Below are 576,716 nucleotides of genomic sequence, written 5' to 3'. Positions count from 1 at the left end.
GTGTGTAGTGAGGATGTGACACAGCAGCCCTGACAGTCTGACACCGAGTTAAGCTGAGCGGACAACATCTCGTTTGCCCTATCTATCACTCCCATATCTATTTTTATCATGAAAAGAAAGCAAGGTGCACAAGCCGGCCTTGTGATGTCATATGTGTGTCTCCTGTGTGTTTGTGTGTGTGTGTGACATTTTATTTATTTATTTATTGTTGCCCTGTGATTATTCTAATCAGGACTAATTAAATCCATTCTTTCTCTTTTTTTCCCCTCCTCCGCTTTTCTCTGCCTCTCTTTCTCTTATCCAGGCGGCAGTTTGGGCTTGTTATGGGGGTGACCCGAAGGAGAAAGTGACAGCGGAACAGTGATGCCACTGTTTACATAACAGGAGAGACTTGCACACACATACATGCACAAACATATACACACAGACATGCAAGCAGGCTCAAATCGCCAGTCCAAGACATACACACTCACTTAAACAGTTCCACACATGCATACACTCTGAGACGGCGTATTGAACGGAGTCACTGACTGAGTCACTGCACACTCAGAGGAACAGAATCACTGACTCACACACAGGAACACACACAGACAGACACATACACAAGGGGAAAAGGTTGTTTGCAGGAGCCAGGACTGTGTTGTGTGTGCTATGGGCCAAGCTGAGCAGCAGCTGTGTGTGAGTGTTGGATACCTCTGAAGGGTCAAAGCAGCCGGAACCCTCTGCCTCCCCCAGTTCCTCCCCTTGCCCCTCCTATCCCTCCTCTTCCAGCCATCCCCAAAACACATCATCATGTCCGAGCTGAGGACCAGCAGACTTTTATCCCCCCCTTCATCCTTCTCTTTCCACCTCAGGTTTCTATCCCTCCTCCTCTCCCTCTGCCTTTCCCTTTCTCTCTATCCACCCTCCTTATTGGCACAACAGACTGTGCCGGTCATTTCTACGGCACAGGGCCGTATCCGTGGCATCTTGACCCCGCTGCCCTCAGACCTCCTTGGGCCTGTCATTCAGTACCTTGGAGTACCCTACGCCAGGCCTCCAACGGGGGATCGGCGCTTCCAGCCGCCTGAGCCGCCCTTACCTTGGCCAGGAATACGAAACGTGACGCAGTTTGCTCCTGTGTGCCCACAGTCATTGGATGAGAGGAGCATACTGGGAGACATGATGCCATCCTGGCTCACTGCTAACTTGGATATAGCAGCGACGTACCTCACTCACCAGAGCGAGGACTGTCTCTACCTCAATATCTATGTGCCAACTGAGGAAGGTAAGTGAACCTAGTGGTGTGCAGTGAAATCTGGGGGCAGGGAAGGAAAACAAGCGTGCAGGATTGGGATTAGGATTACATGGTTAGGTTCATTTTGCTCTACACTGGCTAAGAGGATGATACTTGATTGTGGGAATATTTTGGGCATGACAAATGATTAAATCATGAGTGTCCTGTCAGAGCACAGACATAACCTTGACAAACAAATAAATCTTTTTTTTTTAAACTATACCTTGCTCCCTCAACCCCCTCTGCACACTGCTGGTTGAACCAACACTTAATATGCAGACACCTGCGTCAGTCGCCATGGGGTTTACGCCTTTACTTGTGGAGGAAAGTGGGAAGGACACAGACTAACTCATGCATACATATTGGTTCATACACATGCATGTGACCCTACGCACACGCATACACACATACACACGCCATGGCATTGAACGCTCCCACCACTTCAATTTATACCCACCAACTGAAAAATGAAGGCAGGGGAGCAAATAAACCCGAAGAGTGATCAAAGGCTGAGATACATAAAAATGGACACATGGACATTTACACACACACAGCCACAGATGCACACACAAACAGAATAAAGCTGTGCAAAAAGTTATGCAAAAAAATGCCATGTGATGCTAATATCTATCTATCTATCTATCTATCTATCTATCTATCTATCTATCTATCTATCTATCTATCTATCTATCTATCTATCTATCTATCTATCTATCTATCTATCTATCTATCTATCTATCTATCTATCTATCTATCTATCTATCTATCTATCTTTCTTTCTCTTGCCCAGACATCCATGAGGAGGGGCAGAGGCCAGTGATGGTCTACGTCCACGGTGGCTCATACACAGAAGGCACCGGTAACATGATGGATGGCAGTGTGCTTGCAAGCTATGGCAATGTCATCGTCATAACTCTCAACTACCGCCTAGGAGTATTAGGTAAAAATTATCTACATTTCATACCCATCCTGTCTCCAGTATGTATACAATTTGGCTGTATTAAGTGTATATGCTCATGGTTTGTTTTTGTATTGCCTTTATTTTTAAGTTTAAGTCTCCCAAATCCAAGCAGCCACAAGCAGGTTTTTAGTGAATCGCTTCTAAAATGGCTGAATTTGAGCTTCAAAACTGTGCTCCACCCTTCGAGAGAGAACAATAGCAGAGCAATTACTGCCAAGGTGCTCTGGGTATCACTGCAGTGTCATACACCTACTGTATGGTAATTTCCATTATGAAGCGGTAGTCTAAAGGGTGATGGATGGATAATAATTTGAAATGCGTTGTCCACATCTCAGTGGCACTTATTTAATCTGGGAATTTAGTCTTTTCCAGAAAAATTAAATTGCATAGGAAGAGATGGATATTTTACCCCATGATAGAAGCCGATGAAGGTGGGAATGCATAAATCAAAAGGTCCACCGATGGCAGTGGTCACCGCAGTGGTGAGATTTATCAGAATGATCTTACACCAGGAAAAAAAATGCATTAGTTTGGAGAAAACGGCATTTTACATTGTTGCTTTACACTAATTCAGTTTTAGTTTTTGTTTATTAGATATTATGAGCTATAATTGAGAGTTCAGGGTTGATGCAGTGTGTACTTTGTAAATGAATTTTTTTTACATGTAATATTTCTGCTTTTTCTCATTATGTGGGAACTTTCTTTTATAAGATACAACAGTTTCGTTTAAAACAAAATTCAGTTTTTACGTCTCAACACAGAAGTCAAATCTAGAGTATACTTACCATCTGGATTGTTTAATCCTTCAACGAGCTATGAAATGTGAAAACCATTAGTGCGCTGTTTTTACCCAGAGCGCCCTTTCCGTTTATTTTTTAAATTTTTTTCTTTAAGTGGAAACATGTTGAGTATGGGGGTCCCTGGTGGAAAAAGAAAACCCCCCTGAAGCCACCCCCCCACCACCACTACTAGCATCGACTCAAATCTGATCCACTTTACCTCCATGACTCTCTGACTCATTGCTCTCTGAACAGCAAAAATCTGATTCCCTGTGGTTTTTCTAATTTTAGGCAGCTATGCAAAGCTCACAGGTTGGATAATCAGAATGTCTTAAAATCCTGGTATTAAGCATTCTTGTGGTTGTAATTATTAAAATTACAAAGAGCTGAGTAGGGCCACAGGAGGGTTAAAAATAAATGCGAGGCCTCATTTACTGTATTACACTAAGGGCATGAACATTTAGTTGTTTGTGTGAGGCCCGTATATTGATTCAATCAATATACAGGCAACACATCCCACTGACTGGGTAAAAGCATTCTAATAAGAAGGTGCCCACTATTTAGCAGTGAGAGTGAGGAAAATATGAAAATAATATGTAAGTTAGAAACATGTGGATACTGTATCTTTTCTACTTTAATGCCTGATTTAGCTTATACAGCTAAAAAAATGACATCCCTTATTATAATATGCATGATTATGTAAATTAGTAATAGAAAAACTAGACTGGTGTTTTGTATTAATTAATAGGTGGCTTTTAATTAAATTTTATCGGTTTATATATATTTTACTTGCACATGCAAATCATTTTCAGGCTGTTTGAGAGACATTTCTCTCCCAAAAGTAAGGACACATCTGGGTTCCTCCTTAATTAGGCAGAGAATGTTTTTTTGAAAATTGGGTTTGAATACATGCTAAAAGGTTAATACGTTTTTAAATGCTAATTTCCAAGGCTTTCATTAGACATTGATTTTATAAGATGGAATAAAGCTGCATGTGGTTAGTGGGTGAGAAGAAATTCCATTTAATTCTGACCTTGGGGAAAATATAGCAACTACTGCTGTAATCATCATTCAGAGCCAAATAAAGACCCTCCTACATGCTTCTTTGTGTCTTCACTCCATCCCCTGTGTTTACACCACCTGCGCCTTCTCCATCATCATCACTATCACCATCAAGCTACATCTCGAGTACATCTTCTTCCTTCTCCTCGCCATTGTCACCATAAGTTGGATGCATGAGGTGAGCCCATTTATTAAAAGCGATGTACAATTATGCACATGAGCATAAATGAAATAAATAAACGATTGACTCAAATTTTTTTTCCCCAGAATATGAAAGCACATTATACAGTTATAATAATCACAGCTCTTCTAAACGAATATAATCCTTACAGTGTCCTTCTTTTTGCTTCAGAGAAATTTCTGACAAATGCACATAAGTGGTGAAATGTATTTTAGCATTGCTTTTCTTGCTCATTATACTCTTATGTGCTTGAGGTTCACAGAAATGAGCTTTTGCAGTAATGAGATAGAGGAGTGAGCCGTTAGGATCCTCGTGTTTAGTTAACATCAGTAGTAAAGGGAATAAGGGATCGCTGCAGTTGTAACTGCATGCACATGTAGATTTATGCGTTTATCTCCGTGTGTAATTGATATTTCCTGACATCAGAATCAGAATCAGAATCAGAATACTTTATTGATCCCTGGGGGAAATTATTTTTTGTTACAGTGCTCCATTTTAAACCAACAATGAATGAATGAATATGGATGTAACTTGTTGATTTGATTCAGTTTGAGGAATTGCAGGAGAGGCACATCACTTTTCATGAATTTTAAACTTCAATGTATCATAAAAACAACTTGTGAATAATTAACAGTATGAATGCCGTAATCTTGTGCCCAACTTTGTGTTTTCTTTTGAGTTTCTTTTTGTTATTGTGAGATAAAGATGCACCACTTCTTCCTTCTCTCTCTGCCTACCTATAGGATTCCTTAGTACAGGTGACCAGGCAGCAAAAGGGAACTACGGCTTGCTTGACCAGATCCAGGCCCTGCGCTGGGTGAAGGAAAATATCGCAGCCTTTGGTGGGGATCCAAACAGGGTCACGGTGTTTGGATCAGGGGCTGGAGCATCCTGCGTGAGCCTCCTCACCTTGTCGCACTACTCGGAGGGTGAGCGAGAATCAAAGATAAAAAGTGTATTGATGTACTGTGTTTTATTCAGTTCAACCTTTAAAGATGGGTGACAAATGAAAAGAAAAACCAACTGTCAAGCCACAACATGCCATCAGTGCAACTTTAGGGTAGTGGTGGACTATCAAGGTTTCCCCCTTTTTTGGTCTTTTGATGATGGCGGTTAAGAGCCCTGGTTAGCATGTCAATCCAGAATTTCCCATAGGTGTTTTCATTGGAGTCGACATCCAAAAACTCTGAAGACCACAATGTATGACTTAAGTAATTTCATACTTATTACATCATTAACTCATTCACTGCCATTGACGTCTATAGACGTCAATTGAAAAACTTACGTTGACTGCCATTGACGTCTATAGACGACAATTACGTTTCCAATGGGAGGGGCTAGAATACAACCTCGGGCAGCTTGTCAGTGAACATCAGACTGCTTGAAATGTATTTTTCACAAAAAGCTCGTTTTCTCCCTTTTTGTGGTCAAAACAGGCATTTTTGGTGGAACCCACCTCTCTTCTACAGCTGATTACTAAAGAATGGAAAATGGTAGAAACAAGCTTTTTTTTTGGATGGAAGAAGAGAGTCTGTTCTTCATTTTGGTAGGTTCAGCGTTTATATGATCATAACACACAGTTTTCTGTGGCTCTTCAAAAATGAGTAAAAATGCTCAAAAACCCTGGCAGTGAATGAGTTAAGTGAGTCCACTATCCCTATGGGTGGAGGCACTGTCATCCTGGGAGAGAGCACGGCGATCAAGACAAAAAATAAATAAATGCCTCATCGTAGGATAAAGGTGATCAGTCAGAATAACAATGTATTGATTTGCAGTGACCCACCTCCAAGAATCTCCAAGGGGAGAACCAAATCATGGCAGAAAAAATGCCCCCCCATCCACCACCAGTCACTTGATCTCCTTGCCATAGATTTCAAGAATTCAGCGATCATTATCACCCATCTGTATGTTAAACTTTTTTTTGCATTTAAAAATATATAAAGAGAATGGACAGATTGTGATGGTGGTTGGTAGGTAGGTGGCTGCTTTGTAAGCTCTGACATTTACCATTATGAATCTTTTCAAGGTCTCCAGTGAACCGTTGCAGCTTTCATTTAGTGGTCTTAATGCCTGAAAAAGCCTTTGAATTCTGTGAATAATATAGCCTGCCCGTGACTCATATAGCCTAGGGCTGTTATTATTTTTAACTTTTAACATTTAACTCTTACTTCAACTTAGTATGCCAGATATAACCTGTCATACTTTAAATCAGAATAATGCAGATCTTCGATGCCAATTTTTTTTCCCTTGCCGTGGGAATGATTGTTTCTGGATCTATTTATGTGTGCAAATGTGTTGTGCAACCTTCCGGTGTGCATTCAAGTGGCTGTGCATCCATGCACACATGTGTGGGTGCATGTGCACCCATATATATGTGCCTCAGTGTATACAGGCTACATCTACACCCAGATTTGTATTTACAGTATGTTTGTGTGTTCATGTGTATCAGACCTGTTCCACAGAGCCATCATCCAGAGTGGCAGTGCTTTAGCCAGCTGGGCTGTCAACTACCAGCCAAGCAAGTATGCCCGGCAGCTCGGTGAAAGAGTGGGCTGCAGCATCGATGACAGCACGCAACTGGTTGCCTGCCTCCAGGGCCGGAGTTACCGTGAACTTGTGGAGCAGAACATAACACCAGCCAAATATCATACAGCTTTTGCCCCGGTGATTGATGGTGATGTTATACCTGATGACCCCCAGATTCTGATGGAGCAGGGAGAGTTTCTGAACTACGACGTGATGCTGGGGGTTAATCAGGGCGAGGGCGTGAAGTTTGTGGAGGGCATAGTGGACTCAGAGGACGGTGTCAGTGCTGAGGACTTTGACTTTGCAGTGTCGGACTTTGTGGATAGTTTGTATGGATACCCAGAGGGCCGAGACACATTGAGAGAAAGCATAAGGTGAGTTATGTTTCTGAATATACTTAAAAAATGAGTAATAAGTGAGGGGATAATAATGTGACATTCCAAATAATATAATTATCAGATTTCTTTTAGAAAGTTAGATGGGATCATTGATACGAAGCTAATAAATGTGACCCTGCAGTTAGAAGTGTGTCAGCTAGCTGTGATGTAATAGTGTGAACAGCTTGATGTTCTGTCCTAAAGAAACAGACTCCAGCATGTCTAAAGTTTATGAAAAAATATCTGTCATGGCTGTGACCAGGGATGGAAGAAGCACTTTACAACAGTACTTAGTAAAAATCAGACAGTTTAATGTCACCCATTGGTTTTGATCTTCACATTTTAAAGTATCAGTGTTAGTGTTTTCCCCAGCACCATGTTGTTTTCTTGGAGCCAGAAGTTAGCTTATATGGATGGAAAAGTGGAGTGCTAATTCATTAGCTAATACTAGCTAAGCTGCATTCATAAACTGTTCCGGTGCAACACATAGACACACATATCAGCTAATTAGCGCTATGTAACGTGCAAATAACACAGTGACAATTGTACTCACCAAAACTGAAGGAGAAATGTCTTGGATGGCTGCAAAAGAAGCCACAATATTAATCAGATAATCCATTAAAAATGCTCCACAGGGCCCCAATAGTACATAGAAGATAAAAAGGTCCAGTTTTTATCTTCTATTGCAGCAGTGAAGGTGAGGCCTAGCAGACACCAGTTAGCGCCATCTGCCTATGATGGGTTAGTCAATCAATGTGGTTATGCCCATAATTCAATTACCCAGTGGTTAAGAGGAGGGAAACTATCCGCAGAGCCCAAAATTGTTTTTGATCCATGCTGTGAATATGCTTTTTGATGCTGCAAAGTTGGACATTTTACCACTATGAAGATTGAGTCTCTTGCAGCCAGCCTAAAGTGGCACCTGGAGGAATTGCAGTTGGCTTCATTTTTCAGCTCTGGAGGTTGCACCTTCGTAAAAAGAAAAAAGAAAAGTATCCCTTTCCTTAAAGAGATTTTATGCTAAAATAAAAAGAGTTTCCTTCAAATGTAGTCACTAAAATGTGAGTAAAATTAACATGGCAACTGTCAATAGAGTATTTTGCAGGTGGTGGCCTTTACAGAATTTAGAAGAAAATAGAACCGAACAACCAGAGTGGGTGTCCTCAGACTCTGTGTAGCAATATTAAGCTACATAAATCAAATAATCAGCCTCAGCTGATGAGGCATCAGTACAGCCGACAACACTGAAATCTCTAAACAATATAAGCTAATTACACACAGCAGCTGCAGCCCACTAACACACATAGATTACATAGGCACTAACTGTGGTGCTCACAGTTAGTTTGTTGTAGTTCCTTCCTGACTCTGATTTTGCTCCAGGTTCAGCTTTTCTGTTTTTCACTTCTCAGTTTAATCTGCCTCTAAGCCTTCAAACACTGAGCTGAATGAGACTTTTGAAGTTACAACATTTGTGCAATAAGTTATGGGGCTTTCAGACACAAAATGACATTGCCTGTCCCATGGGATCCCTGCATGATCATTACATCCCCTTTACATTATTTACATTTTTTAATAGATCTGCAGTTATAGGTTAAAGCAGATTACAAACCTGAGCTATTTTTACATTTATTGCCTACTGACAATGAACTTGCTGACATGCCTACCTGTTTTAAAGATAACTCTTTACTCCTCGGCCTTAAAGCAAACCTGTTTCTAAAAATTCAGGAAATTAAAAAAAATCAGTCTCAGCTTTTCCTCTATTTTGCCTTCTTTGTCTGGCTGGATGTTTCATTTCAAGTGGCCATACTGGGATATTTGTCATAGTAGTCAAAATTTAGATTATCTGAACGTGCAAACTACCAACATTCAAACCCAACCCCTTTGTTCCTGAGTGAGAGAAAGAGAGAGAGAGAAATGGGGAGAACAGCTGTGGCCAAGCAGGCTAGAAAGTGGATGATGAGGAGAGCAGTGCGAGCAAGAAAAACATTATTTTCTGATCGTTACATGGCGGTCGCGTTCTGAAGCACAAATAAGCACACCCACACTGTCGTCCTGTCTACTGTTGCCTCAGTCCCACTGTTGGTCAAACAGACACACAGACCTGCGGCTCTAAAGACATCCATGACACAGACAGAGATCAGAGGAGAGAGATGGCCTTTGTTCCAATATTCTTACTACCATGCTGCTTATTATATAAGATAAAGATTTAGTATGTCACAATACAGTATGTCCAAAACAGTATGCCAAAATGACAAGGATGTCCCACAGCATCCAGTCACTATTTGAAGCATGCAAACCAACATGCTTTTCTGGCTATTATGACTCACAATCCTCTGTGTGGTAGAAGATATGAGCCGTGCATCACAAGACGGATGATTTAAGTAACCTTCCAAATCGCATATTTTTTTTCTTAAATTTTTGCCTCACAGTCTTCACACTATATTAAAGTACTATGTCCAAATCTAAGGCATACTTCATACTAGGAGACATAGCTTGTAAGGGCGACTGCAGCCTTGAACACAACAGAATAATAAGAATATACAAGCAGGCCATGGGTCTGAGAAAACCAACCGCCCACATGCGGGTCATAGGTGATGAAGGGATAGCAAAGCCCCCCCCACACAAGTGTTTTAGCATTGAACCTGAAACAGCGTGAACAAGCAGTGCAACAACTATATTCATGAGGTAAAGTTCACGGAGAACATGTGTGTTTCACAGTAAACAAGCTGGTTTTTATGTCAGCTACAGCTTCTTGTTCCGTTCTCACGTGTTTATTATCCCTATTTCATGTGACATTTGTTTTGACTCTGCAGCATATACCAATGTAGCCAAAGTTTGGACTCATAAAACACTAGTGGCACTGTAATGAGAATAAATGTAATTTGTTACTTCCTCCCTTCACATTGACAGTGTCTTGCCTCCAGGCAGTGATTCCTAGAATAAAGGAAACCAGCAGGAGACTTAGTGGAAAAAGACACAGCATATTAGTGAGTTTTAGAGGTGTTGGTTAGCAATTATTTTAACACGGACAAAATGAGTTGTTTTCTCCAACTGCTAGAACAAAAGGCTACTTCTACTGCTCCCTTAATCACAGAGGGGTCACTACAGTGGGTTGCTCTGCATATTTGATTTGGCAGATTTTTTATACCGGATGACTTTCCTGACACATCGCCCAAGGGATTTGAGTCTCCTCCTGGGACTGAGCCGGGGATGATTTGCTTGTTAGGCAAATGTGTAAACCACTACACTGTAGTATCTGCATGCTAAGCTAAGTTAACTGATCCCTCATTGTAGCTTCAAATATATCAAACTGACATGCAAGTGGGAACAATCTTCTGGTCAAAGGCATGGCAAAAAGCATAGTTAGCAAAATCTAAAAGCCATAGACAACTGTAGACATAGTGTGGTGTCTTAAAACTGAAGCAGTGCAGAGGGACCTTAAACCTGAATTCCTTATGATGCGCTGCATAGGGTGACTGCTCTGGTTGCAAAAAGAGCTGACCATAGTTTCCAATGATGAGTTTATGGTCTCTAGTTTTGCAGGAGGTATTATTTAGGTATTATTTCATGCAATTTACTGTTAATTTTATACATTATGAGTTAGCTATGTAGTGTCAAACAAATAATGCTTGCATGCTTTAGGGCTGGTTTACTTTGTGACTGTTGAATCACCACTGTATAAGCATGCGGATCCATCTCTTCCTCTCGACATCTGGATTCAAGGTGCAAGACCTTTATTGTCATTGTGCAAGGACAACAGAATTTGAATCCTTGGTATATAAATATCCGTTCGCTGTGAAATCTTGTTGCTCTGTAATGCATATAATAGATTTGCTGAAAGATGAGATGATCGATTGACTAAATTTCAAATGTATTTATGATTTAAGGTTCATGTACACAGACTGGGCGGATCGGGACAATGCAGAAACCCGCAGGAAGACACTAGTGGCGCTTTTTACTGACCATCAGTGGGTGGCACCAGCAATAGCAACAGCTGATCTCCACGCTCAGTATGGGTCTCCTACCTACTTCTACTCATTTTACCACCACTGCCAGAGTGACGCCACGCCACCTTGGGCCGACTCTGCCCACGGTGATGAGGTGAGATCAAAGTACATGAGCAGTATCTGTTGCATGGGAAGAGTTATTAAGCACTAGGCTCAAGAAATGAGACTAAATATCAAAGAGGATAGAAGAAAGACTTCGCAAAGGACGGTGACTAATCTGAGTAATTAACTCTAAAGCAAATTTGACAAAATGACTTATTTCTCAAAGAATCTTGAAAGATTTATACAATGAATGAGGAGCTTTGGGGTTTGTTACTGCTTCACATTGATCTGTTCAAAATACTTGATTAAGGAATTCATTAGAGCATTAAATATCAGAAATGTTCATGAAATAACTTGTGCTACAGGCCTTTTAGGTGGTTAAGTAGTTATATGCTGTGTATGTGTATTTTTCCTGACTATTTATATGAAACAGCTCTTTGTTCATGCATGTGATGACTGAATTATAATGGTAACAATATGGCTATAACAGGACACAAAATTCACACTTTAGTCTAATTTCGACTACAGAGTCATTGTTGGTTGTGTATTTGTTTGTGCACACCAACAACATTTCTTTTTCAAAATAATGAAATAAATGTAAAATGCATAATTGGCTGTAATTCACAAGGTTTTCAAATGTTGTGCATTAAGTAAGAAAGTACTTTGATCTTTTCACCCTTGCATAAAAAATGTCCACTAAGACAAGTGAAATACATTTACAATTAACTTAAATTACCCATTAAAGCCAGCAGTGCAATTTCAGTAATGTTGCCCATCTCACTTTTTGCCACTCCACATGTGATTGAACATTGTAACGAAGCTAAGACCCTTTTAATAAATAATTGAAGCTGGGCTCTGCTGCCAGTGCATATGGGTGCACAGGTGATGATACACATAAATGCCTGTTCTTTGTTTGTCCCACCCCTGGCGCTGATTGGCTAATCGTAAGTGCTTTCCTTGGCTCAAGTATGTAATAGCTGAAGGGCGAAAGCGATATGCAGGTGTAGAGCTCTACTGTAGTCCTCTGTTAGTCAACATAAGATAACATAACATGAAAAAGCATAAAAAATATTGCACTATCCCTGCTACAAAGTAAGATCACAAACAAAACATGTAATATGAAAATGATTAGATACCAGAGTATGGAAATATGATCAAATTAAATGTGCAGGATCTGACTCAGTAGTGCTTCAGTCATGCTTATGGTTGGAGTCCATAGAACAAATGTATTGACTCTAACATGAATATGTGTGTATATGTGTAGGTGCCTTATGTGTTCGGCGTGCCCATGGTGGGACCCACCGATCTGTTCAACTGTAACTTCTCCAAAAACGATGTGATGCTGAGTGCGGTCGTTATGACCTACTGGACCAACTTTGCCAAGACTGGGTGAGTTAATAAAATGTCCGCTGCAATGTGAGATGTTGTTCTGTTGGAAAATCCTGCGGAGAATTAAGCAAACACAAGCAAAAGTCCATAAAAAAGACAAAAAACAGAGGATGGCTTCGGCGTCATTCAGTCTTTTCAAACGGAGAAACCCGTTTCTAATTTCTGCTATTAATACATAATCCCCTCCCACATGTGTAAAATGTCTCATGACTGAGAATGAAAGCCAAGACACTTAATCACATTTTACAAGTGCAAAAGAAAATGCACAGCTGTCAAAGTCAAAGATCAGTCGTTCCTTGTCCTTTTTTTAAATTGACTATGCAAAGACGAGGTTTTGGCAACGCAAAGTGTTGTTTCTGAAAGTGTGGACATTTCAGTCTTGATTTTACTGGAATAAATCTCCTCCAGGCTTGAAATAGGACAGCCAAGTTTCAAGTCTATAATGTTATCAAGATAAACAGCCTCTCCACTTTGCAGCGCTTGATATCCTTTCCATGTGCTTAATTTGTGGACAGATTAATAATAAAGATTAACACAGGCACCGAGCTATCTGTCAGTGTTTACACACAGAGAGTTCAGTCAAAGAGGGAACAAAGAGGAGAATGTAAAAGTTTTGATTGTTAGCATTGAGTTGTAGGCATTGGCATGAGTTTATCGAAAACAGGCAGGAGTAATAAGCTTAATCGCTCAGCTTCTTTATTAAATTAAGCAATATTTAACATAGCAAATAATGGCACGAGAACCACATTTCTCCAGAAAAATTTGATTGCAATTGTCGTAGAAGTTGAATTTTAATGTAGCATTAGATGAAAACATCGCACTTTTAGAGCAACAAAAATAATGAGCTCACAGGCAAAGGATATGTTATTGTAATGCCTTTTCCTTCAAGAGCTCTCTGATGTCTGACGAGAAGACGCCGCTGTAGACACAATAATGAAAGCAGCACCGCAGACTAATTTTGGCAAAGTGGGCATACAGGTTGTCTGTCATGTCAATGTCTTGACAGGCATTTCTTCTGGGACCTTGGCGGAAATAGTTAAAGAGCTCCTGCTCTTGAAAAAAAAGTCTTTGAGGACAGCCAAGGTGATGTCCTAAAAGAGGAATCAATTGATTAATTTGCTGTTGCTTGACAAATGTCTTCTCTTCTCTTCTCTTCTCTTCTCTTCTCTTCTCTTCTCTTCTCTTCTCTTCTCTTCTCTTCTCTTCTCTTCTCTTCTCTTTTCTTCTCTTCTCTTCTCTTCTCTTCTCTTCTCTTCTCTTCTCTTCTCTTCTCTTCTCTTCTCTTCTCTTCTCTGACGCAATGAGAAATATAGTTTATTCAGTATGTTGAATTAAAACTAAGTAGCAAAGAGCAATCCAAATTATTAAAGCAGACTGAAGTGGTCTGCCCATAGCTTTGAAAAATATTGCTGCCACAGAAAAAGCCCGCATTAAAACTTTACAAACCTGACAATCCACACTGATAAGAGTGCCTTTTATCTTTCCACGCTGACATTATATACAAGATAAAAGTAATTGTTGAAGATGGACCTTCTTTCTGCAGTGCTTGAAGTGAGTAATTACCAGTAATTAATCCAATTGAGGCTCAATCCACTGAGACCTCTTCAGATTAACAGAAACATCTGTGGTCTAAACCTTGATCTAAATCACCGCAGAGCCTCACTGTTTCACAGCGTAAAGAACCAGGACAGTGCGCTCACATAATTTGACTGTGGCATGAAATAAAGATATCTTTAATGTGAATGCATTAAGGCAGTCACATTGCATTAAGTTAGCTGTTTCTAGCCCATAGTCTGTATTGTCATTACCGTCGCAGCAAGCCGCAGCGCAAAATCACCAAGTAGGCATGTGAAGATTTCAGTATACACTTCAATTATCAAAGGGGAACTTTCTCTGAAGAAAGATTTCTCTCGGCTCTGAGTGCCTCGGATGGTGATGGAACTCTGCGACAGCTCAATTTAACGGGGGAGATGTGATGCTCCCTGATGTATATTTTGCACGCCTCTGTGTGGGCGTATAAATCCTCAGCTTGTGTGCATTTGTGTGTCGGTGGGTCTTTAAGCTAGCAGCCTTTTTGTGCTGTTCATAAGGTGTTGATTGACAAGCGAGCACATAGCACGTAACTGGCAAGTCTGTGAAGATGTGCTGCCGTTTGACTCCCAACATTTTAGCTGCTGACACAAATAAGTCGGTAAATCGACAAATAAATGCCTGTCGGCATGTGTCAGAGAAGTGATTTTTCAAGCTATTTCCACTGTACCACGCACACATTCATCTCTAATGTAGATATCTGACAGGTTTGCACGCAGTTCAAACTGCAGGAGTTTGAACTGTGCATTAACAGGAATGTTCTGTAAGAGGCATATAAACTGCACAAAAATCAATGAACTAAAACGAAACCACCTCGCAGCTATGTTTACAGGAAAATAAATCTTGTTTTGCGTTGTAGCAAATATTTTTTGCCTCTGGTTTGTCTTATGTCACTTTAATATTGATTAGAAAGTCTGATGAAACTGTTGTGCCAGCTTGAGCGAAACTCGGCATCCTCGGAGGATGATTGCCAGCACAGAAGGAGCTGAGAACTCCCTGACATTTGAGAAGCAAGGGAAAAAAAAGTCATTGATATTTGTACGTCAAATGAATATCTGAGCCACACGTGGTGCAACATGAGATCATTTGCTAAATGTGTTTAATTTCTTTGTTTCTTTTAGTATTATTTTCTTTAAGGTTACAGTTATTTGTTAGCAACAAATAAATCCTTCTCTCGCATTTTTCAGTGATCCAAACCAGCCAGTTCCTCAAGATACCAAGTTTATCCACACAAAGCCTAATCGCTTCGAGGAAGTGGCTTGGTCTAAATACACCCCCAAGGAGCAGCTGTATCTCCACATTGGCCTCAAGCCCCGTGTCAGAGACCACTACCGTGCTACCAAAATCTCCTTCTGGCTCCAGCTGGTCCCACACTTGCATCATGTCAACGAGCTCCTCCAGTCGGTGTCGTCTTTCACTCACAGTCCCTCTCCACAGGATGACACCCCTTACTCTTACACTAAGCGTCTATCCAAAGGTTGGCCTCCTAGCAGTACACGCCACCCGGGTTCCCCAGGAGGTACTCCACAACCACCCGAGCCCGCGTTAGGACAAGGTGGAGAAGAAAATGGGGTCCGTGTCCCTAATGAGGACTACTCCACTGAGCTCTCAGTGACTATTGCAGTAGGAGCGTCACTGTTGTTTCTTAACATACTTGCATTTGCGGCTCTTCTTTACAAAAAAGACAAAAGGCGTCTGGAGCATCGTAGGCCACGTCCGCTTCCCCCACCGAGGAGAGACATCACGCCAGCAGACGTTGCAGCCCACCTACAGGGGGAGGGACTGATGTCATTACAGGTAAGTCACAGTGTGGGTGGCTGCACATGCTTTGCACATGTGATGAAGTCTAGATTGCGGTGAGTCATGGTGTGCTTGTGTAGCCACAGAAATCCTCTTCAAAGATCTTTGTTTAGCTTGGCGGTTTGTCTGTTTGTTTGTTTGTTTGTCACCAAGATTAGCTGTAATTCTGTAGCAAAAGTTATAGAATTACATCAACCTTCTTGGAGAGGTGGAGCATGGGCAAAGTAAGACCCCATTCCATTTTTGTGTGCACAATCAGAGCGCTTTTTTTGAATCCTGCAAAATTGGGGATCAGCCTTGGCAGAGGTCTGTGCTCCCTGAGTGCCCTTTCAGATTCAAGCTATATGGAAAATAATCACGGTCATTGTCAGCGAGTCAGTTGAGGTTTTGTGTGACGACGTAATTAAACTCTTGTCAGTGTAGCAGCTGCCAGTAGAGCACTCTTGCAAAACACAGCCCGTCATCAGCAGACATTATCAGTGTGAGGATCCGTGTGTATCTGTGAGTGTTGATGCATGTGCAGGTGTTAGCTGTGTACAATTGCCTGAATTGCTTTCATTTGCCTCGAGTTCATTCAATATCTGGCCTCTTTGGAGCATTGTTAGCCGCTTGTCGCTTTTAAATCTCACACAGCGAGTGCTAAATGTTAGATATGTTTTATAGCTGACAAATCTTAATTGGCAATTGAACTACAGTAATCAAGTTCAGCACAACAGCTGCCAGATTTATGTTTTAAGTCCGTATTTTCAATTCTGTGTTTCTTTAAATATAAAAATCTAACATTTTATTAGAACGTATTCTTGGGTTTTACATTATTCTGGCTAAGAAAAACATATGATTGTAGAACAGGAGGCAAAACTTGGACTGTTGAGGAGGGCCGCACCAATAAGCTTATTTATAAAGAAATAAAATTAACTGACCAAAACTAAGTTCAACTTATTCGTGTGGCCCTCCGCAAAGGTCCCAGTTTTCCTTGGGAAAATTAATTACCCACCGCTGATGTAGAGTAATACCTAAAAATCAGTCAAATAAAGGCAGGAGGGGTTTATATGACAAATAGCATGAGGTAGTTAGAATTTGATTTGATTTGTTTTATGGATTCAAGTCCTAACTCTGTGTGGAGGTGCTCAAAGCTGGCTCTGAATCAGGTGCAATGAAATCCCAGTTTACCAAGACGTTTGACTCTTTAAAGGCGATCTCACTAATGTGAATGTCTCACATCGGTGTGCAGGTGCATCTAGGATTTTTAAAAATGGGGTGGCATAGGGGGACCCGAGTACTAGTCTGGGGCTGTGGAATGGAATATCAGAAAATTGGGCCAATAATCAGTGTTATATTTATTTTAATTGCAGACAGACCTCTTGCTTCCATAAACATGCATTAAGAGACATGCTTGCCCTGTAACAATATAGTGGCTTCACTGAAGCACAAGATTCAATCGCAGGGTAATGGAGCTAACAAAAGGCGGTCTGGTTAGAGCCTTAAATATGTTTTATTCAATTGAGTTGTAGAACAATGACTCATACATCGTTGCACCATTTCAAGGTAAAGGAGTTAGAGAATGGTCGGAAATGGACCCCAGCAACTATGAGACATATTTCAAAACGTAATTTTTTATATATGCAATTAACACACAAGCTTTCAGTTAATATTATTTTATTATTTATCATGTTTTTTGCCCTTGTTCCCCCATAATTTCCTTCCACGATTGACAGAGGGCATAACTAACAACACTAAGATGCAGAGTGGCTGCCAATCTTTACCATTCATCATGACTTTCATACAGTGCAAATTACTGTAGTATATATGAAAGATCAGATGCAAATACCTCTAAGCCCATCTGACACATTTTGTTTTAAGCATTTTTTAAAATCAGGTTCCTGATTAGAAATTATAGTAAAATTTCATTTGAGACTGAATTAAATGCCTTATTTTCAAAAACTCTAGTCAGTTCTTGGGTTTTCAACAAATTCAATTGTCTTCTGCAGCCAAACCCCTGTTGTCCATCTGTGCTGGTTTTGCAGAATACTTTTTGTACAAGATGTAGGAAAGGCTTGCAAAATCACTAAAGATTCAACTGGAAATAAATGATTCAAAATGAATAACTGAACAATAGCCACACAGTACAACAAAAATAATCAATAAATAATAAATAGAAGAGATTACACAATCACTATGCCCTGTGCTGTTGTTATAATAAATAAAAAATAAAAACAGAATTATGATATATCAAATAAATAAATTACTCTAAAACCAGTGAATACTTGTTGTGTCGAGCAAGCTAACCCTCCATGGCACGGTGTTGCCTCAGGCAACAAACCACACTTTTGCTTATTAAACCGTCCCTTTAACCATTTAAAGCCTGAACCATGAAATAATTGCCAGAAAATTCAATTTTTTAAAAAAAAATGGAGAGTTGGAACTATTAGACAAATTTGTTTAAAAAATGAATTTAATAATAATTTCTGTTTTTTCATTTGTGTCATATTTGCTGCATCAGGCTTAAAATTGTATTGTGTCATTTTTAAGTTATTCAGGGGGAAAAATCACACTGATGATGTAGAAGTCTCAACAATGAATAAAGTACCGTGTTTCAAAAATGATACACAGGCATTAATGGGTCAATTTAAGGGTTTATTCTTATTTTTCTATTTTTATTTCATGACACATGTCACAAATGTGTGACACGGTGCCCAGACTACCGTCCTTTATATGTTGAAATCGCTACATTCAAAAATATGTTCCTATGCCTGAACATGTGAAGAAATATATTTGGGTGTTTAAATGCAGATTTTGCAAAATTTAATAGCATTACTGCTCAAAAAGACTTATGAAGGATTATGTTGTCATTTACTGCCCATCATTTGAATCACATGTGTATATTTGATATATCAAAGTTCTCAAAAAGTAGGGTTAAATATAATATTTTCTCCAAAAATTAAAAAACCATGCCATGTCTAAAATATCAAGTAGTGCCTGAAAGGGGCAAACAACATCATGATAATAGTCTGACCACATTGATAAATGGAACTTGACCTGATTAAATGTCAGATGATCTTATTCACATCTTCTCGTTGGTGGTGCTGTGAACACGGAGGCTTTTCCTGACAAAGGAAAGCGGTGCTTATTTTGGAGGAGGCTCAGTGTCTGGTTTAGCCAGGTTTGAAGTGAAAGCCTTCTATTATCATATGCTACCCACTGAGAGCTTTCACTTGATATCGCTTTCTCATTTTAGATCGAGGTGGCATTTAGAGGCTTGTGCATTCATTATATATTTATATAAACCAGTGATATTTTATGCTGGTCTTGGATAGCACCTGCTAAATGGTATTTAAAGGGAAGAAAATTGCCCACTGAAGTAGGTATAATGATTAATTGTTTATTTTACTGAACTGTGGCTTTATACATAATTGTGCTGATGTTGGCCATGTGGGGATTTGGTGTTTTTCTCAGATTTATTTCACTGTGAATTCAATATTTTTTCAGTTTTTGGACTGTTTGCTGGGTAAAACATGAAATCCAAACCCATTAAACTAGTTTCTCATGTTATCTTTTATTCAGGAGTAATGATAAATTAATTACTTGATTAAATACCCGGTAGATTAATTTATCATAGAAACAATACTCAGTTGCTGCCCTAGATGTGGTTATTTAATAATGCATTTTTTTGTTTTGTTTTGACCTCCTTGTTTTCTCTCGTCCAACTTTCCAAACCTGTAGGTGAAGCAGCTGGAGTGTGACGCTGCCTCAGCAGATGAACGGAACAACGCTCACCATCATCACACCCTGGATACTCTAGATGCGCTGGATGGGTTGGACACCCAGGACATCTACAGCACACTGGACACTGTGCGCCTCACCTGCCCACCTGATTACACCCTCACGTTGCGCCGCTCACCCGACGATGTCCCCCTCATGACCTCTCTGACCCCGGGATCGCTGCCCGTGACCCCGGGGTCTCACCCCGTTACTCCTGCGACGCCAATGACCCCAATGACGCCTGGATCGGTGGCCGGGATGAGGATGGGGCATCCTCACCAGGGATACACACACCATAGCCCATATAGTAATACACACTTGCCACACACACACATCTCCACGCACACACACTCCACCACGCGTGTATAACCGCAGCAAGATACCGCAGCACATAGATACAACACACACCCTTACTTAAACACACACACACACACACACACACACACTGAACAAAAGACTTAAATACCTCTACTAATTACCCTGCAGGATTGTTACAGAAGGAATGACAGAGAGACATTTTTCAGTAACAGGATGTAAAGACAAACAGCTGTGTGTTGCATGTCTGGGGAACTGAAACCTAAAACTGGATCAGACGAGATACTCATTTGCTCATAACCCGATGAGCCAGGACATCCATCAAATGTCTGAAAACCTGCTTTGGATTTTAAATCTGCTTTTTCTACAACTGAGGAGGAGGATGAGGAGCACTGTGGCAAAGGGGTCAGTTACTTTACATCTCTTACTGCACCTGAGCTGCGCAGTGCAAACCGTGCTGAGGCTGAAGAGAGCAGATGTAGATGCAGAACTGAGTTATGAAGTACCACACACACAGACTGCTGATGTCAACTTGAACAACCTGTGAAATGTGAATGTAGCATTTTTTTTTCATTAAAAGATCAAAGGCCCTATCTGCCAAGGATCAAACTAAGCTGAGGAGAAAATAACAAATTCCAGCGAGAGATGGATGTAAAAAAAAAACAAAAAAGGAAAAAGCAGAGAAAGAGGAAGAGGGGGATTGAAAAGACAACATAAGCTGAAGGAAAAAGTTTGCGCGATGGTGGGAAAGAGATTAAGATTTCATTGAGAGGGATTTAACAGCTGTGAGAGTGAGGAAGACAAAGGGAGATAGAGTGATATGAAGAAAAAAAACACACACACAGAAATGGAAAGTGTGCCAAGAGAAAGAAATTAGCTTCAGAAGAAGAAGGGGCCTCTGAAGTGTTGCCAGACTTACTGAAGAATCACTCTAACCAGCTATGTGTTAAACTCTTGTAAATAGAATGGAAAGATACAGATGATATATTATGATTTACAGCATTTACCTGCTCTTGCATTAAAACATGACTTATTTAACCACATTATTGCTTTCATTTCAGATATTACTATATTATTGTATAGATGTCCTAAAGCAAGGCTGGTTGTCTTTCTATCTCAACCCACTGTAATATGTACACAGTACCTTTATTTACAGACTATATTTGCTATGCACAGTCATTTGAGTAATTCTTAACAATGTGAGCATTTAGGTACTTGTTTAGTCGTTGAAATATAGGACATTTTTCACTCCATCCTGTCTTTTTTTTGATCATTGGGAAGATGAGCTAGTACTGTGTAGATAATGCAATATTGGTTTGATGATTGAGCACCAGCCAAAAACCACGAACCCTTTGAACCTTTCCTGCTCTCCTTCCCTTCGCATTCCTAAAATTCTTCGTCAAGGCCTTACCCATATTACCTAAAAAACCAAAATGTAATCTGAAGATTTACAGACAGATGGTGATTGTTCAGGAGTTCAAAAATCACTGCATGTCTCCCCAAACATTCAAAGAACAAAAGGCTTAAATACCTCTACTAATAACCCTGCGGGGTTGTTACAGAAGGCATGAGGGAAAGACTTTTTTTTGGGACACATGCTGTCGAAAATCACAGCATGTCCCTCAAAATTCAAGGATTCGTTCTGTTGTTTTTTTCAAGCCCCACTGTTTTACGAACCCACGACTGAATTGCACCCATTAAAATATAAAAGCCGCCATCACGCCTGCCAACCCCTCCTAAATAAAACAAAGAAGTCTTGTTGCTTAGACTCTCTTGACGCTGTCACCCACAGTCTGTAGAGAAATGTGGCGGTGTCACCAACAATTTATCGGTAGTAAGCTCGATGTTTGGCTTACTACCTGCCACCATGGTGCCAATTGTTTGCCAGATTTGATAAATGAGGTGGAGTCTGGGTGGAGCAGAAGAGGGGACAATCACAGTTGCTTTGTGTTACAGTGTGAGGCAAACATGCTGCTTTTTACGCCTTAACATCCTCTTAATGGAGCAATATTTTTCCAAATTTCTATCAAGACACACCGGGAAAGCAGTTAAATTAATTATCACTCCCCCCCTCCCCACCCAGACTACATCATGTGGAAATAATGGCTGATTTTAGCGTGAGTACTTGCTGCTTTGGTCATCATAATAGGATATGAAGCATTTATGAAATCATAGTCTTATCTGGTTGCTACTGTGAAGCTAAAAACTTTTTTTCTTTGCTCCAACTAAAAACCCAGATTCCAGGAACTTCACCAAAAGCCATAACGATGGCGCAGAGAAGCTCCCATTTTACTCCCTTTTATTTCTGCCTTCCTTGTCCTGATCTGGTTCCTATCCAACCCCTTCCTTTCCCCCTCCCAGCCTCATTTGTGCAGCTACATTGCAGCTTTGACAGCGAGGCCTATTTAACCTCCTCTCATCCTAAGTAACTTCTTCATGAGAGATTTTAGTTACCTGTCAACAGAATACATGAAAAATGAAAGCTGAAAAAAAAATTGTGGATGGTAAGCAAAGACCTTTTACAAAGAGATATAAAAATAACATTTAACAAATGTTTGATTGACTGAATATTTTTTGCATATATGGGTTTACTGACTCAGCGGATGGCTGGATTGTGTCAAGCATAAAACATTTCTGCTGCATTTTTGAAAAATAAAAATATCAGTATTTTACAATTATGAGCATTTTAAATGCCTTGTATGTCTTCATTTTTAAAACAATTAGAGTGAAATAGGAGGATTCCAGTAATGTCATCTCTGTTTTGATTAGATAAAGTGGTTGTTTTCCGTTGGATATTATGGGCGATATGCTGCATTCCTTTGACATCGGAAGTCTGATGTCAGAGGTGGGAGTGACTTCATTCCAGAGTTGACTGCTTTCCAGTATTGGTAGCTTTGAATGCAAGGGAAATCCGCATTTGTTGTGCTCCCTAGACATGTGATGCTGTTCATCCATCACTAGCAATACACAACACGATGCTTATTTTTCAGCTTAATACAGCTGTGCAGGGCGTTTACAGATAGCGTGTGGACGGTTCTCTACGTGTGGCTTATTTAGCCATTAAGAAATACACAACAGAGGTAGTACACATTACAAGTGTTATAGTCTTAATGCTGTTTACACTCACTGCTGCCATGTTGGATTGTACTGTCCAGATTGGTGGGGCTTTTCAAGCGGGAAATCCAACTTCAAGGAGCGCTCCAGCTGAAAATTTGGACTCAGACTTGAGATTTCCTACTTCCCACTTGAAACTAAATATATGTCAGCGCCCATATTAGTCATAGCAGTAAATAAATATGATATGTCATTTATTATTTCAAGCCAGTTTTAAGTGTGGGAAATGCTGTGGAAGAATGGAGTCTTTCAGAAACAGCTACTAATAGGAGACTAGCTTATCTCAGCTTAGTTTAGCATAAAGAGTAGGAGCCTGCTACCTTCCCTGAAGTTCCCCATTACTGGTGCATATCTGATTTGTGCCTAAATAAGAATGTATGGCTTCAGGGTCTAGTTATGTGTCTCTTTCTTGGCTGGGAACAGTGACTTCCTGGAGCCTCTGCTTAGGACTTGCTCGGCCAAGAAATGGTTTCAGCCAAATTTTTTTCAGCTCCTGGTAAAACTACAGCTTGCTGTTATCCCACTTAGTTTTTCGTAAGAAAAAAGAAGAAAGTTATGTGTAATAGAGTTTATAAATCTAAAGTATCTTGATTCTAATCTATATGCTAAGCTACATATCTGTGTGAGAACAAATGAGAGTGTGCTATACATTGTCCTGAAGGAATACAGGGTGTTTCCCAAAATGTGGAACTATTCCATTAGATTTCAAAGCCATGTAAAAAGAATCATATATTGATTATGTTTAGCTTTACTCTATAGTGCATATATGGCGCAATTACTGAAGCCACCACTGCAGCAAGGAGACATTACTGTAAATCATCATGGACTAACAGCCCCTGCCAGCTGGCCACAGAGACCCTGTAAGATGTGAAAGAACCAAATTCATGGCTGACTTCCAAACCAGATTGATGTCTCCTACATTGTGTCCCTGCTCTAATCCCATTAACTAGATATAACTGCGGTTAATTTGATTTATGGAAGGCAACACACCAGAAAGCATGAGTTCAAGTCATGACCAGGTTGTTTTTCTTTTTTTAAAATTTTGGTTTGACGTCAACATGTGCATGAACGAGCCCTGAGAAGCTGCTGTAAACTGCACCGTCAGTTTGACAGTTCGGGAGAGGGGTGCTTTTTAATGAATCAAAAGCCATTTGGACACTGAAACGCTTCCTTTGTAACGTCTTTAATCTTGGCTTTCACTTCAGTGGTTCCAACTGGATTAATGTCATTTCATCAGGAATTTTTGAACAAGTGCACTCAGGCTTTATGCGTGCTAATGTGTAGAGATGGTGAGGCTTTGATTATTTTTCAGTTACCTGGCTGAATTTATATCTAACAGTGAGATCTGCCTGAATGTAACTAACTCTATGAGGCTTACTGCTTTAAATTTGTCCCTTTAATGCTGTTGTTTTTTATTCAAATGCCGTTCTTCAGCATGTTACAGTTCGCTGTCCTATGTGTGATATGTTGTGAGCATCGTGTTTCCATATGGAGAATATATGTCATTTAGTAGACATATTCTTAATGGGGTGTTTTATCCACTTGCTTTAACGGAGACTGCACTAAGGAGCTGTTTAACTAAGACTATGGGTCTACAGAAGTGCAAGCAGCTCTGTGTGCATTTATGCCCAACGAGGCTTTGAGTTAAATACTGACATCAGCATGCTAACATGCTAATTGGCTCTAACACAAAGTGCTGCTGAAGCAGAAGGACAGCATAAGTTAATTTTGCATCTATTTAGTCATAAGTCAAAGGACCACCAAGCTCATTAACCTTCCTCAGAGAAACATGAATGTACAATATTTCATAGTAGTTCATTCAAAAGTTGCTTTCTGGCTGGACCAAAGTAGTAAAGCTACACCGATTTTTTTGTATCGTTTGATCATATAGTTTATGTCAGACTTCTAATTTGGCCCGTATCTGTTGAGATTCTAAAAACACAAGAGTGTCACTTCTATCTCCTCCTTTGTTTCTTTCTTGGAAAATTAAAAGGATGAATAAAAAAAGAGGGAGGAGAAATGAAGATAAGACTAAAAAAGCTGTTGAGCTAGAAAATATTAAAAGAGGAGCATAAGTGGAGGATGCAAGACGAATGATAATGGGACATATGGGAGGGAAAGTGAAGGAGATAATGGAAAGAGAGATTAAATAAAGGATGCGTAGAAGGAGGAAAGGAGAACTGATAAAGGTAACTCATTAAGGAATGGAACACAGCCTGCCTGGTTGTTTATTGGCGTGAAGGTTCGCAGTACTTAATCACTCCTGCCAGAAAGCATGCACCCAGCATGCACACGTAACCACACACACTCCTGCATGCAAGCTCACACATTTTTGCATGTTTCCAGAATACCGATGCATACACCATGCGCATGTTCATGCATGCATGCCTCTACACTTGCAAACACACTACTGCATGCCTGATGGCAACTTGAGTCATTGAATCATTTTCTCTGTGGTCTTTATCACTCTCTCTCACTATCGCTTTATCTCTTCACGGTTCCCCGTGCCTCCCTCTAATCCTTCTCTCCTGCTTTTTTTTACTTCGTACTTCTTGTCTTCATCTCCCCCTTCTTACTTCCTGTCTCCTGTTGGTCTTCTCGCTTCCCCAGTCCCCCCTTTCCCCATTCCTTTGTCACCCTCCTCCCCCTGTCTGGATGTGTTCCCTCTTATCTACAACCTTGAAATGATCTTCAAAGAGTTATTGCAGCCGAGCATGTGAGGTCACAGCGTCTCCAGTCTCTGGTCTTCTCATTTCTCATTTGCCCGCTGCTCGTCTTTCGTTCCACTCCTCTCTCCTCTCCACTGCACTTCACTACACTTATTTTTTTTTTGCCTCTCCTTCTTCCATCTAATCTGCCCTCCTCCTCCACTCTCTCCCCAAGCATCATTCTCCTTTTTTTTCATCTCACACTCCATTTCTCTCCTTCTCTGCTACCATCTATCTCTACCTCATCTGGTCTCATCGCCTCTCATCTGATCTTCGCTTCATCTCTGCCTCCCTTTGACTCTTCTCTCTCTCTCTTTCTTTTCTTTTTGCCCAACTTGTGCACTTCCCTCCTTATGTTATTCACCCCTGCTTTCACTCTCGCTGTGTCTCCTCTAAAATACTGTTGAAAAAGAGGTCAGACGGGGTTCCTTTGTTGTGCGTTTCCATGCGTGTTTTTGCACGTGTCTGGGGTTTTGAGTGTGGGTGTGTGTTGTGAGGATGTTATACGCCTAACTCTCTTTCAAGCAGCCAAGAGCCCCGCAGTGTGTTCACTCTCTAATTAATTAAGCGTAGGATGCTTTAGTCTGAATATTGCTCATCTGTCTCGCTTGCTTTTTCTCTGTTGACTGTCTCTCACCTCTTTCTCACCATTATGGCACCATCTACCTACCTGTTAGGACATCTTCTCCTCACCTCTCTCTCTGTCTTTGGTTTCTCTATTCTTTGCCTTGCATTTTCCATTTTGTCTGTCTTTTCCCCTGATATGCTCTGTTAGACTGTCTCTGCGGGTGAACTGCTACATGATTCAGTTTTCTCTGATGCCCACTGCTTTTCATAAAGGAGGGTAAACAACAGCAGTAACTCACTTGGTCCAGCTGAGGTCAGCATTGTTCCTGATAATTAAGAGAAAACATAAGCGAGAGCTTATTGCAAAGTTTCATTTTTTAAAAACCTGCAAAACTTCAAATAATTTATTTTTTTATAAAGCAGTCACATCTGCTAATATAGACCTAAACCAGTGTTAAAGTCAGATACAAAATACATATATAGATATATTAGCCAGTAACACCAGGGTATATAACAAAAACAGCAAAAAAAAAAAAAAAAAACCATTCCTGCTCCCTGCATGTGTGCCATTTCCAGGCAGTCCTGCTGCTTGACATGATTGTTTGTGAGTGTGTGTATTTATGCATGTGTTTACCATTCACTTGGGCCATCCCTGTCTGATCTGTGTACTCTGCTGTCAGGCAGACACAGAGAGAAAGATAAAATAGAGAGAAAATGTGTGTTATTGTTGGCCTGTGATGCCTGTCAGACAGGAAGGAAGCTCGGCTCTTCAGAATTGACTTTCCTTACTGCAAAAGCTCTTACCAAAAACACACACTAACACACTGAAGGGCACTGCAGTTTCAATCACATGAAAGGAATTATGCTGACTTACATGCATATCCATGTCAGTGCATATCGATATTAGGACTTGTTTGCCCCCAAAAGGTAGTCGAGTTGCAAAAATGATGCACTAATCACGTTAATGTCCTTACAAAATGAGCAATACACAATTGCAAATGCAGCTGTGTTTGTTAGGATTTTGCATTGACTTTCATTCCTTGTGGAAAATCAACCCAAGCTTTAACCTAACCTCAGCTCACACCAAAACCTTAACCCTTAGCAGGGCCCCAGACATTTTATCTTTCTTCATTAGCACTGAGCTTTGGTCTCTCTCTCTCTCTCTCTCTCTCTCTCTCTCTCTCTCTCTCTCTCTCTCACACACACACACACACACACACACACACACACACACACACACACACACACACACAGGGGTGTGAACTCTCTGTGATCCACACACACACACACACACACACACACACACACACACACACACACACACACACACACACACACACACACACACACACACACACACACACAGGGGTGTGAACTCTCTGTGATCCTTAGAGGATAAAATCTGGTCATCTCACACCCTGCAACCTTGGTAGCTGCAGGCAAAGAAAACTAAAGTCATTTCGAGTTATTCTCAAATTCCTTACAAGTTCTTGTGCTTTATGCCCCAATGTCCCCTCAAATAGCTTAGAAGTTAGGCTAATTGGTATTGCAATGTGACCCTCAGTGTCACACTGAAACCCACTGTGCTCTGAGTTTATCTGACTGCTTGTGTTGTTTAAGACTGGAGTGCATCTCCGTGTTCCCACTGGGCCTCATTTAATAATTTTTTCTGCATGTTTGCCACATTAAAATGAGCTGAGCAACTGAGTGTGATAAATTAATGCAGAAAATATCTCATTGTTATTGCTCATGTTATACGTTATTGCTTATTCTGTTTTAGCCTGCCATATTTTGCTGCTTCGGCCATATGATTTGTGACTAGTTCTATCCAAGACTCCTACTCTGTTTTTAATTTATTTCTTTTAACAGCAGCCTGCTGTGGTATCTGGCACCGAGATAGCAACAGATCCTTTAAGTTGCAAGGTGAGGGCTCGATGGTTTAGAGTTGCTTGTCCAGCACATCCCACAGCTGCTTGATTGGTTTGAGATCTGGCCAATTTGGAGTCCAAGTTAACACCTCAAAATCATTGTTCTGCTCCTCAACCATTTTTTTTGTGACAGAGCACATTATCCAGCTGAAAGAGGTCACAGCAATCACAGAATGCTGCTTCCATAAAATGGTGTAGATGGTCTGCAACAATGCTTAGGTAGGTGGTACATGTCAAAGTAACATCCACACGGATGGCAGGACCCAAGGTTTACCAGCAGAACATTGCGCGAAGCATCACAGCACCACTGTCAGCTTACCTTTTTCCCATAGTGCATTGTGGTGCAGGTTTTCCCTGTGTAAGTGACCCACCCCGTTATCCACATGATGTAAAAGAAAATGTGTTTCATCAGACCAGACCGGTTTCTTCCATTGTTCTGGGATCCAGTTCTGATTCTCACATGCACATTGTTGGCTTTTAGCAGTGAAAAATTATCAGCACGGACACCCTGAGACAATGAAACCACATATGCGACCAACTGTGATGCACTGTGTATTCTGACACCTTTTTATTTACCAGAACCAGCATGGAATATTTAAGCAATTTGAGCTACAGTAACTCATATGTTGGATCAGACCACATGGCCCAGCCTTCACTCCCCACACCCATCAATGAGCCTAGGTTGCCAATGACCCTGTTGCTGGTTCCCCACTGTTTCTTTCTTGGAGCATTTTTGATTAATAATGACCACAGCACACTGGGAACACCTGACAAGAGCTGCAGTTTTGGAGATCCTCATACCCAGTCATCTAGCCATCACAATCTGGCATTTTGTTCAACTTTCTCAAATCCTTACACTTGCTTGTTTTTCATGCTTCTAACAACTCAACTTTGAGGGCAACATGTTCTCTTGTTCCCAAATAACAGGTGCCAAGAGATGATTAGCAACAGAATAGGAAGATACTGAAATGCTGCTGTGCAAGCTATTCCAGCAGAAGGGTTTACATGAAGACAAAGTGGGACTTATGGATACTTCATCCAAGGTCTAAATTAATGGTTAAACAGTAGCTCAGTGTCCCAACATCTGGAACCATGAACAGCCACAAGTAGTAGTAACCTCTCTGAAGAAGGCGATTAGAGGCCAAGATAAAGGTAACACAGAGGGAAGTTAGCCAACTGTTCGATCTGCAGAAAGGAGTGATGAAAAAGGGATTCCTAAGAAGTACAGCAAGATGCCCATACGTCAGACCTTAGAAACTGCCAAGCAAAAACTCACAGTCTTTTCTAGCTGCTTGAAGAGGTATAACATAGAGATAGAACCCAGGAGGATAAACCAACTGTACTATACCGAACCATCCAAGGTGTATTCTCAGTGCCAGGGGAACAATATAAGAACACAAACACCCAGGCTAAAGCTGGAGCAATGCTGGAAGACCATATGGAAAAAGGACATAACCCATAACATGTGGCTGGTGGAGCTAAGAGCTGACCACAGCAACCTACCTGAACAGGATCCAGTAACCATCATAGTAATAGACATCCAAAACAGAATCTCCAGCATGGAGAGTTGGACAGCACCAGGCATGGACATGATAAAGAAGCTAACTGCAGTTTATGAGCATCTGGCAACACAAAGGAATCAGCTTCTAATGAATGAGACACACCCAGAGTGACTGGACAGTCGTAATCCCTAAGAATCTCCAGATGGGAGCAGTTCCATGCAACTACTGGCCAATATCCGTCCTCAGCACGACAGGGAAGAGGTCAGGAATAGGCACAAACACCAGAGGGGCAAAACACTACTGGTAGATCAGCAGAGCAATCACTCAAGACTGCAAGACCAGACTGACCAACCTGTGCACTGCCTGGATGACAAGAAAGAGTCAGACTCAGTGCCTTATTAATGAATCCTGGAATGCCTGGAAATGTACAACTGTACACCCTGAGACTGAATGCTAAGTTGAAGGAAAGAGGCCTAGTGAGTATCAGAACCACAGGCCGATAGAAGAAGTGTCTTTCAGAGATGCCCCTGAAATAATCCAGGACATAACAGCAGAGTGCAAGATGCTAGCAAGCAGGACATACATGGTTTACCATAATCAAGCGGCTGGTGTAGTATACAGGAACATCTGTATGGTCTTAAAGTCTTGAAGTCATAATGGGATACTCCCCTTAGTTTGGGTGCGATTGACCAAGCTAATATCCTGTGGGACTTCCAGATGTCTAACCTACCAGACATAGTAGTAGTGGACAAGCAATCAATGGCTGTAGTGATAGATGCAGTGATAGAGGCTGTTATTTGTATACCAACATCAGGAAGAAGGAACATAAGGAACATAAGAGGCCCAAGAAACACAAAGGGATGAGAGAAGAACTCGAGAGGATGTGATGAGTGAAGGCAACATTGGTCCCCATGGCAGTTGGAGCACTTGGGGTAGTGACCGCCAAGCTATGCTAGTGGCTCCAGCAGATCCCAGGAACAACATCAGAGATCTCTGTTCAGAAGAGCAAAATCTTAGGAACAGCAAAAACACTGTGCAGGACGCTCAAGCTCCCAGGCCTCTGGTAAATTACCCCACTTTGAAGGTTAAAGACCACTCACAGGAGCAGGGTGGGAATTTTGATCTCTTTGGACCAAATCACATTTGACACATTCAGAGAACAGAATTAAGTCTCTGAATTGCATTTTCTTTTAAATTCACAGTCTACTCTCTATGTATTGGCTAGAATAGAATAGAAAACAATAGAATGGAATAGGACATTTTTATTGTCATTTACAAGTACAAGAAAATTAAGTGCAGTGTTAAAAGGAAATGTGAGAGGTGAGACCCGAGACTTGGAACCAACTCTGTTGTTTTCCCCTTTATAAGGTGCAGGTAACTAGTTGATCTCTTGGTTTAAATAGACAGAAACTGTGTGATTTTTCTTGCACTTTCTCCATGCACCACATAGAGCTTGAGTGATGATGGGCATTAAGGATTTTCTCTTATATATTTTTGTCCTTTTGGGTTAAAATGTAGATCGTTGTGCAAACAGCGTGTGACACATGATGTTTGTTTTTGATATTTTCCCTGCAGTGATCATCCTGTCTTCCCAGTACTATAGTTTTTAATTTAATTTATTACTAAAGCAGATCTTTTAATTGTTTACTTGGTGTCTGCTGTTACATGTATAGAAATATATATTTTTTGTATAAGCATTAAACCTTGTGAACTAACTGCATGTCTATGGCTCATTTCCTATTTAAATAGTACCTCCTACGGGTCAAAGAAATATAAATAGATGAGGCTAAAAATGAAATATAATAAAAGATGGATATTCAGCAAATGTGTCGCCAGTCCCTGCATTCACAATATGAACTCGATCCTATGAAAATAATAAAAACTATGGTTTAATTGAGTTTAATGGCAGTGGGGTAGAAACTGTTTTTTAGTCTGACTGTCCTTGATTTTATTGTCTTTTATTGTATGCCTGATGGCAGAAATTCAAACAGATTAGGATTTGGGTGTGATGAGTCACACAAAATGTTTTGGGCTTTTCTGGGACAGTGGGTGTTGTGAAGTTCCTCCAGAGAGGGGAGAGGGCAGCCAAAGATTTCCTGGGCAACCTTTATAACCCCCTGGAGTGCTTTCTTCTGCCATTGTCCAGCTAGAAAATCCCACACAGAGACAGGACGTCAGTAAGCTTTCTATTGATAGCAATAGAAGGACAACAGCAGCTACCAGTATTCCACTGAATCTGTTCACAAAGCAAAATTAATATTTACAGGATTATAACAATTGTTTTTTTGTCAGCCGTAAAGCCCCTGTATCCTTGTGTTCATATGATGACAGTATTGTGCAAGGAAATGGTTGTTATTCTGTGCCAGTTCCTGTTGTGTTATGCTCTCCATTGAGTAACATATGTGTAGAAATGTTCTTACTATGTCTTACTAAATAGGTGTGCATGCAGTGCAAAATTATAGTCACATTCATGAAATGGGCATACTAGTCAATTTTGTTCTTATTACTATGCATAGGTTAGTGATTCACAATCATTCTAGCTACACAAGCTACAGTCAGTGCACTGCCATACTTTGGTTTTGCTATTTAAAGAAATATGTTTACCTTGATGTATTAAATGGAGAAAAGTGCTGAGGTTATTGTAAGATAAAAGCCTGACTGCTAAAGCGGAATAATTTTGTAACAGAAGAAACAGAAGAAAAATATAGTGTCCACGGACGAAGCCAGAAAGGGCACAAAAGGCTTGGACTGCAATAACTGAGGTGGTCAGTGTTTTGTCCCTTGAGACATAGGTTCCAGTGCAGTCAGAAAAAAAAAGAAAGGTTTGGTATCAAAGCTGAAGTAATAAAAATAAATAAATAATAGGAGGAAGGAGCAAAAAGGAATGGAGCAGGTAGAAAAGACAAGGACAGTCTGTCAACTCAAGATGAAAAAACCCACAGCAGTTATTGCATGTCCAGAAGCGGGATAGTGCAAAGGAATGAGGGTGCAAGTTAAGAAATCCAGCAAGGATGCAAATGCTAAATATTTAAAACTGAGATAAAATCACTTTTGCAGTGGTGAAACCTACAGTAATAGTGAAATCTAGTAAAACCTAATAATTCCAGTAAACGCAAATATACAATCAGCCAGTGTTATGGCAACAATCTGGTGAAGTTCAAAACAAGAATCAGAATGAGGAAGAAATGTGATTTTTGTGACTTTGAACATTGCATGTTTGTTATTGCCAGATGAGCCCGAGCCAGGGTTTAAAAAGAGAAACTATCCAGTTAACAGCAGTTCTCTGCTTCAAGGTGATAGGAAGTCAACAACAACCAAAGTATGCAGAAGAGCATCTCTGAACACACAACACATCAAACCTTGAAACCTTCTGGACTACAGCAGCAGAAGATGCCTTGTCTGATGAGTCTCCATTTTTCCTAACATTTGGGCGATAGGGTCAGAATTGTTAGACCACAGCTTTGGCATAAACAACATGAGAGCTGAACAGATTCAGAAAAGAAAATTCTGTGTGTGAAAGGTTTGTATGCATGGTTTAAGCAAAGATTTGTTTGTGTGCACTGTTTTTAAATGAGGCTCAGTGTCTGTACAATGCCACTTCCATTCCTGCCTCAGACAAATAAGGTATTGTAAAAGCCCATACCGAAGGGAGACATTCCTTTGCATTTTTTTTAAGGTTGTTTAAATTCAAAATCTTTGACTGAAGCTATGTAATCCAATCTTCAAATGAATAAATAACATACTTCTGGACATGAAAAAGATCCAGTATTCTGTGGATTTCAAATAGTCCTACATTGTAGTACTATTAGATTTGTATTACAGTAGTATTATATTTACAAACATATAATTCAAACCATGTTTTTTTCCTCCTGCAGTGCTATTACTTACCCTTTACCTCCTGTCACCTTACATCCTTTGCTCATTATGCATCCAGGATGTGGAACCTCTCTGGCCTCTGTGGTTTAAGCGACAGGATACTCTGAGACAAATAGCTCTGTTTTTCTAGTCTGGTCATGTAGAGACAGATGAGACAAACAGAATCACTTAGCTAGCTAGCCAGGTACTGTACTGTCTGTGTACTGATTCACTTGACAGATGCACAGGCCGAGTCCACAGAGACTTATGTACCTCTACTTTTATCTAGCTTGCTCCAGACCTGCACAAAGTCACCTACAATTCCTGTGTACAGTATGTGCAAGTGTGATTCTTGATTTTTTTGGTCAATGTGCATGCTTCTCTGCTCATGTGTGTGCTATTCAAAGCAATCCCAGGTGTCTCTGATGTAACTCAGGATAGTAAGCTTGCAGCTGGGAGACGCAGATAACTACCAGGATGATTGTGTGTGTGTGTGTGTGTTCAATTATTTCAATGTTGTATGCACTCTGGATGTGGCCTTATGTAGTTAAGCTGATTATAACTGAATAAGATTCCCATTTGACCTTGTCATGGTGAAATGTTTTCTCAGGAAAACAGACCAAATAGCCCTCAGCTCTGTGTTCTTGCAGACCTAAGTATACCTGACAGTGTTCACACCAAAAGCTGTCTGATAGGGCTCTCTGAAAAAGGTATAAAAACCCAAGGACAGATCAGGTCAGGTTCCGAGTATGCATTTCATTAAGTACACAAAGTTATTTACATAGGACTATTCAAGAGCATGAGAAATGAAACAGAAAATGCACATTTAACAATTTCCAATAGCTGTGTTTTTGTTTCCCTTTATATCTTCATCACATCTTTATTAAGTAAGGTAACATTTTTCAACCTTCTACATATTCCTTTGCTATAGGTCTTTAATTTCACTATTTAAGGGCTTAGGTGGGATTGGTTAGAAAGATATTAAGAACTTACTTTTGCCTGCACTAATAAAATACAGTTAACTTTTCCTCATTCAATCTTGCAAATTGAGTTGCTTTATAAAGTAGCAAAAGCTGAAATCAAACATCCTTAATCATCCAGAAATTGTAATATGCCACATCAGTAAGCCGTTTACTTCTGAGGTTTTAATATCTTCTCCTTGGTGTCTGCAGGAAATGAGAAAAATGTTTTGTTTTTTTTCCCCAGCAGTTTCAGCTGTTGTTGGTGAACACAGCTTTGTTAGTACTGGTACGGGCAATTTTGTATTCTGCTCTTCAGCTTTGATGGTTAAGCTGATATGACTTCCTACCAGTGAAAGCACTAGAAACTCAGCACTAGAATACCAATAAACTGAGCAAACAGGGGAAAACTGCAATTTCTCAATTAGGTGGAAGGTGACACTTGGATCTGGTGCAGATCCGCTCCACGATTTTGGCAGATGAAACAAGTGTGTTAACGTGTAGTGGAGCCATTATAAACCTTTGCAGCACTTAGATCTTCTTCACCACACGCCCACGCATGCTTATCTGTGAATTTATAGAATGTGTGTATCAGGGGGAAGATTAAGTCAGCCAGCTTTTATTTTATTTAAAGTATTCTTAAGTGTAGCAGCGAGTGTATGTGTTGAACAGATAAAGATAAAAGGCAGGCCGGGCGGAGCAAATAGTAAGGACTGTGCTTTAAAGTGTTTTCATAGTGTTTCCTCTTCTTTCTGTGCAAACGTACGTTTATATGAGGTGTTTTGGAGTAAATGTATCTTTACAGATGTTAAGGGTCAAACCCTTTTGGCTGTAAAGGTTAAACTCAAATTCCCTACTCATTCTTTGATGTTTATCTACTCTCAGGCTTCTCCTCTTCCTCTCCTCCTGTTAGTTCTGCCACAGTACATGAGGAGAATCACAATTTTCTTTTCCATCTCCCATTTTTCTGCCCTCAGAAATGCCTGTGACCTGTTCTTTCTTTTCTATTCTTTCTGTCTGACTCACCCTGCTTTCTCCCTTTCACTTTACCCCTCCTTTCCCCTTTAACCAGACAGTTTCACAAAACCAATATTTTCTGCTGAGAGCGTGAATCCGTCATAGTCTGGTTTTTTTCAGAAGGAATGTCGGTCTGTTCCTCTGCTTCTTACTGTCTCAGTATTGACTAGACCTACAACTTCTCTTTAGGAACTTGTAGGGGAATCAGAAATCTGTTGTATAAACACTCTGCTGGAGTTTGATATCTACTGCTGGTCCCAGAACAAATCCACTTGTCTGTTTCTCTCAGGAGAAGCAGATTCACCATCGCACAGCAGAGGCTGATTCCCCGTGGCCAATTCTGTTGTGAATTCACAAACTCAAATTCACTTCAAACAACTTTCCTGCTCTGGTATCTTGTTTCAGCTTTCTTTTTGCTCTTTGAAAATCCTTCTTTTTCTTTCCCTTTCTCACATACACCCACATGCACACACATACATGCACTCGCAGAGCCCTGTTGCCAAACTTGATGGATTCCCACTTAAATTTCTGTCTGAACAGGCAGATAGAGTGCAGGTGTGTCACGGCCAGCGGAGGCAAGGTCATGGACAGCAAACAGGTGTGTGTGTCTGTGCAGGAGTGTATTTTCCTAGGCATGTGTGTGTTGTGTAGTGCCTGTGTGTTTGTCACTCAAGAGGCGTGTTTGACTACAGGCTATGATTTAGTTTTAGTGCTGACATTAGTGACTCTCTAAGTGCACCTCCAACAACAAACTACTACCTCTGCGCCCTGTAAATCCTTTAACTATGCTTCAGTGTGTGCAGCTTCTGTGTTTCAGGCCTTTTTCTGACTGATTTCTGTGTGTTTGAATGACAATTCTGCATGTTTCAGTTTATTATTGCATGCCATATATTCTGTTAATAATCTTTTTTTTAGTTAAGCGTCTGTGTATAAGTGTGCAATCGTTCAAGCACTGGAACAGCCATGTGTCTGGGAATGTGGTTTGTTTGTTTTTTTTACTCAAAGAGCATCATGTAAGTCTGGTATTTCACTTTTCAGACAGAAACAGTTAAACAGTCTCCTTTTGTACGGAAGTCTACATTCGTGCTCATGGGGTGGTTTGATATCCACTGGGTGGAGAAACACTGACACAACACTCTCAGCAGGAAAGGTTTGTCTCTTACAGGAATCAATGGCCTGCTTAGAATAACCACATTTCATCCGAGTTTCACCCTCGGCTTTGCAGAATTTAAATCTGAGCCACGATCTGTGCTGTCAGGAGAAATGTAAGAGCAATATTTTACCTTGAAGAGACAAAAATGAGTTCTGGAGCTCCACACACTTACACAGATACATGCACATCCTACACACATCGAAATAGATCAAAATTATATATCACGATTTGCATTTCTGCAGACAGTTTTTGCTTCCTTCCCCATAAATTGTTCTGAGCACCACGGAAAAAAATTACAACAGGCATCAGTAACTTACAATAATATAAGAAAGCACCGTAGAACTATGTATGTAAACACTGCTTTGAAGTATGATTGAAATCAGATAAGATGCACCTCTTGACAGCACACCAAAAAAACAAAAAAATCAACTCTTGAAGCCAACCACTTTACTTCATTTTTTCTATTGGACCACAGATCCAGCATTTTATAGTCTTACAGCAACTCTTTGCCTTGTCACATATGGTAATGTGATTGTAACCTTGGCATTATTCACTCTGCATCCACTTTTCTCCAGATGGCTTCATTCAGCCATCAGCCCTACAAGGACGGAGAAAACCTGTAACACAGAGTGAACGGATGATGCTGAAAACAAATTTGCACTAATATAATAATGGTTAGGATTTTATAGTTTAGGGCACATACTTAAGAAACTCTAGACAAACTGGAACCTGTAAGGGTCACACAGCCAAGCTTGTGATCTCACGTGAACCTTTCCTGACTTTCTGCTCTTTAAACAGTTACAGGGTTAAGTAACAGGCTACACAAGACTATAAAAATAAAAATAAAATGATTAAAATGCTCCTCTACATTACTCCCGTGAACTTTGCTGAGCAGTTTGTACCTTTTGCTTGAGATTTTATCTCTCCTGTGTTTTATGTCACAAACATCAACTGTGCCCTCTCTGTTTTCTCCAGTCAAAGTATCAACCTAAGGTTCACAGTGAAAATGCAGCAATAGCCTCACAGTGAAGCCACTTTGATGGGATGAGCTTAATTCACTATAATATCTTTGGTAAGAAGTAGATTTGTGTTATTATTTGATGTTTTTAGGTGCTTCATTGTATTATTTTTTTTAATGCAACATCCTTTTTTTTTTTTACCTTCTTCAGTCACTGTTAACAGTGACTGAAGAAGGTAAAAACAACAGATGAAAACCAAATTTACTACAACTATTAGTTTTTCAAGCCAAGTAAATCACAGATAGAAAAAGAGTCTATAGATTTTTTATGTAAATAACAAAGAAAAGAAACAAATAAAGCTCTTAAATGTATTTCAGCAAGGCTCCTCTGACTTTGTGAAAGACATCATCTGTGTTAGTATACTAGCTAAAGAGTAAAGGTTTAGGTAAAGTCTGTCCATCCGACCGACTCTCCACCTTTCTGTTGCTCAGTGGCTCTGCTGTGTGTGTGAATACATGCTGAGTATCTTAAAGTGCATCACAGGTCATGTTTGGGCCTCCAGAAAAACTGAATGGGGTGGTACCATAATTCACTCATATTTTGTTGAGTCATTTCTGATAATTAAAAATAAATTGGCCAGTTCGCTCTGGAACTGAATTTAATGTGACGAGGAAATGTGCACAGGATCAGATGTTAGCTTGCATGCAGTAGTCTAATGAGATCTTCTTTAATTATTTTCACTCATCTGTTACACAGAACAGAAACTGCACAAAGCATTTGACCTCTTTTGCAAATTGGAAGATACAAAGATGACAAATAATGATTGAATCTGATTTTGGCATCAGTTTGTGGACACACCCGTGCATGTGTGTGTGTTAGAGCTGGCCATGGTGTTAATGTGAACTCTGCACCTTGGTCTGCAGCTCAGGTGTCACTTAGGAGTTTTTCCAAGTCCAAGTTATAAAGAAATCTAATTAAATCTAAATTATTATTTTTTGCTGAACAGATATTTGAATGGGAGCATTTCATTTAGAAGATGCATCACGTTAAATAACAGCTAGAACACAAATATCTGTTGACGCCAATAAAGAAATTGCGTGGCTACAGCTGTTGAGGGTCAAATATTTTTCATGGTGACTTATTCAAGACATCAAGATGAAGAGAAAACAGAGGAAACGGCGATTCTCTGGACTTCCTCTGCTTGTTTGGAGACAGCCTAACCCAACCAAACCACATCAGTGGGAAAGCAAACAGACAGGACTGAGCAGCAAGCTTTGGTTTGTGTGTCTGATGCACATCTTCTGCTATCAAAACGCAGAAAGACCAGTATGTGTGAGTGAGTTTCTTTGTTTACAAAATTGTTTTCATGTGTCTATTTGCATATTTTTTATTCATGTATGTGTGGATGTCAGTTTGTCTGTCTTTGTGCACAATCTACAGGCTCCTTCAGCCCAAAAGTGTTTCCTTGTGTCTGTAATTGTTATTCTGTAGCTGATCGCACAAAGGCCACAGGCGACGTTTAATACCTGTACAGCCATGTGTGCTGATGAGGGGCGAGATACGGTCAGCTGACTACGGATGTGTGTTTTTGATAATGTTTGTATCATTTACTCCACCGTGGCTTTTTATTTGTAATGCATCTCTTGTTTTTGATTTTGTGCTTTTCTGCATCTGTGCATCAATATTGGTTGCATGTGTGTCTGTGTGTAACCTTATATAATGTGTTCTTGTGTGTGTGTGTGTGTGTGTGTGCATGTCCAGGGAAGGAAATGGTCTATTGGTACCTGGGGATCAATGAGCAGTGTTATTGCTAGCAGCAGCCACAGACAAACAGTTGAACACTGCGCTCATTCACAGCGAACAAGAGCTGAAGTGAGGTGTGATTTCTCATACTAACACGCGTGGTGCTCCTGCAAACACTAACGCAGTATTGCAAACAGTGGAGGCAGGTAACATTTCCACAGCAATTATATGATCTAATATGCAAACTTGGCTCTCAAGAGCCTATTTAATAATGAACAGACTTTATTTGGAAGGGATTTATTGCAAAATATTTTACTCATTAGAACTACTTCCCTTTGACTTAGCAGTGCACATCTGATTCTTCTTTGGGTGTCTAAAGAGCGACAAAGTGGTTTCCTCCAGTTTAAAAAGCGAGAAGATTATTTGATCTCTGTCACAGCTTCGAGACTGAATTTTTATCAGATGATCCTTTCATGGTGGAAAATGAAAGCCAGTCAGAATTTAGACAGACTCGGTTATATAACCACAACCACAAAGTCTAAAGTTTTACACATCCTCTTCCTGGCGGTCGTCATGGCAACATGGATTTAGATAGCGAGAGGGTCTTACATTTTCAATGATTTTGCCAGCCCAACCCAACGGCTTAAACGCATGTGAGCGTGTCAGCAGGACTGATGACCCTGAGGCTGTTAATATTTATTTATGTTTGCCATTTTTCTCTCCATTTCCCAGTTCTTTTCTCTCTGTTTAGTCTCACTCAAGCTGGATTCGTAACATTTGGTGTTTACTGTTCACTTAAGGCTTCTAAAGTTTGGTAAACTTTTGTTTCTGGGAACAATAGTAAGCCAGAGTCTTATAAATACTGTAGACATTTAACATTTAAAACATTTTGTACCAATAATTTAACAGTGCTTTTCCACACCGATCTCGGGGCTTTTGATGGCTCGGTCTCAAATTTGCTGCTCGTTTGTCCGAGCGGCCGTTCCTATCAGAGGCATTAGTGAGAGCTAAACATGCTCTTGCCACGGGGAGTTTTCCGCTGCTTTCTCAAAGGTCATTCTTTGAGAACAGATTGGAGGGAAGTGTGCTCTTTATCAGAGGGGCAGGAGACGGTGAGTCAGTGGATGCAGAGCTTTGATGATCTCATAAAACCAAGAGCCAAATCTCCTCAAGATTACTCAGATGTATTAGGTTTAATTAATCTCTTTGGGCCACATCTTAGATTTGGCATAAGAACACGGGTAAGACTGTGGCCACACATGAATGTACTCAGACTTATCATAATCAACAAATACATCTATTTTTAATATTTTAATACTCACGGGGTCTCAAGTAGCGTCTTGAAAACATGCTTTGGTGTCTTTGAGCCGTTAAGGGTAATAAACAATTTTTTGAAGCTATTAAGGACATGTGGTCATGCCCCAAATATCTATCACAAGTGTTTATATGCTCAGAATTAGAGTAACACGCACACGCGCGCACACACACACACACACACACACACACACACACACACACACACACACACACACACACACACACACACACACACACACACACACACACACACACACAAATATTTTCTGAGATTTCCAACGAGCCATTTCCCAGTTAGTTTTAGTGTAAGATAAAGAAACCAGGGGAAACAGCTGAGCAAACCTCCTGATGTTGGGAGTTTTAGATTTACTGTTTTCTCTCAGCAACGTTAACTTGAGTCCAGTGTTTTTAAAGACATTGTGCTCTTATTAATTTTTTATTGACGTGACTGAATAAATATAACATAAAGCAGGTTCAAGTGGCTGCCCACTGCAAAGTACACAGCAATCTGGAGTATAAAAAGACTGAAATTCAAAAAGCTGGATGGGGAGGATATGAAGCCAGGTGATAAGCTACAGCCAGATGGTGTGGATTTAAAGGATTACATTTTTATATTGTGGGATTAAAATAATATTTGTTGTAAAAAGCCTTGCTTTTGCTTAAGACGTGTAAATGTAAATAGGAGTCACAGTCAAGGAATTACTCATTTTCTGTGAGTAGTTAAATGTATCTTAAATGCTCTTTAAGAAAATTTGTTATCGGGCCGAAAATATATATCTAGTTTCCGAAATCAGTGTGTTTATCCATTTATCAAAAATAGCGATAGTTTGCAAGTCAGGGCCTGAAAAATAACTGTCAGGACAAGTCTGATGTAGATCCTGTGCTCCTCCAGCAAAAACAGCTTTTCTCTGTGTATTTACATGTTTGTGGCCAAGCCTAAGCTACCAACTATCCACCACATAAAGAAGGAGATCTGTGGGAAATCCTGCAGAATTTCCTGTTTGCGGTGTTTCTTTTGCAGTAACAACACATCAGTAGACTCTGTATACGCTCAGTGGGCACTAAATACAGTATGTGTGTGTGTGTGTGTGTCACACATTCTTATTATCTCTATGCGTGTACGTGTTTGCATGCTGTGGATATATAAGCAGCTGCGTCTGTGTGTATTTTATGGAGGTTTCTGGGCTTTCTGTCTTTCATTTAGTCCGTTTCTCTACCCGTTTTTAAAATGCATGCAGTAAGTGGATGCACGTGTTATTGCACACATTCTATAGGGACAATCAGGGAACACGAGTAGTGTTCAGCTTCACATCGTACTCTTCCACTAAAAAAAAAAATTAAAATAACTAAAATGATAAAAAGCAAACTTTTGATGATATCTAAAGTGAAAGATCCTTGCTTAGTGAGCGACCAACCACAAACCAGAAAGAGACTGAACAGAACAAAGCTGGCAATGCAGCGAAAACAGACGGTGTCAGTTCAGCCAACAGCAAGAATCAGAGGCAGGGCAAGACTTTGTGCTGCAGCTTCAATGGAGACACAAGAACCCACTTCCTTACCAAAACAAAAATCTGAAAGTCTGACACACTCTTGGGACAAAACAAAATTAAACATGTATTTCTTGGGGGGAAAAACGACAACTTTGTTGTGGAGGTTGAAAATATGTCAGGGCATGTCACTGCCTGAAGGCAAACCAGCTGGACAACACATCAAATTAGCTTCCTCTTTTTGATCTTTTATTTCTTTTTTCTATGAATCCCCTCACTGGTGCTGCACCCAGCTGTTAAGCTGGAACTTATTGTGTTGTATATTTCATTCAGAAGCACTTACGTCAAGGAACCGAACAGTTACACAGATACATATATTGAAAAGGAAATGAGAGCAGCAACAGGTAGATATTTAAAAATGTCAAAAAATGGCACATCAAGATGATCACTGGGTGGCAGTGGGAGCAGACCAGAAAAAAAAGCTGCTGTCATCAGCACATTATTGATAGTTTCAGGTTATAATGGCTTTGCTTTAAACCTGCATGTTTATAATTGGATTTCACTAACCACTGCTGCAGTGAATGAGCAAGTGATTGTAAAGCATGAATGAAACAGCTGACACTGACCTGCAAAGGCAATGTGATGCTCTGCAGCCATTTTCATTCTCTGTCAGTAATTTCATAAGGTGAAATGTTTATTTTGTTGAGTTGTGCCGTGTGCTGCCGTGCAAAATCTTCCCTATTTTCCATTGTGAATTATTACATTTTAAACTTCCATTGGCAGTACTGTATTTAATGCAACTGCTAAGATACATTTGAATTTAAGAGAGAGAAAAATCAGACATGAGAAGAAGATGGGAAAAAGCAAGAGATAAAGATCCTGGAAATGGCATTCCATCCCTTCTAAATCTCCTCTGCCTTCATTCTTAATCTCTTCATCTCTGTTACCCTTTATCTTTCCCCCATTTTTATCTATGACTCCTCCCCTCCTAGGCTTCAGGAGCATTACATTGTCCTTTAATGTTGTGAAAAAGAAAGAGGGTTGGAAGGATGAAAGAGAGAAGATGTTTTTAAGAAGATCAGATTAGACTGCTTCGTCTCACAGCAGATGCATATGCAGTGCCACACACACACACACACACACACACACACACACACACACACACACACACACACACACACACACACACACACACACACACACACACACACACACATATACACAAAGCAAGAGAGAGAGTCAGCAAGAATGCATCTTGCCAGAAGTCATGAACAGAGCATCAGATGTGATGTGATTATTACTGGATTAGGATAAATCCAGCATGTGTGTATGCACATGCCCACACTGTACTTTGCATTAGCTGAAGTGTATGTGGATGTGTGCTGAACCATATATAAATGTCCGAAACCCTGTGGAAGACAGCATTAATCCCTCGAGTCAATTATACTGACCTTACTTTTTATCTTTCTTTACAAGCTCCTCATCCTTTCAACTCTTTATCATGCTCTCTGTCTCCACTAAACCTCTTTCCGTGTCCTTCTTCCAGTTCTTGGTCATTTTCTTGCATGTCTCCTAAATCCACTTCCCTCTCAATGGCTCTCCTGCATCGAATCTCGGGATCATTGTGCTCTATCTGCAAAATCCCCTGTCACATCTGATCATTCGAAACGGCGTATAACCGTATCCAGAATACCACAGAACGATGGTGGGCATTCGATAATGGTTTGAAGACTCTGCACTGAAACTTAAATGAAAGACATTTTTATATATTAACATACTTGTGTCGTGTTTTTCTTCCTCTCTTGGTCCCTCTGCTTCGTTCTCTGGTTCAAAGTCTGAGTATTGTCTGAAGGAACTCTGCCTGGAAGCTGGTTATTATCTTAAGCCCAAAGAAGTACAATAATAATAATTCTATTGAACTCAAGCTGAATTTGAGGATTTCTCCACATCAGCGATTCACTGTCAGTTGTGCATGCTCAGCTGTCTCTTGGGATCTTTGCTAAAATGCATCGAAAAATTGCAGAGGATTTAGTGGCAATGTTTTCAGCATTTTCTCACACTTTCAGTGGATTTAGGCCAAGTACGCTGAATTTGATGACTCTCATTAATGCAAACAGAAAAGCCTCCAGCCAAGAGACGTCATTGTTTTGCCAAAATGTGCCTCCACTAGTTTACACGGTGTGGTTTATATCACTTGTATTAGAATTTCTACACCTCATCAGTCTCTATATGTACTCTGTGGGACTGTTTGCTTCCTGTTTTGGCAGAGAGGTCATACAGAAACTGTGCAGTGTAAATGACTGTTGTTTGTGTGTGTGTGGTTGGCACTGATCACTTCACACTTCAGTGATGAAGCACAATTGTCTTCTCTCCAGCTGGTCAAAGATTAAAGAGTATCCCTTCCACCAAAACACACATCCACTGTGCCCACTGACAATTGACGCCCACTTAGTTCAAACTTGGTCTTTGAATGCAGCTTGCAGAGGGAAGTCTTCATTATTTAGCTTCCAGGGAAGAGCTAAGGACAGAGCGGTAGAGACAGTCTGTGTTGATCAAAGGTCCTGCAGGCAGGATATTTAAACTGAATCAATGAAAATTTGATTTTGCAAGGTTGATCTACAAAGCAATGAGTCTTCATCTTAACTGCTTCTTTGTTGTATTTCTGCTGTAGGATGTCTTACAAAGGAACTGTCAGGTATAGAGCAAGGTTGCTTAAATAAGACTATGGGGCAGTTTGACAATTTCTTTCACTGTTTACGCATCTAGCCTCATCTGGTATTTTAGCACTGTTAGGACAAAGAATTTTAGAAACACCGCTAAGCTCCTGGAATGAATAGAAAGCAGTGGTGACATGTTTGTTTCTTGACTTGGTCATAGCAGTAAAAAAAAAAAAAAAAAGGGTTTTTGTGATTTCATCCTTTCCCATCACCTTCACTTCCTCTTGCAGTGGATAATGCTTTTCTTCCTGCTCTAATATTTCACTATTTTCTTTGTGTCAACTTCTAATCTGTGTTTACTGCCACAATTACACCCTACTTATAACTGCTGCTACTTTCATTGGAAATTCTATTCTCATTTTACACTGCTGTTTTTCCTCCACTGAATTTTCAACAAGCAGCCACTCTCTGTTTCCTGTTTACTGCAGCACAGGCATGCCTAATGTATGAGAATAGTAAGGGTGATATGTGTTTACAATCCTGTTAGTAATGACTCCCATTGAGCAATGTGTGTGAATGTAAAGGTGGGGTACAGTAAGCTGGATGGATTCTGCCAATGCCTAGGCCACAATCTCCCCAGCCAATTACACCGATCAGGCATAACATTGACCACTGACAGGTGAAGTGAATAACACTGATTATTTCTTCTTTGTGGCACCTGTTAGTGGGCGGGATATATTAGGGAGCATGTGAACATTTTGCCCTCAAAGTTGGTGTGTTAGAAGCAGGAAAAATGTGCATGCATAGGGATTTGAGTGAGTTTGATAAAAGGCCAGATTGTGAAAGCTTGACAACAAGAGGATCTCCAGAACTGCAGCTCCTGTGGGGTGTTCCCAGTCTGCAGTGGTCCGTGTCTATAGTGGTCCAAAGAATGAACAGTGGTGAACCAGTGACAGGATCATGGATGATTGATGCACATGGGGAACGAAGGCTGGCCCGAATAGTCCAATCCAATAGACAAGCTACTGTAGCTCAGTAATGAAATGCTGGTTCTGACAGAAAGCTGTCAGAATACACAGTGCTTCACAGTTTGCCGTGTATAGGGCTGCATATCTGCAGAACAGTCAGAGTACCCATGCTGACCCCTGCCCAATACCGAAAGCAGCAACTCAAAGAAGGTGGGTTCTTCTGATTAATTACATTTTCTGTTACATTATGTGGAAAACCCGGTTACCTGGGGAACACCTGGAACCAGAGTGCCAGGGAAGACAGCAAACCAGCAGAGGCAGTCTGATGCATTGGGCAACGTTCTGCTGGGTAAACTTGGGTCCTGCCATCCATGTGGATGTTACTTTGACATGTGCCAGCTAACTAAGAATTTTTGCAGACTATATACACTGTTTCATGGAAGCGGAATGATAGCTGTGGCCTCTTTCAACAGGATAATCCTATCGAGCATCTGTCGACTGTGCTGGACAAACAAGTCTGATCAACTGAGGCCCCACCTCGTAACTTTCAGGACTTGAAGGCTCTGTTGCTAACCTTTTTGCGCCAGATACCACAGCACACCTTTGGGGGTCTAGTGGAGTCCATTCCTTGACGGTCAGAGGATTAACACAATATTAGGCAGGTGGTCATAATGCTATACCTGATCAGTGAATATTCACTTTTACACCAATAGTTGTTTTGAGTACACACATGTGATAGCAGTAAGTAAATTTTATTTATAAAAACCTGTAGTCCCAAGGCACTGTACAATCAGGATAAAAATGCAATGAATAATCATAGTTATTGAAAAATAAAAAATATAGTTAATGGCAATACAAAAGTCAGTTAAAACATTGAATGAAATAAAATAAAATAAAATAAAAACTCAAACACTTCCTATCAATAAGAATCTCAACAGAAAGCTGAGTCCACAGACTCAGCTGAATGAAGTTGAAGTGGAAGATTGAAAGTCGGTGCCACAGACTGAAAGGCTCTGTCCCCGCTAGTCCTCAGTCTTGTACAAGGATCAAACAACAAATTTCAAACCTGGACTGAACACAAGAAGCAACAGTGTGTTTAATAAGAAGCTGAGATAAATACTCTAGAGCTTGTCCTTTTAGTGTTCTGTGTGCAATTTGTCTAATATTGGCGAGCTCATGCAAATTGTAGGCTCAGTTTGTAGCCACTGCATGCCACACATTGCATGCCAGGAGTGGAATACAGTGTGGTTTTGTGCTGCTGTTGTCCATCTGTGTTCAGAGATGCTCTTCTGCATACCTTGGTTGTAATGAGTAGTTATTTGAGTTACTGCTGCATTCCTCTCAGCTAAAAGCAGTCTGGGCATTCTCCTCTCACCTCTGACATCAACAAGGTATTTTCACTCGGACTACTGGAAAATTCCAGTATCATCAATTTCAGAAAGATGCCATGTTCAAAGCGTCATAAATCATTTGCCATCTCCATCCTTATGCTCCAATTGAACTTCAGCAGGTCATCTTGACCATAAGTACACGCCTAAAAGCACTGAGTTGCTGCCATGTGATTGGATGATTGGATATTTGAGTTAATGAGCAGTTCGAAATCTGTAACTAGTGAAGTGGTCAGTGAGTATAAAAGGAACAATATAGGCATAAAGTTGGAATTTTACTATTTTCAAGTGTTTTACGATATATTTAGCAAAAGCTGTAAATAGTAAAAATGGAGACATTTAAAAAATGGAATTCAAGAAAAAAGTTCAAGTTCGCCTTGTTTCCATTCTTCCATTTCAGTTCGTTCAATCTTGTTGTTGTACACTGCAGATGATGTCAAAAATTATTTATCTGTAGCTTACAGCAAAAATAAATTGTTCATCACAACTAAAAAGAGTGGTAACACGTGCAGTAAGCCAAAACAACAGCACTTTAAATTGCAACCCTTTTAACTCCTTTATTTATGAAGCTCCTCGCAGGCAGTGCACTTTGGGAGTTTTAATCTTCATCATGACTGCTTTCTATGTCATGCAGTGCCAGTGCGCTGTCATCTGTTGCACAGACGCTTGTTCTTGTTCTCACAAAACTGTCTGTTGTCTTCTGAGTATATTTAGGTGTGTTAATGAGGCCACCTTCCTGTGTTATTGGCCAGTAAGCTAAACTACAGGTTAACAGCTTTTATTGGGCTTTTACCATAGTGCTTAGGTGTCTGTGCGTGTCTGGAGCCAAGGACAGGTTCCCTGCGGCGTCAGACTCCTCATTAACCTTCACTTCATCCTTCTGTTCCTGTCTTTCCTCTCTGTGTCGAATCCAACATTCCCGAGTACCTGTGCCTCTCACTTCTCTGCAAGCGCCAGCATCCACATCAAAGAATATCCTACGTGGGAATTTACTCGTTCATTAAAGATTTCTGTCTGTTACACATTGCTTTTTTTCTCCCCAGCCGTTTAATCCCTACTCAAATACATTTTCCCATTAAAAAAAAACAAACGGTTTCACATGTGTTTACCAGGTTTAGTCTGAATAAAATTTAATTTTTACACACCTCTCAAATGATGTATACTTTGACAAACATAGAGTAAGCCCGTGAAAGAAAAGACTGTCGATATTAAGGCAAACAGACTTACTTAGCTGCTAAATGAAAGCAAGTATAAAGCCTCATATAAAGCCACAAAATGTTAGATTTATGAAACTTTTGATCTTGAAATAATACTGTCTTTGACAGGTCACATATAAAAACCAGATATTGAGCATCCATGTTTGAGTCCAGCTTTAGAAAAAAACTAAATAAAAAAACAATGCTGTTCTGATTTTTGGAAAAGTGTTATTTCCTCTCCAGTGCAGTGTTACCATAGTAAAAAACACATTTCTGATGTGTTTTCACTCCATCAGTTTTGCTGTACAGAACATCCCCTCAAGCTGAGTGGAGTTTAAGTGTGAGCAAGATTGCCACTATTGTGACAAGAGTAGCATCTTTACTGTCTTTTATGGCTGTCTCTCTCTGTCCTTCTGTTCCTCACACGCTCTATTTCTCTTTCCTTTTACCCCACCTCGCCCTCACCCCCCTTCTCTCTCTCTTTCACTGCTTCTCCCTCAGTCTCGCTCTTCCTGCCGCTGTCAGATGGGAATGACAACCATCTGCAGCCCTCCTGCCCCCTGACATCTGGAGATGGGCTGAGAAACCGCGACAGCAGCACACAGACACGTGCCTGTGCGCACACACACTGTCCTAATGCTAGTAAAAATGTTTCTCCAGAAAGGAAACGAGACAAGGAACGGGGTATGGGGTGGGGCAGAGGTGAAGAAGGAGAGAGCAGAGTGGAGCTCAGAGATATGGCTGACGTCTAATGGCATTAACATATCATGCTGTCATTATTCAGAACAGATTTTATTCCTCTCAGGTAGACAGTAATGTGAGTTATTGTGGGAGAGAAAAAAGTGAAGGTGCATTAATGAGGACTCTATGCCTATATCTCCTCAGGGTGTCACTTTCAGAACTATTTCTGTCAAACAGGCTGTCATATTATTTATTTATCTATTTATGATTACATGTTCCATATCCAGAATTATGTATTGGTTTAAGGGTAGTGCAAAAAACGGTGAAAATAAGAAAAAAAACAACATTATTCTAAAGAGATATATGAGCAGTTTAAAGGTGAACGTGATTTCAATCCTCCCTGTCGTCTGCACCTTATGTCGTCTGCACCTTTATACTTTAATGATTAGGGGTGCTGCCATCAGTGCAGTCCTCACATGCTCGTCTCCGGATTCTTCCAGTACAAAAGTTTATTTTCCATTTTCAGAGCCAAATTCTGCTGCATTATGTGACGCGTGGCTGCAAATACATATATGCAAAGCAATTACTCCTGTGCACACTTACAGTCTGAATTTATTGTGTATATCTGAGTTCATCTTGTTCAGATTTAAGACAGCATTTTCTGCCTTATCAAGCAGAAAATTTCCACCCTATTGCATGCAGTTTCTTTTAAGCCCTCATACATATTTATAAATTGAACCTTAAATAGCTGATTTTTGGACCACTTGAAGGGAGTGAAAACATCTGTGAGCAGCTCACTGACATTTTTCTACAAGAGTTGGAATATTGTTTGCAACTGTAGTATTCGTTTGCAATTGTGTGTTTGACTAAGTGGTGAATAAAGGTTTAGCGTTCGCTTTAAGCGTTGTTTTTAATCGCTATCGGCCACTGAGGGGAAATATCTGCCGTTTAGCTGCTAAACGCTCCACTTTGCTCACCAGCTAGCCGCAAGCCGTGTCCATCTGCTGTTTGGCAGTGGGAAGGTAGTGTGGGGTCTTGGTGGAAACAGCTGCCCGCTCCAGCTGGATACACCGCTGATGAGAGAGAACTAAAACAGTAAATGCTGCTGGCAGGAAAACTAAAACAATGAGTTTGAAGATGCTATGCTCCATAAAGCTGAGTGGAACTGCAGAGTTGAATAATTAGCTTTGGGTTTATCACCCAAAGTGCCCATTTTCACACACACATACAGTGCCGAGTCATTTGATCTATAATATTGATTACAACAGCTTTAATATTTTTCAACTGGCTCTAAACAAATTAACAAAAAGTGCATTATAGAACAACAATATTTCACAGTAGACATGCCTATGCACTGATGAGCCAAAGTGCTGTGATCGCTTTCAGATGCAATAATTCAGAAGATTATCTTGTATTAATGCCATGTGATGGTCCTGGTATATCTAAATCTCATCGTATTGCATGCATTTACCATCTTTGGCCCAAAATCTCAGCTGTAGCAAAGTTTGTGATGAGTACTGACCTTGTGCCAAGACAGGAGAGACCCTTAACTGGCGACTGGACGATGTGGAACGAGCTGGAACCAAGTGCTGAAATTGAGGCTTAATTCTACTTTCCAGGTTTGCGAGTCTGCTAAGGTCCACTTAGGTCTGAAAGATAAAAATATCATCATCAGATGGTGACCGTGAGGGTCTGTGTGGACATCTGTGCGTCTGTTTGGTTTTCTGACTGTGGGAATTTGTTCCCCGAGAATTTACATTAGGATGCAAAACCTGTACACGTACGCCAGGCAGTGGATATAAATAAGACGTCAAAGAAGAATACCAGGAATGACTACTTGGATTTCTTGATTCCAGCTATTAGTGACAAAATATAAGCAAGGCTTCAGGCTGACTCTCAAACAGCAAAAATCACAGTTGTTTTTGTTTTGTTTTTTTTTAAAATGGCCACTTGAGGCTACCTTCAAAATTTATTAAATCCTATAAACAAGAAACACTTGCCACCCCCATGTAACACTTATGGAAACCCATGCCATTAAGCTCCCAGCACACATATAGCTTTATACTCAGGATGTTTTAAAATTCTGCAATTACTGAGTTAGCGGAGCGCTGCTCGCTTTCACACAGTTTGTGCCTCAATACTCAGTAACCCCGCTCTCTATCTTTATGTCATCTGCCACTGTATGCCTGAGTTGGTTTCTAAACGCTTCCACTTTACAATAATAACACTTACAGCTGATCCCAGAATAACTAGGAGGGCAGAAATTTCATGAACTGACTTGTTGTAATGGTGGCATTCTTTCACAAATGTTTGTAAAGGCAGACTGCATGGCTAAGTGCTTGATTTTATACACCAGTGGCAATGTGATTGAAAACATCTCAATTCAAAGATTAAGAAGTGTGGCCTTATTTTTTTGTCCATATAGTTTAGAAAAGACAGAAACATCTGCACTGGATGGTGAAGTCCTGTAAAGCTTCTAGTGGAATATTTTTGTCATTTCTGTCTTTATGATATGAAATTGCATGTGATGAGAGACGGGGTGGACCTGAGGAAGCAACTCATGAGTCACAGGGACCTGCCTTAAATCATACACTGCTTTATTGTCCTTTTTGACACGACCAGGGACCATTTTATTGCATTTAATATGACTCGAAACCACAGACTGTATGTAAAAAATGGACATGGCCATAATATCACCCATTGGGTTCCAGTTTCCAAACTTTAAAGCGCTGAATATATCATTACGGCTGCTGCCATGCTGGAGTTGATTTTTGGACACAGGAGTTACCATATTTGGACTAAAGTGTCTAATTGATCAGCTAACACTAATAAGCTTTTTTTAGCAAGCTGTAACAGTTAGTAACAGTAATGACATGTTACAATTTCACTCACCAAAACTCAAAGCTCAAACGTCTTCGATTGCACTACAAAAAAAAAAACACATGTTATTTGTCTGATAATTACAATAAAACACTCCAACCAGGCATGAACAGCACAAACACAATCCTCAGACTCAATTCAGTGACTCAGCAGCCTAACAGACACTAATCATCTGCAGCTCTCTCTGGCAGGAGACTAATCAATCAAACAGCCATGCCTCTAATTTTAGCCCTTAGCAGAACAAATATTCCCCCTCTGGACAATTGTATGGATAGTTGTTTTTTGTTTCTTTGGATAGTTTTAAGTAGATAAGTAAAATATGCATTTTAGGACTGTTTTGATTTACAGGTGGATGGTAGGCATCTGTAACAAATAGCTGACTCACTTCTGCTAACTGGAGTCACTAAACTGGACCTCTCTGCAGTGTTTGTGGCGACGATGCCTAATGGTTGGCTCTAATTAGCACCAAATTAGCAAGCAGCTGTGACTGTGTGCATACAGCCTGTGAATCCACCTCACTCAGCATATATATATATTTTCTACGGGTATTTAGAAAGCACATATCCTTATATACCACAATGACTCTGAGTAAGGATGAAGCATGAAAATCAACAGCAACATTGGTAACTTTTTTACTCTGTAAGTCACTTTCCAGCCTTGAACTTAGTCTGAGCACAGTGCCCGCCAGTATGATAGATGGCCAACTTAGTGCCTGAACTAATTAAGAACACAAGCTCTTGAAGTGGTATGAAGGATAGAGTCGTCCAGAGAGTTTAATCAGCTTCTTTCATCTCAGTCATTCTTATAGCTAATTCAAAGGACAAGCTCTTGTAGGAGATGAAGGATCATATTTCTACTAGAACAAAATTAAACCGAAGTCTCCGTCCTCCTTAATGTAAAAAACGCCCTAGCTAAGGTTGAAGTGAAGCAGTTGTTTACAAACCCTCAATGTGCAGTAAGAGAAAAAGGTCAAATCATCTTTACGTGTCTGCTTCAAAGATAGTTTAATTAAGACAATCGATATACAAAAAAACAACAACAACAACAAAAAAGATTATAAAGAGCATGGTTTTAATCATTATGTCTCGTCCAGACAGAAACTGTGCAGCTGTTCAGGAAAAAATAATATCAAACAGCAATCGTCTGAGTTTCATTTTTTTCAGTTTTGGGCTGAAGAGTCATTCAGTACCACTGAACTGAAAGCTGTTCTATCGTATTCAGGATTCAGCTGTGTTGAGCCTTCGTTTAGTTTAATTCATTACTCTGTTCGTTTGAAACCATTTGATGAGCTGCTATACCCATCAGTGCTTTCTTTTGCTAATTAGCAAACATGCTACAGCCCAAATGTTTATTTCTTTTTTTCATTGCAGTGACACTTTTTTGTCTGTAACCAGGATCACTATGTCTCTCCACTGGCAGCCTGTATTGCTTGCTGGGTAAGAGGATGGAGGTTGAGAGGGGGTGATGTGTATAATTACAGGATTACAAAGGATTTAATTAAAGGCGTGAAAAGGTGGCCTCAATGTGAAACTACACAATGTTTTCGAAATTATGGCGACATGATCGGAGCTGAGTAGACGAGAGAGTTGGAGTGAATGATGAGAGTGGAGCAAAGGTAATGAGATAGGTGAGAACACCAAGGTGTAATCAATGAGGTCTGAAAACAGTCAAATAGGAGCCAACGTGCTCCACAGTTGTGACGAGCAAGTTGCTTAAAGTTAGTGGTGAAGTGGTTAATGAATAATATTTCTGGATGCTACTGCTGAGAATGCAGCATAGAGACCAATCCATGAAGCAGAACAGAGCCTGGTGTCCTGACATTACATGAGAATAAACGTCTAATCTTCAAGTCGTAGCAAAACTCTTTTTTTTTTGCTTTTCAGGTGTGATTTTATAACATTTTTAAGCTATTCCACAATATCACAGTGGTTGTTACTCAGCGTGGCATCTCATTTTGTTGTTGCAGGATAATCAGTACAGTGTAGTGAATGCAGGCATATATTATGTTATATATTATTATATAAATCTAATCAGAAGGGATGCATTTGTGTGATGCTCAGAAATGAGTTGAATTAATGTTTTCAAGATGTTTCAGAGGAAGACGAGACCTTGTAACGTTAGGGAATTTTAATTTGTGTGTGAAGGTTCAATGCAAATGTGTTCCACTGAGATAATTACAGATTTGGTGTTTGATCTGCAGTACGGCTAATGTGCTTGCTCGGGTACATTAGTGTATGCTTATCCAGAAGGTCTATGTGTGAGGAAAAAAAGAAAAGAATGTCTCGAGAGTGAGAGAAAAGCATTTCTGCATGTGCGTGTTTGAGTGAGTGTTATGACAGTTCTTGCTTTTTGTTGTGCATATCATTTTCAGTCTGCAATCTGACACTAATGTCCCTGAAGTGCTTGATTAATCTTGTGTTGTATCGCTAGTTATTTATGATGTTTTGTTTTCTCGTGGTCTGTCACTGTCTCATATATAACTCGTGAGCTATTATTTTTTGGAGATCAGTAGGCTGTCATTTTTGGCACTCTTTGAGTAAACTAATTAAATTACTATACAGTTTCTTTCAGATGTAAGGCAGGTGTTTGCCTAAAATGATATTAATGCTTCAGAGCGGGCTGGACAAATTAAAATGTATGACTATTACCAATCATTTAATTAACATGCCTTATATCCAGACGCTAGAATTTCAGGGAAACACACTTTTCTGTATTTTTAAACTGGCCTTGAGAAATAGTTCTCCATGCTTTCTGAAGATCTTTTGTCCTTTTTCACCCATTTTCAGTCCAGTCCTTGATGTGACTTGTTAAGTGTCTTAACAAAGAAAAATTCCACACATTACAGTCAACATAGCATAGAGAAATTTTTAAATCATATCTTTGTTATTAGCAGCCTCTCACAAAACATGACAAACATAATTTTCTCCATTTCTGTAGGTGAAATTATGAAAAATGCTTTATATTAACACAGTTTGACAGGCATAACATGGTATTTTTTGCACTATAGGGGATTTCCAAAGAGCCAAAACCCTGACATATTTCAGCCTGGACTACAGCACAGACACCTGGAAGAAAAGTACCAGGCTTAAAAAGCCATGTACAGCAGATTAACCTATATGAAAGTCATGTCTTTGACTATGATCCCTAACAAAGTGCATACCTGGACAAGTAAGAGTACACTCCACCTTGAGAGAAAAATGCACTATGGATCACTGTCAGTCATGGATTGACCACCGCAGAGCCCGGAGCTGAAATTTATTGAAAAAGCGTGGGATCATCTTGACAGAGGAATGGAACTAAAGGCAGCCAACATCCAAAAAAGAGCTTTAAATGTCCTTTAAGAAACCTGGAGAACTATTCCTAAAGATTACTTAAAGAAATTCCTAGAAAGCTTACCGTAGAGAGTTCAGGTTTTGTTAAAGTATAAATAATATCATATTAAATATTGACTTTTAAGCTCGTTACTCTGTTTTGACCTTATTTACTGCATGTTCATTTATGTTTGCAAATTTCAATCAATCTTTGCACCCGTGTACCATTTTCCTAGCAAACACTGAAACATTGAACATTGAAAAATGAGAGGTGGTTTAAGACTTTTGCACAGCATTTTATTTTTGTAAATATATAGATAGAAGCTATTGTTTTAGTAAGAATGTCCTCACACCAGAAGCCGTATGTCAGCAAACATCTGGTGGTAATGGTCATCACAGAGAAGCACAAAGAACAGATTTTCTTTTATAGCATCAATTTCCACTTTTCTCTTTCACCAGCCATTAAAAGTGTGACTTGCTACATTTATGTAGAGGAATTCTTCAGTTTTGGGCATAAAAATAAACAGTGCCCACCCCCTTTTTTAACCACTGGATCCCAGCTGTATCCTGTCAGTCCCAATTGCAGTCAAAGTGATATTCTCCTTTATAGTTTTCTCCTCAGATATTTTATCTGAGTCTTGAATGTCAACATTTGAGCTGAGTTAGATCACAGAATAGCACAGTTTGTTTTTACCCTTCAGCCATGAGTAGGAAACAAGGCTTGAAGGGCTCAAGGGAGCCGAGAAAAACCTCTAAAAAGTCACAGTTTGAGCTAGTTAGCGCAACAGCTCACTCACACCCTCCTGTGAATGGATCTCAGGGTCATGAATGGTGAGCTGCATCAGTTAGAGTAACCAACTGTCTAAGAGCTGAAACATGGTGACTACACAGTAAAATACCACAATATTTTTTTTATGATTTTTTTAAACTGGAACCTGGATTTAATCAACAGTACTGATGAGGTTTTTGGTGAGCAGAAGAAACTGACCCCTGAAGGATTCTGAATCTCTAATGACGAAACAGACAGTGATAAGAGTCCCATATTGTAGGGTTCAACTGAAAGGTTAATACAGTAGCATGTGTTTAAAGGTGGCTTAGCTTTAACAGAAAGAATAAAGAGTACGTTAATTTATTTCTTTATTAGTTAACAAGCTTAATGACTTCTGGTTATAGCTTCATAAATACAGATCCAATAAATACTTTTAAGAATCACAGTCTATAAGAAACACACCAGTAGACAATTAAAGGAGTGACAAAGCAAGACAAATGTTTATTTTACATTGAATAAATAATACATGCTGTTTATAACAATGTCGTGATGTGGAAGCAAAGCAAATTTCAGGTCCGTGTTCTCTTTAAAATTCTACTCATAACTATCCCAAACATGCTGATAGATGCCATGTGAAATTAAATCATCTTTCATAAGGTGGCCATGACTAATTTATGGGCCTAATTAGAGCAAGTTAACACAATATTAAGTTATTTATGTTGTGTCTCTTACACAGTGTAATGAAATCTTGCGTAATGAGCTGCCCCTGACTGAAACAGCTATGGAGCAAAAACACGAGAGAAACAGAGTGACATATTTAGCAGTGTGAGGGAATGAAAGAGCTGTGATGGAGAAAGGAGGAGAAGAATTTCCCACGCGAGCCTTTGTTACTGAGGTCTTTTCCTATGACACTTTGTATTTTGGTGTTTAATGCAGGGGTGCATTTGTAAAGGACCTCAGGATATCAAATGACATGTTAGCTTTTTGTTTTACTCTAACCACATCTGGATCTGGTAGATCCAGCTGCCTTCCCCTCAGCTCCCTCAACTTCTGCTTTTTCAGTGATGACTTTTGTCTCCCTAAATATATACAAAATAATGATGACCCTGTGTCTGCTGCAATATATTAATAATATGTCTTTAATAATATATATAATTTAAAAAAAAATCTTTTTATCCTTTTGCTTAGTTATAGTTTCAGACTATCACCCCTTTGCAACACATTGAGTTTAATTTGTTTGCTAATAATAAACCCAACAGATTAGAAGCAAAACTCACAATAGGTCACACAAAAGTTATAATATATATACAAATGAATATAATTGACTGATTTAATGATCCCCTACTTAAGTCCATACAACAGCTACCTGAGTGGAGCCTTCCTATAACTGCCCACTGGGCGGCTAAGCTCCACCTCTCATTTGGCCAGACAGGCCTTGACCCCATAGAGTGCTGGAGCCTCAAATTAATAACAGACCAGTGCCACATCTTTATAGAGCAGCACACCTTTAAAGTCAGACTACAGGAAGCTTAGCTGTCATTCAAACCACAGATCTGAAAAGTTTACAAGAGAGTTGGCCATAGTTAAATTATGTTTTACTGTCATGTATGTATTCACTCACTGGTCACTTTATTAAATACACCTTGCAAGTACACAGTTAGACTCCCTCTTCCTTCAGAAATGCCATAATTCTTCGTGGCGTAGATTTAACAAGGTGCTGGAAACACTCCTCAGAGATTTTGGTTCATGTTGGTGTGGGCCAAAATCGTTTTGTTGTTCTGGTCAGCAGGGTAGGCTGTGGCTCAGCCGATACGAAGGGTCCAAAAGTGTCCCAGGAAAATATCCCTCACACCATTACAGTGCCAGCAGCCTGAACCGTTGATATAAGGCAGGATTTATGGATGCTTTAAATTTATGCTAAATTCTCACTGTTGTATCTTTGTATTCCTGTCAACTCAAAGCACTCTGAGCAGTCTCCTTTGACCTCTTGCATTAACAAGGTGTTTTCATCCAGAAAACTGCTGCTCCCTGGATATTTTCTCCTTTTAAGCTTCAGAGTAAATATGATTGTTCTCGAAAATCCCCGTAGATCAGCATCATCTGAAATACTCTGGTATCAGCCACCATGCCACCTTCAAAGTCACTTAAAACACCAATCTTTCTCATACTGATGCTTGTTCTGAAATGAAATTAGTGGAACAGGTGTACCTAATAAAGGGACTGGTGGATTACATTTATCAGATAGATAGATAGATAGATAGATAGATAGATAGATAGATAGATAGATTCATTACACATACATATACATATACAGGGAGTGCAGAATTATTAGGCAAGTTGTATTTTTGAGGAATAATTTTATTATTGAACAACAACCATGTTCTCAATGAACCCAAAAAACTCATTAATATCAAAGCTGAATGTTTTTGGAAGTAGTTTTTAGTTTGTTTTTAGTTTTAGCTATTTTAGGGGGATATCTGTGTGTGCAGGTGACTATTACTGTGCATAATTATTAGGCAACTTAACAAAAAACAAATATATACCCATTTCAATTATTTATTTTTACCAGTGAAACCAATATAACATCTCCACATTCACAAATATACATTTCTGACATTCAAAAACTAAACAAAAACAAATCAGCGACCAATATAGCCACCTTTCTTTGCAAGGACACTCAAAAGCCTGCCATCCATGGATTCTGTCAGTGTTTTGATCTGTTCACCGTCAACATTGCGTGCAGCAGCAACCACAGCCTCCCAGACACTGTTCAGAGAGGTGTACTGTTTTCCCTCCTTGTAAATCTCACATTTGATGATGGACCACAGGTTCTCAATGGGGTTCAGATCAGGTGAACAAGGTGGCCATGTCATTAGTTTTTCCTCTTTTATACCCTTTCTTGCCAGCCACGCTGTGGAGTACTTGGACGCGTGTGATGGAGCATTGTCCTGCATGAAAATCATGTTTTTCTTGAAGGATGCAGACTTCTTTCTGTACCACTGCTTGAAGAAGGTGTCTTCCAGAAACTGGCAGTAGGACTGGGAGTTGCGCTTGACTCCATCCTCAACCCGAAAAGGCCCCACAAGCTCATCTTTGATGATACCAGCCCAAACCAGTACTCCAGTCGGACTGGAGCTCTCTGCCCTTTACCAATCCAGCCACGGGCCCATCCATCTGGCCCATCAAGACTCACTCTCATTTCATCAGTCCATAAAACCTTAGAAAAACCAGTCTTGAGATATTTCTTGGCCCAGTCTTGACGTTTCAGCTTGTGTGTCTTGTTCAGTGGTGGTCGTCTTTCAGCCTTTCTTACCTTGGCCATGTCTCTGAGTATTGCACACCTTGTGCTTTTGGGCACTCCAGTGATGTTGCAGCTCTGAAATATGGCCAAACTGGTGGCAAGTGGCATCTTGGCAGCTGCACGCTTGACTTTTCTCAGTTCATGGGCAGTTATTTTGCGCCTTGGTTTTTCCACACGCTTCTTGCGACCCTGTTGACTATTTTGAATGAAACGCTTGATTGTTCGATGATCACGCTTCAGAAGCTTTGCAATTGTGAGACTGCTGCATCCCTCTGCAAGATATCTCACTATTTTTGACTTTTCTGAGCCTGTCAAGTCCTTCTTATGACCCATTTTGTCAAAGGAAAGGAAGTTGCCTAATAATTATGCACACCTGATATAGGGTGTTGATGTCATTAGACCACACCCCTTCTCATTACAGAGATGCACATCACCTAATATGCTTAATTGGTAGTAGGCTTTCGAGCCTATACAGCTTGGAGTAAGACAACATGCATGAAGAGGATGATGTGGACAAAATACTCATTTGCCTAATAATTCTGCACTCCCTGTATAGATATATATTTTTATCATGCCAGCTTTACTAACACAGGGGAACTCAGAGAACATGTACAGCAATTAAAGAACCAAAATGCTGAAAAAAAAAGAAAATTGAATAATGAAAAACAAGAATTGAGAGTTAATGAAATGCACAGATTTTTCTCTCCCAGGACTTTCAAAAAGTTTTTCTTTTCATACATGAAAGACAGCTGAAAAAGAATACATAATGTACATGATTTGAAATTATGTATCTGTCATGGTCCTGGGTCGTTGACCCAGCGTTTTGTGTTTTGTGACTATTTCCCTCTGTTCTAGTTATTCTGTGTCCTCCCCCCTTGTGTCCGGTTCGGGTTCTAGATTTCCTGTTTTACTTTGTAGGTCTGTGTCTCGTTATGCCCATTAAGTTCCAGCTGTGTCCCCTCCTGTGTGCCATTTCCTCATTACCTGGTGTGTGTATTTATAGTTGGTGTCTGCCTGTGCTCCTCGTCGGCTCGTCTGCGTTCATCCATGTATCACTGCGTTCCTCCGTGTAGCTCTGCATTCTATGGTGTTTCGTTCCTGTCTCTGCGTCTCTCTGCCCCGCACCCCTTTTGTATGGTCTCAGGTTTGTCTTTAGTTTCTCCCAGTTTAGGTTTGTAATTGCTCATGTTGAGTTGCCTGTTTTTGCCACCACCACCACCTTGTAAATAAACATCACTCTGTCATCAGTTCGCTGCATCTTGGGTCCTCCTTTTCCTCCACACCACACGGCTCCCTCCGCCAGCCGTGACAGTACGAGCCGACCAACATGGACCCAGCAGCATTCGCACCTACCCAGGAGTTTCGGGAGGAGGTAACCGACACGGTCGCAAGGTTGGTAAACCTGTGGCTCGAGCAGGAGGAAGAAGAGTTCCACCGCGCTGTAGAAGCCAGGCTACAGCAGCTACTCTCTGCACACTCCTGGCTGCTAGACTCGCTTCACCCGCTGGCACGGGACTTCCTCCTTCATGAGCTGCACCTTCGCCCTCCAGCCGCTACCGCTTCCCAACCCAGCCCGCCGGAGGTTTTGCCCGGCCCGCCGGAGGTTTCGCCCGGCCCGCCGGAGGTTTCGCCCGGGAGGAAGCGACGATCGCGCCGTCGGCGCGTCGCCCCACAGCCGGAGAGTAGGACTTCAGAACTGCCGGCTGTGGTGAGTGGAAAAGACACTCCGTCTGTTTCGCCAGCTCGAATGACTGTTTATTCCGGGGCTGTGTTTGTTGAGCCAGCTGCCCAGCAGGTAGCTCAGTTAGCCGCCCAGCAGCCACTAGCTCTGTTAGCCACTCAATCGCCACCTCCATTACAGTCACAGCCAGACCTATTAGACACTTGGTTACAATCCATAGCTCAGTTGGCAAGAGACTCATCCGCCTTATTATCACCTATTCAGCCATCATCTTCACCAGCTCCGCCTGTATTACAAGTCGAGTCCATCCAACCGGAAAAGCACTGTTTTTCACTTGTTCATGTCAAGCAGAGAGACACACCACATAACGCAGTTGTCAGTCCGCAACAGCTGGCCAGCCCAGCGACTGTGACGCACTCCAGGGCCTCCCCAGAGGCTGGGTCCCAGCCCCCGGCCGACTCTGGACCCCTGGAGATTAAGAAGCCAGCTGAGGACTGTATCCGGCTGTCGCTGCCTGAGCTGGGTCAATGCTCTGTGCAGCTGCAGTCTGCCTTGTGTTTGCCAGAGGCCCGTGCGCCTGCTGGTTCTGATCTGTTCCTGCCAGAGGCCCGTGTGCCTGCTGGTTCTGACCCGTGCCTGCCAGAGGCCCGTGTGCCTACTGGTTCTGTTCTGTGCCTGCCAGAGGCCCGTGCGCCTGCTGGTTCTGAACTGTGCCTGCCAGAGGCCCGTGCGCCTACTGGTTCTGACCTGTGTGTTCCAGGGGCCCCGGTGCCCACTGGTCCAGAGACTGTTTTCGCTGGGGGGCCCGAGGAGCCCGTCCAGCCTCCTGCTTCGCCTGCTGGGGGGCCCGAGGAGCCCGTCCAGCCTCCTGCTTCGCCAGCTGGGGGGCCCGAGGAGCCCGTCCAGCCTCCTGCTTCGCCAGCTGAGCCTCCTGCTTCGCCAGCTGGGGGGCCCGAGGAGCCCGTCCAGCCTCCTGCTTCGCCAGCTGGAGGGCCCGAGGAGCCCGTCCAGCCTCAAGACTCGTCAGCTGGAGGTTCAGGAGAACCTAGCCAGCCTCCTGTCTCGTCAGCTGGGGGGCCCGAGGAGCCCGTCCAGCCTCAAGACTCGTCAGCTGGAGGTTCAGGAGAACCTAGCCAGCCTCCTGTCTCGTCAGCTGGGGGGCCCGAGGAGCCCGTCCAGCCCCAAGACCCATCATCGCCACCAGCTGCAGCCTCTGTGTCTCCATCCTCGCCAGCTGCGGCCTCTGTGTCTTCACCCACGCCGTCGCCTGGTCCAGCTACTGCTTCACCCACGCCTGGTCCGGCCTCTGCTTCACCCACGCCTGGTCCGGCCTCTGCTTCACCCTCGCCTGGTCCGGCCTCTGCTCCAGCCTCGCCTGGTCCGGCTCCAGCCTTCGTGTCTTCAGCCTCGCCTGGTCCGGCTCCAGCCTTCGTGTCTTCAGCCTCGCCTGGTCCGGCTCCAGCCTTCGTGTCTTCAGCATCGCCTGGCCCGGCTCCAGCATCCTCGTCAGCATCGCCTGGTCCGGCTTCTGCTTCAGCTTCGCCTGGTCCGGCCTCTGCTTCAGCATCCTCATCAGCTGCCTCGTCTGGTCCAGCCTCTGCTTCGGTCTCGTCTGGTGCTGCGACGGCCACGCCACCTTCGGGTCCCAAACTGCCGCCTCGACATCGGCGGTCATCTGCCAGGCCGCTGGTGGAGCGTCATCGTCACTATGGACGACCTCCTAGACGCCGCCGTTGCTGTCCGCACGGTCGGCCGCCTGAACTGTTTCCTCGTCACCGCCGTTGCTGTCTGCACGGTCGGCCGCCTGAATGGTTTCCTCGTCGCCGCCGCTTCCGTGTGCACGGTCGGCCCCCTGAACTGCCTCCGCTCCGCCACCGCTGCCTTCCACTCGGTCGGCTTTCGGAGCTGTGTCGCCGACGTGGCCGGCCTCAGAAGATAAACTGTCCTGGACTTCTGAGCTGTGAGCCTCTGGGCCGGCCTCCTGAACTGTGTTTTGTCCTGGTACTCCAGCATGTGTGTTTTTGTTTTGGACAATTCCCTCGGTCTGCTGGAGCTTGTTTTGTTCGGTGTTGGTCCCTCCGTCCTGGGCCCCCGCCGCCCGCCCTGGGTTGGTCGTCTGTTTTTGTTTTGGGCTGTCTGGAGCCAGCCCTTGGAGGGGGGGTACTGTCATGGTCCTGGGTCGTTGACCCAGCGTTTTGTGTTTTGTGACTATTTCCCTCTGTTCTAGTTATTCTGTGTCCTCCCCCCTTGTGTCCGGTTCGGGTTCTAGATTTCCTGTTTTACTTTGTAGGTCTGTGTCTCGTTATGCCCATTAAGTTCCAGCTGTGTCCCCTCCTGTGTGCCATTTCCTCATTACCTGGTGTGTGTATTTATAGTTGGTGTCTGCCTGTGCTCCTCGTCGGCTCGTCTGCGTTCATCCATGTATCACTGCATTCCTCCGTGTAGCTCTGCATTCTATGGTGTTTCGTTCCTGTCTCTGTGTCTCTCTGCCCCGCACCCCTTTTGTATGGTCTCAGGTTTGTCTTTAGTTTCTCCCAGTTTAGGTTTGTAATTGCTCATGTTGAGTTGCCTGTTTTTGCCACCACCACCACCTTGTAAATAAACATCACTCTGTCATCAGTTCGCTGCATCTTGGGTCCTCCTTTTCCTCCACACCACACGGCTCCCTCCGCCAGCCGTGACAGTATCAGCAAACTTCTCTCCTCCTGGAGCTGTATACTTCCTGAATTCATGAGTCAGCACTCCAGTAGTTGACCTAGATAACACCAAACCCAGGAGATTAGACAGCACTGATGACCAATGTACTTTCTTAAAAAATCTCACCAAGAGAGACAAACAGAACCAGAATACAGAAAAGTTCCTTCAAAAAGCTTTAAGATGCCTTTACAAATAGAATTTTATTTAAATTCATTTAAAGTTTACCAATAATCAAAATAGTCAGTTTAAAAGTATTTAAATCTTTGGAAGTTATTATAGCTTACATAACGTCTGCATATAGTTTGCACACCTGGGTGTCACATTTTGCTGGGCAACTCCTGTCAAGCTCTGTAAGACTGGATGTGCTGCAGATGGCCATTGCACTGCAGTACTGTCATGGCTGATTACTTTGGTTCACTGTTGTGCCGAAAGGTGAAACATCACTCCAATCTCAGGTCGTGTCTGTCCTGGAACAGAGCGTCTTCAAAGATAATGCATTCCCTGCACCCATCGCGCAGGTTCTGCTCTGCAGTCTGCAGGCTTCGATCTGTATTGCATTTAAGCATTCCTATGAACATCGTTATGGTGTGAAGCTGCCACCATTGTGCTTTACTTTACATTTACTGGGATTTGCCAGACATAGTATTTGGAGTTTTGTCCAGATAGTTCAGACTTTAACTCATCACATTAAATTACTTTTTTCCTCTCATGTTCTCAGAGTCTTTTAAATGCAGTTTGACAAACTCCCAGCAGCCCAGGTCTCTTCTACGGAACCAATTTGGTTGGAAAAATTGCCTTTTTTAGTAAATGAAAATTACACTTGTAAGAGGTTAAGTGTGCAAAAGTGAGCGGATCTAATTTTTATCTTGAAGTGACTGCAGGCTGTGGAGTGAGCAAGCAATGCATTCCTTAGTAACATGCAAATGAGATCTTTTTTTTCCAGCAATGACTGGGTACAAATTAAAATTACATACAGTATATTCTGGTAGGGCTCCTTTACTTTGACATTTTTGGTGTTGGCAGGCATGATGATGAAGGATTTCAGTTTCATCTCCAAGCATTTGGTGGACAGATGTGATTGCTTGGTGCAGGGACTAGGGGGTTTGAGGGAAATTGTTAGGTCTAGAGAAACACACTTTGTGGTAACTCTGTGTTATTGACAGGATGGGTGTCTTTTTTTTTTTGTATGACCTGGTTTTGTCTAGTGTATTACTGCAGCTTTCAATTCAGCTCAGAGAAATTTGTCAGTAAATACCTCAAAACTCTTGGCCGCCAGCTTCTCGAACTAAAATATTTATTTATTCTTAGAACCAGGGGCCTGAGAGCGGTAAATATTATTTTCTGTGTGCCGATAGCACACAAATAGCATCGCTGATAGCATCCTTTATTTCCTCACTTGTTAAATACAGAAAATTGGACATTTGAGGTAAAGATGCCATGTTTCACTTTACAAAACTGAAAAAACACAAAAACCAAGCCTATAACTGGTGATAAAAAAAAAGAAGCCAAGGGACGGGAGCTAATTGTTTATGCAGCATGTAAACCATTTACTTAATAGTGTGGGTCATTCTCCATAAGCCAAAAGCATAGTGCCTTTAACCCTCATTCTCTTTGCTCCTCTTTTTTTCTCTTGACTCCCTTCATTCATTCTCTTCCCCCAAGGAGCCTTTATATTACATTATGTCTTCATTCCTTACTTGTTTCCAGTTAGACAGACAGTGATTCATTTATTATGGTCCAATACATTCCAATAACAGTGATAAGTATTGTAATGAAGTGAGCTGGGACTGGGCCTAATGCTTTTTACAGTCATATTACAGCTACAGGGAATCGGTGCAGCATGTGAGAGCTGCTAAGCTCTCACAGGCCAACACTGCCTGCAGAGACAAGGGTTATAAGGTGGTGAAGACTGGATCATCTGTTGAAAAACATCAGAGGGAATTTTGCTGGTGAATGTAAAGCATCAAATCCCATCCACTCAGATGTCTGCGGATGTTCACTTGTCGACTGTCAAGCCAGCAGGTATGAACAGTCATTCAGGATTAGAGCAACAATCCATTATTCAGGCAGCTGATGTGAATTCTTCAAAACTTTTCAGTGGTGACCTTATTTGCACATCTGCTGCTGCACTTCAGTACTGCTGCCCCCTGTGGTGAGTAAAAAAAAACAAAACCTTTCAGTTGTGCTGGAAAAGTTTATTGAGAGACCTAGAAACTCAAGCAGTTTTTCTGTCCAGGGTAAATAAGGTGATTTTTTTCTCTCTCAGAAATATCGCTTTAATGACCTAAAGGAATGCAAAGAGCCTCTGCCAGGCGTACTCGCTTGTCACTAACTTACTGTGACAAATGGGGGTGGGGTTACTTAAAGGGGACAACAGCTGAGGAGCATCAGTCTATTTTTGCTGTCCCTTCATTTAAGTCTCACAGAAGGAGGTGTAATCGCCACGTGGTGCCTGAAAATTAGATAAATTTTTAGTGGAACTTGAAAATATGGAACCACATGTTACCAACAGAGGATCTCCCAATTAAGCAAGCTGCAGTTCAGCTTCTGCTTCAGTGTCCTTGAAAAAGTTGTGACACATCAGATGGATTAGAATAAGATGTAGATCCTAACCCAAATGTGTACATCAGAGACAGCCTAAGGGCCAATGAAGAGACAGAGGTCATGTCTTCTGTGTAATTTTTGGTATCATGGGTGCGTTTAATGGTTCGGTGAGGGTAATATGGTATTTTGTGTGCTCAGACTTTTTTCATTGCCCAATATCTTTGATTAATATTACATTAAATTTAGTTAAACACAGAAGTTTACTATTTTTTTCACCAGAATAATCTTCTGGCAGAGTGGAGAAGCCATCTTAATGGCAATAGGTCAAAATCATATTTACTATAATATAGTAATAAGGAGGCTCAGATGGATACCTCATAGTTTGTTTCTTTAGACTCTATCCTATTAATGAGCTTATTTTTGATGTCAGATCAAATGACAATATTTACTGTTCACAAATTTCCACATTTCTGCAGCTTAAATTTAAAAACTGTTCAGACAGTAAGATTATATGAAATAAGTAAAAGCCAGAAGCCCTCTCGAAATTAAAATTATATAGAAAAAATGACCTAAGTTAAACTTCCTAGAGAAGTTATAAGAGCCTTTATCCGACATAAGAGTTTGCAAATGAGTTTTGGCGTTATTTTCTGACAGCTACACGCATTTGAGAGGAGCAGCAGCCCGAACGCGGTAACTTGTTACCTCTGGGTTTCCAGAGAAAGCCCCTCCTTGGATGGACCCTTCTCCCCGAGCGTCACTCGGTGCACTTCAGTCCAGTCCCCCTTTCCAAATACACATCCACTGTCCCATACACAAACACACGCTCGCACACATTCACACAGCGCCAGACGCTTATGCAAATAGTCCGCTTGCCGCTCCTGCCGCTCTACTTTTGTAGAGACGCATGAAGAACTCTGGATGTTGTTAACATACTTTAAAAAAAAGTTTTGTGGAGTTGGAAAAAAAGTGATATTACTTTTCAGGATTTTCTTGGCTCTCTTCTAAGGTGATAACTTTCTTGGGAATTCACTCCAAGTATCGGACCTGATGGGCGGATAAACTGCATAAATTTGCTTTTAAATTTCCGAACCGTGCAGCTGGATTAAAGTCAGCGTTTGATGGTCAAAATGAATAATTCCATTAAATGATTAACTCCCCCGGACCGAAGGATTTCAAGGTATGTTGTGAAACGCGGTAAAAGAATCTATTTATCTCCAATGCTTCTTGCTCATCAGCATGATTTACTTAAATTTTAACTATAGGTCGAAAAGCTTTCTCATGTTTAGCTCTATAGTTGGTCTGTTGAATTTAAATGTTTGGCGTTTTTATGTTAATTTTGCGATTGGGTGAGAGTAACAGAGCGAGCGAGGGAGAGGGCGGGAGTATTTCTAGCCTCCTAATGCGCCCTTTGACTTAAACCTTCATTCATATATCGCATCAGCCACACCGCTAACTACTTAAGCACACGCATGCGCGTCTGTATGTCTTATACTTAAATATCTCACCTTTAAGACAGGTGCGGTGTTCCAGCATGGCTCTGTGGCTTGAGTATAAGTAAAAGTGTGAGGAGTAGCACTGTGGTCTCTACTTAAAAAAAGGAAAGAGGTTATTTTGACAGAAGTTGTTGGAGAAATTTTGGTGCTCTTTGCTTCTCTCCATTATTCCTGACTTCCTTTTCCTCTTTTGCAGTGATAGTGTACTGTCTCCTCTAGTAAATGAAAATGAATCGGGGAGTGAATGTGCTTGCGGCTTTACTGGCTCTCCTGATGCTGGCACTTGTTGTGCCCACGAGCAAGTCCTGCCCCAGGACCTGTAATTGCTACCAGGCCAATGAAGTCCACTGCACCTTCCGCTCACTGCTCGCTATACCTCCCGGTCTGCCTGCACACACCAGACGCATAAACTTAGGGTATGGAAACACACATACATCCAAAAGAACAAAGTATGCTGCTCACACATATGTAACATATCAGTGATAACGAGCTAAAGCTTTTTTGGGTGTTTTTTATTCTTTTTTTTTAAATCAGTCAACACAGGAATTTTTTTTTTAAAGTATACAGATGGTGTTTTGTTCTCTGGCAGGTTTAACAGCATCAGGAACCTCCATGACAGGTCTTTGGCTGGGTTAAGGAGGGTGGAGCTTCTGATGCTTCACAGCAATGACCTCCATCATCTTCCAGATGCAGCGTTCAGAGACATGAAATCGCTACAGGTAAACAGGAAGAGGAGAAAGACAATACTTCTGACCTTTCTCACTGGGGTTAGTGAATCTAATTAAACAGAGAGTGGGCAGTTTTATATATAAAACGCCAAATTACAACAAACAGTCGCCTCAACACCCTAATGGGTAGGAGAGACAACATTTTGTGACAGTGGAGATAAAAAGTTACGATACAGTAGACCAGTAACATCTGAAATACTTGTAATTAACACTCTTAATAACACTCTAACTATGAGAGATTAACATTAAAACCGCTTGTCAAAGAAGGTTTCTGTTACTGATAACGCCAGTAATGTATGATTATCAAGATAAATAGTATTTGTCAAAAAGGTTTGGTGTAATTTAGAAACGACGCTACACTGATAAATGTGCCCAAATCCTGCAGTCATACTATTAATATTAAACCGATTCATTAGCTAAAGCTCTGATCTGCAAAACTAATCTAGAATTAATCAATCAAAGCGAACAGTCATCATTTCGTAGATTCAAAACGTCAGCATTTTTTTCCTAATTTCTTTATAAGTGATGCATAATTTAGCAATCATCATTCGTTTCACTGCTTGGTGACAGGAAACACACTGGACATTTGAGAAGCAACCTGAGGGCAGAGTTAGCAGTCCGTGGGGAAGTGATATTACTCAACTAGCAATTGTTCCCTTCATCTCCCAGGCAGATGTTGATATATTTGCCGTTCTGTGGTAATAGGATCCATATTTTCATGTGCTGACGTCTTCACATGCTTGATCCGTCAGCAGCTGGAACTCTTCCAGCTCAGTAGCCTCCCCAGAGGGCAGATTTAACGTAAGCCTCACAGAAACAAAATTCCACAACCTGATTTTCATGGTGCGCCTTCTTAAATTTCTGGCGGGATCTTCACACATGGCTGGAATAGCAATAGATTTCTTACAGTTTCCTTTTGGGGAAAGTGCTAAATTTTACATTTGGATAATGAGAAACCCCGCCAGTTCTAGGATATCCTTTTAGTTTGACCCGATGCACAGCATGAATATTTCATCTGGATATGCTGTCAGCAGTAGTTTTGTAAATGTTTTAACTATTTTCTTGAAATCTTTGCTTGTATTTTAAAAAAATTACTCAGGATAAGTTGTTTCTACTTGGATTTTTACACATCTCTTTATTCTCATGTTATAGACTCATGTTGCCAGCATGTGGTGTCCAGTAACCGACTTTTCTTTTCCTTTTAAATCAGCCTTAGATGTCTGTCCTAATCCTCCATTCCTTCTGCTCATTTCATTTCCTTTATTCCCACAGATACTAAAGCTAAGCTATAACAAGCTGAGAGAGATCTCTTCATCGCTGACCTTCTCTGGCCTGACCTCACTGCTCCGCCTGTATTTGGATCACAACCTCCTCCAGCACATCCACCCCCGGGCCCTGCTCCAGCTGCCTAGCCTCCGGCTGCTTCGTCTACAAGGAAACAGGCTGCATCAGTTGCACCCTCACACTCTATGCACATTGTCCCTACTGAATACATATTACTTTTCCACACTCAGGTGAGCTTGTACACTTCAAACATTCAATGTAATAATCAGTGCGAGGGAAATCTGGTTTTAAAAGTATAACCAGATTTAGTTCTGCTGGTAGTCCTGAGAGTGAGGGCAACACAGTAATTGTTAACTTAAATTCAGTCCAAGCAGCCATCTGCTTTGATTCAGACTCTGCTTTCCCTCTGTTTTCATATCAGTTTTTTCTTCTTCCCTTTCTTTAGACACCTGGACCTCTCCAACAACAGTCTAACCACCCTGCCCAAAGACGCTTTAGCAACAGCACCTCTGCTGGAAACTCTTATGCTGCAGGCTAATCCGTGGAGCTGTGACTGCAGGATGAACTGGTTTCTTTCTTGGACTCTGGCTCACCCAGGTGACTGCCATTCCTGAAAAAATCATTTGTTTACACTTATTGTTTTGTCTCTCTAACGTGTTCAGAAGAAGAAATAGATAAGGTGAGAAGGAACATTGGGAACGGGCTGAGGAACAGAAGATTGTTTTGTTGATATTTCCACTTTATAAGCCGAGACCGAGAGCTGCATGCCAAAACCATTCATTTTAATGCATCTGGTTTTGTTATCTGAGAACCTTTGGCCACTACCGCCCTCCACCTGCTTTTTGTCACAAATTATTCATTGTTTCTCCCCATTATCTTCCAGTGTGTTTTGTGGCTGTTATTGAGATGTGAGAGAAAGCTAGGCCGTGAAATGTGTCTCATTGATATGCCAGACTTAACTTGCCATGACTAATCCATGATGACAGCACTGATGTGTGTCCACTGAAATATAGGCTAATGATTCCTGTGTAGTAATGAAGTGATGCATATTTCTGATTTATGTGTAAATTAAGTAACCATACCTAATTAGTAAGAGATATAAAGTGTAATGAATGCTTAAAATATGCTGCCATGACTAATAAATGACTATAATATGCAGTTATATGTTGAAAGAGCTAAAACGTGCTATTGTGTATTTGCATAGCTGCTATGACATTAGATATGGTAAGGCTGTCTTTTGTGATATCATTTTCTCTGTTTCCCTCTTTCAATTAGGCTTGATGAAATGTCCTGGTGGCCCACAGTGTCCATTATGTACATCCCCCAATTCACTTCAAGGGCAGGGCTTGCTTGAACAGACTGCTTTAACGTGCAATTCACCAGTGATCCCGTCTCCAGGAAAAGAGGCACCTTTAGGGACAGAACCCAGTGAAATTAAATCAAGTGAGACCTTCAGAGAGCCCTTAGGCAGTGCCTCACTGGGTTTGTCTGACCAGCAAGGGTACAGTGTTGATCTGAGTTGCAACATCACTCAATCATCCGACTCCCAAGATATTGCTCCTCCTCCAGATCTCTCCGTGTCCTCATCTTCTCCTCTTCCTCTCGCTCTCTCGCTCTCTCTGGAGTGCCCCGTGGAGAGACAGAGCTATGAGAAACTTTGGAGGATTCTGGCTTACTACAGCGAGACTGCAGTTCGCCTCGAGAGGGAGATCATGCTGAGTAAATCCCCAGCGTTGGCCTACCGCTATAGGCAGGCAGCAGAGACAGATGGATATTATCACACTGGAGTCAAAGCTTCTGTTAAAGCCAGGCCTCAGTGGTTAATGCAGCCAGCTATTAGCATTCAGCTAAACAGAGCGCAGTCTAATGGACATAAGGTTCAGCTTATATACTCAACAAGAGTTTCTGCTCATCTTGACCCTACCTCTCAACTCTCATCATCCTCTGCTGCTTCTCACCCTTGGGTGCTGATTTCAACTAATCATACTACCACAGCACTGGCAGCAGTAGCAGGCAGTAAAGTACAGCTACCCTGCCCAATTCTCACTTCTGGCAACCCCAAAGCACAGTGGATTCTCCCAGATGGATCTGAACTCCTCTCCCCCTCCAGCACCCTAGATGGCAGGCTCCGGGCTTCAGGCTTTGTTTTACTGCTACAAAATGTACAACTGTCAGATGCTGGGATTTACTACTGCGTTGCCAGGGCTGGAAGGGACGTAGATGTTCTTCCTCTGCATCTGGCAGTGGAGGAGTCCTCTGTTCCGCATTTAGGAGAGCAAGTGGGGCCTCCTGTCACAGGGACAGTTGGAGAACCTGTCAGTTTGCCTTGCAGGATGTCTGGTTCACCAGAGCCTTATTTAAGCTGGATTTTGCCAAATGGAAATGTGGTACGCCGAGGAACTGCTGTGCCAGGTGGACTCACCATAGAAATAAATGGGAGTCTCTATCTGCCTAACCCCTCCCTGAGGGATGGTGGTCATTACCGCTGCACTGCAGTCAACCACTATGGTAGAGATGCTCTGTCAGTGCAGCTGATATTAAATTCACAGCATATCCCTGCACTTAGGACTTCGTTTCCCAGAGGACCACAGTCTGCTGCTGGCCGGTCAACCAGGATAAGAGCTCCTTTATTACGTGACATGAATGAAGGATCAGGGGACGGAGAGGAAGTGGAAGAGGCGACTGTTGGAAATAGAAAACGCCCAGTGTCATTTCAGGGACCCCCAAACAGACGCTATCCGATTGGAAACCCACGAAGACGTGGGCCTGTAAGAGAAGGCTCCCGGAGACGAGGCGGTGCAGCTTTTTCATCCACAGACCAGAGAAGAAACCTCTTTGAGAACAAACGTAGAGTTAGCACGAGCAAAAAAAAGATAGATCCGCAGAAATGGGCTGACCTTTTGGCTAAGATACGTCAAAGGACTGCTCTCGCTAATCGTGGCCAACTTATCACAACAGAAAAGCCCACAGCTGCACCGGTCCAAGAAGCTGAAGACAGAGTCACGATAGAACACGAGGAAGATGATGATACAGATAGAGGTAGAGGTCAGGCAGCAGGAGTGGAAGCAGAAACTGAAGGGTCGTCTGTTGATGATATAGTTCTTCAGGAGGAAGAGTTACAGCCCATTCAACCTGTTAACACAGGAAGCCCGACAAAAACAGAGATAAAAACAGAGACTGAAACAGACTCTGAGACAGAAGAAGGTACAGAGAGGTCAACAGAAAAACAGATAGAGAATGAGACAGACACACTCAGGCAGGCAGAGATACCGGGTTCACAAACACAGACAGCAGCAAACGCAGTGACACGGAAAGAACCGGTCACATCTTATCCAGTGTCAGGAACAAATGAAATTGTCCCAGAACCAGTTGAAGGAGATGAGCGAGAAGTGAACCCCAATCCATCAAGAACGAGACCACAGAATCCCCGACAGCGGTTCTTCCCTAATTTGGTGCCAAACTCCCGCCCCCAAAGACCTCGGAACTCACACAGGAAGATTGGACAGCGGAGACGAATCATCAACAGGCCCAGGGTGCAACTTTTGACCCCAAACCAACGTCCCCTGGAACCCACAAACCCAATAACCCCTGCTGTGACACCTGACACCACTACAAATCAAATCAATATGTTGTCACTGGTCTCAACAGCCACATCTGCGGGAATTTTGTCGACACAGAGAGACCATATTAAGACTGCTCCAAACGATGTTGCTCTGAATCTTTTTGGCTCTGCTTCATCATCTTCCTCCCCCTCACAGACTCCCTCCCCCTCGTATACAAACAGATACACACCTACAGCTATAATGACTCACTCAGGCAAGAGACCAGACAGGGAAGAGATACCAGACAGTGAAGAGTCCACTCTTTTCAGCACACCAGCACCCACTCATTCTAATTTTGTCATTTCAGAAACACATGTGCCAGGCACACATACCTTAGCACACAGTATACACAAACACACAGAAACACAAACAGCCTTAGGCAAGCATATTGACACACCCCCAAACAAACACAGTGAAAAGCTGGGGAAGAATTTTGTGAGCATACTATATCAGTCTTCCTCTCCAGCAACTCACTCCTCCCTTGTTTCAGTTTCCAGTGCAGCTACTGCAAAAACCATAACAAATCCTACAACTGCCCCTAAAAAGGTTTATTCTAATGCAAATGCCAGCAGCTCTAAAAGTACATCTTCTGCTATGACTAATGAGTACAAGCTTCCCACAACAACTGCAATTAATCCTAGGACTACAAGTTCCACCATATTTGCTAGGACTATTATTCCAACATCTAGCACTACCAGACATACTGCAAGTGCTTCTACCTCTGCTACACCTATTCTTACACCTACTACTCCCGCTACTATTCCTGTAGTTGAACTCTTTACCACTACAATAAACCCTAATAATAATGCTCTGATTTCAACTACTACCGATACTAGCACTACTACTAGTAGTTCTTCAAACTCATTCATTGTTACGTCCCGATTTCTTAACCCTCCATCTACTGCTACTGCTTCTACTACATCTGAAACTACTAAAACTACTACTACTACTACCACTACTCCAACATTTACAGTTTCAGCCAAAATTCACTCAACTTCTAGGGCAGCTACGCCTAGCACACTTTCCAGTACCGCTGCAATAATGACATCAGCAAATACCAAAACATCATCCCGGGAGAGGCCAAGCATCGACCTAGCTGACCCCAGAGAGAGGCTTGCCTCTGGTGCTCCAAACCAGAGTCGGCCCCCCACTGACTGGAAAAACGCCGGCGCTAATTCAATTCCAGATTCACACAGCAGCAGGACTAACTGGTCCCCTTCATTCCCTGTGGCTCCTGGGGTGAGTCCAAATGAATTCAAATAACATTTCTATTTTATAGGTAGTGCTACCCAAAATGGGCTTTAAGGCAAGCACACACATACACACACACACACACACACACACACACACACGCACACACACACACACACACACACACACACACACACACACACACACACACACACACACTACAAAGAGAATAACAGCCAAACTAGGACCACCATTTGTTCTTTTCTAGTGTTAATTCAATTGCAAATTAATGTTTCCCCATTTTTACTTGCTTTTAGTCATTTAGTAATTTATGCAGTGGGTAATTTCTTTAAGTGCACTTTTAAATGTAATTTGCAGTTTATATACACACAACTCACATTAACATTTCTTTACCAAGTGAGTGCCTCTGATGCTCCAAACCAGAGTTGGCTGACCCAGAAAAAAACAACACACACACACACACACACACACACACACACACACACACACACACACACACACACACACACACACACACACTACACCCAACTCTGCAAGCCCTTGGGGCAAAATCTAGATCTCCAAACAGTCTAATCTCTATCCACATGACCTGCAATTAAAATTAAAGGATGTTTATGACAATTCTACAATTTCATGGATTCTCCAGAGCTCTGTCAGAGATCTAAAGAAAAAAACAAAATTAAAAACACGTGTTCCACAATCAATAGCATTATGTGTTGTTATGCATTATGTGAGTCTAATCCCATGGGATTTAAAGTAATCAATTGTTAATTAATTTACAGGCCTTGTTGGCAAGCCTCAGTAGATTAAAAATCTCAGTCCACCAACAAAAACTCTAAGTCTGAGATCACTGTGAAGCTATATTATATATCTTATTCCACAATATCACTATTTAATAAAAAAAAAAAAAAAAAGAGCAATAAGAAACATTTTACAAACTGGCAGTTTTTAATTAGCCCCTGTGAATCAGACTTTTCATGCTGATTCATAACTTCACAAATGTGTTTTAATTGGCCTGCTTGCTGTAGGTTGTTGGAAGCCCTCCAGTCACTGGCTATTTAGTTAAGAAAATGAAACTCAATGGCCAACCTAATTCAGGCCAACATAATGAAACATTTTAAACTTGTAAAGTTTAAAATGTTTCATTAGTGAATCCCAGATATCTTTAAAGGTTTGAATATTTTAAAGGAGTCAAATTCATTATCCTGTGATTTAATGTGCTCTTGTAGGCTCCAGTCGTGAGATCCAGACCAAGGATTGCAGACCCGCACGTCAGGACAGTGTCATTCCCAGCAGAGAGCACTGCCAGGCTGACTTGTGAAGCTAAAGGAGAACCAAAACCCACCATCACGTGGATTAAAGTCGCCACAGGTGTGCACACTGCAGCATGCATTTATTCTAACATACCTTAAACAAAACACCCTGAGCTATGTCAGTGTGTAATCCAGTTTACCGCCACTTTAAATCTGTTGCATAAACTCAAATCATGGAACAGGCTTCATGTTTATTCTTTTAATTTTGCTGGAAAACGCAGCAGTGCTTATTTCGCATTCACCAGTTTATTGCATATGTGCATGTCTGTATGGTATGGTCTAAAATCTATTGACTTTGCATTTAAAGCAGAGTAATTAAAGGTTTACACTCTGAGGTCACTAATGCTAAAGGAAATAAGCGTCAGCTTTAATATGTGCTATGAATGAATACAAACACATTTTACTGTGATGAAAAAAAAACCCATTAACAACCAGCATATACACTGGCATGGACACAATAGGCTTTTCTCTAGCTTGCCATGTGGGAAAGACATCGCAAGCAAGTAATGGAACATTTTGTGCACTGCATCGCTGACTTTACTTCATGCTGTGCCATTTGGTGTGCCCCCGTTCCTCCTTTCCTCTCTGTCTCTTTCTCACCCTCTTAACGTTTTTCCTCACTCTCTTTGCTCGTTGCTTCTCTTTGTGTGCGTCTGTCTGTCTTACTCTCTTGCTGTATGTCTTTCACTCAGGAGCGGTGATGTCAGTCCACTCCAGAGCTCAGCGTTTTGAGGTCCTGTCAAATGGCACCCTTGTTATCCAGAATATTCAGCTGCAGGACAGGGGCACATACATCTGCAGTGCACAAAGCATGCTGGGTCGTGATAGGTGAGGTTACGGATATATGTTATGCATACAGTATGGTTGTGTAATGACAACAGGGCACAGTATTTTAATATTAATGACATCAGCCTACAGTAATGTGTAATTAAATTACTCAGCATAATGTATATTGTGGTGCAGTTATGCTTGTTGAGTCTGTTGTTATAACAGCAAACAGTGACATACGCAGTAATGCAAACCTGTATATATAAAGTATGATTTGGTGCCTCTTATGTGATTTCTGATAGAGTCATGCATTGTGTGTTTGCCTTTGCATATTTCATAAATTGAGGGCTTTTTTTTGCCCGTCTTCTTCATGGCAGGTTGCTAACGACCCTGGAAGTTTGGACTCGCCCCCCTCGTATGCAGCTGGCTAGTTACAGAGAAGCCACCATTCATCAGGGCGGAGAAGTGCACTTGGAGTGCCAAGCGGATGGTGTTCCCGCCCCTCTGCTCTCGTGGGTTCTGCCAGATCGTTCTGTCATGACATCTGCTGGCCCCTCCACCAGTCGAATCAGCGTGGACACGAATGGAACTCTTCATATCTCAGTAACTTTACCCAGTGACCGAGGAGTGTATCGCTGCGTGGCCTCCAACTCAGCTGGTGCTGCCAGCACCTCTGTGCGTGTACACGTGTCCTCGTTACCTCCGGTGATACAGCAACCCAGAGAGGAACACCTGCTCTTGTCTCCGGGGAGGCCAGTTTATGCTCACTGCTCAGCCCGAGGTGCCCCTCCACCAACTCTCCGCTGGCGAATCCCAGATGGGACCCTTGTTCGCCCATCCCAGTTTCTCCACGGCAACCTCTTTGTCTTGACCAATGGGACACTGCATATTCGAAAAGTCGGGCCAAAGGATTCTGGGAGCTATGAGTGCACAGCAAGTAATGCTGTGGGGACCGATAAGAGAACAGTGAAGTTAAAAATTGAAGGGGGAGCAGAAGGAGAAAGAAGACAGGGAGAAGTAAGTCATAAAGGAGTAAAAGCTGTTGCTACTGAAAGGCCACCTTCTTCATCACTCATTAATGACACAGGTCTGAGTATCTCTAACCAGCCCTCAAATCCATTTAGCTCCCCTAAATCTCCCTTGGAAAAATCCAAGACGTCGCTCACCTCAAGCTCTTCTCACTCCTCATCTAACCCTTACCGGTCCTCGAACTCATCACCTAAATTTAATAAAACAGTCACTGCCTCCCACACACACTTTACCAGTGTCAAAAAAACAAATTCTTCTTCCCTTTCCCCACCCTCCACGGGGTCAATAAATAAGAATAAAGTCTCACCCAGTATAACCAACACAAGAGTTGCTTCCCCTACAGACAGGAGAGCATCTATTGTTTTGAATCCCTTGCTCCTCTCCCCTTTTAGCAAAGCCCGTATTATTTCTACATCACCATCTAGTTCTACTGTCCCACAAGGGGGGATTTTACAGCTTCACTGCTCCGTAACTGGCAACCCAACCCCTATCATTATCTGGAGGACCCCCAGCAGGAAGCTAGTGGACCAGCACTTAAGGTACTGGGAATGTCCACATTTGTATCACTACATATGTTGTTGATTTTAATAGTACTTCATCTAATTTAATTATCTACGTTTGAATGAAAGTTTTGACCGGCGTTTGAAGGTGCATCCTAACGGTACCTTGTCAGTCCAAGCTGTAACGGAGAAGGATGCTGGAGACTACCTGTGCATTGCACGGAACAAGGTCGCAGATGATTATCGCCTCCTGCGTGTTACTGTAGCTGCGAAACCCGCCACGATTGAACCAAAACAACTGCTCACTCAGATGGTGTCAGTCGGGAAACCACTGAAGGTGAGCAGAAAAACAGAAATGTAATTAAATTGCAATTCTCAGCCGCTTCTGATGCAAAGTTTGTTTGATAAATGCACACAAGCGATTAATATTTTATTTCCAGTCTGTGTTTCTCACTCAATTTTATTTGAATCTGGGTTGTTATTAAGTTGTAGTGTTTGCACTGCATATTTCCCGTGAAATAATTCAATTCATTCATTCATTTGATGCTGTATTGTTTAAAATGTCTGGCAAGAAATGTCTAAATCTGAACTGTCCCTCTCTTATATAAGTTTACTGTTGAGTTTTAGAGTTATTTCGTGCCAGGGTTGGTACATTTGAGTCCTAAAGTTCAGGTTTTAAGTTGGGATCTAAAAATGTTTTATATTATTTGGGTCAAAAAAGAAAGAAAAACCTGCCGACGCATAAATGTGCAGCTATGAATCATCAGCAGTGTTTTTCAGCAGAAAATAAAGCACACATCAATATTTAAAGGCTTGGTGAAAAATGTCAAGAAAACAAAAAACAAAGCAAGTGTGGGATTTTTAAAAATAATTATTTTAATTTAAAGATTTATGAGCTGTGTTTTAGTGTGAGTGTGAAATTTGTAGTGGCTTAGATGTGTTTTAGAGTGCAGCATGTAGTTGTTATTTATCATTTATAATGTTTCTTACGACTTCAGCTTTCATCCCAAACAAAAAGTCAACAACCTTTTAAATCATGCATCACTGGAACACTGATCCTCTGCAGGTGGACTGCCAGGCATCAGGGCTGCCTGACCCAGCTGTCCACTGGACCTTACCAGATGGAACCATGGTGAACAGCGTGTTGCATGGGGAAGACAGAGGAGGCCGAGAACAACGACTAATAGTGTTCAGCAATGGGACATTACTGGTTCCAGCAGTAAGCGCTGGAGAAGGAGGAGAGTATACGTGTTACGCTGAGAATCAAGGCGGCCACGACACCATGAAGGTAAGACAAGTAATTTCTTCATCATTTTAATTAAAAGTCTTTGTCATGAGCTGCATGAGTTATGAGTGCTTTCAAACTGAAGCTTTTACACAACTAAAAACACTAAACAATTAAATCATCTGTTCATCCTTTCAAGGTCAAAGTAAAGGTTATGATGACATCTGTTCCAACTTTTACTGATGACAGAAGCTACCATGTCATGAAAGTACGCCAGGGAGCAACGGCCCGAATTCCGTGCCGAGCCACAGGAAACCCTACCCCTACAGTGACGTGGTTCAACCCTGCAAACCGTGTTATCCCACGAAGTTTAGGATCTGGTTATTATTTTGAACGAGTAGTGGTGGTTTCAAATGGCACTCTGGAGGTGCGAGTAGCTCAAAAGATCGACACGGGAAACTATACGTGCCAAGCAAGCAACTCAGCTGGGGAGAGGAGCAGGGTGGTCAGGCTTGAGGTGGAGACGCCTACCTATGGATTGCGTGGCCGAGTGGAAGGTGGAGGTTGGAGCAATAATAGTGGAACTGACACCAGATCAGGGGACAACATTAACAATGGGGGGATAATCCGCTATGGATTGTCTGGAATCACAGACAAGCTGCATAACAACAGCAGCAGCAATGACAACGATAATGAGAGGATAAGAAACATTGTACCAAGCAGTGGTGTTAATTTGGCAATCAGTAGCTCTAATCCTGTCCTTAAGAATGATAGTCAAAATGGATTTAACGGACTTGTGAGTGGAATTACAACAAAACTGAGCAGTAGCGTAATCAGCGTGGGGGTGAACCGTGCTAGGAATGTAAGCACTAAAGCAGATAATACTGGAATTAATATGAATAGACCTAGTATTATACACAACAGCAACAGTGTAGGTAACAGTCGCAGCACAGTTAGAGAAGGTAGTGCTGAGAGAAATCCTGCACGGAATATCAATGAAGTCATTGCAGGAAAGGCTAGTAATGACGCTAATACGAGCGGAGAAAATGGCAGGTTAAGTGGTAATTTGAGAAATGCTGGAGGCTTTAGTAGCACTGTGTCTAATAAAGCAGTTGGGACAAGCACACACAGAGGGGATGATTTTAATAGGAGCGGTAATCTAGGAAGGACTGACAGCAGAAATGGTGGTGAGTTAAGTAGTAATACTGATGCTAAAAACTCCCCCAACACAGTACTGGGTGTAGCAACGGCGGTGAAGCAGCAAGCAGTTAAAGGTCAAACTATTTTTTTGCCATGCCCTTCCCAAAATTCCCGTCAGTCGCGTCTGTTCTGGCTTCTGCCTGGGAATGGCATGTTGCCATCTCCCTACTATGGCAGTCGTCTTACTGTGCACCGAAATGGTACCTTAGAGCTGCGGGGTGTTCGAGGGAGTGATGGTGGTGTCTTGGTTTGTGTAGTGAGAAGTGAGAAAGGAGAGACAACAATGCGGGTGGAGCTGGAGGTGTCAGACCAGCAGGAGGAGGTCAGATCTCCACACAGGGTAGAAAGGGTTGGTTTAACAAAGGTGCCGCTCTCAAGAGGGTTAGTGGAATCAGAGCAGTCCTTAAGCTCAAAGCCAGCGTCACCTGTGCTTTACCCGAGAATCTCAGTTACTGAAAAGCCTCGGCAAAGTGCAGCGAGATTGCCTTCACCACCTCACCCAGTTGGCCCCCCATCCTCAACTGGCACTGCCTCAGCGCCCACTGTGATCACCCAAACAGCCTCTCTTGTGAGCATCATTAATGGAGAGACCCTTCACCTGCCTTGCCCTGCTTCTCAAACACCTGGCTTTACCCGCAGCTCATTCACATGGACCATGCCCAGTGGCAAGGTGCTGTCCCAGGGTGAGAGTGATGATTCAGGCCGTTACTTAGTCCAAGAGGATGGAGCATTAACAGTGCAGCAGGCCTCTGTGTTCGACCGTGGCACCTACACCTGCAGATCCACGAGTTATGACTCTTCCTCAGTTTCAGTGATCACAGTTCCTGTTATTGTCATCGCCTACCCTCCGCGCATCACAACAGGCCCCTCCCCTGTGACCTACACCCGCCCCGGTGTCGCTGTGGAACTGCCCTGCCTGACCATAGCAACACCCCGGGCGACAGTTACCTGGGAAACACCAGACCTGATGCAGCTGAAGGTCATGGCTCAGCCTCGCATTTATGGGAACCGCTATCTTAGCCCTCAGGGTTCTTTAGTGATACAAAAACCGACAAGCATGGATACAGGATTTTACAAATGCACCGCCAAAAATGTGATAGGGGTGGACACCAAGGCAACCTACCTGCATGTTATATAACCGGATGAGATGACAATACACGCATACACAATGTCATGTAATAGAAACACAGAGACTTCACTTCTTTGTACTGGTGTATAACCTGTTTGAGTGCTTACACTCTGTGTCCCTGATGCCCAAAGAAACTGCAAACCCCTGTGTGGGAGATACTGATAACTCTCAGAAAGGACACATTGCTGATATACAGTTTATGTCTCATTTATGTATTTGAGGTTTTGAATCAGGGGTTGAAAAACAGGTACAATGTTTCATGCAGGTGGTCTACACATTTGGTGTCTCACTGGTGTAAATCCTGTTTTTAATTAGTGCTCATTTCATCATTGTGGCAAAAATGCTGCATTTTTTCCTGCAGAAATGGTCTTGTTTCTCCACCGTGTGCTAAAATGTAAGAAAGGGGGAATAAGAGCAAAATGAATTGTTCACCAATACAATAACATCTTTTCTTTCTGTGTTTATTTGTAAAATGTAAAAACATTTTCAACCCTCGTGTGAAAGATCAAAATGCGCTATATCCATTTAACACCGGCTCATTATTTAGCTTTATTACTTTACATTTCTGCTCTAACACTGAACAACAATGTACTGCACAATGTAGTATAGCAATTTCACACTATGCACTGTGGCCCTCGGCCTTTTTAGACATGACCTTACCAAGGTGCATGTTAGCAAATGGATTAGACATTAAAAAGTCTTTAAACCAGCTGACTCTCTAGTCCAAAAACTGTGTAACATCCATTTTGCTCCATTTTGCATTGATAATAACACAGGTTAGTTCACTGCTGGTGAGTCGCCCTCCTATGAGTGGTTGGTCTGAAACTGGAGCATTTCCAGTAGCGAGAGTACAGCTGATGTAAGCCGTCTTTATCTCTGTGCTACATGTGATAAACAGCAACTTTTTTGCAATTTATATGTTAAACCGCTTATCTGCCGATAACGTTCTGCCAGCGACGCCACACAGCATCGCACAACATGTCAGTTTTTCCTTCACAACTGTTTCCATTCACATAGGTACAAATGTAATGTCACATAATATGATTGTGTTACATCTGTTGTATATTTTAAAAAATGTTCTTCTTGGGTTTAAAAATGTCATTTTAAAATGTTGTATTTTCATGTGCTAACTAGGTTGGATTTGTTGCGGTGGTCTATATGTAACAAACCAGGAAAAAGAATCGTATTTGGCGCCATTATTTGCACTGAACTGCTTTCGTTAAAGCGTTCACAGGCATGTTGATGGAGGGCTTCAGTGTTATGATCTACTCGAAAAAGCAGATTCTTCAGGACTTTGTACTCACCTTCTGATTCCATTACATTTTCACAGCACTAATGGAGCCGAACATATGGTACAAAACATTTATGTTTCAACAAAAGCCAGTTTTTGAAGAGTAATGTTCAGGATTATTGTGATATTAACTACTGTATAGATGTCTGTCGGTACAAGCACCTGTCTTACGCCTGTGCACAAAGCCAGGAGGTCATAGTTATATGTAGTCACTTAATCATTTTTTAAAAATATTGTCCTTAAATTATTTGCCTTGTACAAACTCTGTTGTTAGACAGTCTTAAAGGGAGAATTATTATTAAATATGAATATGTTTGAAGTCTCACTTGCCAGTGATGAATGCTTCCTAGACTTTTAACACCTTCATTTTATAAATAAAAATGGGAAAAAATGAAATGTCAGTGGTTGAGTTTTGTTCTGAAAAGCAGCACGGTGCAGACAAAGAGCGAGTGCTAGTTTTTGGAGTTAGAAGGAAAAAAGAAAACACCTCGTGGGAGGGTGGGAGCGCAGAAGGAAACTTTTCCTTGAGTGTATGATGAGAACAGAAACTCCTTATCCGTGGCTCAGCTGTCAGACGAGGAAATGGGGTCTTAACAGTAGATGAGACACATGTTGATGACATCATATTCGCCTCTCTGGGAAATGCAATAAAACTCCCAACAGCCTGCAGAGCAGCTCCACACGCCACCATGCATGAGCTCACACCTGGTGTTTACACTGGGAGTCCAGTAAATAGGCGATGAATACTTTTGATTAATCCTGACCTTATGTACTGTATATACGAGCAGTGTGACGGTGCACTATATTGGCCATTAGTATAAAAAAAAGTTATTGGCAGGCAGCTAGAGTAAGGGAAAGCGAAGGAGTGCGAGCAAAATACCTCTGAACTACTGCCAATGCCAAAACTGACGAAAATGCTGCACCAAGTAATTACTGCATGTTTTTTTTCTCTGGGCTGTCAACACAGCGTTCACACCATACTTACAGTATTTAGACTATTTTCACCTTTTTCAGCTGTGCACCTCTTCTGCGTTTCTGTTTTGCATCGTGCTGTGAGGCAAAGGTTTATATCAACGCCACTCCCAAACCACAGATTGAAAAAGGTTTTTTTTTTTTTTACTTGCATGTTGCCATTTTTAATTTATATAATTTAGCAAGTGTAAAGTCACAGCACAGGACATGTAACACAGTCTAGCACTATCCCTAGCCCTTGAGACTAAGGCAACCCCATTTGGTTACTTTAGCACTCCTACATAGTCCACCAGTTGGCCCAGGGCAAATTTTTTTTATATATCTTATTTTTCATGACACAGGATTGTTAAGCCGTGGTTACGAGTTAAATCAAGTCCAGCTTTATCTGAAAAGAGTTTTTAGCCTTTAAAAAGTTCCAAATGTTTTTTCCTCTCTTTTTCTTTTCCTTTTCTTTTTTTTTTTTAGCCGTAGCCTTAATGCTCTGTGATTAGACCATTTAGTCCAAATGAATACAATCAGCCCAAACTTGTCGATACTATTAGTCAGACCTGAGAAAATCAGAGCTGCTGAATAATTGAAGAGAAATGTTTCAAACAATGCGAAGCTGAAGCTTATTGATGTGAATTAGTCCACTGATCAAAGGCACCACTGATTAGAATCATTGCAACGCACCACCCAATAACTTGGGGAGTTTGGTTTGAGTTCTGTGTCTAGAGAAAAATAAAGGGAAAAGGACCAACAATAGAATTTTGTTTTGAGCTCCAGTACTGAAGAAGCCAGTTGTTTTCTGCGAAACATGTTTTGAATTATCTTCTTTATGATGCTGGAGAATTTCCATCCACTGTGGCACTTTTACTTAATGGTTCCATGTTTGTGGTCCCTTTTAGCAAATAATTTACTGCCAATCTCTTTTTGTGCAATTGCAAACATACAAGCATATAACTAACTAATTAAGCATCACCAAGGCATTCTATTTTGGATCTACTTTAGTTGCACTTTATTCTCTGAAATGACAAGATTACAGTGTGGCTACAAAGCTCTCGACTGGATTGAAATGCACGCAATCCTGACGAGAAGAACTGTAATGTTGTCATTTAACAGCATGCCTGCAGTAGCATCATTACTACAACTGTCTGTGCATGTTCCTCAGATGCGAGGCTGATCTGATCAACTGCAACTGCAATTTATGATGACAATTTCTCGTGTTTTATTTATGCTAATAGCATCATAGGGATAATATCTCAGCCCCATCAATGTTAATGAAACAATCATCAACTACTAACTAAAACACACTTTATAGGCATCAATATTGAACCCCTCACACTCCCACTGCTGTACTACCTGGGAAATTCAAACGTACACAGAACACTTTGTAATGCAGAACCACTCATTGCTGCTACATCTGCTCACATTTTACATATTCACGTGGATGGTGTCATCACAAATTCGTCATGCCAGCTGAGTCTGGCATACTGACAAGACGCATGTCATGGTCCACCCAGCTTTCATGTTTGAATCACAGTGAAAAGACAGACAACAGCTAGTCATCTGTTTCTGCGTTCCTATTTCTCATTGTGTGTGTGTGTGTGTGTGTGCATGTGTTTGATTAATGGAAAACACTCTCACAAAGAAAAACTTTTCCTTTTAATGAGTAAAGGCTCCTTCTCTGAAGGGTTTTTCTCACCGTGATGGGGAGTCACTTATCTGAACCACATGCGGAAGATATTTCAGACTCAGAATCTACTCTGCTACACAACTTGTAATCAGTAACGAAACGGCTGCATTACACCACCCACTGAGAGGCCTCAGACAGCTTCATTACTTTCCTGTCTTTAATGTTGCTTTAGAACAACAATACACATTGGAGTGAAAAACACATTTTGTTTCGACGCCTCATTAGGCTGCCCATCACGAATGTGTTTTTCCATTTTTTCCCCTTAATTTTGCCGCTCTAAAGGAAATAATAATGATATGAATGTATGAAAATGTTCTGAAGTCTTTCGTTTCAAAGCAATAATGATTATATAACTGGAAATAATTGGAAAATTATTCCTGCATGGAAGAGCACTTGGGAAAAGCGTCGCTTTGCACATGACAACTTCACCCTGTGGCTTTGGATGAGTGATTGCTTTTTTTTTCTTTTTTTACATTAATTCAGCTTGATGAGAGCTAGATGAGCTCTCTGTAATGTTATGTTAAAAGGGCAGCTCATCTAATCATATATGACTCTATCTACACTTATTATCTGTTATTTCATGTGTAAATTGGAGTGCCTATAATCTGTCATTCATATATAGTAGGTTTTCCATTGGGTATGACTCATATCCGCCTGCATTTAATAAGCCAGCAGGATGACTATTTTACTAAGGATCCACCTGTGCAGTAATGAGCTGATGGAAAAGAGAGATTAAGCTGAAGTGTGTGGGAGGAGGTGTACTGTAGCAATTATCTGGAACTTGACTTTGATTTTGTAATTTGTGCTTCAGTCAGCTGTTGTCTGATAGATTTCATAGACGTGACTTAATAGGAACACAGATGGTGACTTACAATATGAGGGTTACGACCAGAAATTTTCAGATTTTGAGCGCATAGAGCTTATAAACGTATGAGATTACAAAATACCGAGATTGAGAGATTGCAAAATATTATTATTTCACCAGCTGTTTAAATAATGATATTGACTCATAAGAAGTACCTCTGTCAGCAGAATACACTCAAAACATACGTCTAGTCACACATACTTCACACAGTGAAGTATCACTTCGTACAGCAGGCTCTGTTTACAATAGCGCTTGGGCCCATTAGCAACTCATGCTAGTGTTAACAAACACTCTGTCCGCATCCACAGTTTTCTTGGCCGTATGTTTCTGTTGAGTCGAAAAGACATTCTCAGAAAGAGTGACCAGCCCAAAAACTGTGAAAAATAATGGGATGTGACTTCACTGCATACCTGACCCATTTTAGCAGTTTTGTTTAATTCCTCTGTGACTTTAGCACTGAGGAAAAATGATTCTTAATAAAGCAGAAAATTATGATTCAAATAAAGTCCTTGAGTGTTTTGACCCACTGGCAGTATTACATCTAAAAAACTTTATTCCCTTTCTAACAGCACTGATGCGACTTCAGAAGAAGCAGCACACCAACATGACTGTGATTCTTCTGAAAGCAGCTGAGAAATAATTCATCCAGCCAAGCCCATCAAAGAGCTTAGCAAGGTCCAAGGCCATGTGTTCTCAGTGTTGCTCAATTGAAACACATTTAATTCATGCAGAGTTATGCTGCCTTTTAAACACTTCATCTGAAAACACTGAACCTACATCTGCACTGCATCATCCCACATACCACATACAACCAAAAAATGTTATACTCATTCTCTTTTGGCTTATTAAGCCCTCCCATTTCCTCCAAAATACCTACGTTTAAGAATCGACTTTATAGCTTTTATCCATCACTTTATTGAGCTAAAATGTCATAGCATTTAATATTTTGTAGTTATTTCTTAAATTTCTATGCTTTAATATCCTAAAGATAATGGACATATGGCAAATGGACAAAACCATCAGGCCACATACTAATTACACCTACAGGAGCAGCTCAACCATAGAAACCCATGCCTTGAAGCTACCGACACACAGTTTTTGCACTGATGTTAATGTCAGGGGGGTTTGGACCTCAGCAGTTATTGAATCAGCAGCGCACTGGGGATTTATTTCAACACTCAGGAATCCTTTTCTGTAACTTTATGTCATCTGCCATTTTTGTGGCTGAATTGCTGTGATTCCTAAATGCTATATTGCTTTGGCAATAATACCACTTACAGCTCCATTTACAACCTGTTGCAATGGTGGCATCCCATTATAATAACACGCTTGAATTCTGTGAGCTCTTAAGAATCACCCATTCTCTCACAAATGTTTATTAATGCCGACTGAATGGCTAGATGTTTGATTTTCTACACCTGAGGCGATGAAACTGAAAACATCTGAATTCAAATATTAAGCCCATGAGCCGCCCCATTTGTTGTACTGCAGTGGAGTTTCAATATGTGTTAAATAAAGACTAAATGCTATTACATGATTCAGGACTTTGCCCTTGGTATGTTATCGCAACACCTCCTGAAACTGGGTCATTACATCTGTATTGCATATGAATGTCAATTTCATTGCTGTTGATGCTTAAATTTTATCTTACCTTTGAAAGTAAGTGTCTCAAATATGTAAATCATACTTAAGGGAGAAATCAGACAAGCCCAAAAGAAAAATAATCCGTTCAGAATGAAACTGAGGTGCTGGACTGTAACACAGAGTTCAGGACGGTTCATGTCAGCATTCATTTGAATTCAACTGAGAGCCAGTGACCTCAGCATCATATTTTTACACCATGGAGACAAACAGTTACAGTATCCATCATGCGCTAATGCTGAAGCCGGACTTTGGGTGTATTACAGCACACACAGCAGCTGTACATGTGTGTTTGTGTGTGTTTGAATGGTTTTGTAGAGTATATGTGATATGACTGTCACGTGTAAGCCGATGCAAAAATGAGAGCGTCTGACTGGTAGGGTGTGTTGGTCAGCTGTTAATGATGCTGTCATCTCAGGGAGGCTCCTTTCTCAAGAGAAAAGCTTACTCATGGACTAACTGGCTGGCCTACTTTTACTGAAAACTGGATCACTGCACGAAACACACACAAACAAGCACATCCACAAGGGCCCAGTAATTCTGCAGTATTTTGCGCTTACACATGCAAATTTTGGTCAGGTGCAAACCACAAAATGGTAAATGCTTTGCTTTTTTGTAACGCCCTTTACCCTTAACACTTGTAAAAAGTGCCTCACCCATTCACCCATACTCACCAGCATTAGCAGAGGTTTCATGCAAGATGTTAGCTTGCCAGCTATAGTAGTTTTGTATTTGTTGTCTCGGCCATAAACACCTATGCACGTGGAGAGGCTCGGGGATCGCCGGACCTGCTGTTACACCTTTGATCTTTGTCTACTTTTTGATCAACATGTTGCCAAGACAACTGAGCTCAGGTTCAGTAAATCACCAGACCTGAACTGAATTTCTTTATTTATTCTTTGAATTAATTATTGGTTTATTGCTCTGTTTATGCAGTTCAGGTCAGACTCCCGAAAGACCAGCGGCTAAATACAAAACTAACAAAACAAGCTGAGAAAACAGATAATGATGCATCTGCTCAACAGAGGGCTAGAGACTGTTTTCAGCTCTCAAAACTAATCTTGTAATATGACCGCTAGTTTTTAATATTTAGACCCTAAAGGGCAATTCAGGCTTACCCACATTATTTATTTTTCTCTTCATGCAATGCTGAAGTCCAGTTCTGGAAAAAAGCTAAAAACAATAATCATTTCAATAGCCCAACCTTCCTCCCACTGTGTTTTGTGTATTAAGGCCTGATATTTAGAGCAGCACATTAGGACATTTATTTTATTTTTATGGAAATCCGATGATCTTTAGTATGCAGATAAGATGTGTCCATTAGAGGGACAAAATTCCAAAATGTAAGTAATACTAGGGCCAGAGTCAATATTGACACTGGTTATCAGTGCTTTTTATTAATGTTACTGTGAAGGAAGGAAATTTGCTATACAGAAGAGAATGGTTAGTTGAAAGTATGAGCCGCATACTTTTGAGAGTGCTATTATGTGCTTATTTGATTGTTTTATTTTAAGGATTTAATTGTAATTTTGTAAATTAATAATAAAATAACTGAAATAAATAGTTTGTCCTGCCCACAAAAGTGCTTGGGATGCAAGGCAAACTTGGGATGAGTGTTTATTTTGGAGGAACTTTGGCCCACTCTTCTTTACAACTTTCGTTCATTCACTGGTGTTTACAAGATTTCGTTTTTGCGAAGCTCTCTTAAGGCCCCAACACAGAACTCTAGACAGGTTGAGACCATTGCAGCACCTTAATTATTTGCTTTTTTTTTCAGCCATTCTGTGCTTGGGATCATTTTCCTGTCACACAGATGGCCTAACATTTCACTCCAGGATACTGTGGTATACAAACAAGCTCATAATCACAGAGCACTCATGTCTTGTGGCTGCAAAGCAAACCCAAATCATGACTCCTCCACAACTCTGCTTGTCAGCTTGCATGAGGTGTTTGTGCTGTTATACTGTGCCAAACATCTCCACTTTGGTCTCATTTGTTTTAGAAAGAAGCTGCTTTCCCTAGGCAACCTTTTCTTGTAGGACACACTCTTTTTGTAATTGGACTGTTACAAGCTTTAGCACATAGCTATCTGAGGTGTGTAGAGTTTGAGAGACAGCTCTAGAGTTTTGTTTTTTTGCAGTTTCACAGTCTGATCTTGGCTTGAATTTCAAGGGATGTCCACTCAGGGGAAGATTTTGACAATGTGTTAACATGCACTCGAATGCTACAGACCAGCAGACTGCTGGAAACTTCTACTTTCATAGAGTTGGTCACACTTGCTGATAATCTATTTATCAAGTGCATTTGATCAGCAGCAGAACTGACCCTCTTAATTCCTATGAATTCCTCCAGAAGCAAAAATAGTACTTGTAGTATTTCACAGGACTGCATAGAGTGCCCTTAAACTTTTTTTTTGACCATGTTCTTTTGGAAGTATCAAGCCCACCATTTTGCATCCGCCTTTGTGGTTTTGTTTACTTGGTCAATATTCAATTAAATTAGATTAAAATCCTGGTTTGGCACAATGTCGCCAACCAAAAAATCTACATTTATTAAGTTATATGCTACTAAACAATAATTGATCTGACAAGTAGTACTGCTTTTCAAGTCCCTATACCATCTGTCTTGTTTTGATTGTATTTTCAGACAAAGACACTTTTGATAGAATATTTTTGGCATATGAACCTATGACCAGGCTGCAGTTTTTTTCTCCCTTCTTGTGTTTCAGTTGTATATTGTAATAATAATGCACTATTGTTACAAAATCCCACGGCCCACCTGGACTTGCCTCATGGCACACCATTTGGGAATGGTGGCGTGCCATTGTTCTGCTGTAGCGTTGCATATTTGGTGATGAAATGATCACAATCGACTAAAACAACACAGATTTACAGCACAGAATTAGATAAACACAACAAAAAGAATAGTCTGGAAAAATACGGGTCAGTGAGATGTTATAAATACAGATTATTTATTATTTTCTTTGTGAAGTAAACCAGTTTGAATCAATAAGTGTCACTGCTTGGCTCGCTGTGTCATATCTCAGCCCTGTGAAAGACCTCAGTTTCTCTGCAGTAAACTGATTAAGGCGGGTGCCTGGGAATATTGCAGAAGGGAGTGTTTCCATTGTCAATATAACTCAGCAATTTAGAAGAGAAAACATAAACTTTCACCAGATATGATAAATTCTGTGTCACGCTGGGAAAGGGACTCTTTCAAACAAACAGATGCTCTTGTGGTGTGGGAGAGCCCATAGAAACAACCATGCAACACACTCTAGGTTGATTCATGGCTGGAGAACTGCTGATTTAGTACTTAAAAATGTAATATTGTGGAAATGCTGCTTACACCCCTTGTTGCAAAAACACCCACCCACCCACACACATGCACACACATACACATTAAGCTCTTGGTTTGGCGCATGCTGTAATTATCAACATAATTTGTAGAGATGACCGTTTTTTTTTTTCCGGATGACAAGTTGAACCCACGCTATTCACTTTGTACCTCGCCACCCAAGACACACAGAAATGCACAGCTGCACACGAAAACTAGCACACGCTCATCAGGTGTCTGAGATAATGAGGGTCTCTCAATTCAGCAGCAGGTGAGCTTGCCTTAGGTGATCGGGGATGGAAAAGATTAGCGGAAAATAAGAGGATTAAAAAAAGGGGGAATAAAGGAATGCAAGAATAAGGAGACAAATATGAGGAGGATTAGCAAAGCCAATAAATAGACAGATGTAAGTCACTACATGTGAAACAAACATGGGTGATTTATGAGACTGTGTCAGAGGATTCTTCGGAGCAGAAAACAATAATGATTAGACAATGTAAATGAATGCAAGTAAGATGGATGTGGACAGTTGGCAGAATTGATGCTTGTCTTGAAATTGATATTGTTATGACTTATATCTGTTCATAATAAAAAGAAATATAATAATAATTCATGGTGTATCTTTACAAATGCATTTCCTACAGCACTTGGTGCCAGTGTGGCTCACCAGGTTGAGCTTGGTGACCCATATGCTGTAGCACTGTTGTGGGGAATTGCGCATGTGCTGGGCTATTTGTTGCATTTTTTTTCCCTCTACTGTCGCTCACAGCTTTACTGTCCACTGTCCTGTCGTAATAAAGGCTAAAAAGCCCCCCCCCCCCCCCAAAAAAAAAAAACAAAAACAACAACAACAACTACAGCACTAATTCATGAGAGTGTTTGTTCATGAAAGACACTGCTGACAAAGACAGTCAAACACTACTTGTCTGAACACTTAGACCTCTGGAATTCATTATACTGCTAGTGCTATCACATCAAACAGATGTAGAGAAAGGTGGGGAATTGTAGAAATGTGGACCGTGAGACATAAACAAGACAAAATAGGACTAGAAGGCAAACTGGGGGCAAGGGGCAGAGGAAGAAAATACAGTGCTGAGAAAGGAAGGTGGATGAGGATTAAGTGAAAGGACAGAGAAGTGGAGAAGCAGGAAGAGATAGGGGGAGGAAGGAGGCAATGGAGAAACATCTGTTTTGCGTCAGCAGCAGGTTACAGGCTGATAGTAGGCCTTCAAGAGACTGAATAGAGAGACAATTATAGGGGCGAAAAAACGGGGCAGACGAAAGAGGAAAAAGTGCAAGGAGTGTGGAAAACATTACACAGATAGAAGTGTCTAATTGGAGGAGACAGACATTATCATAAGCTGCAGACCTCTAAGGGCATGTCTTATCTCGTGTGTGTGTGTGTGTGTGTGGGGGGGGGGGGGAATGATATATCAGAACTGCGAGTCGAGGCGCCTGTTGATGTGTGTTGTTATATGTATCAACTAGACCTGAATATTGTTATTTCTCATTAGGGAGGATATTTTTGCTCCGACTATGTTTTATGTTATTGTGTCTGTGTGTGTGTATAGGTGTGTGTCTGTGTGTGTGTGCTGAGGGAGAGAGAGACTGAAAGACTCAGAGATAAGAACAGACAGATAAGAGAAAAACTAAAAAAGGAATATCTATGAGGAGAAGAAACCATAATAAAAGATGAAAGCGAAATCTCTGCGTGGGAGCAATAAAAGACTTTGTGGCACACAGAGGACTGGTTAGTATCAGGGAGCCATAATAATACACAGCCCTGGGGAAGCAAGGGGCTTGTAACACAGCAGTTTTACTGTACCATTTGCCCGATGCCCTATAGAAACCTTCAAACTCTAGCCTTTTCTTTTACACTTCCCTAGATAATATCAGATCAGAGAAAATGGTTAAAAAAAACCTTGAAGTGTCGAAATTTTTTTGGAAAGGTTCTCTCTGGTTAAAACATTTTTTCAAGGTTGCAGCTAATTATTCACTCTTCACACTACAGTTTAGTTCAGGACACTTCTTCATAGGGCTGTGTCTTATACAACAACAGTCAGGTATCTTTATATTAAACACAGCAAACCCTTGTTCTATTATACCCTCGGTAATTTGACTTAATACCATTTTGTGAGAGCTCAACAGCACCGTTTTATTTTTCAACCAAAGTGTGGCAGTGAAGCTGTGAAAATTAGGTTTCTTAAAATCACAATAAGGACTGAAGAACTCTGGCACAGGCCCAGACACAGTAATTATGCACTTCTCTACTGAAAGACAAGAAAGGAGGTCTTTCTAATGTAATCTCTTCTTTTGGGATGTAAGTCAGGGTGAGAGGCAGAATAGAGGGAGACAAGAGAAAGAGTCAGAGGATAGAAAGACAGGCAGTGCCATTTCAGACTCACAATAAAGGCTGGATAATATCAATCCCCAGTTATGCTGATGTCTTCTTATTCCCTAGTCTGTGTCACAGCCTACGTTTCTATTAAAGTCAATGAAGTAATGCTCTTCTCTGCACAATGACTTACAGAGAGAGCTTCAGATATGCCAAATATACCTTCGTTCCCTCGTGTCTGTCTTAGCTTAAATGTTGCAATACTTTACTGAACTGACAGGCTCTACTGCACTGCAGAAACGCAGTGACTTATACATCTTATGGAACATATAATATAATAAAAGATGCTTGTAAGTGTTTGCAGCTGAAGTAGAGTATGATTTGCAGGGAACTGGATGTCTGCATAGAAAATACAAGCAAGCAATTCTGTTTTATGAACTTGATTAAAAATACAGATTACTCCTGTGTGTTTGCATTTATGTATGAGCATGCATGTAATCAGTATATGATATGAAGAAAACCAGCCCGGATCCTGTGTTTAATCTGTGATCTTTGCTGGGCTTATCTTTGTTTCCCATGTGTTTAATGTCAGTAATGAGTGTATATTGCTTGTAATTTAGGAAACCATATCAAGGTACCCTTCTCGTTCTATATGAAAATATTTTCTGCTTGTGAAAATCTGAATTAAAAAAAGAATGCATGCCCAAAATGGAAATCAGCTAAAGTCAGAGTCATGCGTGCATACATCCTGTGTAGAGCAGACCAGACTTCAAAAGCGGGCATTTATGGTACTGTGTTTTATTTTGTGTGGGTATCTGCAGAGTGGACATTCAACCTACTCAACCGACTCAGATGTACAGCGTGTAACTCATTGTGGATGATGCTGTGCATAGTTGGAAAATGGATTGGTTGAAGAGTTGGTAGCTTAAAAAATACATTACAGACATAATATTAAAAACAAAAACAAAAACCCAGCATGAAGAGCACAAGAGTGGCCACAGCCCATCCTTTTCATTGTATTTGAGACTCAGTTTCACTTCAGCTCTTTGAATCTTGTATATTTCCAAGGCTGGCTGAAAGACTAATAACTGCACAAGCAGGAACAGCCCACAGACCGGTTGTTTGTGACACCACCTCCTGTAAACAGCTACAACAGGTAAACAACGGTCTGCAAAGCTTGGTGTAGGCTCTGCATACGATCAGCGCACAGCCATGTGTAAGCCAGAACATTGCGCAGAGTAAGGCGTTCCTCACAGTTAATGTATTCTATAGTGAATGTACAATGTTGTCATGTCTTGCTAAATATATAGTGATAGACAGTATAGTAAGTATACGCCTGCATAGTTCACCCATGGTGTCTAATCAGTGATGCAGTGTCATCAAGAAGAAATGGCAGCCTGTCAAGCAGGATTAAGAACACATTTCACAACAATAACTACCACAAGGAGTTTATTTATTTGGAAAAATATGCTTACGCACAAAAGTGTGTGTTTGTAATTACTTCATATTGAACCAGTATTCATCTTTCACATTTTAATTATGTGACAGCAATTATATTATTAATAGTGCAGAAAAAATAAGCCAAATAAAATTCATTCATTTTCATGCCAAGCCTAATTTATAATCCTCTGCCTGGAGAGCACAGAGTATTGAATGACTGAATGATTTCAGACACAGCCAAGACATTAGGCGCACAAGCTAACATGCTAGCATTCACAGCTAGCACTTGTAAGAAACAAAAAAAGGAGGAGGAGGAATATCACCAGTTTTTTTTTAATGTAGAATTGGAAAAACATTTTTGACCAGGTGGTGGTGCCAGAGTAAGTTAGTAGGGACTTGCCAGATTCAGTAAAGAAGGAATGCAAGAATGTGAGCGAAACATGAAAGCTAAACCAGGTTTTTATGGCGCTTCCAATATCAGCATAAAAAGCAGAGATGCTTGCCTCGTGGTGGAAGTGAAAAAAACAGAACAAATAAAAAAAGTTGGTGCTTTAAAATTTCATGACAATCATCTAAGGCTGTGCTTTTTGAGATATTTCAATCTGCACCAAAGTGGTGGACTCAGTTGGCGGTACAGCCTCACCACAATGACTTCGAATAAGAACCAAAATCCACAACTTCAGAGACAAGGCATGGCTAAAAGTCTTCGCCGAAGTAAAAAGATCAGTTACACAGGTAGTAATAAAGTAAACAGAGAAGGCTCTGCAAATTGAGAAAGCTGAGGCAAAACCAGGTAACTGACCTACAGCAGAAACAAACTAGAAAACTATGTGAACACTGCTGGACCACTGACTGCAATCAACAATCTGGCAGAAAACTAAGGCAGCATATGCTGCTTAAATACACAATGATGCAATTAGACACAGGTGAAACACATTAGTGTTTGAGTACTTAGGATTGTTTTGTTGTACTTTTTATATTTTACATTTATATTTATTATTGAAACTTGCACCAAGGGAGTGGCACTCCAATTTCGTTGTACTCTGTACAATGACAATGAAGGCTATTCTATTCTATTCTATTCTATTCTATTCTATTCTAGTGCCGAGCAGGTAATTGTACAGGAAGGATAGAGAGGGCAGGAGGAAGGCGGGGTAAATGTGAGGAACAAATTATACACAGAATGAAGACAATGAAAAAATATGCAATAACAAGAAAAAAACAGAACATAGTGTAAATAGTGAGCTTAAAGCTTTCATAATAATAACAAGAAATATCCCTGCATTAGATCTACAAAACACACTGTTATCCATACTAGCGTGAAAAATCAAAAACATTTTTGTATCAGTGTGTCTCCACACATGGCCTTGCATCTATGCCTAAATTTGTTCAGGCATAAATACGCCTTTAACTGTGCATGTGTATCAGTATGCAATAAATTAATATGAATAATAACTCAGTGGATGCTAAATCATGCTTTACATGTGCCCATGTTAAACTGTGATCTCTGTGATTTTGTGCAAAAGGAGACTACTCGTGTGTATATGTGTCCATCTGTGTATGCATGTCTGGGTGGCAGACATGCATACACATGCATAGGCAATGCCACGAGATATTCAACAGGAGAGGTTTGTGAGTCAGCAAACCTGAGGCTTTCTGACTCACAAACCGACGACTGGTGGGTGGTGTTTGTGTAAGTGTGATGTTTATGCATGGGTGCGCAATCGGAGTGATGTGTGCGAAAAAGCTACATGTTCGTGTCCGACATGAGACTATGTGAAAGGGCAAGGGATGAGATTGATGATTAGAAATGACTGGATGTGTTAAATAATTGTCAAAATGTTTCGTCTTTCTTGCTCTGTGCACGTTATGCACCATAAGACTGATTGCAGTTGTATAAATACAAACTTTAAATCATTTCTCTCTTATCCGATGAGCGCCATATGTCCCCCACAAAGATTTGGTTCATGACCATGATTTACTGCCAAAATATAATCACAAGCCAAAACCTTTCATGAATTAAAACTAAATAGGTTAACCCAACCCAAGCTACAGGAAATTAGTGTGATGCTACAAAATAGGGTTATCGTGCCATGTCGAGATGCTTTTGCAGATCATCCTAAAAAGTTTCTTTTTGTAGATTAGCATACCTCTCGTAGAACATCACATGCTTATAGCCAAAGGAGATTAAGGACAGATGATATAGGGTAAAAGAAAGTATGGAAAAAAGGAAGAATCCACTTACGAAATAAACTAACAAATGAATGAGGAGGGGATAAAATAAAAACAGAATGCACAGTTAAAGAGAAAATAGGGGGTTGGGAAGGGGATAAAAGCAGCAGGACCTTGAAAGACGAAGAAGGAGGAAAACAGGGGAGTGTAAATATCTCCTAAAGCGATTTCTTCATATTTAGACAGACAGACAAACAAAGGAGTCAGCCTGCCAACTCTGCTTACCAGACTGATTCAGATTCACTGTCTGCTGCCGACTTCAATATGCTGCACAGATCAAGTGTTCCTAAACATTTCAAGTTGGGAAAATTCAAAACATATATCACTGCTGTAGGATCTGCTTTTGGGACCTTAACATCTGGATGATGAGCTAAATCTACTCTTTGACCTCAGTCACTTCTGTCTTAAGAAATGTAACCCTGAAACTGAAATAAGGCAGGAAACACACTTACACTTAAGCATATTATACTTGTATAATCTTCTTACAAGTTAATAAATATTGTTCTATAGTCACTGCATTTCAAGTCATTTCAGGTTTAAAGTTTAAAAAAAAGAAGAAGAGAGAAATCAATTGATTTATATTCCTTGTACTTCCTGGTGGTACTTTACACTGGCTAGCGTGCTCACTTAGTCTCAAGGGCAGCGGGCAATTTTTCAGGTCTTCGGATATCCATATCAATATTTCCTCTTCCGATTGTTTTTCACCTTTTACAAATGCAGACAAACAGAAAAGTGTGTTTGCTTGTATGCAAATAATGCCAGTAGCAATAGGAATTGGGCCAAAGGCTGCTATCAGCTCCAGGTTTTTGAAATGATCAATTTTCAGTGATAGAGTAGCTTTTTTGTTGTTGTTGTTGTTTTGTTTTCTTTGTGTTTGTTGAAGCCGCAAGTTAATCGAATTTTTATTGAATCTAATATTAAATAAAAAAGATTGGGCAAACGGTAAGCATTACTCCACTAAACTAATAAAAAAAGTGTGCTTGCATCTCCCAGTGAGATTTGTTCAAAACATCAGAGGAATTGGAAACAGAAGAGCAGAAGCTGAAGAGATCAGCATCGTAAAGTGTTACATTTTTTGCATTTAATTTCATTTTTTGTGTTAACACTTTATAATTTGCTACATATTAAATGTAAGCTGTTGGTAATCTGCTAAATGTAATGCAATTACAAATAAAGCTCATGTTGTCTCCTTTTCATATCTGGTACCTATGATTTCTGAGAAAAAAGTGAAGATTGATCTTAGATCATATTATTTATTTATTCATAGCTTGGATTTATTTTTCTTTTTGAATCAGATTTATTTTTTAAAAACTTTAATTATACAAATTCGTGAAAGAAAGCACTTTTTAAGACAGAAACTTCAAATCAGTTCTTCATTATGCAGACCTGACCCCAAACATGTGATTTGCTTATTAACAATGAGTGTACTTTGTTTTTAAAATGGATTCTTATCATTTATATCTGCAAATGGATCAGGTTAAAAAACAGATTAAGGTTGTTTTACAGACATTCATTATCCTCAACTACTTTTTCTCTGCAGGTTCTTGTTATATCTGTTAGTATGCAGCATTGTGCGTCGCTAATCACAGTCAACACAAGCTGATGATTTTGGTTAGTAGGTAGTTGCCCGGTAACCTGATGGCATCACAATATACAATTGATGGCAATTTTGTGGTTATAAATTAGATGTTATTGTTTAATAATTTGCTGCTATAGATTTTTAAATGTTAAAACAGGTCATTAAAGCTGACATTATGATGTCTGATATAGACAAGACCCTGCAAGAAAAATGTGAAAAGTTTGGTTGCTAAATTCCTGATTGGAGTTGTTGTCCAAAAGGAACAAACACACAAAGATATTTTGAGAATTAAAATAAGATTAGAAAGCTAATATGAAATGACGGAGTCAACATCACTTGGGAAAATAGATGGATGAAATGCATTGCTCCAGAACTTGTTCTGAGCCAAACTATAGTGCAGTATTAAGGCTTGGCATGTTTACATTCTGGGATCCCGAGTAAGGCATATTTGTTTATATTTTAATCAGGTGGAATGAACTTGAGTGACTTGTTTTTTTTTTAATTATACATTTGTAACTGATTTAGTGCCCATGTATTTATGATGAAGAAGAGTAGCCGTAATTTGATTAGTTTTCAGATAGAGGAGCTTTGTTGAACACTGAGTAATCGCTGGTATAGCAAGAATGTATATGAAATGACTGACTCACAAAAGCAGCCGGTTTGACAGCAGTAAAGATCATCCAGTGAAAGGAAACTTTTGATGTTTGCTCTACAGAGGTTGTTTCGAGATGAGATTTAATCAAAGTTTGAGCAAACACTTTTATCCTCTGTTTCTCAGAGATTTGATTGACATTCACAGTAATTGCAAAATATGTTTACATCTAAGATTGCTGTGTATTAAAGTGCTTAGCATTACATAACTCTGAAGGGCAATCCAGCATGAAATCTAACCTCTTGTTTATTCACCTCAGTAACACAGTGAGGTTGCCATTTTAATTTGTTGGCAGTGGTTAAGTGTCCTGTGTTGAAATCACTGATTGTAGTATTTAGTTCAGAACTATGACATGAATGAATGTACGCGTCCATTCAGAGCACTGTAGTAACACTTCAATGCACGTGTACGCTATCCAGCTACTCTTAGTGCTCTGCGTGCAGCTGTACTTGTCAGTGTGAACACATCTATGCACACAAAATAGAATGTGTAAGTATAAAAGTATGCAAAGTATCTGAGGGATTGCAGGTTTTCTGCCAGATAAATTGCTTGTAAGATATAGCAAAACACCGGTGTATAGTATATGAACATTCAATTACACGGATGATAGCATTTCACACTAACCAGGCTTAAAGATCAGACAACTGGAAAACATAGAAATAGGAGTTCTTTAATGTCAGTGTGGAAATGCAAGTACATGCTGTGGAGAGAATATTTTGTGGTATGTTTAATACTGTCTATAATCTTTGTCAGAGGACCCACCAATCCACCATTCAGTGAAACAGCAATTTAACGAGTGTGCACCATTGCATCACTGCAACATGATGGATGGTTTGACAGGTGATGACAGATAACAGAGACACCACCCTTTTGTCACCCAATTATTGGGTTTAAATTTCTTCATTTTAGGAGAAATTTAAATTGTAAATGTCAAGACAACTTTATGATGTCACTTTAACACAGATGAGGTCAGTTGACATTGTTGCTGTAAAACCTTTTTTTTTTTGCAAAAAAACCATCTGAACTAGTATGGATGGAAATGTGTCGTTTGTATGATGAAAAATGTGGTGATCCGAGAAGAAGGACATGCTGAAATAAAGCTAATCCATTTACAATGCGACTCCAAGTAAATTCATGAACAGCAATGAATTTTTTCTTACCTCAGTAGTATCTAACTGAACAGTGGAATTTAAGGTCCCACCCTGGTAGTTGCACAGTGAAGCTCAGTACTATTAAACTAGTTTGCAAGGAACGCTACGCAGAGTCCAGAAAGTTTTCCCTTTATTTGAAAGTACATACCATCTCAGCTTCTCTTTGAAATCCACACATATTTTACTTGGCTTTTCCTCTCTTTTTCTTTAACATGCCTTTTCCTTTGGGCAAAGTAGCAGTTCACCGATCAATGATGTTTGCAGCAGATGTGAAAAGGTAGAGGTGTGTGGGTGTCAGAAAACTACACATATAACAACACCACATAAAATATACCTACTCGTTACCAGGTCTTACGATTACGAAAGAACAACCTACACTCAACAAAAATATAAACGCAACACCTTTGTTACTGCTCCCATTCCCCATGGGATGGACGTAGAGACCTAAAATTCATTCCAGATACACAATATAACCATCCCTCCCAAACAGTGGTCACAAATCAGTCCAAATGTGTGGTAGTGGGCACATCTGCTATATTGAGATAATCCATCCCACCTCACAGGTGTGCCACATCAGGATGCTGATCTGACATCATGAGTAGTGCACAGGTGTACCTCAGACTGCCCACAACAAAAGGCCACCCTGGAATGTGCAGTTTTTTGCACTATTGGGGGTCTGGGGACCCAGAACCGGTCAGTATCTGGTGTGACCACCATTTGCCTCATGCAGTGCAACACATCGTCGCATGGAGTCTATCAGATTGTCAATTGTGGCCTGTGGAATGTTGGTCCACTCCACTTCAATGGCTGTGCGAGGTTGTTGGATATTCGTGGGAACTGGTACACGCTGTCGTATACGCCGGTCAAGCACATCCCGAACATGCTCAATGGGTGACATGTCCGTTGAGTATGCTGGCCATGCAAGAACTGGGACATTCTCAGCTGCCAACTGCCCTGAACAATGTGAACCATGATTCATCCGTGAAGCGCACACCTCTCCAACGTGCCAGACGCCATCGAATGTGAGCATTTGCCCACACAAGTCTGTTACGGCGACGAGCTGGAGTCAGGTCAAGACCCCGATGAGGACGACGGGCATGCAGTTGAGCGTCCCTGAGACGGTTTCTGACAGTTTGTGCAGAAATTGTTTGGTTGTGCAAACCAATTGTTCCAGCAGCTGTCTGGGTGGCTGGTCTCAGACGATCTTGGAGGTGAACCTGCTGGATGTGGAGGTCCTGGGCTGGTGTGGCTACACGAGGTCTGCGGTTGTGAGGCCGGTTGGATGTGCTGCCATATTCTCTGAAACGCCTGTGGAGACGGCTTATGGTTGAGAAATGAACATTCAATGCACGGGCGACAGATCTGGTTGACATTCCTGCTGTCAGCATGCCAATTGCACGCTCCCTCATTGCTTGTGGCATCTGTGGCATTTTGCTGTGAGACAAAACTGCACATTCCAGGGTGGCCTTTTGTTGTGGGCAGTCTGAGGTACACCTGTGCACTACTCATGATGTCAGATCAGCATCCTGATGTTGCACACCTGTGAGGTGGGATGGATTATCTCAATATAGCAGATGTGCCCACTACCACACATTTGGACTGATTTGTGACCACTGTTTGGGAGGGATGGTTATATTGTGTATCTGGAATGAATTTTAGGTCTCTACGTCCATCCCATGGGGAATGGGAGCAAAAACAAAAGTGTTGCGTTTATATTTTTGTTGAGTGTAAAATGAACAACACATGACACATTACACATGACATATTTATTTAGCAAAAACTAGGCCAAAATAAAGAACTGCTGACTGAAAATCAGAGAATACCCCATGATTCACAAGCTTGTTAAAAAAAGTCATACAGAAAGTATGTGTAACATCCTTGCAGAAGAATTCTTGTCCACTCTTCTTTACAATGTTGCTCCAGTTCATTGAGGTTTGCAGCCATTCCTTTATGCACAGCTCTCTTAACGTTCTTAAGGTGGAATGATGACCTTTAAACTGCCAGAAGTGTAATTTTTAATAGAGGCGATCACACTTGTTGATGAACATTTAATCAAGTGCATTTGATTATCAGCACCTTACTGCTGCTTACCCTCTTAATTCCTTTGGAAGCCATAAGGATATATTGTTTACACACATGCTTCTGCATTTTAGTGTAGCCTTTGTTGAATTAACAACGACTCGATATAATACTTAGAGAGCCCACAATAAGACAAAGCCAAAATCAAGCTGAGACTGCTAAAAATTGACTGTGTCATCCAAACACACATATGGCTATTTCCACTGTGCCATGCATCTCTATGTTGCTCCAAAATATAAATGCATCGCAAAATACAAATATAGGAATGTGATTTATTTTGAGAACGCCCAACAAATCTGCTCATATTTGAGTTAGAGTTGGTAAAACAATAGTAGCCATATATTCCAGAAATCTACTGAACCTTTTTTAATTAAAGGAAAGTGAATGTGTGGCATCTTCAGTAGAAGTGAACAGACAAAGAAGAAAAGGTAGAGACAGAATGATGCATGGGTCTTTTGTTGCAATTTGCTGAAATTAAAAAAGTATAAAATTACATATAGCTTATACTTTAATATTAACCACGAGTTTTGTACCTAATTAAAAAATTATAATGATTTTGAAACAGAAAAACAATGCTATTCTGTCAGTACACAGTACCATCAGAAACAGCAAGACACTGTCACAAATTGTCCCTGATGCATCTTTTGGAGTGTGTGCACAATAGTTAGAAAAGCCATGCTATAGGAACGGGTGACTGTGGCTTGCGGTAAAAAGGTTTGAGCTTTGAGTGCTCAGCTAGAGCAGAAAAGTGCTATATGAGTACTAGTCCATTTACCAGTTTGGAAAATGCTGGTCAAATGGATTCTTTTAAAAGGGAACGACAGCCCAAAACAATCTATTTTCTTGTTCCACTAACACTTGTGCATACACGCACGTGCACATATGCACATACTCTAGAGGCCGTTTCCATTGAGTTGTCAGAATCGGTAAGAAACAGGTGGGGTTCAAGCCTGGATCATCTGAAGAGAGAAAATGAGGCATGACCCATGTGCTCTGCTTAATGACAGCAAAATCACGACCTTACCCTGCCCCTGCCTTCATCATTCTTTTCATCTTTCCTTGTTTCTAATTCTTCCCATCCTACATCTGTTCATTCCCCTTTTACTTTCCCCTCTCACTTCAGCACCCTTCGTCTCCTTTATCTCCTCTCACCCACTCCTGGCTGCCTCACTCACCCTCATTACCACCATTTTCCTCCCATTGGAGTGACTCAGCAGTTTTTTGACTGCCATCTCTCTCACTCATCTGGTTCTCGCTCGGGGCATCACATTCTCTCTCTGCGTGTGCAGAAAAATCTACTCTCAGAATCAGTTTTATTGGACATAATTAAATGCAATATTGCCAAAGCATGTTGCACAAAGTTTAGAGGCAAAATATAAGAACCTGGAATATAAGTTGTGCGCACAAAAAAAGAAAATTTAACATGTGGTAAGATTTAGTTAAATAATTTTGCAAAAGTATGGCTTCACAGAGGCTGTAGTCTGCCTTTACGAGTTTCAGATAGCAGAACTGACACGTTCTTTCTGGATGGTTTGTTTCCATGATGCCAGGTTTGTGTATCTTGAACAATCTCAATTGCCAGTGTGTAATGTCTCTCTCAGTCTCTGGCTGCTTATAGTATTCATTTAATCTGTCTCTCGGTATTATCTGCTCAGCTTATTATTGTTTTCACCTTGTGAATTTGTGCATGTGTGTGGGTGCCATTATGGCTAAATGCACTCTGGGCCAGCACAAAGGTGGTTTTAAACACTTTGGCAGGTTTTTATTTCTATTGGCAGATTTTGTCAACCTGATTTCCTTCCAACTGAGAAAGATACAGATAGTAAATGTGTACATGAAGGTCGGGTTTGATGATGGCTGTGGTCTGACCCATATCAACGTAGTGAAGTGTACCCTACTAATGGAGGCCAAGGGGGTCACTGGCCACCTCTCATTCATACACTCTTTATCTGGTGTATAAATATGAAATACTTCATGAGATTTAACTAAACCTTTACTGAGTAGTACCCTTTTCTCTCTGCCAACCTGGTACAACTAATCGCCACATGACCATATGCCCAACCCATCCTTAGTTGGGTGTTGGTTGCTTTGTTTCCTGCCTCACAACTATTCTATTTAAAATCTTGTTTCCATTAGATTTTATGATGATACTGATGAAGGCCACATGCTGAAAAGTGCTGGTCTAACAATAAGGTTGTTTCTTATACTAAAACTGTTGCTGGGATTCTTTGGGTTTTTTTGTTTTTGTTTTTGTTTTTTGCCAGAAACCCTTTTAGAGTTATTTGATTTACACCACCATCAGGCTCCCCGTGTCCTTAGGTGAACTTTGTTAACCTGTTTGGAAGCGTGCATTTTCAAAAGGGACAAATACTGTGAGCATAGCAGTCCATCAAAGACCACAAAGGGGCATCTCAGCAATGCACTCAGGTTCGATGCCCCTGAAAATTAGAATGGGTTAAAGAAAATCTCATATAACTGAGATATTTAGATGCTGTTGCTGTATGTTAAATGCACTTTTCTTTTTCTGTGGTTAATCCAGAGTGAATGTGGGCTACTGTGAGGCTGTGCATTGCCAAAGCAGCTGGTTGAGGGGACTCAACCTTCTACTTTTAGTGTCGCAGAGCTTGTGGGATCACAGGGTTAAAGTTTTTGCAGGAATTATATTGTTCTTTATTGAAAATGAAATTATGATTTGTTTGCCATTCACTGTTTGTTGTACTTTTCTTGGTACTTTTTCTATTCAGACCTTTTGATTTTTCAGTGTTGATCTGTAGCCAGGTTCAGGTGTTTGCTCAATCTCAGAATGAAAATATTGTTGTCTGGATAATATTAAATCCGTCTCTGGTGAGCCCACTTCCCTGATTTACAGTCAAGGCACAGCTCTGGCTGATTTTTTGCAGACAAAACCTTCCACGAATTGTCGTGAGACTGGGCTCTGTCTAGCCATATCTCTCTATCTCAACTCAGAACAGAAGCTTCTCCTGCTTTGTAACCATCTTTTTCCTCCTGTCTGTACTTCTCCTTTCTAACTCACAGATAAATCACTCATGTCTTTCAGTCTACTTCATTCCTGCAGACTCCCTCATCTGGATAAAAAAAACCACACAATGCTTGCTGCAGACTGAAGCCCTGGTGTTCCCTGCATCTCTCTAAAACATCAAATAACTGCCCCCTGTGCAGTGGACTTCATGTTCTCATTGGATTTTAGCTTCTCTTTTCCCTCGAACTATTATATTTTTCCTCCATATATCCCCTCTGTCTGTGACTCCTTCCCCCTTCTCGTCATTCCTCTGCTTCATCACCCCTTCTTCTTTTCATAGCCAGAGGGGCTGTCTCCATCCCAAGCTGTCTCCCTTCATCTTTCTCCTCCCTCCTCACATCAATATCCCTCAATCTCTCCTTCTCCCCGTAAATAGAGTGACCCTTCAGAGTGCTGTCGCCTCTCTGCCTCCAGACTCTTCACCATCTCTCTTACTCTCTCTCTCCTGTGGGTAAACATGACCCATGCTTCGATCATCCTCTTGTCATTTTGTCATTATTATGCCCTCTGAACTCCTCTTCATCTCTCTATATGTCCTCTCTCTTCGTTTCTTCGCTCCTTTCATTTCCCCTAGAGAGAATGACCCACACATCGAAACCAAATACTCAAAAAGTACATATGCTTGTTAAATATCTTTCAAATAAGAGAGCTTCAGCTCTTCTGGGAATGTTGTTGCTAGGCCATAAGATCAGAACGGATGCTCCACTTCATCTCTCTTCGAGCCAGTGAAGTTCTCACACATAAAAAGAAGGGAAATTCTGTTTTATTGATCTTACCTTATGCACAGTATCTGTTGAAGCAATAAAAGGTCTTCCCAAACCTATGGGTGTAAGATTTCACTATTGTCCACTATTGTCTAAGATGTTATAGTAACACAGCACTCAGATTACTGGTAGTGGGCTTAATGTGAAACTGAACCAGTAGCTTAGAAATAAAGCGGTATTTTACCAGATGACGGGCTCTGTGGTAGTTTTACTTAGGTTGTGTATCTGAAGTGTTTTCCAATCAGCAGCGGCTTATGTATGAACCCAGCAGTATTAGAAAGGCTTGTTCAGATAATGGGTCAGCTGCCATAGGTGTAATGCTGATATAAAACATCAGGTTGTTCAATTTAAAACAGTTTCCAGAACATAAATGCTAAAATGACTTGGTTTCAGACAGGATCAACTGAGAGGCAGTACATGATAGGTAAGGAATCATACAAAGCTATTCAAGGGTATTCACATTTTTTAAAAAAAAAATTTTTTTAAATCCATAAGATTAATCTATTAACCAAGGTCTTTAAAATAGTGAAGTAAAACGTTAAATTAGAGTGGCATAAAATATAGTTACACAATACACAAAGGGACTGACTGCAGGACAAGGGTTTATATATTGTGTAGATTTCACTGTATATCTTGAGACCCTATGTTATACTATACGGACAAAAGAACGAGGTGAGATTTGTATTTGTTAGTCCCAGAGATGGGAGATTCACAAGAAATAGCGCCGAGCCAGCCAGGAGTTGAACCTAGAATCTTCTGATCCGTAGTCAGACGCGTTATCCATTGCGCCACTGGCCCTACTGACGCACTGGCGAGGTGTGTTTTTTTTTTTTTTTTAGCTCAGCTGCAGGGGCGCGATAGAGTAGAGGGTTCAGGGTGTGGTGTCAGGAGAGGCTGACCCACACAGCTGTTCTCCATCACCTGGTCATGCTTTCCTTACTTCAGTAGGATGCCTGGACCCGACGGGGAAAGCTGCGCTACAAAGCAGCTGGAAAGCTAGACGAACAAGAAACAACTTGTAAATAAAGTCATTCACGTGTCCCTAACGCTGCGTGCTTCCGGTCATTTCTACCACAGTCACACTTCTTAATCTTTGAATTCAGGTATTTGCAGTCCCTTTGCCACAGGTGTATTAAATCAAACACCTAGGCATGCATTCTGCTTTTATAAACATTTGTGATAGAATGAGTTGTTCTTAATGGCCCACTGAAAGTGTGGTGCTGTAACAGCGTGCAGCTATTGTAACAAATGAGTTCGTGGAATTTCTTCCCTTCTAGATATCCACAATCAACTTTAACAGGTATTATTGCATAATGGACGCAGCTCAACCAGAAAGTGGCAGACCGCATAAAGTTACAGAGCGGGGTCACCGAATGCTGAGGTGTAGATTATGTAAAAGACTCAACAACTGCAGAGTTCCAAACCTCCTCTGGCATTAACATCTGCACAAATACTGTGTGCCAAGAGTTTCATGACATCCAGTTTTCCATGGCAGAGCAGATCCTATAGGTGTGATGTGTAGTTGGCCCAGTCCATATATAGCCTATCTCACTGTCTCATTTCCACTCTTTGTAGTCTTACAAATATATAGGACTACTTTCCTTTAACTGGACATTATCCCTAAAATTAGAATGATGCTGAAAAATGCATTCATTCATTAATTCTAGCCTGAACAATTGTAATTCATTATTAGCAATTTTTTTTAATGTTCTTTAGAAAACCCTTCACTTAGTCCAAAATGCTGCAGAGTTTTCTTCCTCTTAAATTCAATTTTTTCCTTCCTACTATTGCAAAGCCCTTACTCAGGTGGCTCACTTAATACTGTAGGGTCTTTTATTTACAATATAAAGTGCTTTGAGGCAACTGTTGTTGTAAATTGGAGTTATATAAATAAACCTGAATTGAGTTTATCTGTCCCTGTCTGCTTTTGAAGAGATCAACCTCTTCTTACGATCTGTGACACTTTTATTTCAGCTTTCTATCCTCCACCCTTGTGAGACCTTGAGTTTTAGGTCAACAAGTCACAATTTCTTTTCTCCCATCCCTTTTTCACTCTTACCCACAAAATCATTACAGTACTTTCTCTCCTATTACATGTTCATCTTTTTGTCATTCTCTCTGGTATGACAAAGGCTGGCCCATACTTCAAGAACAATTTCATTCTCTTTATTCCTCCCTCTTACTCTTTCCCTCGCCTTTAACTCTTCTATAAAAACATTTTTTGTTCATTTTGTGTTCAGCCGGTCCTCCTCTTGTTGGTCACACCTCAAGCACCTCTTGTATTGCTGTAGTTGCCATCTTCTGTTCCCATTATCATATATTTCATCACACATTACCCATCCCTCCTTCACTGACCATCCACCATTTCTGCATTACTCATTCCTGCTCTGCTTCCTATTGCCTCAGCTCTCCACAAGCCTGGACTGTCAGGATGAGTTATAGAGGGGATATGTGGTCAGCGGGGTTATGAATGATTCAAACAGCATTTGCTTGTTTTTTCATATTGTTGGACTAAAATCGTAACATTATCAATCTATAGGGGCGTGTTGTACTTTTTGTTTTTTGTTTTCTTGTAATGTTAACTTTCTTATTTGAGTTTTAAATGCAAGTTGCCCTTGGTGGCATAATATAATAATATGTGTAAATAATACTAAAGTGCTGTGTAAGTATTCCTGGAGCTACTTGCAGTCCCTCCACATTGTTTAATTTTGATAATTTAAATTTCTGTCCTCCTTAAGTAATGAATCTTGGCCCCTTAGCCGGTAACTGTGTTTGCTAAACAATACACAGATTCCCTGGGTGGATATTGTTGAATTAATGGCTGTTTTAAAAGAGAAAATAGTTTTTGCATCCATTCCTGTGAAAAGAAAATTCCAAAGAAAATCACTGTGAAAAAAGAAAGATTGCCTTAAGTTCTCAGAAGAAGAGCTGGTTCCAAAATCCTACGACCATATGGTATTTTTTTGACCTAATTGATGTCAGAATAAACCGAGTAAACAGCCTCTGGAAACTAGAATCCAGGACAATAAAATGAAAAACTCTAAAAGCTGTCGTGTCCCACCTTAATGAGTGAACATATGTTTGCAGGCCATACATGTAATTTTTAGGCCTGACTGAGATCACTATGACATCTGCAGCTTGCACTGCAATTGTGCTGGTGTGGGCTGCGTGTGTTTTTGTGTGCAATGAGCTTGATGTGTCAGGCATATGGGTGGGTTGTGCTTTGAAAAGTTGTAATTCTCCTAAATTACATGCACAAGTCTGAAATGTCTACTAACTTTGTGTAATTTTGCATTTTGCTGCTGCTAGGGTTTGATTTTTTCCTACCGAGTCAAAGAAGCATGTCTTGGCAACCAAACACTAGATAACTGTTGCTCTTGAGTGGTACGCTGAAAAACAAGTGAAAGTGCTACAGCCAAACTCTGTTGGTTTAAGAGGCATAAGGACAGGAAGAGAGGTTAAGTACAGGGTATGTATGTGTAATGGGTTACAATTGCCCTATTAGCCCAGTTATTTAGCTATCTGCTTCTCATCAAACCCCATTTACAGCACCATCTTCTCTCATCAGAGGAGCTAGATGTTAAAGCCGTGTGTGTAGATGAGCGCATTAATGACTGAAAGTGTTTGTCATTAGTAGCTATACTTCGTTAGTGAGAAAATGTGTGTCTATAGGTTGTGTGTGCTTGTGCATGCTGTGTAAGCTTTATGGTTTAATTATGTGTGTAAAGAAGGATATGCGTGTGTGCTGTTGACATGCCACTACAAATACTCTATTCCCTGCCTGGAGACTTGTCCCCTGCAAGAGGTAATTTTAAACATATGGTATACAACATGACACATACTTAAACCACAGACTCTCTGCAACACCATACACACACACACACACACACATACACATGCATACAAAAACCTAGCATGGTCTTGTGCAGCACCACTTCGCTGCAGGTCTTTGGGATCAGTATAAGATCTACATTTAGATACAAGGGCAGCGTGCAGACATGCAGAGATTGAGAAAGGCTTAGAGTCAGTACGAGTTTGAGTGTATGTGCATGTTTGTGTGCAGTGAAAGTTCCCCAGCAGAGATGACATTTCATCTCCTGGAGCCTATCTCACGTGGTAACAATTGTGCCCAGTCCTGCTGGCACAGATTATACATACATATGGTCTAAGTGTAATATGTAATGCACACAAATGTGCCAGCTGCATGGACATTTGGGGTATAAACAAGCACACAGCTATGCATGCAAATATATTGCCCTTTTTCTCTGCATTAACACATACACAATGCACACACAAATCCAATCAGCACTAATAGCAGCTCGAACATCTCTTCTGCACTAAAAGCCTCATCTATTGACAAACGTGACTCTCTCTCTCTCTCTCTCTCTCTCCCTCTGCCTGTCTCTTCTTTTTTTGTGCTTCCTAATGTAATAGTGTTGTAATGGTGTGTAATTGCTGCTTTACCATGGCAATCTATTGTGGTAGATGAAACCACACTTGAACAAAGCAGATCAGAGCAGCAGGCAGCAGATGAACCACAGAAACTTTCAGATGTGTCCTGTTTTCAGAGATAAGTAGATAAATTAACCAGAAGGAGAAATGGATAGTCACCACTAACTGGTGGAATAGCAGTGGTTTTCTTTTGGACTCACTGATCAAAAAAATGTTGCCGCTGGTCCTGGGAAACATTGCATTTGTAAAATCTTGACTTTGCTTTCTTCTCTGCCCACTTTTTACGATTATGCTGTGTGCGTTTGATTCAGTTCCCTGGTCATTTGGCTCCAGGCCTTTGAACTCATGGCTGATAATATTAGAATTCCTTTTGAGGAAATATTAAAGGAATAAATTGATATAGGAGAGCAAAGAATACATGCTGTGCTGCACTTGAAATGTTGAATGTAATGGCATATGCTGTTTTTTGCTCTCCAGAGCAATAATATTGTTAACAGTTTCAGAGTCTGCATTCATTGTCATAAATTCATGTTTGTTAGCAGTTCTTTTCTTTGAACTGCTAACAAACACCTTCTATGTTTATGGGTCTGCTTAGACTGAAGCTATTAAAGGTTGAAAGGGGGTAGGTGGTAATGATTATGCAGACAGCTGATGGTTGTTACATAAGCTGATAACATCAGCTGTTGTAACAACTAAATGCTATTTCACATTAGCTGACGGTTCAGCTGACACTCTTCTGTGCAACCTACTGGCAAAACCTCATATAGGACACACAATTGACACACAAAGTTGCTTTAGCCTGGCTGCTGTTCCTGCTGCACCTGCAAGCAACTTTGCAACCCACCTCCTGCCCAGGTTCACTTTTTCTGCTGTCATTGCTCTTTTTTGTGCTGGGGGTATTGTATTGGTTTCAGATTCCCTGCCTTGTCTTTCTCTGTATGTGCATAATAACACATATTTGGCATGATGGGTCTGTCCTTAGACCCATCATGCCAAATATAAACTATCACACATGGAATAACTGTCCTGCTTTTACAAAACTGGTGCTAAGCGAACTGGCTCTAGGACAACTTATATGTTTTCAGTTGGTAATTGTTTATCCATCTGCTTACAAGCAGCTTCATGAAGCCTCCTCTGTCACTGAGCAAGTTGCGAGATATGGCTGGTAGGCAAAGGGTTTAATATAGGTTTCTGTTCCTTCCTCCTGTGGTATTAAACTTAGTAATTTCACTGTGGCATCTCTATAATCATTGAACTGCACAATCCCCTTCTTTTTTTTCTGAACCTAAGTATCAAATCACAACCTTTTTTGTCTCTTTTTGTGTATATATACAAGTGTTTATCATCCAGTGATTGTTGTTGTGAATGGACACTAAAAACATGTAACTGAATTGAAGGTATCAAAAAAGTGTATTTAGAATAAATTATGAGTCTTTTTATCTGCTGCATTGTTCGTATGCTGGGGTAAAAACATAAAAAATGAGGCAGCAGTATAGAAAAACTAATTTGAACAGAGCAAATAAAACAGTTTTGGACAGAATATATATAAAACACTTCATAATGTGACATTGAAATGGTCAACATATGAACATTTTCAAAACTGAAATTTTAAATGTCATAAACAAACATATCTTCATTTGACATATCTCTAAATTGAAATATTAAACGAAACCAACTGACAAGACATAAAGCTGAATTTCAACAGCAGATTGTCGGAACGTTGTCTTTTATGCTCAATATCACCAAAGCCAAAACACCCCATATAGATATTAGTATTTTAATACAGGAGAGCTATTTCCAGTTTGCTTACGTTGCCGTACAATTTTCCCATCATTTCATGCTCCACATATGTTTACGTGTGTCAAGCAGTGGGTTGTAAAAATGCTTTATGGCGTCCCAGGAAACACTGACCTTTCCAGAAAACCACTGATCTGTTCCAAACAAACATGATATACCGTGCGCATGCGTGTTCGCGAGCGTGTTCGCGAGCATGTGTGCTTTTGAGCTTGGGCGCACGTTCATGTTTTTAGGTAGTTGTGTGTGACATGATGTACAGCCAGTAACATTCCACCCCACAAGCCATCATTAACTATGATGTACAGCCAAATGTCGTTATGTATGGTCGACTGCATGATTTACTGTTAGAGACATAATGGAGTGGCCACTGTAATGAACTTGCTGAGTGTTTGATGTACGGGTCTCTGCTGGAGGGAGAGAAGTAAATACTACGGCCATGATGGCAACAATTACTGTGATGATGATGATGATGATGATGAAATTTCTCTCGTCGCAGACGCAAGTTCAATTTCTAGAGGGAGAGAAGGAGGACAAAAAGGAGGAGGAGATGAGTAGACGAAGGAAGTGGGTAAAGAGAGGAGGGAAGGAGGGGGAGCAATTATAGTGCTGCTGTAGCAAACTTTGATGTTTTGACAGCCAGCCACTGCTGGAGGGAGACAGTGGTGATGATGAAGATAATAAATGGTGATGACACTGATGATGGAGAAGTTCACACAGTCTTTAAAGTATTTTATTATTGAAGATCTGTGGAGCCAGAGCGTGCCAAACTAGGTCAACCACCCACCCTGCCTCAGTGTCCTTGAGCACTGGAGTTCAGCAGATGACTTTGTGCTCTGATCTTAATGAAAGGGTTTTAAGTGTTTGCAAGATCAAAAAGTATTATTATGTAACGAAAATGGCACCGTTGGGAAGGAAGGAGTCACAGGTGAGGATTTCCGAGGAGAGCACAGACTTAAGGCCACGAGGAAACGTCAAATGATTTCTGGTAATGACTAGTGTTAAAATCTTAATTGAAGTTGATACAATATACTTTACCTCATTTGCGTATTTAAGACTTACTTTTGTAATGTAAATATACATAATATTCCTAATTATAATAATTATGATCATTATTCCACAGCATAGCAGCCTACAGTGGCAGAACTATAATCTCACACTTAACCCTTAAGTCTTGTTTTAAAGCTGGAAAGCGCTTCACCAAACCAAACACAGTCTGACTTTGCCCCCTAATGGAACACAGCCTATATTACCTTCTAGAGCAGTTTTACCTCCATTTTCTGCACTGCTGGATGAATGAATTAACTTCATTAAAAAATTAATTTAAAAAAAAGACAAGAAAAATACAATCAATTCATTTTTATTTACATAGCTCCCAATCACAACTTTAGTCATCTCAAGGTACTTCCCATTTTACGTAATGACTCTAAAACACAATAATGCCCTCTAAGCAAACACTTGGCACAGTAGATTAAAGCAAATAAATAAACATTCCCTTTTAACAGGAAGAAACCTCCAGCAAAACCTGACTCGGGGAGTGTGGACATCTGCCTCGACCAGTTGGAGTAAGGAGAAAGAGAAGAGCATAGAGAGAGACAACGAAAAACAGACAGGGTAAAGCACAATGACCTCACCAGAAGACTGAATGCAGGCAAAATCATTAAAACTCACCGAGCTTTTTCTTTTTCCTTCTTTCATATAACAAGCACGGCTAATGTTTTTCCCATTATAAGATGCCCTTTATTTCTCAAGGGCTTGTCAAAGTGGATGAATGCTCACGCTTGACTTGGTGCCAAATACACTTCCTGATGCAACCCTCTCATTTTTCCGGGCTTGGAACCGGCACTAAGGCTACACGAGCTTGTGACCCCGTGAAGCTGGACTTGTCTCATTGCATGTAAGGTGAATGTGGTAACCACTACACCACGAAGCCACTTTTCCCAATACAAATTAAAAGCACTAATTCACTTCACTGAATTATTACATAGCTAAATCTTCCTTGACTCAACTGCACCAAAAATGTAGATTACGGTATCACAGGTATAGTCGTGTGGAGTCCTTAGTCCACTTCAACACTAATACACTTGGTTCTGGATTATTTCTAATTAATTTAATTAGTCATTTTTCAGCTTCTCTCTTCATTTCCACACAAAACATTGGTATCTTTAAACTGAAAATGCTAGAAATCCAATGAAAAACAAAAGCACTAATTAAATTATTAAACTATTTTATTCGATTTTTTTAAACAGCACCTTCATGAAACCAAAGTCGTTTGTTTCAACTTTTGTCTTTCTTACATATGAGTTGTGTTCTCTTTGCATCCACAGAATGGAAAAGTCCCACAGCAAGGCTGAAGCCAGGGTCTCCACAAAATCTTGTCCCAAGTCAGTTGCAATTCGACGCCCTGTTCAGCTCTATTGGCCTCTGAATGAGCACCAGCAGGTGCCTGTTCATCTGGGAGTGTGCCTTTATGGCTCTCCACGGCTTTGGCGGTCTGCTCAAGGATTTCAGCATATCGGGGCTCAGTATCAGGAGTCAGAGGCCGAGACTCTGAGGGATCGTGGAAGAGGTTATACAGTAGCGGCGGGTCATGGTGAGTCACATGCTCTCCATGACAAAGGCAAATCTTTGTGTCATAGCAGCCACCGGCGCCCGGGGGGAAAAAGTTGGGAGTGAAGAAGTGCACCTTGAAGATAGAGTCACCTGTATGGAAACACACATCGGTGAAGATATATCAACATAGAGTGGCAAGACAAAAAGTGAATATTTAAAAATTATCTTTATATAGAAATGTACTGAAATCAGGTCAAATCTTCATCGAGGTCATAATCATGACAAAACCATCAATTTGAACTAGTAGCACACAAACCATTACATTGTTCTTATAGAAAAGATTATTCAAATTAAAAAATGACTAACTAGAGTCAGGAATTAGCAAAAAGAGTCAAGAGTCCAACCAATGACACGTAATTATTTGCAACAGCCTTACTTTGACCTTTAAAAATAAACATTTCAGGGTTGGAATTTACTAAGAAAATAAATAAAAAACACAAAAAACAAAAACCATCTTCTGCTGTGACGCACGTATCCCAAAAATTGATTTGGAAAGACTCACTGTCATCAATCATTGATTTTTATGAAGCTGGAAAGGTTGCAGCTCTAGAGTTTAGATATTAATCAGTCTACAGTGAACAGTGAACCAGCTAAAGGCCAAAACAATCACTGAAGCATCTATTTTAAAGAGTCTAACACAAATATTAGGGAAGGTTTGTATATGAACTGATGAACTGTGCAAAGTTGATGTTCTGAAGTGGGACAAAGTTTTTGCTGCACTAAGAAATAAGAAAGAAGTTTTTTATGTCCCTCACTGTATTTATTCAGCTTACAATATAAGACATAATAAGAGCACATATAATATGGATGTACTTATTTTATCCTTTAGCCAAAACACCAGACACACCGTCAGCTATTGCTACTACTGTAGGCTAATCCCATCACGTGGTAATAAAAAACAGGCTGATGTCAGCATGTTGCGATAAAGCATCAATGTTTTATTATAGCCTTTGCCCTTCGGGGAGCAATTGAGGTCTCTGAGTGCTGTTTTCTATTTCAAGTTTTTGTTACTGAGCACTAAAATTTATTTTGTTTATATTTACAGATCACATTATTTAAAAACTTTGGGAATTTTTGGCATTAATATCCCTAACTGTAACAAGAAATATGGAATAAAGAATCAAAAATGTTGATCTTCTAGGTTTATATATGTGCAAACTTACTGCCAGGTGGGTGCCAGCGCACTGCATTCAGGTAGATGCCACAGTAGTGGAACATGAACTCGTGCTCTGATCGTGCAACTTCCCCCTCCAACAGCGGCATGAGGTTATAGCCATCGGATTGTCTGGAATAGAATCACAAGAAAAAAAGAGGTCAGAACGATGGGGTAAAATACAATCGGAAACTGTTTTAACCTTTTCAAGAAAACAGGAAAGAAACAAGACTCAGTTAATACAATTACACACAATTTAAAAAGCACTTGTGGGAGTGAATTGATATACCTGTCTGGTTGTTTGTCCTTGGCTAAATATTTAAGGGTGGGATACAGATCCATGAGGCTAGTGGGTTCATCCACCACTTTTCCTGCTCTCAGCCTGCCTGGCCAGCGGAAAATGCCAGGTACCCTGATCCCCCCTTCCCAGCCCCCCATAGCTTTCCCACCTACATGTGAAACAACAGGAGATATAATAAAACACAGAGATGTGATTTTTTTTTTGGTTTTGTTTGTCAATAGTACGCATGAGATTTAAAATTCTACAAAAATGTCTGAATGCCTGCTATAAAATCTTTAAAGTTTGCAATTTAATATCAGCAAAAAAACAGCTTGACACATTGTTTACCTTTATAGATGCCGTTCCAGCCTCCTTTCTGCCCAGTTCGTGAATCAGAATCTTCCAGATGCCCACCATGATCGGATGTAAAGTACATGAGAGTATTGTTGGCAATGCCAAGGGAATCCACCGTCTCTGTAATTTTACCTAAAAAGACAAGCGGCATAGTAAGATAATAGGATGAGGTTGATTTCAAAGGAAAATTAAGAACTGCACAGATTCCTAATTGGTGCAGAGCAACTGATTCATTGAGATCTTGCTTTCATACATTTGGCCATATTTTGTCGTGATTATAAAAACATGGATTGCTGACTGCCACAAAGCTACAAGCCACTGGATAATATTTAACATTGCATGCACATGGTGGCACACTTATTTCACCACCCTCACTCACCAATCATCCAGTCCACTTCTTCTAGGTTGTCACCGTAGGCACCATGCCGACTTTTGCCAGCAAACTGTGGTGTTTTAAACATTGGCGTGTGGATATGGGCCAATGAGAAGACTAGGAGGAATGGACGATCCACATTCCTAAAGAGCAGCAAAAAGGAGTTGAACACTCTCTCAAAGGCCTTTTTTTATCTTTTTAATTATTGCCTGTTTTCTTGTCATGGCAATGGGGACAAGCAATTTCCTGTCATTGTCAACCATAACCAACAATGATCTAATCCCACTCACATAAATTGCCCTGTGAAGCTGAAGTCTGATGCAAACTAAGCCACTAGCATTGTCTGTGTGACATTTGATGCTCTATATAGTTTTTTTTTTTTAAATGGCTTCAATGAGTTGAAAACAGTTCAAGTGAATCAAAACAACACAGGTCCACACACACAAGAATCTTAGGGCGTTTTCACACCCAGAGTTCATTTATTCTGGTGCGAATCAGTTTATGAGTTTATAAACTTGCATCTTTTTCCAGTGTTTTAGTTTGTTTTCATACAGAAAATAAAAAAAATAAAAATGACTAGTTGCTAGTCCGTACAACCGTTTGTGTACTATTTTTTTATAGATCCTGTTTTATGATTTCTTTTGATACGATTTATTTTGGTAATGATCCCTGTAATAACTATCTGAAATAATGAATGTCCTATCCATCCATCCATCCATCCATCCATCCATCCATCCATCTTCATCCGCTTTATCCGAGGCCGGGTCGCGGGGGCAGCAGCCTAAGCAAAGAGGCCCAGACCTCCCTCTCCCCAGCCACCTCCTCCAGCTAATCCGAGGGAACACCAAGGCGTTCCCAGGCCAGCCGAGAGATATAATCTCTCCAGCGTGTCCTGGGTCTGCCCCGGGGCCTCCTCCCGGTGGGACATGCCTGGAACACCTCACCCAGGAGGTGCCCAGGGGGCATCCTTGTCAGATGCCCGAACCACCTCAGCTGGCTCCTTTCGATGTGGAGCAGCAGCGGCTCTACTCTGAGCCCCTCCCGGATGGCCAAACTTCTCACCCTATCTCTAAGGGAGAGGCCAGCCACCCTTCGGAGGAAGCTCATTTCTGCCGCTTGTATCCGCGATCTCGTTCTTATTCCATAGTTCTTTCGGTCACTACCCACAGCTTGTGGCCATAGGTGAGGGTAGGGACGTCCTAATTAGTAAGAATCATTTGAACGTGCACTGATGTCAGTCTGAGTTCAAATGTTAAGGTTAATTTCCTCACAAGGGAAACAGAAAATTATTAGTATTGTTGGAGATCAATCAGCTGTAACTCTAACATAACCATCATATCAAGGTTAACTTCCTTGATAAGACTGCAAACAAAAGACTACCAGTAAAAGTCTCTGCACAAAAGCCATGTGATTATTTGTTTTGCTCCACCACTTTTACCTCTTTATAAAGTTTTGTGCTTCTCCCAGCAATCTCTGGGGCAGTGTCTCCACGGTCATCGGCTGTTCGATTACTTCTTGGTTCCTCATAATGATGCAGTTCCATGTTGGCAAGAACTTAAAGGGCACATACCACACAGCGGTTGCTAGGATGCAGAGAAAGAAAAGTAGTACCAGGAGCCACAGGCCGACTTCAAAAAGGCCACACACACGGGCACACACCTGAAAACATGTAGCACATAGACACACAAAGGCTGGATTCAGAAAGATTTGTCTGTTTGTTTGTTCTTCCCTAATGACAATGTTCACAGTTATTCCCGGTTTACTTCTAGTGTTTTTAGAAAGCCTTTTGATTTTATAGTGGTTTTCTCACCTTAGGTTCTATACGCAGGAGAACAGATTAGGTACTCAGGTAATTAGGTACTCGCTATGTAATGTTTGCCAGCAACACCTGATTACCAACTACAACTTCAGAGATTATATATAACTGACTCAGTCCTCTCTAACATTTAACCATATTTTCTTCATAACAGACATTTTATTGTACAGATATTACTCCTGGGACCCTTCTCTATTAATTTACTTTTGTGCAACTTCATGATACAACCACTAGATGGCATCAGAAACTACCATGAAAGTTTATTATTTTCCCTTAGTGAAACAAGTAGTACATTGTGTCCTTTGTTCACACTAGAACAGAAAATAGAAAATAGTTGTATTTGTTAACATTTGACGAGGATGAAGTGGTTCCTGGTTTTTGTATTTGCTTTTAATCATTTTTAATGACACAGCTAACTGGTACCCCCTGGTTTCTCCTGGGAATACCAATGCTGCAGGTGAGGTAGCATCAATAAACGTTCATGTGTTAACCAAATTTCAATAATGACGTTATTCTTTTTTTCTAGAATAAGTTTCTGGGCGGCGTAACTGAATTTCACATTTGCAGTTTGTGTTTCCAGTTTGTGTTTTTTTTTTTCCTCCAACCTCTTAAGCACATGTCTAAGTGATTACACACATCAGTTAATTTTGCTTTGGGGCAACTAGCACAACGACTCTTTGTTTTCCAGTTTCTTACTCATCGTCTAACAAGGATGTTGTATCCCTCAGGATTTCTTATAATTCCATTCTTTTCAGTAAATATGCCTCTGTGAGACTTCTTTAAAATAAAATGTACCTCATTATGATCTTGTTGTTCTTGTTACGATTATAATTGTATGATCATGCCAGGTCTCTCTTGGAAATGACATTTTTAATCTCAGTGAGATTTTTACCTGGATAAATAAAGGATTAATAAATGAAAAAAGAATGTGTGCAGATGAAAACAAAGATAAACTGACAGAAAAATCACACTTACGATTGTGAGAAGTCCAACTCCGAGCAACATGGTCAAATTTTGGAGCGCGTGCTGGAGATCTACCAGCACGTCGCTGCCCTCTCCAGGCACACAGTCATTGAACAGGGTGAATGGTAGACCATAGAAGTAACTGAAGCCATGCTGGTTCGGGTGATGACAGTGATCCTCTCTGTGTTTGCAATTCACACCCAAGTGCCATTTACCTGTAGATATACAATGAAAATGAGATATAGAGAGATGAGATACCAGAACCATAAATCCTGGGTATGTTTCTTCAGATGAGTTACGGTGCATACCAAATGCAAACCATATGAATTTCAAGTGCTGCGAGTGCCATCAACCTTTTCTCACTTTCACTGGTAAAGTGAGGAAATGCTGATGTCATCACAAATTGCCTTCTTGTGCTCAATAAAACATCCCCGGTGTGCAGACCTTTAAGTGCAATTTTCCAAAGGGCCATAGCACATTATGTCATCTCACCCACTAGACCAGTAGTGTATCCTTGCTGCTGCAGTCTCTTAGCAAAGGTGGTCTCACTGGGTGCAAGCCCTCCTGAACCTCCGAGGAACAGCAGCACCTGGACACGCCCTGTGCTGACCATTCCTAGTCAATAGATGCACACATGCACAAAAAACAAAAAAGGTTAATCAAATATGGAACATGGAGTTTGTCCAGGTTGCCACTTGCTGACTGAGCGTAAATATATCTGTTACCTGAGCGGATTGCATAACGGCCCGTCATAAAAGCAGTACGACTTGGGGTGCAGAGTGGAGCAGCTGCAATGTGCTGAGTAAGCTTCACCCCATCAGAAGCAAGTCTGTCGATATTTGGAGTTCTAAAGACATTGAACAGATATGATGAAGGGTCTTATCAAGTTTAAACAGAGACACATTTTTTTTGGCTGGATCCACATTCAGATTATTGGTAATTCTGCTCTTCAGACTGAAAAGGAATGGGAGATCAGCCACAGACAAGTGTGCTAGTTTAGCCTGTCCCTGCTGCAGATTGCACTGTTTTGAAATCAGTTACAATATGGCACGTATTATATTATTATACACATTTAGCACATTGTAGTAGCAAGTAAATGAGCAGATCACACTGTGTGTATCACCTCTACAGGATTTTCTTCCTGCTAATCACCATTGTGAAGATGTGTGATGATGAGGATTTAGGATGTAGTGTGAAGGAGTATCTCATTAACTCCTTTAGCACTTTAACAAGGAAAGACTTGAAAGAGAGGGTTTATATGATGGCGCGGGGACTGAACTTTCAAACGATCACATGTGAGAAGTCACTTAGTTAACAGGTTGTGCTAACTTCAGCGAATGCTTTTGCAAGTTACACCACCAGGATCTGTCATACGTAATATTATAATAATATTATATTATTTTGGTTTCCATGTACCCCAGTTTTAAGAAACTAGAGACACACAAATATTCGTGTATTTAACAACATTTTCAAAACTAAGAAAGCTGTATTTCTGTAAAATTAAACAGTGGTGATAACAATATGGCCTATTAATATTTTTTTTTAATGCTACATTACATAAAGTCTGGAATGGCTTTAAAATTGAATGAACAGACATATTATTTGGTATGAAGATTAAAATTAACTTTAACTACATTACATGCCGTTTTTATTACGGACTTAAAAGAGAGTTTAGAGTTTAATACAATTCCCAAATATTTATGACAGCCTACAACCCGCAGTTTTTTCCTCCAGATATGTAAACATTAGATTGTACAACTTGGTGAAAAGCAAACACACTAACTGAAAACAAGACTAATTCAGCCATATGGAAACATTTAAGAGAACATCTGCAAGTTTGTTGGTTGTTTCAGTTTCATTATTACTATACACAAAGAACAGTTCTTGCTTGTGTGTAATTAGCAGTGCCATGACATTCACCTGTGATACAAGACTGAGAACAGGAAAATGTTTATATTTGCTTTCAACTGAAGGCCAATTTCACTATTACCACTGACAGTGTGTGACTGGCTGTGTGCTTTCACACATATTTGAAAAACATTGGATTGAAAACATTAATGCAATGCTGGACGGCATTAAGGTCAGTGTGAGATCTATAGTCCTGAGTGACATAAGGACAAACTGCTTTGATGACCTGTCAGAGCCAGAGGAGAAATGCATGAACACAATAACAAAATAGAAGTGAAGTGCACGTGCAGACAATAGCAGTGTGCACGAACACAATGAGAAAGGCTAGCATGGGTGGGGAAATGACTGAAGTGCATCAAAGAGATCAAGAACAACTGTAAAATGCCCAATAGTGCTCAGACACTTGTAATTTTATTAAATGCCTGACTTCTTTACTTGCTTGGGTTATGGGCCATTCTCATGGTGTGGCTTTGCAACGTTTACTAAAGGATCTGAAGTAATTCCTCAATTGTAGTTCCTCACTATCAGCTAGTGTTTCAAAGTGTATAATTACTACAGAAGGTTTTTTAAAAATGCATATGTCCTTTAAAATTTATTTAGCCAGTAATGAAATTCTAGAAAGGTGAAAAAATAAACTTAACAAAGAATAGTGGAGCGAAACACACAGCTACACACATTTCAGACTTACCTAATGGTGTCATTACCGTAGCACCCTATATCACCAATTCCTAAGTCATCAACAACCATTAGAACAAAGTTGGGCTTCTGGTCAAATCCCTTCCCTGTGACATCACGTCCTGTTGTCAGGAGCAGGAAGAGAAAAGGAACCAACAGGACAGACCTGAGAGCAAAACACTGGTTATACATCTGAAGTTCTCTTATATGTGATTTTAGACACCCCCCCCCCATATCTTGACAATCAGGGGTCAAAGAAACACTGACATATTTTCCGAACCCAAGGTTAGTATTTTTTTATCATCATTGGTGATTAAGACGTCGTTTATTCGATATTTAAATAAAACCTATATGAATTCATCAGATTTCTGGACTTCCGTATTAGGTTTTGGACTTCGAGCAAATAAAACTTACGATTTCACTTTGGACTCTCTTGCGATTTCACTTGTGACGTGCAACTCTTTTTTGTTTTTTGGATCACATGTCTTACATTTTATATACCAAACCTTTTTTTCTTAATGTATCAACGTGATAACGATTCTTAGTTTTGGTTATAAAACGAATCCAGAATATGACGCGTCTACTGCTGTGATACGTGTTTTGCAACAGTGGCAAATGTGTAAAAAACAAAAAAAAGTGACACATAGGTGCTGCTGCTCTGAAGCTCGAACTGTCGGGAGAGCAAAAGTGAAATCAGATAGGTGCCTTTTATCTTTTGTTTTAATTTGAGCTCTTTCAACGGGCTCTTACCGTAGCCCGTGTGAGAGCAATTGCATTTGCAGTTGTCTCGATAAGCAGAATTTTTTTCCCATCCGAACTCACCTCATAATGGGCTTTCACATTCATGAATCCATAAACACAGGAGTTCCTTCTTAGCTAAATTCGTTGGCCCCGCCTCGCTGACTGTACAGTACAGTACAGTATGAGCGCAGAACCTTTATTTGTACCGTAATGTAGGACATAAAGGCACAAAAAAACTGCTGTGGCCTGCAAGTTACTGGTCGACACCCCTTGTTTTTGTCTCATACTTTAAAGGTGCACTTTTTTAGGGACATGGGAGAAAAAAAATTACGATGAACTTTTGCGAGATCTCGCAAAACAAACTCGGGATCTCGCAAAAGTCCGTCTTAATTTTTTTTTCTGCCATGTCCCCTGCGGGGCTCCGTACTTTTTACATATCTTTATCTACTATTATTTTTTCAAAGTTATGATCAATGAATAGTTATTCAGTCCAGTTTAAAGAATTAAGTGGTTTAAGTGTTATGGAAATGCAACATGTTGCAAACTATAATGGGAAATAGATGTCAAAAACACAACTATAGCTCTTTTATAGTATATAATAAACTCATGGACTTATAGGGCATTTGTTATACCTCAGAACATCTATTTGTGAGGGATATTTTTTACACTAAATTATTCTCTTGTATTTTTCATGACTCATTTTATCTCGATACCAAAACAAGACCTTTCATGAGAAATCATTCTACCTGATTAACTTGTTGGGCGCAAACTCTATTAGTCACTACCTCGTCTCCATAGTCACCTTCACTGCTTTGTTTAATTGGACGGCTTACGGTTGGTGTGGGCGTAATGCCTTGGGGGGAGGGGGGGTACCAAATGTGCTCATGAAGACAGGTGTGTTTGGCTTACCAACAAAAACATTATGGAACTTCCCACATTCTATCTCTGAGAAACTGATCAGGTGTGTCTTTATAGACCTGTCACAATAAATCAGTTGCAACGGGAGAATTATTATTGTGTGGCTGTCCTTCTATAAATACCTTACATATCTTAGATTTTTTTTCTCACTGAACTTTATTAACTTTTCGACAGATCACATACACAAAAAGCCACAAACACAAAATAGAATAACTTTTACTGTATTTATATCGTATGTATGGTAAAATAACAGTAATTGAAGCTTACTCATTGGTCACAACCACATGCTCATAAGACCCATAGGGCATTGGTGTTTACCATACAGAATTGCACTCCCTGCCCACTTCATTAGGTACACCCTACTACTAGTTGGACCCCCTTTTGCCTTCATAGCTGCCTTAATTCTTTGTGGTATCAATTCAACAAAATGCTGGAAACATTCCTCAGAGATTTTTGTCCGTACTGATATGATAAAATCATGCCGTTGCTGCAGATTTGTTGGGTGCACATCCATGACAACAATCTGCCGTTCCACCACATGCCAAATGTGCTGTATTGGATTGCGATCTGGTGACTGTGGAGGCCATTTGAGTACATTGAACTTATTGTCATGTTCAAGAAACTAGTTTCTGATGATCTGAACTTTGTGAAATGATTTGTTACCTTGCAGGAAGCGGCCATCAGAAGATGTATACACTAGTTATAAAGGGATGGACATGGTCAGCAACAATACTGCGGCAGGCTGTGGGATTTCAGTGATTCTCAGTAGGTATTAAGGGCTGAAACTGTGCCAAGGAAATATTATATTCGTTATAACACCACCATTTGGTCTGAACAGTTGTTAGAAGACAGGATAGATCCATGTTTTCAGTTTCAGTTTTCATTGTCCAGTTTTGGTGAGCTTACATGAATCCTAGCTTCACTTTACTGTTGTTAGCTGACAGCAGCAACGCCTAGTGTGTTTTTCTGCTGTTAAATTGCAGATAAATTGCACTTTTGGAGATGCTCTTCTGTGTGGCTTGGTTGTAACAAGTGGTTATCTGAGTTACTGTTGCCTTCCTATTACCTCAAAGCAATCTGGCAATTCTCCTATGATCTCTGACATCAATAATGCATCTTCACTCAGAGAACTGCTGCTGATTGGAACTTTTCTCTTTTTTTGGACCATTCTCTGTAAACCCTAGAGATGGTTGCGGTGTTTCTGAGTTTCTGAAATGCTCAGACAAGACTGTCTGACACCAAAAGGGTATCTTAAATCACCTTTCTTTTACATTCTGACACTCTGAATTTTAGCATGTCATGTTGACCATGTCTATGTTCCTAAATAAATTAAGTTTCCAGCATGTGATTGGCTGATTAGAAATTTGTGTTAACAGGTGTACCAGATGAAGTGGCCAGTCTACATGTTTGCCATTAGATTTGAGCACATTAACAAACAAAACATACATTTTAGAATTAGCAATAAAAACAAACACTGCTTTGACTAATGGGAAATCTAAATACTAATGTATTTTGGCATAAACCAAAGTAATTGTCAAACTACAATAACTTTAGATGGTGCTAATTCAATTAATCTTCTGGTGACCTTGAATGTCCGTTCTACAATAATCCATTACATCACTGAAGAGTTTTTGATGTATACCAAAGTGATGAACTGGTCTATCAACAGTGGCTAAAAATGAAAGAAAAAGAAATCCCACAAAAACTGTTTAATTGATTCCTCAAACATTATTTACACAACTCCAGAAGAACACAAGTGCCAGATGACAAAAATAAAAAGGACAGTTCCTACACAAAAACCACACAGAATATTTAAATAAACAGGAAGTCAGAAGAAGAACAAATGAATTGTCTATATATGTGTAGTAAATCAAGATGTATACAGGATAGGAACGTGCTTCTCCCATTGAGATTACAAAAAAAATCTCTGCTTGTGTCGCTGTGTCGTTTTTTTATGATGACATTATTGTTTGTTTTCCTATCAGGAATATTCAAGAGCATATAAGGAATAAGGCAGGACTGGTCAGTGCCATGATTGATGCCCTAGTGTTATGTGGCAAGTGCACTTCAGGACCCAATGAGTTTACAACACTCAAGGTTTACATTCTGGTTTGAATGCTGTGTTCTGATACTTTGTATTGCTGGGATCAAGCACCATGAGGTGACTGTAGTTGTGAATTGATATAATATAAATAAGACTGAATTATTGACCGAGAGTGTTTCGGCAAAATGTATTGTTGACCATGATGTCCTCAGTGCAAGCAACGCATATCGAATTTTTCTGGATTATTGTACGAGTCTCCATTACAGGAAGTTATCTAAAAGAGCATCGCAGGACATTTCAGTGCTTTTGTTCACTGCAGGGCAGTACTGCATTTAAAGAAAAAATTTGTATTTTGAAGGCATCGGTGGCTAGTCCTATTTGTATTATTATTATTGAGTGGGTATTTTTTGTGCATTGTCACTCCTGATACACTATCTACGTAGTTCAGTGTTACAAGAGAAAACAGCTTTTGTCTGTCACAGATTACAGGTTAAGAAGGCAGATCGCTGACACTGCGTCTGACCCACAGTTTGTAGAGTGGAATTGATCACAGATTATTAACATTTCTCAGCTTGAGGCTAGGCTGTTAGCAACAGTCTCTGTCCTGTATTGCAGCTATATGGTGCTTTACAAGTAACACACATTACATGACCTGCAGCACTATGCAGCCTCTATAGCCATATATCAAAGTTTAAAGGGAGCAGGGCAAGTACAAAACTTCAAGGCAACAAAAAAGACATTCAGAAGTTACGATTTTTTTGTGTGTGTGCTACATTTGGAAAAAAGCCGTAGCGCTGCATTCTTTGCATTTTACAATAATATTAACAAAATAGCACAGCAAACAAGCTGACTAAAGACAATCTGTCGGCTCCGAGGCACGGCTGCTAAATGTAAAGGATTCCTATAAAAAAAATCACAAGTGAATGGCGTTTGTAATGTGGATACATGAACAATAAAAATACACTGTTACAGCAGCTGGCTTGCTCAAATAAAGAGACACACAATGAGAAGAGTTTTACATCTGCCACCAGCGGAGGTGGTTGAAAGAGTTTAGATTGCAAGATTAGCTAAAATAACTAAGACTGCAAACGGCCCGACTGTGGACACACATACAGCAGCTGTTATGTTTGTGTTATTATTTTACATGCATGAGCAGTTTAATTTTAAAAAATGTAATTGCGTAAATGACAGATTAAGAATGAATACAGAACACTCTTTCATTGTTATAGCCTCCTACTGGTTTGCTTGTCTTCTCAGTAACAGATGGGTAAAAAGTTAAAGGTTGACCCAGCATTAAGGGTGTTTAAAGTGTTAAGCCAGTTCATGTCTCTGGAACTATTGGAGGAATAAAACAATATTCTTCTGAAAAAATATTCCCTCATTATGTATTTTGATAACGTTGTTGGAGACCTGGGGGGAGATCTCAGACTGATAAGTCCATAGTTTATGGATCCCATTATTTTCATTCTTACCAAGCAATTAAACAGGCAATTTGGATGGGTGTATTTTCATCTTGTAAGAGACTTCAGGCATCAAAGTGAAATGTTTTAAATTTAGAATAGCTCAGAAATTTGAAATTTGAAACAGCAATAAAAAAATCTCCCTGCAGCATAAACCATCCTTTAATTTGTCACCCTGTATATCTTCTCTGTGTGTCTGTAGATTGCTCAAGCCAGGCTGTGTCAGTGAAAGGCACTATAGAGAAAAAAAAAAGACTGCTTCACAACTACACACATACTACATCAGAACAAAGTCTAATACATTACTACATGACCTCCATTGAATTTGTCCATGTCAGGTGACCATTCATCCATTTACAGAAACAACACTGGATTAGACTTTACTTCATCGTACTTTAGTAAGTTTACACAATATATTTTTGTTGGCTTGTTTTTGGTATTTCCTAAATTAATATGACTTGAATCTTAGGCTGTATTTGATTTGTGTCATCTTTTAATGTATTCAACCGACCGAGGAGAAACGGTCACTTAACAGGATTTTAAATCAAGCCCCTTCACCTATCAGAAAACAAGCACACACATTCAGTGACATCGGTGGTCATCTAAACACATTTGACCACGCATCCCAAGAATACTCGTCTTTAAATCCTTTACCACAGCTCCTAACCAGACTCCACAAAATGCTTGCTACTGTGTCCCCCTGTTATCCAGTTAACCTGCATCTGTACTATAGATAATTGAAAAAGAAATGTCTTATCTAAATGATTTAAAATCATACGGGCAGTTCAACAATGGCAAAATTGTATAAAATTCCAAAGAAACAATTACAAGTTAAACACCTACAACATCGATTTCAGTTACTGTTTTGTATTTACATTGAATTAATAGTAGCCATATAAATACAATTAAAAGGTAGGTATATAATTAATCCATTTTATGGTTATACGTAAATTGAGATTAAATCTCTTTAATGGCCACTCTGAAAAAAATTATAATAATTTGGTTTAAAGTAGAGTGTTTGACCAATTATTTTAATACATTTTTTTAACAATAATGAAAGCCCTAAAGATCACATGATCTTTTTCTAGCTCCTTCTTTCCACATTTATGCACACACAAGAATGAATGGATATTATTCACACGCACACTGAGACACATCCACGCAAGCTCGTGTAGAGCAACATACAGACATAGAAATTCAGACTGAAACACGCAGCCCTACTCTGGGGCCTCACAGTAATTTAGCTCTACAGAGGACAGAGCCGAACAGTGAGATTGCCACTTTGTTAGACTGTAGTTGGCCCGGGCGGTAAGGTGATCGTTTCAGGTCTAGGAGGAGTTCAGAAGGTTGCTAAGAACTGTAAATAAAGAAAGGAGGAAAAAAATAGATTAATGGTTAACACGTTTAAAGTATTACATGTGAATATTTATATCAAAAATGTGTTCTTTGCGTTTTCGTTGTGTGTGTGTGTGTTTGTCATACCCTGGGGATCTGACCGAGCCTCTGCTGCATCAGCTTTGTGTGGAGCCTCAGGGTCTGCTTCTAGTCACAAAGATTGACAGTCAGAGAAAAGCGAATAAAACAAACGTGGGAACTCATTGCTCAATTGCAAGGTTGTACTGCCAAGTTGAATTTCGCAAGTATTTAAGCAACAACCTCCAGAGCAGAAAAAATGAAGCCAACATGCAATTGCCCAAAAAAATTGCAATTCCTTAAGGCTACAATTAAAAGTGAATATATGCTCATAGATCCCCACAAGGCTTATAGTTTGCATGAAAAAGGACAGCTTTGTGAGCACTACTGTATTACCGCCTGTCTGCTAGGCTTCACTTTCGCTGACTCAAACAACTGAACTGGACCCAAGTTAATCAAGATCAAAATGCAGAACTCCTATACAGCTATACAGCTATACTATTAAAGTTGAGGTTTCAAAATTAAGATTCGCAATCTGTGAATCTGTGACATCATGGTGGATATGCCCATCCTTTGTATACAGTCTATGATTTAGCTTAATAATGTTTCTACTAATTAGCATCAAGTTATTGCGTCCCTTCTCTCAAATATGAGGAAAAGCGTTCATCTTCCTTCAGTGTGAAACTGCTTCACCAGCTGTACAGAAGTGTGAATTTCTAAGGATCTTGATTTCTTGGGGTAATTGCATATTATCCAAACCATGAAAATTAGTTTCTTATTTTTTGTGTCACAGAGGAAAACTTATACCTATTCGTGAAGTCTTTTAAATTATTGTTAGTGAAGCAGAAACTAGCTGCAATTACTACCTCTGCTCTTTACAGAGGAAAACTGCATGTCTAAATATGTTTAATCAAATTAAAAACACATATTGTCTATTACTCTAAATGCTCAAATTATAAGAGTTACTTTGAATCTGACTACTGGCCTGCACTGCTATAAGTGGATGCCCTATTACTCATGTTGACTGCAAATGAAAACTTTGCTGAACTGGCAGTAATAGGATGCAGGATGCGAGGATGGTGTGAGTCGTATGTCACTGACAACAGTTCATGAAAGGGAGCCAAAAGCTGAATTTAAAAGAACTGGTAAACTTGAAAACCCGTGCTTTTAGGACTACAAGTAACAAACACACACCTTGCCCACTGGACACAGTTAGGATGAAACTTGATTTAAAGCGGAGATTCAGATAAAAGATGAATAATTTTCTTTTGTAGCGTCATTAAAGCTTAACAGATCTGAAGCTCTGATGGGGGTTGGCATTCATTTCAAAGAGCTTGGACATAAGCAGTTCTTCTGTTGCTAATGTGGGCACCAAACTGAACAACAAACACAATTTTGGCATACACTTCATTCATTGTTGATGAGGGTCAAGAAGAATTTCTTGTCTGGTCAAATACCAAACCTTGCGTACAGCAGTTAAGGTAGCTACTGTATAAATTGAGTTTTCCCTTTGATTTATTATTATTAATTAGTTTTCCACCAGCAACAAAAGGATCAGATAATTACCCTGTCTATTTTTGAAGCACAGCTTCTTCTGTTGATAGGTGAAGTATCCAGCGATTGCTCCCACTGCAGACACAACAATCGCACTAAGGATTGCTGCTAAAGAGCTTGAGCTGGCCTCTGTAGCACAACAAACAAACAAAGAGACAAATAAAGATAAGTCATAACAGCAGAGAATGTGCAGTCAAGTTCAGCAGTATCCTATGAACATGCCACTGGAACTGTAAACCTATTGGTCTGAGCATTAATGTGATCTGTGAAAATCCATCTATGACAACTGTAACTGTAACACTGAGTGTCAGCACTGGGTGCCATTTTGCAGTTGAAAGAATGAATATCAATTTAGTAAAGAAGCTCACTGACATGACATAATGTGTGAATTATGTGTGTATGTGTGAGACAGACAGGGGGAAGGGAAGGAGAGATGAAGTGCAAGCAACAGTGTGTGTGTGTGTGTGTGTGTGTGTGTGTGTGTGTGTGTGTAAGCGAGAGAGCGAGGCTGCATCATCTCGTTCCAGAATTTTCTGATTCCTTTTCATTCGTCTGTCATTTAAACTTCCCACAGCATTCACAGTGAGCATTCACAGAAATCTGTCTGCACCTGTAACCCAGTTACTATGACAACACCAAAATGAATAGTTTTCATGCTGTGTGACAGCACACCGCCAAGTATAGGTACTGGCACATACATCACTAAATTGGCTAAATTGTGAGTAAATGTAATTAATTGTGCATCTAAATAATGTTTTTAACAAACAAAAAGGTTTAAGTAACCCCATCAAACTCATTGTAATAGGTCGCTACACTAACACTACATATATCTGGCACATGATTTCATGCTGTTGTGTTTCCAACTTAAAGGCGAGGCTTTTATTGTCTTGTTGTGGCCTGAGTCGACAGCGAGACTTTCAGCGCTACAGGGGTGAAATTGATGTTGAGGCATAAAAGACAAGTTCGGAAAAAAAAAAGAATAAAAGAGGACAGGAGATCCAGAGCTCACGGCGAGAAAAGCAAGGGAGTGGCATGAGTCAGAAAAGTGAGACGAATAAAAAGTGGGAATTAGTCAGTTAAATTAAGTGGAATGAAACCGGAGAGTATAGTGAGTCAGAAAAAGGAAGTAAAGGTGGGTGGAAACTGACGTGTATGAGCATGAATGCGCATAAACGCATCACATACAGCTGGGACACAACTGTTTCTTGAACAGAGGCATTGACATGAAATAATACTAAATGACACTGACTATCATCGAAATATGTTTTAGAGTCGCTCCTGTAATTAAACATTTGGGCACTTGTGAGTTAAACCTTGAATCCATTTGGTAGATTCTACAGCTTTTGCTTCTTTTATAAAATTATTCTTAGATGTTTTTTTAAACTTGAAAGGAAGGTTTAACCATCAAACCTACCAAAGCTACTTGACTACACATAATAATTAAAGTTTTACCTCCCTTTACCACTACAATGGATTCTAAATTGAACAATCAATATGCGATTGAAATGCTGACTTCAAAGCATTAACTGTTTCGGAATTACAACCTGTTACAGTCAATCGAAGCCACTATACTTGGTTAATGAAAACACTTTACAACATCTAGCCAAGTCAAGAACACTCTCAAGGAAGTAGGTGCGCCTTTCTCAAGGTCTACAATCAAGAAATGCCTTCACGAACACAGCATTTACAACAAGGTGTGAAGCCCTGGTTATTCTCAAGAACAAGAATGCCAGATTAGCTTTGCTGGAAAACATCTAAAACTGCCTGCAGAGTTCTGACAAACATGGAACAGATTAAATAAAGCTGAACTAGTACTATGAAAGCATGGAGTAAAAGAGAAACAGCTCATGATCCAAAGGCATGTATGGCTACCAAGGGGAACGGATCCACTGGTATTTACTGATGATGTGACTGATGAGATAGCCCGTCACAGTGCAAATAGATAAAAACACAAAGCATACTGCAGAGCTACCCAAGAGTTTCTCAAGGCAAGAAATTCGATAGGGCCAAGTCAGTCACCTGATATCAACCCAGTAGAGCATGATTTTCAGTTACTGACGACAGAACTAAATGCAGAAATACCCACAAAAAAGCAGCAACTGAGAGTAGCTTCAGTAAAGACCAAGCACAGCATCTCAAGTAATGTGACATTTGGTGATGTCCATGGATTCGGGGCTTTAGGCAGTCACTAACTTCAAAGGATTATCGCCCAAGTAATAAAAACAGTCTTTGTGAGCCTCTAAAAATAGGACCTATGTATAAAAATGTTTCTAATTCAAAATTAAAAGTCTGACTCTTTAATTTAAAATCCACTGAGCAGTGCATAGAGGCAAAACTCCAAAATTTAACTGTAGTGTTAGAAAGACAATGTAAACAGACTATAATTAAAAGTGACTGAGATGACCCGATCAATAATGGGGTTGTAATTAGGGTGTTGCTGTGGGGCTTGAATTATTTGCTACCAAAACATTCTGGTAATAATCATCACAGTGAAGTCATAGTTGGCCCAGCAGCGATTCACTTCTGAAGTCTGTGTCTTGTGCACACAGACTTCAGAAGTGATGCTCAGGACGCTGTGAGCCCCAGAAGTCAGTGAATATTTAGCAATGCTACAAATGAGTAATGCTCATGTGTATGTGTGCAGGTTGGGAACTGAATAGATTTTTGATCAGTGAATATGGAAAGAGATTATGGTGAAAGGTTGAGAGTCTTAGCCAACTAAGTTACATGTAGGTTTGTGGCACACGTGGATTGTTACTTTAAAATAGGAAAACAGAGGAGAGAACTCACTTTGGGGCTGTTGATCTGCTGTAAAGAAGAGAGAACACACAAAAAGTTAGCAACACAACAACATCACATTCAGTTGTTCATGGTAAACTGTTTGTATCCTTTCATCTGCTTTGATATGAACATTTAATTCTACTGTTATTTCCAATAAAATTCGATGTGACACACCCCTAAAGACCTGCTTCAAACACGAGAGAGAGGCATTTCTCTGTGACTCTTGTATCCTGTTTGCATTGACAAAGGCATGCCAGTAATATCCTGTCTGTTTCAGAACCACATTGGGCCTATTTGTGCTGCTGCGGCTACGATCCTATGTACGGTATTTGACTAGGATTTGCACTGTAATATTTTGCTATCATGCGTATTTTTGATCTCAAAGACAAACAGAAAAAATTAAATCCTTACCATCACTCCCTGAGGCACCCAAAGCAGGCACTAAAGAGAGACAGAAAGACAAGAAAGGAGAGAGAAGGTATTATTTAAATGCTCTAATGATGCATGTAAAGCATTGTTGCTGAAATGACAAAGTGGAAAAAAAGAAGAAAGGTGAGATTATTCTCTTTACAGTGACTTGTAACCTCAGGGGCATTAAGAGTTCTAAAGTTTCTGTCCTAACTAGACTGTACAAACACACACACACGCTCATGCATACACAAGATTGTATGAAACATCCCTTATGTACAGTTACAAAGATGGCAAAGATACTTTTATAGCATCAGAGCGATAAAATATCTCACAGAGAGAGAGCGAGAGAGAGACAAACACTTTCTCCAGCTCTTTCACAACCTGATCTTTGATTTTATCCACACTCAAACAACCCTGTTATCTCCTTCTGCACTGCCTGTCTGTATATGTCTGTGACATCATCCTTGCCCTTTACTTGCTTCGACTTGAAGAAGCTGCTAATAACAGAGTACTAAAGAGGAGTCTTTCACCCTTCGCAAGTATATAAATGATTATACTACTTTTGAGTTTTCACATTTCAGGAGGGAACTGAGAAGCTGCTTCAGGAAAATCTGCTGTTCCCACATTTCTGTCATATTGCCGCAAGGTTAGTGATTAAGCTTTTGTAAAACAAGTCAGTTCAGCACCTTGTCATGGGAGCAAGGCACTGAACCGACAGCCTTCTTCCAATAGAGAGACAAGAGGAATGAGAAGAATGTTTTATGAAAACCAAACTACACCTTACTAGCCCCTGATTGCAATGCTAACTTTGTACATACACAGGACATTTTTAGTTTGGATACAACAATAAATTCAACCATAATAGTTATGAATGAATACCAACCATCTTCGCTTTTATTTTCGTCGTTTGACAGAGGTGCTAAAAAAATAAATGAAATAAAATTAACAAATACCGTGGATCAATAAAGAAATGCAAAATTATTCTCGGAATGGGAATTTCTTATCAGATGTTTATGAATACATATCACAAATCTAACACACTATAACATGGTGTTTCTGTCCCCCTTTCATTGGATTTAAATGGGAGCTGCCAGCGTCTTGAGCTCAGTCACATTTAACTACACAGTAACGATTAGCATTTGGTTTGTCTTAAACAATATCATGCATAGTTTATACACTTCTTGCTGGTTATGTTGTACAGGAGGTGCTAACAGTATGAACTAATTTTGCACTGAAATGCATTAGTGTTAATATGAATACATTCAGTGGTAGATGTACTATACAGTAGGCTAAACACCCACTAAAATATTGACCACTATTCACAAATAATAAGTACTCTAAGAAGTTTCAAATCCCAATTTAACCCTTGCTCAAGACCTACTGTGAATGTGGTGCATTAGCCCTGTTGTACCAGGCTCTAGAGCTACCAGAGGACCATCTCAAACCCCAGTCTGTGATGCAGTTTTCAAGTGATCAAGTGCTAAAAAATTTTTGGTAGAGGAATAACTTTGTTATTTTTTTTTAAACCTTTATGAAGATGACAACAGTCTTGTCACTAATTTCCCCTGTAATATTTTACATCTTAATGGCTTTAAGACTCTAATTTCACCACTTAAAAATAATAGATAATTAGATGATGGCAGCTAAGGCAAAAGCCTCAACTGGATATACAAATACAACTATTCATAGTTGATCCCTAAGATCTAGTCGCTGTCGTAAACAGGGCTAATCTCATTGCACTGGTTGTGTTGTTTCATATCTTTATTTATTCTGGACATTTTCGGTTATTGGTTACAAGAATAAACTGAATTTTAATTGTTATGAGCAATTACTAACCACCTAACTCCTGGTGTGCTACCACCCTCTTCTCCACGGGACTTTCCTGGTTTAACCCTGTATATAGTAAAATAGTCAATAAATGGATGAATAAATGAATGAATTAATCAATCAATCAATCAATAAATTAGACAATCAATAAGCCTGTTAGTCAATCAATCTTGCCAATGTGTTTTTAAAAACATTGAAGCAAAAAGCATGTAGCCCTCCATGTCGATGGGGCCATGACAGTTGATCCCTAAGAGATGGTTATTGGTTACGACACTAAACTGAATTGAAATTATTATGAGCAATAACTTCCCAACTTCCGAACTTCCGGTTACAGATGGGAAGCGCATCTGTAACCGGAAGGTCGCCGGTTCGATCCCCGGGTGTTGGGCAGAGGGGCCGATGGCGCAATATGGCAGCCTCGCTTCCGTCAGTCGGCCCCAGGGCAGCTGTGGCTACAACCGTAGCTGCTTCCACCAGTGTGTGAATGTGAGAGTGAATGAATAGTAGCATTGTAAAGCGCTTTGGGTGCCTTGAAAAGCGCTATATAAATCCAATCCATTATTATTATTATTATTATTATTACCTGAATTCTGCCGTGGTCCCATCCTGCTCTTCACGGGAGTTTCCTGGTTTAACACTGTATACAGTAAAACAATGAATAAATAAATGAATGAATCAATCAATCAATCAATCAATCAATAAGCCTGTTTGTCAGTCAATCAATCTTGCCAATGTGTTTGTGAAAACACTGAAATAAAAAGCATGTAGCCCTCCATGTCGATGGGGCCATAACAGCTGATCCTTAAAATCTACAGTCACTGTGGTAAACAATGCTACTCTCTTTGCATCGCATAGATTGTACTGATTTGAAGTTTTCAGTCAAAACTACACTTTAGGCTAAATCTCCATCAGTATCTGTTCGTGCTGTATTGGACAGGTACTTCTGTGCATCTCCATTTTTTTTTATCAATAGCAACAATAAACTCAACAGCAATTATTATGAGCAATTACTGACCATGTGTTTCCTGCTCTGCAATTGACGTCTTCTCAATGTTAAACCCTGGATCTGGTAAATAAACAAACAAATAAATAAATACATACATACATAAACAGAAACACAAAATCAATCACTGTACAGGAATTTTATCTAGATAATGCCAAAACATATTGAAACACATGTAACACACTGTAACACTCTGTTCTCAGTCCCTCATGACCCTCGTGAATGCCCTGCAGAATGTGTTCTCAGTACTGAAATACTGAAACACAGCCAGCTCCAAGGGTGTAACTGTGATCTTGTGAACCAATGTTGACTTAGATTAAGGGATATTGTCTGTCACGAACAAAACCTTACCCTACTATATATTTATTGGGGAAAACCCAATTGACTTAAATAACATGTGGGACTCAGTGTATAGTGTTAGGCTGGCCAGGGCAGGGTGGGGTGTGATCACCGCATTAATTTATCACTGATAGAAACCTCAGTGACCTATTTTCTAGGGACCTATTCTTTCTGTTAATAACATCATGAAAACAAATGATGAAAACAATTAAAATACCAACATAATTTATTGATAGGATGGATGTTAAATAGCAAACCTATATTACTCTCATTCTGACCCCCACATCTTTTCTTCTTGTCTGAATAGTTCTTCCAGGGTAATTGGTCCAAATTACTAACTTCCTTTCCCATCTCAGTGCTTGCACTTCTAGGGACAAGCTAAGCTAAAGCACAATGTCTCTGTCTAAAAAAAGGTAAAGCCAAACATAACCTTAGAATAGGACATACTGACATGAGGTCAGCATAACATTTAGTATGAAAGAGCACAAACTCCAGTTTGAGAAAGAGGGTGTTATAAGATAAATAGAAATAAATTAAGGGAGACACTTCTATTTTCATAAACCTTTACTCGGGTCATTTGGCAGGCTCATGACATTCATAATTTGGAAGATAAAATCAGCCAAGCCAAAATCCCACCTTAGAACCTTCCTAAGGGAATTGTATTTCCTGATAGAAAGGCACAGATGGATTATTTTGTTCAGAAAACAGGGAGTTGCAGAAAAAAATATAGAGTACATTACACCTCAAAAAAGCATTACAGCATGTACATATTTTTTAATGAGTGACAATGCAAAAGTTCTGTCAGGAGTAATTTTATTAGTCCCAGAATCAAAGAATCTCTCAGTTGAGATCGAATCTCAAATTTAAAATATGTAGTTATGGCCAAAATCTAGAAAACAAAACTGCAAGAATGAAAGGCATTCTTCAGATCTGTTTGATTTGAAGTCTTTGCTCAGGGACAGGCAGCGCTGCCGTATATTCAGAGATTATGGGAAAACCCCAAGATTCAACTGATCATCTTAAGAAAGCTCTAAAAAATGTTTCTGCTCAAATGATTTTCAAGCTATGCAGATCCTCATCTGTCGTTTCTGTAATTATTTAAAATGCTGTAAATGAACATTTCTGAACATCAGCTTAACTTGCAAGCTTCTGTGTATTTCATATAACTGAATTTAAGGAAAATAAAATGTTTTTAGGTCTTGTTTAGAGGTTATATGATCAAAAGAAGAAGGAGTCATAATGCCAAATAATAACCGACCTGCATTTGCAAAGGGAAAATACAGATATGTTTATTGTCTGTATGCTATTATTTGTGTATATATGAGGCATATAAAGGTCTCTTTATACTACTTGTTATGACTTGCAGTTCTACTGTCACACAAAATACATGCTTATACTGGAAACAAGGGACAGCAGGTGACGTTTTACTAAGAAGTTTGTGTAATATCCCATCATAAAAGACACTCAAGAGATGGCCTCATCTACAGAATACATGTGCTTGGCTCTGTTTACAACTTTTTCTCTGTGGTCTTAGCACATACTCATTTTCAAAACTCAGGTGCATTTTCCATATTCATGAATGCATGTACAAGAGTGTGCAAAATATGTACTTGAATATCTTTACTTACTTATAGTGACAGTTTCATCTGTGGTTGTGAAATCATCTGTGGATGACTCTTCATTAGCAGATGGATCAGTTGGTGCCTCCTCATTGGCTTCTAGACCTACTGTTGTTATGATGTCATGAAGTCCACTCTATTAAAAAAATATTATAACACATATGAACCCATAGTACAGGACACATTTACTCACTATCATAGCAACCTATTAATGACATCTGTAAAATACAAACCTTAATAGGTGTGAATAAGAAGTTTTACTTTTTAAAAAATGGTATTAACCTCGTCTTGAGCAGGTGTTGTATTCGCATTTGTGGTGGGTTGCGCCTCCTCATTAACTGCTGTTTGCGTAGCTTCTGGAGTGTCATCCTCAGAATCAGCAGCTGGCCATGGATAGAAGTGAAACAGAAGTAGCGAAGCATTAGTTCACTGATTTTTCCTTTTATAGCCCAATTACCACATTCTGTGGCATGGGCTTTTAGGGCTTGTTTTGCTGCACAGTTAAAAACAATACAAGAAAGACATGTAAGAAACATTTTACATTATAATAGCCATTCCTTCAAAGTTACATCATTTTTTTTGATGTAATAGTGCAAAAGTTGAACCTGCTTTTTGCTGCAATGAAGAATGAAGATTTTTATTTTTAATAAACTGCAGCTTTGCTGTGAGATATTAACTACCTGAAACATTTTACAGCAGAGAGGTAAAAAAAAAAAGAAAGAATAAAAACAACAGTGTAGTATGAATGCCAAGTATTAAAAAGTGAGGAAACTGACAGCAGTTTATTTATCTAACAAAAAAAGAGAAACAAAAGCACCATGTTTCATTATTGCTTTAAATGTGCATATATGCAATTCTATTAATCACCTTGTGTAGTTGTAGGCGCGTCAGAAATAACTGGTTCTGTTTCTCCAGTCGTAGGACTCGCTGATTGACCCTCCTCCCCTGCAGGAGCATCTGTAGGCACTGGCTCTGTGCTTACATCTGCAGCATTTGCTTCTTGGATTAATTCAGCCTCAGGGTCAGCAGTGGGCTCAGGCTGCAATACTTCCTGTTTGGCACAACATTTTATTTAAATAAGCAACGGTCTATGTAACACTAGGTGAGATTTTCAAACGGCTGACAGGGACCCAGGACTGAACAGTTCAAACAAAATATCTCAACTTCTCACCTCAGTTGCAGTGACCACCTCCCCAAGGTTATGCTGGTCGATGACCTCTACATCTGCTTTAGATGTGGGAGTTTCAATAGATGGCTCTACTGTTGGGATTATATCATCTGCACAAAGTTAAGTGAAAGACGCAAGTCAGAGAATAATACAGTGTGGGATTACATACTGACAATCAGTTGGAAACAGATGGGAAAAAGCCAATTCATGGTGCCACAGCTGGCAGAACCTGTACAACAAGCTTTTTTAATCAAACAAAAAAGGCAGACATGGCGACTCAAAGTCCACCTCAGTGTCTCAAAGAATATTTTTCCATGCTTTTGAACCCATAGAACTTCCCGATGATACAATTCCCTATTTTGTACCTTTTCTGTTTGAAAACCAATGCAAGGAATATCGCATTGGTTTCTAATATAACAATATAGATAATAAAGTTTCTACTAAAATTTTGGCATGATTTGTGTAACTGCTGATTATTAAAAAGCAGCACGCCTTAATCGCCTTCCATCTGTTGCTCCTCTAAGTCATTAAAGTCATCTGAGTGGTGTTTAAGATGACACATACATAAACTTAGAACCACACCCTGGCCTGATTGGTGCCTGATGCTACCGATCCAGCCAAAAACAAACGAAAAAAACCTGCTTCACATACACATCGATCACTTGTGACCTGCTTCCACATCAAATGCAGTCTTAACCTCAGCACTGGCATTGCAACTCTGTGCTAATGAGAAAATGACAGAGATGTGCTCTTTGTCAGTCTGTGTGTGACAAGCAATGTGTGCGTGTACGCCTGTGACATTCCCCCGTCGCATGTGACAAGCTCAAGCAGTAAAGTGAGCTCTGGCTTGATTGTTCTTTGCTTGCTGACGTCAGCAGCACCCTGATGCTGGTTTATCTGAGCAGATCTTCTTTCACAAAACACCCAATATTAAGGCAGGACTGATTAAAAAATGTAATCAAATACCTCTACCACTTTTTTAAGAGCTATTCATTGCAGGGTGGATTTTCAATAAAGAATCACGGGGCTTGCCAAGTGAGATTGTATCACAATCAGCAAAGCCTGGAGGGAGAGCAGCAACACATCTAAAGTATTTCCATCGGTAGGGCTGGGCGATATGACCCAAAATTCATATCTCGATATTTTTTAGCTGGATGGCGATATAAGATATATCTCTCGATATATTTTTTAAAGCCATAAAGTAAGAACAAAAAGAGAGTTTAGTCAAAGCTGTGTCCCAGATGTCACACAGGCACTTTTATTAACATAGAGCAGATGTACATAAAATTTACTCAAAAATAAATTATGAGCATTTATTAAATAATAATGCTCCATAAATAAAAGAAAACAATGTTGTTTTTGTGCATAACAAAAAGCTCACAATTGTGCAGTCAAAATGTAAACTAATAGACGCTGAGCACAATAACAAAGACAGATTTCACAGCTGCTCTGTTCCCAACTTGTACTGCGTGACTGACAGCCTGGAGTTTGAAATCCGCTTCGCAACCACGTCTCTTAACAGGTGCCATTTATAGTCCTTATACACAGTAGGGTAATATTACGTTGAAGCACAGTACGTATCACTCCGCGAGGCTCAGCCGTAATGCTCCGACAATCCATCAAGCGGTGCAGCTCCGTAGCTTACTAAAGTCGTACTAAAACATTTTTTGACAGATTGCTGAGCGCCGTGTTCCACATAAAATCGGTTCGCGGCCATCAAGCACAACCAGAATTCATACATAAGGCGCGCTGTCAACTTTTGAGAAAATGAAAGGATTTTAGTCCGTGCAGCCCCTCTGGGCTGCATGGCGTTAGCGTGGTTAGCTCGTTAGCGTGGTTAGCTAGCTAACACGTTGACGCCGTCCAGCCCCACGCACGGGGCGATGCGCAGTAACTCGTTAACGGAGATTTGCCGTGTCCATCTTGTCGCTTCCTGCAGGTGAAGCGATGGGGGACGAGGAGTTGTGTTCAGTGAAGGAGAGGCGAGGCCGAGTAACATTGCGTAAAGACGAAAGTGGACGAAAGAGAGGCAAACCTGCGGCTCCACAAGTATAATTATAACGTAACATAGACTATATCGATATAAAGGATATTGTCACATCTTATATCTCGTATAAAAATATATCGATATTTTTTAAAAACTCGATATATCGCCCAGCTCTATCCATCGGGGTGAAAATCTTTTAGTGGTAACAAGTACTGGCTACACCCTGAATCCATTCATCCACACAAATATACATTCATATTGCAGGAAAAAAAAAATCACACACACAAACAAAAGCAAGTGCACACACACACTGCAGCATGAATATTTGACATGCAAACTCTCATGCACCACTGCATGGCTCCTGAAACCATCATAGAAAAAAATCTCTTTGTTCCACTGAATATCACTGCACCAGTTTAACAAACATTAATCAGTTTCCATACATTGTGCGCATGGATATGTGTGGTATGTATCAATTTCACTATCTTAATCAGTTCTTTGGAAATTACTGTCTTCAGCAAAGATGTGCTGTAGCATGCCACTTCAGGCTAATGGGGTGGAACACAGTTAAGATTGAAGTTGATGAGTCTCACCAGAACACCTATGGTGAGGCACAGAAAAAACACTACATTCATCAAACTGTTCCTTAGACAGCTGTCAGTAACCTTCTGCCACAATCTTATTAATAATCTCTCAAACCATTAACTCTAATAATGAGTCTCTATTTGTGTGAGAACGCAGTGTGCATGAGACATGAGGATAAAATATAATTCCCCCAGTTCTTGTGCATGTGTGTTTGTGTTTATGAGTGTGTAGAGGCTACCCCTCTATGCAAACTCCTTCTTCATAGAACATTCTGTTCCCATCTATTAGTTTGCCACTTCCTCGTTTAACTACCTCTCCCATAAGCATTGCCCAGTCCAGCAACACTTACATGCATACATACAAACTCATGTAATGTTCCCTCCTCCCCTCCTGTCCCCTATCATACAAACAGCTACATGTTCACACACGTGTGAAGTTCATGTGCACACATGTTCCCATTCACCCTCTCTGAGTAAGGGGAGCCCTGTTTTGTGTTAGCACAGCAGTGAAGCCAACTGTTGCACATCCCAAGCGCTCTCACTCCTTGCCTTCCCTATCGCCCCTTCCATTTCACCAAGTCTCGACTCTCTCTCTCTTTCATTGTCGCTACTTTCCCTTGAGGCTGATGAGTCATCTGTGTCTCTGACATGGCCGCACGCTATTGTGTGGCGCAAAACAACTGTGCTAAACTGCAAAAATATTCCCTGAGAAAGAAGTTCCTAAGTTAAACCAGTTCACCCATGTGGGAACGTATCTTACTATCAATTAGACTGGCGGAAAAATCTCTCTAACAGCACCTAGAAGCTCATTAATTAACAAAAATTAAAGTGTAATAAAGAGAACTTGTCTTGTTGGGTTTATGCCGTCGCTGGAAATGAATGCCGCCACTATTAATTTTATTATTATTATTGATTAGACTGCTGATTGATTTTTTTCAAATACTGACTAATTTAATTGGGTAGAATGAAAGGAGATGTGGGAAATGCCTGATATAATTTCATACAGCCCGAGTGACATGATCAAATGTCTTGTTTTGAATATCTGTGCAGCTACAAATGGCAAGTATTCAACATTTTAGATATAAGTGAATTATTACTTAATCATTCAACTGCCAACTACATTTATATCAAATAATATACTGGCAATGAGCAGGCAGTTAACTGATTATTTCTAGCTGCTCTCCTGAAAAGGACGACTCTTGGAAAAGACATATTTCTGCCTATAACTCCTGGCAACTTCTAGCTCCGTGAGAGAAATTTTACAAGCATCTTTCCACACAGCTCATTTCGAGTCCATCTTCACCTTTCCGTGTTACATAACCGGCAGTTTGCTTTACTACTTTTTTATATGACATGTATCTAGAAAGAAGAGTGATTGATAACAGCCTTCTGGATCTATGCCAAAATGTAAGAGTTCATCCTGAAGTATGCTGTACCTCGCCTATATAATTCAACCAAGATGAAATTGTAATATAGCACTTAGGATAGCAAACTGATATGGGCATCAGCTTTGTCATGGTGGCACTCTGGCATAAATCAACATGCTTTAAAAAAAAAAGAGAGAGACAGAACTGTCATGACAAGGAACCAGGAAAAGTGGTTCTTGGGAAATAAGGTAAGAACTTTAATTAAAAGGAAATTCCACTTAAATATATGTGATTGCAAAGAATGCCACAAAGAGGTGTGGTTCTTATGAACAATTAATATACTGTGTTAAATAATGATGTTTCTGTAGTTTACAGCATGTTAACTAGTTTCAATGTTTTCAGGAAAGGGGACTAGTATAAACATTTGCCACATCAAAGATAGCAATCTATATACTGTGAAAAGCCCCTTGTAAAGAAATGACTAATAAACTTATCTTATGTTATCTTATCTTATCTTATCGTAGAAAGATAAATAACATGGACAGTTGGGAATTATACTAGTATGTGGATATGTCCAGTGATGGAACTCCTTATCTTGGCATTTTATATTACGCCCTAGCAAGCCTGACAATAAAAAGCTGAATTTGTTTTAATTCCTATTACGTTCTCTTTTTGTTTGTTTTGGAAACTGAAGAAGAGTAAAGGTGTTTTTAATGGAGTTTTAGTTATGTAACACACAGGACAGTGCATTACATAAATTGGAATCTGAAACACGTTACCAGCACCATGAAGTAAAAAAGAACATTACTCTCGAGCTTTTCTGGTTCCTACCATGAGATTTTGTGCGATTTCCTGTGTGTAGCTGAATGAGTAATAATGCGTGTGCATGCCCTGCCTTGTAAAAATACACATGAACTCATTTGTGCATGTGTGCCAGGTGACACAGGTATGGTTCTGTTGTGTTTCTATGGGATAGAAAGTGCTGTGTTTACCCCAATCATGTGTCTTAACAATGCCCCCATAGAGATAATGCATGTGTGGAGTGTTTGTGTGCATGGGTGTGGGTTTCCCTTATCCACCGAAAGAATGATTTATGTGCTAGCAGTTGAAGGTGTAAACACAGACAAGTCTGCTCACACACACACACACACACACACACACACACACACACACACACACACACACACACACACACACACACACCTGGCTCACATCACAGCTCTTTTTTCTTTTATTTGTTTCTAAGGCAAACACATGTTCCCTAGCTGAATTGTGCACACCGATAAATAAAGCACACCCATACTCCCACATGTTCTGTACATTAAACTTCTACCCCACTCCCACCTACACATACGCACACAGATGCTAAGGGCCCCCGGGAAGCGTAAGGCGCTGAGACTAGTTCTGTAGATGGGTGTTGTCTACAGCTGGTGCTGGATCTAGTTACTGACACTCCCTATCATTCAACTCTATAAATCGCACTATAACTGATGTGCACATATACAGCTGAGCTAGCGCCCCATCTTTTTTGGTGTGACTAAGAATTGGTGTGCACACATATGCAAGTCAGCAAACACACCCATTGAGATTTTCTGTGATTGAGTAGTCCAACATCTACTGAGTTTAAAATCACATTAAACTTCTGCAATTATGGGCAATGTGTGTGAAAAGAGAAGGGAAAAAAGCGCTCTCTTTCTCTGTCTGTCTGTTTGTGTGTGTGTGTGTGTGTGTGTGTGTGTGTGTGTGTGTGTGTGTGTGTGTGTGTGTGTGTGTGTGTGTGTGTGTGGGTGAGAGAGAGAGAGTGTGCGTGTGTGTGAAGGTGGTTCCTCTCTGATGGTTTATCTGGTGATAACCGGTAGAGTGAGATTTTGCCAGATTGCATCCATGCGCACCAACGTCCAACTGAATGTTTTTGCATAAGGATAATAAAACGAATTTGTCTCACTTTTTCCATGCTTGTGTATCCTTGTTTTCCCTCTCAATCAGCTACATTGTTCCTTTATCTTTTGCCAACAGCTGTCCACTTTTCTCTTTAGTTTTTCCTCACTTTATGTGTTTTTCTCAATGCTTCTTTCTATTCCTGTGAGTTTTACTGCACATTTAAACAATCTGGAATCATTGCATGTGCCGCAGGGAAGGGCAGAGGCCCATGGGCCAGCTGAAGGAGAAGGGAAAGGAAGAGGAGAGAGAAAACACGAAGAACGAGAGATGCAGAGGAAAAGAATAGATGTGGCTCAATAACACATTGAAACAGAAACAGGGAAACGGGAATCAATTATAATTATTTATGTAACAACAATGGAACCACCACACCCCTATGGACCTAAACTCCAGTCCAAAAAGAAATGGCCACATGACAAGACACACCTTTTTTTAATGATGATGTCTGGGAAACAAAGCTGGAACCCCAATATAGTAATAAAGATGGAGGGCTTTTCATTCGCTTAGCCAGAACTGATAATAACAATAATAACATAGATTTTTTTTTAATCAGCTAAAGGTTAATTGAATTGAAACATGACAGGGATTCGGGCAAAAGGCACAGTGGTAATTGTGCTCACACAAGCAAAGGCAAGAGGAGAGAAAAAGACAGAAAAGGAGAAAGACAGGTGAGAGCCAGAGGGGAGTAAAGGTGGGGGGAGAAATGGAGGCAGTGAGATAATGACCAGCACAGTCAGTTAGTCAGACATACAGACAGACAGACGGGGGGAGAGACAGACATAGATGGATAAATAGATAGACAGATAGATGCACAGATAAAAAGATAGATAGAAGCCACCATGCACACTAACACATGAAATGCTCTGCTGAAGAATGCGCTGAATTAACTGGAAACAAATTATTACCTTGTGCCTTGGCGTGCGTAGCCAGCAGGCTTCCTAATAGCAGAATCCACAGGTATGACATCATGGGAACACGGCGAGGCTGCGAATAAAATCGGGGTTCAATCTCCCTTTTCTCGCCCTTCAACAATGACAATTAACTGGCGTGGAGGTTTCAGGTAGATCTGGAGGGCGTGCTCGCGTGTGTGCCGGTGCGTTCTTGCGCGTCGGATCAATCCAAGGTGCTGAGATGCTCAGGCTCAGTGCGCGCCGCCGCGGATCCGTCGTCCCCTTTGTCTGGATTGGGAGAGAAGGTTCGGTTTTTATTGGTAGGCGGTCTCTTCTCTCAAATGAAGGGAGGCGGACTGACTGCTAGGTACGTTGCTGTGCTGGCATTCACATGACTTTCCGCGCTAATTAGTGGGCTTTTTGTCTGTATCTCTCTGTTAAGTATTGCGAACATTTCGGGTGCATGCTCTTCGTTATCAAGCGCGATTAGTGCCGATTAGGACTTGTGTCATTCATGATAGCAGCCGCCATGCACTATTTTAACTCGAAAGTGCCACTAATGAGTATAATCGTGTCATTCATTAAGTATTTCCCAAATTTTGATAAAGGGTCCAGCAAGACCTCGAAAGGATCTATCTCTTATGTGCTGAGGTCATAGCTGTGGGGATGGTACTATGAGTTGGGTAGGGTAGTATCATCAGCAGTTAGATAAGAGCTGTATAAATTATATATGTTGTAAAATGTACTTTGGTTACCATGTTACCTAATATGACGATTGCCTTTAAAATAAAGTAAAAAAACCCAACAAAAATCATACAGAACGGCTGCGAGATGAAAGCCAGATTTATACAGAAAACATTAATAAACCTGTAACCATCCAGACAGCAAAGACAACACTGCACCTAAGCCTCACTCTTTATCACAACTGCCTCAAACACTCATTTCCTTTCAAAACCAGTGGTAACCAGATAACAAGCACGCCATGATTTACCCACAGAATAGTAACAGCCAATAGCAGCTCTGAGCTGGCTCTTATGAAAGCCACATAAATATCTTGTCGATCCGGCCATGCTCAATTTACAGGCCAAGGAAACGCATCGGATCCAACTAACACTTAATAACAGGTGATGTTTGGTTAATTTATTGTGGCAGAGCACGGAAGGCCTCAAATATTCTCAATAATTTCAAATATTACCCAAACCCCAAAAGTATGTTTCCAGCCACATACTTTTCATCATGTCTAGTTTCTAGGTTGGTTTTCTGCTCCCTTGAAGCAAAGAAATAGCCAACCTCCTTGGGCTGTCTTCGTGAGTACTGTAGGAGCAGCATGCTGATTCTAACGATGTTTCATGGGAAATTCAGTTTTGCATAGCCATTTTCATGTGCAGTCACTAATCTGTGGTCAGGGACACAACTTAACCTATGCAAGATACACACACACCATACACTACTAAAACTTTCTTAAACTAATAGAATTTAAATGGAAAGTAAATAAAAATAACAGAATCCAGGATGTGCTGCAGGATCCTCAGTACCCCTGCTTCCCATGGCCTTGGCTGAGACACCTAAAGGGATTTTTTTTTGTCTGTTTTGTTTTCTTACAGCAGCTTATCCCTTCATGACTTAATGATTTCCACATAAGTTTAATCATGATTTCGATTGTGTATTCTACATTTATAAACTTATGCTAAGATTTAAGATTAAGTCTGTAATTTGCTTCAATTTATTAAAAATATAATTTTCTGAAGAGGACAGAAAATCACTGATGTAAGCCTTAGGTCTGTTTTTGATGTTAAATTAATGTTAGGTTTCCATTTGAGAAAACCACACATGACCTCATGCACACCAACCAACCGACCAGAAGGTGGATCTGAAAGGGGAACATTTTCCTTTCCTCACCATTAAAAAAAAACCCCAAAAAAACCCTTTCCTCTCTGCCAAAGTGAAATGCGTGTGCTTTTATTAATCCACAGGTGGCGCCATTAATTCAAATCTTAATAAACTCCAAATGTTCAGGGCTGTGTTCAGATATAAAAACACAGAAGACAACATTCCACCATCTAGGGCCGTTTGTTGACATTTTTAATGAATTTTACACTACATTTTGTGTGCTGTGTAGTACATTTGCATGCATTTGACCCATGTACCCACTGAAGACACTAATATGAGCACCAACAAGTGTCATGGAAAAATTAAAAATTAAAAAAAACCCTGAGGGGATGGTTTTGAGTTATCTTGGCAGAGATGAATCACTGAGGTTTGACCTTTAGACTTTGGTAATAAAAAGCCTGTTTCTCTTATCTTTTAACGGCAAATAAATGTAAACAGGAAAAGCAAACATGTCTACGTGAAGAATCAAAACACCCACAGCCACCTTTACATGCTAAGCAAAACCAGCAGTCACATTTCATCCCGCTTCCCCGTTCTCTTTGGTTCCTCTGCCAGTCGGTATAAAAACACAACAGTAAGTTCAAAAAAGGGAAATGTTTATTAGTGTCATAACACAATGATTACATCTGACACATTTGTCATTTAGAAAAAAAACAAAACAAACATACATAAAGCTTCAATTTGAGATTCTTTCAGTAAAACAATTGTTTATTCTGGGGAAAATTTTTTGCTGATCTCAGCACAACATTCAGACGTCAGATCCATTATGCACCAATTTTTCTCCCCTTCAGATTGATGTCATCGAAGAAGCACAAGTATGCGTGTATGTTTATGTAAGCCTAATGTGAGGATCTCAACCAAAAAACAGTCTGTATCTGTGTGTAGCTGCACTCAGGTCATATCAGAATAAGTGGTGAGGCACATTGACAGTGGGCTGAGTTCTATATGGGTTTTTTTTTCTGTTGCATTAAAGCTACAATGCTTGACAGCAAATAAAGGATCTGATTTTTCGCATTTACGGTTAAATTTTGTGTAAACAATTAAACTATGAAACTCAAATTGTGAGAGTGATTTCTTTCCTCAGCCAAAAAACAAAACAAAAATCACATAACCGAAGTTTTTCAACCCTTCTTCTGTATTTTCTACTATAAATTTGTAGTATAAAAGCACTTGGTCGTCAATACTTTGGTCAGCAACAGATTAACAATAACAAAGATTACTTCTGTGTGACGAACATAAAATGACTTTTAAAAAAAATAAAGAAAAAGAAAAATGGAAATGTAAAAAGTGTAGTGGCTTTCTAAAGCTCGGTCCATGTTTACAGTCATATTTCTTGCAGTTTATTTCAAATTGAACATTCACCAGTGCACTCTTCTGCTTTTGTTTGGTTCGACTTGCTGTTGCAAATGTGAAATTTAAACACAAACGTAAGCATAACATTAGAAGTTCTATCAGAAACAAGTTCCCCATTCTTTAACTCATCACTATTGCCATTAATCACCTAAAATCAAATAGTATGAAAACCTTTATGTAAGGAGATTCTGGAGAAATATACTGCATGGATAATCCCATGGATCCATTGTGGAATGATAATGCCACATTTTCTTCTTGGACATGTTAATGAAAGCGCAACTAAGGATGAGTGTGTAAATTTGGACTGTCTGAAGTACGAAGGTCAGAAAATCAAGGAAAAGGTTCTATTAAGACACTTGACGTTAAAGAGGCATTGTTTCACTTTCACTTTTTTAATGTGTGTGTGCTTCAACTGAGTATAGCAAAACAAATTAAAGGCAGCATTTGGGTTCCCATCTTTTCTCCACAGGACTACAGTATAATCACTGGCTGTTGGTCCTAGTCTGTACAATCAGAGTATAGTTTTGGTGCAAAGTACGATCGCTTTGGAAAGTTCGGCTCACATTTTGCTGAAACACTCCTTGGCATTGGACCACACCTGGATTCCCTGTAACAGTACACAAGTACCAGAGAAAAGGAGTGACTTAGAGACATTGAAAGACAAGACAGAAATACTAAACAGTTAAGGAGTGGTACTGCTGAACAAAAGACCACATGCTATGAATTTATATACATACACAAAATACACACAAGAATAAATGTCCACACCTTCTTACACATACTGATCTGCATAATGGCGTAGCTTATCAGCGCCTCACGCAAATCTTTGTCTTTCTGCTCTTTAAAATGTTCGATGTCATCCCATGCTGCTCGCACAAACTCCCTGGTGGCACAATCACAAAGACGCATGATACTGTTAGTCTGTTTGCGTGGAGAAGAAGCACAGGGAGAAGAACAAAGGAAGAGGTAGAGGAAGAAGAAAAGAAAAACAATGCAGCATTTGCTTTGTTCCTTATTCTTATTAGGTTCTAGTTCCTGTATTTTCTACTGATACCACTGGCTTTTGTTTTTCCGTTGAAAAAAACAAAAAGAAATTGAATAGAACTACTTTTTAATTACACACAGAACCTCAATTTGTCTCTCAACACTTTCAGCAAATACCTCAGTTCACCAGTTTGTGCTGGGGAAAAAATTGTCTCCTGTTATTATTCTTTGCATTTATGTTGTTCAGTTGCAACAGTTCAGTCAGAAAACAGAGTCAGATTATGTGCTATATTTTTCACACAGAGGAAGAACAGTGAGGAAGAGAAATTTAAAATAGGGATAATTTCAAAATAGGTAAGTGGTTGATAAGATGGTGTTGTGCTTACTGGCACTCGGTGTTCTTCTCCTTGACCGTTTCCTCTCCTTCCTGAATACTCTGCTCCAGGGCTGCTAACCTGCTCTCTTTTTGCTCCGGGCTCTCTTGGCCAAATAATTTACTGGTCATTCCCTTCAAAGAAAAGATTCGCACCGTCTGCACTCACACACAAACAGACACACACGGAAAAACAAATGCACGCATTAAATTATGTTCACGACAATTTGGATCACAACGGTGTTTTTGAACACACGCCCACTTCTGGTTCTTAATTTGCACATATCGTGCGAGGAGAAAGACAGATTATAAGCCAGAGTGTGTGAAAGTGTGTTACCCCGGTTGCCAGCTCTTCTTTCTGTTGTTTCTTTTGGGCAAGGTCCTGAGCTGCCATCTCCAATTCATACTGAATCAGCTCATGTTTTCTGCACACTGACCTTAACGCACACACAAATTCAGACATATTTTAAACCCTGACAGTCCCAAAACATGAATGCATTCTGCTACAAAGGCTATAACAGTCAACAGAATGTATTTACATTTACTGTAAATAAAGATGTGGGCTGCGTCTGATCTACAAAACTGACACTCTTTTCTCTGCTGAATGATGTTTTAATGCTTACAATAAAATTCAATTCATTCAGAAGAATAGATTTTTAGCAAACATAAAATAAGAGATATAGTGTCAGAAATGTGTGCTGCATCACTACAGACCAATTAAGAGGAATAAAGCATGAAGTTACACACTGACCAAAGCAACCCTTGTGTGTTTGTGAAAGAGGAAAAACAAAACAAAATAAGGAATAGATGAGGTGGAAGGTAAAGCATGAAAAACAAAATGTCCAGGCTTTCCAAGTTATGCAAGCAGAAGCCTTGTTGGTATGAAGTCTCCTTTTACTGTTTACATGACTGTGCTATGGAAGACATTAACCTTTCCAGATATTAACAAAGATAATGATGGCTTCCTGTTCCTGCTATAAATCACTGCTGCATCGGTAACTGAGCTAGAATACCTGCTTCAGCACAGTGATTATTGTATTATGCCTAACGTCTAATTCCATGTTTTTACATATGGTGAGATTCATGTATGCAACTTTTATGCAAAATGTAATAAAATGACAGCATATTCAGAGCATCTGTCTACCCTGATAAGTGTGTTAACAAAACCATCTTGTAACACAATATAATACCTGACGGCGTCAGTGTAGAAGAGGTATTCTTTGAGCTGGTCTGCAAAGTGCTCTTCCTCCTCCAGAATGTCGTCAATTGATGCAGCATAACTGAGATAACACGCAAAGTCACTGTACAATTGAAGCAATACCAAACAAACATTATGTGTTTGTGTCCATCACCAATTCAGGTAACACCTTTACTTACGTGTCCATGTGGTGTCCAGCACTCTGCAGTCCATCTCCCATCTCTTTCTCTATTGCGCTCCACTCACTAAAGACAGAAAAATGTTCATGTATACTTGACTTGAATGCAGCAGCTCTCTTTGTTCACTAAACAGAAAAATGGCTGTCTGAAATAATGATTGTTTTTAAGTAGTTAAGTATCTATTATATCATGATTACCCAAACAAAAGGAGATTGTGTGGGCATACAGAAACAAAGAAGGCAATTGAGGCATATCTATGAAAAAAGGAATTCCCTAATGACCCACAACAATCCTTTAATACTAAATGCATTATTGCTGCAGGGAAACTTTTTAAGTGACCTAATTCAATATAAGGTAAAATATCATCTGCCTAAAATGTGTTTTTATTCTGCTTATATAAATGGATACAGTAATTTATGCTTGTAACTATAATTTGATACAGTAGAAAACAGTAGAACAGGTGTTCCTCACCTGAAAACTCTGCCATAGTTACCATGGACTTTGTAAACTCCATATAGCCTGTCTGCTACTCGCTAGAAGAAAAAAACAAAACTAATACAGATTTTTGTATTTCAGAGACAAAAACGTTGGAATTTGAAGTTCCACAAGCAACCACCAACGGATGCCCACGGCTTGCACAAAGCATCAACTTAAGATAAACCTTAGTCTCTCTAAACAAACGTGCCAAAACTTACCGCTCGAATTCTGAGTAACTGAGAGATGACGCTGTTCAGTTCATCACTGTACTGTTTCAGTGCTGTAAACCGCCTAGAGGCAAAACAAGAAGAAAAGTAACTGATTGAACAGTATTTTCTTTTACATTATTCACTCTAGAAATTTGTTCTTTCAGTTTGCCTTGGAACAGAATAAATTATTACTTAATATGGTGGTAAAAATAGAATTTTCATATTTGTGCTCATAAATATATCCAAGTGATTATCACACATCTTACACCCTGTTTTTGCTGCCTGATTTTATAATGAATATTTCATTTATTTTAGTTATTAAAAATTCCTGAGAAAGTATTTCACAATAGTCTTAAATCTGTCTAAGTTGTGTAACTTGCATAAATCCTAGAAAATGGAAAAATTAGGTTAGGTTTGGCTGTTTTTACACCTACTTGTCAGGATTCTTGACTCTGAACATGGCACTCAGAGACTTGAGTCTGGAATCAGCCTGTTAGGGAAAAGAATTACACACAGCAAAATATACGAAGAAGTGCTTTAAACATAACTCAGTTTGAATTTGTAAAACACACAAAAAATGCGGATATGAAATTCAGATTAAAATGATGAAAACATCAACAGAATCATTTACAGTGTATAAAAGATGGAAGGAGCCACAGGCTGGTTTGGTTTTAAAGCTCTGAGCTGAGATTTGCCACCGTCATGTCATTGTCACCTGCATGCTCATATGCAACTTACTTTTGAACTGGAAATTAGTTCAAAATAAATCACACAGTATTAAGCAGACATGTATTTCTGTCATGTTTGCCACTTGGCCATTAGTTTGTGGCAAGAACAGTTTATACAGGCAAAAAAGCTTACCCTGGTTTATTGTCCTTCTGGACACTGGTGGGACCAATAATTTAAAAAGGGATAATCATACTGAAAGTAGTGATTCAGCCCATAAGCTCATCAGGAAAGTATTTACAGGAGGCATTGATCAAAAGAGTGGGCAGTGGTTTTCCCATGGTCTTCCATGAAACCATAACTTTAGATGCCCCCTGCTGGCCATTAGAAAGAATGCCAGTTTCTGGCACTTCCAACATCAGCTTTCCTTGTCAGACCTGGAAACTACTTGCATCGTTTACACATGTGACCTGAACTTGTGTCTTTCACACTCCATCTGGTTGTACCTTGTCTTGGAAGCCCGTTTCCAAAACCGCATCTCTCCATCCCTTTTCCTAAAGAAATGACAGAAAAAATACACGACAGACTCGAAAGTCAGCCAGATTGTATAACCCCTCTCCAAAAAACAAAAAACGGGGTATTCCAGCTACAAAAGCGGCTGCAATGAAGAGACAAATCTACCAACTATGGGTGCATAAATAGCTCTTAAATTCTTTACAGTTCAGGGTTCATCTTTAACGTCAGTTTGAAATCTGTTATACTGTGAATGTGGAAGGCGTGAATATACTACATGAATGGCAAAAGATCTACACGGACATTATGCAACTTATGTTAGGCTGCTAACCTCTGTAAGAAAGAGGAAGAAAATTTTGTCATTGGAGAGGACCGGATGTGATGCAACACGCAACAGGAAATTTTCCAGGCCAACTCGCCGCCGCTCAACAAAGTCTGGATCTAAGTTGTCTGCTGAAAGCTTGTGCCACACAAACTCGGCCTGTAAGAGACACAAACAAGGGTGGAAACAAAAAAGGTAAATGGCTGAATATTATTTACTATGAAGTTGAAGGTAAGCTGTATTAGTAATAGTCACTTAATAATTTCCATTTAATTCTTTTTTTAAAATTATTGATTAGTCCTTTCCCACCACCTACGCATTACTCACCCTTTTCTCTGGTAGCGGGGGGATGATAATGTAGGGATAGGTGACCAGCAGGTAAGTTCGGAGAAGCTCAAACTCACTGTAGCGTCTCCACAAAGTGTCAGGTGCTGCTGGTGTCCCTCCCTCTGTTTCAGCAGGCCTGGACAAAGACCAATGAGAAAAAAAATTGTATTTCAGGTGTGTCAAAAAAAGTGGTAGATGCTTGAGCTACTACACTTTCATTCATAGCAACTTGCCAGTTGACACAACTGTACTGTACATGATGTGACTATATTTTCCCAGTTCAATACTATAAAAATCAAGACAAAAAGGCAAATTTGTTGTGCAAACTGTAATATATCTGAGGTAAAAAATAAATAAATAAAAAAACACGCAAAAGAATGCAAAAATGCAAGTGTTCGTACTCCACCTCTCTCTACTTTTTTATAAGCACTAAATATTTGCATATGATGCACCTATGATGCGGACAGAAAAGTGAATGCTTCACTTTACAACCTACCGTATTTCAATCAGGTACACAGTGTATGTTTCCTGCATGTTAACAGTGTTCTTCCCTGTTCTCTTCTCTGCCTCTGCCACATTTATCTCCAGTTTCCTCAACAGAGCCGTCCCTCTTTCCACCATCTGCACACACCAGAATAAATTATGAGTATGGAAGTCAAAAAAAGGTAAACATATGGAAGAGTGTTAGCGGCAACGGACAGGGGCTAAAAGAACAGAAATATGCATTAAACTCGAGTATAAAATAAGGGTCATCTGTTTTGGTTAGCTGGAGATACTATAACAATAGTACAGCACACAGAGTTATGGCAGGCGTGTGCAGGTCACAAGACAAGACCATAATCACCGAAATACTGGGGGGGAAAGTTGCTTTAGTATTCGGAATTCAATCTTTCTAACAGGTTAGCACTCAAAGAGCAGAATGGGCAACATGGCTAACATAAACTTAGGTTTAGCGTTCAGACTTAATAGCTAGCAAGCTAACGTCAGGAAGACTAAAGTTTAGGACTAAAGTTTGACACAGTCTTCGCAGAAGCAACTTTAAGTCATTTAATTAATTTAACGCTAAGCCGCAGAAGGGAGTAAGCTAAATCTAGCGGGGGAAGCCAGTGAACGTTTCATAAAACTCCGCAGGCTTTTTGTAGAAACAGTGGAAAAGTCTTCGACGCTCCAACTGGCTAACATTAAATTAGGCCCTATTTGAAAGGTTTTCAGCAGTAAAAACAAAAAAGATTTTTAAACCTCAAGTATGGTTATTATGAAGAACAACAAAGGGTACGACCGTATTTATGATGTTGTTCTCAGATTCCGTGGAAGTGATGTCGGTATTACTAATCACTGCTACTTCTTCTCTACTTACAGAGTCTGCCATGGTTATAGGCTGCCAGAGTACTGCCGCTGCTGCTGTCAGCTGAGCTGGCAGTGGACTGGTGCCTGTTTTCTGCGCACGCGCAGTTCACGGCTGGGAAAATGGTTTGCTTTGGGTCTGTGCTTTTGGTTTCGGTGATCATTTGAGCGTTTTAGTATTTGCATCTAGGCAAATTATACGTACGTATTAAGCTGTTATTATCCCACACTCGATCTCACGAGACTAAAGCAAAGACAATATATATATATATATATATATATATATATATATATATATATATATATATATATATATATATATATATATATATATATAATAGCAAATTACTCTGCAATCAATGACACCGAATATATAGGTATTTTTTTTAGTTTTAGCATAATTGTTAATGTTCAGATCTTACAGAATTAAGGGGATTTCCCTCGTGATTATGCAAAAACATAAAAAACATAACATGGTTGCACGTGTGAAATAGTTGCACAAGGTGTGTCTACAAGTTGCAAAGCAGCTTTCCATGCAATACTCCTCATTGTTGAACCCATTACCCTTTGCATAGCTTATTCGACACCTTTTTTTGGCAATACTGACATCTGCTGGTTGGATTGTGGCACTCATTCGTTTCCACCCTATACTTTGTAAACGGTTGGTCTTATTGCAAAATCCCAAGTGTGTAAATGTTCTCCTAAGTGTAAACGTCCATTGAATGATAATAAGCAGTGAGTGTGATATATGTAGACAGTTATCTGAATTTTTGCATTGTGTTTTTGGAACTTTTACCTATTTTGCGTTAGTCTTATTTCAGTATTTCTCCCTTTAATTTAGTCTTGAATCCAATTCTGCTTTCTTTCTCTTGGTTTTATGTTTTTTTTTAAAATATATGTAGGCTTTGATTTTTTTTCTTTAATTGTGTTACATTTAGCTCTTGCTTTGTATGCTGTGTATTGCCTATTGCAAAGTATCTTTCAACATTTTATTTCGTAAAAAAGGGCTGTGCAGTTAAAACAAATGCTTGCTTTCTTATATGGCTAGAACACTAGTTTGTTGGTTAAACATGATATAAAATGTGCTTTTAGCAAATGAAAAAGTAGCAGCCATTGCCCTATACATTTACAGTATTCCTTGTCTTACACAATGCCTTCTTGCCATTGTTTTTATGGTCACAAAAATGTGAAAAAGGTGTCATACATGATGAGTTTCCTCACTGTGGTCATATCTTTTCGTGCCTCATTTTTTTTTTGTAGATGGTTGTGGGCCCAGTTCTGAATGAGAGGGATGTGGTATTCCTCAGGCTAGTAAACAGCACAGAAACACGGCCTTTTAGTTCCTGTGGTCACGCTGTTGTTCAGTGTTTAATGTTTAAAGAGAAGGGTGGAGCAGGATTTAGTAAGGAAGCAGATGCCACTGGGCATAGAGTGGTTTGATGGAGTGTTATGGGATGTGGGGTGGATGGAGTGAGAAAAAAGGCATAAAAATAGAGAAACATTATGATGGTAAAATGAAAAATATAATCATTACTTTTAAAATTATCGATGGCACAAATGCACCAGGTATGGGCGGATGGAAGGAGTGATGGTGTGATGCGGTTTCAGGCTGCAGTGTGTCAGGAAACCAAAAGCTTGAGCTGTGACCAGCCGTTGTCTGAGCAACAGCATAGCTACCATTCTTTCCTGCCACTGACCTCAAACCAGCCACCACCACTTCCTGTCCACATATACCCGCACGCACACAAATATATAGACACACACACCTCCAGCCCTATTTGGCTGTCTATAATTGGCCATTTGACAACTTTTTAGAGCTCGCTGACCAATGTTCTTGAATGCTGAGCTACAATAAGCTTTGCACAGTTTCTGTGTGTACGCGTGACTGTTGATATTTGGAGATTCTGAACAAAATCTGTTGGGTTTATCATAGATGTAAATATAGATATATAGACTTATAGAGACTCATTATCTCTTTCACAATGACTGCTAACTATTATTGTTTTGGGAAGTGAATATTGATTCTACTGATAAAATTAATATTGCGCATGCCAAAATCAATTAACTACTGCAGTTTTAATCTAGTTTTAATGCAGCTCTGTTGACCAGAGAAACATCTTTCATATCTACTAACTGAATATTACCGTATACCCACCTCTGTACTGCCTGATAATTTGTAAATTCATTTGCTAGAGAAAACTGTTCTCTGTTGGTGTTTTGACTTTTGAACAGCAGATGGTAGCAAAAATCAAATAAAGCAGGCTACAGTCATCAATATGAATGAATATAACTGGTTTCTTGACCAATCACAGAAGAAACACTGTAGTGGTGCTAATTGCCTGTAAATGTCAAATCATGACAGACTAGAATTTGTACTCTGAAAGTGAAACAACTAAATGCAATTTTCCCTGACATAATTTGTCTATTTACAAATTTCAGATGTGTTATTATTGCATAATGAATACTTTCAATGAAAAAGCATATTACTGTAATATTAATGGGTTTTTGGTAATATTTACAGTACATTATGTAAAGATCTAGCAACACAACATCCTAAACACTACAAGGAAACGTGTATTGTGTAGTTGGCCTGCACAACCAGCCATTACACACTGCACAAATCTCTGCACAATTCACTCTGATGTACAGCAATATACATATGCACGGACAATCAATATATATATTGCATAACATAAATATACATGTGTATGTATTTTTATTTTCAAAATAGACTATTTGAAGACAGTAATATAATATCTCACTGTAGAGGTGTTTTTGGGAGATCTGTTGGGGCAATCTGCACCGTTGTTATGGCCTGTTCAATACTTGTACAGTTAAGAGCATGATTTGGAATACTAGCTATAAGTCAAACCTGTTTGCTGTGGATGTTAGATTCTGCCTGGGCTACCCTTTGCCACCAATTATACATCTGACTTTTAGGACAGAATTTTTAGGCGCAGCCAAGCGGTGGAGGGTTTCATGTTTGGTTGCCTCTAGACCACCTTTCTACATTTCTGGGTACTGGCGAGAAGTTCAGCCCCAAGCAGAGGAATTCAAGTATATTAGGGTCTTGTTCAGGAGTGAGGAGGAGTGGACTGGAAAGAGGGAATGGTGCAGTGTCAGTAGCAATTGATAGGTTCTATTGGTAGGTTAAGTTGAAGAAGGAGTTGAATAAGAAAGCAAAATTTTGATTTACTAGTTGATCCAGTTGTTTCTTAATTATGGCCACAAACTCTGAGTAGAGAATAAGATCACAGATACAGAAGTCAGTCAGAGCTTCCTCCCTAGGGTGTCACCTTAAGAGATAGTGTGAGGAGTGGGCATAGGATTCCACCAGGTTCATCTTAGATGTCATGTTTCATGTATGTCCAATCTGGAGGAAACCTGTTAGAAAACTCAAGATATGCTGGAGAGCTAACATTTCTTAGCTGGGAATAACTTCAGGTCCCCCCTGGAAGGGCTGGGGGAAGTGACTGGAGGGATCTGGGCATCTCTGCTTAGACTGCTGCTTCTGTTGCAGAAATTGGATGTATTGATAGATGGATGGAAAAGATTTACAAATAATTTATCAATAATTGTTAAGGTTTGAGTGACATCTGTGATTGCATATCTTTTATTCATACTTTGTCTTTATGAACTAAAATCCTGTCAGAATATGTATTTTTGTTTGCCTTAAAAAAATGTTTTTCATGGTTTTGAAATAATTGCACGATTGGCTTAGATACAATCATTTATGGGATTTTTAAAAAACCAGATCTGGTCAATAACAAGTTTTAGGAAGTTGCATTTTATGTGTATGCTTAAGTGTGTATGTGTGTACATGCTGTATGCACAAGGCTGGTCACGAAGATCATAAAGAGGAAGTCCTTGTGGTCAGTTAGAAAGGAACACATGTTTTGCTCCATGTCATAGCCTCCATCCTTCATTTTCCTCTCATTCATCCTTCTATTCTTGCCTTTGAGAGTGGTGGAAAACTCATGCAGTGTGTTTATTTGCGTGGGTGAGTCTGTATAGCACACACATGATGATGCGGTATACTTGGGATTACCTACAATTAAAGTATGCCCCTGTGTGTTATTCCGATTTATATTAGGTCTTCGTGTTTTTATTTTTTAAGTGACCCCCATAAACCTAATTTTTGACAGTTTATTATAGTTATACTCTTATAGTAGCATTAGAAGCTTCTAGTTCAGAGTTGTCTATTTCAAACCGAGCCAAATGGCATGTATACATATCTATCTATCTATCTATCTATCTATCTATCTATCTATCTATCTATCTATCTATCTATCTATCTATCTATCTATCTATCTATCTATCTATCTATCTATCTATCTATCTATCTATCTATCTATCTATCTATCTATCTATCTATCTATCTATCTATCTATCTATCTATCTATCTATCTATCTATCTATCTATCTATCTATATATATATATTACTGTCTTATATATGTATATATAATGCTGACTTTTACAAACTTTACCACTCCTTAAACACTCACGATGCTTGCATGAAATCCAAAAAATATTATTTTCTTTTTCCTGCTGTCCTCCTGATTCCCTCTCTCTCATCCATCACCAATGTGTTGACAAATTAAGACAAGCAAGTCTCAGTGCAGCCTTCTCTGCATGACTGCCACAGCTTTTCAGCAAGCATGTGTATGCTGTTACCTTAGACTCTCTCTCTCTCTCTCTCTCTCTCTCTCTCACACACACACACACACACACACACACACACACACACACATATATGCAGTGTGAGTGTGAGCAATGCAGTATAATAAGCAGCATGGCAGAAATGTGGTCAGCTTTGCCCCATGTGCAATCGTTGAGAAGCCACATTAAAGCTTCTGGGTATTAAAGGACAAGCCTTGGTTGGCTGGGAGGGAATCTGTCATGCAACACAAAAACTGTGTTTTTCACCCTTTTCCCTCTTTCATGTCTTCTTGATCCTTTTTTAAAAACTTCTCTTTTCCAAGTCTTTTTTCTAATTTCTCTCCCTCTCTCTTCCACATTTTTTCCTCTTCTTCATTTCTTTCATTCTGTGGCATATTAGACTTGGTTGTAATACTCCAGTTTAAAATGCTTAGACCGCTGGAATGTTCCGTCAAAGAGGTAGGCGGACCCAGGGGGCGGGACAGACCAACATAACCAATTAAGGAGGAGATTGAGGTAAGACGGACAGCTTCTAAATGGTGTAATAACAACCTACTAAAATGTAATTACAATGCAATAGCAATAGACACTTCTAATGACAGGATGTATATGCCAACGTGATTTCCTAATTATGGCCTTGGCATAATGGGTGACTGTTAACATGGCGTGGAGATTATAGAGAGGTGTCTGAATACAGAAATTTAACCACACTGACTTGTGCGGTGTTGAAGGGCATAATGACCTGGTAGATACCTGGTACCTGGTAGAACTCAGAAGTTAGGAAGTTCTATCAGGTATTGATCAAAACTAGAATTGCATAAGGATCAGTACTGAATGATATAGTTAGTGTGAGCCTGACTGACTAATATGATTAAGTAGTTAAATATCCACAGTCCATCTTGCTTTCAGTCTATAGACTAGGTGATCCATCCATCCATCCATCCATCCATCCATCCATCCATCCATCCATCCATCCATCCATCCATCCATCCATCCATCCATCCATCTCTAACAGGAGGAGTGGATGGTGGCGTCCATTATTACAGAGCATCCCAGAATAGAGTCTCGTTTTATTACAAGTCCCTCTGGTTGCCGTGGCTACCCAAATTACAGGCCAGTCTTCTCACACATAAAAAAGGTTGCGCTGCCGAAAACCAGCCACCTCAATAAAGGATGGATTAGAAAATCCTTTGCTTTTTTCCCTTCCTTTCCTTTTTGAAAGGTTTTCTGTACATTTTTTTCCCTCTGGTGTTTTGTTTTATGTTGGGGTGCAGCGGTCTTCTTCAGTGGTTCTGCTCCCCGACCCTGCGGCGGGAAAATACGCTCACTTGTGGGTTTCTGGGAAGGCAGCGGTGAATGAAACATCTGCTGGGAGCAAGATGTATGTAAGTGTGTGTACATGTGTGTGAGAGAGAAAGAAGAAGAGAGTACGTGCATATAGGGACATGGCCTTTGCATCATGTTTGAGTTTGTGGATCCTTTTAAGTGATACCAAAACAGTAAGACATAGTAAAAAACAATTAATATTCTATAAGTTTTACTTCATAGTTTTTTTAAATGACTAAAACTGTAGGAAAATACAATATTTATTTATCTCATTCTAATGAAAGATTTTGATAGTTGAGTAAAAACAAAATTAAACAAATCAAAAAACGAATACCTTTGTTTTAGGTGCTATGCCAAAGCAAAGACAGTAACAATGTTTCAGCTGGAAAAGTAAAAATATTAACTTCATCAAATGACACCAAGCATCACTCACTTAAACACATACTGCCAGTTTGAGTCTTAACATGCTTTACTGAGGTTATGTCTGCATTGTGACATCCCAGATGCTAGCAAATAGCTAGCATCTGGGATATTGTTGTTAAGCTATGTTTCTGCAAAGAAGAAAGCAGTTATGCTTGGTAAACCTCAGAAGAAATTATCTATTTTGTTGTCTGCAGAGCAGACATTAGCACTTGGGACCATCATTTTGGGCAGTCTGAAAGCCTACCAATGACAGCTTGCCATGCTTTTGGCATACCTGCTTCCTGGTCCATCCGTCAAAGTCTTTCGGCCTAGGTTTAGCAGAAACTATGGCTTAAACTAAGACAGCAGTACTTTTTTCTTATTGTTACCTTTGTGCAAAATGTTAAAACTAAACAAAATTATCAAAGTTGTTAACAAATAGAAGTTGAGAATGAAGTAGTTTATTTATACTGTTATGGTAATGTTAAAGCTGGCTAGTGAATTCAAACCATGGATATTTTTGGTGTGAGGTGACGGTGCTAACCACCAGTGTTGGTCAAGTTACTTGAAAATAGTAGTTAGTTACTAATTACTGATCCTGTTACTTTACCGATTACTTATTTTCAAAAGTAATTAGTTACTTTATTACTTAGTTACTTTTCAAAAACACGATACACAACCTGAATACTTAATAAAGCAATAGACCTTTGAGCCCAATTCTATTTTTTCTGTATAATCCATCATATAAAATTAAATCAAATGAAAAAGTCTCTTTGTTTTATTAGTTTTAATCTTTTAACTTTTTGCACATTGCATCAAGCAAAATATAAATTATATGCAACAGTCTTTGGCTTGAAGAAATTTGTTTAACATTTAAAGCTATTTTCTACATATTTCATCATATAAAATACAATATGTTTTGTGTTTACACTGACTCTTTCAAATAGATGCAAGTAAAACACAGCAAAAAAACATGCTCTTAAATCTATTTTCACCTGTTTAGCAGGAGTGGGGTGGATGGAGGTTTTCCTAGTGCTACAGCGGTCATGTCAGTGGGGGGGATCTGGGGGTTTCTGTGTGATTTCATGTTCCCGTGGCAGTGTACTAGATGCTTGCTCAGATTTGAAGTTAAATTTTTTTGCTGCAGAAAGACAAAAACATTAGTGTACAGTGGACACTAATGTTTTTGTCACTTTCAGACAAACAAAATCACGGTTAAGTAACACAGTGATGCAGCGTGCTCACAGGAAAGTAACAGTAATCTAATTACCTTTTTACAAAAGTAATTCCTTACTTTACTCATTACTTGAAAAAAGTAATCAGATTAAAGTAACACGTTACAAGTAACACATTACTGTAATACTGTAACAAATACCATCTCTGCTAACCACTGTACCCCATGCTCCCAGAGCAGACAAAGGTCCCAGCTGGCCTCTCTGGAGTTTGCATGTTCTCTCTCTTTCTGTATGGATTATCTCCAGGAGTTTCGCTAGGTATTTTATTTTATTTTAATTATTTGGAGGGGTCTTTAAGGGATATTTATTCCAGTTTGCTAAAATCATGTAAAAAAGGTTATAACGAACAGTTTTGAGGTACAGTTCACTGAACAGTTTACTGAAGGAAATCTGTACCTTTATGAATATTCAGACTGTTTTTAAGTATGATGAGAGATGGAGCTGCTTTTAAAAGATCCTCTCTTACATTTCAACTGTGAAATACATTCTAAGGATCAGATTTGGTCAAATTTGACTCAGCAGTCTCATTAGAATGGTTGCATAAGGCCTTGCTGTTTTCAAAAAGGGATACTCTCATTGCTCTGTGACTGTTGTAAATACAAGCAATATCTTTACATTTTATTTAGCTATGTGTTTTTTTCTCTGTGCATTTTCTGAATTGTGGGCAATTAACTAAGTCTTGCCTTTGTAAGACTGGCTGGTAATCACAAAACACACTATACAAGCAAAAGTAATGAGCCACTTATCCACTACTGGAGCTTTTATGACATCCCACTCTAAATCCATCGGCGTCAATATGGAGTTGGCTTTTACTCTTCTGAAAAGGGTTTCTACAAGAATTCGGCGTGTGTCTGTGGGAATATTTGCTTGTTCATCCAAAGTGCATTTGTGTCAGACTCTGATGTTGGACTTTGGGGTTTGGCTCACAATCTCCATTCTGCATCATTCCAGAGCTGTTTGAGTCAGTTTCTTCCATGCATAAGTCATCCAGCCATGCATCCCTTTTACCACAAAAGGGATAAGGGGCACAGGCCAGCCCCAGAAAAAACAAACAAACAAAAAACATAGCATTGTTCCACCTGCACCAAACTTCACAGCTAACACATTGCAGTCAGGTAGGCAACATTCTGCTGGCATTCACCAGAACCAGACTTATTTATCAGGATGCAACAAAAATAGAGAAAATTAAGTTGTTACTCCAGAAAGCACATTTCCACTGCTCTAGAGTCCAGTGGTGACATGTTTTACACGACTCCATCAGACATTTAGACATTTATTTGGACATCAGAAATTTGCACTCCGCTTGCAGTGGGTTGACCATGAAGACCTGTACCACAAAGCTCCTAACTCAGTTTTTGCACTGTTAATGCCAGAGTAGGTTTGGAAATCTGCAGTGACATTCATGTTGTCACGGTCTGGCTGGCAGACCGTGGGGAATGTTGGAGAAAGGACCCAAACGCTGGACTTAGTGCAATGAACAGTGCATTTATTTACAGTGGGGGTAAATGTACACCACGCAATAGGTCTCCAGAGTGCTCCCTCAACTCCTGTGTTGTGCCTTCTCCCAAGTGCTGGTATTCCGTGCTCTCTGCTCCCGTGCCTGCGCACACCCTGTGCGTCCTGCAGTCCCGTGTTCCGCTCTCCTGAGGAAAAAACAACAGGCACCAACTCCAGCAGGCATACACTGACCAGTACTTTAAACACTGACATGGAGTCTAACTCAACGATCCTGCGCCGGAGGAAGCTCCATCGCTCTGTTAAGTAGCTCCCCCGACGAGCCTGATCAGAAGCAGGTGTGTGAGAACCTAGGCGTGACCGGCAGCCGGCAGGGCCACGCCCATCAGGTCTGCAGGTGGCTGTCCTTCATCCTTCAGCCACACCCGCAGACACCCACACGTACACACACCAGCATGGAACACAAGAGCACAGTGCAGCAAACATACATCCAATACAATAATAATAACAATAATGGTCCTCACTGTTCACGGACCTCGAGTCCCCGGAACCGGGTCCGTGACACATGTGCTACGTGCATCGGGACTAAGCAACCCAGCTCTGTGACTTCACATGTTCTGCAACTTTGTCAATGAGTTGTTGAGGTTGAGTTTATCATAGAATATCTAGGAGGGAAGAAATTTCATAAACTGACATTACTTTATATTACAGTACCAGTGGGCTCTTTAGGAAGGCCCATTTTTTCACAAATGTTTGTCGAGGCAGACGCCATGGCTAGGAGCTTGATTTTACACACCTGTGGCAATGCGACTGATTGAAACATTTGGATTCAACAATTACACAAAAGTGTGGTTTAATACTTTTATCCATACAGTGTAACTGTCAATGAATTTGTGACAACCCCACACATCCTCAACAAGTTACAGCAACTTGTGTGTTGTTCCTGATTGCTAATACTAATTTCTCAGGATCAAATCGGTCTATTACTTTTTTCACAGCAGAAGCAACTGAAGCCCATTATAACCTATTTCATCTTTCACCAGGGATTCAGAAGTTATGCTTTTTGGTAAAAAATGCTACCATCTGAAATATTATTTATGTTGGTTCACCAAAAACAGATTAGTGACAAACAAAACCCTGACTGTCTAATTGAAACTTTGTCCTCAACCTAGGCAATATGCTTGTGCATGCAAGTCCATTTTGAACAACTGTGCTCTGTACAGCCGTGTATGGTAACCCCTTCCTGTAATAATCAGCAATTATGCAGTCTTTTCCATGGTTGTGGTATATCTTGAGAGAGAAGGATTATGGAGATTCAAAGGGAGAAGTTAAAGCTAGAGACCAAAACATTTTGGGGATAGATGAGAGATGGGGGTTGGAAAGCTCTATCATCAATAAAAGAGGATGTTTTTAACTGTTTTTTTTTCTTTCCTTTAAACCAAAATGAGAAATATAGTGTGTGATGCTTACTCTTTAAACAATGTGAGGACTCCTTATCATGTGGCAACCCACCGGAAATAGGGCTGTGACCCATCTTGGGTTCCTACCCATCGTTAAGAAGCTAGGGTTTTACGGGAAGTGTGAATGTGGTGTGCGATGAAAGGATGGGATGAGATGTGTGTGTGCATGTCTGCTTGTGTGTGTGTGTCTGCAGTGCATGCTGTTATTATGTTGCTGTGGTTGTAATGATGTAAGATCGAAGGGAGTAAACAAGAGCAGCACGCTATCTACAAGCAACATATGAAAACATCATGTCTCTGTGGGTCTTAACTGATTAAGAAATAAATGATAAATATGTAAAAAAAAAAATGAGAACAAATTGAGTACAAATTCACTTTGGTTGTTAAACATGACTGATGCTTATCTGAACACAGTACAGCTACAAATCTAAAGCTTACCAGCAGGACTCCAAGTTACTTCTTTGTGTAAGGAGCGGCACAAATTGAAGTTAGTTGACGTCTGGTCATCTCTATCAACCCTGATAAATATGCCATAAATGTATTTTGCTTTCCTTGGGCTACTTTTTTACTTGCTGTAGGGGTACAGACGCCCACTAGTAAAACATAGCACGTGGTTAAAAACCTTCAGGCAGACTTCAAAGGCGTATAACAGGAATGACTAGCTGGTGTCTCCAGCTGTCCATGTGTAGAGCAGAGGACCCAAACCATCCCAGCTTAATTTGGCTAGGTTGGTTTGGGTCCACTCCTTAGAGTTAAGCGTTGCTTCAAATTAACAAAAAATTGTTCTCAGTGATTGCCTTTAACCTATGATGGAATATTCCTTTTTTGTATAGGACTGGTTTCCAGGCTGATGATTGAGGATGACAGCGTCCACATCCACGGGGCATAAGGGGTCACTAAAGATTTGATGAGTATCAACTTGCGATCACACTCACCAGATCATAATCCAGTTCAGTGCCTGTTGGAGATTTGGGGTCAACATTTTAGATAGTTCTCTCAACCACCATCATCACAGGAAACTCTTTTAGAAAATATGTTTCACTCATTGAAGTTGATCTGTGGTTGTTTGGTGGGCCAGTACCACTTTTTTTTCTCCTTTGATTTGTTACCCAACTGTACTCTCCGTGAGCGGGTGAATCGAGGGAGTGTCCACCTGAATGAGTATGATGCTCCAACCTTTTATTTCAAGGGATTCCGAAGAGCACGGTGAGCCGGATAGCAGGCAGGTGAAAGTGATTGAGTAGTGGTGGCTCTGAGGAATGAGCACACAGACTGAAACAGTGAGTTTGATGCGATGTGACTGGCATTCAGGAGAAAATCGTGCAGGTGAGTCAAGTCTGGGTCTAGGAAGAAATTGTGGGGTTGTAGACGAACTGGCATTGAGTGGAAAGTGGGGCTGGTTTATAATGCTGGCCTGCTAATTGTCATTCCTGGAGGTGGATTATGCAGGTGTGAAAACAGGGCTCTGTGTCCCCATGGGCGGATACAAGAAAACCAGAGCCAATGCAGAAAAACACCAAAAGAGCAGACACTCACTTGGATGATGACATGTACTCCTGTTTCCTCCTACAGTAAAAAGACATGCAAGTTAATTGGTAAGTCTAAATTATCCATGTGTGAATGTGCATGTGAACGGTTGTCTGTCTCTCTGTTAGTCCTGTGATATAATGGCGACCTATCCAGGGTGTACCTTGCCTCTCACCCTATGACAGGATAGGCTCCAGCCCAGCTTTAACCGTGAATCAGATAAGTGGATGGATGGATGGATGAATGGATGGATGGATGGAAATCCGGTGTAAATGTGAATGCTTGTCTGTCCCTCTGTGTTAGCCCTGTGACAGTGATGTGTCACAGGATGTGCCCCACCTTCTCCTATGATAGCTATAATGGCCCTTACCCCTCCATGACCCTAAATTTGATAAGTGGAAGAATATGGATGGATGGATGGTTATTATGAAGTGTTATCACGATCTGTCTGGCAAGCTGATCACATAATACAGTAAGTCCACTGATGGGACAATAATAATAATAATAATCCCCAGTTAACAAACATCCAGATTTTTTCCCTCCCGAAATAACACAGTAAGACTTGTGCTCTTTCTCTCTTGCTGCCTTATCCAACCATACCCCCCTTCATCCTTCTGCCTTGTCAATCAGTAGAAGGAGGAAAAAGTCATTAAATCTCTCTGTTGGCCATATATGTAATTACAGTCTGCCTGTATGTTGCTAAATACGCCCCGGCGCTAGTCTGGTCTCCCTGGTCATGTTTTTTCCTCCCACCGGTCGTGTTTGAAGCCCTTATAATTGGTGCAGGCAGCGTGTCAGGATTACAGGCTGCTAGTTTGAGACCCCGAAGCCCCCTCCTCCTTCCCTGCCTGGCCCCCCATGCTGATTACCACAAGTTTAAACCCTAAAATCCCTCTTCCCTTTTTGTGTTAGAACTAGATCGGAGATCATTAAAGTCTCATAACTATAATATTTCATCAATTTTAGATATTGTGCAGTTTATTTATTTATTTGTGAAAGTTTTTTTTTTTTTTTTTTTTTTTACAGTAGGTGCCATTTAAAGTTTTAATTAAAATGTCTCCAACGTACATGGTGTACTGTTTCAGTCTTTTGTGGCTTGTTATCCTCAGTTTTAGGCATACCTTAACAAATAACTCCAGACTGTTTCATTCAGCCTTTTTCACTACTTTGTTATGCAAAAAACAAACAAACAAAAATATATATAAATCTTTAGCACAGATCGTGTGACACAAAATGACGCAAGGGATAGAGTGAGATATAATGAAATCATCCAGTGTGGTGATTCCTAAAAGGAGGAGCTGAAAGAAGAAAAAGAAGATCTATACATCCGTGTTTCTCTCCCGCTATAAAAAATTATCAAGGATCACATTGCTACACTTGTAAAGGTTTTTTTTAGTGTGTTAATTAAGTCTGTGCATATTTGACTGGTGCCTGCAGGACGCCTGTGGTCAGTTGTCTACCTCTCTCATGTCACTCTACAGACCTTTTATTCAGAGCACCCCTGTCTAACTACGCAGTCAGTGAAAAAAAAAATCCTCCTTTGCTGATGCCAAGCTCATCATTTAGGTTTGACCATGTTTTCACCCCAAAACTAGAATTTAGCATTTGAGTGAAATCATTTGACTTAAAAAAAAAAGGAAAAAACCCTCTTAATGTGTTTGGATGTAGCATAAAGTTTACAGTGCTATAGGACTACCTCTGTCTCACTGCCAGTCGTAAAACTCTTGTGGGTTGAGACAAATGAAGGTTGTTTGAGCCATCAAAGCGTTTAAAGTTGAAATGATGGAGCTGATGGTCAGTGATGTCAGAAAAGATGTTGACTTTGTCTGAGTCACAGCAGTTTCTGGTCAGTAGAGCCCCTAATTTTTCGGTCTGTCCGTTGCTGTCTCTGAGTTTGTGTCTCTCCCTGTTAACCTCTCTTACTCTCACATCATCTCACTCTGCTCTCTCTCACATCTAAAAACTGCTGCTCGCTTCTCCAAGTCAAAAGTGCTGAGTGGGGCCAGAGATTATTGGTTTATATGTTATGTTTCTGAAGACACTTCAATGGAAAAATCTTTATTCCAAACACGATCAAATTAATCAAAAATGAAAGATTTTTGTGCCCTACATAACAAGGGCACCTCTTCTTTTTTAGATGAAATATTAAGAGTAGCGGTGCTAATTTCCTTCTCCCTTGTTGGCCACTGCCATATTTGGATGCACATATGACAACACTGTGACTTTTGCAAAAATTTGAAGAAGAGTTGGGTTTCCAAGATTTCATACTGTACTGCAAAGAACTCAGATATGATTCTTCTTCAGCTTAAAATCAGAATGAAATACAGTAGTTGTGCTAATTCCAATATGGCTATCTTTTTCATTGATGCTGATATGCTTCATGGAAAGTGAGTTCAGATATTGTTTTGGGGAATGGAGGTATAATTATGATATGGGGTAATGAGGTTGTTGATCATGTATGAAGTCAAAGCCATGTATGAAGCTGTTGTTTGCTGTCTTGTTTTCATAGGCCTATGTGTGCAACATGTTTTAACAGAAGCCTGGGGGAAGGTAGAAGCTACTAAAATATGTATTGCTTATGTAGCTTAGGTAAGAGATCATTTAGAACCCTAAGGGGCTTAGAATGTAGTAAATCATAACAGTTAAATACTTCAACCCATCTGTAGCCTTTGTCTTGAAACAGGCATTTGAATGTGAGGACCTTAATTCTCAAAACCATCTATAAATGAGCCTCCTCTAACATAGATGAAGTTTTTGGTCAAACTTAATAAAGTATCCTGATGTGCAATTGTGGTCTTGATGAAAAATTGTATGTATAACTTATATAAACTGTACTGTCACATGTTAGGTCTGCATAATGACTTGTGCTTTGATCAGGTCAAATGCACACTTATGCCGTATCCTTGAATGAAACACTGTCCTGTGAATCCTGTACACTAATTTCTATTTCAGACAGACTATAAACGAATCTCTGGAAAAACTGTACAGTTTAATATTGTGAAGATGGATTAAACAAATTCATTAAACCAAAGGACAAGAAACTTTCTAAAGCAAGAACTTCAAACCTCGATTTGTGATAGTGCTACCGCTTTATTGTAATCATCCTGATGTTTGTTGTTCACCAGGAATCTGTGAGATTAAGTGAACATCACAAAAACAGTTTAATGTGGAATTCATTTTTTAACATATGGTGCATGCTAAAACTCCCCCTTCTTCATTAACTTATTTTTCAGCTTTGGGTTTCCAACCAGCAGCTTCTAAGAGGGTTCTCTGGTGTCTCTGTGGCCTTTTCACCCTATTTGCCGAGTTCTGGATGTCACGTAGTGGTACACTGGAGTTTTCAATGGACTTTATGAAAACCATTGTAACCATACAAACAATAGTGAAGTATCCAAAAGGGCCTCTGAATGTGAATGTCTTCATTCAATAAACAGAAGAACAATAAAACGCCATGTAATTTCCCCAGTTTCTTTTTGTTCACGGAATAAATATTTCTGTCTTTGCACAAATGAGTCTATGGGTGGGACTGGCAGAGGCCATACAAGAATATTTAATTTCTTTAAATTTGATCAGCTTGACCCTTTTTTCATTCCCTTTTTTTCTGTTGTTTTGTGGTTGCAGTAGTACTGAATGGTTATCAGCTTTTTATTTATTTGAAACTGGCCAGTTGTTACATTTACTTTTACTTACTGTGCACCACTTCCTTGTGTTCGCTGAACATTTGTATTTTTGTCATAGCTGGATTTCCTTTCTGCCTCTATTATATATCTATGTTAAAGACTCCAGTCTTTCCACTTGTTCTCTGTTACTATACACCCCCCAACCTTACCCAGAAGCCCCCACCCCCAACCCAGACATCTGTCTCACCGCAGCGCAGAGCCACGGTGTGACACCGTGCTATAAATACGAGTGCACACAGACGCACACAAACACATACACATATACTATAAATACCATCTCTGTGCAAAACACACTGCTGCAGTATAAATATTTAAGTATAAATGTGTAATGAATTTATTGATATGTTGCCCATGCCAGCAGGCACTGTTTTGAGCCGCAGAGTGGTAAACCAGTGTGGTGGGATTGAAGTGGTGCTGAGGGATTGTGGGGACGCATGTTCCGAGTTAGGCAGCTGACCAATCGGTGGGCTGGAAGCTGGAAGCCGCATCACAAAAAGAGCTACTGATCAGTACCAGTCTTCATAGCCATCCATCTTTCTCTTTTGCTCTTTCCTTGCCCTCTTTCTTTGCTCTCTTCTCTTTATGATCCCTTTTATTCTTTCTTTCTTGTTTTTCATGATTCAACTTTAATTTTTTATCCTTTTATTCTGGCCATTCTTGCCTCAAAAACTTTTATTTACACAAAAAATAGTAACAAAACTCTTCGAGTATGTTTCTGGTTATGAATGTAAACATCTTTTAGTGGAGTTGTTGCTTACTAAAAATCTAGAAACAACTGTCCTAAAATTGTTGGCATCTGTACTGTCTATAGATGTCCGTTAACAGTTTGTTATATTCTTTCTTAGTTTTGAATCTTATGTCTGCAAATGTATACATAAAGCCTGTTAGGTGGAAAATCTTATGATTTAAATGCTTTGATTCCCACCAGATGGAGTAAAAGTGTTAGTTACAATGTGTCATTTTTTTCATCGTTCTAAAAATATGAAAAAAAAAAATAGTTTCTTTTAGTGTTCACAGTGGCTATTGTACTTTCAGTTCTAATGGGAGTAGCCAGTATCACTTCCTTTTGATAACAATCATGATTTGTCCTACTGTGCTCAATAAAATTGTTCCAGAGTCCCAATTTCCTTCCTTCGTAGTAGCTGTTCCACTCTCGTAAGTATTAGCCTCATGGGAAAGTATCTGAGTGTATATTTCTATAAATACCCCCTGTGCAACAAGTGTTCTGGAAAAGCTGGACTTCCAATGTTCAGTTTTTTTTAACAAAAGAAGTGACTGCACCATTAGACAGGAGCTGATCCTAATCCTATATAAGATTCATTTTTGACTTTTGTCCAGAAGTGGAGCTTAGCTCTAGATGATAGTTGTGGAAGTAACTTTGGCAGTATTTTCCAACATCATCTGTGTTACTCGTGACACATCCTTATGTTGTGTTGGTAAAAATTTCAAAAATTGGATAGAATATTATCCCTTTTTTTCTGATGTTTGACCAAATGAGTTGGGCTGTGTCAAACCAAAATTATATTTACTATTGGATTTACACATATGTATTAACTTTTATACAAGCTTTGGAATATATTCAAAACATTATCCAGAACAAATGTTAATCTCACTTCAAAGAAACCCACAGCAAATGAATCTTCTCCCCAGAATAAGTTGTTGATGGCAACAGATGTCGAGATATTTTGCCCTAAAACTTCTCTGGGGCTGTTATCCATTAGACACTTTAAACAGCCCTGCATATTCCGGGTCTCTATTGTGCATTTTGTGATGGCTCACTCCTGCAGGTGAAATGATGAGTTTCTCATCACTTGATACTTTCACTTCCTTTCCTTCATTTCCATAACAGGGCTTTGTTTCTGCTGCTTTGGTGATCTCACTAGGGTTATTGACAGCAATCTTGCATATGACTGTCAGGTTGAGGTCTGGATCACTCCTTGACATTTTGTGTTTGTGTGAATGGACCCAGCTCAGCTTGCATAAGATTTTGGTTTTTAAGGGATTAGCATGTCTACACCTGTCCATAATTACTCTGTGTGCTTTCAAGATTCAATCAACAGCACAAGCTACCTTGGTGTGACTCTGTTTTCTTTGTTTTCTCTGGCAAAACTGCAGCTGTGGCACTGGTGAGCATCACCAACATCAGGAACAAGATCGAGATCTCCTCTTCAGAGCCCAGCCTTGATTTCTTGAGTCTGCATGGTTTCATTTGTGCGTCACTTGTACTGACACACAGATCCACAGCCTGAGATAATGGCTAATGGGCTTCATATCATTTGAAACTGCCAGGCTGGACCTAGAGCAGAACTGTGAGTGACCCTTACAGTCTCTGGAATGATGCACTAGCATGTTGAAAAACCTATAGATCTTGTTCTAGCTGAATGCACTTTCTATAAAATTAATGTGAAGAAAAATGTGGTATCTTACAAATTAGTGTAATGCTATGAAGTGAAAATAGCCTAAGGGATTGTTTTCAGCTGCTTGTTTTTGTGTTTCCGTTTGCATTTTCTTTTCCTGTTTTTAAACAGATCTTTCGGTCATCCCACTTCCCTTCCCTTCACTTTCTCTGTGTTCCTCTGTGATTCTCCCATCCTCCTTGCCACACAACTCTTCCCTGTGTTCTCTCAAAGCCAAGTTTCTATGTCCTTCTTCCAGCTCCAGTCATCAAAGGTCACTACATCCCTGATTAGGGCAAGTGACTGTACAAAAACCTATGTGTGACAGTAACTTCACTTATTTGAAAAGTTGACTTCTATGGAACTACTGTTTTCATGTCTGTCTCATGCATTCATTCTGTGTTTATCTTTGAGCAAGCATGGTAATCATGTTGTCACAGCTGATTTAAGGGTGCCCTCTCTTTCTCTGTCTTTCTCTCTCACTGGATTTCTCTCGTTCTCTTTTCCACCTTACATGTTTACTTTTTATGTTTTATCTTTCTGTTCTCTTTGTCTTTGTGCTTGTTTGCGTCTTACCATTTTTCTCCATCTTTCGTTCCTCCCTCTCTTTCTCACTTGCTCTCCTCCCCCTTCACTTTCTTTCCCTTTTTCTGCCCAAAGTTCTGGAGGCCAGCTGGCATGGTTTTCTAGTGGTGTAGTAAAATATAAATATAATAAGGACGTTTTTGAGCTGGTGAATCCATTCTGAGCAGAGAAACATCACCACAGAGCCCACAGATGTGGCACATACTCAGGAGAGAGAGTGAGGGATGTAGAGAGGGAGGAGGGACAAATCCCTCATTTGACATTGAGAATACAGCAGCAGCATTAGGCTGCATTATTGTTGACATTACCAAAGTACTAGACGTGTTATTAGGACACTTAATAATACTCATTTCCAGACCCATATTTTTATTCTGGGAGTGGAACGGAGTAGCTATGTATGATTCATAGTTAGGAAGAATCTTTTTTTATTGTTCATCTTCTCAGATTACTGACTATATAAAACAAAGTATTTTTGCACCTCTTTCTTAAGGGCCATGCTCCTTTTACACCAACTTTCTTCTGATTTGCTGCACCTTGAAAACAAATGGTTTGTATAACAAGGGGGTGAGGCTTCTGTGCTAGCTAGCCAGAGCAGTGTTCCTGAGATGATATCACCTCTGTCTGACATCACATACATGTCAAAGAGTTTGAAAATATGGATGGAAAGAGTTTCAATAAATAAATAAGTAAATTAAAAAAACCCCACAAATGGAGCAAAACTGCCAACCTGTCCAGGGTATACTTTACCTATCACCTTATGACAGTTGGAATGCAGTCCACCTCCCATAACCCTCAGCTGGATAACTGGATGGATCGATGAATGAAATGGCAAATTTGGAGCAGGCCATTTTTAATATAACATTTCACTGTAACATGAAAAAACACGTGTTCTATAACCATATACAACACCCCCCCCCCCCCCCCCCCCCCCCAATGGAGTGGATTTTATTGGCATTTTAATATGCAATATCTATATTTACTTTACTAAGTGCAACCTTGTAGAAAAGCATTAATGCTTATCTAAATGTTGCACGTGTTCATGTACATGCATGCGTGCGTGCATGTGATCTCTCTATTTAACAACTTGTGGCTGTGTCTATACCTGCAGTTGGGTACTTCTGTATGCATGTATTTGAGTGCATGCATGTGTGTTTCCATCTCTCAGTGGCTATGTGTTTAATGTCAGAGCACAGCACAGCCTACTTCAGTCCCCTGGGTAGCTCTTTGTTTGCTTTAGCCATGCGGTGGCTAGCCTAGCCCGCTAACTCCAAGACACATTTAGCCTGGGCTCCACTTTTATATCATCCTGCTTTTATTTTCCTTCTGTCTGCTCTTAAACCAAACACTCTGCACTGAACTGGACTTTAGCAAGACTAGTATTGGTGCCATTCTCAACCATTGACAGACAGGTTTGGTCAGTGTGGTTTTCACTGGCTGACATGTTAGCTCCAACTTACCATCTTAACTGCTGGCACTGGCTAAGTGGCACTCACTGCCAAAAAAAATGTATGGTAAAATATATAAAGGCTACAGATAAGCTCAGCATGCCCACTTTGTTTTATCTCCTTGTTTTGGAAGATTAAGGCTTAGAAGATTTCATATATTCCCACTATGCTGCTTAGAAGCCGACTACATATAGGCATAGTTTTAGGTGTTTATTGCGGTCTGGGGTTTGATGCTGGAGTGTGTGGAGGGACAGAAGAAGAAGGAGGAGGAGGAAGAGGGATGGTGGTTTTAGCCACCAGCTGTTGTTACCTTGAGCATAACGTCCTTTAACCCCCATTACAGCAAGCCACCACAAGCCACAAACACGCTAGCTTCAACTGACTGAAAAACAACCCAAACTCACTTGTTTACTAGCTAATGTGCCAAGCCATTTGCTGTCTCTTACTCATTCAAACACTCATTCAAAAACTCTGTTTTTTTAAATCAACTTCTTAATTTACATCTTGCTCTCTCATTTGTCTATCCAAATTTCCTGACATAGTCACAGTCGCTTTGTTAAATTTTCTCACTGTCTTTCATTATGATTCAGTTTTTCTGTATAATCATTTCTAACATCTTTTCCATCCCTTTCTTTTCACTTCCTTTTGGAATTTTCTTTCATCTGTGTCTTCCTCCTTTTGCCCGATTCAGAGCCTTTGTTGGTTAGGGCCCCGGGTATGCGTGGGTAACCCCGATGCCCATGCAAAGGCTGTGGACTCATTGAGCCTCAGTGTCAGCAGATGAAAGCAGAGGGAGATTCTGGGGCTGGCACCCATCTCCTTCTGTCCTGCCACCATGGTCTCTTATTTCGCAGAGAAAATTAATAACTTTAACAAACATCAATGAATGAGGGCCTGATGCTTGGTTGGTTTGTCGGCTGGCCTGGCATATGTGTGTATACTGTGTACACATGCCTAGATATGTGTGTCTTTGCGTTTACGGTTGTGTGTTTGAGCTCATACCTTACTTTATGTGAACCATTTTAGTTCTGCTGAAAGAGCCTGACAGGAATAGTTTACAGGAATAGTGTACAGCAGAGAAACTGACAGGTTGATGAATAGTAACAGCGAGACAAGATTTTGGGTGGGGGTGTGTCAGGCTCCACTTTGGTTTGATCTGATCAGAATGTTGTCTTCTTGAAACGCCATAGTGTCGTCTTTTGAGGCCAAGAAGAACTGAGAGATGGATGGATGAAGGGAGGGATGGATGGATGGGAGAATGTGACCACTTCTGAGGCATTGTCGACAGCCACGCTGAATAGGCAGCGGGCCTGCCTGGAACCACGCCTGTATTTATGATCTTCAAAGGAAGGATGACACACACACGCTCACGCACATCCACAAATTATTGATAGTTACAGGAAAACACATGCTTGTGCAAGTGTGGCACATGCAAATTTGCATATAGATTTCTTCTCACACATAATAAACAAAGAAAAGCAATTCTTACATACATGGCGCCAGCACAAGTACCACCGCTGATAATGTGTATGTAAGTGGTCACAGCAGGTCAGTTTTAGTGAAATGTGCATTGCTGTTTAGCTATAAATGACACCTTTATGGTCAGAATGGTGCAAAGGTCTTTACAATGCCTATAGAGGTTTCACACGTGAAGTTGTCCGCCACATTATATATGAAACAACCACTGGGGAAAATGTGTATTGTAATGTGTAATGTGTATTATAAGTAAGAATAAAAAAGTCCCCAATCTGGAAATGGAGAAAGTTCACCTTCAGTGTAAAAGTTGTGCCTTAGCGCTGCAGTAAACACATTTCAAAGGTGCAACTTTTACTTTCAAGCAAATATTTTATAGTTTCTTGGAGAGTTGGTGAGTGTTTGCAAGCACAGACATTCACTAACTACAGAGCACAGTGACAGTCTGATAGCAGTGAAACCAAATAAATTCCAAGGAGGTCAAGAAATACACCCTACAACATACACAAGAAATCAAGAAAGTTTTTCCTTTGTAAATGTTGGTTGGGAGGAAGGGGAGGTCACTGACTGCCTATGTGATTGCAGCTTTAGCAACCAATTTCACAGAGACCTCCATCAACCTTCAGCAACCACTCAAGAACCAGTCAGGGAATAGACTACACATTTTTACTGGTTAATGGTGGTTGCCAGCTCAGATTCTAGGCCTGTGTGATTGGGATGTTACATCGCCACACATCCAAAATGGCAGAGAAGTTAACCTCGCATGGTTAGCTGACATGTGACTGAAAAATCTCAGTACCTGCATCAGCATCTGCAACTGGTGCAAGAACAAAAATGTGCAAGATGCTAACTTGGTGAATGATAGCATTTTCGGGGTTCAGTCTTTTGCTGCTTAGGAGAGCAAAGGAACTAAAAACTCCCAATAATGTGATATTTAAAGCAGTGAGGCACAGTTAGCTTGGCTATCCCTGAATTATCTGAATTATCTCTGATAATTATGACACTGGATCATGCGGTATGCACATGTAGACACAGATTTTTGGCTGTGAAGTTGACTGGTAGCAGCATGTGGCAGCAGTTGACTGGTGAAGACTTCATGAGGTTGCTAAACTGGTGAAAGAAATACGCTGTTTTACGTGAAGAGTGGGGAAATGTCAAACACTTAGAAAGCCATCTTCATGTTTTGTTAATAGGGTAAGCAATCCAGAGGATGAACTAGAGATATAAGAACTGCACATTTATATTAATTCAATCATAATTTCACAGACACCATCCATACATTCATGATCTTCTTAGCTGTGAGGAAGTAAATAAGTTTACTGCCCAAATAGTGAAACCTTTCTTTTATTTGTTAACACTGCTACGATTTAAGGAACAGTCATTAAAAGAAACTCTTAACAGTGATATCTTTGAAAAGTCACTGATCATGCCCCAAAAAAGCTTTTTATTCCTGGAGTAGCAAAAGTTCCCGATAAGATTAAACTGCATTATGGGAGCTATTCCACTTTGCGAAGCTAGAACCAAATTTGGCAAAACACTGACACCTCTATCTGACAAATTTTGATTTATTTGAACTAGTCTGCATGCTCCATACCAGGAAAAGTTTAATGAATTTACACAAGTGTCAGTATGTGCTCTGTTTCAGCTTAAAGGCAAAAACAAAAATAGATGGCTGTTTACTCTGTGTGAATCTCTCTATTTGCCTTTCAGTGTCCCATCAAGACACATGAAAAGCAGTGTTGCAGCAAAAAATACTTTACGGTGTTTACAGACACAAATAATAAAACGTAAACTGTGGAAAGCCTCAGCCTTGTACAGTTTAATTCATTCCAAGGAGCCAGCATTGAGAAACAGTGGTGAGACCACTGATTTTCTGCTGGCAAATATTTGAAGAGCTAATTTGGAGGGGTTGGGTTTGCTTGTGTGTGTGTTTGTGTGTGCATGTGGATGTGTGCTTCACCTATAGGCAGCAAGAGAACCAAGTAGCCAAAAGCTTTTAAATTAAAGATGTCCATTTTAGAAAACTGACATAAAGTTAGTACTATTGGTTATTTATTAGAGCACTCATTTAAGACTAATTGTCCCTGCTGTAACTCAGTCAGTCAACTAGCCGTTCAACAATCTGTCAGTCAGTCAGCAAATCAGTTTTTCTGCCAAGCAATCTACCTGCTAAACATCCAGGCAATTAGTATGTCTCACCCCTGGTAATTACCCTATTACGCAGTCAGTCATCCAACATCAAGCCAACTAATGACCCTTGATCTTTATGCAGCCGGGAAAAATTGTGTCAGTCTACTCCAGGAAATTGATTGCTTTAATTGATTGTGATTGTTGTTTACAATGTAAAACAAAAAGCAGGGCTGTCAGAGTACAGAGCTGTCAAGGTCACAGAAAGACACAGACAACAACTGGAAATGTGAAGTGGCAGCAATAAAGGGCAAACTTGTGTTTGCTGCTTGCCTGTCTGCCAGCAGAGTGTGGACAGGACTCTCCAGTGCGCCCTGTGCCCAAGAGGGGCGGGGTGGGTGGCAGAGTATAGGAACAGAGGGAGCAAAGGAGAGAGAGGAGGGCAGGACTGGCAGGGTGCGGTCTGAAGTGGCAACAGATCGTTTTGGATCACTCAAATCCCTTCAATTCAACTGGAAAGCTGCAGCTTGTTGCACGCCGGCAGCATATGGAGAGGAAAAGCCTTCAATCCAGAGAGGGCACCAACCAAAGAGCAGGCAAAAGTGGCTGCTGTTATGACAGTTTCCCAGAGGAAAAGAAAGAGGGGGAGAGAAACCACAACACTGCAACTTGGATATCAGTAACCGCTCTCTCTCTTTAACTCTCTCACCCACCAAATCGACTTTGAACCTGTTTGTTTAAAATGCACGGACTTTACAGCCTGCACACTTACTGTTGATTCTGTAAGGCGGTGCGAGCGAAGTTTCTCAATACAGGGTCGATGTTCTGGAAAAGCTAGAAACTTTTTGGTATCCAAATGGTGCCCCGTGCAGCCGAGGTGCTGAGCTTCTTTTATCCGAGTTTTTCGGACGTGGATTTGCAACTGTCACGGACGATGGAGTCGGTAGCCAAACCGCGGAGGTACTGAAGACATCTCTCTCCCCCGGGAGAGTCCTCCCTCCCCCCGGGGCGATGCGGATCTCCTTCCTCCTTCTCACCGCCTCTCTGTGTGCCTTGGTCCTCCTCCTCCTCGCACCTGCCTCGGAGGGCTGCGGGCCGGGGAGGGGGTACGGCAAAAGGCGGCTCCCGAAAAAGCTCATCCCGCTTGCCTACAAGCAGTTCAGCCCAAACGTCGCCGAGAAGACCCTAGGAGCCAGCGGGCGTCCCGAGGGCAAGATAACACGCAACTCCGAGCGCTTTAAAGAGCTGACGCCAAACTACAATACAGACATAATCTTTAAAGATGAGGAGGACACGGGCGCCGACAGGCTAATGACCCAGGTGAGAAGGGGGATGAATGAGTAGCCTACGTGTACGTTCGCAAGATGCGATACAGGCCAGAGTGCCTAAATATACCTGGTATTGCAAAAGGGGGAAAAGCTTTCTTTCTTTCTTTCTTTCTTTCTTTCTTTCTTTCTTTCTTTCTTTCTTTCTTTCTTTCTTTCTTTTTCTTTTCTTTGTTTTTATAAAGAAAGAATCGGTTGAAAGTTGATTGTAGCAAGTATACCACAAGGAGTTGAGTGACTAGGTTAGTTACACTGTTGCATACAGTTGTCTGCTCAATATCTCTGGTCAGTCAGATGTTTGAACTACAGTGATTGATTTCATTGACTCCTGGTCCTCTGGGTTTTGCTGTCTGACATACTGAACTGTTATAGACTTTTAGTGTTTCTTTTAGTCACGCACCAAGTGAGTCTCGGTCGTCGCCAATCTGCACGGTTTTCATGCCTAGACATAAACTTTGGTGTGCGTAAAATCACCGCCTTTGGGTCCCGGAGCATCTTTTCCCATCAAATATTAATGTCAGTGCTGTTTTCATATCACAATGTTCATTTGGTCAACAAGCACACACCTTAATGTAAAAAAACCCCAAAACACCCTGTTTTTTTAAGCTCTTTTTTAATTGTGAACCTTTAAACAGATCGGCTAATTCATTTAATCCTACGTTCATTCATTGATCAAAGAACTAACATAAACCACAATAATAATGCTTCTAACAATCTGGAAAAACCCACCTGGCACATTTTTAATGTACAATGACTATTTGCAGATTCTTTTGTGTTTTTTTACAATCTGAGGTATCCTGTATTTATTTTGATGATTATTATTATTATTATTTTAGTCACCCATGCTTTCCTGCTAGTTACCCTAGCTAGTTATCTTACTGGGCTCTGCTGTTGTCATCCATGATCCATCTCTTGTCACCACATAATGCCCCTGATTAACAGACTTATCAGAAACAGACTGTCAACACTGTAAAATGTTTTTTCTTTTCATTTGTTGATTGCCACAATGTAATCATTCTTCAGAGACATTTCATTGCAATAAATGTTTCATATACGTTTCTTCTCAAGTTTAAGTGATACTGGGACTAGAAGATTTCTTTATGTTTCTAACAGTCTGCTTTCCTTTTGTTCTTGTTTGTTCCTCTCTTAGCGGTGTAAAGACAAGCTAAATTCTCTGGCCATCTCTGTGATGAACATGTGGCCAGGTGTGAAGTTGAGAGTGACGGAGGGCTGGGATGAGGATGGTCATCATTCAGAGGACTCATTGCATTATGAGGGGCGTGCTGTCGACATCACCACATCAGACAGGTAGGCTAGAATAAGTTATGTGCTGTGAATAGGCCGGGCGTTGGCCAGAGAACATTTAAACTGCTTGTAGTGCGTGAACTGTGACACTCAACAAGTTAAACTGTCAGTTAACTTATCTGCAATGTGATGAGTCAAGCAATTGGTAAACAAATACACCACATTTTTTTAGCTGATAGCAAGTTCACATATTTTAGTCTGAATGTGGGAAAAATTCCTTCCTTACAACTTGTCTACATAAATGTCAAAGTAGAAATGGTCTTTTTTGTGAATTTTAATTCAGATGGACTCATGCTGGAAATTAACTATAATTTTTTGTCCTCCTGACAGGGACAGGAATAAGTATGCTATGTTGGCTCGCTTGGCTGTAGAAGCTGGATTTGACTGGGTCTATTACGAGTCCAAAGCCCACATTCACTGTAGCGTCAAGTCAGGTAAGAGATGTAAATTAGAACAGTGCACAGTATGTATGCATTATCAAAGTACCTCTTTGTGTGTTTTTGCTTTTGTGTTCAGCTGTTATTACTGCTAATGAGGCTGATGCTAGACCATTTGACAGTGAGCCACTAATGGTTTAGTTTCCCATTCATTGCCTTTATTAACACTCTGGGTGTGTGCTTAAGTGTATGGTCTACTGGGAGCCAATCAAAGCAGGTTGTGCACCTGTGCTCTTTGCCCAGTTTAGCCTCACATGTTGGTCTTAATAGATGTTGTGTATAGTCATTATGTAAATCGTTAGTTATCAAGGTTTTAGGATATTTAGCTGTACAACATGTGGATGAAATGAATGAAAACAAATGTAAGTAGGCTTTTCTGCATTCAGTGCAAGACTAATGGCAGCTAATACTCTATATGTAGTACCACATTTGTGGTCAAAAACCATGAAAGATATATGGTGGTTAAATTAAAATACTTAAATTGCTTGACATAATAGTGTTTTCTGTATTCTTGACTGTATATTCAATCTGCATTTTTGTAGTAGATCCATAATATTTCAGTACACATACTTTATCACATACTTTCTTCATGCAAACAATAGCTGAAAGCATTCCACCTCCAGCTATTCTAACTTTTAAGACACTTAAGAAATCCATTTACCCATGTCTGGTACCACCAGTTATTTGATGCCAAACTGCATTCTAGCAGTCTGATGAGGTTAGTAGCCTGTGAGATGATTAACTCTCTCTTTGTTCGCTATTGCTTTTCCTTCAGTAGGTTTCTCTGAGATCGCTTATCTGAGTCTTATCACCCCCTGGTCTCTGCAGCCTTCAGGCTTACCGACACACACCTTGGACAAATATTTGGCTGCCTTAAGACAGCCCTCTCACACAAACACCCACGCACATTTATACTGATTCATTTCTGTTTCACAATTTTTTGCATTAATTATTCTATTCTATTCTATTCTATTCTATTCTATTCTATTCTATTCTATTCTATTGTTCTCCCAGTTCATTTAAGACGGTAGTACCATATAGTGCTTAGTAATAGCAGGATTCTTTGCTAAGATTCGAGCCCATTGTGATGTCTCAGTGTGTATAGAACCGCTGAGACTGGGGCATGTGACCCAGTTTAAAAACAATATCTAGAACCAGAGTCTGTGTACTTTCCTGGCTCTCTGACCCCAGGCCGTGCTCTGACTGTGGTGATACAATCAGCTGGTTATCCATTAGCTCTTGCCGACTACCCCTTTTTGCCACCTCATCTCGCTGCGTCTTAAAGGGCCAAATAGCTCAGATATACTCTGCAACACTGTCACTTCGGCAATAACAAAATAAAATAGTAAAACAAAGGATGTTTCTCTGTTATTACTCTGCTAACTGTTAACATGAAAAATCTGCTTCAGAAAGATAGAAATACAGTACATGTACATACCATGGCACTGAACACTGTTTCCATAACAGAGGGCAATACATGAAAAATATGAAGTTACAGCATTGGCTGATATTTTGCTTTGTTGTCTTTTTTTGTAAGATTTCCATTACCCCAAGAAATTGATTTGCCTTAAAAAATGTTTTGGGAACTATTTCATGTATTTCAAACCATATAAATTTATTGTAAGCATTATAAAATGGTTACAATGACACATAACCATATTTAAAGATTGCCTCACACAATGAAAGGACAAGTAATAGTTTAAAAATCCAGCGATCAGCTCTTAATTGGTTTGTTTAAAAGCAGATAAAAACATAATTTTTCTGAAGTGGGTTTCTGTGTGTGCATAGTTTCTAAGCACAAGAAGAGGGCAAGAATCAGATAGACAAGAAAGCAGTTTGAACCTTGACTTTGAGTCATAATGTATACATGTGTTAACAATCCACCACTAATCCACTGAGATAAAGTTCTTCGAGAGTCAAAGTCTTACCTGCTTTATACTCAGTGACCCAGAAAAATGTGAAATCCCTGTAGGAGACCAAATGCCGCGGTGCCTGTCCTCCTCTCCTGAGAGGACCTCCAACATTTCTCTCTCTTTATGCTTTTCATTCTTGCATTAGCACTAAATAATTACAAATAACATCATCATGTCTTTTGTTCTTCAATTCAACAGAACACTCTGTGGCAGCCAAAACCGGTGGTTGTTTCCCTGGTGACGCTCAGGTTGTCGTTGAAGGTGGTGCTGCTAAACAGATGCGTGACCTCCTCCCTGGTGATCGGGTCTTGGCTTCCTCAACAGCAGACGGCCATGGTCCTTTTCTCTACAGCCCAGTCCTATCCTTTCTGGACCGCCAGCCCAATGCCTCAAAGATCTTTTATGTTATTGGGACTAATGCAGGATTCAATATTACTCTCACAGCTGCTCACCTGATCTTTGTCACAGACTGCACTGCTGGGCTGAATCAGCAAGAGGAAGAGCCGTTATCGGGTTCCACGTGGGAAGGCAGGCCTAGATGGGGAGTAGGTCAGAGGACGGTTTTTGCCAGCGAGGTCCAGCCAGGACAGTGTGTGTTTACATCGGCAGGGGAAGTGAAGTCGCAGCCAAAACTTTCAGTTGTGACCTTTGTGAGCGAGCAGAGGAGCATTGGCTTGTATGCCCCACTCACCCAGCATGGGTCTATAGTGGTAAATGGTGTATTGGCATCTTGTTATGCTGCTGTGGACAGTCACCATTTGTCCCACTGGGCCCTGGCCCCACTACGACTCTTCTACAGCCTGATTGGGCCATCAGAAGCACAGAATGATGGGCTGCACTGGTACCCTTGGCTTCTACATTGGCTAGGGAAAATGCTGCTGGATACTACACACTTCCACCCCTGGTCTGTTGAACAATGACATAGATAAGAGGCGCAGAGACATGTTTCACCACGATGTCTTCTTTCAGTTAACACTAGTATGGAGCACTAGAACGCAAAGCACAACAACCTTTCTTTTCACAAGAAATCAACTGAGGGACCACCAAAGGCAATTCATTTTATAATGTAAATATGTTTTGTAGTAACTCCACTTGCCTGTATTTGCTGTACTTCAACAAGTTCTTTTGTTGTTCATGCAAACGAGATAAAGAGAGAAAATGAGACAGGACACATTATTCTAGTAACAGAAATATGGAAAAATAGTATTTCTAGTTTTATTCATTTCCAAAAAAATGTAATAGACATGAAAAAAATCTGATTTCTGTTTACCACAGATCAAAAACAAAGATTATACTAAAAAAAATTGCTGAGAAGTGAGACTGCCGGGTTTTTATCCTTCCTTTGTACTGTATTTACTCCAATCTGACAATATTTGAGCTTATTGATACAATTTTGTGAAACCTCTTTAGTGTCTCAGGCTTAAGATGAACACACAAAGAAAAAAAGAGGAGAAATTAGTGACTGAACAAGGTGAGATGTGAAACTTTAAATGTACATAGGTATTTATACAGTTAACTCATGGACTTTACTTAGTTTACTGTTAGATTCATCACTGCAGTAAATTCACTGATTCTTTACTCTTCCTTTTAGAGTCTATATTATATATTAGCAAATAATTTACAGAAAAATATTTAACTAGACAGTTTATTAAGTTCATTACTTTGTACATGATGAGATTAAATGTACTGGTGTTGCATTGTTTTTTGACATCTGAAAAAGGGCTTTGTTGTAACAACTGGATGGCGGAGAAAGAGTATGAATACACAGTATTTGTGTTACACTTTGTACACATACTGTATAATTCTACTTCACAACATTTGTCAGTTACTGATGCAGGATTGATTAAAGGTGCTATAGTGGCCGCCCTGTCTCTGCCATCCGTTTCTACACGACTTGATTGTGTTAAACAAATTTATGTGGCTCATTTAAACGTCTCCTTGTTGATTATCAGGTGTTTTTAATTTAAAACTTTTTTATTTGTTTTTCATTGTTTCAGGTTTCCAGTTTTCAGATCAGTGCACTCAGGCTGTATTCAACTACTGTATTAAGTAGCTAGCTAGGCATCATATTAAAAACAGTACTTATTTTTATTCTTAAGCGTTTAATAGGTGTTTATTTGAAACTTTGCATGGTCTTTTTTGACTTCCGTCTTTATACACTTAGCAGTATGCCAAGCAGGTCTAATCTTTTTTGTTAAATGGCTTATTGGAGATGAATAGATATGTAATATATAGTTCATATTTCCCGCATGCCCCTCCCAGTTGAGTTGCTATGTGAAGACTCAAACATTGCAGTCGATCTGGAAAATTGAAGGCATTCTTTTGTATGACTGCTCAAAGATTTGTCACATATGTATATTAAGCTATTGTTGGAGAGACTATTTAAAGATCTATTTTTTAAAAAATGTAAATGTAATATTTTTTCTGGCAACTCTGTTCATAAAATTTTGAATTTGAAATATAAAGGTTTTCTCTTGTTTGTAAACTAAAATCTGTTGTGCTTTTATCATAGCAAAAAAAAATCTAAACGAGATCGTGACAATACAATACAAAGTATCATATAGATATAGATTATCTAATAAAGTAATAAAGTGGCTATTCTGCTTGTTGTAATAGAAATGCTTTCCGTCTTTTCAAGATCTATGCTAACAAAATGGACTAGCAAAAGGATTTCATAGATAAAACATAAATAACCTATTGGTCACTTTATGAAATGATACATCTATAACTTAATATAACAGCAGCTGTGGTTAGGGTGGGCTGCTGTTTGGTTTCAGTACCAAGGACAGCAGCTCTCAGCAAAGCTCCTCTTTCCTCCCCTTGATGCCTGAAAGCTTTTTCTTTTTTCCAGGATAGGAAATTAGTCAGTGAGCACAGTACCCCCTGCTGGATGCTTCAGTATTTGCAGAGAAGCAAGAAGAAGAAAGAAGGTCCTGGCTTTAAATCCATTCTGATTCCTTTTTAGGTGTTTAGCTTTCTTCCCACAGTCGCAAAACGGAGGTAGGTAAGGATAACTGGTGATTCTGAACTGGCTGTAGGTGTGAATGTAAGAATGAAGGTTTGTCTGTTTCTTTCTCAGCCCTGCACCAGACTGGGAACCTGTCCAGGATGTAGCCTGCTTCTTTACCTATGGAATGAAGTAGATGGATGGATGTCATGAAGAACAACACGCTGAACACAATTTGTTTTTCTTAGCTGAAGAAAAACACATGAATTAGTGAGAAGTACTTTAAAATTTTGTTCACTTTGTTCACATGACCAATGATCGCAAATAATGAGCAGAGGGAGAACTGTTTTTTGTTCCCATCTATCTATATATAGTTATTTATTAGACAAAGAACAAAGTGTGTTTTTATAACCAAATTTTAAAGCCGGCATTAATAACATTTAAAATATAATTTTGATTTGAACAAATTGGTGGATTAACCAGTTAACAGAACGAAAAATTCTTTTAGTAAGCAGCAATTTTGTTAATTAAAAATATTGTAAGGTTTATGCCACATCTTACACTCAGTGTTGGCATGATAAATTTAGTAGGAACTGTAAGGTACTGTACATTTAATAAATAGGAACCACAGACAAGTAGCTATTATATTTTTTATCTTTAATATTGGTCAGTTAGGTACAGGAAAGTCCTTTGTGTCATACCCCATAGCTCAACATAGGAGAGTGTTACATAAAGACAAATACAGAGCCAGACTCAGGTAAACATGACTAATTTATACAAAAAAGGGAAAAGAAATAGTGATTAATTTGCCTTAATGTGAAGCTGTTGTTCTCACGTGTTATAAGGCATTTTAAATATACATGAACAAAAGAAAGAAATGCAGTCCAAAGTGGTTTAAAAATACTGAAAACCATTCGAAAAAGTCCACTTGTGTCTGGTTGCTTGGAATTTGTCTTTATGTGACAAGCCTCCATGTAATTAGCTCTGTTTGGACCACGATACCTAGCAACATTTTGAGGCAAGGCTGATGGGCAACCAGCAGTAATAATCAGGACTGATTTGAAAGAGAATGGCAGAAAAACACACACCATGACTGCCCACCACCATCTTATAAAGTTTAACAAAACACATAAAAAAATAAAAATAAATACCTTGTTTCAACTGCCTCAAAAGTGACCCAAGTATCACTGTCTTAAATTAAGGGTGTTCACACAACAACACATGGGAAGTCAGCATGCACACAGTAACACACATACAATATGAATGTCTTTATAGAATATGTATCTGTCATCACAGCTTGGTAAAATTACACTTATACACAACAAATGCACAATAACACCTGGAACCGTAATACCAGCCAGTGGAAAAAGGCCCAAATACATTTGAGTTGCCCTTGTCCGGTCAGAAAAACTTCCCCTGGTAGGTTGTGGCGGTGGTATCATCCAATAACAATAGCCTATAGATAAAGATTTCTGATCTCAAACAACTCATAAACACACACACATACAATCGTACACACGTACATTTTCTCTCAGACTTATTACATGTTAATAACATCATGAGAATCGCTGTTAATTCAGTGACTGAATGAATGACTGAATGTGAGATAGTTTTAACTACCTACGCGGCTACGTCGAGAGCAGTAAACCTTACAGAAGTACAAAACACTCCATATCATCCTCAGTTGGCAATTCTGTTGACATAGTTACATTAGGCTATATGTAATCATTGCTTGGCAGCATATAAAAATAAAAGAAGTTGCTCTGGTGCATATTCATAATCATCTGCATGTGAGTTAAATAGTCTCTTTGCAAACAGAGGGAACTGTTTTCGGCACATTTATTTATTTATTTAGTTAGTGAGGCTGGCTCAGTTATTATATATTTGATTAGTATAAGGGTGTTGCCATATCTATAAACTATTATACTACCAGTAGCAGTTTCTTGTTTCTGTATTTTGTAGGCTAGCTTTTAGCAAGCCAGGCTAATGCATATTTGAAATCGCTTGATAAGGTAAAAAAACAAACAAAAAAACAACAACAGTCAAAAATAATTTATCAATTAGTCATTAATACCATATGAGACTCCCAGACCAGAAATCATAATTATGGATTCCTTGTTTACTTGACTGTTGTCCAGCAATGTAAATCCAGTAATATGTTGATCAGTTAACAACATATATGTATTTATTTGGATTTTAACAACAGGTTCATACTACCTATACCACCACAGAGTCTAAACTAATACAACAACCAAGGGCCAATCTTCTATAAGTAAACAGTTAAAATAGGGATAAAGGACAGGTTTTATCCAATGCAGTTTATCAGGAGTGTGATCACTAATCTGAGAACTCCAGTCCTAGTTAAAGATCTGCTGCTGGGCTGATGAGGTTTCAGTACCATGTAAGTTCAAAGTTAGAAGGAAAGTGAAGTTGCAAGCTAGGAGTTGGTTCGATTTTTTCAGCGTTTTAATCTGCTTAGTGACTGTTTCTACTAAAGTGAAGTGTTTTTACCTTTTGCTCAGCCTTACATTCTCTTAACAAATCCATTTTTAGACTGACGTGGGTGTAAGACGCTCTGCTACACCTGACATCATACTAACTACAAACGGTCCTTGATATCTCATTCCCAGTTTAAAACATGTCAGTCAACATCTTTCGCATGATGACGAGTGATCAAAGATAAAAGATTTTAATGCCATTTCAGCTGCAACCATTTCAGGAATCACCATCCTTTCATTTATTCAGTATGAGCTCGAGTCTCCAATCACTTCCTCAAATATCAGGTAATTGCAGAGAAAAACTGCTGAAAGTGAAACCTGTGAAATGGCTACATCTGTAATTTGTAAATGTTGGCAGAAATCCACAGAAATGCCAACATCCCCTTTTAGCACAGTGTAGCAGACCTTAGAAATGCATGATTTCATCCAGGGCTGTGACAGCTCTGCTTTTATGGCCAAAGTCCTAGGAAAGATACAGTATCAGGGCAAGAAAGGGAAAATGGGCAAGAGGAAGAGAAACATAAAGAAAGAGCCGGACTGCGGTCCTGTCCTCTTGTAGATAAGAGGCAGCCTCACAGCCTCTGGGTAAAGTTTTCGGGAAATACTCCTTTAGTGCCATTTTCTTTGTTTTGCTGCCAGTCGTCTTGCTTTACTCCCATCAGCCAGCCTTCATCCTAAGCACACAAACATGCAAGCAATCAGATAACAGTGTCAGTGTTTCTGTGGCACAAAAGCACATGAGTACGCGTTTGAATTTTGAGTTTACCTGTTCTTCGGGGTTGTCAAAAGTCACTACTAGCACCACGTCACCGGCCTTCATCTCCAGTTCATCTGTGTCATTGGCAGCATAATCGTGCATCACTTGGACCTATTGTATATAAATGCTAACATGAGTTATCGTCGTATAAACAAAATACATTTTACACTTTTAGGTTTTCCCATTTGGTCTCCTGTTTTACCTTGAACAGAAAGCCAGGAGGCATCTCTGCAGATTCTGATGCTACTTCTGTTGATTCTGCTGCTACTGCAGGTGTCTGGACAATAAATACATTTAAAAAATGCTTAATTTATGGATACATTATTTAAATAGTAACATTTCACCTTTCACCACATACATGTCCATTAAATCTTATGTTGTTAAAAAGTGAAAAGAAAATCTGATGGCAGAATTTTACTACCTGTCTTTTTTTTAAAAAAAATAACGACCTCATCAGATATATTATTTTGTGACTAATGAGATAGAAGGATGCACTTTGTCTTTTATTGTATAGTTGATTCGTTAAAAGACAAATGTAGTTACCTAAAAAAACCATTGCCAAGTATAAGGTTTACAATGTACATCACTTTGTCTTTCAACTGGTCCTTTAGGAGTAGAAACAGCCGATCATCTGCTCCATGTCATCCTATCTCTAGCATCCTCTTCTTTCACACCAACCCTCTGCAAGTCCTCCTGCACAACATCCATGAATATTCTCTGAGGTCTTCCTCTTTTCCTTTCTTGGCAGCTCCATCTCCAAAATTCTTCGATATATCCACTATTTCTCCCCTGAACATGTTCAGCCTTGCCTCTTTTACTTTTATTTCCAAACCTCTCAACCTGAACTGTTGCTTTGATACACTAATTTTTAATCCTGTTCAGCCAGTAAAAAATCTTAACATCAGCACTGCCAACTCTATCTTAGCCTCTTGTCATTTTGTTGGTGCCACAATCTCCATAAATAACAGAATAAATATAAAATCCAGAAAAGTAAGGGTCGTTTTTGTTACATAAAAAAATGCAGCTCTAAGTTAATTATAGCAATCACTACATATTATAAATTAAACTCTTGCGCTCACCTCCTCTTCCTCTTTGGCTTCTTCTTCCACTACTGGTGCAGCCGGTGCAGTTGGTGTAGCTGGTTCAGCTGCTGCAGCTGCTGCAGAGTCTCCCTGGTAGCAGAGAGAAAGATAAATAACAAGAGAGGTTAAAAGGTGAGACGGATAAAACCTTAAATTAAAGAGGGGCAAAGAATGAAAGAAAGAAGAAACAGACAACATGAGACAAAGACAAGCAGAAAAGCCTAAACAGCAAAGTCTTTGTTATTACAGGCATGCTGCACAGATGCAAGATTAAATACTACTGTACAGTTGCAATAAAGCTTTTGCACAGAATACTATGTGTGTGGATTAGCAGTGACTGGGATTAACTGAGTGTAGAGAAGCAGATGTTGCTATTCTTTTCCTTCCCTCAACAATTTATTTTCAACTTGCCCTCTTTATCACATTTGATGCATCCATGCTTCAGGTCCAGATGCATCCTAAATCTTTCCATGTCAAGATTTCTCCATCTGCCACCTTTTATTCACATGATCTTTTTCTCTCCAGTACCCCATGCTCAAACCTCTTTCTTAAGAGTCGATGCATCCATCATTTTCATCCAGATGCATCTCTATATTTTTTTCTCTCCTTGGTTACCTGACCCTCTTCATTATCCAACACAGCAGCAGCTGGGGGGGCTTCCTCCTCAACTGCGTCTGCTGGAGCCTCATCTGCAGGTGTTTCATAGTCTGTGGCAGGCACCTCTGCGACTGGTTGGCTTTCCTCATCGCCCCAGCCCTCTTGGGCTTCAGCTACGGTGTCATAATCAACCGGCTGGTTTTCATCATCCCCCCATCCCTCTTGAGCTGCAGCCAAAGGGTCATAGCGAACTGGCTGGGTTCCGTCATCCCCCCAGCCCTCTGTAGCAGCTGTGATGGGATCATAGTGGACAGGCTGCGAACCATCATCCCCCCAGGCCTCTGTAGCAGCAGCCACAGGGTCATAGTGCTGTGTGGTCGCTTCTTCTTGGGCACCACTGTCCTCAGGCTGAAGGGCAAGGGTCAGGTTTCAAGGAGTCAAGAGGGCACAAGAGATATTTTACCTTCTGGATATTCTAAGGGCTTCATAAATCAAATGGGATCAAGAAGAATTAAAAATAAGAGAAAGCTGGAGATGTTGTATGACCAGTTTAAGACTAATAATAAAAGTAAAGTATTGTTAATGTAGAAAGGGGTTTGATATTTTTTTTAAAGTGTAACTAAATTGATTTAGAAGAGGTATATTCATAAGAAAGAAAGGAGGGAGTTTGAAATGTTTAAATACTAACAGGTCATACAAGTGATTTTGAATGTTTTAGCCCTTAATGTAACAACTATCTTTTACTAAATCTTATACTGGCCATATTGATGTAGCCAAAATACTTCTCTGTTTCCAAAGGATGATAGTTTTCACTTTGTCTTTAAAGAACACTGTAAGCATTTGGAAATTGACCAACTGTTGTATTTTGCAAAGGCAAATGTTTTCTATTCTTTCCCGATAAAGGGTTTTAGTTGCTCATCAGGTCTAGACTGCAGGCAAGCAAGTTTTGCACCTGGACTCATGCTACAAAGCCACGCTGATAGAATCTGTACAAACAGACGCTTGGCATTGTCCAGGTGAAATAAGCTAACTGTGTATGACATTGTCTGTCTACCAGCATAAAACCTGCATATATCATTCAGCATTAATGGTCCCGTACATCAGCGGTCCACAACCTTTTTTGCGCCATGGACCAGTTTAATGTCAGACAATATTTTCACGGACCGGCTTTTAAGGTGTCGCGGATAAATACAACAAAATAAAATGATGCGACCAAGACAAAAACTGTGGTATTTTGTAAGTATAATAATAAATTATTATTATTATAATAATAATTGTGTAACTTTATTAGCAGCATCCTCCTGAAATGCACCAACAACATTGAGAGTAACATCCTCCTCTCTGCCCTTTAATGCTCTCTGGTCACTATGGTAACACGGAAATATTTCTTTCAAAATAAGACACATAACTACAACATGGGAAAAGACCCAGGGAAACCGAGTTAATGATAAAAACCCAGAATTTCACACCCGAGCTTCAACTCTCGCGGTACCAAACGACTCACGGACCGGACCGGGGGTTGGGGACCGCTGCCGTACATGGCATGGAAGTTAACGTGTACTGTACCTGTACTAATGTACCACAATCTGGTTTTTGTTTGTGTGACTATCATGAAAATTGGGGACATGGCATGTCACATTGTCCAAAGACTGTTAAGCATTTTGAAATCTTGGTTCACAGGACAGTTTTCTAATATGTCTTGGTCTTATTTACGTTCACAGTAGAAGGTGGAGAGATTTGTTGATTTTCTTTAGGCTATATGTTGTTTTAAGACTGACAGCAGTTTTCAGAAATGTTCTTGAGCCCTATATGGGCTCTGCATGGCTTGAGAGCCCCAAAAACATGGCCATTCAATATCGTATTTTAGCACAATCCCTTGTGTATAGAGTATGGAGTGTATTTCTTTTAATGACATAATGTGTCACATAATGTGTCTTTTTTTGAGAAAATTCTGACAACATTCATATTCTTAAATAGAATAAATAGAATAGAATAGAACAGAATAGTTCTTTATTGTTATTTTACACTTTTTGGTTTTGGCTTGACTTTTTTAAAATATTCAATCTTCATTTGGAAACAGGGCTGTACTTAATGTTAAATAAGGGGCAAAAACTCTTGCAAAATGAGAATGGTCTTTTGAAGGGATTTGAACAGCGATAAGTATTATCCTTATCAAAATAATTGGTAATATTTAAAGATAAAAATAAAGAAATATATCTTAATTGAGCAGAAACAGGACCATGGGAGATCAGAATATGTCATTGCTCACAAGCATTATCATCATAATTACCATAAAGCCCATGAAGATTGATGTGGAAGTACCAACCTTTACAGAAAAGGTTCAGATTAAATCAAAAGACAGATGAGGGTTAAGGAAGGGTGGCAGTAGAAGGCAAAAACATAAAAGCTGTCAGCTTTTTCCCATCAGAAGATAGATGTTGGATCTTCTGTGTGTGGTTAGCAAGCATGGTTTCTAATCCAAGGCTATGTTCAGATGGAGAAAGAGGAAGGAAGCTTTGTAAGAGTAGACATGTCAGTCCTTTCTGAGCCATCACTGCTTTGCCTCAGCCTCAAATATAGCAAAACTCCATGATTGTTGAGACACGTCTCTCTTAACAGCGAGAGGGACGAACAAAAACGTAGGTTAATGGTCAAAAGGCCAAGCTACGAAAAAAGGCTTTGTGAAGTTGCCCAGTAGCTCTTGTTAGTTTACCAGACTCGTTTGTATAACACAATCCACAGCAAGCGTGAGCAACTTCACTAAACTTTGAGAACACAAAAGATCCCTGTGTGTCACATGAACCATGAAAATAACATGTAAAGGCTACATGTTCTATCAGTTTGACATGTGAACATACAGGTACAGCATGTGAAGGGAAACAGAAAGGAAATAAGTCAATTCAGTTGCAAATGATTTCAAACCACAGAAAATATTTTTCACTATTAATATTATGTTTCACTTTTACATTAGAATTTACCATAAAACACTGGGTACACTGGGGCTTTTAAAGGTCAGTGGTGTTTTCAGGAGGCAAAAGAAATAGAGTGATTTTAATTGTGGACTGCACACAAGACACTAATTATATGGACTCAGTATGTATAACTGTATGAAATGTCAACTTGGAACTGAATTGACTCAAACTCATTCACAAGCTCCATTTGTGCTGTTCAACAATATCTTCAGTGTCTATCAAATCACGCACTGCAGACACAAAGACAATGCACAAACAGATTTGGGACAGACAAATGAAAGAGGTCATTGTATTGAAAAGCTTGCTAAACAGAAAAGCTGTAATAGAAAAGGCATAATAGGAGCGGGGCTTCTATAATGTATGACTGTTATTAAACTGATGGTTACTAGAAAAAAATAGAAATAAGTATTGATGAAGATGATGATAATTAGATTTTTTGCTAATTACTGTTGCACATTTTTTTTTTTAGCATGAGTATAGATGGCTTACCCATGAGTCCCAGTTTGCAGGCTGTGGAAAACAAAGGAAGTAATAAATACGAAGAGCAGAATACTTTACAGGGTTGTTGCTTTTGCCTTTTACATTCAATAAGACACGCCCCATGCTCTAGAGCTACAAGCCCATAGCATAAGATCTCCAGCAGAACAACTGTACAAGCACTATGTGGTAAAGTATTAACTGATGTGTGAAGTCTGAAGGGGTAGATTTGTTAAATATATTGGTATATTATTTAATTGTGTTAAAAACTAACAACACTCTCAGACCAATGGATAACAATGTCACTTGGAACAGAGGACAATATTTTAACATTAAGATTTGGCAGCCTGTAAAACTAAGTCATAGAGCATAGCAAGAGCATTAGGGAATCCACAGTTAGGTCCACAATTACATTTTTTGTAATTTTTCCTCAGTATACAAATATAGGCAATATGATTAAAATTAAAGTGATAATTGACGTGTTAACTTTTAGCTTTAACTCAAGCATCTTAAAAAAAGCCTTCCGTTAATTGATTATGAATTATAACCTTGGCATTGTAGGGCCCCCCAACCAGCAATAGCAGATGGCTTCCCCTCTGAGCCTGGTTCTGCTCAGATTTCTTCCTGTTGAAAGGGAGTTTTTCTTTCCCACTGTCTCCTTGCTTGCTCATATGGGGTCATCTGATTTTGGGGGTTTTCTCTCTTATATTGGAGGTTCTTTAAAAAATATATATACATACATATAAAGGGATTAAGGAAAATATTAAGATAAAAGATTTTATCTCTCATTTGAGGCAATAACTCTTGTGATTTGGGGCTATACGCATGAACTTGAACAGAATTGAACTAAAGTGAATATTATACTACCACTAGTATAATGATTAATGAATATATAGTCAAACTATAACTGCGCTCTATGTACTTCTGTGCACTTCACAGGAGCATTTCTGATATTAATTATCAGTGATTCGTAGCTTTTCACCAGATCAATATTTTTACTGTACTATTAGTTTTGGTTTGCTCATCATGTACTTTCGTGAAAAAATATCTTTTGGCATGTTGGATGTTTAACGTTTTCACAAACTAACTGTAACTTTGCTAATTTTAGTTTAATTATACATTATGTGTACTTTAAAACCAAAACAATTAACTGAAATGGGTTAAAAAGCTCTATACACTGGGCTTCAGAGTGGGGAATTTAAAATGTATGGGTTTGTCATTGCAAGCTTCTTGTCTTTCAAGCTATGTAAATCACAAGTAATGGCATGTAGTAACTTTGATCAATACCATGCATAGTATAAGCCAAACAAAAATAGATCATTTAAGTATTTGAAAGAATAAAAGCAACTTCCCAGTAACATGAGGACCGTTTAGGTTATTGAGAATTTGTACAGTCTTGGGGACCAAGAAAGAACAGCAAAGCAGGGCTGTAGTCTGCAGTTCATGCCATGAGTGATCCATGGAAAGTGCTAAAGCAGGAAGAAGTGTACACTAGAGGCAGGTGTCTACAGGTCATCATGCCTTCATCTAACTCTTTTTTGGTATTTTGGAAAGAAGCAGAGCAGGCAACACTTCAAACTATGCCACGCTTACCAAGTGATTTCAATTTCTATTCAGACCTATCAAGCTTATTTCAGCATATTTAAAGTGAACCAACCACACTGGCAATGGCAGATGTTGTTGGCTAATCCTTCATTGGACATCTCATTCTTTAACTCAGTTCATTTGGAATTAAATATCATGAAATGAACTTAAATTCTGTCTGAATAGAAACTAAAACCTCTTGTGAAGACTGACATATCTTAAAAGAGAGAGGGTCTCTAGGATCTTTATCTTCATGCCGTGAATCATCCACCTGTGTGACCGTGGAGGCTTTGGTTGCTGCACTGAAAGAATCCAGGTCCATGTCCAACAGGTTGCTCACTGCAGGACTGTCAAACTGATAACAACAGGAACAGGAGGGCTCATTGGCTAATTGGGCACAACAGTGGGAGGGGGGATAAGGACAGAATTGAAAAGACAGAATAGAATAGAATAGAATAGAATAGAATAGGAGAAATTAGAGGAGGTGCAGATCAGAAGCGGGTGTTCTGACCTGCACAGAAAAGGGGAAAGCTAAAGGGTTCATCGACAGCAGCTGCTCACTGACCTCTGTAGGGGAGGTGACGTTGATATCAGGAGTAGCTGCAGCATCAAAAAGGTTGATGATATTCTCTGTTTTTAGCTCTTTAGATGGTGTCACCTTGGGTGGAGGAGGCACTGCTGGTCTGAGCTAGAATATAGAAAAAAGGCAGTAATTAATTCCTTCAACTAGACAAATCAATTGGACTGTTATGAATGCAAAATTCATATTATGCAGTTCAATTTTGTCGGAATGTGCAAATTATATTTTGTATTCATTTGTTTTGAAGTACATGCCAGATGGATCAACATAAATAAGTTCTACGATAGTCTCACAAAAACTTTACCATGAAGCCGTGAATGTGTTTACATATACGATAATAGCCTAAACTGGGGTTCTATTGCCGATCACAAAGAGTTGACCTGAATTTAAAAACAAATGAAAAAAAATGTTTTGAAAAAACAAACAAACAAATAAACCACTTACAGCCCAAAATCCACAGGTATGGCAACCCTATGTGTAAGTGATGATGGCTCCCCAGAAACTAAAACACTAAATGATCCTCTGTGTATTCTGAACAAAGAGAAAACATCAGTGTGTGTGTGTGAGACACTGTTTGTCTACCTTGGATGGGGATTTGGGGATCGGGGGTGGTCCTCCTGGCCTGAGAGTGTGGTTAGATGCCTCTTTACCGCTGAGTAAACAAGATAGAGAGAAAGAGGGAGAAGAAAAGAAAACAAATTACAGAGAAAGCAATGAAGACGGCAAACGATATGAGATAAAAGCGCCGAGGTTAAAGAAGCAGCTAAATGCTAAAACACAAGATTGTAAGAAGGGTTACAAGACATGCACTGCAAGATTTCAAGCTGAAAGTGTTAGAAAAGCTGTCATGCAAGAAAAGTGAGTCCCCTTTCATGGTTTCAAGTCCTCTCCTCTCATGCAAGCAGGCTTTGTTTGTGCCTCCAGTAAATCGTCACAAGCGAGCAGTGATAGAGGCAACTCCTGTTACAGAGAAGATGCTCTAAAGTGGATAAAAGCTGCTCCAGAGCTGCAGATATTAAAAAAACGTTGACATATACCTGTAACTTAAAGCTGCAACAGGTGATTTTGTACACTGGCTGTTTTAGATGGCAGTGAGAGGTACGTTTTGGAATGTCAAACACATCAAGGAATTTGGTGTTTAGGATTCAGGGAAAGACAACAATTCTGGAGCTCCAGAACTCCAGGGTCCCCCCTAAGATCCAGGCTTATTTTGTGTCAGCATCTCTGAATATGTATGCTGAGTCATTTTACCACAGACAGAAGCTGCAGCTCCACTGATGTGTGTTCACTTATGGATCCTACAAAAACAATGCATGTTTATATATCTACAATTTAGTCATTTTAATCTTCTCTAATTTATTTTGGTCCATAGTTTTTATGATGGACCTTTGCTCTATTGTTGGATTTCAGTTCCTTGGTTTCCACTTGGCTTGAAAACATTGAACACTACTGACTAATGCAGGACCGACTGAAAATTCACCTTCTACCTTACGGTGAAAGACAGCATAACTGTTGCTAACAGTGACAGTCTTGCGTGGCGCAGCATATAAGACACACAGGTCTACTCAACTCTATCTGCAGCTCTGAGCACGAAACTTTCCGATCCAAAAGTACTTCTTTGAAATCACTTGCACAAATCAAGCATCCAGTGCTCTGAAAACTCCCAAGTCTGCAGACTGACTAACATACACGCTAGCTCAACAGACAGGTCAGTTGGACAGACAGACAACAGTTGTTTCATCATTGTTACCCCAGCTGCTTCCAGTTACCTCCTATTTGCTCCTGATGATGAGGCGCCGCAGATACCTGTCTTGCTGAAAGGGGGGGTGGGGGATTCAGGGGTAGCTCTAAGTTAATCCATTGCTGTTTTTGATATGTGGTGTAATAATCTAAAAGATTCACAGTGATAGATTATTGCACCACTTCAGACATGCATCATAAATTAGTGATGCAATAGAGAGATCAGCCTTCAACATAAATCAGTTAAGATCATACATTACTCTAAAATATTTATCCCTTACAAGCACTCATAGAAACGTCTTCTATTTGCTGTTAATGTTAATCAAAAAATGAGGTATTTTTGGAACCTGCAGGATTTACAAATTAAAATAAAACTCTGCTCATAAACAGTGTGGACAAAAAAAGATGTATAAATAACCTCCCCACTTCATTTATGCATCAAAAACAATGGCTTTGCGCTCTTCCTAAGGTAAACTAGTTTATGAGGCTCAGCATTCTGAAATCACTGTCAGGATTTTTTTTTCAAGCAGCTGTTTCAGGTAATCTGAAATGTTTCCAGTACCTCAGGTGTGTAAAACCCAATTTTATCAAAATAAAATTTGATTAAAATTAGTGCTGTCAGCGTTAATCTCGTTAAAATGACGTTAAAATGCATTAACGCGGCAAATCTCCGTTAGCGAGTTAGTTATGGCATTAACGTCATTTTAACAAGATTAACGCAGACAGCCCTAATTAAAATAGAAAAATAAAATGATATCTGTTTAATTCCACAGATCCCTCCTAAAGCTTAACCTCTTATGTAAAAAGAATATGAAACAAGCAGTTTCCAAGTACCTGAGAGAATTTAAATGACGGCTCATTTCTCACTAACCTAGTTGTGTCTGTTTCCTCCAGTTTCTCCAGGGTGTCATACATATCCTGATCCAACTGTAGAGACAGAAAGATGGTGTGTAAGATAAACATTTTTATATCATGTATTTATTTATTTAATTAATATTACATTTCCTTTGCCACCTTCTTTGATTTATATTTTACACTGCAAAGGCACCCTCCTAATAGATATTGTTATCCATGTATTGTAAAGTGTGTTTGCTACAGTTTGTTTCCATCGTCGGGTCCAAACAAATTACTTAGAAACTTTTCTCTTTCAAGGGAAAAAACAGAAATACATTAAAACACACTTTGCACTAGGTGATAAACAAGGAAGGTTAGATCAGATTTAATATTCAGCTGCAGGCCCTGCTGACATAGTCGATGGCCTCGTCTGGCCTGAACTGTTATCTGATATACTGCATCCATTTCTCTCGTCTAATCTTTATCTAAATCCATCACTGCTAGAGGCTTATAGAAGACTCCTACCCGACTCATTTCTTTGTGAAACTTCTCCTCAAAACCAGCCAAACTCTGGAAGGTGCTGACATAAAACCCAACACGACTAGAAAGGGCAGAGAAGAGAGAGACAGCACTGACTGCATTAACAGCTTGACTTCATTTAATATGCCTATAAGCACAGAAGAAAGTGAAATGCACTGATCCATTTAGGAAAAATCAAAAACACATATTCCCTACCTGTTCCAAAGTGACGGCAACTCTTCTTGCAAGTCAGCATTAATCTCCTCAAACACCTTCTGGGCCCTTTCTAGCTCCTCCTCAGCCTGAAATTAATGAATTAGAGTATGTTTGCAAGTGTGTTAGATGTTCTGGTAATGAATTAAATACATTGTGTGTGTGTGTGTGTGTGTGTGTGTGTGTGTGTGTGTGTGTGTGTGTGTGTGTGTGTGTGTGTGTGTGTTTGTGTGTATGCACAACATCTCTTCCACCACTGATTGTGCTTAATATGATTTGTTCTTTTTGATGTTCTCATTTTCAATTTGCCCTCATTAGATTATCAACAGAGAGGACAGACAAACACAGGGATCATCTCTAGAAAGGCTTCCTGAAACTAGCTCATACTGACTTCTTTGTTATGGTAACATATATTTTACTGCTGGGTTACCAGAAAACTCCTTACAATTGTAGAATAAGGTAAATATGTACCTGGCTCCTGGAAAGACTGCTTTGGGCAACGTTGTGTGCAGACAGAATACCCTGAGCCCATCCTGGAGTGGCCCTTTCCAACAAGGATGAGGGCTACAAAACAAACATATATATTTTTTTAGGTTTCTTACATGTTGATTCACCTAAATAATGAACTGAAAAACAAAATAATTGTTGAATTTTGCATCTGAGTGATTACAAACACCGCAGCGCATTTGTTTTACCTTAGTAATTTTAATGCCCCCGTCCTTTTTCTTGGTTTTGTGTGTCACGGCATAGTTATGCCTGGCACTGTCGTAATCTACCAGCTTCCTGTCCCTTTTAGCTATACGAGTCTGAATAAAAAGAAAAAAAAATGTATTATTCACTTTCTTCATTTATATCGAAATGCTCAGTATTCATACAACATGCTTTCCAGCAAGGTCACAATATATAAAAGAGACGCTCACTGCCACTGGATTAACATTTAAGACCAACGATTTTTTGTTGAGGTCACGACCTCTTAACTTACCTTAATATCAGGGAACTGGCCCAGGTAAGTATCCATGGAGATGAGAGCATGATCAACCAGCTTCTGGTGGTAATCAGTCCAAAGCACATCACAATCCTGCAAGATGAAGGAATGTACAGAAGCAGGCACAAGACAGACTGTTTAACATTATACGAGACAAATCTCCTGCAGAGCACATTTTATATTGGAGTAGCATGCAATGTGAATATATTTCTCCTTTACTTTGTAACTTGTTTCAGGAGCTCTGTCGCATCATTTTGACTTGTGGTCTTCACTAAGGCAAAAGCCTTTTAGCTAATTGCAATGACTTCTTGCTATTTGTGGCTAATCAAAAATGACCTCAAGAATACAATTAGAGGACATTTTAAGGATCTCTGCAACATTTTTCACCAGACGTGGTTCTACGACATTCAGCATAATATAAAGTCTGTAGCAGTACAGTTTTTCATGCTATGGGACTATAATTGCTTGCAGAGATGGACAGCCTGAATATTTCAGAAGAGCGGTTATTCTATTATTTTCTAATCAGCTTGGAGGACTCGTGTAGTTGAAACCATTTATAACACAGGATTGGCGAACATCCTTCCGTTTACCTCATGACGACCAGACTTGTAACACTCAGCACTAAGTGGGCACGCATACTTGAAGGCAAGAAAAGTATAACCCCTGTATCACACAACTTTCAGGATGTCTAAGCGCACACATCATGTACACACATATAGCCTACTCACTTAATATGGCTTTTAAAGAAATAGTAAAAAGTGTTTCTCACCTCCACAATGGAGTCCACTTCATTCTTGCCGTACCAGTCTTGCTCATACATGTCAGCTAGACATGCCTGAAGGTTCTTAGAGGACTCATGCATGGCTAAGGACAAACATACATCCTCTATATTAGCTTATATTAGTGTGTATTCATACGCCAATGAAAGTGTGTTTCTGTGTGTTTGTGTCTCTGGATTGACTTGTGTGTTTGTGCGTGTCACCTTTCACAGCCTCGAGGTATGCTCTTAAATCCCTCTGGAGTTTGCTGCCTTCAGCCTGAGGATGAAACACTAAATGTGAGCCTCATCAAAAAACGCCAATCGTGTATTATATGCTGTGGATTCAGACTCAATGCAGGCTACAGTTTATCCTATTTTAGGCCATACTATTGTTGATATCTAGAAAATGTTTAATTATGACTCCATGAGTCACTGAACTGCACTCTTACATATTGTTTGTTGAAGTTGATTACTCCCTCTTCAAAAGCGACATCTTTGGTCTCGTCTGCTTTGCCAAGTTTCTGCAGAACCTGTCACACAAATAATGATTGAAAACATCAGACCGTACAACTGATTCCCAGCAGCTTTCTGTTTTGCCATCAAAAATCAATAGTATTTCTTTGCATTTGGTTAGAAACATGAAGTGACGATGTAAAACAGAAACATACACACACATGGCAAGTCTTTTTTTTTTTTTAATATTTGCCATATTGATGGGACATATAGCCAAAATCTCTATACACAGTCTAATTTCCCCCTTCGGTAACATTCACACAGACATAGTATGCATGTAGGGAGGCACCCGTGTCTGCTTTCTGTCTATCTTTAGCCTTACAGCAGGCTTTATAATACCTTTAGCTGAACAAATAGCGCCCCCTCCCAAATATTGAGCGCAAAGTGCAGGTGTTTAAAAGCGTAGTCTGTGGCCTCCTCTACAACCTATAGTCAACATATTGCTGCATGGTTGTTTAATAACGGCCTCAGAACGTATGAGATGATGCCCCTTACTGAGTAACATCACTCATCTGCCAGTTTAGATAGGAGCCTTCAAATACCAGACACATCAGGCTAGATCATGAGCGGGCCTACACCATATCTGACTGCAGTACGTGTCCGCTGTGTGACAGTGTTTTAAAGCAGGGGAGCAGCCTATTTCAAGTAAACAGCTTCTTCCTTAAATACAGCAAACTCCACGCTTATTTGATGATGTCGTGATGCGACACTGCGCCTCTGTGGAGGATGCGGCATTACTGCTTCGTGGCGTGAGGGCCGGAGATATAAATTTACCACACAGCAACGCGTAAGGGAGACACGCTTACCTTTTCTTGCGCTCTGGTTAGTTTTTTCTGCACGTTACTGGCCACTTTCCCTGCAGTGAGCCCCTTCCCCAAATTCAGCTCAGCCATCTTGTAGCGTAGATCAGTCTTTGGATGCGGGAGGGAAGGGAATAAAAGCAATAACGATCGGAGGGACCGCTACGGTTACTGTTGAGGCAAATGCATCAATGTCCAGTTGAGAAACAACGAGGACAGGTGTAGTTGTGTGAGGTTATGATGTACCTGTGGGAAAATATGTGTGCAGAAAGCTAGCTTGTAGTCTCTAATATTGCACTGCTGTGTGTGCGCGTCCCTGACAGGAGAGGAGGAGGAGGATGCTGTGAGAGATGATCTTAAAGGCACAGATGCTGCGCGTCCACACGGGGACATTTTAAAACATCATTAGACAATAAAATAACCGCCGACACGCGGAATGTGAAGAAAAATGACGTGTTTTTGAATTGACAGCCAGAAAGGTTCTTTTGCAAACGTTTTTAATTTCATTTCTATCTGTAATTTGACTTTTTAAATACCTGACCCGAAGTCAGGTCTTGAGATCATCAATGTCTTCGCTTTGCGAGAATTAAACATTCAGCAAAACTTTCATAACTTCCAGCAAACTGGCGATAAACAAGAGGGCTACCTTTGAGCATGCGCGGTTTTATTAACGCGTCAAAACTCGTCCGTCCAGCTCCGCTAATATATCGTTACGTAATAGGTAACATGAGAGGCTGGTTTTACTAAGGAGCAGCTGTGCGTAAACTGACCCGAGGAGTAAACATTTGTAACTCACTATTATAATCATTCATTTAAAAATTATTCTTGTTAATATTTTAATGATGTGTTTGGTTTCAAATGGAATGGAGCCAAACTATAGAGCAGAAGTATTTATATGTTTCAGTTTAAAACGCAACTACAAGGATCTTCTCTACGCACATTCACGGATGATTAAACGAAGTTGATCCCAAATCAATATCATCTGACAATAACGCAAACACCCGTGGACTACATCAGGTTTTATCTGGTTCAGATGCGTGGCTCCCGTGTCCGACAAGATGATGATTTCTCTCCGGGAGGGGGCACCATCAGCACGCTACATACATCCACATAAGACCACTAGAAGCAAGGTCTTTCACGCTAAGCTGTCTGATTTTGACAAAAGGCTGCTAAAATCAAGGCAAAGGCCTGATACTGTGTAAATTTAGCCACTTTCACGAAGACGGGCAACTCAAAATATTATTCTTGGTATATTTTGAATAATCCGAGCATAGTACCAGTTGGCAAACTTTATAAAAATATTCCTGCTGTACACTTATAGCTTAGAAAAAAAATCTAATTTATTTATTTATTTATTTTTAAAAAAGACAAAAAACAAAGACAAAAAACAAACAAACCACCCATTAGAAAGTGCAACCCTTTATTTACACTGGTTGTTGGTGCCGGCTCGGAGCTCTCCGAGGTTCTGAACTGACACTATATTTTTTTGCTGAAGGAGCTCACAGGCAGCAGAGCAAACATGAAAGGCTATTGAAATAGTAGGCCGGCACTTGTGTTTTCTCTACCATTACACTAGATGTAATTATATCTTGGTTGCATAATGTAGCATGAGAGCCCGCTTAAGGAGAAATCCTACTTACACATGACAAGAAAAATGGTTTAGTGTGTGGAAGCAGCTGTTCCAGAGGGAGCGATTATACAGTTTAATTTCATATTGCATGTAATGATATACCAGGCAAAAAGAAATTAAAAAAAAGAGAAAAATGGAGAGAGAGAGAGAAAATGTGCCCTTTGTCCCTCCTTTGCATCAAACTGCTTTACAGTAAATGTCTCCTTCTTTCCTTCTCTCTCACTTTCTCCTCCTCCTCTTCCCTTTCCCCCCTCCCATCACTCCATCTCCCGGGCTCTTTATCCCCGACAATAACAACATTTGGCCACGAGTCACCAAACCCATTCGTTCACATATAATCACAGGAATAGAGCACCCATCCACCTCCCCCCCCCCCCCTCTCGTGCTGCGGGAATGGTTCAATCCGCTGAGAGTGAGAAAGACGGGGAGCACAAAGGAAGCAGCGCGCATACTGTTCGTTTAGGAGGGAGATAATTGGGTGCGTGATGTAAACATGGAATTAAAAAAACCGTAAGAGTGCATTTATTTTTCACAATGCGCTGATCCATTATCGGTGTTTAATATTACATGGGGCTCTGGCTATGAACCACGTATCTGTCTGGACAAGGGAAGACAGGCAGCAAGTGAGAAATTGAAGCCAAGAGTGGAGGAGAGGAAAGAGGAGTTGAGCATTTTTTCATCTTCGCTTCAGGGTTTTATCTGGAGTTTCTCGCTGGCTTTGGACCGAACCCGCTTCATTAAGACGTGATGTCGGGTTTTTAAGCTGACCACACCGTCAAGAACAGATTTCTTCTTCTTCTTCTTTTCACATGCTTCCCCCCTTTTGAATATAGAATGACAAAAGGAAAACACGCCAATATGTTGCATTTCTGAGGTGAGTGAGTTTTCTTTGTTCAGTACAAAATGCAGTTATTTTATTTTATCATACTACATTGATTTTTTTATGGAACCACAGAGTGCCACAAGATTAACAGTAATAAGAATAAATACATAAATAACATGCAGCACCTTACCAATAGTGTAATTAAAGAACCCTCCATGTTTCCAAATGTTAAAGCGGTTCCAACAGCCAATTGTGTAGCCCACGGCATTGTGCCAATCAGTGTAATTGCTTTTGAAAATTAGACACAGGGAGGACCCTCAGCTCAAGCTATTGTTTTCCCTCTATTGTATTCAAACCGCTGCTTAAGGGAACATTTAGTGCTCTTACACAAAACACGAGCTCTTCGAGGCTACTCAAAGGTCGCATATCAGTGACAGCCATGTGAATCCTTCATGATGTGTGGGAATTAGTAACGTGAAAGCTTGAACTCTGTTTTTAACAGCAGTGTGCATAACTGGATTGGACAGAATGTAAACACGAGGAGCACAATTGATCGGAAGGGTCGATGGAAGTCACGTGCATTCACATTCTATCTATCTATCTATCTATCTATCTATCTATCTATCTATCTATCTATCTATCTATCTATCTATCTATCTATCTATCTATCTATCTATCTATCTATCTATCTATTTTCAATCAAACTCACTATCTAACAATATTTAAGCTATAAACAAAACATATAGGGGGCAGATCTCTTACTGGATTTCTACATAACCTTACTCTGCCCTGGGGTACAGTAATAGCACATGAAACATCTTCGTAATTAGTAGTTTGCCAGAGCAAAGGGAAAGTAATTATAGGCAACAACCCAGCCTATAAGTGCTCAGCCTTTATTTCCTTTGTTAAAGATGCACACGTTGTCTGTGCAACTCGCTAGTTGTGTTCTGCAAATGTCACAGCTCCAACGAGTGTTTATTAAGAGACGAAATTATTTTAAACTGATCGAAACAGAATAACTTCAAGAATAAAGACTGTAGTTATTGGCTTCATTCTCCATATATTTTAGTTGTAATTACGTGTGGTGGGGAATGTATGCACAGCTGTTAATGTGGTGCAAGAGGAGATAAACAAAAGAAGAAAAGCAGACTTTCACATGAAAAATACAAAACAAAAGAAAGCAAGAACCGTAATAGTGAAATGCTAGAGCGGGAGTTGCAGGGGATGTAAAATAGAGTGTGATTATGTTGAAGTTTGGCTGCTCTAAAATTACAGCTTATAAGGAACATTGTGGCCTTTTCCAAGCATGAAAAATTACAATGTGCATGCTAATAGAAAAGCTAAAAGCACATCCACTGTAGGTCCCTTGAGATAAAATGATGGATTTGAAGGTTGTGCAGTGTTTGAATACAGGACTACACAATCTGGAATTGCTGTGAAGGGATACTATGGGAGGGGGTGTTAAGAAGCTGCTCTGTAGTGACTGTTTGCTATGTTGCATTGAAGAGTGTACTGGTGTCAGCTCATTGAGTTTCTTGCCTTGGTGGCTGTTAAGTCTTTTAATAAGACTCTCTGATTCATTTCCATGGCTGAACTTTTGCCTTACTACAGGTGAACTTGAGGCGTGTTCTGAGAAACAAACAGCTCAAGGATTCAGCACTCGAGCTGTTTGCTGGAGTTCTGTTTTACCAATCATACATTTGCATTCAGCTCAGGATTCAACAAGTCTGGTAACAGAGCTGCTTCACCAGTGCACCTGTAGGTCTTCCAACACAGCATTACACAGTATAATAAAAATTTCAAGCAGAATAAATGCAGTTAACATTGACTCTCTGATGGCCCTCTTTTATGTGGATCTGACAGCAATTTTCAGTCAGATCCACTTTCTCTAAATGCACCAATGCTATGCACCATAGTTACAATGGTCAGTGGGTGTTATTTACACTTCAATCTGCTCTTCTTTGATGTTTGGAATAATGTCGGCTCTTGACATCAGATTTCAATCATAGTGTCATGAAAGGACCGCTTTGGTCTGTGTTTTAAATAATGGGGCAATGGCAAAGAGGCAAGAGGAAACTGGGGACTCAAAACTGTGCCATCTGCAATGGGAATCAAACACATACCTTCAATAGGTCCATTTGAATCCACTTTAATCACTGAATGATCAACCCATATTGCGCTTTCCCGATAGTTACGTAACCATAACAAAAAGCCCACCAGTCTTTAGACTTAGGACTCTGGCCAAATTGGCAGGCTGAAAAAACGAGACGTCTATCAAGAAGTGGACACTTATTTCTCCTTGTTTCATTTCTTCTTTCTTATTAGGTCGTAAAAATGAGAAAATTCACATAAAAAATTCTTTGTATAGCACAATATCTGTGATTTTTAGTTTGAATGACGCTATCACTCCAGTGCATTTCCGTTCTTGAAAGAAAAACAGTCCAGGGAAGGTAAACAAACAAAGAAATCCTCCCCATCCAGAAATGTAATCAACACTGGGGAAGATCTTAGCTAGAAATGCACTAATAAAATTTGCTGAGGGGAGGATAAGTGCCATATATGGGCTGTCATTCATACAGAAGATATAATTCATGAATTACCAGTGTTACCGTGCACTCTATGTACCCGGCTTTGACAACAGATTATGTAAGTGCAGCATGAGCCAAGAAGTCTCAAATTCAAAACTGAGCACAAAAAGTCTGCAGGGACCCCTCAGTCTGACAGCGCTAGCCTGCAACAGGCAGCCTCAGCCATTCAGCTAACAGGATGCGTACAGGGTTAAAGAGAGTTAACGAGGAAAGAGTGAAGAAGGATGCTGTCTGTCAAACTGCAGTGAAATAAGAACAAGTGATTTCAGGAAGAAAGAGATGGTGCAAACAAAGAAAGAGGCGGAGAGTTAAAAGAGCCAGGATAAGGAGTGTAAGTGCAGACGGAAGAGAAAGGTTAAAGTCAGTCCTAATCCCATTAATGCACGCCACTGCTGTGCTTCACATTGCAGTTTCCACATGCTGCTTCAAAGTAATCACCACATGTGTATTTGAGTCATTCAGCTCACCAGTGCACAGTGTGGGTACCATTTAAATGATATGAGCACTTAATGAAAAAAAATTAATGGAGACCAATGTGCCATCTGTATAATGCTGCCATTGTCAGGTTGAGAGCCTTTATTTCCAACCAGATCTGACTCAGAACATGTAAAGGCCCCCAGGCAGTGTGGCATTGTGTGTGTGTGTGTGTGTGTGTGTGTGTGTGTGTGTGTGTGTGTGTGTGTGTGTGTGTGTGTGTGTGTGTGTGTGTGTGTGTGTGTGTTGGCTGTCATGTTGGTTTGTAGCTGGAAGGGTCTTCTAATACCATCTAAGTAGACATGTCTCTGTATCTGCTACTATTTATGTGGTAGCTGCACACAGAATTTCAAAAACTGTGTATATATGTCCATGCAGATGCACATCATTCAGAACTGTATGTGTATTAGACCAGAGCTTATATTTTTTTAAAAATTCAAATCTGGTCACAGAATGTGTGAGGCCGTTGGACATTTGTCACACATGGTGTTATCAATGTAAATGGTGCCAAACAGAGTAAAGGGAGAGTAGTGCTGCAACTGAATGCAGTTATTCAGGACGGGTCTACAGAGAGACTGAAGTGTGAGGAGCCCAGCTAATAGAATCAGGGAGAGATAGAAGACAAGGCTTTCTACAGAGAAACTGTGTGCCACAGACTACAGTTGTGTGCTCACATCACCACACTAGTTTTCAGTCATGGAAATAAATTAAATGCATTTATTCACAATGTCTGTATGTATATAGTGGATATTGTCACTTGGGTTTTGTATCAGCAATGAAAAAGGGGCTTTTTGTGAATGATCACCTGGCTCTGCAGTGTTTTCTTGTAAATTGCTTTGGCACATTGTTACTGTTTCGGTTCAGTCTTGCCAATCTCGGCAGCCACTTTGCAACTGTTGGCAGCTGTTTTCAACAATTAACTTAAGATAAATGCACTGTATGCCCATCATCAATTGGCAGACTAAGACAAATCAAAACTCAAAGGAAATTGGTGTTTGGACTTTGTTAAGTAACCTATAATATGGCTGTTTATGCAAATGTCACTCAATGTCTAACTGATGTGTAAACAGGAAAAATGCTGTTTGTCAGTTGCTATAAACAGATATCTTAACTTTTAATCTTAATATGTAAGGAAGGGACAAGGATTTTGGTATCAATAGCTTTCTGGTTTCATCTCATAACCCAGTATTTTAAGACTACATTTACAATGGAAATGTCTATATTTTGCAGTTAAACACTGAGAGTCAAACGAGTTGACCTGATGGACTCTTAGAAGACTAAGAGTTTGCATAAATATATGTGAAAAGGCAATGCACTGCAAATTCTCCATTTTGTGGATTGTTAGCGTGCATTGTGATATGTAGTCATACATCAGCTCATTTGGGACATTTGGGCAAAGACAAATGAATCCGTGAGGGATTGAAGAGGAATTTTAACGCTGTGGCTTAAAGTAGGTCTTGTGTTCAGCAGGAGAGAAAGAGAGAGAGAAGGAGCAAAGTAGTTGAAAGCAGCAGTAAGACAAATGATGCTGGAAAGAGAGATGGTGAAAGACAGAGAATGAGCTGTAATCTGATGAAAGCCTCTTTACTCCCCTGTCACCTCACCTTCAGGCCACAAGCGATGACCAAGGCTTACACAGAGATCAATGCTGAGGCCGCTAGCACACAGACACACCGAGACACCAAACACATACACATGCTTCAGACATGCGCACGCACACACTTAATGATTAACTTTACAGGGACTTTCTCTTTGTCGCCAAAGGGAGGAGGTCCCCACAACAGATTTATGTGCACACAACATAAGTAATATAAATGCACGCTCACTCCTAAGATCGCTTCACTTTAAATGCTGTAAGGCTGCCTGTGGTACACGTGCAAGGTCCAAAGTAGATAGATGGTATACTGGTTGGGTAGAAACCATGATATTACATCTAAAATGAAGAACGCATTTTGTTGCCTTTGTGTTTTAGGGGTTTATAGGTCACTCAGACATTTCAATAGACTTGTAGCTCAAAGGGAGAAAGCAGGAGTGTAAGGAGAATGCTTCACAGCTCACATACAGATCACTCTAATGCATTTAAACCTCAGCAACCAAATAATCCCAGCCAACACTGTTTTTTTTTTATTTCTGCGTGTACTTTAGAAAAAAAAAAACAATCAAGTATAAAAAAAGGGGCAAAGGAAATGAATGAGAAAAGGGGAGATCTGGGTGAAGGCGAGGAAGATAAGCAAGCAATGAAAGCTATTTAAATCCTTGTTTTTGTTACAAAAAAGTTTAATAGTAAAATGATGCAACTCAAATTGGCATTGAAATAGCCTTGAGTTTTGTTTTCGCTAGAACAGAAGTAAATAGGAAATTGTGTCATTAATTTCTTCTAGCAATAACAATGCACTGTACCTTGTTATGACTGTTCTTTTAGAACAACATTTTACTTCCTGATTTGCCATATATACTATGGTAATGAGACATTTTTAAGCTTTGTAAATTGAATTTTTTTAGCTAAGCATGTTGTCCATGATGTAGTTTAAACGTAAATGGATTGATGGATGGAAATAAATTAGACCTCTCTGAGGTCCATATATATATATATGTATATACGGAGAGAGAGAGAGCTCGATCATCGATAAATATTCAGACATTTGAGCTGCAGTGGTTGTGATTTCTGTTAAGGAGTGAAATGAAGCAACAGCTCATGAGATCAGTTTTATCCCAGGCCACTCGTGGCCACTACGGATATGCCAGAGAAAGTCTTTGAAATTGAAATTCAGGTCTCACCAACTATCATCAACAACACACCAAATGTGGTGAAAACACACAAAGTGTCTGTCCTATGATAAAAGAATAAAAATAAAAGATTAGGTCAAATAATCTAATGACTATATTCAAGCACTGAACATGTCTAAAGGTTCAAAGAACTTCACACATTCACACGCACTTTGTACATACAATTTTAAATGGGCATGCATGTATGCATGAAATGTGTCCGTGGAGTGTTTTTGACTCTTTGACTCTGATTGTGGCTGGTTTTAGCCGCTTTTAGCTGCTGAGCCAAGTGCCTTTCTCTTTTCATTTTCCCTCTATACTCCCCCATTCCTTATCTATTAACTTTGGGCAACTTTTCTAACTGTTTTCTGTCGAAAATCAGGCAGATGTTGTGCGCATTGCCGATATGCAGATAGATGCAAGTGGCAGTAATGCTGGTGGGAGATAGTGTCATCTGATGTGCGGATTATGCTGTGTTATCAGTGGTCAAGTTAGCTGTTCCTAGCAGGCTACAGCAACCCTCAAGCCATTGAGAAATGTCCTGGTGATATCAAAGAGCAGCTCAGCACTTTGTCATTACCACTGTAGGAACTAGTGCAATTGGCACATCATTGTCATACCTTATAATCACAGTGTAACGCCCAGCTCTGCATGACAAAGGTCACCAACGCACACGTACTGCCTTTTCTTTAAAGACGGCGCTGACAAAGCTGTCACATTGCTGCTAACCTCCTTATTGAAATAAAGACCACTATGCTTTCATAATGGTTGAACAGCAATAATTTTACCTTGCATGTCAGAGGTGAGCTAAATAACAGTAATTTCAGTGTCTCTTTTTTTCCACAGCACTCTTTAATGAGAGCAGGTGTTAGACTGGAGCATAATGCTAAATGTCTTTCACAAGCTAGCCAGATTCCTCGCACACATAGACACACACACAAACGCACATACACACATGCACAGTAGTAGTCTTTTTGGTGACAGATGGACTAGATGGAAACAGTCATCCTGTCACATGCACACGAACGCTGTCCCTTTCTCTTTTCACTAAAAACAGAACAGAAGTGTGACAACGCAGATAAATAGTAACCATGACGTGGCTGTTTTCCTGAATCAAAATATCTTAAATAGTGGGACAGAAATATGAGATGAAAAGAAAAGCAGACAGCTTGAAAGTCTTACCTAGGTGTGTGCAAATATACAAATATTCACCCACATTAAAACCATTGACAAGTGGAGTGAATAACACTGTTACAGTGCAGCATTCTGCTGGGAAGCTTTCTTTCATGGCATTCATGTGGATAATATTTTTGACATTTGCCACCCACCTAAACACTGTTGCATTGTGGCAATGACAGCGTCTGATCCCTCCACCAGCACGACAGCCACAATGCAAAACCTGTTCAGGAACAACTCGAGGAACTCAGCAAAGAGCCTCAAGCACTGGTCAGGCTTCCGGACTCACAGATTTCAGTCGGATCACGTAATAACCGTGATCCATGGAGGCCCCACCCAACCAACCTACAGACTCAAATTATCCAACACCCCTTTGCCAGACACAACAGGACACCCATGGAGACCCTCTGTTTATTCCCTGATGGGTCAGAGATATTGTGATTGCATGAGGAAGACACAAAGAATTAAGCAGATGGTTTTTAATCAATTTACGTCAGCCTGTAAACAAAGATTGTTATGTTTTGAGACGTAATTAATGTACCCATGGCTCTATGAGCGATAGATCAAGAAGTGTTTCCTTTGAGTTCTCCAATATGCCAGTAAAACAACTATACCAGTTTAACCTTCAATAATAATGTAAAAGTCCATCAATATTTGACCTTATCAACATCTGAAATGTTCACCATCTACTTTCTCCACTGTCCAGTGATCCTCTGTAGTATCTTGTCAACCTCACCAGGGAGCAAGCTTGATATGTCAGTAATACCTCTAGTATTGTTAGGAAGGTTTACCGTAAACTAACCAGACTAAATCTTCATCCCGCTTTATCCTACTGAACTGCAGCTCACTGAGCGTCATTCCCATTTACTGTAACACACCTGCAGGTAAACCTTCTGAAACAAAAGGTTTGACTGCACAGGCGACACGCACAACATTAACCCGTCAGTAAATCAGGGTTACGGAGGACAATTATGCATGTAAACACTCACGCAGCAATGTTTCACATTTTAAAGGCACATTAAGTTTGGTTAGCTGTGATTTTTAGCACCAGAGTCATTAGAATCAAAATCAGAATACTTTATGATTCCCAGAGGAAATTATGTGGTCCAAAGAAGTTAAAGTACCACATTAAATAATACAATATATCACAAAATAGCTGTAATATGTAAATATGCCCAACATATTATTACACAAAATAAATATGAAGTATAAAGTCGAAATTCAGGTGCCCGCCCCTCTTATCAAATCTACATTTTGCATTTGAAGATTTTTGCTGTCAAGCACAATACCAGTCGATGCACGTCTGAGCTGTAACACCAGAAAGCAACATTTTAAAAAATTTAACAGTATCATCACTTTACAGAAACAGGTTGTTCCTTTGTACTCTCGACAGCCTTTTTGCAACACACTGTCAAGAGTTTTCTAGAATTTCTTTTTTAAAGTGAATATTTTCACAGTGTGGTCTTTTTATTATGCAGAGTAATGACAGCAGTGGTTTTTTGGAGTTGAGTCAAAGATCTCAGAGGTAAATATTTTAAACCCTCGACAAATGAAACAAAAACTTGTCTGCCTGGATGTAAAAAGGGGCTGTTTTTCTAATATTAATGAGCATAATGCAAAACATATTTGCTCATTATTGTTTTGTAAATATACTTTGCATTTTGCCAGCGTGAATCCCTTATTCTCCATTCTTAACCATACATGTTGTTTGCTATATTTCCTCGGCATAGGCTGGATGTGTTGTTGGAAAGTCTAGATTTGTTTCTTTCTTCTTCTTTAAGTTATATCCACTGTTTTCCTTTTTAACACTGAAGTCTCCCATAAACACGTGATAATAGGATGAATTTCACAGTTGTTCCCGCCTCCAAACATATTCTTGTTCTTGAAATTCGGTGTGTGTGTGTGTGTGTCTGTGTGGCCTTGCTGTTTTATGTTGCGCTCTTTCTCTGTGTAATTTCCCCCCTCCCTCTCTCTTTCTCTGTCCGGCCTTTGCAATCTCCAACCCTGAAGAGCAGCGTGTCCTCGTTCTGGTGATGCTCCGTCGCCAGCGCTCAGTTAGGGGCCTCTGAAATATTCATGCCGACGCGCATATACACACAAAACTAGAAACACACACAGACACAAACTATTTCAAACCCTTCATCTTTTTCTCCCTGTCAGTTTGCCCATATCTACAGAAGATTAGAAAATATAATTTATCTAGCAGCAGGTTTAGGGAGAAACAGCTTTACACTTGCAAACACTCACACACTCTCATGTCAGCGGCAGAGGCTGAAACAAACTATGCAATTCCTCTGAATTTCTACACAATACGGGTTTTACAATATTTACTGTACTTATATACTTTGTTTTTGTTTTTGACGTGATAATGTACAGGTGTGAAATATTTTTGCTTGAGATTTTTTATATAAAATGTGTCTTTTAAAGTGTGTATATTGTTTCTGCATCAAAGATCTTGAGAACAGAAAAGTCAACACACTCACAGAAGTGAAGTCACACCTCACTGTAAAAAGCTTGCACAGTTTTGGGGCCAGAGATACAAGCTGGCATGTAGCAGAACAAATCATAAAACACTTATTACAGTGCCAGCAGTGTTCAGATTTGATCTGTGACCTTAGACTATCATCTCATTTGGAGGAAAGAGGAACAGTAGCAGAACTCCAGCAGGGAGCACATCAACAAGCAGAAAGGTTATTACGCTGCCAGCGGTTTTGATATGTGTCCTAACATTATTGGCCTGTTATTTTCAGTCTGACAGAGGAATGCAAGCAAGGATATAGTGGAGCAAATCATCATGTGTATTGTGTCAAGGGGTTCTCTGGTTTGATTTAGGGCTCCTTTTTTAAACAGAAGCTTTCTTTTAAGGTTAACAGCTAAACATTTAGATTGAGCTGGCTCTTATGTTTAACTGTCGTGCAATGTGAGTAACTTAGGTCACCAAAAAGAAACAGATTTTTTTTAGACTGAACAAACATTTGTTTCTCCATGTTGTAATAAGAAAACCTGCGCATTAAAGTGTTGTGCAAAAAGTAATTATATTTTGCTACTAGGGAGAAACTTTCTTGTCATTTTAAAGTTGTCTTGAGCAACAGTTCCCCAGGCTTTCTGTCAAAAGCCTCTCAAAGTTTTTCTTTGTACATTGCTTTTTCACTAATTCTCAGTCAATTCGTGGACTTTTTTTATATACCTCTGAGCACTGACCTTAGAAATCATTCAAGCAATAAAAAACGCACCTCAGTAAAGGGATGAACCTGTGTTTTGTCTACACAGAAAACTTAGCAAAGAATCTATTTTAAATTGTACCTTTAGACACCTTGTTACTAGCCGCCTGTTACCAAACCATAATTTGTTCCCATTTATTTTATTGAATGCCAAAGATAACACGATTTGACAGGCAGAAAATAGCATTTGTGCACCAACAAGATGATTCTGAAAGAGCTGTTAGCTGAAAACTTGGCAAAGCTTGGCACAGTGTGCAGTGTGTCCTCAGAGAAGAAGTGGAAGGCCAACAAACTGTCTACATCAGATGTATCTAAAAGACATGGCGTTAAGAAAGAGGAAAATTTCAGCAAATACTTGACACATGACCCAAAGCTTCATCAGAAATGGCCTCAGTAGAAGGGCGACTGTTAAGAAGTCATTCGTATGGAAGGGAAACAGTGAGAGAAAATGCAAAAGTATGCCAAATTACACAAGATCCGCCGCCATAATGTGCTTGAATGAGCACATGTGAGGTACACTGAAGTAAAAAATGAACTCACTTAATGAACTCGGATAAAATCGAAGTCACAGATCCTGTGTCTAAAAAGGTTTGTTTGGCTTCTCTCTAGACTTTACATGCAAAACCTCTCTGTGCAGTATTATGATCTGTCTGATCTATAGCCTCATTTTTTTTTTTTTTCTCCATTATCCTAAAAAAATTAACACAATTCTAAGTGATACATAACATCTGCCACATGTGTCAGCTTTATTGCTGATGTATTAGGGCAACAACAACAGTTGCCTCGAGGAGCTTTATATTGTAAGGTAAAGACCCTACAATGATACAGAGAAACCCCATACTATTCTCTGTAGTAAACAAAAGCACTGGACAAACTCAGTTACATTGGCCTGAGGCTCAGGGTGAAAAGCTGAAGTCATAAGAATTTGTCCCATGGGTACACTGAATATCCAAGTAGTATTTTATATCCATTCATAATTATGGTTGTTGAAGTAGTTCCTGTGAACAGAGTGATCAATAGACAGGATATTACATCACCTCTCGATCTATGTCAGTACCAGAGGTAAACATGTTCTCATATGGAGCTTCAAGGAAATGGCTGTTGAGGCCATAATACACTCCTGTTGATCTAGCATTCGGTTCAGAGGATGTCCTACTATGTTGGTGAATTCTAAAGAGGAGCTGAATAGGGTCAAAGGTCGGGACTTTCTGTTGCCAGGAGCCTCAAAGAAACCATCACTGATTGGCTCTTAAAATGCACATTCCCTTGGAGACGAGCTCCCTGTCCCATTTGCGGGGTCCTTGTACCGCTGCTGGTTGTTATAGCAACAGACAGGACGTGACATTGTTGCATAATATGCTGTTTTTACTCTTCCCCGTTCTGACCTTATTGGTGGGCTATTTTCTAATCAACTATTTCTCTGCTGGTGCAGGGCAACAGGTCACCACTGACTGTTAATGGACTTAGTCATCACCCAGTGAAACAGACCTGAGGATGAAACTGGATGATTGCTGGATGATTGCTGTTGTGTTAATGGAAGATTTATGTAATTTACCAGCCTGATATGACATTAAACATTAGAACAGTGCTTTGGATAAAAGGATGGTACTCAACCCTACCATTTTCCTTCTGTGTGAGCTTAAATAATGTAAATAATCATTAGATGGAGACATTTTAGAACTCATTGGAATCCGACTAGTTGTGCGACAGTATCTCCCTGATGTCTCCTTGTGACTGTGGGGGTGTCAACAGTCCAGGCTTAGCATGCTTGTTAGCAACCAATGTGTATCTAAGCAACGCACCATGTCATCCAAGAATTTATGTGTCTTTGAGCAGCAAAGTACTTCATTTTTGTCTCCATCTGTAATATTGGATGCGTGCAAGGAGAAGAATTGAATTCCACACAGACCTGACAAACTAATCAGTTTTACTTTATCAGATTTTTGGCAAATGTGATAAAGAGCAAACAATCACCAAATGCACAAAAACAACAACGTTTTATGTAGTTCGAATTGTAGACAGGGTTCTGATTCAGAATAAGAAGTAAAGGACAGCTTTAGATTTCACTATGTTCTTATTCTTTTTGGCATTGCGGTAGAGTCCATTGTCATGAATACTCAGTTGGGTCTTCCTCCTGACTCAGAGAGCCTGTGGTGTAACTAAGCTGCAGCATTCACAATCTGTTTCACCACTGGAGTGGAGGCAATTATGAAGTGGAAGTCTTCCATTTGCTTCTCAGTTGTTGTTTTTTTTTTTGGTTTTTTTTTTACCAACTCTGCACAGAATGTAAAACAGTACAGTTTTTCTTTTGGTTTGAAACTGAAGCTCAGGATGTCAAGATTTTTTTAACGATTTGTTAGAAAGGAATAGGGTAAATATTTCTCCTTTAGAATGAAATGTCAAGATTAAGCTTTCCTAAACATTTCCTGTTTTGAATAATTTATAGGCTTGTGCAGCATTGGCAGTATTATACCCTTGCTTAATTCTTTCAAGTTTGCAATACTGAGCATGCATGTTATTACATTTTTACTTTTTTTTTACTTCAAATCTTGGAATGTGGCCAACCAGATAACTTTCTAGAAACTTTTCCTTAACTTTATGAACCTCACCACCCTTTAGTTACTAAGTTTTACATTAAGATTCCATTACAGTGCCAGTGTGTATATATGTATGAGCTTTACTGCTGATTTTTTCCTTTTCACTTGGCCCACCCCTTTCCTCCTTCCATCATAGTTATGCAGTCGCTTATTGAACAAGAACGTTGCTTTTTTCACTGCTGATGGTGTGTTCTTATTCTTGTTCTGTTCAATAAGACTACATGTCAGACTGACATCTGCTTACCACTGAATTCTTCCTGCTCTAGCAAGCCACAAGATGAAGGGCTAATATGCTCTTTATCTTATTTTCCCTGCAGGTGGTGAGACTTAATATTTACAAGTAACATTTAATCCAGATTGAAATTTTATTCCATTTTCATTTCTTGTGATGTCTTTTTTCTGTGTCACACTTCTTTCCTACAATACATAATGTCATAGCGTAAAACGTCGAAAAGCAGGCCGACTGTGCACTCCAGACGTGTTAAGATGCTAAACATCACCTTGTGCGTGCATGTAGTTGAGTCTGCTTGCCACAGTGCATCATCATCACCCGCTAATTTATTATTAAAGAGCACGGGCTTACTTTTCTGTGTAATCAGGCGTAATATGAATGTGTATCTGCCCAGGTTACATTTGCATACATGTGTGCATTCTTTTAAATATAAAGCCAGGAGAGGCAGAGCGTGTGCGAGTATGTCTTCCATGCTTGGATATGACAGGAGAGTTGAACTGAAGGATAACGCCTTAAAAAGGTGAAGGAACCAGAGTAACAGAACTTAAAATTTAGCATGCATCCCTAGGAGACTATAAAGAGAGCAGACTCCATTACACTGATGTGCACTGGTAGCAGAACTACTGAACTATACTGTACCTAGGACAATATAACACACAGTAAAATAATTTAAGTCTCCTCAGTTCCACCAGTACAGAGAATGTAGAACAAATAGTTCCCATTTGTACAGGATTTACATTTTAATGTATGACCGTGTATCGTTTTTAAGTCTTTTAGTAAGTCTGGGACTTAATTTGACAAAAAGCTTAAGATTTGCAGATTCTGACCAAGATGACATGAATTCACATATGGTCAGTGGACACAGCTGAAAAGCAATAATCTGTGTGAAGAACAGCTTTAGAAAGTGCCTGAATTGCTTTAGAAAGTGTTTGAACAGCTTGATAAACTACTGCAGCCGTTCTTTCGTGAAATAACGACAATGCACAGTAAAATAGTCCAATAATGCTTCCTTTAAACGTATCCACAGTTGAGTGTGTCTTAGTAGGCCTTAATTTGCGTCTCAGCTGGAAATGAAACCATTGGGGTTTGGTGCCTGAATAAGTGTGGAGCTCTATGTGGGTGTTTGGCTAATAGCGCGAGTCAATGATCCATGAATCTCACGCTTTACACTGCAATTGTATGTTTCTTTTTTCCTTTCTTTTCAAAATTGATTTGAAATGGACTTTTAGAAGATGCCTCAGTGCTACTTTTTATTTCTGAAACTGGAATGTTCTGTATGCTATTATGTCAGGCCAGAGTTTGACACTGTAATTGACTGACATTCCCCTCAGCTAACTTTGCTCAAAGTCTGTGAAACATAACTAACTTTGATCAGTTTATCACCTGAGAGCAGAAATGCTTCTAAAAAGACCAAAGTGGAAGTCATGCACATTTTAATCCTACAAAAGCCCGCAATCGCTTGAAGAAACATATGACAAAGGAGTTTCTGAACAGCGTGTGTTTGACACCAAATGGAGCTGATCTCCTTGTGTGTTTTTGTGGCACAAAGAAGATTCATTAAGAATGAAGTTATCAAGGAGACCGTGTTATCAGCGCTAGAATATGGTACATTATGCAAAGGCACATCTTCTAGAAAGCAAACTGTGAACTTAATAGCTTCTCATAACATAATATTAAGAGCATCCAATGCATCACCTACCCTGTGTATTTACAAATTAAAGTCAATTACACATAGCCACCCATCTTCTTCTGCTTATCCGCCTCGCCTATCCCAGCTATGACAGCAGGAGAGAAGGGGACGGCTCATCAGTCTGTAGCGGGGCTAACACAAATAGATAGACAGGCATGCATTCACACTCATATTCACATCTAGAGCCACTTTAGAATCACCAGTTAACCTAACCATGTTTTTGGACTTTGGGAGGGTCCCAGTACCCAGAAAGAACCCACACAGGCACAGGGAGAACATGCAGAATCCACACAGAAAGTATTAAAGGCCAAGGACCTTCTTCCTGTGAGGCAACAGTGATAACCACTATATACTATGTATAGTAATATACATAGTAATAACACTGATTTACTAGTACAATATAACCTTGCTTTTACATTAGTCATTGAACTTTGGATTTAGTTATCTATACTTAATTGTGCATTATTTTTTGTCTATGCTTTTCTATACATGCATATGAATTATGCTTATTTTTTATATATCTATTTATATGTGTTTATTACTTTATTTAATCAGGAGTAGTATCCTAATATTGTCATTATATTCTGGTTTCACTCAGTACAGTCACAACACAGGCTTTCTATTGTATTCTATTCTATTCTATTCTATTCTATTCTATTCTATTCTATTCTATTCTGTTCAACACTATATTGTTATACTGAAGTATGGACTTTGTGAATTATCAACTTGTTTTTCTATGTCAGAGAAATATATACCTAAATCTACAAAAATCTTTATTTTCATTAAATCATAAATTTGGTTACTTAAAATACTAATTTTAGATTTAGGTGTTACAGGATCGGTATATTCTTAACCTGGGTAAATGGTTTAAAAGCCCAGTAGAATATCTGAAAAAGTTACAACACAGAGTATTTGTTGAAAACAAGGAATATTTGTTCTTTTAGGTCATGTGAAATGTTCGCAGAATGAATGGTTTTAGAGAAGAGTTCATGTAATATTTCAGTGAGTGAACAGATCAGTGGCAGAGTGCAGGCACAAGCACTGATGTGAAATTATTAAGGGGTTTTTACATTAATCGTTTCGTAAACCTTAGCTCTGGCGTACAAATAAGAGGTCTACAAACAGCCTCTTACTTGTGTCGCAAATTTCCCACGCCATGCAAATTTATGCAAATTCATTCTGTTGTTTTTTTTCCATGGCAACAACTTGAATATGTGTGTGTGTTGCATAGCTCCTGCAACTGGTCGAACTTTATACTGTACAGCCAAGTGAATGATAGTGGCTGAATTGCATTTTATCTGCAGCAGTACTCATGGTTGTGCTGAGATGTTTCTTTTTTCAGAAATATGGAGCATGCTTAGTGTATAGTCAGCACTCAGAGCTGAGTACTTAAAATGAACAATCAATAATAATTCTCTCTTTCTTTTCCTCATCCCTTCTCACTGTTGCCCTCTCTTTCCATCATTCTTTTTTTCTGTCCCGCCCTTAGACACGTCTCCGTGGGTGAGGCCCACTGATCCAGAAATTCCTTCAAACCCCCTCAATCCCTTCCCCCTACCCTCTTCTCTCCTTTAGACCCCGTCGCCTCCACTTTATCCACCATGACTTCCACAAGCCAGCTGTTTGGCTTGGCTGAGGTGGGGCTGAGGTGTGACCAGGAGATTGAGAGGAGATATGAGATTGTGCCCTCTGTGGTCTGCTCCATGTGCTGCCTCTTTGGAATCATCTATTGCTTCTTTGGTAAGTGATTAACTAAAAAGAAAGAAAGAAAGAAATCAACATTAATGAAAATTTTAATAGCAGTTTCTATCTTAAATATGAAGCACTTTGAACAGCCAATTATATTAGTTTATGGAAAAAGAGAGAAAAAAAGACAGCAAGGTTACAAATTGCTGGAAATGTCAAAGTAAACCTCCAATATTATAAAGATAGAATCATCTTAAAATGTATCCAAGATCAATATATGACTTTCTTTCATCCATTATGCTCTAATTCTAAGTTACCTCAAAGCAACTCTCTTGCATACAGACTAGAGCCCTTCTGTGTGGCCATCTGCCAGCAGCAGTAATAACAATGGAAACGTTGCGAGTCAATTTATTTTTATGTACAAACGCTGATTAAAAAATTGCTAAAGCATGGTGCCAAAACCCCATGAAATCCCTACTCATCATTTTCAGTTCATCCTGCTCTGCTGGTCTATGTATATTATTGATTTAAGGGCACTACAGTGTAGTTCTCTTGTTTCTGACTCTGTGAGTCAATATTGAGTTCTCATACAGCAGCAAAGACTACTGTGACTTTAGTGGGTGTGTGTTTTTGCTTCACTTTGGTGAATGAGTTGCACTAAAACATGGCGAACACACAGCGTGGACTGAGCTCAAGTAAAATCCAGATATTAAAGCGATCGCGATCAGACTAAAACATGCTGTCATTCCGCTTCTTATTCTAAGTCATGTTTCTTTTTCTTTTAACTAAAAGTTGTAGGAATACTGATTTTTTTTTAAACTTGCACAAAGTTTTGCAATTAATAAAAAGTGCCGTGCCAAAAAGGCAGCAGACCTCCTGTTGTGTGTTTTTTTTAATCTCCTCTGTGTCTTCAAATGTCTGGACTCATACTGTATGCACAGGTCCATTCATTAAAGAACGAAGTCCTTATTGAGGCTTAGTTTTGTGCTCAGAGAGAGAGAGACTGCATTTTATTGGATCATAAGTGAGGGGTCACTCTAATTAGTTTGGATGCAAAGTCATTACAGGAATGTGTAATCAATAAATAATCAGGGTAAAGCAATCTCCCTGTTTATCTAAAGGAATGATTAATGTGAGAAATACTCACTTGCAGCTATTTTTTTCATTTAAGTGCCGGAAATTTTCATCTTCTCTGCTTTCTGCAAGTTAATGATAGTTTGGCACGGCCTGTAGGAATGAATACACATAAGATCAAATGCATAGCCTACTAAACTGGGATTTTTCTGTACTTTCTGTACCCGAGAAGATACTTTTCTTATGCATTTATTGATATTGATGTGATGTGATATCCATCAACCTTTCCACAATGATTTCTTTCTTCCATAGGAGAGGTGATCTTACTTTTGCATACAGTGTTTTGTGTACAGACAAATGAAATCACACAACACAATAAAGGAGTAATTCCTCAAATTCACAGGTGTGTATTTAAGCCTGAAACGTGCAGCTGCCGGTGAAACAAAGAATTTATCCAACATAGATATATTTTCTGGTATGAAATCCTTGAAATGATTTAGGTTGTCTTTTTTTTTTTTTTGGTAGTCTTGCATGGTCAATATCCAGTCAAAGAAAACACATGAAATTGGAGTCAGATTTAGAAATGGTCTGTTTGTAAGCCGGTGGAAAATCTATTTTGACAATGAAAAAACAAATAAACAAAAGATAAACTACTGTCAGTATTTACAGGAAACACACAGTGTCAATTTAGTGACTGAAAAGCAGAGGCATGTTTATTTTTGTGGCAGGTCTCATTACATATGTATTTTTAGGAGGTTTTTTTTCCCTTTTTAACCTGAATAATTTGAAGCAAATTATATGATTTACGAAAGTTTGCAGAACACAAACTTGTGTATTGAGCCATATTTCATGCTTAAAAGAAAAAAAAAAAATTATTATGCGCCTGATCTGCATTTGATTGTTGCCACTAGGATAGTAAATAAAGTTTTGGTGCTGTAGGCAGATCTATAGGATTTTAAGCAGAGAAGCCCCTTGTCTGGATTAATCAAATCAAATCAAATCACTTTTATTGTCACATCACATGTGCAGGCACACTGGCACAGCACATGCGAGTGAAATTCTTGTGTGCGAGCCCCACAAGCAACAGAGATGTGCAAACACAACAACACAAACGAGCAAAATACAAGAATGGCCAACCTGAAACTAATAAATATATGTACAATATATAATAGTGTATGCATTTCTGGATGTGTATACTAAATATTTTCCTACGTGTGTGTGTGTGTGTGTGTGTGTGTATACACATTTTTACAAATTAAATAGTAAAAATAATAATAATAATAATAATAATAATAATAATAATAATAAAATATATAAAATATACAGAGTTGAAAATGTGCAAAACAAGTGGCATTTATATACAGTATGGAGTGCATAATGTTGAAGTTCCAGTAGTGAAGCTGAGGTGTCTATGACGTGTTCAGCAGTCTGATGGCCTGATGGAAAAAGCTGTCTCTCAGTCTGCTGGTACGGGACCGGATGCTGCAGAACCTCCTTCCTGATGGAAGCAGTCTGAACAGTTTATGGCTGGGGTGACTGGAGTCCTTGATGATCCTCCCCGCTTTCCTCAGGCAGCGCTTCCTGTAGATGTCTTGGAGGGAGGGAAGCTCACCTCCAATTATCCGTTCAGAGCACCGCACTACTCGCTGGAGAGCTTTGCAGTTGTAGGCGGTGCTGTTGCCATACCAGGTGGTGATGCATCCAGTGAGGATGCTCTCAATGGTACAGTGATAGAAGGTCCTGAGGATGCGGGGGCTCATGCCGAATCTTTTCAGTCTCCTGAGAAAGAAGAGGCGCTGCTGCGCCTTCTTCACTGTTTTGTTTGTGTGTACTGACCACGTAAGATCCTCAGCCAGATGTACTCCAAGGAACCGGAAGCTGCTCACTCTCTCCACAGCAGCGCCGTTGATGGTGATGGGGGTGTGTACTTCTCTGCACCTCCGGAAGTCCACTATCAACTCCTTTGTCTTTGCGACGTTGAGGGTGAGATGGTTGTCTTGACACCAGTGGGTCAGGGCGCTGACCTCCTCCCTGTAAGCCGTCTCATCACCGTTGGTGATAAGACCCACCACTGTAGTGTCGTCCGCAAACTTCACAATGATGTTGGAGCTGTTAGTGGCTGTGCAGTCGTAGGTGTAGAGTGAGTACAGGAGAGGGCTCAGTACACACCCCTGTGGAGCACCAGTGTTCAGTGTGATGGGGGATGAGGTGATGCTGCCCAGTCTGACCACCTGGCGTCTGTCAGACAGTCGATTGGAGATGTCAGGTGCAATCAGGGAGCAGCTGCCCCAACCTGCAAGAGCCCCAGAACAACCTGTATGCTGTTTTTTGGATGAATATTGATGTATGTTGAATATGTTGAACCTCTGAGAAGGCTCGTTGCGTGCAAATGCACAAGGAGGGATTGAGAGCACATAAAAAGCATTAACATTCACTGTATACACCAGTAATACACTAGTGTGAGTCAGGCTCCCTGGGATTTTTTTTTTTAAGAAATTTGACAGCAAACACATAATGTTTCTTTTATTTAAAAAGGGGTATATCACACTGTTATTCAAAGATATTGCAAGAGCAGACTTTTGGCGTTTTTTTGGGAGGGGCAAATGACTCTTCTGATCAACCTAAGCTGAACCACTAATTGTAAGCATAACTCCTTACTGGTTAGTTATACAGTTCAATTTGAAAGAAATGTGAAAACAAATTGCATTGTGATCCTTGTTTTGCAATCTTAAAGCACTGCTGTAAGATTTAAAGTCTCAATTTGCCCATCATTTCTTTATATTTTCTGACAAGGAGCCAGACTTTATTGTATTGTTTTTAAAGTGGCCTCGAGCGATAGTTCATTAGGCTTTCTAAAGGTCTTTTAAAGCTTTTAACTGAAAAATGGCTGTTTTTCAGTTCATTCTAAGTACCTTTTTATTTATTTACATCTATTTTTTTTTAACTTAAGACTGACCAATGAATCTTTCAAACATAAAAAACATACCTAATTCAAGGGAGGAACTGGTGTTGCATCTACAGATAAAGCAACTTGTTACTTATTTAATGTGGGATCATTTTGACAAAGAATGGAACAAAAGGCATTCAGTATCCAAAGAAGAACTCTGAATGTCCTTCAAGAAGCCTGGAGAACTTTTCCTGAAGACTAGCTCAAAACCTTTGAAATGTGTATAAAGAACTGCTGCAGAAGTCATCACTCTTTTTTTTTTTAAATGTCACATTCATTTAGTAAGAATCCAAAATGTGATGTCCTTGTTTCAAAATTTTTGCATACGGTACAGGTACATGTTCTTATTTTTATATTAGGATAAAAGTGTATACTGTTATTATGCTGCATGGTGCTGGCTGTGATCGAAGGTGTCACCAAAAATCGTTTCTTACATCCTGCCAAAAAAATCAACAGCAAGAAATAAGAGACATCAAATACACGACAGCATAATTTTACTTCAAATTCTTTACCTCCTCAGTCCTACTAGTCTGTTTGTCTCTCTGTTTGACTCCATGCATTGTCACTCTCGGAGCTATAATCACTCTTCTGCAAATGAGATGCAGAGCATATTGTTGATGTTTCTTGGAAACCCCGCAGTCACATTTGAACAATATGAAGAAAACCGTTATCAGCAGGAAGATTGATTCTCCCTGCTGATAAAGTCCTCTTGGTACTGCAGAATTTAGTTTACCTCCAATGAGTTAGGAAGAAAGGGTTAGCTGTCATTTATTTGAGTCAGAATTACAAAGTTGTGGTGGAAATGATGAGTGATGTTATTGGAACAAGATGGATGAAGCAGAGAAAAATGTCGAAAGACATGCGTGAACAGATGGGAGGGTTTGATGGAGGGAAAGTAGGGAGAGCAGAGAAGAGGAATGAAGGGAGTGGGAGGGATGGGAAAAAGGTGCAGCAGCAGAACTGTTGAAAGGATAGCAGCCTAATGAAGGGAAAGAAGAGGAAAAGATGGCAGAAGTAAAGGAAAAACAATTTATTTTAGAATTTGTTTGCTGATTTATGGGGACCATCAAATATGAAAGAATATTGTTGCGGATTTGTGACAGCTGCTGACCAAACACATTTTCTGCTAGCTGTAGATGTTATGGAAATGCTTGAATTACTCCGTGTCAGGACTTGTACCCCTTGAGGCATTCTGTTACAGAAGAAGTGCAAACAGCTGTGATGAATACAGTGGCTTTCACTGCACACAGCAACTGAAAGGTATCTAGGAAAACACACACGACAGAGGGGAAGGAATAAAGGAAGCTACAAGAAGTGTGTCAAATAAATGAGGTATGGTCACAAGGGGGGAGGAGCACGGATGGTGGTTAGGATGAGAAGAGGAGCATTGTTTGACTCAGCTGTGCAATGCCTGATTACACAAAGATAACAATCTGACGTTGGGTCCCCTCGAGACAGAGCCCAGTCAGAGAGACGGAGCTACTGAGTCGACATAAAGGGGGACACAAACGTTAATAAACATAGAAACAGGACAAGGAGATTTAAACTATTGATAAGACGAGCCTTTAATCTTTCAGAGTATTTTTTCTTTGTTTTCATTGAGTTAAAACACTTTAAGATGGAAAGAAAGCCAAGAAGGACAAGAGGGAACATATGGGGGGAAAGAGCAGCTGTTCTATTCAGCGAGCCTGCTGACTAATGAATGTGGATGACCTTTAGTAATATGATGATGATCATATTTTAAAGCAATTTCATAAATGTTTATAGAGCGAGTTTATCGCTTCTCACCATTCTGCGGAGAGGAAGTGCCTCTCTCTTTCTTGCCCACCATAGCGTGGTTGCTGTTTATCATTATTTTTTTTCTCTGTTCATTATGCTTTCTCCCTGGCATATTTTATCTTTTCAAATGAAATACGATAAGATCCTTTTAATTTCAAGAGCCATTTGCAAAACCACAAACAGCGTATAGTTAATCACTGGGCTGAATGGAGAAAACAGTGCGGTGTAATTACAGAACCAAAGCAAAATGTTAAATCGGGAAACAAATACCTGTGGCACTTACTGCTGATATACACTAATGGTTTTTACTGTTTCATTAAAAATGTAATTTTGTTCTGCCACAGTCATGGCATCATCCATCCCATCAGCAGCTGTAAATGTTTATGTCTCACTAAATCAATGTTCTTTAAAGTAGTCTATAGCTTTTAGATTTTTCAGTAAGTGTGGCCAATGATGAAGACAGATAACACAATAATTAATGTAAGTTCATGTTCAAATTAAGAAGAATCAAAATTTGGAAACCAAAAGGTTTTCACAGGTCTGCAAATATATATATATATATATTTTTTTTTTTTTTTTTTTCAGCTGCATGGGATATTTTTGGTAAACTTGATGTTTTTTAGGGTGCTGAATCCAAAAATGATCTCCATTTCCCTCCATTATGTACAGGTTTGTTTTGCAAAACATGAGGAGTTTACAAAAAAAAGTACAACAGAGATAAAAAAAAAAAAAATCTGTATTTTATTACAATCATCCATCCGTCCATTCATTTTCTTCCGCTTATCCGGAGCAGGGGCAGCAGAGAAGCCCAGACCTCCCTCTCCCCAGCCACCTCCTCCAGCTTGTCCAGGGGTCCTGGGTCTGCCCCGATGCCTCCTCTCGGTGGGACATGCCTCACCCATGAGGCGCCCAGGGGGTATCCTTGTCAGATGCCCAAACCACCTCAACTGGCTCCTTTCGATGTGGAGGAGCAGTGGCTCTACTCTGAGCCTCTCCCAAATGGCCGAACCTCTCACCCTATCTCTAAGGGAGAGGCCAGTCACCCGCTTGCGATCTCGTTCTTTCGGTCACTACCCACAGCTCGTGACCATAGGTGAGGGTAGGGACGTAGATTGACCGGTAAATTGAGAGCTTCGCTTTTACACTCAGCTATTTTTTCACCAAGACAGACCGGTACAGCATCCGCATCACTGCGGCCGCCACACCAATCCATCTGTTGATCTCCCGCTCCCTTCTCCCGTCACTCATGAACAAGACCCCGAGATACTCAAACTCCTCCACTTGGGGCAGGAACTCATCCCTGCCTGACCCGGGAGTGGGCACTCTACCCTTTTCTGGCCGAGGACCATGGCCTCAGATTTGGAGGTGCTGCATTTTCTATTTGTATTTCTCTTGAGTCTCACTCACAGAAATATTAAATTAATGTAATCATAATTGGACATGTTTTTTTGACTCAAGTATAGGATACCAGATTTCAGTTTAAAAAGGGAAATTGTAGACTTAATTAAACTAAAACCTTGAGTTTTGTAAGAAAACCTGACGAGATGGAATTTCATGCATCTCTGGACCTCTTCTGCTGCTGTTTTCAGATTGCTCACACTTCATTGATGTGCACTACACGTGCTCCATAGTTTCAAACTGAAGACCCCTGAAGTTGAACTGTACTGTTGCTTTTTGTGTCTCATCTTGTCACTTTGATGTGTTTAAATTCTGTGTTTTTTTCCCCTCAGGCTTGTGTGTAGATTTTATGCATTTGTATGCTGGTCATATCTTCACATTGGTTTATTTTCCATCTGTCCTCCAGGCTATCGATGCTTCAAGGCCGTGTTGTTTCTAACAGGCCTAATGTTTGGCTCTGTGGTCATCTTCATGCTATGCTATAAGGAGAGGGTGATGGACACTCAGCTGAGTGTGGAGGCGTCCGTGGGCATCGGCCTGGGCATCGGGACCCTGTGTGGTCTGGTGACGATGCTGGTTCGCAGTGTGGGGCTGTTCATGGTGGGCCTGCTGCTGGGCCTGCTGGTTGGAGTTGCATCACTGGTGGTAATTTGCCTATTTTTAAGAATTATGTGTGTAAGCCAAATTATTAAACAATACATGCATTTGATATATCAGTATTACTTATATTGCATGAATAACACTGGAGCTAAGGATAAGAAAGTAGTTTTCATTGTCTATAGAGTAAAGGTGTATAAATTAACTGCATGCCATTACTATGTATCTGTAATTTTTGTAAAATAAACTATACATGAAAACATGACATTGTCAACAAATCCATCATGCATGTTTAGATATTTTCCTGGAACAATCCACACAAAAATGTCCCGGGTTATTTTTCCCATGATTCTCCCCTCCAACAAGTTTCATGAAAATGTGCCCAGTTGTTTCATTGCAATCTCAGCACCAAAATTTAGAGGTCTATATTTGTCCATGTGCCACTTCTGCAGTGAGTTTTGAGGAAATGTAGGTTTTGTAAAATTGTACAATTGTAGGGTTATTTTTTTCTTAACTCTGAAATAGCATTTAGATTATGATCCCAAATTGATTCACATACAAAAAAGCAAAATGGAACACTTTTCCTGTCTCTCTTAGGTCATGGAGGAGTTCTACCACCCCAGAACAGTGTGGGTTCCTCTGGGTATTCTCTTGGGTTCTGGGACACTATTTGCTGTCCTCACACTACAGTGGCAGCGCTGCTTTGTCACCCTCTCCACTGCCACATTTGGCTCTGCCATCATAACCGTAACCGTGGATTATTTTATAGAGCTGTTCGCTTTGGTACACTACGTTTATGAGAGACTCAAGGTAAGAACATCAGGGTATGCTTCTGTGCATCTTTCCGAGTACATGTTTGTGAGAAAGACAGATATTATAAAAGTTATTTAAAAAACTTGTCTGTTATGCAATATGTAATTCTGACATAGTCCATATTCTGAAACACATATTCCAGTGATATGTGTGTCAGACTAAAAGGAGATGTAAAACATATTTTGAAAAAGGGTGTGTTCTTTTTGTTAGTAGAAACAGGACTACAAATACTTTTCTTCAAGTGCGGAATGTCGATAAAGGCCTTGCCAGGTCATATCAATTGTATTTATAGAGCATATATCAAATAATTGCCTCAGCTGGCTTAAAGACTTGCACTAAGTCTGCACACCCTCTGTGCTCACTTGGCAAGAAAAAGCTTACAGAAAAAAATCATTAAAATTGGGAGGAAATGGAGAAGATAAATTCTTTAACTGATCAGCAGTTAAGGATATAACTGACACTGGAACTGTATTTTTTGCAGGTGGATCCCAAGAAGCCAGTGTGCTGGTTTACTTGGGTGATCATGGGGGTGTGGCCTGTCCTGGCACTCCTCGGAGTGCTGATTCAGTGGAAAGTCACTGCAGAGGGATTTTCTCACACAGAGGGTGAGTGTTATTGCTTTATACACAACTAAACTCACCAGAGCAGACTGAGAATCTCTTTCAATGTTTGTGGTTTTTTGCATCTTGCCAGAGGAATTTCCAGCCAAGTTTAAGTTTGTTATTCATTTTGTTGTCCTCAAAGCTTTTTTATTTATATAGCACCAAATCACAACAACAGTCACCTAAAAGCACTTTATATTATAAGATAAAGACACTACAACAATAGAGACAAACCACAACAACCAAATGACCCTTTGAGCAAGCACTTGGCAACAGTGGGAAGGAAAAAACCCTTTTAACAGGAAGGAACCTTCAGAGAACCAGGCCCAAGGAAGGGCAGCTATCTATCCCGACCAGTTGGGGGTGATGAGGCAGTAGGTTATATAAAATAATTTTTAAGTGAATAATATACTATCCATTGTCACAGCATGTAATCACCAACAAAGGCGGACGTCACGGATGTTGGTTTGGCACTGGCGTTTTGATCTGCGTCACTATGTTAGTCTTGCCTTGGTAAACTTGAGCTTGTTCAAGAGATTTATTTAGAAACTTCTGAAAGGTTCATAACTTTTCAGAGATTTTAAAATGTTGTAAACCATTAGGTGACATAATTACGTACTGTATGTGGATTCTCAGAGATTAGTATAATATGTAAGATGAATGCAGAGTGTTCATCTCTCTCATCTGCAGTCATACATGGCATTTTGGAAAATGCCATGTTTGACTGTCATCAAGGAATCCCGTTTAAGAGAACTACATATATGAGTTGTGTATATGAGTATATGGAAATCAGAATATCTCTCCAAGTCATGAAGTATTTGCTAGTTTCAAGCTCTTGAAGAAATTGTTGGAAGTATCATTCTCTCCACAAAAACTTTCAGTAGCTGTCTACCAGACATATTGTAGTACGAACAGACAACATGATGGCAGCAGTGTGCATTGCATACACAGTAGGCTTGTTTGAAATAGCCAGTAGCCTGCTGCTGCAGCCTCAAAATCTCACGCTGTTCATCAGAGTGGTTCACATCATGGAAGTACAGATCCTTGCAGGAGACTTGATGTCTCTCACACATTAAAGGGAATTTGATTTCTATACATTGTGTAGATGTTTTTGGACAAATCTGAGAAGGAAGAAGTGGATTTGTTTACCATGAAATAAAAGAGTAATTCAGATCTCTGTAAACATATAAGACAACCCTTCACTGGATGTTGCCTTCTCTCACTAGTCATGGCTAGGGATGGGTATCGTTTAGGTTTTATCCGATACCAGTACCAAACCGGTACTTTTGAAACGGTGCAGGTGCTTAAACGGTGCTCGAACCGGTGCTTAAAGAATGGAGAACACACACTTTGTCCAAAAACTTCTCATGTTTAGCTGTTTTTTTGTAAAAAGATAATAACGTTAGCCTTTTCTGCAGCTATAGGGGATTTATGGCATCACTCTTGGCTGGAAGCAGTGCTTAATCAATGGAAAAAACACCAATTTTGTCCAAAAACCTCTCATGTTTAGCTGTTTTCCACTTTTTCTTTGGTCATTTTAGCCTTTTTGGCCATGGTGAAGGGAGTATCTGCCATCAAACAAGAAGACAGCCGCATGTAACTACGACGGTGTTTGCTAGTTCACCTTACGTGCATTAATGTAATAACGTGGTTAGCCTACTCAACGTAAATAACACACGAACAACATTAAGCTACTCACGCAGAGAGTCATCATTTCTGCTACACTGGCAGGGCTAGGGGCCAGGACTCTCCTCTTCAGGTTTTTGGGGGATGTTGCTAACTCCGGGTCCGATAACAGGCAACCCACCCGCAGTAGATGTGCCCGGTGTGAGGTCTCGCAGCAAGCTATCAAATACGGCGCATTTCTCGGCTTTTAACAAAATGCTATACGTTGCCAGGTGTTTCATCAGATTCGAGGAGTTACCTCCTTTGCACAGTATCACCTTAAAGCAGGCTGCTGAGTTTGCATCTTTTGCTGTAAAGTACAGCCAGACTTTGACCGCTTTGCCTAGGGCATTTTTAATCTGTAGCTCTGCTCTAAAATAATCTACATACCTGGGCACGCCTACTACGCTTGCAAAGGTAAAATGATTGGTTAGAATCCAAAGTGTATGACATTTCAAGAAAAAAAAAGCACCGAAATAAAGCACCGAAATGTGCACTGCTTTTCGGTCTGGTTACTACCATTTATGTCAGAACCGACACCGGTGAGCCATGACTAGGTATCCCTAGTCATGGCTCAGATTTCCCTTTTACCCATTTTCCCCAGTTTACCTGGTTTCTTTTTTCTAGCACAGTCAGAAGGAGAATCTAGTTGTCATTCTGGTGGCTACAAAACCCACATCATCATAGTACCCAAGCCCTGGCGCCATGGCAGTTTTCTTGCACTGTCATAGCTGAAAGTGCAATTATCCATCAGTAGCAGTGGGCCATAATGGGAATGCCTGGAAAGAGGTCTGCTCCCTTATGCCCTTGCTTCTTTCTGCTACCTGGTACACAGGCAAATTATCTGCTTGTCATGAAGACAATCTCAGACCTCATACAGACCTCCAGATGTTGGTAAATAAGAAACTAAATCTATTAACTTTTAAAATGCAAAAAAGCATTAGGAGGAGGGCAGTTTCTGCATTATTTGGTTAAGTGCTTTCTGATAGGTATCAGGCAACTAACATCTGTTGTGGACTCTTGATACCTCGGTAGGATTTACCATTGGTTCTAATTGCTCTGGGAAAACCTCCTGCTTTACCTGATAGCTGAAATCTCTCTTAAGATACTGCCTCTAATAATAGCACCCCCCAGGATTGATTTTAGTGAACAGTGAGTGACTTATGTGCACCATGTTATCACTGGAGAAGATGGATGTGCAGTTATTTCAGTGACAGATTCTTGTTTGACACCTTGTTGGGTCAAGGGTTAAGTTTTTTCCTCTCCCTTAGGACAGTGCAGCTGAAGCAACATCTCTGCTAACTCTGTTATTTTATATTTAGCACATGGATAACATTAGGCAGACACAACGATTGTATGTCCTCCACAAAGGACACTGACAGGGCATGACCCTGTCAAAACAGCTTCCGTCTCAGTGCGCGTGCAGTACGTTAACACACAAGCTTGCATTGTAGCAGAAGCAAAGTCTACAAATTGAGCTTGTGCTCAAATCACAAGAGCCTTATCTTTGTCCAGAGGGATGGCAGTGGCAGACATCTGTGTATCAGTATCGTGGATTTCTTCATGCGCCTTCATTCGTATTTGCACAAGATATTTGAGTCACCCCCTGACTCAGTCAGTTTTAAGTGTGCTAGACACCCAATGACGCGCTGTCAAATCTGGCACATTAATGCACGTGGAGTCTTGGTCTAATCCCATCATGGATTAGTGAGTCTCATGGTGTGTAACGTCACAGTTCTCTGCTGTGTCACGTGTGTTGTGTGAAATAAACCAAATTTTAAAGTGCAAATTTAATGAAAATGCATTTATCTGAGAATGTTATGCTCGTCATTTCACAACTCACTTGGTTTGATCTGCTACTATTTCCCAAGGTGGAAAGTAACAAAGTAAGCATATTTTGTTACTCTACTTAAGCAGAATTTTCAGGTACCTGTACTTTAATTTTACTCCACACATTTAAACACAAACATCTCCACTTTTTACTCCCTACATGTTAATTTAGGTTTTAGACATTTGATGTAAGTAATTGTTTCGCATCACAGCGATTTGAACCTAAATGGAGGGAACACAATCCTAAAGGCACTCCCATTGGTGCATCAATCACCGGTGCTTATCACACACAAACAGACGAAAGAGGAATAAACATAATTTACGCATTTACAGCCTTTCTGAGGTTAAAAAAAAAATCCTGGAATGATTTGAAAAGCTGTTTTTGGTACAGAAGGTTGTTGTTGCAGTACTTCAGCACCTAGCTAGCGCTGCAGCAGAGGAGTGAGAAAAAAGGGAGCAACATTTTTAAGTGCAGTCATTTCTTACAGTTCAACAAATACCAGGAAACAGCCAAAGTTTTTCTGTACAGTTTGTTACAAGATGTGTCTTTTAGCTAAAGGTATAGCATCTGCATTTCACAGACAGAGAAAAGCAGAACAGGAGAAGAAGAAGAGAGTTGTTGTTTTTTTAATTTAAGAATTACTCAGTGTTTCTTTGATAAACTTGTGATTTCAATCGTACATGTAATGTTGTCATTCAAGTCAGGCTTTTTTTTGAACAGATGCATGAAATTGTGTTTTTATATTTTAAAATGTCTTGCAAATAACTTTGAGTATAATAACTTTGAGTTATTCAAAGATTCCATGAAAAATGCTGGTCAGTTTAGTGCAGACTACATTGTTAGTTTTCTGCGCTACGTTGGACTTGGGTAGGGTAGTTGTGGTGTTCATGGTCAGTGTTAGGTTACATCATAGTAGCTGAAAGATGATAATCAGTCATGATGTCTCGTTAAACATTTGCTTATATCTTTCTAAATTTAGCTAAATCCTCAAAAATCAGCAACACAGGTCAGCTAATTACAGCCATAAACTAAATATAGTAAGCTTGTCATAGACATTACTGTGATTGTTTTCGCTGAACCACTACAGTTGATTTTGGGGTTTCCACACCTGCTGAATCACACTTTAACCCCAGACTGTCTCATTTTTCCTGTTTAATGTGGAGGCAAAACCACCCATCTGCAATGTAGGCAAATGCAAATAGAACTTTTTTTTTAATTCCCTTTGTTTTTCTCTGATTGTGCTCCACATAACAGCTGTGCAAGCTGAGTACTTTTGTTAGAATTTGAATTAAATTGAAATAAACTTTGTGTTCCTGTCAATCGCTTCATTGTGATATTAATATGACACAAGTATCAGTTAACTTGGAAAAAAAAACGAATAAATAAAAGCAAAATAAATACATAGCCGGTAGAAATGTCCTCTAAAGAGATTTTTTAAATTTTATTACTGAGTAATTTTTCCTAGCCTGTGCTTTTTCTCTTTTACTCAAGCAAAGAAGTTGAATCAGTATTTTTTAACACAGGATTCAGTACTTCTACTTGTCATGAATAGATAAGTGATGAATATATGTACGTTTGACACCTCTGTTCCTCATGTTTCCACCTGAACAGACATTTCATCACTTATCTACTGCTTATTGCTGTTTGTTTACATTACACTTTCAACACAAGCTTTTTCCAACTTTCAAACAGCAACCAAAACCTTAATCTTATTCCACATATGTTAATTAAGGATAAAAGCTAACAGATAAGAGACACATTAATGAAAGTGTCTTATACTAATATATACCCAGTAAGTAAACAACATTCAATGTACCTAAAATTCAGTAACTTCAGTCTGTCAGTTTAGTGCCAAGATAAACAAACAAGTCACATGTTCCAGACTGCAACACGCTGAAATGTCTGAGCAAAAATGTTTGATTTAAGTACTCAACCGTGTCTAGTTGATGATAGGAGAAACATGTTGTGGTGAGAATAAGGCATGGCGGGACCACAGATCAACATTCAGAGCCATTTTATTCACACTTCTCACCACAGAAAACACCCCCACACACCTGAGTCCCCGTGTTTTAACTCGGCGGGCGTGATTACGGATGCTGTGCAGGTGCGTCCGCCCTCCCTGCACGGCAACGCAGACCACGCCCCACCACACATGGCAATCTATCTTCTTTGAAACTTGTAGTATAGATTTTGTCAAGGCTACTGGCCTGACAAATCCCAGCTATATGAAATCATAACCATGATGAGGATAGGGAACACTGTGTGTGCGGGCATCACTCTTGTGTGATTTTGTGCAGGGTGGATTCTGAATATACCGACACTGGTGTTTTCACCAGAATGTGTTATTGACGCAGCCTGCCTTAATCTGTTCTGAAGGCAGCCACAACACAGATGGCAAGATCGCACATACATGTCTTCAACACAATATGTGAATGCAGCAAACAAACACAATACACCCAAACAGACAAGGGCAGAGACAGAAACACTGCGGGTTAGAATCTCATTCACTGGCTCACTCGCTCGCTCATACCTCAACTAAAGGAAGAACAGACACATGCATATACATGCAGCACACACTCAGCCATTTGATCTTTGCCTGTGTTTGACTTGCACCGTCATACAGTGACTTAGAAGAAGTCACACATGTCCTCAAATAATGAGATTAAAAAGCAGGCTACTGCAGCTTCCAGTCAGAGGGTGTGGGCTCAGAGATAGAGGAAGCTTTTCAATGCTATTTTCAAAACTGTGCAATTGTGAGGGGAAAGAGACCTAGGAATAAAAGAAGTAGATTACCACATAGTGTTTCTTGTGGAGAAATAATATAAAACCAGACCATTACATGATGACCATTCTTCCACGTTGTTAAACAAACAAAAATATGGTTTACTGCTATACAGGGAGTGCAGAATTATTAGGCAAATGAGTATTTTGTCCACATCATCCTCTTCATGCATGTTGTCTTACTCCAAGCTGTATAGGCTCGAAAGCCTACTACCAATTAAGCATATTAGGTGATGTGCATCTCTGTAATGAGAAGGGGTGTGGTCTAATGACATCAACACCCTATATCAGGTGTGCATAATTATTAGGCAACGTCCTTTCCTTTGGCAAAATGGGTCAAAAGAAGGACTTGACAGGCTCAGAAAAGTCAAAAATAGTGAGATATCTTGCAGAGGGATGCAGCAGTCTCAAAATTGCAAAGCTTCTGAAGCGTGATCATCGAACAATCAAGCGTTTCATTCAAAATAGTCAACAGGGTCGCAAGAAGCGTGTGGAAAAACCAAGGCGCAAAATAACTGCCCATGAACTGAGAAAAGTCAAGCGTGCAGCTGCCAAGATGCCACTTGCCACCAGTTTGGCCATATTTCAGAGCTGCAACATCACTGGAGTGCCCAAAAGCACAAGGTGTGCAATACTCAGAGACATGGCCAAGGTAAGAAAGGCTGAAAGACGACCACCACTGAACAAGACACACAAGCTGAAACGTCAAGACTGGGCCAAGAAATATCTCAAGACTGGTTTTTCTAAGGTTTTATGGACTGATGAAATGAGAGTGAGTCTTGATGGGCCAGATGGATGGGCCCGTGGCTGGATTGGTAAAGGGCAGAGAGCTCCAGTCCGACTCAGACCCCAGCAAGGTGGAGGTGGAGTACTGGTTTGGGCTGGTATCATCAAAGATGAGCTTGTGGGGCCTTTTCGGGTTGAGGATGGAGTCAAGCTCAACTCCCAGTCCTACTGCCAGTTTCTGGAAGACACCTTCTTCAAGCAGTGGTACAGGAAGAAGTCTGCATCCTTCAAGAAAAACATGATTTTCATGCAGGACAATGCTCCATCACACGCGTCCAAGTACTCCACAGCGTGGCTGGCAAGAAAGGGTATAAAAGAAGAAAAACTAATGACATGGCCACCTTGTTCACCTGATCTGAACCCCATTGAGAACCTGTGGTCCATCATCAAATGTGAGATTTACAAGGAGGGAAAACAGTACACCTCTCTGAACAGTGTCTGGGAGGCTGTGGTTGCTGCTGCACGCAATGTTGACGGTGAACAGATCAAAACACTGACAGAATCCATGGATGGCAGGCTTTTGAGTGTCCTTGCAAAGAAAGGTGGCTATATTGGTTGCTGATTTGTTTTTGTTTTGTTTTTGAATGTCAGAAATGTATATTTGTGAATGTGGAGATGTTATATTGGTTTCACTGGTAAAAATAAATGATTGAAATGGGTATATATTTGTTTTTTGTTAAGTTGCCTAATAATTATGCACAGTAATAGTCACCTGCACACACAGATATCCCCCTAAAATAGCTAAAACTAAAAACAAACTAAAAACTACTTCCAAAAACATTCAGCTTTGATATTAATGAGTTTTTTGGGTCCATTGAGAACATGGTTGTTGTTCAATAATAAAATTATTCCTCAAAAATACAACTTGCCTAATAATTCTGCACTCCCTATAGATACTGATGCAAAACCAGGTAGAAAGATAGATGTATTATACATGTATAGTATTTATTTCTTCTGTTGTTTCTGAATAAAAAATAATGCAAGAAAAAGGAACAGCACTCGGAGATCAAATCCTCTAAACTGTTCTGCAATTTTAAAGAAACTGATCTGTATCAGCAGTGCAGGTTAATGGATTCTTTCTTTGACCGTGCTTTACCTCTCCAACATATTTCACAAAATGTGTCCTAGCAGCTTTGCATAAAAAATAGGTAAACAGAAAGACAAACAAGCAGCGCTGAACACTCACCTCTATCTCACCTTATGCCTTGGTGAAGTAAACAAATTGTAACCATGAAATTTTTGAGAGATAGAAATTAGAACTGTTTGCCCCACTCCCCATGCACATAAAAAATATATATATTACTATCATTATCATTAATTTTTTTATTAGTAATTTTTATTATCAAACGTAGATGTCAGCGTTACATCTACATTACACAAACCTGTGCATTACTTGTACACAGTGTATACGTTGCTGACATTTTGCTACATAATTCTGCACTTTGGCATCATTGGAATGTGCTGTCATGCATACCTGTAAATAAATACTAATGGAATAGTGATGCCTGAATACTTTCTCTTCGACCCAGTATCACAGCAAAGCATGTTAACATGATATCGGGTTGTTGTCTTACACAATGAATAAGAGGTACACAACAACTGGGGGAGCTTTCTATAACAGCTTTCTAATAGTGTGGTAACTGTGCAATAATAAAGAAGTAACAATACGGAATAGCATCTTATTACCAATAAATTACCAAAGTAATATCCAAACAATAACCAAGTGATATTGTATCAACAGTGGTTACACTGAATACGGTTACAGTGAGATGTATGCGATTGGGTAACAAGGCACCAAAAACTAGGTAACGCAGTAGAAACAAGCAAATACCAAACAAATTAGTAATAGTACCATAGTATTCTAGTATAACATCATATATAATAGCCTGCTAGCAATAAAATGCTAATATTTGGATGCTTGATTATTTTATGTTTATAATAATAAATTAACATTAGTTGATGCTTTATGATATAGGAATGCTATAAACATTTTATAACACTGGAATGCATCCAACCGTATGCCTTCTGCAGTCTTCTTTGTTTGACGGTAACAGAGTAAATACTGTGGCTTAATCATGTGGAAGCACATGTGGTAGTTTCTGTTCAATAACCAGGAACAAATAAAATTTTAATCTGCATATATATGAGTTTTCATTTGTATCACATTTGCTACATAAGCCATATTTTTGCAATTTAGTCATTAAAAATGTGTCATGCAATTTATATCATTTTTTTGAGGTTAAAAAAAAGTCATTCTGATGATGCTGAAGTCTCATAAACTCACAAAAACACATGTATCAAATATGACACACTGGGCTTTAAAGGGTTAATATCCTATTAAAGCAAACTTCAAGTAATATGATAATTATTCTTAAAGCATGTGTGGAAGTTACCACATTATTACTGAGCTGTAATGAAAAGTCCTACTATTATTTGCATTACTTAACGTCCACAGCATGTAATCTTGAATTAACTTTTTTCAATTACTCTTTATCTGCTAAAAGATACTCTGCTGGCAGTAAACGGAGGATGAGAAATTGTGTGGAGGAGAGAAGAGAGAAAAGTAAAGAGGAAGCAGGTGTACTGGGGGAAGGGCAGAGTGAGGATAATAAACTGGGGCACAATGGGTAAGCTGGGCACCCAAGTGGAGCTGTGAGGAAAATCATCTGTCAGCTGACTGAATAGTGTGCAGAACAGGGCCATGAATGAATTAGCTCGCACATGTTTGACTTGTCTCGACTGTTTTTTTCAGGGGGGTTTTGCCCCTCTGTGTAGATACTAATTGAATATGCACCGATTCACCTATGCTCATCAGGACTGTCACTGACATAGCCTCTCAATACTAACCCCAAAAGCATTTTTTTGTTACTTGAACCTAAACTCTGAAGAACCTTTTTAAAATAGTGGACCCCCCCCCCCCAACACACACACACACACACACACACATACAGAAGCATGTGGCCAGAGGGGCCTGACGTGGGGAGATCCAAGGAAAAGAAAGGGGGGTATTATTAAGCAGTTTCCTTGCCAGATGGTGCCCTGTTGTCCCCATGCATGAAGAAACAACAATAGACCTCTGAACACTTACACTTACACACGCACACATAAGGCAGCTGTGACCAGTACAATACATCTGTAATGGATAAATACTGGAGCTCAGATAATAAATATTACACAGATAGTGTATATCTAACCACTGAATGGAAATGCCTACAAACACCCATGCTCAAAAATACTCCTATGTGTAATGGACGGTGAAGCAGGATGGTTTACCGACATCCTTTTCTGGACAGGGTGCAAAAATAACACACTCACCCACTCACAATATGTCAGGAGATTGAACAGCTCAGTATAAGTACATGCAGAGAGGAAAATGATTTGTCTGCCAACAGACTGAACAGAATAAAGGAAATGAGCAAATTGGCATCAGTATTTTTACTTTTTTTTTTTTATAGCCTCCGTTCAAAATAAACCTTGAGAAAAGTTTATCATCTGCATTTAAAGCTATTTAAAATATTTGTACAAGCCCTTACCTGATTAAAGGCCTTGCTTGTATTCCTTACCTTGGTAATTTGGTAAGGGCGATCGTGGCTCAAGAGTTGGGAGTTCGCCTTGTAATTGGAAAGTTGCCGGTTCGAGCCCCAGCTTGGACAGTCTCGGTCAATGTGTCCTTGGGCAAGACACTTCACCCGTTGCCTACTGGTGGTGGTCAGAGGGCCCGGTGGCGCCAGTGTCCGGCAGCCTTGCCTCTGTCAGTGCGCCCCAGGGTGGCTGTGGCTACAATGTAGCTTGCCATCACCTGTGTGTGAATGGGTGGATGACTGGATATGTAAAGCGCTTTGGGGTCCTTAGGGACTAGTAAAGCGCTATACAAATACAGGCCATTTTGAATCTGTCTGTTCACTTGACTTAATCACTTCTCTTTCTTAGCAATTGTTTCAATGTCTCACTGTGGGATGGGCCTCCCTCATATTCCTCAAAAGGATTTATCTCATTAAGTCAGTCTTGATTGGCTGGTAATGGCAGTGACCGTGTCAGGCAGAACCACCCACCCTTAAGTAGCTTGCGCCACTATGCAGTCAATATTCAACACACCTGAAAGATAGGCTAGCTAGGCCAGGGGTGGGCAATCTCAGTCCACGAGGTTTTTAACCCTGCAGGTTTTAGATGTGTCCTTGAACCAACACAGCTGATTTAAATGGCTAAATTATTTGTTTTGGGTTTTTTTTTGTAAAAAAAAAGAAAAAAAAGTTAAATGGCTAAATTAGCTCCTCAACATGTCCTGAAGTTCTCCAGAGGCCTGGTAACGAACTAAACATGTGATTCAGGTGTGTTGACCCAAGGTGAGATCTAAAACCTGCAGGGACACCGGCCCTCGTGGACTGAGATTGCCCACCCCTGAGCTAGGCCCTGATTAAGGGGTTGTCATTCCAAGACATCTGTGCGTACACTTTACTTTTGTCTGGTTCTACACACTGGAAAGTGTAGCCCAAACAGTACCACTGTAGGTCTTCACTTCTATAAGGGGGCTACTTGCTGATTGCTGGTGCTTGCTTGAGATGAGCTTGTCTGGCAGTACAAAAGGTCTCCATATCCGAGAGTGAGACATCAAAATCAATGTTCGGAATGAAAACTTTGGGTTATTTATGTAACCTCTGTTCTCACAGTAGCGCAAGTGAGATGTTTCACCAAATAATCCTTCTTGCTGGCTGAAGTGAGAAGAGGTGCTGCATCCCATAGCACAATGCCTCACTCATGCAACTCTGAGAACCGGGGTTACACAAGTACCCTAAAGTTAGTTTCTCTATAAAAGCTTTGCTGTTTTCTCTTTATCCTGAAGTCACTCCCTCTTCATTATCTATCGTTCTAATTTTCTTCTCCTTACCACTAATTATCAAAACTTTTTTTCTTTGACTCTAGTGGTTTTAAGTCGACAGCAGCGAAAGGTGCAGCTCATGCGGATTCGACAGAGAGAAGAGAGGCTGAAAAAGGAGAAGGAAAACAAAAAGAAGAAAAAGAGACAGAGCCAGAAAGCAGGGCACAAGCAGAAGACTCATTCCCATCACAACCACCAGCAGTACCACCACCCAGCAGCATCTCACCCTCATCACCAAACTCAGAGCTCTCAGCCTCCTAAAGTCCCTCCTCCTCCTCCTCAGACTGAGCCTGGCTACCACCGCAAAGCCAACTCCAAAAGGCGCTTTGATGGAGATGTGCTGTCTCCGGTAAGCTATAATACTGTATCTATTCTTAACAAGTTAATTCGATGAAAATCTGAACATCCTCAGTCCAGGTCATTAAAATGTTTGTGTTCTTCGGATTCTCTGAAATTAGATTTTGGATAAAATTCTACATTCAAGTCACAGTTTTAATTTGAGTAGAATGACATCAGTGTTCCACTCCGCACAGTTAAGTGACAAGTTCAGGACAAATAAGTGTAGGAAAAACAGAAACTGTTTTATTTATGTACAAATGCACTGCACAGCAAAATCTTTATTCTCTCTGTGCTAAACTCCTGCCAGAGGGCAAGTCATACAGTTTGACAGCCATTTTTGCTGATATCTCCAGGAATTTATTTAGCTGTACTTCTGTTAAGCGTGCACACAGTTCCTTCGGTGATCATGCCAAAGTAACGAAGAAAGCCTTGCAAATTAAAATATATATATATATGTATACTTAACTAATTTTTTTGCTACAATAATAATAAACTGGGACAATGAAGAGTAGACACACAACTACACCAATCATGCTCAGCTAAACATGTGCCACTCAACACGACTGGCTCATATCGTTAGCTTCATAGCATAAGTGCCTAAGTCATTGACTTAGTCAAATGACTTAGGCAATTATGCTATGAAGCTAACGATATGTTCTTCCCAACTGCCAGCTTTAGCATTTCAGAACTCTCCCACACATTTCTGTTTAAGATTCACTAAGTGTCCTCTCCCTATAATGTCTGGCTAAACTAAGTGTCTGCAGGCTTCAGGTTCATATTTAATGTTAAGATAAGGGGTAATGATCCTCTTCAATGGGACTTCAGAAGAAAACTGAACAGGGATAAAAGTGTCACATGTCAGACTTTTCATTGAAGAATAATTGTACATGAGTGCAAGCTTTTGTGTCTTGCTGTATTTACATATGCCATATACCCACCGCAGCCCTTTATTTCCTGTCTGTCCACAGAGTTACATCAGGAGTTTCAGGGACAGACAGACAGACAGACGGGCGTACTCCCACAGTAGAATGATGAGCCGGTCTCGGATGGCTGAACTTGACTATGACTGCGGTTCTCAGGTGCCCCTTACAGCACCCAGTGGACCCCCAGTTCGCATCTGAGGCAGTTAATTGCACAGATCCACACACACACATGTGCACCATCACAGGCTACTTCAAGACTCACTGATAAGGATAAGAAACCTAACCTAACCTAACCGTGCCAACCCAATCAACTGCCTATTAAGCCAACAGGAGCTCAAAGTGCTCCAGAGGTGGTGTGACCCACACTGCTATTCTCCTGTCAGACCCACTGAAGTATTTATTTGGTCAGTTTTTTCCTTTTAATGTCTAAAAACAGTGATTTTCTTTGTCGGAAGTGTGAGTCATCATATGTTATATTTGGCTTCTCTGTAATTGTACTTACATGGAAAACACTGGAAACAAGTGAAACGCTCTTATGCATAGTTAATTAAACTGTCTCTGTTGAACATTTGATACGAAGATTTATACTGGTTGGTTCAAGCCATACAATGTAATTTCTAGTGGGGAAGAAAAATCACTCCACAGGAGCCCCACATCATGTTAGAAAAAAATTGCATTAAAAAAATTGCCTTTCATCAAGTTAAAGTAAAAGAACACTTTACTCCAAAGGTAATTAAAGGATTAAACATTTTGACTTAAGGAAGCATCTGCTGTGAAAAATGACTGAAAAGCAACATAAAAAAATCACAGCAAACACTGAAACTCAAAGGGAGCTCTTCTCATTTAAAAGGTCATTCATGAAGTCTTTTTTTTTTTATCTTCACTGACAGCTTGTAAATTCAAACATGGCAGCGCAAGGCCTGTACTGCTTCAACATGCAGAAAGAGACAAGTTTAGGTGTGAATTAGATTAAACGGTTTACACCAAAGACAATGTTTGTGTTACTTCTGTTGTCAATTAAGTGTCATTCCCTGCGCTGTTGTGATTTTCAAGGAGACTGTTTTTACATCTCACCACTTTCCTTGTATCCTCTATTCTATTGTCAGCCATTCCAACTACAGACCTGAACAGGATACTCATCTGTCTGCTCTTCTTTCCTCTCTCCATTAAACATTTCTGCAAGCGATGTGATTTTATTTATTAACAGTGCTCTTGTGTCCCTTTTTGCTCTTTTCCACAAAGCTTCTGTTAAAGACAAATAGCTGCTGTCCGATATTAATCATTCTGGAATTTGATTGATATAATGAAGTCTGAGAATAATAGGCAACAGTAAAAATGTTAAAAAATAGTGTATTTTTGTGTGTGTGAGTGGACACATGAGCCCTGTGGCAATTGATGGAACATACCAAATACTGGCCAAGGAGAGGGGGGATGTTCCTTGGAATGTATGCAGCATGTTGTGCATACATTAAATTCTCTTTTCTTTACCAGTTGGTGAAAAATGGTATGAAAATATTTGAGTGAAATGTCAAGTGATTAAAAAAAAAGAGGCAGCATCTTTTTTTTTAAGATAAGAGAATGTGAAGATAAATGCGCCTGCAAGTGGCGCCCTCTGATGTTTACTTCTGGACCTTTTTTTTCTGGCCTTTCTATGTATGTGTGTGCATACGGTTCAAATGTACATGCATTTGTGTGTTACTCACTTTGAAATTGAAATAAGTTCCTTACATTAATATTGTTATACTAAACACTGAGACAGGAGAAGGACTCTGAATGCGAGATGTTAAAGTACAGAAGGAGAAAGTTGTTTTGTTTTGGGGGGGTTTTGGGCTTTTTTTTAATTAAAGCTCTCTGGAAACAAAACATTGTAGTTCATGAACACTATTTCTAGCAATGTTGCAATTCCTACTTAGGTTGAATATTACTATAAATGGAAGAGTCGGTAGTAGGAAAGGAACATTTTTTAATTAAATTCTGCCTCAATATTGTTTTTTTAAACTATTGTTTTATTATAGCTTCTTTTTTCTGAGGTTTAGGAAAACAAAACAATCTGACTGCACATAAATTATAAAATAAAACTTGAGGTATGTAAGTTAGTGCCTGGATTCAGCAAAATTTACAGTACTTTTAGGCCCGAGGACCAGGGATTTTTATCAAAAGCCCATTACTGCATGTTGATCATTGTGTATATGTTTCGATTGTGCTGTTGTCATGTCACAGCTCTGACATTTACACTTTAGTTTTCTGGTCCTGGGCTGATGTAGGTAAAAATAAAAACTCTCTTCCTATCTCCAGTTCTCTTCTGTCTGTAAAGGGCTTTGAAAGGCATTTGAAGCATTTTCCTCTTTTTCACATGCATTATGCCTGTTACATCAGCTTCCTACCTGCTGTTTACTGTTATTAAATGTTGTTTCACGGTTGTGGCAGTACAAGTGTTATTTTTGGTTTTCTGCCTATACTTCACTCCTGCTTTGATCTGCTTTTGTGTTTTTATTGTAGTGTAATTCTAAACTAAACATTGCCCCTCCTCTTGCTTGTAATTTGGGGACGGAAATGAATAATTCTTTCACTGAACTTTTCTTTTATGTTGTTGTTTTTCTTATTTCTAATATTTTTTTTCATTACCTATTATATAACATTTCTGTTGAGAAAACCTTTGACTGTAGATATTGACTTGTAAATAATTTTTAAGTGTACAAATGTTTGGCTCCATTTTCATGTTTGCACCACAGTCATGTATGTAATTTATGCAGGCTATTACTTTCTGGAGTAGACCTGTTATGTTGTGATTCTGCTGTATGTCCAGTTTGCTTTGATTTGGCTGAGCGGTGGATACACTTCTCATTCAGGTGTTTCAGTGTTTCATGTTCAAATTTAGCAAAGAAAATGGACTCTGATTCGTCCTTTTCGTATCATCCAATTTAAATATGTAAAAATCACCCGATTATTATTATTATGATTATTATTATGATTATTATTATTATTGCTATTATGTTATTAAGCATGGATTTCTATGGACCTAACATATGATAAACATTGTGATTCTATAATTCAGTGGTCTTGTTATCTTTACATTGTCATTTGTGTGTGCACAACTGTTGGAGCACAAATATCAAATACTTTTTTGTTCAATCTCTCTCTCTCTGACACTCCCACAAATACATGCGTTACATAAGTTTAGTTTAGAATTAGTCCCTAGAATAAATCGACAGATATTTACCTGTTTCAGAAATGGTGCTTGTACACAGATATCAGTAGGTGATGATTCTGTTACATATTTTTTTCATAATTATTGATGATGCAGTGATGTGCAAAAGTGTTGAGCCACCCACTAACCCACCACTCACTATTATATGTTGCTAGGAAAATGAGTGAAACATCAAAAAAACAGAGTTTGTGCAATTCTAATGAGCTTGAAAGTCAATATTTGATTACTTTTATTCTTCAGCTCAGCCTGACCTCTCTTAGTCAAGCTTTTTTGTCATTTCTTGAAATAGTCTTCAGAATTATTCCCCCAGATTTCTGCTTTGGCCTTGGCTGTTTTTGGGGTTTTTTGTAATTTGCAACACCTCACCCATCTTTCCCTTTTCCTCTTTCTAAAGAATAGCTTCTTGACAGCCACCCTTCACACTGAGGCCATTTCTGATGAGGCGTCAGTTAACAGTAGATGGATCAACTGAAGGTCCTGAACCACTTGTCAGGTCTTTGCTGGATTTTTTTTCTCAAGGACGGGACTTTCAGACACTGTTTATCTGCTGTAGATTGTTACGACCTGACACTTCTTTGTCCTCCTCTTATTCAGTTTTCCTCAGATTTTTTTTTTTTGAGGACACACTCCACATCATGCTGAGATATGCATTTAAAGAATCACCTTGCTGGTGTAAAAATACTATATTATGCCTGTTAAACTGTGTTATCTTCAGTTTTTTCTTTCATATATTCATTCATTCAAACATATACTTTGCTATTCAAAAATAACAAAGTATATGTTTTTTGCAACAGGCTACAAGTAACAAAGTAGCCACAACAATGGTTCATGCTTTCAGTTAAATTCCTTTTTTTTAATATTTGCATAATTCATTGGTCAATGTTATTTGGCTTAAGAAACATACAAACAAAACAAAAAAGCTGCATTACTCTGATAACAGTCATGTACAGGAACTGCCCTGAAGATGAGAGCAAAAAGCCAAAACTTTGCAAGACCTTCAAAAAGACATTTTAAGGTCTTTGAAAGAAATTGCAAGAAAGTCTGGCTCCTTGGAAGCAAAATGTGAAGATGAGCAGGATGGCTCAAGTCTTTTAGAGAGGACAAAGTGTGCAAAGTAAAGAGAAAAACGAGTTCTTAAACACCAGATATGAGCTTCAAAATATCATTTTTACTCTGCAGGTGTTGGCTGTGATAAAGAGCTGCTTAAGAATCATTAACATAAGTAATGGAGAAAAATCAAGCATCTGGATTTCCAGTCAGTTGCATTCTTATGTGCTCTGACAGTGTAGGTTTCAGGCTACATTAGCAGTGTAGCTTCATTACAAACTGCAGCAGTTATATAACAACAAATACAACAGCAAAACTAATCAAGAAATAAGAAGTGCAGTAATGCTTGAAGCTTTTTGCTTCCTAGGAAAAAAGAGGAGAGTTCACAGAAGTGAGGAAACTTTATTTAGAGGGAAAAGAACACAGGAGCAGTTTGCCCTTTCTGTTGATTCGGTGATGAAAGCACACCGTCATGGCTCCACTAATTACTGGAGTAGCAGTCACATACTTCTTTATGTTATTCAGCGTAATTATCTCTTTCTAGATCTTCCCCGTGTCTCTGTCTCAGAATAACCTTTTCATTATATTTGTCCTCTGTTTTTCTCTTCTTCCCGTCTTGCTCTTTCTTGCAGGCTCATTTATTGTTTCTGTGTTTCCTTTTTCTCTCCTCCACCCCAACAAATTTTTATCTCTGATGACATTTTCAGTCCAGTGGCTTTAGAAACAAACTGCACAGACTGTAATTCTTGTTGCTCTGCTAATCTGCTTCTGCTGGAGACCAAGAATGACAAAGGGCCGCTCGTTAATGTGCCCTTGTTTCGTTTTCCTTGCACCAAGATCAGACTGGTTACTGATAAATTCAAGAAAGCCACAACTCGTGTTTTGTGTATAGAAGAAAATTAAATTTTGACAGAAGAGTGTTACGCTTGGCTGGGGGAGCTAGTATCTTTTGGAAAGCTAAAACGGGCCACATCAGTTGATGCATGCAGTGGGAAGAGAAAGTTCATAAAGATTTGGATGAAAATGCACGCATGCTGTCTGAGGAATGCTAATGCCTAGAGATATGAGTTACAGAATTTGAATAAACTTTCTGCCCAGCAAGTGAAATCTTTTATTTGAGTTTTTGTCAGAGCGAAGGAGGATACCATGGTTACTCATACACATACCATCAGACACGTAGCACATGCTGGAGAGCTCAAAGGTCAAAACACAACTGAGTTCCTATTTCAAACCAACATCTCACTTTCCTTGAATCAGTTACAGAGATAGCCTATCTTAATCAATCGATGTGCATACACATGTAAAAATCCTGGAATACACACAGTGAAATTTATCTGACTGCGGTGCTTCAGTCAAATTGATCTGCCATTGATTGCTACAGTGGGTGATGGGATAATTCGGCAGTACGAGCTGTACTCATTTGAAATATTACTCTTACCACTAAAATATTTTTGCAGACAAGATAGATGCAAGATACTTTTCTTTTGCAGCGAAAAGTAACACAAATACAGAAAAACATCCTGGAATGCCCTTCATTTAAAACAAGGCTAAAGGCATTATGCCTCTACACTGCGTCTTTCCTGTGACGCTTAAAGTAATTTATGTACGGATGTACAGTGGTTAAATTTCACTTCCATGACTGGTTACATAAAATGGTCAGCATTTTGTATCTAAAAGTAGGCACAGCTTATTAATCATTGTAATTCTAATAGGAAAAGATTTCATTATTGGTGCTATTATTTTTTAAGTAACATTGTTTCTTCTTGTTTACATGATGTCTTGCTGGTGCTGTGTCGACTCACTGACAACCTGTGGAAGGGGAAAAAAGGGGACACTGTAAATTGATACAAAAGGGAAAGAGTCTATTTTCGCTATGCACAGTGTCTGCATAAACGGTGTGAGAAAACACCCCATCTGCCGTGCTAGTCTGGCAATAAAGTTCTACTTAAGCTTAACATTCAGTGCAGGTGTTATGCTTAAGGTGAAGGACTGTGCTGGGACCAACTGGAGCGCTGACAGTGAAGGTGCTTGTTCAGGGAAGCCGGTGCTGTAACTTTTATGAAAGTGTCTGTACCCGGATTGATTCAAACTACAAGATTTCAGGGATAACAAAGAGAATAGAAGCTAAAACAGCTTTGCTACTATGTTGCCACATTTGTATGTGTAGACAGTTGTGAAAATGTAGTGGCTGTGATTGACAAATGCAAGAAGGAACGTATCCTTATTAAATCTGGTAGCTTGTTTCAACCCGCTGATGTGAGCAGACAATCAGAAGGCAGGTGTGATACTGAAACCAGACTTACACATGAGGCATTAGCACTCTGGCTCATAGAATATTTAATCTGGATGAGAATATAGTAAATCAGAATGGTTTGGTTGAAAAAAATATAAGTTATAATTTACTAGCGCTTTTGTAGTTCATTAGGGTACCTCAACATGGACATTTTTGTGCATAAAAGTGTATATTTGTGTGTATGCCTGTGTGTGCATGTACGTGTGAGCTCAAACCTCTCCATCGCGGGTCTCAATGGTCTTGATGAGAACAGTCTTCTTGGAGTGAACCTCTGATGAGCGCTGATGCTGGGACTCAGGACTGGTCTCTGTAGGAACAAATTCACACATGCAGCTCTTTCATAAACTGCTTTAATTCTTTCTGCAGCTACACTGAGATAATTTAGTCACTGATATTAGTTAAGCATTGCACTTAGAAGTTTAATGAGCTTTGAACAATTTCACATGGCTGTAACATTAATGGAACATCCACACAACATCCTTGTGTTAACTTTAAGCTGTCACAAAGTGCTCAGATGGGAGGTACTAACAGAGACTAATTGCACCTTCTTACTATTAATCTATTAAATGAAGAGGGTAAGTCATATGATTATTAATGAAGGTTAATTCTTGCCTCCCTGAACCACAGAGGCATGAAGGTTTTAGTCATATATCCCCACACAGTGGTCAGAATGTGTCACTGCAAAGACACTATATGTAATGCCCTTATAATAGCAGCTACCATATACAGTCACAGCCTATAATTAGACCTTTTATCATCCCCCCTTATTGACTCATGCCCAATAGATTTTAACGGTATTTACGCGTGACAGGAATAAAGGGTGCAACTTCTCATACCTCTGAATCCAATGGAAGAATAAGCAGACTGGACAGGTATGGTGGTAGTGATTCTACAGAAAGAGGAGCATAACAAATCAGTAATGAGTACGACATAAATGCAAAATCACAAAAAATTAAGGTAATTTTAGGACAGAAACACACCTGCTCTCCTCTCCTTCCAGCAGCTTGCGGTAGGTGGCAATTTCAATATCGAGGGCCATCTTCACATTGAGGAGGTCCTGGTACTCCCTCAGGTGGCGGGCCATATCATCCTTGAAATCAGTGTGTAAGAAGTGCTTAAAATATAGTTTTCACCAAACACAAAATCCTGCTACTTCTATTACCCAGTGTGAAATGCAAAAGATCAGCATGACATATCTAAGCGTATTACTTTCATCTTAGCAATATCTTCCTCGAGCCGTGCAATGGTATCTTGGTAACCAGTAGCCTCGCGGGCCATGCGATCCTCCATGTCTCTCATCTGGCGCAGCAGAGACTCATTCTGCAAAGAAACAGAGACATGAAGTCCTTGAAAAGAAGGGATAAGAAGCTTGAAAGAGAGTAAACGCACCTAAAAGAAACAGAAGTTTATGGCTGTTTATGGCTGAAAATATGGTTATCAAGGAAATGTAAAGATGATATCAATCAGAAAGAAGAAATGTAAAATCAGAAGCCAAAAAAGAAAGTGAGAAAAGTTGCTACAAATACTCACAGTGCCCTTCAGTGAGTCAATCTCGCAAGTGTAGGACTGGATCTGGTGTCTGAATTCCATGGTCTCCTGCTTGGCCTGACGCAGTGCATCATTGTTCTTGTTCACGGCCTGGTTCAGATCAGACACCTGAAGACAGAAGACAGGAGGATTAACAGTGCAACAGCTAAGAACTACTATGTGCATTTTACGTGTGCATGCCTCCATTCTACCTTAGACTTGTACCATTCTTCAGCCTCTGCAATGTTTTTGGCAGCAATGGCTTCGTACTGCATGCGGATGTCCCTCAGAGCAGCAGTGAGGTCGGGCTTAGACATATCCATCTGGATCTGCACCTGAGTGTCCTGAATCTGGCTCTGCAGCTCACGGATTTCCTGCAAGGAGTCCAGAAAAAGTCAAACTCCGCTCGTGTCAAAATGATGAATAAGCAAACATGTGAGTAGCTACCGGGACATTAAAACGATACCTGCTAATTCAGTTGACAAGTTAAAAATAATTCAACGTGCGATAACACGTCAGATCAGAATATTTACATATAGAAATCTAATGTGTCAAATTACAAATTCACCCAGCTGTCGACTGATGCATTCTGTTAGCAACAGGCTTTTTTTTTAAATTAGCCAGCCTGGATTGCACTCAGTTGTTGTCTGATCTAACTGAAAGTTATAAATAGCTTTGCATCTGTTCACAGGCACACCCTCTTTTTCTCTGTCACACAACAGCTGACAGAGTCTTTTGACCAATCAGCACTTTGGCATTTCTGGCAGGTCAAAGTTCAAGCAAAGAAGACAAAATGAGAAGAAGGGACTTCAGCTGTGCAGACATGTGTCTGAGTGTGTGGCTCAGAATATCATTTGATATCTGTAAGTGTATAAGGTTAGATCTTTCTGTTGCCCTGTAATAGTTAAATGACTGTTAAATTTTCCTACAGACATGAATTTACGTAGATGGGAACGATATCTGTGCTTTAACATCAGTAGGTGGATTTAAGTACGATGTCTTTGATCTCATGAAGAGCTGCATGCCTGTGGAGACTCAGATCTAATATCACAGCACAGTATAGTAACACACACAGGTGTTATATGATACACTATACACCATCCTAGTGACACACATAATAGATATAGAGAGGAAGGGTAGTTTTTACTGCTCTCTTATTTCCCAAGTGGTTGCTACAGCGAATGGATCGGATTTTATGCCAGATGCCATTCCAGACGCAACCCTCCCACCGCCTAATTGTGTGAAGCCAGCCAACCAAAGCTGGTAAATCAGCAAACCTCTTCATGAATCTTCTTGAGGAAGGCAATCTCTTCTTGCAGACTCTCAATACGTCTCTCCAGGTCCAGCCTAGCGAGAGTGGCACTGTCGACATCCTAGATAAGAGGAGAGAATGGCAAAAAAGAAAATGACCAATAACCAACACATTTAAAAAAATGTTAAAATAAGAAGAAAATTAAAGGAGAAAAATGACTGCTCAACCAAAGGAGGCAAAGTTTCTCTGTTTTGGACTGAAGAGAAAATGACTGAGCTATAGATGAGTGATTTAAGGAAATGGAAGACTTACAGATCTGAAAGCAGACAGGTTGTTCTCAGCTTCTTCCTTCTGGTGAATCTCTTCTTGCAGTCTGCCAGAATGACAGCAACATACAAAAAGGAAAAGAGCGAAAAAGAAAGCGGAAAGTTGAAACAAAAGTGAAGACAAACTGTTGGAGTGAACAGCTTTTCCCCCCAGGGATCACTTACTAGACAGATAAACTAGTTACCACCTCTCAGTCCTCCAGCCTTTCTGCTCTTTTCGTCTCTCAGTAAATTCAGAAGAATAGAACCGGCATAGACAATGAAACATCAAAGTTCAAGCTTTTATTTGTATCCATGTCCACACACACGCACACTTCTGCACTTGCTCGTTGAGTCCTAAAGCTCTGTTGCAGCTGTCACACTGTCAGAATCAGAATGGTAACAGTGTGAGAGCAACACAGGCCTGTCCCGGTGCAGTTTCCAGAATTAGCATTTCGCCGTGCGCTTTGAACAACTGGAAAATGCAGAAAAAAATGCTGTCATGCACCTCACACATAATCACTACCGACACAAATACACACAGCAGATGCTATTGGCATTTTTTTTGCGGTTTTGAATCATGTCATCGTCCATGGAAACGTTCAGTGAGAATGTTCAATGAGAATGTCAGCGTGCATGCGTTGCAACTGTTTGCATGTGATATTAGGAGCAGCTGGTGCTTTAACAAGTTTCACTGAACGTTTCAGGCAACCATTTGAGCAGGCGTGATACACAGAGAGTGAAGAGTCAGAGTGCTGTGTGTGTTTGAGCCTGTCTTTTGATATACATTTTATTTAAGTGATGCTGCATGCAGCATCTCGCAGTGACAGAATTTCACAGAGATGATTTAGTCGCTCCAAATAGATTATTCAGCGATACACCCACACTGCAGCTCCCCGTGCTTTTCTCTCTCTCTCATGCTCACGTTCTGTCACATATGCAGTGCACATAGAAGGAATGTGTATTTGGTGGACTGGCTTTTGAAAATTTTTCACTTTTTTAGATTTCTTCTTCTTTAAACTCACCAAACAAACAGGCCGTGTGTATACACTTATTTTTATCTGTCTACTTCTCTCATGTCTGACTGCTTTCTGTCGAGCTGAAACTTAATCTGTCTGCCTGTGAGTCTCAACTCTATTCCTATGAACCTGCAGATCTCCCTCTCTCTCTCTTGCTCTCAATTTTCTTCTGCTGTGTCTCTCGTGAATAAATTATAAAACACCTTTGTAATAAGCCATTGGACCGTAACAATTACTGAAGCATTCCTATTCTCAAATCTCTCCTTTGTTACTTTGTTGTTTTCATTTTTCCCAAAAGAGGAGAGACACTCTTTAGAAATCAATGAGTTGTACTTGATGCCACTTGTTTGTTTTATTTTTAACACACTGGATAAAACGTTTTAAAGTCTCCTCCCCCCCTTCTGCTTTCCCGTCTTCCGATTTTCTCCTTCTGTTCCATCTGATAGAGGTTTGGTGTGTTTCCAGAATGTAAGATAGCACCTTCCAGAGTGGGGGGAGGGGGGGGGGGATGTGAGGTCACAAATATTTATTGTATCACATGATTTTTTTTTTTTTTTTTATAAATGTAACAGAATGAGCTTTTCTTTAAGTAAAAAAGGATCACATCCCCCATGTTTCAGTTAATTCAAACTATTCCATTTGTTTGGCTTTAGACTTAACATGAGACTCCTGTGTACTCCTACATGTGAGTGCATGTGTTTCCAGTAGCTCACTTATATTAAAGCCATATTACACGAGTCAGTTTTTTATATATATATTTTTCTTTACTCATCATTTGTTCATGAAGATGTTTATCTACATATTGGCCCAGTCCCATCAATCCAAGCTTACCTGAGCTTAAGTTTCTGCAGGTCATCGGCCAGGTTGTCTCTCTCCACCTCCACTCTGGCACGCTGGTTGGTGATGGCCTCTATCTGCCTCCTCAGCTCCCTCATTTCCTCCTCATACAGCTCAGCCACACGCCCAGGCCCCTCGCGGCCCCTGAGCTTCTCGATCTCCACTGTCAGCGCGGCATTCTGCTGCTCCAGGAAACGCACCTTCTCAATGTAGCTAGCAAAGCGGTCATTGAGGTGCTGAAGCTCGGCCTTCTCATTGGTCCTTGTGTTGAGGAAGTCTTGGTTCATGGCGTCTGCAAGGTTGAAGTCGAGCTTCTCCCCGGCATAGGTGCGCATGGCCTTGGAGGAGCCGAGCCCGGCCCCAGAAGACAAGTTGAAGCTAGAATAAGAGGGAATGCCGGTGCTCTTGACTTCGTAGACTCTGCTAGACATACGGCTAGAAGCGGAGCTGTGGGCTCCTCCTAGAGAGGAGGAGAACATCGATGACAGTGGTGTTGACCCAACACCAGAGCCAAAGGTGCGACGGTACGAGGAAGCACTCTGGGCTGAGGAGCTGTAGGACTTGCTCATGGCTGGTTGAGTTGTTGGTTGAGTTGTGGATTTGATGGAACCGCTTGAGGTGCTGAGACCCAACTGTCCCACTGGGCAACTGGGAAGAAAACTAAGTGAAGAAATGCCAGCCACTGAGTGCAACTATTTGTAGCTCTACCACCCCCACACCCACTCATAAACCCAACCCCTCTTCTTGATGTCTCTGTTCACCCCATCTGCACTCCCACTACTCCACCCCGCCACTGTATCACAACCCCTTTTTTCATTGATTACTTTTGGCATTTTAAATCAGTCTGGAAGATTCCTTCATTGGTTAAGATGCATTAACAGTTCTTCAAATTTTACCCAACAAGTCTTTTTAAAAAAAATATTTTTCATAACTGCCTCATTAGTAGTGGCTTTTTAAACCCCAGATTTAAGGGCATGAGGTGAAAATTAAATAGCTCTGCTAACCAGTGTTAATCAATGTGAAAATGTATCATAATTGTAATTATGATTTGAGTTTTTTATTTTGGCTGTTCTAGCTTTATTTTCTCTGCGTAGTTCATTGTAGAAGACGTTCACTAAAAATGACTTATACAGGTTTTTAGGAAATTGCTCAGAGGACATTTTTGTTCAGTTCATTGTCATCTCTTGAGATGTTATCTGTTGGACTAAAAGCCTTTCTTTCATATTTCTTTATGCTCTTCAGCGATGCATTTTTGTCCAGCCTTCTTTTTCTTGTCTTTCAGCCTCTCCCTACCCCCCTTGTTGCACCTTTTGCCAGCCCTTGGTTCAGCTGTTGAAGGGATCTGGTTTCACGATGGCCTTCTGCATGTATGTCTGTTTGACGATGGATGATCGAATGAATGGGTGTAAAAATCAGTCAGACAGTCCCTTCCCTTTTGTGCAGTAAGTCTAATATGGGAAGTTTTGATAGAAATGATCAGGAGCTGTTAGAAACACTGCATCAAATCATGGTTATATTTTGTATGAAGCTTCACTTAGTGGAAATTGTCCAACTTAATTCAGTTTAGGCTAAAGAAACTGGCTCAGAAAAGCACATAACCAAAATTAACATGAATGATTGTTCTAAAATATGGCCAACATCATGTTAAAATTACCATTTTGTGTTATAAGTAAGTGGAAAGAATGTGTTCTGCTCTGTCCTAATGTAGCACATCAGAATTTATTATATGGATTGTTTAAATTAGTATGAAGCTATAGAGTTACAATAGAGTTATGTAGCCTTGGTTATATAAGAAATATGACTGACTACTGCCAGGAAGGTCACACGCTCAGCTTTGTCATCAGAGCTCTCTACCCGACTCGCACACACCCAGAGCAGATGGATACATCTGTGTGTATCAGTCGAGCGCTATCTTGTTACATGCATCCTGAATATTTAAAATAGTTAATGTCAATGCAAGTTGCAACTTTGTGTAATTCCATATATGAGTGTTTTAAATTTGTCAAATTTCTCAGCTCAGGAAAAAAAGAAAGAATGAAAAAGAAATCCATCCCAAAAGTTTTACCCATTACAACACAGTTCTGACATAATACACAATCACAATGCTGTCATTGCAAGCATATTGAAAATTCTTTGTTAGATTTCAGTGTAGATTGTGTTTCTGAATATTATGAAAATGTAAATATTAATGTAAATATTATTTTGCCACAAGTAGAAAATGTAAGGAAAGTCCAGCATTTTCTGAAATACATATAAAATCCAGCGTTGTTGAAGGCTGGAGCCTATAGCATGAGGAAATTAATGTAATGATCTCACTGGCTGCAGCTGAAAGCATACTAACACTTGAGGAATCTCTTCCCTCTCATGTGTCATAGCTGTGTAATGATGATAAAAAGGATGATGATGACTAACTCTGGTTCTGTAGGATGCTAAATATTCCTCTGAGTGCAATCTACCAGATAAAAAAGCAATGCTTACAACAGAACAAAGGCATAAAAGTACAAATATCTGAGCTGTTTTGCAAAATTTAAAACCCTGTCTGTAGCATTTCAGTTCTGAATCAAAGAGGAAACATGCCACTAACGTACGTGGGAGTTGTGGCTGTTGGAGGAGTTGTGTGTGGTCGTGCACATATTTGCGTTTCACAGAGAAAGTCTGCATGTCAGCTGCAAATGGTGTCAACTCTATTTTTAGATTTCTCGTTTGAACTCTGTTGTGTGGCCACTGGACTGGAGATAGAGCTTGACTACTTTTACTGCCATGCTGTGAGATTATTGTAGCTGCTAATCAAAGTCAGATAGAAAATGTAAATAGGCCTGACCTAAATTGGCTCACTACACAAACTGTCTGGTGCCAGGTCATTATTACCAGATAAGAGTGATTCAAGATGGATCTCTTGCAACATCAACAACAAAGGCTTCTTGCATTCCTTTAAAGTAAACAAGAAACATCAAAAACCTGAAGAATTTATGAAAAGCACTTCTCTGTGGGAGCTCAAGAATTTTTCAAATTAAAATTCTTTAAATATTCCTGTCACATTTCATGAGCTATAACATAGTAATAAGGGGGTCACTATTACTTCAGTAAAGGTCAGACAGCTTGGATGGTGAATAATTAAGCCCCATCTTATCTTAATGACCTTAAAGTACTGTATCACATTATTAGAGCACTTTCCTCTCAGACTGCTGGTTTACTTGTGGTTGCTAGAGTATTTAAAAGTAGAACGGAGGCAAAGTCTTCAGTTTTCAGGCCCCTCTTGGTGGAGCCAGCTCCCAGTTTGGATTCAGGATACAGAAAACCTCTCTGCTTTTAAGATTAGGCTTAAAACCTTCCATTTTGATAAAGCATGTAGCATATGATTCCCATGATGCACTAAGGATTTCTTTTCTTTGCCCATCTTTTCTTCACTCTGTGTGTTTATTCACCTCTCTGCATTCAATCATCAGTTGTTATTAATCTCTGGCTCTCTTCTACATTGTGTCTTTGCCCTGTCTTCTTCCCTTTACTCGAACCAGTCACAGCAGATGGCCATCCTTCTCTGAGCCTGGTTCTGTTGGGGGCTTCTTCCTGTTAAGAGGGAGTTTTTCCTTCCCACTGTGGCTAAAGTGCTTGGTGAAAGGGGGTCATATGATTGTTGGGGTTTTCTCTGTTTTCTTTATATTATTGTAGGGTCTTCGCCTTACAATATAAAGTTCCTTGGGGGAACTAAATAGGGAAATACAATTATTAAAATTCATATTTGGTATTAGTATCAGTCTGTCAGTCTAAAGTCAGTCACTAAAATATCCAATCATTATTATTAACAAAAATAACATATTTTTGAGTTTTTAGTCTTCATATGTAATGAATCATAATAGGTGATCTGACTTTTCTGAGGTTGATATTATATGAATCTATATGAATCATATGAATGAAGTGCTTAATTTAGTTTAATTCTTTGGCTTATGAATTATTATTTGTCAAACAAATGTGATTTACTTTACCCTCCACTGCCAGCTTCTTTAGTGGTGATTAGCACATTTTAGCATGCTGACATGACAAAAAATAAAAACAATCGTGATCATGATCAAAATTAACAACGAGCTACCTGTTAAATATCACCATGTGGGCAATGTTCTCATTGTGAGGATGCTAGCATGCTCACAATGTTACATGGGAGTATTTAACTAAAGTGCAGCTCAATCCACAAACACTGGGATTCAAGGACTTGCTAGGCTCCCTTCCAAGGGATTGTTCCATCGCCAAAATCCCATCAAGTCTAGGTAAGATCCCTGTCTAGAATTGGACCAAAAAGTATATTACATTCTAATGATACCATTACTGAACATGAATCCTGTGGTCTATGTCATTCAATTCCCCATCCAGTTGCAAACATCTGTCAGACGAGGGAGCCTTTCACCCCAAGAAATAATGTGGGGACACCAGCAGAGATGATGGGAAAAATCTGATATGTGCTCGATGTGACTTGACTGTGGTATCTGCTGTCGTGGCAGGAGCAGTCATCCAGGTGTTTTCCCGTTAAAGAACACATCATTAGCTCAGGACAGAAAATGAGCTACCTACAAGTTGCCTAACAACCCCAGATTCATAACTAATACACCATGACCCATAGCCTAGAAAAGACACCCTTAAATTAGAACCAGATCCCAGAACGGCTGGGAAAAGCATTATAATACAGACACATGCACGCACCAAGTCTCAGAATATCAACAGTGCATAGCAGCCAAACCCTTTACTCAGGGCATGTCACAATTCTATTTTGGAAGTAGGATGCAACACTGCAGTATAAAAATATCAGCAGTAATTTCCCCACACACACCCCATACAATACAGCTTTATGCCTGTGTTCAACTCTTAGTTGGGAAATACCCAGACACTTTAGATATCCTTACACAGCACCCCCATGGAGGGTCTGGCTGACCCCAAATGTATCTTGGTTTGCATGACAACGACCCCAAACAGCCAGAGTAATAAAGAACAAGCCTATCTTCAGCAACAAGAAGGCTAAAGTGTCCTTCAAACGAACATATGATCTCCGATATGTCACCTTCCTCCTATAGGACAGCACTGATCTCAACCTCAGTAACAGAAAGATCTGTGACGATCTATATCCAAGGCAGAACTGTGGCAAATTCTTAGACCCTGTGGAATGCTAGGGCAGTCAAAAGCCATGCAACGTGGGTGACATGATGGGAAAATGGAACGATGTGAATACTGTTTGGGGATTGTTTTTTAGAGACTGAAACTAGAGAACATATAGACGATCTGTAAGCTTTTGTGGGAGTCCTGGAGAATCGTTACATAGCCCCTGCTTTATGGATACATTGTACGTGAAGGTGAATACACTTACAGTTTGGAAAATGAAAGAAAAAAACAAAAATTAGAAATTAAATATGATATAACTAGCATCTATAGGTGATTAGGGGTCAGGTGGTTTCATCATTCATGAACGCAGAATGCTTGTTGCCCTGCAACCACCCAAACATGCATACACACATGCCAAAGAGCTGAGCTCTAGCACAAAAGTGACTCTGGGACTAAAAGGATCCAAGTAAAGGCGAGGGGAGGAAAGAGACGTTCATGTGTATTTCTGTGTGTGCAGTATGTGTGCTTGCACATTAGTGATTACATACAAGTGTGTAACAACTTTATAGACCTCTTTTACAAGAGAACCTGTTCCAGATTTTTTTGGGTCTATCACAGGAGAGAGATATGATATCAAATGCCAGCAGAAGCACAATGTGCCTGAAACAGAGAGCAGCAGGCTCTGCATCAAACCATGTCAAACCATCAAATCATGAGTCACGCTAGATAGAAAGGCTACTTCCTATTTTATGAGACCCCAGTACAGCAGACAGTCAGCTGCTAAAATGAAGAGAAATTGATGCTCACAACAGGTATGCATTTAAAAGTGTAATGCAAATTTCATGACACAAATTTCACATATTATATGTTACCGACCAAACTGTAAGAAGGTCAAAGGTTTTAATCTGTTGGCTGAGGATAGGTAGTCAGCTGTCACAGATAAGTCATTTGGACATCTGACTTAAAAATAACAAGAAAAATAAATTGAATGTGCAGCAGTTGAAGGTTACATGCAGCATAGAGTCAGATAAACATATATTGTAAGCTAGTAGCATGATTATATATTTAATTCTTCTTCTCCTTTTTTTTAAAAACCTTTTTCTGTTGTTGTATTGGATCAGTACTATAAGTTAGTTTGACTGCTTTCAGCAAACACCACATGTGTAAAAGGAAATGATATGTATGCCCTTTCTAATCCCTGAGCTGTGTCATGATTTAAATATTTTATATATATGATAAAAAGCATTTTGAATGTTTTTGGTTTTGGTTTTTTGTTTTGTTTTTGTTTTCTTAGAGTGGTGTACCACCACCAACAGCAGCAGCCACAATCTAACAAGTGCCAACTGTTTTTTCACAGACACAAGATGGAGCAAGAGGACAAGCAGAAAAGAGAAAATGCTGTGGCACTGCTTACTCTGGGGGGGAAGAGAGTTCTGCCATATTTAGTGGAGTTTCTATTAGCTATAACTCATCAAGTGTTGACAAAAGAAAATTGCCTTGAGATAGAAGAACACACACACACACACAGTAATAATAATAATTAAGAATATAAATGTGTAGTCTACATAAACATTATATTTGGGAGAGGGCTCAGAGAGCCTTATTATGTGGGAATCCTTTCCCTTGGTCTGGTCTCCTATTACACTGTACTCCTACCTGAATTCACTGAAGGGCTGAAGAATTAACAATCTCGCCAAACCTTTGACTGTGGAGCACATTATTTTTTAACTATTTTAATAATAAACCAAAAACCTTTAGCGCTATTTTTTTTTAAAAAAAAGCCTCATATTTACTTTCAGCTACAAGAAAGTTAACCTCGGACAAATCCTTAATGAGGCAAGAAATTAAATATGGGGCTGTACTGTATACCGTTCAATTGATGCGACTGACACATGTGCACTTGTGCACATGTTCGAAGGAAGAGAAATATATCTACATTTTACGTGAGAGGACGCACAAAAAAGAAAGAAAAAAAAAGAAAAACAAATATGGATAACGAATGCATGACGTTCAGGAACGGGCGGACTATAAAAGTTAACGCTTTCGTTCACCATCCCTCCCCAGCCCCCTTTCTCAAAGCCGTGATGACGTAGGTGCAGGTTGAGCTCCTGTATGGAAGAGAGCTCCCTGTTTCTACAGATTCTACGTTATTTCCGCAACTGTGCCGTCGTTGAGTCGATATACGTTGCATGTTAACAGTCTATCCCCGCTTCTCTCGATCTCCACGCCCCACCCGGTGACTGTGAAGAGTTACTTTTATCTCCTATTTATTTTTTATATTTTTCCCGTCACGTGGGCTTTTAGGGTTCAATGTGAGCTGTCGACTCCACACGGGCTCTTCCTTTTTATCAATATGGACGTTTAAAAGCGTGGAAACGCAGAGGGACTCCGCATCTTTCTCTCTCCGTCTCCTCCTCTGCTGTGAAGCTTCGCAAGATCATGCAACACCTTAAACCATGGCGAGCTCTGCTCCTTTTGACGGTGCTGTATCAACCAGGGATCTGTGATAAATACGGTAAGAAAATGATGGAAATGATAGTGGAGCGGTAATCATCGCGAAATACACTCCTGGGATATTCGCAGTTTGATGTTAGCAGATGACTTTACCATGGTGTCACCTTTACCGTAGGATACTTTATCCTCTGTTTTTGGTTTTGTAATGAGTTCCTTTCTTTTATTATACTCTTCTTATCGTTCAACAACGGACTGAGAGATGGACTGTGTGTCTAAATACAGAGGATGTTTAATGAGATTAAACACGGGCAGAGGAGAGATGAAGGATGTGGGGAGTAACAGGAAAAACAAAACCGAGTCTTAGCAATGAATAGTTTTTTGTTTTGTTTTTTTTGTTTTTTTGTTTTGTTTTGTTTTTTTGTTTTTTTTTTGGGGGGGGGGGGTTGTTTTTTTTTCTTATGATGCATTAAGGGATCATTTTAGGGTACTGTTACACATACAATACTCTGACGCTCCTTGTTGGGCTCAGTTTCTATTTGTTTGTTTTTTTTTGTTTTTTTTTTTCACGCTTCCAAGAGAGACAAGAGTAGGGAGCTGCCAAATCCACTTGTTAATGAATAACGCCCACACTAGTGTGTGTAGGGTCTACAAAACATGATGAAAAGTAAACAGCAGGGGTATATACATGTACATCACTGAACTAACTAAAGCTGTACTTAATAATATAACCAAAAAACCCCACCTAATTCAAGTTTAATAAATATTTTGATTACTGGGCTGAAACGTGAAACCAGTTAAACATTTCCACTCAGTAGAAATGATCGTGACATTCGTAATAGTCCCTGTCATTTCTATAACAATGCTAGGAATACAGGTTCAGCTTTATTATTTCAAACTGACGGCAGCTGGGTTGGGTTATGAGCTTAGTTCTTTTAGTAGATTGATGCGTTGAGTGTGTAACATGAGCAGGTTGAGATTTGTGATGCAGGCAGTGAATTCAGGGAGTAATTCAGAATTAAGCTGAAAAAAGCAACTGTTCTCTCTCTCTCTCTCTCTCTCTCTCTCTCTCTCTCTCTCTCTCTCTCTCTCCCTTGCTCTTCATTTTTCTTCTTTGGCAACAAACACAAGAACAACCCAGAAACACTTTGTGACAATTTAATGATAAACATGATGGCAGGACAGAGCTACTTACTTAAAAAAGCTCTATAAAATAAAATGTAAAAAATCAACACAAAATGTTGGTGTGTTAGTTCTTGCTTTTGAAAATATCATTAAAAAGAATAATGTGACTTGTAAAACCCATAGAATAATAAGAAAGCGCATAAACTAAAAGAACAATGAAAAGCCGTGCGGCTCAAATTTCAGCACCATGGAGAGAAACCAGTAACCACTGTTGCTTCCCTTTGTCCATTCATCCGATAGCACCTCTTCTTTCCTCCCATCTCTCTTCTTTCACACTTTCATATGATGATCAATCCATCCATATGTCTGACTGTCCGTCCTCTCGCAGACCATATGATGCTCAGTGTCTGAGGCGCTCCGCTCAGTTGTTTCTCTGATGGCCTGACAAAACAAACACTGTTTGATAGGTCAAGTTTCCTCAGAAAAGCTAATGGATTTACTGGGATCTTTGTGATACATTTTTTGATTTTTTGATACATTTGTGATACATTACGATACCTTGCTCTGGTATACATTTTACTGTTCTCTCTCTCTCTCTTCCTCTCTCTACATATGTGTATGTATATATATATATATATATATATATATATATATATATATATATATATATATATATATATATATATATATATATATACACACACATATATATATAAATTGCAAAAGTGAACATTATAATCACTATGAAAAGGATATGTCTGATATTTTTGTAATGCTTACTCCTAATCTGTTGATGTGAGGAAGCTGACTTACTGTACCTGCCTGCAGAAAGTTTTATAATGAAATCATAATATTAGCAATAGCAAATACGTGTAACGATATCTTGTTCAGATATTGAAGGTCTTCCTCTGTGCTGTGTTATAAACCAGAGTGTACAGTTACTATGCAATAAAAAAAAAAAATGAGAGCCATAATTTAAAATGAACTTACGACATGTTTTTTTTATCTATTGTTTTTTTTTTTTTTTTTTGGTTAGGGTTTTAATTTGGGTATTTACTTTCAGTTATGATGGTGTGTATGTCAGCCCTTCTGCAAGCCCCTGCAATTACACAGATACTTTTTTATTCAGTGAGTGTTGCGCATGTATTTTTTTTTTTTTTGCCAAAGCTTACTTCAGGTAGTAACCACCATCTCTTTTACGGTGGGTATGTTGACGTCAGTGCAACGCAAACACATCTTTGGCTTATTGTTTGTGAAAGAAATCCGGTTTGTATTCACAGTTGTAAGATTTTGCTTCAATAATGCCACTCATGAAAAGAAAGTTTCAGGGCTTCTCAGCAATACAAAATCCATGCACTGTGTGTTTGCAGTGTGTCTGTTTCTAAGCGGTGAGTCATTTTTAGGTACTGCGTCATTTCAATAAAAGGTAGAGAAAATAGTTCTCATTCTTTGCTCTCTACTCGAGTTTGAGTTTAACCAGCCAGCTAGATTACTGACATATTTGAGATATAGTTTTGCATGTACACACTCTGTCTCACACATCTACTTAGAATTATTTTGTTTTATTTTATTGATTTTTATTTATTGTCTGGTACATGGAAATGGATCGAAGCATAGACGAGGGCGAGTTATCTCATGCATATTCTGCTGGGTTATAGTCCTCTCTATCGCCAGCCACCTGCTCTTTCCCACATTGCCATACCCTCCAAGGTCTTACTCACTGACCTAAAAAAAGAAATAGTGTAAAATCTACAAATGAATTACAGTAAATACCCCAAAATATATAATGAAAGCATTGTTATTTGCACCCATGTTCAATCACTGTGTCATCTGTTAACAAATATGCATTTTATACCTGCAAAATTTAAAGGTCACAAACATTTTGTCTTCAGCCATGCTTATCAAAGGCATTTGTTCAAACACAGATATCATTTCAACTGCGTCATTTCATCAGAAAATGAAATAATAACAGTCATAAAGTTTTAGCCATTTATTTTTTGGGTTAACTGGGTTAAGGGGGTGACTAAAATGCCATTATATAAGAGGCTTATTCTTATGTAAATAATAATTGCATTTACTTGTATTGACATCTGTAACATTTGTATATAAAAGGCAAGGTGACGATAGTGGGTGACTGTGTTATGGTTGCCACTGAGCAGTACGTTTCTCATTAAAATGAATAAGCCCAGGTTAAGCTCACTTTGTCTCATTTCCGCCCTCTGAATGTGCGTTTAAGGCAGTCGTTTCCATGGAAATTACTGTAAAAGATTTTACTCTGGGTGCTTGTTAGCCTTCTCTTTGTGTTTCTGTCTCAGGTTGCCTGTTTGAGCGAAAACTGTGCACTAGGGATCAGTTCTGCTCAGATGGTGAGTACGCCACACACACGTGCACATACAATCAAACACAATGTTCTTGAACTTGTTAAACTTTTAAGACAGACCGCTTTCTTAATCCTTCTCTAACACTGCACCTTAGTAAATTAGTAGCCCTCGACGATAGGCGCACACAGATCCTAACACAAAGGCTGCGCATAGAATCATACAAACACAAGTCAAGGATTTTTGCTCTCTCTGCCTTATTTACCACAGATTCTCAGTCACCTGCCCCTCTCCTTTTCCTCATTTTAAGCCCCACCCCTGCCCCCTGTCTCCATAGCAACACTGACATCACATCGAGGTCGACCCCCCCACAGTTGTTGTGCTAATACAGTGATGAGTCACTGACACACACACACTTACGTCCTTCCCCGTGGAAGCTTCACTTACGCAAGCGCACAATCATTGGACAGAATACTAAGTGGATGAGCTGCCCAGGAGCAGACACAGAGACAGATATCAGCGTGTCTGACAACACTGGGAGAAAAACAATCCAAGTGGATGAAATGTTCCCCTTTTTCTTTTTTCCTGTTGATCTCTGTACCACCTCAAGAACCTACTAAGCAAAATAAGCTGTAAACTGTCTGTGTTTGTCAGACCCCAACAAAGATTAAATGACCAAATTTTTGGTCAGCACTGCTCCTGTAACACTTAACTAAATGTTTAACACATAAAGAATAACAGCAACTGTGTTGAGTTGATGAAGACAACGAGGAACAATAATAAAATAATTTAAAAAAAACCCATTAGGGCTGTATAAAGGTGTGTCCTCATTAATTGAAGCAACACATCTTCCCTGTTTGTGTTCAGAATAAAGGACTTGGATATGCTGGTGAATTTTTAGTTAACTGCTAACCTTGTAGTAGCCGTAATGCCCTATTATTAATTTTTTTTTATTTATTTGATCTTCTAATGTACAGTCCACACAGGCTTCGCTGTAGTTATATAGGCCTAGCAGTTTTTGTTCATCTTTGAGACTTTGATATTTTATACTCGGTTCAGTCACTAATAATGTTTTCAATAATTTCTGTGATTACAAAGGTACTGAACTCTCAGAATAAAATAAAAAATAAGGTTTGCATTCTCTAACTTAACTTAAATAACTACAAGATTTGTTATTGCGCCTTTTCAAAAACTAAACAGAACAAATAATTTAATGATCTGCAAAATGTTGTTTATTGTTTCAACCCAACAGTAATCAAAGACTTATGGGCTTAATCTATGATGTCCTCCGAGGTTTCGCCAAGGCTTCATTGCATCCACATTCACCCATTGAGCAGTAATTACTCCAATAATGCCTGCTCATTGTAAAACAGTCCTTTATATGGTTGCAGTAAATCTAAAATCTTCATGAATTATTGTAGTGGAGTCCCCTTTTCACCTTCAGTACTGCTGAGTGCCTACCGTGAAAAGGAACAATGATTGTATTGTACTGCATTCTTTTTAGTGTGTTTAATGAAATACATGCCTCCCTTCAGATCTTTGAGTTTGTGTCTGTGACAGGATGAAAAAGCTGCTTTATTCTGTATGCATTTGCAAGAAGTAGTGGAGTGTGCAGTGACACATTTTGCTCTGCACGATCCAAGTTTTTATGCTGAGGCCTGTAGTTTTTACTCATGACAGTCGCTTCCAGAAAGAAGTATTTGTAGGTTTACTGATGATCCCTATGATCTCACGTCACGTTTATCATATTGTGATGGTTCAGTTACTCTAGTAGCTTATGCTGTTGGAAGCATTATCAGTGTAATGTAGGAAGCACGTTAAACCCTCTTCTATATATAGTAACCTGACCTTGCATCTTTGCTGGTTAATGTGTAACAACACAAGTCTACTGAGGACGGTTTAGAGGTTTCCTATATTATATATGGTGCTATAAATGACCAGATGATAGGGCTGTGCTTATGCTTTTACACGTATGGGTAGGGTCAAATTATTAAATCATTACTTCATCTGGCTGTTTTTTCCTGTTTTATTGTACATTATTTTACATTATTTACCTGGGATGAAAACTGCATGAGACAAAACTGCTGTTGCGGGTTTACTGTTAGTTGGACAAGTACAAGTTGTAGGTTACCAAATATATTATCCATAATATAATATAATATATATTTTATATATATAATATAAATATATTATATTATACTGGGACTGTTTCCAAACAAGTGGACTGGTACTCGTGGTTCTTTTCTATGCTATTTGAGCGCTCGGAGTGCAGAGTGTTAATATTGCTGTGTTGTTGTTAAGGTAGTGATAAATCCAACATGACTGATAAATGTATTAATGTTTTACAGCTTGATTGTTTCTATGCATACTTTTGTTCCAAGGATATAAATGATTAATACATGTTTTAATCACAGTTAATATATTGGGGGGAGTATGTTTTTAAATGAGTTCATTTATCTTGAATCTTATATTTCTCATATTGTCAGATTCTTTTGGATAACAACACTGAAATCGATATGCTATGATCCCTGCAGAAAAAAAATGACATTTACTGAAATAACCCGAGCTCTCAGAATAGTCCCAGTCCAATCAAGCCATCCAGTTTGATGGCTTCTCTTCATTTGTCTTCAATTCTGCCTTTCTGTCATCAGTCCATTCACCAGGAATAATAACAGCTTTATACTCTACTAGTACAATAAACTGCCAGGATGGCCCTTCATCAACATTAACAAAGTTGTAATTTGATGATGCGTTTTACAATCATTAGGACGAGATATGTATTTATATGATTGTTTTTCTTTAGTGGTCTTGGTGGGGAAACATATACAAGTTTGTATCTTTATTTCTTTATAAGAATTTTTAAATCCTGTATCCCTCATGAGATTGTAAATTTCTTTGGTAAAATTGAGCACAAGGCTTAGGCTATTCTTATCATATGAAACATTTTCTGCAAAAAAGAAACTAAATAAACATAATAGAATATATATATATATATATATATATATATATATATATATATATATATATATATATATATATATATATATATATATATATATATATATATATATATATATATATATATATATATATATATATATATATTTATTTATTTATTTATTTATTTATTTATTTATTTATTTTTACCATAGTTAATGTTAAAATTTTGCCATCCAACTTCACTAATTCACAGCATTTTTAGCTGCTCTGATGTCAACCTTAACTCAAAGTGTTGTTTTGGCTTGAATCATAGATTATAATGACTCTGTAGGTATCATTTCTTTACCTTTAGTGACTGTTTCTTAAAGCAATAACAAGCTGGAACTGAATTCATGTTTTCTTTTTGGGCAAAATTTTTTTTAAATCAATACCTGACCTGACATAGTGCATGTGTAACACTTTCTACACTGCTCCTGAGTTTTCAATTGAAAAAATAAAAGCTGGGCTGTTTCATACAAAATGCGTGGCTATAAAAACACCTTAATCCTCCCTAATCTGTTCACTAAAACAATTCACTATCTCAGTGTGGCAAAGTGGGTTGTGTGAGATTTAGCTGGTGTAGTGGCTGTGGTGACTCATCAGTGCACCAGTTAAAGCATAGCCTGCTCGGTTTTATCTTTATTCCTATCACATAGCATTTCAGCAATCTAGGTCCTAATTCACTGAGTATACAGATTAGAAACACAAGCCTTCTATATCTGATTTAGACTTTTCACAGCGTTTCATTTGCAATAAACTCACCCAAGTGAGTTAGATGCTTACAAAAGTGAGCATACACTTTTTTAAGCACTGATTTCAGACCTTTTCCATGTAACCCAAACAGTTTATTTATAATTTATAGGGGCAATTCCTATTGCATTGCACTGATTACCTAAGTGCAAGTGCAGCAAATACTAACTTTATTAAGATCCCAGTAATTTATTGCTGAAGAGCAGATCTATGACGATGCATGCGGTTTATGATAACAAAGAGAGAAAACTGTCCACAGGTGATCCTGAGAATATGCTATTAATATTTCTGTTGCCATGAAGGTACCTGCAAGTTAGCGACTTCAATTTTTCAAAAGCACTTACACACACAGATGGCGACAGGAGCTCTTCAAAAGGATTGTGACAAGTGTGTGGGCTGAACTTCAAAACTATGACTCACTACTGTGGGCTAGTGTAGTGTGGGCCACCATATGAATTACAGCTATGACTAAATAACCTCCAAAGCAGTGTCAGTGGAACCATTTGTATTGAAATGTATACGGTTAAATCACAAAAAGCACAAAAAACTGAACTTCGCTTGATGTCTTATGAAATAATAGGATCATTCTCAGAGGCTTACTGAGATATAAAAAATATAATAGCTTCTCTAATATGGCAATGTCTTTGTTATGAGGGGAATTTCTCCTGAGGGCCTTTTTTAACACAGCCGACATTTTGAATGAGGAAAAAAGTTAACGATTGCTCCCTTCTGTTTAAGCGTTGCACTCTGCCTTTTTTGTCATAACTGTAAGCAGACATGTCAGTATGCCAGTGATGGTGTAGTACAACGGGGGTCCGGAGACACAACTGACACAGCCACATAAAAAGTCAGCCAAATTTTGTTACTTACACCTGTTGATTTCCTGCTGCATTGTGAAATCACTGTCAGCTTAGTTGTTGTATCCTGGACCAGGACTCGAGAGGCTGCCCTTGGCAAATTTGGGGTTACATATTTACATCCGTATTCATGTGTGTATTTCAGATGGGTTGTTTGGTCAGTGTCGAACCTCTAAGCAGGACCAGGTCCAGTACCAGGTGTCAGTTCCTGTTCTGAAGAGGATGCAAGAAGTTCTAAAACAGCTCATGCTAGAAGGTGAGACTGAACATAATAGAGAGCTAAAAGTGTTAAAGTGAATACCCACATGCCTTTAAATAGCTGCAATAAAACGAAAAAGTGCTTTATTCATTCATAATGTCAGCAAAGAGCATTGATATCAGTGCCCCTTTTTCTGTCTGTATTTCTGTAATCTGTACACACACCATGGTCTTGCACTTTTACTAACAGCTATTTTTTAAAATGTATTTTCCATCTGTATGTGCAGGGCTGTCATGGCAGGATGACATCACCCAATATATTTTGTCAAAGGAGCTGAAAAGAGTTCCTCATACCACACTTCCCTCAAAGCCAAACACCTCATCCTTGTCTCAGCAAGTACACCTTAGTTATTTTGAAATTGACAGAGAAAGAAATTGCATATTTATATAACAGATTTAGTCGATTCTTTCTTGGTCGCCAGGTCCAAACAGCCCTCCTCCCACCACCAAAGTTCAAAATCAGCGTCTGCTTCTCCTAGTGGCAAATATGTGGACTACATGATTGTTGAGCCGCCTCAGTCCCCACTGCGCATGCAAACAGCATCTATGGACCCATACGCGTACCTCCAGGTATGAAAACACACACTGTGATTAGCAGCAGCTGGATTTGTGTCATTTATAACACTTCATGAACAGGTGTATACAAAATTTTGCATATAAGTGTAACACACATAATAATGTGCCACAGTTTACATCTGGTATAACAGGTATTATGTACTGTCTCTGCTAACACAGCATAGGTACCAAGACGAAGTAGAGAGATCTCTCATGGGTTCAGCAGGTGCTTATGCCCGCCCTTCTTTGAGGTCCCAGACCAACCAGAGAGAGCGTGATCGTGACAGGCAGCTGCTGCTGGAAGCTCTGTCTCTTTACCTGGCATCTGCACAGCCATCTTACCGCCACAGAGGGGCTCCTTCCGTGGTTCCTGCAGGTAAAATTTTTTTAAACATAATTACTTTTTTTCATAATTTTTTTTACTAATTCAACACAAAGATAAATAGATATTTTAAAAATATTTAAATGCATACACTTAAATATATAAAAACAAACTATCCAGTCTCAGTTTCTCATGCAGAAAGTATCCATAGACATAAAAAAAGATAGAACTCTGGCACATTTTTGGGCCAATCACAAACAATGATGTTTCCTGCTGTACCTGCTTTCATGAGCAGGTCTGCCTTATTATGACGACTTGGAACTGGATATACCAGTGGACTATGTGGAAGATTACACCCTACAGGAGAGGCTTGGTACTGCAGGCAGGCAGCAACCCTTGCAGACTAAGAAAGTTCTTCAGGACTATAGCACACTGTCTGGGAATAATGGTGAGAAAAAGGAACGCAAGCATAAATATATACAGCATAAACATAATGACACACATAGTTAAACTACAGATGCACATACATAATCTGCCAATATGTTTGAAAAATGATTAGTGCAAAAATAACAGTAATCCCATCCTGTGTTAGATGACTTGCGCCAAAGGATGTCGGCTGTCTTGCAGAAGTACGGAGTCAGTCCAAGAGACCTCAGTCAGGAGCAGCTCTACAAGCTAGCTCTCACACTGCTGCAGCATCAGGGCAAAACTGGCACACCCCCCCAACTTGGTAAGAAACCAAAGCAAAAAAAAAATTCCCAATTTCTTAAATATAGAAATATCATAATCCCTACAATTTCCAGCATTTTTTATTTAGTATTTGTGTAAAAAAGATTTTCTCTGTATTCATAGATCCAGTCGAAAAAGACCTCAACACCCTCAAGGAAGTATGTTAGCATCTACTAATAGCAGTCATAAAAAATGTGATCATAGGTTCTTACATAGGCGTGTTTTCTCCTCTCCCCCTTATATGCAGCTGTTAAAAACAGACAGCATTTCCAATAAGCCAGAGAAGCCTGTTCCTGTTGCCCCTGTCCCCTCCACTGCCTCAGTTCAAGCTACACCTTCATCCAAGAGTTCCAGCCTCCCCCCGTCTGCCTCTCAACCTCCGCAGGCTGCTCCCGCTGAAGCTGGACTAGATTTTAAGGGACAGGGGCTGCCAGTAGTGGAGAGCACAGGGGCCAAAGAGGAGTATGGGTACATTGTCACCAATCAGAGGTCAGCACTTGATCTATTTTAACACTCAGTTCTTCGGTTCATAGGAAAAACATCTAAAACATGAAAAAAAACTTTGTTTGAGTTACTAATGATTTGTTTAGTGTAGTGATGCTTTAATAAACGCTGTCTAATTATAGCCTGTTGTGTAACGTTAATAGTAATTTATTTAAAAGTAAAAAGCAGAAAACAAGACATTTATTAAAAATTTGTGTTTACAGCAAAATTAATGATGTTTGTTTCATTCGTAGTCCCCTGAGTCTGTACGATGGAGTCAAGATGTTGGAGCTGCTGGCTGATAAAATACACTTGACAACAAGCAGCTTCATCAACATTAGGTAGCACTGTAGTTGTATGTTAGATGCTTTAGAGACAGTTAGTTTGTTGTACTCTTCATTCCTGTATTTTTGCAGTTTTCGGCGATCCAACATGTGTGTCCCTGTGTTTATGTGTTGCCAGCGTTGTCGGTCCTGCACTGACTTTCCGTATCCGACAAAATGAGCACAACATGACGGCGGCAGAGGTAGCTGCTAAAGCCGGTAAGGCTCAAAAACACAGATTTGCATTTATCCACATACTGTACATATCCATTCATCCGCTTTATCCGAGGCCGGGTCGCGGGGGCAGCAGCCTAAGCAAAGAGGCCCAGACCTCCCTCTCCCCAGCCACCTCCTCCAGCTTATCCGGGGGAACACCAAGGCGTTCCCAGGCCAGCCGAGAGATATAATCTCTCCAGCGTGGAGCAGCAGCTGCTCTACTCTGAGCCCCTCCTGGATGGCTGAACTTCTCACCCTATCTCTAAGGGAGAGGCCAGCCACCCTTCGGAGGAAGCTCATTTCTGCCGCTTGTATCCGCGATCTCGTTCTTTCGGTCACTACCCACAGCTCGTGGCCATAGGTGAGGGTAGGGACGTAGATCGACCGGTAAATTGAGAGCTTCGCTTTTACACTCAGCTCCCTCTTCACCACGACGGACCGGTGCAGCGTCCGCATTACTGCAGCTGCAGCCCCAATCCGTCTGTCGATCTCCGGCTCCCTTCTCCCATCACTCGCGAACAAGACCCCGAGATACTTGAACTCCTCCACTTGGGGCAGGAACTCATCCCCGACCCGGAGTGGGCACTCCATCCTTTTCCGGCTGAGAACCATGGCCTCAGATTTGGAGGTGCTGATCCTCATTCCCGCTGCTTCACACTCGGCTGCGAACCGTTCCAGTGCGAGCTGGAGGCCTTCACCCGATGAAGCCAACAGAACCACATCATCCGCAAAAATCAGAGATGAGATTCTGAGGCCACCAAAGCGAAAGCCCTCCGCTACTTGGCTGCGCCTAGAAATCCTGTCCATAAAAATTATGAACAGAACCGGAGACAAAGGGCAGCCCTGGCGGAGCCCATCACCCACCGGGAACGAGTCCGACTTATTGCCGGCAATGCGAACCAAGCTCTTGCAACGGTTGTATAGGGATCGGATGGCCCGTAGCAATGTAGCGTACTGTACATATGTTAAACACAATTTCACCATAAGGCTAAAACAGACCATAAGGCTCAAAATATACGTTCCCAATCTTTGGATTCATCCCCACTGAAACACTAAGAAGAGTACAAGACAAAACAACATTAGAAATGAAAAAAAGTGAAGAGTTTACCTTTCTATATTACATTAGGAATGTTTTTGTTTGGTAGACTTATACATACTATAGGCATTTCTTTTCCATGAACCGTTTGCCTCATGGAGAGCTGAAATGTTGTAAATAAATGTGTTTTTGTCAGGTTGTATGCAAGAGTCGGTTTACAGTGTTAGACCCGATATTGAAAGGCCTGTGTTGTTTTTTTATTTTTTACTCCAACAGTATCTGAAAAGAATTTCCTGGAGTCTGAGACGGGTCTCAAGATTGTGCAGACTGGTGTGGGAGAGGTATTTGTTTTACACACAAACATTTTTCATCTTTTTTGTTAACATTTTCGCTCTAATTTAATCACAGTGTACTGTGTGTCTTTATTTGCGCTTATCTTTTGTGGCTTTGTTTAGTACTGATACTATGACATGAATTAAATGTATAGCTAAGAAAGTGAGAATAACTTGATCACGTTTATTACCTTCAGCGATTAAGTAACCTTTGTTAACAAGATCACTACACTTGTGCTGTATACAACTCTTTTTTTATGTGTGTAAATTGTGGTTGCCAGAACCAATAAGTGAGGCAACACATCCTAACAACCAGCATTTCACTTGTTGCCATGGAGTTCCATCTCCCCCCCCACCTCACCCCTACTGAGGCTTCCAGATCCCAGGTGCTATGGCAACAGTCACCAATGTCATTAACCTCATTATTCACCGTTTCACATAAACAGCTTGATTCCTAGCCTCTGAATCGTCACTCATGTGTCAGTCTTTATGTGTAATCGATCATTATTTCCAAAATGCGCATGTAGATTGAATATAAGGATGACACACACACGCACACACAGGCACGCACACACACAGATTGCTTTCAGGGTGATAATATCACAGTCGTGCTGCCAGCATCTGTGTATCTGATACTGATGTGATCAAATGGCACAAGCTGATCCTTTTTTTCTCACTAGACATGTGTGTGTGTTTGTGTGTTATTAATTTATTCAAATGATGTTGTCCCCCCCCCCCCCCAAAAAAAAAAACAAACAAAAAAAATTACTGCATTTCTAAATTACTGTATGCTGTTTTCATTCGTTTTATGTACATTTTGTAAACTACGACAAAGGACAGTTTCTTTGCATTTTTAATCACACAATATCTCAGTGCTGGTATTTGTCAGTAAACGATGATATACTGTAAAGTTAGGACAAAGTAAAGATACTGTACTACCTCTGTCTCTTTGGTTACCGCTGTGCACTTCCCTTCTGGCTTTTGATTTTCTTCTCTGCCTTGGCCTTCAAATTTAACTTGTCCTTTCGAGGCTGGTTGGTTTATTTATTAATTTTTATTAGTTTTTCCTTGGATTGACATTTCAATTTCACTGCTGTGAAACAGCCACAGCATTAAGCTGACAAAACAGAGCTGGTAACTTCTGTTGTATGTGGGTAGCATGGGGAAAATTGTTTGTAAATAAAGATCAAGTTGAAGAATAGGTGGAATGACACTTGGGGGCAGACTATACCTCATAGCACTGATACATGGCATGTTGTATAAGATGGTTGGCTGATCTCCTGGAGCCTCAGCTGTCTTTTTAATGATTTCTGGGGCGCAACACCTTGACCTTTCAGACCTCTGTCTTTTAAACTTAGCTCAGCAGCTCACTGGGCACACGTTGCTGTCAAGTGCAGTTACAGAGAAGCAATTCTGTTGGTAAAAGGAAATGAGTGGCCTTTGAATTGCAGTAGTGAGGGTGGATTTGCTGGAGCGCCTTAGTTTGGGTTGACCGTTGATGCGCATGTTAAAAAATGGAGATAACAGCCTGTTTTCTTTGTGTTCCTGCCCACTTGTCTATATCTTACTCACTGCTCTTTATGATCATCCTTTTTCTAGAGGACAGATGCGCGGGGTCTCCCTCAGGTAACCAGGGTTTCCCAGGGCTCCAGTGGGACAGTTATCACCCTTGTTTCCATGGCAGTTGTTGGAGGTGTGCTGGTATTGGCCATGGCCGTAGCTTGTCTCAGGCACTATGCTCAGCAAGTGAACAATGGCAAGCTTGGCCTGGGGCCAGAGGGAGGTGCAGAAACTCACTTTGACTACCAGGTAAGGCTACATAAGGGATCTGGTCAAAATTACATACAAGTGTCCTTTAGTGCTATTTGATGCATTTTCATCATTATGTATTTTTCCCAGTGTTGAGGTGTTATAATGGATGGAAAAGCAGAAAAAGGCAGATAATTAAAAGCATCGAGAAAAGCTCTTAAGTCAGGCAGTTAATTGCGTGCAGTTCATGCATTAAATGCCTAAAGTAATGCAGTTTTCCATCTGTTCAGGAGCTATGTCGGCAGCACATGGCATCTAAATCCTCCCTGTGCCGCCAGGACTGTATGGGAGGAGTGAGCAGCAGCATCTCTGGACCTGCTGTAAGCACGGGTGCAGGTGGACGGAGGGGTACAGATACATCCCGTGTCAGCAGCGTTTCCTCCCAATTCAGTGATGGTCCCCAGCACAGCCCATCCTCCACCCACAGCTCCACCCCGTCCTGGAGCGAGGAGCCTGCCCAGTCTAACATGGACATCTCCACCGGTCACATGATACTAGTGAGTGAAAAACAGTCAGCGTGGAGAGTAAATGTACTACAGATTGGTGAAATCTGCTCTTTGTTTATGAAATATTTATTTCTGGTGTCCCATCTCTTCCTCAGGCGTATATGGAGGATCACCTGCGTAATAAGGACCGTCTCCAGAAGGAGTGGGAGGCTTTGTGTTCCTATCAGGCGGAACCCAGTTCAGTAGCTGTGGCTCAGTCTGCAGACAACATGGACAAAAACAGACATGCTGAAGCCCTCCCCTGTTAGTAACATGTAACACTTTTTATAATTTCTATATTTTGTACATTTTCATGGAAAGTATTTAATTGAAAGTCTCACCAACCTTTAACCTAAACCTTTAACATAATTAAAGCCCAAACACCTTCTTTTTTCTTCCAGATGATCACTCTCGTGTGAAACTGAAGACTGATGTAAACCCCAATAAACAAGATTATATCAATGCCAGCATGCTTGTAAGAATCCCTCATGTCAAATAAAACATATATAAAATATGACATAGTTATTCAGTTAAGTATAAATTTGTGTAATACTCTGTTGCTGGATAGATGACTTCATAAAGAAAGGAGTCATTGTTTGGATGTAAGGAAACACTTTGAAGCATAATTATTTGGATGTGTTGTATGAGAACATACAACACATCCATCTGCAGCTCAATCAGGATACAGCGTGACATATTTTTCTCTCTTGATATTCGAGAGAAATTAAGAAATACAAATCTTAATATTATAATTTTATGAAAATGCAAATTGCATCTGAACTTTCTAATACTCATATTCTGTGCATGGATTTTAAGAGACTCTTTTTCCTTTTTCAATCATCAGTTTGATCATGATCCTCGCCAACCATCTTACATTGCCACACAGGGACCTCTTCCCCATACTGTTGCTGATTTCTGGCAGGTTGGTGCAGTCTCCCCTCTGCTTCTTTTCCCCATCACTCTGTCTTCCTCCCATTTCTATGAATTTGTAATATATTCAGTGCAAAAGACAGTAAAGCAGTGCATATTTTACAGCCATATACTGAGTCGTCTTAAAGTGACATTAAGATGTGTGTTTGTGTGTGTGCTTGCTCTGTTCAACCTTCAGATGGTGTGGGAGAACGGCTGCACAGTGATTGTTATGATGACAGCTTTGGTGGAGGACGGAGAGAAGCAGTGTGAACGATACTGGCCTGACGAGGGCTCGTCACTCTACCACATCTATGAGGTTAATTTCCTGTTTAACTTTGAGCTTTCTCGCGTAGTGCAGAAGATAACATTACAAGTGTACATCCACAAGTGTATACAAGTGCAAATTGTATTGGCACATGTCTGCTTCTGTCACTACATTGTCTTTGTATAAAGCCTGTTAGCTAATTGATGTCTTAAAATGGTGGCTGTTTTCAAGATGGCTGTCCACAAAGCCAAGAAATATGGATATTTTTATATAGCATAAACTAGACATGCCATTCCTGAATGATCATAGTGTCAAATTTTATAAGTTTCGCAAAAATGAAGTCTGAAAACTTCTTTCCATTCTTTTCAACCTCATGTGTCTGAATTTAGTTGTTTTTTCATTGACATTACTGTATTAATATTACTGATCTGAAATCACACAAATGTAAAATCCTAGTAGTATTTTTTTACTGTAAAAAAAACAGAAACATGTTGAGTAAATTAAACTTGAAATGCAAATATAAATTGTACATTTTAAAAAATTATGCACACATTTTGTAAACATATACAACTATTTATCTAAAAATGCAGTCAATACACCTGCCGTTTTTTTTATTTTGTACAACCACTTAAAAATATTACTCTATCTAAAATGAGAGAACAATCGGGTCTTGCAGTAAGATGCCCCACAAATTGTGTTTTCCACAGGGAAAAACCTGCAGGCCTGACAACAGGAGGTGTATCACTTAGTGACAGTGTTTACATTGCAAATGTGCCTTTGTGACGTTCATTAGTGCCCTTGCTGACACACAAAACAAAAGAAATACTACACGACAGACTAACTACACAAGACAACACAACACACTAACTGTACACTCCACACTAAACGTCAGAAATGTCCCCCTTCTAAAAACTCTCTCACTCGCTCGCTCTGTCTCGCTGCCGTTTCCGTCACTCCCAAAACTTTCCTTTCTTCCTAAACAACCAAATCCCACGTGTTGACTTTTTTTTTTAAATTGGTCGAAGAAAAAAAAAATGTAACGACAGTATTTAGAAAAAAGCATGGCTTATATATACAAATATTTTTTTATCATAACTCTGGATTTACTGGCCTGTAATTAAAATGTAAAAACTTTGAAGTCCGAACATTCAACGCAGGCTCAAAAACTCAGCACGGCTGCAGCTTGTTGCTGTGTCAGCTTAAATCAGTCATGTGATTTGGAGGTGCAGCGTGTCCGTGGACCCCCAGACGGTTAATAACACTCACCTTCATTCCATTTCCAGAGTGCAACAACCAACCACCTGAAATCTGTGAATCTGTGAAATCTGAAATTCCCATGGTGTTGTTCAAAATGTGCTCTGACACAATCATGAGCATCGCTTGCTACTGAACACAAGAAAAAAGCCGGTCTGCGCTATGGGCTGAACCATTTGTTAATGGTGGAGGGGGGTAACACTATGCAATATATTCAGTTTAAGCATTTCTATTCACTGTTAACTGTAACTAAGTGTTAATCTAAGTGTTAATCTATAAGCTATCTTATTTTAATAAACAACATTGTCATATGCAAAACTAGGGTGGCACTTGGGGTGGCAAGAGATCATTTTAGGGTGGCACTTGCCACCCCATGCCACCCTTTTAGATCCGCCCCTGCTTAGACATGACACCAAACCCCAAATACCCCCGGTGCCTACATCCAGCTTTGCATGAGTGTTAAAAATGTGTTTCTGGAGAAACAAATCATTCACCATGGAGTAAAGGAGAGGGCAGAACTCAGAGAGCATTAACTTTATATACTTGATATCGTACTTGGATTAGTCATTTTATTTAGCCAATACAACAAATATCTGGGTAGCCTCACAGCAAGAGGGTTCTGGGTTTGAACTCCTCCAAAGAACTGCTTGTCGGGTTAACTGGTGATTAAGTGGCTGTTGGTGTAATCTAACGTTATCTGTCTGTTAGCATGTTAGAAAAATAACTGATTTACATTACATTTGACCTACCTATAGCGAAAAGCATATAAATCAAAGTGAAACTTGAAAAGTAGGCAGTGGTTGAAATGATGTAATAAAACAGCTGTTTCTGAGATGGTCGAATTGGAAAAAATTGAAAACTGTTGTGGCAAATAGGATTTTTCAAATTAACAGCTCCATACCAGAGAGATAAACATGCAAAGTTTGATTCCTGTATCGATATTTGCACGATTGTTTCAACACTCATGGAAAAGATCCCTTGATTAGCCCTGCTGTTTTTGCTCAAAATATATGACAAAAAAACGATGAGTCATAGAGAATACAATGAATAAAGCTGATTAGACTTAGATTCACTGTGCCTTGTTTATACTAAAGTTATTTTCACAGTAAGTAAGTACACAGTATGTATAACCTTTTTTTCCTCCTGGAAGTTTACCTGATTAAACGCTTAAAAAGCTGAATCTCTGTATATTTAAATTTTAAATAATTCAAAAGATTCATGACTCATATTTTTTACCCCTTTCCCCTGCATCCAACCCCTCCCTCTCTTCTTTCCTCCCCACTGTGTCTTTGTGTATGTCAGGTGAACCTGGTGTCAGAACACATCTGGTGCAAGGACTTCCTGGTGCGTAGCTTCTACCTGAAAAATGTCCAGACGCAGGAGACACGTACCTTGACCCAGTTTCACCTGCTGAGCTGGCCAGCTGATGGCATCCCCACCTCCACACGACCACTGCTTGACTTCCGCAGGTAAGAAACTACCCACAAACATGCACGCAGACTGCCCTTGTTTATACAAAAGCATACAAATAAATATATGTATAAACACTTGAAATACCAGTAGTCACATTGGTGGATTTGAATCCCGCTGATCGCCTTCATGTCCATCTCTTTTCTGTGTTTTCCATCCTCCCTGCTATTTGTAAGTGTATATGATCACTTTCCGTGTAATTCATTTCAAGCTTAATCCATCATCGTTGACACTCTCTCTCTCCCTCTACCCCAGTGTGCAGGTTGACAGGTTTGTATTTTAACATCTCCCGGTGTCATTTTTGTGGTTTGCAGCTAGTACTCTGGCTCCAGTTGCATAGTCATAAAAATGAGCATTGGCAGGTGTGACTGGCTACTGCAAGAGGGACAGTGAATCTGTGGCTTCCTCTCCACTTATTCTATCCTGTTTTCACCATCTCACTGTCCTCCACACCCTCATGCAGTATCTAATTTTCCCGTCCAGTCAAATTTCCAGCTATTCCTGATCTCATTTTATTTACCTGTCACATGCAGTTATTCCATTCCTTGTATTTCCAACATGGTCACTTACTTTGTTTTCACTGTGATATTCCACAAATACTCAAAGCAGACTTTGCCATTTCTGTATTAATAATAAGATGTTTTTATTTTATTGTGAAAAGGTCAGTTGTAACCTTTACCATAAATATTTTATAACCAAGCACATTTTCCTGTCATTTGTCTTTTTCTTTCTTTTCTCTCCCTGGTTTCTACTTTTTCAGGAAGGTGAATAAATGCTACAGAGGTCGTTCCTGTCCAATCATCGTTCACTGCGGGTAAGACTGAAAGGAAGATACTCTGGTGTTTGTAGGATCACAGATTTCTGTGGAACAACAGAAATCGCAGATATACATGTGAATTTTCTGCTTAAAGGGTATTTTAAAGAAAAATACTTTGTAAGATCATGTTTGCGTTTCTGTCACTCCCACAGTGATGGCACTGGCAGGACTGGCACGTATATCCTTATTGACATGGTGCTGAACCGCATGGCCAAGGGTGAGTCAGTTAAAACAAAAACATTACCCAGAAACATTACATCCATACCTAATCTTTATGACTTACAGCCCACAGATGATGCAGTGAAAGATTTTGAGAAGTCAAATCTTTAATTGGTCTGAGTCATATTACAGTTGCATTTCCTATCAACTACAGCAGAGGGTGCTATAGTTACAAGCTGCTTGTTGAAATAAATTAGGTACTGGTAGTTCAGACTATATTTTAATAATTACAAACTTAATCATATGTGCATACTTCTTCAGTATTTCTTGAGCTGAGTGGTTTAGCAGCTTAACTGGAATCTTGTAGAAAGAGTCAGGAAACTTGAAATGCAATCAAATTCCATCTATACCATTCAAAGTCTTATTTTACTGAAACTAATTTCAGCTGGGTTGCATTATCTTTTTCCTTTTTTTTCTTGCAGTTGTCAGAATCTGTTTTTGTTTATCAGACATGGTTGCTGTCTGTTTAGACTTCAACCTCAAATGAGACACTGACCTTTTCACTGTCTCTTGTCAGTTCTATCACAATAGTTCTTCACAAATAACCTCAACAGATCTATTTTGTGAATTTTCTACATCCATATCATCTGAAAATAGCAGATTTAGATTGATGGAGATCAGAAAAAAACTATTAGTGATGCTGCTACTATTCTTGATGACATTAGGAGTGAAGGAGATCGACATTGCAGCCACACTGGAGCACATCAGAGACCAGAGACCTGGCCTAGTCCGCACCAAGGTACATACCGTCCATTGTTTGTGTGCATATTTTTTTCAGTATATTTTTTCTAGTCTTCAGATTGTGCATCATTACCCAAATGCCTCACTTCCCTGCTTTTCCTAATTAGGACCAGTTTGAGTTCGCCCTGACGGCGGTAGCTGAGGAGGTGAATGCCATTTTGAAAGCCCTGCCACAGTGAGATGCAGCTGCTGATGGATACAATGACATGCAGACACAAAAGAATACACGCTCCAGTGGACACACTTGTATGATTCAGTCATGTATGATCATTACTGTACATAAAAATCTGCTTGGCCACAGTGGAGCTATTATTGCTCTTGCTTTTTTCCCTGCTGACTCATTGTCTGGGTGTTTAAAACATTATGGAGTCCAATTTTATTTTGAGGATTTTTTTTTCCAGGAAGCAAAAGCAAAGAGAATCAAAATTCTTTCCAATTAGAGCAAGATTCGATTTTTCTATTAGTATCCTAAATTTCTAATTACACATGGACTCGGTTATCAGTCGGGAATTTAACAGAAAACCTTGGTGCCTGTGTGAATCCAGATGAATATGGGATAAGCTTGGTCATGCTGTCAGACAAAATAGTTATCTTACACTCATCTGATTAAATTGTTACTGGACATTATTACCTCAAATGATCAGCCAACATAAAAGGAATTTATGACCAACACAAGGTTTGTATTGGCTGCTCTGGTGAACATATAAATTGGACCAAAGTTATAATACTGTCGAACCCCCTGTCAAAACGTATCAAATATTTATGGCTGCCATCCCAGTTAAACATGGTGTGGTTGTTCTCCGATGTAACTTTGAATGTGTTGTTATTCGTGTCCATTTGAATACTGTATTCTTTTGTCAAGTGTGTTTTTATTTCTGAGTCGTGTCTTTTTTGCCTTGAAAACATGATCGTTTGCTTTCAGCGCTGGTCGTTTCGTAATGGATGTTCGACTTGACCATGAACTACCTTCTCGCCGTCTCCCTTTCTGCACACAAAGCAACTTTGTGTTCTTCTATTGTCTTACTCAGTGTACGACCTTGTGATTCGTGTAAATAATTCATTCTGATGATTGTGTTTATTTCATGTAGCAGACCGACAGAAAATATCTATAAAAATGTATTTTTGACTTGACCTAAATAAATTTGTGATGTGATGCAGCAGAAAACAAACTCTAATGCCTTCAGTGTTCTCTGTTTTCTGGATTGCTGATTCTACCATGACTGCAAGATAGCCACTGTGATATAATCCATCATCAAGCACCATAATGAAGCCTTGAGCATCTTGACTCACTAACTTGGCTTTTGGAAACAAGATGTGATGAGCTAGAGTGATCTGAGTGAGAAACCAAGGGCCCACCCTACCACCCTACAGTATAGCAGCCTGCTTTATCCCTTTTTTAACATCAACAGACACCATTAACACTTGAAACTAGCAATTCAGATCATTAGAAAAGTTCTTACTATGGTCGCAAATTATAGGAGCAGTATGATCATTTTTCCAAAGACATCAATACAATTGGACATTTTTCTATTAAACCAGAGGTGTCACTCCCTCCTGGCAATTACAAAGAATGCAGTTTGTGTTGCACTTTACTTTTTTGACCCTAAGCTACATCTAAATTTTATATATCTTCTATGGGTTAAAGGGTTTTTATCTTATAACAACAAACACGAGTTAAAGATAAACGTATTACAACTTTTTACCTCAACTTTATGGTTTTATCTTAACTGTTAGACAGCCTTAATCTTGCCACAAAGACGCTACCACAAACTGAGAAAAAAAAGTCAGCAGGAAAATCTTTATTTTCTCTGCTTCATGTGTTTTACAAGAACTTTCTTTTTGCTTTGTGCACTGTTTTCATATTTATTAGAAACATGATGATTTGATGAAGAGATGATTGTAACTACTGTACCTCCTTAGAGTTTTCAGTCTTTTGTTCCACAATGAGCTACATACACACATGCACTCAGAGACACAAACATATTAAATACATATATCTTATAAGTGTCATTCAGCAGGTAGGAGCCATGGTGGGCAGAGATAGAAAAGTGCATCGTGGGATATAATCTTTGACCTGTAAGAATAGATGTACAAGGACAGGTTATACTTAATCAGATATGCAAGTAGGCATCATCTGATCTCATCTACTTGGAGTTTAGGGGGCAGGAGAAGGAATGGGTGCCTCAGATTCACACTGGTTCTTTACCTCAGGGCAGGGCAAGGGCACAGAGCAGCGTGAGCCAATCAGGTTAGGTTGTGAAGGCCTCGAAGTCTGAGTCTGAAACAGGAAGCATGAATCGTAAGAGAAACGAACAAGTATTCAAACTTATGTCCCAACAATATGATACTAGATGTGTTTGCTACATAACAGATGAAAAGTAATGTGTATGTGATCCAGCACATTTAAACATTAACACCAACAAGACTGAATAACCTGATCCAAGGAAGTCATAAGTGCAGATAAACTAAATTAAAAATACAATAAAATAAAAACACACAACAGTCTATGGGACTTAACTACTGTTTTAGTTTAAAACACAATGACTAATGATGCCCTTGCCCCTGTTACATATCTTATAACAAATGGTGCATTATGCCACTCGCATAATAAGGGCTATACTGAAAATATAAGCTCCTGATCTGAACTTAATCAAGACACACAGAAACAGTTAACCACATACATGTGCAGTTTCCAAATCAGTAAAAGCAGGAAGTAGTTTTTAATGCATGATTCTGTTGTCTTATAATGTTTAAGGGTCCTGAGAACTGAAAATAATCCTTCAGATTTCCATGACTATATAATTATCAAACAGTTATCATACTGTATCATCATTTTGCACTAGCATGAATTTAGTGTAAATTAGTGGAAAATACGTGGCTGCCATATTCTAAAAAAAATAAAATATTCCAAATTATCTTGTGGCACAATCTTTATTCGTTAATTCCTTTTTAACAATGTGAAAATAAAAAGAACATCAACATGTGAGTAATCAGTAACAATTAATACAGGCTGATATATTTATTCAAGTTTTCATTTTCCTATTTCACTTTTAGTCTTCGCCGGTGCTGACAGCTATACTTTCAAGTGAAAACAAAACTCATGCAATCTATGATAAATGAGGCACTCGTGAAAAATATGTGTCAATATAAATTACAAACATAAAGCATAAAACACACCAGGGCAAAGGGACACTGCCTGTAATTAGAAACTCATTGAGACAGGCATGTGTCTTTTTTTAATGCATATTACAACATAACACTGGCAGCAGTAATTATTTTAACATCTGCATGATTTGGCACCAGCATGATTTTCTTTTGCTTTCAGCTTTGCCCTGCAGCAACAACCACATTTAAAACATTTCTTAGTGTTGCACTTAAAACATTGGCAGTATCTTCATGTTACTTGAGATCTACGAAAAAGGCATATTTGAGTTTTATGCATGAGCTCCAACACTAACTATCTTCAGTGACTCCGTCCTGTGACTGTCTCACAGACACAAACATGCAGCCCAACAAAATCAATATTTGCGGGACATGAGCTGGATAAACTATTTCAGTTACCATTCACATTAAACCCAACTTTAGTAGCAGCTGACTGATTGTCTAACTGAAATTTAATTGTAGAAAACTAGTCTGTTTATTCCTATTTACTTTTGTCTACTTTCGTTAATTATTAAGACATATAATTTAATCAAAGGTTTTTTGGGGGAACTTTTTTAAAAAAAGTATTTAAGCCTGAAAGCTGGGAAGCAGTGCAGGAGGGAAAGTCATCAAGTCACCCCTAAAGTACAGTGTTTGTAATTTTGCACACAAGGGAGCTCATCTGGAGTTGGCTGAGGTTTAATAATTCGCTCAGGGAGCATGTAAACAAATGTTCTTTGATCATTTAGCTATTATACATCCTGTAACCGGATGCAATAATACAACATTTTTAAAAATCCAGGACAGGTAACACACTGCCGTCACAATCATTGTCACTTTCTTCTTCCTCCAATCACTTGACAACACTCTCAGTCACATCTACTGCAGGAGGACCAAGGAGAATCCAAAAACTGATTTATCTTTATAATTTGTTTATAAAGCTTGGCACGTTTGCATCGATAATGTAAGAATAGCAAACACATAAGTAGTTAACATGTACAAAGACTTAACAATCATTATTTGTAGCTGTTTCAGTCACAATACTGCGATTTGTCCTTTAACTTAATAAAGTGCTTTCCCCAAACTATAATCTAAAATCTGATTACAATTTTAATGCTATTTGGGTAAACGTGCAGGACCAACATATGATAAACTTGGATTTAATGATACACGAGCACCTCCCTACTTCAACTTTCCAACAACAAGATAGTCAAAGTGTGTGAGCATGTGCTTCACCTAACTACTTATTGCTTCATACTTATTCTGGACATCATAACAAGCTGACTGAGAAACACTGGTCTTCAGTTAAAAGTAGTTTATGTGGCAACCTGGAAATAAACCACAAAAAGTTCTGTGGGCTACCTTTGATTTTCGTGTGGCACAGTTGTGCAACATTCCCACTGCCAGAGAGTCTGAATGAGAAAATTCTATGGCAAGGTCTCAGCTGACTCAAACACAGAAAGAGCTACACAGAACGACATGCACACACAAACACCACCACACACACTCAATTTTAGACCTTCACTGACATAATGTATTCTGAAAAAACTTACACAAACCTCAAAATTCCCAAATATATTCCTAACTCCAGGTTTGGCTTTAAACCTAAACTCAAACCTTAAATTCTAAAAGGCCTTTCAAGCTTTGTTTTAGAGTTACTTAAACTGGTCCTCACAAAAGACTCAATTGTGGCCATATATACAACAGATCTAAATCATCACTTAATTCCAATTCATCAGTCTATGCAAATATCTGGCAAATTCGCGTTCACGAGCAATCCTCCACACCAGCTTGCATCCAAATGCAAAAACAATTTAAATAATAATAATAATGGATACTTTATTGATCCCCATGGGGAAATTACTTGTTTTTCTCTGCATTTGACCCATTCACTCAGTGAAGCAGTGGGCAGCCCACTAAGCAGGCGCCCGGGGAGCAGTGTGTAGGGACGGTACCTTGCTCAGGGGTACCTCAGGGTAGCCGTTAAGTGGATTCGAACCGCCGACCTTCCGATCATGGGGCGACCACTTTACCTACTGAGCTATCCCTGCCCCTAAATGCCTGTGATAATGTAGAAATGTAACCACAAATCTTATCTTTAGTGTGTTCCTTTGGAGGAATGTGAAGCCTTGTCATCAGTATAGGCACTGTCTCAAATAAAGATCTGCTTAATTCACATTACATTAGAGCTGGCTGAAGGCAAAACACTGAGGTCAGTATAATAAGGCAACCCAAAGAAAGTAAACCTACAAAAACACATCATTAGGAGACAACACACCCACACTTCTTTTTCTTTTTCACGCTGCAATCACTTTTTATCACAGGTTTAAACTTATCCTCACTGCACTGACTTAGGGGTGTAGTGCTGGCAGTTGTGGATGACTCAGGGGAGGAGCCTAGCTCCACTGTACCCTTTGCCACACTTTTGCATCCATCTCCAGCTACTGAACCCAATTTTATCTCTTTACATTTCTGCCCTGCAACAACCTCTTCCCTGCTTTGTACATTCAAATGCTTTGCCTTAGCAATCCCGCCATCTAAACGGCCCCCAGTTTTGTCACTGACAGCTCTGCCCCCACCCCGAGCACCTGATATGTAGTCGTTAGCAGCAGCTCTCTGCTGGGCTTCCATTTCTGACAGGCTGCATGCCAAAGCCATCTGTAGGTCTTCATCTTCCTCATCATCCTCACTGCCTCCCGCAACCCCGTAGTGGTAGAATGGGGCCGAGCTAAATGAACGATGCGTGGGTGAAGTGTAAGGGCTCAGGCGGGATCTGTCTGACTCAGCGGTTTTGTTCTGGAGTCGTGGCTTTGGAGTGGCCTGCTCCTCTCGTCGGCTCAGCTCCAGAGCAAGGGCCATTTCATCTTCCACACCTTCGATCAAAACAAAAACAACAAGACAGCTGTCTCACTGCACAATCAACACAAAGCAAAAACCTTAGACATAAAGAAAAACACATAACCAAGCAAAAACTTCAGGTCAAGCGGTAATACAAAAACTAAAGCCAAGGTACATATAGTTAAACAAACTAAACCAATAACTAAAACTATGTGAAAAACATTTCCGCAGACTGAAAAAACATGATTAAGACTATAAAAGAAAAAATAAAACTAACTGAAATTATTTTATGAAAAATATCAAGCAAATATCCTTAGTATTTGTTAAACTTGTAAAATTACATTCATCGGTGCTGATGAGGCACTTATGAAGTTATTTATTGAGACTTCGGATGTCTACAAGACTAAGAGTTAATTGCTTTCAAAAGGTTCAGTGTTTTTATTGTAATATCTATACTAATTTTCCTGAAATTTTGCCTTTGGCACATGTCCTCAATTGAATATGATTAAACTAACACTGAAAGTCATAAAAACTAAACTAAAACTAAACCTTGTTAAAAATTAAACTAAACTTAAAAAGCAAACCTACTCTGGGAACTGACTCAAAAAAACCTGAATTAAAAATAACAAAAATATTAAAGATAAGAATAAGATCGATTAAATACAAACTGAAACCTCGTCTGTTTTTTAACACATTTCCCTGCTTGCATTGAAATCTTTTGAATAAGCAGCACTGCATTTTGACACAATTGTGGTTGTATTAGAAAAAGTTGACACTGAATTTGTGTTTTCAGGTTAAAGCAAATAAGCACCAGAAAAAAGTTTGGTTTTTTTTAGTTTTTCTTTTTTTTTTTAAATCTCAATTCATTTATTCCGTCAGCATTGTCTCACCATTAATTAGAACACTTTTCAACACACCATCCTCCTCAATCTCTATTCTTTCCTGCCCATTCTCCTTTATCCTGTAGGAAAGACAAATACAGACATAAGTGGAATTATTTAAAAGCCACCACCATTTCTAGTGCCTCTGTGTTTGTGCAAGTGCGTAACCAGTCTTAGGGCTGAAAAATTACAGCCAAAAAATATTTTGATTAACACTATAATCATGATTATCTACCACAATTACTCGCTTTCATTTTAGTGACACAAATACACTGCCACATAAAGATAAGAAGGCTTTCACATCTATGCTTTGGACTGTCTACAAGGCTTGTAGACAGTCCCTTTGATTCATTTCAGAAGAAGAAGAATATAAACTGATAACGAGGGCACTGCTTTCACTTTGACATTGCACTATATTCCTGTTAATTAGGCTTACCCTCTGGCATTTTGCATACAGTGCAAGTTTTACCCCTTTAGAAAAACACAGATCTATAGAGAAACGAAATGAGACTGTGTTGGTATTTCCACTACATCTTTGTGAGCTTAAATAATATGCTGTATGCAATGTACAGCCTCACTTTTATGGATTTCTGAATTGATATTGGACAAGACATGTCATCAACCTCTACAATGCCTTTCAGGCTCTTCATGCAATTTTCATACTGCAGTGTGAATGCTGCATTTTTAGGTAGGTGTACACATTCATTTTGTTGCTTTGTAGTTCCAACACAACTTTATGGTGCCCTTTGCATATGATTTGTTCTTTGCTCTAAATCTAAAGTATTCCCAAACAATAGATGACGATCTGCTTCTAGGGACAATCTATTGAGACAAATACAATTCAAACATGCACATATGCACTGCTCTTATTCAGCAACCACAGTCACATCAAGATAATTCTTAAAACGCTGGAATGTGAAACTGTTTACTGGTGCTAAATTTAATATATTCTTCAATTAATTTTTCACGTTTTGCTTTGAAGATAATACACTTGAATATGTACTTCCTTTGCTGCATAATAGGAATTGATAAGGAATTCCATACTTCTTGGTGGTGGTGCGTTTTCCATTTATGATGCGAGTGGAAGTAGAAACTGATCTAAAGTTGCCCATCCCTCCACCCATGCTGTCCATCCCATCCAGACCACCCAAGGTAGTGGAGAAAGAGGAGAATTCAACTGTAGAGAGTCAAACAATCAAAAAGAGGAGAGGAAAGCAATATTCGTTTTTAATGTATCTAAACCATCTCCTGATATTAATTCTTTTAAGTATTTTTTAAACTAACAAGTGAAACTCTTGATATTAACAATATTAAATATCATTAATCTGGCATTTGTTGATGACATACAACACAAAAAGTTATAACCCCTCTTTCTGTGAGACACTCCTGGCAACCACTGATGATAGAAACAGCTTATAATAGAAGTTTAACTGAGTAGAATTGCATTAATTACCAGTAAAGTAAAGCTGAAAGGAAAAACTACATGGGAAAATCCTCTTCAATCCTCTGCAAACAGTTTACTTATAATATTTACTTCTTTACCTCCTCCTGATGGAAAAGAGAAGAATCGCCCCGGGCTGAGACGAGACGATGAGCTTCCAAATGAGGAGAAGTCATCTGAGTGAGAGACAAAGACGTGCAAGTACATAAAAATACAACAGTAATGGACAATACCTCCCACCCAGTCCATGACGTGCTGGCCAGTCACAGGAGTGCGTTCAGAGACAGACTGAGATTACCCAAATTCACCACTAAATGAAGCAGGAAACAATTCCTGCATGTGGCTATCTGCCTGTACAGCTCTAATGTACAGTACATAGTGCAATAGTTACTCCATTTTGCAGTGAAAATAACAAATAGCAGTTTTACTGTTTTTACTGTTGAGTTTAGAGTAGAATGTCGACCATTTATATTTAATCTCTGTAATATTCTGGATATTTATTATTGAGCTACTCCTCTATATTCAAGCTATTTCTTATATTTGTAACTTTGGAATATATTGTAGCATTTAATTTAGTTCAGTTACAGTAGACCTAAGACAAATTACTCTCATCATATTTTTTTATTTTACGTCTAGACTGAATAAATAAATGTTAGTATTAGTTTCTGAACTAACAGCAGATGAACCCCACCCCAATATATGTTTGACTTACCGAAGAAGCTGGCAAAGGGATCCTGTCCACCAAAGAATTCTCTGAACACCTCATCTGGGCTGCGGAATGTGAAGGTGAAGCCAGGCATTTCTGTAAAGTCTGAGCTGGAGGAACCTGAGAAACCAACATGTCACAGTCAGGAGCGAAAAGGAAAAATTAGGACTAACGTAAAGGAGAAGGAGCAAGTAGGAAGGGTAGGTAATAGTAGTAAGAAAATTACCCAAACACGTTTTTTTCTTAAACTGTAGCAATTAGAAGATTGCTAATGATTACTATAATGGATGCAACAATATCACAGATTTTTTTATATATTTATACCTGTGTGTCGCATTCTGTCATTTCCATATCTGTCGTATGCATCACGTTTGCTCTCTGTCGAAAAGGAAAAAATTACCCACGGAAATCAATATCCGTACACATATACATCTACAGTATACCTTGTACATATTAGACCAGTTGTCATCTATGGCGACTTACTGTCAGACAGGACTTCATAGGCCTCAGCGACTTCTTTGAACTTTTTTTCTGCTTCCTCCTTGTTGTCTGGATTTTTGTCAGGATGCCATTTCAAGGCCAATTTCCGGTACCTGAAAACACAAACAACATCAAACATCCATGCTTATATATAAATAACCACACACATAATGAAGTCTAGTTCTTAAACCTCCATCTATGAGATATGAGCTTATTTAGTGACATAATATGATAATACATCTTTGCCCTGAAAAGCAATTTTTTTTGGACTGAAATTAAACTCAAAAAGTTTTTCTAAAGTTTTTAAACTCTTAAAAAATAAACACACAAAAGCACATACTGGCAGTGGCCTCAGTTTTTCAGTGCTTACATAACCTTGCTATCTAAAGTAGGTTTTCACACTTCAAATATATCTTCAGATATATTTTTTTTTACTCAAGTGAACTTTTTGTTACTTATGACTATATTTTCTAACACTTGAAATAGTCCCAGGATACTTACGCTTTCTTGATGTCATCCTGAGTGGCTGTTTTGGACACTCCCAAGATGCTATAGTAGTCCACCATGTCACCTCCTGTAACTCCTCAAAACACCACGCTTTGAAAGAAAAATACAAATACGAGTTTTGTTTGGTCAGAAATTAAAAGCACCAATGTGTGTGGATGTACAGCTTCTGCATCATTTTTAAAAATGCTCCTCTTGACTAAAAAAAACTTTTGTATCTATGGAACCAAGTAGATTTTAAATAATGCTTAATCACCATTGTAGTGGAGGTTATATGAGCTCAATGGATCTATTGGAAACAGTAAAACGACTCTAAAACATGTATTTAGAAGCTGGAAAATTATATCCCCCTAAATTTACTTAAATTATGATTTCACTAAGACAGTGCTGCTCAAACTGTTCAACAGCTGTATTACTGTAGGACTCATGAGTTGAACTACACTGAGTTTAAAGCTACATTAGTTTTAAGAATGCTTTTTAACTTTAGTTAAGTATTATTAATCAGCACTTTAAAGCTAGAATATGACATTAGTGTGGAAGCAGTATGGTTAGTAATGTTTTCATTTTTAACTAAACAATTAGCAACTTGTATGTGATGCATGCATAAAAGGACAGACACTTTAATCTATAGATATTTTAAAGCCAAATACATTCTCTTAACTAGTCTAAAAAAACTCCTTTAGGTCCTTTTATAATATGAAATTTCCAACAAATATATTGAGTTTGAAAGAGTAAATAAAAACCTAATCAGCAGACTTCACTGAATCATAAATTTACCTGTTATAAACTACTTCAGAACGGTCACATGAAAGCATCAAGCCTGTTATCTTTTTAAAAAAAAAAAAAAAAAAAAAAAAAAAAAGGATCTTGGCACAGTCAGCTGTTCTATAATAGCCACAGACGACACCCTAACCGAGATGCCAGTCTCATTTGTAATCGTTTCGGGGCTGAAGGGGACTTCCGAACTGAGGTGAAACAACTAAATCTAACTTTCTTTGCCCCTTCAGGATGAGCCATGCACTCATACAAGCCTCATTACTATGTTATTTCTAGCGCCAAGGCATTTGTCAACTGCTGCAGTGCTGACATGACTGCAGGCCTTATAGACGCTTAAATACAGGGACAGATGAACTTGGAGGCACAGGTGCTGTGCTATTCGAGTATTGACATTAGGGCACAATTAACATCATTTGGTATTTCGGTAGCACATCTCCTTTTATGGTAAAGTTGGACATCTGTCATAAATTGCAGCACCTATTTGGATAGGCACAAGTTGTTACGCCTAACCTCGGCAATGGACCTACCTTAGGAGTGTTTTGGCCTAATGAGTGAGCAGTTTAGCCGTCTGTCCACCAGTTTGGAGCGACAATGAATTAGTTGTTATAGCGGTCCTTCTGGACTACACTCCCCCTCTTTTTCTTCTCCTTTGTTGACAGCCGTACAGGCACCTCCCCTGTTTTCGGCCTGTTTCTTCACCGCAAATATTTTCCACCAAGCCAATATGACTGTAACCTAGCGTTAGGGTCTGCGCTGAAGTCCCCACCGAGATAGCATGCGCGCAGTCAGCTGTGTTTGTCCCTAGTGCTCCTCTGCCCCACGCGCTACGTCACCGCGAGCGCATAGAAAAAAATAGAGCGCCTAGAAAATGCCAGCGTTTGGAAACGTCACCGGGCCCGCCCTGCATGCCTCAGCGCCCGCCTGTTGCTCCGTGATAATGCTTTAACCTCTAAACATAAACATATGCCAAAACCTAGAAACTATTTTTTTCTTTTTAAATATAGATCACCCGTTCATCGCAGAAATTACTAAATAATTTACAGTCGAGCGGGGAAACGAGGAAACGATTTTACTACAGTCCAGTTGTAATTCTGACATCCCGCTATACTTTATTAGTAGGTAATCATATAGGTAGATTATAGAAATTAGGTTTCCAGTTTAGCACGTGATTAATCGGTAGAGTCATTGATCTGGATCACACAATGAGGACATCATGTAATATCAGAGTTATGTGGACTGCTCAGCTTTGTGTAATCAAACCTCCTAGGCCATGTTATGAATAGTAAAGTGTAGAAGACCGCCTCCTGGTGGGCAGATGGGTACTGCAGGTGGGATGTCAAAGAAAGATCTAGATATTTTTTTAAGTGAATATTGTAAATAAGAGTGAAAAAAATATATGAAACTTTTAGGACTTGATATTGGCATTTAAAATAGTTTAATGAATAAATTAGATTCATTTTGTAATTTAAGTTATTTGTTAATCTGATGTCTGTTTTTTGTTAATCTGATCTTTGATGGGGGACCTTGGATCGTAATTGAAGTGGGCTCGACTTCACATCAAATCAGTTTGTTTAGGAGAATAAATTACACAGGAAAATAATTTGGTCCAATATAAGACTATTATGTTGATCGGAGGACATAAAAACTTGAAGGGCAGACAATTTCACCTACACCAACCTCGACTTTTTACCCGTGTCCCTTTGTTTTCACCTGCTGGCCTAAGGAAAAAGTACAGGAAGCAGGAGTAAATCGTAAACGCCTACTGGTCACTCAGCTTGGCATGAAGAGAAGCAGGAAACTGAACAGAGCCTGGAATTTCTTTTCTAAAAGTGAAGTGGAGCTGCCCAGAAACATGGGAAGAAAAACAAAAGCAGGATTGTGTATATCAAGTTTAAAAAGAAGTATATGATAAATTATGTAATGTGTCAAAACAGTGTTTCAGATGTCTCTGGATTTGCTAATACTACCTCTCACCATAATGCTGATAAAATATCTTCTTCCACTTTGAAAGCCCGAAACTTGTTAAAAATAAATATGTATAATTGATAACTTCAATTATTAGCATTTGAACTAGAAAAGTACTCAACTATTGCAGTATTACACACTTAAGTTATACAGTTGCTAACATAGCCTGGTTAAGCAGATCAAGAATGTCCACAACTTCACACGACACTTTTATGAGAACTTTTATTGACAATACTGACGAATCACCACATGTGTGGATTTTGGTGGGAATGTGTTACTTTCACAACATTTGGAATGCGTGATGATGTTTGATTCTTCAGTACTCTTCTCCCTCTTCATCCTCCTCTCCCACGCTGTCAGTGCCCACCTCTTCATAATCCTTCTCCAGAGCAGCCATATCTTCTCTGGCCTCTGAGAACTCTCCTTCCTCCATGCCCTCCCCAACATACCAGTGAACAAAGGCTCTCTTGGCGTACATCAGGTCAAACTTGTGGTCCAGTCGGGCCCAGGCCTCAGCGATGGCTGTGGTGTTGCTTAGCATGCAGACAGCCCTCTGCACCTTGGCCAGGTCTCCACCAGGAACCACAGTTGGAGGCTGGTAGTTGATACCCACCTTGAAGCCAGTGGGGCACCAGTCCACAAACTGGATGGTGCGTTTGGTCTTGATGGCTGCGATAGCAGAGTTGACATCTTTGGGCACCACATCACCACGATACAGCAGACAGCAGGCCATGTATTTACCATGACGAGGATCACACTTCACCATTTGATTAGCTGGTTCAAAGCAGGCATTGGTGATGTCAGCTACGGACAGCTGCTCATGGTAGGCTTTCTCAGCAGAGATGACAGGGGCATAGGTGGCCAGAGGGAAGTGGATACGGGGGTAGGGCACCAAGTTGGTCTGGAACTCTGTCAGGTCAACATTCAGAGCTCCATCGAAACGAAGTGAGGCTGTAATTGAGGACACAATCTGGCCAATCAGCCTGTTAAGGTTGGTGTAGGTGGGTCTTTCAATGTCAAGGTTCCTGCGGCAGATGTCATAGATGGCCTCATTGTCCACCATGAAGGCACAGTCAGAGTGCTCCAGGGTGGTGTGGGTGGTCAGGATGGAGTTGTATGGCTCCACCACTGCCGTGGAAACCTGGGGGGCTGGGTAAACAGCAAATTCGAGTTTTGATTTTTTCCCATAATCAACAGAGAGCCTCTCCATCAGGAGGGAGGTGAAACCAGAGCCAGTGCCTCCACCAAAAGAGTGAAAGATGAGAAATCCCTGCAGGCCAGTGCACTGATCAGCCTGAAAATGTATTAGTTCATTATTATTAAAACCCTTAAGTCATTTAGTCGAGCAAAATGTTTAATACACTCCAAATCTATAGCTTTGACACTGTCAAAGTCTCACCAGTTTACGTGTCCTGTCCAGGACCAGATCTATGATCTCTTTGCCGATGGTGTAGTGGCCACGGGCATAGTTGTTGGCAGCATCCTCCTTTCCTGTAATCAGCTGCTCAGGGTGGAAAAGCTGACGGTAGGTTCCTGTACGCACCTCATCTGCAAGAAACAGAAAAAAAAAAAAAAAAAAAACGTTAGGAGTGCACGAGCTAGTGTCCTGTATTCTTGCATCAAATTAAGAGGAGTCCCTTTATTTTGCAGACAGTGACAGTTTAGAAATAATAACAAAAACAAAACACAATGACAATTTGCAAGAAAATGAAATTTAACCCAAACATCTGGAGTCATTTTTGTTTGTTTACATCCATCTTATCAGTTTTCAGATTAGCCATGACAATATATGCAAGTACTTGTTTATTTGCACGTTACTGACCTATGACAGTTGGTTCCAGGTCAACAAAGATTGCTCTGGGGACATGCTTTCCTGCCCCAGTCTCACTGAAGAAGGTGTTGAAGGAGTCATCACCTCCCCCGAGAGTTTTGTCAGAGGGCATCTGTCCATCTGGCTGGATCCCATGTTCCAGGCAGTACAGCTCCCAGCATGCATTGCCCATCTGGGCTCCAGCTTGGCCAACGTGCATAGAAATACACTCACGCTGGGGGAGGGGGAAAAAAAATTAGACAAAGCAAGTTTATGTACACATGAACTGCCTGACACCAGTTATCATATTTTGAACTAGCTATGACTGCTGAAAGGCACAGCAATATCTGGGGCACTTATTTAATGAGTACTAATGGGGGTGGGTGGGCAGGGGGACTTATAGGAGTGTATACTGTTAGAGATCCTTAGTCTACCCCCCATTAATTTACAAGACAATGTTCAATTTGTGAAAAGGAAATACCTCAGTAAGGAGAGAAAGCTTGCTTACTGAAAAGTGTATCAGAACACTAATGTTTAAGCTTTCAGTGGTGCATATAATACAAGCAACGCAGTGTCTGAACTCTGGGTTTTTAACAGTTGAATGGACAGGATATACAGTTAATAACTGCAAGCTCCTCATTTGCCTAAAAGATAGTTTTATAACTTGGGGGAGGGAAAAAAAGGCCACATACAATCCTGTATATGGCAAACAGGAAGGTCATGCATCAAGAAGAAAACCTTACCCCCCACCTCTTAATCCTGAATCTCCTCCCTTTCCTCATCCCTCCCCATTTTGTGTCTCCCCTCCCCTATCCTGTCCGGCTCCATAGCGCCGTGTAACGGGAAGGGATGACTGTCTCACCCTCTCTTTCTCTCCACATCCTTCAACCCTAAAATTCTTAACAGCTGCAAAATGGCAGCGAACTAACTCTCACTTGTAGGCCAGACCACTCCTCTTTTTCCCTGTTCATTTTAATCCATCCCCCACTGCCACGATTACCCTGCTCACTACTTTGTAGTTGTGAAAACAGTATCCTGTGCTTGTTTAGGAACTAAAGACTTTATATATTTTCTCTTTTTATACTAAAAGCTCTGCATTGAGGTTTGAAAAGGACAACAGTTCAACTCATTGTCTGATCTGACCTAGATTTCCCAAGAGTACAAAAATGACTTCTCCTTTAGTCAAATGCAAGTACACTAGTGCATTGTTCTCACCAAATTCTCAGACAAGCCCTAAAAAAAAAAAAAAAAAAAAAAAAAAAAAAAAAATTCTGTATAAATTTAGCTCAAAAGTATGATCACTTAATATAATCTGATTTTAAGTAAACTCCCACACAACACTGAAGACTTGAAGCATTTAAAAAAAAAAAAGCCTGCATATTTAACCCATGCAACAGAAACAAAGGAGTAAGGAGGGGAGAGAGAATGAAAATTTCAAGGCTACGTCATCAGCCAGACAGTTACTCACCATTTTGTCTGCTTGTCCTTCGACCGACGTTGAGGATTCAGACACAAGGCAGAAGTGCAGAAAAAAGGGAGACTCGGAGTTTATATAGAGAAGGATGTGGAGGGGGCAGGCAGGAAATGACAGCAGGCAGCTGTATAGCTCATTTGTGGGAGGGAACAGCAGTTGGGGCGGGGGGAAGAGGGAAGTCCCTAATACGTATTTTAATGGCATATCTCCTTACATTTATCTACACAAGATCATTATGAAAAACATTTTTTTCTCACTGTTATATACACCTCACTCCCCTTCTGACTTTCCTGTGTTCTCTTTCCTTTCCCCCGTTTGTTTTCTCTGCATGTCACGTCTCTGTCTGTGTGTGTAGCAGGTGTGGCTCGTTACGTTTCCCAGATCCTCTGTAATCATTGTGCACACCTTTGATCCCATCAGTCCACTAACCAGCAGTCTGTCTGTTGACTATCTATAAGAGTCATTCGCTGTCAGAGCTTTCTAGTAGATATAGTATCCCACATATTTTGTTCTAGTTTAGTTTAGCTTTCTTCACTAATTACTTCTTTGTTTTGTTCTAACTCATATCTCTTTTCTCTGGATCTGTCCACTCATCTAAGCCAGAAAAGCTTCCCTCAACAGCTCTCCTTCAGACACCATCACCAGCCTGTCTACAGTCTTTGCTGCTTCTTCTTCTTCTTCTTCTTTTTTTTTAAAAAAAAACAATTTTCCACCTACTTCTTTTTCTCAGTGTGCTTGTGTCTGTTTGCAATGGCACCATTTAGAGTTTCAAAATTAGTTAGATTTTTTTTTAACACATAACTTAAATGAGCTGATTATATTGCAGCATGCAAATACTCCACCCCCACACATTTCTTAACATACATATACACTATAACAAAATCAGTAGACAAGGAGATTGATAATGCTACTTTATGCAGTCATCTGCACCCACACACACACACACAAAGACTTGTCTGTGTTGAACCACTAAATAAATAATCATGCGAGATTACGCTAGCAAAATGGAAAGACTGACATGTTTATTTGGGTTATTATATGTAAAAGGAAAATGCTTTAATGGTAACAAAAATAGTGATGATAAGTAAACATTCATACAAACAATCAAGTAAGATAATCCAAAGTTCATCAAATATAATAATATGGAACACAAAGAAACTTCAGTGTGGTGATTACAATAATGTATCACAGATTGTGAAAAGATTAAAAAAGAGAGTTTCCAAGAAATGTAGAGCTCAGTTTTAATGCAGCTTTTCAGCCACTCTGTTTGAATCATAGTGCAGTGATTCATACAAAATGGAACTGGAATTCTATTGTTGCTGCAGGCTATGGTCTGAGTATGAGCTACACAAGCAACACCAGCCAGAGTCCGTCGTTTTTTGTTTTTTTTCTCTTGCGTTCATTCTCAGAGTCACAGCTGAATGGTTTAAAGAAATTGACATAGGAGCCCTTTCATAGCTTGCATTCCTCATGGGAGAGGATAGTGGGGGGAGGTGCAAGAGAGAGAGAGAGAGAGCGTGTTTAAAGCAGGCAGAAACCAGAGAAAGAAACTATCTTAAAACACCAAAAGCACATTGTACTCTTTTGCTATGAATATAAACACTTTTTTAAATGGCACTGTGATAAGAGAAATGTAAAAATGTTTTTGAAATGTTTACATGTTCAACTAAGGTTTTAGATTTGGTTTGATTTGTAAATTTGCCATGGTACTCAGCACACAGTGAAAGATATGTTATTTTGGTCTGTTTTTGTGAAATATGGAGTATTAAAATTGTTCACAATTTGGTCACACAAATTGTAACATTGTTAGTGTAGTCATATTTCTGATACATTTATTTTCACTTCAAAAAAAGCAAAAAGCCACATTTTGAAAACCAGAAGAAAAAAATTTACTCTGGATTAAAATCAGTATTCTTCTCCCTCTTCATCCTCCTCTCCCACGCTGTCAGTGCCCACCTCTTCATAATCCTTCTCCAGAGCAGCCATATCTTCTCTGGCCTCTGAGAACTCTCCTTCCTCCATGCCCTCCCCAACATACCAGTGAACAAAGGCTCTCTTGGCGTACATCAGGTCAAACTTGTGGTCCAGTCGGGCCCAGGCCTCAGCGATGGCTGTGGTGTTGCTTAGCATGCAGACAGCCCTCTGCACCTTGGCCAGGTCTCCACCAGGAACCACAGTTGGAGGCTGGTAGTTGATACCCACCTTGAAGCCAGTGGGGCACCAGTCCACAAACTGGATGGTGCGTTTGGTCTTGATGGCTGCGATAGCAGAATTGACATCTTTGGGCACCACATCACCACGATACAGCAGACAGCAGGCCATGTATTTACCATGACGAGGATCACACTTCACCATTTGATTAGCTGGTTCAAAACAGGTGGTGGTGATGTCAGCTACTGACAGCTGCTCGTGGTAGGCTTTCTCAGCAGAGATGACAGGGGCATAGGTGGCCAGAGGGAAGTGGATACGGGGGTAGGGCACCAAGTTGGTCTGGAACTCTGTCAGGTCAACATTCAGAGCTCCATCGAAACGAAGTGAGGCTGTAATTGAGGACACAATCTGGCCAATCAGCCTGTTAAGGTTGGTGTAGGTGGGTCTTTCAATGTCAAGGTTCCTGCGGCAGATGTCATAGATGGCCTCATTGTCCACCATGAAGGCACAGTCGGAGTGCTGCAGGGTGGTGTGGGTGGTCAGGATGGAGTTGTACGGCTCCACCACTGCCGTGGAAACCTGGGGGGCTGGGTAAACAGCAAATTCGAGTTTTGATTTTTTCCCATAATCAACAGAGAGCCTCTCCATCAGGAGGGAGGTGAAACCAGAGCCAGTGCCTCCACCAAAAGAGTGGAAGATGAGAAATCCCTGCAGGCCAGTGCACTGATCAGCCTGAAAATGTATTAGTTCATTATTATTAAAACCCTTAAGTCATTTAGTTGAGCAAAATGTTTAATACACTCCAAATCTATAGCTTTGACACTGTCAAAGTCTCACCAGTTTACGTGTCCTGTCCAGGACCAGATCTATGATCTCTTTGCCGATGGTGTAGTGGCCACGGGCATAGTTGTTGGCAGCATCCTCCTTTCCTGTAATCAGCTGCTCAGGGTGGAAAAGCTGACGGTAGGTTCCTGCACGCACCTCATCTGTACAACAAAACATTGATAGATATTTACTGGATGAGAAATCAAAACATTTACTATTTCTACTTTGGTACAAGAAACCTTTTCGAGGAATAAGAATATGATGGTGTTGTTTAATGAATTGAAATTCTACAAATAGAAATGCAAAAAAACAGTAAACAAATATATAGCTCTGTTTAAAAACATCAGTATAGAACATTAAAAACTATCTAGCCTATGTAAAATATCAAATAATACTGGTGCTGACCTATGACAGTTGGTTCCAGGTCAACATAGATTGCTCTGGGAACGTGCTTTCCTGCTCGTGTCTCACTGAAGAATGTGCTGAAGGAGTCATCGCCTCCTCCGACAATTTTGTCCGTGGGCATCTGTCCGTCTGGCTGGATCCCATGTTCCAGGCAGTACAGTTCCCAGCATGCATTACCAATCTGAGCCCCAGCTTGGCCCACATGAATTGAGATACATTCACGCTGCAGAGAGTGAAACTGCTTTACTTCCCACATGTCTACATGAGTGTTATGAAACAAATTATCAAACCCAATTTAAGCTATCATATAGTACACTTATTGTTGGCTTCAGATAAAAAAAACAACAACAAGGTTAAGCAAGATTAGGAAACAGATTGTCATGACAATTCAGCTTAATCCTGAAGAATATTCAATGTCTCACAGCTATTCAGAATATAGTAGCATGTTCTTACAATAAGTTTTACACTAGCTAATCATATCTTACCATACTTTTTCTCTTCAAAGTGTCCAAGTATCGGTAACAGGATGTCGTTCCCGAGGCAGCTGTGATACTCTGCTTTATATACCTGTGGCTTAAGGTGTATAGTGATTTGATATGAACTGTAATCAGACCTACTGATGAGACCAAGATAATATCATATACTTGACAGACAATGCAAAAGGAGGTCAACACCCTATTCATTGTGTTAGTCTTTGAGTGGATTGTACAGGTGTGTATGTTTCACAAAGCAGAAGGAAACTCCAGATGAGGGGAAGGTAACCTATAGTTTCAGCTGGCAATTATCATTGTAGTGTTTGCAGTGGCAGCTTATGCGATTTAGCATTTTTTAAAATAAAATAAAAAAAACATTATGCTTTGAAATTGTTTTTTTTATATTAATATAAATATTCAGTCAGGGATAAACACAAAGACTGAGAAAATGCTCCTGTCAAAACCTGTGAAGTTTATTTTACTGAATATGAAGTATGGTGCAAATAACTGTTTTTTCACTATTACTGACTTTCCATTGCCATATTGGCAAGTTATAATATCACAGTTTTGATTTTCATGTTTTAAACCACTAACATTATAATGGACAAATATCTTTTTCTGTCTTTACTATTTGCTTTGACTAGCGTCCCAACATTTATAGGATCTGGGCTTGTGAGGCTAATTTGTTGTTTTTATAACTTATTAAAATTTATGTTGATTGCTGAAAGAGTTCTTTCTAAATAAAGTATGCATGATACATGCTCCTATGTTCTTGCTGATTCTTCAACAAGGTGCTAACATAACTTACTGTTCTAGTTGTTTCACTGTATGGATAACAAACATCAGTCAACATATACTGTATATTGTTCAGTTCTGTGATATGTTAAACAAGTTAAACCACTTTCTGGAGCCGCAGGTGCCCACAGTAAGAGCTGAACGCAAAACACATGGAAGTGTTGATTCATTACTTTCAGTGTTTTGTAATAAAACATTAAAGCAACCTGTGGTTGTATTATTCACAAATTCTACATAGAATTGAATAATTATTCTCAGGAGAGAAACTGACAATATTTTTAAAAAGTTAAATAGTTACTAATGTACTAAATGCACTTAGTGGAAGGTCTCTGCACTTTCATATAAACCATGCTGTGTAATTATTTTTTGTCTTGAAAATAATTGTAATAACTATTAACCTGAAGTAAGAGTGATACCGTAGTCTAAACTGCACTATTCATTTTGAGCTCAGTTCCCCTCCTGAGGGAGTGAGACTCACTTACCAAAGGAGTAAATGACGTTTTTGTCATATTCTTTTATATCAATCACACAACAAAGCTCTTTTGTGTTAACAATGCTCAGTGCTATATCATATTAAACTCTATTGTACTATATGCTATGTGTTTTAATGTCTTTTAGACACAATGGTATAGTTTATATAATTTTATAATTAAAGCAGTCTTACATTACATTTTAGTACAGTAAAACATATTGAATGTAAAAAATTCTGAGCATTTAATGCTATTCCTCCACAAGCAGGGATTTCACTGGAAAAACACACATCCTGTTATGTGATTTGTCATCAAGGGTGTTGTATAAAGCTGTGACCCACTTCTATTATTTGAGAGTATAGTTCTCCAATGTCATATAATTAGTTTTTAGACTAGTGGGTCATAACAGTGTTAGGGCTGGGAAAAAATGAGATGACCTTTGCGACCTAGAACAAAGCAGAATGACAGAAAAGGATTTAAATAATTTCTATGTTTCTGTGAGGTCTTTATATGTGTAAAAAACAAAGTAAAAGTCAGCATAAATTAACTGTATACTGATTCCTTAGAAGATTACAGTATAATTTAAAAAGGAAAACAAGCATAGCATTAGTGGTATAAAGCTAAAAAATAAATAAATAAATAAATAAATCATTGGGCATGAATAGCTTATTGTGTAACATTATACTACAGGATATTTCTAACTAACTCGGCAGGTCATTCTTAAAGTTAATACATTTTGGGATCAGTTACATTTCAATTTAGTTGTGTTTACATATCGCCAAATCATAACAATAGTTTCCTCTAGGAACTTATATTGTAAGGTAAAGACCCTACAATAATATAGAAAAAACAACAACAACAATGAAACAACCCCCTATGAGTAAGCACTTAGCAAAATTGGAAAGGAAAAACTCTCTTTTAACAGGAAAGGACCTCTGGCAGAACCAGGTTCAGAGAGGAGGGCCAGAGGACAGCCATTGGGGGTGAGACAAAGAAAAGCACAATCCAAAGACATGCCACTCATGGAGTTAGGTGAATTGGTGATTCCAAATTGCTCATAGGTGCAACTGGTTCTCAGCCTCTGTTAGTTAGCCCTGTGGCAGACTGGCAACCTGTCCAAGGTCTGCCTTGGTAGCCGCAATAGCACCCCCTTACCCTACAAGGACAAGTGGAAGTATCACTTCCAAAATCTTGCCATATACTAACAAAGGTAGCAGAATTTTAAGCATAGTTTTAAAGATAAAATACATTTTGTGAACATTTGACCTAATCTGACTTTGCAAAGGCAGTTCAAACAAACTTAATCTTGCCATTCCCTATATGCACATATCTTGCCAAAACAAACAATGGCAGTAAGAATAGGTCTATATTACACTTTGACCTTCAGATCACTTTATTGACACTGAAGACAAGGTAAAAGTTCAAACTTGTAATCATAGTTACTAAGTTATAAAACTTTTTGTCAGTTTTTGATCAGTAAATCATTAAGTTGACCTTGAGGGCCTTGGTGGATGTAAGCCACATTTTAATGGGTGGATATCATCAACTCCCTCTAAACCAGGGGTGTCAAACTCCAGGCCTTGAGGGCCAGTGTCCTGCAGGTTTTAGATAAGACCCCAGGTGAACACATCTGAATCAAATGATTAGTTCATTACCAACTCGAGGCCTGGAGTTCGACACCTGTGCTCTAAACCCTGACACATTTTAATCAGAATTCATTCAAAACCTTTCAAGCTATCGTCTTTTCAAACAAGATGACATGGAGATGCTACCAAAAACATGACCTCCTTGACAGAGGTAATGAAAAAATTGCAGGTTCCAATACGGGAGAGGGAAAAACAAAGACTACATGACATCGGTTGTCACACATTTACTTACTCAGTGGGCCATAATGAAACTACTACGACCTCTAGCTTTCAAAATGTTGAATGACAGCATGACTGCACATCTCCACCCATTTTCAGGCATTTTTAGAGCTAATAATGTACAGTATTTTCTGCTGATGGTGCTGTAACCAAAAATAATCCAACAAGGTCTTGTAACAACAACAACAACAACAACAACAAAAATGACTCGCTGACAACATGAACTTTTATGGCCACCTTTTTTCAAAAACAGTACAAATAGTTAGCGTCTTCACTTCTACTACATAAAGGATCAAGTTCAGGGTTTTCTTCCGTTTCTCGCGCATCTTGCTCAGAGTTATATATATATTCAGCTATGTCCGTGCTACATCACCCTGCACATTCCAAACGCGCGTCCACGTCAGAGACAAGTGGGAGTGGCTTGCAGCCTAATATACCGTAACAGCTCCGCGCCCACCTGACATTACTTACTCACTCGGACCACATTGACGGCCGTTGTGAGAGGTTACACATAACCTGAAGCCAGCTACAACTCGTGTTTTTTTTTTTTTCTTTGACGGGCCAATCTACTAACAATCAACCATGGTAAGCATAACTCTGTCAGTAGTCAGTAGACTGTAAAAATATTTCCTCTCCAAAGTTTAGTAAAGGTTTATCATCTATGAAATATTTCCTAAGCAGGTGCATTTCCACAGTATGCGCCAACGAATCTATATGATCCAGATTTAAAGTGGGTGATGCAGGGATTCTTGTTACTGCTCCCCGTGTGGCCTCCTGCAGCAGAAATAGATTTTTAGCTCAATGATTGGCAGTAAAGCTGAGCTGACTGCTGTCCTGGATAAGCAGTGGTGATGATTAGACACTTTCACCTCACCAGAGAGAAGCTATACAAAGCAGATTTAACTCAGATAAAAACGGGGGGGATTTGTTGTATTAACAGTCTAGTGGTTTTCAAATTAGGGAACTGTTTGGTTCTTTCAAATAGCTTTGAGAATACGAATAAATAAAAATACTTCTTTGCTATTAAGGCGTGCGTTGATTACAACCATAGCCCGTTTGCAAGTGTGGCATGTCTCATATCTATCATCAAGTCCAAAGTAAGTCTCAGTGTGTAGTTCTGCAGAGCAGGAAATATTTTCCTATTTGTCATGTTAACCAAACAATGGCATAGATTAAATTCATGGCCTATTTTCTACTTTTTCAAAAATAAAAATTTAAAATATCATTTTTTAAAAATAGAAATCACCTGTTCATAATCAAATGAAACAAACCTTTCCCACCTGAGATGGATATGATCTTGGACCCTCAATTATTAGCTCTGATGTGCTCTGATGTGTGATTACTGTGTTATGTTGAATTTTTAGTGGCATATTTCACTGTCAGGAAATTCAGCTAACACACACATACCTGACCTTTTACCTCTGTTTGCTCTGTGTAGTGTAAACACAGCTTGTTAGCACTGTCAGTACTGCTTAAACCAAATGGTATCACTGTGTACACTACAGTATACCCAGCTTGATTAAATTGACCTAATGCATAACATTTAGTTCCTGTATAGCAACTGTAGGATTCTTTTGTTTCTTTAGTGTATATATAACACTAAAGAAACAAATTAATACATCTACACAGACAGAGCACTTTACATAAATTCACAAACTTTACCTTTCCTTAAGCAATATATATTCCATAATCAGGCTAAGTATTACACTTAACGACAAGTTCAGGCATACCTAAACATGTTCTGGGAGTGCTAAGTTCAAAAGAGAGGCTTTCCTTTGATCCAAAATCTGCAGCGCAAATGTGCTGAAAGGTGACAGTTAAAACCGTGTTACATGAATTGTTGATGGTGCCATCAACCTGCTTGGCTAGTATTGCATCCTCACCATGCAGCTTTTCAAATAGGTCAGCAACTTTGATTTATTTTAAAAATATCATAAGTTAGACATATTAATTATTTATCAGAATCCAATGTTGAACCATCCCCAGAAACATGCTTTGGTTTATAGCAGGAGCAACATCCCAGGATGGTCTTGATGAGAAACAATTAACTAGAAACTATGAATATCCATTAAGTAGGTTTTAGGTTAGATAAAGCAGATTCTGGGGCAAGTGTGGTATTATACAGTGCATGTGGCTCAAAACTAATGAATGTCAGACTGGCAAAATGTGTCTTACATGTTGGACCTGACCAAGGTTTATATACAGGCAGAAGTACTGGCACAAAGAAATGCAACTAAATGGTAATAACCAAATGTTCAACCAACATTCAAATATACAAGATGACCATTTATATGGCATATCTCTTGGAGGACTCTAAAACAATATGAACAAAATACATGACATATAATTCATCTGTTGATTCTTGATCTCTTTTTTTCCAAACGTGTACTGTGAGAGTGGGCGTTAAGAAATCAATTTTCATGCTTCCTGACCTAAAAAATCTTTTACAAATTTATTATGTCTTTATATGTTCCTTTCTTACACTCCGTATGTGTCAAGCTTGCGACTAGTTATTTCCAACGCAGGCTTTTTAATCACTGACAAAACTGGAATGTCAAGTAAGTGTTGAGACACCTCAGAGATGTTTGTTTTTCTCTCGACACACCCTGACAGTCTGAATAAAAAATTTAGTTTGACAGTTGGAGAGAGATTTATCTATGACAAAGCCCTAAATACCTACAACTTACTGTACTCGTTATACTTAAAGACATAAAAATATCTCAGCTTCCAAACAGCAAAATCATTCTAACACACACTTTCAACAGATAAGTTACAAAAGGTCTACTGTTTTGGGGACTAGCAGTCAGTGTTTACAGGAATAGCCAGCCCTCACAGCTAGGTGTCAGGTTAGCACGAGGAACCAAAAATAACTGTTCCACAAAGCTCTGCTAACCTAGAAGCCCAGGCAAGTATGAGGGTCATCACCACCGAGAAGTCCGCAAGAAAAATGGCTATGTGAATTATAAGACTTACAATAGTGAATATATCCAAATATATTTGCTTCAATAAATGAAATATGGTCTCTAGACCACTTACACCACCAATACCATACTCTGAGTCACCATCTGTTCACAGAGAAAGAGAAAATTGGGGACATGTAAAAATAGCTGCCTGACATAAACTAGTGTGGAAATGCAGCGTACCACATGTGACAAGTTGTTGAAATACAAACTGGGTAGACTTATTTTTCATGTATGCCCCAAACAAAGATGGTTAGGTCAGAGTTTACACAAAATTCCCAGCAAGAGGCTAGCATTCAGTTTAAAGTTTTATGAGCTGGATCTTGAAGTTCAAAGACTAGGTTTGTTCTCTGGCATTACTATTATTGGAAAACATAGCGTTAACATAAAAATGCGAGACATCATCCCAGTAACTCAAAAAATGAATATTTTCAGCATTTAAACGGCATGTCAGACTAATAATCTCACTGGTAGAAAAATCAAATTTTACCACAAAGCAGTCTGTCTCTGTGTGATCTAATACCCAAGACATGTAAAGTGATATAGCAAAAAGCCTTCTTTTGTTCTCTGTATAATGAATAGTTAAACCATTTTTTAAATTTATTTTAGGCTTCACATGCATAAAAATACTGAGGAAAACACAGTGCAGGCTTTGATTGCCAGTGGACTGTTGAGGTTTTTTTTATTTAGGTCATGTTTAAAGTATAACAAATGCTTAGTTGCTCTCTGGACTCGGCTTCCATTCCAGCTCCTGACTGCTCATAGCAAATGCATGACATCCAGTGACAGCTGCAGCAAAAATGTGTTTTGCTTGTTAATCTTCTTTCTCTCGCATCTTTGCTTCCATCTAGTGGCTGAGTTTCCAGATTGGTTCCTTGAATTCTGACAGCAATTGTAAAATATAATTATGCCCAAATTTGTGGTATTTTAGTGTAATCTGTGTTTCCTTTTCTCCTGTATGTATATATGTGTGAATATATACACTGAATTTATGTTATCTTGCTCATTTTTCTGTCTTGCAGCGTGAATGCATCTCTGTCCATGTAGGCCAGGCTGGTGTCCAGATGGGAAACACCTGCTGGGAGCTCTACTGTCTAGAGCATGGAATCCAGCCAGACGGCCAGATGCCTAGTGACAAGCCCATCGGTGGCCATGATGATTCCTTTACCACCTTCTTCAGTGAAACTGGGGCTGGAAAGTATGTTCCCAGAGCAATCTTTGTTGACCTGGAGCCCACTGTCATAGGTAAGTAGGGCTCTGAATTTGACCTTAATTTAACTAATAAAAAGCACTTCCTATAATAGATGAATTTGTATTCTTAGCGCTTGCTCTTTTGCTTTCCCAGATGAAGTTCGAACAGGAACATATCGTCAGCTCTTTCACCCTGAACAGCTGATCTCAGGAAAGGAGGATGCAGCTAACAACTATGCCCGTGGACACTACACCATTGGGCGAGAGATCATTGACTCTGTCCTTGACAGGATCCGTAAACTGGTAATTGATTAAAGGGAATCCCCATGTTTTAATTAATGTTGCCCTCAACTGCACAAAATCTGACATTCAAACCCCACTCTGCACAAATAGCAAACTTTGTGATATTTTCTCCACACAGGCAGATCAGTGCACTGGTCTTCAAGGATTCTTGGTCTTTCATTCCTTTGGTGGAGGCACTGGCTCTGGTTTCACCTCCCTGCTGATGGAGAGGCTCTCTGTTGACTTTGGCAAAAAATCAAAGCTTGAGTTTGCCATCTACCCAGCCCCCCAGGTTTCCACAGCAGTGGTGGAGCCTTACAACTCTATCCTGACCACCCACACCACCCTGGAGCACTCCGACTGTGCCTTCATGGTGGACAATGAGGCCATTTATGACATCTGCCGCAGAAACCTTGATATTGAACGTCCTTCCTACACCAATCTCAACCGCCTTATTAGCCAAATTGTCTCGTCTATTACAGCCTCACTTCGTTTCGATGGAGCTCTGAATGTTGACCTGACAGAGTTCCAGACCAACTTGGTGCCCTACCCTCGTATCCACTTCCCTCTGGCCACCTATGCTCCGGTCATCTCTGCTGAGAAAGCCTACCACGAGCAGCTGTCAGTGGCTGAGATAACCAATGCCTGCTTTGAACCAGCTAATCAAATGGTGAAGTGTGATCCTCGTCATGGTAAATACATGGCCTGCTGTCTGCTGTATCGTGGTGATGTGGTGCCCAAAGATGTCAATGTGGCCATTGCGGCAATCAAGACCAAACGCACCATCCAGTTTGTGGACTGGTGCCCCACTGGCTTCAAGGTGGGTATCAACTACCAGCCTCCAACTGTGGTTCCTGGTGGAGACCTGGCCAAGGTGCAGAGGGCTGTCTGCATGCTAAGCAACACCACAGCCATCGCTGAGGCCTGGGCCCGACTGGACCACAAGTTTGACCTGATGTACGCCAAGAGAGCCTTTGTTCACTGGTATGTTGGGGAGGGCATGGAGGAAGGAGAGTTCTCAGAGGCCAGAGAAGATATGGCTGCTCTGGAGAAGGATTATGAAGAGGTGGGGATTGATTCATTTGAAGAAGATGAGGAGGGAGAGGAATATTAAACAGGGTCAGCTGTAATTTACTGTTTTCAGGGGGAAATTAATTGTGGTAGTAGTTATTTATTGGAGGGGGGGGAGATAATATTTTGGATTTTAATCCAGAAATGTAACTTTTTATTTACACTTTAAAACAGAAAAGTCTACCTAAAATCTATATCTGTTTTGCCAATAGCTTTTATGTTTGTTAGGTTCTGTTAATATAATAAGTGAGTGAATCTTTATTTTTTGAACTATTGTGGCTCAATAAATCTCTCCCAAGATATAGATTCTTTTCTTTTTTTTAACCCAATGCATCTCAAGAAGTATTTTATTGTGTGTGTGTGTGTGTGTGTGTGTGTGTGTGTGTGTGTGTGTGTGTGTGTGTGTGTGTGTGTGTGTGTTCTTGTAACCTGTTAAAATCAGCATGATACTGCCATCTATTGGAAGTTATTCACCTTTCAGGACACAAAGTTGTCTCGTCAATTGGGTAACTTCTCAGTTTCTTTGAAATACGAAACACATGATTGTTTAGACTTGTTGATTTCTTTAGAAAAGTGGGTGTGTTTTAGAATTTGCTGGGAGTTGTTTCCAGCCACAAATACCAGCTCCTCGATCTCCTGATATTACTCTGTCAAGCTCCACTGTAACAAGTTACATAGAAGCTGAAACCAGTTGGGACTCGCTCTTCATTGAGGGCCAATCTACCAACAATCAACAATGGTAAGCATAATTCTGTCAGTAGACTGTGAAGAAATTTCTTCTTCAAACTTTAGAAAGGTTTATCTTCTATGAAATGTTTCCTTAGCGGGTGCATTTCTGCAATATGTGTCAACGAATGTTCAGTAGATCTATTTAAATGCTCCAGATTTAAAGTGGGTGATGCAGGGATTCTTGCTACTGCTCCCCGTGTGGCCTCCTGCAGCAGAAATAGATTTTTAGCTCAATGACTGGCAGTCAAGCTGAGCTGACTGCTGTCCTGGATAAGCAGTTTTGATGATTAGACACTTTCAACTCATCAAGAGATGACCATTAAAATTACAATGGAGATTTAATGTAGATATTAAAGAAAGAAAGAAAATCTTTTTATTAGGTCTATAGTGTTTTTCAAATTTAAGGACATTTTTTGGTTCTTTCAAATAGCAATTAAGGATACTAATAAAAAATACAAACAAATCACTTTCATCTATGACCTGGTTACTTTCTATAACCAAAGTTTAAAACATTACAAAGATCACATGTTACTAATCAAATGGCACAAATACCTCCTACCTGAAAGAGACATGATCTTGTAGCCTATAATACTAATAACTAAAGAAATAAAAAGCTAATAATTGTTTGTTACAACGTGTGGTGATTAAAACCATAGCCTTTAAGTCAGTGTGGAATGTAAGTGTATCTTTTACATCTATCAACCTGCAGAACAGGAAACATTTTTCCTTTAAAATTCAAGTAGCCCTGTTAAACATGCAGGTATGTACAGCATTTGCAGATTAAATTAATGGCCTGGTTAATACATTTTTTTAAAGTTTTAGAATTACTCTTAATAATCAAGCATGCTGAGACATGACCTTGCAGCTTCTACAAATGGCTGCTGATGCACTGCATTTTTAGTCACATATTTCACTGTCAGAAACTTCTGCTCATTTGTGCTGTTAAAATTGCATTATAAATTCATAAATATGCCATTCCTTGTGAAATATATTCGGTGTAAATATTGCACTGTGTTTAAAGAAAAGGTCACAGAGATACACAAAAATATGTTCTGAGAGTAAATTAAAAAGATTCCTTACATGCCAAGTGTGCTGAAAGGTAGTTAAAACTGTGTGCAACAGTAGTTCTAATCTGAAATGACATGAATCTTTGAGGCCACCATCAACCTATAACCTTATATTTTGAAGGGTAGATTTTATCCAAAGAGTTATAGTGGGATGCAAAAGTTTGGGCAACCTTGTTAATAGTCATTTTCCTGTATAAATCGTTGGTTGTTACAATAAAAAAAAAAAAAAGAAAAAAAAAAGAGAAAGGGACAAACAGTGATATTTTTAGAAACAAAATGAAGTTTATTGGATTTACAGAAAGTGTGCAATAATAGTTTAAACAAAATCAGGCAGTTGCATAAATTTGGGCACGACAACCAAAAAAAAAAAAAAAAATTAAATCAATATTTAGTAGATCCACGTTTTGCAGAAATTACAGCCTCTAAACGCTTCCTGTGGGTTCCAATGAGAGTCGGGATTGTGGTTGAAGGTATTTTGGACAATTCCTCTTTACAAAAATTCTCTAGTTCATTCAGGTTTGATGGCTTCCGAACATGGACAGCTCTCTTTAACTCACACCACAGATTTTTAATAATATTCAGATCTGGGGACTGAAATGGCCATTCCAGAATGTTGTATTTGTTCCTCTGCATGAATGCCTTAGTGCAGAGGTAGGGAACTCCAGGCCTCGAGAGCCGGTGTCCTGCAGGTTTTAGATGTGTCCTTGATCCAACACAGCTGATTTAAATGCTAAACTACCTCTTCAACATGTCTTGAAGTTCTACAGAGGCCTGGTAATGAACTAATCATCTGATTCAGGTGAGATCTAAAACCTGAAAGACAGACTCTCGAGGACCAATGTTCCATACCCCTTCCTTAGTGGATTTTGAGCAGTGTTTCTGGTCATTGTCTTGTTGAAAGGTTCAACCCCAGCGCAGTGTCAGCTTTGTCACAGATTCCTGGACGCTGGTCTCCAGAATCTGCTGATACTGAGTGGAATCCATGTGTCCCTCCCCTGACAAGATTCCCAGTCCCTGCACTGGCCGCACAGCCCCACAGCACCTTACTCCAGAATGAAGCTGGCTTGTCCAAATGTGCTTTAGCATACCTCAAGCGGCTCTGTTTGTGCTGTGGGCGGAGAAAAGGCTTCCTCTGAATCACTCTCGCATACAGCATCTCCTTGTGTAAATTCCGCCGAATGGTTGAACAATGCACAGTGACTCCATCTGCTGCAAGATGATGTTGTAGGTCTTTGGTGCTGGTCTGTGGGTTGACTCTGACTGTTCTCACCATTCGTCGCTTCTGTCTATCCGAGATTATTCTTGGTCTGCCACTTTGAGCCTTAACTTGAACTGAGCCTGTGGTCTTCCATTTTCTCAATATATTCCTAACTGTGGAAACAGACAGCTTAAATCTCTGAGACAGCTTTCTGTATCCTTCCCCTAAACCATGAGGGTGAACAATCTTTGTCTTCAGGTCATTTGAGAGTTGTTTTGAGACCTCCATGTTGCTACTCTTCAGAGAAACTTAAACGAGGAGGGAAACTTACAATTGACCCCCTTAAATACTCTTTCTCAATATTGGATTCACCTGTGTATGTAGGTCAGGGTTCACTGAGCTTACCAAGCCAATTTGAGTGCCAATAATTAATGTACAGGTTTTGGAATCAATAAAATGACAACAGTGCCCAAATTTATGCACCTGCCTGATTTTGTTTGAACAATTATTGCACATTTTCTGTAAATCCAATACATTTAATTTCACTTCTCAAATATCACTGCGTGTGTCTCCTATATGATATATTTAACTGACATTTTTTTTTTATTGTAACAACCAACGATTTATACAGGAAAATAATGACTATTAACAAGGATGTCCAAACTTTTGCATCCCACTGTATAACAGGAGAAACATCCCCTGCATGGTCTGGATGAGAAACACTCAACATAAAACTGTGAATATCCACAAAGTAATGCATTTGATTCATGCTAAACTATATTAGTTACAAAGTTTAAACTCTTAGACTGTCGGTTGTGACTGCAAAGAGAATTGCTTGATTCATAGAATTGGAAAGCACAGATACAGTCAGGATAAGCATGATGGTCCTGACTACGGTTATTCTACATGCAAAACTATAGTGACCTAACGAAAAAGAAGTAAATGATTATTACAAAAGATTCAAATAACACTCAAACATACAAGATGTTGTCAAATGCATGTTAAGGTCAAAAACAACAAAACATTTGGCAGTGAATCATTATTTCTCATCTTCTCATATTTTAAATTCATTATGTACATCTTCCAGGTCTTACTGTGACAAGAAATAAGCAAGCCAACACTTCCTGAAGCGGAAGTTTACTGTTGACTTTATTTTGCTTGTTCTTCCTTGTAATCTGTTTCTGGTAGATTTGTGAGTATTCATTTCAACCTGCATTTTTCTGTTACCAACAAAAACTGGAATATCAAGTCAGACATGTTTGTAGTTTTGTACACGCATGTTTGAAAATTAATTTTTAAAAAAAACAGAGACAGTTAGAGAGGCATTTGTCTTTGACAATCCCTAAATAATAGTTAATTATCATACTTGCAGTTATCAAAATCTCTCAGTTTACAAATAGTAAAATCAAGGTAACACACACTTTTTACAGATTTGCTGCAAAGGTTTACCTGACAAGGACCACTGTTTTGATGATCAACAGTCGGTGTTTATTGGAACAGCAACCACTCACAGCTTGGTGATAGGTTAACATGAGAAACCTAAAATAAATACTACACAAAGCTTTGCTAACTGATAAATCTGCAAGGAAAATGACTGCGTGACAAATGCAACAGTAAATATATGCAAGTATATTTTCTATAAAATCACTCTGATAACTTGGCTGATAAATGATACATAAATATTTTCTGTGCTAAAGTTCATAAAATGATACAAGTCCCTTTTCTTTAAACTTTGTTTTGACAGCTCAAGGTCATTATGTGTAAAAAATAATGTGTAGTCAACGCACCTAATGGTGACATAATGGTAAACCAAATAAACTGGAAGTCTAAAGGTCACAAGAAAAGGGGTTTTCAGTGATATACCGGATATGTTTCTAACCAATATTTTGCCAATACTATAGCAGGCAGGCATTTTTTAATTGTTATGGTCATGGTAACAAACAAAAAGCCAAATAGATTTTTAGAAAAACATCCAAAAAAATGTCTCATCTGGCACTGATGAACTCATTTATTTCTTTTCATTACCATCATCATCCTGCATTTTTAAATCTAAACACACACACACACACACACACACACACACACACACACACACACACACACACACACACACACACACACACACACACAAAACAGCAGTAACTTGCTTTACATTGTCTCTCCTGTCTTTTGATAAGTATGCTGGAATCAAGAGAGTGGATAATAACAAGTCTTGTGTTGTATTTTTACTGTTAACTGTGAATGCTAGAGTCATTAAAACAGTAGCTTTTCAATAACACTACATATATGCATACTGTTATTACAGTACTTACTAACTTGAATCTCAAAGTAAGAGACTTCATTGTCTGAATAATACTTATGAAAAGTGTTTAGTTGATTTATCAGTTCATCAGCTAAATATTATTTCATGGCTGCTGTCAACTGTTGCATAAAAGAACCTGGTGCAGCTTTGCGATTTCAAATACAAATGTCATAGGGCTTATTAGGTCTATAGTCCCAAATATTTTCCAAAGGATATGCAAAGCAATTAGTGCTTTTCAATTAGAGGGCCTGGCAAAAGGACTTCTTAAATTTAAGTGGTGCAGAAACACAATGCACACAATGTCTGCTACTGTCATGTTTGTGGAGAACAAAAAAGAAAAAAGAAAACAACTACAGAATAGGAATTAATTTCCAGCCAAAGAAAATGTATACAACATTTGTTTAATTCAGTCAAGGAACTACCTTAGTCAGAGACACTGTGGGTATCATTTGTCATTTTTTCAAACACATATACCATCCTGGACTACACCTCCACTTTTTTTCTCCTTTCTGTTTTTTTTTATGAATGCTTTGCATTTGCATACACCCGAAAAAGTCACTTGGATGAATGATGAAACATTTCACCCACTAAAAGCACTATGTTCAAACGAACACTGCCAATTTTCTGGTATTAAATATCTTCCTTTTTTGGTAGCAAAAAGATGTTTGTTGCAGAGTATAAACATACACAAGCAATTGGTTAACACACATATATTGTGGATCTCTGTCTGTGCAAACATAAATGAACAGATATTGCTTCGCCTTTGAGCTACATGTGGTTTTAGGGATAGTCCAGAGGCAGGATTTCCCAAGATTTGTTATGCTATTGTTCATGTTTTGTCTTGGTATTTTTCATCATGTTATCATTCATCATGAAAAATAGATCTGGAAAGAAATATTTTATTAAATAAAGAAATTGATTGAAAAAATGAAAATATTGGGCTACACTTTGTTAAATACAGTATTGATGTATGGACAGCTGCAAAAACAGAATAAAATAATTACATTTGTTAAAGGGTGCCTGGTGTTCCGATCATACTAAAATAGTTAAAATGGCATTTTTCTGTATGTACAACATAATATCCTGCTCATATTTTTGTAAAACAGTGAAAAGGTTAGTCTGTTACACATACATTGATTCTCTGTAGAAATTATGGCTGTGTGCAGTCTGAATTATATACATTTACAACAATGCCAGATCTGTAAAATGGGTTCTTCCACTGAGAGCTCCTATTCAAACTGATGACAGTGCTGGGTAGATGATTGAGGGGGGAAAATACAGTTTTCTGCTCAGTAAGACGAGACTAAAGACATCAAAATTATAAAATCAGAGAAGTAGAATTGAAAAACAACAAAAAAAAATATCCTATTGGCTTGATAATAACATTGCAGGTTTACCAGGTGGTATGTGTGTGTGTTCATAACCCAATTGACCCAAATACCTCTAGATGGCACTGCAATGCAGGCACTGGCGAAACAGTCAAAGCAAAGTCTGACGTCCAGCCACATGATTTAGAGTTATTATAGTTTATCCTGAGACAGACTTTAATATGTATCAGTCAGAAACTCCTTAACAAGAAAGAAATCTAAACAACAGTTGTTGAGATATTTCACTTAATAACAAGTCAGATTCTCATTGTGAGATTAAACGTAAAACACTCCGAGAATCACTTGTTTTCAAATTCCAAACAGCGCTGAAAACTATCTTCTTTCCAGAAATGCAGTCTTGGACACAGCCATAGGCACCGCCTCTCTTCTTTTACTGCAAAAGGCTTCACCTCCTCATGGGCAAGGCTAATACTTAGGAGTCATTAGGGCCACAAAGCACCTTTCTCCTAAAGTCTCACCCTTATCAAGCTGGCTCAGACAGAGGTCCCCTGTAGCATAACTGAAGATGTACCCCTATCTTCCACTCAATCCATAAGGCTCTGGGGGCCACACATTCTGAAGACACTAAAGTGGTGGGTTACTGCAGGGATGCATCACATTTCCCTTTGGAGAATCAGGTCAAGTTTCTCAACAGATTGTCATATGGCGAACTGAGGTTTTGCTTCTTCTTTTTTAAATCTTCTGCATGGTTTGAGATTATTTATTTAGCACTCGCAGATCAATTAGACTTTATTTTGTCACCCATTGCTACATAGATACATAATTTCTTACAATCCTTGCAGTTCAACTTGTTGTCACGGTTCTGGGTCGGTTTGACCCAGCATTTTGAGTTTCTGATGTTTTGGTTTATTTTGGCACTATGGGCTGCCCTTTGATACGCTTGTGCTTTGATTGTTATTGGAATTCTAGATTTCTGTTTATCCGTGTTTAAGGATTTGTTGCCTCATGTATAGTTTGGGTTCCATGTGTTATTTTCTGTCTGCCTCTCAGTGTTGAGTCTGTGTGTGATGGTTTCTGGTTTCCTGTTTTACTTTGAAAGTTCATGTCTCATGTCAGTGCGTTCAGTTTTACCTCTCCCCTGTCTCGTTAGCCTGATTTCTCCCAGCTGTGTCTCCCTCCTGTTGCCCATTCCCTGATTACTCCCCTGTGTATATAAGCCCTGTGTTTTCCTGTGCTCCCTGTCATGTTGTACCTTCAACTTGTTATGTGTTCATGATTTCCAGTCCGCCAGCACCTCAGCTTAGAATTTTGTTTTGCTTTTGTGAGTCTTATTTTATGCAGAAGGTTGTCCAGCAATAAAGCTGCGTTTTCAGTTTAAATCTCGTCTCCAAAGAGTCCTGCGTTTTGGGTCCACCACTCCTGCCTGCCTGCCACACAGCCACCATGACTCTTGTTTACCATTACCTCAGTGTCATGTTACCTCATGTGGACTAAACAACAGCCACCTTTTTGTTTATTTTTATGTCATCCTGACCTTAAATTCCGGTAGATATTGTCTACATGATCCATGAGCTGTTAAAACAAAGTCTAAAAAAAACACTGGTAGAAAGCAGTTTGGCTCTTTGTGGTGTACTAGCCAAGACATAAAAGGATAAACCCCAAAGCTTTATATTTTTTTCTCTAGCTTATGACAGATAAATAAAAATATATTTTGTGCAGAATAAGTGCAGAATTTGACTGCCATTGTTTGTTTGTTTTTGAGCTCCTGACTGATCTTTGCAGGTACATAAATAACATCTAGTGACAGCTGCCATTTTGCTTGTTTTTTTCTTTCTTAAATATCTCTTTGCTTCCATCTAGTGGCAAAATTTCCAAATTGCTTCCTAGAATTGTTCAGCATGTGTACAATGTCCAAATGTGGTATTTTGGTGTTTTCTTTTCATAAACATATACTGTTTTGTTTTGGGGCATGGGGGGATTGTTTTGTCTTTTGCAGCCCGAATGCATCTCCATTCATGTAGGCCAGGCTGGTGTTCAGATAGGAGACACCTGTTGGGAGCTTTACTGTCTAGAGCATGGAATCCAGCCAGATGGCCAAATGCCTAGTGACAAGCCTATAGGTGGCAACAATCATTGCTCTAGTGCTTTATTCAGTGAAACAGAGGCTGGGAAGTATGTCCCCAGAGCAATCTTTGTTGACCTGGAGCCCACTGTCATAGGTAAGTAGTGCTCTGAATCTGACTAAAAGCTTTTAACTAAAAACACTTCCTATAACAGACGAGTTTGTGTTCTCTTTTAATTTTCCAGATGAAGTTCGAACAGGAACATATCGTCAGCTATTTCACTCTAAACAGCTGATCTCAGGAAAGGAGGATGCAGCTAACAACTATGCCCGTGGACACTACACCATTGGGAGAGAGATCATTGACTCTGTCCTTGACAGGATCCGCAAACTGGTAGGCGAGTAGCCATTAGAGAGACAAGAACTTGCAATCAAGCCTAATCAACCACCAGTCTTAGTGTTTGTTTTTTTTCTCCATATCTACAGGCTGATCAGTGCAATGGTCTTCAAGGATTTTTGGTCTTTCACTCCTTTGGTGGAGGAACTGGATCTGGCTTCACCTCCCTGCTGATGGAGAGAATCTCTGTTGAGTTTCGCAAAAAGTCAAAGCTTCAACTGGCTGTTTCCCCTGCCCCTCATGTTTCCACAGCAGTGGTGGAACCTTACAATTCCATCCTGACTGCCCACACCACCCTGGAGAACTCTGACTGTGTGTTCATGGTGGACAATGAAGCCATTTATGACATTTATCGAAGAAACCTTAATATTGAACGTCCTTCCTACACCAACATCAACCGGCTTATTAGCCAAATAGTCTCATCCATTACAGCATCACTTCGTTTTGATGGAGCCCTGAATGTTGACCTGACAGACTTCCAAACCAACTTGGTGCCCTACCCTCGTATCCATTTTTCTCTGGCCGCCTACGCCCCGGTCATCTCTGCTGAGAAAGCCTACCATGAGCAGCTGTCTGTGGCTGAAATCTCCAATGAGTGCTTTGAACCCTCAAACCAGATGCTAAAATGTGATACTCGTCAAGGTAAATACATGCTCTGTTGTCTGCTGTATCGTGGTAATGTGGTGTCCAGAGATATCAACTCTGCTATCAGAGCAATCAAGACCAAACGCACCATTCAGTTTGTGGATTGGTTGCCCACAAATTTCAAGATGGGCATCAACTACCAGCCTCCAACTGTGGTTCCTGGTGGAGACCTGGCCAAGGTGCAGAGGGCTGTCTGCATGCTAAGCAACACCACAGCCATCGCTGAGGCCTGGGCCCGACTGGACCACAAGTTTGACCTGATGTACGCCAAGAAAGCATTTGTTCACTGGTATGTTGGGGAGGGCATGGAGGAAGGAGAGTTCTTAGAGGCCAGAGAAGATATGGCTACTCTGGAGAAGGATTATGAAGAGGTGGCAGGTATCAATTCATTTGAAGATGATGATGAATATTAAAATGCATTATATCTTATTTGTTATTTTCTGGGATAAAACTAATATTGGTTATTTATTATTTGTAGAAGTGAGATTAAAACGTTAAATTCTAATCAATTTACTTTTATTTACTCTCGATACCTACAGACTCTGTAGGTTGTTTAGTTTGTAGCACTATGATAAAAAGTAAAATAAACTGTTTTGAACTGTTGTTGCTCAAAAAATTGCTTCCAAAATACAGTACTATATAAAATGCTTGAGTGATCTGTCATTTCTTTTTTTCTTTTTCAAGAAATCAAACTTTATATTAATGTTTTCAAATTATGTTGAGCAATAGTTCTCCAAGCTTTTATAGGTCTTTCAAAGGCTTTTTTTGGATGTGTGCTGACCATTTTCAGAGGAATGTTGGGTTACTGGTTTTTTTTTTAACCAATTAATAATACCCTTTAAATTGTTCAATCATGAAAATTCACTGAACTCAGTGGCTAAATTAATACTGTACTTACACATAACAGACAGCTTTGCCTAAAACCATTTTTTGTCTTTTTTGAGTCAAACTAAAACAATTTAGTTTGATCTGTAATTATATTCATTTTCCTCTTCCCTTCTCCTCATCCATTCAAGAATCCATTCTATCTTACCATAGGTCTTTTTTTAAACAAAGAAATTGTTTATGTTCAGGGCTCAGTAACCATCATCAGCTACTTTCTTGGTTGCTTGAAAATATCAGATTCACACAAAAACATTTCAGTAAGGGGACATTGTGTGTTGTAGCCTCCTGTGTTTTTTCAACCATGCTGTGAAATGCCTCCCCTAAATTCTGTGTGCAGCTCACAGAGAACGTAATTCTCAAACTCAAATTTAAGTAAAATATTTACTCTTCAACACTGTAAGCAGGGATTAAAGTGGGAAGGTGTCACTTCATTTATTGAAGACTTTTGATCTTGATAGGCAAGCTAGTGTTTAATTAGTTAATTTTTCCTGTCCTGCAACCTGGCGATCCTTGCAGTGACAGCATGGAGATTCTCTCTCAATCATAACAAAATAATTACATGCCACAACCCGCTTATACATTCAACACTTTTGGCTGTATGAAAAAACGCAGTTTAGTCCAGGCATACTCTGATGGTGCAGTGTTAAGTTAAATCAAAGATAGCATATATCAAGTATTTTATATGTTATCAAGTATTTTACTTTAAGGTAATATTTTGATTAGATTCACTCACCTAATTCTACCTTTGACACTAGCTTTATCCTGTCTAGGGGTTGGAAATTAGCCATATAACTTGTGAAATATCTACTTAAAAAAAGTCTGATTGTGAATATGGCAGCACAGCACTGCCTGCACAGAAAGGAAGTATGTAGCAGTCAACTAGATATTTATATTTTAAAAATGTAAGTTATCTACATAGATAAACAAAACAAGAACAACAAATCTTTTGCACTCTGGCCTCGTTTTTGTCGTCTGCGTCTGCGATTGCTGGTTGCCCGGCAACCATGCAGACGCTTCCGGAAGTGCGTGGCTCAGAGTCAATATGGCGCAGAGCGTACTGAATAGACTACTGATGTTATTTGCTTCAGCGTGTTCTTTCAGTTCGTTCTTGCTGTCAGTTTTCGTCGCCCTTTCCGTATTCGATGAAGGAAATAGTGATAATGTATTTAGCGCAAGCCAGACGGTTACTGCACCCGTCGCTGCCGCCAGGGATTTGCGGTAAGTTTATAGCGTAACGGTGGGCTAACCAGCAATGCTAACGTAAATTTGGAAGCAGCTGTTCATTTAACCGTACAGGCAGTGTTTCTTTGTAGTTAACACGTCGGGTTTTTTTTCTTTTTGGCCTTTTAAGTCTATATTGATATCGTGCCAGCTTTGACTATGTCAAACGTCATCTTAATCTATTAAAAAAATTTACAATTTAATGCCTTCTTCCATAAAATTACCACAAATCCAGAACAGCCAGAACATTTTTGTTCTATAGTGGAGTTCTGAAACAACATGATTTCATTTGTGTTTACCTTTAATGCAGAATTTAGTGTTCTGGTTATTGTATGTGTATTATTGCTTTCTGTAGTTAGGTGATATGTATAAGTTATTTGTACCCATGCTTATTTGTTTGATCAGACTGTAACTTCCAGAATTGTTAAACAGCCTGCTGTAACAAAAAAAAGAGAGAAAACAACTGCCTGGGTCACTAAAAGCTAAATTTGCAACAGTGAGTAAGGCTTTCTAAAGTTTTAAGGTGGTACCTCAATTTTGGAAAGTATTAGCTACAGTATACAAATAATGTGTTATGCCTTTGTCTTGTCACCACAGGTACCTTTTGTATGATGTAAACCCTCCAGAGGGTTTCAATCTGCGCAGAGATGTCTATATTCGCATGGCTTCTCTGGTCAAGACATTGAGGAAAGAAGGAGATGACTGGGTGTTGGTGCTTCCCCCATGGGGTCGCCTTTACCACTGGCAGAGCCCTAACCTCCATCAAATCCGCATTCCATGGGGGGAGTTCTTCAGCCTTACTAGCCTTCAGGCCAACGTACCTGTTATTGAGTATGAAGAATTCATTGCTGGTGAGCATTTGGATGGGTGATGCAGACTAGGTTTCATTTTCATTTTTTTGAAAGAGATATATCTACGGTAATATATATAAAAAAATTCCCTTCCTGCCCCTGCTGGTGGTCTATCCTTCACGCTCAGGTCCTCTGGGAGCTTGAGGGTCCTGCGCTCTTCTGGACAGAGATCTCGGATGTTGTTCCTGGGATCTGCTGGAGCCACTCGCCTACCTTGTCCTAGGAACAGTTAAGATAGTGCGCAGGACCCTTAAGCTCCCAGGCCTCTGGACCCGAGCTTGAAAGGGAGTTTCAAGCTCAATAAATTAAAATATATAAATTAAAACCTTTTCCAACACAATTATTTGTTTATGGCAAACTGAACTCTCCTTGGTGTAGAAAATGGAGGCCCGTTTATAGACCATGTTCTGGTACTGCAAAACTATGCGGAAGGATGGACTGACGGAAAATGGGAGGAAAAGGTTGACGAGCGGCCATGCATCGAGAAGTTGATGTACTCCAAAGATAAACATGGCTACTACAGGTGATTAAACAATGCAGAAAACCAGCAACATTTATAAAACATTGCATTACGAATACAATACCACTCATACATTTTGTTACACACAACAACTAGATGCCATTATCTGTATCATGACAGGGGTCAGAAGTAAAGATGTGGGTATTAGTGTGATGAATATATTTGTTTTTTAGTAACAAAGATGTAATTACACAAGAAAATACACAAACCTACTTCATGTCTACAGTACTTTGCAAAAGTTTTGATTCACCCCTCATTTCTGTGAAATTTTCTTCCAAGGAGCCAGAAGTGGTCTTGAGAAATAGGTTTCCAAACCTTTTCAAGTTGTTTCAGGGTTTTTAAGTCTGGTCTTTCCACCTGGCCATTTTCAGAAAAATATTTTATGTTTGTTAAACCACTAGATACCACTTGACCCATGAATCATTAAAGCATAAAAAGCACCTGACTGATGGGATGAAGTAGTTTTGTGGCTACACATAACAGATAACTTAGCAAAGAACTTATTTTAAATTGGGGCTTGGGGATCAAATACTTATTTAACTCAATGACATGCATCAATTTATAATTTTAATTTAATGTGGCTTTATTTCTGGATTTTTGGTTGATATTCTATCTGTCGGCATTAAACTGAAACAACAAAAATTAGAGACTGTTCATTTCTTTGTAAATAAGCAAACTTACACATTCAGCAGTTATTTCCCCCACTGTGTTTTGGCATGGTGCAGTGTGTCCTTAAAAAGTCCGAGGAAACTGGACAATTGGAGAACAAAAGAAGAAGTGCACACAGAATAAAATGATCTATTAGATTATAAAATATTAACTTTCAGTCTTCCTGGGACATATTACTGACATTTCTAGAAAAACATAAATAAATGAGGTGTGGTTCGAGATCTTTGCACAATACTGTAGATAGCACATATTCACAGTTCTGTGTCTATCTGTGCCCACTACTTGCCACATGTATCTTGTCTGTTTTTTAGGGGCTGGTTTTGGGGATACGAAGAGACGAGAGCTCGAAATGTAACGTGTTTATCAGCACAAGGCCATGCATCCGTCATAGCACCGGTTCTTCAGAAAAACATTACAGCGACGTGAGTCTACAAAGGAACATGCTAATAAAAAAGTCACCAACCATACGTTATTGTTATTTGTTATCTGGCATCAGTCAAACGGTAAAAGCTGTTGAGTGATGCTGGTAAAACGTTTGGATTTAATGTAACATGTCTTCATTAAAAGTCACTATTTCCACCTTAAATTGAAATGACTTAAAACTCTAAAGAACTTTAAAACATTACATTAGTTCAACTTGGTGTACCATTTCAGTATAGGCATTACAATTAGACATTTCTATTCCTGGTGTGTAATTCAGAATACAAGTTAATATAAAAAAGTATGCATAATAACAGGGTGACATTGTCTCAACATAAAGCTGATCATATGATCGTCATTTTAAAAAAATGATGATCATATGATCTTCTTTTTTTTGGAACATGTCTGAAAGATGATCTCGCTTCATTATTATTCAGCTCTGCCATTACTCATAGCTCTGTCAGATTTTATGACACCTACAGTGGTAATCTTGTTTGCATGCTGTTGTTTTTGCAGATCTGTTATGCTCGACCGAGCAGAGACGCTCCTTCATGATCACTATGCTGGGAAGGACTACTGGAATGTAAGTCAAGAACTATAGAATTTTCAGTTCGTGATACGTCACGTCTTATGTTTCAGGTTAGGTTAGGTCATCATAGGCAGTGTTATTCTTCCTAGACTTTTTCTATGTGTAGTATACTGCAGCATTACTGTGGCATCACTGTATTGTTACTGATAATAAGTTACATTATGTATCTTTTGCATTTTCAAAAACAATGGGATTCTGGGAAATTTTGCTGTCTGTAAACTGTGGTCTGTGTCTATTCTAGACACGACGCAGCATGGTTTTTGCAAAGCACCTGCGTCTCATAGGGGATAACTTCAGATCAAGACATCTAAACTCTACAGATGAAACAGACCATACGCCATACAGCGAGGACTGGACTCGTATGAAGGTTTGACAGTGTCTTATAAGAGTATATTTATGGGATTGTACTAGTTATGGGTGTGACCATTTTCCATGTTGAGCAGCATTTTAAAAAGTGATGTGCTATTTTTTGATCACTCCTCAGGCCAAGCCTGGCTCAGCTAAAGGTGGTTCATATCTGGGCGTCCACCTGCGCCGGAAAGACTTTATCTGGGGTCACAGAGAAGATGTGCCGAGTCTTAAGGGAGCTGTCAAAAAAATACGCAGCTTGATGAAAAAACATAAACTTGATAAAGTTTTTGTTGCGACAGATGCAGATGATGAAGGTAGTGACACACACACATTTTTAAAGATAGAGAAATTATACTTGTAATGCATTGAAGCTTCAGTGATTTGCATATTAAGTCAAGTTTTAGAACACTATTTTCTAGCTAATACTTATAATAAAATACAATCAGCTAATAATTCCTTTAACTCTTTGTCGGACGAGGGACCCTGTGTGGTAACTTGATTTACAAAATGTATAAATACAGTGGGGCAAAAAAGTATTTAGTCAGCCACCGATTGTGCAAGTTCCCCCACCTAAAATGATGACAGAGGTCAGTAATTTGCACCAGAGGTAGACTTCAACTGTGAGAGACAGAATGTGAAAAAAAAATCCATGAATTCACATGGTAGGATTTGTAAAGAATTTATTCGTAAATTAGGGTGGAAAATAAGTATTTGGTCACCTCAAACAAGGAAAATCTCTGGCTCTCACAGACGTGTAACGTCTTCTGTAAGACGCTTTTCTGTCCCCCACTCGTTACCTGTATGAATGGCACCTGTTTGAACTCATCATCTGTATAAAAGACACCTGTCCACAGCCTCAAACAGTCAGACTCCAAACTCCGCCATGGCCAAGACCAAAGAGCTTTTGAAGGACACCAGGAAAAGTATTGTAGACCTGCACCAGACTGGGAAGAGTGAATCTACAATAGGCAAGCAGCTTGGTGTGAAAAAATCAACTGTGGGAGCAATCATCAGAAAATGGAAGACATACAAGACCACTGATAATCTCCCTCGATCTGGGGCTCCACGCAAGATCTCATCCCGTGGGGTCAAAATGATCATGAGAACGGTGAGCAAAGATCCCAGAACCACACGGGGGGAGCTGGTGAATGACCTGCAGAGAGCTGGGACCAAAGTAACAAAGGTCACCATCAGTAACACACTACAACGGCAGGGAATCAAATCCCGCAGTGCCAGACGTGTTCCGCTGCTGAAGCCAGTGCATGTCCAGGCCCGTCTGAAGTTTGCCAGAGAGCACATGGATGATACAGCAGAGGATTGGGAGAATGTCATGTGGTCAGATGAAACCAAAGTAGAACTTTTTGGTATAAACTCAACTCGTCGTGTTTGGAGGAAGAAGAATACTGAGTTGCATCCCAAGAACACCATACCTACTGTGAAGCATGGGGGTGGAAACATCATGCTATGGGGCTGTTTTTCTGCCAAGGGGACAGGACGACTGATCCGTGTTAAGGACAGAATGAATGGGGCCATGTATCGTGAGATTTTGAGCCGAAACCTCCTTCCATCAGTGAGAACTTTGAAGATGAAACGAGGCTGGGTCTTCCAACATGACAATGATCCAAAACACACCGCCCGGGCAACAAAGGAGTGGCTCCGTAAGAAGCATTTGAAAGTCCTGGAGTGGCCTAGCCAGTCTCCAGACCTCAACCCCATAGAAAATCTGTGGCGGGAGTTGAAAGTCCGTGTTGCTCGGCGACAGCCCCAAAACATCACTGCTCTCGAGAAGATCTGCATGGAGGAATGGGCCAAAATACCAGCTACTGTGTGTGCAAACCTGGTAAAGACCTATAGTAAACGTTTGACCTCTGTTATTGCCAACAAAGGTTATGTTACAAAGTATTGAGTTGTATTTTTGTTATTGACCAAATACTTATTTTCCACCCTGATTTACGAATAAATTCTTTACAAATCCTACCATGTGGATTCATGGATTTTTTTTTCACATTCTGTCTCTCACAGTTGAAGTGTACCTCTGGTGCAAATTACTGACCTCTGTCATCATTTTAGGTGGGGGAACTTGCACAATCGGTGGCTGACTAAATACTTTTTTGCCCCACTGTATATATATATATATTGTAATATTGTCCAGTAATACTCTGTGGTTTAAATTTCTGAGTATTTCTGTGAGTTTTCAATAAATATTTAAAGAACAGTGTGAACATTTAGTAGTAGTTTATCTAATAGATAGTATACTTATATGATTTTATTATACTTGTTAATCTGTAAAATTTGCAGAAATAAAGGAGCTGAAAAAGTTGTTGCCAGACATAGTGCGCTTTGAGCCATCCACAGAGGACCTCGAACTCTTTAAAGATGGAGGAGTTGCCATAATTGACCAGTGGATATGTGCCCATGCAAGGTATATTTAGTTTCACGGTTTTAATACATTCAGTATTTAATGCATTATTTGATAACATTTGTGATAGTAGTAGTAATAAGGCAGGTTATTTATTTCAAAAAATATAAAATTACACATATATGACATGAAAATTGGTTAATTTGTCATTCCAGTCATTACAATTTTTAACATTAATATAACATTACGGTAGTGTTATTTTAGCTCTGTAGAGGAGTATTGAGTGAGAAAATATAAATAGATGATACATTTTGAGTTTTCAAATTTGTGGTGTTGCATGTCTTTCTAAACCGAGCAGCCTCAGCAGCAAGCACATACAGCTAATGGTAAGTTTCAAGGGGGAAATGTCATTCAGCCATTACCTATACTAAAAGGTAAATGCTGTCACATAGTGGCCAAACACCTTTATCCTTGAATGTAATGCACATTAGCTTGTCTGTGAAGGTTCTTAGTCATCCAGGTCATCGTAGTCAAAGGAGCTTGCAAAGAAAAGCGTCTGGACTTCTTTAAGTTACTTGAAGACGTTTCACCTCTCATCCGAGAAGCTTCTTCAGTTCTAAGGTCAAATTGCATTAAGGCCATCTATAATCCAGTTTTGAGATCCCTTCCCAGACGCCTTAATGCCCACTCACATCCTGGGCCATCTGATCTCAGGAATTCGCATGATAAGGTGGGGCCAGGTTTCACAATGAACTCACCCGAAACTCTGGCTGATTGGGACCCACACCCAGTTTCACACCTTGGCTCAGGCGATTAGAGGATCATCAGGGGGTCCTTTTGTCCCTCTGTGGGGGGTTACTCCCACTAGGTTTATATCTGGGACTCTCCACCATTTGACCTTAGAACTGAAGAAGCTTCTCGGATGAGAGGTGAAACGTCTTCAAGCAACTTAAAGAAGTCCAGACGCTTTTCTTTGCAAGCGCCTTTGACTGCACATTAGCTTGTAACTTATGGTAAAGGTGTTGTGTAGTTCAAAGTTCCCATTATTGTTGTGTACGGCTGTTCTTTATGATTTTGCCAGTAAACTAATTTAAGCTAAATGTAAAAATATCCCAAACTTTTTTCCCTTTAAATTAGACATAAAGGCACATTAATGTGCGTCAGTTTAAAAATGTTTGTTTGATTATTGTGGAAATACTAGTTCTTTAACCTATGCCCAACAGAAAATAGATTTGATATTTCGATAGCTTTATCACTTGTTCCTGCCCATGGAAAATATTTCAACTTGAAAAACTACTCACGGTGACTCATGCTGTTCTCACCGTATTGCGTAGTTTTCATGGACACCATCTTTCTTTGAATTTATATTTTTCTACGTGTCTTTCCAGATTTTTTATTGGAACATCAGTTTCCACTTTCTCTTTCCGGATCCACGAAGAGAGGGAAATTCTGGGCTTTGACCCCAAAACTACATACAACCGTTTCTGTGGGGACACTGAGAAAGAATGTGAACAGCCCACGCACTGGAAAATTGTTTATTGATGTGACCATTAAGAGTTTGGTTAGACAAAGGCCAAATGCAGTGTTTGGAATCTTCAAGATATTTTAATAATTTTGTTGTTCATTTTTATTTACGTTTCATGGTTTCAGTGTTGTGCTGCCAGGTTTGAAAAGACCGCTCTTTTGGACTTTATGCTAAATAGGCAAAGGAGAGGACTTCCAAACATGTAAACAGTATTAATTAAATTTTCAAAAAATAAAGCTGCTTACATTTTAGTTTTTTAGATTGTATACGTGCTATTTTTTGTTTTGTTTTTTAACTGTATTTTTCATTTTTATTTGTATTCATGGCAATGGTGAACAGATTATCTTGTAATGGAACAAAGAGTATTAGACGGTGTATTCTCATTTTAAATCCAGTGGGGTTTTTGAGGGGAGTTTTTTGTTGGTTTTTTTTCTACAAATTGGTAATCAAAGGTTATACTGTGAATTAGATTAAGAAAACTTGCTTTTGTGAAGTGTCTTATCAAGATGCACAATCAATTATGATTTTAGAAACACAAAAACGTTTCACTTTTTTTATACAGTATCTGCCCTTTCATAATATTGTCAGTATTGGAACGGTAGGAAATTAAAAAACAGAAGTCAAGCATTTTACTTTGTAAATACCACCATGATGAAGACGTTACAATGCCTAATTTTTCCAGCCTGATTTTTAAACCGCAAACTGTTTCCAAGCATACACGATGCAATCCTAATTTAAAGTACTACAGGGAGTGGTATTGGCATAACACAAAGAAGTCACACATAACTTGCCATCAAACTGGTACTGTACAAAAGACTTGCATGTTTTTTTCAAGGCACTTTTACCTATTACCTTCCACCCTGCCAGAAACCTACTAAAACTAAAATAAAATATTTTGTTATTTCAGAATCTGATTAATACCACCACATAATTCCAATTCTCTTCAACTATAATTAAGTTTCCCCGGTACATATGTAAATGGAGATGTTTAATCAAGCTAGTTTACCGAATTACCTACAAATTGATTTTTTTCTGTAATTGTTCTGTTGTTTCAAAGAAACAAAAAGTGTTGCCACCCCTCACTTTTTGGGAAAATGAAAAAAAAGATGTATTGTCTTTTTAAAATATGTGTAAACATTTAGTTTATAAAGAAAAAAAACCAAAACAAAAAAACCCCCTTATTATACCATTCTGTTGAGATTGAAAGTCAAGACTCTTACAGTCGTACTTCTCTCCCGATCTAATAGGTCAGTGTTAAGTGACTTAAACAAAAGACATTCCTCTGAAAACGGTCAGGTACAAAAACTGGACTGAAAACAAGAGACAAAGCAGCCAATATCCAAAGAAAACCTTTGAAAGATCTTTAAAATGACTGAAGAACTATTGTTCCAGACACTTTATTACAATAAAGTCTGTGTCCTTGAAGGAAAAATATAAAACAATGGCTTGCTCATGACTTTCACACAACATTGTCATGAAAACTAACTTTATATAGAGCAAAGTCAAAAACAAGAGTGTATTATACATCACTGGATTCCAGTAGCTAGTCGAATAAGCTTCCTGCGGTAAGACAGTACACTGCATAAAACAGCTGACATTTTTTTTCCAGCACACTGCAAGATCACAAACCAGTATTGCTAGTCATATGTCACCTATGGCCTTGCTGGGCATAGGTGAAATGGCCCAACCCTATTCCTGCTGTCCATTGTTTCGCAGTTGTTGTTTTTATCAAACAATCAGGCTGAGTATGTAATACTCAGCCTGCATAACAAATGTTAGTACCATAAAAGAAAGACTGGGTGACAGTAAATTTCCGCTCATACTCTGAGTTAAAGATAATGGAATGCACCATAATCTTCTTGATGCATGCTCAATCATCCAGGTAAGGAAATCTCCAAAGTTGATTCTGTTCATCTGGACGTAGCGTTTTCAGAGGCAGAAACATTTCGTCACTCATCTCATCCCACTTCCTTCATCATAGAATAGAATAGTCATGGTCAATGGCCATGAGCACCATTCACAAAGAGTTGGAGAATGGCTGCAATCACAGCATTGTACGATGACGAAAGATGCACCCTTAGGCCCCCTCCTCAATTCAGAGATGGTCTTTCCCTTTTCACGTAAATGGCCTCCTTGACTCCGCGCTCAAACCAGCATTCCTCCCTGTCCAGGATGTGTACATCCTCATCATTGAAAGAGTCCACTGGCCTGTAGGTGTAAAAGGACTGCAGAGTCCTGGCCTGACGAGGTAGGTCTTCTGTGTTGTGCCATCCGCTTTGCCAGATGTTGTTTGATTTCCCTGATGTATAAATCCTGGCAATCCTCCTGGCACTTAACAGCGTACACTATATGTTTGTAAGTTTATAAGACTGGGGAAACCTGCAGTCAGCTGAGATTGAAGAAGTCACTTGGATGAGTGACGAAACGTTTCTCCCACTGAAAAAGCTACGTCCAGATGAACAGAATCAACTTTTGGAGAATTCACCATAATGCAACAATGTCAATGTCAACATTTATTTTTCTCACAAGGTCTGTACAGGATGTTTGTACATTTGAAAGAAAGCTTCAGTCATATTATTCTTTTTGAAAATACAAGAACACAAATGAAATATGATTCAAATTCAAATTTTATTTGTCACGTACACAGTCATACACAGTACGATATGTAGTGAAATGCTTGGACAACTGCTCGTGACCTAAAGAGAACAAAAAAGGAAAAGGCTATGAATAAGATAGGAAATAAATATGAAAAATTAAAAAGGGTAAATTTAACTAGGAAGGAATAAAATATAAATTAAGGTTAAAAATGAAATAACTGTACAACACAAATTAGAATGAAGGGTAAATTTAACTGGGAAGAATAAGATAAAGATAAATATATAAATTAAAGTTGAAAATAAAATAACTGTACAACAAAATACACAATACACAATATAGAACTATATAAGAATGTATGAAGAAATCTAAATATAAATAAATATATACACAATAACAGCAGCTGTACAAGTATTAACTGGAAATGAAGAATATAGTGACCAGTGTTGTGCAAAACCAAAGTCCAGAAAGTCCAGTGTGTGTGTAAGAACCATATGTGTGGGTCAGTACTGTGTGGTGGTGTGATTGAGAGACCGTATCGCCTGCGGGAAGAAGCTCCTCCTCAGTCTCTCTGTGTTGGTCTTCAGGGAGCGGAATCGCTTTCCTGACCTCAACAGAGAGAACAGTCTGTTGTTGGGATGGCTGAGGTCCTTCACGATCTTCCTGGCCTTGGTCCAGCACCGCCTGCTGTAGATTGAGTGCAGGTCAGGGAGCTCGGAGCGGATGGTGCGCTCAGCTGACCGCACAACCCTCTGTAGAGCTCGTCTGTCCTGCATGGTGCTGTTCCCGAACCAGGTTAAGATGTTTCCCGCCAGGATGCTCTCTATGAATGTGTAAGATAATTTTTATTCATATGTAATTTATTACAATTGGTGATTCGATATCATTTAATTGGGCGGATCGTATTCCCTCTCAACATTATGTGGAAACAGTATTGTGTGTGAGTGCTAACTTTTCCCAATGGATCCCTCACACATATCATTGTGACTGTTCTCTGTGGAGACTTATACAGTAGCTCCTTGACAACACTAGATAATTAGGTGTGTAATTTCATACCTTGTAGATTTAATAAGAGGTTTAACTTTCACTGGTTATAGAAACGAAAAGAAGGCATTTAAGGTCAATGCAACCTTTAAATTTAGGTTTTCTATTTATCATTTAGGGCAAAATACAGAAACATTAAAAAGAAAAAATACCAGTTCTAATTCCGTCACATGCTTCTCTAAGCAGCTCTGGTTTTTCTCTAAATCTATCAGCTGTGATTATCTGAGGTAACAAGAATCTACTTAAATATTGTAGTAAGATAGGCACATAAAGCGTCCTCAAGTAACGCCCTTTCTTGTACCAGTGTATGCGATTTCTTGTTCTAAGAGATGCGGCCCATTTTTGTTGTTGTGGGCAGACAGGTGCAACAGGAGAACACGCCCTTTTTCATTCCAGATTTTCCTTTTCATACACGCAAGCACAAGACAAGCGACAGAGAGGTTGAGGTTGTCAGTATTGTTGTTGCTTTTACACTAACCGCGGTGGCATTCAGAGAGGGTTTTTTCCTACGTTTGAGCGTGGTCTTCTTCTGTCTTACTCCGGTGAACAACTGATGGAAAGGGCTTCCTGCTAGGAGCCATGCCCTCCCTGGCAAATCTGCGAGCGACACTCACATAACAAATAATTTGAGCTATTAAAAGGAAAGCGGCTGCGAGGTGAGTGCGCAGTGGACTATTTTTTTGAGTGCCTATCTTAAATGAGCTAAACTCAATTACAACATTGATGTAATTTACATTTCTGTTATTTATTATTAGTTTAAACCTACCGTTTATTTCCGCAAGTTTGCGCTATAGACGTTAGCTACAGTTGATGAGACTTGTAGAAAAGAAGAAAAAAAAACTGTCATATGATTTAAGTAACCTATATGTGAGCTACTTAATGAATACACTCTCACCAAGTTATATAATAGCTTTTTTTCGCACCTATCCTAAAATGTCAATGTGAATTTTGTCACTCTCTCTCCCTCTCTCTCTCTCACTTTATATATATATATATATATATATATATATATATATATATATATATATATATATATATATATATATATATATATATATATATATATATATATATTTAAGATAGATAGATAGATAGAGATATACTGGGATCATGGAATCCCAGTATATCTCTATATCTCATAATTTAATGGAATGAAAAATATCATTTTTAACTTTGTTTCCTTTTTTTCCTTATTTTAGCCTCTTCCACCAGTGATGGCCTTCTTTCGCCAACTTCAGCTTCTTCTCTGGAAGAATGGACTGGCTGTAATTAGACGGCCAGTGAGTGAGATTCAAAGAGTCCAAAATATCTAGTTAATTACCTAAGAATGAAAAAATGGCATTCTGCACATCCCTGAAATGAATATTATTACAAAGCTTTAAAATATGTTGTGTTTTTTCAGGTATGGTCCCTGACTCTGATCGCCTGGCCTTTGATCATCTTCATCATCCTTGCTGTGACCCGCCACCAGTTCCCTGCTGTTGTGAGGGAAACATGTAAGTGTAAAAAAATCAATTGCTGCTAATTCTGCAAACAAAATCAAGCCTTTTTTTAACCTCATATTGAAAATGCACAGCCTGCCTATTCCACTGTAAGCGTCCCTTACAACAATCAAAAATATTTTTTTAATGAGTAGAAGCTTTGTTTGGAAATATTAACTTACATTTTGCATTACTGGTGTTTTGTTTTTGTTGGGTTTTTTTATTTAACTTTTATTAGTTTTAAAGGGTACTCTTGAAACTTACCTTTCTGATAGTTATGTAAGTAATGACACAATATTAACTCGATTGGACCGCATTCTTTTGTTTGTCATCTTAAAGGTCAGCAGGTAAATACTTGGAGACATTCTAGTTTTGCAACCAAAGTAAACAAATGGACAACTAAATGCAAACATCAATGGTCCTTCAGATTTGAGCCTATCCCATCACTATTGACATGGTGTTTGTTCTGCTTTATTATTTAATGCCTACTGACATCACATTTACTCTGCTTTAGATTTGTGTGAAACTTTAAAAGGAGAGGCTTTTGAGATACCTTTGTTTTGCCACCTACAGCCTTTTTTAAATAACAAGGTTAATGGTTAACAGAGAGCCAGGTTCTCAAACAGCTTTCAGCCTAAAAACCCCCCACATGTAATCACAGCAACATTAAGAAATGGTATATCTAAATTTCAATAAAATCCTTAAAAAACCACAGGAATAACCTTCTTTCTCATGGTAATGTTCACCATGGGAAACAACACTTTTAGATGACTAGTTGATCCTGTCACATTTGGTGGTTCAGGCTTGATTGGCAGATTGGATTTGAAAGATATGTGAATTCACTTGAACTTTAATAACCCAGTGTTCAAACTTTTTAGTAAAACAGTCAAACCAATAGGACCTCTTCTTGCCCCTGAGATACCGTTTAGTGGGTATTTTATTTTATACCTGGTTGAAAGAGACACAGAGTCAGAATGCACCAAAATCTGACTGGTGTATAAACGTTTTTGGAGACAGCAAAGCAGTTCTCATTTTTAGTTTTAACTGCTACATGTTCCATATTTTTTAAGTAAAGTTACTCCATATGTTATATTGTTCCTATAGAACTAGCGGTGTGACTATACGGAATATCTTTTAGTTCTGAAGGAAAAATGCACCTATGCAGTATGTTCTAGCTTTCAAAACTTGCACGTCATGGCAATCAATCAAAAATTACCTGATTAAACACAGGTCATTCTGAGTTAATCTTTGGATCTCTCTTTTTTGTCCGATACAATAGCTCAGATTGTTTTCTAACAAAGAAGGCAGAGGTTGCGCACTGGTCATGAAACCCATGTACAGTAATGCTGTAGATGCTTCTAACTATTCCAGGAACTTCTCAGACAGAGTGTTTGTAAAACTGTTTCTCAGTATCAGATATCCTATTGTCGTTCACATTATTATCTTGAATTGATGTCATTTTTAAAGCTTCTGAACTATCTGCATTTGCCAAATGCATGCAATTACGTACCTAGAAACAATTCTTAATGAATATGACATTTTCCAGTGTCATCACTACAGCAAAACCTTTATCATATCTCCTCTAGGTTATGTGGGTCCCCGAAACCTCCCCAGCACAGGCTTATTTCCTTTCCTCCAGACCCTCATGTGCAACACAGATAGCAGTTGCCATAACACATCTCGCCTGGTAGAACCAACAACATCAAAGTCGAGGAAAGCAAGGTACCTTCTTCGTCAGTATACTCAGTGTATATACAGTCTATGTATATAATCTGCAATCTAAGTGCTAAAACATATTTACAAATTGCATATTTACTGCAACTATGATTTAAGTCAATAACCCTTCATATATTATTGTTTAAAACTACATTTTGAACTCTGCTGACTTTAAATCACATGGTCCCTGTGTCTCAGAGGAGGGACGCACCTTAGGATCACAGCATCACGTGACATGATTAGTCAGTGTGTGATCATGAAAATTTGGCAACAACAGACTTTTCCCTGTGGAGGAAGGGAAGGATCTTAACCCTTACCTATCACATTACACGTGCTAACAAATGCCATTATCTGGAAGCTTCTTTGATTTAAATTCCCTGAACTGGAATGTCAATGGCTGCTAGAAGAACCTGTTTGTCTACTTCTTATCTACCAGTACATTTTACTTAGGCTTCATTTCAGGGAACAAGAATATTGTTCGGTTAGGTTTCTTTTCAGGGACTCAAAGTGTCATCGAGTTAAGCTTCATTTTAATGAACCAAAGTATTGTAGAGTTAGGTTCTATTTCAGTGAATTGCAGTATTATAAATATGATTACCGTAATTGTCGGGCTATAAGCCGCTACTTTTTGCACAAGCTTTGAACCCTGCGGCTTTTAGTCAGGTGCGGCTTTTCTATGGATTGTCCGTGATTTTTGTCATATCGTAAGACGATTTGTTTTGTTTGTTCCGCTGTTGTACGGCACTACGTTGCCTGGCGGAAGGATCGGGGTTCAAGAGTGGTATGTTAGTCACATGTCCGTCCGCCAGGCAACGTAGTGCCGTACGAAGTAGCGCGAAAAACAAACTTCAAAGTAGCGGTACGCGTTCAGCGGGAGGCGTGGATGATGAGCGGCGATAAACTTGCGAAAAGCAAGTTATGCCCAACTCCACCGGTGGATTCTGACAGCGTGGAAAAGTGTGAAAACATCCACGATCACCAACGGATTTCTAAGGGCTGGACTGCTGCATGATGGAGAGGAGGACACCGCCACGGCCCTTCTGAGGGTGTTCGACTCTGACACTGACAATGAGGATTTCTTTGGTTTTGAAAGTGACAACGAAGGAGAGAAGCGGAGAGTGGATGACGAAGCCATCCTGAGCCTGTTCGTTTCCGACACTGGAGAAGAGGACTTTGGTGGTTTTAGTGCGCAGGAAGAAGAGAAAGATGGTGGTGAATGACTGACTTTTCTTCTTGTTAAAGCTGTGTCACTGCACCTGAGCCTAAAAGGTAGTCCGAATCTATTTTTCTGGTGTGCTGTAGGCTACTGTTATGTACTACATGTGCAAATATGTACCCATAACTTGTTTTTCAAAATATTAATAAAAGTGATGTCTCCAAACAGCCATCTCTTTCCTGACAATTCCCTTTGTGCATATTCTCTTACATATGATAAGTCAACATTGAAACACCTGCGGCTTTTAGTCAGGTGCGGCTAATGTATGTACAAAACAGGATTTTCCCCTGATTTTAGCTTGTGCGGCTAATATTTAGGTGCGCTTTGTAGTCCGGGAAATACGGTACTGTAATGCATGGTCAAAATCAAGCGCCTTAAACACAGAAACAAAAGGTATTTTTAATTTAAGACAGAAAGATGAAACCTTTAGCACTAAAAGGGTCCTAAATGCATCTAATAGAATATATTTACTACCTCACCTGCCCTGTTATACCTGTACCACAGGTCTGTGACAGAGAGTTCTCCACTGGAGAGTCTTGGTCAAGTGGGGGATTTTCTTAACCTTCTCCCCAACAACTTCACCAATGATCATGCAGAACTGTTTAAACTGCTGGACAATTTGGGTACGTTGCTCAACTAACATAATCACTTTGATCTAAATGGTTATCTAGTATTTATCAAAGTCCTGCAGTTTTTCACAATATCTTTTTGCTTTTTAAAGGCACATCTCACCATGGAAGTCCTAAAAATGCTCCTGTAACGACTTTCTTCAACAGTACCAAAGATCAGGTGGGTATTGTGGAGAAATAAAAGAAGATACAAGGGTTCTCAGTACTAGTACAGTTTGTATTAAGAGCTGATTGATAGCATCTTCAGTCAAGTTTGAAAATGATCCTGTAGGTCCTGTAGATCATAGTCAAACCTCAAGGTTGCATTGCAGCAATGGCTACAAAACATGTACTGCATTTATTTACTAAGCACACTTATACTTATTTATGTTGTTACTAAACGTATACCCAGTCCAAGATTTGAAAGATAACTAGATAGATAGATAAATTTATGTGTCAAAAATATTCAGTTTCCCCTACAACCATGCTGCTGTTACTGACTAAATTTGGAGATATTGCATTTACAATTTCTAATAATGTTGTGTTAGCAGACCAGTTGTATATTTGCTAGTAATAATAACAACAACATGCATTCACCTAAACTGCATTTCTTGCAGGAGAACCTGGATAACATGCTTGAGTCAGCCAACCTGTTAAAGAGGGCCATTTGCACTGTGACTCTGCCCATGCTGAACGAAAGCTCGCTAGATGTTTTCACCAATGCTGTGTTCACTTTCTGCAAGACCAATAACACAGTGTTCGAAGTCTCACTCTATACAGTCAATCAGGTATATTTTTGTGTTTGCACTTGATCCTATACATTTTGTGAAATATAGGCCCATGTATGTTAGGTCGGCTTTAGTCAGCACACTGCAATGACACTAACCAAATGTATTCTTTTCTATTTGTTTTGTGTTTAGTATTTTTTGTAATTGAATCTTGCTTTAGGAGGCTTAGATACTTTCTCTGTCTGGTTGTCAGATACTTGAAGAATGGATGCTGACCCAACCAGAGGAATTGATGGAGGTGGCATGGGTGACAGTGACATTCCTCAATCAGCTGCAAAATGACAGCTTGCTATGGGACCGTCTTCTAGCTCTTCCTCAGCTCTTTTCAGATGGTTCTGTTGACCAAATGCTGAGAACACTGGAAGACATACTCAAGCACCTACAGGGGTAAAGTATTTTCAGTGATGAAACAGTTTTTAAAAAATAAATGAAGGTAGCGGAAGTAAGGGGTTAACGTAGTATGTCAGATTATTTTAAAGAATGGAATAGCAAAATCAAACCATATTTAGTAAAAAATAACATATCAGTACCTATTAGTGGTCAATAAAAGCTTGAAAACTGGTGAATTCAGCTTAGAAGTACTCTTGATATTGCCTTTCACTTTTTTAAACTATATTTCCAGTCCATACTATATTTTGGACTTGAAGATTTAATGCTTCTGAAATTGTCTCTTTAGTGATGCATATACCATGGAGGAAGATTTCCCTGAGACCAGTGGCCCGCTCTCCAAGTATGATTCATTTCTTGCTGAAGCCATCAGAGTGATCACCTATATCAATCATTGGCCTGGCAAAAGTAACTATGGACCATTTGCTTTACTGTAAATACTCTATGTATCACCCATGTCTGCTAATATCTGACAGTGTGCTTGAATTCTTCATAGATGTCACCATTCCCCTTGGAAAACTGGTCACAAATGACTCACTAGGAACAACGGTGAAATTCCTCGTAGAAAATGTTTTGGATTATGAGATACCACTGGATAAGGTATGCATTATCACGCAACAGTTCAGTAAACAGTACTATGCAAAGAAATAGCAATGCCACAGAAGGCAGTTCCTTTCATGTGAAAAAAGGTAATAGCAAAAGAGTTCTACATGTGCCTTTCAATACATTGCACATTAAATATTTCTAGTTATAAGGTTAAAAAAAGTCATCTCTTTCTTCAGGGTCATTAAGCTGGTCTTAGGGATTTTAATTCTAATAAGGAAGTTATTTATGCAACAACAACAGTTCCACAAAGAGGGTTGTGAGGGTTGTGTACGATTCATTTACACATTTACACAGACACATCCTGTTAAACTTTTACTTTCTTGTCTTTACTGAACAGTGGTAACTCATATGAAGAGATTTTACGTGAGAATGTCAGAGCAATGGTACAAATCCAAGTTCAGGAAAGTCATTTATTCAAACCACATATTTAAACCAACAACAAAATATTTTAACACAGTTAAGAAGCTTGCAGGGAGTAGTTGTCCACTCACTTTTACAAACACATATGAAGTACAACTGTTTTTCTCTTAGTAATTTGAATTTCTGGCTTTATTTTTAGCTGAAAGTCTGGTTGTTCCAAAGTGCTCACAAAACATTTCCTGGAAACTGAATTTCACAATGGGAATTAGAAAACAAGATTCAAATGAGGGAAAACAGAGACATAAAATTTGCATGTAGAGCAAATAAACATTTTGATAAGTAATATAGTGACTGTATTTGTTTTTGCTCCTTAAAGTGATATTACTCTCTATCAGACCATACTATAGACAGAATATGCAACTATTAAGGATACTGCCTAACATTAGCTAAGTTAAAATTGTCTAAAGCATATTCCAGTTAAAGAACCCACTTAAAGCTAACATATATATTTACTTTTTTGGTTAACACTATCATCTCTCCATGACCATTGTAGGCTTTCGGCCTGATGTTGGACAAAGATCTGGTGCGTTCTTATCTGTGTGATAACAGCAGCAACATCTTGTGGTCAGCAACAGCATGCAGCTCAGGAATTGTGGACAAGGTTCTAAGCATGATCAGCACAGAAAAGGTGGCAAGACAGGTAGGCTAATGTTATTAGCATTAACAGAGAGAATCACATATATAAGAAATAAAATTTTCTTTTAATTCCTTTTCCATTGTTTTGATTGTTTTTTAAAATTGTTCCATATGCTCCCAACTTGCTTTCCCAATGCGACTTACGATTAAGAGCATGCCAAATAATTATTTGATGACATTCGAAATGCTTTCGTGATAGTAAGAAGCAACCACATCTTCCAGTCCACACCTGCACAGAAACCTCAACGGTATTCAGTTGGCAGTGGCTTTACAATATTGATGTTTTGATGAGATTCATGTTTCGTTCCCAGGTTTTCCTGGCCTGGATTAAGGAGGTTGCTAAACATGACGTGCTCTTTGCCAGAGGACTGGTCTACAATCTGACTGGATATTTCTCTTCAGGAGAATCTGAAGCCTCCAACATCACAAGGACCAGGCGCAGCTCAGATACAGAACCACAAAACGCAGAGGAAGAGCTGTGAGTACAGTGTTTTCTCCAATTTAAATAATACTAGTAGAAAATCAATTGAAGCTAAAATGACTGTTCTTCTTACCTTTGATCTGAAGCTGATAAAACTTTCGTATTACTTATTTGTTCTGCTAGTTCTCCTGTGATTCTTGTAATTTTGATGTCTTGTGCTTTAAGCTGAGTCTTATCATTTGCTTTGTTAGGTTTCTGAACATCGGTCAGGCAGCATTGGAGCTTGTACAAAATGTGCCTGAGGTGAATACGGTTGTCCAGGGCATCCTCAGAACTGGTTATCAGTCCATGAAGCTAGCGTCAGAGACCATTGACATGCTAAAAGGTATGACAACAAAGCATCATGTCCATAGTGAGGTCTCACCTGTGAGAGCATTTATTTGAAAATTAACATTACGGTGAATGTTTCACTTTTATTTCCAGCACTATTAAAATGGCTTTCCAATCATTATTGGTGATTCTTATACATCCAACAGGGAAACATAAACTAAAATAAAAATAAAAGACATGGGCTGTAAGAATGTCAGGTTTATAAAGAGAGCAGCATTTGAGAAATAGAGAAGCTTGTGCACTCAGCGGACAATTTGCTTTATCATCAGTTGCGTTACACAATACATACCAAAGACATGAATGGAAAAAGTTCACACCCTTTCTCATGGGACTGATGAAAGATGAAATGTTGAACCCAATAAGATTAGTTAGCCTGTGGGAAAGTACACACACACACAAAACAACAAAACAAGCAAAACTGGACAAAACAACACTTGTACTGAAGTGATATGTGTGTCTTTTGTAACTTAACAAAGTGTCTAAACTAGGAAAAGTTACTGATTTTATGGCCTAATCCAAAAACCAATTTTCTCACTAAGTTGAGTTTGGTTTGTTTCTGTCTTGCAGACATTCTAGAGAATGTCCTGGAAGATGCTAATGACCTCCAAATGATTTATCATACGTTGCTGACAAACCAGTCCGAGTCACGCGCTTTGATGGACCGTGTCCTCAACAGTGTGATGGAAGTAGTTATGAAGGTATGTAGGATTTATGTTGACTGACCTTAACTTTTAGCCTGTGAACAGGTTCTGTGTCAAAATCTGGCATCTTACACATGTGATCTCCGCTGTCAGTTGAGCTTTTTATTGTCACTTCATACATTAAGTATCTCCCTCAAGGCTTCCGCAGTAAATCAGATGATGTGTTGTTCTGTTTTACCAGGTGATGTCGACTGAGGATGTAAAATGTGAAGAAGTTCTGGCTTCCTTGGACTGGCTGTTATCCATCAATAGCATAAAAACTGAAGTATGGACAGCACTGATCTGCCCCAACAACGGGAATCTGCAACAAGCTTTGCTGATGGACTGGGAGGACTTGATTAAAAAGGTAAAAATATATTTTATGTGCAACTTGTGGTCTAAAAAAATGCTATATTATGTAATAATTTTTTACTACATTATAAAAAATAAACTTACTCAAGTGAAAAGCAACAGATTCTTAACAAGGAAGGCTTAATCCTATAAATTAAAAAGTATAAATATGTTTTTTTAAGGATTTATTAATTTATTTTGCTTTAACTGTTTAAAGAAACAATTTCTTATATTGTTCATATTATAATCCCCAGGGACAAGATCTGTACTCCATCCTAACAGGCGAAGCAGATTTCAACATAACACTTCCCATGATTCTGTCTGAGTGGCACGAGCTGTATGAGGAGAGCTTGGAGTTTGCTGAGATTTTGACCGAAATGACAGAAAAGCTGGATGAAGAATACTGGATGAACTGGATACCCGACAACAACACCCAGTTTGTTTCTGGAGCTCTTCAAAACAGGTCTTGACAAAGTGTTCATTTTCTACTTGGATAACAACATAGCATAACAAACTTAGCACATAAGAAACAGGCCTAACATACGGGGGTTCTTTTGGTAACTAGATTTAAGTTTGATAAGACTGTGCAGATTTTCCCACTTTAGTAAATGTAATAGAAGAAAACAGATTTCAGATAATGTGCACAATGCTTTACAAGGTGTGTGTTATTACTTTACTGACTCAGACATGTTGTGATTTTTCTTTGCTTATAGTCTTGTGTGGTTTATGATCAGTCTTGGTGAAAGAATTGAAAATAGTGATCAGTGGCCACCGGTAAAGGACTACTTCCACATTGCTTACTGGATTTTGAACTACCACCCTGATGTCACCACTCAGCCAGCAAACTGTGAGTTCCTCTTCTCTTCTCTTCTCTTCTCTTCTCTTCTCTTCTCTTCTCTTCTCTTCTCTTCTCTTCTCTTCTCTTCTCTTCTCTTCTCTTCTCTTCTCTTCTCTTCTCTTCTCTGAACTGAACTGAACTGAACTGAACTGAACTGAACTGAAAACTAACAATATACAAATATCATACAAATATATCTAAATACTGAAGAAGCTTGAACTGAAGCTTCTTCAGTTCAAAGTGAAGAAGCTTCTCAGATGAGAGGTGAAACGTCTTCAAGCAACTTAAAGAAGTCCAGACGCTTTTCTTTGCAAGCTCCTTTGACTACGATGACCTGGATGACTGAGAACCTTCACAGACATATTTTTAGACAATATGTGACTACTAAACTGTGTTCAACAAAAGAAAGGATTAAAGTTGTATTTTATTATAATTCTACAAATCAAAGGAGCTCAGTTACAAAATATATTTATTTAGTATACGTGTAAAAGCCTGTTAATCCGGTTTGTTCCAGTCAATGCAGCTAATTCCTAGCATGTGTTGCTTTGTAGGTTCTTTGAACAAGAACTTAGCCCTTCATTGTGACACTGGTTTCAACTGGCCACACTTTGTTCAAGCAATGACTCAGGCTCTGATGTCACCAAGTGATGCCCTTGTGAAGTAAGTGACAAAGATTTTTTAGTGTTGATTGAAATATACATGGAAATTTTATGCTTTAGAATTGAAGCATGTCTTCTGCTTTTTAAAAACATAATAATCAGTGTAGATAAAGAGATTTACGCTGTTCTGTTACCGTATGTTTGTTAAATAAGTAGCTACAGTGAGCTGCCTGTTTAACAAGCCAACAGGAATTGCTGTCGCACTGCCTTTTTGTAACTAGTAGCCTACAAAAAATGTTTTCTTAATGCGTGCTAGCATAACATGTTTGTCAGCACTTTAGTTTGATTACCATGTTTTTTGTAGTGACAACAACATTTCGTATTACAGTTAAATAGAAACGCTCAATTCTCTCTGTTATTTTTAATGTTACACATGCATTGCTTTCAGGACTTTATAAAGTTGGCATGTTCTGTTTTACTCTTCTGTTTCTCTGTAGCTGGCTCAAAGGATCTGTGAATCTACTGCAACATGTGTATGGTGAAATATATACAAATGAGACAGCTGTATATTTGAAACAGGAAATCAAAGGAGGTGATGCCCTCTCTGATTACCTGATTAATCTGATGTATAACCTGGATGAATTCCTCAGTACAATCTCCAAGCTTCCCAATCAAAACATCACTAACCCAGCTACCATGACTCTAAACATTCATGCCCTGTTAGAGTCCACGGGTTTGTCATCACTTGTTCCTCTGCTCAGCCAAGAGTCTCCGCTTAATGCCTCCACAATCCTTGCTGTAGCCTCCAAACTTGGCAGGTTAAACCAGCATATTTTTACCTTCAATGAAACAGACCCAACCTTGCCTGAACTGGAAAAGCTGATAAGGGAGTTCCTCTCTTTGGAGGGTAACCTCACATTGTATCTCCCAAACATCATGGGACACACTCTGCTTACCTATTCTGATTACTTCCATTCTGATGAAGTGGACAGTCTCATAAAAGCAATTGAGCCTTTCACCAACCAGACCTCAGTGGGTTTTGTAAAAGCCATCATCAGTGCTGTGGAGCAGTTCAAGACAGTGATGGACTCTCCAAATGGTGACCCAACTGAGATCATTCTTGGGTACGTCCGTCAGATTCAAGAGTTTGTGGTTTCCCTCTATAGGCTACGAAAAATTGAACATGTCGTGTTACCAAATGGCCAGTACAGCACGGCTCAAGTCACTGACCTCCACTTGCTTTCCATGGACTTTCTCAACCTCCTCACACCTGAGAGCCTGCAGAACCTCACTCAGGCTGGACCAGATGCTGCCCAGGACATTGTTATCCAGAAATTTGTAGCATTCCTGCCAAAGGAAATCCAAAGTGATGCTGCTCAGTTTCTTCAGGATTTCAAGGCTCTGCAGAGTAATATAACCAAATGCGCAGCAGGCGAGGACTGTCTGGCTGGATTTTCAGAAATCTCTAAATTTCTGGATCAGATATTAGACATGATGTTCACAGCCAATGGGACTGTCACCATCAAAATTGGTCCATTTGGTTTGGGGGATAAAGAATATGAAAACATAGCTTCGTTGGTTTTCTCATTGCTCCTGTCACCAAATGATACTGCCGCTCTGGAAACATTCAAGCAGACCCTCCAATTCATCAAAGTGGTCATGAATACACCAAATGTTACCATGTCCGATGTCCAGAATGCCCTTACACAGACAAACCTAACCATTGAGGACCTAAATGCTATTGCCGAGCTAGCTGGAGCTTCCAACATAAATAAACTCATGTCAAATATAATCGGGATTGCAAATGTTGAGAGCTGTTTTGAACCCCAGAATGACATCATGGTAACAACCAAGTGTGTTACGGGACTCATAGATATGTTCAGCAGCTTTCTGACACAGGTACCTTCTCTCCATAACAACACAGACATCCTCTCCCTCATCCCTGTAATTGTCAATAAGACTATCAATGACTTCACCCAAGTTAACTTCAACTCCGGTCCTAACATGGTTCTTGTAGACAGCTTGAATCTCACCCTAACTAATATCAAGATGAGCCTAGACCAGAGCCACCTAAACACTCCAGAGATCATGAATGAAATAGAAGTGGTAGAGGGTCTGATACAGTTGATTGCCGACATGCAGCCAGTAAACACCTCCCAAATGACGGACCCTGTGCAAGTCCAGACAGTATATCTAAAGCTTATAGAATGGTACTTGAAACGGCTGGAAAACATCACCAGCGATAGTGCAACCGCAGAGCTCCTTCATCCTTTCTTTTCCATCACACAAATGCAAGTGGCATTACAGCTAGCACAGACAAATTTCTCTTTGTTTGTTAGTGACAAGGTCCAGTTCCTAATAAACAGCCTCCAAGGCCCAATAGATGGCACCGTTGTGACTGAAACTGGCCAGACAGCAATTGAGATTCTTCAGCATCTGTTGGACTTAATAGAGGTCAACCTTGAGTCATGGAATAACACTGAAGGCTCTGAACAGCACTTCGATGCAACCATTCTGCATTCCATGGCGCTCCAAATTAAGCAGTACCTTGGTCTCATTGAGAAGTGGATGACAGAGCCCGATGTCGCATTGCTCCTTAGCAGTATGATCCAATGGAAAAACTCCACCATTGCCACCCCTGTGACAGATCTCCAATACATCCTGCAGACAGTGGAAAATTTTCTCAGTGATGATCAGCTGGCCTACCTTTCCATAATAAACAATATCACAGAGTCTCTTAGCAAAGCTGTGATGGTGGCAGAGCAACAAGGCCTACAGGATGAAAGCTTCATAGCTGCCATTGTAGAAGTAGTGCAACATGTTATACAGATCCCAAACATTACTGTTATCCCACTGTCACAGCAAGATTTTCTGGAAATTGTCCAAGAGTCAGTAAATCTCATTGTCCAACGAAACATGAGCTTCGCTTCAGCTAAAAACATCTCCATCGTCATCCTGGAGAAAGTTGAGAGAATCATCCAACAAACTGTACCAGAAATGGTTGCAGAATACATGCTTGGCTCACTCAAGTTTGTAAAAACATATTTTGAGACCATCTCTGAAGCCAATGGACAAGACAGCCTGAATCAGATGTGAGTTTCGCTACTTTACTGTACACAATTACCATAATTTTGTAACAGAAGGGGCTCGAATGAGTACTCTTTAACAAATATGAATCATTTCAAAATAGCTTTAAGAATATGGATTGCTTTAAAATAACGCCTCACAAAAACTAATATATGATGTATTAAATGTAATAAAGCATTAGATCAGGGGTGTCAAACTCAAATACACAGTGGGCCAAAATTCAAGACTGGAACAAAGTTGCGGGCTAACGTTAATATTTATTGAAAAAAAAACTTCCTCCAGATATAAGAAGGAATCTTTTCTTATGGACTTAAATAAGTTCTGCTGGAAAACTGAATATGGGACAAGCAAAGCTTAATACTAAACAATATATATATTAGCTGTATAATACCAGTAGGCCAGCTCTAATAATAATTTGGTATGGCTTCGCGGGCCAAATGTAATTAGGCTGCGGGCCAAATTTGGCCCGCGGGCCAGAGTTTGACACCTATGCATTAGATGAACTAAAAGCATGCTTTTGATTTACTATAAAAAATAAACAAGTGCAGTAAGTATCACTTTGCTTTTCCAGCACCCAAAATTGCTTCAAATTAAAGTTCTTAATATATTTTTAGCTGCAACAGATGTTTTAGTCTATTTTTACTCTACAAAAGTAGTCTGTAGTAATACTCTGCTTTCAACCTATTGCAGTTCTCTGTGAAATTTAACAAATCTGATGTTTAATTTTTCTAAGGAAAATTTATAGGTCTAATTGTAGTTTAGATCTTGTCCAAAAGTTCTCTCTTATATTTTATTTTTATTTTTGTCAAATAAAAAGGTTATTTCAGGTACTAGGGATTTTACATGTACTTCTAATCCTTATTAATGCTCTGAGATAAAAATAAATAAATTAACAGAATGATTGCATGCATGCAGTTCTATTCTATGCAATCATTAGAGAACACAAAGAACATTTGATAAGACTTGTTAAGATCTGAAATCTTGATTTGCTTTGTTTCCTAAGAATTTTCAATGAAATGAAGACGCTGCAGAGCCTCCTGTCACAGCAATCCCCAGTCCAGCCCTACATTTCTGCCCTCATTAACATCACTCAGGTTATCTTGGAGTATGGCCAAGGCAAGTCAGCTTCTTAATACCACTGTAGGTGGACTGCATGTTAAATCCTGATGAAATCTGATTGAGTGGAGGTCATATTGTGCACTTCATCATTCCGGCATTTATGCCAAAAAGCCTAAGAACAAGAGTAGATCAAAGTACCACAATGCTTCTGATATATGTTGTAAGAGTTGGTCGTTCTGCTTGCAGTTCCACATCCACGAGGCCTGATGTGTGAGCACATTTTTTTTTTAATGATTTCAGGTAACATGAACCTCTGGGCAGGCTTTGAAAATGCATCAGCACAACAAATCATTCAGCAGGTAAAATGTCTGCACTTTTATTTTTATTTTATTATATGTCCGGTAAAATTAGTTTAACGTACATTTATATATTGAAAACATAACATCTAAAAGTGTTCAATTTAAAAATGACATTTAATTAATAATAATTTTATTAATAATAAAAACATCTCACGGGACTGCACACTTATTGTTGACACTTTTTATTATTAGTTGGGCAAACTTGTGAGCATGTTTTGGCCACTGGTTGCGGAAGGCACTGGCTCACATATGACTGCTCCATCCCTGGAGGCTTTTACTCAACTTGTTCCAGTCCTGGAGACCATATTAACTGGGAATGCAGACCAAGACACATGGAACAAGTAAGTGTAATTATCAGTGTAATGGTAACAATCCAAATGGCTTGTTGTTATACAGCAGTTTGATATTAAATTGCATACCTGATGTGTGTAGGAAGTAATTTTGTTTTACAGTTTACATACACTCATCATGGGCATAAATTTCATGGCACTTTCATGGCTTTTAATAATTTCTTTGAACTGTTGTTTTTCCAGAGTGTAACGATTGTACTGTGTACATTCTTATCCTTTTGATAAGAATCTTTGATTAACTTTGAAAAACAGGAACTGGGTGCACAAGATTGAATAAATATATATTTATTTCTATTGTCCATTTAACCCCAGTAATATTTTTGTTAAATGTGCCTTGGGAAGTTGCACCTCAACCAAATTTTAGTAGCAATCAATAAGCTTCTGGTCATAATTCTGGCTGGATATTTAACCACCTATCTTGGCAGAATTGGCAGAGTTCATTCAAATTGATGGCAGCAGCCTAATGTTATCCTGTTTTATTCATTCCAAAAACAATTTTTTTGTTTGGCATCATTCAACTTTTGGAGCATCAAAGATTTTGAAGGTAGTCCTCCTTCTTCATTATTCCATCTGTTTTGTTTAATGTATCAGTAGCAAAACCCCCATGATCCTATCACCAATATGCTTGAAAGCTGATAAAGATTTCTTAGGTTAGAAAACCTTTCTTTTACTACTCCAAACCCATTTAATGTTGGGGTGTCCAAATAGCTTGTGTGACCATAAAACATTTCTTTAGAAGGCATTTGACTTTTTCATTTGGGCAGCAACAGATTTCAAGATGTGTCAGTCCATGGCAATATAAATCTGGCTTCACTGTGGATAGTGATGTGGTTTCCAGTTCATGGCAGCCTTGAGTATTGGGGGTTTCCAGATTGATCTTTGAATCTGCACTTGTTTATATATGTAACAGTTCAAAGAAATCATTAAAAGCCCCAAATTACCCTGATGCCCACGATAATTTGACAGTAATTGTAACTTGCTTCACAGTAAAGACTGCCGCTCTGTTCTGTGATTACCCTAAACCATACCTAATATGTTACTAATTTGTTACAGGCTTGAACAGATGCTGGGAACCCTGTTGTCCACCCTTGAAGGAACAGAGTTATTGGACAATTTAATGTCTGTTATCCCACAGTTTGAAAAAATGGTTGGAACTTTAGTGGAGAACATCCAAGCTGGAAATGGTGAGAATGTTAAGGAAGAACATATAGTGCCAGCTTTACTTTTATTTACTTGTTCTTTAGACACAACTTATGACTAATGCAGCACATGCCAAGTAAGAGATAGTCATTTCCTGATATGTCTGCCACTTTTACTAATGTGCTGTATTGCTGCTGTTTTGTTTTGTTTTTTCAAAACTTGTGGGTCAAGCCATTTTGTCTTCTTCTTTTCAGTGATGATACAAAGCCTTCAAATTCCCATCCTGAACCTGATGAGAGAAGCTGCACAGTCTTTGAACAACACTCATTACAATTTTTCTGAAGTCCTGGAAAAATTTCAGGTTGCCATTGAAAGCACAGTGCGGGCGGCTCAGCAGGTCAGTGTTCTTGAAAGAATGCTTTTTAGACTTGCTGTATCATTCGTGCAAGTGTCTCCCTAGTCATCTGCCGGTATCTCATTTATGGAAATGTTTGCATGTGTATGTGTGTGCGTAATTGCACACAGCAATGTCTGTCTTCCTTCCTTCATCCTTGACAGAAGTTAAAACAGTGAGGCTGTGAGGTTTTTCTCTCTCTCTCGCTTCTTCTCTGTTCCGCTTCTCTGCATCAGAATTTGTTGAGTTATTTAACTTTCGTCAGAGTTAGACAGATGTAGACAGACAAGATTCTGATGCGATGACGCAGAAAACATTTAGCTATGGCTAACATCAGGGTAGAGTTGTTGACTATATATAAGCTTTGATATTTTTTCTTTTGTTATTTATGCCAGGTAGGCATTATATAGTCTTGCTGAACCACAAAATAGCACACACAATAACAACTTGTCAGCGTATGACCCCCAAACTCGACTTCTAAGTCTTATAGTATATACTGGCCAGTTGATAATATCAACATATTTTGCCTAATCCAAGATACCTGTATCAGAATTGGTCTTTTTTAAAATGTTTTTTCAGCCTTGACTGAGAGATATTTGAAACACATAACTTGATTCATTGCAGGACAACTACTGTTGCGCTTGTTTGCAATGTGCTGCTCTCTTAAACTGGTGTGGCAGTAATGACTTGCCTTTTGAAAGCTGTATGTATATACTGATATCACTTAAATATCTATTGAGTTAATATGTTGATATAGCATTTCTAGCAGCTCTGTAAGCTTACTTAAATTAGTAGACTAAAATAAGCTAAAGGGGTAGTTTAACTTAATGTAACTTGAAAACAGCTAACAAGGAGAGAGGATACCTTTATCCATAGGTAACATCTCAAAAGCTCACAAATTGACATAAATTACAAACCATAAAATCACAAGATTATATTAAGCACATCTGCTGCTGACTTATTGACTGTACAGAAACAAGTATTGGTGTGTTGTTAATGCTTTCCTGGCATCAGTGCATATTTATGTATTCATATCATGTTAATTCCTGAAAATGCTACTGTTAGATTTGTTATTATAGCCTACCTTAACATTAATCCCTGTAATAGACTTTTGACGTGACAGAAACAGTTGCTGCTTTGTAAATACATTTTTTTTAAAGAGCAGCTTGCTTGTGGGTGTGTACCAGTCTATTAAAAGTGAAAATATCTGTGTGAGACTTCTGACCTTTTCCTCATTTCTTCGTCTTAGTAACTGAACAGGTTTTTTCCAGTGCTTATGAAACACGTGACACATGTTTTTGTTTTGTTATAGGCTAATGGCACCTTGGAGTGCAGTGAAGTTCTCAAAGTGTGGGAGACAGTCAGTGAGGCTGCAGGGTTAAGCCCTAACACCATGGCTGTGTGGTGCAACATCAGCCTGAAGCCTGTTTTGGAGGCCTATGCTTCCGCACAGAATCTCTACTCCCAAATGAACATGAGTGTAAGTGTAAAAATGTCAAATTAAGTACTACTTAATTTCACTTGATAGTAAAATATATACCGCATTCACACTTGCAAGTACAATTAACAGTTTTACCACTTGGGGTCAGTGTTGACGCACGGAGAAAGTTGTTGATTGCTAATGGTCCCTCTCTGCTCTATGTTGTCTTTAAAGCAGATGATGGGACCAACCAATGTGAGCGACACAGCTGCTAGGATTGTAGAAACTGTAAAGTCACTCTACCAAGTCAACATTAACAACGTAATTGTGATAAATCAGTTTGTCATGAATTTCTCCAACCACATCTCAATGCTGGTAGAGCAGTCTATGAGTCCTGAGGAACAGCTTTACTGGCAAAACCAGCTCCAAGACATGCAGTTGCAAAACAGGTGAGCTACAGTCAGATAATTTCACTGCTATGTGCAGTGACCATGGTTTGCTATGTTTTAGAGGAAATGTTTTTTATGGTCAAAATGGTCAATCCATCGAATCACTAAGTGACTGTTGATGAGACATCACATCTAGCTGCATTTAGACTTTCAAAACTTACTTGAGGAGCAAACTGTTTTTATGACCACAGCAAGTATGAGGAATGAGAATCGTGTCATAGTTTTAAGAGTAATCCAAGCTTTCAGTAGATCACAATCGCAAGATACAATCATAACAAAATGTCGTACAGCCACGTTAGAAACCCCCTGAACATGGTATCTGAATGTGGAAATGTTCTTTACATTCCCACTAAATTCTGTTAACAGTCAATTTAATTTTTATAAAGAACCACAGAAAATGACTCACCTATAGTATACATGAACTCACCATGAACTTGCCACTCCATTTGGTATAACAGCATTATCCACGATGCTCCAGTCAAACCAATTTGATTCATACGTAATTACACAAGGATGTGAAGTGATCACATCTGCATTGAACTTGATTAATTTAATGCAAGCCTGCCTGAAAACTGGCAGGCTTGCACAGATAGCGGCTTAACTACAATTCAGCTAGCCGAGACATCCTCTTAAAATTGATTTCCATTTATATGCCAGCTGCTATAATGAGACCAGCGTGGTGATAAGGATCACATTTTGCATATCGCAGGGAATCAGTCAGGTCTTACTACATAAGTCATAGATCAGTGATCACAGTGGAAACACTCTACAGTCTTTTTCATCAAAGATGAAATGGGAAAAGGCTGATGAAGAGGAAATATGTCTTCTTTCTAAATCTGAATGTTATATCTAATCATAGTATTGAAAAGACCAATTCAAAAATCCGTTTCATTATATTCAGTGAGTATTTTGGCTTTCCAATAATCTCCAGATTTTGAACTCATGTTTATATTTTTTACATGAGACAGCTTACAGAGTCACAGTCACATAGACCATGTTTGATGTACTGTGCTGCTTAACCTGACATTCAGCCAAATTCTTTATTCTACAGTTTGTCTTCCATCAAAATGCTCTCAGATGAATTGCATAATGTGGCCCCCGCCTTGCAGCCCTACATGGAAGCTCTTGTGAACGCTACAGGCTACATCCTGGACAACTATCAACTACTTCAACAGAGCACATCAGCCGAGGAGCTCCTCAAAGAAGCAGCAATGCGCTTCCTTTCCTCTGCAAACATCTCCTCTTATGATATCTTCTCCATCCCAGCAGGGAACACAACTGCATCTCTTTACGACTTGACAACAGAAGTTATCAGACTGATGATTAACATTAAGGTATTTGGTGATGATCCTATGATTTACCAAGTCTTGGAGGAATTTTTGAGATCCAATGACACAAAATTGATAGCAGAGAAGGTGGCCGAGTTGTCTATGTGGTTACACTCCACCGAAGCATCTGGGCTAGACCTGCTGAGTGAGGCTCTGTTCAGATCCTATGACATCGTAAGGCCTGTCTTGTCTGCCCTGGCCAAGATGAACACAGACATGCAAGCAACGGTAGAGCTCCTGGAAGACTTAGTAGGAAACGTTATTGCTATGTTTAGGCAGTTGGTAAGCACCGGTAATGTTCCAGACCCAATGGTCCAACATTTGAGTGACTCAGAAATGACAGACGGTTACCACACACATTTGGTCAGACGCAGACGTGATGCCTCATTAATGATGACAACAGACCCGATGAATGACTTCATAGACCTGTTCTACATTGACTACCCAACCATGTTCAAAGCTCTGGCTGTCCCTCCTACAACACCAGAAATTATGGAAACAGCCCATGTGTTCTTTGCCAATCCCGATTTGAGCGTTGTGATGAAGGGAGCTACAAGTGGCATGCAGTGGGGCTTGAATGCCTCTCGAGAAGAGACCATTGATGCTGCACTTGGGGTACTCTCCTTCCTCACTCTCCCTGACGTCTTTGAAAAGTAAGTGTTATTTTTATGTCCTTCATTACAGCTTAAGGTGTGACAAAAAAGAATGTATCTTGTGCACTATGTATGGTGAGATCTATATTTGTTCTAGCTTCTAGAAACTTTCAATTTAGTTTGTTTGCCTTATAGTCAACTATTTTAAAAGCCTCTGTTTAACAAACAGTCCTTCCTATTTCCTGTAGGTCGTCAATGGATCTCCTCAAGAATGTGGTGGATATGCTTCCCGATGCCTTACCATACTCCGCTGTGATTAAAAGTTTCACCAGAGCACTAGCCAATGAATCTCAAGGTAACTCAAGGGCTCAGTTCTTTTTGACCCAATCTGGACATTTACAGTCTTCTTTGTCCAAGAGGAGCATTATGATGAGAAATGCACATTTATTAGTTAAACTAAAGTGACTTTACAATTCTGACTCCAGAGTGAATCTCCTTTTATCCATGCTAAGTCTAATTGTTGCCATGCTGTCAAGCTCACGCTGATGCTTCAGCTTGTATTTACATACCTGCTGGGAAGGTATGTACATATAAGCAACAATCTGCTATTTAGAGCAATGCCACCCTTTTCTTCAGCTTTTATAGCTTTTGCGAGACCACAGCAAGACGAGCATATATTTTGCCAATGCTGTTGCTATTGTATACATGATTAAAGTATTGCAAAATTAATTCTGGAGATATGGGGAATAAGACTTCACACCAGCTTAGCTTGAGCTCCCAAAGAGCCCAAGGCCATATGGCCATTCTCCAGCAGAAAGCCACTCAGCACCTTTTTAAATCTCATTAGCAAAGTAGAATTCAATCACTTATCCTGTCCGCCCTCGCTAAACGTCTCCCCTCGCACTCGCACAAGTGGACATCTATGACCTCCTTTTAATTTGCATCTGTGCTTGTGTGATAATGTTTTTAGTGCATAGAATCACTTTGTAAGCAGCAGCAGCTTCACTTCTCTGCAGCCCTACTCATATTTACTCATACACACACACACACACACAGATGCACTCACACACAGTGCACTGTTGTAATTGCAAAGGCCTGTAGATGTTTAGCAGCCTGAGATTAAACATCAACATTGTCTAATTTTGGACTAATTAAATATTCTGTCATCATATCTTGCTGCCTGAGGTGGTGCCTTTCTTAGGGCTTGTCAGATGTGTTTTAATGCACGACAGCATCTAGTACTGCTGGCCCTTCTGGCCCCATCAGTCTAGTACAGGGTTTCACTTTAAGCACATCATTTGCTGCTTGCTGCCTGATGACGATGCCCCGTAATGGTGCAAGTTGTAATGAAGCCCAGTGGGATGTCATGTTATTCTGTCACCTTACAGACCTTACTCCCTAAGACTACAAACTCTAATAGCATCCCTCTCACTTTCATTTTCCCCTTCCCTTTCTCGCTTTCTCTCTCTCACTCACTGTTCACAGAGAACCTGATGCTCGTGCAGCAGATCATCAAAACAGCTAGTCAGCTTTTCCAGACCCTCCCAACAGACCCACAGTTTAAAGAAAATCTAGACCTCCTGAGATACCTGGTTTGTGACTTAATTACTCTGATTGCACACATTTATCATTAAAACAAAATGTAAAATAATAACTCACAACTGAAAATTACAGATGCTCGCTGCTTCAAAAAGCAAAACAAGTGTCTAGGTTCTTTCTTATAATTTAGAGATTAAGATCGTATGTGAGAAATTGGTAACACGATTAAAAAGTTCTTACTATACTTGAGATTCCCAGGGTTTTATTCCTTTTACATTGTGGAAAATACTTGAATATAATAGGTTGCATTGTGTGCTACCAATTAATAATTTTTATTTGCTTGGAAAACTTGGCATGCCAAATTTGTTCCTGCTGCACGTTCCATTAGCTAACCCTGGTTATGTGATAGCTTGTAATTCAAAACCTGGTTGAGAATCCTAATTACACTAACTAAAAGGTAATTATGAGGTAAGTCATAATTATACATGCTGTTACATCCCGAAGATGAGGTGGAAGCAGTGTGTTTCCATGGAAAACACTGTGTGGGTTTTTATATATTTTACTAACAGATGATTTAATTAGAACTACTTAAAATGTATATCCTTTTGTTATTGCAGACCTCACACATATAGTCTCACTTGCGCTGTATATACCTATGGAAATATAGTTTTTAATTTGATTCTTTATTTAGCTGAAGCCTACCTTCCCAGAGAGACCTGTGCAAACTTATTAAACTGCTGAGTTTAATAAGAAGCCACAGCATTGACATCAGTATTCCACAAAAATAGCACTGAAACACTTTGAACAAGCCCTGTTTTTTTAAGGCTAATAGTGAAGCTATCTCAAATGAATATCACAGCAAAACGGGTAATAGACACGCCTGTCCACCATGTACATTTCACACTTGCCTCTCCAAAGTGTGAAATGTACACGTATGCAGAAGTTGCAGTAAAGCAGAGGGAGTTTTTTTTTTTTCAAGCAAACATGAAAATAATCATACTAAAGGGTTTAAACAGACATGAAAATCAAACTCATCATTGCACTTCATAATGTGACTGATTTCTTACAGGTGTGTTTGTTAGAGGATACAGAGACTGTACACCTCCTGATGCAGAGCCTCAACATAGAGTCCGGTCAGCTTTGTCACACTTTCTTGCCCAGCCTAGAGGTCATAATTGAGGGTCTGGTGATGAACACAACATCTCTGGTTGATATCTTCTATCAAACTGTAATTGGGGACCCCAGGAGCTACAATGTCCACACAGACTGGTACAAAGATGTCATCATACTTCTAAGTTTTTATTTCAACGGTTTTCCTAGCAGAGAGTAGCACTTTCTTCAAAGAAAGCTGCTTTTGCAATTGACTAGTGGTTTATCTACCATTTAATTTCCAAAATACGTTGTATCACTGAATTGTCCAAGCTCTGTTTGGATAGTATTGAGGTCTGGAAAATTACATTTATATATATATATTTGTATATTTTCATTTATTGCTCAAATTGGGTTTGTCTGTTTTCTGTTTGTGATAACAGGTCTAGTGTGCTGAGCCAAAATCTGGGCTTTAACATCAGCAGCGTGAGCTCTCTCAACATTAACGGCACTTCCTCAAGTGAGATATTTCTTTATGTTGCAATAGTTTAAGAATTTTGCACCTTAAAATTTTTTATATGGAAGAAGGAAAGTTTCTAAGTAAAATTATATATACATTTTGTCCTAAATTAGGCGTATTGTGACCGAGAAGTATATTTCGAACTGTCAGAATTAAAAATGTAAACTTTTAGTCATGTATTATTATTTGTTTCTTCCTTGTTGTAGATATTAAACAAAATACTAATTTTAGCTCACCCTTCGCTCATTTCCATCTGATGCCACCACTTTGTCTTTCCGTTGACCAATTTTTCCACTGTTCGTATTTGTTGCTCGTGTAAACATCAAACCCACCATCTCACTGAGTGTGACTGGCTTGAAACCAGGTCTATATTTTTAAACATGTTTTTTTCAAAATATTTAAAAACATCTACGAGGAATTGTGAGGCTCCTGCATTGATTAGACAGTGCCTGTGTTCCTCTGGATGTAGAGTCGGTTGTCTGCCAGTCAGAAATAGTTGGAGTTCAACCCCTGGCTTCCCCAGTCTGTCAAAGGGTCTTTGGGCAAGATCCTCAAGCTGCATATTTCTCAAATTGCATGTGATTGTTAGTAAAATGGGCTTAAAGACATTCAATAAAATCACCATATAAATGTGTGCGTGACATTCTGGGCCTTTGAGTATTTTAGATTCATTGTTTATAGATAAGCATATTTTAGAGGCAAATCAAATAATGTAAAATAAATTTTAATGAACAATTTGTAACTTTCAAAATCTATTTGTAATTTTAACTCTTAGAAAAATATACAGAAACAGAAGGAATCAACTGGCAATAATTGATCTGTTTTCACTTGACATTTTTTCACAGGAGTGATGACATTTGGTGAGATTCTGAAGAATAAAACAGCTTTTGTTCTGGACGTGCAGCAGTACATGGATTTGGATCCAGCAACTCTTGACCTCCTAATGAACAGCACGCTCTCAAACAACAATCTAGTGGTAAGCAAAGACAGCTTGTGTCACTGTTCAGTAAATTTGAATACACACAACATTGAGTCTATAAAAAAATCCAGAGTCGGTAAGACTGCTTCAAAATACCACAGCTTTAATATAGCTTTGCTTTTTAATTATTTTATACAGTACATTTACAACAAAGCTTAAAAACAGGTTGTATCTTTAATGTTGTAGGGAACATTGCAAGCCTAATGAAAATTACTCAGTGACTGGTCACTGTATTTAGAAGGTTTCTCTCAAGCAGACGTACAGCAGAGCAGAATAAAAGGCTGCTTTCTTAATGTCTTTGACTGTGTAATGCAGATTATGTAAAAAAAAAAAACTACAAAGAAATCACTTAAATGGAGTTTAGCCAGCAGGAGGCAAAACATGCCTGTCTGCGCATACATAGGTGAGTAAACTGACAAAATAGACTACTAAGTGGCTGCCAGTGACATTTGTGACTTGCTCATCCTTTGAATTGGAGCAAACTCATTTCCATGATTGTGAACATCTTTAGTGCGGTTTAAGCATCTTTCAGGCTTTCACCTTCACGAAGCCTCATAGTATTTTTTCTCTATACAAAACTAATGTTAATAAGTATGCTAGACAGTGTCTTTTTTATTCATTTATTTTTACTAAATGGGACAGAACTCACACCCACTATGTTTCCAAATGCCTCACCAGTACAGGGATTTGAAAGTCGGCTGCCCACAGAGACCTCAGTTAAACAGTGTGGAAATGCAAATTTGTTATTGATGATATATATATGCTATAAGGCCTGTATTTTTGTGCATGACATGCCTCCTTCCTTCTGCTCCCCTGTTGGTCATATAGGCTGGTTCTTTAACTCTCTTCATGTTTTTTGGAACAGATCCTGTCCTGGCTGGTGAACCTGCGTCACTGCCCCTCCACACCACTCGCAAACATGGAAGAGGCTGATCTGATGAAGACCTTCTGCTCTCTGTCTGTTGAACAGTGGTACACATTGTCACTGCTGATGACTCGACATCTAAACGTTGAACAAGTGTTATACAAAGTAAGGCTTTAAGTCTATTGTTAATAATTGTTATGTAAATCAGAATCAGAATCAGAATCAGAATACTTTATTGATCCCTGGGGGAAATTATTTTTTGTTACAGTGCTCCATTTTAAACCAACATTAAGACAAGACAGACAATACGCTAACTAAGAATAGTACAATATATACATATATATATACATACATACATACATAAGTCACTTATAAATAAATATTTGGAAAAGAAACATGTGTAGTTGTAGCAGCAAACAGTGTGTTAAGTGGATGCGTTGTACAGGGAGATGGCCACAGGCAGGAATGATTTCCTGTGTCGTTCAGTGGTGCTTTTCGGTAATCTCAGTCTCTCACTGAACGAGCTCCTGTGACTGACCAACATGTCATGGAGTGGGTGGGAGGTGTTATCCAACATTGTCTTTATCTTGGACAGCATCCGCCTCTCCGACACCACCTTGAGGGAGTCCAGCTCCATCCCCACAACATTGCTGGCCTTACGGATCAGTTTATTAAGTCTGTTGGCATCTGCGACCCTCAGCCTGCTCCCCCAGCATGCAACAGCATAGAGGGGGAGCAGGCTGAGGGTCGCAAAAAACCACAAACCCACACAGGGACACACAGACACGGATACACACACAAAAAAATGTGGGCGTTCTGTCACGGCACATAAATGTGTCTTCAACAAAGAAATTGTTTTTGTTGGGCAGTCACAAAACACGTTTTTCCAGGGTGTGTTTGTTTGAGCAACGTGAGCCAGAAAAAAGGCCTTTGTACAAGAAAATGTTTGTTTACTAGACAAACCCTTTTTCCCCAATACACACCCATGGCAGAAAACTCATACAAGGCTCAACAAAGTGTAGGCCAGTAAAGGTTAAATGCAGCATTTTATCTGTTTGACCATGAAAGCTCATTTTAGTTACTTACAAAATTTGTTTTATTTCATGATATCTAATTTTTGATTGTGTCTTTTACTCCTGATATAAAACTTGTTAAAGATGCACAACCTCGGCTTACATGAAACTTTCCCCTGTGGGTTTTGGTGACACGATAGTAGCCAATCACCGAAATGAGTTATTTGTTGGGTGTTATACTGTAGTGGTAGACCGATGTTTTCAAAACCCTGTAAATTATTAAAGACAAGAGAGGCAAAAAAGTGTAACAGTGATTAAAGTGTGTTTAAATGTTTTTTTTCTTTCAGATGGTTTTGTCTGACGACATACAGGCCGTGGTGGGAATCATGGTTTGGGTGACTGAGGCTATAACAGACATGATGGACAAGATGCTTCCTGCCATTAACCAACTGCAAATCTACCTGAACAACATCAAAAACCTCAACCTGACAGCCAACAACCATTTTAGCCAAGTGAGTTCTTTTAACTGCTCCACCTTTACTGCTCTTTATCAATAATATATTCATGTTTGTGAGATCACTCAAACTTACACCTAGCCCAAGCAAACAATGTGAATGATTCAGTTCTCTGCTGCATTCACAGTACTGAATCAGATAGTAAGTAACAGCATCATGGTTTGTTTTTTAGCCACATCCAGTGAGGGAGCGGAGGTCCACCACTTCCAGCGCAGGATCATTCGTTACCCTTTCTCGAGCGCTGTGCAGCCATGGCATCAAGGTTCTTTTTGGAATCTCCAAGCTGCCCCTCGTCTCAGATTCGGACCCTTCCTTTACCAACAACCCACAGAGGGAGGAGATGATTGAGAGGTTCAAGATACCACGGAATGCCAGTATGTTCTGAAGGGAATAGATTTTAAAATGGAACTCTGTCACCTCTGCATTCATGTGTGAATCAAGAGCAAATGCTCTTGATTCACACAGTTCCATTACAATTTTTTTTTTTTTTAAGTTTAAAACAAGGATATCTCGCTAAAGTGCACAATTTCAGTAACTGTGATACTTTTCAACAAGTGGAGAGCAATTCTAGCCAGTTGTTGAAAAGCTGTTATAAAATTTGGAGCTCCTGTGACTTTGCATGTCGGGCAAAAAAAGCCTCCTCCACTTTAGAATGCTGTATATTTGATCTGCTCCTCTTTTGTGTCTTTGTGTAGCTCCCTTCTGTATGAACATGTACCTGGACATGGTCAACACCACAGGAGGAGCTATTGCCTGGGCCTTCCTCAAGCCAATGCTGATGGGACAAATCCTGTACACACCCGATACACCCAGCACACGAGCCATAATAGAGAAGGTATATAATATAAAAGAACAAATGCATCTAAAGTCAGCTCTTGTGCTCCATGCACACAACAATAGACTGACGGATTGAGTTTAGTGGGAACCTTGCTGACTGACAGTATTGTGCTGCTTTGCTGTTTAAACTAATTATGTACTCACCTGCCAGCAGCTGCGAGATCATGGCTGGCCCTGTGTATAGTCATCTCCACTTTCTTTTCTGATCCGTTGTCCTTGTTTTTCACTTCAAACATTTTAACTGGGGATTAGCGACTCCGTGACCTTCACGAAGTTTATGTTCTAATCCTTCAAAATCCCTCATCTGAGGCCTTTTTTTTAACTAGAGTTATTATCACTGCTATTTCTAGATATTTTTTTATTTAGTTGATTTTAATTTTTTAATATTCATTCACCCCCAGTTGCATGTAGCAAACAAGAAATATTTAAATTTGACAAGATACACACTTATTTGTAGGCATCGCCATCTCCAGCTGTAGTTCTGTTTTGAGCGAGTTTGACTTTGTTTTTTTGTACACTGCTACCTTCACAGCTTCATACACATAACCAACTATTTTACATGTTCTTGTCTGTCCTATCACTGCTCAGGCCAATGCCACCTTGCAAGATTTTGCAAATGCAAGGCAATATTCAGAAGACTGGATAAAATCCTCCAAGTACCTCGTTACGTCTGCGAACACACTCAAAAAGACTTTGCCAATGCTGGAGGTATGAAAACTCAAAAACGTCGTCCTTGTATCTGATTATTCTAGCTGGCTTGCTGTCATATGAAAATATAGAGATAAACTATGCAGTGGTCTTCAACGAGTTTCTGCAGCTGAATCTTGATTTCGTCTTTTCCACTCTCTCTACCTTCTGCAGAATTCCCTTGGCAATCCCTTTGTGAAGAACTTCATTCAGATGCAGACAGGCATCAATGTAGACAGAATGCAGGAGACACTCAGCAGCTTCTGTAAGTGAGCATTTGAAGGTCTTACTTTTGTAAGCTGCATATACCACGTTTACCTTTACATTCCCATCTCGCTTATTACTGGTAAAATATCCACACTTCCATAGAAGAGGTGAAAGATGAGACTTTACAGGAAGCATTCGATTTATTTCTGCGTGGATTTCTTAAGCTGTTTCTTCTTGAGTCACTCATTTTTTCCCAGGTGTGACATTCACATACATGTACACTTAATTTGATCACTTGTATTGTCAGACTGTGTCTTTTTGAGTTACCATATAATAAGGCAGAGCATTGCCTGGAAGAGGCAAATAGTTGCTTCTGTTGGCTGGCATAAAAATTTTATTAATGTTAGTGCATTGTTACAGCCAATGTGTTATAACCCACCACTTTGATAATTACATGGTACGAATAAATTATTCCACCTTTATTATCAAATGTACTCCACAATTACCACATTATTTCTGAGCTGCGATGTAAAGTGGTGCACTCTATTGCCATCAAAGATAAAACTGCACCTGGAGTTTTAATCCTGTCACTAAACTTCTAAATCTCATTCTTTTCAAAGCTAACATGACGCTGATGCTGGAGACGAACAAAGAGATAGTGGATCACATCAACACCTTATCCACCTTGATGGTTGACATCTCTTCCTGTATCAAGTTTGACCGATACCGTGGCTTTGACTCTGCCGACGAGCTCAACAGTGCAGCGCAGGAACTTGCCAAAAACCGTGATCTCTATGCAAGTGAGTAAAAATGAGTTGAATCTCTGTGTGAAAGGATGAGATCTACCAGACTATGTCACGTGTATCTAGGACCAGCAGTGGTTTCTAATCTGCTTGAGTGAAAGTTAATTTCAGTTGATCTAAAATTCCTTAACAGATGAAATTATGTGTATGAGAACACAACTGACCTAGAACAGTGTAATGCTGTAGAAAAGAACTGTGATATCACCTTAATAATAGGGGAAATTCCAATGAGTCACCCATTAGGCTCAGAATACCAAATGACTACAGCTCACTTTTACAGCCACTCAGGTTGTTATTGTGCCTTTCACGGCCTTTTCTCAAATAGTTTCTGGGTTAGACACTAGTGCTTTCTCTAAAGGCTGTTGATAATGTATTAAGATGAGATAGATACAAGGGATGTGACCCTGCAACTTTGTATTTAGGGTAATGAATTACGAAGTTAGTTGGGTAACCTAACAGTGAGGTTGTACAATCTGCCCTTCAGGTGTGATCTTCAAGCTTCCCAAAGATGCAGACTCATCCAGAAACAAGCGTGAGGCCACAACCTCTCTGCCTCCTGAAGTCAGCTACACTATCCGCATGCATATGGACAATGTAATGCGGACTGACAGAGCCCGGAACCCGTTTTTTGTCAAGGAGCCGTACATCTCAGCCAGAAACACAATGCGCTACAACCGGGGATTCATCTACCTACAGGAGAGCATTGACCGAGCTATCATTGAGACACAGACGGGACAGAAAGCCAAAGAGACAGCCGTGCAGCTGCAGCCATTCCCATATCCGTGCTATCACCGGGATGAGTGAGTTCCATAAATCATGCATTAATTTTCACATAAAATTTGGTAGATAGATATATGTATGTATCTAGTCCAAAGTTTTTTTGGCATCAATATGCCACATTTTGTCCAATAGATCATGCTCAAACCTAATATGTATGCTTGCACTTGCCTTCAAGTGTGACATAAGATACTCCTGATATCTCTTACAAGAAGAATGAGCAGGCCACAAACTCAGCTGGCTGCCTTGTGACCAGCTATAAGATGTAGTGATCGTTGCTTTTCCCTCATTCTGATTTATTACTCAGTTGCACAATTTCTGATATGATAGCTGTGAAATATGGATATTAAATCTGTACAATGGCAAGTACTAAAAGCCTGTCTATGAGGCTCCAGATATGACTGTCAATAAAATAAAAATACAGTAGAAAGGCATTTATTTGTGTAAATAATACAAGGATCGGAAGATTCCTGGCAGAATCTGCAAACTACCCCAGTGTTGCTCTTCCGCTATCTGTCAAGTCAGTGACTGAATGATAGGCGTTTTCTTCTGCTGCTGCTGACAATGATTGGACGTTTTCAAGGAATTTGATTGACAATTGCCATCTCTGTATTCCCCAGGTACCTGGAGGCCATCTCTTTTGTCTTCCCTATCATGCTGATGGTAGCCTGGGTGTTGTTTATTGCTGATTTCGTGAAGAAACTTGTGCATGAGAGAGAACTGAGGCTGCATGAGGTAATGTTGTTTTTTTCCCTGAAAGAAAAAAGTTTGCTTTTCTTTCCAAAAAGTAATTAGTCACCCACAGTCATTTGTAAATACAAATTATTTCTGGTAAACAGACAGCGTGATAAGTTAAAAAGAAAAATGTAATTTTATTGTCTTAGTCATGTAGTTCCTTATTTTGTTTTTTCACTTTCAAAAATTCCATTCCATATTTATTGACAGGCACCACTGGCAAAACAGGCACAGGATGTGTTTTGACAGTTTCATAAGTTTTTTTCTCTTCATGTTTTTCTCACAGTACATGAAAATGATGGGAGTCAACACACTCAGTCACTTCTTTGCCTGGTTCGTGGAGTGTTTTATCTACCTGCTGGTGACTATCATCATCATGACACTGGTGCTGAAGCACGGCAAAATCCTGCCCAACAGTAACGGTTTCCTCATTTTCCTGTACCTGTGTGACTATGGCTTGAGCATCTTAGCTTTCAGTTATCTTGTCAGCTCCTTCTTTGACAAAACCTACATCGCCGGCCTGAGTGGCAGCCTGCTTTACATCCTCTGCTTCTTCCCCTTCATCATCGTCACCGCACTGGAGGGCAGTCTAACGCTCATCCAGAAGACTGCCTTGGTAAGGCTCCTGTGAACCTCATTTGTCATCATTAAAGAATATGAAACTCATTTGTATACCGTGTAATAATTTAAATACCAAGTAATGTAATTTGGTTTGGAAAGATAAATAATGTAGAAGAAGATATAGTGACAGTTAGTTTCATTTGAAAATGTTGTTTATTCTATCCATTTTAGAACACGTGTTTTTTTTGTTTTTACAAAATGAATGATTTTTTGTTTGGATTGTCTCAAAAAAGTCACCCCCAATATGGAGCTATCTGCATAAACAGACACACACACATATATATATGCATATATACGTGTGTGTGTGTGTGTGTATATATATTTTTGCTGCTCCTTTTTCTTGCTTGTCGTTTTGCATCCTGTCTGATTTCCCTCTGTCTTTTTGACAGGGATTGTTTTCCCCGACCTGTTTCAGTTACGCCAGTCAGTACATGTCTCGCTACGAGGCCCAAGGAGAAGGTACAAGCATGTAGACATCTGACTACCATCAAGATCTCTTTGATATGTGAGCTAAGTGAATCAGTGAAAGGCAGCATAAAACTTTCATTATGTTAACCTCTTTAGGAATTCAATGGAGCAACTCATACTCCTCGCCCATTGCTGGAGACACAGCCTCGTTCGGTTGGCTGTGCTGGCTGATGCTCTTCGACTCTATCCTCTACTTCACCATTGGGGCTTACATTCGCACAGTGTTTCCAGGTAAATTGGGGCACAAAAAAAACAAAAGAACAAATTTATTACATCTTTCACTCAGCTATTGATGCTGATGTCCTGTGGCCATTTTAGTACATCAGACATAGTTTGTCAAGCCGATCATTATTATTTATTTATGTTTTAGAGTTTTTGTTTGCTAGTCTTTTTTGTCAGGTCAGCTGATATACACACTAAAATACAAGTGTAGTCTGTCAATCATAAAAGTGATGAGAAAAGTGGAAGATTGTTGGGTTTTCTCTGAATCTATTATTGTACGATCTACCGTACAATATAAAGCGCCTTGAGGCGACTGTTGTTGTGATTTGGCGCTATACAAATAAAATTGAATTAAATTGAAGAGTGCATTCTTCTTCATGGCCAGCAGGGGGCTGGTTGCATAGACGTCTATGGGAAAACAGCTCTCTCCTCCCTTGATGCATGAGTTTGTGTTCTGGATTTAGCATGATGTTCATTTTGTAAATTGTGGCGTCCATCTGTTTCCTAGTGTTTGATAGGTTGCTTCTGTATGAGTTTCCCTGGCTTCCATAGTGGGATCCAAGCTTGCATGCTTGGTTTCAAAAAGATGGTGACAGCAAAAATTTTAAGCTCAAGCCTTAAAAAGATAGCACTGTGCAACCAATGGATAACAGTGGCTGTGTCCATCTTTTATATACATCCTATTCTTAAAGAAAGTAATAGAATTAGAATAACACAGGTTAGAATTCACTTATAGGCGAATGTGTAAGCGTTGCCTTAAAATATCAAGTGAAGTGTACACTAATCAGTTTCTAGTTGAAGAAAATGCAGGTTGGTTTAGTTTGGTTACTTTGTTTAGTAGTCCCAGCTGTAAATAGGTATGTAAATATAAATATATTGTGTATGTGAGATTTATTTGCAGTTATTTTACCCATTAGGAAAATATGGCATTCCTTCTCCGTGGTACTTCCCATTCAAACTCTCCTTCTGGGCTGACCTGTGCGGTGTTCGACCACAGAAGAATACGGCCAAAGGACTTCTCTTCACAAACATCATGCAGAATGACCAGCTTGCCTTCTCCAATGACAAGGGAAAAGGTGCGTCAAATTATAATGTGGCACACACAGGAACAAGGAATTCTTGTCTGCTGTTAGTTTAATTTACAGTTTGTCTTCTCTGTGTCTCTCACAGGAAAGAGCGCTCTTTCCACCAAGACTGGGGAATACTTCTCAGAGCTCCCAGTTGGCGTTGCTCTCCATGGTCTCACCAAGACCTATGGTGACCAAGTGGCTATTGAAAACCTTAATGTTTCTTTCTATGAGGGCCACGTCACCTCACTGCTCGGTCACAATGGAGCTGGAAAGACTACCACCATGTAAGTGGGGCAGTTTTTTTTCCTTTCCTTTTTAAATACCAGTATGCATTTGACCACCTTGTATACACCCTCCGTGGCAGCAAAATGATCCAATTTAAAATGAGATTTTGTGCATCCCTTTAATCATTCCAAGGCTCGGATGCTGACAGGGAGATTGTTTTGTCCAAATCTGGCACAGCAACTGTGGTAGCGATTCGCCTGACGGGTCTTCATCAACTAGAGCACTTACATTTACATTTTAAATGCGACTCATTTTGCTGACGCTCTTATCAAGGGCAACATACAAGGAGTGCAGTGGCAGAATGAGATTTAACACCACTGAAAAAACCAAAAACCAAGAAGGGATTTTATGCCCTATGATATTTTTGAGAACAATAAGTCATCATTTAAGAAGAAACTGCCTGGGAGAAAATACGAAAACTAGCAGATAGGACAAAAGGAAAAGGCATTTTCAGCTTTTCAAGTGCCACCTAGTATATGAAAAGTCTTTTGAGCATGTTCTGTCATTTATAACTTGATCTGAGTAATAAAAATCGAATTTGTTTATTCATTATTGTGAATTTTGTTAACAAATGCATGTATTCTTTGTGTAGGTCTCTCCTTACTGGGCTTTTTGCCCCGTCTTCGGGAACCATAGAGGTTTACGGCAGAGACATGCAGACAAACATTGAGAACGTTCGCAGGGAGCTAGGAGTCTGCATGCAGTATGACGTCCTGTTTGATCACATGACCACCAAGGAGCACCTGCTGCTGTATGGACAGATCAAGGCCCCACACTGGTCAGACAGAGAACTGCATGAACAAGTCCGCACGTGAGTGACCAGAGCAGGAAGCTTGATATGCTCAGTGTATAAAAGGACGCTCTGTTTTAAGGATGATACCTTGGTGATATATTTTACCTGTTACAAGGATTCTCTTTGCAAGCTGTTTTATATGTACATCATTAAACTCCGTCCTTTGCTCAGTTAAAGGCATGGCCCTCAAATAAAAAGAAAATATGTGCAGAGGTTACGAGACTTTCATAAGAAATAATTGCCAGTGCTTCACACGAGTGAAAGGTTATACAGGGGTAATTTGAAAATCAGTAATGGCTATATAGTGTATTTCCAAGTCTGCAGTAAAAAAAAAAAAAATTGCATCCCTGTTGTCGTTGAATTGCGCTCTTATTTTAGTGTTTTAGAGCTGTCAAATATACCATGTGCATCTGCAGGAAAACATGAGCAGAATACCATAAAACTCTGAGTTTTAAGTCGCTTCATGTGACTTTTTCTAGATGGTCTTATATGAGCAGAATAGTAGTGAATTTAAAGGCAAGAACAGTTTCTCTCTCCTGGTTTCAGGAAATCTGAAACCCCTGCTGAGTAACTGATAGAAGTGATTGAACTACAACCCACAAACTGGGTTGTAATGCATTGAAAAAAAAAAGTTAGAATGTGCTCCATCCTAAATGCTTTTCATCGACTTTGCTCCCAGGATCCTAGAGGACACGGGGATGTATGCTCACAGACACAAGCGGGTGGGCACCCTATCAGGCGGCATGAAGCGCAAGCTGTCAATCTCCATCGCCTTAATAGGGGGCTCTCGCGTGGTGGTTCTGGATGAACCCACTACAGGAGTCGATCCCTGCTCCAGGCGCAACATCTGGGACATTGTAATCCAGCACAAGAAAAGTAAGTCTGACAGGCACACTCAAACACTGAACGCTGAAATAACATCCCCATGAAGATTTTTTTATCACAGGAAATCTGAGACCTGCACATATGCAGTCTCGGTTGGCCAACTCTAACTTGACATGTCTGTATAAATCGCTGGTTTTTGTAGTTTTATTAATGCGCATCCTCATTTCTCCTTCCTGGATGGTGACAAACGGCAGGTGCAGTGAAAATATCTCACTTGTCTGAGTTACACTGACTCAGTTTGTTTTTGAATACAATTTAAGAACTGGTTGATTGCTTTTAAAGCCCTTTAACACCCACCTGTGTACCCTTAAATAACTCATATACTAAATTGTGTGTGTGTGTGTGTATGTATATATATATATATATATATATATATATATATATATATATATATATATTTATTTATTTATTTATTTATTTATTTTTTCTTTTCTTTTTTTTAAATCTGTTGTATTTGTCTATCCTAGTCTTTGAGGGAAACACCAGAAAGCCATACTCGTTTGAAGCACATTGTAGCTCTATTTTCTAACACAGTACGTATGTGTGTAGCTCATACCTTTTTAAAACTACCCTTAAAGTCCAATGTAAAATCTCTGTAGTACATAAAAAAATAATTGCACTGCATTTGTGCATTGTTAGTATTAAAAATGTACAGACAACCGAAAGTCTCACACTAGGGTTTTTCCTCTGAACACGCACCCTCCTATCTGTTTTCTAAGAAACACGGTGGGCAACAAGCTGTGAACCTGCAGGTTGCAGCTCACTGCAGGACTTTTCTCTGCTTTGTTTTGTGAATGGACTTTAGCGAAGCATAATTTTAATATAAATGAGGAGGTATTTTTAGGCTCTCTTAGCAGATGTTTCTGGAAAATATCATGTAATTGGCGTCATCTCAGACGTTTGGGAGATTTTAGTGCCAGAAAAATCTGTTTCAAAATAAATCTTCCACATCTCTTGCTGTTTCTGTGCCCATTTCTATGATGTGTTTGCATGATAGAGCTTGCGTTTGGATTTGTCTTTGCAATATTTGCTTTTTAGCTTGTTTATTTGGAGTTGCTGAAGCCATAAAAGTAAGACAAAGCTTTACAGACTAGCTTAGTTGGTAAATATAATCTTACAGATTCTGTTTCGTAATTTTCACCTCCATTTTACATTTGTGTAAGATTTACCTGTTAAAGAAGAGTGTAATATTGCATGTGTAATTTTTTTTTTATATGTGTGCCCTCTCAGACCGCACAATCATCATGTCCACCCACCACCTGGACGAAGCAGAAGTGCTGAGTGACCGCATCGCCTTCCTGGAGAATGGAGGATTAAAATGCTGTGGATCTCCATTCTACTTGAAAGAAAAGCTAGGCCAAGGCTACAAACTTACCCTCACCAAAAAGGTAATCATTTAATCGCCCTGTCAGTCGAAGCAATAAAGACTCATGCTTACAGCAGCTTTTTTCCACAACATGAAATTTTAATGAAAATCTACTTCCACTTATTTATTTTTTAGTGAAATATGCTTTTCCAGCAGACAACTGGTTCTAAAAATGAGAGAACAGCAGCTTTCCTCTGATGCATTTTACTCAGAATGTTTCTTAGCAGAGTGGCATCTTGCAAAGTAAATGGTCATCACAGGCGTAACATTTCACCAAAAGCTTTTATGAAGGAGCTGGACTGCTTGTGTAAAACCAAACCCAGGGTTTTATCTTTTCCCAGATGACATGTTGCGATAGGTCAATTTGTATCAGATATATTAAAAAAGGGCCACATGAACTATGTTAAGACACACAGAAATGATGCCTTCTCATAGATAAATAACGATCTGATTTTGTATATTTTGATCAAACCTGATGTTTCTGTCAGTATTCTGTACCTTAAGAAAAGTGTCCTCTACGATGATAGTCAGCCATTTCAGCAATCTAAAGCAGAAACCATCAGACAGTGTGAGGAAAAAAAGTGATTTTTTCCAAGTTTATCTCAGCTTTGCTTAGTCATATCACTTGTAACTTATGTAAAAAAAAACCTGAAAAGCAGGAACAGTGTGTTATATGTTAGATAGTGTAGTGTAGGTAAGTAAGATTTCACTTTCCTAATCTTTTCTACTTGCAGGTGCAAAACACAGAAAATAAACAGATTGACAGCGCTGAAGTTAAAGCCTTTGTCCAAGCCCATGTACCTGAAGCACAACTGAAAGAAGCCCAGGGCAATGATTTGGTCTACTCACTGCCACCCTTCAACTCATCCAACGCCTCCTCATACCGCTCTCTGCTTACTGCACTGGACTCCAACCTGGATGCTCTACAGTTGGGGGGTTATGGTATCTCTGACACCACACTAGAGGAGGTAAGCTCTCACACTGATGCCGAGGTACATTTAAACTTAATCATACTAACATATCTGCCAGCATATCATAAACCCTAAAAAAAATAGGGTTATCATATACAGATACTATATATGGTTTTTTATATATATTTGCAGGTGTTCCTCCAACTGACTCATGGACAGACAGAAGCTAAAGCTGAGGATGGCCTCCCATCTGTATCAGAGACGGTTTCCGACAATATATCCATCGACAGCTTGTCTTTAGACGACAGTGACAGCAGCACAAGCTTCAGCGACAGGATCAGTGAGTTCACTGTTTGTTTGTTTTTGTTGTTGTTGTTGGTTTGTTTGTTTTTGTTAACCAATTGCTGTCATCTTCTTTTTGTAAAAAAAAAAAAAGCCGCTAAACTGATACCTCTGACAAAAAACAACGAAACAAAAAAACACTGATAAAAAACAGTACATACTACAACGTCAAGACAAGGAAAATTAAATGACAGAAGTTTTATAGTCAAAAAAGTTAAATTCTGTTAATATTCAACAGTATCTTTAATCATACAGAAGAAAACAAGAGACTGAAAATACAAAGAGAATAGATGGTTGAACTTTATAATTAACATAACATTTATTCAGCATCACACACCTTTAGACCTCAGAGTTAACACTTGTCACTTCCAGCAGTCATGCATGTATTAAAGTGAAATAAGAGATTACTATAAAAGCTTTGGTTACACTTTAAATATAAACACCACCAGCTCCAACAAGACAAATTCTCACAAATTAACTGGATTGATTTCTTAAAGGTGGCCACATATGGAGCAATGCCTGTCAGAGTCTCTGCTTTTCAAAACATTGCGTTTTTACCCGAGCTCGTTATTTTAAATTTGACGTTTTCATAGACAACCTAAAATATTTTGCCAATACTCTGCTAAGCTTGTTCTACAACTTCTACAACTGGAGCAGTCTTCTTGATGGATTGCACTGTCATTTTTTGTGTCTGCATGGTAGCCTTTAGCTTTACTGTCTTTAAAAGACAACGAAGGCTTCATAAAAGTACTAAGATAGCAAGTGAATTTGCCCCAAAATCATTCTCTCCTCGCTCTGCTCTCCTTTTGTGTGTTTCAGACCTTACCAGTTCATCCACAGTGACCGGCATGGCTCTGGCCTGGCAGCAAATGTCAGCCATCCTGATCAAGAGATTCCACCACAGCCGCAGAGACTGGAAGGGCCTGATTTCCCAAATCCTGCTTCCTGTTCTGTTTGTAGTGTTTGCTATGAGCCTGGGGTCTATCAAAAGCGACGTGCAGCACTATCCTGAGCTACAGCTCAGCCCTGCGCTCTACAAGATCGGACCAAGCTACTCCTTCTTCAGGTCAGTACCTGCAGAAGTGAAAATACAGATAAACCATAAAAAGAGACAAAACAGAAGTTAATTAGGCAAATAAGTGTGCTTCTATGTAACATGTTTGAAATATTTGAGAATATCTCAGGAAGTTAGTTTTTGAGTTAGCAACAAATAAACACAGAAGAGTGAAAATTCTACTGGAAAAGAGGAAAGTAGTTTTATGATTTGCCAAAGTAGCAATATAAAACAAGCCCACACTTTTGGACATTGTATCTGGGGAACCATATAAATCACATAAGCCACAGGGCTACAGACAACTATCATCATAACAGATGTTGGTAATCACTTCCTGAACTGAATGGTTGATACACCACCTTACTCGACGGGTTCACTGGGGTCTGCATCATTTGCAGGAGGCATGCCACACTTGTTATAAAAGGATTTTGATTTGATTCTGTAGTTTGTTGAAGGGCATGTGGACCTTAAAATGCGAGAGCACAAGAGACTATGTGAGGGTAAGAGATGTTTGCGATGAAGACGGCTACAATGTGAGATCAAAGGAAGAGAGATTAGGAGTGTCAGGAGATTGCAAGATGTCTTCATCCTCCCGATCTGCTGTTGTTTGATCAAGGAGATATGTAGCAAGAGAGAAAATGCTGAGGTGCCAAACTGTATCAGAGACCGTATGGACGCTCCTCCCAGTCCTCTTTAGTTTGCTATACAAAAGGGATTGAAAATGATAATTAATTATTCATCTCAGAAACAGTGTTTTTTTCGCAGTGCAGAAGAAGGTTATAGGTAGTTTAGGGTCAGAGATGCTTCAGCGTTTCAACATTTTTGGAACTTTCCCGGAACACTGTGTTTTCTTAGTTTTTTCTAAGAGTGATGCAAATGTAATATGATTTTTATTTATGAGGCTACTTGTGTGCGTTTTAAGGCAAGGAATGGTAAATAAAACAAATCTACTTAAATTTAAAGTGACAAGTCAAATGTCCTCATTCTTTCTCTAGTTGCTCAGAGAAGCCATTCTAATGGTTACATTAGTAACCATTAGTTAAATGCTGTTGATCCTTAGCCCTCAAATCATCACATAAATTAGGTAAAATCTGGCTGGCTGGCTATCAGTTTTAGCAGTCTGCTTAGTGGATGCTCATGAAATAAACCTTTGTGTCTGTTATATCCTCTTATTGTAACATATCTGACGTTCCCGAGTCAAGGCTAACACTTTTCTGATTCTACAGCAACCAGAATCCCAACTCACAGCGTCTGGCAGACACCATGATGTCATTCCCTGGGATGGACACCACCTGTCTTGACAAGCCTGATAACCTGTAAGTAATTATACTACTAATGACATCTTTTTTGTTTGTTTTTATCAGTGACATGCTGATTCCTGTACTTGCTTTCTCTATGTATTTAAGCCTTTGTCAAATGTACAGCGTTTTTATATTTCACTTCATCCAAGTCTCTTTCCATCTTTATTTTACAAGGCTTTCCTCTCTGCAATTCCTGTCGCTGTCTCTGGTCTCTCTCCTGTCCCTCCACTCTTAATTTCTCTGCTGCTCTGCTCAGTGCATGTGGCTGAAAGCCTGCAGCAGGACTCTGCGATGTGAGAGCATCATCTGTATTCCGTAAACACCCCGTGTTTATAGGGAAGATTTTCCCCTTGCAGGCACTCAAATCAATGTTGGCACTCATGAACCAGACCTCAGAGGCATTTTAAAATTCTCAGGAAAATAAAAAAAGAGAGTGAGAGAAAGAGAAGGGACAGAGAGAGCGAGAGAGAGAGAGACCCTGTCATGGAAAAAGAGGCTGCATGTCTGCTCATCATGTCCAGTAATTACAGCAGGACAATGACTGATTACTGTATTTACATTTTTTTTTTTTACATACCGGTATATAGAAAATATATTGCATCATCCTCTGATTATGATCATTGTTACTTGTGTGTGTTAGAAATCTAAAGTAACAGGTGTGTATGCAAATAATATTGCTGCAACCTGTTTTTGATCTGCACAGAGCGTCCCTGAAAGCATTTGGCAGAGAGCAAAATGCGTGGGAGTTGAACATCAGCCCACACAAACAGAAATTTCACACAATATGATATTACAGCACACATTAACAGCTTTGAAAACTGTTATCAAAGGAAAGATTTAGATCCTGATCTCACAAAAATCATGTAAGTCTACAGCTACTTCATAAACGGTTTTAGATTTTACAGTTTTCTTTCTTTTAGCGGGCCATCATATCTCCTCACTTTCAAAATATTTTCTGGGGTGTGTCTAGGGAGAGTGTTGTGGTATGTACCGCTCACTGCAAACTCACTTCATTTCACTTGGTGAAACTTTTTCCTCTTTTTCAGTGACTGCACAAGAAACACAAACAAGTGGAGCTCCAGTGGAAACACCACGAAAGGATTCAACATCTGCAAATGCACTCGGAAAGAACAGGTGAGACTAGGTCACCGAGAACAGTGCGATTGAGTGATTCTCTGTGTTCTCACTTGTGTGTTTGTGTGTGTGTGTGTCAGCACATAAACGTGTTTCCTGTGCTCATGTTTTTTTGAAAAAGGGAAGATATTTATTTATCTTTTCTTTGCACTGCAGATTTGTGACAAAGACAACTACCAGCCCCCCCATACGGAGATCCCTTCATCTCAGATTGTTTATGATCTGAATGGCATCAATGTGGAGAACTACCTAGTGGCTACAGCCAATGACTTCATAAGGAACAGGTGAATGGAGCCAATATATCCATGTGGTTAATGAAGCCACAGTGAGACTTTTATACATGCCTCACTGATAATTTACTGTACCCTGTGTTGCAGTCAAAGTATTCTCTGATTAAATGAGCCGAATTAAGCAATGTCCAAGTACATTCAAATTTCAGCATACTGTGGCATATTGCTCAGAATTTTAAATCATATTTCATAACATTACATCATTAAAATGAGCTACGATAGTTAGGAATCGTTTGCAAATCTTTTCGTTCATTTCATTTTTTTTATTAATTCAGAGGAGACGATTGACCTAAATGAAATTCCAGAATTCTGCAAGCAGTCTCTGAAATAAAGTTTGTTAGTCATCTGGGAGGCTTTAAATGGTCTTCACAGTATTCAGTTGCATGGAATGACTGGTGTTTTACCAAAGAAAGATGTGCAGAAATCTAATTAATTATGAAAACTAGTTAGTAAGTGCCTAAAAGTATAGTTTTCCTGATTTCTCAGCTTGACACAAATTGGTTTCTAGCACCTTGTTGATAATGGTAATCATACTTATAATTTGGGCTTGGGTGCTTTTACCCTGAAATGGTTCTCTCATCTGCATATGTTGAAAATTTACTCTTGATTAAAAGCAAAACAACCAAGTGAAAATCACAGTGCGTTACATCGAGTTTCTCAGTATCAAGCAAAGCTCCTTGTTTTAGTCAATGTTTTGTTTTTCCAGGTACGGTGGTTTTGCTTTTGGCATGCCACTCCCAGCGGACTTAAAAATGGACATCACAACAGTGCCCAAAAACCGTACGCTGTCTAAGGTAACGTTCTCCCACTGCTTCCCTGCCCCTTTTCTTATTATCAGATTAATTGCCGTACTGATTAGTTGTCAAGAGTTAAAACCTGATGTCTTAACCAAACGTGTTTACTCAGTGCATGGAAATGGAGCTGAATTGTTACACCATCATTTTCATCATAAATATGCTTTACTGCAGGAATTGTGCCAGCGTAGATGAAGACGTCTGCCTTCTTTGTGTTATTAAAGTGTTTTTGTTGTTTTAATATATAGTATACCTACATTTCCTGATCTCTAGTGTTGTGAATGTTGTTCGTTTTTATGCATGTCTGTGTTTTTGCTTGTGTAGGTCTGGTTCAACCCTGAGGGTCACCACACAATGCCAGCATACTTAAACAGCCTCAACAACTTCATCCTACGCTCCAATCTGCCAGCAGACAAGGATCCACGCAAATATGGTAAGCTAGAATTGGTGAAGAAAAAAAAGTAAAAGTCTTAGTACACATGTTTGAGATGTCACTTCAACTGATGGGGGATTCTGTACAAAGAAATGCATTAATAACAAACATCAGTTTTATCTAACTTTTGGAATACTGAAATGGATTTTGGCCACAGCTTACTCTTATTTGTAATGTGATTAAAGTGAGTTTTAGAAAATGTACCGTATATGTATGTTATGTTATGTTATGCCTTCAGGCACAAAACACTGGTTATTGCAAAGATAGGGTAAGGCAGAGATTGAAAAAGACATGACTGCACAGGAGAGAGGCACATCAGTATTAGAAAGCTGCCCCTCACTGATAGCCCGGTGCATTTTGTATACTAAACATACAGTAAAGAAAGCTGTAAACAGTGTGTTTACTCATGGTTCATTTCACTGGATTAAAGCCAGGGGGTGCTGTGTGTCCTTACGCTCACATCACTATGCATGGTGAATACTGATGAGTGCCACTCACTGGGGAGATCTGCTAAAGAGAAACGAGGCTGGCCCACGTTTTCAGTACTGTTTCAGCTTCTGAGTATTATCCTGACCATCTGCCTGCAGGCAGGAGTACACAGTCATGCACTCATACACAAATACATATATAGAATTGTTCATAAAAACATGTATGAATAGCAGAACGGGCACACACACACATTTATTCCCCAGTGGATGATAAAAGTGCTTGAGGGTAAAGTGTAACCATTTAAATGTTACCTGCAAACTCAAAGCGGTGGCAGGGGTTGTCCGGGGTGGAGATCCAGGGAGATTACTTTTCAAGGTGACTGCTTTATCTGTTAAAAATTATATCCTAGCCTTTGCATTGTGTACTACAGTTTAATTTTGGGGTTGGGCCCCATTGGATGTTTGCATCAAACCAATTTTTCAACTCACTCTTGCAGGATTTCTGACTACAATTACCCACTGGTGCATTTGTACAAAAACACTACTGTCCAGATCATAAACTCAGATTACTCTTACCTGCAACTGTGTTGTTTATTTCAAGTTTTTCCTCACCCATCCCCCAGAAATCATTGATTTTCTCACCTGCCTAATAGTCCACCTTTAGAAGATTTGATTTGAAAACACATGCTCAGCTTGAGTCTCTTAGAACTAAACATAGTATAGATAATCAATTTCTTTAGTTTAGCCGGTTGAACTACACGTCAAACATGAACAGTTGCTTTTTAGGTTTTGGGACTTCTTTTAGAAAAGAAATGGCACAAATTCAAAGGCTCAGGTTCTCTAAAATGGGGGTATTTGCCCATTTTCAAACCACTATGACAACATAAATAATATCTCTGCATATAAATATACTTATTAGTAAAACTCTTCCTAATTATCATTGCAAATGCACAAACCAGGTATGGGAACATTTGAATTCAGTGCAGTCGTCTTGTAGTATCAGTAATTACAGATGTTTTAGGCAGTGGTACTAATCAATTTCATCAAAGTTGTCTTGAGTAATGCTAATCCCGCAGCCTGCTTTGGGGCTTCTGTGCTGTAGGTGAACTCACAGTCCTATTTCAGGAAATGCAAAATATGTAGGGCTACAGTTCATGTCTCTGAGCATCTCAAAGACCCAGAAAAATGATAAAGAAAATTCAATTTCCTTTGTGCGCACTGGCAAATGAAACCATCTTCCGCTATATTTTTCAATTGACTGTGTCCTAGGCTAAGAGAATATCATTGCTCATTTGCTTCCTGTGCTGAAAAATAGCTTGCATGCTGTTGTTTTTCTTTTGCTAACACAGTACTCTGTTTCTTTCTGTTACAGCCATTTCAGTTTACAGCCAACCCTATTTTGGACGGGCGGATGATGAAGATATAGTGTAAGGGTCATGCTTAAAATTCTTCTGCAGAATTGACTGCTAGTGCATTACTAGACAAATAATCTTAGAAAAATAGATCTGTATTTGCATCTTAATCTGTGAAAATGTTCCCTAATTAATCATGTGTTTATGTGTTTGGGGGGTTTTTTGTTTTGTTTTTTTACATCTAATTCAAGATGGATTCAGGGCAAAGATGTACATGACAAAATTATTTATACATATTTGATTTTCTAAATTGATTTCCTTAAGCTTACAGTATTGATCAGAGTCCCAATTTAATGAATGTTTTGGAATGAATATTTCGGTAAAGGTGGAAAAGAGATTTAGTTTAAATGGATGTGTGCACATGTTCCAGAGGAGCAAATCAAATACATCATTTTGAGAGTGGATTGGACTGACCTTGTGTTCTCTCTAGAGCCTTATTACTACTAAGCATCTTACTGGCAATTTTAGAGTTATTGGTCAGTTTTTCCACATATGTCACATTTATGTTCAGTGTCTGTGTAAAACTTTAATAGGTGTAGTCTGCTGAGATGCTGTAGCAGCTGAATGGGTGATATTAGGCTTCCTTACTAGATGTATTGATTTGCCCTGAGCTGTGTTAAAGATACAGCAGACTTATTACTCTAAATGTCTTGATTCTCACAATATAGTAGCTTTGCCCATGAGAGAAAATCTAAGGCTATGCTGGCTGTCTTGATAACAAGCCTGCTCTGTAGCTGTCGCTCCTGACTATCCTCTGTAGTTAGTGCTGCCCTGAAACGCCCACCACATGTCCCTTTCTGTTGTTCTCACTCCTTCTCACTCAGACACTCTGCCAGCTTCATCTTCATCCTCTTTTCAGCTTCGTGCAGTTCATTGTGTTTAGTTTGAGGTGTTGTGCCCCAGTTGCGTGCAGGGTAGGCGAGAGAGCACTGGAGATGAACAGGTACTGGCTTGGCATCAAGAAAGTTTAAATGAACACGCTGAGTAGAAGACGAACTGAGGGGATCAAAGCTTCAACTGGATTTCTGGGGTCTAATCTGGACAATAGGCTCTGCAGTCTCACAGAAACACCCTTGGCATGCTGACTGTACAGTGTGAAGTTGTTCTCTGCGTGAAGTGATCTGTTTCTCTTGCTGTTATCTTGTCAAAGATGATTCGCAAGCATCTCTTTTTCTTTCACAAAGCTGTTTGTTATTAATGGGATTCCATTCATTGTGAGATTCCTCAGTAGTTCAAATGAGTCACGTCCCAGTAGGGAATAATATGATAATTCTGGTTAAAATGAGCTAGTATTTTCAGAAAATACATATGAACGCCAGTTTATATTCACTCTTCTGCACCGTTTGTTGTTGCTATTGTAGTAGTTTTAATTCAAAAGAACAGAACAAAAAAATAAAAACACAACACAATAAATACATGGCCCAGTAACATGATAAGTGCATTATTCATGATAACTCAATGGTTAATGGTATTTAATCACATCACCTGGATGATCTTTTCTTCACAGTGTCCAGGGAGTGCTTCACATCCTTGTGGCTCTGTGCGTGCTCACAGGCTTCTCAATTACAACAGCCAGTTTTGCCCTCTATGAAGTCACTGAGCACCAAAAAGGGTCCAAGAGGCTTCAGCACATTGCTGGCATCAGCGAGTCCTTCTACTGGATTGTAAACTTCATCTATGACATGGTAACGTCGTATTTCTTTAATTGGTTACAATATTGAAAACCATGTGTTCAACTTAATTTCATCCATATATCTTTTTCAAAAGTTATTAAACGAAGTGACTTTCTGTTGCTGCATTGTGCCCCACCTTTTTCCATAGGTCATCTATTTGGTCCCCGTAGCTGCGACCGTTGTTGTGATTGCTGCCTTCCAGATTCCAGCATTTACAGAACGCCAAAATTTGGGTGCCGTCACTCTCCTCCTGGTGCTCTTTGGGTCAGTAACTTTGAAAAAAAGTAGATTCACTAATTGTAGTCACATTGTAGTTGTACTGGAGTGTATATTGTTGACAAAAATGTATTTGATAATGAACCAGTCCTTCGTGTGGCTGAAAATTTTAGAGATTGTTCTCTCTACAGTAGCTATACTACTTGATTGTTTTCCATTATGAAAGCAAACATTTATTTTATTTTAACTTAATTTGGGTATCATTCTGTCATATAATATTTTAATACTTACTAATGGCTAAAGTCAGAGCACATGATAGTGTCACAAAATATGGATGCAACACAATAGCAAAGTAGCAGTTAGACAAGCAGTCAGATTGAAAGGTTTAGTGCAGGTAATATTTGCTACCACTTCATAAAGAGGGAAATTAAAGAGACTTCTAATGGCCTAAATGTTCACTTGGATAATGGTCTGTACTGTAATGACTGCTTATGCCACTTTTAGTTGCAATATACAGTATTGTGCAGGAAAAAATGCTGTAAACAAAGAATGCTTTCAAAAATGGAAGTTTAATAATCTTTTATTTTCATCAATCAACAAAATGCAGTGAATGGACAAGAGAAATCTAAGTCAAATCTATATCTGGTGTGACCACCCTTTGCCTTCAAAATAGCATCAATTCTTCTAGGTACACTTGCACACAGTTTTTGAAGGATCTCGGCTAGTTGGTTGTTCCAAACATCTTGGGGAACTAAACAGAGATCTTCTGTGGATGTAGGCGTCCTCACATCTTTCTGTATCTTCATGTACTCCCAGACATATTTGATGATGTTGAGATCAGAGCACTGCGGGGACCATACCATCACTTCCAGTACTTCTTGTTCTTCTTTGTGCTGAAGATAGTTCTTAATGATTTCTAAATGGGGTCATCGTCCTGCTGCAGGATACATTTGTGGCCAGTAAACAATCATTTATATTTCTGAAAACATTCTTTGTTTCCAGCATTTTTTCACACCTGCCTAAAACTTTTGCACAGTACTGTAACTATTTTTACTTACCTCTGAGTTTATTTTCAACCTGAACCACACTGAATGATGGACATGTTTATAAAAAATGTTTTAAGGGAACCGCATCAAATCTGTCATAGAGATGGTGAATGTGTTGTTCTGGCTGTTGCCCTGCTGAGACAACAGCAGGAAGTGTGTGAAGTTTCCAGAAGCATCTGCACTGCTCTAAACCAAACCTATTCATTGAATGGTGCTTTATGCTTGCAGCAGGCCCATCACCCTCAACATGAACCCAGCTCATCCAAGGAGTCAAACAGGGAAAATACTGATTCATTCAAATGCACAATACATTTCTTGCAGAGGACTTTCCAAAGTCAAGCAATCATTGAAAGGTTTATACATTTTCAAAAGCCTATCTCCACACATGCACTGCAATTCTGTGCCAGTAGGTTGGATTTACAGCGCAGAGCATAAGGACGAGCAAATGCTGCAAAAAAGTTTATTGTGAATTTCTCGCTAAGACAGATGGCAGTAGGACTGCAATGCTAATGGAAAATCACTACTAATGTGTTTATCCCATTCAAGGCAAAGACACCAGAGAGGGAGAAAGGGAGGAATCAGGAAGCAACAGGGCTTATGGCAATAACAGAATGACTTAGTATGAGACAGAGGTTAGCTATAATCTCGAAATACAAAGGTTTCAGTTCAGTCTGACAAAGAGATTTAGATTTGGGGATGGTATCAAAACCCCTGATGTGTCATGTTTCGCCTCATCTGAATTACTGGGATTATTTACATCAATCCCCGAGCTGCTGCTGAGGTTTACACTCTTGTGTTTGCCGTTGTTGTTTGGAGGCCTAGTCCTGAGCCCTAGATTTTAGAAAGCCAAGTCAGGACTCTGCTTCTCATTTATCAGACAGATGTCTCCTTCCCAAGCAATGAGTAATCACAGTGCTCCATCTGTCAGGCTGCACCCACCTGGTCTGGTGTTCAGCCTTCTTGCTTCTGTTCCTTGTCATGGCTTGGCACCCACACTTGCCTACCAAGCACTTTTTTTGGGCAAAGCATGCAGATGCTTTGTCTCTGTCTGGCTCTATCTGTTTGTGTCTGTCTGTTTCATTTCCCACACTGCTCTTTTTTTTTTTTTCATTTCTTTCTCCCTTCCTTCTCTTACTCTCTGTATTGCTGACCCAGACTTACCAATCAAATGGACAAACAGATTATGCGAGGGAATATAGGGAGAAGTCATTTATCTTCCTCTATTTTGGCTTCATGACTGAATGTTTACCCTCATTGTAGCATGGTATATTCCACCTTCTCTTTTCAGTATTCTTTGCTGGCTTCTTTTTCTTAAGGCTCATAGCTACTCTGTCTGGCTCTCTTCAGACAAGCCTATATTTTAGAAGGTGCATTTGTAAGCAAAACTGCACAATTTCTCTATTAATTTTATGTTATAACCTTCTGACTGTTTTCTGTATTTCAAACCAACCCAACCATGTTACCGCAGCTTTGAAGTGCATCTGTGGAGTTATTTTTTTAAGTTTAAAATGCGATTATTCTGTCATCTCAGGTTTTCCACCTTCCCATGGATGTATCTGTTTGCCGGGATCTTCAGGGATGCAGAGATGGCCTTTATCAGCTACGTGTGCATCAACCTCTTCATCAGTGTCAACACCATCTTGACCACCTGCATCCTCTACTTTCTGGGTCAAATATCAATGCATAATCCTGAGGTAAGATTAACTGTAAGAATCAGGGGGAAACTTAGAAAACATACCTTGCTTGTCCATTGACAGGAGAGTGAAGAATTCAAGATGAGCTCAGTTAAACTCAGTTTCACATCCTCAGATCTTGTCCCCTCTTCTGTGCTTCTCTCCTGTAGGCAATCCAGAAAATCTTCCAGAAGCTGAGCTACGCCTTCCTCATCTTCCCCCAGTTCAGCTTTGGGAATGGGCTGATGGAACTGGCCAGAGGTGACATAGAGGTCCAGATTCTCAGTGGCTATGGAGTCGATGCCTATAAGAACCCATTCTCCACAGAAGCTCTGGGATGGATGTTCATCTCCTCCATCATCCAGGGCCTGGTCTTCTTCACGCTGCGTCTTTTGATCAACAAATCTCTAATGCGCAAAGTCAGGTGAGAAACACAGAAATAATATAAAGGAGAATATACATTCACAGAATCTTTAACTGAGATCAGTTTCATTTGCTTTCTTTAAAGGTAGGATGGACTTGCAAATGCACAAGATGTGTTTTCTGCTAACACTGATAAAGCAGTCTTCTTGTAGCCAAAAATCTGAAAATGAGATGTAATAAATGCAGATAATATGCAACCGGGTGGTTAAATATGCAACAGAGCAACATTAAGTAATTAGAGAAGACAATTGCAAGTAAAATTAGATTTTTTTTATTCTAAGTGGGCCAAGATTTTGGTGATTTTATTTATTTTTATTTTTTTGTGGCAGGGACGGGGGGTGATAAAGCATTTATATTAACTAGAATGCCTTGCACTTATTTAAAAACAAAACAACAACCTTTCTGTATTATAGGCGTCTAATTTGCTACATCAAGACTGTGCCTCAGGCAGCTTATGATGATGATCAGGATGAGGATGTGGTATCTGAGCATCTCAGAGTGGCCAGTGGAGCAGCTAGCTCAGACATACTGCAAGTCAACCGGCTCACAAAGATCTATCAACACCTCACTAAGAAGGTCCACGCTGTCAAGAATCTGTCTGTGGGCATCCCTGCAGGAGAGGTAAGCCTCAGAGGCAGGAGCACAGAATACTAATATAGTAAAGCTGTTCTAAGGCAAGAGGGTAGCAAAATGGGGGGTATTGTGTAATAATGTCTAATCTCTTATGGCAGCAGCATAACTCTATAATTACCCAGAAATCACACAGCCTCTGTTTTGTTATTTCTGAAGAGCTGTACGGTGGTACTAGTCGCTGTGTGCAATGGACTCGTCAAAGATTGCAATTAATTTAAAATACCAACAGCCTACTGTTATTAACACAGCTGAGGATTTGGAGCCACTGTTGGCGGCTATAACAAGCATGTACAATATTGTACATTTTAATATGGACTAAAAAGACGGGCCAGCATTTTCATATTCTTCTGCAGTCAGTAAAAAGTGATCATTTTAAGCTGTTGTTTTAATTTACTCTCAAAGCCTTTATTTTATTTTGACCAATTTCAGTCCAGTCTTTGATCCGAGTCATTTTTATTCTATTACTTCAGATGTCTGGTTGTATGAAAAAGTTTTCTTTGGACACACTTCTTTTTTACATAGTTTTGCAGCACTAAATACTGACCTGGCTAATCTTTAAAGAGCCCAGCTTTACGTCACAATACTGCATAATAGCAAAATGCTTGAAGTTACTAAGAAACTAGTGTTTATTTTTAGTGCTTTGGCTTGCTGGGAGTGAACGGAGCAGGAAAAACTACCACCTTCAAGATGTTGACTGGAGACGTTAGCCCCACTGATGGCACTGCACAGATCAAGGACTGGGATGGGTAAGCTTTATGTAACATGTGAATGTTGCCTAGTGCATGTTTGTATTTAATCTGTTTTTCTTTATTACCCCCTTCTTCCACCGCTGGATTAACTTAGCGGGAATAGTTGTGTTTTTATGACCACTCTTGCATTTTAGCTGCACACTAAAGTGATGCAGAGATGTCAGGATAAGTATGTACACATTCCAGCAAAATAAAGATGACTTATAGAATTAAACATTTACAAGAAAGAATTTCATTTTATTGGTACAGGTGCATAGGTAATTCCAAAATTTAATTACGTAATGCAATCATTCACATATGAGGGATGTTATTAATTTTTTATTGGGGAAAATTTGAATATGATAGTTTTGGGATTTAGAAACTAGCAATTTTATCTTAAAGATGTATCTGAAGAGCTTTCATACAAGTAGCAATGTACAGTCCTGCTGTGTTGTCAGTATATAAAGTGGATATTAGCAAGCTAGATAGCACCCCACAGACAGTAGATCCTCTGAAACACCCTACATGCCTGTCCCACATCATGTGGTGAATGCTGCTTAAGAAAATCTTTCTTTGTGTGTGTTTTCCCCCCAGACATTTGGTAGACATCATGGAGTGCCAGAAACAAGGAATTAACATCGGCTACTGTCCTCAAGTGGATGCACTGGATGATTTGCTCACTGGAGAAGAGCATTTGTACTTCTATGCTCGCATACGTGGCATCTCAAAGTGGGAGACAGACCGGGTAAGGAAGAGCTGCAGACGCAGTGGTGCCTATTGTCACTTTGCCAAGTGACAATAGCATTCAAAAAGTGACACGGGATCTGATATAAATTCAAAGGTGCACTTCCAGCGCAGGACTAGAAGCTGATGCTGCTCCTATGCATACTGAATCAGAAAGTGTGCAGCAATGAATGATGTGTGATGAAAGCTGTAGAATCTGTAGCGAAATGAAAAAGCTTTTGTTGTCAGCTTGCGCAGTCCAAACATCAGAATTGAGCTGATGTAGTATGCATTACTGCGGAAAAATGTATATTTAAATTCTGCTTTTATGACGGGAGAATCTTATTTGACATGCCACTAAAGCCTCAATCTTCTCATTTATCATTCCTGAGACCTAATCAATCTTGCTTCTGTGGTGATTGCTGAGTGTGTCTGCTTATTAGAGGACTCTGCAGAGCAACCAATCAGCACGTGATGTGTGCTCAATATCAATATCCCATCAATATTTCTTTTTTGAAAGACAGAGAAGAACAAAAATAAGCAGCTCTTAGGAGTGTGAAAAATTGTGGAAACTATCATGACAAGCTGTAAGCGCTGTCTGCTTTTTTCTCTTTCTTTGCACCATTTTGAGGTCAGAATGAAGAACAACAAAAACACTGTCTCTGACAGTCTCAGGCATTTTACCAACAGAATTGAGCACGCACATTACCAAGAGTGCTGCACATAGATACACATGCTTACACAGACAGTAAAGCACAGAAATGGATCTGTCTGACACTAATCACCCTCACTGCTGTTGTTACAGCCCCTCCTCTCCGGTCGGTATACTGACAACAATGGTTATAATGGCAACTGCAGCAGCATCAGGCTAATTCTCAAAGCTGAGGTTATATATAGAGTTCCTCTTATGTTGTCTCCTACTGACAGTCCCCTAGCTGTGCATAATGAGACAGGCCTTAATGGGGTCATTTTGCATTGACATGGTTTTGTTGGCTTAATGAGCTGTAACATCAAAGGTGATAGAAAGCAGCTTTTATGAGAGAACATAAAAACATCATATTTTGATTTGAACCTGCTGCATGAGGAATAGTCTATGTTACCAGTCTTTATCATTCACATAACAAAATACTGTGTATTTGTCTAGTATGAAATTGTCTAGTATAAAACTTTTAAAAACAGTGAATGGTAATGAAAACTCTAGACAAAAGGCGAATTGTCTTACAGAGAAACAGCAGAGACTCTATGTGAAGGTATCTATTGCATTAACTTGCTTCATCGATCTGGTTTCCAAATTTGCCAACTAATGGGAAAAAGACTAAAGCCTACCAATGGGAAATCACTTTAAGCTATTTGAAAATGTAGTTGTATTTACAGCACACTATTTTATTTGATTAACAGGGAAGCCTTGAAGAGTTTTAAGTGACTGAAATGTTTATAAGTCATTAAGGGTTTTTGATCCCTGCTGGGTTTAACACACAGGATCAACTGCCATGCACCAAATGGATTATACTGCATCAGCTTCTGCAGCCCCGGGACTGCATAGAGTTTAGATAGAATAAAGTCACAGTGTAAAGTCATCACTGCTGTACAAACATAATTAAATATTCATGGAAGTGGAATAGATAGATACCTTAGTTATTTGTTGTGTGGCTGTACTGGACGAAATGGGAGAAAGCGGTTACACGTGTAACAGGAATATAAAATTGGCAGTAAGAAATAGTATCCACCTTTACCTTTTATCATGTAAATCTATATTTTCCTGTTGTGAAAACAAGTATGTGTAGTTATATATTAGATCTCCACTGAGGGTCTCCAGTTGAGTTCTTTGCATTATCTTAGAGTCTCTACCTTACAATATAAAGCGTCTTGAAGTGACTGCAGTTGTGATTTGGCTGTTAAGGAACAGCAACTGTTTGAAGCTTTATCATGTGGCTGAAGCTAGGAGCAGCATGGTAGTCTATAACACTGTCTCATTTTGCTTTGGGGTGAAGGCAGGGGGTCAAACAGCCACGAGGAGCAATCATTAGACCTATCGACTCCTGTTACATCACTGAAAGACCATTACACATCCCCTGCAATGATTAGCAGTTTACAACAGACGGTGTTTGGACATTTCCATGATCTACATTCAGATATATATAATACATAAAGAGCATACATAACATAATTTCTTTAGGGATTAATAAAGTATTCTGCTTCTGATATAAACATGGATGGAAAAAGGCAAAGCAAATTTTATTACCTTTAATTATTGTTGTTTTCTATCATTAATCTCGTGCTTATCACTTAGCATGTAAAGTGTCTAAAAAGAAGATTACAGGTGGTAGTCCATGCAGTAATAAATAAATGATTTGCTTTGACCACTGGTGCTGCACCACCAATTAAAAAAGAAAACAGACTGCTAATTAAAAATTATTACAATGTAACCTATCTGTGTAGTCACATTCTGGCTGGGATTAGTGAATGCCAAACTAGAGTCCTCTCACGTGTGCTGTTTGTTATTTTGTCCATCCACTTTGTAATCCCCTGCATGTTTCCTCTGTAGCTGGTGAACTACCTACTGAAGAGGCTGCAGCTCAACTACCACAGAAACATCATTACCGACGGTTACAGTTGTGGCACCCGAAGGAAGCTCTCTACAGCGCTGGCTCTCATCGGGAATCCACAAATCCTTCTCCTGGTGAGAACACACCTGTTCACACTGCTGTAGCTGCACATTTAATTTCCTAACAAGTCACCAGACAACAAATATTAAACTAACTCTGCACCGTTCTTCCTGAAATGGTCTTTGAAGGAAAGCAGATATCGATCACTTAGACTTGACAGATCGCATATAGTTAATTAGTCTGCTTACCCAAGCTTACCCGAGGGGTCTTGCCTGTAGCTTTTAAGTTTGTTTGTGCCTATGTCTCCATCAAATCCTCTCTCTCTTTTTCCATCCCTTTTTGTCTTCAGCTATTCCCTTTTCCTCCCCGTGTTTTCTTCAGTAACCAGTGCTCCCTTGTTTGATTTGTCTTCATTTCTCTGTTGTTTGCTCTGCATGCAACACTGGACCTCCCATCCCCATTCCTATTTTGCATTTATATATGTGTTTACTCTCTCTTCTTTGCTGTGCCCTTCCCTCTACTGTATGCACTACGCTGTGTTTGCTACATGCTGCCTTCCATGTTTTCATTTGATGCCTTTATGCTGTTTTGACCATTCCTCTATTCTTGTCTCATTCCTCCGTTATCCACAGGATGAGCCAAGCTCTGGCATGGACCCTCGTACTAAGCGTCACCTATGGAAAATCATCTCTGAGGAAGTGAAAGGAAAGTGTGCTGTGGTTCTCACATCCCACAGGTTAGAAGATATCATGCACCCATTATATGACCTCAGCACAAAGGAGAGATTTGTGCAGAGATGATTAGCATTCTAGGACAAAGCCATTCAATCTTTTTCCCACAGCATACTCTTGATAACAAATGTAATAACATATATATGTGTGTGTGTGTATGTGTATGTATATATGTATATATATGTATATATATATATATATATATATATATATATATATATATATATATATATATATATATATATATATATATATATATATATATATATTTCTGTGTGACAGCTGGCATGGGTAATTACTTTTATCCTAATGGACCTTTGTATGACCTTTTATCTTTCCCTCCTTGTCTCCAAATCTCAGCATGGAGGAATGTGAGGCACTGTGCAGTCGTCTTGCCATCATGGTGAAAGGTCAGTTCCGATGCCTGGGCTCCCTGCAGCACATTAAGAACAGGTTAGTGACCTCTCCTCATCCTACAACCCTGCCATTACTGCTCTCCACACCCTGTCTCCACTGCCTCTCTTTCTTGCCCCCCATGGTCCTTTGTGCAGTTGAATGCTCAATTTAATTTGTAAGAACAGTGCCCTCCACCACACACACACACGCACGCACACACACACACACGCACACACACGCACGCACACACACACACTCTCTCTCACTCCACCACCAGAGCCCCATGCCTCAGACATGTAAGAACTCTGCTTTGTTCATAAAATCTCCCTTGTGCAGGTTTGGCAATGGGTTCACTGTGAAGATGTACTTGGCTGAGGCCTCTTGTGACGTAGGGAAAATCACTAGCTTCATGCAGCGCAGATTCCCCAGCACTTATCTCAAGGTGAGTTATCCAGAGCAGTCAAGAGTACTTGGTAAAAAAAGGACTCTTGACTACTTTCTGTGCATATTTTTAAATATACACTATAAACTCTAAAGTACACGAGGCATTAATGATCAACTGATAATTAATAAGGCAAGATACTCTTAAATTATGAGCCTTTTTTGGGTATTATTTCCATCCTTTATTATTTGCCTAACAAACTAATATAATAAATCCACAGATGCAGTGATTGTGACAAATCCTGGCAGTATTCCAAGGTCTTTTAGATCGTTTATGTTTCTGGTATATAATTATATATAACAGATGGATATATAAATATGGCTATATTTGTCAGTGTTTAAGGCAAACGTGTTAGCAAACAGTTGCTTATTTACACATCCAGCAGACATGAATCAGCATAAGCACTAATTTGGTGTCATGTTTCTGTCTGCCTCACTCTTCACCAACTCCTGAGGGAATGTGGGAGTGAACCAAAATAGCAAAGTTGTTGCCCGTGAAAGCGCTAAATCAGTCATTTAAGCATGGGGTTACCTTCCGAGCTGGGTGATCATTTTGTGTATTTGTCACTGTGATTAACCGTGTTCCCTGTACACGTTTGAATCAGTGTTAATATGATAATAATGATCAGTGCACCATTAAAGAATCTATAAAAAATGAACTTTGTCTGATACCTCGCTGCCCATGTGGACTTTTCTTCATTATAATGCTGACTTGCTCAGCTAAGAATAGAAGGAAACTCATTATATAAGAACCTGCTGTGCCCAGAGCCCTTACCAAAAGTACAGTGCGTATACAGTATTTAAAAAAAAATGTAGATTTTCTACCCCCAAAATAATGTTTGCAGCATTGTAAGATTAAGAAGGATTTTATTTTCTTCATACAAGTGCAAGAATCAAATTATAGTTAAAGAAGAACGAGCACTTTCTTTTAACTTTTTACCTCACATTTGGCATCCTTTTCCAACACACAGGACCAGCACTCGGCTGTGGTGGAGTACCACGTCCCATTTGCTCCTGGAGGTTTGGCTGACATCTTCGACCAGCTGGAGTCCAACAAGACTGCTCTGCAGATCAAGCACTTCTCTGTGAGCCAGACCACACTGGATGAGGTGAGAAAAAAAAGAGACAACATAAACTGAGAGAGGGGAAGAACTAGTGTGAGGTTTTTGTAGGTGTGGGTTGATGGTGGCAAGGGACAGAAAAAAGCGACGGGGAGTGAGAGAAGAAGAGAGGTGGGAAAAGAAGCAGGGACACAAGAAAGCTGAGTGGGAGTGAAAGACAGAGAAAGAGAAAGTTTAAAAGAGGCAGAGGGAAACTGACAGAGGGGAGGCCTGAGGGGAAATAAATGGAATATGAGTTAGGGTGAGAATCCAAGAGCTTTATATGCAGCCAGTGCTGATATTCTTCAACCACTTTACCCCTTTGAGGCTTGGGGATTGGAACATACTATAGGCAGAAGACAGGACAGGAGGGGTGGGGGGGTTGGGAAACGGACCAGCCAAAATTAAGCAGGTCAGAGAAAAATAATTGCCTTTCATATTGACATGGCTCTTACATTATTGCTGAACCTTCACAGGTCTTCATCAATTTCGCCATGGGAAAGATCGGCATGGAAACCATACCAATTGACGCCGAAGATGAAGATGAAGTACAAGCATAGAGCTGACTGCCATCTTTAGTGTGTGTCCATTCACACTAAATCTGACCTTAATATAGTAGAAAATGTGACTTAAATGTTTGTGGGTTCTTTTTAGGAATATTATTTTTTAGTCACTTGACTGTGAATATGAAGGTTAAATTACACTTTTTTTCTTACCAAATCAAACTGTTGATGAAAAGCATAAGAATACATGGCCAGTCTGCATACACGAGTAGATGAAGTGAATAATTACTCTTCTACATAACACTGTTTGCATGTTCACTTTGAATCATTCAGGTAACATTATATATGACGTTTACTTTAATTATGTAGTCTGTTAATTTCTCTCTGTGGCTAGGGTTCTTTTTACCTACCTACCTTTACCTAGAATATTAGACCATAGCTAATAAAATATTTAGAATGATTTTTAATTAAGGTCATTGGTGGCAAACCATCACTATACAACATCATAACATACTCATTTAATAAATATATAACACAAACAAAAAGTAATGTATTTTTTTATGTGAACTATGTATAATTCTGCTCCTGAGATGAAATTTTGCCCTGTACCTGTGCATGTGCAATGACAATAAAGTTGAATTCTATTCTATTCTATTCTATTTTAAATTTGACAAAAGAAAATATTGACACTGAGAGCTTAATATGCACTTTCCCCTCACTCATTAACACTTTCTCCAAGGGTATATGTAACTTCTGGAATGACTGTACTGAATATTTAATAGACTTTTTTGCCTATGGACCTGCTCCATGTGGTATTAACTGCATCAAGCCTATTTTTTTATAATTTAATAAAGCTATTTTTCAAGTGCAGCTGCTGTTCATTTGCCTACTGTTTATGCTTCTACTATTTTTCTGCACAGGGACTATTTAAGATCTTTGATTTTGCTTCAGTGGTCACTATAAGTTATAAAAACATTGCAGATGTATTATTGCATTTCTACTAATTAATTCAGTTCAGTTCTATCCATTTATTTTCATATATTTTCATATATTATTTTCATATAACCAGCTATTTTGTGCTGTAAGGTAAACACCCTAACATTCATATAATGCCCTATGAGCAAACACTTTGCGACACTGGGGAAGACCGTCCTTTTTACAGGAAGAAACCTAAGGAAGGGTTGAAAGAGGTAGCATACTGCAGTGGCTGGTGAGGGGAAAGGGGAGACCAGAAACAACAAAAAAAGGTTTCAGGAAAAATTTGACAAAAGTTAATAACATGCAGTACTGGTATATAAATGCACACGGACTGAAAAAAAGGGGAGTGGGGGAGATGTACTTGGTGCATCAAACAAAGTCTCTCAAGTACCTTGCACCTATAATAGCAAACGTTAAAGGCTAATCTTATAAGCGGAAAGAGTTAATGTCTTCCAAGCCCGAACTAGGATCTGGTTCCACAGTAGAGGGGCCAGATATCTGAAGGCTCTTTCTCCCATTCTACTTACATAAACTACAAATCACAAATAAGCCTGCAGTTTGAGAATGAAGTGCTCTGTTGGAATAATATGGTGGTCCTGTGGTAAATGAGGTCTATATAAAGTCTGATCATTCAGGGCTTCGTGCTGAGGAGAAAGATTTTAAATACAAATCAGGATGAATCAGGTTTTTTTCCTCATCCTAGTCTTAGATGGCACATTAGTGGCAGTGTTTTGGATCAATTGAAGCCTCTTCTGGGACCTTTTAGGAAAAGAAAAGTCTATCATAAGGAATTACAGTAATCCAGCCCAGATATAACAATTGCAAGGACTTGGTGTTTTTTGAGCATATCTGCAGAAGAAAAATCATTCCTAAAGATCTGTTTAACATGCCAGTCAATATATATATATATATATACATACATACATACATACATACATACATACATACATACATACATACATACATACATACATACATATATGTGTAGGAGAGAGGAACAGGGAAGTGTACTGGTATCAATTTTCAAGAACAAGAGTGATGTGCAGAGCTGTAGTAACTACAGAGGGATAAAGTTGATGAGCCATACCATGAAGCTATGCAAACGAGCTGTTAAGAGCAGCAGTACACCTTCATGCCGAAAAAGAGCACTACAGATGCAATGTTTGCTTTGAGAGTGTCGATAGAGAAGTATAGAAGCGTAGAAGAGATTGCGTATGTGAAAGTTGTGAAGGACATGTATGAGGACAGAGACACAGTGGTGAGGTGTGTGGTAGGAGTGAGAGATGAGTTAAAGGTGGGGGTGGGATTACATCAGGGATCACCCTTGAGACCCTTCTTGTCTGCAGTGGTGATGGACAGGTCGACAGATGAGGTGAGGCAGGACTCTTTGTGGACAATAATGTTTGCACATGACAATGTGATCTATAGTGAGAGTAGGGAGCAGGTGAAAGAGAGCCTAGTGAGGTGGAGGTATACTTTGAAGAAAAGAGGAATGAGAGTCAGTAGAACTGAGACAGAATACATGGGTGTGAATGAGAGAAACCCAGGTGTAGAGGTGAAGTTGCAAGGAACAGAGGTAGTGAGGGGAGTGTAAATACCTGGAATCAACCATCCAAAGTGATAGGCAATGCACAAGAGAGGTATAGAAGAGAGTGTAAGAAGGGTGGAGTAGGTGGAGATGAGTGTCAGGGGTGATTTGTTACCGAAGACAAAAAACAAGAATGACAGGGAAGTTTGACAAAATAGTAAAAGTGATGTATGGTTTGGGGATAGTGGCTTTAATGAAAAGACAAGAGGCAGAGGTGGAGGTTGCAGAGTTTAAGGTATTCATTGGGAGTGAGCAGGAGGGACAATATTAGAAACGAGTATTTCAGAGGGACAGCTCAGGTTCAGCAGGTTGAAGAAAAGTCAGAGAGGCAAGGCAGAACATGTGTAGAGAATGTGAATATATCGCACAAAAGATGTTGAATATAGAGCTGCCAGGCAGGAGGAAAACACAAAGACCAGAGAAAAGATTCATGGATGTTGTGAAAGAGGACTTACAGAGGCTCGGTGTGACAGGAAAGTAGTACACATAGGGTGAGATGGGGCAGATGATCCACAAGGAAGCAGCCGAAGGAAGAAATTAAAGAAGTTGGACTGTCACTCTAACAAAATAGGGAAGTTTAGATCATCCACTGTATATAAGATATTATCCATAGATATACCACAAAATAATGTTCAGTCTTAACATATTTATTGGTATTCATTTATCACTGTCCATTTCACACGTCCGATTCTCAAAAAAACAACAAAAACCCCTACGTCAGGGTTTACGTCATCACCGGTGCCCGTCGACCAATCCACTGTGGCAATGCGCTTTGCTCGCTTCCGTAAATATTTGGCGGGAGATGTAAGAAGTAAGACAGGAAGTTGTACTTGTTTTTGCTGTTTGATTAATAAAACAACAACAAAAGAGCAACACTCCTATTCTAAGAATGGATGAGCACAGTTCCGTGCAAACAGTGGACTGGAAGAAGACTAAGGAGGCGGCGGCAAACTTCCGACGGTTGCTACTTTGTTCCAAATGGTAAGTAAACGTTAAGTGCAGTACAGAGTGGCAAGCTAACCCTGCGTCGTCTACGAGTACTGGAAGTCAGGCTAAACTGGGTTTTTTATGTGTTTAGGTAGCAGCAAAAGTAACGAAGTGTTGTCTTACACTTAAAGTGGTACAAATATGTAAACATTTACAAATATGTAAATGTTAGTTTGGTATGTTTGTTTAGTCGAACAGTGGCCTGATGCTTATAGAGAAATGCAAAGCAACATGGAAGAAACTTAACCGTGCCCCTAGTCTTGTCCATTATCGTTATCTTTTCATTTGAAACCTCACTTTCAATTCATCCTTAATTAACACACGTGCGGCAATGCCATGAAATGTTGAAGACCTCTGTGCAGCAATGAGAAAACACCACGCAGCCTGCACTTCAACGATGAAAGCTTCCAAAATATAACCTGGTAAACAGTGCCATCACAATAAACCACAGATAATAAACCTGTAACTCGGGCACAGCAAATTACGGTATAGCGGCGATAACGCCTGCAGCACCTGCCAATGAACACTCTGGCATGTTTTGCTAAGCGATCTGGCGCCGAATAAGTGAGAGACAACAGCACAAAGCGTAGTAAAAACAGAGAGTGATGTGCTGCTTAAAATTGTATTTGACTGTGCTTGTAGCTGTGATGGAGTTCGGGTGATTATTTTTGCATATCGCAAGGTCCCGGACTGCCCCAGAGTGTAAGTTGCTAAACATCCAGGACTATGTGCTTTTGTTTTTATGATGGTAATGCACTTTGTGTTAAGGGTTTCAGGGTCTTGTAAAGTTCAGATTTTACACATTTGGCTCAAAAAGTATTGCAGCACCCTGTATTCCTAATAAGGCTATTGTAAAGGCACTTATGCAAATTTGCCTTACGTTTTTTTTAATCCCACTTTAAATTAATTTGTGGGTCTTGGGGGTATACAACCGTTGGCCAACTAACCTCTTTTTTTGTCTGTTTTGTTCTCTTTTTTTCCCCCCAGTTCAGATTTGATGAAGGAACCTGTTTGCTTAGGTTTATGTGAGCATATGCTGTGCAGGTAATGTATGAACTTAAGTGTATTCTAACCAATTAAACACCAATAGGACACCAATAGACAGCTTTAGCTAATAAGACTAATGGGTCAATTTCATTTGGTACACCTAAATGATTTTTAACACCTGCAGTATGTTTTGCCTTCATCACAGATTACAATGTGAGCATAGTCTTGCCTCCCCTCTCAGATACTATAGTGCTTTTCACACATTCACTGTAGCCTTGAAGTTTTAGACATCAGTTATTAGAGTTAGTGGAGAAAACACATATATCCAAAGCAGCTGGATTTTCCACATTTTAACCTGGCAGGTGCCCAATACAAAAACCTATGCGATGATGGTTTATGCCACTGTGCGAACAATGCAGGTAGTAGTCTGGTGCCTTTATTGCTAGTGAGTGGGCATAATGTGTTCCCTCCTTCATGCTAACACAAAAAGTATTTCAAGTAGTTTCAGTCCATCTCAAACAGGAATTTTTTTTTCTGTGTGGTAAATGTTGACAGTATCCCAACCTAATTCCCCTGAAATTGTCTGGAGCGGATGTGTGAAAGTGGCTACTGAGTGAATTAATGTCTGCATGCTTAAACAACAGCCCGAATTTTATTCTTCTTTTTATGACTGGATGTTCTTTAAAAGTGAAGGAATAACCATTCTGTAATTCTTCTTACTGAGCTGTAGTGTGGACTCCTAATATGGGGTATATTTATTCCTCAGGTCCTGTGCTGGGCCACGTGCAGGAGATGGCTGTGTGGTATGTCACAGCCCTGCCTGGGTGAAGGACATCCAAATCAACAGGCAGCTCAGCAGCATCATAGAACTCTTCTGTGGCTTAGAGTCCCTGCTCACTCCTATTAAAAATCCAGGTAGAGGGAAGCTATATATAAAAATATAGCAGGCTAGAAGCATAATTGACAATTTATCTTTCGAAATCCATGTGTTTTGGTTCGTTCGGTTCACCACGCTCATCCTTCCACACCCTCCTCTATCACTTGTTGACTGAAATGTTCAAACATTTTTCTCCACTAATCTGGTCTGTGATTGACAGGGTTAGTGGCTTGTTTCTTTGGTTTATTATATTTATTGCCCATCTGGCACCCACGTAATTGCACTAATTATGCAGTGCAATTATCCATGTTAGTGTTTATTTTGCAAGTAGATCTCAGCTTTGAAGAAGAATTTCAGAAGGGCTTTCAAAGCCATGTAGTTAATATGGGAACAAATCTACACGTTGTTGTCAGTGTTCACGAAAACAACTAAAGATGTAGAAAGCAAACGAGGTGCTCCAATACGTCTTTCATATGTTAGCATTATTATTTCACTACACCTAATAAGCTGTGCAGTTTCTGTTTATGAGGGATTTTTTTTCTATTTTTTTTTCTTTTGCTTTCTTGCGTTTTATTAGGATCCCATTAGCAGTAGCGTTAGTGTTTGCTATTTTACCTTGAGCCTTTTATTCATTAATATGTGTATGTTTATGTACTCGTATGTAACCACTGTAACACACTAAACGACCAGCCTTGAAATGCAACTAATACTGAAGTTCAATTAAAAGAAAGCATGGAAAAAAGGTCACCATCAAACCACCCCAAATTATACATTAAGAACAGTTCCTCAAAGATCGATGTTAAACTTTCAAGATTTCAGTATATAAATTATTCTTAATTAGCTTGAATAGTTCCATGTGATAATTTTTGTTAGCACTGTGTTTTCACATATATTTCTTTGTTTTTTTTTTTTCTTTTCATACTTCATTGTAGACTCATCTGTGGCTGAGATTCAGCCTGATGGCCCTGTACCTAAAAACAACAAGAAGAATTTTAAAATCTGGTTCAGTCCCCGCAGCCGCAAGGTACGCTGCACAGTCGAAAAGGCTGCAGAGATCACCGTACCGGACAACAGGTCTCCTGGAGAAACATCTGCAGCACAGCAAGACACCCTCACTGCTCAATGCCAGGACCTGTCAGTTTTCAATTTCACCTCGTCCTCCCAAGACTCCGGCTCCTCTTCTTCTCAAAGATGCAACGGTGAAACAAAAAACGACAGGAAGAAGAGGTCAACTAAGAAAAATGCTACCAGCAGGAATGTGCCGGTGCAAGGAGCCACCAGAACCACACGAAAACAGACGAAGCAAAATCTGAAGAAGAAAAGGTTGGAAGACATAAACCAGCAATGGGGCATCTCAGAAGAGGCTCATCTCTCTGAAAATGAGCAGGTGTGTGCTGATGGAGCAAGAAGGTCCAGTAAAAGGGTTTCATTCCTAAGCCCTGATGGGCCTCAGCCTGAGATGGCACAGCGGAGCACTGATAAACTCAGTCCTGCCAGGAGCACAGTGAGAGAGAGTCTCTCACAAGGCAGCGAGACTGTACTGAATTGCCAAACTGAACTTGTTCAACCCTTGCCGGAAAGTGCCTTTCAGCATGACCAGCTGTCTGCAGATGTACCCAAACCAAATGATAACCCCAAAAATCACAAGAACGTGTCTCCTTCCAAGCATTCCTCAAAAAGATCTAGGACCGAAGACAGAAACAGCACTTTGGACAACACTCCAAAAAGACCAAGACCTTCTCCAGGCAGAAGGGGGAGAAAATCATTGAGTCCGATCTCTCCAGTTGTGCTAAATCCTCCATCTCTGACTACCCCTAAGAGCACCAAAAAGTCCAGAAAAGAGGGCAGAGACAGCCCCTCTGTTCAAGCCAGCCCCTCCACAGAAAGTTACAGGAGATCTTCCTGTTTTAATGGTGCATCTGTTGGACGGTCCAGTCCAGGAAGCCCTGCAGTTATGAAGAGGAACCACAAGGGAGAGACCCTGCTTCATCTAGCTGCAATCAAGGTCATAAAGTGTTGGCATGATTCACTTTATTTACTCAATTTTCTGTTATATTCTAGGTGTGAAAATAACTGCAGGAGACTGCAAGAATAAAATCTGTGCACAGTGTTCCTAAAAAAAAATGAGATATTAAAATGGTAAACAATTATAATTTCACTCATTTTAGCTCAGTAATGCTGTTCTTGGGTTAGGACATTTTGCAGAAATAAAAATCATGAAAATTAGTGAGTGCAAGGAGCAAACCTGGCATTTCCTGTTTATTCTTTTTTCTTCTTTAAAAAAAAATTACAGATATATAATTAAATATTCTCCCTTACTGTGGAGTTGAGTATATTTGGCTGTATTAGATCAGGCAGCCATATTCCACTCTATTGAGACTAAACTGTCTTATAGTAATCCTTGTAAACATAGCTGTAATCCTTCCCTGGATCCCAGACAAAGCAATCAATGGCCCACTGTTGAGTGATTGATAAACCAGAGAGCTTTGGTTTACTGAGATCAGCTGCTGTGTTTAAAGGTTTGCATTTACAGGTCTGTAGTTCTGACCCCAGGTTTGTTATTATCTTTTGGTCTTTGCAGGGAGATGTAGAGGCTGTCAAGGATCTTCTGGATCAGGGGGCTGACCCCAATCTAAAAGATAATGCGGGGTGGACACCTCTGGTAGGTGATGAATTTGTTAGTCTCATTTGTTGTTACACTGTTTCTTCAGCAATGTAGCATTTGTTTACACACAATCGTGTTTTGTTTTTTTTAACTTATTTTGATGACAAATAATTGGCGTCACTACAGTGACTTTTTCCACATAGGTTTTCGTATAGACTTTAACTTTACTTCTATAATGTTTGCTACTTATTATTATTGTTATTAAAGCTAAATATTTGGATTTCTTCCTCCTTGGTTACTCATATTTCTACTATATGAATGTCCCTCTTTTGCTATCCCTATTTTCTGTTTGTTTTTAAAATGTAAGCATCTGCACTGTTTGTGTGACTGGCATAATAAGGGCCAGATTGACTAAGCAGGGCAAATTGGCACTAGTTTGCAATCAGAGAAAAGCACAGATAGGAGAGGAAATTTCAGATGGTGATGTTAAACAATGCATAAATTTATGATCAAAAGCACAGTGAGTTCATTATAATAATAATGATCGGAAGTCTACCAAGAGCAGTGCAAATTGGCATGCGGTCACAAACAAGCAGACCTGATAAGGTTACAAGTAATCTAGTAACAGCACAAGCATAGCTTGTTAATTGAATCAAACATAATACAAGAAAAGTTTTTAGCTTCTATGGATTTGTTTCTTTCAGGAAACACCAGCCCAGTGTAAGGAGAATGTGGTTGCAAAAGTCACAAACATGACAACAACCAGCCTCTGGAACAAAACTCTGATTAAGATTAAATAAGGGGGGAGGCACTTTTGCAGAAGTTTCATTTTTATTATTTTTTTTATGTCAAACTCTGAAATCTGGTGAAACATTGTGCAGTCACTAAATTGGAAATTTAAATATCATTAACCTGAAGATTTCTTTTGTTTTTAGTGTGCATATGAGATGAAGCTATGCGACACTTGAAAGTAAAGCCCTGCATGACTTCAGGAATAGGTCCAGCTTCCAAATGGCAGGGTGGCAGACCTTTTGTTGCTGCCAATATTGCATTAGTTCCTCTACCAGGGTTGACTTTTTCATCCTTCAAGATAGAGGAATATAGTTCTTTGAAAAGTAATATGTTCTGATGACACAAGGGGCTATTTTTGTGGTGGTACCTCCTCAGCAACAATCACAGGCATGTTATTTTATCAGTTTAACCTCAAGTTGCTGCCACATGATAAGCTGGAAACGCCTCGACAGCTGCTCGAGACTGAGTGTGTGTTTGCGTCTTTATTGCAGCACTTTATGTCAAGATGTTCCACTCAAACTTGAGTTTTCAATTTGAGTTTTGACAGTTCTCAGCTGATCATTCAAATTGCTACCAGTAAGCTTAATGCTAGAACTATTCAAATGTGTGTATTTGTATATATGTGGGAAGGTTGGTAGCTATAAGCCTTGATATGCTACAGCCACTATGACATTACCATTGTGTTTTTCCAAACCTCTGTTAGCACCATTGTAGTTTTTAACCTAGCCAATTGTAGAGCCAGAGCATTTCAGCTAGGGCTGGGCCATATTATACCGTTCACGGTAATACCGGTATAATGTTAGGCTACGATAGGAAAATGAAATATCGCGATAGAATATGAGTAAAACGCGCATGCGCAGTGCCTTTGTTTTCATACGCACATGGCCCGATTGTTGAGTGAAACAGATGAACCAGAATTGGTTTGTAAAAATGGTGCAACTTCAGTGATGTGGAACTGGTTTGGTGTTTGTCCGTCAGATACACGACAAAGCACATTTTTTTGCAGAACATGCAAGCGGCCGTCGGACTAAGATGCCCTTAAATCTGGGAGTAATCTGGGTCCTAAACTCCGTAAACTTCAGGTCAAACGAACACTGCAGCATCACTAAGAGTTAAAAACTGTCTAAATTCTTTCATCTTTAATAAAACGATCAGCATTGCTGCTTTACCAGGTGTAACTATGAAGTTTAACTTCCAGGCATCCATGAAAACAAAATGTATTACATTTAGCGGAAGTTAGCTCGCTAGTTTCGCTAGTTACCTAAGCATAATATTGCATGTTCTGACTGAGAGATTTCTGAAAAAAATCAAACGTACAGCTCTGCTATCACTTCCAACATAAATGAAGTTAGAAAACTAAACAGCAGTGATGTTTGTAAAGTTACTGAAGTTGGGCTAGCTGGTATATAATTATGTGCTACGTGATCGCTAGTGACACAGCTATGTTAGCATAACATAAACAGTGAAGCTGGAGGACGAACACTAACACTTTTCCACTTATAAAAGTTAACGTTAAGGTTCCTCATGGTTAGAGACAAATGCAATCGCATGGCAGGATGCTGTAAAAGGACCAATCTTCAGTCAGGAGAACAACTGAGATAATCCATCCACAATACGAGGTTAGTCATTAATATACTGCAACAACATGGGAATAGAGCCGCTGCCAGAGAATTCAACATTAATGAATCAATGGTACAGAAGTGGAGGAAGCAAGAAGAATGAGTTTAATAAAGTTTGATTTATCTGACTGCTTTGTTTCGCTTAATGTGCCTTATAATCCCGTGCACCTTATGGTCCGAAAAATACGTACTGCACACTGCAGTTTAATGTTGCAAAGCACCTCTTTTTAACTTCAGTGGATATTATACATGGTTATGCTCAGGATATGTCAGCCCATTTCTACTGGAAATGCCTTTTGGTTAAACTTTCAGCAAGGAATTTGCATTTGCACTGTTACATTTTTATAAAGCTTTAATGTACATAAAAACCAGCTTCATGTTTAAGTGAAAATAAATGATAGGTTGTCTTTTTGCGCTAGTAATGTTGTGGAGTTGTATTTTGTCTCGCATCAATTATATCGTCAGTTATATCGTTATCGCAAATTTTCAAATATATATCGTGATAAATATTTTTGGCCATATCGCCCTGCTCTAATTTCAGCTTGTTACATGTTTCTCTCTGTATTTGTGAAGTTTAGAACAAACAAAATGAAGCCAATTTCAGCATGCACTTTATGAATCCATGGATTTGGTTCCAAACTGGGTGTAAAATAAACATTTGTCCAGATGGCCAGTACTACAAAAAACTTGGAAGTGTCCCAGCAATACATGAAACAGTTGTCACAAATAAGAGGCATGTTTTCATTTCTAGTCCCTGATGATGATGATGATGATTAAAATGATGATAGATGAGGCATATTCTTCTTAATATTTGCTCATTCAGGTGGCAAATCATTTTTACAGTCATTGAGGAGAAATAACTGCACAGCCCTTGGCTTAATAGCTTAGACTACCTGACCCAAATAAAAATAAACTGGAACAAAAAGCCAGTTTCTTAATAAATGCATTAGCTGCTCAAGTTATTTAAAGCATAATGCTGTGTTTAATCACTCTGCAGTTGTTTGAGTGTGTCTTAATTGCATTTCTGGTGAAATTCTCAGGCTGAACTTTAACTTTGTCAAATTAATCCTTTGCAAAGGCGAAGACTTAAAAACAGACGAACATTAAGGCACCCATCTTCTTAATTTTAGAAAGCAGAAAACTGGGGCAGGACATATTTATGCATACTTCCCAGATGTTATTACTCAGCAAAACTTATTTCGTATCAGTTTTAAAAAATGCTTTATTACACTGTAAGATCTGAGGCATATTGTCAGATCGAAAAGAAGCAGTATAACTTTTGAGCTTTACTACTTTGTTTCAGCATGAAGCATGTAACCTGGGTCATCTGGCAGTTGTGGAACTACTGGTCTCAATGGGAGCCCTCTTGAACACGCCTGGGTATGAGAACGACTCCCCACTACACGATGCTGTCAGGAATGGACATTCATCTATTGTAAAGCTACTATTGCAGCTTGGCGCCTCACAGAACGTATTGTAAGTTGCTTTAAGTGTTTCACAATACTGCGTTTTCATTTGGGTGTCCATTGCTACATTGACTTTATTCTGTGCGACGTTGGTGTTTCGTAACAGTGTTTTAAGTTCTGACCTAAAGGCCCAGTGAAGAGCAGTGGAGCTCAAAATCTCACTTTTATTTAAGTGCCATGAATGAGTGGAAACTAAAGCCCCACAGTTGTGAGGGCTGTTTATTTTTTGTTGAATTCTTTTTCAGTGGCCCGAAGGTTTGACATGAAAACAAGAGTTTCTAGTCTTGTCTTCAAAGCCAAACTTTTAACCTAGTATTTAAACACATTTTGGCCACTTTTTAACTGCATTTACAACAAGATGGAAGTTCTTTTTTTAAACTCTTATTGGCAGCAGTGTCCTCTAGAGTAGTTGTGAAACTGTATGGCAGGTCCCTCCTAATGTATTGTAGAGCCAGTGCACAGTGTGTGTTACCTGTTGAAGGTATGTAATAAAATTAAGTTGAATTAATATTAAAATAAAAAAAATACACTGCTCTTAAAAAAGGAGCACTCAATTATCCATAGTATAACCTAAAGTTGGTTAAACTTCAGAGCAATTCATCTTAACTTCTTAATCAAGTTAGGAAGCATTAAGAGTGTGGAGATGTCATTGCAGTGGTGAATATTTAGATATTTTGCTGCCTGTAGCATCATCTGGCATGACCAGTTTGGCAGTGGATCAGTAATGCTCTGGGAAGGCATATCCTTGGTGAATGCCAGTTGAGTAGCACGGTCCTGGGTTGTGAGCACAGGTCCCACTAAAGGACGTCAGCACTTCATTCCATGTTTATGCAGTCTGTTTTTTGACAGTTTGGTCAGAAACATGTATAAAAGTAGCCAGCTGGAGGTTATTTTGCAGAACTGTGGCATTGCTCCTCATTTTCCTCATTGCACAAAGGAGCAGATACTCATATGACTGCTGATTTGTGCCTCACAGTAGTCTTTTCCAGCTCTCCTCATGTAATGGCCCAGATCTCCTCCATACATTTGAGAATATGCTGGCAGACACAGCAGACCTTCTTGGGATGGCTCATGTGGATGTGCCATCTTGAAGCAGGTAGAGTTCCTGTGCAACATGAATGGGCTGCAGGTACCATCTAATGCTACCACTAGTGAAAGAACACTAGCAAAAAGCAAAACTAGAGAAAAGTCAGTCAGGAGGGATAAGAGAAGAGCAATGATTTATGCCACAACCTGCAAAATCATTCCCTTTTTCCCTTCTCGCCTCTCCTGTGCATCCCTTGTTGTGTTCATTTGCACCAAAGCCGATCATATGATTAATGCATCCTAACTGGACAGAAGAAGTTGAACTAACTTTGTGTTAAACTGTGACAATTAAGTCTTTTTTTTTAAGCGTAAAAAACTTTTTGAGCAGTGTAGCTTGCTCAAGCGCTTGTGATGACATTCATTTTGCTAAAAGTGAACTACAGTCCTAATTTAATTGTTGATGATGACTAAAACAATTTAGGCAAATATTCTTTTCGATATGCTTTTTTTTTTTGTGTGTGTGTGTGAATGGATAAAGAAAAAAGTTAGAGAATCAATGCCTTTGACAAATTAAATCACAGCTATATAGTGTTCCTGGAAAGAGACGTTATCTTTTGATGATATGATCTCTTATTGGACACACACACACACACACACACACACACACACACACACACACACACACACACAACTGAAGCATAAATCTAAAAAGAAACAGAACATTTACACCAAGTTAATATTTACTGCATGCCTATTGTGTTTCCTGGCATTACATCATAGTGGTGTTTCTGTCCTACTGGACCACTGCTTTTTTTTTTTTTTTTCTCCCCCACTTCCTCAATAAATTTTCAAAGACTTGTTTCTCAGTCATCATACAAGACATTCAGCTTTTTGGGAGTTACATAGTACATAGGTGGACAGATGTAAAATTCAGTGCTGATTGTTTGTTAATCAGTTGATGCCATATGAGCTCTTCCGGCTTGTGGAAGTACATTGTCAATAATGAGGACGGGAACTGACTAATCCTTATGATGACTAATTAATCAGACTTGGTACTTTGATCAGATGATCAGCTCTTTTACAGTCTTATAATCAATGAATACCTATCATACTTTGTTTGTTTTTGTCTTTAGTTGTGTTTGTTTCATAACTTTGATTTACATTTGTTCTCTTTTGCCTTATTACTTGTCTGCAAGGAAAACGGGCAGGGATATTCTGTGAGGTTTTAGGTTTATTTTTTTGAATGTCAGTACAGATGTAATTGTTTTCAGGTCAACAAGCAGGTTACCACAATAACTGAAAGCACCCTCAGCATACTTGACTGTAATTCTAGGAACATTTAAAAGATCTGCACCTGATGACCGGAGAGGTGTGATTGGGTTATAAACAGTGAGCCATTCACAGATGTGCTGGGGGGCAAACCGTCGAAAGCTTTGTGAACTAATAAAAGGATTTTAAGAGTATTCCTTTATTGTACTGTGAGCCAGTGAAGTGAATTCAGTACTGGGGTAATATGGTCAATTTTCCTCTTACCTGGAAGGCCTCTGAGTAACCAACTGAATCATAAAGCCAGAATTAAAATGTCACGATTACCAGCGTCGTAGGCAGCTGTAAGATCAAGCAAGACTAAGAAAGAAACTGAGTCACTGTTAATCTACATGTCATTAACTTTAGTACGAGAGTTTCTGTGATCCCTGATTGGTTCTTTAAATAAAGACTGTAAGTTGAAAGGTTTTATTTAAGAGTTGGTTTTTTTTTTTTTTTATTAATATAATAGTTTACAACCTCAAGATGTTCGGACTTCTCGGACAGAGAAAATGCAAGCCTTCGTTCTACTGGTCTGATCTCTGTATTGCAATGTAATAAAATAGGCACTTCAGTGTGAAATAATAATGCAGGCCTACATTAGACGATAAGTGAATCCATGAAGCCATGTGGGCATTGGCATCCAGAAACTTATCAATATTCATTCCTATTCAGGATCCGAGATCAATATAGTTCCTGTCCTAGCTTCTCTTCCTTACCATGCAGAATCACACACATGCACAGAGGACACAAGCTAAGACATCTGCCAGTGCAGTCCCTAATGGACTGACTGGCACACAGCTCGGGGTTTAGAGGCACAGATCTTCGTTTTTCCTCCGTTGATGTTTGTGTGCAAGTAGAGCTTGAATGATTCAGCTGCATTTTGTTGTTGTTTAGTCACAGTTCTATAAATCACTTGGTGCCAGAGTCCACTTTATATCTAGCTCAACTTTTGATTAATCTGACTGAAGTCTGAAATACTGAAGGAAGTCTTAAAAGAGACAAACTATCAATTGAGTACCTTTTAATATATTTAAGCGATATCTGCTTTGTCACAACATGTATTTTCTGAGACCGCTTTAAAGTATGAGCTTCTAAATGTATACCAGGGCAGGACATCTGTAAACTTAAGAGGAGGCCTGAAGAATTTTGCTTAGCATACAATAAGCTTTTAGATTTCACTGTTTATGTTTAGGTCAATGCAGTGTGAAAATAAATTTGTACTAATGAGACATGGGCAACAAGGTACCCGATATATTTAAATTGACTAAGTCGTAATGACCACATTAAGCCGGAAGCACTGAATCCATACAGACATTAATTAACATCACCTGGAAGCCTTGTACTAACATGCCATTGGGTATAATTAAATACACAGGGGTACGACAAACTCGCAATGACATTCATCAAATGCTAGTAATTGGTCATTACATCACTCTTTGTCACTCTTTACACTTACTAGTATAGGACATAGTGTATATATATGTATGTGTGTGTGTGTGTGTGTATGTATGTATGTATCCATACAGTTTATATACTGACTTTTTTTGGTTTTATACAGATTTTAGTGATTTTAATATAGCTAAATTAAAGTTAATTAAAATTAATCATAACTCTAGGGATGTTGTTTAGATATTTTGCACTGAAATTATGATGCAGGTGCACAAGTATGATGATGATAGTATCGGCAAGCCAAAAACTGGTGGTTATAAAACATTAAGGACTACAGTAATACACCAATCAGAAAAGTCAGGAAGATGGCAAACAATGTAAAGAATGCAGGTCACAGTGTTCCAAAAATAGCTTTTCAGCCGTTTTAATGGAATGGAAGGTAATTCATCATTTTTGTTAGCCCTCAAGGAGACAGTCTGTTTTGGTGAGTTGACCTAAGTGTGAAAAGAAGCTTTGCTTGTTTACAAGAAGACCTCAGAGGGCACCTTTGACATGACAACTTCCAGTTAATGGATGTCATTTTCTTGCTCTTTGAAATGTACTCCATAATGCATACCGTCTTTTCAGTTGCATTCTCTTGTCATAACAAAGTGCATTGCTCCGATCCTGTTTTGGCTTTTATGCACTGGACTATCGTTTTTGTGCAGTCACAAAGTTTGAAATATTGTTAGCAGTTTGAAGAAGGGTGTAGCTAAAAGCATCAAAAGAACTCTTAAAGCTGTACTCAACATTATTTGTGATTATGGTTTGGTGTTAATGAAGGGCATTTGCAAAAAATAAAATAAAATCACAGTGCGGTACTTTTAAAAAGTTAAGTGAAAGTGTTTGGGAAGTCTAACATAGCAGTGTTGGCTGTAAGGTGATCAGAACAAATTTCAAAAGATGGAAATTTAACTAATTGTCTTTGATTTGAAGAAAAAATACTGCCTCTTCATTTCACTCTTCATACTTGCTGCTAATGTGATTTTGGGCAGAAATGGTTTAAACTGTATAGAAACTGTAGATACCAAGTAAGGCAACAGTCTTTTAAGGTTTATATCAAGAAGTAAATGGGTTAAAAAGCTTTTATCAGTGTTTGTGTTGTTTTAACAAAGTGGAGTTAGGAATGAAAAATGTATTTGGTAGAAAGGCTCAGAATGTCAGGGATGAACCATTTGTAGCATGCAACACATTTTATGTAATGAGCGCATAACTGAAATCTGCTTGCTGTGGTCAAAAAGATCCACTATAACTTAAAACTTTCTAGGATAACCTACCACTATACCTGTGACTATATTAGATAGTCACAGGTATAGTGGACGCCTACTAGAACCACCCTCACCTTCCACCCACTTGTGTGCTTGAGCAGAGGCCTGTGGAAGAGTATTTGTGACTTTACCTCCTTCTCTACTTTTTGTTTTATTTGTAGATATTCTTCTCACGTGCTGCTGCTTAAACCAGCTTGTGTGTGTGCGTATGTTTAAGTGTCAGGGACATTTTATGTTTGTTTGTATTTGTGTGCATATGGAGCTGGGGGTATGAATCCAAATGAAATATTTTATGGACCAGTGGACCTATTAATTGTCCCCCAGGTGTTATCTTTGCTGACGCCTAATCTTTTAGAGACGACCTGCTGGGCTTGGTTCTTCTTTGTCTCCTTTCCTCCTCCTGTGCCTTTCGTGATTCCTTTCTCCGCCCCCCTTTTCATCAAGGTGACCCAAGTCTTGTTTCATGCAGATTTCCTCAAACGTAAAGACGCATACTTTAAAGCTGTCCGCTTTGTAACCAAGGGAGGCTGTTTCATCGTCTTTGAGTCTCTGCACATAATAGTGCTTTTTGAGATGCAAAGCCTCCATTAGACACGCTGTTCTAGAAGGTTACCATGTATCAAAATTAAAACACATTCAGTATGCAGCCTTTTGATATTAATTGCTTTGCATTTAGTGAGTGTTATGATGTGACCTATGCTTGAAGTATAGGACAGACTTCAGCTTAACCTTATATCGAACTGTTACGCACTAGCGAGTGATTGACACACACTGTTGCACAGAGTTCACAGAGCAAGCAGGATGTGGCATTGCCAATTTTTTTTTTTTTTTTTTTTTTTTTTTTTTTTTTTTTTTAGCAAATATTTGAAACTGAATTTGCACAGATTGGGACTAAATGATGAAATGGGGCGATGATCTGATTTGAAAACATGATCTCCTTAAAAACTTAAACTAAAACAAGTATTAAAAGGATCCTTTCAAAGGTACGACACTGTGGATGGAGCCTTCAGAGCAGGTTCCCAAGACTCTAGAGCTCCTGGCTAAGGAAGTGCAGCCAGCTGAGTCTGAATCATTTTTATAATAATATGTGTTTACAATATTGCATGTAATATATATTCTTGGGCTGTTTTTTGTTTCCTAATGGAAATTTACTAGTGCATTGCTCATTCAAAATGTGACTGTAAAGGTATATCATGACTTACAGCTTACTCAAGATGAGCTTATACAAACAACATGACTGATTAAAGTGCAAGCTGAACCACTCATCCAAATGACTTCAGACTCAGCACTTCACTTCCTTGGATCCCGAGCAATGTTCCTGTGAAAAACAACGGTCTATTTAATGCTTGCACTGATCCATCATGACTAAATAACCCACAAGAGATGCAGGATTACACAGCAAAATATCTTGTTGTTGGTGGTGTTTCCTGGGATTTAGATTTTGTGTGTTGACATATTTTTCAGTGTTAATGTGTCTGACCTTCCTGGTGGTCACCAGATGGTCTGCAGCACTGCAAGTGAATAAATATATAAGTGTGTGCATATTGTTAGATACTTACACCTTTTATCTTTGTTCCTCTTCATAGAAATCTGTATGGAAAGCGGCCTGCAGATTATGCAGCGAGTCTGGAGATGCTGGAGATTTTCCAAGAAGCCTCAGAAGGAACTCAATATGCAAATGCTCGTATATCTCATAGCCCCTCAGCCAGTCTCTCCGTGGTATGTCGCCATGATGTGAATAGCCCTTTTTGCCTTGAAATGATCAACTCTGGAGCCGAGTTATTATAATGACTATGTTTACTCATATTGCTTAGAATGTTTTTGATTCATCTTCATTTCAGTTAGTTTCCACAGTGGTTTTCTCATTTCAGTTTAGTTTTTATCAGTGTTAGTTGAAATTTGTCTGTATTATGTAATGGTTGGTGATTGTCAGGGTCAAGATTTAAGAAGTTCAGAACAATACAAAAATGGAACATGGCAATGACCAGTGCCTCCTGAAGCTGGCTGTGTTGATTAATTGAACAAAATTAACAGATACTAAAGGCAGAGATATTTCCAGTCATTTTTTTCTGGAAACTTATCTTTTTCCTACAGTTGGTTTTCATTTTCAGATTAGATTTAGTGAACCATAATACATATTCTTGCATTAAAAGCCTCAAAACCTCTAAATTTCTGCTTGTTGTAGGTAAATGACTGTGTGAGGAGGGAACAAACCATAGTGCTTTTGTCCAGCAAGCTCTCGCCAGCTGAACGGCATCAACTGGTCAAACTGGGACAGCTACTGGGAGGGAGGATGGCTGACACATTTTCTGGCTCAGGTATTGTTTGTTTGTACTCCAGGGGATCAACGTTCCAGTCCAAGCCCCTTACAATACTAGCTGCATGACTGCTTTCAGCGTTATTGGTGATGGGCTCTTAACAGCATCATGAATTAAATGCAACTGCCAGCGAACTGCTTGTACAGAAGCTTGTTTAACTGCCAAGCACTTCTACGTGCAGTCAAAATATATATCTGAAGGATAAATTCCAGGCTGAACCTCCTGAGTTATTCAGTAACTAAAAGGTTGTCTCTTGGCCTCATCCAAACATTTACTAAAGATTACATAATGCGGCTACTTCATCAACCTTAGAGATGGTTCACAATCCCAAATGGTCCTTTTGCTACTGAGCCAAGCTTCATAGGCTTTACTGTCTAACACAAATCCATTTTATTGTAAAAGCCAACGTCAGGTGCTTGAGCATTAACACTCGTGAAGGTTCAACAGTAACTAACAAACACTTTTAGAGCTGTATACATCATTGTGATACAGCAGCTCCTTCACTGCTGCATAGTTTATAGCTGAAAGAACACAAGAGAACAAAAGTAATTGAAATCATTCCTCATAAAATGTTTGGAGGTACTGTCAGAGTGATGAATACTCACTAATGAAAAACACAAGTGTGTCTCACGATTCTCCCTCATCTGGCCTGAGGGCTGAGAGTAGGAGCTTCCAATGAACATTTCTCACATTTTGAACTGAAGCCTGCAAATCCACCAAATTCATGGTCAATGCACAATGTAAAAAGGTTTCACCCTGGAGATATAATTATGTTCATTTTGAATTTTTCAACTGTGCTTAATTGTTGATTGAAGAGGCAATAAGCTTGTATTTAATTTTTAATTAACCATAATTATGTGTCCCTTTCTTTTACACAATAAACTATAGAGGTGGGAATCACCATACAACTCACGATACGATATTATCACAATACTTAACGCACCATACGATATTATTGCAATTTTTTACAATATTTTGCGATATTCAGATTCTGTACATAAAGGTAAACTTTATCAATATTCATTTTATCTAATATCAAAGTCTCACACTCAGTCTCTCATTTCAGTCAGTTTTATTGTTGACAAACTGAACGGTTTGTATTACAGTCTAGTCCAATTTAACTGAATGCAACCATCTGGTACAATTATAGCTATTCTGAACTATGCAATTTATGAAAACTATGCAGCCCATTCAGCAACTGAAGAATTTGAAAGTAAATTAAAACAAAATATAATTTTACATTAAATAAAAAAAGTTTTAAACTTAATAAAAATAAAATATGTCTTAAATTAAAATAAGTAAACTGTCATGTTTATTGCTGTCAAAAAAAAAGTTAAACACATTTGGACAGTGAAGGAATGTCAGCATTCTTGCTCAGAAAAAGGAGCTGATCAACATGCTCTGAAGTCAGAGCATGTTCCAGTCCACGAAAAAATTGTTTGTAACAAAATATCGATTTCTGCTGTCCCTGTATCGATACATTATTAGCAAACAAAATATCACGATACTACACAGTATCGATTTTTTCCCCCACCCCTAATAAACTAACACTTGGCCTATTGTGTTGCCATGAAGTGTTTGACAGGTTTTCAGTAAGCTTACTTTTCACCCACTCAAAGTAAGGGACATTAGGGAAGTGTTGGGCAGTGACTAACCTGGAATAAAAACTATTTCATCCAGTTGGGTTTGCGTTGCTAAATCAAAATCACAGATTTTTTTTCCTTTAATGCATAATTACATTGGTTTACCCTTTTACAAATGATTTCATAAAAGATTCACATGTAAATGGCTCTGTCTCATAAAATGCATAACATGCCTACATGTAGTATAAAATTTATTGTATAATCTATAATACTGTTTGGGTAGGAAATGCTGGAAGGCAAAGTGGAAAAACACACTGTCAAAAAGAAAGTGGAGAGGGGACAGATGTTAATAATTGTTCACATTTTCAGATATTTTTTCCCTTAAAGGTAGTGCTGAACTCATGAAAACTGACATAATAAATGTGTCAAAAAAGCAAAAAAACAAAAAGTTTAGAGATAAACTTGAGCTGAGATGAAAAACACTATACTGTTTAAGATAAACTCTCTGTAGTTATATTTTGTTTGTCTCTTTAGATGTGTCAAAAAATCCGTCAAAAATATTCGCTTATTTTTTATTTTTTAGACCTATTATAGACAGGGATTGGATTATTAAAGTGTTTTTTGTTTGTTTGTTTGTTGTTTTTTTTTTTTTTTGTTGTTTTTTTAACCAATGGACCAATATGCAAAAACAGAATGGTCAGCTTAGAATTTGGCACAAACAAAAGCTGTGGTGCAGCATACAATGCTACTACTGCACATTCACCTAATGTGTATATAATAGATAATGTTCTTTCTTTCTCTCACCCCCTCGAGGAGTGTGTCAGGTTACATTTCACTGTGTGTTATACTTGTATAACTATGCATTTGACGAATAAAGAACCTTGTACCTTAAAAAATAACCGGACCATGCAGAGAGTGAGATTCACTGCACAGATAAAACCAACATAATCTTGTTCTAAATTGATTGGAAGAGTAAAGTATGGAGAGAGAAAATGAGAGCTTGTGATCTGAAGCGTAATGTGTTATCTGTCAAACATGGTGGAAGCTGTGTTATGTCATGGACATAATGGATATATAAACATGTATGAAAGGCCGAATTGACAAACATTTAGAATTTCACTATTGCAAAGCCCCCGAATTAAACGACACACTGACTGCATCCTTTCAGATACATTGGTGCAAAATTACCAAAATTTGTGTCACAGGCAAAATGTGGACCTGTATGGACTGGTGTGTGTCTGTTTTCTTTTTCCAGTGAGTCACATTGTGGTACCGGAAGGGCAAATGCCCACCACCTACTCCACCCTCATGGGTCTTCTTGCTGGCTGCTGGATTGTTAGATACAAATGTAAGTACAGAGAAGGCTGTAAACTTTAACAGTCTTTAATTCCTTAATTCACATTAATTCATTTAATGTGTAAGTGTCACTGTTGGAAAATGTATCCAGAATTGTGAATTAAATATTTTTAGATTTACTGATGTCATGACTCTGTATAAAACATAAATGAATAAATTGTTCTGTGATCTTCTAGCTCCGACAGCTCTAATAGCATTAGAATTTAATATGTTGAAAAGTCTTGGACATTTAGAGTAGTATCATTATAATTTAGCAAAAGCAATGTAATTACAGTTACTAAATCTGTCCTGTTATATATTGCTTTTAATAAAGTTCAGTATTGACTGGGCTTCTTGCCCAAAAATAGAAAGAACTTTAATTTGCTACTATCACGTGTTTCCTCACATGCTGCACCGTTACATTTGTACATTGTAAGTTTTGTTTGCAATATACTTAAATACCTTTCATCCAGAAGTAAGTGCCAGATGGCTATTTGTGCTGAGTGGCAAAATTACATGTAAATATTTCTATACCGTACCTGATAAATATATATATATATACATTTGTCACAGAAAAGTCATTAAAGTCTTTCAGAGAGTTTCTAGATATAGAAACAGTATTTCCATTTACATAGAAGTTATGTTTCTTGTAGTTGCTCAGCTTAGTCATTTATCTCCCAAAAGTACAGCACAAATGTTGGTAGCACGGCCTCTGCTTACCTTACAAGACAGCAGAAATACTGAGGTTGCTGATTGCAAGGGAATCCATTCTAATCGGCTTTAACCTATAAGCCTGCAGCAGTAAGGTCACTGCTACAAGCATGATTCATCTAGTCACCTGCTGAGTATTTTTTTTTAATTGCCTGCCCTTTCTTAACATTTCCAAGGAAGACTTCCCAGATGCTTCTACAGAGAAAAAAACAAAACAAAACAATTTGAGATAACAGATTAGCCTCCTGCTCAGTCCCACAGAACATTTTAACAGCCGTCTTTGTTTCAAACAGTGGGCTGTTTGTGATTTTCCATAGGAGTGTTTTAGATAATATTTTTATGCGGCTACATTAAGGGACATGTAAACCATTAAAATTGCTGATGTGTTACTTGGTGCTACAATATTATGGTGTTAATTTCTCTCATTTTGGAACCTTTTAAGTGAATTATTCTGTTTTGGGGTTTTTTGGGAAAAGTCCAAATAAAATATACAGGATTTTTTTTCATGCACAACATCCGGTCTCTATGGGAAGATTTAAAGAACATTTAGCAACAAGCAGTTTTCATATCAGATTGTTTGTGCCTGTTGCTCTGTGTGCACACAACTCCTTATGTCTGACGGCCAAGTGAAGTAGGTGGGAATCAATATCACAAGGCCAAATATGACTAGTGATAAAAAGTTGGTCAACTCTTTTGCCTTTTTACCAAGATAAATACCTTGCAAAAAATTTCCTAATCTTGGCTAGTCTCTCTGGTATCCTTGGACCAAGTCAGCAAGCATATGTTCAGAGACAATCAGCTTCACAGGAAGCAGAAAGACTTGCAGTCAAAGAGTTTTCTGGCACCTTGGCATGCCCTTGACTGTTGTATGTGTGGGAATGTGTGAGTGTTACAGTACAGTGCCGTGCATTCCTGTTTCTGTCTCTGCCAGTAAACCAGTTCAACGTTGAATGTGTGTAGTTGTGTCACTGTAACATTTTGAGTGTTTGGACCATATTTATCCCCCCCTCCCCTTTTCTTTTCTCCACGCGGGCTGAGCACTTGACACTTCTTGTCTCCCTTGTGACAGTCACTGTGGCATCCTATCTGTTTCTTTTCCTTGTGTATGTGAGCACACACAAGGAGCTGCATTTTCACTGTCACCTGACTTTGTATGCCATACCTGTCCGCTAAGCCGAGCCCCGGCTTACTTCTTTATCAGACTTGTTTCAGTGCATTGCATTTTGATTGAAATGCACAGTCTCTGTGTGCCTAACAAGGTTATATTCCAACTAAAAGCCTTTTATTAGGGTTTCACTTAAAACTAAAAGACATGTTCAGAACAGTTGAAATGGTTTTGACCAGCATGGGGGAAACACACTAATGTTTTTGCTAGAGTAAAATGAGACTATTATTTACCTCAATCTAATCTCAATTAGCTCGCTTGTAAACCTTTTTTTTAAATCTTGCATCTACCAGCTGTGTCTGGCAACCTATAGCTAGAAAATGTCCACTTATTGTTTTTGTTTTTTCATCTTATGTGTTTAAACATTAACATTATAACATTTTTCCATTGCGTATTTAATGAAGACATTTCAATGCACAGTCCCTAGTCATAGGAAGACTAAGAGTTCACCTATACATAAGTGACTGCATTTACACAGAAAAGCTAAACTAATAAAGCACATGCAGTTTTACTTTTCTTAACGTTACTGAATGCTCTAAGCAATCAGTGCAGCCTGAAAAAAGTACAACTCTCATTGCAGGTCTCAGAAAACTTCTTGGGGTCAGCTTTTCTACTTAAAGATATGAGATTGGAAGTGTAGGATGCAGAGTTGCCTGTTAGTGTCAATAAAAGCCTACAAAGTCTGGTTGCTTACAGTCTGTTCTCAAGAAAGACTGGTTGGCAGGTCATTCTTTGATCACAAGAACTTTTACAGAAGTTAGATAGGTGCACAAAACTAGCATAGGCCACAAGAGCATTTCTGTAGGTACTGGTGTTCATCATAACGATAAATTACATAACAATGGAGGAAATTCAGGACTTGTGCTATTTTTTCCTAGGAGTTGATGTCAGATGTGGAGGCGTTTCTGAAGAGGAGAAATTTTCAATTTTGATTAGTATGGCTTCATACTGACTTTTGGTATAATGACCATGAGTGCAATGTTGTATCCTGTCTCACTCCTAAAGCGTCTGTATTGGCCTTTAGAACTTCTTATCCATTCGAAATGCCAATACAATTCTTCTTGTCTCATTATAAGAGGACAAGTTTTCGTCAGCTTTTGTCTTTATAATGAGATCGCAGTAACAGTTTGGTCTCACGGTTAGTCAAGAGGGCTGGTTCATCTTACTGCTCACTCAGTAAGGATGGGGATTGAGATGTTTTATGCTCTCTTTCGGAGTATGATTAACAAATATGCTAATGACTCTAAGAAACTAAGTGCTATCGTCCAGAGAGAGATTAACCCCTGTATTTCTGCCCAACTCTTTAGCGGGGTCCTCCTGAAAGAAGTCTGTAATTAAGGGGGGTGAAGAAATGTTACTACTCCTCACCCCTTGTAATGGTGCTGTCACGGTGTACACACACTGATCTGTTCCTGTCATCTTACTCACATATTTGGAAGGTGGAATGTTTGTAAGAGAGAACTTGAGGCAAAGTGTTGCGTATATACCTTGCAAATGTGTCTGTGGAATAGTTTGCATCTCTAACAGTTAGAAGCGTAATGAGAAAACTCAGTGTGTTTGTAATGAAAAACGTTATTCGAGCCAATGCGTATGCTCAGGTGTATTTCCTATCTTCCCACCCCGCCACAGCAAAGTGTCATATTTCCAACCTAATCTAGCTTTAATGTTTAGATATGCCACTTATAAACTGTGGATTTGGGGTTTCTTTTAATATATCCCAAAAATAATGCTCAGTAATAGAACACTTACTGAGAACAGCAGCAGTTTGATCTGTGACATCTTCAGAAGCATTTTTATCTGTGACAGTGAGGGGTCATTAAAATGTGCATGTTTTGTGTTTTTTCCCTCCCCCTTTATCTGCCTTTACTTTTAAAAAGTTTTCTGCCTTTTTAAGATTTTCTTCCTAAGGATTTTTAACAAAAGCTATATCTCTAACACAAAAAATGCCTGGATGCTGACTGTCACACGGTTTTATTTTGACTCCGTAAAACCTCAAGAGACAGAAAGAGATGACGCTCGAATTCTGCTTAATACTTTAAACGGGGGTTGCATCATTAACTCCATCATGCTGTGGGCATCTTTCTCTGTCAACAACGGCAGCTATGCCAATACATGAAATCTTCCAACTTGTGATAAAACAGACTGTCATCCTTGGTGTGCAACACAGCCTTGTCACATTCCCTCAAAGTCAACATAATTAGCTGTAGCTTTAATTTTCTTTGTTCTCTCTCTTTGATGCCAGGGGTGGAGGCATGTCTCCAGGCGGGGAAGTGGGTGCCTGAAGCTGAGCATGAAGCAGGAGAAGGCCCCCAGCGAAGTCGCATCAACAGATGCAGCTTGGTAAGCGAGAAGCACAAAAACAAAGATATGAAATTGATGAATACGCGTTGTTTAAGCTCTCTCTCCTTGGGAAAAATTTGTTTTTCCAGGCAGTGGCATATGGTGATAGTTGATTGTTTTGTTTTTTTTTTTTTGTTTTTTTTGTATAAATCTGTTTTCTGTCGTGAATCATAACATATTTGCTTATTTTAGACACAAATCAATATAAATATAATTAAATTTTTAATCTCTTCAATTCAAATTAGTCTTAATTAAGCTAAGTATTCAAAATTTTTTGTTCTCTCACCCACATGTTTGATTTTGCAGCCAACCGTTTCTGAAAGACAGCAGCTTACCACAAAGCCAAAATTACACTGACATTGTTTCTAACACAACATGAATGACTTACAGTGGCCAAGTCTGTCATGACCTCAGTTTAAAGAAGATATTTTGGCAGGGCTTGAAAATAGCTTTCCCCAACCAATCAGCATGAAACCCGATGGAGCTTGTGCTGTTTTTAGAGAATGGGGGCACTGCATTGTCAAAGCTAATACTGGCAAAAGACTCTTTAGAAGCTGCATTTGCTTCTAAAGGTGCTTTAGTCTGCTTTGTTCAGATTCATTTGTGCAAAAACAAAATTCTATGCACTGTGTATGTACCTGATAAAGTGTTTACCTGTTACCTTGAGGAATTCTCAAGGTATTTTCAGCATGTTCTGGTCATAACCACAAGGAGACACATGTTCCCCCACTCTTTTATAACTCTTTTCTTTTTTCTTTTCCCCCCTCTGATGCAAAATAAATGTTCATTCTTGAAAAACGGTAAAAACCATCAATCAAAATCCTAAATAAAGGACATGCAGAAGCAAAAGTAAAACCCTGCCAACGTATAATAAAGTAATCTTTCTACTCTAAAGACCTGAGAGTGCTAATTTACAACGCAAAACAGCTGAGTTCCTTGATGCTGTGAATAGAACAGTCTCCAGTGGCCTAATTCACTGCTGCTTTAAACCGTAATGCCAAGTGGTTCAGAGCTTGTCTGGAGAACAGTGCTTATAAAAATGTCTTCTGCCGCTGCAGCAAAGAACACAAAGCATCCACACAGGCGCTTGCCTAGATTTAGTAGCAAAGACAATTATTTACCATTTATCTTCACCATAAACAAAAGAGAAGACTTTACTCATTCTGCCACTAAGCTCGTTTGTTTTCAATTTTTAATGAAGGATGATAATAGAGACGTTTTCTCAGCAAGACAGTTTTAGTTTGGATGAGCCTTGGACTCTTCAAGGGATGAGGCGGTCTTCAAAGTTTTCACTAATGTCTGTTCCCGTCGTATTTCACAGCTTCCACCACTGTTCGATGGATGTTTCTTCTTCCTTCTTGGCTCTTTTAAGACGCCTACCAAAGATGAGCTCACAAAACTACTCCGGGAGGGAGGAGCTCAGCTACTGAACCGGCAACCCAAGCCAGACAGTGATGTGACTCAAACTGTGAATGCCACAGCCTATCATGCCCTGCCAGGGTCCGACCAGGCCCTTTGCACACATTACATCATCTATGACCCTCAAGCCCCTCACAAGCCGTCAGTAGTGAGACGAGGCAAGGTGTGGTCAGCTCCCACCACCTGGGTCATCAATTGCATCACTGCCTTCAGCCTCCTCCCTGTACCAGACCCTGAACTATTGGTCTAAATTTGTTAAATAATTATGTTTGCACTAAACAACTTACCCATAAGTATGTCCATAATGTGTATGTATGTCTTGTTGTTGTTGTTGTTGTTGTTGTTGTTTAATCTATGCAGATTTAGTGGACATAGTGAGTCATATACAGATTAATAAAACAATAATGTTGCTAATTTTAATGGTCCATACTTACAATGTAAAAATAAAGTACAAATCTGTCTAGAGATAGATGGATAGATATAGATTGTTTTTTCACAAGTCTGAGAATCTGACTTATATACAGTATGATTGAACTTTACAATAGAAGATTTGACACTAATTGATGCAAAAAAAGTGAGGAAACAAAGTTGTGTTGCACACAAATAAAAAAAATAAAAAAATAAAAAGGGAGGGAAAGAGGTTATATTAGAAAACATGGACATAGCCATTTTAACATAACTGTTTTTCTTTGTTTGCTTTTTGATGTAATTAACAGTTATTGCTGGTTATAATGCTGTATTTAAAAAAACAAAAAACAAAAACTCTTGAAATTTTGTTATTAAAAGTTGTTGATGAAATTATTTCTTTCCTTTATCCAAGTGGCAAGCATTATTTACCAGCATTTAAAAGATAAAAAGCTTGGGAGCTGTATATATGAATCAAACAGAGTCTGGATTTACAGATTGGGGTCAGTGATACAGCCTCAAAGTCAATATTTCAAGGAAATGTTCCATTGACCTACTGTCACTGATGACAGACTACCTGATCTGGAGTATGAATCTATTCCTGAAATGAGTAGACAGCACTGTAGTCCAATTGTATACACAGCATAAGTCAAATGTAAGCACAAAAGTAGACTAGGTACAGGTATTATCCCTGGAGATTTAAAGTAAAAGTGTAAAATAACTGATTTATACTTTAGTTTAACAGAAAATGAAACAAATCTGTAACACCTGAAGGCCCCTAAAATTGAAATTAAAAGTATAAGTTTCTATCTGGGACTTATCTTCAGGTCAAGCTTAACTAGTTGCTTGAAGCATGTAACTAATAAACACATCAGTAATTTCCATCTACATTTGGCTTTTCTTGTCATATGGAGTGAGTGCTCCAGTGATGCTTGGTCAACTCATTTGTTTACATTCGGGTCACACATCACCGGCTGCTTGTATCTCCTCCTCATGTGTCTTCACTGTGTTTTTGCCTCAGGTTATAAAACAAGTTTGTTGTTTTCACCTTTAGCAGGAACATTTTACTTACATATTTTGCAAAGTACTGTTCTTTGTTCAGTCATCAAACACCATCTAACCCCACTCTCAGACACTATATTGCTAAAAGTATTCCCTCACCCATCCAAATCATTGCATTCAGGTGTTCCAATGACTTCCATGGCCACAGGTGTATAAAATCAAGCACCCCAGCATGCATACTGCTTCTAAGAACATTTGTGAAAGAATGGGTCACTCCCATGAGCTCAGTTAATTCCAGTGTGGTACCGTGATAGGATGCCACCTGTGCAACAAGTCCAGTGGTGAAATTTCCTCACTTCTAAATATTCCACAGTCAACTGTTAGTGGTATTCTAGCAAAGCAGAAGTCACTGAGAATGGCGGAATCTTGAAGTGATGGGCTACGTAAAGTCATGGAGTGAGGTCAGCAGATGCTGAGCTGCATAGTGTGTGCAGAGGTCACCAACTTTCTGCAGAGTCGATCGCTACAAACCTCCAAACGTCATGTGCCCTTCAGATTAACTCAAGAACAGTTTACAGAGAGCTTCATCGAATGGGTTTCCATGGCCAAGCAGCTGAATCCAAGCCTTACATCTCTAAGTGCAATGTAAAGCATCGGATGAAGTGGTGTAAAGCACATTGCTACTGTACAAGTCTGGGTACTGACTGCATTGTGCCAAGTATAAAGTTTGGTGGGGTTGCTTTTCATTGGTTGGGCTTAGTCCCAGTGGAAGGAACGCTTCAGCATACCAAGACATGTTGGACAATTTTGTGCTCAAAACTTTATGAGAACAGTTTGGTGATGGTTCTTTCCTTTTCCAACATGAGTGAGTGGCCTACACAGAGTCCTAACCTCAACCCAACAAAACACCTTTGGGATGAATTAGAATGGAGACTGTAGCCAGGCCTTCTCGTCCAACATCAGTGTCTAAAGGAATAGTCAAAAATTCTCATAAACACACTCCTAAACCTGCCTTCCTAGAGGAGTTGAAGCTGTTGCAGCTGCAACGGGTGGGCCGACATCATATTAAAAGTATGGATTAAGAATGGAATGTCACTCAAGTTCAAATGTGTGTGAAGGCAGATGAACAAATCTTTTTTTGGCAATATGGTGTATCTGTTCTTGTGTCATTGTGTGTACTATGGGAAGTAAACACAATGCATCACTTGTTTATTGTGTCAAAATTTATATTAGTATTGTAGCTGGTAAGATATGGCATGGCCCTTTACAGCTTCAGTCCATGTAGTTTGCATAAAATACAGTAACTGTTCAGAAATGATAACTAGGCTACTTGACACGTCTGATTGCGTCAGCCTACTGAATTGCAGTGGAGGTTTTTCACCTTCATTGCAGGTTCAGTAAGGTAGCTCCGATGCCTCACACCTCTTTGATGTCCATAAGCTCTTCCCGGGGAAACTCAAAGGCATCTCTGGACTACATTGTAATATATAATCCCTCCAAAGTGTACTGGCCCTGCACAAGCATTCTCATCAAGTCTGCCTTGCCTTGAAAACCTCCACAGGGAGGCGTCCAGGAATAATCCTAATGAGATGCCACAAAACTCCTTTACTGACTGACCTTTTAATGTGAAGGAGCAGCAGTTCTTCTCCAGACTTCTCACCCAATCTAAAAGAATGAGCCCAGAATCCAAATAAGTGATGTTGGAATATAGATTGACTGAAATTAGATTGAATTAGATTGTAATTTGCTCCCTCTTCACAACAACACTCCAGTGCAACATAGACATCACTGCAGATGCAACAACCTCATTGTAAGCCTTTTTAATCTTTTTCACACCATTCGAGTTCAGATTGTGGCGTTCTTTTTTTCCTATTGTGTCGAACTGAAATCATTTGGTTATCTTCTGCCTTCTTTTTTAGAGTGGAAATGCATTCCGTAATATGTAGGGCTTTACCAGGAAGAGACAATTATCTAATTGAAGATATCTGTTTGATACAATAGCAGACTGTGCTCCTAGAGAAAGATTGATGGAAATTCAATACTAAGTGTAGAACGGGAAAACAAAGCAATTAATTGTTCCGTCACAGTGCTGGCACTTGCTGTGAAGAAAAAGGAAAACTTTTGCAGGTATGTGTGCTTTAAGAGTTCTTCTGCTGGCCATCTCCCAAGATGCCATTTTCAACAGGATTAGTCAGGGATGCACCTAATTGCTATTGATTGCTATGTGCTGCATAAAATTGCTTCCCTTTTCTTGTCCACGGTGGGAGGTGGGAGAAGGCAATTAGCAGTGCGGACGAGATAGAAGCCCAGACTGACTTGTAATGAAATGGAATGGAGGAATAAACCTGTCAGTAATGCCCTTGAACTTGGGGAGCATTACAAAACCATTAAGCACCAGTATCTTCTTATTCTACCCCTCACATGACCACGAGCCAGGAAAATATTGTGCTAGCATTTATTCTGAAATGCTCTGTTTATATACACCATTACTAAGAGTTTATCTGTGTCCCTCTTTTTAAGCGCATGTACCTGAATTTAAACAGACTTGTCCTGCAGCATCCTCTTGGCTTATATTGAATTTGCACCTGTCATTGATTTAAGAACCAAAAAATGCTGTGCTTTTTGCAGAGGATAAATGCACATTTGTTTTTTGTTTTTTTTTAGAAGTTCATGTTGTGTTTTCATGCCATCCGAAGTGATTTTGTGTCAAGAAACGTCTCCAAAGAATGTAAAAAGGATTAAGGAAAGAAGAAATCCACACTCACTTTTTGCCGAATAACACTTCTTTTGAATTCTATTTAACAAAATATTTTCGTCTTGATGAATAATACACATTTCTTATTTCTTGAGTCATTTTCCTTTTTTTTTTTTTTTTAAACTCCACCTCAGATTTCAGGAAACACATTAATTATGTTTGAAGATATTTACATATGTACAACATGTGGAGCACCAAGGGTTGTTTGACTTTTTGAAAACTGGACTCTTTGCTTTGCCGTTTAGGGTGAACCCGAGTGAGCATGAATTCACATACAATCAACTTTATTTAAACATAAAATTACAATTTGTTATAGAAATTGTACTATCCCATATTTGAGCCCCACGTGAACAGACCCTCGGTGCACCAAAAAAAATAATACAGTTGATTGTATAATAACAGTGTTTCTCTCTTTCTCTACCGATACTTTGTGTTGTTTTTCAGGCACACTTCATGTAACAGTTTTGTTGCTGAAAAAAAATTACAAATGGGGGAAAAAAATTATAGATAAAACAATCTTTCATTGTTTCCAGCTACAGTAAGTCGGTGTCTCATGGAAAAAAGCAAATGATGCACCTTTACAAAAATGCCCATGTACAAGCCTGTGGGTTTTAATGACAAGAGGGAGGAGACATTGGGGTCATTTGAATAAATCTTCACAGACATACATAGAGACTCAAGTTTCTTGGCAGGAGATGAAGAAAGACAGTGTGCAGCTAATCTGTCCTGGAAACCTTGCAGCTTCATGTGTTTGGAAGGGGAAATGTAATTTCGTCTGGTTTGCCTGGGATGCCACTCTCACGTGCAGTGTAGAGTGGATGTGTGCCACAGTACCACTTTGTGTTTTTAGCAGACAGCCTATTCTTTCAAATGACAACATAGGCAAGATTTTGGGATGATCTGTGTGGTTTCAAATCCATCGTGCTTGTTATTTAAAATGCAAAGTATGCGCTAGCACATTTCTGCTTGCGAGCTCTGGTGCAGTGAAACTAAATTCTTTCACGGTTTTTCTTTAACTTTACGACCAACTTCGAATGCATGATTTTCTATTTGATGTCATATCTCCCATGCCCTCTTTTCACTAGCACTCTGGATCACACCTTTTAACTTTTCAGCTTTTTGTTGACAACCCTTTCACTCTCTTTGTTCCAACTTTCAAACTCAGGTGATGAAAGCAGCTTGAAACATCATAAAAATGAGCAGCCGCTGCTCACCCAGTTTAGTTTGATAAGAAGCATTGGAGGAATCCGTATTAGAACAACCAGTACAATGACTTACAATGTCACTTTTCTACAGAGATCTAGTTCCTTCTTTAGTTTCTTCCTTGAGCTTCTCTTTTTACCACTATCAAGTGACGGTATATTTTTAGAGCCATCTCTGGGTTCAGTTCTGCACTTTTAGCTGTGATTGAACTGCACTCGTCCTTGTTCTTTTATTCACCTTGCTGACTGTTTCTGGAATGTCGTAGGATAAGACAATAAATAGTTTGGGGTAAAACAGAGCAGTAACCACTGCACACAGAAGTGAAACAAAGTAGCACTTGAAGCAGTCGGCTGTTCATACTGTATGATGCCAAAGGCCATGCTTTGTGAATCTTATCTGGAACAGTAGCAATAAGGCATCTGTGGTGGCAGCAATGCCTTTGAGCCTTGTCAGCTGGCACGTTCACTTTAGTCTTTCTTTGTTGCGACCCAAAATATCCGAGCAACTCTCATTTTTGGGGGGATGCATGTATAGGCTGAAAAATGATGTGGCATTTAACTTAATTAAGATGAATGAAGCTCGTTTAATAATTCTAAAATGTGTGGAGCACTGAGGCTGTGACTGATAAACCATTCATGTCATTTTTGTTTTATGAGCCTTCAGACCTCAGACCAGATAGATTAGGTCGTCTGAAACATACTACATCACTGTAACTTGCTGATAAAAATGAACCAAGCTCCTTTGTTCCACCTAAGACTGAGCCTTGCAGATCTTCCGACTCTGAGATTTCTTCATCACCCATATGCTGCAACCAGCAACTCTGCAGACTATGAGATTCCTCTAAAATTAGTTTTAGTTCCTTTTAAGGCAATGCACCTCTTTAGTCATTGGTCTTTATCCTATGTTCATTTCTGTCTCATTACAGAGTGCTGGGAGCTGCTATTAAGCAGCTCATCCATCACCGCCCAGGAATAGGGTCTAAAAGGTTAACGGGAACGGATTTTCTGGAAATGGAAAAAATTCTAGTGATGAATGGCATTAGCTTACGGAAATTCACCTTTGAATTAATGACTTGTATTTATCATTTCAAAAACATCGTGTGTTGGGCACTGCTTGGGTGCTTTTTGTTTTTCTTCTTTCAGACTGGACTGCTTGAGGACCACTCTGATATGAAAAAAAATGTCAAAGCAATACATTAGCTTGTCTTTATGTTATCGCCATGGCTGTGGCTCCACCGCACCGCCTGAGCCATTTCAACATATCGAGAAGAGTAGGAACTGAAAATGGATTACATGAGCTAAACGAGCGATATAATTTAACTGTGTGCATCATGCTATGCCCGAGTTTGTTTATGATTGCCGCGCTTGTGCATACTCAAATGAACAATATGCTCGTGAATGCTGCTTAAAAACACTTAGACATATGTACGTTCCCGCCTTTTGTCTGTTGGTTCTCACTGGATGTGCCCAGCATGCAGGCTGCAGCAGCGCCAAGCACCCAGCTGGATGATTTATCACAGAATAGTCCTTGATTAAGGAAAATTAAAGCAGGCTGCTACTGGCTCGCAAATTGCTTTGATAACAAGTTCAAGCAGTTACTTAGTGGGAATATTTTGGAGGATATGGACCTCTGAGAGAAAACAATAAAGCCAATTGAACTGGAAAGGGTTGCCCAAAGTTGTTGTTTCTTTTTCTTTGGGGGGGGATTGATGCAGCATGGCTCTTCTTGGGGATGCAGGTTTTTTTTTCTTCTTTGAAAAGCTACATTTCATTCCCCCACTGCTCCAGGTGGTACTAACCTATCCTGCCTGTGAGACATGACTCAAAACCATGGTGTGTTGATCAATAAAGTCAGCCTTTGAGGTTCCATAGCTGTTAATGGTATATGACAGTTGCACGTTGCATCATGTATGTTAGGAGCGAGCTCCTGCCGCAGCGATAAAGTTTCATGAAGAGGCAGACATTTATGTGTGATGCACATCTTGTAAACAAGCTCTTAGAGTGAAGTCGTGTAACTCAAGCACATCTTTGCCGTGTTTTCATCAGTGCTAATCCTTGTATGCGAAAAGAAGCGCTGCTAAGTGTGCTTACGGTTTGTTCTGCTGGAACACCTGTGTGATTTTGACTGGCACGCACAACAAGCTGATGACATACGTACAGAAATCAATTTGAGCAATTCAACATTGCCGATGGTTAGGAAAGAGTTCAGGGAGCTAAGAAACTTTTTTGTGTGTGTGTGTGAGAGCAGCAAGTCAAGCAAGAGTGTGGAAACAACTGAGACAAGTTCCATCTTCTTCTCGCTGGCTACATTTGTGTGAAGCCTGCGAGATCACCTCTTCGATCCTACTGTATGCTGTCTCAGGATTTATAGGAATTGTGCTCCTGCCCTGTCAATCATACAAAATGGCACAGTAGGCAGAGCCTTGCCTGAGCTTTTCTACCATCCCCGTAGGAGTCCGTCTATGACAATGACTGGTCGTTGAGGCATTCTCGCCGCAAGCACTGCGCCGGCTTCCACCAGTCTCCGTTGTGGCAGCGGCAGATGGTGCAGTCGTCCACCTTTACTTCAATTCCAGCCGGGATGATCGTCGTTCCAGCAAAGCAATTTGGACCTGCCGCATGGGAAGGGAGGGAAGGAAAGGAAGGGGAGAGAGAGACAGAAGAAAAGGGAATGAGAACGACAAGAAATGGATATGTCTCTCCTGAGAGCTTCTCTTTGCAGTGGGGTGGTGGAGTGATGCAGAGAGCTGCAGGGAGTTAGGGGAGTCAGAGCAGACGTACAGATCTTTTCACGGGCATGCACCGATGGGCTTGTTTTTGCAACACTAAAGCGCTTTTGTTAGTCTCTCCTTCTCCCTCGACATGGAGCGCTTTGCATCCTAATGCGCCGCAAGCAGAGAAGCCTGCCAGGCACTGGCTTGGCAGTACAGAGAGGCTGGAGTACAGAGAGACAGAGGAAGAGAGAGAAAGCTGCTTTTAGAGGCAGTAGGGAGGATGGTGTTAATCACTTCGGTCTGTATGAAAAGGCCACAGAACTCCTTAGCAATTCCTTACACAGTTTCATTCCACGCATTCACACACGCTGACTGTCAAACCAATAAAGAACTCAGATTAATTTTGACATCTGATTTATCCGTTAAACACTGTAGGATTTACTTGTGTGGATGTTGATAGGATTCCTTTAATTCTAAAACGTGCTGTGTACGACTAGAACACCTTACATCGGTGTTTCTAATAATCTCACCAGATAGACAGATTATCCTGGGTAAATTTTAGGATCTGTTTTCCAGGACGCCAAAGAACAGTATTACATTTGTAAGATTTATCTGTATTACCACCTGAAATTATTACATCTAATTTGTTTTTCTCTTTGCCTCAGAGATATTGGAGGTAGTGCATCTCTTTCTCTACCTCTAGAGACAGGAGAGCCAGAAGGTGCCATGAGTTCATCCTAGTTTTAATCATTTAAAATGAAGCAATCAGCAGCTCAATTGGTGTGACGGTGACTTTGGATCGCTCTCAGTGTTCGGCTCGGTAAAACCTGCCAGATTCAAGACTCCTCTACGAGCAGTCATAAAAACTCATATGTCCCATAACTCTTGAAGACACAGTAGCTTTCACGCTTGATATTCACGAAACATCTTGGTGTCCTGTGAATATGATTTAGGGTCTGGTAGCTTAATGATAGCAATGTAAATGTGTCAAGATAGTCAACCTAAAGATCAGAGGTACATTTCTGGTACACTGTAGAATTTCTCACCTGTCACACAATTTGAGCCTTTTTCACACCTACATTTAAACACACAAGCACAGGTATCAGTAATAAAATAAATAAAGAGTGAATTTCATTTATCAGCTTCAATTTCAAGGTCCTGCATTTGTGCATGCTGGCTCATCGTCTCACTGTCACGGCTTTCAGGAACAATGTGGCCATCGGTAATATTATTAGTAACACCTCTGTTTTCCATTTTTTTAAAAAAAGGCTTGTTAATGCTTTATGGAAAAGTAACTCAGGGCATTAGATTAAGGTTAGCTAAAGATCAGGATTGTGGTTAAATATTTAAAACGTCACGCTGACTCGCAGCATGGCACAGAGAACACTGACTTTTTAAATCTTCAAGAGCATGAGTTTAACCTTAAATCAAGGGTAAAAATGCTGGAATGGTCTACAGAGGGACAACTCCCAATATTTTACAAATTCTTGCTTTATGCATCGAAGGAATTAGGTTTAATTCCAGCTAGTGCTTGTACGAGAAATAAAAGATGCAGGAAGCCATAAATTTCCACGTGACATTGACAAAGGGAGCTGCTGGCTACCTGCTACCCCCATCCTTTGCCTTAGCATAGATGGGTCCTATGCTCTATTTTAAAAAAGAAAGAAAGAAAGAGAAAAAAAAAGGAAAAGAGCATGGGATCTGATCTTAGACGTAGAGAGCACTTGCCAAGTCTTAACTCGCAACGATCTGCCTCTGGACAGCTGGCACAGGTCACGGGACAAACTCGGCAGAGGTTGATGAGGGAGGAGGGTGACCCGTGCTGCTGCCAAGTGTGATTGTTTATAGCCCGATAGATAGGGAGACGCAAGGACACAGTCTGAGCTTCCTGTCACCATGTGAAGGGCGTGCGGTCACTCGTCCGAGCATGTGATCAATTCGTGGCCAATAAAATCTGGTGAAGTCAGAAAATGTTTGTCCTGTGTCAAAACTGTCTCAGCACATCATACTTTCTCTGACTACTGCCTAAGGATTACAATGTAAACTACAGCTTGTTGAGAGAATATGTCAAAGCGAATATGTTCCTGAACCGTATCCAGCTCCATGGCACTGCTCCTCTATGATATGTCTGTTAAAAGACCACAATGACGGCATTCTGACAGATAAGGAGTGGCAGATCTGTAGTTGGTTTAATCTTGTTATACTGAGGAACCATTAGCCATTTTCAGGATACTACTCATTTCTTTTTGAGAATTACATAATTACATATTCCCTGATTAATTTACAGTAGCCTATATAATTCATGATAAAGATTAGAGCTGAATCAGATGGGCTCAATGAATGCGGAGCTCAGAAATGAGCACTGCCACTGGCCTACTATTCTATTGTGCTGCCTCTTCCTCTCTGCTGGTGTTTTCAGGAAGGAACACCAAAAAGATGCCAAGCTGAAAAGCTACAGCCTAATAATAGAAAGCTCTGACAAAAGTTTGGCAACCATAAGCACTGATTTGCTGATTTGTGAGCTGAAAGACATCCAGTTATCAAGGTCATATCAGTTTAGTTCAAAGTTGCTTTTTTTAAAGTCTGAAATATAGTTAAGACACTGGAACATGGGTGATTAATCTTGTTTTTCACTGTGTACGCACATATAGCTCCATTTAAACTCACTAAGTCAGTGACTAATTGGACTAAATGAGTCAAATATTCCTCAGTAACATTTTAGCCACTGGCAATTAGGTCATCGCTGCACAATTCTGTTTACAAAGCAACCCTAAAAGCTTTCTTTCACTAGAATAAGTTAATCTGGACCTTTTACCTGAGCTGGAATTGTAAATGTGGTGTATGGAGATACAGTCAGAACTCAAACTAGTAATTTAGGCAGCTCATTTTAGGCACAAAATTGTATTAGGAATTGTATAAAGCCATTTAATTAAATTCAGTTGTCTTGTAATCTGTGAAATAAGCATTACTCATTTTCAGAGACTGTTGAGATGGTTTGTTTTTTATGTAACCTTAGTGTTACATTGTAATTACATTATTAATTTAAATAAACCTTTCAAATGTATATCTGTTCAGTATTAATTTCCATTTACCTTCTAAATCTCTGAGGGAGGTAAAAAGTGGTGAATGTAAACATGTTGATAGATAACAGAGAGAATTGTTTTCAAGTACTTTCAAGCATTTGAGTACAGTTTAAAGAAAATGTTCTCACTGCGCTTTCTGTGACTTTCTTCCCTTTAAAGTATTTTAGCAGGATGTGCAGGTTATATACACAAAGTTAACCCAAAGCTTTACCATGACAAGCTACTGTAGTATACTTACACAAGCATTTACCTGGAGAGTTTTGCTTGTTCAGTAAGAAGATTGTTTTTATAGAGATTAAAGCGGTTCCCATATAAATCTCACACTGTCAGATTATTAAGAAGAGTATTATTTAGTATTGATTGCATTCATAAAATATTATAATTATGCCTCTCCTAATCATTTATGCCACAATAAAGTAAACCTATATAAAAAAGATAAAATCCTTTTTGTATTATAAGACCAAAGCTCTCTACATAATGTTTGGATTAAAGAAAAAAGAGAGCAGCAATAAAGATAAATAAATAAATAACACAACAAAAAGCTGGATATTGTAGACATGTTTCTAAAGGGAATGTAATTTGACAGCAAATGCTGAACTTGCAAAATGCATTTTATTAACACTGATTCTTTATGTTTAAAGAGAAAAAGGTGCAGTGTTTCCAGTTTTTCATTTTGGAGTCACATCATGTTTTTGTGATATTCCAGTGGATCAATTTAATATTATTACAATTCCACGGGATCTGTATTTAGTAACCAAGGAACTTTCAAGGTAATCAGATTCAGCCCTGCCTACAGTCAACATGACCTGTCTGTCCAAAATCCTAGAGCCATTAGTCAGCTTACAATTATATGGCTTGCTGGAAGACAATAATGCCTTCCAGGCACAGCAGTCATGCTTTAGTGCTGTTCATATGACCTATTGTTCTCAGATGTACTTTGTCTTTAGTGGTAATTAGTATTTGTTTACACAACGACCGGTTGTCATCCAGTCTAACTTGTATAGATAAACATTATACCTAGAACTTCATACAGCCATAAGCATAGCAACTATCTAATTATAATAACTACTCAATTAAAACAAAGCTGGCTTGTTGATCTAAACTTAAAAGTGTTACAGCTAAGTGGCTTCAGCTGGGATAACATGTCTATCAGATGAGGTCAGGACCTGCTTCTATGACCCAGCACATTATATATTCTGATGATGTCAACATCTTATTAAATATGCTGCTTTCTGCTTACTGCTGCTTCAAAGTATGTCTAACTGAGAGTTCAAACTGTTGCTGTGAATGGGCTCATATCATCACAGTTTAGTCTCACTGATATTTACTTCACGCATCCTTTAAATATAATTTGCATTCTAAGTCAGCAAGCAGCGCTACAAAGTAAAAGAGATGATGATCACATACGACCTTTGGTAAACCAGATTACAGTTGAACTATGATGACCTGTAGACCTCCCTGCTTAAAGCTAGATTTAAATGCCAACCACATAAAGATATAGAGTCTGTGCGTTTGATGTTTTGTGCTGTGGGGTTTTTTTGTGCTGTGGACTTTTACCTCAAATGCTTTTAGATGCTACTTGTTTATAGGTCTCTTTCAGTTATGCATTTAACAACTGAATAACATGGGCTATTGGATTGTGACTGATTGGATGTGATCACGTGACTGATAAAATACCAGACTCCTTTGCTTTGAGAAAACGATTGGATTGCTTTCGCAGTTTGCTTTGGATAATTATCCATTTGTACTATAAAGTGTTGTCCAATTATTATTTGTCCAATTATTATTTATTATCTGAGCAGTGTATAGTCCTGTACACTTCAGAATTAATTGTGCTTCAATCAGCAGTGACATTATCAATAAATGCTTGTCTCCTGGTTCTAATGGCAGCCATATGGGTTCATGCCATAACATTGCCCCCCACCATGTTTGACAGATGATGTGGTCGGCTTCAGATCATTAGCTGTTTCTCTCCATGCTTTTCTCTTGCGATAATTTTAGTATAAGTTAAACTTGTACACCTTGACAATGATCTTGTGATCTTGTGTTGTGTTGTTCTTTCTTAACTACATAAATAATTGTGTGATCACACACTACAAATGTCTTCTGTGTGGTCTTTCAGGCCTTCTGGTGTTGCTGAGCTGGCCAGTGAGTTCATTTATGTGTAATAATTTATCAGATTGGTGATTTGGACCCTCCTAACGGTTTTGCTCTTTCTATCTCTGTCTTTCTCTGATAGGTTTATTTTGGTTTTTCAGTCTAATGTTAGCCTCCTTTAATTGTACTGATATTTATTTGGGGCTGGTATTTAAATATAGTGGGGAAAAGCTATAAAATTAAAATCAAATGCTTTAAATCAGCTTCAGATAATAAGTATTCTTTAACTGCCATGAAGTAACAAGGGGGCAGGACTCACCTGGCCATGAAACTGCTGGTTAGTGAATTGTCCAATTAATTTTGAGCCTCTAAAAATGGGGGGTTGATTATGTATTAAAATGGCTGTAATTCCTAACCAGTTATTGCAATACTTATGTAAAATCCCTTGAATTAAGGCTGAAAGTTTGCACTTCACTTCAATAAATTCCACTGTGATGAACCTAACTGCACATTCTAGTTGCACAATTTTTGCCCCTGTTTGAAGTGCAATGATTTCTATAACTGTATTTTTATTTAAAACTAAAACCTGTAATGGGTAAAGAAAAACACAAATATCTGTCTCTCTGACTATATGTAACTGAACTGAGGACATTTGGGTGTCTGCTTTTCATTGTCCCTTGGCCAAAAATGAGAGCTAAATAGCGTTCGTTCATTGTCCTCTCTTCGCAGCCCTCAGCTATCCACTCCCGTAAAGATTTATCTGGTACCAGAGCCTGACGAGGAACCCTTGGGTAACCTAGAAACAGCAGGCCTACCACTGAAATGCCAAGGGTGTCACTGTGCCCTGTCAGCCTGGATTAGTTCTCTCCTAGCAGCTTCTGTAGCCTTGTTATTGTGTGTGTGTGTGTGTGTGTGTGCGTGTGTGTGTGTGTGTGTGTGTGTGTGTGTGTGTGTGTGTGTGTGTGTGTCACTCTATGTGTGTTTATGTGTTGAAACAGAAGAAAACAAGCAATGGTGAGAAATAAAAAATACAAGGAAGAAAATGTTTGTAGTTGTGCCACTGCGGGCATTTAGCAACTGCCTCCAACTAAGTTATTCCCTTTACTTTTAACCTGTAGGTAAGCAGCAGTTAAATATATACATATCTACATATACACTTTCTTTTTTCATTAGTTAGTCATTTAAGTTCAACAAGAATGCAAAAACATTTTGTTTAGTGAATGCAACGTCAAGTTTAGACTTTGAATTTGATATTACGCCAGGTTCACACTGCAAAAGTGCACTTACTGTACTTTACTCATAAAGCTCCATCTGTCCCTCGGGACTGGTGCTGGCAAAGGGAAATCTCTCACCTCGCCTTGTAAATAGTCAATGAACCATTGGAATCCTATAATTCTAATTTAGGGATTGGTTGTGTGTGACAAGGGCTCCAGGGCACTGGGAAATAAAAGGCTCTCTGAGGACCCATTAGTCCCTCCTACCATCCCTTTAATCAATGGGCTAATGTTTACTCTGCTTAGTGTGTCATTTATAATTAAAACTAGTACTGCTCATTAGTGTCCAACGGGCCCAAGGTAATAATTTTAATTCATAAAACATCAATTACATCCTCATCCTGATCTAAAGGCACGGCCATCAAATGGTGATACCACCGATAAACTTGCTGTCATTGGTTTAATGAAAATTTAATGACTTCTAAGGAATCTGAATTGACTTCCAGATGAGATGAGTGTTTACCGTTTTTACAGATGGGGCAGCATTGCTCTGGCTCGTACACAGGGTTGACACACTCTGGGACGGCGCAATCGGACACCACACAATGCACTTCATTATTTGGTTCGCAGCGGCACCACTCACAGGGTGACGGCTGTGGGCAGAGGAGGAAAGAGACAGGGAATCTGGGTTAGATGACTCAGTAGCTTTCACCTTGTGTGTATGTGTGTGTGCATGTCCATGCATGCTTGTGTTTTTCTCATATGCACATTCTTAATAGTTTCAGATGCGTGAAAAAAAAGTGTTGTGATAAACAAAGACACAGGTTAATAAATTATTCACATCCCCAGTTTTATTAGGGTACTTTTGCCTTAACAAAAACAGCCTATACTACTGCTGGCTTACAACAAAATCTCTAGAAATAACTAAGGGAGTCTATAAGGTAATGTTCATGATATTTAATGTTTGCTGCATTCTGCTGTGGCCTGCCTCAGGAAACAGTTCAGAGACTTATCTCACCACCTCTGCAACATGTAAATCAGTAGCTACTATGCAGCTCCCTGTGCAGCTGCCTCATACTTGACTCTATCTTTACAAAGTCTCTTGACCGGAAAATGAACTGTAATGCAATTTCATGGAGTGGAAAAATACAAACTGTTTCCAAATCACAAAAGGTCAGCTGTTCATCATATTAGATTTTCTTTTTGCTCATCATAGTAAACAGCCTTTGAGTGTGTCTCTGCACTGCTGTATCAGCAGTTTGGTGTCGGGCTTAGACAGTAATAATATTTCATATTTGATAACCCCTTTTGCGGTCTTAACTTTTTTGGTGGGAAAGCTGATCTATGTGGACAGCAGCCAGTGCAACATAAACAGTAAGCTTCACATTATGATTCTAATCTTCATGATTTATTCATTTGAAGGATAAAATTTCACTTATTGCAGCAGTCAATAATTTTAATTCATAACAAATGCTACCACAGAATTTCCTGTGAACTCTGTGGTGGCAGCTTTTAAACGATTAGTTCATGGGTCTTTACCCTGTTGGTCAAGTGTTGCATTCCAACTTGCAATATTTTTTTTCTTTTTTCCAGCAAATATAATTAACTTTCATTCATTAAAAAAAGGAGATCCACAGCTGTCTATTTATACATCGTTTTTCCCACTGGTGTAGGTTTGCTTAATGGGATGTCTCTATACAATGGAAAATTTACAGTGTAGGTTAATATAATAGGTACGTTTTATTTTCTTTGGAAGGACTTTTTCCATTTTTTATAGTATGCTAAGCTAACCAGTTCATGCCTGCGCTTAAGTCATTCATTTTTTTCTGATTTCTTTAAATGATTAATGTAGTACTTTGGAACTGTGTCATCAAATAACTGAGCTGCATTTGTTCCCAAAATATATGGATTTATAGCCACGACAACAGCGGCTCCACAGTTTGTTTTTGTGCAGAGACAGGTGAAAGGGCTAAGGTATTTCAAGATGTATATGTGTTACTTTTACCATCTCTTCTGGGCAGATCGCATTAAGTGACACATAATCAAAGTGTCAAAACTCCTTTTGTTTTTATTGAAGTTTATGGGAGTCAGCATGCACATTAAGAGATATAGGGGAAACTGTGCAAAATAAATACAATCCAGTTACTGATTGTAGGTATTCCCAAGACCATGTAGAAAAAGTTCTCTGAATCAATGCAAAATAAATAAATCTAAAATGTTACTTCCTCTTATTAAACTTTCTCTCCTCACGATAGAACATCTGATAACTTTGCATTACATATGCTGTAATTCTGATGAATGTAGATGAAAATCATCACTAATTTCTTATATGCATTTGCAATATAAGAATAAAGCTGTAAATCATGACAAATAACAAAGTCTTTATCTCTAACATATTACTATGAGAAGACTGATTAAATATTTAACGCCGATGTAACTCTGTAGTCCATCACATTTACGACTTGAATAAAAATGCAAAAACACTGGCAACAGAAGAAGCTTAGGTTAAATCAAGATTATATTGGGTAATATGTTTCATTGGGGATATTAAAGCGAGATTCGTTTGCAATAATGAACTACATTCCATGGGTTTATTACAATGTTTAGAAGAGAATATTCCAAATGAATATTATGCGTGGATGTGGCGCATAAACATGGCCCAGAAAATGTTAAAACCCTTTGAATAAACTTATCAAACTAGCTCAAATGATCAGACTAAAAATAAATGATGGGATGCTTTTGAAAGAAAGTCCCAAGACATCAAGCAAAGATCTAAACTTCTGACATATCTGGCATATAAAACCAAACTGATGCTCAAGTTTGTGGGCACAGATAACCACATTCAAAATACAGAGTAAATATAAAAACAGGAACATGGCAGCGCTTCTGCAGATGTACTCAGCTATAGTGTACTGCCAAAAGTGTTTAGATCTTGAAAAAAAGATCACCATATTATAGTGTTTTGCATCTATTTATACATCATGGCATTGTGCTGTCCTGTGTGAATATATAGCTTTGCACCATCGCATACTGAAATTTAATGAGGCCTACAGAATCCAGCTGACATGATATCTATCCATCCTTTGTTTTAAACTGTTTATCTAACTAGGGCTGCTGATGACTCGAGCCTTTGCCAGCTGACACTGGGTGAGGAGCACAATAAACAGTCCATTACAAAGCTAACAAAGAGATGCAGACAACCATTTATGTTCACATCCACAGCTACAGTATATTTAGAATCACTAATTAACATGCAGAACTGTGTCTCCAAGTACCCAGAGACAACACGCAGGATAAAAATTGTTTGAGTAGAATTCCAGTGAAAAGAAACAAACAAACAAAAAGTAAAATATGATGATATACATTATAAGAGGAAGTAAAATTCTCTCTTGCTCAAATAAATATTTTGGTTACTAAAATGAAAACTATGACATTATCATGTTTTAGTGATTTTGTAACTCAATTTAAGTGCCATACAAAAGAATGCTCTTAATCTGACCGCACTCATTGAAGTCATTAATTATGTAAATTACTTGCTTTGCGTACAGTATGCAGTTGTGTTCATATTTATTTGGACACCGACACCATTATTCTAACTTTGCCTCTGTAAAGCACTAGTGCGGATTTTATATCTGGATGCAACTGAAGCGCAGATTTTCTTACTTTAATTCAATGAGTTTATGGTGATTTCATTTTAATGGAGTGACAGAATATTAACCAATAATGCAGAAAAAAAACAAAAGAGGTTATAAAATGATTTCCAGGTCATTGAGTGAAATTAGTGCTTAATCTCCAAACAATACATGACTTAGTACTTGATGGATAAACCTTCCCTGCAAGCACAGGGGTAAGACATCTCTTGTACTTGGTCACCAGGTTCACTCACCACAGATTTTAAATAGGATTGAGGTCTGGAGACTCCATGAATCTGATGCACTTCTTCCTTAGACACTCTTTTGTAGCCTTGTGTGCCTTGTATGTTTTGAGTCATGGTCCACGATTCTGTCCATTAGTCCCTCAATATGTTTAAGTCATCCTGTATCCTTAGCAGAAAAACAGGCCCAAAGGCCCATAATGTCTGTATGGGGATGGTCTTCTTTTCTTTATACTCAGCATTTCTCTTCCTCCAAACACGGTGGATCGAGTTGATGCCAGATAGCTAGATTTTGGTTTTATCTGACCACAGCACTTTCTCCCAAGCCTTCTCTTAATCATTTAAATGTTCACTGGCAAACACAAAAAAGTGCCTTCTTGAGCAATGGGACCAGTGTGTTACCAATGGAGTTCTTGGCTACTGTGGTCCTAACTGCCTTCAAATCATGAAGAAGCTCCTACTGTGTTGGCCTGATCCATCATCTTTCTCATGATTATCTTCACCCCAGGAGCCGAGATCTTGCACAAGCTCCAGATGTTGGCCATTTTACATTTCTTCCATTTCCAAATAACTGCACCAGCAGTTGTCACCTTCTCATCAAGCTTCTCGCAGATGGTTTTGTATTTCATGCTAGCCTTGTTCTGGTCTGCAGTTTTGTCCCTGAGATCCTTTGGCAGCTCTTTGGTCTTGCTCACAGTGGTGGAGATGTTAGATTGAAAGAAATTTGTTGTGTGGATAGAAAATTAAGTGATTCTGTGGACAACTTGCAATGTGCTTTATACACATAAAGTATTGAGATCGGTAGTATCTGTAACTGATAAACTGCCTGATTGACTGTAATCTATGGGATCACAGGCAATCTGTGAGCCAAAATTCTGGCTGGGTTTAGGGGATCAATTACTTCAAGTACTTTCAAGTAATGACATGCAAATCAGTTCATAACATAATTTATGTTTTTTTCTAGACAATATTCTGTCTCTCCATTAAAATGAAACTACTGTGTAAAATAGGCTGTTCCTTTCTTTGTAAGTGAGGGAATTTACAAATTCAGCACAGCATCAAAACATATTTCCCCCACTGTAGTCCCCCAGGTGCAAAAGGATTGAATCAGTTGATGGACAAGCAGTTTCAAGTCCAGGTGAAGCCTGTTCCCTCGTTATTCCATGACAAGTTAAACCGATTAAAGAGTTTGTTCTGAGTGTTAAACTTGCATCTATCCACTGGAATTCTCAATATGACATGCAAAGAGATGCCAATAGAAGTAAAGGTCATCATTAGACTGAAAAACCAAAATAAGCCATTAGTAGTGTTGTGCGATACTGCAAATTTTGGTATTGATCTGATACCAAGTAAATTGGGCTAGTATTGCAGCTAAGAATACTAATACTGATGCTTTTGACCTGCAAAGGCGCCTTATGTAGAGGAGAGCAGTGTATCATGATTTATAAAATGAATCATCAATAATTTGCATATTCTGTACAAATTTGTGATTACTATGATTGGGATTACTTGCCACAATAATTAGTTAATACAACAACAACAAAAAAAAATCCCAACTTTTCAGTATTTCAAGTGTTTTTAAACTGGGTTTTTTCAGAGAGCTGGAATTTAAATGTGATATTCTCTAAAGCACTTTAGGTCATCTTCTGTTGTTTAAATGTGCCACAGGCTATAAATGAAATAGATGTGACAGTCAACACAAAAATGTTCAGGCATTTTTCATAGTGCATGTTTGAGGCATATTTTTCATTTCCAAAAAAAAAAAAAAATCTGCTGAGCTTAGAGTTTAGAAACAAACATCAATTCAATACCAATACTATTGATATTGCATCAATCCACCGACCTCTACTTATTAGACAGATCAAAATCTTTAGATGTGGCCATGCTCTGAAATTCTTAAAATGAAGGAATGCACTGACCAGCTCAACAGCACCAAAGTCCACTTTTTTTTGTTATGGAAAAATCCTTTACAACATTTGGCCAAGCAAGAACACTATCAGGCAGGTAGGTGCATCGTTGTCTAAAACTTCAAGAGACACATACATATTCTAGGTTTACAATGTGGTGTAAAGAACATGAAGGCCAGATTTGTCTGTGTCTTGGACACTTCTGACAGAGCCTTCACATTTCTGACAAAAAAAAGGTCTCTGGATGAAGTCAAGATTAACTTTTACCGGAATGATAGGAATAGAAAAGTATGCACAAGGATGAGAAACAGCAGTACCATACCACTTTATCTGGTAGAAGTAAAGTTATAGCATCGTATGCACATCTATGGCTGCCACCAGAACTGGGCCACTACTGTTTATTGATGATGTGACTGCTGATAGAAGTACTGATAGTAGGATGAATCTTGAAGTTAACAGGGCTTTACTTTCTGCTCAGATTCAGCCAAATGCTACAAAACAAATAGAACATTTTTAGCAGCATTTGGCTTTTGACCTAAAACATCCTCCACAGGCAGCCTAGGAGCTTTCTCAAAGAAATGGGGTATTCTTCAACGACAAAGCCTGTCACCTGATCCCAACCTAATAGAGCATGCCTTTCAGTTACTGAAGACAAACCTGGAGGGAGAAAGAACCAAGAACAAGCAGCAAAGGCCAGGCAGAACATCTCAAGGGAGGAAATGCAACATTTTTGCAGTCACAGACTGTAAATGATTTTTTATCCAAGTATGAAAAACCAAATCTTAACTGATAGATTTTTTTTCATTATCATTGACCAAAAAACCCCCCCAAATCCAATCTTAACCAAAACAAAACATATGAATCTAATTGTGCATTTTACAATGAGAACAGATCCATTTAGATAATCAATTTAGATATAACGTAATATGATACATTTTCACAACGAAACAATAAAGCTTTAGGGATAAACCCTGGGGAGAACCTTATTTTTCACAGTTATAGACTTGATTGTAGCACTAGCTAATCCTGAAGTGAAGCTGTGAGCCTGAAAAGTGGATTCAACAGCGTTTCCACTGTGGCACATAAAAACTTTATCTACTTTTTCCAACAATGTCTTTCACATAATTTGTCTCTCAGGTCAATGTGGGTGGTTGTTGCATGATATGCTAAAATGAAAGTGGAAGTTACAAGCAGGAGTCCTGATAAATGCCATTGTTTTCTCCTCCTTTAACGTCACTGATAAGATGGGAGGAACTGCAACCAGAATGCAGCAGAGCTTGAGCAGGCAGAAATAAAAGTGGACTCATTCTTAATTGCTGAAAAAGCTCAGTTGGTACAGATACCAGAGTAGATGCTGTAGAGGAGCTACTTCAAATCCATTCAGACAGAAACTTGCATGAAATCATGTATAATAAAAACAATGGATAACATGAGTGGGTAGGTACAAATGCGACACGAATGCAAATAAATATTTTTGAACAAGAAATCATCCAAAAACTGACACAGAAGAGGAAATTGGGTTCTTACTATAATATATGTGCATGTATGTAATCCCTAGGTGTTTCTAGATGTAACAAGTTGTATTAAAGTACAGACTGGAGATTGTGGCTATGAGAGACAGCAGTTTTTATTCACTATCACAACTGACCTTTAAAATAAATTAATTTGAAAGTGGTATTTCTCTGTGGGTTAATCTGCCAGATTGGCCTGTAATGCAGCCTGCTAGTTCAGATGCTTTACGGGAAAAAGTATATTAAAAATGCAATTGGAAAAGAAAACTTCTTCATGCACCTTTGACACATTGCTGAGAATCCTTCAATGTATTCAGCCATGCCTGGTGCTTTCAATGCGTCCTTTTGTGTGAGGTCTACCGTGAAGAGGATCAGTCATGCCTAAGCCCAGACTTACAAAAGAAAATGGAGCACTAGTACCGAATTTAGACTTGCTGCCAGATGTTTTGGTGAAGAAAAGACGCCTGTTGTCCCCATCTTTCTGGCTGGCTATTTGAGTCAATCGATTGCCATGCTTTTCATTCGCACACTGAGACAAACAGAGACAGGGCAGGGAAGCAATGAATAGTCAGGTAACCTTCAGCAGGGCAAAATGGCAATGCAAAATACTCTGAGACTGGACGACAGGGTCACAGGAAATATACTCATGCTGTTAAAAGCAGTGACAGGAATGAGTTGACAGTCAAACTGCATGCTCTGTTGTTCAAGTCAAAACAATGTTTTACCAGTGGTCAAATAACACAGAGAATAGACAGAAAGGACTTGAGGATGAGGATGGAAAACATGCAGTACTAACACTTGCACATCAATTCTGCAAGTGCAAATATGTCAAAACCATAAAAATGTGTTTGACATTCTCTCCGGGCAAATTGTTTGCACTTAACAATTTTTTCCCCTAATTGCGACTATTGTTGCCTCCAGCAAATTGGATAAGAAAATCAATTTGAGCAATAATTTTAACAGCTTTTATGGATGTTTTCTCACATAGGTATGTTAAAAACACAACAACTTACTGTGGTTGTGTGGGCAGCTCAGTCTGTGTGTGTGTGTGTACAATTGTAAACAAATTATTATAATTGTCTGCAGACATGTTTTCACAGAATACTTCTGTGACTTCGCCACATCACTGCAGTGATAGAAAAGTACAGATATAATAAATCAAAGTTACCAAAAACAGAGACATGAAAAAAATCCAACCACAGTGTTTGATTTACATTGATTGGAGTAATTCATTTATGAGATTTCCTCAACATTTAAATCTAGTACAGGGCTTAATTGCACTCCACTGAATAGTACTTGTCTCATGCGGATAAAGTGAAAGGTGAGCAGAACTCAAGCATTAAGGCTATTAGTCACAAATTTAGATTGTTTGCCTTTAAATGAGAACTTATTCAAGATCTGACGGCTGATTTGCACTGTGTGTACCTTTGTTACTGAACATATTAGAGCCCTCCCACCTTTGTCAAATCTGCATCCCTTCCCTAGGGGGGAGGGTGGTCATAAGAAGCATGGATGGGATTCTTCACATCTGAGTTCACATCCCAGCACTAGCCTGAAGATCTGGGATCTGAACTCACCCTATACCTCCTGGTTCTTGATTGCAGCTGCGCTGAGGCCAGAGGCACACCGGCAGCCATGCTGGGTGGACTGGTCCCTTCCTCATCAGATGGAAAACCCTGTAGGTGAAACACCTACTATGGTTGAGTGGCATGACTCACTCACATGGCAATAAAACAAGATATTGGAAATTACTGCATCTACTTTTACAAAGAATTTAAAGCTGAATCAACAGTATTAGTATTAAATTCTTTGTTGCTACAAGCAAAAACTTTTAAGTGGATGAGCTGTAGTGGGAAATGTAGTTTGGACCTATTTGTCAATTTGCTGATGCACGAGTTATGCCAGCATTAGATTCACAAATGACAGGCTGACATTTCGCTGGAGTCAGCTGCTTTGTGTTGAAGGAATGCCCAATACTACTTGCATGATCATGATTGCATACATTAGGTGCAATATACTTAATGATCAGCCTACAGTATAATGAGGTTTTCAGCATAAGGAAAGTGGAAATATGAAGTGTTGGTGGATGCCAAAAACAGTTCTTCATAGCCAGACATCCCAGTTTCCCAGAAGCTCTAAACAGCCCACATCTCTCTTGTTATTTTCCCAAAATACTGACTCTTCTCTCTTCTCTTCTCCATCATCTGCTACTGAATATAAATGCACACCTCTACACAATGCAACACAATCACCTCAAATGAAATGCCAACAAAGCCCAAACCAAAGGTTAACCTGTCGGCATCTTTAAACATGGGTCTGCATATCAGACACTGACGGCCTTTGATTTCCTTTAACACTGCGGGGTTCTGAGGCTTTCATGTCTTTACTGAAGAAACTCAACTTTCACAATTTGGACTAAGACACTGCTACTTGTGTGGGCATGGATTGTTTTTAAAAAAAGATGATCATTATGAACCATAGTGCAGTTTCTACTGAGACAATCTATAAAAACAAATGATTTTGTTCTTCACCTTGAAGTAATGTTGAAATGTCCTTCCCTTCTCTTGCTCCTCAATGCACTATTGATAGATCAATGTTACATCAGACTGCGAAGCTTTTGCCCTTAAAGTAGCCCTTACAAAATCACAGAAATCTGTGGGGCTGCAGGAGCTTGATTGTGTCTGACGTGCAAACACACCAATCATTACAGATTAAGTACATGGGTTTCAAATAGGCTAATCTCTCACACCCCTTGCTAATGGGAACACTATGTCACTTTCATGCCACCAAGAGTTGTTGTTGCCTACTAATGCAAAACATTTTTCAATTTTTTCAGTATCATTTTTTTTTTTTTTTTTAACATTTGAAATCTTAATGTCATTCTGTTTACAATGGCGAGAGAACACCTGAATATTTAAAATCTTTGAATGGATATTTGTATATCAATATTGTTGACAGATTTGTTGACAGAATGGCACCTAATAGAGATGCATTGTAACAGTTCTGAACAAAGGCATAAACTCCAATGCAATGCCTCTTTGCACCTCTAGCTGATAATGCAGATGAATCCCACAGCCGCTAAAAGGTTTTACATTAAAAACTGATGAATAAACATTAGCACACTATTTTTCCCTCCTTGTGCTGTTTGATTTCTTGTGATTGCCCCCCCAAAAAAATGCATTTCCAGAGAAACTGTAGCAGAAAAGTTAATTATGATGGCCTGTCTACACACCTGCTTTGCTTAACTCACTCTTTAGCCCCGTGTATGCTTCAGTTTTTTTTTTCTTTCCGTTCAAGTGGCATGCTAATTATTTTCTTATGCAAAATGTTCTGACATTACAGGAAGCTTTGTTTGTTTTACCTTGAAGCTGTTATAAAACTACACTAAAACACCTCCTGTTGTCTTGGAGTTTTGGACAGCAAGCAAAAAAGGAAGACAAAAGGAAATATGCCGTAGTGACTATATTCACTAGAAGTTGCTATAAATACAAAAAGATGATCATCTGGTACTTAACCGGGTCAAATACCTAAAACAGACCTACAGAGCTATTATAGATATAAACACTTCATAATGTGATATTCTATGTTGTGTGCACACCTGGATTCACTTTCTTTAAGTTACCAAAAAGCATAATTAAAGCTATGCACAAAATTAATTTTGTGTGATATTTTACATTTTTCAAATGCAGTCTTCATCTTAGAAAACAGTTTTAATGATACATAGATATTGTGCATTTCACTGCATATTTGACAGCATAAGATCAATATTTTTTTTAACCCTGCAAAGGAAACCTTATGAGAAATAGTCAGACTTATTGGACTGTATAAGCACACACACGCACACACATGTAGTCCACCCACTCCTGCAAACTACAACTGACAAAGTTAGCTTTGAAGATGCTTTTGAGCTTTTGAAAGGCTATTTTCAATTATTCATTTAGCTCTTGAGTACCTTTTATGTGTCTTTAAGAGGGTAACCAACAACTTGTGTTTCCCCAGCTGTGGCCCGGTCAAACAGATATTTGCTGGGGTCATAAATCCTATCTGAATACACGAATCCTTGTCTAAGGAGCTATTGCAGGCTTTTTCTTCTAATGTCTTCTGATTTTTTGATCTGCAAATGGTGGTAGTTGGTTTTGAAAAAAAGAATCTTACTGCAGGAATTATCTTCCAAGTACATCTGTTATAATAAATAGCCTATCTAGTTTGGTCTTATTTTACATCTTCGGCAGATGTTCACAAAATTGAGAGAAACTTTTTCATGTTACTGATGATGATGAGAACATACCTCTAACATTAGTTTCTACTGTGTAACTGGTAACTCCATAATGGGATAAATTTACAGCTATTATGTAAAGCGACAAAAAAAATGGAATTTTTGATCGATTGCATCATTCAAAAGCTAATTTATGTCACTAAAGTGGAGCCCGCAAAAATTCAGTTTACCATTGGAGGCATTTGTCTGACAACCGCAATGGATGCACTTATCTTAACTGGTAGCTGATACATTTGCACAGACATGAACAAATGCTATGATTAACCACAGAGCTATACCCTTGTTTTGGCTATGACATGTCATATTATATTTCAGTCACTTACTGCCTCAATCCAGTTGTGAGAAATGTGAATGAGGAGGTTTCCTCATGGGCAGCAACAATTTAAACACAGACTGTAGTTGTCATGCTCCCAGTGTCATTTATAATCAGGCAGTACTGTCATGCTCTGTAACAACCACTGAGACACTGGTCTGATAGGTAGAAACCTTTTTTTTCAACAGACACAGGGAAGCTGGAGCTGCCAGTGATGACTCAGTGTCCACAAATCACAGTATTAAAATATTGTTATAGCATCTGTCAGTTTGGTAATGCTGGATGAATGTTCAGTTGATGAAGCAAGCAGAAGGATGATATCACTCTGGGTGGCAGCCATCTTGGTTCCCTTGGCCAATAAACACATTTTGAGCTTACTTTCACATTATGCCAAGGACTGATCTAAACCCAAATACAAAGCCTCACTAATTCGAACCCTAACAGCCCCACCTGATCACATCTGCACCACTGCTGTGTTACGTTTTGTTATTTTCGATCGTGGCTCAAGAGTTGGGAGTTCGTCTTGTAATCGGAAGGTTGCCGGTTCGAGCCCTGGCTTGGACAGTCTCGGTCGTTGTGTCCTTGGGCAAGACACTTCACCCGTTGCCTACTGGTGGTGGTCAGAGGGCCCGGTGGCGCCAGTGTCCAGCAGCCTCGCCTCTGTCAGTGCGCCCCAGGGTGGCTGTGGCTACAATGTAGCTTGCCATCACCAGTGTGTGAATGGGTGGATGACTGGATATGTAAAGCGCTTTGGGGTCCTTATATAAATACAGGCCATTTACCATTTACCATTTTATTTTCATCAGTAAATGTGATCAAAGATGATTGCTGTCAACAAGTTAACAGACTAAAAAGGAAAGAAAATATGAGACATGGTGGTTTTTACATTATGTTTGAAGTGACTTGTCAGTTTACCACGACCATAGAGGTGTTGCTGTGAATGCATATGATTGTCACACACCTGTTTTGTTTTAATAACATCTACACTTGCGTGTGACTTGATTGTGTTTCACCAAATGAACTGGAAAGATGGATTAGAGTCTTGAGCATCAGTTAGTTTTTAATAAAGATAAATAAGATGCAGAGTGGTGATTGTTGGTGGAATATTCATGTTCAGTGCTAGAGTTTTTCTAGTGGATTCTGGTAAACAGATGTTTTTTTTTAAAGGCTGAATTATAATCTTCTAACTCATTGCTTACCTTGAATTCTTCCAGAATTTTATAGGTTTTCCCTCGGTACTCGCAAAAGTTTTTCACCTCTTTGCACTCAGGGCAGCATCCATTGTGTTCCACTTTGGTGCACTTTGGATGCAGTTTCGGGCACTCGGGTTGGTCGCACACAGGCCCGTCCTCTGTGCACACGCACGGGCAGTTCGAGTGTCCCGGATAGAAACGTTCCCCGAGTTTGTAGACGAAGCCGCTGTCATCCACGCATCCCTTGCCCCGGTAGTCATCAAACACAATGTTCTCACCGACGGTCCGCTCCGCCTCGTCTGCGGCGTAATCCTCGGGGTTACCCACCGTGGCCGGTGACACAGCGCTCAGGGCCAACAGGGGGACGAAGGCAGTCAAGAGGAGAAGGCCCATCCTTTGCCGCGGCATTGACATCCACGTTCAAAACGGCTGTGTGGATGTCATCCTTAGCCTCTCTGTATCCTCACCGGATCTGTCCAGGGCTTCATTATCACCACCATCACGTAAGGAAATGAGCTGCAGTGGAAAAAATAGAAGATGACATGATGGATGATGCCTCCCCAGCTGCTGGTTTGCACATCCTTACAAACCAAAATCACCTTTTAAATACTTTCCTCCCCTTTTTTTCTCTTTTTTGTTTGGCTTAGGCCTGTGTATGGGTATCTTTTATTTACGGTGCACATATGCAGCACCAATGTTTCAATAGAGATCATTCGGAATTCTTTATCATTGCTCTGTCACAAAAGAAAATATCTTACACATAAAGCTAAAGCCACGGATGGTGAAAACAAATAGAAATACATTTGCTAACATAAGAAGCATGCAGTCTATATGCGTTAGTGTGGTGGTGGTGGTGCATTAGATGCAAATTATTCTCCTCTTTCAAAATCACAGCAACAGCTACGACCATCAACAGAGGGAAGGGTTATAACACTGATTGTCTAAAGTGGGTGGAGTGAGCTCCCCACGGTCGTCTTCTCCCCATTAAATAAAACCGAATCAGATATTACAATTTGAAACTTTATGAGAGGCTTCAGAGACAACAGGTAGCATTAACGCTTTCAATTCTCCCCCAGGTCAGTAATGATAGTAATGGCTTCTCCGTCTCTGGGTTTCTTGCAACCACCTCTTATTATATTAACCATGTTCCATGCAGACACATGCAAATATTGAGAAATGCGCAATGATTTAACCCAGAATGCGTCAACCGTTTGGAAGGGGAAACACACACATCGACAATCCAGACAGTTGGGGAATATATAGCTGAAGATAAATATCTCTATGATGCGTATTAAGCGACAGCTCTAACTCACTCACCGCTTTGAATAAGAGTGATATCCACTAAGTGTGAAGGTAGGATCCCCAATACAGAGAGCGGAGACAGATTACAAATAGTCGCCTTGCCTATTGGAAACTTCACTCTATCCACAGGGTGAAATCACCAGTCTCCACGAGATACTGTAATCCGCCCTCTTGTCGTGATGATGTGCTTAAAAGCAACTAAACAACAGCCTTTTGGAGGTTTGCTCCCCTTTCCCCCCCTTGCAGAGAAAAAGACATCCGCGTAAAAGTAGGTCTTCTTCATGATTATCCTCATTGGACTCACCTTTTCGAGACAATTTCGCAGTTCAAGTCCAACTGCATGCGTTACAGACAGAGAAAGAGAGACTAAAAAAGAAACTGCTCGAGAAATCCTCTATAGCGTTCCCTGAGAATCCGGAGTCAATTCAGTATTTCCCCACGATGGAGGTGAATATTAGAAAGCAGCAGCCAGTCTTGTTGCACATGTGTGTATACATCCAGCAGTTGTGCGGAAAATAAAAAATCCACATGGGTAGAAGTTAAAGAGTATAAAAAATCGACCCATTCGCGGCTGAAGCCAGTCATTTTTTGAATTTGTGGCCGAGGTCACGTTCATCATCAGCAGGCGTTCCGACTTTCAGCACCTTGGAGAGCGACTATCTTCTGCGTCCTGCGCCGAGCAGAGCAGAGCCCCCCCCCCCCCCCCAATCCCCTCTGCCAACCACAGTCACAACAACACTCACCTCCCACGATCCGAGGACAAGTATGACTGCATTACTGCAAGGGTTAAAGGCTGGGACGAAGTAAAACGATCAAATAGGTGGTCATTAGTCAAGACTGGTTCTGACAGGAGCAGCTGGTAAATTGAGGAGGTATGCTAGATCAGTTAAATATGTGTGCGAGCCTTCCCCCTGTCTGTAAACGAGTGCGCCTATGTGCACGCCTGCCTCATTATACGCCTGTGAATATGTGTCTCCATGCGTGCGCGAGTGTGCCAGCGCGTGACAGTGTCTTCACACATGACCCGCAGCATGTTTCTCTGAGTCACTCATTTCTAGCGCAGTTTACGGAGACCTATTTGTATTCAATGGTGCACTGCAAAAGGGAGTCTGACTTCTCAGCACCCCCCACCCCCAAACACCACATTAACTGAAAAGTACAGTACGGCTTTGCAGAGCAACACCAGCTTTGTTTTACAAATGGTAGCCTATAGGGGCCACTGCCCGACTACAGTCAGTCTAAGGGTAGAGGACTAAGAGCTAGAAGACCAGCACTTAATTAGACATTCCCACAAAGACCCATAAACACCTTGTCAGCTGCAAAGTACTATGCATTTATGGTCATTTCTGAGTAATGGACATGCATTTTTTTTAGAGTAATTAATACTTGTTAGTCCTCAGGGTGAGTGAGACTGTCAAAAACTTGTGTTCTTCAAATTTAACTATAGATTTACATCTGCCGCAGACATCATGGAAGGTCAAATCTAATGGGATCAGGCTAATTCACAGAATGCATTTAACTATACATAACAGAAACTTTTGACTGATACTGCTGCAGATATATTTTCACGCATTAACTTTAACTGCAGGTTTCATAACCTACATGACATCTGCATGTATGTTTAGGTGTTTACTTGGCACAAAGTCATGTGCAAATATACGCCATGACATATTTGTACAAGTAAGCATTTCACACTGTCTTTTTGACATTTCAAATATTTATTCAAGAAAAAATATTGCTAGATAGAATATTCTTTTGAGGAAAAAGTAGGTATATCCTTGGCCGCAGTAGCTAGTACTGCCCCTCTTTAAGCTGAAATAACTTCTTGTAGGTATTTTGCATAATTGTCCACCAGTCTCTGACATCGGCCTGCTGAAATTTCTGGCGACTCCACCATGCAAAATCCTTTCAGTTGCACTATATTTGATGATTTTCTTGCCAATTTCAGATATTCCCCAGCAACATTTCACATGGATTCAAATCAGTTTTTTTCTTGCCTGGGCCATTCCATAACCCTTTATTTTTTCATTTTGATTCATTCCTTAATGGATCTGCTGCAGTGCTAAGGATTATTATCACACTAAAAGCTCCATTTCCTGTCCAACTTCTACTCTTGGACAGATGGCTTCACATTATCTTGAAGCACTTTTTGATATGATGCAGAATTAATCGCTGAATCAGTGACTATAAGCTGCCCTGTCCCCAAGGCAGCAAAGCCATCCAAAACTCTAACATATCCACAACCATGATTCAGAGTTAGTATATGGTATTTCTCTGAAAAACTGTGCCAAACATATCCAGGGGTCCTGTGGTCGAACAACTCTGGCTTTGGTTTGTCTGTTCAGACCACATATGGCTCGCTCATAGACTAAAAACGTTTGTTTTCCTCTTGTGCTCTTTTTGGTCAGCAAAGGCTTCTTGCTGGCATGAAGGTCAAATGTCTGCTGTGTTTTTCTGATTGTAGACACATGCTCTTTCATGAGCGGTTGCATGACTTACCTGCAGATCACGTGATGCATTTTTTGGGGGTTCTTGTTCAGACAGTCCTGGAGAAATTGGCCTTGTTTTTTGTGGATTTCTACTTTTCCTGTGTTATTCTAGGGTCTTTACCTAACAATATAAAGTGCATTGGGATCACAATCTTGGGATTGTGACACGAGCAAAACAAATATTTTAATAGCAAAGAGAACACCAGACCCTAGATGTCATGGGTTGAAGCAAGAAAGCTTTATGCATGGAAGATTCTACCTTTCACCCATTGAAGGTGTTCATTTTTATGAATTTATGAATTTTCAGGTGCGGTAGTTGCAAAACTGATCTCAAAAATATATCAATATTATGTTTCATATTTGTACAACAAAGTCATCTTTTAAATTTAAGGTTCTTTTCAAAAGAGGTTTAAGTGTTTGCTTGTTCACATATGTTTAGAAAAAAAAACGGTGTCTATGTTTATGTATGTGACTATATGAGGTATGAAGATGCAAGGACACTTCTTCCTCGGATGAGGTGAACCTAGTTTAGCTCACCATCCCACGCTGGCTCTCTTCATTAAGTATTCACTAATCACAGGGGAGGAGGACTGAGAGGAAAACTGTGAAATTGGTGAATGTTTGGAGTACTGAAAAGATAAGAACTGTGCAAGAAATGCTACAGCTCAACATGAAGAAGTAGTCTAAATAAATCAAGTGTTTATGCTCATTAATGCACTGGCTTGTGCTGGGCCTCTTCTCTTCTAAATGTATCTCTGGTAACATAACTCAAGAAAATTCAGCATCAATCATCAAGCTTTATAATATTTTGCCCTGCACAAGTGAAAATCCATTTAGAGAGCATTCTGTTTGCCCGCTCCTGTCAGTGAAACTGAAGTAATTATTTTCTAATACTAGAGAATCTAATGGCTCAAATGTTTGACTCAGATTCTGCACAAGATCTCTGTGATTAGACTAAATAACAGAGTATCTGAGAGCAAAGCTTTGTCACTCAGGTTGTAAGACGGTACTGCCACAGCCACTGACAGGGCTCGTGCGACGGTTAGTTATCTCTTAAAGGTGGCAGGTCTTTGAAATGCAGATACAAGCGAAGCTGCAAATCACAACAAAACCTGTGGCAAGTGGTTACTCTTGGAAACCCTGGCAAAGTGGATAATTACTGTATCAGCTGGAACATTTAGGAAAACACGTGAGGGCAAACTAAGGTTACAGTGTTAACTTGCATACAATTTCCTTTAACATCTAACATCTTTAGCATCTCATTGTCATCAATCTGCATTTGACATTGGCTGTAGATTAATAAATGAAAGCTACTTCTGGCGGAAAACATTTCTCCACTACTTTTTTCTTTTGGCCGTTTCCTCTTTAAACTCTGCTTCCTTCACAAACTGTTTTACGCTCATGTTACCAAACATTTTCTCGTGGTTTCAGAGTGCATGTCTTTTCCACAGACTGTCCAAGACAAACATCTTTATCCCGGGTAGGAATATGCTGTTTTACCCAGCATGAACTACTTTATGTTCTTTACTATGCAGCACAAACCACCTCTTCCCCACAACCCTTCCCCCACTCTTTGTACAGTACCATCTTGGCTGTTGACCTGGTTAAAAAGAAAAGGAACACTTGTGTTTTATAAAGCCTCTCATCTTCCTTCCTCTTCTCACACCACTTCCAGCAATAGAGTCAGCACAACTATATATATCATTTATTAAATCTGACATTGCACTTCAGTAAATGTTGGCGCCTAATATGAGATGTGTTGTTTAAGACAGCCAGCCAGCTACTCCAGCACGCTATGGTCCATTAGGCCTTCACTCTGGCTCATGAAAACATGGGGTGGATGATACAAAACATCATTCTGAAAGATGTACTAGAGCAACCACTTAACAGACTACCTGTGTCTTACTGCTGGATGGAGAAGTGCTTTTATATGACACTTTCCAGAACACCCTAACTGAGGTGTTTACATCTTAGCAGTATTCGATGCGAGGCAAACAACTGGCAGCCCACATGACGTGGTTCCAGTTCAATCAGCTAATGGAAAAAACGAGCTCTTCATCCCCCACCGCGCCTCGTGCCCTCCACCACCTCAGTTTTCCTGCAGCAACACATTCACTACAGCAGAGTCTACCAAATGGTATAATGGTTTTGCCATTAGGGCTGCATTTATAGCCTGCAAGCAGGTCTTAGGCATTATATTCGGTCACAGCTATTCATGCTAACCTATTAAACTGAATGGCAGAGATGGAGAAAGGAGACTGAGCTTGTGAGATAGGGGAAAAAGACAAGAAACCACTAGGAGTAAGGAAGGGGGCTTTCAAGACTTTTGTGTAAGTGAAGCATATATTTGTCCTCTTACACAGAAATAATGCTTATTCTTGATAAAGACATTGCATTAATATCTCTAGCAGGGTTTTTTGAACATAACAATGCAATATGCCTCTCACTTGCTGAGTCTTATGCTCATGGCTTGAAATTAACATTGGTAGTACAATTTTACTGTGACAAATGTAATCCTTGGCTTGAGCTCCAATCCGCTGCAATCCGCTACTGATTTGACTGCATAACAATGTGAATCCATGACTCTCTGGCTGATCCATGCATTACTTAAAAGAATTCTTGCAGAATCTGCTCTGAGTTGGTGAAGTAATTTAGTCATCTGATAGTAATGAATGTATTAGCTCACATTTCTTGATTTTCAAGAACCCCTATATAAGAACAGTTTTTGTATATAGGGTAGGGCAGGGGTGGCAAACTCCAGGCCTCAAGAGCCGGTGTCCTGCAGGTTTTAGATGTGTCCTTGATTCATCACAGCTGATTTAAATGGCTAAATTACCTCCCCAACATTTCTTGTAGTTCTCCAGGAGCCCGGTTATGAACTAATCATTTGACTCAGGTGTGTTTACCCAGGGTGTTATCTAAAACCTGCAGGACATCGGCTCTCGAGGCCTGGAGTTTGCCACCCCTGGGGTAGGGTATCTCTCAGTATACGAAGGATTCATAGCAGTAGCAGTACTGGGGAAACAAAAAGGTTTTCTAAGGTTGATTTGATTTCTTGATGCCATAAAAAAAAAAACTATAACATTTTTGATCCTGAAATTAAAATAAAAAAAATGCATGTCATGTTTTGGGGAAATAACAATGTCAAACACTGTGGAGAAAGATGTGTGAAGCTATGTAGCTGTAAAAAGGAGCTGAAAATGTAATTGTGTGGTAAGTGGTTTAGGAAGGTATAAAACAGTGTAAAAAACCTGGAACTAGTAAGTCTTTTGTAAAATGGGTGCAGTGTGAATTGTATGCTTAAGTGTTTCAATTCCAGCCTGCTGTCCAGAGAGTGCATCTCACAGGCCCAGACTGCTTCACCTCATCCACTTTACTCTGTGGTCCTATAATCCACATCCTGTATTACACACCACACTGATTCAGACATTCAAATAGCCCCTGCTACAGCAAGGGGGGATATATTCATTGGTATTTTGGGATGAGTCAGCTTGGTGGCTTCGGTGAATAGGGGAAGAAATCCATGTGCTGGTCTAATTTCGCTGGTAGATCGTGGGCCTCCCTGTGATACTTATTATCTCAGCTGTGTGTAACAGTGCCCCTATGGGTGCTAGCATTTTCCACCAAGTTAGAATAAGAGCTCTTTTCTCCTCCCATAGGGGACCTGTAGTGACTCTCTGATTCGCTTTCTCCAAAGGCTGACGATGCTTCAGCAGCTCCAGGGAGGTACTCAGCACTGAGACTGTGCTGCTGTGGTTGGTTGCCTTTTAATGACTCTGCTGCTTTAGACATGCAAATAGAGCTGAAGTGGAGAGGAAGCCTGGAGGGACACTTTGGCATATGGATCAAATGGAATATGCTGGATTTTAAGGGTGTAACATGGGACTAGGCTGTATGAATGAATGCATTAATTGAATACCAAAAACACCAGTGTTCATCATGGGTAATGTGATTATAAGAAGCTTTCATGCAAGAAGTATTTCCCACCTTAGGCTTATGAACATTTTTAAGAACATTTTTGGGGAGACAATGAAAAGTTTGACTGCACCTAATATTTTCTTTGTAGCTAAAATGAGAATATTATCAGTCTGATGTACCTTTTCTCCAAAGGCTGAAGAAAGGCCTTTGGAGAAAAGGTACATCTTGCTTCTTAGGAATCCCTGGGGAGCAAGAGATAGTTTTTTCAGGTTAGTAAAAAGGGAAGAAAAAGCAAAATTGAAAGTGACTTTGCTCATTTGTTTTGTTAGGATGAAGTTTTTATTTCTGTAATAATAATTTTGGTCACAATAGTCTGAATTGGACTTTAGAAAGGCTGTCATTGGGAAATTCTTTAGGATGCCATCCCTGACCAATAAGTATGACCCTTCTGTTAGATGCTGCTGGCGTGACAGAAAACACAGGAGGAGGTGTCCTCTGGGATTTGGTTTACTCACCAAAACAATGTGGTTTGTTGTTGAAACAGGTTTTGGTCAAGAAAATAATACTTTTTGGTATTAACCCTTGCTACTACCCAGTTTATTCAAGTGTGACACAACAGGATCATTTACATGTGTCCATATATGATGGCTTAGAAGACTGTTGGTCCTGAGAGGTCAAATGCAGTGCAACTTAGGAAAATACCAGCAACTAGAAAAATGCTTCAAAAACACACAAAAACACATTAGAAGGTGAATAGAACACAAAAGAAGTCGAAATATGTGCAAAATCTTACAAATCTTATCTCTCTCTCTCTCTCTATACATATATATATCTATCTATCCTCACATCATATTCTAAAACCCACCCTGTGTGGAACCCAACATCAACCTTAGGTGCTGGAGGGATAATTACTTATTACTCTCCAACCTTTTAAGTACCACTTTTACAGGGAGTGATACGCTTGGAGCTCACATGCCGAGCCCCAACTGTATTCTGCTGCTGCAACATATCAGCCATAATTTCACAAGTAGACTGACTGACTGAGGTTTTCATTATTTAGGAATTCATCTCTGGGGCAATATCAAAAAAGAAATGGAAGTCTGTGTAGCAATTGTTGTGATGTATTTCTTCTGAAACAAATTGATGGGAATGCCAACTAATATAGCCAACCTTAGGTTAGGGCAGGGGTGGGTAATTAATTTTCCGAAGAGGCCATATGAAAAACTGGGACTGTCGCAGAGGGCAGCAGGAGTTAGATGAACTCAGTTCTGCTCAATATTATTGTTATTATTATTATTTTTAAATCTCTTTATAGGCTTGCTGGTGCTTCCCTCCATAATGGTCCCAGTTCCTCATGTGGCCCCATGGGAATATTAATTGCTCTCTCCTGGCTTAGAGTTTAGTCACACAAGCATTTTAAAATTCATTGTGGTGGCTTTTACTTTTTTGCTCTGTAAATGGCTTTGAAAAGAAAAAAGTCTTACTTTTTTCCTTTTTAACCCCTACATTTCGGTGTTTGTGAATATGTATTCCGTCCATTCTGAGCCAATCTGAGTCAGATTTTGTTTACATATATAAAACCCATTTGGCAGTTTCTAATGTAAGCAGTAGTCTAAATGCGTACACTCGTTGTTACTAAATTGTTTGCCAGTGCAAATATTAAATTGAAAATTGCGTATGGTAGATGACTAATACTGAAAGTATTATCACAAAATGTCACAGCGAGCTATTTTTCACTGTTTACAATTGCCTCCTTTATACTTAGAGTGTATATATGCTGCGTGCGTACTTCACTCTAATCATTTTTGACAATAATTTAAATGCATTTGCATGGGAGACACCCTACATCCACTCAGCGTAGACTCTGACAGCTTCTGCTACTGCACTGGGACAAATCATGATTCCTGGTATTAACTGCTTTACGTCAGGTATTAAATTATTCTGCTTTGCGTCAACTTTACACGGTCACATGATGTGATACAACATGAACTTCCTCCAGTTCAATACTCATAAAGCACTAGGGAGGTATAGTGCTACCCAGCATTTTACAACCAATTAAACTGATTGTCACTACATACAAAGGGTGTCAGTCATGAGAGTAATGTATTCAACAGTAATCCTTGACAATTACTCTAACCCCTGAGGATATGAACTACTGAGTTGAGGCCTTGGTGTCTGTAACAGGATTGTCACTGTTTTTGAAAGAAGAAATGTGCGACGTCTGCCAGAGAGAGAAAAAATTAGAGCCTAAGCAGTTTTTAATGTCTCTCTTTCTATAAATATATATACACATATGTCTGTGTGTATTCATTTATATTAATTATAGGGAACAATAAAGACTAATAAAAAATCTGTGTGACATTTTATCTTGTACTCTACATGTTTTCTTTACTGCTACCCTTGCCATATGGGACTGTTCGTAACCTCACAGTCAACTGACAGCTGATCAATTTGCATGTCCATATGGGTCCTCTAATAAGATGACAACATTAGACCTGTGGTTTCTGTTAGCTGGGAAATAATGCACAACCCTGCAACTATTGGCCACAGGGGCCACAAATAGTCCGTAGCAATTTAAATACAAAATCAGTCTATTGTGATATGATCTGTTTGTAGTTAAAAGGTCATCAATATTGATTTGAAAAATACAAGCAAGCAGGCAAACAAACAAGGTTGAATTTAATCAATTAATGTGCATAAAAATAAGAAAATTGCAACTATTATATAAATACCTGCAAATCTATAGGATTCTGACATTCAAATGTTCTATCAGCTTATCAGACTGGAAATTGACATTAAAGCTGAAAACTGTAATAGCAGATGCTTGTGGCTGCTACTCACCATTTCTAGATCACAAATATTTGTAATGGCACTTACTTATTTGCTTTTACACAGGAATATCTTACCTCTAAAACCCATTTCAAGATGCGATCTTCATTTACCCTATTTTCCAAGTTTGTAGTTGAACAGTTTTGATGCTAATGCGTGATATTAGTCTAATGGTGTGTGGTGGACGTGAACAGCTGGTTGTTCCTTGCTGGACTGATAATTAGTCAGTAGTATACAAAAGAATTACTGCACATGGCCCCTCTCCATCCTCATTTCTGCTACTCACAGACTGCTTCTCAAGGGAGCGCTGGCTTCCAGCAATTTCAAAACCCTTTCACCGCAGGGATTTTTATCTTCTCTATCTTTCGTTCTGCTTGCTCCCTTCTTCATCAGCTCTCTTTCTTCCATCTAACACCACTAATTCAGGGAGATGTAGAAGTGGGAATTGTTACCCACTGAGGTGCTGACATCACGGCTGCAGATGGCAGAATGTGGATTTTTGCACTATACTAATAAGACCAGGTGTTTCACCATGAGAGACAGTGCATTTTAAATGGGACAGCAAATGAAATGCAAAGCCATTTAACTGTTAAGTGTGTGCAAGGTGCAGAAAGCCTAGCATCTGGGATGCATTTAATATTCATGCCCTTCTCCATTTATAAAAGCACTTTCTAAACACACACGCCCACTGATTCCTGACTTGTTGACTAATTGTTTAGCAAGTGGAGCGATGACAAGAACTAGTGAGAAAACTATGACGAATAAAACTTCTCTAGGCACGCTGTACTCTTTCTACATGATGAACAAGGTCAGCAGGCCTCCTGATTTATGTCTTATGAAACAAGTTTAATAACTGTTGAACAGGTTTTCAGTGCTGTTATCATGCAATACTTTTAACAGACTCCTTACATGAGTCAATAAGTACAGTGTTATTAAGCTGTAATTACTGTCATGTATACACTATTAATCAAAGTGGCTATATTTTAGCAATGATAATGTATTCAAAGATAAAACCACTTGTAGTAGTAAACCCACAGAGGATTATAGCCCACATCTACAGTTTCCTTTGGCTTTACATACCTTTACATAAAGGGAGAAATATTTCCCTTGAAAGAGATCAAAAGTTTTCCAAATGAATGATAATACTGAATGATAATGAGTATGTTACTCGGTAAAAGAGGAATGTGCAATTATGCCCTTTTCCAGCAGCTCTGCTTTATTAAATCGAAAGGTGACGATGTCAGTGTTTTGTTCACCAATTACTATCACTGCTCCAGGTGGCGAAAATAAAAAATAGTTTTAATGCTTTAGCTTTTTAGCATGAAGGGTTAACTTCACGGAGATCAGGGCTGGCACTTTGCTTCAGTGATTTCAGTTTCATAACATCTGTCCCTATTAAAAGTTGGACGTTTCTTCTACTGACATATTTCACTGGTGTTATCGCTATATGTAAAATGAGATTTCAAAATTGAGATACAACTTTTATTATAGCGTGCTCTCTTAGAACAAAAATTATAGAGACACCTCAAATGGGATGGTTCAAAATTTGTTTTGGTGTTTGCAGCAGCAAATTTATGCAAATACCATGATTAAAAACCAACAATTAGGTCAATCCAGTTTTAAAGACATGATGACAGGACGTTACAGCTCAGTAAGGATCTGGAACCTGTGGAAAAGTAACAAGGCAATAATATGGAAATACCGTTATTGCACTTAATTACCAAAATATCTGTGTCAAAGCAATAGTTTGCTATAGAGCAATAGAGTATTGTTCCACTGGAACTGATGTCATTTGGTAATAAAGGCAGCACCTGGTTGTGATAATGTAGAACATAAACATATGAGGAAAAACCAGTTAGTAAGGCTATAGTAATATACTGATAGCTTACTAGAAATACACCGTTTCCAGTTGTGTAGTAGAATTTGTATAAACTGACTTTAAAGTTGCAGTAACTTCATGCTAATTAGGCAATATTGGTTGACGCTTTAACATATTGAGATAGCACAATCAATATTAACTTATAATCATGCGTTACTACCAATTTAAAGTCATAATATAAAAAAGTCAAATGCAGAGATTTGATCATGTCATTGCTAAAAAGTTATGAAATTATGCCAGTGGGTTTTTCCCTCATAGAGAAATGCTTTCCACATTATTCCTACAGTTTCTGACCAATTATTACCCACTTACATATATCACAGTGCAATATTACTCATGTAAAACATTTTCAACAAGAGAATTAAATAATCATTACTTGGATATTACTTTGGTAATTTTGTGGTAATAATTTACTGTTTAACTTTAACTGCCTTCTTGTTTCCACATTTCTATCCTATTTATTTGTATTTAATTATCTGGATTTCTTTTTTTGCAAAGAATCAATTGAAATGGTTCATTGGTACACAACACTGCACCAAGATGATTCATAATTTTTTTAAACTCATGCCTTTATTAATTCTAGCCTGGACTATCGTAATTCATTAGAGAGGGCACGTTTATCCCATAGTGGCTTCTGTTTATTGGTTCCCTGTTAAATCCAGAACCAAATCTCAAATCCTCCTCCTCACATACAAAGTCTTGAATAATTAGGTCCCATCTTATCTCAAAGACTATATCACTCCAACAGTCCACTTCACTCTCAGATTGCTGGGTTACTTGTCGTTCCTATGATATTTAAAAGTAGAATGGGAGGCTTCAGTTTTCAGGCTCCTCTTCTATGTAACCACCTCCCAGTTTGGATTTTGGAGACAGCATTTTTTTTTCTGCCCATTCTGTTGGTTTTTGTCTTTTGCCCTTCTCCCCCGTCCCTCTTCTCAGCTGTTTCTCTTTCCCTCTTTCTTTCTCCCCTTCTTTCCTCCAGTCAAGTCTGTCCCGTATTCAGCAAGTGAAAATAAAATAAACAATAAAAGGTGAATCAAATGGACCATTATGGCAAGGCTGGGATGGTCAATTTGGCAAAGTAAATCCGTTGGGCACCTTCAAATGGCTAAAGTACGCAGCACAGATATTCAGAAAGTATAGAATGACAGCAAAGGTAACTGCATGTGTATTCTTATGACAAAGTGAGGAAATACTGCTCCTGCTGTCGTATTGTTATCTTAAAACAATTTTATAGCATTTCAGTAGTGCAGCTTTGTGCTATCAGACAATGCAATCGAAAACACAGTAACAGAGTTTTTACTCCAGGATTTGACAACGAAATAAATATTTACATCTTATCAAATTCACAATATGCAGATGATTACAATTTTGACGTACCCGTGACTTACCTCACAATCAAATACAGGGTTAAAAATAATTTCAGTGTAGAATACCCTTTGACAACATATTTTTATCCATCTGTGACCCCCAAGCTGAAAAATGATACGTGATATCACATATGTGAGATCAAACTGCATTCTGTGGCAAATATCCCTTAGCTGAAAACTCTAGGCTTATCAAGAGTTTCATCTATTTTGTGCCAAGTGAAAAAATAAAACTTGATCATTATCTAAGAAATGATTTCTTAGATTGCATCGTCTGACTGTATTCTGTTACTGCTACAGCATGAGCACATCTTTATTGTAACAGGACATTTTGTCTTTTGAACGAATGAAGTTAAAATATGGGTGAATATAAACAACATGAAGGACGCTGTGCATAGCGGAGCAATTTATTAAAAAAATGCACGTGCTTTGACGAGGGTAAACTAGCTATTAATCACATTTAATTCTAAGTTTGATTGCTATATCTTTTTAATTTTAAAGATATAAATGTGAAAAACAGTTCATGGGAAAAAAGTTAAAATCAAAGGAAAGTTGATCTAACATTTTTGCACACATTACTTTATCATGCAGTTCAACTGTTGGGCATTGCACTGCTTAAATTTCTCAAACCTTTGTTATAAATTCAGTTTCTCTATCTTTTTCTTATAGGTGAGGGGGCAGTCCATATGTTGAGGTGCTCCTGGAAAAGACATTGCTCCCAAAGCTTTCAGCTGTGTCTGAGATAGAGAGAAATTAAATGCTGAATGCAAATGCAGTGTATAGCATATGTTAAAGCTGCATAAGAATGAATATATGAACTTTTAAATCAATTTTAAATGGTGAGTAAGTCTATATAGTTTATGTAAACTCCAGTCCCTTTACCATTGACTGCAAATGTAGCTTCCAAAGGTTTCATCTCTGCTGGTTGATTTTAGGAGTTTGAAAAAAAGATACAACACATTTCTGATTTTGTTCATTTACGGGAAACCATTTCTAATCATTCTTAGTAGTTTACTTGTTCCAATCATCTTACCGTGCAACACGGATACCATTAATTGATGTTGTTTGTACAATAAATTTGTCTGCACATGTTATTAGAACAGCTAATAGAGTGGACATGGAGTTTAATTTTTCACTTGGCTGTGCAATGCATTCCTAATGCTGTCTCCTGTGGTGTATCTGTCACGCATGACTTGAATACTAATGTGATATGAGAAAGACTTTTTTCTAAAATCGAGAATATTCATCAGAAGTCCATCTGAAAATATAATTGATGTTTTTGTTTTTGGAATGTAAAGAATTTCTAGATAAAGCTGAGTTTTGGGTTATTTCAAACCTTCACTGACACTAATGGGCTTTAAAAAAATGTTCACTAAAATGTTTGCTAAAAATCACCACTGACGCTGCTAGGAAGAATGCTGCTTCTATTAGTCATAAACTCTAATACTCTCAGCAACTGGGACGCTGCCCCAAGATCACAAGAATACCAAACGTGAATTTTATTTTGGGGTAGACATCTGCTTTAATTTGCATCTCAATTATCCCACAAATTAATTCTTAATTCCTATTTTAGCATTCCACAGGTCTTGTGAATAAATTAATGCAGAGTCATTAACAGGGCTTCACTATGAGGTCTGTCTGTGAATAGGGCCAGTCTAATGTTTTGAAGTCACTTGAAATGAGTATGCATGTAATAAAAGCCAGCCTGGCTGCTTAATTATTCACAACTTTATCACCATAATGAAATAAAGCACGCAGTACTCTGTGTATATGGTAGCAATGAAAAGAAATGAACCAATTGTTCCCTTTAGAATTATTTTAGGAAGAGGATCGCTAAAACATCAGCATGCATGAGTGATAAATACACAATAAGTACTGCAAAAGAGAAAGGTTGTATAAGTCAGGTGCGTAAAAAATATTGCTTCACAGTAAAATGCTTGGAAAATAGGCCTAAAATAAGGAATATGTTATTTTAAAGATAGCACAGTTACATAGCTGCCCCAGATTTAACAGCCTGCACATTCCTTACACTCATTTTCACAACACCCAATGATATTTGCACAACTGGAATGAAAGCAAATCATTGTAAAGTCCTTTACTTTATGTTCAATAACATTTATAGAAAGATAATACAATTTTTCATTCCAACATTAATGTGTTATTTGACTTGGATTTCTTTGTGTGCCATCTAACGTTCCAGGGGCATAGCTTTCTTTTTTTGTACATGTAAACCATGAAGATCAAAGATAAGGAACAAAATAAGAGAGTGTTTTGACAGAAGCTCGTCTTCAAACAACTGACTGGGCGCACAACACAAGCAATAAGCTCATCAAAACAACAAAGAGAAAGAGAAGATTGGCTCTTTTCCTGAACAATCTCTCAATGACAGACATGATGGTTTATTGCAGCTTTTATTCTCAACAGCCTTCACTGGGACATGGCCCATTTTTCAGACAAATTTAGTTCAGCTTGAAGGGCTATTAATTATATAAATGTTTTGACCAAACGAACTCTCCGAGGCAAAATCTCAATAGTGGACGAGACTGGCTGACAGCAGAAGCTCCTGTAATTCATTTGAAAGAAAGCTGCTGAGTGGACGCGTTTGACTCTACACTTTGCAAAGGTACCTATCTGGGAGAATTTCATCATTGTTTATTGATGGAAGCCATCCAAAAGCAAGTTCAGATAAGTGATTAAAAAAAATACAGATGTTGTATATGAACTGTAAAAGCTCTTTGGCTCACTCTTGAATTTCATTTTTACTGACTTAACTATAAATAACATAGTCAGTGTGAGCACAAAATTCAGTACTTAACAATTAAATTGAAGCCACCGGTAAAACACCTACTTTATATAATGCTTCATATTGTTTATAAATATGCACACTGGCCTCAGGTTTATACTTGATCTCTACACCTACTGGTTCGAGAATGTGCATATACAGCAGAAAGGTTTTTTTTCTTTCTTTCTTTAATGCCGGCAGGCGTAATTACACTGGCAAATTAAGTTCACGTTGCTTTTGTCATTGTCTTTGGGTTTGCATTAACTTCAGATTCAGTTCATAGGTGGAAAATACTGCCAAAAGAAAATGTATAGAAAGGAAATAATTAAAATCTATGCAGTATAAATGAATTTAAATGTGACTTGTATGGTATGTTGGATATGTTTTGTTCATCATTTGGTTTTTCCGAAGACCTAAAACCTCTCTTGGACAACAATGCGGAATATGTTGTAAAATGCAATTCAAATTCCTTGTCATATTTCCTTGTGGCAAATATGCAGCTTATATAACGTTGAAAATGTTGCAAATTATTTCTCTAACATTAGAAAACATTGAAAGAATAATCTTCAATATCTACAACGGTTTAATCTATTTTGGTGAAAGGCGAAGACACGCGAGTGAAAGTGAAGTGGCTTGTTAGAGCAGATGCCTGCCTCCCTTGCTTTCACATGCATTATACATCTCAGCTCCATCTTTCATTCCCTTGTCTAAATAGGAGGCTTGCCCTCACGGCACGCAGAGCAGCATGGAAACGGGCTGAGCTGGCAGGCCTTGGCAGTGGACACCTTGGATCTATCTAATATATGCTTGAACTGTGATCTTGTCAACTTCACTAAGCCTCACAGGTATGGGATACAATATATCAAGAAACTGACACGCACTGCTGTAAGCCCACAGTCCATACGGAGAGCAACCAGGCTAGAATTAATGAAATGCTTAAAGCTTATATTGACTAGAATTTGTTTGTCACCATCTGTGACATGTTCACTGTTTTGACTATAACCACAGTTTATTACCATGAGACAAGACAGACCTGGATAAAGTAAAAATATGAGTTTAAGCTGACAGTGAAGTAGAAGATGCTGGACTACTAGCCTATATATGCACTTATGAAATAACTCATCCTAAGCATGGGGCTATTAAGGAAGCACTGTCCTTAATTAGATGAAGACAAACTCTTTAGATGAGTCGATAAGAAGCAGCCGGCTAATGTGATCTTCAGCAGATTGAAAAGCATTTAAGGCAAAGTACCAATGGCTGCTAAATGCGGCTGTTGCTTGGTCCCATCAGCATTTAGCTGCTTTACCCCCAGCATTGTGGCTGACCCAGGGAAAAAAGGACAGAGTGATTACTGATGCACACAGAAAGCCTTTCAATAACCGAGTTTCCTTCTAAACATAATTTTCTCCGCAAGAAAGGATAAAAGGAGCACACGCAACCCATCTGAAAGCTTCTTTCTAAAAGTCAATGCCAATTGTACCTAATTAAAGATACAGCTGTGACATATTGTCTTTTAGGATAGTGTGTGACTCACTGAGCTGTCTGGATAAACTTAGGTCCCTTCATGATGTATATCAGAAACTGCTCTTTAACTGTATGTGTCAGCATGCAAATCAACACAGTTACACAGTAGTTATCACAAGTACTAGATAGGTACTAAAATGGCAGTAAATAGGTGTATGGCATATTGAATTATTGTGATTACTGCTAAGTGTTACGAACCTGCCATTAAACACAACAAGACTAAGAGTCTGTAACTATGCTAACCGCTCTGTGAAGCTCTACTTAAGCACAGCATGTCGCCATCCTCACAATGGTGCTGCAATGCGGAGCCTTTTTTTAATCTTTACCATTTTGTTTTAGTAAGATGCCAAATACCTGTTGTTTGTTTGTTTGTTTTTGTACCAAACCTTACGCTAGAGATGGAGCCCAGAACAATCGGGAGCAGCATATTCACACAAAATGCTCCTCTGCAACATCACTTGAGATTGCAAAATACTTCACAGCAAAAATTAATGTGGTACTACTAGAAAGAACCAGGTAACATTAGTGGTTCAATTCTATTCAATTTAATTAAATTTTATTTATATAGCGCCAAATCAGAACAACAGTTGCCTCAAGGCGCTTTATAATGTAAGTCAAAGACCCTGCAATAATATGAAAAAGACAGACAACACCCCAACTATCAATATATGAACACAATATATGACTATGATAAAGAAAGAGGCTATTTATAACAGGTTTTAATAGAGTAACAAAATCAACAGCTGAAGTTGTTTTTGTTTCTTAAAACAGTTTTGTAAGACTCCGTTTGAATTTATCAAACACAACTTTGAACTATGCATTGAAAATGCTCTTTTCCAAAACTTATTGAGATATTTTAGTGTGGAGGAAAGCCGAAAAACAAAGATCCCAACACAATAGATGACTATGAGGAATAAAAAGGCTATTTGCAGTACAGCCTTCTGAAATTGTTGAGGACATCGTGAGTCAAATCAGAGAATGCTTCAGCAAAATGAAATGACAACGGCTGGAGAGAAATCCAATCTATGATGTTATCAGCATGACACATGATTGATTTGCATGCTTGTTTATCCATTTACAGAAAAATGCACAGGCCTTTTGAGAATCTTTGTCCAAAGGCTTTAGTCATGTAGACTCTGCAACAGTCCTGCCCTGTTCTTGTTATAGTTCCTTATTCTTATAGCAGATGTGAAGTGCATAGTGGAGATATAAGTAATGTCAAGTCCACGAGCCTCAAAAAGCATTTGTCAGAAAATGTCACACTTATACCAAAGAACTGTATAAATTCATAGATCATTTTATACTATATAGGTATGCCACAGTATTACATGCTCATAATAGGAAATAAGGCCTTTCAGCTTTGTCCAAATTGTTTAAAGTTATTCTCTCTACATTGCCTTATCTTATCTGTTGTGTTTTCTAAATTGGAATGTGAAGCTTGGACACTTTGAATCTATTTAATCTCAGTCTGAGCTCTTGAATTAGAACTGAAAAAAAAGCACAATTTATTATCAAACAATGTGGACGATGGAGTTTTGTCAGGGCAGCTGAGTGCTTCAGATAAAAATGAGTGGCAGCTCACACAAATGGAGACACATTTTCATTTTTGGTACTGCCAGAGATAAATCTGAGATACGGTATATCGAGTAGATTTGGTGCTTTAGAAGTCAAGGCATATTTCTTCTACTTCAGTATAATGGCAGTTTTAAAAAAATACTTCATAAAATGTAGAATAGAAGCACAGAGGGCAATGAAGAGAGGACATTTTAAAGACTGCAGTTTTATTCATGAAGCATGCAGCTTAAGCTGTTCCTCTGAGTTAAGATGAGCACTTACACTGTATGGGGATTTCCAAGTACAATGAAATGGCCTGCATAAGAGAGTCACAGTCCTTCTTCTTTAAACATTGATGATTGCATGTATTTTCCCCCCCCATCCACACCAAGATCTCATTTCTTAACTTGATGGATCAAGACATTGATAAAACGGCAATAATATAGAATGAGTTTGCTATCACTCTGTGATTGAAAGGGGTCAAACTGACAATTAGATGCAATCTAGTTGTTATAATATGGCAACTAACTGTGATAAATCGGCAGGAATTGTAAATCTTCTGCCATCTGTTGCATACTGTTGCCATCTACATACATGGAAATTCCCATTAAAAAGAAATTTATCCACAAAAAGTGACAGAGTTGCTTTAGGACGATGACTTAACTGCTAAATAACAATGGCAATCAGCAACCTTGATTTTTTATAGGTATATAACCAGAAAACAACCAGCTGATAACCAGTACAGTTGAGTAGCCTATTGCAAAGAGATGAATCGATGACAGGTTGCAGTAATCTCTGCAGACTTTTTGAATTTTTTTTTTTTTTTGTGGCTTTCCATCAAATAACCTGTGCAGTTGGCTTGTAATTGAGGGCCTAACCACTGGGAGACCAGTTAGTAGCTGAACCTCTTCCTCTGCAGGATGAGGTGGACTTTATGTTTGCTAAAGTAAGCCAAAGCCTCTGCCATAGTTGGGTGGCACTCCTTAAAGCCCTCATCCAATCCAGTTTATACTGAGTAAACCTGCTCCGGAAAACATTTGACTTGGATGTGTTGCTGTGACAACCAATTCAGCAACTGCTCTGAAGAACTGAATAATTTGTGGTCATGCCAGCAGTTTGTCCACAGTCTGAACTGGCTAAAATAAGCTCCTGGTAGTCATGCTGTAGGCAACAATTGGCCATAACTCCAACGATTGCCACTTTCTTACCATTATGCTGTGTATTAATTTGCATGGATTACTTAAATCCATATAGATTGACAAAGGGAGATTCCTAAGGATGTGTGTTTTGAGGAGGGAGATGTATTATATACAAGATGCCATTATTGTTAGGTTGATGCTGTTTCACTGATATGAGTGATTTAGAGTGTCATGGCAATTGTGTGGGGATGTAGTTTGGTTGTTACAACTTCTCACCACCAGGGAGTGTGGGGTAATATTTTCTCTTTCTCTTGGATCAGGGATGGTACATTCCTCTATGCTATTCTGCTTTTCCACCAGAGCTCAACAATAAGCCTGTCAGCTTGATTTAAAAACCCGGTGGCAGTATCATGAGAGACACTGTTAGATTTACAATAATTCATAAATCCCAAGCAATAAAAGATAAATCAATAGAGGTGTGACTTCTTCCTCTCTATGTTGTAGCTCAATGGAGACACACAATTCAATTGCAGAAGCATTCTTGCTATTTCACAGCATAGTTATACTTTTTGCAGAGCAAAGAGATGGATCCTATTTGCTGGAAGCATAAAATCTCTGATCTCTTGTTCTCTTGAAATGTTAGGATCAACTTAAATGAAAGGATGAGAAGGCTTCAGTATTTATCCACATTAATCTTTCTTTTTGTCATTTTACTATATGATCAATGTAAAAATTAATGTAAAATAACAGCTCACAGTTTGGCAACAGAAAAGTTTACTTGGCAGTAAAAATATTACTCCGTCTGATACACATGTGGAGATTTTTCATTTTGTCACAGTAGCAGAATAATTAGTGCTAATTTTGGATTCTTTACAATATATTAAAGGGTTTGAACTATGAAAGGCTAGTGTTGTGTGTCTGCATCTATAAAATTATGAATCCTACATTTCATTGCCTGGTAACTGTTGGGAAAGCAATGCCTTATCATAGTCTCTCTTTTGTTTATTTCATGCATCAGTTGATTTTTTAATTCCAGAGGTACAGCAAATGCTCTTATCAAACACATACAAGATCATTACTCATGCTGATGAGGAACCTGGAAGAAAGAACGAGAGAGAGAGAGATGAAAGAAAAAGAAGCAAATAACTTCTTAGCTCAGATTATTCACAACATGCAAGAAGTCTATATTTTGCTTAGACACAGATCCATAAACACACTATTAGACACAGCTCTAAGTTTACCAAAACAGTTTAACATTGCCAACTTAAAGTACCTTTTCAGCTTTTATTAATGCGAATATCTAACCAGTCAATCACACCGCAGCAACTCAGTGCATTTAAGTATGTAGGCATAATCAGAATGTCCTGCTGAAGTTCAAACATCAGAAATGCATCAGAATGAGGAAGAAAGGTGACTGTATGTGCTTATTGGTGCTAGATGAGCTTGTTTGAGTATTTCAGAGACTGCGGATATACTGGGATTTCCCCATAAAGCTGTCTCTATCGTTTACAGAGTCTGAAAAGGAGAAAAGTGGCAGCTGTCTGGGTGTAAAAGCTTTGTTAATGCAAGTGGTCAAAGGAGAATGGCCAGACTGCTTTGAGCTGATAAGAATGCAATAATAACTCAAATAATAACAGAGGTATGCAGAAGAGCATCCCTGAATGCAGAACCTTGAAGCAGATCGGCTATATCAGCAGAAGACCAGACCAAGTGCAACTTCTGTCACCTGAGAACAGGAAAGTGAAGTTACAGTTTGCATAAATATACCGTAACTGGATAATAAAAGACTGGAAAAATGTTACCTGATCTGATGAGGCTTCTGCTGCAACATTCAGATGGTAGGGTCAGGGTCATTTGGTGAAAATGATCTGAATGGATGCATCCATCCTACATTGTATCAGTCGTTGATGCTGCTGGTAGTGTAATGATGTGGATGATATTCTTCTTGTCAATACTTTGTGCCCCTAAGTACCAGCTCAGGATTGGTTAAATTGCATGGTCATCCAAATTAAGATGATCAATTGATCAATTTAAACTGGTTTCTTGATGAAGACAATGAGTTCATTGTGCTCCACAGTCACCAGATCTCAATCCAATAACACAAGAGGAGTTTCACATAATGGATGCGCAGCCAATAAATCTGTAGCAAGTGTGTGATGCTATCATGTCAATATGTATCAAAATGTCAGAGGAATGTTTCCAGCATCTTATTGAATCTATGCCACAAAGAATGAAGGCAGTTCTGAAGGGTCCAATACAGTACTAGCAGGATGAAGTGGCTGCTGAGCAAATGTCTAAAGCAGATATGTAAAGGAAAACAAAGACAGTAATTTATTTTTGCCCTGACATGGCAGGCCACTCAGAAATATGTAAGAAAATGTAATATGCACTACACGCAGCTATGGCTGCATTCTGATTTAAAATGTTAACAAGAAAGAATAAAATGGCTATAGCTGTGCCAAACTACCTGTACACTTTTCTATTTTAAAGCAGGTAGCAGGTGTCAAAACAGCCAATAGTCATCTATTAAAACTGACTGCCCTGCATACAAGCCATTTGTCACTTGGCTTGAGGCCAGTTCTCTGTTCTCAAACCTAACGCCTAATAACAAGAAAATTACAAAGTTAGCAACTGATAGCAACTTTTTAAACCAATGGGCATTTGCTTGACAATTATTCTAATATCCATACTTTTCTGTCAATCAAGCTCAAAATGCAATCCCTGTTTGTAACCTGCTAATGCAGGGCTTTTTCCTTCTTGTGTATGTGTAGTAAAATAATGAGATGTCTTTATATAGTTGAAGTGTATTCTTTCTCCACATGTGAATAAATTATGATCCATTCCTGATTGGATTTTTGTCAAGAGACTGAACAGGAAATGAAAGCTTTTTGCATGAGAAGGGGTTACATTTGGGGGAGAACATTGTATGCTCTTAATAATGGTTTTATGAAATTTATGCAGTCATTTTCTGGCTTAAAGATGAAGAGATGATGAAGTAAACAAGGCAATGGCATGAGAGTGCTAATCCTCTGCATCATTCAGTCCTTGGTATCTGTCTGAAAGGGTCAATGATTGACTCTGATTTCGCCTGTTCCTGGTTCTGAGGAAATGAATAGATGCCAATCACACTCCTGCAATTCTGTCAGCAGGACTGCCCAGCTATGAATAGATGCTGCACAATGCCTTCTTTATACCAGTCCTAAGTTATAATTACATGCTACACATCACTGCAGGAGGTACAAACCACACAAGCCACACAAGTTTGCTGTAATGTAAAAGAAAATAATATATACAATCATACAGATGAAACAAGTTTATTTCTAAAGCATTGGAAACTTATTTTTTATGCTTGAAAAACATAATCAAATCAGTAGTTACTATGGCTCTACTCTATTTTTTGGAGTTCTTTGAAAACAAAAAATGCAACTTTACTAAAAAAAAGGTTTGTATACATTTTTAAATTATGTCAAAAATTACCAAATTTTTTGCTGGATCTTGGCTGTCTCATTTAACATCCGCTTCTAAAGAAAACATGCACTTAGATTAGGAAAACTGCAAACCCTGAAGGCTGTCTGCACTGTATGTAAGAGTGTTAAAATTCTAAGTCAATCCAATTCAGCAAAGAGTTATTGAGTGTTTCAAAAGAATAAATCCCCTAATGACAACACCAACCACTGCAATAGCATTATCATGTAATAGCATACCACGGTACTTTTTATATATTTCATATAAAGCGCTCACATCTGATGCCAGGTCGATGTGGGTTTAAGTGTTGAAGGAACATGCACTGCTGCATCTTTCCCAGCTGACTGCCCTCATCCTGCATCTTCTTTTTCTGGGATGAATCTGTGAAAACCAGTGCATATAGAAAACCTTCCAAAGTGCAAACATGCTATTTGTGAAATTTTGTCAATGCATCTTTTTAATAATCATCAGTAAACCAGTGTGTGACCTCTTAAATCAGTTCAAACAGGGCTCGTTTCCAATCACGGACAGTTCCTTCTGGCCGGACAGTTGAGCTAACACTCCAGCTGGGTTTGGTGTAGCAAGTGAACTGTGTGCAACAATCTTTGTAACAGGCATGAGTCAGGCATAAGGCATGATAAGACTGCTTTGATAAAATGTGATTCCTCAAGGCCGAGGCTTAGCCTGAAATGAAATGAAAATCTATTGCACTCAAAAGTCTAAAAATGCTGAGAAACTTGTCTTGTCTGTCTTTCAGTGACTGGAAAATAATGCATGTGGCCATGCAGCTACTAGATGAATGAACCCATATACAGCGTATTTTTGTATATATTTCTCTTGTTTTGTGTATATCCCTCTTGATTGTATACATTTCTCCTGTTTGCTATTTATTCCTGCTGTCTATTATTTATATTTTATGCCATCACAATTGGTGTGAAGCATCCACATGTAAATATACAATGACAATTAAGCGATATTCTATTCTATTCTATTCTATTCTATTCTATTCTAAGATTACAGGTACATTGACAGGTGTGAGCATCATACACCTTAGCAGTCTGCATGAAAAATACCCCATCATTGTACATCACCTTATAAATTGAATGTCTTTAAATATATTAAAGTAATTTTGTTTCAGTGCAGTCGCGGCTGATTTCTCATACAGAGGAGGAAACAGTGTCAGAGAAAATCGCCTTGTTTATTTTGTGTCAAAGCCACTTTGACTTATCATGCAACATCTCTGCACAAAGAGCAGAGCTGATGTAATACAGCTCTTATTAGAAGTCTCATCACTGTGTGCCTGCAACTGCTCCATCCCACTGTGATTTTCACTGGAGACCTTTGTGTTCCAAGTATTCTTTTATTTTGTATTCTGGTCCTACCAAAGAACCTCATGCATACATTATTCCCAGACAATTGCAGGCATACATATTTTGATGAGGAAAATACAGAGTCTGAGGCTGGTCAAAATTCTCAATTCAGGCCTAAAATTTTGTATAATAACATAATAACATGCATCAAGAAACTTTTAAGCAATGCAGATTTATGAAATATGTGTGGGCATGTGTGTTACCCTAAAAGAATCTGAAAAGAACGTTGAAAAGGGATGAAAAATGCAGATGTTTTCATCCCATAGCATCATGTGTGAGCCTCTAGAGAGATCATCTGTTGCTGATTATCCAAATCAGTAAATATTAAAGGTGTAAATTACTATTCTAGCTCTCTAGAGCTTCCTTTAGCTGACATATAGTAACTCACCAAGAAATTATGTGGAGCACCTGAAGCAAAATTGACTATACTGTATATAAGGCCCTACATACTAATACGGTATTGCTGTATTTATTATTTTTAGTTCCTAATGTTACTTTTTCTTGTCAAAGCTGGTTGCTGAACAGAATCACTGAATGTTATGCTGCCATAAGGTTGAGCTGTGTTAGTTCAAGTCTTTTTTTTTTTTTTTTTTTTTTGGTCGATCTTTGTTTTTATTATTTATTATATTTTATTTTCAGATGTTACAGACGGGACAGACATGAGTGAGGGATAGGAAAGGGAGAAAGAAAGAGGAAGGAAAGGAAAAACAGAAGGGGAGAGGGACAGTGAGAAAGGGGGGGAGAAAAAAAATAAAAATCTCCTGGATCACCTGTTGAGAGAAGAATAGAAAACAAGCAAAAAAAACAAAGCAACATACTAAACACAACACCATCGCATTAATCTAGCTAAGTGTAAACAGCAGTAAATACTAAATATTCAATGTTGTTGTGCAGCACGCAAGACAGATGTGCTTCGAAGTAGCAGCCAAGAAAGGTGTAATTTGGGTCTACGAGCAGTGAACACCCATGTGCATACCTGTGTGGATCAGCGCGCTTGTATTCCAAAGGTTTCTCCATGTAATGATCTGCTAGGGAGTGTGTGGGGGGGCCACAGCCCCGTCCTCCGGGGTGTGAAGCGGGTATGGAGGAGATCAAAACTCCAGACATCCAGAGGCCCCCAGAACACAAGAGACCATGGAAGACCAACAGAGGGGCAGCCGCGCCACTGTTCCAGTAAGGTCTGGCTCTGTAGACTGGGTATTACTTGAAAACGTGACACTAACATATCTGCATTAGCTGTTAATGCCTAACAAAGGCTTATTTTGGACTTACGAGTGCACTGTCTATTAGAGTCAACAGGGCACTCAGAAGCATACGAAGATGTCAAACATGCTAAATAACAAACAAAATCCATTGAGATGGCCTTGTGATGACAAAGCATTTCAAACTTTGTAGCATTAGTCTATATTTATTATCGATTCCCCAGTTGTTCTCTTTAAAAGATATTTTTTTATTATAGTAAACCTTGAAATTGTAGAATAATAATTTCAACATGGTCCTTTTTTGTGCTGACTTGGGGTTTTGGTACTCTGAAACTATTCTGCAGAGGCATGGTAAGTAGAAAATGCCTGTGTTAATTAATAGTACATGAAAGTATAACACATCAGTGTGGTAGATAGCTAGGAAGAGAGGTTGTACAGTGCCTGAAAAACTTGCCAGTTTTCTGTAAAAGTTGTGTTGAGCACTCGTGTTGAGTACTATGCAGCACATCAAAACCACCATGTGGGAAAAAAACCGGTCGTTATCACCTTTGTGATTAAAAACAGTCTGGTCTAGAGTGTGTTAATGACAATGATGTTGAATAAAAAACAATATTCATTAGGATGGGCTTGTCATCTTAATTCATTTTGTTGTTTGTTAAATGCACAAAAATCCATTAACTTGGTCTTGTGATGTTAGTGTCTGTTTTGATGTCCTGAGTGTTTCACTGACATAATAATAATAATAATAATAATGGATTGGATTTATATAGCGCTTTTCAAGGCACCCAAAGCGCTTTACAATGCCACTATTCATTCACTCTCGCATTCACACACACTGGTGAAGGCAAGCTACGGTTGTAGCCACAGCTGCCCTGGGGCAGACTGACAGAAGCGAGGCTGCCATATTGCGCCATCGGCCCCTCATAGTATACATTGCTGTCTTAAATCCAAAATTACCCTTTGCAAACAAAAATGGAAGAAAAACCCAAAAAACGTGAACCTACCATACAATGAGCTGTCAGATCCAGGCTTCTTACCAAGCTTGTTTTGGTACACTAGACCACTAGAAACATCAAGTCATCCTAACATCCTCCTCTTCTCTTCTTCTTTCTGTTCCTTCATTTCGTCTTATTACCATGGGGGGCAGGGCTTTTAGTTGCTCTGCCCCTCGACTTTGGAATTCCTTACCCCCTGACCTCAGAAACATCAGTTCTTTCCCCCTTTTTAAGTCCACCCTCAAAACCCACCTGTTCAAGATAGCCTACTCTGTATAACTACATGCTCTTAAACGTTATTTTATTATTGTGTTCATTTCCTGTTTTTATGCTTGTCTTATTTGTTCTGTAAAGTGTCCTTGAGTGTTTTTAAAGGCACTTTTAAATAAAATGTATTATTACTATTATTAACAGCTGCCTGAAAAACCTTCAGTTGATCCAAAATGCTGCAGCAAGAGTATTGGCAGGGACTAGAAAGAGAGAACATATTTCTTCTATCCAATTCCAAACTCTTCTCCTCAAGGTCTTGAATAATCAAGCCCATGTTATCTAGTTCCCAGTTTGGAATTGGTAGACAGACACCCTTTCAAGATTAGGCTTAAATTTCTTTATAAAGCATATAGTTAGGGCTGGATCAGCTGACCCTGAATTCTCCCTGGGTTATACTGGTTCTGCTGAAGGTTTCTTCCTGTTGTGCTTGCTCACATGGGGTCATGTGATTACTGGGGTTTTCTCTTTGCTATTGATGGGTTTTTACTTTACAATATAAAGTACGTTGAGAGAACTGTAGTTGTGATTTAGGGGTATATAACTAAAATAAAATTGATTTGGAAAAACTGGAAGAAAGAGAAAGTTACCAATCACCATGCTCCGCCTTATTTTGGTTTATATTTGTGCTGCGAACTGTCACGATCTGAGGAGGCAGACCGTGCGGTGGAGTGTGTGGTGGACCCAGGTGCGAACACACGAGAGTAGGCTGGAGCAAACTTAACTGAAAGCGAGCCTTTATTGTGGCTGGTGACAAGGAGTGCAGACAAGGCAGAACGCAGTGACAAACTAAACTATGACTAAACTGGGAAAGTAAAACTAGGAAAAACTATGAAGACACAGGAAACCATAACTATGAATACTAAGACTGGCTGTGACAACATGGAGGGTGGGAACACAGACGACGCGACACAGACTACATGAGAGACTAAATACACATGAGGGATGATCAGGGGAAGTGGCCACACATGGGAGCACAGCTGACACACATGAACCTAACGACAGGACAGGAGAGGTGAAACTAAATACACTGACATTGAATACAGACTTTCAAAGTAAAACAGGAATAATGGAGATTAGACATGACATGAACTAAACATAACCATGCAGACATGACGCATGAACCAGGGAGACTTAGTACAGGGGGAGATGACATAAACAACTAAGGAACAAAACTAAACTGCAATCTAGGAATTAACTAGGTGAACTAAGTTAGGTGCAAATGAATACAAAAGATACATGAAACTCAAATACTGGGTCGCTCGACCCAGGACCATGACAGCGAACGTTCAGCAACCAATCAGAACCTTGAATAAGTCAAAGACGTGAGAAAACAGGTTAATGAGGGTGACAAAAAAACAAAACAAAAAAACACAAGAGGATGATTGAATCAACACACTCTGGTTACGTGTCATAGCGTAGCATTTGAAATTACCAACCACTTAAAAAAACATTACTCTCTTTATGCTTTCACCTATTCTGTAGCACTAGTGACATACCGGTAATTAAGTACTGCAACCACAGCTTATAGACATATGTACCACAGAAACCATTCTGGATGTTTTTGGCCCACTTTAATTTGAGGGCAAAAGCTTTTTCAAATTCAGTTCCCAAAGACTGTATTAATACCAAACATTCAGTAAGTCTTGCAACATCTTGTAGACAATGGTGGAAAAAACAGATTTTAAAGTGCTTCTTTCCATTAGTGGATTATAATATTACATGGGTTTACTGTAGACCTCATTTAGAGCTGACAGTAAAATGGAATTTGGGGTTGTCTATTAGCTGCTAATTTCCTCTGTCTTTTGTTTCCAATTGTATGAGGCTTTCTAAAGCCACTGTCTTCTCTTTAATTACCCAGTCAGTAAAATCTTCAGCCCTTAATTCTTCATTAAGAAGCCAATTGTGTTCCTAACACAAGAACTAGTGTTACAAGCATGATAGTGCTCATATAATCTGAAGTACGCCTCAGACAAATAAAATCATTTTTCTATAATATTTCCTTTTTGTATAATTTTGAGCTGATGAATACTGAGCCAGCCTTCAAGTTGTTTTGAAATGTATTTGATTGAATTCATAGTTGGCCGCTGAAGACCTCTATCCACAGTTTCTTTAAACTAAGAAGAAGAAATAACTTACAAAGTAAAGCAAGGTGCTACAATGAGATTTTGTTAACCAGCTGGCATGCCATAAATAGATAGATTTATATTGCTTACAATAGAATTGTACAGGCATGGTTGTTATAATAATAATAGTAATAAGTTTGCTTTTTTTTTTTAATTTAAGGAAAATTAGATGGGCTAATTTTACTCGCATTGCCTTTTGCAATTGGTCTGTGACCATTTTCAGCCAGGAACGTTGATGTTTGCTGGGAAAATTGACTATTCTTTGTGCTTGTGAAATAATGAAATAGAAGGTTTGTGCTGTCAGTCAAAGGGTAATGAATGTGAGTCTTTACTAAAACAGGAAAACAAATGCACAGATAAAACTTGGACATTTAGTCCCTGTGTTGGGAGGGCGCCGCTTTTCTCTTTGCAGTGAGTCACAGTGATTCATAAATGATTGCAGGACAGCCTTTATGAGCAGCTACAGCTTACATGGCTGAAACCAGTTCTGCATATGTGTTCAGAATACCATTCTTGTTGATGTAGATTGATGTATTATCAGGAAATATTTTACTCTTAACACGGTTGATTGCTTGTCATTAAAACAGAACATATTTGCATATCTTTTGTCTGCTATGTATTTCCAATTCCTGAAGGCTCTTTCAGCTTAAGGGTTTTTTTATGCAAATAACTTTTTGAAGGACCTTTTGAAGTTTCCCCTTTGTGTCAGTCAATGCTCCTTAACTGCTATTTAAGGTCCGAGTATTGCTTTCTTTTACCTGCTTGCTGCATACATGCTACTACTGCACATTCACCTAATGCATATATTTTATATAATGTCGTCGTTCCCCCCCCCTTTTGCACAAGTCGTGGAGCGTGTCAGGTTTCATTTCACTGTGTGTTATACTTGTATAACTATACATGTGATGAATAAAGAACCTTGAACCTTGTGATAAAACTGGATATTATTTTCTGATTTTCAAGTTGATGAAAAAAAATATTTTTGATTACCTAGTTTTTCTGCAGCTACCATATCTCCAGGATTAGTAAATATGCTAATTAGAAACACACACACATGACACACATTGAACGCAGTTGGGTGGTTGGCTGTATAGTTTGACATGGCTATCAATACCAGCTGATAACAACACTTTACAAGATATTTTGTGTCTTTTGTAAGAAGAGTAAAAAAAAAAAAATCAATTCCACATATACAACTTTGGCAATATGTGTGTGTGTGTGTGTGTGTGTGTGTGTGTGTGTGTGTGTGTGTGTGTGTGTGTCATCCTCCCAGCAGGCCTGCTTCTGTTGCTAGCCTTCTCTCTCTCACTCTCTCTTCTTTTCCTGCTCTCCCTTTTGCTCTCAGGCGGTATAGAGGAAGTCGTTGTTGCCCAGCCCTGCTCTAGGGTGTGATGTTCCTGCCCTCAGTCCAGACAGAACAGCTTATCTATCATTAGCTCATTATATCCTGTAAGTAAACTGAAACCTTTACTCTTTGCCAGATTTTTGTTACCTTTGTGGTGGTAGCTTGGCTCACAACCATTTGTAGTTTTTGCTTGTACCTTCTATTACCTGACCTTGTTTTCTTCTCTCCACTGCTAGTTCTGTCCTGGTGTGTTCCTTGGCTAGACTCAAGTCAGAAGCAAGGCTCCCTTTGTTCACCTGCAAAGGAAGGAGTTCCCATAAACCCAAGCTGATCTCATTCAGACTCACCCAGGAATCTCACACGTCTTCTCACTCTCCACCAGCCCTGACACCCGAAGCCTTTGCCTGCCTCCCCCGCCTGCAAATCACAAGGGAATCACAAGTAAGTTCAATTTAAGTTTTTTTTAACAATTTTGGCAAAATACTCAGCTGCCTCAATACTTATCTGTCTTCTCTGGCAGTTCTCTGGTGGTATCCTCCCTCGCCCCTGTGCTTAAAGAAAACTTATTTTAACCCGTACCTCTGTCTGAGAATCCAGTCAAAATAAAAGCTCCTAAAACATGATTTTGTCTCTGGGTTTCTGCTGTTGAATCATCCCCCCCCCCCAATAAATACAGCATTTTAACACTGATATTGATCTAATGAACCCCAAATAGAGTGAAATACAAATAATAATCAGGGAAAACAGTATCTGATTAAATTAAAATCACACACATATATAATTTACTTTTAACTCAGTACAGTTTGTCATTTTCAGAAGATGTCAGCTGCTAGGTTCTCCATCCCTTGACCCAATTCAGATAACCTGGTACTTTGTTACTAGGAAATCACAGGCAGAGCTACACACAGTGTATGTTTACCAAAGAGGTTTCTAGACATAGCCTTTGGTAACAAATAAACTACCTTTTCAGCAGCTGTCACAACTGGAACAGTAGTAAGAAATGGACTGCTGTATAATGTATTGCATATCCTAAACGTATTCTATCTTTTCTCAGAGTTCACTTCAAGGCAACATAATCTGCATTACTGTGAATCTGCATTACTTAAATCCACATTATTGCTTTATTTTAATCCTTGAACTTGGTGTGGTGCAAGAAATGGATGGAGAGACAGCAGGGAAGTGGCTGAAAAAATACAAATGCTAAAGACTATGGTTTTTAGTATTAGTTTGGCCACCAGTAGAACATTTGTTATTATATTCATTAATAATATCTTTATTTAGAATTCCTTTTTGGCTTTTTCAGCCCAGTTTAAAAGGAGTAAAACACATGTAAAATAAGTCATTCTTCTTTGTCTGCGTATTCCATGTCTAAATGCCCGAACAAAAGCATATGCACGCTTTTGTAAAAAAAAAAAAAAAAAACGCTGTGCAAACACGCTTTATCCTATCCAAACATTAAGTCTTTGAATTCTCTTCCACTGAGGACTTTAATACCCTCTAATTTGGGACAGGTGCTGTGCAAATTCCTGTACCAAATCCCTCGCACAGGCGACTGTCCCACTCTGCCTGAAGTCCTCCACCATAGTCCCCTTGCCTAAGAAGCCCCACATCACCGGCCTGAATGACTACAGACCGGTGGCACTCACCCCAGTGGTAATGAAATGCTTTGAGAAGCTGGTCCGCAGACACATCACAGCAGCCCTGCCCCGCAGCCTGGATCCACACCAGTTTGCCTACAGAGCAAACCGATCCACGGAAGACGCTGTAGCCACAGCACTCCATGATGCATTAACTCACCTGGAAGAGCATGGTAGCTATGTGCGGATGCTCTTCGTGGATTACTGCTCAGCTTTTAACACCATCCTTCCACACAAACTGGTGGCCAAGCTACAAGACCTGGGGCTTCCATACAGCACCTGCATGTGGATCAATAGCTTCCTCTCGGGCCGTAGACAGAGAGTCAGAGTTGGCCATCACACATCCTCAGCCCTGAGTCTCAGCACTGGCTCACCCCAGGGCTGTGTGCTCAGTCCACTGCTCTACTCTCTCTACACACACGACTGCACTCCTCGCCACCACAGCAACATCTTTGTGAAATTTGCAGATGACACCACAGTGGTGGGCCTCATTTCCAAGGGAGACGAGTCTACGTACAGAGACGAGGTGGAGCAGCTGACGTCATGGTGCAAGGCCAATAACCTCCTCCTCAACACTTCAAAAACCAAAGAACTCATAATAGACTTCAGAAGGAAAAAGGCAGAGATCCAACCACTATTCATAAATGGGGACTGTGTAGAAAGGGTGGCAAGCTTCCGCTTCCTGGGAGTCAATATAGAGGAGAACCTTTCCTGGAGTGTGAACACCTCCGAGCTGCTGAAAAAGGCCCAACAGAGACTGTACTTCCTGAGAATTCTCAGGAGGAATAACATCACACAGAGACTGCTGGTGTCCTTCTACAGAGCCACCATTGAGAGTGTTCTAACTTACTGCATATGCATCTGGTACACTAGCTGCACAGGGGCTCAGAGGAAAGCACTCCAAGGGATCATTAACACCGCCCAAAAGATCACTGGCTGCCCTCTCCCCACACTGGAAGTTCTACACAACGCCCACTGTTTTAAAAAGGCCCAAAACATCATAAAAGACACCTCACATCCTGGCCACTCCCTGTTCGAACTGTTGCCCTCAGGCAGACGGTACAGGGCAATCAGAGCAAGGACTAATAGACTCAAACACAGCTGTTATCCAACTGCAATAACACATCTGAATACTACAAAAAAATGTCCATCACGCCACTCTTGTGTTAATCTATGCACGGTCTGAAGCATGTGTGTGGGAATGTATGTGAATGTTTTACTGTTATATCTTATTAGTATTTTAAGTATTCTATCTATTTTATTTATTGAATTTTATTGTTTTATTTATATTTTGATATTGCTAGGGATGATGCAATGATCGGGGACCATTCTTAATTTCGTTGTTCTCATGACAATGACAATAAAGTTTCTGATTCTGATTCTGAAATTATTGATAAGGGCTCAGTTCATGTTGAGGATAATTGTGTAAAGGCAGTGTAATGACAACCAGAAGACCAATACCACTTTTAAAACTCAAGGATCATCATAAGTGTACAACAATGATAAAGTTGATAATTAATAACAAATAAACAAAATAAACAATTTTTAAATATATTTTTGAGCTGTTCCAACCAGTTCACATATCTTTTTAGACTACATTAAATGTGCTATACATCAAAGGGTATGAGACATACGGATACTTGTATTGATGTGATTTCTTTCCTGGAGTGGCTGTCACCTTTTTTTCTGAACACCTTCATTTCTGAAGAAACAAGAGGGCAGACTTTGACCATTACCCCGTTTTTATGCATGTGTCTTTTCTCAAATGTGAGTGTTTTGTCAATTCTGCCATTTGACTTTGGCAGGGGTTTTATCTCACAGTCGCAAGCTGCTGGCACAGTCGGCTGTGGTCCCACATGTGTTCTCCATAATATAGCATTGTCCAGCTGATAGAATGACTTTTTTATGTAGACAGTTTATTCTAGGAAACCTTATATTTGGTTTGTCCAAAGATATAAATGTCTGTTCATGGTGAATCTGTGATTTATCATCATTAACTTTTAATTAATGATGGCCCTGCGACAGACTGGCGACCTGACCAGGGTGTACCCTGCCTCTCGCCCGAAAACAGCTGGGATAGGCTCCAGTGCCCCCCAGCCCTGAAAAGGATAGGCTGAAAAGAACTGATGGATTCATTCTTTATTATTTTATTTCACTATTAATTTCATTGTCGTGCACAAGAAAATAAAGAATTGACCCAAAGAATTGACCAAATATGGAATACATGAATAACTGTTTCCTTTATGAATATCAGGAATTAGAAAAGGCACCGACTCATCATCTCACAACGTCATTGTTTGTATTTTCTGTGGATAAAAATATAACAGGCATTCATTCCAACTGCTAGATTGGAATCACATACACAGTGCTGTAGAGGACACTGTCAGCCATAATGATGCACTGACTTATCACCAATTTATAAACAACACCCCTCACCTCACCTGCTTGGATAGCTTGTTAGAGAAACTCAGACAACAGTGCCGGGAAAAAAAAGGGTCGAGAAAAGTGTAGTTACTGATGTTAGACATGGTGGTGTTTCAGTGCATCCAGTATCTTCAGCACAACTGGCAATTATGTCAGTGTTTGTTGTTTGTAAGCGTGCGTCTGTGTGTTTGAGCAGAGGTTATGCTTCTCTGTTTTTTGTCCCTGGGCTGGTAATCACAGGACAATTAGTGAGAGGCCATATCAACACTGTTTTTTTACTCCTGCTACGAGCCAAAATGAAACTGTATTGACTCACTATTGGACAGTAAGTAATAAATGATTTAAGATATGGATCCTCTTTCACAAGTTGTAGCTATATGAGTCACAAAGTGATAAAGTATTTGGACTCAGTGTTTCTGTGTGTCATTTCAAAGTGATGCGGCAACTGAATAAGCAAGGCCCTATGTATTTCAGTATTTTGTTAAGCTGAAGTGTAGACTAAATAAAAGCAAGGCATTGAGCTGGGGGGTTAATTCATTAGTATCAGAGTGTGAGAAGACAGTTTTCCCATAGATGGGATATTTTAGTTGAATTTTTGCCAGGGAAACCAAAATGTCTGATGATATGTGTGAAGAAATTATTTTTTAATCACTTGCAAGTAAGAGTTATTACTCTAGGTATACACTTCTAATGCTAATGCTTTTAGTACAATGGAAGCTTTTCTCCCATGGACTTTTTGTACTCTACTCTCAGTGCCATGGGATTTAGTCTTTTCATGTGGTAATAATCTATAATAGTGACTCATATTGGTTCTGTGAATAATGTGGCTATCAAATAGACAGTCAGCCAGTCGTGCTAATCAACTACCAGTGTTTAGAGTGGTGTTTTAAAGTCAGCATTCAAAACTGCATCACATTTTGCTGAATGTAAAACCCTATTACATTTAGAAATGTATAGTTGTGGTGGAGTTAGGCATGGCAGCTTTTAATATTTATTTGAATCATCCTTATTTCAGGAATGAATAAACAACATATATTTTAATTACTAAAAAAATAAGAATTGTTTTCACAAGTTTGATTATCTTATATTATATGTGTATAATATATGTGTATACTATATATTATATGTGGTGCTGAAGGTTCTACAATGTCTTTTAACTTGTGAAGCTAATGCTTTTTGTTAGTGATCATGATGTCAACTGTACAACTGGTAGTATAATTGATATTTTCTTTTTGCCAAATAAAAATATTTGTTTGACAGCACTCAGTGGACTGAATAATGCTCAGAACAATGGAAAAATACAAGGAATTCAAAGAAGGAGAATTGCAGCTTTGCACACGTTAAGGCCTCTAAACAAATGCAGATTCCAAATTCATTAAAAGAAACAATCATGAGTAAGTTAGATCCAAAACATCTTCCTAAGATATATATATATATATATATATATATATATATATATATATATATATATATATATATATATATATATATATATATCAGGCCTTACAGAAAATCGTGTCAGAAAGTTATTCCACCCTGGAAATAGAACTGTTCAAAAATAATAATAAAAGCGTAATTAAAGAGTGTATCTTTAAAAGCATTGTCAGTTAAACAGTTTCTCTCATATAATTAGTCTTGCTTAGGTGTTTTTAAGGAATGAAACAATTAGAAGAAATCAAATCTGATCAGTGAGGTATTCTAGTTGGTTTCTATCAGAGGTAACAGCACAAACACACACACACACACACACACACACACACACACACACACACACACACACACACACACACACACACACACACACACACACACACACACACAGACACATATATATACCCAATTTGTGCAATTTTCAAAAACATGATTTTGGGTGTCCTGTATTTTTCCAGAAAGCGGTGAGTAGTTTTATATTTTAGTGAAAAACAAAAAAAATAACAGAAGCCAGAAAAGTCAACAAAGAGGTTTCATTTATCAGATCAGGCGTAATTTAAACTGCAATGACATTTCCTCAGCAGTCCTTTAAGATCCACAGAGACACCAGTCATCACATTTAGCTATTTGTTCTACTCATCTTGAAGCAGGGTCCAAGATGTCTGGGAACATCAAAGGCGTATTTGGATTAAAGCCTGGTGATCAGAACTATTGAGACTGCATACCAACCACAGACATCACAAAGCATTGTCACTGAAGGGAAGAGGCTTTGAAAGACTACACAGACACATATTCTGAGTAGTGGGGAATTATAGGGTATGAGTATATAGCTAAATATATGAAAGAAATCACTCTTCTCTGTAAGATTTATTTAATCATTTACTGTTGTGTTTCCTTTCACTCTGACATGCATGTCATATCATTTAAGTCCCGGACTTCAGACTTCTTTTTGCCACCTGAAGAGTCATCCTTTCTTGGACAATATTTTACAGCCTATGTTTTCAAATCACCAACATGTTTGTTTAAATAAAAGTTTTACCACCTTCTAGCCATACATATTTAATTTTTTCATGTACTGTTCTATGTCTGTTCATTTCATTCATTCATTTCTAGCATTCTGCTTGCACAACACTCAGATTTTTGTCTCTTCTTCTGTCTTTAGTTTTTGTATTTTTTCCTTCTTTCTTTCTAATATTGTTTGATTTTGAGTAATAACTTGTTTATAGCCACATGGGTCTTCAGTAAAGCCTTTACCTTTTTGACTGACCTCATTTCTTGACCCTGTGTGTCGGACCTTTTGTTATGACTAAAATTTCTGTAATTTATTTTGAATACAAATTATAAGGCTAACATTAACCCAATAGATTTTGGAACTTCTATAAAGCCTCACTAAAAGGTTATTTATTTTTTGAGTGCATTTCCTTGTGCTTGTGTCTGGCCAGAATCAATGACAGTCTATGAATATAACAACACTAGTGCAAGATATAGAGTAAGTGCTGACTGCAACCTAAAGCATCTCTTCCAGAGATCATAAGGTCTGGTGCCTAATGTGCGATATTGAGCAAATTTTGCAACTTTGCACAACCATCCCTCTATATTATTTATTCCATCTGTATCTATCTTAGGTATCTTAGGTACAGCCTAAGCTGCAATTCAAATGTCACTGTTATTCTGTGTTCTTAGTAATGTTGGCAATGTAAACCTGTCTAATTGGCAGATAAGTGGTAAGTCTTTGTATAACACTGGAGCACATCTAACTGGCTAACAGAGATCAATAGCAATTTTGTGAAAGGAAGTTTCAGATTTCAGAGAAACAGTTGATGTGGATTCAAATCTCACTCAGCTCTCTCTGATGGGTGGATACTTTTAATGTGTTGAAAACCTTTCTTGAAATTTCGTTACAGTATATGTGTTGATGCATGCTCAGTCATCTAGGTAAGGAAATCCCCACTTACAATGCACCCAGTTTGTGCTCAAGAAACTGACCTCACAGGCCATTGTTCATCAGTGGTAATGGCTTAAGTTATGATGCAGATGCACAGTTTATAAGGTGGGGGAAAACTGCATTTAGCTGAGACTAAAGAAGTCTCTTGGATGAATGATGTGATAAAACATTTCACCCACTGAATACGCTGCGCCCACGTGAATAGAATTGACTATTTGGGACTTACCGTACATTTTCAAAATGTTTAAGCCAATTCATATATCTGTCTGTCAGTGATACTGGGTGTATTTCCTTTTATTAGTATGTGGCAGAGTTTTAAAATAAAACCTTACTCTTTAAGTATTAACGAGACTCATGCTTAGTAAGCCACTTGGTGCATTATAAGTAGTACTATGTCTACCATCTTTAAGTATCTAAATTAGAGTCACACCTGCAGTACTGCTGGCTCAAGTTGCTTGGCAGTGCAGGAGATATGTCAAGGTTACTGTAAGGGACAGAAGTGTGAGTGCACTCACTACTGCTGAATCCATCTGTTGTTACTCAGGCTGTCATTTTGAACCCACCCTTCTCAAAAATGGAGTACTATTAGAATATGCTATTTCATAGCATGCCGACTTTTATGTGGCAGCTACCTTCCTAACACTGTGAGATTTTCAGAAAATGGACCAGCAGGGGCTCAACACTATTAGTGAGGCACACACATGGTGGGACTTTCTATACATATCTATCTCCTTCCAAGAAAGTTTTTAATCTTTCATTCTCTTTTAAATAACTCGAGAATTATAATGTGGTGCTCAGTATATCTCTTTTGCTTCTGTTACTCTTTGTCTATATCCCAAAGATGCATTCATGTTTCCTTAACCCACACTGAAAAAAATAATCAGTGGGATAAACATAAAAAAATTATTGTAAGCGGTTGCACGAAATTAAGTTATGTTTGGTTAACCTTAGTTTTTTATGTTATACCTGCACACATTTTTCTGGTAACACGAACATGACTTTTTTATGTTGTTGTTATGTTTTTCATTCCGGTCAAATATTTATAGAAACCACTTGTTTATCAGACATGAACTTTTTGTGTTAATTGTATTGGACTACTATGTGTTATATTGACAAGATTATTTTATGGTAAGCTTATTTTATTTTATAACAAATTTCTAATATATAATATATAATCTAATATATAATTGAGTGTTCAATAAATAAAACTAAATTAAGGCTGATCTTACTGTATGTACTGTACATTTTCTCTCAATCAAAGAAATAAGCAAAACATTTTTGAACAATGACCTGTATTTTTGAAAATACTACACAGTTGTAAAAATGGACTTTCAATTCAGGCTTCCAAAATATACATGAGTCATATTTGTACAATGCATCTCTTGAAAAAAATTCCACAACATTCCTCAAAGTTATCTGCTGGAACCTGAATTCAACATTGTGGGGCCTTGTGACATCGCACTTATGTAAAAAATAGTTTTTTAAATGTAAGAACCATAAGGTAAGGTAATATGGCAACAGGGGTGTAATTATTAAAATGACACAAAGAAGAGACTTAAAATAACATTATAACCCACAGGCACAAAACCAAGAGACCTAAACTGATTAGTATTGGCTTGCTTCTATCACTAAACATCACAATCACTAATACTACACGATGCAATCTGTTTGTAGTGGTGCACCTTGGGAAAAAAATTGCAAATTGGTGAAATTGGTGCAAGGCGCCATTTCCATTGAGAAAAATGGACATTCAAAGTTTGAATTTAAAAACAAAACAAAACCATGGCTTGAAAAGTGAAAACTGCAGTAATAAAGGCCCCAAGTTGAAAAGTGCCAGAAAAATAAGTTTCACTATGTACTGCAACTTTACCAGTGCTGGCTTAAAAGAAAGGATGGTACATATTCGAAGAGGTAAACATGTTGTTCCCACATCATAACTGGAAAACTGTTCAATCGTACAGTCTGGTCCTGAGAACCTGGGCCTTCTTTGAAAGGCTGTTCCTTTTGAGCTCCATAACCAGTTTCTATAATACCTCGAAGGTATACTTTTCCAGTGGGTAGGTGAGGTTCAAAGTGTACATTAGTCCAAACAGCATTGCAGCTGCTAGGGTATAGTTATCCAAATCCTGCCAGACTCTCTGGCCTTCAAGGACTATCCCGATGTCCTCAGGGCTGCCATTGGCATCTCTTGACTTTATGATGTAAATTCCCATGGTTGTTTCCTTATTAGATCGTTGGATAATGGCTTCATCTGTGGCCTAGAAAATGCAGAATTCCAAAATTTAATTAAACAGAACACTGGTCAAAGAACATTATACCAAATCTTATTTTAATCTGTGTCACTATTCCAAAAAATGTTAACATTAACACATTAGGTGAACAAAAATGGATTCATTACAGCATGTGATTTGAGTCCTCAGAATGCTTAAAAAGGTAATGCATGAAGTGAAATCTCCATGCAAAGAAGCAGAATACTGTCAGAGCATAGAGAGGTGTTCAACTATGAACTCCACACATCGTTCTGATGCAGGTAAAAGAAAAAACAAAAACAAAAAACGCACCCATGGTAAATTGTGAAAATCCCAGGTGATTTTCAACATACTCCTGGCATAGAGTGACAAGCAGCATTTTGTTAAAATTATTATTTTCCCTAAAGTGTATACACAAATTATTTTTTTCTTACCTGGGCCGTGGGCTCCAGAATGTTCTGCAGTCTTCTTCCTATTTGTCCTCCTCGCCTTTTGAAGACCTTTATGAGTTTGTCAGATAGCACATCTATCTGCGAGAGTAATCTGGACTGCAGTGGCATGGTGGTAATGCGCTTAAACTCTGCATTTATCTAAAAAGACAAGTTGTCACATAAAAATGCTGTCAAAATCTCAAATCTCACAAGGTTACATCCACACAAAGTTGTTATTTTTTGTCATGTTACTATTTATTAGCTATGGGTCCCATGTTGCTGAGCAGTTCCATAGTTGCCCTTACTTCCATACCACCCAAAGCCTGTTTGCAACCACAGCAGTTGCCTCCTTCTGGCCATTTTGCAGTTCTGCCAAATGACCCAGAAACTACATCTATTATTGTCATATACACATCAAGGTCTTTCATTAATACTTAGTTAAATTAGTTAATTTGACCTTTCCAGAAAATTTACCTTACAGAATGTGAGATAACATATGCAAATCTTCACCCCCCCCCCCCCCCCCACCAGAGCCCACCTCATGGCAAACTAGCTTATTTAACTGTTTAACTAAAACATTTTAGGTACAACCAGTTAACTAAATGGACACGAGTTTGTTAGTCTGTATTCACTGAGAAAAAACAAGCGAATGTGACTGGGCACACACTGAAAAAAAGCTAATGCACATAATATTGTCCTGCAGCTTAAGCTAGCATTATCGTTAGTTAACTTAAGGAATGACTTGTTTTTTCCATTATGTTGCTCAACAGGAATTCATGAGAAAAACTTCCCCATATAATGGGTGTTCTCTTCGTTTCCTCTCAAACATGTAGTTTTCAGTTTACCTCGACAAAGTAAAGCTCAGCACCAAACGTAAACGAAGCAACGACAAAAAATGGCGGACCGCCACAGTGAATTTTCCCTCGCAGAACACGCCCTGGGGGGGGGGGGGGGGGGTGGAGTTTCAACAGAAAACACAACTATTTTCTGTTATTTTGATATGACTGGTTTTAAAAGACTGAACATCCTTCTAAAACAAGTGAAAGGCGTGAGACTTAATTATGTTTAGACCAAAAATATAACTGATTCATGTTGGATATATTTACTGTATTTTTACTAATTTAACAACGTCATCATTGCATTAGTCGCTTTATGCTATAGCATTACGCTTACATTAGCTTGAAGCTCAAGGTCGTCATTTTATTTAATTTCTTTTTCTGGGCTTACAAACAGGACACACAACATTTAGATAACCGTTACACTGAATCTTGGGTCTGTGTTGAGTCTTCCAGCTGCTGACTACAGAAGCTAGATTGACCTTTCAGCATGTTTATAGCGGCTGTGGCTATGTGCTGGTAATGTTACCGTGTGTGAGCAGTCACATTGGCAGCAGACATGTTTCAACAAACTAGTCATATCCCGGCCCTACATTAGCTTGTTTAATGGTTAAGACTAGTGATGGCCCGCTTGAAGCTGACGCTCCGGAGCGTGTGTCGAAAAAAACAACACACTGGTTCAGAAGCACTGTGTCGAGGCTTGCTTCGTTTGGCAAAAGTCACGTGACCAGTGACGTCCGAAGCTTCATTACGCACGTAACTGCTTCGGTACCTGATTCAAACAGATATAAGGAAGTGAATCATCCACGGGATTCGTGGAGTGTGTTGATGGTGACAGATAGCGACGAGGTGATCATTCCACTGACAGATATGGAGCCAGCGAGGAAGAGAGGACGTTCTGGCGTGTGGGAATATTTTGAGTTGATTTTGCTCAATTCATTTTATCTGCCGAAGTGAAAAACTTGAAATGTCCAAAATCATGTTTTCATAATGTAAATATCATTACAGCATATGACTTTAGGAACACTTCCATGTGAATTAAAGCTAATGAAGACTACAAAAATGTATTTGACACTATACGTACATGACATTGCTACACAGTTTAGAAAATAATTTTGTTTATTGTTTTTAGGTGATAGTCTGCAGGACCCAGGAATACCTGCATATCTACCAACTTGCAGTGTAGTTCCTGCACTCCACAGCCTCTTCTGTTCCATGCAAGTGGATTTTCTTCAGGGCAGGAGAAACTATTTCTAAGAAAAGAAACAGACTCAGCCAGCGCACAGTAACACTAATCCTCTTGTTAACTGTAAATAACAAAAGGGCTACCTTACATTGATCATGTTTTTACTTTGCAAGTTCTTGATTAGGGGTGGGTTTTGATTATCGCCTTTCTGATTACAATCCATGCTAAATTGAATAAAGTGATATTGATTCATTAAAATCCCGTGTCGATTTGTAAATTAACGTTATTATGCCTGAAACGCCAGCATCTCAGGTTAAACCTCACAACATGTCGTCAAACACCATGCAGCTAAAACAGTAACTGGGAGCAGGTTTACGGATTCTGCATACAAACGTGAACACAGAGCGCGGACCCGACGCGTCAGAGTCAGATTTTGATGTGTCGGCGGGTCCGCGCTGTGTTTGCCTCTTTTTTTCCCGCTGGCTTCTGCAGCTGCAGGTTTCATAACTCTCTGTTTACATCTCTAATTAAGTCTCACATGTGTCAGCTTTCTTTTAATAGATACGAAATTATGGATATATACTGTTAAATGATCAGACTTGTAATATTTCTGACTGAGGCAAAACTTTCCAGATTCCAATCAAATTGAATCGGATCCTGTATCGAATCAAAATGATTCTACAAATCAGTGACGATGCAGCCCTACTCAGCTTCCTAAGCATTTTCCCTTTCCAGTTCACAATCAATCCCACCCCTAGGTCAAAAATATGTATAGGACAATTGGCCTAATCTAATATTTTGTATGAACCTGTCCAGCTGTCCAGTGATTAAACGACAAGTAGATGGAGGCAGGACTTCACAGCAGGGGCATACTCCATAATGTGCTGTGCATTTTCATATGTATATTATATATATTGCTCACTTATTGTATTTACCAACATCAAGGAGTTATGAGCAAAGAAAGGCCACCATAGTGCATGTTTAAATAGGGAAAGTTTATTGATCAAAATGTATTACGCAAATACGCATTACATTTTTTTCAGCCCCCCAATCGAGAAAACAAAACCAACTAGAAAAATTTGCATTTCCTGCGAAAATGCAGTGTGGATGCTTAAAGCTGAAGCTGTATGCAAAAAGTAGCTGAAAAAGCTGAAAAGTTGCAGAAATTGTAAAAACTTTGCAGAAGCAAAAGAAGTTTGCTAAAATGGAATAACTTAGCAGAACTGCAATATCTTAGAGGAAACATAATACTTGGCAGAAATACAATAGCATAGCAGAATTTAGCAGAAATATTGTAACTTACCAGAAACATGATAACTTCTCAAAAATACAAGAATTTAGGAGAAATAGTATAAGATAACAGAAAGAATATATTTAGCCAAAAATACTTAAACATTACAGAAACACTATGATTTAGAAAAATAGTACAACAGAGCAGAAATATTGTGATTTACCAGAGACACTGTGATGAACTATGAATATTGTAATTTTAAATTGAGACTATGTTTTAGCACAAATATTATAATTTGGCAGAAATACTATAATTTAGCAGAAATACTATATTAAGCACAAATCCTATAAAAAGCAGAAATGGTATGATTAAGCACAAATACTACATTTAGTAGAAATACTTTGTTTTAGCACAAATCCCATAAAAAGCAGAAATACTGTACTATGATTTAGTAGAAAAACTATAATTAATCAGAAATACTAAATTTAGCAGAAATACTATATTAAGCACAAATACTATGAAAAGCAGAAATAGTATGATTAAGCATAAATACTACATTTAGCAGAAATACTATATTAAGCACAAATCTTATAAAATAGCAGAAACAGTATGATTTAGCACAATAGTAATAAGTTAAACAGAAAAATTGGAAAAGCAAAATGGACAGCTGAAAAAATGCTGAACATGCTGAGGGTCCCTCAAATATACTTGTTAAATGACAAAAATCTGCAAAAAAATTTATTACAGCCACACAATCACAAATATGTACACATGAGGAAACACACATGCACAGAGAGACCCACACACAAGATCCAATTCAGTCAACCAGTCTAAATATATTGAATTTAAATCTTAGAATGAGATCATCCCATTAAAAGCCTTTCTCTCTCTCTCTCTCTCTCTCTCTCTCTGTCACACACACACACACACACACACACACACACACACACACACACACACACACACACACACAGGGAGAGAGAAGTAAGTTTCTAGGTCAGCCTGGGAGCTGGTGAATTTGAATCCACCAATCAGAGAGGCTGTGCACTTTTCCCCACCAAAACAGGTGCATCTGTTTACACACGCAGCAGCACAGAGAGACACAGGATTTTTGCAGTCTATTTCTCATAGTGACGACTCCCCTCAAACAAATGACCGTAATTTCCTAACCGTAGGGGCTAGAACGGTCATTCTTACACCGTTTTGTTCAGAAGAGATGGGGGAATCTTCAAGTGTTGACAATTTAATATTAAAATATGAATTTTTAGAGATATATGACATGGATGACTTGTTGACTTAGAAGCCACGAATTCCCCAATATGCAAATTTGAATGCCTGAGACCACATATGTGATTGGCTGGCTGGGAAGCCGTGCAGGCCCTGATTTGTGGATTTGAATTCCTCAGCCCTCAGATATGATTGGCTGGCTTAGAAGCCACGAAGGCCCCAATATGCAAATTTGAATGCCTCAGGACACTTATTTGATTGGCTGGGAAACTGTGCAGGCCCTGATTTGAAAATTTGAATGTCTCAGTCCTCACAGAGGATTGGCTGCCTGGGGACCTGGCAGAAATATATAGAAATACTATTATTAAGCATAAATACTACATTTAGTAGAAATACTATGTTTTAGCACAAATACTATAAAAAGAAGAAAAACTATAATTTAGCAGAAATACTATATTAAGCACAAATCCTATAAAAAGCAGAAATACTATAATTTAGAACAAATAGTATAAAAAGCAGAAATACTATAATTTAGCAGAAATACTATGTTAGGCACAAATCCTATAAAAAGCAGAAATACTATAATTTAGCAGAAATACTATATTAGGCATAAATCCTATGAAAAGCAGAAATACTGTATTTAGCACAAGTACCGAAAAGTACCAGAAATACTATGATTTAGCAGAAATACTGTATTTAGCACAAGTACCGAAAAGTACCAGAAACACTATGATTTAGCAGAATAGTAATAACTTATTGAAACACAAATGCACAGAGGGACACACAAACACAGGCTCTAATCCAGTCAACCAGTCTAACTATGTTCAATTTAAATCCTACAATGACATGCTGTCAAATAAGGGCAGGGTCCTCTCTCTCCCACTAAACACACACACACACACACACACACACACACACACACACACACACACACACACACACACAGGGAGAGAGGACTAAGTTTCTAGGTCAGCCTGGGAGCTGCTGAATTTGAATCCACCAATCAGAGAGGCTGTTTACGTTTTCCCGCCAAAACAGGTGCATCTGTTTTACACACGCAGCACAGAGACATAGACCTGCTTCTTTCAGTTTATTTCACATAGTGAGGATTCCCCTCAAACAAATGACCATAATTTCCTAACCATAGGGGCTAGAGCGGTCATTCTTACACCGTTTTGTTCAGAAGAGATGGGGGAATCTTCAAGTGTTGACAATTTATCATTAAAATATGAATTTTTAGAGATATATGACATGGATGACTTGTTGACTTAGAAGCCACGAATTCCCCAATATGCAAATTTGAATACCTGGAGCCCACATACATGATTGGCTGGCTGGGAAGCTGTGCAGGCCCTGATTTGTGGATTTGAATTCCTCAGCCCTCAGATATGATTGGCTGGCTTAGAAGCCATGAAGGCCCCAATATGCAAATTTGAATGCCTCAGGACACATATATGATTGGCTGGGAAGCCGTGCAGGCCCTGATTTGAAAATTTGAATTTCTCAGTCCTCACAGAGGATTGGCTGCCTGGGGACCTGGCAGAAATATATAGAAATACTATGATTAAGCATAAATACTACATTTAGTAGAAATACTATGTTTTAGCACAAATACTATAAAAAGCAGAAATACTATAATTTAGCAGAAATACTATATTAAGCACAAATCCTATAAAAAGCAGAAATACCATATTAAGCACAAATTCTATAAAAAGCAGAAATACTATATTAAGCACAAATTCTATAAAAAGCAGAAATACTATATTAAGCACAAATCCTATAAAAAGCAGAAATACTATATTAAGCACAAATCTTATAAAATAGCAGAAACAGTATGATTTAGCACAATAGTAATAAGTTAAACAGAAAAATTGGAAAAGCAAAATGGACAGCTGAAAAAATGCTGAACATGCTGAGGGTCCCTCAAATATACTTGTTAAATGAAAAAATCAGCAAAAAAATGCACAGGGAGAGAGAAGTAAGTTTCTAGGTCAGCCTGGGAGCTGCTGAATTTGAATCCACCAATCAGAGAGCCTGTGTACTTTTTCCCGCCAAAACATGTGCCTTTTTACACACGCAGCACAGAGAGGCACAGGATTATTGCAGCCTATTTCTCATAGTGACGACTCCCCTCAAACAAATGACCATAATTTCCAAACCGTAGGGGCTAGAGCGGTCATTCTTACACCGTTTTGTTCAGAAGAGATGGGGGAATCTTCCAGTGTTTACAATTTATCATTAAAATATGAATTATTAAAGATATTTGACTTGTAATGCACCATAACTGAGTAGAGCGAAGCAAAAACTGCCTTGACTTGCCCTCAAACAACGCTTTGTGACTTGAAATCTATTTGGAGTATCGATATCATTCTTTCACCGTAAGAGACAGCAGGCTTTGGTGAACAATCATGGAAATTTTCAGGTCTCTGTGGAAATCCAACAAAAAGTTATGACGAGAGAAAAAAGTGGTTCATTTCCACAGTTTGAAATCTGAAGAAATCTGAGCGAAGGACGAATTTCCTACCCTCAAACAAGTCCAACTCATTTCAGAACGGTAATAGGTGAGAAAGAAATTCTTGAATTGTGAGCGTCAGGGGTGTCTGAAGATATTCGGGGACAAGCCTCATGTCTTAACTTTGCTTCGTTAAGGAGATATGACGATTCGAATATGCCTCTCATTACAGAAAGCCAGCGATGATTTTGAACAAGCTCTCCATTGACTTTGTATGGAGAGTTTTCTGACCTTGTGTTGGTCTGAGGAGATTTGCCAAAATTCTATAAATCCCACAACAATGATAGTGACATTTTCTGAAAGCCAGCAAAAATACCTACGTTTTGATGTATAATTTGTGGAAGTTGAGTGAAAATTGAGCAAGTAGCAAGAAGTTGTTCGGACATGAAGTGAAAATTGCAAAACCTTCAGTGACACACTGGAAGCCAAGAGCATAGCAACCATAACAACGCATGTATTTTGTGAAAAATCACAATTGTGCAACTCAAAACTTTAAGAGGCATAAAAGTAAAATGGTAAAAGATTTGAAAAAGCTGAATCATACATGAATAGCCCAATAATTTGTGAACATTTTAAAGTTTGAATGGTTGTTCTAGGTGAAAGTATGAGGAAGTAGTTAAGTTTCAAAAACAAGCAAAATTTAGCAGAATTTTGGAAGTTTCCCATTCATTTCAATGGGACAAATTAAAGGAAAAAAGTGGAATATTTTAAAAAGTATAATAGCAAAAAATAGCAAAAGTCATAGCGATCATTAGCAGAAATAGCAGAATAGTTTAAAATTTGAACGGTGAAAATCGGCTGAAAATTGTGGAAGTAGTTAAGTGCCAAAAAGTGTACGGAAGCAACTGGAACTAGAAAAATTTGCATTTCCTGCGAAAATGCAGTGTGGATGCTTAAAGCTGAAGCTGTATGCACAAACTAGCTGAAAAAGCTGAAAAGTTGCAGAAATTGTAAAAACTTTGCAGAAGCAAAAGAAGTTTGCTAAAATGGAATAACTTAGCAGAACTGCAATATCTTAGAGGAAACATAATACTTGGCAGAAATACAATAGCATAGCAGAATTTAGCAGAAATATTGTAACTTACCAGAAACATGATAACTTCTCAAAAATACAAGAATTTAGGAGAAATAGTATAAGATAACAGAAAGAATATATTTAGCCAAAAATACTTAAACATTACAGAAACACTATGATTTAGAAAAATAGTACAACAGAGCAGAAATATTGTGATTTACCAGAGACACTGTGATGAACTATGAATATTGTAATTTTAAATTAAGACTATGTTTTAACACAAATATTATAATTTGACAGAAATACTATAATTTAGCAGAAATACTATATTAAGCACAAATCCTATAAAAAGCAGAAATGGTATGATTAAGCATAAATACTACATTTAGTAGAAATACTTTGTTTTAGCACAAATCCCATAAAAAGCAGAAATACTGTACTATGATTTAGTAGAAAGACTATAATTAATCAGAAATACTAAATTTAGCAGAAATACTATATTAAGCACAAATCTTATAAAAAGCAGAAATAGTATATTAAGCACAAATCCTATAAAAGCAGAAATAGTATATTAAGCACAAATCTTATGAAATAGCAGAAATAGTATGATTTAGCACAATAGTAATAAGTTAAACAGAAAAATTGGAAAAGCAAAATGGACAGCTGAAAAAATGCTGAACATGCTGAAGGTCCCTCAACTATACTTGTTAAATGAAAAAAATCAGCAAAAAAAATCTAAAACAGCCACACAATCACAAATATGTACACATAAGGAAACACACATGCACAGAGAGACACACACACAAGATCAAATTCAGTCACCCAGTCTAAATATATTGAATTTGAATCTTACAATGAGATCATCCCATTAAAAGGCTTTCTCTCTCTCTCTCTCTCTCTCTCTCTCTCCCTGTCACACACAGACACACACACACACACACACACACACACACAGGGAGAGAGAAGTAAGTTTCTAGGTCAGCCTGGGAGCTGCTGAATTTGAATCCACCAATCAGAGAGGCTGTGCACTTTTCCCCACCAAAACGGGTGCTTCTGTTTACACACGCAGCACAGAGAGAGACACTGGATTATTGCAGTCTATTTCTCATAGTGACGACTCCCCTCAAACAAATGACCATAATTTCCTAACCGTAGGGGCTAGAACGGTCATTCTTACACCGTTTTGTTCAGAAGAGATGGGGGAATCTTCAAGTGTTGACAATTTATCATTAAAATATGAATTTTTAGAGATATATGACATGGATGACTTGTTGACTTAGAAGCCACGAATTCCCCAATATGCAAATTTGAATGCCTGAGGCCACATATATGATTGGCTGGCTGGGAAGCTGTGCAGGCCCTGATTTGTGGATTTGAATTCCTCAGCCCTCAGATATGATTGGCTGGCTTAGAAGCCATGAAGGCCCCAATATGCAAATTTGAATGCCTCAGGACACTTATATGATTGGCTGGGAAACCGTGCAGGCCCTGATTTGAAAATTTGAATGTCTCAGTCCTCACAGAGGATTGGCTGCCTGGGGACCTGGCAGAAATATATAGAAATAGTATGATTAAGCATAAATACTACATTTAGTAGAAATACTATGTTTTAGCACAAATCCTATAAAAAGCAGAAATACTATAATTTAGCAGAAATACCATATTAAGCACAAATCATATAAAAAGCAGAAATACTATATTAAGCACAAATTCTATAAAAAGCAGAAATACTATATTAAGCACAAATCCTATTAAAAGCAGAAATACTATATTAAGCACAAATCTTATGAAATAGCAGAAACAGTATGATTTAGCACAATAGTAATAAGTTAAACAGAAAAATTGGAAAAGCAAAATGGACAGCTGAAAAAATGCTGAACATGCTGAGGGTCCCTCAAATATACTTGTTAAATGAAAAAATCAGCATAAAAATGCACAGGGAGAGAGAAGTAAGTTTCTAGGTCAGCCTGGGAGCTGCTGAATTTGAATCCACCAATCAGAGAGCCTGTGTACTTTTTCCCGCCAAAACAGGTGCATCTTTTTACACACGCAGCAGAGAGAGGCACAGGATTATTGCAGCCTATTTCTCATAGTGAGGACTCCCCTCAAACAAATGACCATAATTTCCTAACCGTAGGGGCTAGAGCGGTCATTCTTACACCGTTTTGTTCAGAAGAGATGGGGGAATCTTCCAGTGTTAACAATTTATCATTAAAATGTGAATTTTTAGAGATATACGACATGGATGACTTGTTGACTTAGAAGCCACGAATTCCCCCAATATGCAAATTTGAATGCCTGAGGCCACATATATGATTGGCTGCCTGGGAAGCCGTGCAGGCCCTGATTTGTGGATTTGAATTCCTCAGCCCTCAGATATGATTGGCTGGCTTAGAAGCCATGAAGGCCCCAATATGCAAATTTGAATGCCTCAGGACACATATATGATTGGCTGGGAAACCGTGCAGGCCCTGATTTGAAAATTTGAATGTCTAAGTCCTCACAGAGGATTGGCTGCCTGGGGACCTGGCAGAAATATATAGAAATACTATGATTAAGCATAAATACTACATTTAGTAGAAATACTATGTTTTAGCACAAATACTATAAAAAGCAGAAATAGGATGATTAAGCATAAACACTACATTTAGTAGAAATACTATGTTTGAGCAAAAATCCTATAAAAAGCAGAAATACTATATTAGGCACAAATCCCATAAAAAGCAGAACTAGTATGATTAAGCATAAATACTACATTTAGTAGAAATACTATGTTTTAGCACAAATAGTATAAAAAGCAGAAATACTGTAATTTAGCAGAAATACTATATTAGGCACAAATCTTATAAAATAGCAGAAATAGTATGATTTAGCACAATAGTAATAAGTTAAACAGAAAAATTGGAAAAGCAAAATGGACAGCTGAAAAAATGCTGCACATGCTGAGGGTCCCTCAAATATACTTGTTAAATGAAAAAATCAGCAAAAAAATGCACAGGGAGAGAGAAGTAAGTTTCTAGGTCAGCCTGGGAGCTGCTGAATTTGAATCCACCAATCAGAGAGCCTGTGTACTTTTTCCCGCCAAAACATGTGCCTCTTTTTACACACGCAGCACAGAGAGGCACAGGATTATTGCAGCCTATTTCTCATAGTGAGGACTCCCCTCAAACAAATGACCATAATTTCCTAACCGTAGGGGCTAGAGCGGTCATTCTTACACCGTTTTGTTCAGAAGAGATGGGGGAATCTTCCAGTGTTTACAATTTATCATTAAAATATGAATTATTAAAGATATTTGACTTCTAATGCACCATAACTGAGTAGAGCGAAGCAAAAACTGCCTTGACTTGCCCTCAAACAACGCTTTGTAACTCGAAATCTATTTGGAGTATCGATATCATTCTTTCACCGTAAGAGACAGCAGGCTTTGGTGAACAGTCATGGAAATTTTCAGGTCTCTGTGGAAATCCAAAAAAAAGTTATGACGAGAGAAAAAAGTGGTTCATTTCCACAGTTTGAAATCTGAAGAAATCTGAGCGAAGGACAAATTTCCTACCCTCAAACAAGTCCAACTCATTTCAGAACGGTAATAGGTGAGAAAGAAATTCTTGAATTGTGAGCGTCAGGGGTGTCTGAAGATATTCGGGGACAAGCCTCATGTCTTAAAGTCGCTTCGTTAAGGAGATATGACGATTCGAATATGCCTCTCATTACAGAAATCCAGCGATGATTTTGAACAAGCTCTCCATTGACTTTATATGGAGAGTTTTGAGACCTTGTGTTGGTCTGAGGAGATTTGCAAAAATTCTATAAATCCCACAACAATGATAGTGACATTTTCTGAAAGCCAGCAAAAATACCTACGTTTTGATGTATAATTTGTGGAAGTTGAGTGAAAATTGAGCAAGTAGCAAGAAGTTGTTCGGACATGAAGTGAAAATTGCAAAACCTTCAGTGACACACTGGAAGCCAAGAGCATAGCAACCATAACAACGCATGTATTTTGTGAAAAATCACAATTTTGCAACTCAAAACTTTAAGAGGCATAAAAGTAAAACAGTAAAAGATTTCAAAAAGCTGAATCATACCTGAATAGCCCAATAATTTATGAACATTTTAAAGTTTGAATGGTTGTTCTAGGTGAAAATATGAGGAAGTAGTTAAGTTTCAAAAACAAGCAAATTTTAGCAGAATTGCTGAAGTTTCCCATTCATTTCAATGGGACAAATTAAAGGAAAAAAGCTTAATATTTTAAAAAGTATAATAGTTAAAAATAGCAAAAATCATAGCGTAAATTAGCAGAAATAGCAGAATAGTTTAAAATTTGAACGGTGAAAATCGGCTGAAAATTGTGGAAGTAGTTAAGTGCCAAAAAGTGTACGGAAGCAACTAGAATAATAATAATAATAACTAGAAAAATTTGCATTTCCTGCGAAAATGCAGTGTGGATGCTTAAAGCTGAAGCTGTATGCAAAAAGTAGCTGAAAAAGCTGAAAAGTTGCAGAAATTGTAAAAACTTTGCAGAAGCAAAAGAAGTTTGCTAAAATGGAATAACTTAGCAGAACTGCAATATCTTAGAGGAAACATAATACTTGGCAGAAATACAATAGCATAGCAGAATTCAGCAGAAATATTGTAACTTACCAGAAACATGATAACTTCTCAAAAATACAAGAATTTAGGAGAAATAGTATAAGATAACAGAAAGAATATATTTAGCCAAAAATACTTAAACATTACAGAAACACTATGATTTAGAAAAATAGTACAACAGAGCAGAAATATTGTGATTTACCAGAGACACTGTGATGAACTATGAATATTGTAATTTTAAATTGAGACTATGTTTTAGCACAAATATTATAATTTGGCAGAAATACTATAATTTAGCAGAAATACTATATTAAGCACAAATCCTATAAAAAGCAGAAATGGTATGATTAAGCACAAATACTACATTTAGTAGAAATACTTTGTTTTAGCACAAATCCCATAAAAAGCAGAAATACTGTACTATGATTTAGTAGAAAAACTATAATTAATCAGAAATACTAAATTTAGCAGAAATACTATATTAAGCACAAATACTATGAAAAGCAAAAATAGTATGATTAAGCATAAATACTACATTTAGCAGAAATACTATATTAAGCACAAATCCTATAAAAGCAGAAATAGTATATTAAGCACAAATCTTATAAAATAGCAGAAATAGTGTGATTTAGCACAATAGTAATAAGTTAAACAGAAAAATTGGAAAAGCAAAATGGACAGCTGAAAAAATGCTGAACATGCTGAGGGTCCCTCAAATATACTTGTTAAATGAAAAAATCAGCAAAAAAATGCACAGGGAGAGAGAAGTAAGTTTCTAGGTCAGCCTGGGAGCTGCTGAATTTGAATCCACCAATCAGAGAGCCTGTGTACTTTTTCCCGCCAAAACATGTGCCTCTTTTTACACACGCAGCACAGAGAGGCACAGGATTATTGCAGCCTATTTCTCATAGTGAGGACTCCCCTCAAACAAATGACCATAATTTCCAAACCGTAGGGGCTAGAGCGGTCATTCTTACACCGTTTTGTTCAGAAGAGATGGGGGAATCTTCCAGTGTTTACAATTTATCATTAAAATATGAATTATTAAAGATATTAGACTTCTAATGCACCATAACTGAGCAGAGCGAAGCAAAAACTACCTTGACTTGCCCTCAAACAACGCTTTGTAACTCGAAATCTATTTGGAGTATCGATATCATTCTTTCACCGTAAGAGACAGCAGGCTTTGGTGAACAGTCATAGAAATTTTCAGGTCTCTGTGGAAATCCAACAAAAAGTTATGACGAGAGAAAAAAGTGGTTCATTTCCACAGTTTGAAATCTGAAGAAATCTGAGCGAAGGACAAATTTCCTACCCTCAAACAAGTCCAACTCATTTCAGAACGGTAATAGGTGAGAAAGAAATTCTTGAATTGTGAGCGTCAGGAGTGTCTGAAGATATACGGGGACAAGCCTCATGTCTTAACTTTGCTTCATTAAGGAGATATGACGATTCGAATATGCCTCTCATTACAGAAATGCAGTGATGATTTTGAACAAGCTCTCCATTCACTTTATATGGAGAGTTTTCTGACATTGTGTTGGTCTGAGGAGATTTGCAAAAATTCTATAAATCCCACAACAATGATAGTGACATTTTCTGAAAGCCAGCAAAAATACCTACGTTTTGATATATAATTTGTGGAAGTTGAGTGAAAATTGAGCAAGTAGCAAACAGTTGTTCGGTCATGAAGAGAAGACTGCAAAAGCTTCAGTGGCACACTGGAAGCCAAGAGCATAGCAACCATAACAACGCATGTATTTTGTGAAAAATCAAAATTTTGCAACTCAAAACTTTAAGAGGCATAAAAGTAAAACAGTAGAAGATTTGAAAAAGCTGAATCATACCTGAATAGCCCAATAATTTGTGAACATTTTAAAATTTGAATGGTTGTTCTAGGTGAAAATATGAGGAAGTAGTTAAGTTTCAAAAACAAGCAAAATTTAGCAGAATTGCAGAAGTTTCCCATTCATTTCAATGGGACAAATTAAAGGAAAAAAGCTTAATATTTTAAAAAGTATAATAGTTAAAAATAGCAAAAATCGTAGCAGGAATTAGCAAAAATAGCAGAATAGTTTAAAATTTGAACGGTGAAAATCGGCTGAAAATTGTGGAAGTAGTTTAACGGCGAAAAGTGTACGGAAGCAACTAGAATAAAGTATAAAGAATAAAGAGAAACAGGAACTCAATAGTGTGGATGCTTAAAGCATCCACACAATAATAATAAAGAATAAAGAGAAACAGGAACTCAATAGTGTGGATGCTTAAAGCATCCACACAATAATAAAGTATAAAGAATAAAGAGAAACAGGAACTCAATAGTGTGGATGCTTAAAGCATCCACACAATTACATGTTCAAAGCAACGGAACGGTGGCCCAATATCAGAGAGAACTCCACTCTTGAGTGAGCAGTGATAATTGAGCAGTCCGTTTTATTTTGCAGATTCAAGCTGCTCTTCAAAATTTTCACCACCAGATGTCACCGGAGAGGACTGTGTTGAAAAGCTTCGAGTAATGAACCGTTTTTCAATACAAGCTTCAGTGCTTCGGAAAGCTTCATTTGGCCATCACTAGTTAAGACACTGCAGGTACCACCACTTACTACAGACACCGATGCAAGTTTGTAATAGTCTGTTAATTTAGACTGAAAGAATATACAAACAATATTAACTCACATTATATATGTTAATTACTAATTTGCTTATCGCATAATTTCGGTTACCATTAGCTAACTGGAGCCTAACATTGGCCTTTCATGGTTTTCGATAAACAGCCCACATACCTGTAAAATAACAACACCCCAGTAAAAGTCCACATATATAAAGGGTCTACACTCTTTCTCACTGGTGTGTTAGCTTTAAAATCCTATTTACCTTCAAGTGTAAAACTCCAGATGGTAGTAGATTTTCCAAAGCGAGAGACAAAAATGGCGGACAGTGCAGCCGATTTTTCCTTTCCAGGGGGCGGAGCTTGAGGATAAAACACGACTAACTTGTTTCTTTTCAACATGATTTGTTCTAAAAGAATGAATATTCTTAAAGAATATGTGAAAATTAAAAGACAAAAATATGTTTAGATGTGAAATTTAAATTAGTCATGCTGGATATATGAAGTAATTCTATGCAGATTCAACAACCACCCTATTGCATTTTTTTCAGTGCAGTTTCATGGGTAAGTGGAAGTGTCTTCTAAACTTGGTGTCTGTATGAGAGGAAGTGTAATGTTCAAGCTACAGTGGCAACATTGAATGATAACTCCAGCCAACTTCCTGTCTCCATTTTCTTTCTCTCCACAACAACATCTCACACACTCTGCATCAGTGTGATGGTTGTGCAAGAGCTGTGCACATTGTCAGGGCTTTCCCAGGAGTTCTCAGAGGTATTTAAGGTGTTTGATATATCAAAAACAACCTCTAAAAATCTAACTGTGCTGCAACTTAAAAATTTCCTAGTGCCTTTTATCCTTCTTGCTGTGACAAGCTATTGAGAGGAGGTGTTTGTACTAGGCATCCAAAAGAAATCTCTATTTAAGCTCCCAAAACAAGTATGTATCCCAGTTGGCTGAGGTTCTGAAAGTGATGCTTGACTCTGATTCTTGACTTGGCTAAGAATTCATGTTCCTTTAATTAAATGTTAATTACTTTGTAGATTTTGAGCAGTTTAAGTACTTTTTTGCTTAAAGAGGCATGAAAAAATACTCCAGCGATCAAGCACCAAGGTAGGTAAAATAGAAAACTGGTTAATTTTGTGGCTCAAGAGTTGGGAGTTCGCCTTGTAATTGGAAGGTTGCCGGTTCGAGCCCCAGCTTGGACAGTCTCGGTCGTTGTGTCCTTGGGCAAGACACTTCACCCGTTGCCTACTGGTGGTGGTCAGAGGGCCCGGTGGCGCCAGTGTCCGGCAGCCTCGCCTCTGTCAGTGTGCCCCAGGGTGGCTGTGGCTACAATGTAGCTTGCCATCACCAGTGTGTGATAGGGTGGATGACTGGATATGTAAAGCGCTTTGGGGTCCTTAGGGACTAGTAAAGCGCTATATAAATACAGGCCATTTACCATTTACCATTTAATTTGGGTTACCAGCCTTAAGTGCACTCAGCAGGAACAAGAAATAAAAGTAAACTGATGTGCTACAAACATGTTCCTTTTGGCCATCTTCAAGGGTAGTAAAGTCACATACTATATGTATATAACTCACATTCTGATGCTTTAACATTATCTGAATCTATCTCCTGGCCTTATCTGCAGAACTTTACTGCACTGCGGCTACTTTAGCAGATATCTGAACAAGTACATGATATGTGTACAGGTAATGTACTTCTCAGGGAGTATTCATTTTATGTATAGCAAAATTCACCAAGGGACCTGGTGTATGTGTGTGTTTGGGGGTCAGGTATTCAGTCTACAGTTTGTTTGTCAACTACATATCCAGAGCACTGTCTTTGCTAGCATACAATGCATTACATTGGCACCTGGCTTGACAAGCTGGTTAACAAAATGAATGAGGCAAGGGCATTGAAAATGTGCAAAGTTTTGCTCCCAAGCATAAAGTAAAGAATGTCCTTACCAGTGGAGCTGTCAGATGTGGGAGAGAGTACACAACCACTACTGGCATTAGCTCTTGAGTAGAGAAAGGTAGAAAAAGGAGGGGGAGTTTAACTCTGTGGTTTCAGCTTGCTTCAGCTGCAGCATGTCTGAACACATGCTGCATGAGAGGCACAATAACAATACCATTTAGTTCTATAGGTATCCTGATGAGAGGAACGAATGCATAATTCACCGCATTTTATCTGTAACAGCAGCGGGCTAATTCAAGTAATTTTTGATGTGAAGACTTGTGTCAGGCATAAAATACAGATTCGCTTTCTGGCATCAGTAATAGTCTAAAACAAAGACATGTTCTCATGTAAATGTAACAATAGATGTCAAGTGTATAATACTCTACTAATACTAAATCAAATAAATTTGCATTCCTATAACTATCCTGACACTGCCACATGTTCAACATCCCATCAGACATCAAAGCCTCTTAATGCTGGAATTTAACCTATGAAGCTCTGCAGAGTAATTCTGAGAAAATACAACAATAAGAATTATTATTATATTTTTTAAAAACAACGAATTAAACAACATAGGCTCAGAGAGAGAGAGAGAGAGAGAGAGAGAGAGAGAGAGATAAATTACTTAGAGAGAGGATATGTACCTGTGGAGAGAGACTCTGTGCAATTGTCCAAGTTGGAGCCTTGTGATCAACGGACTAATATTCCTTCACTTGCATTTATTCTTTAACATTCAAACAAACTCACTGAACTTTATATTTGGATTTTGCATCTTTAGTCCACCCAATGTCCTTAGCAATGACACAAACGACACTAATGAAATTGTTTCTCTTAGTGATCAGTTACATATGTATGTAATTCACATTAAATTTTGATTGTTGGTGGTTTGAGTTGTTACCACTTTGATGTTTCTGTTCAGTCTGGGCACAGGCTCACCATCCAGGAATTTGTTCCAGTCGCTTTATCAACACCAGGGTGGCTGTGGCTCAGGTGGTAGAGCAGCTCAGATACTGACTGGAAGGTTGTTGGTTCAAGCCTCTGCTTCCCCCAAGTATCATTGGGCAAGATGTTAATGTGTCCATTGGAGTGTGAATGTCTTCAGAATGCACTTGCGTACAGAAGGAAGTGAATGAGGCATGTTGTATACAGCCCTTTGAGCACTCGGGGAGAGTAGAAAAGCGCTATATAAGAATCAGTCCATTTACCAACCCCCCCCCCCCCAAAACCTAGCCTGTGCAACAATAATGATATTGTTGCATAGAGCCAGATAAAGTCCATTCACCTATTTCTTGTCACAGCTATAGCTTGTTATAGCATGTTTTTAACTAAAAAATGTCCTTCGTTTTACTTTTAGTTATTTTTAACCATGTAAAACAAATAAATGAATTTCTCTTTTTTCCTCACTTAACCATGAAATTATGATTTTTATTTATAACCAATTAAATTATTGATTTATAAAAAAATCATCCTTTAAAGTTTTCATATTAGCTTCCAGACAGTGCAAATACTTGTTTACATTTTTTCTGCATTAAAACTCACCAAGACGACCAACAAGTGCAGCCTTTCTTGTTTACTTCTCAAAGTGCAAAAGACTTAGCAGATACGCGATGGTGGTCCGCTGCTTGGAAGGCAGGACTCATCGCGATCTGTGAAACAGTAAAATAAAGTTAGAGAGAGGATCACACTTCCTCTTTTCAAAATAAATATTTTTCAATGTAAAAGAGTGCAAATGCATTGATACAAATAAGAGGGTTAAAGAAAGAAAATACAATACAAAAATATTTTTCTCTACTCTACATGTGCTTTTCCTTTTGTTTATAACTGAATCAAAACACAAGGAGTCTAATATGAGTTGGGGACTGAACTGTAAGCAATACAAAATGTTCTATTGTCATATAAAATACTTATTACTAATCACAGTTAATATAATCATACAAATTACACTAGATTCAAAGAAATTACAAAAACGGAACCTCAGAAGACAAATAAGCAAAACAGCACCTCTAATTAGTTCATACAGTTCATACACATTAGATGAATTTGTAACAAAGAACAAAGTTCAACAAAAATGTCAGTCGCTTCAGTGTGGCTATACTGTTTTTGGGTTGGATCCTTCATATATTGGCACTGCAAAATTTCTCGTTTCAAACTGTTTCATTATCCCACATAAAAAGATGAGTAATTGGGCACATGCCCTACATGGCAATAATTCTGCTTGTCAGTCATTTTTCCATTACTATTTTAGCCTCTGAAAATTAGGAGCAACATAGAAAAAAATTGTCATTAATTCGAAACCTTTTGTTAAACCCCTTGAATTTGGGTTGTAAGTGTGCACTTCAATCACATTCTCTTATTTAAAATCCACTGTAGTGGTGTATAAAAGCAAAAGGGACAAACAAAAGGGTCATTGTCTAAATCCTTAGTGATCTAACTACAGTATGTGTCTTTATGGGTGATTACAATCCTTAACATTTCATTTTTCTGACTTCTTGTCCTAGCATTCAATGTATTTTGATCTCTTTGCGTGAAATAGTTTGTGCTTCAAGGTCAAACCTTCTGGTCCTGTCTTTGTCCAGACTTTCCTTGCAGTCTACAGAAAAATGACCTAAGGGGTCATTAATCATTTCCATCTACATGCTGCTAAATTGATTACGTGGCCTTTTCTGTATTTGCTCTTGACTTTGGGGTGATAGGTGCATTGGTAGATACTTGGTAATATGGCACACTCAAAACTTTTGAAAATAGGAGGTTCTTGAGGTAAAAAAGGATCTTGCAACTTCCCCACACTGTGACTAAGTCATTACTATTTCTCATAGGTGATGATTTAACAATCATATGGCTCTTTGGAGTCATAGGATGCATTTTTGTTTGGTTTGCTTCAAAGAATAATTTCAGTCAGAAATGTTGAAAATGTGTTGGCCTTTTAGAAGGTATGGAGAAAACCCCGTCTGTCTGTATATTTGCCCTGGTAACTAGTAATCATGTACCTTCCCGATACTATATACTTTATATATATAGTATATTTATATAAGTAAGATAGTATACTGCCTTGCTTCAGCCTGGCATGCAAAACAGCTTTCTGTTTAATAATACAGTTCACAAATAACATAAGCCTTTATGCACAGTTCTGTGGTCATTCATAATTCATAGTGTAATGGTAATAAGGGTTTGTGCTCTCAGCTCCAAGAGGAAGAAAATAAATTGTAAAACTCAGTCGGAGTGAGATATGATTGCTTTCGCTGGATGCTGAGTTACACACACACGCGCACAACCAATCACCCACCCACCCTAACACCCACAAATCTGTGTGTGTGTGAGAGACGATGTGATCCACACAAACTTACCAGCTATTAAATAAGGACACAAGTGATGTAATGTATAGTAAGACAGATATTAAAGATCACTGTTAAAAGTGCAATGATCTTTAAAACTCTATAATGTAGTACGATTCCACCTGCAACTCACTGGCAGCTGTTCTTGTGTCATGCAAGCATTTGGCAGCACTTATGCGAATTTGATAAACAGTAGTTGTTTTGCTTAGAGCAGCTGGGACAAAATGAGAATGTGTGAATCCTTAATTCAGAGCAGATGGAATCTAAATAGATGTGCCATGGACTGTAAGAGGTCACATTGAAAGACTCAATTGGAGTGTTTGGCTTATTTAATTAGCCAACTCCTCTGAGTCTCACACCAGCCAGGTGGGACTCAGTGAGTAATTCTATTTCAGTCAACCACAGCAAACAGCACTGTATGTAGTTGCTGTGGCAAAGCTTCCCAAATGTTATTACATTTATTTATGAAATGTCTCCTCAATGATGATAACTTCAGTTGATTACATTTGCAAAGTGAAAACTGTAATATATGAGAATTTTATTCATGCAAAAACATCATCGAACAGAATACACAGCACTTTGTATATAATCTGCAGGGTTGTCAAATAGCGGGCTTATGGTTGTTAGCACTGTTGCTGCACAGCAAGCTTCTTGGCTGCTGCTTTTTATGTGTCGAGTTTGTATGTTGCCCCATTTCCACTGCTTACTACAGCTTTTTCCTACAGTCCAAGACTTTTAATTCTAGATTAGGTGGGTATGTGAGACTGCGTAGTTGCTTGTGATGGACTGGTGAGCTGTAGGGTATACCCTGCCTATTGCGGCATGACAGCCCCCTGGAGCCCATCAGGTAATGTCAAGTCAAGTAAAGCTTGACAGACATTAGTTCATTAGTTGCTGCAGGGGTCCTGCTTTAAGTACACACATAAAATGTTTCACTGCGAGTATGAAACCAATAAACTGTTGCAAGCAAAATACATGCCAGCCTTACTGCACATTAAATTTAATCATTAGGGAATTACATAAGCCTTATTTAGTGCAGTTATTGCAGTTTTAACTGATTTCATTTGCTATCAGACTTTATTACAGGACAGAATGTACAGAAAAAAGACATTCAGAAATTTCTGAGAGCTTCTATTGCAGAACGTATCCTGTATTCTTCATCCAGTGTTCTACACTAACTTAGTAAGACATTTTCACTATTCCAATTTGGGTTGAATAGGTAATTTGATTTTGTGGTCATGGATCTTTTTATGACTATGTTGTGTCTTGAAAGTTTGGTAAAAATGTTTTTATTTCCTCCACAATTACCATATATTCACTTTTACTACAGCTATACCTATGTGTCACTTTGAGAGCTCATTAATACCAAAGTGCATTTTATTGCTTCTCATTTCATCTGACCTGATTCTGAGCTTAATAATAAAACAGTGCTGTCTTGCTTCTCCAAACAGTTCCTACCCATAAATCTAATTAGAACAAACAACCACCAGCGCTAAATTTATGCACCACCCCTAGAGCTAGCCCCAGAATGGTAAATGCAAGAGATATCTGGACTGCTAATGGGGAAGGTTAGAGAGCTGAGGTCAGCAGCTTTAGTTGAAATCAACTTCACTGTGTGCTTTAAAATGTTCACTGGAAGCTGGACTGTAGCCTTTAGGGATTGTCACAAAGTGCTTAGAGAGGTGGTTGCTAAGGGATTGCCCTCATTCCAGAGTGAGAAATGAGGGCCTTTGGGATACCTCTACTATGGATGAGTCATCCAAAAATGAGGGTATGACTCTGGATTTTGAATAGTGGTTTATGCTTGAAATAATACATCTGACTGTGTGACATTAATTCACATCAGAGATAACTTTGTTCATAATGATGTTTTAACAGTAATATTCATTGTCCATGATTTATTAGAGCTTCAACTGAAAAGATGAAAAGATGTTTGCACAGTATTTGTTATTAATTCCCACATTAATTAGACATTGAAGTTAAAAATACTAACTTACACTTTTTGAAAGTTAGTTGATGATTTAAGAATAATTCACTGATGGTGAGTTTTATGTTTTAATACTTTAATATTGCAATGTGTCTACTTTTTTCCAAGTTTTATGTTCTCATTCTGTCTTCCCTTCTGCAAAATATCTCTTTTTCAAATAGTTTTTATCAACAGGAATTAAAAATAAATTAGGGCATGAATTTGTAAATACCTCATGGACATCCATCCATGCTGCTGTCCATTAGGAGAAGCCAAGCTAACAGCTTCACTGGGACTCATAGATCTGTCAATCATTAGCAAGTATTGCACTCACTGAGCAGTTACATGTTACATTGTGTCTGTCAATGCACAATGCCTCTTTTATTTAAAATATCAGTGGGGGAAACATTATGATACCTAAACAGAAAACTGAAATATGTTGCCTCAAATCTAAAATAAACTTTGGTGATGCATATGAAAAAAGAACATTCTGCGATGGTCAAACAAACCAAACAGACACACAAAAAATATAAAATACAAAAGCAGTTCTGCACAGTGAATTAAACTGATTTATGCAAATAAATAAGCTGTAAATTTAATTACAGTATACTTTAGAAAAATGTTGGGACAGTGTGTAATATGTAAATGAAACAGAATACAATGATTAATGTGCCAGTTAAACTCTTTATTCAACTGACAAAAGAAGTAGGATATAAATGACTTGTAAACATTTGCATCCTTTATTGCTTTTTGCAAGGAAGCTGTGAGCTCCAGGTGGTTTGATTAGTAACGGTAATGCAACACAGGGCTGCTTCAAGCTCTTGATTTGCCTGCTTAGTTTGACCATTGCTTTGAGGATAGAACCGATACATTAAGCCAACTTTAGAACCAAGAGCACTACAGAAAAACTTCCAAAGTGTTGACATAAATTGAGGACCTCTATTAAAATCCATTTCACTAGGAATGCCATAAATTTGGTGAAGATGGTAGCGCCCTGCAGCTAATCAACAGTGGGCGCTATTTATCATTGACAATTTATTCGGAACGCTCCATAATCTATGCAGGGGCCTAATGTCTTATCCTTATGGTCAACAAAATAAAAGCCAGGACCCAGAAGAAAGGATGATGCATGAATTACACCTGCGGCCAGAGACTCTTTAATGTGTTTTTCTATAGCTTCACCAGGCTGCAGGCATTGGGAACATGACAAAATATGGTACTATAAGGACTTTTTATTGGAAGCCAATGAAAAGAAATGGAAGAAATCTTATTTGCCAGTCCCTGTTGGTATCTGCAATGAAGCATTTTCGACTGCAGTTTTTGAAACATCCTGATAGTCAGGGAATAATAATAGTAAGGTCTAGAAGTAATGAATGCATGGACTAGGTTTTAGCATCTCTATGAGACTAGATGTTTTTTATTTATTTATCTCTAAGCAAGTTAGAGAAAATAACCCTGACGCTGAAATAAGGGTTTAATTCCATCCCAGGTATATGACAAGAAATCACAAGAATGTTATTATTAGTTAGTTAGCTGGTACTATTCATGAGGTTAGTCATGTTAGAAATGAACTGTTTTTGTATTACAAGCAGTGGCAAAGAAGTGTTAAATTATAAAATAGACCATGCTGGCCAAATTAATTGATAGTTTATACTTGATCCCTGCTCAGTCATTTAGGTCAGGAAATGCAGTGGTCCGAGCATTCATCCATCTTTTTATGTCACATCTGTCTGTTATAGGTGGAGATTCTAGTGAGACAGAATCAAATTAATATGAATGAAAACAAAATTGATAATATTGATAAAATACATTAACTGGAAAACAATCATAGCTACATTGCCTCCAATAGTTACTGTACTATATCTGGATACTAAACCTTCATGGGACAGATGAGCATTTTCTGCAGAGGAAAGATGAAGATAAACAGACAAATCTTGAAAAATACTGTATATTTAACTGTTTATGGGCACTAGCTTCAATAGAAACACTCCATGACAGTTCTATAGATACTAATCTTGTGTACATAATGATCACAAAGTCCACATACGGAGAGAGCCTTTGAAAGAGAACAGCTCAGAGTAGGTTAAATAAAGCAACCAAGCCAAAAGACTTCATTTATTAGGACTGAGAACTTTAAACTTTTTAGACTCTATGAACAAAACTTTTGACTTACGTCTTAAGAAGAGTGACCTTGTATAAAACATAGGGAGGTTTAAAATGGTTATATGAGGTTCAGATTTCAGTTCTTCCTAGCATTCAATGTTTAGCCATACACCATCATACAGCATGTGATGATGTATGTTTTTATTTCATCTCCCGCTGAAGCAATCAAATTTGAAGTATGCTCGTGGCACAATAATATCTCTACAACCTCCTGTCAGGAAGCACAGAACATTTAAAAGAAAGAGTAATGGTGTCATTTATACACTGGTCTAATTTGCTAATTAATAACTCACAGGCTTGTGTTTCATTAGCAGACGCGCAATAACGCGATACCTGTATTCGTTCCACTGGTGCATTTTTGACATCAGGAACAGAAACACTTACTGCACCCTATGGGGAACACATTAAAGTTAGTTCAAGGAACAGTGGATTTTGCATTAGAAATTAATCTACCGGGAATGTGCTCTTGAAAGTGTTCCACTGGCCTGTGCATTATATTGACTTTGAAAAGGTTTTTTTTTTTTTTTTTTGCTAGATGCTACTGGTATTTTTTTTCTTCAGATTATTCCATGCTAACACAGTGGCTTTGAACATTTTTGGGTTTGTCTTTAATACAGCGCTAATGTATTTATACACATGCAAGTGTAAGGCAGTCACAGAAAGGGACAAGCTTACTTGAGAATGATGGAGGATTAATTATGCAATTATCTCATGGTTTATTAGAATCTGTAGGCGTAATTACAACCAACTCCCTCATATTTCTTTCTGTCATTTCCCCGTCATTTATAGTTTCCTTATTTTCCAAAAGATCGGATGACATATGGATGGAATTGAATAAACATTAAAATTTTGGAAAAACACCAATTGAGGCTATATGCAGAAGTCCTTGGAAATAGGTTTGTAATTCAAAGCTGAACTTAGGACATGACAAATGATCTCATACAGCAAACTCATTAATTATAATACATGTCACATAATAAACTTCACTTTGCCCTAGTGGAAGTTAATTTAAAGTTGATTTTAATTAGTTTCCTAAGAGATGCAGTTTTCAGTATAGGCCTGAAAGAGCTCGACTGTATGTTGTTTATAAGTCAAGCACCTCAATCATTGTCTTACTTCTTTTTAGTAAGGCATCAAAGTTTGGTGTGCACAAACACAACATGCAGCTTGAGCGAGCAGATTAAATCCAGGTAGCTGCTCATTAACTTCCATTCTCTTTCATGCCACAAACTTAGGGACTTGGTTCTTCTTGCCATTTTTCTACCCCCCGGCAGTCTCTACCCACTGTGCTGATGCTGATGTTTCTGTAGAATGAGAGTCTCACCTCATCTCTGTGAAATCTTTAAAGATTGAAGCTGTGTGTTGAAAATTTCAGGGAAAGGTAAAAAAGGGAACCTTCTAAAATATGTTTTTGTTTCTTTTTTACATCTTTATAAGAGACCTTGAAAAGATATTTAAAATAACTTCAAAGTCAAATCAGTGTGTCAGTATCTTGCTGCATTATGGTCTTCCCATTTATCAGAGGGAGGCCAAATACTGTCAGCTTGTCACCATACAAAAAAAAAGAGGCATTATACATCTCCTAACCTCCACCACACTTCATCTCGTCTACATTGTGGAAAGTTTCCAGTACTTCCAGTAATGAAAGGTAGGTCAAAGGCTGGTACAGCCTTGAATAATAGAAAGTCATGCGATCTTGTTCTTCCCAGAGGCAAAGATATCTAGGAGAGCCTAACCATATTGCCAAGTATTTGCTACCCCCAAGTGACCTCTCCTTCGGAGTTGTCATCTGCACATCACTAATTAGGCCTGTGGTGAGCATTGTCATTCTGAGTGGTGTTATACTTGTCTCTGCTGTGGCAAGGTCACTGTCAGTCACCCGCTAACTATGAAAGCATTTATGACACTAAAAGCACATTTAGCGTTGCATCACAGGAAAAGTGCTTCCTTCTTCCATGCTATACCTGATTGACAGGTAGAATATAAAATATTAATGAGTTAGGAGTGGTTCTTCATAGAGTAAAAGAAGAAGGAGTCACCATGTTCTTGAAAAGTAAAGAGCCAATTTTTGGCCACAGCACCAATAGTTTTCATAAAAACTGTCCTTTCTTTGAAACATGCTTGCTCACAGGCTCAGAAATGCCACAGAATCATGACAGTCAATTTCAATATCAGAAAAATGCTACCTTGCTTTAGTACAGGAAGTAGAATGCAGCAGCATAATGTATTATACCATCCAGATGGTATAATCCATTAACAAGAATGTTCAGTATTTTCATCAGTGCATATATCAATCATTTGTAATTGCTAACTGTTGCGTTATTGTCATACCGACTTCAGAAAAGTAAATTGCAGTATATTATGTAACACAATATCTTTTAAAAAGTTTGTTAAACATTTGATTAAATTACTTTTCAGTTACTCTGCTTTTCAGTTACTTCTTTGTCATTTTAAAACTTTTTGGGGTGACTAGAGATATTGTAAATACAGTAGAAATTTTACGCTTCCTGCTTTTCATTTGCCTCTTTGGCTTGTGTTGTGTTTTTGTCATGCTGAATGGAGAGTGCCCATAAAAATGCAAATTTCTTTTACATCTTTATTTATTTCTTTTTCATCCTGTTGTACAGTTTTGAAAGCTTCAGTACACTTGATGTCCACATGCAACTCATTCTTCGTATGCTTTATGCTGATTGCTAAACAGAAACACCTTCCTGGAGGGTTATTTAGCCACTACCTGACCTATATAATACATTTCCTTTTAATAGCGGTGACAGTTTGAGACCAAAGCACTACACCAAAATAAATATAGCTGTGAATAATATCAGTGTCAGATGAACTATGTGAAAATAAAGTAATATATATGATTTGACATATATTATTATTATATATAATAATAATAATAAATATAAAACATAAAATTATTCATTTTGGGCAATAATTTGTTATCAGTGTCAAGATTCACTGAGGGTATTGTGATATTGCTCATGATAGTAATATAATATTTGAGAATTTTGCCACTGCTGTTATTTAAAACAAAGAACCTCCAAGGGAACTAAATTAAATGCCAGAAGGCTCACAGTCAGACTGAAGCTATTTCATTGATAAGGACAGCTCTTCCCTTAGAATTACCCTATAAATTAAAATGCTTTTGAATAATACTCTGCTGAGCTGTCCCCTAGAGGTTCTTTATTATCCTTTAAAAGTCATCATTCTCCCCACAACCCCCAGTTCACTTTGTCTTCTAACTCGCAATGATCCATCCGTCAGACAAGAAAAGACATATTTGTCAACAGAAAATGAAAGCTCCTGAAAAATTGTCATTATGCTTCAACAAACATGCAAAGGGACACTGCTGTTTGCACGTTTTGTGTTCTAGTTTGTTAGATTGGTGTACGATAGTACTTCATTATCCAGCCTGTGGCCTTTTGTTTTTTCCTAATATTTACCATATACCGTTTTCTAAATTTAGGATGTAATATTGCACTTCCTAAAAATGATTATCGGTATGACATCTGAAGGTGTTAGAAGAAATAATAATACAAATCTGGAGCACTTAAACAGTTTGCATTAAATTTACATTGCGAGTCATTTACTTTCAACTTTGAGTGACATTTTTTTAAATGTAGATGACTTAAATTCATCTGATCGCGAACAGTTATCTCCATAAAGCAGCTTTTGCTTCTGATGGCTCTTTATAGATCTTGTTAGCACTTAATGGCAGTGGTTGATTTTTTTTTCAAGTTTTGTTTACAGTTAAAGGCTGTGAAGGCTGTGTAAAAGATAAAAGGCTGAGGCTGGGCTATGCTGAGCTAGTTTCTGCTTGATTGTTTGTCCTCTCTCATCTCTCTCAGTCCAGTCTATACTACTATTATCATCTTAGCAGAAGAAACTCGCAGCAGATTCAGGCTCAGGATGGACAGCAACCGCAGATCAGAAACATGATCAGAAACTCTGTCCCCAGAGACATCATTAGAAAGATTCATGGTGAGAGAGATGAAAGACAGGACAAAGAACAAACTATTAGAGAGAGAATATGTTAATGAGATGTGATAGTAGTATATAAATGTATGGCTCTATAGCAAACTAACACAGGGACTGTTCAGCATAACCTGATCGAGAGTTTTACCAAAACCTTTAATCTTCAAATTACAGATACTTGCCTTCCAAACCTAAACCGACACCACCAAAGACAAGCCTAATAACTGAAGTCTCTGCCTGCCATTGTACTTGTGAAATGTAGAAACCACAAATATGTCTGTATTCTAAAAGCAAAGCTTTATTGGAATAACATGGTCCAGCTCTCTTAGATATGATTGCATGATGATTCAGGGCTTTGTGTGTGTGACAGGAATGTTTTTAAATTGTCTGTTGGATTTTACAAGGAAGCAATGAAGAGGAGGCATGGAAGAAATGTGATCTGTCTTTTCTATGTCCTGTCAGGACTATCACTGCAGCCTTTTCAACTGGGGGTTTCTCAGAAAGTAATTAGAGCTGAGAATATACTTGGAATAGTCCAGCAGAGAAACAACAAATACATGGAGTAAAGTTTAGGGTGTTCTTAAATTTGACAACACTGTGCAGATGAAAAATGCAGTCCAAAAAGTGGCTTATATGTGTAACTTAAAAGACATTAAATGTCAGTGTAATGTCATCCTGAGAAAAATATTTGGTTATTATCTTTGATAATAACTGCAAATAGTAGCTAATAGGCCATCCAATCTTTCTTGGAGCATGTTGTATAGCTACATAGTAACACCTTTGACTCTGCCTTTGCACCAGGATATGGAGAGCAACCCAAGCTGGGAGAGCCGTTCCAGACTCTAGGTACCCTATTTGAGGTCTCTCTCCAGAAGGGTATAGTTTCAACAGCTAAGATACTACACAATAACCATCAAACTCACAGGCCTCAGATAAAGAACCAGAGCTTTAAGGAGTAACACATAAACCCTGGCAGGAGGTGAGAGGGAGGTAAATAGTTTTATTTATTTTTTTAACCTAATAAACTATAACAACTTTATTTAGAACAGGTCTAAAACAGCTATATTTTCAAAAACGAAACAAAAACCATTTGCTTCAGGGACAAAACCAAAAATACTGCATCACAGCCTGTCGAGAGCTTCCAAAGAACATTACCTATTGTTGTTCATAACTATAATTTACCCACTCAGGTCAATCACAAAATTTACACCTACATCCATGCAAGAGTGACTCACTTTATTTGACTTAGTGCTGCCTCTGAAGCATGATTCAAAACATGAAATACACAGGGCGAACATTAAATATATATATAAAAAATACATGACATCATCTTGCTCATATTTCAAGAAAAGATAACACTTTTAACATTTTACCAAGATTTTTCTAACGCAAACCTTTATTAAAACAAACATCTCCATATAATTGTATGTTGTGCTGCAGTTCTATTGTGTGTAGTTGTATTGTAGTCCTTGTCAATTGTAAACTGAAAGACCTTCTTGGTAATATACCTTTTTTGATTAAATGTTTCATCTTCTCTAGGATCAGTGTTTATTTGATGTCTGACATACTGCAAATATTCCAGTCAGGTCTAATGCACCTTTGGGCAGTGCTATGACATTTCTGGTATTCTAATTAGATCACTAGTCCAGTCAGTTGACAGAAAAGCAGTCAGAGATTAAAAAACAACAACAACAAAAAACAGTGTTTAACTTAATGAGACGTGTGCATGGCTGTTCAAATGGTTAGACGTTCAATGTCACTAATGTATCAGTGTAAAAGTGTGTCCTTTGCTGGGAGACATAAATGAATCATCCGCCACACATTCGTGTGGGTACATGAATCACCCACACTCTGAACCCACATTTTCTCAACCACTTCTGTACTCAAGCAGATATGCTGTCCATCTGACTATTAAATATTATTCTATAGCTTTATGAAGTGGAGCTATGGCATTTAAAGCAATGTTAAATTAATAACTCTATAAAATTGCTATGAATGGCCATATATGTGTAAATGCAGATCAACTGGTGTTTCAGAATGCTTGCTATCTTTTGTATGTTGCATGCCATTTTAATTCACAGTGTGGGAGGGTGGCAGCTGTGAAGATGGTGGGCAAATATGTTGTTCATTTATTTTCTCATTGTCAGCCTACAGCTCCCACTGCTTTGTTTACTTCTGTAGTTGCTGCAGATGGAAGGAGGACTGTGTCAGTTTATAAATTCCAGCTTGTGAGATGGATATAAAGTGCTGCATTGTGGAGGAAAGATGCTGCTGATCACAATTATTATATAAACCATTTCTTCAAAAACAAAAACAAAGACAAAGCATTCACCTCGGCAAATTACATATATGGCTCGATATCACAGATCTATCTCTGCCTTCTCTGTTGAGGTACACTGTACTAATGCATAAGTTATTGCTTAAGGGGCAGAGTATCCAGGCCATTTTACTCAGTCCCATCAGACAGATCACCAGTCGCAGGACTAACACAGAGAGACAGACAACCATTCACACATATGGGCAATTTACCTAACCCCACTAATTGCATGTCTTTGGACTGTGGGGGGAAGTCAGAGTACCTGGAGAGAACCCACCCAAAATCCTCAGCCAGATGGTCGAGTTGAACTCTTGCTGTGAGGCAACAGTGATCACCACTGCACCGCCGTCCTGCCCCAAATCAAACATATTGTTTTAAATTACTTTAATGTTTCTGCTCTGAGCTACTGATGCTGACCAAACAAAAACACTTGTATAATGCACTATTTTGTTATTTGTACAGGGAAATGAACTCACATAATGTATAATTTATTACATTGTTACAACTCTGAGATTAGCGCTCTGTTTCTCAGCAACAGATTTTCACAGTTTGCAGCCATTTTTTTTAAAGAAAATGAGCATTCCCACTGAACAACCACATTTCATTTTGATTTTTTCAGAAAAACCCCCATAAAAAAAAGAGTTTCATTTGGGGAAAAATATTTTCAGATGACAGTGATTCTTGAACACTACAGATTAACAGATTAACAATATAAGAAACATTTACATTACATTACATATTTACATTCCTCAGTGAAAGTACACTACACCTGCATGTTGTAGATGTATGAGATTATTACAGGTAGGTCCAGGGCTGCCACTTACTGTGCAGTTTGGGTCTGAGTCTCCAGTGTTTCTGCAGAAACCATTTATCTTCTTATAAAACAGCCACAGCACTGAATCAAGACTGTTGTACCACTGAAGGCAACCATACACAAGCATAACCTTATAATGAATATATTATTGTTCTCTAACTATTAGGTACACCAGTATCATCTGTTTAAACTGTAATCTTGTAACTAATAGATTAAAAACTGATAAAACAAACACCATCACAAACGTGTGATAATAAAATGTTAAATACCTATAATGGTTTTTGTTAATATTTGCTATTAAAAGCTTGAATACATAATAAAGCAAGTCTCTGCAAACAAAAGGGACATTGATATAAAATTGCAAGCTTCTTGAAAAAATGATCATCTACCAAACATTTTTGTTTTCCACATCTGATTACTTTAAATGCTTGTAATCTCTAAATCCCTTTAGGAAGCTATTAACTTGGATTAGTCTCTCCTAAATTTGTCATGTTAGACCTCCCCAGAAACTAAGAGTTTACATTTTATCTTAACAACAGATCAGTAATGATTTAGCAAAATGGGTGTCCAGACTGCAGAAAACATTATACTATTTCCTGTCTATTATTGTTATAGATTCCTTGTGGAGTTTTCTTGTAAAAAAGAGAAGTGCCTATTCACCTCAATTATTAATTAGTTAGGTACTTGAGGTGAGGTGAGGTGAAGGTAATAAATGTCATGGTTTGGAGGTTTTGTTAAAATTCAGGTTCCTGTGTATATTTTTTTGAGCTTTGTATTTTTAGTATGTATTTTTTTTCTCTCCTGTCCTTCCATGTTTGTGACTTCCTGTCGTAAATCTGCACATTTTTTCTTACTGTTATAGTTGTTTCTTGTTTTATTTTAGCAAGTTGTGTCCCAGTTGCCCACATGGTAATTTTGGACTAGAATTGCTACTAGTGTCAGTCAGTACCAACATTTTTTTCCCATCTGTGTGTAGGTGCTAAAACTTTCGTTTTGTAGTAATAGTGCTTTGCTTTCTTGGTATTTGCTGATATTTTGTAGTGCAGCATTAACCCACCAGCTCCAAATAAGTTGGCCAGATATCCCTGCAGTGAAAGGGGAACTATCCACCTCCTTTGCAATCTTCTTGCAGTGCCACTGTTTCAGACAAAGCATGAGGTTGAGGGGACCACTCTTTAGGTGCAACATGCAGACACATCGGTGTGTGGATATGCCCAGGCCTATTGAACACACGCTACTTACCATCTCAGAGTCGACAGCTGATGCATGGTAAACCGTGGTGGATGACAGTCACTCAAGGATACTTCAATGCCACCCTGGGCCCATGTCCTTTCTACTCAGTAGCGCATTTGGCCTGCTAATCTATCAAGAATATGGGGTTACCTCTGCATAGGTACCTTCATCTCCAGAGCATACCGCAGGTACAAAACCACATGCCACAATCCTGCCAATGCCCAGTTATGAACTACTGTGTGCTGGACACACCCCACAGGGCACACAAGGGCTTCCGGCACTAAAACCCAGTCCACCTAGGTCAGTCCCAGCATGGGTCAACCTACTGACCTTTCTTCTGACCACTCCACAGGCATCAGGCACAGTCATATGTGTCTCTGATGAGCCCACTCTGTGTCAACTGCCTGTGGGGAAAATATGGGAGAGGACAACCACACATGGTCTCTAGCTGAGCGACCTGGCTGTAGACCCTTTAAGATTCCACATTCACCCACTCTATATTTATGATAAAAGACGTCCAATATTTTGGTAGTGACAGTAGTTGAAGCTTTTCATAATTACCTCTGAAAAAAACAGCACACAATCTCCATAATTATTGGAGTCTTTTTCTTCTTTAATTACTAAAGGTGCTAAATATACTGACTTAGTTGATACCAGTGAGATGAATTGAAGCATGGTCACCACTGTGAATTAAAGGAATGTCATGCCCTCAACACGAGGTCATGTATTTATTTCAGAATTTAAAATGAATATATTCATAAACTCTTGAACGTTTGGTCACAGGCCTGACTGATATTTGTAAACATGCATGCATAAAGTGGAGGAAATTTACAGTTGAGAAATCAAACAATGCTACAAAATGGCTTGATCACTAAATGGTAAGCTTGATTATGAACAAGTGGACAATCCAAAAACAATCTGTCTCTGTCTTTTTCCCTCCCTTTGTTAATCTCTTTCCATTTTCTTTCGAACTTGCATTTGGTTTCCCAGTTAAAATCCTTGTGTATTTAGCCCAGTGCTTCCAATGATTAACTGTCAGTCTCTCTGTTTTCCAGCATCGTAGCTTCATGTCTCAGCGTGTATCATCTTTTAGACATTTATTAGACTGCCTGCTCCCCGCAGTGCTTTTTGCTACTCTACTTTAATACATTTCATTAAAAGTCCCCTCAGTTTGCCTCACCTGCCTTTATCCAGGTCCTCATGGGTCCACATTTTGAATTAAACGTAACAGACAAGCATGTTGAATGCAGTGCTGCTACAATAAAAGAATTGCCAAGCATAACCTGAGCATTTTAACTCAAATAGTTACATCCCTGTTAACTTGCAATCTTCTTCGGTCTATTTCTTTGTGTATTGCTGCCTTTATTCGATTTTTCCTCATTTTTCCTCTGTGAAAAGATCAATGAAGTCTTTTGAATATGTTGGTGTTTGTGCATGCATGTCCATGAGACAAAAATAACCTGTACATATGTCCTCCCACAAAATAAAATAAAATAAAATAAAATAAAATAAAATAAAATAAAATAAAATAAAATAAAATAAAATAAAACAAAACTCTGGTGATGACCTCTGCTATAGGAAAATCATTGAGGCAGCAGGGGTTAAGCCAGCAGAGAAAGAAAGGGAGAGAAAACAACATAATGATTCATGCAATTTGGGAAGTGCCATCTAGGTGATCAGGAAATAGTTTCCATTTATTGTAATCTTAGACCAACTAGAAAGCAGTTTTCTTGTTTGTTGGTGTGTCTTTTCTTCTAACTTCCATAATTTTTTTTTAAAACGCCTTCTAAACAAGTGGTAATATAACCATTTTGAACTGTAAGCTTCTAATACAGTGTAATTGACTACAGATAGTCAGTATGTATGGACTATAACCAATAGATGCACCTAAAATGCTTTCTGGAGTCTCTGTCCAGCATCTGCACCCTTCACAACACATCTTTCCGATGCTTCTGTAGCTTTATGAAAACCACCTTAGACCAGTATAATACATGCTGAGTGCAACACCTAATTTTTGAGGAAAGATTCTGTCATTATGCCACAGTCCATCTCTCATTTGGTGAAACCTATTTAGCACTTTTTAGCAGTGAATCATTTAGTCAAATAATGAAGAAATTTAAAACAAACAAACAAAAAACATTAAAACATAATAAGAAAAAGTAACCCTGAGAACTAACTAATTAAATGTATACTAATTAAATTTTCATTGTATGTGTGTGTGTGTGTGTGGCTATTGCTGGGTTTCAAAAACAAAGTACAAAGTCCAAGAAACCATGACTCTGCAGTGACTGGGAGAGTCACAAGATGTTAAAATGGCCTGCTGATGTGATGGAGTAAGTGAGTGTGCAAATGATGGGCCAGTCACTTCTCTCAATCTAAAAAGAGTCTAATGGTTTTTTGACAGCCAGAAGAGGAAAACCAATGGACACAGTGGTGATTAAAGATGAATTAACGACCTGGCAATCCAAGGGAAAGATGATGGACTGGCTTTGCGCTTAACTGGCAGATTTTCCTGTCTGATCATTTCCTGGTTTTCCGCCAACCAATTGATTATAAATGTTTATTCAATCATGATAGACTGAAACCATTAGGTGATACAGCAGTCCAACCAAGACATACCGTTAGCTGATTTAGTCTCTGGCTTGACTGAAACCTGAGACTAATCTTAGTATAAAACAAATCAAGTACCCTAAACAAATAATTTTCAGAGTAAATAGTGCACACACTCTGGATTTTCAAATAAGAAACCATTAGGTATAGACCAAAATTACTAAGATGTGTAATTAATTCCACATTTTCATTCAAAGTAACACCCATTTCTTGAAATGAGACTCGACTTTTCCACCTGTTAAGTTACTGTAAAAACTTTACTGATTTACTGATCTTACTGATTTTCTGATGAATATCCATAAACTACTCATTATATTTTAAAATGTTCCAACTTTTACTAAGCTTAATATATTGAGATGTTGATAAAAAATAATGATAATAAAGAAAAAAACTAACACACATTTGTTCTTTGTTGCAATTAGTTCAAAAGTGAAGCAGTAATGTTGCCTTATAACATTTTATTTCTATCATAAAATTTAAAGTCATGCTAACAACACAGAGACATTTAAACAGCTTTCTGTCCAAATCAATAACGGCTGCACCTGAGGAAAAATAGAGCCATTATGAATGCATCTCAAACTGGGATGTTTTTAATTTGTAGGCCTTTATATATCAGAGTTGAGATAAACACAAAGAAATCCTTTATCTTTCTGGTTTGTGTAGGGAAGATATTCAGGATAAGCAGCTGATCTGTGAAACTATTTGTGCCTTGGCCTTCTTTCTGTGATTTGAAATCTCAGCGTGACAGTGGTGAAAGTGGAAATGATTCAGGAGCAATTACTATGACCACATGTCACTGTGCCCAAGAACCAACTCAGCAAGAGAATAGTAGGTCAAGATAATTACGGCTATATTATGTGAGATTCATTTTTTTTTTAATTTCACATTTTTTTAGACAGCAATACATAGCCTCTGTTTCTGGACCTAAAGCTATTGAGGGAGTAAGAGAAAGCACTGTGTGTCATGTGTTATCTTTAATGCCTTTTTTTGAGAGTCAAATTGTAACGTGAAGATTCCTGGCAGGATAAACTCACCAATGTCTAAATGTAATTATTGCTACGTAGCAATCTGTGGTTGGGTCATAACTGTAATAGGCATCATCAATAAACATAAGTGACCTTATTCCGCCAGCACATGACACTGGACATGCATACATGTCCACCCATAACATTTCACCATCTTTCATGAATAATGTGTTTTGCTTCACATCATGACCCATTTCTTTCATTCTCCATACATTTCTCTTTCCATCATGCTGATGCAAGTTAGTCTTGGTTTCTTCTGTCCATAGATTTTTTGTTTTTTCGCAGAGCAGATCAGACTCTTTCAGATGTTTTAGTGCAATGTCTTATCTGGGCTTTCTATTCTTGAGTTTAGCTAGTGGTTTGCACCTTGCAATCCCCGTATATTTCCAATCATGAGGGTGTGTCCCGATTTTAGACATTGACAATAATACTCTGACCCCCCAAGCGTGTTCTTCACTTGATTAGATGTTGTGATGAAGGTTTTCCTAACCAAGGAAATAATTCTTCCAGGCACTTTTGGTGCTGTTGAGCTGGTAAGTGCATTTATTCATTTATCTGCTCATTATTTTAAAGAATATATCATATTATTGATTTGGCCATTCCTATCTCTCTCATAGGTTTATTTTGGTTGTCTAACAATGACCTCCTTCACTTGCATTGCCACCTCTTTGGACCATATATCCAGAGTTCTAGTGGGAACTACCAAATGCAAGTTTAACACTTGGAATCAACAATTTTATCTGCCTTATTTGTCATGAAATACCAAGAGAAGAGGCCTCACCTGACCATTGTTATACAAATATACATATATGGACCTGACTGTATCACATTCTTCTGGAATAGCATTCTTTGAAAAGTTTATATTTCAGTTACAACTTTGGTTTTAATCATTATTCTTAATGTAGGATGAACTATACGTATTTAATAAGGTGAGCAAAAGGTAACTGTAAATATGGAACTACAACATTCTAAAAGACTCGAGACTCGACTCAAAGACTTGAGGGTATACTCACTATCCTGTCAGCTATCATCACTGATGTACACCCACTCCTCTCATACACAGCCCACACAGTTGGACTGGTCCTCTTATAAATCTTCTCTCATTAATCATTTAGACGAAGCAATTTGTGGAGCACCTGTCCCAAGCAGAAGGCCATTAGGGTTTTCGATAGAAGGAGCACAGTGGGTCTAATGGCTTTTCAGAGGATCTTATTGGAAGACATATTGGATTTTACACTACACATAGCCACTAGCTTTAAGATAGTCAGAAGTGAAGCACAGCTTAGTGTGTTAAATGCTGCAGTATATATGAGGAAGAAGAAAAAATGTTCTTAGTCAGCATGTTTGCCCCAGCATTACCCATTAAGTTGGCTTAATTGGCTAATTGTTGGTAAATGTGGACTTTTTTGTTCTCAGAGGGCTTGAGTAGCCTACCCTAGCATTCATGATGAAAAAGAAAGCAAGAGTTTGACAACATTTTGCAGAGCAAATCCCAAAATGATGTGTGGCGTCATTAAATCTTCTCATTAGCACAAACATACATAACCATTTTTTTAAATGATTTTCCTTAATAAGAGAAGAAAAAAAAACTCTTCACATATTAATTCAAGAGTTATCCAGTTTGTCACTCTGCCAATATTCTTGTAAACAAGTTCGCATCAAGCAAGCGTGTAATCTTCTCCATTTTTTATTAAATAGAACAAGCTTCAACTCATCACAGACTGCAGCCCTATTCCTGAGCCCAGATCAGGTCAGTAATTGAAAAATGTGCTTGGTTATTATTGCTTTAAACACAGTGGCCACATTTCTTGCTTCGAATCTCATTACTAATTCTGTTCTGCTCCTCAGAGGATTATCCACCTGGAGCAGTTGGCTGTCACTCTGGCTACACAACAAGGCCAAGCAGAAGCCCGGGGGAATGCCGTGTCACAACATCTGTGTACAACGTACAGTAGCAGGCTGAGCAAGGACAGGACCCATCAATATTAGTCTGTCATCTTATCTGATAGAGACAAGCTCAGTGCTGAATCACCAAACTCAGAGAGGGTTCTGTGTTTTGTAATGCACTTCACTCTCCTCTATGAATATGAATGGGCTTCATGTGCCCCAACTTCTTAAACTTTTCCCCTACATTGCAGTATGGAAAATATATATCGGATGCAGCAAACAAATGAAAACAAATGCCCTAGGAAGCAATATGATGCAACAGTGTAAAACCATACAAGTTGCTATAACTACACTTAAGTTATATTAGAATTAGATTTAGATCTATTATATTGGATCACAAAGCAAAGAATGACTATTAAATGCCATGGTGTCATACAGCTTTTTACCAGCCTACAGTGAAGTTTAAGAAAGTTTCTAAGAGATTCTTAATCTTGATACACAATCATTTTACTATGTGGATAAAAAACAAGCTAGAAGGTATGATTGATGCAGTTTAACCTAAAATAATATACAAGTGTAATAGGCTTTATTTCTCTGCATTTTCCCCAATGCATGCTTCCTGATTAAGCGTTCTGTCCTCAGCTTCTTGCCCCTAAGTGAAGTTATGTGTCTGCCTTAACAGGGTGATAGAGGAGATGCCCTGATCACCCAACTCTGTCAACTCAGGTCCATCACCAGCAGCCCTCTTATTTATATTCTTTCTTGTTAAGCACTATTAATTGTCCGACCATGTGCCAGAGGGCATTGTTTATTAATTCCCACCCTGTACCCATTAGGTTCCATCTAGAGTCTTTAGACAAATGGCCCCCTATTAGACAGCTCGGTCTGCTAATGAGACAGTCACACATGTGGGGCTTCCATAACAAACAATTCAGGGATATCACACACATTGTTTCCATTCTTCATCCTCATAGCTTGGAGTTACTGTACTGTACTAGAATGATTTCAGTTTGCAATATATACAGTTTATATAGATACTTCCATATATGGAACATGCAGCTGAAATAAAATATAAGGGTGCGTTGTCTGCAGTTGAGATGGCGTCCTATATAAACTACTATTAAAATTATTATTAAGATATAATTTCACTGGATCGAACAGACTCAAGCGCAAACCCAGAGTGCTTAGAATCAAAAGTCAAAGGTTTATTTACAAAAATCAGGTGAAATATATACAAAGTGTGGGGTCGGGGTTTCCAAGGATCCACGGGAAGGAGGGGAAGGGTCCTCACACACAGTCACAATCACACACGCCATGCTTTTCTTTACTTTCTCATGCCACACTCCTCTTCTTCCACATAGGCTCACGCTCCTTCTCGCACCATGCCAAATTGCCAAACTGAGGACTCCAGGATGGGGAAAACAGGAACAGGTCCAAGAAACACAAGGTCAGAAACAAGCTAGAGATTTCACAGAGACTAGAGACTAGGATTTGCCAGGGTTACATTCCAGCAACGAGAAGCACTGAGCTACTGCCTTAAGTAATGGCCAGGAAAACCAGGTTAACGAGTGGCAGGTGGTTAATCAGACCAGGTGCGTGGCCCAAAGGTGGCAGCCCGTAATGAGTTCCGCCCAGCCAGGCCAGAGACAGGAGAGAGAGAGAAAGTGGAAGAGAAAGCGGAAGAAAACAATAAAAAAAACATATGGCCTGAGACTGAGCCAGCGGGGGAGAGACAGGCACCATGACATTTAATATATAAATCGTATAAATAGAAATTTGATATAAATGGTAATTGGATTGGTTCTCATATTTCATATTTCTACTTTATCTGAGCACTCTAAGCGCATTTTACACAACTTGCTTCATTCACCCATTCACACAAGCACTTTTGTTTTCTAAGCTCTTTCTACGTAAGCTCTTTCTATCTAACATTCACACACATTCATACTCCAATGGATGTATCGGAGAGTAACTTGGGGTTACTGTCTTACCCAAACACTAATTTAAAAGTAAAACACAGATGTTCTCTTAGGATATATATTGAGGATATAGCTACTAACTTCATAATTCAAATTCCTATGACATAATGGCATGTGAGCCACTGATACATATTTGCAAAGGTTTGGACAACCATCTGAAAATTCAGTTTAGTTGTTTCATTTATTTAACAAAAGAGCAAAGAAAAAGAGACTTCATAGTGTGGTGGTTTACACATTTGACTGACAAGTTAAAGATCTGCAGTTTGATCCTATTTAATTTTCTTGAGTGTGTAATATTTTTATCCAGAATCTGGTGGATAATAGTTAGTGGAACTCATTCTTCCCTTTATTGTTGCAAAGTTCCACTGACTGCCACACAAACTCATGGCAGAATATTTCCATAACAGAGTTTAACAATTGACAATGTGTTCTTTTCTTTTCAAATGGCACCCAATTTTCTTCCAAACATATCTTTGTCAATTGTGGTCAAGAAATACAATTTAACCACATTTATATGCAACAGATGAGTCCACTTATGAAGACTGAATATTACAATTTAGTTGAATTTTGATTCCTTTGTGCATGCAGCATTGCACAACTAAATGATGAATCATCACTCTTTTGTCAGACTTCACCTGTCCTAGTGGGTTTTATTTTGCCTTATTAACTGCAATTTTCCAATGACTGTGTGACAAAATATAATTTTTGCTAGTCTGAATCATGAGCTTGAAAAGGAAGAAAAAGAAATGAAAATGAAAATGAAAAATAAATGAACGAGCTGAGTGCACTTCAGTGATGTATCTTTAAGTATTCAAACCACAACTTACAATTCATTTTGCTTTACTGGATATTTTTAAGTTAAATACATAATAGCCCATCATTGGTGAAAATCTGTCAATGCGGTTTTTAGCAATGTATGTACCTACTGTATCTGTCTAGTTCTCTGTATTGCATAACATGTACACAGACAGATATTGCGTCATACAGTGATTTTTACCTCAACTGAATGCGTATGTGTGTGTCTGAGACAGTGCAGATTGCTGAGTAAGGAAGAAATATTTCCCAGTGTCCTACAGTCACAAATGCTCTTCCCACAACTATAGACACACAAAGAGACAAACCAAAAATCTCCTGAGTAGACGTTGTCAACCATTAAGTATACCTGCCAGTGAGTGCATCTATCTGTGTCTGTTTCAGATCTTTTTTATTTACAGTCAGAAAGTTTTTAATTATGTTCTGTATTTTATCTGTTGTTCTGCAAACACATAAAAATGTACTACAACACAAAATTAATCGAATGAGCAATGTCAAGCCTAAAGTTTGAGGCTTTCTAAATTATTGTGGTAACTTCTTATGTTCAGAGGTTATGTTCAGAGTTTAAATAGTCTGGAAGCACCATATTTTAACTAATTCTTTTATTTACAGTATGTTTCAAGTACAGTATAGATTATCTGCTAGGTTAATAGGTTTTATACATCCAGATTGGTACCCCTTACATTACTAATGACACAAACAAAGCCTGGCTGCAAATCTACAGCTGTGCATTATATTGTCACTGGAAATTGCTATAGGTTTAGAGCTCTAATGTGCAGGTGTCACATCAGAAATAAAAAAAAAATGGCACTAGTGCTACTGTGCTCTCTTTTGCATGATTAACAATTTTTTTTTGTAATCAAAATGTTTTTTTTTTTTATAATTATCTGGTAATATCTATGTTTGGCGCTAAGTAGTGTTAATGGGCTAAGGATTCATTTTGTTGTTATAAATAATATCCCTTTTAATGTATTAACAACAACCATTGTGATACCTATTGTTCTGAACTGGGGTTTCAGGTTTTGTCAAACCAGCTATTGCAAAGAAAACAAGGGTGTGTTGGACTTCCTTTAGACTTCGCTGAAATTCCATGGAATGGTGCATGTATGCACTTTTTCAAATTCTTTAGCTTGTTATCATGAAATATGAAGTTTTTTTAATAGACATTTTTTTCTTAGCTTTCCATGTGTCATGAATGGTAACCTTGATTAACCTGGCTAATTTATGTGTACTTTGAGGTTTTTGTGTGGCAAGGTGTCTGTAGCTATTAAACAAACATGCAGTTCAAACATGACAAAGTAAAACTGTCAAATGGTGTCATTTTATACATAATAATAGGAAGATTTAAATTGTAATAAAAGCATAATGACACATAATAATAACACTCTTACCAGTGGAAACAGCTGATCACAGTTCAAACACACATAGGAAATTCGTTAAGTATAAGGAAGAAGATAGAAAAAAAAAAAGGTTCATAAAATGGAGAAATTGCTTTTTACAGCCAGTTAATTTTTCTTATATTAAACTTAGATTTATATTATCCTATATTAGATTTTTTTCTTGTTGTTTCTTGTTTACCCTATCCATAAATTAAAATAAATAAATAATTAAAGGATGAAGACAGGATGTCTCTTTAATAATGTGCCATTGAAAATGACCCCTTCATTAAGGACTGAGTCAAGAACTGACTAAGATTAATGGCAGACATTATGGATAAGGAAGCTGGATGTTCATTTGCTGACCAACATCCTGCCCTTAGCGCAGCTCATTCATTATGGTTAGAGAGATGTTTAGACTACAAAATTTAATTATGATAAACAGTCAGTAAATGAACTTGGGGTGTACTAGCACACCCTGTTGTCTTACATAATATTTTAAATCAAACAACCACGCAAAGTGTGGTTGAAAGATTGGAGAAAAGTTTATTGGTTGTACTGTGGATTTTCAAGGTCACTCCGATGTGTGCTGCACAATACGTAACATGTTGACATAATAACTGGATAAAAAACACATAATTTGAGTGTGTGTTTGGAGAATTGTTTTATAGAAAACAATAAATGCATTATAGAACTCTTTATAGCCTTATCTAGGTTGCTTAGCTCCTTAGCTCTTATACTACAAATCATCTTTACTTATCCTCCAGCCCTTAGCCTAAGACAATCATATGTGGAGAAGACCTATTTTTCTTTGTCTAGTAGAACATGAAGTCATCCCTACAACAGGAGGAAACTTTAAAAAAAAAGGCACATGACACTGGTTTTCTAGTAACACATATGATGATGTGTTATTGTAACTGGAGACTGCTTCTTCTATATTGAAAACAATTGTTATTTTTCAGAAGTAGAAACCCAAATGAATGTGAAATTGATGTGAAGCAGCACAAAGGAACTCTATGCAATTGAGTGTGTATATGGCATGTTCAGAGTGACATGATTTGCATCTTGTGCTGTTTCATATGAATATTGTTGCATGCAGTGCTGGGTGCTACAAAGTAACAATGAAAATAATTTTTTCAGTAATGCAGTAATATATCATGTTACTGCACTAAACCAAGTAATCACATTACAGTTATGTTGTTACTTTCGTTACAGAAGTTCTTTAGTTGTCTGAATACTTCATTGAGTAACAGCTCCAACACTGGCTGCATGATGAATTTTTTTTAAATCAAACTTTATTTTAGTGTCATACAAATTTATTTAGTTTTATTTTAATTATACATTCAGAGTATTGTGTCACACTATGGTCTAAAATCAAGCCCATTTGAATAACAGTACTTATAAGCAGTAACAGTACATTTAGTACAGTAAATGTGCTAAATGTACTAAACAGTACTTTTAATTAAACAGATGACTAAAGAATTTAGACGTATGTAAATAAAACCTAGTCTACAAACTATATATACATAGTACACTATGTCACTAAATTCCTGTGTCCACCAAGGCAAACCTCCTACTGATTTTCCAGTGCAATAGTTACCATGCAGGTATGCATAATTTTATAATGAATAAACAAAACAAGAAAACACCTTAGGCTGTAAAAACACTATTCATTTTTATCACTTTGAAATTTGTTTTGAAATGAAGCAACTTGTTTTGTCCCCATCAGTGACCCAGAAGTAAATCTAAAGAACCAATTTGTACCTATCTTATTAACTTAGTTTGAATCTAGCCTGTTTACTGCAACTCAGAATTTGATGCAACTATTTTAGATACAGGTACATTACCAAGCAGTCTCTTAACTCCATATTCCAAATCCAGCACCAACCAAAAAAGTACTGTGTCATAAACAGACAACTTCCTGGTTCCATGAAAAGCGTTAAATAGAGATGTTTTTTTTAATAGGATTTTGGAGTACACAAATGAATATCAATGACACTAAACTGATTTAACATCAGAATGTCTTGTTTTAGCCTAGCATACAGTAGGTTGAAAAGTTTTAATTCAAATCAATTCAATTTTATTTAGACAGCGCCAAATCACAACAACAGTTGCCTCAAGGTGCTTTAATTGTAAGGTTGACCCTACAATAACATATACAGAGAAAAAAAATCAACAATCATATGACCCCCTATGAGCAAGAACTTTGGCGACAGTGGGAAGGAAAAACTCCCCTTAACAGGACGAAACCTCTGGCAAAATCAGTTGGGGTGAGAGAAGGAAGACAGGACAAAAGACATACTGTGGAAGAGAGCGAGAGATACAATGCTAAATGAATTATGCGACCTATGCTTCAATGATTGTGACTTTACACATGCAACAACTGCTATTAAAAGGGCAATTCTTTGTCAAGACCAAGAATTTGGGAGCATTTGGAAAGTCACTAATTTAATTATATATAATTTAAAAAAAAAAAAAAAAAAAGAACTTTTAATTTCACCCCCCACATGCCCATAAGACCTTTGGCCAACACCAAGAGCCTGCTAAGTAGACTAAGAAAATGGTTATACATAGTGATTTATAAGGGCATAACTATAGCACTTTGCTGAAAAAATGCAATATGGTCTCAGCATAACAGTGAAAGTTTTTGAAGTGACTCTCTTCCATAGGAGATAGAGGTGTCTAAAGGGCATTCCATGTGACAGTCCATTGTCATAAAAAACAATAAATTGTCCATGCTCAGTAGTATATCTTTTCAAAGGCAACCATCCAGATCACAAAGTACTGGTTCACTTTTAAATTGTCAAAGTATAGTGTGCATTAATGGCCAACGGCTATAATATGGTTACTCAAACAACCATCTATTGTGTCATATTTACCCTTGATCTTAATGGCACCAAAGATATGACAAATGTTTGTTTTTACCACTTAGATAATGGACATTTTACCAGCTCGTAAAATATTTATTGCACAGTTGATTCAAAATCAACGCTTTCTAGTAAGCAATTTCTGTACCAATCTCAAAAAGACATTGAGTATTCATCAGTTTTAATCACGCTGATGGCAACTTTGCAATGTTATAGGAAAATATGTCCCACAAAGTCTTTATTTAAAATAAAAAAAATGGAATTACTTAAAAAAATTTACACTAATCTTCTTACACTGGATGAATGGATTAAAGAAGAGAAGTGAAATTTTGGATTATGAATGTTCAGTCTGATTATTCTAAAAACATTTCCTGTCTTAAAACACTGAAATTAATTTTATCAAAACATAACCTTGTCAGAGGATGAGAACCAGTTATTTATTTATTAATTTTCTCAAGAAAAATTAAGTTGTAGACAGCAGGTCAGACACTGACATTGTATGACTCAGTTTTGAAGCTATATATATTGGTGGGGAGAAATCCTTCAACAATCCTTTCTATCCGTCAATTATATCTTTCAGGGTCGACTGAACTATTCCCTTGATATGACGCAGAACATTTGGACACGAAATTCTGACCGTCAACACTGCAGTGAACAGCTGTTGCAGGCAACATTTTTTAGTTTTTTAGTCACAAATAAGTTTTTTTTTTATTAATTTCAAACAACTTCCAGGATACTTTTTTTTTTCTTTTGTAAAAATACTATTGTGCAAATATAGGGCAGTGATTCTATTTAGGTAGACAATGTAGTTCATGAATACTGATTAATTAAAGTTAGTTCTGTATAATTAAGATTTTTTTTTTCTGTCAGTTTTCCCACACAAACCACAGGACATAATTTTATGTCAGGATAAGAGAAAACTTAACAGTGAAAATATTTTATCTATGATTATATAATTATTATAATTATAGGGCGCTCTGAAAGGTGAAGCGCTGTCAGATTGCATTTGACATGTAGCTAATGGCAACTAGCAATTGTCCCCTATTAGCTGGTAAGCAGATCACAGCGGGCAGTCAGCTTAGGCTGAGGTCCACTTCAACAAAGGCTTAATGTGGCTTTAAAGAGTTCTTAAACAATCAGCAGGGACTATTTGTTAATAAAACAGCATGTTTTTCCTTTGTTTTGCGCTATATCTATATAGTAATTTATTTATGTATATCATCAATTCCGCGTGGCAGACCGTGGGGATTGAGGGGAAGGAGGACCCAGGCGCGGGGCTCTGAATATAAGCAGTGTGTTTATTTACAGTGGTGTAAATAGTTCACAGAATAAATCCCCGTGTGTTCCCTTGACTGCCATGTGGTGTCTTCACCCACAAGTCTGTGCTCCGTGCTCTTCCGCTGCTGTGTGTCCCCGCACCCCGTGCTCGCTGCTCTTGTCTTCCACGCTCCTTCGTGGAGTCTCACACAGCGATCCCGCGCCGAGGAGTGCTCAGCCACACTCACCGACGAGGCTTCATTAGCTGCAGGTGTGTGTGATCATCCGCTTCGGGTGTGGCCAGCCTCTAGACGGGACACACCCACCAGGCCTGCCTGAAACCCAGTGCTCAGCCACACTCACAGCCACACAAACTTGCCTATACATACAAGCATGGAGAATCACAAGAACAGCAGCAGTGCAGAAGACGCACACATCACAAAATAACAATAATAATAACAATAGTCCACACTGCTCACGGACCTCGAGCCGGTCCGTGACACAAGTTTCATTTCTATACATTTATAAAACTCATTAGTTGTGTTCTTCAGTCTGCCTGCTCTCCAAGGAGTCTTACATTAGATACTTTTAATTACTTTTAATTACATTAGAGGTGCCCTACACAGGATCCAGGACTATTTAGGCAGTAATAAATGTCAGTTATTTATTGTGTGAGGTTTGGCAAAAAAAATCCTCACACTAAATTTGGGCTCATTTAGTATTCCATTATCACCAAGGGGCAACCTCTGGAGCTGAAGAAATTAATCCAGTGTAAAAGTGGCAAAAGCTACAGTTTCTGTAAGGTACTAGGTGTGTCTGGCTCAAAAGAGGAATTGATCCTCATAAATAACCCATTATCTCTCAGGTTAGCAGGGTTACACAAATATTTTATGAAATGTTTCAAAAGTCATTCCAGTGAGTGCAGGATAGATATCTAAAGACTGGAGATGCAATTGGTTACCATCAGAATATCTACATTATATTAACATTACCTGGAATATCAACTGTTATATGAATTTGTATTGGTTATGTGACACAAAGTATACTTCTGTATGACAGTAAACGTGAATATTTCGATTTCCATTGTGTGGGAAATCATCATGTAAGTCATCAGGATGAGTACACCAGCAAAACATTCGTAGTCAGGAAAAGGTTAAATTATAATTTCATGCAGTTACGATATCTTATCTTGCAGGTTTGTCATTTCTCCCAGGCACCAAATCAGTTTCCCAGCTTTATGGAACCATTTCAGGTTTCGTACAGATAAATTGATTCATCTGAGAAATTGTTAAATAGAGCATTGTCCCTGGCTGCAGACACCACTGGGAAATCACAGGATTGTCCTTGGTGATGACATGAATGACGGCTCAGGCAGCCACAGAGAGAGTTTTAATCAGGCATGAAGACAGGCGAGAAAACTAAAATGTGTGGAGCAGAATACAGAAGCGAGAACAGCAAAAAGTCATTAGAATGTTTCATGTGACCTATCACGGATTTAAGGATTGAGGATGGTGTGTAAACAATTTCAGTGAACCTAAATCTTAGGGAGGAAGTAGATCTGTTAATATTATTATAAAGGCTGATGTATATAATTGTTCACTTGTTCACTGAGGGAAAAAATTAGACGAAAAACTTTTCTTGTGGCATTTTTGGTCAATGTGTTCGTAAAAAAGCAGAAGAAAAAGCTAAAAACTACTAAGAAAGTTACTCCACTATAGGCCATGTGGTAATAGCAGTGCTTAAAATAATATTATAACTTGAATTTAAACAAATAGATGTTTTGCTTTACTCATTTTACTCATTTGTATTGTATTGATGCATTCTCACTTAACCACAGCTGTTTAATAAATAATGCTTTTATCCATTCATTTTTTAAATTACCTAATGTTAAGATGCCAAATTACCCTGTATACAGTGTATAAATGAATATCACTCTAAACTTAGTGTATGTTTTTAGAAATTAATATTGATAATATCTTTCATTTTGTACAGTAGCAGCTTTCAAAACAAAGATTAGACATTACAGGACAAGGGAGGAAACAAACAACAAATAGACATTTAAGAAGAGATAAAGGTGAAACAAATAAAGATATAGAAATCCTGGCAGGGCATTGAGATAAAAGCAAGCAATCGAATAAGTTTAAAGTTGAAAAACTGGCAAATTAAAAGTAAATGTAAAAAATAATAAAAATTAAAAATGATGGCTGGAAGAAAATGGTAAAACACAGACATAATTCAAAGTGGAGACAGAAAAAGCCTGCTTATAAAAATATTTACGATAGATTTAAAAGATAAGCGAGCTCACCATTCTGATATCCTCAGGGAGATTGTTCCAAAGAGCGGGTGCCCGGACAGAAAAAAAGATCATCTTTGGTTCTCAGCCGAGATGGATGGCCAGCAGAGCCTTGGCTGAGGACCTCAGGTTATGACCACGGGTGTACAGCGTCAGAAAATGTGAAATATACTTTGGTGCAGACCTAGAGCGGGCCTTAAACGTCAACAATAAAATCAATTCAAAAAGAAATACATAAACAATGAAGGAAAGCTAAAATAGGACGTGAAAAAACACTCTTGAGGTAGCCAAAAGGCAGGGGCGTCATTTCCAGGGGGGTTAGGGGGATCATGACCCCCCTAATAATCAGACCCAACCATTATAACCCCCCCCCCCAATAAAAATATGAATTATCTTGCATAAATAGGCTGTTGGTTCTCTTTACTTGTTTCAGGTATTATTATCAAAATAGTTGCATGTTTAATAATCTGGGAATTTACCCAGATTTATTTATTTATTTAGACAGAGATCTTGACCCCCCCCCCCCCCCCCCCCCCCCCCCCCCCCCCCCCCAATGTTCAGCACAAAGTTACGCCGATGCCAAAAGGTCATTCTCGGTGAGAACAACTGTGACTCATCAATGACAACACTAAAAGACCTTTCCCATAAGAAGTAAAACCACCTCAGAACTGTACCAGTGATGCCAACTCAGTTTTGGAGACAATCCAATAAGATATAGTAATCCACAGTGTAGCACTCAGATCTAATGAAACTAAAACAGAGGATTTGGATTTACCACCATCAGCTGCAACCAGCAAATCATTCATCACACACAGGAGTGCTGTCTCTGCACTACAGTTTGTTCTAAAACATGATTGCATCAAAGAGCGAATTTCTTTAAAAAGCAATCGATTGTTCAGTGACAATGTTTTCTAAAACACTGGAGTGAAATGGAAATTTGGACATAGGTCTAAAATTATTCAAGAAATTTAGGTCCAGAGAGGGGTTTTTTTTTCAGAAGAGGTCTTACGATTGCTCTTTTTGTTTATTTGTTTTTTAATAAACATGTCCAAAACCAGTTAGAGGTGAGAACGTTTTTTCTAGATAGAATTTACATTTCATAAACTTTCTTTGAGGGCTTCATTTTGTTAAACACCTCAGTAAGCTTCTCAATAGAAACTGAGTTGTTGAAAGAGTAAAAGTGAACTTTAGTTTTTGTAGATTCAATAGATTCTTAAAAGTTAAAAAAAACACACATTTTAAAGACAAAAACGCTTAAAAAAAACAGGAAACCTTGAAATGTTGATGGATTTAGTGATTTTCTACTCTATGTGCCTTATAGCAAACATAACTGCATAATGGCATTTCAACACCAATGAGATAATATTGATAGAGAAAAGCGTTTCTATATTTCTCTGTTTCTTTCCATTTCTTTTCCAAAGAAGGTCATCATACAGGATGAATGTACACTCCCTGATCAAACCATTTTTAAGCTTCTGCAGTGGAGCATTTAAATTTAGGCTGATGATGCGGTTCAGTTTGATTTGTAAATTCTACCTTTTGCACTAACAGAAATAGCTGGGGCTTGGAATGCAGCTATGGTGGCCCATATAACTTCTGATTATAGAATTTTTAATTCAGTTGGCTAAATCCACAAAGAACAGTAAGCCTCAGAGCAGCAGTGCAAGTCAGCTGATCTCAGGCTGTTCACAAAGAAAAATCTAAAAATCTACTGGAGCTTTCAACATAAATTACCATGTGATTTATTTCTAAGTGACTGTTTTCCTCATGCTTAGTTGGTTTAGCTTGTGTCATTTCAAATAAATGTTGATATCTGTTAATGTACTGAAAAGAACGCTAATCTCAGTTGGTAAAACAAGTGAACCTGCTCCAACCCTTCAGTTCACATTGTCCAAAACAACATAGTCACTGTGGTAAGATAGCTGCTGATACAAGCTTTGCTGCCACCAGAAACGATAGCAAATTAAATTTGCTCTTAGCAATTGTAGAATTCACTGTGTAGTTTGTAGTCTTATCATTTAGATCAAATCTTTTTTCCAACTCTAAATGTTCCATGACATTTAGTAACACGTTTACCTTGCTCACTGGCAGATATTTGTTTATATATTTGTTTTCCCCCAGCAAAATCTGTCAGATCTTGCTTTGCCTATCAAAGATAAAATCTCAGATTTTATTTTATTTTTTATTTTTTTTATTTTTTTATTTGAATTCATTCAAATTATTCTTTGTTTTAAAAATTGTTACATGTCTGAGTGAGATGGTAAGAGGAACTACTGCCAATAATGGTTTCTAGTCTCACACCTGCCCAGTTTGACTATGCTAGTTTGTGTTGAATAATAACAGAATTAGTGTTAATAGTCTATGTGACTACATTTCTTTGAGTTCCACGAAGACGACTGTACAAAACTTTAGAAACTTAAAGAAGTCCAGTTGGTTTCTTTCCAAACTCCTTACATTACCATGACTGAGATGACTGAGAACCTACACAAACATAACACAATTAACTTATAATTTTACAGGAGATAGCTTAAAAGTCCCTGTTCAGAATGTGTAACAAAAGGTTAAATGATTTAGATGTCACAGTACAGACATCATCCATGGCAGTGAATAGCTTAGCCCTGGTAAGTCTCCAAAGGGACACAGAGAGGTGAGATAAAAAGGGGCTAAAGAAAATCTCTGTGTGAAGCTTAAGCCTTGGAAACTGATGTCCTTATAAGTGTTCATCTGTCCCACACAGTCCGACTGAGTCAGACACCATGGAAAGCGGCTTACAGCTATTGTTGTGCTCTCAGCTGTTAAAGGTTGTATGAAAGCCTAGTGCAAGAAGGGCAGGAATGATGCCACACTGTTCGTTCTTGTTTTACTGAATAAGCCTTGAGTCTACAAAGGTATTTTATGTTGACATTTAAGCAAAGAGCATAGTTTGAATATTAAATGTCTCAGTGCTGTTTTCTGGCATTAAACCAATTGTTTACAAGCATTCTGCTTCTCAGTTGAGGATGTTTTCACTTTTGACTGAGCTGTTTTAAGCACTCATGTTCAGTTTGGTGCTGCCGGCTGATGCATTGACAATCCTAACAAGGCCAGAGTTTTGCATCAGACCCCAGAAAGGTCAATGCAGAGAGAGAGAGTCACATATGGTAGTTTTTTTTTTTTATGTCATACTAGGATTTTGTATCACATGATTTTATGTCAAAATAATTTTTTACTGCGCCGTTATTTTCATGATTTGGGTTTTAAATGCATTGACCTTGTGATTGCTATCTTGCAGCGATCTGAGTTTAGATGTGAACGCGCAGTAGCTTTTACTCTGAGCCCCTCCCAACTGATAGCACACCTCATCCTGTCTCTGAGGCTGAGCCCAGATACCTTTTGGAGAAAGTTTATATCAGCCGCTTGTCATATCCACAACCTTATTCTCTGGACACTACTCAGCTTGTGGCCAAAGTTCAAGACAGAAAAATAGACTGGCCAGTAAAACAACACCTTTGCATTAACTCTCAGCCCTCTCCACTTAAACAGACACATACTACACCTTGAAACTAATACTTTTATCTAATGGAAAAATGCCATTTTATTTGCAAAAGTGAACATTCAAAAATATCATTAAAAATATGCAATATTTAACCCTTACATACTGTTCAGGTTAAATTCAACCCATTTTGACATTTGACAGGAATAAATAATACCTTAAATGTCATTTTTTCTTACAGGACTCAATCATTGTACAAAAGGAACAGAGGCCATACAGACAAGAGAAGGTGCTTTGAGAGAGGGTGGCTTTCTGTATGGTTTTGATTCGCCTTCCACCAGGTATTCAAGCTCCCTTTCCCAGTCCACAAACATGCATGTTAAGCTAATGGATGATTCTCATTTGGTGATCTAGATAAAGTGCTTAAGGTGAGTGGGACTTGTACTGAAATGCACTTTGAATGGTCACTAAGACTAGGAAGGTGTTATATAAATACAAACACATTACATTTGTAATGATCTAAAAACAAAAAAGAGTGAATTTAGTTTTAGTTACCTGAGATTTATACTCCGCTAACTGAGATAAAAATGGGAAAATGGAGAGAATCATAATATTATAAAACCACCTGAGCTGAAATTTCAATGATGGTGGGAAACACACGTGCAAGTGTCACATATACAAGGTGTCTTATCACTGTTTTGAATGGACTAGAGCAGTTTGCAATAAGAATTTTTTTTAAATGTTTTGTATTCTACATTTTAGTTAGCGTTGAATATTTATCATTGTAAGTTGCATTTATGAGTATTTATTTTATTATATAGCAGTGACATTTTTTAAGTGTTGTAACAGTAATGTATTGTTATATAATAGTTCTCGCCATTTTCACTCAATAAAATATTTTCATATCATTATGACTATTACGTTTTGTATCTAAATAAATAAGTCTACCTACTATTTTTAAATGTCAGATTAAGTATTTGTGCATTCTATAAAGATCTGTTGATCAAAATTATATTTATTATGAAGGATTCTTGGCTCAGGTCAGAATTGGCAAATGGGACAAAAAAATCTTGGAAATTTTGTAATGGGTGGGTTCAAATTTTAAACAATGGTTTTACAAAGACACTTCTGGAAATCATGAAGTATAACTGATGCGGACAATAAAGCACTGACTATTAAAATGTCTATTTTTTCTTTATATTCATCCTTGAAATATATGACTTGCTACATTCCAGTTTTCAAATACAGAATTTTACTCAGTGTTGCATCACGCAATTCAGGCTTTTTTCTTCATAAAGAATTTAACACAGTTCCTTTACTGAAGCACAGTCATGGAAGGTATATTTTTGTGCTTCAGTTAAGGCTTGCATTTTCAAAGTGTAATGCCCCATAAATAGCATTACCCACTACCCCTCCCTGCACACAAACACACGGATGCACATAAACATGCATATGCATACACAAGCTCAGCGCTGCACCAGAGAGGAATGGAGCTGAGCATCAGAGCCAGAGGGACTAACTGTCAGAGGAGGCTTCTACATGCATCGATGCAACCTGATGGTCCAGAACTACATTTCTTTATGTGGGCCTTGCTGGGAGGAAAAGAATCACAGTTCAACTTCATACTCCCCTTCCCAGTTAGCAAGCACTATTCTCGCTAATCCGGCAGTGGAGTGACAGGTTAATTTGGTCACTCAGGTAGAGCGTGATTGGCACTATGAATAAATCAATGTTTGAACAAAGGGAACATAGCATCTTAAAAGAACCTTTTCAATCAAATGAGCAAGTGTGTTGCTCATGTATGCATGCTTGCACATGCATGGCAGAAAAGAGTCATAAACTTCCATACACCTAGGGAATAAAGATGTATTTTAACAATACAAACATTTGACTCCACACCTGTATTTTTCTCATTCAATGGGCACAAATATATTTTAGATTCCCATTTGTTTATAAGGTACATGTTTTGACGGTTATGTGCTAGAGAAGGTTATATATGGTCTTATAGCTGCCATATCACCAGAATCTATGTCTGTGAGCTCACAATCTATTTTAAGAACACTCATAACAATAACACTTGTCACTGTTCTCTCAGTACATGCAGTGTACTTTTCTGAGAAGATTCTCATTCCCAATTTGTCAAATACTGCTGCTTCATTGAAACTGCTGGCATTTCAGAGATACTCACAAGTGTCAAGAGTCATTTAGTGTTCGTGCTGTGATGTTCAGGCCACAGCAATAAGTAAAGCTGATCTCCCAACTTTTCAAACACTGACATTTAGTTTGAACTCCTTTGGATCTGATTTCACCAAATGAGCTGTAGCTGTAATTTTTTCCACATTCCTTCATGTTGTGAAAGAGTAAATTACATTTTATATATACTGTAAATAAAAACAATCAGGTACCAAGCAAAAGTAATCACTAAAAGCAGATTAAAAAAATTATAAAACACAAGCACGACATGGACTGTTCTCTCTCCTGGTTGGCCATCTTGCAAATTTACACCACTACCACCCTCCTTGTGTCTCCTGGTTACAGACTTTGCCATGCTATGAAAAGCATTATGGTTACCTGTGTGTATCCAGTATTGCAGTTGTTGTCACAGGAGATTTGTGCTATGGCTCAGTTTAATGCCAGCAGTTACTTATGTGGCAATATTTGATGCTTTGGGATGAAGTTGATTTTTTTCCCACACTGTCTATATGTGATAGAAGATTGCTGCCACTCTACACTGTATGTTTATTTATCACTACAGTTTAATAATGTTGCCTGCTACCTCCATTTTACCAGAAGCCTAAACTCTAAGTGCTTACATGAAATAACCAAAATAATGCTTTCTTTTTTCAAGAACCCAATTCTTTAAAGTGGTAATATATTAAAGTATCACTATGGTGCTCAGTAAATATCAAGCCAGCCAGAACTAACATGACGCACGAAGGCTAAATTTAGCTGTACATTTGGCTGTACAGCGTAAGTAAACTTGGTGACAGTACAAAGAACTCTTGAAAGGGTTAATATGGGTATTTTTTACCAACCCACAAGAAGTCTGAAATGAAAAGCCCTTTGAGAGCTCTAACAATTTGCATATTTATATTGCTTGTTATGAGAACAGCAGATTAGGCACACTCTAACAGATGGATCTTTTCAGTTGCTGGAACTTGAAATTGTTATGCAGCAAGCAGAGCTTTTTGAATTACTTGGATGAATCTACTATGTAAAAGTCAATTGCTTCACTTTGTGTGGAATATGTTTAAGCCAAACTTGTTCCACACTGTTACAGGAAAAATGATTCTATGTTTCTTTACCTTCTTTTAAATGTACAAAGATGCCTTTTGTCTGCCCTCTGCCTATGGTTAGATTAGTTTAGAATTATCTTTTTAGACTTTCCCAGCAAACACATCTTGTTTCTGGGACATATTGTTTTAGATTGTTTTATCTTCCCTAGCTCTCTGCTGACGAGACTAGCACCATATATGGAGTTGTTTTATTTTATCTGTTTATTATTTGTTATCCTGTTCTCACTGTCTCTGTGCTCTGTGCCTATAAAAATTACCAAGCCACTGTGCATGGTGTGAGTTGTTCTTAGCAGCTCACCCGTGTACACGTTTGATAAAGAAAGTAACTTTGTCTCATTGTGTCTTTATTTCTCCTGGGTTTTTTACAGAGTTTTCCCCCAACACACACAAAGCCACCTTTTTTTTCTGTGTGACTTCATAATAAAGGACTAAAGTGAATCTATATTAGTTAATGCTAATGAAAGAAGGTAGTCTATAATGGTATAATGTAGGGGTTCACAGTGACCGTATGCCATATACTATTCAATTTCAGCAGCTATTGTATGATCTCACTTGCCCTCTTAGGCATTGTGTATTTATTTATTGTCATTGTAAGGATTTAGGCCTACAGTGTGTGTTCCATACTCTGACCTCTTGTCCAGTGTCTTCATGCATGTGTTAGTTTTCTTGTTGATTTCCAGTTATACTTTGAGTGTTGGTTTTCTTCCGTGCCTTGTTTTACACAGACTGACCTATGTATCCCCTTCTGCTCCAACACAGTGTCGCGGCAAAACATATAATAGACGCACCGATCCACCGTGTCCATTTCATGCCTTGCCTCTCCCAAGCGTGAAATGAAAGAGCTGCAGTACCAACAGAGGGAGATATTTTATTTCAAGCAACATGAAAATAATAACGGGAAAGCATTTGAAAAGACATTATTTGCACATTTACATGTAAATACATATTAGCCTCCTAACTTCATATGTTTTTGTCTCACTACCAACTTCTTGGCTTTAAATATGTTTTCTCCCCCTGCTGGTAATGCAGCTTCTGCATGCAGTAATGCAACTTCTGCATCTATGTCCATCTCATACTTTGGAGAGGCAAAGCTCAAAATGGACACTGGTGTGTCTATTACACACTTTGCCATGACAATGGGTTGTCTGCTCTGTGTCCTCAGTTGTGCTGGTTACCATGATTGCTGCAGAAGCACTATACTAATTGTGAAATTAATAATTTAACTGAGCTTGCACTGCAATAACTTATCAGCTTTATGAGTGTTTAAGTTTTTCATTATCAAATTGTATGAATTATTGTAAGTTATAGTTGAAGTGTATCAGTAGAATTTAGTTCAGGAAGCACAAAGACTTGATGCCCATTGCCCAATACTGTATCAGATACCTGATGGTAGCAAGAAAAAAACACACAATAAACCTTTGACTATCCAGCCATAAAGGATGCTAACTGGATGTGCATTTGTATAAAATAGCTAACCCCTTAAGTGCCAAAAAACATTTAGACTATTATAATGAGAAATGTGCATTTTAAATAACTTTTCTGTTACATAAGAAGACCAAACAAAACTCCTCATGGCATTTGTCATTTATAATGCATAACTTTCTGTCACTAAACATAAGCAGCTGCTGAATTTTCTCTAACTTCAACCTTTTCAGATTAAGATGGATTTGCATCTAAGACTGAATGATTTATTAACAGTGTGTCTTTTGGTGTCAATAATTGGAAAATTCCTTACTGGATAAAGAGATTTGCAGAAATGATACAGCTACTAGCTGTCCTTTATCTGACCATTGCACATCAGACGATACAACGCCAGTTGTAATCTTTATACCTAAAATTGAAACACACAATCAGATGACAGCCCAAAGAAAAAAAGAGATACAAATGCTGTTTGTTAACACAAAATACAATTTTGAGGGAATCATGCTTTATGATAGGTGTTGTGCTGCTGGAAAATATTGGATATTTTTCCGCTGTAACTTTGAAGTCCCCTCCAGACAGACCCTGAAGACTAAGGAGGCAGTAGGGAGGCAGCAGGGTAGATTGTGGGTCACTGTCCAGAGAAATGGTGAGAGTGGTAATCACAGAATCAAAGCCTAGCTTCTGTATTGGGAAGATAATGGGATTGGAAACCTACAGACAGAGTAGAAACTTTGATGAAAGGCTCATGACTTGGAAACGCAAACAAAAATCAGTTTTAACAGCTCCAACAGCCATAAAAATATACCATATGTATTCAGGGGAAAAAGTGACCACTCGAGTCTCTCCCTTTCTCTCTCTCTTTGGGTGTATGTGTATGTGTGTGTGTGCACCTTTGCTTTTTTGTTTCTCTGAACACATCACATCAATCACGATTTAAAAGACAGCACGTTGCTCAATTCATTGCGTTTTTATGTTTTTTTTACGAAGCAGGACTGATAGGGAATTCTCACATGTGGCTCACTCATTTTATGTGTGACACAGAGCACTTTGTAAGTCTTTGTGAAGATAAATGATCCTAAATGTTATGACTTGCCCGTGTGTAGAACAGCCAAACACAAAACACTGAAACATCTTCTTGGTGATGTGTATGTTTATAAGAGGAGGTAAGGTTGAAGTACGTATGAATTATGTCAGTTGTTATTAGATTATCAGGCCTTAATAAAGTCAATAATATAATTTGCAATAAACAATACGTATTTTATGCACCACAATCATTTTTTTCTGAAACCCAGCCTGAGCGTAATCCAATTCCAGAACCAATATCTTGGGGGGCTACTGTCTCAGAAGCTATAGACTGACAAAGCTTTTGGCACTGACAGCCTCTCTAGCATTATGTACTATAAGTGAATTAAATTACTGCTCCAATCTCCTTCCTGGTGCTGGACTGTGTTTATTAGACTGATCTACATCAACAATGCTATTTCTGTGTCTCAACTTCATCTCCTATCCTGGTGGTTGAGTGAAAAATGCAAGTACTGTGCAATAACAGCTCGCTACTTGTCTAATGAGTAGATATGTTTAATTTATTATTCTCAAGTATATTGACTAAGTGCTGTGCTGTCAGTATATATGACATGTCCTACCTTGATTTTTCTTCCTCTGCCAACATTCAAGAATTTTACTGAACATACGATGAGAGAGAAAATGCTCTGTTCTCTATTTCCACAATATAATACACATCAAAGAGTTACAATAGTATTAGCATGCAGCTTCTAAAATAATGTGCAGGGCCTATGTTATAATATATGAAGGAGTTATGAAACAAAAACAGACCAGAAAGTACCTCAAACAGTGACCAACAACGAATTATTCTGGTAACGTTTCTGTCTCCCTGCGATGAGTATAATTTTTTATGCCCCCATTAATGTACACTTATTTCTTCCCTGCTGACATATAGATGGATTTTAATGCTTGTTTTAGCAATGAAATGGATGACACACATTACCACATCCAGGTAATCATTTGTCCAGTGCATTAAACTGCATTACATTTATCATTTGAACTAACCTTTTCAGTGTAGGAAAATACATGGACCAGGTTTATTGTATTATAAATTGCAGTCTTCATTTAGTATGTGTAAAATATTGTTTTTTCTTGTGGATAAGACTCTCTCAGAAGTGCACTTGTCCAGAGTCAGTGTTCGGAAATGTTTTGCATCCATCTTTGCCAGTGCCAAGTGACAATCTGGGATCCACTCTTGATTCTTTTATATTGTTTTCTGTCATGTACCTCAGAAAGATAGAGGTAGCAAAGCCTCTGCCCCTGCTGCATACCTACCACTGTAACAAGAATCCCCTCTGAGACCCAAGGTTAATACTTCCTGCTAGTATCATAAAGATAGTCCTCTTGATTATGACTGATCAGGCTTTTATCGTGCTTCGTTGCATGACTCATTTGTGGAAGTGCTACTATGCTCTAGATTGACAATAGTCCTCTGAGAAAAATTGGAAGGTATAGCTATTGCTAGGAAAGATGTCACCACCCCTCCCAAAAAAACCCCCAAAAACATAAAAATAAAATAAATAAATAAAAACAGTTCTTCAGGAGTGTCATCTGCATCTCAACTAAGTTCATGGAAACAAAGAGTTGGGAGTGTAATGAGAAGTCACAGTGTTAGTGCGTTTTGATTTGCAGTTTGACCTGGCAGGTTTGTTAATCGTCTCAAACTCCTTGCGATTACAATCAGTCATTCGTGCCTCCTGCTGTGGTGATGGCAGATTTATGGAAATTAGGGCATCATAATCCTGATCAGGTTGTGTCGGCTTACTGTGCATAGAGCTCTGCGACCCTGCAGTAATTGCCTCTTACAATCTTCTAAATCTTGCTTGACATACCAGCAAAGCCACGAGTCCCTGTTGTTTTTTAGTAGTGACCTTGCCTTGATGTTAAAGCTTTGGAGCAGGCATTCTTTGGAACGTGAAGGGAATACAGTGTTTGACTTAAGATTCCATATGCATTTTATTTTCATATCTTTCATATTTCTGTAAAAAAATCTCTTCCAAAAATTAGCTGCCCAAAAAAAGTCAATTCAGGTAAAGTAAGGTTACCTAGAAATCAGTGACACTCACCAATAACAAGCAGAATGGAGTAACAGGGAGGAGCAGAAATCCGAGTCCTCAAAAGCAGATTAATTACCCTAAAACACTGATAAGGTTCAAATCCTACATTTCCTGGAGGCTGTACATAATACTTTATTAACTACACATAATTGACCACAATTAGAAAATGGTCTTTGATCTTTTCTGCAAGAAACTGCATCATTTTCCACAATGTCTGCTTTAAATGTGAAAAATAGACAGTAATTAGCTTTGTTCCGTGTAACTGTGAATGTTAATATTGTGAGTACATACAAACTTTATTGGTTCTTAAAATATGTCAAATCTATTAATTGTTCAACAACAAGAAGAATATAATAATGATAATAATTTGAATTTTTTTTCTTCCATTTTCAAAACCACAAATACTCTTATTCTAGGCCTAAAGAGTTTAATGGTCTAAAGACCCTATGCACATAAACCAGTGCAAATTGTCTTCTCACGTTGAAGTTAATATTGATGTTAAGTATATTTGTGCTTCAAGTATGGGAATGTAAATATAAATAATAAAACAGACCTGTGAAAAATAAATTTTTCAGTGGACTCTTCAGAATCCTGTGAAAGCTAACTATAAAGCTTGATTCAGTAGCTTGCAGAACCACCTTTAGCAGTAATAACTTTCAGTGTGACTTTATAAGTCTCTCACAGGTTTGCAGGCATCTGTTTATGCACAGGTCTTGCCTCATCATTTCACTGAGGTTGGCTTTTAAATTTTGGTTGGACCTCTTCTGGACAGGGATCTCAGTGGTTGTTTCTGGATCTGCTGGAGCCGCTCGTCCAGTATGGGTCTATTGCAGGGGTGGGCAATCTCAGTCCACGAGGGCCGGTGTCCCTGCAGGTTTTAGCTCTCACCTTGGGTCAACACACCTGAATCACATGATTAGTTCGTTACCAGGCCTCTGGAGAACTTCAGGACATGTTGAGGAGCTAATTTAGCCATTTAAATCAGCTGTGTTGGTTCGAGGACACATCTAAAACCTGCAGGGACACCGGCCCTCGTGGACTGAGATTGCCCACCCCTGGTCTATTGCCTTCACCCTCCACACCTGTCCAGCTTCTCCAGCTCCTCTCTCAGCGCTTGGTATTTCTTGAGCTTCTCGTGTTCCTTCTCCTGATGTTGCTTTTACTTCGTATAGCTACATCAATAGGACTTACCTTACTCTCTGTAATTATTTGGTGGTTATATATACTCTTCCAGTAATCCTTCTTCTCTGGTCTTGCTGGGGCTGTTCTCTTATTGCTGCCCTGCCACTGAGCTTACACCTTGGATGGTTCAGTGGAGGACAGCTTGTTCATTCTCCTGGCTTCCTTGTCTTACGTCTTAGGCACCCTATCTTAACACCTTTCTGCAGCCTCAATATTTGACTAATTTCTCTCCATGCTGTGTTGATCTTGGCGTCTAGTCTCCTTTTCCATGGAAGGAGAGTAGAGGTCATCTTGTAGGCTGTTCATCTTGTAGCCAAGCGTCGCAAAAATTATCGCTGTTGTTGTGTAGATCAGCTGGTTGGTTGTGGTGATGATCACAGAAGGGATTTTCCATAATGCTCACACTGCTAATGAATACATGCCAATACTAAACTCCTTCAACACATCAGCTGGTCGTGGGGTGGGGATGATGACATCTCCCCCATGACCTAAAGTTCTGGCTAACCCTAGCATATGTGTTGTATGGGGGAGATATTATCACCCCAACACTCCGACACTGGGTACCAAGCCCTATATACCCCTATATATATATATATATATATATATATTAGGGGTGCAACGATACACAAAATTCACGGTTCGGTTCGGTTCGATACTTTGGTGTCACGGTTCGATATTTTTTCGATACAAAAAAATGTTCATGCCTTTTTAATTTGTCATTTATTAAAATTATAAATATATATTTTAACTCAAAAGTACAGTTTTTAAATTTAACCCTAACCCTTGTGCGTGTTTTTTATTTTGACAGCGAATGCGCACCTGCGGACCACTTATGTGCAGCCCTGGTTATTTAGCTCGTCATATTGCAGCCACAGAAATTATTTTGTCCATGAAACCATAAAGCTGCACTTTCTTTTTGCCTTATAGTCTGATTTGTCATAACTTCTCCGTTTTGTGGTAAGCTTTTCTTTGGCTGTCACTTCTTCACCCTGACTTGTCTTATTTGGCTCAGCAGAACTAAAATATATATCTATCCGTGAAGGTTCTCAGTCATCCAGGTCATCGTAGTCAAATATAAATCCTGCTGCTTTTACACACGCACTCACATAAGCTCAGCGATTCTCTGCGCGATCAACCTCTCACATGTTTAAGCTTGCTGCGGGAGATTTCACTTGTCATGTTTGCATAGTAAGCTAACGATTAATAAGACGATGTCAGAGGAATTGGTGCGCAAATTATCATCACTCACAGATCAGTGCTGTCGCTCTCTATACACAGTTCGCACGATTGCAAAGTGAAAGCAAAAAAACAAGCGCAAATTCAAACGCGATTTCAATATGTCACATATTGACAGTGGCTCACCGATGCCAATGACATAATTACCCAGCTACATTTCTGAAAGAATGCAAAAGCATTGACATATATTTTTCCTTCCTACAATAGCCCGACGGGCAGGGAAGAGATAGATTTTGGTAGCCCGACTGAAAAAATCGCTAGCCCCAGGACGTCAGGCTAGCGATATTGCAAGCCCTGTATCTGATTGCGGAATCATGCATCTTTGGAAAAGAGAGTTTATTACAGAGAAATGGCTCTTTCCAAAATAAAAGCTATACTATCTGCTTCTTCTGGGCTATATTCTCAGCAGCATAAGGAGAATCATGTGCTAACAGCTGTCTAAATGACTCGGCTAAAGTTAGTAGCATGCTTGTTGTTTTTGTCTTTGCACTAGGATGATGTCGGCGTAAATGTGCAGTCATATTCGTTGTGTTCCCACTAGTGCTTTCAGGTTAATCTCGTTGAAATGACCTTAACACCACAACACGGCAAATCTCCGTTAACGAGCTACCGCCGATCGCCCCGTGCATGGGGCTAGACGGCCAACACGTTAACGAGCTAACTGCGCTAACACACTAGTTCCCACCCATGTAATTGAGCATTGCATGGCACATCCAACATACTGTTTTACTTTAGTCCATGACTCGCTTACCTTCAGGGTCATACGTCACATGAAAACCAAAATAATTCCAAACGCCAGATCTGAATGAGGGTGGGGGAGGTGCCCTGCGCTCTTCCTTCTGACTATGCTGTCTGTGTTGAGCGCTCAGTGGATCTGCGCTCGACAGTGCAGCCTAGATTCGCTGAGCGCTCAACACAGACAGCATCGTCAGAAGGAAAGTTGATAAAATAAATTACAAATGTTGTATTGTTCGATACATATGCGTACCGAACCGAAAGCACTGTATCGAACGGTTCAATATCGATACGAATATCGTTGCACCCCTAATATATATATATATATATATATATATATATATCCCAAGCTAGGCGAGTGGCTCCAGCAGATCCCGAGAACAACGTCGGAGATCTCTGTCCAGAAGAGCGCAGTCCTGGGAACAGCTAAGATGCACAGGACCCTCAAGCTCCCAGGACCCGAGCTTGAAGGATAAACCGCCCGCAGGGGCGTGCTGGGTGTTGTTTTTTGTTTTTTTTCATATATATATATATATATATATATATATATATATGGTAAATGGCCTGTATTTGTATAGCGCTTTTCTAGTCCCTAAGGACCCCAAAGCGCTTTACACAACCTGTCATCCACCCATTCACACACACTGGGGATGGCATTGTAGCCACAGCCACCCTGGGGCGCACTGACAGAGGCGAGGCTGCCGGACACTGGCGCCACCAGGCCCTCTGACCCCCACCAGTAGGCAATGGGTGAAGTGTCTTGCCCAAGGACACAACGACCGAGACTGTCCAAGCCGGGGCTCGAACCGGCAACCTTCCGATTACAAGGCGAACTCCCAACTCTTGAGCCACGATCGCCACAATCGATATATATATATATATTCCAACAACGCCCTGTTTCGTCTCTTGCCCATCCAGCTAAGATCCTGTGGGACTTCCAGATACAGACGGACAAAATGGTGGTGGCTAACCAACCGGACATAGTGGTGGTAGACAAACAGAAGAAGACGGCCGTAGTGATCGATGTAGCGGTTCCGAATGACAGCAATATCAGGAAGAAGGAACACGAGAAGCTGGAGAAATACCAAGGGCTCAGAGAAGAGCTCGAGAGGATGTGGAGGGTGAAGGTAACGGTGGTCCCCGTGGTAATCGGAGCACTAGGTGCGGTGACTCCCAAGCTAGGCGAGTGGCTCCAGCAGATCCCGGGAATAACATCGGAGATCTGGTGCACCTTCCATCCTCTCTCTCTTCAGAAAGATGTATATGTCATTTGCCTCGGCAAACGTAGAAGGTGTAGGAACTGCATTTCTGTTCATGGCAGTTGTGAGCTCTTGGACTAGCATGAGGTATGCAGCAAGGCAACCATCAGGTGTGCAGGGAAACTGGCTGTTTTCTAAAATGTTCTGGCACATGTCTCTGAATTCCTGGTTTGCTACCAGTGAAGGCTCTTCCCTCTCACAGATTAATTGCTTGGCATAGTCTAAAAGGTCTGGGTCAACAATGTGCAGCACATTGCCATATCCTGCGAATGAAAGACAATATTGAAAAGATGTTCACTTTGAATGTTAAAAATAAATGAATAATGACAAAGCTGTTCTAGAACCTGTATAAGAAGCAGTCAGTGTTTACAGATGTTATTACAGAAACTTAAAGATGGAAATATCACTCAAACATTTAGATAAATTTTTAGTTAAAGGTGTCAATATGAAGCCATTTTAGTATTGACAGTAGAAATTCAGAAATCTCTTATTGTACTACAAGTAGGCTTCTTCGGAAGACACAAAAGAGAAAGCACATTATAACAGTTTTACGCTCATTACACTGGCTTCCAGTATATTTTAGAAAATTCATTTTAAAATTTTAGTAATGACTTTCAATGCTCCGAATCGTGAAGCTCCTGCCTTAATTTCTGATCTTATAGAACCCCACGCTCCCTCTCCCAGCCTGTGATCATCTAATCAATGGCTGTTAGTAGTCCCACCAGAAGACCAGAGGCAAGAGATTCTCCAAAGCGGTGGCTCCCAGGTCATGGAATGCTCTGCCTCCATCATTACGTTTCCTTGATTGCATTTATTCTGTGTGTTCGATTGTGCTGTTTTATGTTTATCTGTTTTATATTATTGTGAAGCCACTTTGTGGTTTTTATCCTGTGAAGAGTGCTATATCAAAGTAAAAGTAAACTAATGAAAGTTAAAAAACAAACAAAAAAATAAAACCCCACAGGCTTTCAAATGACATACCAGGAGGTGGTGAGGTAAACAGAAGGTCGGGTTTCCCAAATGGACCAGGTGCATTGCGTTGCTTGCGGATGTCATGGGTGTTCCAAACTGTTTGCTCCGTTTTTAAGTCTCTTTGAAGCAGTGGCAAGTGTGAGTACTGCAAGCAGTTGCTATGAAAAAGGAGAATTAAAAAATTAATATGTTCATCTGCTTCTTTGAGGTAGAATAAGTAAAAGCTAAATTTTAATCAGTACTCAAAAAACAAAGGCATTCCTAGACCACATACTTTCATACTGCTGCTTGATTATTTTTCATGTCTAAAAATATTGACTTACATGTGCACAGGATTGTCCAGTTCAAGGATCCCAGACTCCATCATGGCCTACGCATGTTGTTTTGAAAAAGACATAAGTTGTGAAGGTGAGAATTTCATTAGTGAAAAGGTACAGATGTACATAAACACAGATTCTGGCCTTGTGTTTTCAGATAAACTAATCCATCGTATGTTTAACGAAATTTTGATGGCTAGTCTTTGTTAATAGGTTTTACAGGTGAAAGATTTGCTTTACCTCAAATGTTGTCAGCCATTTCTTAATCCATGTCCGCTTTAAAATACTGTTGAAACATTCAGCTCTCTAAACAACAGAAACATGACATTATCAGTTTTGTTGTCAGGTTGTTACTTTAGAAATAGTCATTTACCAGCTTAAAGACATACCTGGTTGTGCACTGATGTCCCCATTCTGAAGCACCTCCATGCCTGATTCCCAAGATCTCGCATGTGAAATGCCATCTGCATTTGACCCACAACAAGGTTCTCCTTTCCTCTGTCCCCCCGAATCATTTGAGGACAGCCTAAAGACACAAACTGAAGATAATTAGTGAATGATGAAAAAATAAATTTATTAACAAAATGTAATCTTTTTTAACCCCCCATTTTTTTAGTATATTGCATACCACCCTGTTCTTGAACAGCCTCAAAGAAGTATCTGGCCACAAAGTTTTGTTTGCGGTTGGATGTGCCCACCTTTAGCCATAGAACCTTCCTGGAAAATCTGAAAAGAAAGAAACAGAAAAGTGGCCACTTGTACATATGATTTAATCATGTTTTGGCACTATGTTTGGTTTTTGTTACATTCCCCAAGAGTGACAGAGGATTTTTATGAAATACAATATAATCAAGTGTGCCTTATATTCAAGTGTTCATATATTTTCACATAACCAAGCCTATTGTTGAAGAATCACCTAACCAAGTCTATTGTTAAAGGAAAACATGATGCATTCCTTACCTCAGTGTCTGAGATGTTTGACAGACATGATATAATGATGCATTCTTTACTTCAGTGTCTGTGATGTCAGATAAAGCATGATATACTTCTGTATTCTTACCCCAGTGTGTGAAAGATCAGATAAGCTGATCTAATGCCTAACCTCTCTTCGACTTCTCACAAAAGAGAAAGTACTATGTAACCTGCTTTTTCCTATAAATAAAGGAAGCAAGCCTGCATTCGGTGTGTGTGTTCCTCAGAGACACTCACCCGTGCGCACGCTCTTATACACTCTGAGTTTGGTCTGCAGTGTCTTATTTCTCTTGCTTGTGTTTGAACAAATGTCTTCCCCTGACAAAGAGTATGCTGGTTTTCCATTGTATTATGTCTAGGCGTTGTTTCTGGTTCCTCCGGCCATTTTGACTGCCATAGTTGTGTAGGCTTACATGCCTTTGGAATTGAATGTGACTCTTGACTGTGTTCAGACTGACGCGAGGGGAGAGCTGCCTTTTGTTTTGTAATCCCTTGTATTCTCCTGTTTATGTGTTGGTTAGGTAGGTTATCGTAAATTGTACATTTTATTTTCTTTGGAGTTAAATTCTGTTTACTTTATATCAGGGATGTTTTGTTTGTTGTGTTGGTCTTGGCCCTCCCTGAAATTAACTGCCAGTCTGAAATGGAACTTTAAGACTAGCAGGAAATAAGCCTTTTAAAAACCGCCATCTTGAATACTCCTTCACTATTCATACTTTATCTTGGTCCCTTAGACCAGGCTTGGCCAAATCCAGACCTCGAGGGCCAGTGTCCTGCATGTTTTAGATATCACCCTGGGTAAACACACTTGAATAAAATGATTAGTTCATTACCAGGCCTCTGGAGAACTACAAAACATGTTGTGAGGGTAATTTAGCCATTTGAATCAGCTGTGGATCAAGGACACATCTAAAACCTGCAGGACACCGGCCCTCGAGGCCTGGACTTGCCCATCCCTGCCCTAGACTCCTCAGGAGAGATAACACCTCAGTTTACCGCACATCCTTATCTTGAAGCAACTTTGTACTATCACTGAATATAATAAATTAAGTAGCGAATGCCATATTCAAACCTACCCATCAATCCCCAAATGTATCCACATTCCAAAGAACTTCAGTTTATCATTGCCTATATGAAACAACAAATAATAATTACAATTTGTTTCAACAGAAGTACCATCAAAACATGTTTGGAAGGTTAATTGAAAAGATAAAATAAATACCATCAATGTGCCATGTGTCATTTGGACCACGGCTGATGTAATTCCGACGGGGAATTTTCTTCTTTCCAGGAGATCTCCTCTGAAGACCACTTGCATCCATATACCTCATTATATTAGCAACATCGTCTCTACAGTAACAATAGATTTTACTATGAGCTCAACAGTAAAACAAGAGAATACTTGATTATATACACACTATTTAACCAACCTGTAACAAGGCCGCACTCCTCTGACATCCCTTACCCGCTTTACCATTGCCCTGATTCCTTGTTCAGGAGACCACTGTTTCATCTCACTCTAAAAAACAAACAAACAGACAATTGAATGTTTTTTTTTTTAAATCACTACAGAAAATAACATTTATTGTTTCTACAATAGCTCATGACACAGACTTCAGGAAAATATATATTTTTTGCACTGATGTTTTAACGCTTACCTCCACAGCTTTGTGGATTTCAGTAAAAGGTCGTTGGGGGCATCTTCGCTTCAACCCTAGAAGTTTTAAAACTCGTCTCAGATGCCTCTCACTGTTAAAAGACAACACAGACTTACATTATATTAAATGCAAACTGCATGTTTTGTCATTTTAGAGAGTTGTCACGGAAACTGTTAAATTGCAGACTTACCTTATTTTATGCCCATATGAATTCAGTGCACAGCTGATTTCCTTTTGTTTTAAGCCTTTGTTGAACAATGTTATTATCATCATATCTTGAAAGGTTAAGTGTAACAACAACAGTCTAATTGATCACCCACCTCTTACACTGAACATAAGTAATTAACCAGTAAAGTACTAAATCTTTTTATGTGGCAATTACACTAAAAGCATCGTCTATTCAGTGCCCACAAATAAAACATGTGTAGCAAAAAATACACTTCTTTGATATTAAAGAGGTGAACAGTAGTTAATAAATAAGTTGTACTTTAGTCATTTATTTTTAATGCTCTTTTTTTAATAAAAAAAAAAGTATTTTTGGTACAGTCATGGGAACCAGCCAGAGTCGGATACTCCTTTCATCATCGTCAGATGACATATTGCAGCAAAGTCTAAAAACAATAACAGAAAAAAAAAATCGGGATCAAAAAATATCCCGACAGTAGCAATATAGAAAAGAGAAATAAAGAAAAAGAGCGACAGAAAGGATGCAGGCTGCTCGTAAGCTTTCAGCTTGTCCATTTGCTGAAATGTATACAAAACAATTACTGAACAGTTTAAATTTGAATCACGTTTCACCACTGTCGCTAGCTAGAATGAATTAGCCAGACAAAAATAGTACTGATTTGGTTTCGTACAAAACTGGCTTTCCGTCTCTGATATGTAACTTTCACAACATAACTGCAACTTAATATAACACAACTGTGGCAAAAATATGAACAAAAGGGAGAAAAAGTTAAACTTACCTTGTGTCGTTAGGAGCCTGAACCACGGTAAAACTCCGGTGAGGTCAATGACCTTACGCTCTCCCACGGTCACACGTTGATGACGTATTTGGAAATCAATTCGGGTGGGACATGACAACAGCGCCACCTGCAGGAAGATTTTCTCTCTGGTACCTTGTGTTCTGATACCTGACAATTTTTTTTCTGACACCTGACAATTTTTTTTCTGATACCTGACTTTTTTTTTTTTGACAACTGACACCTGACAATTTTTTGTCTGACACCTGACAACTTTTTTTCTGACACCTGACAACTTTTTTTCTGACACCTGACAATTTTTTTTCTGATACCTGACTTTTTTTTTTTTTGACAACTGACACCTGACAATTTTTTTTCTGACACCTGACAATTTTTTTTCTGATACCTGACAATTTTTTTTTTGACAACTGACACCTGACAATTTTTTGTCTGATACCTGACTTTTTTTTTTTTTGACAACTGACACCTGACAATTTTTTTTCTGACACCTGACAATTTTTTGTCTGATACCTGACAATTTTTTTTTTGACAACTGACACCTGACAATTTTTTGTCTGATACCTGACTTTCTTTTTTTTTGACAACTGACACCTGACAATTTTTTTTCTGACACCTGACAATTTTTTGTCTGATACCTGACAATTTTTTTTTTGACAACTGACACCTGACAATTTTTTGTCTGATACCTGACAATTTTTTTTTTGACAACTGACACCTGACAATTTTTTGTCTGATACCTGACGATGTCCTAAAATGTACACCGTACAGGTGTCTTTTATACAGATGATGAGTTCAAACAGGTGCCATTCATACAGGTAACGAGTGGAGGACAGAAAAGCTTCTTACAGAAGACGTTACAGGTCTGTGAGAGCCAGAGATTTTCCTTGTTTGAGGTGACCAAATACTTATTTTCCACCCTGATTTACTAATAAATTCTTTACAAATCCTACCATGTGGATTCATGGATTTTTTTTTTCACATTCTGTCTCTCACAGTTGAAGTGTACCTCTGGTGCAAATTACTGACCTCTGTCATCATTTTAAGTGGGGGAACTTGCACAATCGGTGGCTGACTAAATACTTTTTTGCCCCACTGTATATATATATATATATATATATATATATATATATATATAGTGTGTGTCTGTGTGTGTATGAGAGAGAGCTACAATAGATGTGTGTGAATAACTGCAGCATTGGCTATTATACTGCTTATTACTATTATAACTACAAATATTAACTTACCATCCTGCCAAATCAGCAGGCAAAAGAGCACATGAAATATTCACTCGACAAACCTTCACCCATGAGCTGCTGTTCTGTGATAGACTGACAATAACAAAGTATCTCATGTGCATCTTTATTACATGTAAAGGGAGGATAGTCAGTCATCTGTGACTCAGTTACAAGAAGACAACAAAGGAGCGGTATGATCAGTTTTGTCTGGAATCCACATAGCAATCATATTTGTTGCTTGTAAATTGAATTAAAGGACAGGAATGGGAGCAGGTAAAAGGCAGACACAAGAGGGCTCTTTGCTCGTCAAGACTAATTGTGTCACAAAGTGACACAAAGGCTTGAATAGAGAGAGAGCTGCTGTAATCAGAGGGCTGTGTGCTTGTTCATCAGCCCAGAACCTTTCTGCACCATTGGGTCCTCTGTCTGAGCCTGTGACAACAGAAGGGACTGCAGTACACTGATTGCACCATCAACCCTGTAGCTGGGAAATACAGTTATTTTAGCCTTTATAATATTTTGGAAAATCAGAATGTCATATTGTCTGCTGGGCTTTGTGGCTACTGTAAGTACTTTAAACTCTAACAATAGTGAGTAATCTGACTCTGACACCAGAAAAAGCATATTAGAGATGAAAGCATCATAGAGACGGTTCTGCTGCTTAATTTTAATTACATTATAAAATAACTTTTTTTTTAATTCCAGGGGATTTAGACATAACATACTCTGCCTGAATCCAGAGCATCACTTTATTTTTAGAAGTGCCTTTTTATGCTGTTCCTTCTGTTTCATTGATTTGTACACAGTAGGTGAAGAGCCCAAAATGAACTCCTCACAAGGATGAATACTGTAGAATCTGTTTAAAGCCACTGGCCCATGGAGTTGCCTCAACTGACTACAGGGCTGAATTAACCTAAGTCATCTAAAATCGTTGTTGGTTTCAGGCCTACATTCACTTTTGAGTTTGTGATACTGGCCAGTTCATCTGTTTTGGGCTCAGTCTTCCCAGTGTCCCTGCATCACTGATGCAAAATGAATGAATAGCTGTAATTTTACTATTGTTTGTATGTCAAATTATGCCTGATAGCAGAGGATATAGTTAATACATGCAAAGGTTGGTACAACTTTAATACTGTTTGGCAACACAAATATACACAGCATAAAGTTTACTCTATTTAATTTGTAAAATATGTGTACACACACACACACACGTAGAAAAATATTTAGTATACACATCCAGAAATGCATATACTATTATATATTGTACATATATTTATTAGTTTCAGATGTAGCCATTCTTGTATTTTGCTTGTTTACATTATTGTATTTTGCACAACTCTGTTGCTTGTGAAGCCCGCACACAAGAATTTCACTCACATGTGCTGTACCAATGTACCTGCACATGTGATGTGACAATAAAAGTGATTTGATTTGATTTGATTTGATTTGATTAAATGCATACAGCCTCCAAGGTTTCACCTGCCATCTGCATTTACAAATGCACACATGACATACAGTAGCCATTTCATAATGACAGTAAAAACACCAGCAGTATCTTTCAGTGACTGTCCCCATTGGAGTGGTATTTAATTAGAGATGCATCCATGCACTGGAGAGGTGTGCATCACTCCTCAATTCCTCTGGCAACTCAAATGACCAGCGAGGTGGCAATAATCAGAACCACTGAAGACACGTGAGACAGGCAAGAGAGTAGTCAGACATACAAAATCTCTTGAAATAGGGAATGCATTGTTAGTGATGTATATTTGTGGGGAACTATCTATTTCAAACTTTTGAATGTATTTAAAAATAATAAAATAATGAATTAACAAACTGAGGCTGAGATAAGTGTGTTGGGATAAAAGGAAGGTCATATGTTTATAGGGACATTTGGTATTCAGTGAAATGGCAAAAATGTCATTCTGTACAGCTCTGCTTCCAAAGCCTTTTGGGTGTTATTTTCCTATATTGTTTTCCAATATTCCTATATTGTGGCTTATAGCGGTACTACATCTGCTGCATATTTGGCTTAAGGTTCTGGCAGAATAATATCAAGCAAGTGAAAAGGAAAATATATTCCATTTGTGTCTTTTTGGGGTTATCAGGTAGAATACGTGATCTCAACACCATAAAAAAATCTTGCCACTCAAGGCTTACGATAAAGATAATTACTTCTGTCAAAAGTTACTGTATACCCCCAAAAACATTTTTTCTTTTTGTATTTCTGTCTGGAGGAGTGAACTCTGATGGGTGAAATACTATTGGCGAGATCAGTACAGTGGTGAAAACAAACAGGGTGGGTGAACTCAGCTGAGGATGACTGCATATCCCGAGGGATTGTTGTTTCAGATATGCTTCTGTGCTCTTCACAGTGTTAAAAACCTCTTATGATTTCTTTTCCCATTCAATATCTGTAAGTTAAGTTCAGCTTACCTTCGAATAATAGGGTTATATGACTAAAATAGAAAGAATTCTATACTATTAGGCCAGTTGTTTTTGTTGTGTATTTATGTGACTTAACACTTTGCATTTGAATTAATTTTTGGATGTATGAAAGAAATATTGGATGTTGCAACAGCTCTTGGTGTTATTTATTTATTCAAAGTTTAACCTTCTGCACCGTTTACTAGACAAATATCTGACATAGTAGTACAACCCACAACCTTTTGATACTGTGTCTGGAATGTGTGACAGCATAATAATGCTTATCTTCTAAAATTCTCCAAAGTTACACAGAGAAAAAAGCTTACCATATAATTTGTTTAGTCCTTCTTTAAACACTGTAGGGGGTTTAAATATATATATATACTTATACATATATACATATTTACAGTAGAGATTTATTCAAAGAATTAGCATAGTAAATTCTACAATAAGTTTTTCCTACATTTTGTTTGTCTGAAGAAATCAGTATTTTTCTCTTCAGTCATTATCACACTGACCTTGGCCTTAACTGACATGTGATAATTATATGTTTTAGAGAAGAATAAAGTACAAACAGTGCAGAATAAAAACAACAACAACATTAACCTTAAAGTTCAGTTAGAGAAAGCAGTCTTGATAGATGTATGTCAGGCTAAAGCAAATTGGATTTTCCTGTATCTTTCGAATCAGAAGAGACTTGCTTTTGTGATGAATGATGACATTTATTTGATTTGGGAGATATTACAGTAGGTACTGTCAGGAAATATAAATGGATATAGAGCTACAATCATATTTTAGCAGAAGACCAATACTCCTGTGGATGTGCAGCAGGGATGGCAAAGGTGAGAGAAACAGCCAGTTGTAACCCAAAAGTATAACAGGAGGGGAGGGGGGGGGGGTATATATTAGTGAAAGACTCCAAAAAATAACTTCATGTAAGTGGCAGATTCTACGATGTATGAACAGTTCCAGAATGTTTTTCATTGCTTGTTTAGTACTTGTGTAGTTAAACTACCAAAACTGTCTAAACATCTGACTTTTCAAAGAATCCACAAAATCTTCAAATCTTAGGCTGAGCATCAGTGCCAGAGCAGTTTGCTCATCCTGGATCCTTGGTCAGGTATGTGGGGCATTTAGTAGATGTGATGTAACGAACCTAAGAGAGCAAGCTGAAGACTGATATTGAAAAAAATCCACCACATCTACATAGCCATGATTGTTCCTCCCTCTGTAAGTAAGGCTGGGAATTTTAAAGAGGATCTTAAGTTCAACAGGGAATAACTAAAGAAACATAATTAAAGAAGATGATGGATGATTTCATACCAGCTGATCAAGTAAGCAGTTTAGCAGCAACATTCTAAATTATCTGCAAGCATTTTTATATATTTCAAAAAAGTCCAATATTTAAAAAAAATCCCCACTCACCCTCACCATGGCCAAATCAATAACCCATGCATGCAGACCGCTTCTACAAACATTTGTAAAAGAATTTGTCACTCTCAGAACTTTTGTAAATTCCAAAATCCCGGTTCCATGACAGGACGCCACTTGTGCAACAACTCCAATTTTATTTATATAGGAAATTTCAAGACTGAAGTGAAATTGACGGCTTTATGCTAAGTGTAAAGTTGGGGTTGGGGGTTTCAATGTGACTGCACACCAGCTGCACACCACAAATCAAGGTCCATAAAGACTTGGATGATTGAGTTTGGTGTGGAAGAACTTGACTGGTCTTCACAGAGTCCTGACCATGACCTGACTGCAAGCCAGGCTTGCTTAGAAGTTACCATTGCTTCCATAATTAAACATATGGCATATAATCAAATTAAGACAAATAAACAATATATATGTATGTATGTATGTATGTATGTATGTATATATATATATATATATACAAAACACCCAGCACGCCCCTGCGGGCGGTTTATCCTTCAAGCTCGGGTCCTCTACCAGAGGCCTGGGAGCTTGAGGGTCCTGCGCAGTATCTTAGCTGTTCCCGGGACTGCGCTCTTCTGGACAGAGATCTCCGATGTTGTTCCCGGGATCTGCTGGAGCCACTCGCCTAGCTTGGGAGTCACCGCACCTAGTGCTCCGATTACCACGGGGACCACCGTTACCTTCACCCTCCACATCCTCTCGAGCTCTTCTCTGAGCCCTTGGTATTTCTCCAGCTTCTCGTGTTCCTTCTTCCTGATATTGCTGTCATTGTCTACCACCACTATGTCCGGTTGGTTAGCCACCACCATTTTGTCCGTCTGTATCTGGAAGTCCCACAGGATCTTAGCTCGGTCATTCTCCACCACCCTTGGGGGCATCTCCCATTTTGACCTCGGGACTTCCAGGTTATACTCCGCACAGATGTTCCTGTACACTATGCCGGCCACTTGCCGGCCACATATATATATATATATATATATATATATATATATATATATATATATATATATACTTAACCACTCATTGTACTATATAATGAATTGCCTCTGAGTATTCTACATGCAATGTAAATTACCAGCAAACACATGTAGAAGCTCTCATTTAATTAGAAAATCTAATATATTTTTCTGTTGCTGGAACACAAAGCAAGAGAAAATCAGAAAGAGAAAAAGACAGAGAAAGAAAATGGGGCTATACTCATGGTGATTGAAGGCATGAAAAGTTGTTTATCGTTGGCCCGCAGATGTGACTGCTGCAGCACCGGAGGGCAGCAATTCTCTTATGCTGGTCAGGTAGCATGCTCCATTTCCTAACCTGTCAGCACAGACAAGCTAAACACAGGGCTTTTTGACATTGGCATTTTGCATCGCTCATTCTCACTGACAACTCCAATCGAAAGGAGGCTTGACATGATGTCGTTCCCAGTATCCTCCTTTGCAACCTATGTGCTGTGTTCACAGTCTGAGAGGCAGATCAGTGCTGTTTGTGATGGTTTCGTTTCCTGCAGGTATGAAAAGGAAATTGTCACATTTGGCATCCGTGCTCTTTGAAATTCAGATTTCATTTTAATGAAATCATGAAGTTCATATTTTAAGCTCTTTTACATAAATTAAAGAATATAAAACAGGCTGAGGTTAAATCCATTTACTCCAAATTTGTGTTTTGGAGTTTTGTTATTTATATATAGACAAGTATGGTATCCACGGAAACGTCAGACTATCAGCTAAAAGCTCACAAACCATTTCCATGACCACCAAACACCACCAAAACAACAAAAAATTAAAGAGGAGGTAAACAGATTCCATGGAAAGATTTAAACACAAAGTTCAGAATCTCCTGTTTACCCAAAGCAAAAGCATATACACAGACAAGCAATGTCTCTGCTGAAAGCACAGATCTCTCAGATTTCAAAATTGCAAATTTCATCACGTGCCAACCAAAATTCATTGAACCAGAAGCCAAAGAAAACCAAAATTATGCTTCACATTTGAAAAAACCCCAGCATGAATTCTGTTTTACCTTTGCCATTTTGTTTCGATAAAATCCACGGTGGTGATATAACCGCATTCCCAGCACATTTCCATCTCTTAAGGTGTAACTTTGATCTGTTTCGCACGTCCATGTGTTGATTCATGGTTTTCCTTAATTTTCGGTCTACTGCAGCATGTTTTCAAAAGGGTTATATGCAATAAAAAAAAAAATGACACTCAGAAAAATATATTTTATATTTGTCTGTGTTTCATCCTTGGTTACGTTGACACTTTCAAGCAGGAACCTCAGAAAGCCACTGGGGTAAAAGGCTAAACAAATAAGAAACTGAAAATGAGAAATTATGACACCAACATAAAGTAAACAACAAGTAAGAATGAATTAATTAATTAAAAAATTGATTTAAAAAATGATTTTTTTTTTCCAAAATTGTGAGAGAATATAGTGCTTTTGCTTTATCAGGTAGCTAGGTTTCCCATCTTAAGCCAAAGTCACTCAGGCCTATAAAACAGACACTGATTGCTAGGGAAAAATACGTATTCGCCAACTAGTTGATGAGTGGTTCCTGGCAGTCTCTAGGTGAAATTAGTCGAGGGGACTAACAGATTACTGTGATTTTGCATGGGAGATGTTGACTACTTCTGCTAATGTATAAGCGATAGTAAAATATCGAAAGTGGGACACAAACCAGAAATAGAAAATTTTGACTTAAAATTAAACGTTCTGCCTCATCACTGCCAACACATTTAAAAAAATCATCATTCTCAGTTCTTTTGCTAGCATTTTTAGCAATCAATAAAAGGTTTAAGGAAACAGGAACACACACAAACACATATTGTTAGCCTGTATGTAAAATATAGTATTAAGAACTCACCAATGCATGCATTTATCTCTCCATTACAAACTCAATGAATGTTCAAAGTTATACATTTGCGGACAAATATGTGAGCCTAACTTTGGGTGAAGCAAACATTTAACTGGAAATAAAGTGACTTTATTGTTTTACATTTGAAATAACATCTCAGCTTTATGAGTAAACCCAGAGCAGTCATTTTAAAGTCCCAGTGAATATGAGTCCACCCACACTCACACATATCACTCTCAGGGGAATAGGCAAAGTAGTGGGTGAGTCAGCTTGACTTAGAGGTTTACAGGGAGAGAGGATTTAGTAACAGGTTTTATCACCTCCATTCTCTTTGTTACAATCAAACACTCAGGCAATTTGAACTGTAATGTACCTTTGGAAAACAATTACTTAAACCCCACTTCTATCAGCCCACTATGACATTTAGGAAGGGTGGCATCTAAAGACCAGTTGTTGGTTTGGATCCAAAATAGTGGAGCATAGATTTTAAAGCACCGTTTTATTTATGTATAAGTTCTCGGAAATTTATTGTAAATCATGTTTACATTCATGGGTGATATAGTTCTGCAGTAGTTAGCCCCCGTGCCTCACACAAAGAGGATTCCTTGCTCAAATACCCTGATTGGAACAATTCTGTGTGGTGGTGAGTGTGTGGTTGTCTATTTTTCTTTGTTAAGAGAACACCCAGTGTCAGCTCTAGCCTTATCCCTAGGGCTGATAAGCAGAAAACGAACAACCCAGTCATTGCTGGTAGGGTAGTAGTTTTCATGGATGTACTGCACTAGTTTTTGGTAGCAAATAAATAATTACTATAGTAGAGGACAATGTTAATGTGATTAATGTCAAAACTGATAGTACTGTGTTCTACATTGTTTAGATGAAAACTGGACCTATGATCTATGAGCCATTTAACTCAAGATACATTAATAAAAAAATATACCCGTGTCTATAAAACAACTTATTATTATTATTATTAGTAGTAGTATTAGTATTATTATTTTATAATTTAACACAACAATTATCAGTCATTTATCTCCAATGTTATGATTATCAGTGGGAGATATAAATACTCGATGAATGGGTTCTGCATCATCATGAAAAGAAAAGCCAGGACTTCAACTTGCCTGTGACCAGAGTACTCTTCAGTTCACAGTGAAGCAAATGAAAAATGCCCCTTCAATAAGTTTACTCCCAAGGATATAAGAGAAGGGATTGAGAAAAAATTTCTGAGGGCTGAGAAAGAAGACAGCTGGGAAGATGTCATTGAACACCCAGAATGGGATCCATCTGGGGCATCCTGGGAGGCCAGACTAGTGAGTAGAAGCAAATGGCCCTCAGCCCTCTGGTGATTAGCTGGAGCATTTCTCAGGAACAAAGGAAGGGAAAAGATTAAATAGAAAAAAGACTCAGAGAGAAGCAGAAATATGGTCAAGACTAAAGAATTACTGCAACTGCCCTGAAAAAGAAACCTGGGGAAAGATTTGTTTATAGTTTCTTAAAGCTTGACTGCCATTTTATTTAATGAAGTGTCCTGTTGTTGTTGTTTTCCGTTTGAGAGGGCAACTAGCAGACAATGAGAGAAGCTAGAAGAAGAATTAGTTAGAGAAGAGAACATACTACTCTAGTTTTAGGATGCATTTTCATTTTTCTCAACAGCCCAATGCTTTTTCAAACACATTTTTGGAGGTGCATCAATTACCATATCAAAATTTATCAGTGATACCCTCATAGTGGTATGATTTTTTTTTTAAAGTGCATTCTTATTTGAGGCTTTTCAAGAAAACATTCCACCACCATTTGCACAATGTTTGATGGCTTCTGTGTCACAGGCTGGGTCTCCGACCCAGCACTTTGAGTTTTCTTTGTATTGTTCTTATTTTTTGAGATGTTGTTAGTTTTGTGTTATTTCCTATTTGCCTTTAGTTTAGGCAGTTATTGCTCCTGGGTTTTCTGTTTGAGTTCTTGCATTATTCATCACGTATTTGGTATGTTAGGTTTGTATTGTCATGTCTAGTTTTAGTGTTTCCTGTTTTATTCTGACAGTGTCATGTGTTCTTTGGTCATTGTATTTAGTTTCACTCCTCCTGGTCCTGTCATTAGATTCATGTCAGTCAGCTGTTTCCTCATGTGTCGCCACTTCCCCTGATCACCTCATGTCTGTATTTAAGCCTTTTGTTTTCTTCATGCCATTGTCAGTTCGTCTGTTTATCTCACCAGGGTCACAGTTTTAGTCATGGTCTTAGCCTGTTTACCTCACCTCAGTCATAGTTCTAGTTTTCGTTTGTTATGCATTATTAGTCTTAGTCATGGTCTTTGTTTATTATTTTTCCACCACAGTCATAGTTTAGGTTTTGGTCTCAGTACCATTTAGTATTTTGTTTCTTAGTGTTTTTGCCTGTTTGTTTTTGGTCTCTTGGTTCATTTCCCTGCCGTCATCGCATTAAAGGTTCACCTTTCTGTTAATCATTACAATTCCTCGTCATCATCTGCTTTTGGGTCCTGTTTCCACACACATCGGCGCACCCCGCCGTGACAGAACGAACTGACCAGTCATGGACCCAGCAGACTCTGCTCTCACCGAGTGTCTGGAGGAGATGGCTCAGATCCAAGCGATCCTCAACCGCGTCCTCACAGCGCCCGATTTGAAGAGCAAGCTGGTAATGATTAACACTGCTGAAGCTATTATGGAGAGGGATCCCCGCCTTCTCCAGCTCCCGGACTCACCTGCCATCGTTGATGCCTTTACGAGGATAAAGGAGATGCTGCAGGCCCAGGGACTGTCGAGTCAGGAAAAGGCTTCCAGCACCCACCAGTCACAACAACCCCACAATCAGTCATCTCCATTGCTGCCTCCGGAACCTGAGTGTGTTCGTGTCGGTTCGCTGAGATTCGCCGCAGCGTCACCACCTCTCAGCTCACCAGTTTCCACGCCCTCATCAGTCTCGCCATACTCCTGTCACAGTTCAGCGCGAGGAAGCGCCGCACACCATAGACTTGGACGACGACGAGCGCCAGTCTATATTCTGCGCTCTCTTGGAGGAGGAGCTCCGGTGGAAGCCGTGGCTCATTCCTGAGCACGAGCACTCTTTCCGGGGAACTCGACTGGCTCTCGGGGGACCTCGGAGTTACCAGGGACTTCCACCCATCGCTCCGCCGTCTTCCACTCCTAAGAAAAAGCGGCGTGCGCGCCACCGACGCCCCGTATCACAAACGCAACCCGGCTATACAGAGACTGTTTGCCCTGGAAAAGCTAGCCATCAGGCTCAGCTAAGCTGCTGTGGGACTGCTATCCAGGCCGGTTTGGAGCCGGAGACGGAGGTACAGCTGGTGCAGCCAATTTCAGTGTCAGCCGGAGGGCCCGGGGAGCCCGTCCGGCCTCATGTTTCGTCTGCTGGAGGTTCAGGAGAACCCAGCCAGCTTCATGCTTCATCTGCTGGAGGTTCAGGAGAACCCAGCCAGCCTCATGTTTCGTCTGCTGGAGGTTCAGGAGAACCCAGCCAGCCTCATGTTTCGTTTGCTGGAGGTTCAGGAGAACCCAGCCAGCTTCATGCTTCGCCTGCTGGAGGTTCAGAAGAATCCAGCCAGCTTCATGCTTCATTTGCTGGAGGTTCAGGAGAACCCAGCCAGCTTCATGTCTCGTCTGCTGGAGGTTCGGGAGAACCCAGCCAGCTTCATGTTTCGTCTGCTGAAGGTTCAGGAGAACCACATCAGCCTCGCCATGTCCAGCCTCACGCCACGTCTGCTGGCGGGCCCGAGGAGCCCGTCTGGCCACCTTCTGCTTCACCACCTGTGGCTGCCTCACTGTCACCTGGTTCTGCCTCTGCTACGCCAGGACCAGCTCCAGCCTGTGCTTCGTCAGCCGCAGCTCCGGCCTGTGCTTCGTCAGCCGCAGCTCCGGCCTGTGCTTCGTCAGCCGCAGCTCCGGCCTGTGCTTCGTCAGCCGCAGCTCCGGCCTCGGCTCCAGCCTCAGAGTCTTCGTCCTCGCCTGGTCCGGCCTCGGCTCCAGCCTCAGAGTCTTCGTCCTCGCCTGGTCCGGCCTCGGCTTCAGCCTCTTCTGCTACGCCTGGTCCGGCCTCGGCTTCAGCCTCTTCTGCTACGCCTGGTCCGGCCTCTGCCTGTGCTTCTGCTACGCCTGGTCCGGCCTCTGCCTGTGCTTCTGCTACGCCTGGTCCGGCCTCTGCCTGTGCTTCTGCTACGCCTGGTCCGGCCTCTGCCTGTGCTTCAGCCTCGCCTGGTCCGGCCTCAGCCTCTGCTTTAGCGTCACCTGGTCCTGTGCCCTCCAAGCCTCGGCCGGTACGCCTGACACTTGGGCGCCGCCGCCGCCTTCCGCACGGCCGGCCGCCTGAACTGTTTCTACGCCGTTGCCGTCCGCACGGTCGGCCGCCTGAACTGTTTCTACGCCGTTGCCGTCCGCACGGACGGCCCCCGGAACTGTTCGACCATGGACTTCTGTGCCGTCGGCCTCCGGGCCGGCCCCCTGATCACATGAACTATGATTTTCTGGACCGTCACCCTCCGGGTCGGCCCCCTGAGGAGTCATGAACTGTTCCCTGCGCTCCTGTGATTTTGATGGACGTTTTGTTTTTGGGTTTTTTTGGCCTTGTTTCTGGCCCTCCGTCCTGGACCCCCACCGCCCGCCCTTGGTGGGTTGTTTTTGGTTTTGTTTTTCGAGGTTTTCGGGCGTCTGGTATCCGCCCTTAAGGGGGGTGCTCTGTCACAGGCTGGGTCTCCGACCCAGCACTTTGAGTTTTCTTTGTATTGTTCTTATTTTTTGAGATGTTGTTAGTTTTGTGTTATTTCCTATTTGCCTTTAGTTTAGGCAGTTATTGCTCCTGGGTTTTCTGTTTGAGTTCTTGCATTATTCATCACGTATTTGGTATGTTAGGTTTGTATTGTCATGTCTAGTTTTAGTGTTTCCTGTTTTATTCTGACAGTGTCATGTGTTCTTTGGTCATTGTATTTAGTTTCACTCCTCCTGGTCCTGTCATTAGATTCATGTCAGTCAGCTGTTTCCTCATGTGTCGCCACTTCCCCTGATCACCTCATGTCTGTATTTAAGCCTTTTGTTTTCTTCATGCCATTGTCAGTTCGTCTGTTTATCTCACCAGGGTCACAGTTTTAGTCATGGTCTTAGCCTGTTTACCTCACCTCAGTCATAGTTCTAGTTTTCGTTTGTTATGCATTATTAGTCTTAGTCATGGTCTTTGTTTATTATTTTTCCACCACAGTCATAGTTTAGGTTTTGGTCTCAGTACCATTTAGTATTTTGTTTCTTAGTGTTTTTGCCTGTTTGTTTTTGGTCTCTTGGTTCATTTCCCTGCCGTCATCGCATTAAAGGTTCACCTTTCTGTTAATCATTACAATTCCTCGTCATCATCTGCTTTTGGGTCCTGTTTCCACACACATCGGCGCACCCCGCCGTGACATTCTGTAGTGATAACGTGCTGAATGTATGAGTGGAGCTCTTTCTTCTTCTTTTAGCCGTTTCCTTAACCCTCACTATTCCACTCCCTGCTCTCTTTAAGAGTAATTTATGACTTCTGGAATTAAAACACATTAAAAGGTAATGCCTACATAAAATGAAATATTGCATAGTATAGTTGTTAATTTACAGATAATGTGTTTAGGGATGTTTTTTTCCATGGCAATGAAGGCAACGCATCAAATATCTCAGCATCAAACAGGGATACAGCTGGGCTTATGTCACTGCTGTGCCTGTGTAAAATAGTTTTGTCTGATTATAAGAGATTCATTTAATAACCCAGGCAGGCACACTGCCGACAGAGGACTAAAG

The 576,716-nt window shown here is 39.0% G+C and overlaps 21 protein-coding genes and 1 long non-coding RNA gene across 44 annotated transcripts in view; 10 read left to right on the top strand and 12 right to left on the bottom strand.

Annotated features, from left to right (window-relative positions):
- The window catches only part of LOC308409466 (neuroligin-4, X-linked-like), a 24,079-nt gene extending 1,361 nt beyond the window's left edge, over nucleotides 1-22,718 (top strand). Inside the window, exons 2-9 of the mRNA XM_080902246.1 lie at nucleotides 305-1,267; nucleotides 2,067-2,216; nucleotides 5,003-5,188; nucleotides 6,709-7,159; nucleotides 11,050-11,263; nucleotides 12,476-12,600; nucleotides 15,378-15,987; nucleotides 19,711-22,718. Coding sequence (XP_080758372.1) covers nucleotides 793-1,267; nucleotides 2,067-2,216; nucleotides 5,003-5,188; nucleotides 6,709-7,159; nucleotides 11,050-11,263; nucleotides 12,476-12,600; nucleotides 15,378-15,987; nucleotides 19,711-20,118 — 2,619 coding nt within the window. The 5' untranslated portion in view covers nucleotides 305-792 and the 3' untranslated portion in view covers nucleotides 20,119-22,718. The remainder of the gene's footprint in view (nucleotides 1-304; nucleotides 1,268-2,066; nucleotides 2,217-5,002; nucleotides 5,189-6,708; nucleotides 7,160-11,049; nucleotides 11,264-12,475; nucleotides 12,601-15,377; nucleotides 15,988-19,710) is intronic.
- Nucleotides 22,719-50,811: 28,093 nt separating this feature from the next.
- LOC308409830 lies at nucleotides 50,812-61,460 on the bottom strand. Its single transcript, XR_013974086.1, has 3 exons — nucleotides 60,509-61,460; nucleotides 52,156-52,187; nucleotides 50,812-50,912 (listed from the first exon to the last, which is right to left on the bottom strand). It is a non-coding gene; the product is annotated as an uncharacterized lncRNA (long non-coding RNA).
- A 5,806-nt stretch (nucleotides 61,461-67,266) lies between these two features.
- On the top strand, nucleotides 67,267-83,602 carry LOC308409784 (matrix-remodeling-associated protein 5-like). Its single transcript, XM_080902761.1, has 12 exons — nucleotides 67,267-67,623; nucleotides 68,136-68,355; nucleotides 68,529-68,658; nucleotides 69,940-70,181; nucleotides 70,397-70,548; nucleotides 71,227-74,792; nucleotides 75,995-76,136; nucleotides 76,771-76,906; nucleotides 77,224-78,414; nucleotides 78,505-78,712; nucleotides 79,442-79,663; nucleotides 79,800-83,602. Exons 2-12 carry the CDS (start codon nucleotides 68,162-68,164, stop codon nucleotides 81,936-81,938), a joined length of 8,322 nt encoding a protein of 2,773 aa, XP_080758887.1. The 5' UTR covers nucleotides 67,267-67,623; nucleotides 68,136-68,161; the 3' UTR covers nucleotides 81,939-83,602.
- Nucleotides 83,603-114,605: 31,003 nt separating this feature from the next.
- Nucleotides 114,606-124,352, bottom strand: arsh (arylsulfatase H). The gene is made up of 11 exons (XM_080903525.1): nucleotides 124,185-124,352; nucleotides 123,376-123,528; nucleotides 121,505-121,626; nucleotides 121,272-121,394; nucleotides 120,792-120,994; nucleotides 119,439-119,659; nucleotides 118,007-118,143; nucleotides 117,622-117,759; nucleotides 117,283-117,442; nucleotides 117,004-117,125; nucleotides 114,606-115,930 (listed from the first exon to the last, which is right to left on the bottom strand). The coding sequence occupies exons 1-11, from the start codon at nucleotides 124,187-124,189 to the stop codon at nucleotides 115,521-115,523; spliced, it is 1,794 nt and encodes a 597-aa protein (XP_080759651.1). The 5' UTR covers nucleotides 124,190-124,352; the 3' UTR covers nucleotides 114,606-115,520.
- Nucleotides 124,353-126,721: 2,369 nt separating this feature from the next.
- On the bottom strand, nucleotides 126,722-147,689 carry LOC308409661 (uncharacterized protein). 7 transcript variants are annotated; one of them, XM_080902568.1, is made up of 14 exons: nucleotides 147,425-147,689; nucleotides 140,644-140,750; nucleotides 140,340-140,523; nucleotides 139,755-139,855; nucleotides 139,482-139,608; nucleotides 137,527-137,577; nucleotides 137,095-137,148; nucleotides 136,521-136,577; nucleotides 135,568-135,603; nucleotides 134,685-134,714; nucleotides 134,283-134,300; nucleotides 131,505-131,621; nucleotides 130,008-130,067; nucleotides 126,722-129,882 (listed from the first exon to the last, which is right to left on the bottom strand). In XM_080902568.1, exons 1-14 carry the CDS (start codon nucleotides 147,486-147,488, stop codon nucleotides 129,854-129,856), a joined length of 1,035 nt encoding a protein of 344 aa, XP_080758694.1. In that variant the 5' UTR covers nucleotides 147,489-147,689; the 3' UTR covers nucleotides 126,722-129,853. The 7 variants fall into 7 exon arrangements, with proteins under 7 accessions (XP_080758694.1, XP_080758696.1, XP_080758695.1 ...); XM_080902570.1 differs by having other exon boundaries at nucleotides 130,008-130,064; XM_080902569.1 differs by having other exon boundaries at nucleotides 134,283-134,297.
- A 2,185-nt stretch (nucleotides 147,690-149,874) lies between these two features.
- Nucleotides 149,875-157,335, bottom strand: snx4 (sorting nexin 4). Of its 2 annotated transcripts, none has more exons than XM_080903719.1 (14): nucleotides 157,180-157,335; nucleotides 156,397-156,521; nucleotides 155,901-156,036; nucleotides 155,583-155,732; nucleotides 155,245-155,292; nucleotides 154,507-154,562; nucleotides 154,082-154,154; nucleotides 153,858-153,919; nucleotides 153,387-153,452; nucleotides 153,200-153,289; nucleotides 152,347-152,446; nucleotides 152,023-152,168; nucleotides 151,421-151,535; nucleotides 149,875-151,259 (listed from the first exon to the last, which is right to left on the bottom strand). In XM_080903719.1, exons 1-14 carry the CDS (start codon nucleotides 157,267-157,269, stop codon nucleotides 151,212-151,214), a joined length of 1,305 nt encoding a protein of 434 aa, XP_080759845.1. In that variant the 5' UTR covers nucleotides 157,270-157,335; the 3' UTR covers nucleotides 149,875-151,211. The 2 variants fall into 2 exon arrangements, with proteins under 2 accessions (XP_080759845.1, XP_080759846.1); XM_080903720.1 differs by having other exon boundaries at nucleotides 157,258-157,331.
- Nucleotides 157,336-181,188: 23,853 nt separating this feature from the next.
- Nucleotides 181,189-188,585, top strand: LOC308409330 (indian hedgehog B protein-like). Its single transcript, XM_080901984.1, has 4 exons — nucleotides 181,189-182,335; nucleotides 183,491-183,648; nucleotides 183,976-184,079; nucleotides 186,194-188,585. Exons 1-4 carry the CDS (start codon nucleotides 182,027-182,029, stop codon nucleotides 186,913-186,915), a joined length of 1,293 nt encoding a protein of 430 aa, XP_080758110.1. The 5' UTR covers nucleotides 181,189-182,026; the 3' UTR covers nucleotides 186,916-188,585.
- Nucleotides 188,586-191,109: 2,524 nt separating this feature from the next.
- bin1a (bridging integrator 1a) lies at nucleotides 191,110-206,166 on the bottom strand. 4 transcript variants are annotated; one of them, XM_080903892.1, is made up of 20 exons: nucleotides 205,860-206,166; nucleotides 204,990-205,070; nucleotides 204,763-204,817; nucleotides 204,550-204,644; nucleotides 203,778-203,873; nucleotides 203,491-203,601; nucleotides 203,267-203,359; nucleotides 202,799-202,884; nucleotides 202,589-202,664; nucleotides 202,101-202,156; nucleotides 201,259-201,303; nucleotides 200,072-200,141; nucleotides 199,475-199,597; nucleotides 199,181-199,264; nucleotides 197,338-197,358; nucleotides 193,895-194,284; nucleotides 193,277-193,369; nucleotides 192,400-192,474; nucleotides 192,207-192,308; nucleotides 191,110-192,114 (listed from the first exon to the last, which is right to left on the bottom strand). In XM_080903892.1, exons 1-20 carry the CDS (start codon nucleotides 205,944-205,946, stop codon nucleotides 192,013-192,015), a joined length of 1,941 nt encoding a protein of 646 aa, XP_080760018.1. In that variant the 5' UTR covers nucleotides 205,947-206,166; the 3' UTR covers nucleotides 191,110-192,012. The 4 variants fall into 4 exon arrangements, with proteins under 4 accessions (XP_080760018.1, XP_080760015.1, XP_080760016.1 ...); XM_080903889.1 differs by lacking the exon at nucleotides 193,895-194,284; XM_080903890.1 differs by lacking the exons at nucleotides 193,895-194,284; nucleotides 197,338-197,358.
- Nucleotides 206,167-207,890: 1,724 nt separating this feature from the next.
- On the top strand, nucleotides 207,891-250,189 carry tmem198aa (transmembrane protein 198aa). Of its 2 annotated transcripts, none has more exons than XM_080903588.1 (7): nucleotides 207,891-208,357; nucleotides 224,626-224,790; nucleotides 232,341-232,579; nucleotides 233,129-233,341; nucleotides 233,826-233,949; nucleotides 245,930-246,234; nucleotides 247,193-250,189. In XM_080903588.1, exons 2-7 carry the CDS (start codon nucleotides 224,652-224,654, stop codon nucleotides 247,343-247,345), a joined length of 1,173 nt encoding a protein of 390 aa, XP_080759714.1. In that variant the 5' UTR covers nucleotides 207,891-208,357; nucleotides 224,626-224,651; the 3' UTR covers nucleotides 247,346-250,189. The 2 variants fall into 2 exon arrangements, with proteins under 2 accessions (XP_080759714.1, XP_080759713.1); XM_080903587.1 differs by having other exon boundaries at nucleotides 224,540-224,790.
- A 2,300-nt stretch (nucleotides 250,190-252,489) lies between these two features.
- desma (desmin a) lies at nucleotides 252,490-259,303 on the bottom strand. Its single transcript, XM_080903236.1, has 10 exons — nucleotides 258,630-259,303; nucleotides 256,787-256,847; nucleotides 256,500-256,595; nucleotides 255,435-255,596; nucleotides 255,226-255,351; nucleotides 254,905-255,015; nucleotides 254,676-254,785; nucleotides 254,532-254,584; nucleotides 253,911-254,002; nucleotides 252,490-253,211 (listed from the first exon to the last, which is right to left on the bottom strand). The coding sequence occupies exons 1-10, from the start codon at nucleotides 259,202-259,204 to the stop codon at nucleotides 253,170-253,172; spliced, it is 1,428 nt and encodes a 475-aa protein (XP_080759362.1). The 5' UTR covers nucleotides 259,205-259,303; the 3' UTR covers nucleotides 252,490-253,169.
- A 6,535-nt stretch (nucleotides 259,304-265,838) lies between these two features.
- On the top strand, nucleotides 265,839-287,595 carry ptprna (protein tyrosine phosphatase receptor type Na). Of its 2 annotated transcripts, none has more exons than XM_080903025.1 (24): nucleotides 265,839-266,235; nucleotides 269,612-269,662; nucleotides 274,346-274,456; nucleotides 274,686-274,791; nucleotides 274,881-275,028; nucleotides 275,194-275,389; nucleotides 275,631-275,783; nucleotides 275,928-276,065; nucleotides 276,188-276,222; nucleotides 276,312-276,553; nucleotides 276,802-276,888; nucleotides 277,010-277,089; nucleotides 278,399-278,463; nucleotides 280,054-280,263; nucleotides 280,542-280,760; nucleotides 280,865-281,012; nucleotides 281,150-281,223; nucleotides 281,593-281,670; nucleotides 281,857-281,976; nucleotides 284,482-284,648; nucleotides 285,410-285,463; nucleotides 285,619-285,683; nucleotides 286,351-286,424; nucleotides 286,534-287,595. In XM_080903025.1, exons 1-24 carry the CDS (start codon nucleotides 266,160-266,162, stop codon nucleotides 286,603-286,605), a joined length of 2,769 nt encoding a protein of 922 aa, XP_080759151.1. In that variant the 5' UTR covers nucleotides 265,839-266,159; the 3' UTR covers nucleotides 286,606-287,595. The 2 variants fall into 2 exon arrangements, with proteins under 2 accessions (XP_080759151.1, XP_080759150.1); XM_080903024.1 differs by having other exon boundaries at nucleotides 280,494-280,760.
- A 626-nt stretch (nucleotides 287,596-288,221) lies between these two features.
- dnajb2 (DnaJ heat shock protein family (Hsp40) member B2) lies at nucleotides 288,222-299,225 on the bottom strand. 4 transcript variants are annotated; one of them, XM_080903031.1, is made up of 11 exons: nucleotides 297,722-299,225; nucleotides 296,415-296,510; nucleotides 295,917-296,026; nucleotides 295,758-295,811; nucleotides 295,440-295,553; nucleotides 294,829-294,903; nucleotides 294,331-294,463; nucleotides 293,296-293,366; nucleotides 292,156-292,440; nucleotides 288,633-288,704; nucleotides 288,222-288,500 (listed from the first exon to the last, which is right to left on the bottom strand). In XM_080903031.1, exons 2-10 carry the CDS (start codon nucleotides 296,477-296,479, stop codon nucleotides 288,676-288,678), a joined length of 936 nt encoding a protein of 311 aa, XP_080759157.1. In that variant the 5' UTR covers nucleotides 296,480-296,510; nucleotides 297,722-299,225; the 3' UTR covers nucleotides 288,222-288,500; nucleotides 288,633-288,675. The 4 variants fall into 4 exon arrangements, with proteins under 4 accessions (XP_080759157.1, XP_080759156.1, XP_080759154.1 ...); XM_080903030.1 differs by having other exon boundaries at nucleotides 288,222-288,704; XM_080903028.1 differs by lacking the exons at nucleotides 288,222-288,500; nucleotides 288,633-288,704 and having other exon boundaries at nucleotides 291,396-292,440.
- Nucleotides 299,226-299,366: 141 nt separating this feature from the next.
- On the bottom strand, nucleotides 299,367-302,562 carry LOC308409987 (tubulin alpha chain). Its single transcript, XM_080903026.1, has 4 exons — nucleotides 302,438-302,562; nucleotides 300,982-301,204; nucleotides 300,559-300,707; nucleotides 299,367-300,453 (listed from the first exon to the last, which is right to left on the bottom strand). The coding sequence occupies exons 1-4, from the start codon at nucleotides 302,438-302,440 to the stop codon at nucleotides 299,476-299,478; spliced, it is 1,353 nt and encodes a 450-aa protein (XP_080759152.1). The 5' UTR covers nucleotides 302,441-302,562; the 3' UTR covers nucleotides 299,367-299,475.
- Nucleotides 302,563-304,333: 1,771 nt separating this feature from the next.
- LOC308409988 (tubulin alpha chain-like) lies at nucleotides 304,334-306,327 on the bottom strand. Its single transcript, XM_080903027.1, has 4 exons — nucleotides 306,310-306,327; nucleotides 305,825-306,047; nucleotides 305,432-305,580; nucleotides 304,334-305,326 (listed from the first exon to the last, which is right to left on the bottom strand). The coding sequence occupies exons 1-4, from the start codon at nucleotides 306,310-306,312 to the stop codon at nucleotides 304,349-304,351; spliced, it is 1,353 nt and encodes a 450-aa protein (XP_080759153.1). The 5' UTR covers nucleotides 306,313-306,327; the 3' UTR covers nucleotides 304,334-304,348.
- Nucleotides 306,328-309,874: 3,547 nt separating this feature from the next.
- Nucleotides 309,875-315,232, top strand: LOC308409594 (tubulin alpha chain-like). The gene is made up of 4 exons (XM_080902445.1): nucleotides 309,875-310,012; nucleotides 313,410-313,632; nucleotides 313,733-313,881; nucleotides 314,000-315,232. Exons 1-4 carry the CDS (start codon nucleotides 310,010-310,012, stop codon nucleotides 314,972-314,974), a joined length of 1,350 nt encoding a protein of 449 aa, XP_080758571.1. The 5' UTR covers nucleotides 309,875-310,009; the 3' UTR covers nucleotides 314,975-315,232.
- A 141-nt stretch (nucleotides 315,233-315,373) lies between these two features.
- On the top strand, nucleotides 315,374-325,347 carry LOC308410608 (tubulin alpha chain-like). 2 transcript variants are annotated; one of them, XM_080904070.1, is made up of 4 exons: nucleotides 315,374-315,670; nucleotides 323,552-323,774; nucleotides 323,863-324,011; nucleotides 324,104-325,321. In XM_080904070.1, the coding sequence occupies exons 1-4, from the start codon at nucleotides 315,668-315,670 to the stop codon at nucleotides 325,070-325,072; spliced, it is 1,344 nt and encodes a 447-aa protein (XP_080760196.1). In that variant the 5' UTR covers nucleotides 315,374-315,667; the 3' UTR covers nucleotides 325,073-325,321. The 2 variants fall into 2 exon arrangements, with proteins under 2 accessions (XP_080760196.1, XP_080760195.1); XM_080904069.1 differs by lacking the exon at nucleotides 315,374-315,670 and having other exon boundaries at nucleotides 317,008-323,774; nucleotides 324,104-325,347.
- Nucleotides 325,348-326,557: 1,210 nt separating this feature from the next.
- Nucleotides 326,558-334,300, top strand: pofut2 (protein O-fucosyltransferase 2). Of its 2 annotated transcripts, XM_080903718.1 has the most exons (10): nucleotides 326,637-326,762; nucleotides 327,171-327,261; nucleotides 327,363-327,616; nucleotides 327,995-328,139; nucleotides 329,117-329,227; nucleotides 329,742-329,808; nucleotides 330,056-330,181; nucleotides 330,299-330,479; nucleotides 332,464-332,587; nucleotides 333,913-334,300. In XM_080903718.1, exons 3-10 carry the CDS (start codon nucleotides 327,427-327,429, stop codon nucleotides 334,064-334,066), a joined length of 1,098 nt encoding a protein of 365 aa, XP_080759844.1. In that variant the 5' UTR covers nucleotides 326,637-326,762; nucleotides 327,171-327,261; nucleotides 327,363-327,426; the 3' UTR covers nucleotides 334,067-334,300. The 2 variants fall into 2 exon arrangements, with proteins under 2 accessions (XP_080759843.1, XP_080759844.1); XM_080903717.1 differs by lacking the exon at nucleotides 327,171-327,261 and having other exon boundaries at nucleotides 326,558-326,762.
- A 791-nt stretch (nucleotides 334,301-335,091) lies between these two features.
- abca12 (ATP-binding cassette, sub-family A (ABC1), member 12) lies at nucleotides 335,092-397,135 on the top strand. Of its 3 annotated transcripts, none has more exons than XM_080903714.1 (71): nucleotides 335,092-337,477; nucleotides 338,888-338,968; nucleotides 339,091-339,184; nucleotides 340,756-340,891; nucleotides 342,606-342,724; nucleotides 342,823-342,890; nucleotides 343,327-343,497; nucleotides 343,691-343,884; nucleotides 344,174-344,292; nucleotides 344,381-344,484; nucleotides 345,404-345,550; nucleotides 345,858-346,024; nucleotides 346,219-346,352; nucleotides 346,925-347,055; nucleotides 347,240-347,404; nucleotides 347,643-347,851; nucleotides 348,102-348,235; nucleotides 348,778-348,886; nucleotides 349,323-351,917; nucleotides 352,916-353,028; nucleotides 353,272-353,330; nucleotides 353,523-353,671; nucleotides 354,734-354,864; nucleotides 355,075-355,217; nucleotides 356,527-356,694; nucleotides 356,869-357,083; nucleotides 358,135-359,064; nucleotides 359,253-359,359; nucleotides 360,490-360,596; nucleotides 361,613-361,812; nucleotides 362,076-362,152; nucleotides 362,998-363,128; nucleotides 363,997-364,161; nucleotides 365,357-365,521; nucleotides 365,697-365,898; nucleotides 366,220-366,359; nucleotides 366,950-367,069; nucleotides 367,223-367,313; nucleotides 367,876-368,055; nucleotides 368,543-368,858; nucleotides 369,456-369,570; nucleotides 369,857-370,186; nucleotides 370,581-370,650; nucleotides 370,756-370,890; nucleotides 371,799-371,957; nucleotides 372,052-372,235; nucleotides 372,829-373,047; nucleotides 373,709-373,905; nucleotides 375,145-375,302; nucleotides 376,015-376,248; nucleotides 376,384-376,531; nucleotides 377,353-377,599; nucleotides 378,814-378,903; nucleotides 379,935-380,022; nucleotides 380,179-380,306; nucleotides 381,019-381,106; nucleotides 381,431-381,539; nucleotides 383,340-383,394; nucleotides 384,887-385,064; nucleotides 385,201-385,316; nucleotides 387,846-388,008; nucleotides 388,158-388,411; nucleotides 388,824-389,031; nucleotides 389,680-389,789; nucleotides 390,366-390,516; nucleotides 393,040-393,174; nucleotides 393,733-393,836; nucleotides 394,192-394,284; nucleotides 394,564-394,669; nucleotides 395,640-395,777; nucleotides 396,245-397,135. In XM_080903714.1, the coding sequence occupies exons 2-71, from the start codon at nucleotides 338,903-338,905 to the stop codon at nucleotides 396,326-396,328; spliced, it is 13,365 nt and encodes a 4,454-aa protein (XP_080759840.1). In that variant the 5' UTR covers nucleotides 335,092-337,477; nucleotides 338,888-338,902; the 3' UTR covers nucleotides 396,329-397,135. The 3 variants fall into 3 exon arrangements, with proteins under 3 accessions (XP_080759840.1, XP_080759841.1, XP_080759839.1); XM_080903715.1 differs by lacking the exon at nucleotides 335,092-337,477 and adding an exon at nucleotides 338,085-338,344 and having other exon boundaries at nucleotides 356,872-357,083; XM_080903713.1 differs by lacking the exon at nucleotides 335,092-337,477 and adding an exon at nucleotides 338,085-338,344.
- Nucleotides 397,136-399,620: 2,485 nt separating this feature from the next.
- On the top strand, nucleotides 399,621-424,869 carry bard1 (BRCA1 associated RING domain 1). Its single transcript, XM_080903235.1, has 11 exons — nucleotides 399,621-399,818; nucleotides 400,812-400,868; nucleotides 401,578-401,726; nucleotides 402,621-403,693; nucleotides 404,270-404,350; nucleotides 408,008-408,180; nucleotides 414,787-414,919; nucleotides 415,386-415,518; nucleotides 418,357-418,449; nucleotides 422,555-422,652; nucleotides 423,974-424,869. The coding sequence occupies exons 1-11, from the start codon at nucleotides 399,727-399,729 to the stop codon at nucleotides 424,319-424,321; spliced, it is 2,430 nt and encodes an 809-aa protein (XP_080759361.1). The 5' UTR covers nucleotides 399,621-399,726; the 3' UTR covers nucleotides 424,322-424,869.
- A 3,700-nt stretch (nucleotides 424,870-428,569) lies between these two features.
- vwc2l (von Willebrand factor C domain containing 2 like) lies at nucleotides 428,570-453,541 on the bottom strand. Of its 3 annotated transcripts, XM_080902847.1 has the most exons (5): nucleotides 452,935-453,541; nucleotides 451,624-452,133; nucleotides 447,413-447,511; nucleotides 439,067-439,196; nucleotides 428,570-432,047 (listed from the first exon to the last, which is right to left on the bottom strand). In XM_080902847.1, the coding sequence occupies exons 2-5, from the start codon at nucleotides 452,029-452,031 to the stop codon at nucleotides 431,896-431,898; spliced, it is 789 nt and encodes a 262-aa protein (XP_080758973.1). In that variant the 5' UTR covers nucleotides 452,032-452,133; nucleotides 452,935-453,541; the 3' UTR covers nucleotides 428,570-431,895. The 3 variants fall into 3 exon arrangements, with proteins under 3 accessions (XP_080758973.1, XP_080758971.1, XP_080758972.1); XM_080902845.1 differs by lacking the exon at nucleotides 447,413-447,511; XM_080902846.1 differs by lacking the exon at nucleotides 447,413-447,511 and having other exon boundaries at nucleotides 453,224-453,541.
- Nucleotides 453,542-492,031: 38,490 nt separating this feature from the next.
- Nucleotides 492,032-494,212, bottom strand: LOC308410292 (uncharacterized protein). Its single transcript, XM_080903534.1, has 3 exons — nucleotides 494,133-494,212; nucleotides 493,291-493,446; nucleotides 492,032-492,865 (listed from the first exon to the last, which is right to left on the bottom strand). The coding sequence occupies exons 2-3, from the start codon at nucleotides 493,414-493,416 to the stop codon at nucleotides 492,632-492,634; spliced, it is 360 nt and encodes a 119-aa protein (XP_080759660.1). The 5' UTR covers nucleotides 493,417-493,446; nucleotides 494,133-494,212; the 3' UTR covers nucleotides 492,032-492,631.
- A 48,661-nt stretch (nucleotides 494,213-542,873) lies between these two features.
- LOC308409465 (uncharacterized protein) lies at nucleotides 542,874-563,021 on the bottom strand. Of its 2 annotated transcripts, XM_080902244.1 has the most exons (14): nucleotides 562,955-563,021; nucleotides 562,563-562,600; nucleotides 562,180-562,264; nucleotides 561,990-562,080; nucleotides 561,762-561,850; nucleotides 561,554-561,681; nucleotides 561,408-561,459; nucleotides 559,988-560,085; nucleotides 559,749-559,885; nucleotides 559,600-559,665; nucleotides 559,366-559,412; nucleotides 559,052-559,200; nucleotides 550,853-558,333; nucleotides 542,874-549,959 (listed from the first exon to the last, which is right to left on the bottom strand). In XM_080902244.1, the coding sequence occupies exons 2-13, from the start codon at nucleotides 562,585-562,587 to the stop codon at nucleotides 557,990-557,992; spliced, it is 1,311 nt and encodes a 436-aa protein (XP_080758370.1). In that variant the 5' UTR covers nucleotides 562,588-562,600; nucleotides 562,955-563,021; the 3' UTR covers nucleotides 542,874-549,959; nucleotides 550,853-557,989. The 2 variants fall into 2 exon arrangements, with proteins under 2 accessions (XP_080758370.1, XP_080758371.1); XM_080902245.1 differs by lacking the exon at nucleotides 542,874-549,959 and having other exon boundaries at nucleotides 554,700-558,333; nucleotides 561,554-561,642.
- Between the last annotated feature and the right edge of the window lie 13,695 nt (nucleotides 563,022-576,716).

The sequence above is a fragment of the Rhamphochromis sp. 'chilingali' genome, assembly GCF_963969265.1.
Source record: "Rhamphochromis sp. 'chilingali' genome assembly, chromosome: 14".
NCBI classification, from domain to species: Eukaryota; Metazoa; Chordata; class Actinopteri; order Cichliformes; family Cichlidae; genus Rhamphochromis; species Rhamphochromis sp. 'chilingali'.
This window is presented reverse-complemented; position numbering and strand designations above follow the sequence as displayed.

Coding starts and splice junctions, on each gene's coding strand:
- LOC308409784 (XM_080902761.1), top strand. CDS start 68,162: ATGAAAATGAATCGGGGAGTGAATGTGCTTGCGGCTTTACTGGCTCTC. Junction 70,549..71,226: donor TTGGACTCTGGCTCACCCAG/GTGACTGCCATT, acceptor TCTTTCAATTAG/GCTTGATGAAATGTCCTGGT. Junction 76,907..77,223: donor AGCATGCTGGGTCGTGATAG/GTGAGGTTACGG, acceptor TCTTCATGGCAG/GTTGCTAACGACCCTGGAAG.
- arsh (XM_080903525.1), bottom strand. Junction 121,627..123,375: donor TACGGTAATGACACCATTAG/GTAAGTCTGAAA, acceptor CAATGTCTTTAG/AACTCCAAATATCGACAGAC. Junction 117,443..117,621: donor CTGGAACGGCATCTATAAAG/GTAAACAATGTG, acceptor TTTCACATGTAG/GTGGGAAAGCTATGGGGGGC.
- LOC308409661 (XM_080902568.1), bottom strand. CDS start 147,488: ATGATGTCATACCTGTGGATTCTGCTATTAGGAAGCCTGCTGGCTACG. Junction 140,751..147,424: donor TACGCACGCCAAGGCACAAG/GTAATAATTTGT, acceptor AACTTTGTGCAG/ATGATATAATCCCAACAGTA. Junction 140,524..140,643: donor AGGTGGTCACTGCAACTGAG/GTGAGAAGTTGA, acceptor TGTGCCAAACAG/GAAGTATTGCAGCCTGAGCC.
- snx4 (XM_080903719.1), bottom strand. CDS start 157,269: ATGGCAGACTCTGTAAGTAGAGAAGAAGTAGCAGTGATTAGTAATACC. Junction 154,155..154,506: donor AGAGTCAAGAATCCTGACAA/GTAGGTGTAAAA, acceptor TTTTGCCTCTAG/GCGGTTTACAGCACTGAAAC. Junction 153,920..154,081: donor AGTTACTCAGAATTCGAGCG/GTAAGTTTTGGC, acceptor TTTTTCTTCTAG/CGAGTAGCAGACAGGCTATA.
- LOC308409330 (XM_080901984.1), top strand. CDS start 182,027: ATGCGGATCTCCTTCCTCCTTCTCACCGCCTCTCTGTGTGCCTTGGTC. Junction 182,336..183,490: donor CCGACAGGCTAATGACCCAG/GTGAGAAGGGGG, acceptor TTCCTCTCTTAG/CGGTGTAAAGACAAGCTAAA. Junction 183,649..183,975: donor GACATCACCACATCAGACAG/GTAGGCTAGAAT, acceptor TCCTCCTGACAG/GGACAGGAATAAGTATGCTA.
- bin1a (XM_080903892.1), bottom strand. CDS start 205,946: ATGGCTGAGCTGAATTTGGGGAAGGGGCTCACTGCAGGGAAAGTGGCC. Junction 203,874..204,549: donor AAGTGGACTCCATTGTGGAG/GTGAGAAACACT, acceptor TTCATCTTGCAG/GATTGTGATGTGCTTTGGAC. Junction 199,598..200,071: donor TCCCCAAATCCCCATCCAAG/GTAGACAAACAG, acceptor TCTATATTCTAG/CTCAGACCAGCAGTGCCTCC.
- tmem198aa (XM_080903588.1), top strand. CDS start 224,652: ATGACTTCCACAAGCCAGCTGTTTGGCTTGGCTGAGGTGGGGCTGAGG. Junction 224,791..232,340: donor AATCATCTATTGCTTCTTTG/GTAAGTGATTAA, acceptor TCTGTCCTCCAG/GCTATCGATGCTTCAAGGCC. Junction 233,342..233,825: donor ACGTTTATGAGAGACTCAAG/GTAAGAACATCA, acceptor TATTTTTTGCAG/GTGGATCCCAAGAAGCCAGT.
- desma (XM_080903236.1), bottom strand. CDS start 259,204: ATGAGCAAGTCCTACAGCTCCTCAGCCCAGAGTGCTTCCTCGTACCGT. Junction 255,016..255,225: donor TTGACTCACTGAAGGGCACT/GTGAGTATTTGT, acceptor GTTTCTTTGCAG/AATGAGTCTCTGCTGCGCCA. Junction 254,003..254,531: donor TTCTTCCATTGGATTCAGAG/GTATGAGAAGTT, acceptor TTGTTCCTACAG/AGACCAGTCCTGAGTCCCAG.
- ptprna (XM_080903024.1), top strand. CDS start 266,160: ATGCAACACCTTAAACCATGGCGAGCTCTGCTCCTTTTGACGGTGCTG. Junction 274,457..274,685: donor AAAACAGCTCATGCTAGAAG/GTGAGACTGAAC, acceptor CTGTATGTGCAG/GGCTGTCATGGCAGGATGAC. Junction 281,013..281,149: donor ACATGCTGAAGCCCTCCCCT/GTTAGTAACATG, acceptor TTTTTCTTCCAG/ATGATCACTCTCGTGTGAAA.
- dnajb2 (XM_080903028.1), bottom strand. CDS start 296,479: ATGGTGGACTACTATAGCATCTTGGGAGTGTCCAAAACAGCCACTCAG. Junction 295,554..295,757: donor TGACAGAATGCGACACACAG/GTATAAATATAT, acceptor TTGGTTTCTCAG/GTTCCTCCAGCTCAGACTTT. Junction 294,904..295,439: donor TCCCTTTGCCAGCTTCTTCG/GTAAGTCAAACA, acceptor TCTCTCACTCAG/ATGACTTCTCCTCATTTGGA.
- LOC308409987 (XM_080903026.1), bottom strand. Junction 300,708..300,981: donor CCTGGAACCAACTGTCATAG/GTCAGTAACGTG, acceptor TGTTTCTTGCAG/ATGAGGTGCGTACAGGAACC. Junction 300,454..300,558: donor TGGACAGGACACGTAAACTG/GTGAGACTTTGA, acceptor ATACATTTTCAG/GCTGATCAGTGCACTGGCCT.
- LOC308409988 (XM_080903027.1), bottom strand. Junction 305,581..305,824: donor CCTGGAACCAACTGTCATAG/GTCAGCACCAGT, acceptor TTTGTTGTACAG/ATGAGGTGCGTGCAGGAACC. Junction 305,327..305,431: donor TGGACAGGACACGTAAACTG/GTGAGACTTTGA, acceptor ATACATTTTCAG/GCTGATCAGTGCACTGGCCT.
- LOC308409594 (XM_080902445.1), top strand. Junction 313,633..313,732: donor CCTGGAGCCCACTGTCATAG/GTAAGTAGGGCT, acceptor TTGCTTTCCCAG/ATGAAGTTCGAACAGGAACA. Junction 313,882..313,999: donor TTGACAGGATCCGTAAACTG/GTAATTGATTAA, acceptor TTCTCCACACAG/GCAGATCAGTGCACTGGTCT.
- LOC308410608 (XM_080904069.1), top strand. CDS start 323,525: ATGGGGGGATTGTTTTGTCTTTTGCAGCCCGAATGCATCTCCATTCAT. Junction 323,775..323,862: donor CCTGGAGCCCACTGTCATAG/GTAAGTAGTGCT, acceptor TTAATTTTCCAG/ATGAAGTTCGAACAGGAACA. Junction 324,012..324,103: donor TTGACAGGATCCGCAAACTG/GTAGGCGAGTAG, acceptor CCATATCTACAG/GCTGATCAGTGCAATGGTCT.
- pofut2 (XM_080903717.1), top strand. CDS start 326,587: ATGGCGCAGAGCGTACTGAATAGACTACTGATGTTATTTGCTTCAGCG. Junction 326,763..327,362: donor GCTGCCGCCAGGGATTTGCG/GTAAGTTTATAG, acceptor TTGTCACCACAG/GTACCTTTTGTATGATGTAA. Junction 330,182..330,298: donor AGGACTGGACTCGTATGAAG/GTTTGACAGTGT, acceptor ATCACTCCTCAG/GCCAAGCCTGGCTCAGCTAA.
- abca12 (XM_080903714.1), top strand. CDS start 338,903: ATGGCCTTCTTTCGCCAACTTCAGCTTCTTCTCTGGAAGAATGGACTG. Junction 342,891..343,326: donor TCAACAGTACCAAAGATCAG/GTGGGTATTGTG, acceptor CATTTCTTGCAG/GAGAACCTGGATAACATGCT. Junction 344,293..344,380: donor CAATCATTGGCCTGGCAAAA/GTAACTATGGAC, acceptor AATTCTTCATAG/ATGTCACCATTCCCCTTGGA.
- bard1 (XM_080903235.1), top strand. CDS start 399,727: ATGGATGAGCACAGTTCCGTGCAAACAGTGGACTGGAAGAAGACTAAG. Junction 401,727..402,620: donor CACTCCTATTAAAAATCCAG/GTAGAGGGAAGC, acceptor ACTTCATTGTAG/ACTCATCTGTGGCTGAGATT. Junction 422,653..423,973: donor GCATCAACAGATGCAGCTTG/GTAAGCGAGAAG, acceptor CGTATTTCACAG/CTTCCACCACTGTTCGATGG.
- vwc2l (XM_080902847.1), bottom strand. CDS start 452,031: ATGTCAATGCCGCGGCAAAGGATGGGCCTTCTCCTCTTGACTGCCTTC. Junction 447,512..451,623: donor AAATTCTGGAAGAATTCAAG/GTAAGCAATGAG, acceptor TTTCACCTACAG/GGTTTTCCATCTGATGAGGA. Junction 432,048..439,066: donor CTGCCCCATCTGTAAAAACG/GTAAACACTCAT, acceptor CCCATGCGGCAG/GTCCAAATTGCTTTGCTGGA.
- LOC308410292 (XM_080903534.1), bottom strand. CDS start 493,416: ATGCCACTGCAGTCCAGATTACTCTCGCAGATAGATGTGCTATCTGAC. Junction 492,866..493,290: donor TTCTGGAGCCCACGGCCCAG/GTAAGAAAAAAA, acceptor TGCATTTTCTAG/GCCACAGATGAAGCCATTAT.
- LOC308409465 (XM_080902244.1), bottom strand. CDS start 562,587: ATGTCATCTGACGATGATGAAAGGA. Junction 559,886..559,987: donor GGCTGTTCAAGAACAGGGTG/GTATGCAATATA, acceptor TTGTGTCTTTAG/GCTGTCCTCAAATGATTCGG. Junction 559,413..559,599: donor AATGGCTGACAACATTTGAG/GTAAAGCAAATC, acceptor CAACATGCGTAG/GCCATGATGGAGTCTGGGAT.